The sequence below is a fragment of the Carcharhinus amblyrhynchos genome, chromosome 7, assembly GCF_965287045.1.
Source record: "Carcharhinus amblyrhynchos chromosome 7, sCarAmb.v2.hapA, whole genome shotgun sequence".
In the NCBI taxonomy this organism is placed as follows: domain Eukaryota; kingdom Metazoa; phylum Chordata; class Chondrichthyes; order Carcharhiniformes; family Carcharhinidae; genus Carcharhinus; species Carcharhinus amblyrhynchos.
In genome coordinates, this window is record NC_137330.1 from 103,271,485 (window position 1) to 103,759,071 (window position 487,587).

The 487,587-nt window shown below is 42.8% G+C and overlaps 3 protein-coding genes across 10 annotated transcripts; 2 read left to right on the top strand and 1 right to left on the bottom strand.

The window, feature by feature from the left end:
* The first annotated feature begins 53,470 nt into the window (after positions 1–53,470).
* On the top strand, positions 53,471–225,734 carry LOC145345169 (forkhead box protein O3-like). 2 transcript variants are annotated; one of them, XM_080192871.1, is made up of 3 exons: positions 53,471–54,217; positions 123,501–124,926; positions 225,668–225,734. In XM_080192871.1, exons 1-2 carry the CDS (start codon positions 53,606–53,608, stop codon positions 124,899–124,901), a joined length of 2,013 nt encoding a protein of 670 aa, XP_080048997.1. In that variant the 5' UTR covers positions 53,471–53,605; the 3' UTR covers positions 124,902–124,926; positions 225,668–225,734. The 2 variants fall into 2 exon arrangements, with proteins under 2 accessions (XP_080048997.1, XP_080048996.1); XM_080192870.1 differs by lacking the exon at positions 225,668–225,734 and adding an exon at positions 146,525–149,159.
* A 9,825-nt stretch (positions 225,735–235,559) lies between these two features.
* On the top strand, positions 235,560–381,736 carry armc2 (armadillo repeat containing 2). Of its 3 annotated transcripts, none has more exons than XM_080192867.1 (18): positions 235,560–235,706; positions 239,956–240,197; positions 243,544–243,616; positions 245,305–245,470; positions 257,631–257,826; positions 278,721–278,800; positions 291,680–291,787; positions 295,503–295,678; positions 298,009–298,111; positions 303,181–303,404; positions 322,315–322,460; positions 335,806–335,905; positions 340,299–340,629; positions 343,659–343,781; positions 350,096–350,209; positions 369,809–369,941; positions 377,689–377,849; positions 381,074–381,735. In XM_080192867.1, the coding sequence occupies exons 2-18, from the start codon at positions 239,971–239,973 to the stop codon at positions 381,244–381,246; spliced, it is 2,634 nt and encodes an 877-aa protein (XP_080048993.1). In that variant the 5' UTR covers positions 235,560–235,706; positions 239,956–239,970; the 3' UTR covers positions 381,247–381,735. The 3 variants fall into 3 exon arrangements, with proteins under 3 accessions (XP_080048993.1, XP_080048994.1, XP_080048995.1); XM_080192868.1 differs by having other exon boundaries at positions 235,575–235,613; positions 381,074–381,736; XM_080192869.1 differs by lacking the exons at positions 235,560–235,706; positions 239,956–240,197; positions 243,544–243,616; positions 245,305–245,470 and adding an exon at positions 256,870–256,942.
* Positions 381,737–389,925: 8,189 nt separating this feature from the next.
* On the bottom strand, positions 389,926–486,125 carry sesn1 (sestrin 1). 5 transcript variants are annotated; one of them, XM_080192873.1, is made up of 10 exons: positions 485,520–486,125; positions 401,267–401,332; positions 400,188–400,388; positions 398,123–398,305; positions 395,589–395,828; positions 394,710–394,857; positions 394,059–394,174; positions 393,145–393,335; positions 392,919–393,063; positions 389,926–391,342 (listed from the first exon to the last, which is right to left on the bottom strand). In XM_080192873.1, the coding sequence occupies exons 1-10, from the start codon at positions 485,835–485,837 to the stop codon at positions 391,256–391,258; spliced, it is 1,695 nt and encodes a 564-aa protein (XP_080048999.1). In that variant the 5' UTR covers positions 485,838–486,125; the 3' UTR covers positions 389,926–391,255. The 5 variants fall into 5 exon arrangements, with proteins under 5 accessions (XP_080048999.1, XP_080049000.1, XP_080048998.1 ...); XM_080192874.1 differs by having other exon boundaries at positions 394,059–394,171; positions 394,710–394,860; XM_080192872.1 differs by having other exon boundaries at positions 394,710–394,860; positions 485,520–486,124.
* Positions 486,126–487,587: the final 1,462 nt, after the last annotated feature.

Sequence of the window (487,587 nt, forward strand, 5' to 3'; positions counted from 1 at the left end):
GCAACACGGGAATAAAAGCGTATGGAAAGAGGAAAAAAGTCACTTAGCCCATTGAGTCCAGTGCTTCCAAACTTACATTTTAAATTAATTAGATTTTCTGAGTGAATTCACTGCGATTATTCTTTGGATAGAGGAAAAAATGTTCACATCTGGAGGCTTGCGTTTGGACTTGCCTTTGGGTCCTTCATCACCATTTGTTGCCTAATCTAGGATCCATACCGGGAGGTGATAGCATAGTGGTAGTATCACTAGAATATTAATCCAGAAACTCAGCTAATGTTCTGGGGATCTGGGTTCAAATCCCGCCACAGCCGATGGTGAAATTTAAATTCAATAAAAATAATCTGGAATTAAGAATCTACTGTTGACCATGAAACCATTGCCCATTGTTGGAAAAACCCATCTGGTTCACTAACATCCTTTAGAGAAGGAAATCTGCCATCCTTGCCCAGTCTGGCCTACATGTGACTCCAGAGCCACAGCTGCCCTCCAAGCGCAACTAGGGTATGGGCAATAAATGCTGACCAGCCAGCGATGTTCATGTCCCACGAATGAATAAAAAATTCCATCTCATAGAAACCCTACAGTGCAGAAGGAGGCCATTCAGCCCATCAAATCTGCACCAACCACAATCCCACCCAGACCCTACACCCATATCCCTATACATTTACCCACTAATCTCTCTAACCTACACATCTCATGACCTAATGGGCAATTTTTAGCATAGCCAATCAATATAACCCACACATCTTTGGACTGTGGGAGGAAACCGGAGCACCTGGAGGAAACTCATGCAGACACGAGGAGAATGTGCAAACTCCACACAGACAGTCACCCAAGGCGGGAATCAAACCCAGGTCCCTGGAGCTGTAAAGCAGCAGTGCTAACCACAGTGCTACCGTGCCGCCTATAAGTACAATACAACTCTGACCCTCCTCTATAAAGGGCTTGGTAAATTGCTTCTTAACTTACTAAGGTCATCAATGAGGGCTGATTAGCTTTCATTTAGTTAGTCAGTTAGTCAGACAGCTAGTACGTGGATTAGATTAATGCCAATGGCACAGCATTTGATCCCTGCTCTGACTGAGGTAGACTTGGGGCCATTCCTCCTCACCCTACCCATGGTAAAATAATCACGGCCTCTTGGCATGGTTTGCTGAATAACTGACAAGGACCTGCCTCCAGTCAGGGGACAGAGTTCATCAAGGATCTACTGGCATAGAATGTTGCAACTTCTCCATCAGATTGAGTATTTAATGTCAGGTTAGTAGGTAGTGAAGAGGCAGATTCCCAAGCATTATCACAGGGGTGGGTCAGTGGTCTCACAAATTTTGTGTAGGAGTATGGCATGAGCAAATGTTGGCTGGTTTTTTTTCATTCTTTGTGGGTGTCACTGGATGTGTCAGCATTTATTGCACACCCCTAATTGCCCTCAGAAGGTCGTTGTGAGCCCCCTTCCTGAACCAGTGAACATCACAATAGTAGGTGCAATAACTCACAGAAATAACTACAGCAGAATACAACAGGGGAGAGTGCTGCAGCAGGGTCAGCTCATTGGGGGTGTGGTGAAGGAGTAGTGAATTAAGAAACTCTGACCCACCAGGAAACCTCTGGCTGAGATAAAACAGCTGGTCTATTCAAACCTGGGGAAAAAGTCAAACCATTCATTCCCATTTCATCTACCTGCCATAAACTAAGATGAGAAATAGGAATTTCTCCCATTTCTTTTGCAAACAAGGGAACGTCACTCCCACAACTGAAATTCTGAGGGACAAATAAGTAAAACCAAACTAGAAGCAGCCTTGTAGATTGGTTGAGAGGAGGAGGCAGTTAGGGTAAAGGCTTTAAACTGGACACATGGCATCTGAGCAAACGGGCCAGATACTCAAACCTCAAGTCATCTATACTGCATCTAAGACATGTTGAAGACAGTCAGACTCTGTGTGTTATACAAACTGTGAAAATATGTTCATGTATGAAGTTTATGGCACCAAAGACAATGGATATTGTCTTCAGTTGTTGCCACAAACTTCATACGTGAATATAGTCATTCATTGCCTTCCCAATATTTAGTTGGAAGGAATTTGTTGGACAAGTGTTAATTATCACTTGGATAAGTGATAATTTGGCAACCATGTACAGATTGAAGCTGAGAGTTGAGAAGGGACGTTATCATAGAATTGAAGAATCCCTAAAGTGCAAAAGGAGGCCATTCGGCCTATCAAATCTGTACTGACCATAATCTCAGCCAGGACCTATTCCCATAACCTCACATAGTTACCCTGCTAATCTCCTGACACCAAGGTCAATTTAGCCTGGCCAATCAACCTAACCTGCACATCTTTAAGCAGGAAAAACTCATCCGCAACATTCTCAATGACATTGGATGTGAAGGTCTTATTGCAGCTGATACCTTGATGCTGAGTGCCTTCTCCTCTGAAGGTCCTCAGGAGGTGCATGATCTTTGTGCCCCGCTGCTCCTCTCACTTCTATTGTGTGGAGCTATGTCCTGCAGGAGACAGGCAGAATGTCAGTGATTACATACCTGGTGTGGCTGATTGGCAGTGGTATAAAGGCAGCAAGAGATGGGCATGAGGCTGGTAACATCTTCACACATTTCTACGTGTGTGTGAGGGTGAAGTGCAATTTCTGGACGTTAGGTATGAGCCCTGGGTGCTAGGGATTGGAGCTGGATGAGTGAAGGAAGTGTAGTGTAATTAACAACATGACAGATTGATTGTGTGATGGTAGGAGATGTCAAGTGAATGTAAGAACATAGAAACGTGCGAATAATGTGATTATGACCAGATAATCTGGTTTTGTGATGTTGTTTGAAGGATAAATATTGGCCAGGACACCAGGGATAACTCCTTCCCTCTTCTTCACAATAATGACCTGGTGATAGTGACATTTTACCTGCCCTGTAACTGCTCGTATCAGGAAAGGCAAGCACAGCAACATCATGGGAATAACATCCCCCCCAATTCCCGCTCCAAATTGTACACCATTCTTGGGTGTATATCTTTATCACTTGGTCAAAAATCTTATTATTCTGTGTCTAACACTGTTGTGGGAGAATCAGCCCCTCAAGGGCCATAGCAAGGGGAAGTTCTCACTGTCTCAAGCACATCAGTTTAATATCTCATTCAAAATATGAGACTTCCACCAATGCAGCAATCCCCAGAGGGGGACTTGAACCCACAACCTACACACTTCGAGAGGCAACCAACTGACCCAATGCAGTCATGCACTGATTTGCTGTACTCTGCATTTCAATGAACTTATCTCTTCATGTAATGAGACTCTATCTTTACTCATTGCCTTAATTATTTAATTTCAAACAGGAGACGTTTACAGTCAAGCTTTGGAAAGGGTCCTGGGGTCAGTTGTGCATTGGTTAACAGGAGAGATCTGACACCCATTGGAATGCAACTAGAGCACAGTGTTGGTCCGAGCTGATTCTTAGCATGTTAGAGACATCCGCAGCAACAGGCTAAACCTGATTGGGGATATTGTGAATAAATTAAAGAGGGAGCTAAGCGGTATTTTGTTCATGGCATGTGGTCAACACTTGAGATGGTGAGGCCTTCTCCTTGCTGTGGCCCTTGAGGTGATGATTCTCCCACAACAGTGTTAGATACAGAATAATAAGATTTTTGACCAAGTGGTAAAGATATACATCTGAGTGTGGTGCACAATTTGGAGCGTGAATTGGAGGGGATGGTACTCCCATGATGTTGCTGTGCTTGCCTTTCCCGGTGCTAGCAGTTACAGGGCAGGTAGGTTTTGATGAATTCTTCAGTGCATCCTGTAGATCAATCATACTACAACCACTGTGTACTAGTGACAATGGGCTGGATGTTAAATTTCACCAATAAGGGAAATATTCAAGTCAACTCTTGGGTCATTCACATCCTTTTTCTTTTTTTATTCATTCATGGGACATGGACATCGCTGGCTGGCCAGCACTTATTGCCCATCCCTAGTTGCCCTTGAGAAGGTGGTGGTGAGCTGCCTTCTTGAATTGCTGCAGTCCACTTGCTGTGGGTTGACCCACAATGCCGTTTGGCAGGGAATTCCAGGATTTTGATCCAGCGACTGCGAAGGAATGGCAGTGTGTTTCCAAGTCAAGATTGTGAGTGGCTTGGAGGGGAACTTGCAGGTGGTGGTGTTCCCATGTATCATATTTATTTGTATGTACCAACAGGCCACTCTTTTAGCTCTTTGAAGTTGCAATAAATTGTTCATTTCCATTCCTTCACAGTAGTGTTATTCCATTTTGAAACGGAAATACATCAAGCCCTTTACGTGTACAAAGATCTGAAAGAACAGTGGGCTGTGCAGAATTGCAATATTTACTGCTCAAATACTAAGTAAAAAAACAAACTTTTTTTTCATCATTGCAGAACTGGGGCCCATTCTCAATATTAAATTAAAACCTGGCAAAGGTTACCTGGTTGACCTGAATGTACCTCACACTAAAAGAAGGGCAAATTTTATATTTTCATCAATTCAACTAAAGTCATGTTGAATTGAGTTTGGCAGCATCCCTATGGCTTTCATACCTCCTGCTTTCTGCCTTATCACAAACCTCTTCTTTTGTTCATTTTTCTCATCATTCTCACTTGTGTAAAACCTCCTGACGCCTCAACCTTTTCCCAGTTCTGATGAACTGTTGTTGACCTGAAACCACTCACCTGATGAAGGAGCAACACTCTGAAAGCTCATGATTCCAAATAAACCTGTTGGACTTTAACCTGGTGCTGTGAGACTTCTTATTGTGTCAACCCCAGTCCAACGCCGGCATCTCCACATCATGGAGTTTTACGTCACAAAATGAGGCCCTTCAGCCCATTATGTCTGCACCGGCCATCAAGCACCTATCTATTCTAATCCCATTTTCCTGCACTTGGTCTGTAGCGTTGTGTGCTATGGCAGTTCAAGCGGTCATCTAATCTTGCTGGAAGAGAGTCGTTATAAAACAGTGGCCACACACAGCAGCAGTCAGTTGAATAATCCATTGTGGACAGGTTAAGGATGTTGCTGAGACCAAGCAGCCAGTAGATGTGCCTCCCCACCAAAGCCAAACATGGACAGTTTCCACTTGTTGACTGGAGTTCCTGCAGCACCCATCACTCCCCTCACTGGAAGCACAGGGACCAATGGGTCACAGTTGCAGCTTGTAAAAATAAATGCATCTTTCTTGTGATGGTACGTCATGATAGAAGCACCCTCATAGTGACAGTATCTGGTGGGGCTGCTATTTTTCGAATAAGGCTCGCAACCTCAGGAAGCTGCCCAGTATCTTTCACTGGGGGGTTGCATCTTGGAAGGTTGGGCCTGCCAGCAAGTGTGGATTCGGGATCCAGAAATGGTCCCACCATGTGATTATTCTCATGGGATATAAAATTCTTCCCGTTAACACCGTTTCTCTTTGCACTGATACTGCCAGATCTGCTGATCCGTTTCTTTTATTCAGATTTCCAGCCTCCCCTGTATTTTGCTTTTGAATTAAGGCTAATTTTGCTGATAGAATTTTAAAACTGGGGAGACTTTTTCTTTTCTCAATTACTTTAACTGATAGTTTCCCAATGAATCATGTTCCCGAACAAAATAAAAGGAACAAGATACAAATTAATCATGTATATATGCTAATATAGTCAAACAACAATTTTCTGTATTGATGAAATTGAAATTATGTAGTCATGTAAAGATTTCACTAGTTATAAAGTACACACTCATGCATTAAAGCTAATTAGTTCATTAAGAAATTGTGCATTTGGGTGTTTGGTGCAGTGTTTCCGTATGGAATGATAAGTTGAATATAAAGTTCCTTACCAAATTAGTATCACATTTATCTTTCATTTAATTTGCACATTTGCATCTTCGTGTTTCCCTGTGGACTGAAGGAGTGAATAGTGTGTGTGTGTGTGTGTGTGTGTGTGTGTGTGTAGTGTGTGTGTGCATTTGTATGGATATGTATGTCTGTGTGTGTATATGTGTGTGTATGTGCATGCATGCATGTGTGTGTGTTGTGTGTGCGTGTTTGTATGTGTGTGTATGTGCATGTGTGCGTATCTATGTGGGTATATGTGTGTGTGTATAGTGTGTGTGTATGTAGGGTGTGTCTGTGTGTGTGCATGCGCGTAATGTGTGTGTGCGTTTATGCAGATATATATGTCCGTGTGCGTGTGTGCATGTGTGCATGTACTGTGTGCGTGAGTGTATGTTTTGTGTGTGTGCGTGCATTTTGTGCATGTGTGTGTTTTGTGTGTGTGCATGTGCGTGCATGCGTGTGTGTATGTGTGTTTTGTGTATGCGTGTTTGTGTGTGTGTATATGTGCATACATGCATGTGTGTGTATGTGCATGTGTGTGTTTTGTGTGTGCATGTGTGTGTGTTTGTGTGAATGTGTATATGTGCATGTGTGCATGTGTGTGTGTACGTGTGTGCGTGTGCATGTATGTGTGTGTTTTGTGTGTTTGTGTGAGGTGAGTGGAGGTGGAAGAGGGTGGGAGCGAGAGGGGAGTAAAGGGGAGGCATTTATCTTTTATTTAATGTTTGTGTGTGTATCCTGTGGACTGAGGAAAGCTTACATTTCTCATAAGGTATGTGATGTCTTAGAATCTGTATCTGGCAAATCATCAATGCCAGAGTGTAGAGTCAATACTCAGCAAGTGGAATGAACAGTCAGTACGCAACCCCCAAGTCTGTATAAACCTGCATTGTCAGTGAAGAGTGATGAAAAATCACATCTGCCATAAGCAATTAAGATTACATTGTTGACTCACACTATTAGCAGACACTTGAGAAGCACCTCTATGTATCACCTTGGCCGCAGCAGGAATAAAGCACTGCTCAGACTCTCTGCACCTGTTTAAAAGAGCAACTTAATCAGCTATCAACACAAAACACCTCATTGATTTCTTGAACCACAGCAACAATGCAGCCACTTTTCTTTTAGGAGGTATATGGCCTCTGTAACATGATCTGACTCTTGCCTCAATTCATCCACTGTTGAAACCCTCAATCATGCCTTTTCTACCTGTGGACTTGACCCCTTTGACACAGTCCTGGCCAGCCACCCAACTTCCACTCATCTTCCTCACTCCATTAACTTCAGCTCATCCAAACCTCTGCCAGGTTTGGGTCAATTGAATCCAAAGTGTATCTCTCTTACCGAGTCCCATTCACCCATCACCCCATGTTTGTTACATACATTGGCTCTCAATTTAGCAACACTTTCATTTTCAAGTGCCCTCCTTTTTTCAAATCTCTATCACCTCACCTCCCCCATCTTTGTCATCTACTGTAGTCCCATAATACTCGGAGTATCTGCCTCTAATTCTAGCCCCTTGGTAGCCCCTCAATTGCATTGTTCTCTTACTGATGGCCATGCCTTCCACTGGCGAGATCTGATACTATGGACATCATTCCCTAAGCCTCTGCACCTCTCCATTTCCTTCTCCTCCTTTAAGATGTTCCCTGAAACCTATCTCTTTCATCTAGCTTTTAGTCACCCATGACATGTTAAATGTCAGCTATGGCTCAGTCGGTAGCAGAGTCCGGAGGTTGCTTGGTAGTTTAGAAATTGAGTATTGCAAAAAAAAAGATATGCTGTTGAAGCTTTTTGTCTTCCACTCATCAGGATAGACATAAGAATGTCAAATTTCAAAGAGAACAACAACAAATAATGCAGCATGAGAAAAGGGTGCTGACTGACAATTTGATGCTGGTTGAGGCACTGTGATGGAAAATGAATTGGGGAACTATTGATCCCTTCCATATTCCCAGATGCAATGCCTGAAAATATTTCTTTTGCCAGAAGATGACAGGTGCCTGCTGATGAAGATGTGTAGCTTCCAGCATACCTAATTATTCACTTTGCTATCATTAATCTGAAATTAGTTACTTGTAATTTATAACAAACTCAAGTGTTGTCCAATCATGGAATCACATCGAACATTAAACATTATATTCTGAGTTTTGCAAGCTCAACTGGTTGGGTACTCTGGTACTCTGGTACCTGTCTACTATAAACAGCTGAAGGGACATGCTGTTTGAGATGAACATAAGAACATAAGAACATAAGAAATAGGAGCAGGAGTAGGCCATCTAGCCCTTCGAGCCTGCCCCGCCATTCAATAAGATCATGGCTGATCTGTTGTGGCTCAGTTCCACTTTCCCGCCCTCTCCCCATAACCCTTAATCCCCTCTCTTATCAAGAACCCATCAACCCGCTTCTTAAAAATATTTAGCGAGGCAGCCTCCACCACTTCAACGGGCAGAGAATTCCAGAGATTCACCACCCTTTGAGTGAAGAAGTTCCTCCTCAACTCCGTTCTAAACCGCCTCCCCTTTATCTTGAGGCTGTGCCCCCTAGTCCTACTGTCTTTTTTGAGCGGGAAGAGTCTCTCCACCTCTATCCTATCCATCCCATTCATCATCTTATACGTCTCAATGAGATCTCCCCTCATTCTGCTAAACTCTAACGAGTACAAGCCTAGTTTATTCAGCCTCTCCTCATAGCTCAATCCCCTCAACTCCGGTATCAGCCTAGTAAACCTCCTCTGCACTCCCTCCAGGGCCAAAATATCCTTGCGCAGGTGCGGCGCCCAAAACTGCACACAGTACTCCAGCTGCGGCCTCACCAATGCCCTATACAGCTGCAGCAAGACCTCCCTACTTTTATATTCAATCCCCCTCGCTATGAAGGCCAGCATCCCATTTGCCTTCCTGACCACCTGCTGCACCTGCAAGCTGGGTTTTTGCGACTCATGCACAAGGACCCCGAGGTCCCTCTGCACCGTCGCCTGCTGCAGTTTTTCGCCCCGTAAGTAATAGTCCTTCCTACCATTCTTCCTACCAAAGTGGACCACCTCACACTTGCCAACATTAAATTCCATTTGCCATTTCCTGGCCCATTCGCCCAGCCTATCTAGATCCTTCTGCAGACTCTCCACACCCTCCGCACAATTTGCCTTTCCCCCAATCTTGGTGTCATCAGCAAATTTCGACACCCTGCACTCGGTTCCCTCCTCCAGATCATCTATATAAATGGTAAATAGCTGAGGCCCCAGCACCGACCCCTGGGGCACCCCACTAGTCACCAACCGCCAATCCGAATAGCACCCATTGACCCCCACTCTCTGCCTCCTATTTGACAACCAATCCTCTATCCACGCTAACACCCTACCCCCAACTCCATGTCCCCTGACCTTCTGCAATAACCTCTTGTGAGGTACCTTGTCAAACGCCTTCTGAAAATCCAGAAAGACCACATCCACCGGCTCTCCTCTATCCACTGCCCTAGACACATCCTCATAGAACTCCAGTAAATTTGTCAGACACGACTTCCCTTTAATGAAACCGTGTTGTGTCCGCCCTATCAAGCAATTCCCTTCAAGATGCCTCGCAATTTCCTCCTTAATGACGGATTCTAACATTTTACCTACCACAGACGTTAAACTAACCGGCGTATAATTCCCCGCCTTTTGCCTGGCACCCTTCTTAAACAACGGCGTAACATTAGCCGTTTTCCAATCTTCCGGCACTTCCCCGGAATCCAGCGACGTCTGGAAAATAACCACCAAGGCATCCACTATCACCTCCGCCATTTCTTTCAGAACCCTCGGATGCATTCCATCCGGTCCTGGGGACTTGTCCACAATCAGCCCCTCCAGTCTGTCGAGCACCACCTCTCTGATGCTTTCCCAGTCATTGGGATGTACGGTACTAACATACATATTACATGAGGTGATTTTACCAAAAAAATTCTAAGTGCTGAATGATGTGAAAATGGGATAGCTTCAGATCCTTTCTTTGGCGAGAGAAAAATTCAAATGTTATCACAGTTTTTTTAAAGAATGAGGCAAAATATGAGTCTTGCCAGTCGGGGGAGTGGACAGAGTCTATTCAAACCGGGAAGCTGGCTGCTGACTGCTAAAGGGCACTATTGCACATTCACTTGATCTCCCAATGCATTATGTATAATAGTACATAGTGTATTGGGAGATTGTCATCCCCTGACACCCCCTCCTCAATTGTCCCTCCAATCACAGCTTCCCCTCCCCCCAATCGTGACCCCCCCCCCCCGATTCGCCACATGGCTAATCGCCACTCCCATTCACCATTCCCCATTCATCCCCCCCACCCCCAATCGATCACCGCCCCATTCCCCCCACCCTCCCATGAACAATCACTGCCTCGGTGATCGCCGATTGCTCCCCACATGCTGCCTTCCCTTCAGGCCCCACCTCCTCCTCTTAGGGGGGAATGTATGTGGGGGGTAGTGCTGAGAACTGGATGGCTGTTTTTTATTTTAATCTTTCCCTATATTTATTTAGACACACAGCCGATGCACAGAGACAGCCCTACCATCCAGTCCACCTCTGCACCCTCCACACTTGTTCAAGGGTCACCCACCCAAACTCCTATTCCAGCCTGTCCATCCCCTCACCCAAACCAAACATTGGAACTGCAGGCAGACATTTTTAAAGGTCAGGTTCGCAGAGCAGGGAAGCCTCCTGACCTGACACACCCAACCCAGTGACAAACAGCTGGGCCTCACATACTTCCAATCGGGCTGTGCTGTGTACACTGCACTGAACAGAACCAAACCAAACAACTTCTCCTCAGTTCAGGCCTGCCAAAGCACCAGTACCTGGCGGCATGACCTGGGATGTGTTACACATGTGACATTGAGCGTGTGTGTGTTTTCCTCCACTTGCCTGACATGAGGAAACTGCAGCTATAGCTGTGCTCGCTGTTCATCCAGCTAAAAAAGTGAAACAAATCCCTTGACTGTTATGAATATGAAGTGTGTGTGTGTGTTTGCATATGTGTGTCTGTGTGTGTGAGACAGCGTGTGTGTGTGTCTGTGTGAGTGAGAGCAAGGTGTGTGCATGCGCGTGTGTGTGTGAAAGTGCGTGTGAGTGTGCGTCTGTGTATGTGTGCATATGTGTGTCTGCATGTGTGTGTGTGAGTGCATGTGTGCATGTGCATGTGTGTGTGTGCAGATGTGTGTGTGTGTATGTGTTCATATGTGTGTCTGCGTGTGTGTGTTTGAGAGTGCGTATGAGTGTGTGTGTTCATGTGCATGTGTGTGTGTGTGTGGGGGGGAGCATGTGGGGGGTGCAGGAAGGGTATGTTGCAGGTGGTAGGAGGTGAGATTTAAAAATTAAATGATCTTATCTGCCTGGAAGGTCATTAATCTACAAACTACACCCCCAGCTTCAGTCTCACTTGCCTCTCCATAGTCCTTGAACATGTTATCCCCTGTCCCTCCCCCCACTCCAATCCCATTGGCCCTGCTGTAATAACAAAATGACTCATCAAACACACAAATTACATCCTAAGTGACTGTGACAAAGATAAACTATCTCTCCCTGTCCTCCTCAAATTGTCTGAGATAGTTGGCCACACCATTCACCCCAGCAATGCCTCACCACCTTTGTCCAGTTGGGTGGGAGCTGCTCTCTCCAGGTTTATTCCTTACTGTAATGCTGCACACTACAGATTTGGTCAGGAACACAAAGGGTATTTATTAATAAGGAAAAACTGTACCGAGGCTGGCAGCCCCCCGGCTACTCTGCTCCACTCAGCTGTTCCATTCCCTGCATGTCTTCTGCCTAAGACAGCGCTCCATCCCCTGGGGTAATTACCCACTCTCATTCTAATAGGTCTCCAAAGCCAGGTGACTGTCTTCTGCTATGTTGCCCTTAAAGTCACTACAATCACCACATCCCTCCCTCATTGATACAATCTTTAATAACCAAGTTAGTCAGTTCCAAATCTAACTGAACAAGTTGGACAATAATAATCAGCCTGCGAGGGGATTTTCTGTTTCTTGTAGAGGGCTGTAATTCTGTAGTCTGAGATGCTTCCATTGGATCAACATTAACAGGAACTGCAATAACAGGTATCTCTTCTGGCACAGTCATTACAACTTGTTAGACATCAGTTACGTCTGTAACAGGCTATTCAGGTACTTTGGAGCTTCCAAGTTTGAAAATATTTCTCGATGGCAGCGCTGACTGCTGGAACGTCCCTCTGCTTCTCCAGTGATCCACATGTTTATGAACGATCCGTATCTCCATGTCGACAGGGGTCTGGGCTCAGAGACAATAACTCCAGGATCTAACTTGATCCACTCCCAACGTTTCATATTATGGTATCAGGTCATATTGTGCACTTAATATGGTTTTGTTTTATTGTTGCAATGGTGATGACTCATTGATGAGATCTTGAGGCTTGAGTGTCCAAACAGAAACACTTTTATTGGTAAGCTTTAACTAAGTACTTTTCCAAATTTTACTGCTTTTCCATTCACATGTGCAAATCAACAATCTTGTTCTGGCACCTCATCTCAGTTTCTTCTTCTGTCTGAATTGCTGCTTCCGCTGACAGATTCAATGTTTTTACCTCTTGAGTTAATTTCTCGCCGCCAAGTTTCTTTTCTTTACGATCTTATTCTCCTGATTCAGTTCTTCACGGGACTTGTTCTTACTTTCTGGTTGCTTTTTCATGAAGTTCAGCTTATTCTACATTGTCTCATTCAATTCTCCTTAACTTTGTTTTGTTATGTTTTTTGCAATTTTTCCTTCAAGTTTGCCGCCAGTTGTTTCATCTTGTAACTTTAATGTCTTTTCTGGAGCTTTAACTCTTTTTGCTGATTTTTCTTTATGCTCAACAGTACCTGGTTTCTTTTGAAGTCTTTAATTTCTGCGTTTCTTCCAATGTGAATCCACCATGTTGTTATTGGAAACATACATTTCACAAATGGAATTTTCATTTCTACTTGTCTTAACTTCAGCTTTAAGAGAGTTGCTGTCTATCTGAGTCTCCTCCGAATTTCCTGTCCATTGCCCTCTGTTTCTTCTTGTGGTTTCTGCCTTAAATGCATCACCACGTTTAATGCATTAGCACTTTAAATGCATTGCCACTTTAAATGCATTATTGCTTTAAGACTGTCAACCTTTTCTTAACTGATAGCAGCTGCTGGTTTTCTGTCTCTGTGCTTTCCAGTACTGGCAAGTCCTCCTTTGAACCTTTATTTAAACTTTTAAAACTTCTCCTCTTTACTGACAGAGAGCCCTCTCAGTAACCTCTGCAGATTTCATTGTCTCTGGCCCTTTGGAGAGTCTATTCCTTTGATGTGCCAGGTAAATCTTCTTCCTGCCAATTTCACTGCAAGATCTGGCAGTCTCCAGGTCCAAGGGGCTGGTTTCCAAAACTTTTCAATTCATCTTCTAAAGATGTTGAGGACTTCTTTTTAAAAATTTTAGAACACATTGCTAGTAATCTTTCAGTTCAGAGACAACCCCCCTCCCCCATCCTCCCCCCCCCCCCCCCCCCACATATTCCCATAGGCTCTGTTTAGATCAGGAGTCTGACAATCTTAATCTCTTCAATTTCCTGTGCTTTCAGTCAGATCCTTCGGATCCCTGGGGCATTTTTCTTAAAAACATTGCTTCTGTACTTTCTTTTTCTTTTTGAAAATATTTTTAGAATATTCTTTTAAACTTTAAGTTCCATTTTCATCAAAGAATCATAGAACATTGAATATAGAAAAACTACAGCACAAATACAAAATGCCCTTCGGCCCACAAGTTGCGCCGAACATGTCCCTACCTACTAGGCTTACCTATAACCCTCTATCTTACTAATCCTACAGTGCAGAAGGAGGCCATTCAGCCCATTGGGTCTGCACTGACCACAAACCCACCCAGGCACTCACCCTGTAACCCCCATATTTACCCCGCTAATCTCTCTAACCTGCACATCCTGAGACACCAAGGGGCAACTTAGCATGGTCAATCAACCTAACCTGCACATCTTTGGACTGTGTGAGTAAACCAAAGCACCCGGGGGAAACCCACACAGACACGGGGAGAATGTGCAAACTTCCCACAGACAGTAACCCAAGCCGGGATTCAAACCCAGATCCCTGAGGCAGCAGTGCTAACTACTGTACCACCGTGCCACCCATTTCCTTAAACTCAAAATCACATCTCTTGTTCTGAGAGTTATTTTCCTTTCATGTGGTTTTCAATGTATTTCTAAATTTCTAACTGTGCTGACCAATCCAGAATTGCTCTGTGTTTGCATCTTAGTGTGGGCAAGATCCCAACATCACACTACTCACATGCCTCAGGCCACAGGCAGTATCCTCATAATCTATCCCATCCTTGTCGCCAATGTAATGATGCACACAACAGAGTTCATCAGAAACACAAAGGCATTTATTAACAAGGAAAATGTGTATAGAAGTTGGCAGTCCCCCGGCTGTCCCAGTCCCTAAATGTCTGTTTTCAGACTTTCTTCTGCCTAAGAGAGAGCTCTACTCCCTGGGGTGATTATCCACTCCTGTTCTAGTTAGTCCCCCAAGCCAGGTCACCCTCTTCTGCTGTGTTGATCTTAGAGGGACAATCACCATAATCACTATACGTATCTATCCAATCATAGCCAGAGGATCACCTCCAGCAGCTTTTATTTTCAGGCTTGCATCATTACCTCTGGTGTTCCCCCTTAGATTTATCCGACTTCTTATCGACACGGTGCCCCTGGGCAACATCATTTGAAAACACAGCATTACTTTTCACATGAATGCTGACAACTCCCGGCTCTGTCACCACCACTTCTCGACTTGACTCCTCCGCTGTTGCTAAGTTCTCAGACTGCTCATCCGACATCCAGTACTGAAGGAGCAGAATTTTCCTTCAATCAAATACTGGGAAAACTGAGGGAATTAGTTGTGATTCATCAGCCGTGTTAACCTCAGGCATAAATCCTGTATTGGTCACTAAATCTGAATAGAGGCCACAAAGTGTCTGAAGATGTAGAAGGCATTAAGGAGCTGGGGGGAGGTGCGAGACTCTGTACAGTTCTTCCCTTGTTACAAAATAGTCTTTGTGTTCCTGACGAGGTCTACAAGTGCATGGAATTTGCGTCAGTGAGATTTTTCAATGCAATCATCCCAGCCCTCCTCCAATCACATGATCAGCCTCATGATCAGGAAGGGGAGGTACTTGATTACCATATTTTCACTCCGTTAACAGGCTTAACGTTACTACTTCCACCCTCAACGTATCACCCAGCTGGTGAGACACCACACCAGCTCAAAGCACTACTGCTTTTCAACAATGAAAACCATTCACGATGACCATACTGGGGGCCCACAAGTAAGTATAGACCCCTGGGCCGTTCCCCACGGCATCGAGGCAGCATCAGCCTGGCAGTGCCAGGGTGACAAAGTCGGGGCAGCCCCCCTAGGGAGCCTTATTGGGGTTCCCTCTCGATGCCTGTGGACGTGTGATGTCTGCAGGAGTTGCCTGTGTAGGGGGAGAGTGATGCCTTTGGGGAGGGGGCGATGCCTCTGGGGGTGGGATTGATGCCTGTGAGGAAGAGGGAGGCAATGTCACTGGGGGTGGATGATGCCTAGGGGTGGGGAGGGGGCGATGCTTGTCGAGAAGGGACGCGGTGCCCCGGTGCCTGAGGGTGGGGCGGGAGGGTGAGCAATGCCCCAATGCTTGCCTGGTGGAGGGGGTGCGATTGGGAGTGTCCTGGTGCTTGTGGAGGTGGCGGGGGTGGGGGGGTGGGTGGTAGTTGGTGAGGGGGGTGTTGTCTGTATCTGGGGGAGGGGCAGTTGTATTTCAGCACAGATCTGGTTAACTTTTAAAGATGGTGCCTGATGGAGCCAGCCTTGCCAGCTCTATCAGGAACCCCCCCCAGGGAGAAGCACAAACTGTGCCCCCAGATTCCCCATGGACTGGGAGAGATACAAACTCTGGTCTGGAAACTTGGCTGTGCACCTGGAGAGATACACGCCAGTTTACAGTCTGAACGGGACAAATTTGGGAAAATCCCATCTACCTTCAAAGAACAAAGAACAAAGAACAACACAGCACGGGAAACAGGCCCTTCAGCCCAACGAGCCCGCGCCGCCGTCCCACTGTCTCAGTGACCTATTCATGATTTTAGTCTAAGCCTAATGTGCGAGGATCAGGGAGGTCCAATTTAGGGACAATTTAGTACCCAATCAATCAGCCTAAAAGCACATCTTTGGGATGTGGGAGGAAACCGGAGCACCCGGAGGAAACCCACACAACCACGGGGAGAACATGCAAACTCCCACAGACACAGGCCCAAATCCATGTGTCCGCACAGCAACAGAGATAGTCTCTGAGCTGTCATGTTGCCCTCGAGATGGTCCAGTTTAAGCACACCGACGACATGAAGCAATAGGCAACTCCCGAAGCAACGTCCAAGAGCAGCCCACTACAACCTGCCGCATGCATGCCCCTTGCTGGACTTAAATGCCTGTGGAGACAAAAAAATTCATTATTCACTAATTCACTAGTTACTAACTCCATCCCTCACTCTGGCAAATACCTGAGACTGATCCAGAACATTTGTGTCATATTTGACCCAGAGATGACCTTCCGACAATATATATATCCTCGCCGTCATTAAGATGGCCTATTTCCATCTCCTTAATGTAGCCCAAACCTCACACTTGCCTCAACTCATCTGCTGCTGAAACCCTCATTTACCCTGTTACTGAATCCGCTGTCTCTAGACTTAACAATTCCAACATATTGCCTGGTTCCCCACATGCTCTTCTCTCTAATCTTGGGAACTGCTATTCTCGTCATTATGAGTCCAGTTCCCCTGACATCCAAATGCTTGCAGTTCTCATCCTCATTCTCGAATGCTTCCTTAGCCTTGACTCTTCCTATCTCTGGCCTCTTGAGCAGCCCTGAGCTTAATTACTCCATCATTGCTGGCCATGCCTTCAGCTGTCTTTGTCATAACTTCTGGAATTCCCTCTCTAAATCTCCCAAAATCCTAACTTTCTTCCTTTAAACTGCTCGCTAAAAACTACTCTTCGATTGAGTTTGGAAGCAGCTCACCTGATGTTGCTTTATATGGCTCAGTGTCTAAATTAGCTTTACAATGTTCCTATGGAATGAATGCCCAGCGATGTTTTATCATCACTGTATAAATATCATTTATTGTAATTACCCAGGATTCCCGTTAACCCACTATTCGCAGGATCTAGGGCAGTCTAGGGCAGAGGGCTGCACGGTGGCACAATCGTTAGCACTGGTACCTCACAGCGCCAGGGACCCGGGTTTGATTCCAGCCTTGGGTGACTGTTCCCATGTCTGCAAGGGTTTCCTCCGGGGGCTTCCTCCCATTGTCCAAAGATGTGCGGGTTAGGTGGATAGGCCATGCTAAATTGTCCCTTACTCTTCCAGGATGTGTGGGTTTGGGGAATTAGTGGGGTTAAAATGTGGAGTTATGGGAATAGGGCCTGGGAAGGTACTCTGTCAGGGAGTTGGTGCAGGCTCGATGGGCTGAATGGCCTCCTCCTGTACTGTAGAGATTTTATGATTGTGCACATGCTTATATTGATGGGCCGAAGGGCCTGTTCCTGTGCTGTACTGCAGCACACAATCTTAGGGGAATTAAAAAGGCAATGTTGGGCTTATGACAATTAGATTTGGTTTCACATTTGCACTAATAGAGAGAGCCCCAGAAAAACTCTTGAGCAGGACAGTCAGGGAGATACCAGGATAAAGGTTCCCTTTCCTCACTCCACACCAGGGGAAATTCTAGGGAGAGGAAAATCTATTTTATACTGTATTCATCTAATGTTCTGTTGCTGTTTGTCACAAACAAGCCACACATGTTTATGGCATGGGAGGCCATTTGACCCATTATGCCTCTACTAGGTCATTGCTAAAGCAATCCAGAACCACATACACTGCTTTGCTTTCTCCTCAGCTTCAAACATTTATCCAATTTTTCTTTAAACAATGCAATGGTTTCTGCCTCGTAACAGTTATCAATCTTAATTACAGGTACAATTATACCAATGTACTATAGATTTAAATCAGTACCAGTAGGAGCTTGGCTAAACAAAGATCATTCACGTACAGAACTCTGAGGGATCCTTAACCCTGGTACCACGTATAAACAGATGGCCAGTGACACTGTGACCACTTGTCCTGTCAAATACGAAAGCCACTCATAGCCCACTCTTGATACATCCAAGCCTCTAATAGACTGTGCATTGTTTATTTGTAAATATTGAAAAATCGTACACAAAACAGCCTCTCACACCCAAAACTAAGGCAGGATTTCTATCTACGAAAACAAAATAGCAGATAGAAGGACTATTGTCATTGAGCATGTGACTGAGTTCTTGGAACAAGACAAAAAGGCAACAGACAAGAATTTTGGTGCAACTCATTAACAGAATTAATTAAGTAAATGATTGAACAAAAATATTTAACAACAGGCGTTAGTAGACAAGTTGCTTTCGATCTTTTCTCCTCAAAACTGCTTGGATATAGGTGATGTTGTCTTTAGATCCCTTCAATGTCGTCTCTTCCTGTGTTGCTGATTGCCTGTGTGTCTCAAAGACACACACTTCCAAGGGATGCCTCCGCACAGTGTCCCCTCCCTACCTTTGACCTGGCTACCTGACCCCTTGGATATATGTGGCCTGGCCAGCTGACCCCAAACTGCTGGCAACATTTGCTGACCAATGACACCAAAGACCGCTTTTAGCGCCAAATCAGTGGCTGCCTCTCTCTGTGGACAGCAAGTTTTTTTTTCAAAGCTTAACCCTTTAGCTCCCTTGTGACTGTTTGATTGGATTTGATTTGATTTATTATTGTCACCTGCTTTAACATACAGTGAAAAGTATTATTTCTTGCGCACTATGCAGATAAAGCATACTGTTCATAGAGAAGGAAATGAAAGCAGGCAAAATGTAGCGTTACAGTCATAGAAAAGAGTTAAAATGAAGTTTTAGAAGCATAGAACAAGAGTAAGAGATAGAATTAGAAGGTACATGGGCACAGCTTGCAAGAAGTCGCCTCAATTTCCAAGCTGTAACTCCCTCCCTAACAGCACTGTGGATACGCCTACACTTCAGGGGACCTCAGCCATTCGAGAAGGTGGCTCACCACCAACTTCATAAGGGCAACGAGGGATGGGCAATAAATACTGGCCAGCCAGTAATATCCACATCCCTTGAATGAATTAAAAAAAGTAAACAGTACAATTAATCACCATGACGTTTAGAACATTTCCATAAATGATACCGACAACATATTAATCAGTACATTTCCATACGGTTTTAACAACATAATTATAATTTCCCACACTGGACTTAACCAGGCAGGTGGGAAGGCAGTGATATCTTCATTGTCACTGTCCTGACTGATTCTATGTCCCCTGCCATCAAACCCACCCTGGGAGAGGGCATTAAATTCCACCCTACTCATGCTTTACTTCCTGGTTCCTGATGTTTAAGTGAATACGCACTTGTGAAGTACATTGTGAGATGCTGAGGGATCTGGATGTCTTTGTGCGCGAATCATAAATGCAGGTCCAGCAAGTAATTAGGAAAGATAATATCATTTATTGTGAGGGGAATAGATTACAAAAGTAGACAGGTTGTGCTTTGGTTATACAGGCCACTGGTGAGACCACATCAGGAGTACTGTGTACAGTATTGGACATTTTATCTAAGGAAAAATGTAAATGTGTAGCAGGAATGGGCAGGTTGTCTGATAAGGAAAGGTTGGAAAGGTTAAGTTTGTATCCACTAGAGTTTTTAAGAGTAAGAGGCAATGTGGTCGAAACCTTTCAAGATCCTGAGGGGAATGGACAGGGTGAATGTGGACGGGATGTTTCCTCCTATCAGAGAATCTAGAACCAGGGCTCACTGCTTTAAAATAAGGAATCGCTTATTCAAGGCAAAGGGGAGGAAAATTTCTTTCTCTCAGAGAGTCATGAGTCTTTGGAACTCTTTTTCTCAAAAGGCAATGGAAGTAGAGTCTTTGAATACTTTAAAGGCATGGTGGGCAGCACGGTGGCACAGTGGTTAGCACTGCTGCCTCACAGAGCCTGGGACCAGGGTCCGATTCCTGGCTTGGGTCACTGTCTGTGTGGAGTTTGCATGTTCTCCCTGTGTCTGCGTGGGTTTCCTTCCACCATCCAAAAATGTGTGGGTTAGGTGGATTGGCCATGGCAAATTGCCCCTTAGTGTCAGGGGGACTAGCTGGGGTAAATGCATGAGGTTATGGGGATAGGGCCTGGACAGGATTGTGGTGGGTGCAGGCTCAATGGGCTGAATGGCTTCCTCCTGCACTGTAGAATTTCATAATCTATAAACTAGACAGATTCTTGATTAACAAGAGGGTAATAGATTATTGGGCGTAGGCAGGAATGTGGGGATGAAATTCCAATCGGATCAGCTATGATTTTGTTGAATGGAAGAGCAGGTTCAAGAGGCCAAATGGCTCCTAATTGCTATGTTCGTACTTGTATTGTGACTACCTGGAAGATAATTTTCTGCTAAATTGGTGAATGTGGCTAAAAGAATGTCACTGTAGCCACACCTGCAGCAAGCAGCATGTCTTAATGACTATTGGCCGGTGGCTCTGACATCCATCATTATGAAGTGCTTCGAAACGTTAGTCATGGCACGAATCAGTCCCAGCCTCCCAGGTTGCCTGGATCCACTACAATTTGCCTACCGCCGCAACAGGTCACAGCAGACACCATCTCCCAGGCCTTGCATTCAACCCTGGAATCCCTAGATAACAAGGACACTTATATCAGATTCCTATTTATCAACTACAGCTCAGCCTTCAACACCATTATTCCCACAAAACTCATCTCCAAACTCCATGGCCTAGGGCTCAGCTCCTCCTTAACTCACAGTCTACAATCAGTAAGGATAGGCAACACCACCTCCTCCACAATCATCCTCAACACCAGTGCCCCACAAGACTGTGTCCTCAGCCCCCTGCTGAACTCCTTATACACTTAACACTGTGTGGCCAAATTCGCCTCCAACTCAATTGTCAAATTTGCCGAGGACACCACCCTCGTGGGTCAGATCTCAAACAATGACGAGACAGAGTACAGGAATGAGACAGACAATCTGGTGAACTGGTGCGGCAACAATAATCTCTCCCTCAATGTCAACAAAACAAAGGAGATTGTCATCGACTTCAGGAAGCATAAAGGAGAATATGCCCCCTGTCTACATCAGTGGGGATGAAGTAGAAATGGTCGAGAGCTTCAAGTTTTTACGTGTCCAGATCACCAACAACCTGTCCTGGCCCCCATGCTGACACTATAGTTAAGAAAGCCCACCAAGGCCTCTACTTTCTCAGAAGACTAAGGAAATTTGACATGTCAGCTGCAACTCTCACTAACTTTTACAGAGGCACCCTAGAAAGCATTCTTTCTGGTTGTATCACAGCTTGGTATGCCTCCTGCTCTGCCCAAGATGCAAGGAGCTACAAAAGATCGTGAATGCAACCCAATCCATCACACAAACCAACCTCCCATCCATTAACTCTGTCAACACTTTCTGCTGCCTTGGCAAAGCAGCCAACATAATTAAGGACCCCATGCACCTCGGACATTCTCTCTTCCACCTTCTTCCATCGGGAAAAAGATACAAAAGTCTGACGGCACGTACCAACCGATTCAAGAACAGCTTCTTCCCTGCTCCTGTCCGACTTTTGAATGGACTTACCTCACATTAAGTTGATCTTTCTCTACACCCTAGCTGTGACTGTAATACTACATTCTGCACTCTCTCCTTTCTATCCCTATGAGCAGGCATGCTTTGTCTGGATAATGCGCAGGTAACAATACTTTTCACTGCATGTTGATACATGTGACAATAATAAATCAAATCAAATCAAAATCAAATTTCTATTGCTCAGGAAGTAAAAACTCTGGTATTGTAGTAATTAGTCAGATTCTTTGATGAGGAAGGGACCACAGGATTTTTCTGGTTGGATGATCTATGATGGGTCGATTGACATTCTGATTCGTATCTATTTTGCGGGATATATTTTCAGATGCATTGTGAAACATGTATACAATTCACCCTCCTGCTACAAGGGATTGGGGCTGTCAATACCATTAATGCTCACCAGGTGGCACATGTGAGCCATATTTTGGATTTTTTTCCGAGCTGAAGGTGTGTTTCCTAACTATTTTTATTTACAATACTGTCTATCAATTGCAACAATTGCAGACTTAGCATTTCTATCAATGCTAATAATGAATTTGTCCTGGGACTCAATTATAAACAAGGCCCCCATGCTGATTGGGGTGGATTTAGCAGGGTGTGTTTTCCAGCACAGTGGCATTTTGACTCCAGCCTGTGTACCTTTTCCCCTTACAAACAGGTTCCTTATCCTGAAGCCCAGCCTGTTTGACTGGAATAGCCCCCTGTTGCCTGGGGAACACTGTAGAGAAGGCCATATTGACCAAGAGCAGAGGTCAGGAACTTGCAGCAGAAGTAGTGGGAATGAGGTTTCTGGCTGCTGATTCTCAGCCCTGAGGGTTCCTGATTCTGGTTAGTCCCCGATCCATGGCGGCAGGCGGTTTGATACCATGGGCTGGGGGTGGTCAATGATTCTTGGAGTCTGAATACAGGCAGTTGCCAATTCCTGGGGGGTATCTAATATCAGGGTAGGTGTTATTTACCAAAATTCGCTGGATTCCGGGGAAGTGCCGGAAGATTGGAAAACGGCTGATGTTACGCCGCTGTTTAAAAAAGGTAACAGACAAAAGGCAGGGAATTATAGGCTGGTTAGTTTAACATCTGTGGTTGGAAAAATGCTTGAATCTATCATCAAAGAAGAAATAGCGAGGCACCTAGAAAAGAATGGTTTGATCGAGCAGACGCAACACGGATTCGTTAAGGGGAAGTTGTGTTTGACGAATTTATTGGATTTCTATGAGGATGTGACCAGTGCGGTAGACAGAGGGGAACCGGTGGATGTGCTGTTTTTAGATTTCCAAAAGGCGTTTGATAAGGTGCCTCATAAAAAGGTTGCTACAGAAGGTGAGGGTGCACGGAGTTGGGGGTAAGGTGTTAGCGTGGATAGAGGATTGACTGTCTAATAGGAGGCAGAGAGTAGGTATCAATGGGTGCTATTCTGGTTGGCGGTTGGTGACTAGTCGAGTGCTGCAGGGATCGGTGCTGGGGCCTCAGCTATTTACCATTTATATAGATGATCTGGAGGAGGGGGCTGAGTGTAGGGTGACAAAATTTGCTGATGACACGAAGATGAGTGGAAAAGCAAATTGCGTGGATGGTGTGGAAAGTCTGCAGAGGGATCTGGATAGGCTAAGCGAGTGGGCGAGGACCTGGCAGATGGAGTATAATGTTGGCAGGTGTGAGGTTATCCACTTTGGCAGAAATAATAGTAGGAGGGATTATTATTTAAAAGGCGAAAAGCTGCAGCATGCTACGGTGCAGAGGGACCTGGGGGTCCTTGTGCATGAGTCGCAAAAACCCAGTCTGCAGGTGCAGCAGGTGATCAAGAAGGTGAATGGAATGTTGGCCTTTATAGCGAGGGGGATAGAATATAAAAGTAGGGAGGTCTTGCTGCAACTGTACAGGGTACTGGTGAGGCCGCAGCTGGAGTACTGTGTGCAGTTTTGGTCGCCGCACTTGCGGAAGGATATATTGGCCTTGGAAGGAGTGTGGAGGAGGTTCACTAGGCTGATACCGGAGTTGAGGGGGTTGGACTATGAACAGAGACTAAATAGACTGGGTCTGTACTCGCTGGAGTTTAGAAGGATGAGGGGGGATCTTATAGAGACATAGAAGATAATGAAAGGGATGGATAGGGTAGAGGTAGAGAGATTCTTTCTGCTTGGAAAGGATAGCAGAACTAGAGGGCACAGCCTCAAGATAAGGGGGGTGCAGTTTAGATCGGAGTTGAGGAGGAACTTCTTCACTCAAAGGGTGGTGAATCTCTGGAATTCTCTGCCCGTTGAAGTGGTGGAGGCTGCCTCGCTGAATATATTTAAGTCACAGGTAGATAGGTTTTTGATAGACAAGGGAATTAAGGGTTATGGGGAGAGAGCGGGAAAGTGGAACTGATCCACTTCAGATCAGCCATGATCTTATTGAATGGTGGGGCAGGCTCGAAAGGCTAGATGGCCTACTCCTGCTCCTATTTCTTATGTTCTTATGTGTGTTCACTCGATCCTTTCGGGTGGTCCAGTATTGTGGGAGGTAGGAGGTCTGGTTGATGATTCTTTTGGATGGGAGGGAAGGAGAGGGAGTTGATCCGATATGGGGAATGGGGAAGCCTGTGGCTGTTGATCTGAGCTTCTTTATAATATTTAGCACACTCCCAGCTGGTTACTCAACCTCCATTCCACGCGCCCCTTCCCCAGCCTTCCGTCCTGTAAAAATTACCCCAGTGATCCACTGATACAGCTTTTATTCTATTCTGTCATGGGACGTGGGCATCTCTGGCAAGGCCAGTGTTTGTTGCCCATCCCTAATTGCCCTTGAACTGAATGGTTTGCATGGCCATTTCAGAGTCAACTACACTGAGGTAGGATGTGAGGCCAGACCAGGTAAGGGTGGCAGATAAAGTTTCCCTGAAGAGCGCTATTGGGTTTTTACAACAACCAGTGATACTTGTCATGGTCACCATTACTGAGACCAGTTTTATAATTTTGAATTTTATTAATTGAATTTAAATTCCATCAGCTACCATGCTAGGATTTGAACTCATACCCTCTGGACCTCCCGACTGCTAGTCCAATTCACACTATCACGATGCCACAACTGTCAGTTTGTGGCAATAATTAAATAACGCCTGTTGAAAAACATCTGTGTGAAGTAACAGCTGTGGAGAAAATCACTACCATTGACTCAGCGAACTCCTGTGTTACAGAATCATAGGAGCAGGAGTAGGAGGGTCAGTCCCTATCACTCAGGTGGTGGTTGACCTGTGAAGTTTGTTTATTTATTAGGGTCTCAAGTAGGCTTACATTAACACTGCAATGAAGTTACTGTGAAAATCCCCTAGTCGCCGCACTTCTGGCACCTGTTACACTGAGGGAGAATTTAGCATGGCCAATGCATCTAACCAGCACGTCTTTCAGACTGTGGGGGGAAACCGGAGCACCCGGAAAAACCCAAACAGACATGGGGAGAACATGCAGACGCTGCACAGACAGTGACCCAAGCCGTGAATCGAACCCATGTCCCTACCTCAATGCCTTAGCAAATTATGCTGGTAGACTAATTAATTGCCTGTTTCACATCTGTCTTTTTGAGAGCAGAGCTTTGATTTTAACTCAGCCTGTCTAGTGAGAACTTCTGCTCCTGCTGCTTTCACTAACAGAAGCTTTTGACTTACATTAAAGGACCTCCTCTTGTTCCCCGCCAGGTTTAGATGAACACCAGAGCTGTTTGGTAGCATTAAATGCTATCAGGGTGGTAATGACATATATTAATATATTGCATGTATTAATGTGGGTCTGGCACTTACAGGGTTAATGTGGAACTATATACTGTACCATCCGCACAGTGGTTCAAGAAAGCACAAGACCCAGATGCAGGGGTCAGAGTAACATTGAACAGAGACATAGCCCTTAGCCTGTACCCTCTAATACACATGTACAGATAGTCGATAACACACATACAATGGCTGGTATTTTACCATCCTGCCTGCCATGGGAACCGGAGTGGGCGAGAGGCAGATAACGGGAAAGTCCGTTGACCTTGGGCGGGATTTTATGGTTTCGGGACAAGCGAGGCAGTAAAATCCCGCCCAGTGTTTATCATTGACAAAAGCACTGAGCAGGATCATCTGTTCCCGACTTCAGTGGGAGTCATGGTGGGCAGGGGAACTGAACTTACTGTGAATGCAGAGTGGATTTCCAATGAAATGCACCATGCCCCGGGCACAGGGTCCCTAAGTGAATGAGTTTCAAAACAATCCCTCCTGTTAACTCTCAAAACCAAACAGAATTTCCTCTTCCTGAACCCGACCATGAGACATTGGCAAAGGAACACGGGGTCTCTAGATTTTACAGGCTAAACAGCACAGTCACAGCCATCTGACAGTTTCAGAAATGCAGTGAAGTTATTCAACCAATTACAGGCTGATTCCTCCCTGTATTTGCTGCTCACTTGGGAGGACTCCGCCTATGGTTGGCTGGCTAGCTTCACTCTCGTTGGTTGGAAAGTGAAACAGCTCTGTGAACTTGTGACCCAGTTTGACTCTTTCCCATGGGACATCCTGACTTGTCTCGTTCCTCGCTCTTGTCCTCTATTCCAGCTGAGAATGCTTGAGGGCTGGAGAGACCGGAAAGGCGAGCAGAGGTCACCGTGGTATCAGATCATAGAATCCCAGATCATAGAATCCTCACAGTGCAGAAGGAGGCCTTTCAGCCCATCGAGTCTGCACCGACCACAATCTCATCCAGGCCCTAGTCCTGTAACTCCACAGATTTACCCTCCTAATCCCCCTGACACTAACGGGCAATTTAGCATGGCTAATCCACCTAACTTGGGAAGAATCTGGAACACCCGGAGGAAACTCACACAGACACGGGGAGAATGTGCAGACTCCGCACAGACAGTGACCCGAGGCCAGAATTGAACCTGGGTCCCTGGCACCGTGAGGCAGCAATGCTAACCACTGTACCATCATGCTGCCCATTCCAGGGGGCTTGGCAAAGAAGGATGGAGGCAGCATTTAAACATTTGTAACTGTGTGGACTGTACAACAAATGGACGAAAGAAATCAGAATTTGTATCCACTCACCGCTTGGGAATCTGGCTCTTCAACAAATTTCCTTCTGCTCTTAATCAGTAACTCTAAGTGTGGAGAGCCAGTTTGCACTGACTGATGGTTTAACATTGATCTAAGAGAGAGAGTGTAAATTTACAGGTGTATTGTTGAGGAACTGGCTTCATGGCCCTTCCTGTCAATAGGGCCTTCCAATCCTGCTGAATTCATAGAAACATAGAAACTAGAAGCAGGAATAGGCCATTCGGCCCTTTCAAGCCTGCTGTGCCTTTCATTTTGATCATGGCTAATCATCAAATTCAATACCCTTATCCTGCCTTTCCTCCCATATCCCTTGATCCCTTTAACCCCAAGAGCTATAACTAATTTCTTCTTGAAATCACATGTTTTGGCCTAAACTGCATTCTGGGGTGGTGAAAAATTTCTCCTCACCTCAGTTCTAAAAGATTTACCCATTATTCTCAAATTATGACCCCCTAGTTCTGGACTCCCCCAACATTGAAGCCCCACTGCGTGTCCCCCACTGTCAGGGAGGGGTGAGCCGTGCATAAGCACCATAGACTTTGGCAGCACCGGAAGATGCCACTGGTGGCCAATGGCAAGCCCTCTCTGCCACAGGAAAATCCAGGGCCAGGGCCTTCTTCTGCTTTAAGTATTCGCCCTGATTTTTTGGCCAGTTGGCCATTGCTGGCCGTTCATTATAATGACATCACTGACTTCCCGTGGGCTTCTGCAAGGCAAATTGGTTATTAAAAATCAAAACCAGATGGCGTGCTCCACAGGGGCACCTGGGTCCTGTGTTAACAGAGCAAGCGATGACCATTCACCCTGAAGAATCCTCACTCAGATCAGCAGTCTAAACCAGGAAGCGTACGTTCGTATATTCAATGTCAACTGTGCACAGAATGAAAAAGAAAGATGGCAATTAAGAGATATGAAAGATTTGTTTTAAATCTCAAAAATAATTTCAGTATAAAGGAATGAGACTCCACACTCGCTGTCAGAACGCTGGCTTTAGGATGACAAGTAAGAAGTCTCACAACACCAGGTTAAAGTCCAACCAGGTTATAAACTTGTTGGACTTTAATCTGGTGTTGTGAGACTTCTTATTGTGTTTACTCCAGTCCAACGCTGGCATCTCCACATCTTTAAGATGCCAGGGACGGGAAGGCGAGAGTGGAAGTGGATCAGATGAAGCTAGGGCCATTTTTATAGATGGAATAGAGATGTTCAGCAAAGCAATCCCCTCACCAATCTTTAGTCTCCCTAGGTGGCACGGTGACACAATGGTTAGCACGGTTGCCTCACAGCATCAGAGATCCGGCTGAGTCACTGTCTGTGTGGAGTTTGCACATTCTGCCCATGTCTGCGTGGGTTTCCTCTGGGTGCTCCAGTTTCCTCCCACAGTCCAAAGATGTGCCGGCTAGGTGGATTGGCTGTGATAAATCGCCCTTAGTTTCCAAAGATATGCAGGTTAGCTGGATTGGCCGTGCTAAATTTTGCCTTAGTGTCAGAGGGACTAACTAGGGTAAATGACTTGGGGTTATGGAGATAGGTCTGGGTGGGATTCTGGTCAGTGCAGACTTGATGGACCGAATGGCCTCCTTCTGCACTGTAGGGGTCTATGATGGTTCTATGATTCTATGATGTTGAATAAACCAGATTGTGAGCAGCAAGCACTGTGTACCAGGTAGCGAGATATACAAGTAAATTCCTGTCTCACCCAGAAGGTGTTTGGGGCCCAGAAAGATAGAATGGCAGGAGGTGAAAGGTCAGGGGTTGCATCAGCTGCAATCAAATGGGAAAGGAGTTTGTGTTTGAGGTAATGGAATATTGGGCCAGGATGCCATGGTGGGAATGGTCACTTTGGAGAGCTGAAAGGAAGTGGAGGGAAAGATACTTTTGAAGGTGGAATTGATGGTGGTAAAGGTAGCAGAAATGGCTGAGAATTACCCATCAAATCCAGAGACTTGTGGGGTGGAAAATGATAGTTAGATTCTCTGTAATATTTCTGGGAAAGAATTTTAAATATTTCTTGTCTAGATGTAGACCTTTCATTCACTATGGAGCTGGACCAGGAAACAAATCTCACTGATATAAGTTTCTGCTCAAATTGTGTTTTGAGAAAATTACTTAGGTCAGTATCTTCTTTGGAAAAAAAGCAATCCCAAACTGTGGCTTTGGGTCTAAGGTGTTTCCTTTGAGTGAATGAATCTGAGGGGGTTTTATTCGTAACTGTTCTGAGGGATTGCATGTGACTGAATCTGAGGGAGAGAGTGATCTCATTTAGAAAATGGTCATAGAACCATAGAGTCCCTACAGTGCAGTAGGAGGCCATTTGGCCCATCGAGTCTGCACCTACCACAATTCCACCTTGGCCCTATTCCCATAACCCCACATATTTATCCTGCTAATCCCCCAATACTAAAGGGCAATTTAGCATGGCTAATCCACCTAACCCGCACATCTTTGGAGTGTGGCAGGAAACTGGAGCACCTGGGGGAAACCCATGCAGACGTGAAGAGAAAGTGCAAACTCCACACAGACAGTGACCCAAGCCAGGAATCGAACCCAGGTCCCTGGTGCTGTGAGGCAGTAGTGCTAACCATTGTGCCACGCTATGGTCTGAAGGTTTCCATTCAATTTGCTGTTTAACCTCCAGCCTGAAAACATCAAAGCAGGACGCCAGGCTGACCAATCGTCTGCATGGAGTCTGAGCATCCTCAAATCTCTGGAGGTTTCCTGCCATCGCCTGCTGAACAGACCAAGTCTCTGTATAGCAACCATATCTCACAGCATCACCATCAACTTCAGGGGAATTCTCGGAAATCTTGTTTGATCTGTCGCTCCTCAGTGAAAAAGTTTTCACTAGACTCTGATTTTCTGGACTCTGGGAATCACATGAACTGATATCTATACCTCTGCTGCTTTTTCTTTTAAGTTATGTAGAAATTCTCTTTTCCTATCCTCTTATTGTGTTCTTGTTTTTATATATGGAGTCACAACCATTCCCTAGATGTGACTGTGTGTTTTTGACTGAACCCGAAAGACAGTTTGCTATTTGTCTCTTTAAAAATTGACCTCACAAACAGAGGGTTTGGGGAAACACGTCACACTCTATTTTAAAAATTAAAACACCTCTGCTTACAAATGGATGGTGAGAAAATAAAGGAGTTCAGTTTTGCCTCCCACCCCTATTCCAAACACGCATGGCATAATGGTTAGCTCTACTGCCTCACAGGGACCCGCGTTCAATTCCTATGCTTGGGTCATTGTGGGGAGTTTGCACATTCTCAAAGAACAAAGAACAACACAGCACGGGAAACAGGCCCTTCGGCCCAACGAACCCACACTGCCATCTTAACAATGTGCTTTTCCTCCTCCACCCTTGACCCATGTCTATGCTTATGGTACCCCCATTGGAAACCAGATTCAGGGGAGAATAATTTAGGGACAATTTGTTACACCAATCAGCCTAAGAGCACATCGTTGGAGTGTGGGAGGAAACCGGAGCACCCGGAGGAAACCTATGCAACCACGGGGAGAATGCGCAAACTCCCACCGACACCGGCCCAAATCCATGTGTCTGCACAGCTAGCAATGGTAGTCACTGAGCTGTCATGTTGCCCATCTGCTGGTCTAGTTGTAAGCGTACACAAACAACGCAAGTACTAGGCTACTCTCGAAACATTCAAGAGCAGCCCACACACAACCCACCGCGTGTATGCCCCTCATTAGACAACAAGGTGGACCTATGCACCTGTGGAGTAAAAGAGAAAAACATCAACACATGTAACAGTTGATTTCCAGGAACATCCTGAGGCTCTGATCCTTAATTAAAACAGTCTCCTATAACCCTCCATCCCTATTTTGCTCATGTGTCTATCTAAGTAAACCTTAAACAAGTCCAGCGTGCCTGCCTCCACCACCTTACTTGGCAGTGCATTCCATACTCCCACGACCCTCTGTGTGAAAAACCTCCCTCTAGCATCCAAATTACACCTCTCCCCCCTCACCTTAAGCCCGTGGCCCCTCGTGATATTTGTCTCCAATCTAGGAAAAAGCCTGCCACTGATCCCCCCTCAATCTCCATCTTTCTAAGGAAAACAGCCCCAATTTACCCAATCTTTCCTCATAACCCAGTCCTTCCATACCAGGCAGCATCCTGGTAAACCTCCTCTGCACTCTCTCCAGGGTCTCCACGTCCTTCTGGTGGTAAGGTGACCAGAACTGGATGCAGTACTCCAAATGTGGTCTAACCAACGTTCTATACAACTGCAGCTCTTGTACTCTATACCCCTTCCTATAAAGGCTAGCATACTGTAAGCTTTCTTCGCAACCTTCTCCATCTGCGTTGCCACCTTCAAAGACTTGTGCACTTGCACTCCCAGGCCTTTTTGCATTTCTATACTCTTAATAGGTCTACCCTTTATCATGTAACTCCCCTCTACATTATTCCTTCCAAAATGCATCACCTCACATTTATCAGGATTAAATTCCATCTGCCATTTCTCTGCCCAATATACCAGCCTATCTATATCTTGCTGTGTTGCCTGACACCCCTCATGTCCACCAATCCTGCCATCTTTGTGTCATCTGCAAACTTGCTGATCACACCACGTACGCCCTCTTCCAAGTCATTTATATATATTACGAAGAGGTCCCAGTACTGAGCCCTGCGGCACACCACTAGTGACAGACCTCTAGCTAGAAAAGGACCCCTCCACTACTACTCTCTGTCTCCTGTTACCGAGCCAGTTTTCAATCCATCTAGATACCTGTCCCTGTATCCCATGAGCCTTAACCTTTTCAACCAACCTACCATGAGGGACTTTGTCAAACGCCGTACTGAAATCCATATAGACGACATCAACAGCTAGTCCTTCGTTGACCATTTTTGTCACCTCCTCAAAAAATTCTACCAGATTCGTAAGGCAAGAACTCCCCTGAACAAAGCCATGCTGCGTATCCCTAATCGGATCGCAACGCTCCAAATGTGTATACATCCTATCCCTAAGAATTTTTTCCAACAACTTTCCTACCACTGACGTCAAACTCACCGGCCTATAATTACCAGAGTTATCCCTCCTACCCTTTTTAAACAGCGGTACCACGTTCGCTATCCTCCAGTCCTCTGGGACCTCACCTGTGTCCAAAGAAGAGACAAAGATTTGCGTCAGAGGTCCAGCAATTTCATCTCTCACCTCCCTAAGCAGCCTGGGATAAATGCCATCAGGGCCCTGAGATTTATCAGTTTTTATGCTGCCTAAAAACCCTAACACTTCCTCCCTTGTAATGGATATTTCTTTCAACTGGTCTACAGCTCCCTCCAAGACATTACAAGACACCAAGCCCCTCTCCTTCGTGAATACTGACGCAAAGTATTCATTCAGGATCTCCCCCATTCCCTCAGACTCAATGCATAGTTCCCCTCCTTTGTCCCTAAGAGGACTGATTTTCCCTCTAACCACCCTTTTGTTCCTAATATAAGAGTAAAATGCCTTTGGATTTTCCTTAATCCTATCTGCCAAAGCCATTTCATGCCCCCTTTTCGCCCTTCTAACTCCCCTTTTGAGCTCATAGAACATAGAACATAGAACATAGAACATTACAGCGCAGAACAGGCCCTTCGGCCCACGATGTTGCGCCGACCAGTTACAAAAACAATGACCCACTAGCCTATACCAATCCCATTTCGTCCATAAACCTATCCAGAGATCTCTTAAACGCCCCCAAACTAGACGCATTTACAACTGCAGCAGGCAGGGCATTCCAATCCCTCACCACCCGCTGGGTAAAGAACCTACCCCTGACATCCGTCCTGTAGCTACCCCCCCTTAATTTAAAGCCATGCCTCCTCGTGCTAGCTTTCTCCATCCGAGGAAAAAGGCTATCACTATCCACCCTATCTAAACCTCTAATCATCTTATATGTTTCAATAAGATCCCCTCTTAGCCGCCTTCTTTCCAACGAAAACAACCCTAGATCCCTCAGTCTCTCCTCATAGGACCTCCCCTCCATACCAGGCAACATCCTAGTAAACCTCCTCTGCACCCTCTCCAACGCCTCCACATCCTTCTTGTAATGCGGGGACCAGAACTGCACACAGTACTCCAAGTGCGGCCGCACTAGAGTAGTGTACAGTTGCAACATTACACTGCGACTCCTAAATTCAATCCCCCTACCAATAAACGCCAAGACACCGTGCGCCTTCTTGACAACCTTATCTACTTGATTCCCAACTTTCAGGGATCTATGTACACACACACCTAGATCCCTCTGTTCATCCACACTATTCAAAGTCCTCCCGTTAGCCCTATACTCGACACATCTGTTGCTCCTACCAAAGTGAATTACCTCACACTTCTCCGCATTAAATTCCATCCGCCACCTCTCGGCCCAGCTCTGCAACCTATCTAAGTCTCCCTGCAGACTATGACACCCTTCCTCACAATCTACCACACCTCCAATTTTGGTGTCATCAGCAAATTTACTAATCCACCCAACTATACCCTCATCCAGATCATTAATAAAAATTACAAACAACAGTGGCCCCAAAACAGATCCCTGAGGCACACCACTCGTAACTGCACTCCATGATGAATATTTACCATCCACCACCACCCTCTGTCTCCTATCTGATAGCCAATTCCTGATCCAACTTCCTAGATTACCCACAATCCCATACATCTGCATTTTCTGCAGAAGCCTACCATGGTGAACCTTATCGAACGCCTTACTAAAATCCATGTATACCACGTCAACTGCCTTACCCCCATCCACCTCTTTGGTCACCTTCTCAAAAAACTCAATAAGCTCCCTCCTACTCTCTCTATATTTCTCCAGTGCTCTCTCCATTCCCAGTTGCTTAGACCTAACATATGCCTCTCTCTTCTTCCTGACCAAGTCCTCAATATCCCCTGTAATCCACGGCTCTCTAATCCTACCTTTCCCATTCTTCCTCTTAACCGGCACATGTCTTTCCTGTAACCTTTTCAGTTTCCCCTTGAAAGCCTCCCACTTGCTGAATGTGGACTTACCCGCAAACAACCTCTCCCAATCAGTATCCATCAGCTCATGCCTAATCCGGCTGTAACTTGCCTTCCCCCAGTTTAGCACCCTCCCCCTCGGACAGCACTCATCTTTTTCCATTTTTATCCTAAAGTAGACAGAATTGTGGTCACTGTTAGCCACATGTTCACCCATTGCAACCTCAACCACCTGCCCTGGCTCATTACCCAGAACTAAATCCAGTATAGCCCCCTCCCTAGTCAGGCTAGTTACATACTGCTCCAAGGACGCTTCCAGCACACATTCTCCTTGTGTCTGTGTGGGTTTCCTCCAGGTGCTCTGGTTTCTTCCCACAGTCCAAAAATGTACAGGTGAAGTGGATCAGCCATGCTAAATTGCCCCCTAGCTAGAGTAAATACATGGGGATATGGGGATAGAGCCTAGGTGGGATTGTGGTTAGTGCAGGCTCGATGGACCGAATGGCCTCCCTTCTGCACTGTAGGATTCTATGATACTTCTATGATTCATAGCATGTCCAAATGCCTTCACTCTCAGTTTGACCATCTCATGAAAGCTCAAATATCTCAGAACGATTACAGAAGTATCATTAGTCACTATATTCATAGAGTCATAGAGGTATACAGCACAAAAAAAGTCCCTTTGACCCATCACATCTGCACTGATCAAAGGTAAACCACCTAACTATTTTAACCCCATTTGCCAGCACTTGACCCATAGTTTTGTATGCCTTAGCGTTACAAGTGCACTCCTCAATACTTCTTAAATATTAAGTGACCCAAAAGTAATTACCAGTTTAACAATGCAATTGCCTTAACAGTGTTAAGTGTCATGAAATGTTTCCAATGTAATTGCCATTTAACAAAGTGATTGTGAAAATACAATGGCAATGTGATTAATACGACATTAACAAATAGCAGTGGTCATAACACAATTCAATTTCACATTCAGTTTGAGGGAGGGGGGGAGTGGATCTATGACTAGTGTTTGAAAGTTAAATCAGAGCAATTATGAAGCCATGGCTGGTTAATGTGAACTGGGAACTTAGGTTAACAGATAGATCAGTAGTGATACAGATATTTAAGGGGACATTTCAGAATACTCAGAAAAGATACATTCCAGTGAGAAAGAAAGACCAAGGAAAGGATAGACCATCATGGCTAACTAAGCAAGATAATACCAAATTGAAATAAAAAGCGTAATAATCCACAATGCGAGGATGGGAATACAGTTATATAGTTCCGGGATGGGTAGGGGGTTTTAGTTCAGCCGGACAGTGCAGGCTTGGAGGGGCGAAGGGCCTGTTCCTGTAATTTTCTTTGCTTTTTTTTTGTTCTTTGAGAGTGGCAGATCAGAAGATTGGACAGAATGTAAAGAGAAATTAGAGTACAAAGGAAAGCTAACTAGAAATATAAACATAGGTAGTAAGAGTTTCTACAGGTATTTAAGAAGGAAAGGAATAAGTAAGCTGTGATCCTCCAGAGACTGAGTCTGGGGAATTACTAATGGAAAATTATGTGTCTGTTTTCACAGTAGAGGATACAAAGAACATCCCAGAAATTATTGTGGATCGGGAGGAGGAACTTGGAAGCAATTACATTGCCAGGGAATGGATATCAAGAAAATGATTAGAACTAAAAGCTGATAAGCCCCCGGGACCTGATGGACTTCATCCTAGAGTCATAAAAGAAGTTGCTGATTCTAATTTTCCAAAATTTGCTAGATCACAGAAACACAGATTCACACAGTGTAGAAGAGGCCCTTTGGCCCATTGAGTCTGCACTGATATGTGAGAAGCATCTGATGTACCTACCTAATCCCATTTACCAGCCCTTGGCCCATAGCCTTCAATGTTATGACCTATTAAGTGCTAACAGTGGCATTGTCACTCTTTGTTTAAACGTTTATTTATTATTCATCACAAGTAGCCTTACATTAACATTGCAATGAACTTACTGTGAAAATCCCTAGTCACTTCACTCTAGTGCCAGTTTTGGTGCATTGAGGGAGAATTTAGCATGGCCAATGCACCTAACCAGCCGGCTTTCAGACTGTGGAAAGAAATCAGAGCACCCGGAGGAAACCCACACAGATACGGGGCAAACGTGCAGTCTCCGTACAGACAATGACCCAAGTCAGGAATTGAACCTGAGTCCCTGGCACTGTGAGGCATCAGTGCTAACCACTGTGCCACCACGCCCAGGGCAAGATCTGGGTTTGAATCCCACCATGGCAGACGGTAAAATTTGAATTTAGTAAAAAAAGTCTGAAATTATAAGTCTAATGATGACCATGAAACCATTGCCATAAGAAAAACTGATCTGGTTCACTGATGTCCTTGAGGGAGGGAAATCTGTTTTCCTTACCTGGTCTGGCCTACATGTGACTCCAGGTCCAGCCAGCGATGCTCACATTCTATAAATGAATTTTTAAAAATTTCACTCTTCCTCCTTCTCATTATAACATAGGAAATGTAGAAAATCCAAATCCCCACCACTCACTTTAACTAGTAGAGAATGATTTCATTGCAACACAAATTACTGTCCTGGGAAATTTCAGTAAACTGGTAACTTGAGAAACAGTAGTCTGTTTTATGCAGTGTCTGCCTCAGGGATACATACTGCCCTACTATTCATATTGCCACTTATGGGGCAGATTCTTGTGCTACTCCCAGGAGCAAGCTGGTGGACAGGGGGACTTAATTGGGCAGGTGACCAAAAATCAGCTTTCCAAGGTGAAATGGAATTACTGTGTTAAGTTTTTGGAAGTTTGATGGTGGATCAAGATACCCGACAGTACATGTCAGAAAACCTCTTGGCATGCGTCTGCATGATGTCATGCTTAAGAACATAGGAAATAGGAACAGGATTAGGCCACTCAGCCCCTCGAGCCTTGTCTGCCATTAAATTAGATCATGTCTGACCTTCTACCGCAATGCCATTTTCCAGCACAATCCCATGTCCCTTGATGCCTTTAATTTTAAAAGTCTGATGATCTCTGTCTTGGACATATTCAATGACTGATTTCTACATACTTTGCCCTGTCTCCTCAATTGCTCCTCGTAGGATGATTTCATCATCCCAGAAATTCATCCTTTGCTGCATTCCTTCTGTGACAAGTATACCCTTCCTTAGGTAAAGAGACCAGAACTACACGCAATATCCTAGGTGCTGATCCAGCAAGGCCAATTCAAGTCCAACAAGAACTCTTTACCCCTGTACTCAAATCTTCTTGGGATATGTCCAACAGACCATTGGCCTTCCTAGCTGCTTGCTGCGTCTGCATATTAGCTTTCAGTGAATCACAAACAACAATACATTTGGACATTGACATTTCTCTATCTCTCAGCTTTTAAGAATATTTTGCATTTCTGTTTTTCCCACCAAAGTGAACAACTACACATTTTCCACTTTATAATCCATTTGTCATGTTCCTGCCCACTCAGCCTATCTAAACCCATGTGAAGCTTCTTTGCGTCCTCCTCACAATTCGCATTCCCACCTAGTTTTATGCATCAGCAAACTTGAATATATTACAATATATTACAATTGATTCTCACATTCAAATCATTGTGATTAGCTGGGGTCCAAGCATTGACATTGCGGCGCCCCATTCATTACTGAATGTCAACTTGAAAATGGCCCCTTTATTCCTACTCTCTGCTCTCTGTCTGTTAACCAATTCTCAATCTATGTCAGTATACTACCCCCATCCCATGTGCTCTAATCTTGCTTACTAATCATTTGTTGTGAGGCCTTACTGAAAACCTTTTGAAAATTCATATACGTCACTAGTTCCCCATATCTATTTTGCTAGTTATATCCTCTAGAAATTCCTCCCACAATCTGAAACACGTGCTGTTTAGGTGCATTAGCAATACTAAATTCTCCCTCAGAACAGGTGCTGGAGTATGGGGGCTAGGGGACTTTCACAGTAACTTCATTGCAGTGTTAAAGTAAGCCTACCTGTGATAAAAATAAATAAATATGTCCTATGTGTTCTGCCATTTACAGTATAATTTACATCTAAATTTGATCCTCCAAAATGCATCACCTCACATTTATTTGAATTAAACTCTATCCATCATTTCTCTGCCCTTCTTTCTCTAATCTATCTATATCCTGTATCCTTTGACAATCCCTGACACTATCAGTAACTCCACGAATCTTCATGTCATCTGCGAACTTAGTAATTAGACCACCCACATTTTCCTCCAAATCGTTTATATATACGACAAACAACAGAGGTCCCAGCACTGATCCCTGTGGAACACCACTAGCTACAGATCTCCATTCTGAAAAACACCCTTCCACCACTACTCTCTGTCTTCTATAACCAAGCCAGTTCTGTATCCATCTAGCCAGCCACCCCAAATCCCATGTGATTTTAATTTTTGTATCAGTCTGCCATGTGGAACCTTGTCAAGCGCTTTACTAAAGTCCATATAAACTACTTCCACAGCCCTTCCCTCATTAATTATCTTTGTCACCTCATCAAAAAAACTCAGTCAAGCTGTGGAGATATGACCTTCCCCATACAAAACCATACTGCCTGCCACTAACTAGTAGATTTTCTTCCAAATGTGCATATATCCTGTCCCTCAGTATCTTCTCCAAAAGCTTCCCCACGACTGATGTCAGGCTCACCGGCCTATCATTTCCTGGATTATCCCTGCTTCCTTTCTTAAACAAGGGAACAACATTGACTAGACAACTTGAAGATTGCATTAGATGAAAGAAAGAGGCTTATAAAGTTGCCAAAAAGTAGGAATTCTGAGGGAGCATTTTAGAATTCAGCAAAGGAGGATCAAGAAACTAGTAAAGAGAAGGGAAATAGAATGTAGGTAAACTGGCAAAAAAACAGAAAACCCAACTGTAAAAGGTTCTACAGGCATTTAAAAGAAAAAGATTAGCAAAGACCAAGGGCTAATTACTGGCAGAGACAGGAGAATTTATAATGGGGAGCAACATAGTGGCAAAGAATCAACAAAAGCTTTCTCTCTGTATTCATGGAGAAAGGTACAAAAATCACCCCAAAAATATGAGAAAACCAGGGGACTACTGAGAATGAAGAATTGGAAGTAATTGGTAAAATGAAGCATTAGGGAAATTAATGGGACTGAAAGTTGATAAATCCCCTGGATTTGATGATCTACTTTCCAGAGTGTTGAAAGAGGTGACTGTCGAGATAGTGGATGCATTGATGAACATATATTTCAAAATTCTATAGATTCTGGAATGGCTCCTGTAATCCAAAGAAACTACGAAAGGTCATGAATGTAGCCCAATCCATCACACAAACCAGCCTCCCATCCATTGACTCTGTCGACACTTCCTGTTGCCTTGGCAAAGCAGCCAGCATAATTAAGGACCCCAGGCACCCCGCACATTCTCTCTTCCACCTTCTTCCATCAGGAAAAAGATACAAACGTCTGAGATCACGTACCAGCTGACTCAAGAACAGCTTCTTCCCTGTTGCTGTCAGACTTTTGAATGGATCAACCTTGCATTACGTTGATCTTTCTTTATATCCTAGCTATGGTTGTAACACTACATTCTGCAGTCTCTTGTTTCCTTCTCTATGAATAGTATGATTTGTCTGTCTAGCATGCAAGGAACGATACTTTTTACTGTATACTAATACATGTGACAATAATAAATTAAATCAAAAGATGTGCGGGTTAGATGGATTGACCATGCTTATTGTCCCTTAGCGTCAGGGGGATTAGTAGGGTAAATGCATGGGGTTACAGGGGTAGGGCCTGGGTGTTACTGTAGTTGGTGCAGATCTGATGGACCAAATGGCCTCTTTCTACACTGTAGAGATTCTATGATTCTATGATTGGAAGGTAACAAATGTAACCTCACCATTTAAGAAAGGAGGGAGAGAGAAAACAGGGAACTGCAGACCTGTTAGGCTATCATCAGCCATAAGCAAAATGTTAGAATCTTTTTTTTATATTCATTCATGGGGCATGGGCATCACTGGCTGGCCAGCATTTATTGCCCATCCCTAGTTGCCCTTGGACGGCAGTTGAGAGTCAGCCACATTGCTGAGGCTGTGGAGTCACATGTAGATCAGACCAGGTAAGGACAGATTTCCTTCCCTAAAGGACATTAATGGACCAGATGTCTTTTTCCGACAATCGGCAATGGTTTCATGGTCATCAGTAGATTCTTAATTCCAGATATTTTTTACTGAATTCAAATTCCACCTGTTGCTGTGGTGGGATTCGAACCTGGGTCCACAGAACATTAGCTCAGTATTCGGATTAATTGTCTAGCAACAACACCACAAGGCCATGGTCTCCCCATATTATAAAGGCAATTGTAGTAAGTACTTTGAAAATAGTAGGATTGGGCAGAGTCAACATAGATTTATGGAAGGGAAATCATGTTTGACAAACCTGACAGAATTTCTAGAGTAGGGACTAAGTTGTAGTCCTAAGGGACATTGCACAGATCCCTGTGGCACGCCTCTGGACACTGGCTTCCAGTCACTAAAGCATCCTTCTGTCATCATCCTCTGTCTCCTACAACTGTGCCAATTTTGTTTTACTGTATTATGCTGTGCTCCTATTCTGCTATCAGTCTGTGTCTCCTCCCCTGCCATATCTTATTGAATGGCAGAACAGGTTTGAGGGGCTGAATGGCCCACTCCTGCTCCTAATTCATATGTTTGTAGGCAGGCAATGGCTGGCATTTAAGGAATTGATGCAATAATTATAAAATGTATCTTTTAAGGAACAGAAACTCAACAGGAAAAGTGAGACAAATGTGTCTAACAAGAGAACAAATAACAAAGAAAAATACAGCATTTATATAAATGACATAGATGACTATGTGGGAGGTAGGATTAGTAAGTTTGTGGATGACACAAAGATTGAATGGTTAACAGTCAGGTTGAATGTATTGGGGTACAGGAAAATATAGATGGGATGGTCAAATGGTCAGATAATTAGAAAATGGAATTTAACCCAGAAAAGTGTCAGGTGACACACTTTGGAAGGAGTAATAACAAAGAACAAAGAAAATTATAGCACAGGAACAGGCCCTTCGGCCCTCCCAACCTGCACTGATCAGAATATTCCTCCATTCCCATCCTATTCATGTATTTGCCCAAATGCCCTTAAAAGTCACAACCATATCTGCTTCCACTACCTTTCCCTGCAGCAAGTTGCAGGCATCCACCACCCTCTGTGAAAAAAACCTTGCCACGTACATCTGCCTTAAACCTTACCCCTCGCACCTTAAACTTATGCCCCCTCGCAATTGACTCTTCCACCTTGGGAAAAAGCTTCTGACTATCCACTCTGTCCATGCCCCTCCTAACATTGTAGACTTCTATCAGGTTGCCTCTCAACCTCTGTTGTTACAGTGAAAACAAACTAAATTTCACCAAGCTCTCTTCACAGCTAATGCCCTCCATACCAAACAACATCCTGGTAAATCTTTTCTGTATTCTCTCTAAAGCTTCCACAGCCTTCTGGTAGTATGGCAACCAGAATTGAGCGCTATGTTCCAAGTGTGGCCTAATTAAAGTTCAATAAAACTGCTAATGACTTGCCAATTTTTAAACTCAATGCCCCGGCCAATGAAGGCAAGCATGCCGTATGCCTTCTTGACTATCTTCTCCACCTGCATTGCCACTTTCAGTGACCTGTGTACATGTACACCCAGGTCCCTCTACCTATCAATACTCTTAAGGGTTCAGCCATTTACTGTATATTTCCCATCTGTACTAGACAGATTTTCCAAATTTTTTCCAGATTAAACTCCATCTGTCATCTTTCCGCCCAAGTCGCCAACCCATCTGCTGTATCCTCTAAAGTAAACATTTATTAATTTATTAGTCACAAATAGACTTACATTAACATTGCAATGAAGTTACTGTGAAAATCCCCAAGTTGTTGCACTCCAGTGTCTGTTCGGGTACACTGAGAGAGAATTTTAGTATGGGCAATTCACCTAACCTACACATCTTTGGATTGTGGGAGGAAATGGGAGCACCTGGAAGAAACCCATGCATACAAAGGGAGAATGTACAAGCTCCACACAGACAGTGATCCAAGCTGGGAATCAAACCCGGGTCCCTGGCACTATGAGACAACAGTGCTAATGACTGTGCCACCGTGTCACCCCTGACAGTGCTCATCACTACCCGCAAATCCACCAATCTTTATTTCATCCACAAACTTACTAATCAAACCAATTACATTTTCCTTCAAATCATATATATGTATTACAAACAGCAGGCAAAGGTCCCAGCATTGATTCCTGAGGGAATGCCACTAGCCACAGCCCTCCATTCAGAAATGCACCCTTCCACTGCTACCCTCTCTCTTCCATGACCAAGCCAGTTCTGTATCCATCTTGCCAGCTCACCTCTGATCCCATGCGACTTCACTCTTCTGTATCAGTCTGCCAGGAGGGGCCTTATCAAAGGCCTTACTGAAGTCCATGTAGGCAACGTAATTTGACAAGGAAGTGTTCAATGAATGGCATGACACTAGGAACTTCTGTGGAACAAAGAGACCATGGCATATTTGTCCACAGATCTCTGAAGGCAGGAGGGCATGTTAGTAGAGTGGTGAAAAGAACATATGGGAAACTTGCCTTTACCAATTGAGGCATAGATTAAAAAGCACTGAAGTCACGGCGGAGTTGTATAGAACTTTGGTGAGTGCACAGCTAGAATACTGTGTGCAGTTCTGGTCACCACATTATTGGAAGGATGTGATTGCACTGGAGGGGGTACAGAGGAGATTCTCCAGGATGCTGCCTAGGATGGAACATTTGAGTAATGGAGAGAAGGAACATGAGTTCAAGGTGAGGGGCAGGAGGTTTGGAGGGAGATGTGAGGAAAAACCTTTTTACCCAGAAGGTGGTGACGGCCTGCCTGGGAGGGTGGTAGAGGCAGGTTGTCTCATATCCTTTAATAACTGTTGATAATTATTGCAAGTGGTTTACAGAGCTGAGAGATCTTAGATATCACTGCACATCCTTGCATCAAAATGCTATCCTTCCACCCAGAGGCACTGAGGAGTTTATATCAGCTTCTGGCTGAACACCTGCTGCCCATTGAAATGGTAAGCGGAGGCAATGAGAATGGCCACTCACTTCAATAGTTGTTTTTAATCCGTGGGATATTTCCAAACAGTCTCAGGTGACAGTTTTCATATTTATCAAGCTGCAGCTCATCATGCTCTGAAGAAGACCATTGATGTTCTTGTCAGGTGGGCTTCAGAGTCCATTACCTTTTCAGCAGAACCTACAAGAAGAGAGTAAATAGTTTGATTCTATAGACTCAGGATAAAAGTGCTGCTGTTGCTGCTGCCATTAGCCAGCCAGCAAGAAGGAGTTCCAGGCCTTTCACTGTAAGTAACCGCACTCTGCCCAATCATGCTGTCACTAGGTTCCCAAAATAGAATTTGTTCCATTTCCCAGAGCTAACATCCCTCACCTTGATGAGTAGAAATGTTACAACATCTTTTATTCTGGATCACTGACCACTTTAGAACTGTCCCATTTTCTGCTCTTATTTCTGGTGATTGACAGTGGCAATCTAAAGTGCCAGCCACAAAAGAAAATGTCAGTGTTTTGGCCATTTGATCAAAGCCGGTGTCTTCTCAAGGGCAAATTGGAGGATGGCAGAAAGAGAGTTCAACCTGAGCACTGTTGGATGACGAAGATCACAGAGCAGTTGCAGAAGAGCTACAATGTGTGAGGCTGGCACAAGATGAGTGTGACATACCATAACAGCAGATCTCCATTGACTCTGTCTATACTTCCCACTGCCTTGGCAAAGCAACCAGCATAATTAAGAATCCCATGCACCCCGTTCATTCTCTCTTCCACCTCCTTTCATTGGGAAAAAGATACAGAAGTCTGAGGTTGCGTACCAACCGACTCAACTACAGCTTCTTCCTTGCGGCTGTCAGACTTTTGAATAGACTTATTAGTTGATCTTTCTCTACACTTCAGCTATGACTAACACTACATTCTGCATTCTCTCGTTTCAGTGAACGTTATGTTTTGTCTATATAGCGCGCAAGAAACAATACTTTTCACTGTATGTTAATACATTTGATAATAATGAATCAAATCAAAATTAAGGTTATAGGGCTACTGAGGGGATGAGGGGTGGGGGCTGGCACAGGGAGGGGGGGCTCGTGAAATTAACGGAAAGAAGGAGATAGAGAGCATGAAAAAATTTGAAATCAAGGATAAGAATACTCGTTTGGCAGTACAGAACATGAATATTGCTGCAAAAAGAAACATGTTGAAACTTTGAACTCATCAGGGCGGATGCAAGATTACCAAGTTTCAAAGGGAACAATAATTTATACTGCATGAATAATGAGGGCTGACTTGTTGGCAAGTCAGCTCTGATTGTTCGAGACAATGCCTTTGCAAGTTCACCAGGGTCTAACTTTTCACCCATTGAGTGTGTGCACTCGGTGGGCCTGAAAGCAGGTGCAAAATGCCCTTACATAGAACATAGAACATAGAACATAGAACACTACAGCACAAACAGGCCCTTCGGCCCACAAGTTGCACCGATCACATCTATACCTACCAAGTCATAGAACTATCTGTAACTCCCAATCCCATTAGATCCCATATACTCATCCAGAAGTCTTTTAAAAGACCCCAGCGAGTTCGCTTCTACCACCACCCACGGCAGCCAATTCCACTCACTCACCACCCTCTGAGTGAAAAACTTACCCCTAACATCTCCTCTGTACTTGCTTCCCAGCACCTTAAACCTGTGTCCTCTCATAGCGACCATTTCAGCCCTGGGAAATAGCCTCCGAGAATCCACCCTATCTTTTCCTCTCAACATTTTATAAACCTCTATCAGGTCGCCTCTCAACCTTTGTCTCTCCAGGGAGAAGAGACCTAGCTCCCTCAACCTACCTTCATAAGGCATGCCTCCCAATCCAGGTAACATCCTTGTAAATCTCCTCTGCACCCTTTCAAAAGCTTCCACATCCTTCCTGTAGTGAGGCGACCAGAACTGCGCACAGTCCTCCAAGTGGGGTCTGACAAGGGTCTTATAAAGTTGCAGCATTACCTCCCGATTCCTAAACTCAATCCCTCGATTAATGAAGGCTAGCTCACCATACGCCTTCTTGACCACATCCTCCACCTGCGTGGCCGATTTAAGAGTCCTATGGACCCAGACCCCAAGATCTTTCTGCTCTTCAATACAGCTAAGACTCCTACCCTTGATATTATATTCCTGCATCCCATTGGTCCTGCCAAAATGGACCACTACACATTTATCTGCATTGAAGTCCATCTGCCACTTCTCCGCCCATTCTTGCATCCTATCTATGTCATGATTACAATTGCAATCGGCCCAGAACACGATTTCATGCTGGCTGGATTAAGCATGGGGAGTCAGTGTGAAACACATGCTGTGAAAGTTTAGCGCTGCCGGGGAGGGCGAGAAGAGGGCGGGCACCAAGTAAAAGGAAGGTGCAGCCTGGCATTTTGAATGTGCTCCCTCAGGGGGGACGGCCATTGTGGAGCTGCCTCAGAGCGGCCGACCTGTGAAAAATAAGTATCAAAGTTAAAACTGTGCAAAAAGTGCCGAGGCAGCACAATCATGCACAAATCTCAGTCCCCCAGACACATTAGTGAATTTTATTTCAGCTCTGACCTTTCATCCCACCCTGGGTCGAGGTCGCAGCTTGAATGTAATGCCTGCCTTGTCATTTGGCCCTCCCGCCAACCACAAAGGCAGAAAGGCAACGTAAGATTGCCGTCAATTGTCCCCTTAATGGGTTAAATGAACTGCTGGATTGACAGCCCCAACACTTTCAACTCTCGCACCACTGAAATATCATGTGAGTGCTTGATGACATCAGGATGCGTGCTTAATGTCTTCTTGCATGATTTCACACGCTTCCTGTTCAGGCGTGTGCCTAAACTTTGTGTGTAAAGTTCTGGCCCAGGAAATGATTGTCTCCTATTCTTTTGTTTATTCAAAAACGTGCAATATCTGGACATATTCCTTTTGCCTGCAGAGGACTGAACCCTGCATATGAAAATGTAGCTTCTAGTAAGCATAAATGAGCTACATGGCAAATCAGACTGATAATCTTAAATTGTCCTTAGTGTAATTATTCACACACTAATATTCTTCAGCAAACGCTGCCCAACCGTGTAATCACATTTAACGTGAGACATTGGCCGGAACTCTACCACCTCGACTGCCACAGAATCAGAGCAGGTGAGGGTCCAACAATGGAAATCTCCGTTGATCTCGGGCAGAAATTTCCGGTCTTGCCCAAGCGATGCGGTAAAATCCTACCCATTATGTTCTGAATTTGGCAAGCACAGATTTTTGCATACAATCAGTGCTCTGGCTATTGCAAACAGCTGAAGGGACTGCTTGGTGCGATCTGCAAGTCACTGGGACATATGGGCCACATACCTGCCATGTCACTCACACTGAAATTCCGACAAACATTATTCATTTGTGAGGCAGACAGAATGGAATTTGGCTTGACAGCAACTTCCTGTGAGTGGGAAACACCACTCGTGTTACCACTGCATAGTAAGTGTGAAAAGCCAGTTTCAACTTTTGTTCAAAATTTTGAGATGTTTACCCTTGCAAGGTGATTTGAGGTAGATTGGGCACTTTTCACATAGCACTATTCTATGATAGAGGAGCCCAGAACATCAATTCAAAAGTCAAGGCTGAAGCAGCGGGCGGCACGATGGCACAGTGGCTAGCACTGCTGCATCACAGCGCCAGGGATCTGGGTTCGATTCCCAGCTTGGGTCACTGTCTATGTGGAGTTTGCACATTCTCCCTGTGTCTGCTCGGGTTTCCTCCCACAGTCCAAAAGACATGCTGGTTAGGTTCCATGCTAACTTCTCTCTCAGTGTACCTAAACAGGTGCCGGTGGGTGGTGACTGGGGGATTTTCATAGTAACTTCATTGCAGTGTTAATGTCAGCCTACTTATGACACGAATAAATAGACTTTAAACTTTTAAAAGCTGCACCCACCTTCAGCCAGATGTGCTGAGAGGATGATCCATCTTGACTTACTCCCAGGGTGCCCAGCATCATAGATACCAATATGGAACCAATTTGATTCACTTCACACGATATCAAAGAGCAGCTAAATGTACTGGATACTGCAAAGGTTATGGGTTCCAACAACATTCCAAAAACAATGCTGAAAACTTGTTCTCCCAAACTAGCTGTTCCCTAACCAAAGTGCTGCATATTGACATCCACCTAGCAATGAGGAATGTTGCGCAGGTATGCCCTGTCCAGAAGAAGCAGGGCCAATCCTACCCAGCCAATTACCTCCTCATGAGCTAACCCTGGATCATTGGCAAAGTGATGAAAGAGGTCATCAAGTGCAATTAAGCAATATTTACTCAGCGATAAACTGCTTAGTGAGCCTGGATTCTCTGAGACTCAATCAGCTCCTGACGTCATTACAGCCTCGGTTCAAACATGGAGCTAAATTCAAGAGTTGGGGTGATGGTGACTGCCATTGATACCAATGCAGCATTTGACTGAGTGTGGCCTCAAGAAGCTCTAGAAAATCTGAAGGCAATCGTAGGAATTCAGTGGGGAGAAAACTCTCCACTGGTTGGAGTCATACCTCCCTCAAAGGAAGATGTTTATGGTTGTTAGAGATCAATCATTTCAGTGCCAGGTCATCAGTGCAGGAGTTCCTCAGGGTAGTAACCTAGGTCCAATCATCTTCAGCTGTTTCATCAATGACCTTCCTTCCATCATAAGGTCAGAAGTGGGGATGTTCACTGATGATTGCACAATGTTCTGCACCATTCATGGCTCCTCAGATACTGAAATAGTCTGTGTCCATTTGGAGCAACATTCAAGCTTAGGCTGATATGTAGCAACTAGCATAATTGCCACACAAGTACCAGGCAAAAATCATCTCCAACAAGTCAGAATCTAACCACTTTGTCATGACATTCAATGCATTACCATTGCAAAATCCCCCACTATCAACATCCTGGTGGTTACCTTGACCAGAACCTGAACTGAAATAGCCTGATAAATACTGTGGCTACAAAAACAGTAAGAAGTCTGACAACACTAGGTTTAAGTCAGGTGACGAAGGGGTAAGCCCCGAAAACTTGTGAGTTTACTATCAAATAAATCGGTTGGACTTAAACCTGGTGTTGTCAGACTTCTTACTGTGTTTACCCCAGTCCAACGCCGGCATCTCCACATCATGGCTACAAAACAGGTCAGAGGCTGGGAATTCTGCAGAAATTAATTCACCACTGACTTAGCCCCAAACCTGTCTAATATCTCTACAAGGCACAGTTAAGAGTGTGATGGAATGCTCTCGCTTTGCCTGAAACTCCATCAATACGCAAGAAACTCAACACCATCCTGGACAAAGCAGCCCACTTAAGTGGCATCCCATTTACCACTGATGAACAATGGCAGCTGGGTGTACCATCTACAAGGTGCCCTGCAGCAACTCCACAAGTCTGCTTTGACAGCATCTTCCAAAGCAGTGGCCTCTACAACCTAAAGGAACAAGGGTAGCAGATGTTATGGAAGAGCATCACCTGCAAACTCCCCTCCAACATCATCCTAATTTGGAACTATATTGCCATTCCTTCACTGTCAAAATGAGCTAAAATCCTGCAACTCTTTCTGTAAAAACACTGTGGGTGTACCTGCACCACATGGACTGCACTGGTTCAGGAAGTCAGCTCACCACTACCTTTTCAAACCCATTGGTGATGGAAAATAAATGTTGATCTAGCCAGCAATGTCCTCATCCCAGGAACAAATACATTTTTCAAAAGTACTGTCCATATGTGGGTCCATCATAGGGTGTTGTTTGTTAAGAGTCCTGACAGACCTTTGAGTTCACCTACAATGTTTCAATGACCCCTACTCAGAGTGATCTCAGATAGTGTCATATAATGTGTATAGAAAGGAAGGCCAACTGGGCCTGTAGTTTCAGCCATTGCCCACAGAGTGCTAAGTACAGCACTTAACACTAATAAAGTTTAAAATTTATTAGTGTCACATAAGAAATAGGAGCAGGAGTAGGCCAACTAGCCCTTCGAGCCTGCCCCGCCATTCAATAAGATCATGGCTGATCTGTCGTGGCTCAGTTCCACATTCCCGCCCTCTCCCCATAACCCTTAATCCCCTCTCTCATCAAAAACCCATCAACCCGCGTCTTAAAAATATTTAGCGAGGCAGCCTCCACCACTTCAACGGGCAGAGAATTCCAGAGATTCACCACCCTTTGAGTGAAGAAGTTCCTCCTCAACTCTGCTCTAAACCGCCCCCCCTTTATCTTGAGGCTGTGCCCCCTAGTCCTACTATCCTTTCTGAGCGGGAAGAGTCTCTCCACCTCTATCCTATCCATCCCATTCATCATCTTATACGTCTCAATGAGATCTCCCCTCATTCTTCTAAACTCTAACGAGTACAATCCTAATCTATTCAGCCTCTCCTCATAAGTCACAAGTCGGCTTACATTAACACTGCAATGAAGTGCAGTGGAAATCCCCTATTGCCACACTCCAGCACCTGTTCAGTTACACTCAGGGGGAATTTAGTGTGGCCAATGCAACCAGCACATCTTTCGGACTGTGAGAGGAGATCGGAGCACCTGACAGAGACCCTCACAGACACGGGGAGAATGTGCAGACTCCGCACAGACAGTGACCCAAACCGGGAATTGAACCTGGGTCCCTGACACCATGAGGCAGCAGGGCTACCCACTGTGCCAATGTGCCATCCCCAAATAGAACCATTGAATCCCTACAGTGCAGAAGGAGGCCATTCGGCCCACCATGTCTGCTCCGATTCTCTAACAGAGCAGTCACTCAAGGCTGGGATCAAACCTGGCACTATGAGGTAGCAGTGCCAACCACTGTGCCACCATGAACATTAAAAAAAAATTCTTTCACAGTGAAGGAATTATCCCTAACTCCTTTGTATCCAACAATCTTTGGCAACCATGTGTCAGTACATTGAGCCTTCTAAACTAATCTCAATAAATAACGACAGATACACGAATAAATATATTGCGAAATATTTACAAGTGGAAGTTAAATTGAAAAAGACACCTTTGTGTCCTATGTTAATTGCAATGAAGTTGAGCAGGAAAATTGTGGCTGTGATGATAGCCTATCTGGAAACTTGCCAATCTGCTTCATTGTCAGCTGACGGCGGGTTTCACCAGTGACAAATCTCCCTAGACTCCTGACCACACGTGGATCCTGTGCACGCCGCCAGCATTTTAAATTTTAATTAGAATCGCGTGGGAATCAGCGAAAAAGCAAGAAAGCAGAAGCGCCCTTCGCTTCTTGTCCTCCTGTTAGGAAAAGCGCACGGCAGTTGAAATTTCGCCTTACCACTCCAAACGAGAATGCCTTTAGATTAAACATCACATGGTAACGATGCCCAGATGTCCACAGGCAGTTTATAATGGGCGTGATGCACAGCAACTGCATGTGAGACTTGAATTTGGGAAGTTTTAACAGCAGTTAGTGGAATTCTCCTGTGGTGGAGGAAGGCTTGTGGCATTTAGCATTCTTTGTTGCAGCTTTACAGATGGCACAAACACTCTTGGTTGGGTATTCTGATGTGGAATTGCAACAACGTGGATGCTTCGCACTCCTGATATATCTTTACCAACAGCCATTCTTCGGTCGCACCGTCTTACAAGAAATAATTTGAGAGGAATTCCCAACAGAAAATCCAGTGTCCTGAAATGAAGGGATGGAGTGGGGAGTGGGGGGGTGGGGGAATGCAGAAGGCATTAGCACTGGCCAAATAAAACCCCTAGAATTATGGAGAAGTAAGCTTCTAACTGGACCTGCTAGAATTGAAACAAAAACGGAAAATGCTGGAAAAAGTTAGCATGATGACCCTTGGTTTGAGCTCTGACGACAGTTCATTCTGAGTTGACTCCACTCGCTCCAGATGCTGTCACACTTACTGAGCTTTTCCAGCGTTCCCTGTTTTTGTTTCAGATACCAACTCCTCAGTATTTTGCTTTTATCTGTTAGTATTGAATCTGGGCACTTCAAATTCTCTTCCCATCTTTCCTCTATCACCTAAAAACCCTGGGCGAGCATTTAATTGAGTAAATTAGATTTTAAAAAAAGTAACGAGGAACAGTGGTAATTTTAGGAAAAAGCAAGAAAATGGTTATTCATTTTATTATTCCTGTCCAGCTATTCCAACATTTTGGTATTTTCATTTATTCCCTCCTCCCCTCCGATGGAATTGGCTGCTTGATGTGTGGACCATACGTTGTCTTAGTCCTATAAGTGGGTATTAACTATTGTCAAGCACAATAGAAGCGGATTTTCCACCAGAAATTATTGTGGAAAATGGGACAAGTACTAAAGGGTGGGGGTGGGGGGAATCTGGCTTAATAAATCTCTGACCCACTTACTGCTCCTGCACACTCAATAAGTACAACAAAATTGAGTACAGCCCAGCAGAAAATCTAGGCGTACCAGTCTCTGGCAAAGTGCTTGATAGCATGACCTTGATTGGAAACAAACCAGGCATGAAATTTGAAGTGTAAGTCTACACCCCGCCACTCAATATGTTACTACATATTAGGACTCAAGTAAACTGCAACGCCAGTGAAAACTTTTTTTATTTTTTAAGTAAATTATTTTTAAAATCATGTTAAGATCCATTCGATAAATTTATCAGCGAGTTCCCCTATGATTATCTACTGTGTAAAATTCAGACCGATTGCAAACCAAATGTTGATGTAAAAAGCACAATTTATGCATGGTGGATTTTATTTCGTAGTTGAATTAGATGCAAGAAAAAAACGTTAGAAAATAGGTAGCCATTTTATCAATTCCCTTCCCAAGCATAATGCAATCCGAGATGATCCTGTCTGTGTTTAACGTGTCCTGTTAGTTTTAGAAAGAACGGCGTTTTGAAGTCTTTGTTATATCCATTGCAGTTTGGCATTAACATCGCCTTGATTCGAATTAACTTTGTTCCTTGTTTGCATAGGCAGGATTCTCGAGAGACATCGCAATGTAGGTCAAATTACATAGCAACGCATGTGCAGTGCACAATCCATTCAAATATTATCTTGCGTTTCTTTTTACGGTCAACCTAATGGATCGTAATGCATTGTAGCTTTAACTGCAAACAGTTTTTACAGTGGCTCGGCTTAGGTTAAATTCCCCTCCCCCTTCTTAAATGTTGATAACATGTTGGTGATTAAAATGTTCAAGCAGAAATACAAACGAAACACATGGCGCACATAATGTTCTTCTTTTGGATTAAAACAGATGGTTGGGTATGTGGGTTGCTGAGCTCACCAGGAGGGGACATGTAGCTCGAGTAATCTTGTGGGGAGAGGCTGGATCAAGCCTTCCTCCGCCGCACCACGATTTTAAATAAATAACATTCACCTTCCTTCACATTTCTGTCAATTTATAAATGGTGGCCAAAAGAAAAATCCCATTTTGCCCTCTATATTTGTCCCCAAACGGCGTGGTTTCAGCATTTCTGTTGCAAAGATGAGGGATTTTATTCAGGACATAACGTCAACCCTTTCTCAGGGAAAGAGAAAAGCAAGGCTGACAACACTGCACACGTGCTGCGATGACACACTGAAAATAATGCAGCATGGCTGCAGCATGCCTGGACTGACAACACCAGGAGAAACAGTCAGCAGAAAGGGCTCAGAATTGTCCTTTTGCATGTGGCTGAATGCCACATAAACATAGCACGAAAAAGAAATTACACTGGAGAACCACAAGTAAATGCAAACCATTAAACCCCCTCCCCCCACTTTTCCTTTCCACGTGCACAATCTGGCAGGGCTGGGATTTAATTATTAAATTCACTGTTTTTGTTATTATTGTGCGTCCCCGCCACACAATGTGCAAGTGTTGCCAAGAGTCCCGCCAATGAGCGCCAGGCTCTGATTTGACTGACAGTGGGCGGGAACCAATGGGGATTGCAGTGTGAGGGGGTGGAGGGGGCGGGAGCGCCGGCCTGCCACGCCCCTTTTGTCAAAAGAATGACGCAATGTGCTTCCTCTCCTCAACCGAACTTGCTGCTGGAGCCTCCGTGACGCAGGTGACCCATGTCCCGCCCCACCCCGTGGCCTGACCAATCGAGTGAGAGTCCGTTCCTCCCGCTCCTCCTCCTCAGTGGAGAATGCAGCAACGCGAGCGCGGATTGAGCCAATGGTGGAGGGCCGTCAGTAGAGTTAGGTTACGCTCCCTCCTCTTCTCTCTGGCGTCTCTAACTTTGTTTCTGTTCGCGAAAGAGGGAGGGAAGATTATGAGTGTGTGCGCGCGCGCGCCTCTCTCTCTCCTTGTCAAGAGTGGGGCGGCCGAGCCGAGACAAGCCAAGCCAAGCCGGGGAAAGGGAGCGTCGTCGAGTCGACAACCGATTCGGATGCTGGCCGCCGCCGAGTAACGGCCGGCCGTTCTAGAACGGCCCGTCTCCCGGAGTGAGGGCGCGCGGCCAACGGCCGGCGCTGGTGCGGGTGGAGGGTTGGGGGAAGGTTGTGTGAACCCCTGCAGCCAGGCAGGCAGGCAGGCGAGCATCATTTCACCCCCAACATAGTAATCAGGGGAGAGAGAGGGGGGATTGGTTTAAAAAAAGGGGGAGTGACCCCGCGATCCCTTCTTCCACCCCCCTCCCCCACCCAAGTCAAGAGGTTGGTAAGGGTGATGAAGCGGCAGCCCCCTGAGGGTGTTGAATAAAGAGCAGCGGACATTTTACCCCCCCCCCCCCCGTCCGGGTACAGTGAAGAGGCCGGAGTTTGTAAAGGTCAACCCCCCCCCACCCCCAACCTTCTCCCCTAATGGCTCCGAGGCACCAGCACCCGCTGCAGCTTTAGTTACCCCCACTCCTCCCGCCTGCAACCCGACCCCAGCGCCACCCCGAGTCCCGCTTCCCCAGACCCTCCCATTCCCCCGGTATGACCGAAGGGGCAGCCCCCGCCGCGGGGGCCGTGGCGACCGCCCCGCTGGACATTGACATCGACCCGGACTTCGAGCCGCAGAGCCGGCCCCGCTCCTGCACTTGGCCCTTGCCCCGGCCCGACTTCCCCCCCTCTTCATCCCCCGGCAAGAAGGAGACAACCCAGATGATCCCCGAGGAGGAGGAGGAGGGGGATGAGGAAGGGGACGACGAGGAGGCTTCGGCCGCCGCCAGCGGCGGCGGCGGGGGAGAGCCGGAGCCGCCAGCAGCCGGAGCAGGAGGAGAGGGCTTGAAGGAGCAGCAGCAGCCGCCGGCGCCGCCGCTCCCGACCGGGGTGAGCGGCGGCCCCCGCGGCTCTCGCTCGCCCTCCGCGGCCCACTCTCCCGGCGGCGGCGGCCTCGGCACAGGAGGAACCGCGGGGCCCCAGCAGCGGAAAGCCTCGTCCCGCAGGAATGCCTGGGGCAACATGTCGTACGCGGATCTGATCACGAAAGCCATCGAGAGCTCCCCGGACAAGAGGCTGACACTGTCCCAAATCTATGACTGGATGGTCCGCTCCGTGCCCTACTTCAAGGATAAGGGAGACAGCAACAGCTCGGCCGGCTGGAAGGTACAATCATTAATCATTTTTACAGCCATCCACTCCCCCACTTTGACCATTTTAATGCTTCATTTTATCTCTCTGTGTGGTATCACAATCTGGTTAACTCAGCAGTAAGTAAACCGAAACACACATCCACCCGTGTCTTCTAGAAGTGGTTTTCAACTCAGGATCCAAACTTGTTCCTCAAACACCCGCGATTTAAACTTGTTCCCGGGAGATCGATCTGTGTGCACTGCTTTTGTATTCACCCCACCAACTTGCTGTGCTCAGTATTTCTAAGTCTGCACTGGCTGCTGCACAGAACAACTGAAATAAATATCTTGCGTTTGACACAACTTCCTTCACCACCAGCGCTGTCACAGCAAGTAGAGAAGGACTTTTTAAACGTTAGGGGAAACAGGGGCAGCCAAATCGAGCGCAGCAAGGTCCCGCAGCCATATGATGACCGGGTGTTCAGTTGAGGGATAAATGCTGAGGAGCATTCCTCCGCTGTCAGAAATGGTGTTGTGGGATTGCAGTCTTTTATGTCCACCTGCGAGGTCAGATTATTTCTTAATGTTTCACCCTTAAAGGCAGCGCCCACAAGAGTGCAGCAGTTCCTGGGTACTATACTTGAATGACCCCGAAAGCTTAAGCTTGTGGGTTTACTATCAAATAAATTGGTTGGACTTTAACCTGGTGTTGTGAGACTTCTTACTGTACTATACTTGAATCACAGCCTGGATTGTGCTCAACTTCTTGGAGTGGGACTTGAACCCAGAACCTCTGACTTGGCGATGAAATTTACATCGCTCCCTTATCTGAAGATTGCTGCATTGTAAGCATCTATTCATTTGCAGCAGCATATGGACAGTAATGTCAAGGGCAGCATTACTTGTCCATCTCCATTTGTCCTTGTGAAGGTGGTGGTGAGCTGCTGCCTTGAATACAACTGTGTGGCCTGCCAGGTCATTTTCAAGGGCAATTAAGAGTCAGTCACATTGGTGTGGGTCTGGGTGACATATACCAGGTAGAAGAGCAGATTTCCTTTCCTAAAGGATATTAATGAACCAGCTGTGATTTTACTATTTATTAAATTCCAGACTAGGATTTGAACTCATGCCAGTGGATCATTTTAACCTGACCTTTAAATTACTAATCCAGTAACATAACCACTATACTTGCACAATATAGGATAATGTAAAAAGTGGCCTTGAAGAATCAGACAGTATCCCTTGGGTGTTCTAACATCCTGTTAACTGATCATAAGTGTACCCAAGATAGGAGGTGGATACTTATGTCTTGAATTGAGAATATACACAGAACGTCACTCCTGTCACGGCAAGTCGTATGTTTACTATGGAAATTGAACATTTGCTTGGAAGCAGGAAATACTTATTTATCTATAGCCCCTCTTTGTCAATCTGATATCTGTGTACCTTTGTCTATGCTGGTACATCATTGTGTATTGAAAACTGTATTTTACAAATGTTTCTGTAGTGGAACCATGATTCCTAAGGGTAATTATTAGGTTTTTAAACGAGGAATCAGTACAGTTGTATTCATAGCTTGAGTCTTCCTTGGGATACATGGATCAGAGATTATCAGAGAGAAAAGTTTGAGGCAAGAGAGGGGGAAACCAAGAGATGTTCTCCACACCAATAAATGGAGGTTGTGAGGAGTAAGTGTGGTTGCTGAATTAATTGGGTATCATGTGAGAACCGTAGGATTGTGAGTGAGACAAATAATTAAAGTCAGTTAGCTGATTCCCTGTTATATTTATGATTTGAAATGCAGCCATCAACATTTCTCGGATATGCTGTTGCGTGCTTTGTGAAGGTATTGAAATGTGTCTTCAAAAAAATTGTCTGTGAGGACCACAGTTGTCAACTGTTATTTCAATTGTCTAGCTCAAGCATTGTTTCCGAATATGGCAAACTTTTTTTAAAGTTACATATATTCTTTGACATTTGAAGCGGGGTTAGTGGAGTTTATATTCTGTTTAAAGATTGGGCAATGAGAAGTACCACGTGTAGCTGTGTTTATGCTGACGTCTTTAGATTGTTCTGATGCGTGGATGTGCTTGAGATTTTTAATGTTACTCTTTATTTTTCTTGGCACATGACGTTTTTATAAATAAGACTTCAAAATATTTTTCTGCTTTGCTAAACTTGATAAAAATTACCTGCTGAACAAAGACTAGTATTAACTAAGAAATTATTATTAAAGTGGTAGTGAATATTTCAAATTTCACTGTCTTTAATGAACAATCAGTGCCAACAGTGGGACTTAAGTAATTTGTATTCTGAGTTTCTCTAAATGAGCAACTTACTTTTGAATCTACAGCCCTATAAACCACCAGGTCTCCTGCAATTCTTTACAGTTAACCCTGCAGCTTGTCTTTTTCCTGAAAAAAAAAGGTTGTAATGACTGCCTTTCATCTTTGACATGTCTGCAACATTTGACATGGCCGCCCACATCATCCTCCTTGCAATACTTCAACTGCTGTCCATGTTGTCCAGTTGGATAGAACTATTTCCACTTTTATCTATCTCATTGGAGCCAGGGAACCAATGGTCTTTCTTCCAACTGCACCATTACCCAAGGATTTATCCTTGGCCTCCTCCTTTTTCTCATCCACATTCTGCCCTTCAGTTATATTATCTGAAGGCACAGCATGAGTGTTCACCAGTATGCTGATGACACCCAGTTCTATCTCTCCATCACCTTTTTTGACTTCACTGCTGATATATAACCAATCTACTTACCTCATATTGAGTACTGGGTGGGAAAAATTTTCTCAATTCAATATTGGAATACTGAAGCAATTGTTTAACTTTCCTAGCTGCTGATTTTATTTGTCTCCCTGGCAGCAATATGAGATTAAACCAGATTGTTTATAATCTTAGTGTTACATTTGACCCCAAAAAGAGCTTCTGACCCCATATTTGTGCTGTCAGTAGGCCTGTCTCTATCCATTGCATCTATCTCAACTCTTCTAGGGCGGTCGATAGAGGAGAGCCGGTGGATGTGGTCTTTCTGGATTTTCAGAAGGCGTTTGACAAGGTACCTCATAAGAGGTTATTGCAGAAGGTCAGGGGACTTGGAGTTGGGGGTAGGGTGTTAGCGTGGATAGAGGATTGGTTGTCAAATAGGAGGCAGAGAGTGGGGGTCAACGGGTGCTATTCGGATTGGCAGATGGTGACTAGTGGAGTGCCCCAGGGGTCGGTGCTGGGGCCTCAGCTTTTTACCATTTATATAGATGATCTGGAGGAGGGAACCGAGTGTAGGGTGTCGAAATTTGCGGATGACACCAAGATTGGGGGAACGGCAAATTGTGCGGAGGGTGTGGAGAGTCTGCAGAAGGATCTAGATAGGCTGGGCGAATGGGCCAGGAAATGGCAAATGGAATTTAATGTTGGCAAGTGTGAGGTGGTCCACTTTGGTAGGAATAATGGTAGGAAGGACTATTACTTACAGGGCGAAAAACTGCAGCAGGCGACGGTGCAGAGGGACCTTGGGGTCCTTGTGCATGAGTCGCAAAAACCCAGTTTGCAGGTGCAGCAGGTGGTCAGGAAGGCGAATGGGATGCTGGCCTTCATAGCGAAGGGGATTGAATATAAAAGTAGGGAGGTCTTGCTGCAGCTGTATAGGGCATTGGTGAGGCCGCAGCTGGAGTACTGTGTGCAGTTTTGGGCGCCGCACCTGCGCAAAGATATTTTGGCCTTGGAGGGAGTGCAGAGGAGGTTTACTAGGCTGATACCGGAGTTGAGGGGGTTGAACTATGAGGAGAGGCTGAATAAACTAGGCTTGTACTCATTGGAGTTTAGAAGAATGAGGGGAGATCTCATTGAGACGTATAAGATGATGAATGGAATGGATAGGATAGAGGTGGAGAGACTCTTCCCACTGAAAAAAGACAGTAGGACTAGGGGGCACAGCCTCAAGATAAAGGGGGGGCGTTTTAAAACGGAGTTGAGGAGGAACTTCTTCACTCAAAGGGTGGTGAATCTCTGGAATTCTCTACCCATTGAAGTGGTGGAGGCTGCCTCGCTAAATATTTTCAAGAAGCGGGTTGATGGGTTTTTGATAAGAGAGGGGATTAAGGGTTATGGGGAGAGGGCCGGAAAGTGGAACTGAGCCACGACAGATCAGCCATGATCTTATTGAATGGCGGGGCAGGCTCGAAGGGCCAGATGGCCTACTCCTGCTCCTATTTCTTATGTTCTTATGTTCTGCTCAGACCCTTATTCACGCCTGTTATCTCTGGACGTGGTTGGTCCACTGCACATCAAACCGGACTCCCATATTTTACCCTCAAGAAACTTGACATCATCTAGAACTCTGCTGCTTGTGTCTTAACTCTCACCTATCACTTCTGTGCTCAGTGACCTGTGTTGGCTTCCACAACCAGAAAGAATGCTATGATGCACCTGTAAAATTTGGAGAGATTGTATTGGACATGCCAAATTTTGTTAGCCTTCTGAGAAAGTAGAGAGTTGTTGGTGATCTGGACACCGAGAATCCTGAAGCTCAGTCCATCATGCAAACCAGACTCTTCCACCTCCTTCCATGGGGAAAAAAGATATGTACCAACTGATAACTTTTTCCCTGCTGCCATCAGGTTTCCACTTCATCTTCATTGATGTAGACAGGGGCATATCCTCCACCATGCCTCCTGGCTGAGGATACGTACAACAGACTCAGGAACAACTTTTTCCCTGCTGCCATCAGGTTTCCACTTCATCCCCATTGATGTAGACAGGGGCGTATCCTCCACCACACTTCCTGAAGTCAATGACTATCTCTTTCGTTTTGCTAACATTGAGGGAGAGATAATTGTTGCACCAATTCACCAGATTCTCTGTCTCTTTCCTGTACTCTGTGGGTCAGATCTCAAACAATGATGAGACAATGTGGTGTCATCAGCAAACTTGAAAATCGAGTTGGCGGGGAATTTGGCCACAGTCATAGGTGTATAAGGAGTACAGTAAGTGGCTGATGACACAGCCTTGTGGGGCACCTGTATTGGGGATGATCATGGAGGTAGTCCTTTTGCTTATCCTTACGATTGCACTGTCACACACTGAATTGCCTTGGGATATTTTATTACGTTTAAACATAAAAATACAAGTTCAACTTTTTGTATTGTTTTGTCAGCTGCAATAATTTTGATTTGCATGATTGGAATACTGCTTTCTGCACGTTTTAATATTCATAGAATCATAGAATCTCTACAGTGCAAAAGGAGGCCATTGAGCCCATCAAGTCTGCACTGACTCTCCAATGGAACAATCTATTTGTCCATCCCCACCCTATTTCCATAACCCCATGCATTTACCCTGCTCATCCCCTTAACTGATGTTCTTGAATTAGAATAGCCAAGCCACCTAACCTGCATGCCTTTGGACTAAGAGAGGAAACCCACAAGACACGGGGAGAAAGTGCAAGCTCCACAGGATGAGTCACCAAAGGTTGGAATCGAACCTGGTGTCTGGTGCTGTCGGGCAGCATGGAGGCAAGCTGCCCACCACTTTGCTGAGGATGAACTGAGAAAGCAGACTAACTTTGGTTCTACCAAAGCTGATGAGCAATGAGATTTATCAAGCTGTTTAGGAAGATTAGGTGTGTTATCTTTAATCACAACCACTCGTATTGATGATGAATGGGATGGATAGGATAGAGGTGGAGAGACTCTTCCCGCTCAAAAAAGACAGTAGGACTAGGGGGCACAGCCTCAGGATAAAGGGGGGGGTGGTTTAGAACGGAGTTGAGGAGGAACTTCTTCACTCAAAGGGTGGTGAATCTCTGGAATTCTCTGCCCGTTGAAGTGGTGGAGGCTACCTTGCTAAATATTTTTAAGTCGCGGGTTGATGGGTTTTTGGTAAGAGAGGGGATTAAGGGTTATGGGGAGAGGGCGGGAAAGTGGAACTGAGCCACGACAGATCAGCCATGATCTTATTGAATGGCGGGGCAGGCTCGAAGGGCTAGATGGCCTACTCCTGCTCCTATTTCTTATGTTCTTATGTATTGAATAAAGGACAAAGAAAAGTACAGCACAGGAAGGAGCCTTTCCAAGTCTGTGCCAATCATGATGCCTTAACTGAGATTAAAAAAACCCTTCAATATGGTATGGTTATCATGGGGGGAAAAAAAATCAGAGGCATAAGGAAATCAATATTGTGCTTGAGGGGTGATCAAACGCTTGTTCAGAAACACGTCCTATGGGAGATATTAAAGTGGGTACAGAAGGCTTAATTTTGAAATTAAGCAGCTGAAAGGCAACAAGGATGGCTGGAAATGGATCCAAGGCCAATCAAAGGAATTGTCTAATAGGGCAATGCAGAGGCTTTAGAGGTGGGGAAGGGATGTAAGATCAAATATGCTATTAAAAGAATATTTGTGTGATTGGAAGAGGTGGGCAAGTAAGTCTCAATGCACATCAGACTTCGGCAGAATAATGGGGATGACGTAAACCATATAGGAAGTAGAGGATTGAAAAAAAAGTCTTCCACTTGTAATGCAATACAAAATGTAAATGACCTCAAAAGACAGATTTTCATGGTGGAAGTGACTAGGGTCAGACGATGTGAGAAAAAACTTGGTGATTGAGGAGTGAGTGGGTGAGATGCAGACTGGGAAATTGAGATGAAGTGAGAAATATAGGAAGATGGCAGTTAGGCAAGAACAAAAGAGTCTAAGGAGAAGAAACCCTTCATAATGGGTGTCGTGCCTGGCCCCTTTAAGGGGCAATCGGCCAATAGGGTCACATGGTGGAAGGTGTAATCCAAAGCATAATCCTTTGCCTCAGATCAATCCTGGACATTAGCAGATACTAAGCTGCAAGACTATATAAGATGGTATGTTGTAAATAAATGTTAGTTTCATACCCAGCTGGTGAGCCAAAGTTATTACATTGGTGACCAGGATAAAATGGAAGACGTGTGGTCCCAAGACTGAGTACCATTTGAGATTGAAGTCAGGTTACAAAACAGAACTATGCTGCAGCAAAAAATGCCTCCAGTCGGTCTATTAAATCCCTTTCGTGCCTCTGTTGAGGATTAGACGCAGTATGTAAAATGTCTAGGTTATTTTGTGACCAGTGGAATAGAGGAGGAAGGGAGGAAGGGGCAGCGCTGTTGAGCGCATGTGGACCCAGGCCTACAGTCGAATTTAAAGCCCTATGTACCCGAATGCATCTGATTCATGTTCATTGACAATGATGGTGGATTTGGTGAAGGCATACTATTGACAGTGAATCAGGCTGCCATGCTAGACATGTACTCCATTCCAAAGGTAGAAAATTTATATGCCAAAGCTGACTGGAGATCAATCTTATACAAAGTTAGACATGAGCCATGCTTTTCAGCAGCTTGAGCTTGACATTGCTTCCTAAAGTTGTTACAATAAAAACACAAGGATTTATTTCAGTATATGCATCTGTCTCTCGGCATGTCACCAACTTGTGCCATTTTTCAGATATTGATGGAAAGTTTGTCGCAAGTATTGCCATGTGTAACAGTATACCTGGAAAACGAGTCCCTAGTTAACTTGGAAGTGGTGCTATGAGGATTTTGAGACTGGTGTTCAGCTCAAGGAGGATAAATGTACTTTGTAGGCCAATGAAGTGGCTTACCTGAATTGCTGCTTCATGTGTTGCATCCGATAGAGGACAAAGTTAGAGCAATAAAGGAAGCACCAGCCCCCCAAAAACTCATCTGAGCTTAAATCCTTCTTGGATATGGTGAATTATTATGAACGTTTTCTGCTGAATTTGTAGACATTGTTGGTCCTGGTATATGTGACTAAAGAAGCGTTGGTTTTAGAGGGTGCCTTAGAGTGAAGCTTTTAACAAAATAAAACAGTTACTACATTCGTTGTGGTTATTTGTGCACTCAACCCAACCAGGAAATTGATGTTAACTTGTGATGCTACTCCTTATGCAATTGGTACAGTTTTGTTGGATGTTTTAATGGATGTTGGGTCTGAAAGACATAGGGTTACCTCTCCAGAACCCCCTGAGAGGCTGGGAAAGGCAGTTCTCAGATTGAAAGAGAAAGGTTTTCTGTCATGTATGGTGTAAATAAGTTCCACATTTTCCCATTGTAACGGACCACAATCCACTTTAGGGTCTTTGTAAGGAAGACAAAGCTATTCCACCAATTGCATCAGCAAGGATTCAGCATTGATCATTATTCTCATCAGCACATGAGTATACATTCCAACAATAACCTGGAACACATTTATCAAATGCAGATGCATTGACTAGTCTACCGTTGTGTGAAAATGTAGCCCCGTCCCCCAAAGTACTGCAAGAAATTGTGATGGTGCTACATTTCTTGGATATCTTGCCAGTTTTAGTGCAGCAAAATACATATTGGACTAAGAGTGACCTGCTATTGTCCAGAGTAAAGCACAGAGTATTAACAGGACGGTCCAACGAACCAGTATCTGAAAAGTTGAAACCCATTGTCTTCAGAAAGGCAAATTGAGTTGTGAGGACAGCATCATATTTTGGGGAGTAAGGGTACTCGTTCCTGTACCAGGAAGGGAATTGCTCTTGGCTGAATCACATAGCAGCCATCTGGCTGTGTCAGAAATGAAGATGCTTATCAGAAGTACGTTTGGTAGCCTGGCATAGATGCTGACATTGATAAGCTAGTGAAACATTACGATCACTGTCAATTGCAGCAGAAGTTGCCTGCAACAGCCCCTTTGCACCCTTGGCAGTGGCCTGTTTGTGTGTCCACATTGACTATGTGGGACCATTTTTGGGGACAACATTTTTGCTCCTTATAGATACCCTTTCAATATGGATAGAACTGTTTGACATGACATCAATGACAACATGTGGCACAGTTGAGAAATTGGGTCTGTGTTTTGCATCCCTTTGCTGCCATCAGACTTTTGAATGGGCCTACTCAATGCAAGAGGCCTTTGGACAAGGCAGATGGACTCAGGGCATGGATGGGTATATAGAACTAGGATATTACAGCTATTACTGAAATATGGTTAAGGGAGGGGCAGGATTGGCAACTCAATGTTCCAGGGTACAGATGCTATAGGAAAGATACAGCAAGAGGTAAGAGAGGAGGGGAAGATGTGTTTTTGATTAGGGAGAACATCATGGCAGTATTGAGAGGGGATATATCCGAGGGTTTACCCACTAGTCTATATAGGTAGAACTAGAAATAGGAAGTGAGAGATCAATTTAGTAGGATTGCAGCATAGGCCACCAAATAGTCAATAGAAAATTGAGGAACAAATTTGGAAGGAGATTACAGATAGCTGCAAAAAAAAATAGGGTGGTAATGATAGAGGACTTTAACTTTCCCACGTTGGACTGGGATAGCCATAGCATTAGGGGCTAGGATGGAGAGAAATTTGTTGAGTGTACTCAGGAGAAATTTCTTGTTCAATATTCGGAAGGCCTGAGAGGGGCAAAATTTGGCCACCTCTTGGGAAATAAAGAAGGGCAGATGACAGAAGTGTTAGTGAGAAATTACTTTGGGACCAGTGATCATAATTCCATTGGTTTTAAGAAAGCTATGGAGAATGATGGGTATGGTCCAAAGGTTAAAATTTTAAATTGGGGCAAGGTCAGTTTTGATGGTATTAGACAGAAGCTTTCAAAAGCTGATTGGGGGATTCTGTTGGCAGGCAAAGGGACGGATGATATGTGGGAGGCTTTCAAAAGCATGTTAACTAGGGTAAGCACATTCTTTTAGAATGAAGGACAAGGCTGGTAGAAGTAGGAAACCCTGGATGACTCAGGCTATTGAGGCCCTGGTCAAGAAGAAGAAGGAGGAATATGACATGCATAGACACCGGGTATCAAGTTCATCCCTTGAAGAGTGTAGAGGTTGTTGGAGTAAAGTTAAGAGAGAAATCAGGACGGCAAAAAGGGGGCAAGCGATTTCTTTGACAGATAAGGTAAAGGAGAATCCAAAGAGTTTCTGCAAATATATAAAAGGCAAAAGAGTAACGTGGGGAGAGGGTAGGGCCTCAAGGATCAACAAGGTCATCTATATGCAGATCAACAAGAGATGGATGGGATTCTAAATGAATATTTCTCATCGGTATTTACTGTTGAGAAAGGCATGAATGTTAGGGAACTAGGGGAAGTAAAAAGTGGTGTCTTGAGGATTGTCTGTATTACAGACAAGGTGGTGCTGGAGGTCTTAAAGTGCATCATAAAATCCTACAGTGCAGAAGGAGGCTCTTCGGCCCATCGAGTCTGCACCGATCACAATCCCACCCAGCTCTATCTCCATAACTCCATGCATTTACCCTAGCTGGTCCCTTGACACTAAGGTAAATAAATCCCCAAGGTAGCTAACTCCCTGGGGCCTGATGAAATGTATCCCAGGATGTTGTGGGAAGCTAGGGAGGAAATTGCAGGTTCCTGAGCAGACATATTTGAATCATCAACAACCACAGGTGAGGTGCCTGAAGATTGGAGGGTGGCAAATGTGCCTTTGTTAAGAAGGTCTGCAGGGAATAACATGGGAACTGCAGACCGGTGAGCGTAACATCTGTAGTGGGAAAATTGTGAGAAGATATTCTGAGAGACAGGATCTGTGGGCATTTAGAGAGGCAAGGACTGATTAGGGACAGTCAGCAAGGCTTTGTGAGTGAAAAATCAGGTCTCATGAATTTGAGTGTTTTGAAGGGGTAACCAAGAAATAAATGAGGGCGGTGCAGTTGATGTTGTCTACAAGGCAAGGCCTTTGACAAGGTGCCATATGATAGGTTGTTGCATAAGGTTAAATCTCATGAAATCCAGTGTGAGGTAGCCAAATGGATGCAAAATTGGCTTGATGACAGAAGATAGAGGGTGATTATAGGGGGTTGTTTCTCAAACTGGAGGCCTGTGACCAATGGTGTCCCTCAGGGATCAGTGCTGGGTCCATTGTTATTTGTCACTTATATTAATAATTTGAATGAGAATTTAGTAGGCGTGGTTAGTAAGTTTGCAGGTGACACCAAGCTTGATGGCACAGTGGACAGTGAAAAAGGTTATCTAGGATTGCAACAGGATCTTGATCAATTGGGCCAGTGGGCTGATGAATGGCAGATGGACTTTAATTTAGATAAATGTGAAGTGATGCTTTTTGGTAGATCGGATCAGGGCAGAACTTACTCAGTTAATGGTAGGGTGTTGGGGAGAGTTATAGAACAAATAGATCTAGAAGTACAGGTTCATAGCTCCTTGAAAATGGAGTCACAGGTGGACAGAGTGGTGAAGAAGGCATTTGGCATGCTTGGTTTCATTGGTCAGAACATTGAATACAGAGGTTGGAACGTCTTGTTGAAGTTGTACGAGACATTGGTAAGGCCACACTTAGAATACTGTGTACAGTTCTGGTCATCCTATTATAGAAAAGATATTCTTAAACTAGAAAGAGTGCAGAAAAGACTTCCTAGGATGCTACTGGGACTCGATGGTTTGAGTTATAAGGAGAGGCTGGATAGAATGGGATTTTTTTTCTGTTGAGCGTATGAGGCTTAGGGGTGATCTTATAGAAGTCTATAAAATAAGGAGGGGCATAGATAAGTTAGATAGTCAACATCTTTTCCCAAGTATGGGAGTCTAAAACTAGAGGGCATAGGTTTAAGGTGAGAGGGGAGAGGTACAAAAGGATCCAGAGGGGCAATTTTTTCTCAGAGGGTCATGAGCGTCTGGAACAAGCTGCCAGAAGTAGTAGTAGAGGTGAGTACAATTATCTTTTAAAAAGCATTTAAACAGTTACATGAGTAAGATGAGTATAGAGGGATATGGGCCAAGCCCAGGCAATTGGGACTAGCTTAGTGGTTAAAAACTGGGCACTGTGGACAAGTTGGGCTGACGGGCCTGTTTCCATGCTGTAACCTCTGATCCTCTGACTATATATAAAGTTGATCTTTCACTACTCCCCAGCTATGATTGTAACACTACATTCTGCACTCTCCTTTCTTTCTGTGCTTTTGTTTGCTTGGCATCCAAGAAACAGTACTTTTCACTGTATGTTAATACATGTGATAATAAATCAAACCCCTGAGGTACCTGAAGTATCGTGCCTTCAAGAGTGCTGAAACTTAGAATTTCATTTCCATGAATGGCACAAAGCATTATCAGGACTGTGCCATAACTACCTATTATTGAATGGACTGGCTGAATAAACAGTCTAAATCTTTGAGATCTTAAATGTCTCAATTTCCTCTAGGATAATAGTCACTGCTACATTCTACAACAGAAGTGCTGTCATTGATAGGCTGGCATTGTAGGTGTTTCTGAATTTGCTGGGGATGGTAGAGGCCAGTCAGAAGAAAAACCACGACTCAGGCGAAGCAGCAATGTTGTTTACAATAGATGAACTGTTGTATATTAGAAACTTCAGAAGTAGACCAAGCTGGGTCCCAGGAGTTCTTGAGCGTATGAGGCTTAGGGGTGATCTTATAGAAGTCTATAAAATAAGGAGGGGCATAGATAAGTTAGATAGTCAACATCTTTTCCCAAGTATGGGAGTCTAAAACTAGAGGGCATAGGTTTAAGGTGAGAGGGGAGAGGTACAAAAGGATCCAGAGGGGCAATTTTTTCTCAGAGGGTCATGAGCGTCTGGAACAAGCTGCCAGAAGTAGTAGTAGAGGTGAGTACAATTATCTTTTAAAAAGCATTTAAACAGTTACATGAGTAAGATGAGTATAGAGGGATATGGGCCAAGCCCAGGCAATTGGGACTAGCTTAGTGGTTAAAAACTGGGCACTGTGGACAAGACAGAACTGCTGTCTTATGAAGTGAATGTACAAAATTTGTCAGGAAACATTGTGTACCACTTGCATGGATGGGAGTTGTCCCAGCAGCCGGTACTAGAGCCTGAAACCATACTGTCAGCAGGAAATGTTGTTAGTTGTCTGAGTAGTAAGTACCAAGTCAATGTGTGACCGGGGAGCCTGTTGTCAGAGAACAAAAACAGCCCAGGAAACAGGCCCTTCGGCCCAACAAGCCTGCGCCGCCATTTTAATACTACCAGTCCCCCCCCTCCACCCATGACCCTTATCTGTTGTTTTTATGGCAATCCATATTGAGGGAAACTAATTTAGGGACAATTTATTACTTCCAGTCAGCCTAATAGCACATCTTTGGGGAGTGGGAGGAAACCGGAGCACCTGGAGAAAACCCACGCAAGCACGGGGAGAATGCACAAACTCCCACAGACACTGGCCCAAATCCATGTGTCTGCACAGCAAACAGTGATAGTCACTGAGTTGTCGTGTTGCCCAACATCTGGTCCAGTTTAAGCACACACTAACGACATGAAGCACTAGGCCAATCTCGAACATTCAAGAGCAGCCCAAGTCCGACCCATCGCGTGTATGCCCCTTGTTGGACAACAAGGCGGACCAACTTAAAACCTGTGAATTAAAAGAGAAAAAACATTATTATCATACCATATCCTTTTACATTACCAGGGACATCCCACTGCTAATGAACTTTATTTAAAACAATCTCCTATATCCTCCCATCTCCAACCCACTCATGTGCCTGTCTAAGTTACTGTTAAACAACTCCAGCGTGCCTGCCTCCACCACCTTACTTGGCAGAGTACCCCCACTACCCTCTGTGTGAAAAACCTCCCTCTAGTATCTGTGTATACCTCTCCCCCATCACCTTAAGCCCGTGGCCCCTTGTACTGTGTCCCTAACGTAGGAAATAGCTTACCTCTGTTTACTCTACCTATACCCTTCATAATAGAATATACCTCTATTAGATCCCCCCTCAGTCGCCGTCTTTCAAGGGAAAACAGCCCCAATTTGCTCAATCTTTCCTCATAACCCAGTCCTTCCATACCAAGCAACATCCTGGTAAACCTCCTCTGCACTCTCTCCAGAGTCTCCACGTCCTTCCGGTAGTAAGGCGACCTGAACTGGACGCAGTACTCTAAATGCGGCCTAACCAACGTTCTATACAACTGCAACATTAGACTCCAGCTCTTACATTCTATACCCCTTCCTATAAAGGCTAACATACCATAGGCTTTCTTCACAACCTTCTCCACTTGTACTGCCTCCTTCAAAGACTTGCACCCCCAGGTCTCGCTGTGTTTCTGTACTCCTTATGGGCTTACCCTTTATCATATAACTCCCCCCTACGTTATTCCAGCCAAAACGCATCACTTCACATTTGTCTGGATTAAACTCCATTTGCCATGTATCTGCCCAATATACCAGCCTATCAATATCCCGTTGTATTGCCAGACACTGCTCCTCGCTGCCCGCCAATCCAGCCATCTTGGTGTCATCAGCAAATTTGCTGATCACACCACTTACTCCCTCTTCCAAGTCATTTATATACACTACAAAGAGAAGAGGTCCCAGTACTGAGCCCTGCGGCACACCACTAGTGACAGACCTCCAGCTAGAAAAGGACCCCTCCACTACTACTCTCTGTCTCCTCTTAGCAAGCCAGTTCTCCACTCATCTAGATACCTGGCCTCGTATCCCATGAGCCTTAATCTTTTCTACCAACCTACCATGAAGGATTTTGTCAAACGCCTTACTGAAATCCATGTAGACGACATCAACAGCTCGTCGTTCGTCGACCGTTTTTGTCACCTCCTCAAAAAATTCTACCAGATTCGTAAGGCAAGACTTCCCCTTTTAAAAACCATGCTGCGTATCCTTAATCGGATCGCAACGCTCTAAGTGCTCATACATCCTATCTCTAAGAATCCTCTCCATCAACTTGCCTACCACTGACGTCAAACTCACCGGCCTATAGTTACCCGGGTTATCCCCCCTACCCTTTTTAAACAACGGTACCATGTTCGCTATCCTCCAGTCCTCTGGGACCTCACCTGTGTCCAAAGAAGAGACAAAGATTTGCGTCAGAGGCCCAGCAATTTCATCTCTCGCCTCCCTAAGCAGCCTAGGATAAATGCCATCAGGCCCCGGAGATTTATCAGTTTTAATGCTACCTAAAAGCCCTAACACTACTTCCCTTGTAATCGATAGTTCCTTCAATTGGTCTACAGCTCCCTCGATGACCGTACCAGACATCAAGCCCCTCTCCTTCGTGAATACCGACGCAAAGTATTCATTCAGGATCTCCCCCATTCCCTCAGACTCTAAGCGCAATTCCCCTCGTCTGTCCCTGAGGGGACTGATTTTTTTTTTTCCCCTAGCCACCCTTTTGCTCCTAACATAGGAGGAAAACGCCTTTGGATTTTCCTTAATCCTACCTGCCAAAGCCATTTCATGCTCCCTTTTTGCCCTCCTAACTCCCCTTTTTAAGATCCCTCCTACTCTCTCTGTACTCCTCCAACGCTCTCTCCATTCCCAGTTGCTTAGCCCTAACATACACCACTCGTTTCACCATAGAAATGGATGAGGCTGTGTTACCAGTACTTGAGGCACCAGGTACAGTCGTTCCTGCAGAAAGTATCCCAGCAGAAGCATCCAAGTTGATGGAGTAACACCACTCTACCTGAAAGCGGATACCAGCAGAGAGTCTAACTCTTTTTGGACTGTTTGAATGGGTGAAATGTTAGATTTACTGGGGACCATACTGTTCAACGGTTATTCTATAAAAGGACTTCGAGGGGAAGGGATGTGGTGTCTGGTGCTGTTTAAGGGGTGATTGGCTGATTGGTTTTCCTGGGTCATGTGACTATTCAGTGGCCTAGGTTGGGAATTCACCTTGACAGACTCGAGCTTTTGCCTCGTATCAATCCTGGACTCTGGCAGCTACTAAGCTGCAATACTCTCAAAATAGTATGTTGTAAGTAAGTTTTTTTCTTACTCAACTGGTGAGCCAAAGTTAGAATGAGTAACATGAGTGCTAGGTAGGGAAGCTTGTGAGGTTTATTGGGAATTGGATTGAATGGGCAGGTCTCACAGGTGAGGAGAGTGAGGTCTCTAAACGGGTACAAAATTGGCTTCTTGACAGAAGCCAGAGGGTGGTTGTAGAGGGTTGTTTTTCAAACTGGAGGCCTGTGACCAACGGTGTGCCTCAGGGATCAGTGCTGGGCCTACTGTTATTTGTCATTTTATGTTAATGATTTGGATGAGAATATAGGGGGCATGGTTAATAAGTGCAGATGACACCAAGATTGGTGGCATGATGGACAGTGAGGAAGGTTATCTCCAATTGCAGCGGGATCTTGATCAATTGGGCCAGTGGGCTGATGAGTGGCAGATGGAGTTTAATTTAGATAAATGCAAGATGATGCACTTTGAACCAGGGCAGGATTTAGTCAGGGTGTTTGGAAGAGTTACAGAACAAAGAGATCTAGGGGTACATGTTCAGAGCTCCTTGAAAGTGGAGTTATAGGTGCCAGAGTGGTGAAGAAGGCATTCGGCATGCTTGGTTTCATCGGTCAGAACACTGAATGCAGGAGTTGGGACGTCTTGCTGAAGGCATACAAGACATTGGTACGGCCACACTTGGAACACTGTGTGCAATTCTGGTCACTATTATAGAAAGGATATTATTAAACTAAAAATTTGCAGAAAAGATTTACTAGGATGCTACTGGGATTTGATGGATTGAGTTTCAAGGAGAGGCTGAATAGACTGGGACTTTTTTCTCTGGAGCGTAGGAGGCTGAGGGGTGACTTTATAGAGGTCTATGAAATAAAGAGAGACATAGACAAGGTAGACAGTCAATATTTTTTCCCGAAAGTAGGAGAGTCTAAAACTAGAGGGCATAGGTTTAAGATGAGAGGGGAGAGATGCAAAAGTGTCCGAAGGGGCAATTTTTTCACACAGTGGTGACTGTCTGGAACAAGCTGCCAGAGGTAATAGTAGAGGCGCGTACTATTTTATCTTTTTAAAAAGCATTTAGATAGTTACATGGGTACGATGGGTATAGAGGGATATGGGTCAAATATGGGCAATTGGAATTAGTTTAAGGGTTTTAAAAAAAGGGCAGCATGGATAATTTGGGCTGAAGCGCCTGTTTCCATGCTGTAAACCTCTATGACTCTAAGCAAAAGATGGGGGCTGGGATGGCAATAATTTGTTTGATAGCTGGGGGGCAGTAGTGCATGAACATACTTGGAGACAAATTCTTCTTCATGTATACCATCAGAGATGGGGAGCAGTTAGGGATGAAGGGAATGGGAGTAGTAGACATGCTTTCCAGAATAATAGTGGAATACTGAATTGACTTGACAAGAAACCTTGATCTGACAGAGCTTGATGTCGACAAGTCAGATCTGGAAATAGATTGCTTCGTTATATCTGCCAACTTTCTGAAGTTTGTGTCCCTTGGACTTCAAGGTGCAAAGATGGAGGCTGAATTGGCAATCTTACCAGGTGGACACACAAAGGCAACATAGTGGAGGTGAGAGTGTTTGAATAAATGGCTCCTGAGATAAGGTTGCAAATGGAGCACTGGAAGATTTGGCTCTGAAATGTGGTTGTGTGATTGAGGTGGGGGTGTTGGTGTTTCCTTCTAGGATATAAAGGAAGGAGAGTAGTGCAATTGTGTGGTGAGGAATGCAACCATAAAGACAGAAGTTACTTTGCTGATCTTCAAATCACCGAAAATGACATGGTTGAGGGGATGGCTGTGAAGGGAAAGGAGGAATTTGGAAGGAGGAGATGGCAGAGCTGAAATGCAGTTTAAATCATTTTAGGACAATGCCTTCAACTGTTTAGGTCCTTTTTTATTTGTTCATTGGATGTGGGCATTGCTGGCTAGGCCTGAGGGCATTTAAGTGCTATGGATCTGGAGTCGTATGTAGGCCAGACCATGAAATAGCAACAGATTTCTTTCCCTAAGGGACATTAATGAACCAGATGGTTTTTGTAACAATTGACAGTCAACACTGAATTCAAATTTCACTCTCTGCATGATGGAATTTGAACCTGGGTCCCCAGAGCATTACTCTGGGTCTCTGGGTTACTAGTCCATCAGCAATATATCAAAACCACCACCTCCCCATACACTGAAACAAGATCATCTGAGATAATCAGTCTCATCTCTCTCTCTCTCTAATTCTCTCTCTAAATATAGTCACATGAATAAAGAGATCCTGTGGCACTATTCGCAGAAGAGGAGGGAGATTCATCTGATGCTCTGGCAACCAAACATTTAACCCTTACTGAGAGGAGACTGATTATCTCATAGATCTTGTTTCAATTTGTGGGTGCCCTGCTGTATGGTTGCTTTGTTTCTTATGTTGTAGCAGTAACTGTACTCAATAGGATGCTGCAAAACACTTGACAGCCTGAGATTGAAAGCCATTATTAAAATAAAAGCTTGTTTCTTTGATTGTTCTTTAAGTCTCACTTCCTCCACCTTAATTTCAGACTCCCTCTTTGCCCAAGCTTTTAGACATCCTATACTTCACATCTTGCCATGCCAATTTGTGCCAGATTATGCCTCTAGCAAGTGTCTTGGATAATTTTCTACACTTTACTCAATATAAATGCAAGTTGCTTCATGAATATTGTGATGCAGAAGCTGAAGGAGGCTATCCAGTGACCTAGTTGATAAGAAAAATATACTATTCAGACAATCTGTGATGAGAAAGATCATGGGTGTGCATTCCCAGGATCCCTGTACATATTTGCATTAATTATTTGAAATGCATTTACAATGCAGTGTACTGTTTCAATGTCATTCTTGATGTAGAGGGACTATAAATGCTTAATGAAAAGCTATCTCAACATAAACCATGTACTTGCACTGTAAAATTAAGATTAACTGTGACTAAAGTTCTGCGTAGTTGTGGCTTGCTCCAGGGCTTATGTGACCTTCTTAACTTTTTAGAATAGGTTGGTTAAGGGACCATGATCAGAATATTTAGGCAGATGTAATTGATGTGGCTTCAGTTGTAGGAGGTGTTATCTGTATTTTAAAGTCATGTTGACGAATGCAGTTCCTTAACTACTCTCACTGGTTGTCGTATTTGAAGAATGCAAGTGTCAAACGATGGAATTTTGCAAAAGTTTGGATATGTTGCTAAGCTGATCTTGGTGGTAACTGTGAACCACTGGGAGATTTGGCCTGGAAATGTCAGAAGTTGAAAACTGAGCGTCATCTTCATAAACCTCTGTCAAGAATGCAAATAGGAGGTGTGTGCATTACTGTGTAAAAGTCTGAACTAATCAGTGCCATGGATGAGTTTGATATGGCTGCAGCATTGAAACGTATTTGTGTGAGGAGAACTTTGAAATGTGAATTGTGGTGAAGCAGTATATCGCTTTAACCACCAGCTTGAAAATTAGTTAATTATACTTAACTGATGCTGTTGGCTCCACCTGCTAACTTGTTCATAGAGTGGAGCTTAAGGGCCACAGCACATTTTACATGAAACGTAAACCCATTTAAGTCAAGGCACCTATGCAAATAAATTGCCGTTCCTACAGGGTTGCATGCCAACACTACCAAGTGTTTTCTGCTTTGGAACAGTACTAAAGATCCAGTAGACTTAGTGTGACTGTGGTGGGCAGCTGAGAGACCCAATCTTCTCCCTTTGGAGTGTAACCCATGCAGCTTTGAACCAAGTTTATATTAATAAAAACATGTTTGATGGTTTGCATCTCTCGAGCACTTTTAAATCATGGTCCCCACTATCAACATCCTGAGAGTTAGCATTGATCAGAAACTGAACCAGACCAGCCTTATAAATAAATACAAGAGCAAGTCAGAGGCTGGAAATTCTGTGGAGAGTAATTTGCCTGTTGACTCCTGAAGCCTGTTCACCATCTACAAAGCATAATATGAGAGCGTGATGGAATACACTCCATTTGCATGGATGAGTTCAGATCCAGAAACACTGAAGAAGCCCACCACCATTCAGGACAAAGCAGCTGATCTGATTGGCACCCGATCCACCATCTTTAATATTCATTTCCTCCACCACTGACACAGTGATAGCAGTGTATGCCACCTACAAGGTTCACTGCAGAAACTCAGCAAGATTCCTTAGACAACATCTTTCAAACTCACCACTTCTATTACCTAAAAAGACAAGGGAACAGATGCATTGCAACGCAACCTGCAAGTTTCCCTCCAAATCACGCACCATCCTGACTTGCAACAATAGTTGTTCCTTCACTTTCATTATCAATATCCAGCAACTCCCTTCCTCATAGCACTATGGATATTCCTATAACACACAGACTTGCAGTAGTTCAAGAAGGCAGCTCACCATCTTCTACCAAGAAGGCATCTACCATCTTGAGCATTTGAGGATGGGCAAAAATGTTGGTCTTGCCACTGCCACTCGCATCCTGTGAATAAATTTAACAAAGAAAAATCCTTACTCTGCCATTACCATTTAAGTCAATCAATAACCTTGCTTCAAGGAGCACAGGAAAACATGACGAGAAACCCCAGACATACCTGAAGATGAGATACCAACCCATTGAATGTACAAGACTGAACTGTATAATTGCTAAAGAGTGAAAGCAGCATTGCCATAGGCAAAGCTGAGCAATCTGACCACCAATGGATTAGATCAAAGCTCCACTGTCCTAGCACATCCATTTCTGAATGGTGGCGGACAATTAAATTACTTGCTGCAAAAAGAGGCAGCTCCATTACCTTCCTGTCCTCTGCCTTGGGCTCCCATATCAGTGTAAAAGACAAGGCTGCATTCACCACAATCTCCATACAGATGTGGTAAGTAGGTGATACATCTCTGCTTCCTCCTGGCATCTCTGTCACAGATGCCAGTCTTCAGGCAATTTTGACTAATCCGTGATTTCAAGAAATAGCTGAAGTCACTGGATGCAGCAAAAGTTAGGGACCTGAACAACATTTCAGGCAAAGCATTGATCTAGTATTGCTTTAGAAGTTGTCAAATCCTTAACCAAGCTGTTTCAGTACAATTACAGCACAGGCATCTCCTAAGTAGTGTAGAAAACTGCTCAGGTGCTAAACACAGGACAAATATAATCTGGTCAATTATAACCCCATTAGTTTAATCTTGATGGAAGATTTCATTGATAGTGCTGTCAAGGGACACTTAGCATCAGTCTGTTCACCAGTGCTCAGTTTGACTTCCTTCAGTGGCACTCGGCTTCAGACCCTATTACAGCTTTTATCCAACTGTGGGCAAAAGTTTGGGGCCCAGAGTCGAGGTGAGTGTGACTGCCCTTGGCCTCCAAGGCAGTGTTTGACTGAGTGGGGCATCAAGGAACCTGATCAGATTTGAAGTCGATGGGAATGTATGGGATAAGTTCTTCTGGCTGATGTCATACCTGTTATTATCGGGTGAGAAGGGGGTGAACAGGCTCCCTTCTACTCTACCTCTTTGGTTAGTCACAACAAAGGTTTAAGTTTCTTTTTCATGCGGCTATGTCTTTGCCGAACCAGAATGTATTTAACCAAGAAGGAGTCAAATCAAACGAGGGTTTGTTGACTATTAAACCTGAGGGGGAAAAATACTAAAAAGCAGCGTCAAGCAATCAGCTCTCATGCAGTTAGGGCATGCACGTTCAACCAGGAAAAAAGGGGAGTTGCATTAAAATTTTTTAAGCAGTAAATGAATTTCTGGTCAAGTACTATTGCCCAAAAACTGAACTGGACTAGCCATATAGATAGAGTAGCTGCAAGAGCAAATAAGGAGCTGGGAATTCTCTGGCAAGGTACACACCTCCTGACTCCCAAGGCCTGTCCACTATCTACAACGTACAAGTCAGGACTGTGATGGAATGCTCTTCACTTGTCAGGATTAGTGCTAGAAGACAATAAAGAGCATTGGCACTTCATTCACCTTAAATGTTCTATTACTACAACTACTGACACATGGTAACAGTAGGATGTAGCATCTACAAGATGCACTACAGCAACTCGCCAAACCTCTTTTGACAACACCTACTAAACCCTTGAACACTACCACTGAGGGCAAGGGCAGCAGATGCATTGCAAGTACAATTCCAAGTCATTCACTGTCCGTTTCTGTTCTTTCACCACATCCTGGAATTCCTTCCATAATAGCGTTATAGGTGTAACTAGTTTCATTTGTTTTTTAGTGTCACAACTAGGCTTGCATTAATACTGTGAAGTTACTGTGGAAATCCCCTAATCGCCACACTTCGGCACCTATTCGGGAGAATTTAGAATGGTCAATGCGCTTAACCAGCAGGTCTTTCAGACTGTGGAAGGAAACCCACACAGACACTGGGAGAAAGTGCAGACCCTACATAGACAGTGACAGAAGCTGGGAATTGAACCTGGGTCCATTGGCAGTCTGAGGCAGCAATGCTAACTACTGTGTCACCGTGCCACTCACACTATGTGAATCTGTAGCAGTTAAGGAACGGGGCTTACCATTGTCTTCCCAAGAGCAGTTAATTTTTGAAAATCTGTCTCAGAAAGTGGGCCTTGCTTGTGACACTACACCTGAGGAACAAAGTTTCTTTAACTTCCTGGATTTATCCTCCTCTTTTCCTTTGAATAGCAGCGTGATGTTCACAGTTATCCAGTCCTGTGGCATTGCTCGTGTATCCAGGAAGATTTGGAAGATATGAGCCAGAACCTCAGTAATTTCCACATTTATTTCCCCCAGCACCCCAAGATGTATCCCATGTGGATTGAGTGATCTCTGCCATACTTAATATTTGGCCTTTTATTTTTATTCATTCTACTTTTTTTCAACCACCACCTCTCTTTTGATAGATGCAAAGTTCTTGATACCTCAGCCATGCCTTCTGCCTTCATTTAGAAGTGATGTAGAGATGCTGGCGTTAGACTGGGGTAAACACAGTAAGAAGTCTCACAACACCAGGTTAGAGTCCAACCAGTTTATTTGAAAGTAATCTCACAAGCTTTCAGAAACGGTGTTCCTTTGTCAGGTGTGTGGAAGGTTGGTCATTGTTTTTCCCCAAATTGTCCTATACTTCCTCTTTGTTTCTGATATTTATGTTCATCTTGTATTGACAAATATATTGCTTTGTGTGATGATCCACTGAAACTTAACAGTTACATTGTTAGTTCAGAAGTTCACAACTCCAATGGCCTACTCTTAGAAATATTGAACCTGCTGCACCATTCAACAAAGTCATGACTAGATTGATCTAATTTGTGGCCTTCACTCCACTTTTCTTCCTACCAGCTCCAGTAACCCTTCATTCCCTGAAGATCCAAAATTTGATCAGCTTAGCCTTGAATTTACTCAATGACCCAATTCTCACTGCTCTCTGTGGGGGAGAAAAAAAATTCAAACGGTCTTCAGAACAGAATGAGAAAAATAGTTTAAAAATAAACTATGCCCCTTAGTTCCACATTCCCTCACAAGAGAAACATCCTTAGCCTTTTATTCTGAAAAAAGAAAGCATGAAAGAGGTTGGCTATTTTTCACCCTAAGTCAGTTGCAGAGTACCTTGGTTCTCACTGGTGTGGAGTCAATATTCAGTCAAGGCTCTTGCAGTTTGCTTTATAACTGATCCTAACTGAATGTTGGAAGGAGGCCTGACATTTCATTGTTGCTGAACTAAGATATTCGGGCATGTCTCTTTGATAACTGACAGAGGTAATGGATGTGTTGCAGGAAATGGGATCTACATTTTCACCTTGGGTGCAAAAGGGACCTTTTTTTTTCTCAATGTTCCAGCATTCAACAGTGAAAGCTGAAACAAAAAACCACTATGGCACTCCCTTTCTACTTGTGTTGGAGTGTTAGCATAGATTTTGTGCTCAAGATTGGTGAGAGACTTGAGCCCTTCTGACTCCCAAGACAAGTATGCTACAACTGAGCTATGGTTAACAATGTCATTAATTTTAAAAAAAAAAGTATACCTCAACAATAAGGTTTTACATTACCATTTTTGGACCAATCATTTTTTCATCTTAACAAACAAAGTTTCAGGCAGCTTCCAGCTTCCCAAGACCTACGTCGCAGCGTCTTGTACACAGCACTATTTGCCTGAGGGCTGTAAAATTGGATTCACATCCAGGATTCTCTCCTGTTAACTTTCACCACTTCAGTGATATCTCCATCCCTCTCTAGGCCTGCATTTGTGATTCAGTAACTATCTTCATACTTTTGAGATGGTTCACCCTACTTCGTAGTTTTAAGAGGGTTCACCCTCCTTTGACAAAATTTAGTAAAAGTGAAGTAATGGTTTAGTATACCTCTCTCTCTCCCACCCACCCACCCCCTTGAAGCACAAAGTTTGTTTATTAGTCATGAGTAGGCTTACAGCACTGCAGCAAAGTTATTGTGAAATTCTCCTAGTCGCCACATTCTGTTGACTGTTCAGGTACACTGGGGGAGAATTTGACATGGCCAATGCATCTAACCATCACATCTTTCAGACTGTGGGAGGAAACTGGAGCATCCAGAGGAAACCCATGCAAACACGAGGAGAACATGCAAGCACCACACAGATAATGACCTAAGTTGGGAATTGAATCCAGATCCTTATGGCTGTGAGGCAGCAGTGCTAACCACTCCGCCACCATGCCATCCCATATCTATAAGAGTATGAATTAGATTGTATTATCTGTTACAAAGATATAAAAACAAAGTTAAGCTTCAAGTACTGATAACACCCCATGTAATGTAATTTTTGAGTTCTTCACAATAACCATGACCATGTTAAAAGGTTGGTTACTGTACTTCAAAAGGAATTGTAAAGCACTTTGAGATGTCAAGTGATCAGGAAGTGCATTATATAAATGCAAGTCTGTCTTTTTTGGTTATGAAATGTCAGTGTCACTTCTGATGCATTTTAACATTTTACCTTCTGCTATGCTATGTTTCACAGTTGTAAAATGAGCATGGACATGCTTCACAAATTGCAATGAAATGGATCAAGTTGCAACTCAACATGTCCAACCAATACACAGCGCCAGTCTATCAATTCGTGGAATTTTCAATCTATCTGACCAAAATATAGCTGTGCCCAATCCTAGTTAGGAATGAGATATTCAAATGCTAAAGACTGCTGTAGAGAAAAGCCACATGGCACCGGTCCCTAGTGTAAAAGGTTGGAGTATGCGGAACACGAAACTTAAGCATTCAACCTTTGAAGATATTGAACTTTTAGAGGTCCTCAAAGTGGTACGGAAAATTCATACATGAAATATTACTTTAAACTGAATTCCAGGATTAGGATACTGGTTCAAACCATTAAAAGACACATTTAAGACTGGAAAAGTTTTGTGGCAATCACAGGTGAATACATTTCCAGAAAGTTGCAGAGATGAAAATAATTGACATTTTATGATCAGTTCCAAATCTGCTGCTCTCAGGAGTGCTCTAAAAATTACTAACCCTCTGAGAGAAGAAATTCCTCTTCATCTCCTATCTTAATGGGAGACTTTTTTTTTTGGTACTGTGCCCCTGTGGTTGTAGATTCTCTCATGAGGGGAAACAACTTTTCAACATCTACACTGTCAAGCTGTCTCAGAATCTTCTGTTTTGATGCCTACTAAGACAATTGCTTCATCCCAGAAATCATTCACTGAATCTTCTCTGAACTGCTTCTAATAAAAGTTAGATCCCTATAGTAGAGTGTCCAAAACTGTACAAAGTACTTGAGCTGCAGACTCACTTATACTTTGTGCAGGTGCAGTAAGACTTCCCTGCTTTTAGTACTCCTTCCCTTCCAATAAAGGCCAGCATTCCATTTGCCGCCTTATTTGCTATAACTTCATGTTAACTTTGTGACTTATGATGACAGCCATATCCCTTTATTTAGCCCAATTCTGTAGACTTTCTCCATTATATGAGCATACAAACACTGATCCTATTGCACTTTAGCAGGAAATCATTCCCTTCCCACCACCCCCGATCACTCCCCCTAAAGGCTGTGGTGTGCTGGTCTACCTTTTGGACAGTGCCAGAGTGTCAGGCTGGCACTGCCTAAGGGGCACCCCTCTTGCCCCCAACTTCCCTGGGGGGGCCTCAATGACCCCTCACCAGTGGGGTGAGGATCCCTGTTCCCTGTAGTGGGGAGTAGTTGTAAACCCCACTGGTGGGAACCCTTTGCTGGCAGGGGGAGGAAGGGTGGGGTAGGGACCTAGTGGCTCAGCATGGAGCTGATTACTTTGAAAGAAAGGAACTTGGAGACTCACGGTTGCAAATCCCGCTAAAGGCCCTCTGCTGTTGTCTCCTGGCCCACTGCGCTGCTCAAGTTGCTCAGCGGGCTGGAAAAATCCTGGCCTACATCTTGTTGCAAAAGGTCAAAGGAATAAGCTAATAAAATTGCCAAAAGGAAGTAGTAAGCCTGAGGATTGGGAGCATTTTAGAATTCAGCGAAGGAGGACCAAGAAGCTAATAAAAGGAGATTGGAATATCTCCATGCATGCAGGTATAGCATGTAATTCGAAATGCTAATAGAATATTTTGTTTATTGCAAAGGGAAAAGTAGTGAGGTTGTGCTTCAGTTATACAGGGCATTAGTGAGACCGTATTTGGAGGATTGTGTACATTATTGGTTTCTTTATTTAAATAAGGATCTAAAGATGTTAGAAGCAGTTCAGATTGGTTTACTAGACTAATACCAGGAATGGGAGGATTGTCTTGTGAAGAAAGGGTAGGCTATTAATTGATGATGTATAGAACATTACAGCGCAGTATAGGCCCTTCGGCGCTTGATGTTGTGAAACCAATCTAAAGCCCATCTAACCTACAGTATTTCAGTATCATCCATATGTTTGTCCAATGACCATTTAAATGCCCTTAATGTCGGCGAATCCACTACTGTTGCAGGCAGGGCATTGCATGGCCTTACTATTCTCTAAGTAAAGAACCTACCTGGTGATAGATATAGGACAGGTGTCAATCACCCCTCAATTTAAAGCCTTATGTCCCCTCATGCTAGCCATCTCCATCTGAGGAAAAAGGCTCTCACTGTCCACCCTATCTAATCCTCTGATCATCTTATATGCCTCTATTAAGTCACCTCTTAACCTTTAGAAGAGTAAGATGACTTGATTGAAGTAAAGATCTTGAGTCTTGACAGGGTAGATGTAGCAAGACTGTTTCTTCTTGTGGAAGAACCTAAAATTAGGGGATGCCCATTTAAGATGGACATGAGGAGACATTAATGAGGACATTACATGTTGTGAGTCGTCCACAAAAGGCTGGTTCTTCAGTAATTTAGTTGTCTTTTTACATACATAAACTTCTACAGTCCATTCTTGTATTCCTAGCAAGTTTACTTTCATACTCTATTATGATCTCACTAATGCCCTGTACAACTGAAGCACCAGCTCCTACTTTTTCTCTTGCAATAAATGAAGCATCCTATTAGCATTTCCAATTGCATGCTAGTTTCAAGATTCTTCCACAAGAGGAAGCATTATATCAATTGAATTCTTAAACTGTTCGCAATCCTCGGGCTTGCTATTTTTTCTAGCAATTTTATGACTCTTCTTTGGATCTTGTATGATTAGTTTCTTTTAGCCGTGGTTAGATCAACTTCTGTTGTGCTTTTGTGTCAGAAGGGAATGTATAACTGTTGCAATACATATATGCATTTGTTTCTTAAATATTAACCACTCCCTAGCCATCAGTCACCCAAATCATTGTAGCCAACTCACCCTTCATACCTTGTTATTTCTTTTTGTTTAATTTAGAACCCTAATTTCAGACTGAGCTATTTCACTTTCTAATAAAGAATTCTATTATGTTATGTTCATTGTTCCTTAAAGGACCCTGCTCAACAAGATGATTAATTAACCCTTTCTTATTGCACAATATCAAATCTAGGACAGCCTGTTCTGTAGTTGATCTCTTGATGTTCTTATCTAAAAAAAACTTGCATACACCCCAGGAATTAATTTACTGCAGTATTATTTCTAATTTGGTTTGCTCAGGCTATTAAAGTTAGAATTAAAGTCATGCATAATTATTGTAGTAGCTTTGTTACATGCATTTCTATTTTTCTGTTTAATGCTGTCCCCTACCTCAAGTAGTTCCCAACCATTCAGTAACATGACACACTTCAATGAGACTAACAATTCCATGACACACCCACTCTTTTTCAGCTCATAAACATTGCACTTAATGAGAATTGTATTTGAATCTTCAACACTCAGTGTATTCATTGAATATTTATTTTTGGGTATCTTGGTGTGCTTAAATCTGCCTTTACACAGATAATCCAAGTCTTGAAACTCGAAGTGAAACTGATTTTCAAATCATCAATGGAACAATAAAATTCCATACATTTTGAGTGGTGATATTTAAAGAGATTTGCAATTGTCTGTTTGAAATTTTGGATTTAAATTTTAGAACCTGGTTGGTCTCCTACCTTTTGCGACAGTTCTCACCTACACTGTTTAATTGCTCTGAAATTCCTACACCAGAATAGTGAGATCCTATCTCTGGAGGCATTCAGTTTATTTTAAGTAGAGAAGGATTTAGTTTAGTAAATTCAATTTTGAAATAGGCTAGCATTTACAACCACTGGCCAGTTCCAAGTACAATGCAAGATTTGACTTGAACCGTGAGGGATCAATCAACCCGCTTCCTCCCCAGGGTCTTGCGCTACCATTCTGGCCTCCTGCACTGAGCTGATGTTGCTTGCAGCCGTGCCATAGAGTCATAGAGACTTTCAGCACAATAAGAGTCCCTTTGGCTCATCCTATCTGCACCAGCCATTAAGCATCTATCTATTCTAATCCCATTTTCCAGCACGTGGTCCGTAGCCTAGTCGCCTCTACCACCTTGTCAGACAGAGAGTTCCAGATTCCCACCACCTTCTGGGCAAGAGAGGTTTTCCTCAAAGCCCCTTTAAATCTCCTGTCCATTACCTTAAATCTGTGTCCCCTTGGGTATTGGTCCCTCTATTAAGGATCTCCGTAATCACGATCATATTGTACCTGCTTACATCTATTCGTGCTGTTAATCTTTCTATCTTATTGCCATTGCTCCTTGCATTCAGGTAGTGACTTTAGATTATTGAAAGACATTTTTACACTTTTATTTGTACTCTGGCACTACTTACTGCTAGCTTTTGTTTCTTCTGCCTTCAACTTTTGCTTATTACTTATTTTTCTTTACTTTCTATCTTTGTTTCCCTGCTCAGATTTCCACCATCTGTCACTTTAGTTTAAACCTTTCCCCACAGTACTAGCAAATACCCTTGCGAAGATATTGGTCCTGGTCCTGCTGGGACCGATTTCTGGGATGGTGGGACTGACATATGGGGAGATTGATTCGGTTAGAATTAATTTGCTGGATTCCAGAAGAATGAGGGGGGATCTCATAGAAACCTATAAAATTCTAACAGGATTGGACATCTTGATGCATGAAGGATGTCCCTGATGGTGAGTGTATCCAGAACCAGGAGTCATAGTCTCAAGATATGGGGTAAACCTTTTAGGACTGAGATGAGGAGAAATTTCTTCACCCAGGGAGTAGTAAGCTTGTGGAATTTGCTATAACAGAAAACAGTTGAGGCCAAAACATTTGAGTGTTTGCAAGAAGGAGTTAAAGGGGAGCACAGGTTCAAGGTGAATCATAGAAAATTACAGCACAGAAACAGGCCTTTTAGCCCTTATTGGCTGTGCTGAACCATTTTTCGGCCTAGTCCCACTGACCTGCACCTGGACCATGTCCCTCCACACCCCTTTCATCCATGTACCTGTCCAAATTTTTCTTAAAAGTGAGCCAGCATTTACCACTTCATCTGGCAGCTCATTCCATATTCCTACCACTCTGTGTGAAGAAGCCCCCCCCAGTATTCCCTTTTAAACATTTCCCCCTTCACCCTTAACCCATGTCCTCTAGTTTTTTTTCTCCCTTAGCCTCAGTGGAAAAAGCCTGCTTGCATTCACTGTATCTATACCCATCATAATTTTACACACGTCTATCATATCTCTCCTTATTCTTCTGCGCTCCAGGGAATAAAGTCCTAACCTATTCAACCTTTCTCTGTAACTCAGTTTCTCACGTCCTGGCAACATCCCTGTAAACCTTCTTTGCACTCTTTCAACCTTTATTAATATCCTTCCTGTAATTAGGTGACCAAAACTGCACACAATACTCTAAATTCGGCCTCACCAATATCTTATACAACCTTACCATAACATTTCCAATTCTTATACTCAATACTTTGATTTATAAAGGCCAATGTACCAAAAGCACTCTTTACGACCCTATCTACCTGTGATGCCACATTTAGGGAATTATGTATCTGTATTCCCAGATCCCTCTGTTCTACTGCACTCTTCAGTGTCTCACCATTTACCTTGTATGTTCTACCTTGGTTTGTCCTTCCAAAGTGCAACACCTCACACTTGTTTGCATTAAACTCCATCTGCCATTTTTCAGCCCACTTTTCTAGCTGGTCCAAATCCCTCTGCAAGCTTTGAAAACCTTCCTCTTTGTCCACTACATCTCCAATGTTTGTATCATCAGCAAATTTGCTGATCCAGTTTACCACATTACCATCCAGATCATTGATATAAATGACAAACAACAATGGACCCAGCACTGATCCTTGTGGCTCACCAGTAGTCATAGGCCTCCACTAAGAGAAGCAATCATCCTCCACCACCACTCTCTAGCTTCTTCCATTAAGCCAATTTCTAATCCAATTTACTACCTCTGGCGACTGAACCTTCCTAACTAACCTCCCATGCGGGACCTTGTCAAAGGCCTTACTGAAGTCCATGTAGACAACATTTTTAGTGGATGAAGGGATGTCTTCCCTTCATCCACTTTCCTAGTAACCTCCTCGAAAAACTCTTTAATGGCTTTGTGCGTGGTAGGCCATGTTTAACCAAATCTATGTTAACGCTCCCTAATAAGTCCCTGTCCATACAAATATTTGTAGTTCCTATCTCTTAGTACTCCTTCCAATAATTTACCTACTACTGACGTCAAGTTTAAGAACGTAAGAAATAGGAGCAGGAGTAAGCCATCTAGCCCTTAGAGCCTGCCCTGCCATTCGATAAGATCATGGCTGATCTGAAGTGGATCAGTTCCACTTACCCGCCTGCAACCCATACCCTTAATTCCCTTATCAATCAGAAATCTATCTGCCCGTGACTTAAACATATTCAATGAGGTAGCCTCCACCACTTCAATGGGCAGAGAATTCCAGAGATTTACCACCCCTGAGAGAAGAAGTTCCTCCTCAACTCTGTTCTAAACAACAGCTCCCCCGCCCCCCGCTCCCCTTACTTTGAGGCTGTGCCCTCTAGTTCTGGTTTCCTTTCTAAGTGGAAAGAATCTCTCTACCTCTACCCTATCTAGCCCCTCCATTATCTTATATGTCTCTATAAGATCCCCCCTCAACCTTCTAAACGCCAATGAGTACAGGCCCAATCTACTCAATCTCTCCTCATAAGCTAACCTCCTCATCTCCAGTATTAGCCTGGTGAACCTTCTCTGTGCTGTCTCCGAGGCCAATATATCCTTTTGCAAATAAGGAGACCAAAATTGCACACAGTACTCCAGTTGCGGCCTCACCAGTGCCTTGTACAGCTGCAGCAAGACCTCCCTGCTTTTATATTCTATCCCTCTTGTGATAAAGGCCAACATTCCATTCACCTTCTTGATCACCTGCACCTGCAGACTGAGTTTTTGCGATTCGTGCATGAGGCCCCCAGGTTCCTCTGCACCATAGCATGCTGCAACTTTTCACCATTTAAGTAATATTCCATCCTACTTTTATTTCTTCTAAAGTGGATAACCTCACATTTGCCAACGTTATACTCCATCTGCCAGGTCCTCGCCCACTCACTCAACCCAGCCAAATTTCTCTGCAGACTTTCTGTGTCCTCCACGCAATTCACTTTTCCACTCATCTTCGTGTCATCAGCAAACTTTGTTATCCTACACTCAGCCCCCTCCTCCAGATCGTCTATGAGCTGGTGAGCAGTTGAGGCCCCAGCACCGATCCCTGCGGCATGCCACTAGTCACCAACTGCCAACCAGAAAAGCACCCATTTATTCCAACTCTCTGCTTCCTGTTAGATAGCCAATCCTCAATCCACGCTAACACTTTACCCCCAACTCCATGTACCCTAACTTTCTGCAGCAACCTTTTGAGAGGCACCTTATTAAACACCTTCTGGAAATCTAAAAAAAACTACATCCATCGGTTCCCCTCTGTCTACCGCACTAGTCACATCTTCATAAAAATCCAGTAAGTTCGTCAAACACGACTTTCCCTTCATGAATCCATGCTGCATCTGCTTGATCGAACCGTTGTTTTCCAGGTGTCCTGCTATTTCTTCTTTAATGATGGATTCCAGCATTTTCCCAACTACAGACGTTAAGCTAACCGGCCTGTAGTTACCTGCCTTTTGTCTGCTACCTTTTTTAAACAGCAGCGTAACAGTAGCTGTTTTCTAATCCGCTGGCACTTCCCCAGAGTCCAATGAATTTTGATAAATAACTACTAACGCATGTGCTATTACTTCTGCCATTTCTTTCAGAACCCTGGGACGCATTCCATCCAGTCCCGGGGACTTGTCTACCTTCATTCCTGTTAGTCTACCAAGCACTACCTCTTTAGTAACAGTAATTGTATTAAGGACCTCATCTTCTACCAACCCTCTATCTTTAATATTCGGTAAGCTATTTGTGTCCTCCACCGTGAAGACCGACACAAAAAACTTATTTAAAGTCTCAGCTGTTTCCTCATTTCCCACTATTAAATCTCCCCTCTCGCCCTCCAAGGGTCCAACGTTCACTCTAGCCACTCTCCTCCTCTTTATATATTTGTAAAAACTTTTACTATCATTTTTTATATTTAGAGTTTGTTGAGTTTCATACTCTATTTTTCCTTTCTTTATCGTTTTCTTAGTCATTCTTTGTTGTTTAAATCTTTCCCAATCTTCTAATTCCCCACTATTTTTAGCTGCTATGTACACGTCAGTTTTTAATTTAATGCTCTCCTTTATTTCGTTCGATATCCATGGCTGGTTATCCCTTTTCTTAGTCCTTCTTTATTGCCGGAATATATTTTTGCTGAGTACTAAAAAAAATCTCCTTAATCTCCTTTATTGCCCTTTAATTTCCCGGATTACTTTTTGAGTCTTTTTTAAACAACGGAACAACACGAGCTATCCTCCAATCATCCGGCACCTCACCCGTGGATAGCGACATTTTAAATATATCTGCCAGGGCCCCTGCAATTTCAACACTAGTCTCCTTCAAGGTCTGAGGGAATACCCTGTCTGGTCCTGGGGATTTATCTACTGATTTGCCTCAAGACAGCAAGCAGCACCTCCCCATTAATCTGTATAGGTTCCATGACCTCCCTACTTGTTTGCCTTATTTCCATAGACTCCATGCCAGTTTCCTTAGTAAATATGGATGCAAAAAACATATTTAATATCTCGTCCATTTCTTCTGGTTCCGTACATAGCCAACCACTCTGATCTTTAAAGACCAATTTTATTCCTTACTATCCTTTTGCCCTTAATATACTCGTAGACGCTCTTAGGATTATACTTCACCTTGACTGCCAAAGCAACCTCATGTCGTCTTTTAGCCCTCCTGATTTCTTTCTTTAGTTACTTGCGCTTTTTATACTCTGCAAGCATCTTATTTGCTGTCTGTTGCCTATACATGTCATACATCTCTCTTCTTCTTTATCAGAGTTCCAATACCCCTTGAGAACCAAGGCAGAATATTCTTATTCACTTTGCCTTTAATCCTAACAGGAACATACAAACTCTGCACTCACAAAATTTCTCCAACTTAACCAATCACATCCTTGCCAGAGAACAGCCGATCCCAATCCACGCTTTTTAGATCCTTTTCTAATTTCTTCAAATTTGGCCTTTTTCCAGTTCAGAACCTCAACCCGAGGACCAGACTTATGATCACGTTGAAACTACTGGCGTTATGATCACTGGAACCAAAGTGTTCCCCTACACACACTTCCATCACTTGTCCTAACTCATTTCCAAATAGGAGATCTAATATTGCATCCTCTCTAGTTGGCACCTCTATATATAGATTTAGAAAATTTTCCTGAACACATTTTACAAACTCTAACCCATCCAGACCTTGAACAGTATGGGAGTCCCAATCTATATGTAGAAAATTAAAATCTCCTACTATCACAACTTTGTTTCCTGCAGTTGTCTGCTATCTTTCTGCAAATTTGCTCCTCCAATTCTCGCTGACTATTGGGTGGTCTATAATATAACCCCAATGTGGCCATACCTTTCCTGTTTCTCAGCTCCACCCTTATGGCCTCAGTAGACAAGCCCTCTAATCTGTCCTGCTTGGGCACTGCTGCAACATTTTCCCTGACTAGCAATGCCACCCCCCACCCTTCATCCCTTTGCCTCTATCACGTTTGAAACATTGGAACCCTAGAACATTGAGTTGCCAGTCCTGCCCCTCCTGTAACCAAGTTTCACTAATAGCTGCAATGTCATAATTCCACGTGTCAATCCACGCCCTCAGCTCGTCTGCCTTCCCGGCAATACTCCTGGCATTGAAATAGACACACCTCAGACGATTATTACCACCACACACAACCCTTCTATTTGTGATTTTGCATGAACTATTAACATCACTTATTTTTACCCTCGCTCCACTATCTGCTCTGGCACTCTGGTTCCCATCCCCATTACAGGATGAAAGTTTGAGAGATATACGGGGGAGTTTTTTCACACAGAATGGTGGGTACCTGGAACGTACTGTGATGGAAGCAGGCACATTTTAGAGGCATCTGGATGGATACATGAATAGGGAGGGACCAAATAAGGATAGAAGGTTTTTTAAGTTTAGTGAAGGCATCATGATCAGCTCAGGCTTGGAGGGCCGAAGGGCCTGCTCCTGTGCTGTACTTTGTCCTTTATATAGTTCTTGGGGTGCAAGAGATCATAGATTATGAGGGGAAGGCAGGATCAGGCTATTGAGTTGGATGATCAACCAGGATCATAATGAATGGCAGAGCATGCTTGAATGTACAAATGGCTTATTCCTGCTCCTACTTTCTATATTTCTATGTTAAACCATCCAACTAGTACAGGTCCCATCTCTCTCAGAACCAGTCCTACTGTCACAAGAACCTTCCTCCCTCCCTTCTACACCATCTCCCCAGCCAATCATTAATTTGATCTATTCTCGTGTTCCTGATTTTGCTAGCATGTGACACTGAGATTACTATCTTTTGAGGTCTTGCTTTTTCCTATCTTTGTTCCTCTTGCATTGGGGTGGGTGGCATGGTGGCACAGTGGTTAGCACTGCTGCCAGGGTCCTGGCTTGGGTCATTGTGCAGACTGCATGTTCTCCCCATGTCTGCGTGGGTTTCCTCCAGGTGTTCTGGTTTCCTCCTGCAGTCTTAAAAATGTTCTGGCTAGGTACATTTCCCGAACAGGCGCCAGAGTTTGGTGAGTAGGAGAATTTCACAGTAACTTCATTGCAGTGTAATGTAAGCCTTATTTGTGACTAGTAAACTTTACTTTTACTTTATTTTACATTTGCAAGCAGAATATACAGTAAAATTGCTATAGTCCCAGAAAACCTTAGGCTGCTCTCCCCATTGAGGGAGAAACTGACTACTGATGATTTAACCTGAGGATCACCATAACTCAGGCAAGGGGCAAGGTTGATGAGGCGGGGCCTTCATTAATAACCCCAGCGATATGGGAATAACCTCAGCTGGTGTGTTGCCTCCCTTGACCAGGAAGGCAACATACCATCCTGGTGTCATGTCGGCGACCAAAGGAACACCATTTGTTTTCCTGGCATTGGAATCCCCAATCACTATTATTCTCCCACTCCTCCAGCCCCAAATCCATGGACTTGGCTCTTGCTGCATTCTCCTGGGAAGCTATGTCCTCCAGCAGTATTCAAAACAGAAAATCTTGACCAGCAGATGGACCCAGGAGACTTCTGCACCATCTACCTAGTGTTCTCACTCTGGCAATTCCCTTTCTGCTTGTGCACTCCTGCGGTGTGACAACTTCAATATTTATGCTACTCCAGATCCGAAATGTGGATTTTGAGTAGCTGCAGCTGGAGACATTTCCTGTACACACATGTGGGCGCCTTGGGCATTGGAAGTGTCCCTGGCCTCTCCCATCGCACAGGGAGGAGCATTCCATGTTACCAAGCTGCCCTGCCATAATTTATCCTTAAATGACTTCCTTTTCTTTTACTTCCTCTAGTTTAAAAAACATTAAATATATACTCGGGTCCATACTACTTGTACTTTAAACGTAACTTGACCTAAACTAAAGGCCAATTTTTACTTTAAAGATTGGGAAGTAGAAGAATCCACCAGGTAAATAAAAGGCAGCCTCTTCTATTGTGCTGTATCCGGTCTTCTTCACTGAAATGAAGTTTCCCTGTGATGTCACTCTTGTTTTTTTCCAAAATTACCCCCCTTTTGCAGGTTTTGAACTTCTAAAGTTTATTTATTAGTGTCACACTTAGGCTTGCGTTAACATTGCAATGAAGTTGCTGTGAAAATCCCCTAGTTGCCACACTCTGGTGCCTGTTCAGGTACACTGAAGGAGAATTCAGCTTGGTCAAAGCACCTGCCCAGTACATCTTTTGGACTGTGGGAAGTAACTGGATCACCTGGAGGAAACCCATGCAGACACTGGCGAACATGCAAACGTCACACAGACAGTGACCCAAGACGGGAATCACGAACCTGGGTCCCCAGCACTATGAGGCAGCAGGACTAACCACAGTGCCATCATGCTGGGAACTCCTGGTCTCCTGGAGACTGAAGATGATAAGAAGAAGAAAAGAACACCCCCCTCCCACCCTTCACCGCAACCTCCTCACTGCATTGCATCCTCCCTGCCCCAAAGCCTCTAAAAAAGCTTAAACATGAAACGTAGTAAAATGCTAAATTGCAAGGATGTGCCAATATTGGACTGGGGTGGGCACAATAAGAAGTCTCACAACACCAAGTTAAAGTCCAGCAGGTTTATTTGGTAGCGTGAGCTTTGCTCCTTCAGGTGAGTGGAGAGTTGGGTTCACAAAACAGGGCATATATAGACACAGACTCAATTGCAAGATAATGATTGGAATGTGAGTCTTAACAGGTATAAGCCTTTACAGGTACAGACAGTCCATAAGAACATAAGAACATAAGAAATAGGAGCAGGAGTCGGCCATCTAGCCCTTCGAGCCTGCCCCGCCATTCAATAAGATCATGGCTGATCTGTTGTGGCTCAGTTCCACTTTCCCGCCCTCTCCCCATAACCCTTAATCCCCTCTCTTATCAAGAACCCATCAACCCGCTTCTTAAAAATATTTAGCGAGGCAGCCTCCACCACTTCAACGGGCAGAGAATTCCAGAGATTCACCACCCTTTGAGTGAAGAAGTTCCTCCTCAACTCCGTTCTAAACCGCCTCCCCTTTATCTTGAGGCTGTGCCCCCTAGTCCTACTGTCTTTTTTGAGCGGGAAGGGTCTCTCCACCTCTATCCTATCCATCCCATTCATCATCTTATACGTCTCAATGAGATCTCCCCTCATTCTTCTAAACTCTAACGAGTACAAGCCTAGTTTATTCAGCCTCTCCTCCTAGCTCAATCCCCTCAACTCCGGTATCAGCCTAGTAAACCTCCAGGGCCAAAATATCCTTGCGCAGGTGTGGCGCCCAAAACTGCACACAGTACTCCAGCTGCGGCCTCACCAATGCCCTATACAGCTGCAGCAAGACCTCCCTACTTTTATATTCAATCCCCCTCGCTATGAAGGCCAGCATCCCATTCCCCTTCCTGACCACCTGCTGCACCTGCAAGCTGGGTTTTTGCGACTCATGCACAAGGACCCCGAGGTCCCTCTGCACCGTCGCCTGCTGCAGTTTTTCGCCACGTAAGTAATAGTCCTTCCTACCATTCTTCCTACCAAAGTGGACCACCTCACACTTGCCAACATTAAATTCCATTTGCCATTTCCTGGCCCATTCGCCCAGCCTATCTAGATCCTTCTGCAGACTCTCCACACCCTCCGCACAATTTGCCTTTCCCCCAATCTTGGTGTCATCAGCAAATTTCGACACCCTGCACTCGGTTCCCTCCTCCAGATCATCTATATAAATGGTAAATAGCTGAGGCCCCAGCACCGACCCCTGGGGCACCCCACTAGTCACCAACCGCCAATCCGAATAGCACCCATTGACCCCCACTCTCTGCCTGTAAAAGCACAGGTTAAAGAGATGTGAATTATCTCAAACCAGGGCAGTTAGTAAGATTTTGTAAGCCCAAGCAAATCGTGGGGGTTTGCAAGGAAGCAGCACTAGATTTTATATTCTAATGATTTAAAATTTCACTCCCTTCTTGCAAAACGCTGCAATTCCACTCTGTACCGATGCACTCCCACATCTGGAATATTCTGTACAGTTTTGGTCCTCTGTCTAAGGATAGACTTGTCATGGATATTCACCAGACTAATTCCTGGAATGGCTGGGCTTTCTTAGAAGGAGATATCGAGTGGATTAGGCCTGTACGCTCTCGAGTTTGGAAGCATGAGCATGAAACTTACAAAAACTTTAAAGGATGAATTTGGAAACTTACAAAATATTTCAGAAAATGAATGTGGAAAATTATTTTTCCTCCTGGATAGGAGATCTGGGCTCTAGGGATATAGCCTTAGAATAAGGGGTGAGCCTTTAGGACTATGATGAGGAATTCTTCACTGGCAGTGAAATTTTGGAATTCTTGACCCCAGTGACCTATGGAGGCTCAAGCATTTAACATGTTCAATCAGAGATTGCTGGATTTCTGATGCTATGACATGAAGGGATATGGGCATAGCTCAGAAAGGTGATCAGCCAACATCTAGTTGAATAGCAGAGCAGGCTCAAGGGCTGAATGGTTTACTCATGTTCCTATTTATGCTGCTTGTTACATCCTTTAAGAATTCTAGTAAATTTGTCAAACGTGATTTCCCTTTCATTAATTCCCTCCCTAAATATTTGTCTCTTAACCACACACTTCTTAAGAGTGTCCTTTGTAAAATCTCATGAATTTGTTTTGTCACCCTCTTAATATTTTATGACCTGATATTCATTTATTTGAATTTGATTTATTATTGTCACATGTATTAGTATTAGTGCGAAGTATTGTTTCTTGCGTGCTATACAGACAAAGCATACTCGTTCATAGGGATAGAAAGGAGAGTGTAGAAAGTAGTGTTACAGCCATAGTTAGGGTGTAGAGAAAGATCAACTTAAGGTAGGTCCATTCAAAAGTCTGATGGCAGCAGGGAAGAAGCTGTTCTTGAGTTGGTTGGTACATGACCTCAGACTTTGTATCTTTATTCCGATGGAAGAAGGAATGTCTGTGGTGCGTGGGGTTCTTAATTATGCTGGCTGTTTTACCGAGGCAGCAGGAAGTGTAGACAGAGTCAATGGATGGGAGCTGGTTTGCGTGATGGACTGGGCTACATTTACAACTCTTTGTAGTTTCTTGCGGTCTTGGACAGAGCAGGAGTCGCACTAAGCTCTGATACAAGCAGAAAGAATTATTTCTATGGTGCATTTGTAAAAGTTGGTGAGAGTCATAGTGGACATGTCAAATTTCCTTAGTCTTCTGAGAAAGTAGAGGAGTTGGTGGGCTTTCTTAACTATAGTGTTGGTATGGGAAGACCATTGCTACTTCATCCCCATTGATATAGATATGAGCATGTTCTCCACTATGCTTCTAAAGTCAATGACTATCTACTTTTTGCTTTTGATCATGTCTGTATATTTGCTTTGGGGTACTTAGAATAGAATCCCTACAATCCAGAAGGAGGTCACTTGGTCCCTCAATTCCATACTGCGACTCCAAAAGGCCCACTTTCCCACTTTATCTCTTGTAACCCTGTGCATTGATTATGGCCAGGCCACCTAACTAGTACATCTTTGGACTGTGGGAGAAAACCGGAGCACCTGGAGGAACATGCAGGCACTGGGAGAATGTGCAAACTCCAAGGCTGGAATCAAATCTGGGTCTCTGACACTGAGAGGCAACAGTGCTAACCACTGTGCCATCCCTTTTGTGCTGCCTTTCACTCTATAGATGTTGAATTGTTCATTAATAAAAAGACTGAAATGATTTTAGATTTTGTGAAACCTCATACAACCTACTTTTATAAGCTATGTCCTGTTCTTCCAATTTGGTGACATAATTGGCTAATACATAAATACAGTGAAAAATGAAATGTTTCTCTAACATGTATTTCTTTCCCAGGAGCTGGGAAGTCTTATAAACTAAAATTAATGTAAAATAATAATCTTTCTTTGCAGTTTACATAGGGGAATATGCAAAATATTCTTTTTCTTTTCAGCAAACGTGTATTGTTTCCCCAGGAACAGGACTTGCATGTATTCAGCTATACTCAGTTGGGTTGCTAGATTGGTGGAATGGTTGCACTCTGTAGAACTTGGAATATGTTCAGTGAAGCTTGCACGATATGCTATAGTTTTACTTGAAAGCATTGTCATAGGATCTCTTTGAGTGAGGGTTTTGAAAGGACAAAAAGCTCAAAAGCACTAGTTAGTGATTTCGCCAATGAATAATTTAACACCAATCATTAACTGTGTATAATGAAGTGAGCAGAGTAATTGAAGTGACATTTGTCAAGTGCAAAATTGCACTGGGATAAACTTCACTGAATACTAATCTTATTTATTTATTGAATTGACATGTACCTGAGCCAATTATTAAGTATGAATGCTGATAGACTTACCCCAGCATTTTATTGCTATTGGGATATATTGGCTCTAGGGTTGTGGTGTGCTTTCTCTTGTTTTTAAAAGATGTAAATTAGAAAGTACCTCTTGATTTTTATCAACTGCTTTTTATGTTGCTAATTTCCTTTGGTGCATCTCCCTATAACAAAAAAATAAAGTTTTCAGTATCTAAAATTGCTGTCTGTTTTGTCAGCTGCTCTGTTTTCAATTACTTTTGAATTATCTATTTAATGCAATGACAAGTCTCAAAATGCTTTACAAATGGAACAAGGAAAATGGATATTATTGAGGGAGAGATGTGGACAAAAACTATTGTGAGATGAGAAAAATGCGAAGCAAAATGGTTTTGGGATCTATTCACATTTGGATAGAGACAGTCAATGACTGTACCAATGATGGACAAGGGAGAACTGACTTCCATGTTCTCTGGAAACATACCCAGGCAGCAGCAGCATTTCACTGACTTTAGTAACTTTGACATAGAAAACAGAAAATAAATCTTGTTATTCCTGAGTACTTCATTTTTTTCTTTCTTGACAAAGTTTCCCCACTGACTGAAAGTTTATTGAATAAGTAGGTGAGGCACTTAAGTCAGTGCTGTCCTCCACTCTTGCCCCCTTCTGCTTTGTGCTATGAGTTGGTCTTGGTTAGGGTAGAGTAGATGCTGCAGTTAGTAATTTGTTTAGAAAGAGGACACTATTCCTCCTCCTAATCACTGCTTATCCTATGAAATAGTACTTGCAGCCTCAAATATCCTTGATATGAGTAGACTTCATTGAATTCACACTTAAATATTGGAACATTGTTTTTCTTGAAGAGAATTTGTTTAAATAGCCTATGTAAGATTCTGGAGATGGCAGAAACCTCTATCATGGACAAGGAATTGAGCCTGACGAGGCTCAGTTGACTGGAAAACCCCCATTTTCAAGCAACTTCAGAAACTCACTTAAAGTTCAGTTCTTGCCTTCCTAGAGAACTCTGGCCATTCACTTAAGAGAAGTGTTTCTGGGTTATTTCGAAGGGGCAGGTTTAGCAACAAATATTTTCTGTGGTAGAACCAACCTTCCAAATTTTCAGTCTTTGGATCAATGGTTGCTTTTATATCACACTTGTATTGATCATAGACATTAAAAGTGATGTTGTGAATGGGCAGGTTCTGCTTCATCCTATTTGTTGCAGACTTTATCACTCTGAATGAACCACCATTACTAAAATATAGCGGAGCCTGTCTGCATATATCAAATTTAAAAATTAGGTTTGCATTCTGTAGAAACAGAACAGTTCTCCTTCCTTGGAAAATGATAGTATTTGGGTCCGATGTAAGTCTTTAAAGAAGCATATTTATTTCAAACGTGTGAAACAACTGTACTTGGGCGTTAACGAGATGCTGTGCCACATTTGTATATGCACTCTGCATGACAATCGTGCGTAACAATAGTCAGCCAAAAGGTATGACAATAAGGGCAGCTCTGATACTCTTTCCTTCTGCAAAGCCATATTGAAACATTGTTATTCCTTAAATTGATCTGGGATTAGAATAAATGAATATTGCCGCTGATGAAGATGACACTATATTATTTGTGTCTCTTGAGATGTATCTCATTGGCCAACCAGTTTGGTAATGAACGATATTGTTGGGTTCTTCATTACTACTTACACGTTCCGATTTGAAGTCTAAAGCAATGTATTGTGCCACAGGAATCAGTGCTGGAGCCTCAATAGGACGGCATGGTAGCACAATGGTTAGTACTGCTGCCTCACAGCGTCAGGGACCCGGTTCAATTCCCGGCTTGGGTCACTGTCTGTGTGGAGTTTGCATGTTGTCCCCGTATCTGCGTGGGTTTCCTCTGGGTGCTCGGGTTTCCTCCCACGGTCTGAAAGACATGCTGGTTAGGTGCGTTGATCCCAACAGGTGCCGGATTGTGGCGACTATGGAAATTTCACAGTAATTTCATTGCAGTGTTAATGTAAGCCTTACTTGTAACTAATAAATTTTATTTTATACACATATATATATTACCTGGGTGAAGGGACTGAAGATATGATTGCTAAACTTGCTGATGGTGGTAAGTTGTGAAGAGAATATAAGGAGGCTACAAAGGGATATTGATAGGTTAAGTGAGTGGACAAAAATCTGGCTAATGGAGTTCATGTGTTAAAATGTGAAAATTGTCTATTTAGGTAGGAATAAAAAAATTTGATAAAGGAATATAACGAATTGACGAGAGATTGCTCTGAAATGCAGAGGGGTGATAAGCTCATAAGACATAAGAACAAAAATAGACCATTTGGTTTATTGAGTCTGTTCCACCAATTAATGAGATCATGACCGATCTGATGTGATAATCCTCAACTCCACTTGCCTGCCTTATCCCCATAATTCTTGATTCTTTTACTGATTAAAAATATGTCTTTCTCAGCCCTGACCATGCTTAACCCAACCTCTACAGCCCTCTGCAGTAAAGAAGTCATCAGATGCCTTTGAGAAGAAATTCCTCCGCATTTTGTTCCAAATGGGTGACCCGTTACTCTGAGATTATGTTCTTTCAGAGACTCGGTGAAGGCCTGATGGACTGAATGGCATCCTTCTGCACTGTAGGGATTCTATGATTTTATTCTATGATAAAAGATTGCAAGCAGTTCAAAGAAGGTTTACTGGACTCATACCAGGAATGGGTGAGTAGTCTAATGAGGGATAATTGGACAAGCTTAGCTTTTATCTTCTCGAGTTTAGAAGAGTAAGAGGTGACTTAAATGAAACATACAAGATCCTGAGGGAACTTGACAGGGTGATAAAGAATATTCCCTTTTGAGGGAGAATCTAGAACTAGGGATCACTTTTTTTAAAAAAATAGGGTCACCCATTTAAGATCGAAATTAAGAGAATTTTTTTCTCAGAAGAGTCATACAATGCAGAAGAGACCCTTTGGTCTATTGAATCTGCACTGACATGCGAGAAACACCTGACCACCCACCTAATATCATTTACCAACACTTGGCCCTTAGCCTTGAATGTTATGACGTGCCAAGTGCTCATCCCGGTCCTTTTTATTTCAAAGTATGTGAGGTAACCTGCCTCTACCACTCTTCCAGGCAGCACATTTCCAGACCGTCACCATCCTCTGGGTAAAGTTTTTCCTCACATCCCCCCCTCCCACTAAAGTTCTTGCCCCTCACCTTGAACAATGTCCCCTTGTGACTGACCCTTCAACTAAGGGGAGCACCTGCTCTCTATTCACTCTATCTATGCCTCTCATAATCTTGTACATCTCAATCAGATCACCCTTCTGTATTCTCTGCTCCAATGAATACAGAGCCTATCCAACCTCTGTGCGTAACCTAAATGTTCCATCCCAGGCAGCATCCTGGCAAAGCTCCTCTGCATCCCCTCCAGTGCAATCATGTCCTTCCTATAAGGTTGTGTCTTTTTTTCTTCCTCAAAAGATGGTAGACACAGAGCCTATGGATATTTTTAAAACAGAGGTATGTAGGTTTTGATAAGGGAGTGAAAGGTTATATGGGAGCATGTGAGAATGTGGAGCAGTCTAATTAACTGTGAAATGGCAGGCTCGAGGGACCTCCTCATTTGTATGTTCGTCTGTTCTTAAGATCTTTATTGGGTGTAAGTATCAAACAAATACATTATATAAGGAAGGAGGGGGGGGATTGGAAAGATGCTGATGGATGCAGAGGAACAGAGGCTATTAAGTTCAATGATTTAAACCCAAGAACATGAGTGCAAATTATTTAACCCGTAAAAGTTTTCTAAATATGACATGACATAAACAGAAGCCAAAATCAATGGTGATGAAACTATCAGCAGTTTGACCACAGTTCAAATATCATGTATAGATTTGGGTCACCAAATAACAAGGACAATCTGCATACACAATGTAGATCTCTCCAGGATGATGACAAGAATGAAAAACTATATTCATGATGAACAAATTTTGTGGACAAATGCAGCCTCCCCCAACCTGAAGAAACTTTAGATCCTTTCTTTTGCGCCTCCTCTCTCCAAAATCTAACAGACTTTAGTATAGCCCCTTTACTCAAATTTCCAAATTGAACAATGTTGAACCTTTTTAGCAATCGTTCCTTTGACTCCAAACACTGCCTTCCACTCAGTGCTGCGACCATGGTGTCCCATTTTTCTTCCTGCTACCCTACTACCTTGTGATTAAAGGTGAAATATTTTACAAACTTAAAATTCATTTTAAGTCCGTACCCATCGCACCCCATGCAGTGAAATTATATACTTCGCTTCCCCCAACCACCCTAATACTAAATGGGAAAGTGGGTGGATTGTAAAGTGATTTTGTTGATTACCCCTCCCTTTCCATAACCAATCATCCAAATGTCATTGTTACTCCTATCTTCCAATGTGTTGACCTGAATATTGCCCTAAAATTACCTGGTAGGATGAAACCATGATCATGGACTTAACCTGACATGGGTGAAACCGTGATCAGACAGGTTGCTCTCTCATGGTAGGGTAAGTCAATGATCAGAACAACAAATGAGGTTTAACCGAGGTGTCACTTGATACAATTTTTCATGACCATCCCAGTCTTTTGGCTAAGATGATGCATCAGATCAATCTCAAGATGGGGTACAATGCCTCACTTTGTCATCTTGAATCTTGTTTGTCTCTCGTGGCCCCCACAAGATGATGTGGAGATGCCAGCGTTGGACTGGAGTGGATGCAGTAAGTAGTCTCGCAACACCAGGTTAAAGTCCAGTAAGTTTATTTGGAAGCGCGAGCTTTCGGAGCGCTGCTCCTTCACCACTCACCTGATGAAGGAGCAGCATCCCGAAAGTTCGTGATTCCAACAAAACCTGCTGGACTTTAACCTGGTGTTGTGAGACTACTTACTGTGTCCACCCCAGTCCAACGTGGCATCTCCACATCTTGAGGGCCATGGATTGGATTCAATTTGAATTTGGTTTCTTGGATGAAATAAAAGTTAGAAAAAAATTGTCCTGAAATTGCAGCACAGCTGTCTGCTGTGCTACATTGTTTAATGTGATCTGCACTCGTCACTGCATGAACCCTTTGGAAGTGTTATCAGTATTTCCATTGAAGGTGTATTCCATCGGTTAACAGTAACTTGCATATTTACTGCAATCGTCTTATTCCATCTTTAATTTCAATCGATTAGAACAATTTCTTGATGAAGTAATTGCTATGCATGGGTGTGTGTCTGCGTATATATTTATGCAAGTATGCCAACTGCATTAATGTGTTAGCAATTTCAGAAAATGGATTGAGAATTTATTTCTTGGCATAAAAGTACTATGGCAGCAGCATCAAATGAAGACTGCTCAATGTTTGGGAGAGGTGGTTACAGACATTGCTCATTTTGGAAAGCAAGGAAAGGGACTGGATTAAACCTGGTATGTTTTGGAGGAAGGAAGGATAAGAGAAGGGATCAGTAATTTGCTTAAATTGGGGCAAGTCCTGATATCTAAATTAGCTCCTCTTAAATATTGTTTCCCATCCTCGTATTGTCTAGGAATATATTCATTGTAGGTTCCACATGAATTTAATACCCTTGTCATATGTTGTACCCAAAGGTTGGCAAGAAATGTTTATTGGCTTTCACTCTTGTAAACAAGAAACAAAAACCGTGTTGTATGTATGAAGTGTAGACAAGAGAAAGTATCTAAACTGGGACCACAAATCACACCCTTGTGCATCTAGGCGCAAAGAGGTTGCAAGTGGGAAGATGCTGTCAAAAGACCTTTAAGTTGCTGCAGTTTATCTCGTAGATGTTACAAACTGCTGCCAATTTGTGCTGATGGTGGAGGAGTAAATGTTTAAGGTGGCAGCTGCTTTTGTCCTGAATAGTGTCTTGCTTTTGTGTGGTTAGAGTTGCACTCATCCAGCCAAGTGGTGAGTATTCCTAAGTCAAATGTCATTTGCTACTTATAAGGCCAAACCCAGATCTTGCCCAGGTTCTGTCACGCATGGACTACTTCAATATCTGAAGAGTTCTGGATGATACCGAAAGTTGTATACTTATCGATGAACATTCCTATTTTTTGACCTTATGATGGAGGGAAGATCACTGATGCATCTGAAATTGTGTGGTCCTTGGGCACTACCCTGAGGCACTCCTGCGGCAGTGTGCTGGGGCTGAGATGATTGGCCTCATCAATAACAACCATCTTTCTGCAGGGCAATTTTCCACGTTGTTACATTGATGCCAGTGTTGTAGCTGTACTGAAACAACTTGGCTAGGGACATGGCTAGTTCTGGTTCACAAGTCTTCAGTACTACTGCTAATTGTTATCAGAGCCCATAACAGTGCTGTAACTATTTCTTGATATCATGTGGAGTGAATCACATTTGCTGAAGACTGGCATCAGGGATGCTGAAGTATTCTGTTAGGCCCTGCTACCAATGTCTGCTTCAGCAATCAGGTATGAAACTTGATCCATCTTTATTAATCACAAGTTAGGTTTACATTCACACCGCAATGAAGTTACTGTGAAATTCCCCTAGTCGCCACACACCAGCACCTGTTCAGGTACACTGAGGGAGAATTTAGCCTGACCAAACCTAACCTTGCACATCTTTGGACTGTGGAAGGAAACCCACACAGACGCACAGAGAACGTGCAAACTCCACACAGACAGTGACCCAAACCAGGAGTCGAACCTGGGTCCCTGACAGTGAGAGGCAACAGTGCAATCCTCCCTGAGGCAGCAACTAAGGCGCCATTTCAGCACTCCTGTTAGGGACAGAGGGTGGGCAGGGAAAATGCATGGTGATGGTCAGCTGACAGTTCCACTAGGAGAGGTGGGCACTGCGGAGACAGGTAGATGAGAACGAGTTAATGGGGGCAGCAGAACTAGAGACCATTAATATAAAATGATAACTAAGAAAATCAATAGGGAATTCAGAATAAACTTGAAACAAAATGTGGAAAGCATATGCAACTTACTCCTACAGATAGTGGCTGAAGCGAATAGTTGAAGCAATTAAGGGGAAACTAGACAAGCACGTGGAAGAAGGGAATAGATGAGTGCAGTAGATTTAGGTAGAGGAGACTAGATTGCAGTATAAGCACCGGCATGAACTGATTGGACTCAATGGCTTGTTTCTGTGCCATAATATTCTGTTTGGTCCTACAATATTCTTAAATCACTCTACTTCTAATTCTTGTCTGTAAAATGACTTTTTTGCTGAGTTTTAGTGAACTCGCACCACATATTAAAATCAGAAAATGCTGGAAATTTTCAGCAGGTCGGGCAGCATCTGTGGAGAAAGAAACTGAGTTAATGGTTTTGGCAAACGACCTTTCGTCAGAGTCTTTAATCACACCAGGTATTAATGGTCAATCACCGCAAGCGTTTTAATTTTTGTTTCCTATAGCATTGCAGATTTCTATGTACTTTCCCATTTTTGAACATGAATCTGACCCCTTAATGTTGACATTGAATATGTCAGTTTGATGGTAGATATAATGTGGGTCCAAACCAAGCTACTCAAGCCTACTTTCATTGGTTCACTGATTCTTCTGTCTGGTAAAACGTTTTACATGTATAAGTTACTCACATTAGCATTTTAACCTTGGCTATGTTGTCTGTCTTTTTTTGGAGATTTGATATTGATTGTTGATGGCTAAACTGTCCACAGGTTTCAGATCATAGAAGCTCTGTCTACTGAATCTGCCTACTGTTGCAAGCTTGAATAAGGTGTTGCGGGAGATTGAATTATAGGAGATCTAGTGGATGCACCATTCACTGGATCGAACTCGAGTACAAATGGAACAATACATTTATTTTTCTTACAAGCACCAGTCTCTATAGATGCTACTGCATTTGCAACTATCTTCAGCTAGAAGTGCCAAGAAGATGGTCTATTTTGGCCTTTTCCTGAGGCTCGGAGCATCACTGAGCAATCATCAGCCAATTTGATTCACTCCATGTGACATTAAGGAACAGCTGAAAGCACTGGATGCTGCGAAGTCCTGACAAACTTCTTTGGACACCAGACTGGTTCCTACAGATTGGAGGGCAACTAATGTAAACTTGCTATTCAAAAAGGGAGATAGATAGGAAACAGGGAACAATAGACTACTAAGCCTAACATCAGTACTGGAGAAGTTGCCAGAGACCATTATTAAGGATTTCATAACTCAGCATTTGAAAAGCAGTGCTTTAATCAGACAAAGTCAGCGTGGATTTGCAATGGGGAAATTATGCCTGACCAATCTGTTGGAATTCTTTGAGGATGTCTTTAGTTGAGTTGACCAAGGAGAATTGGTGCATGTGGTTTATTTAGACTTTCAAATGTGGAAGAGGGAATTTGCAGATGATACAAAGTTGCAGAGATGCTTTAGTGTGATTTGGACAGGAGTAGTGTGTGGACATATGCATGGCAGAAGCAGTATAAAGTGGATGAATGTGAGGTTATCCACTTCAGTAGCAATAATAGGAAGGCAAATTATTATTGGAATGGGTGTAAATTGAGAGAGGTGGATGTTCAGCGAAACCTTGGTGTCCTCGTGCATCAAGTTGCTAAAAGTGCATAGGTACAGTAGATAGTAAAGAAGGCAAGTAGCATGTTGGCCTTCATAACATGAGGATTTGAATATAGGAATAGGGATATTTTATTGCAATTCCATAGTGTTGGTGTGTAATTTTAGTGGCCTTATCTGAGGAAGGATGTTGGAGTGCAGCAAACGTTCACCAAGCTGGTTCCTGAGATGGCAGGTCTGTCATATGAGAGAGAGACTGCACATTTTTGGAGTATGGGAGGAAACCAAAGCGCCCAGAGGAAACCCATACAGACACAGGGAGAATGTGCAAATTCCACACAGACAGTGAGCTGGAATTGAACCGGATTGCTGGTGCTCTGAGGCCTCCATCCAAATGGAGGAAATAAATGAATTCTTTCCTCATTGCAACTTGCTTTCCCATCTATTTTAGTTGTCTGACAGTAAAACAGTACTTTTTAATCCCTGCACCCAAGTTATTAGTATAGATTGCAAATAGTTGGGGCCCTGAGGACCAAACCCTGTGGAATATCACTAGTTATGATGTGGAGATACCGGCGTTGGACTGGGATAAACACAGTAAGAATTCTCTCAACATCAGATTAAGGTCTAACAGGTTTATTTGTAGCAAACGCCACTAGCTTCTGGAACTGGTTGTTCCTTCTTCAGGTCCCATCCACCTGACAAAGGAACAGCCGGTTCCGAAAGCTAGTGGAGTTTGCTACAAATAAACTTGTTGGTCTTTAACCTGGTGTTGTGAGACTTCTTACTGTACATAGCATTAGCTACAGCTTCCCAACCAGAAAAAGGTTTGTTTATCCCCATTCTGCTTGCTGTTGGTTAGTCAAACCTCTATCCAAGCTAATATATTACCCCTGACCTCATGGCATCTTGTGCAATAACCTTCAGTGCAGTACCTAATCAAATGCATTTTGAAGTCTAGATACATTACGTCTACAGGACCCCAATTATCCACTTTGCTTGTTATATCGTCAAAGAACTCCCTCAAATTAGTCAAAACACAATTTACCCTTCATAAACTGTGATGAATTCTGTTTTGACTTTCCAAGTCCTTATTATTTCCTTAATAATGGACTCTAGCATTTCCCAACAACAGACATTAAATAAACGGGTCTGTTGTTTTGTACTTGCTGCCTTTCTCACTTTTTGAATGGAGGCATTACATGAACATTTTCCCAATTGAAAAGCCAGGGTATTTTGGAATTTTATAATCAATGTTTCCACGATCTCTGCTATCAATCATTTTTAAGACCCTTGGGGCGGCGGGTTGGGTAGCACCACTGCCTCGCAGCACCAGAGACCGGGTTTGATTCCTGGCTTGGGTTGCTGACTGTACGGAGCTTGCACATTCTCCCTAAGTCTGCGTAAGTTTCCTCCACAAAATGTTGTTTGGCCATGCTAAATTGCACCTTAGTATTAGCAGGATGTCAGGGGGATTAGTAGTGGGGTTATGGGGATAGGGCCTGGTTGAGATTGTTGTTAGTGCAGGCTCAATGGGCCTCCTTCTGGAGTGTAGTGATTCTATGATTCTATCGTGGGGATATGTATAGCTTAAGTCCCAATATCTTGCTCAGTACTTTTCTTCTTGTGATGTCAATTGTTTTAAATTCCTCCTTTTCAACAACCTCTGCATTACCTGTTACTGTTGGGGTGGTTCTAGTGTCCTCCACCGTGAGTACTTGAGGCAAAATATTGATTTAATGCCTCTGCCATTTCCATGTTCCCCATTATTAACTCCCCTTTCTTGACCAACGTTGACTTTAGCTACTCTCTTCCTTTCTATTTACTTATAAAATCTTTTGCTATCCATTTTTGTATTTTGCATTAGATTTCTTTCATTATTTACTTTTGCTCTTTTTATTTTTTTAGTAATCCTCTGGCCTTTAAACGTTTCCAATCCTCCAGCCTGTCACTGACCTTTCCCTTAGTGTTTGCCTTGGCACATGTACAAATCTTTGGGAGGAAACCAGAACAGCTGGAGGAAACCCACACTGACGCAGGGAGAATGTGCAAACTCCACACAGGCAGTCACGTAAGGCCGGAATCAAACCCAGATCCCTGGTGCTGTGAAACAGCAGTGCTAACCATTGTATCACTGCGCCGCCCAGGCTCAGGTTAAAGGGAAGGCATGTATGATGAAAAATAATCACAGGAGTGGGAAAATAGCAGGGTCCTCGGAATGAGAGAAAAATGAGCTTGATGCCAGACTTGACAAAATGTTGTGTTTTCAGTAGACTTTGTACGTCAGTCTGTCCTGACAGATTATGGATTTTAAACAGAGCAGTTCTTAAAATTTCAAATGCTCTGTGTTACATGGACTTCTAACACCACTAAGCCAACTGACATGCATAGGTTTACCTGGAGCAATTTCCATCGTGTAACCCTTGTATGTAAAGTGAAATTTTTGAGTTTTATTGAACTTGGCTAAAGGACTATGCTTATAGATGAAAGGTTTAATTTCATCCTAGCAGAGACTTGCAAAACATTTGGGGTCAAATTAATATACTTAGCCAATTCCATCTTTTCATACACCTTTCAACGGCTCCTGCTATTCAGTTTCTTCCCCCCTTGCTCTCCCTGCTGCACATGTCATGCTATCCAACTCCAAGCTAACCATTTCCACAAAAGATTTGCTGTCAAATTAGTATCTGTAATCCACCTGTATTACTTTATCTGTAAAAATTCTAATTATTCTTTCACCAAAGACTTCAACGCAATCAAAACTTCTCATCCTTAAAAAAGCTACATAAAGCAATCTGTATGTAAACAGGCCTGGAGATATAAATACAGTTTTTAAAAAAGTCTGGTCCTGTGTTTTGTTGTTGCTATTAAATATGCAAATCTGACAGGGAAATGTTTTTTCTGATTTGAAAAATCAGCTTTATACCTGATGAACTCAGTAGTATGTGAAGAATAATCACTGTTTTCTTTTAGCTGTCTTTTATAATTTCAGCATCTGTCTTCAAAGAAGTTTCTAACTACTAGCCATGCCTCATTGCAAAGTCCTTGCTTAGGATTAAATTTCATAACATTAAAAGCTCCTTCCTAGGATCAAGTTTGTGTGATGGCAGTGGAGTTGGATTCTGGAGGATACAGAATGTTAATATCATATTTTCTAGAATAATTATGTATTTTAATTCACCCAATAGCATTTTAAATGTATTTTCATTGAAATTAAGTGCAAGTGATACCAAATACCTTGATGCTTTCACCATATGGGAATCAATGAAGTTTTGCTCCTGGAAAAGCAATTCTCTAGTATTTCAATTGGCTCTCCCAATTTTCCATCCCTAGAATTCACTGCAGTATGCCCTCTTAAACTGTGCAGCCATGTGACCAAAGTTCTAAGCAGGGTACAACCAAGTCAGCATAAAGTTATTGTGTGCAGGGCTATGCAAATAAATTGCCCATATAGTCCAATAAAAAATTATTTGTGGGTACTTAGTCCTGATCACATTACGGATAGTCCAAACATGGACAAAAGAGCTGAATTGCAGAGCTGACATGAGTGAGTGCCCATGACAATGCGGCAGCATTTCACAATGTGGCATCAGAGCCCAAAGTACAACTGCAATAAATGGAGATCAGGGATAGGCATGGAACTATCAAATTGCTGAGTTATCAATTCAATGCTGTATGTTCCACCTAATTCAGTATTTATCCAACTCTGTACTCTGGTGCTTAGCTCTGGAAAATTTCAACTCAACTATCATTAATTTCCTCCTTACATTCTTTGAGGATTTGGTGATGTTGGGCCAGGGATTTTGAGTACTTAATAGTTCCACTTTTTACTGTATCCTGTTTTATCTGGATTATTAGGTTAGAATTCCATATGCAACATGTGCACTTGGTAGGCAGAACTGGAAACGTACGTGACCCAGTCCCGCCTGAGATCAATTCAGAATTATGGTATTGTGGCCACTTTGGGCCAGCAAGGTCAGCGTAGGGGTGGGGGTGTGTGAACAGTGTCATGTTCAATAGTGGCATGCTGCAAAGTGAGAATGTGTGTGCAATGACATTGGGGTACATGCTTAATGTCGTAATGTGTTATTTAACACATTTGTGTCCCCTGCGCGCCAACCCCGCCCGTCGGCAGATGTAAAATTCTATACATTGTATTCAAGCCAAATGCTGGTTCTTGGATTTTGTTTACTGAAGTGTTTCTTCATGAGAGTTTGATGCAATCCACATGGAGACTTTTGATGTAGTTCATGTCCAAGGCTTTGACAAGTTCCCACACGGTAGACCAGTTAGGAAAATAAACTATTTATGCCAAGCTGGATCCAGTGACAGAAAACAGGGAATAATGTTCCAATGATTTTATGGCTGGAAGGTTTTGCAAGTCTCTTTACTATGTCCTTTGCTGTTTGTATAATGTATCAATGATGTAGTCTTAAACGTATGATTCAGAAGTTCACTGAGAGTACAAAAATTAGTTGTGTGGTCAGTATTGAGGAAGAAAGCTGTAGATTGAAGAAAAAAGCAATAGTTGATCACCTATTCAGAAAAGTGACAGATTTTGGTCTGGAGAAGTGAGAGATCATTTTGGGAAAGCAGGCAAGAGAATGCACAGGAAATGGTAGAATTCTCAGACATGGGGGAAGAGTAGGGACTTGGGATGCATGTCCACAGAGCCCTGAAATGACAGCAAGTAGATAAGGTGATTAAGAAGGCTGTTGGGCTATTTGTATATGTTCTGTACTTTAGCTAATAAAAGAGAGGGCAGGGAGGTTATTCCAAAATGGTATAAACCACAGCTACAGTGTTGCTTTATAGGAAAGGTGTGATACACCATTAGGAACCCAGAAGGGTAACTTGAAACATAGGTTCTCAATTGTTTATTTTGTAAGGAAAGAATTGAAATGAGTGAGGAAAAATCCACCTTTGTTGTAATCATTCAAATAAAAGAATGTTTATTACATTGTAAAAACACACAACAAGAAAGACCACAACACAGAACAAGTTAGATTAATGGTTATACATGGTATCCTTGAATTTAGCAACAAAAACAGAAAATGCTGGAAAACCTCAGCAAATGCGACCAGTGTCTGTGTAGAGGGAATAGAACTGACGTTTAAAGTCAGGATGACCCTTCATCAGCTCACCTAATGGGGTACTGCAGGGATTGGTGCTAGGATCCCAGCTATCTAAATCATTAATATAGATTGTGAATGAGGGAACTAAATGTAAAATCTCCAAATTTGCAGATAAAACAAAGTGGAAAGGTGGGTGAGCTGTGAGGACGGTGCAGAGACCCTTCAGTGTGATTTGAACAAGCTGTGTAGGCAAATACAGTATAATGTAGATAAGTATGAGGTTATGCACTTTGATAGCAAAAACAGGAAACAGATTATTATCTGTATATTTATAAATTGAGAGGTGCATGGACAATGAGACCTGGGTGTCTTTGATTTAATTTTGATTTATTATTGTCACATGTATTAACATACAGTGAAAAGAATTGTTTCTTGTGCGCTATACAGACAAAGCATACCATTCACAGAGAAGGAAACGAGAGAGTGTAGAACGTAGTGTTACAGTCATAGCTAGCGTGTAGAGAAAGGTCAACTTAATGCACAGCAAGTTCCTTCAAAAATCTGACAGCAGCAGGGAAGAAGCTGCTCTCAAGTTGTCAGTACGTGACCTCAGACTTCTGTGACTTTTTCCTGATTGAAGAAGATGGAAGAGAGAATTTCCAGGGTGCATGGTGTCCTTAATTATGCTGGCTGCTTCACTGAGACAATGGGAAGTGCAGACAGAGTCAATGGATGTGAGGCTGATTTGCGAGATAGATTGGGGTATATTCATGATCATTTGTAGTTCCTTGCAGTCTTGGGCAGAGCAAGAGCTATACCAAGCTGAGATACAAGCAGAAAGAATGCTTTCTGTGGTGCATCTCTAAAAGTTGGTGAGAGTCGTAGCTGACATCCCAAATTTCTTTAGTTTTCTGAGAAAGTAGAATTGTGTTGCAGCTAGTGTATACTGATGGCGGAAGAAGTGGATGTTTATACTGGTGGATGGGCTCTTGATCAACTGGAATACTTTGTCTTGGACACTGAACACTGGTCCCAGTTTGGTTTAGAATAGGCCGTCCAAATGCTACAGCCCCTACTTTACCCAGTGATGATCACAATGTCCCACATCTCCCACATGCTGCACTGCCTATACTATCCCCAATTAAGACAACATTTGTCTTTTCTCCCGTCATTTGAATTGCTCCCTGAATCACAGTGCTGTGGTCAGTTTTTTCATCCTTACAGTCCACTTTCTGATCCACACAAGGGGCAAGGATCGTTTTGGACAAGGGCTGAGGCTCGTGCAGTGCTATTCATTGGATTCATCTATTTGCGTCGCCTACAGTCAAACTCTTCTGCCCCTGACCACTGGTTGAATTCAAGGTAGTTAATCTAAGGGGTGTGACTGTCTCTTGAAACACAGTGTCCAGGTACCATTTCCCCTCCCCAATGTGCCACAGCATCTGAAGTTCAAACGCTAGCTCAGCAAGTATGAGCCACAGTTCCTTAAACAACCAACATTTATTACAGACGTGTTCACCAGAAACCACATTGGGGTCCACCAGCTCTCACACCACGCAGGTGCAACACACCACTTTGCATTCCATTGCTATTTTAATTAATTCCTTTGTTTTTAAAAAAGTTATTGAAGTCTCGTATCTCCTCTCTACTGTGGCCTCGCCGCCCTGGCCTGGCCTCCGCCGCGCCCCAAAGGAGATAAAATTACGTTCCCACAAAGAAAATGACTGAGACCCTCCAGTACAGATATCAATTTCTTCTGCTAGGAAGTGCAGGGGTAAAATTAAGGATATTAGGAAAGGAAAAAAGGCATGGAAAAGTATGGGTGCAAAACCGAGGAAGAGATATTTATACATAGCCTGATTTGAGGCCAAAAAGATAACCCCACATTTTAAAGCAGAACTACCCAAGATCAGATTTGAATTCTTAACTCCTGATTGCTCAGTCATTTACTGTAACAACCCAAACTTGTAATCTTGTGCATTTTTGATCTCTCATTGTTTTGTGATGGCCCCTCCAGTATATAGATATCCTATTGTTTACAAGAAGAGCAAATTTCCTGACCTGGGTATTTCCAGCATTTTCTGTTTTTATTTTAGAGCGAATCTCAGTTCCTTTATTGTTTAATCTGTAGACAAGTTGGGAGCACACATCAGCTCTTCCTGGCTTGTGCCGAGGAAATACCTCAAGTGTGATGAATGCATGCTGGCAAAAGTTAAAGTTGTGGAACAAGAGCACAGAATATTCCAAAAGAAAGCACATTTGGTCATGTGGAATGGAATGTTTGTTCTTGTATTCCCAGTATGCAAAATAGAGGCTAGTAGAACTTCACTCATCCATAAAATCTTGGCATGATAAGTTGTGATTTATGATATACAGAACTTTGGGGTGTATTCCAACTGATATATCTGAATATATTAAATGAAAATAGTACTGTGATTTCAGTTTACTGTCTTGTAGTTGATTAAATGAAAGAGATTATGCAGAATATTAGTGATGAATGCTGATGTAAGGTAAGATTTGGTTGTGCATTGCAAGTGCTGCATAGAAAAGCTTTCTCAAACGTTTTGTTGCTACTTTATAATTTGTATTCTTTTCATTTTCAGTTAGCACCCTTTTTAGGAAAATAAACTATCACGTGTGATAAGGAAATTGGATCAGATTCCTTCAGAAGGGAAGAGATGGAAAGGATAGTGATCACTCAACTTTTACATTAAATGGTTAATCTAAGGAATTTCTATTACCAATCAAAATAAATAATCTTTTGCTAAATGCTTTGACAGTAACTTTATACTTTCTATCCTCACTTACACAGAATGGAATTTCTGGGGGATTTAGGGGATTTCACAGTAACTTCATTGCAGTGTTAATGTAAGCCTTACTGGTTGGTGACTGATAAATAAACTAATTTTGGACTTCAATTTTAAATTGATTTAATCTAGGTTTTAAAATCAAGTTGAATTTGCAATGGTATGTTTCATATCCTTAGGACATCTAAACACACTTCACGTAGACTTAATTGCTTATCATATATAACCACATTTGTGGCTATCAATTTGCATTCATCCAGTTAATCTGTTTTAGTGGTAATTGGGCAATAATTTGGTCAATACATTACTGTAGTATAACCCAAGTGTTATGACTTCACTTCTTGCATTCTCTTTATAAATGAATATGTATTGGACTAACTTTGGGTCTTGTGGTTTTTCTGTTATGCAATTGCCCCTTCAGCTTTTATTGTTGAATACTAATCCCCAGTTGTTTTTTTTTGAATTTTGATGACTGAAAGGAAATAAGGGGCTGATTATGCTGTAGAAATAATAGTGAGGCTAAAAAGCATGCTCATTGCTATTTGTGTGCACCTTTGGGTGATGGTACATGAGCAATAAAATACAGAAATCCAGAAGTTATTTACAAATATCCTGCACCTCCAAAAACTCTGAAAATGACATTGTTCTGCCTGACTTAATTCACATACCTTCGTAAAGTTTCATTGTACTTTGTAGATGGAGTTTAAACTATATGATGAAGCTGGGACTTGTCAATTTTCCAAGTAACTGTTCAATGATGTGGTATTAATTATTGCCAAATAATTCTTTTGCAATGACAATGTACTTCTACAAGTGTGGAATCTCATTCCATCAATCTCCTGTGGATTTTAATTGCGTGATTAGGGCGCAGAAGGAGGCCATTTGGTCTGTTGAGTCCATGCCAGCTCTCTGTCGAGCAATGCTGTCTGTCTGGGTTAGATGAATCATTTTATCTCCATATATGCAGTAAGTTAATATTCAGCAGGTCTGACAGCATATATGGAGAGAAAAACAGGCTAACATTTCAGACCATGACACTATTTTGATTTTAGCTTGATTTTCAGCACCTGCAGTATTTTGCTTTTAGATTATGTACTGAAGTAGTTCTATTGCAATACTTTCCAATATCTTTAACATAAATTGCGACAGCACTTATCATATTGTTGACTAATGTTCACAACCTTTTTTAATCCTAAACTGATGGTCCACCTCATGTCTTTTCCACCACAAGGACCATCTCCTGAACAGTAGTGTGCCTCAGGGATCGGTATTGGGACCGCAATCATTTACGATTTACATAAATGACTTGGAGTTGGGGACCAAGTGTAATGTGTCAAAATTTGCAGATGTCACTAAGATGGGTGGAAGAGTAAAGTGTGCAGAGGATGCTGAAAATCTGCAAAGGGATATAGATAGTCTCAGTGAGTGGGCGAGAGTCTGGCAGATGGAGTACAATGTTGGTAAATGTGAGGTCATCCATTTTGTTAGGAATAACAGCAAAATGGATTATTATTTAAATGGTAAAAAATTGCAGCACGCTGCTATGCAGAGGGACCTGGATGTCCTGGTGCAAGAATCATAAATTGGTTTGCAAGTGCAGCAGGTAATTAAAAAGGCAAATGGAACTTTGTCCTTCATTGCTAGAGTGATGGAGTTTAAAAACAGCGTAATTTGTGTTGCAGCTGTATAAGATGCTGATGAGGCACACCTTGGAATACTGTGTATGGTTTTGGCCTCCTTACTTGAGAAAGGACATACTGGCACTGAAGGGGATGCAGAGGAGGTTCACTAGGTTGATTCTGGAGTTGAGAGGGTTGGTTCATGAGGAGGGGCTGTACTCTTTGGAATTCAGAAGGATGAGGGGAGATCTTATAGAAACATATAAAATTATGAAGGGAATAAATCAGATAGAAGCAGGGAAGTTAGTTCCACTGGTGGTTGAAACTAGAACTAGGGGGCATAACCTCAAAATAAGGTGAAGCTGATTTAGGACTGAGTTGAGGAGGAACTTCTTCACACAAAGGGTTGTGAATCTGTGGAATTCCCTGCCCAGTGAAGCAGTTGAGACTACTTTGAATGTTTTTGGGGCAAGGATAGATACATTTTTGAACAGTAAAGGAATTAAGGGTTATGGTGAGCAGGCGGTTAAGTGGTGCTGAGTCCACAAAAAGATCAGCCATGATCTTATTGAATGGCGGAGCACGCCCAAGGGGCCAGATGGTCTATTCCTGCTTCTTATGTTCTTGCGTAAAACTGGTTGCCAAAGAGGAAACAGGCTCAGAATTAATGGCTCCTTTTCAAGTTGGCAGGCAGTAACTTGAGGTGCCACAGGATTGGTGCTGGGAGCCCAGCTATTCACAATATATAGTAATGATTTGAATGAGGGAACAAACTGTAACATCTCAAAGTTTGCAGATGATACCAAGTTGGATGGGAGGGTGAACTATGATGGGGATGCAACGATCCTTCAGAATGATCTGGTCAGTTTGGGTAAATGAGCAAATCAAAGGCAGATGCAGTATAATTTGGATAAATGTGAGGATATTCACTTTGGAAGCCAAAACAAGAAGGCAGATTACTACCTGAATGGCTGTAAATTGTGTGAAGGGAGTGTTCAGCAGGACCTGAGTGTCCTTGTGCACCAGCTGCTGAAGATAAACATGTAGGTGCTGCAGGCAGTAAAGAAGGCAAATGATATGTTGGCTTTCATTGCAAGAGGTTTTGAATACAGGAGCAGGGATGTGTTGATGAGGTCACACTTAGAATATTGTGTACTGTTTTGATCTCCTTTTCTGAGTAAGGATGTTCTGACTCTCGAGGGAGTGCAGCAAAGGTTTACCAGGCTAATTCTGGGGATGGCGAGATTGACTGACTAGGACTTTTTTTTGCTGGAATTCAGATAAATGGATTGGGGGGAAATCTCATACAGACTTAAAATTCTAACAGGACTAGACAAGGTAAATGCAGGGAGGATATGTCTGATGGTGGGGGAGGTCCAGAACCAGGGATCACAGTCTGAGGATTCGGGGTAGACCATTTAGGATGGAGATGAGGAGACAGTTCTTCACCCAAAGATTGGTGAAAGTGAGGAATTCATTGCCACAGGAAGTAGTTGATGCCAAAACAGTTGAATATATTCCAGAGGCAGCTAGATATAGCACTTAAGGCGAATGGGATCAAAGGTTATAGGGAGAAAGCAGGGTTAGGCTGTTGAGTTGGACGATCAGCCATGGTTGTACTAAATGGCAGAGCAGGCTCGAAGGGCCAAATGGCCTACTACTTACTGCTCCTATCTTCTTTGTTTCTATTGTACAAGTACTTAAGGCCTGACTGCACCCAAGTGAAGGAAATCAAATTTTGAGGGCAAGTTTTAAAAATTTGCACTTATCGCCTAGTTATTTTGAGGCAAACCCACCAACTGTAGGTGTAAATGCATTGTGCTGTGAAATAGCATGTAACTAATTCTAGCATAACTTAGTTTTGGAGGAGTTTGTAGTTTCCAGAGATTTTATAGATTGGTGTTTCACAACTTGCTTTTTTACTTTTAAAGTGAGTGGTTTCCTTTTTACATTATAGAATGATAAATTAATACCATGTGCTGCTTTAGAACAAAAAAGCTTCTGTTTGAACAAGTTGCAGCTGGTGTCAAGTTTATAGTAAGAAACCAAACATATATGACACTTAGATTCCAAATAAATGCAATAAAAATTAGTTTCTTAAATACACTTGCCATCTATATCCAATATGTATGCATTGTAGGGAAAGAAAACGAATTTGGCACCTTTTATTGTCAAGACAAAAGTTGTTTTTATAGCTTTGCTGCCAGTGTTGGTCTGCACAATTTTGATTAAATATTATTCTTGGGGAATACTTCAGATTTAAACAGTGAATAAAATGTACACTACAGCTGATTCAAAACATTCCTGTGTCCCCCCTATTAGTAATCTTGTTTATTTTCATCTATCTGAAACTACCGGTAATGGTCTTGCTTATCAGGATTTTACAGATAACCAACTCTTTCACCAACTCCAATTTTAATCAACTTTTATGCATACTGTGGAAAATTTGGCTGAAAGGATTTTACTTGCTTGTATAAACTTTATTTTCCAGGGCAGTTTTGGTCACTTTTCAACATTCTTCCATTGCCATTCCTACAGACAATGTATTTCCTGCAAAATTTGTTACCAGTTTCAGGTCCTCAGAAAGAAAGCTAAATAGAGCAGTGTGAAGTATCCTAAATCTTTTGGTGGATTGATAACCATGTAATCTGCTGTGGCATTATGCAAAACTGTATGTTGTAATGACCCCTCAAACTGATCCCCTTAATTTCAGAAGTTAACAATTAGAAACCTAAAAAGTTAGCATCAAAACATACTCGCAACAAGGCAGCAATGCTAGTCAAGATTAACCACCACTCTCTTAACAAAGCTGCAATAAAGGGATGCCAAGAAGCACCAGTGCAGGAAGCAATTACTGAATGTCTGGGTTTAAAGTCCCTGGTCTCCCAACAGAGTATACATTAACATGCTCAAAATATTAGTGGTTACATTTGCCATGTCAGAAAGCTTTGGTTTGTGGTAAGAATTGTCTGTGAGTTAGATAATTTAGTGGATTTTGTATATAACAAAGGTTGATTTCCTGAGCAATATGCAGAGACATCTGAAACCTAGGACGTATTTATCTGTTTGGCCCATATATTGGCCGCAGTGAAGAATATAATAATGAACTCTGAACCACGTTCTAGTTTGCAAAGTTGAGAAGGTAATGTCAATCGTTGTACAAACTTAAACTAGAAATAAATCTTGCTTACAATAGCAAATATCTGACTGGAGTGCTGTTCTAGAATTAAACACGATCTCAACAATCTGGCAGTGTGGATTTTGTTTGGGAATTGTGGAAAACTGAATAGAATTAAAAGATCATTTTGCTGATACCAATATTAAATCATAATGCAGGTGTGCTTTATTATCTCACAGTAGAAGCCTGTTGTGACTCAAAGTTTAACCAAATTCTTGGTGTACCACAAACCTTTTTTTAAATTGACTATTGAATTATTTTGAAATATATTTGCATTCAAATAATCTTTCTTGGAATATCTTGGAAAACTTGTCTTAACATATAGTTCCTCTTTTTATTAATAATAAAATAGCTCATCTTTAGTGCCTTTAACACATTGAAAAGTCCTAAGGCATGTCACAGGATCGTTCCAGTACAAGGCCAAAAGTCTCAAAAAAATGGAGGATCATATCAAGCAGCTTGTCCCTTCCACTGTTCACAACAGATGAGGTACAAGACTCTGAAGCAGCCTGTGCTTGCAAAACTCAGTGGCCAACATTAAATGTGGTTCCACGATTGGACAACATTTGCTAAATAATCCTCAGTATGCTAAGAACTATGCTGATAACCAATTTAAGGTTGTCAGTTGGTCTCAGTGTGGCCATTTAAATGTATTGGAAGCTGTGTGCATTAATACACAGGGTCCTATCCTTTTCAAACAATATGCGCACACATTGCGCCTGTTTCAGCAAAACAAAATAAATGACAGCCATTCTCTAGTTCATTCTTCTAGGCAATGCCTTGACCAATCATAGTCAAACTGCCTGGTTTAAATTTCAAATAATGCTAGGCAGTTACCTGTCAACAGGTACATTATCCATAATAATGCCTCTACCAATCCAAGTACATTTGCCAACCAATCCGCACACTTTTCATGCAATATAAATGTGTTGATTTCCCTTGCTTTGTATTCTTACAAATGTCCTAATAAATGCAATATGAAAAGCTTTGACAAAAATGTTTCTTCATTTCAGCTGTATCAATTTTATATTTGTGGAATGTAAAATTTCTCCATTCTGATGATAATAAAACCAGGAATTTTAAATGTGAATTTATATTTTGCCTTTGAGCTGAATCACATCTGTATTTCAGTCATTCACTTTACTCTTAAATTTTAATTAAACTGCAAAATACAGCCATTGAGTCAGAGGTTTACAGCACAGAAACAGCCCCTTCGGCCCAACTTGTCCATGCTGCCTTTTTTTTTAAACCCCTAAGCTCATCCCAATTGCCTGCATTTGGCCCATATCCCTTTTATACCCAGCATACCCATGTAACTATCTAAATGCTTTTTAAAAGGCAAAATTGTACCCATCTCTACTACTACCTCTGGCAACTTGTTCCTGTTACTTGCCACCCTCTGTGTGAAAAATTGTCCCTCTGGACACTTCTGTATCTCTCCCCTTTCACCTTAAATCTATGCCCTCTAGTTTTAGACTCCCTTACCTTTGGGAAAAGATATTGACTAGCTGATCTGTGCCCCTCATTATTTTATAGACCTCTATAAGATCACCCCTTAGCTTCCTGCGCTCCAGAGAAAAAGGTCCCAGTCTATCCAGCCACTCCTTATAACTCAATCTATCAAGTCCCAGTAGCATCCTAGTAAACCTTTTCTGCACTCTTTTTTTAGTTTAATAATATCCTTTCTATAATAGGGTGAGCAGAATTGCACACAGTATTCCAAGTGTGGCCTTAACAAATAAAACTGGACCCAGCACTGATCCCTGAGGCACACCACTGGTCACAGGCCTTCAGTTTGAAAAACAATTCTCTGTAACCACCCACTAGTCTCTGTCAAGAAGCCAATTTTGTATCAATTTAGATACCTCACCCTGGATCCTGGTGAGATTTAACCTCATGCAACAACCTACCATGTGGTACCTTGTTAAAGGCCTTGCTAAAGTCCATGTAGACAACATCAACTGCATTGCCCTCATCTACCTTCTTGGTTATCCCTTCAAATAACTCAATCAAATTTGTGAGACATGATTTTCCACTCACAAAGCCATGCTGACTGTCCCTAATCAGTACTTGCATCTCTAAATGCCTACAGATCCTGTCTCTCCAAGTACTTTCGGACAACTTACCCACCACAGATGTGAGGTTCACTGGCCTGTAGTTCCTAGGCTTTTCCCTGCAGCCCTTTTTAAACAAAGGCACAACATTTGCCACTCTCCAATCTTCACGCACCTCACCCGTGACAATTGATGATTCAGATATCTTGGCTAGGGATCTGCAATTTCTTCCTTAGCCTCCCACAATGTCCTGGGAGGCACTTCATCAGGAACTGGGGATTTATCTACCTTGATGCGCTTTAAGACTTCCAGCACTACCTCCTCTGTCGTAAGTACACTCTTCAAGACATCACTATTTATTTCCCCAAGTTTCCTAACGTCCTTGCTTTTCTCAACAGTAAATACTGATGAGAAATATTCATTTAGGATCTTGTCATCTCTTGTGGCCATCTATGGTCAACATAGATGACCTTGTTGATCCTTAAGAGGCCCCACTCTTTCCCTAATTATCCTTTGCCCTTTATGTATTTGTAAAAGCTGTTTGGATTATCTTTTGCCTTATCTGCCAAGACAATCTCGTGTCCCCTTTTTGACCTCCCTGATTTCCCTCTCAACTCTACTCCTACACCCCCATACCCTTCAAGGGATTCATTTGATCCCAGCTGCCTATGCATGTCATGTGCCTCTCTTCTTGACCAGGGCCTCAATATCCCAAGTCATCCAGGTTTCTGCTAGCCTTGCCCTTCACTCTCTGAGGAATCCGTTTACTCTGAACCCTGGTTAATTTACTTTTGAAAGCATGCCACTTACCAGACGTCTCTTTGCCTTCCCACAGACTCCCCAATTAACTTTTGAAAGTTCCTGCCTGATACCATCAAAATTGGCCTTGCCCCAACTTAGAATTTTAACTTTTGGGCCAGACCTATCATTCTCCATAGCTATCTTAAAACCAATAGAATAATGCCACTGATCCCAAAGTGATCCCTCACTAACACTTCTGTCACCTGCTCTTTCTTATATCCCAAGAGGAGGTCAAGTTTTGGCCCCTCTCTAGTTGGGCCATCCATATACTGAATGAGAAATTCCTCCTGAATACACTCAACAAATTTCTCTCCATCCAACCCCCTAATACTATGGCTGTTTTGGCCAATATTGGGAAAGTTAAAATCTCTAACTATTGCCACCCTATTTTTCTTGGAGCTATCTGTAATCTCCTTACATATTTTGTTCCTCAATTTCCTACCGATTATTTGGGGGCCTAAAGTACAACCCTATCAAAGTGATTTCCCCCTTCTTATTTCTCAGTTCTGCCCATATAGACTCAATGGCCGAACCCTCAGATATATCCCCTCTCAGTACAGTTTTCATGATGCCTTCCCTAATCAGAAGTGCGACTCCCCCTCTCTTATCACCTGTTCTATCTTCCCTATAGCATCTGTTACCTGGAACATTGAGCTGCCAATCTTGTCCCTCCCTTGGCCATGTTTCAGAAATTGCTATAATATCCCAGTTCCAAGTACCCATCCATGCCCTGAGTTCATCTGCCTTGCCTGTCAGACGTCTTGCATTGAAATAAATGCAGTTTAATCTGGACTTCCCTTGCTCTCTGTCCTGCTTTTGCCTGATCTGTCTGGTACTAGGATTACTGCATTTACTACTTCCTGTGCTCTCTAACTTCTGTGGTGTTCTCAAACTTCTCTCTTGTATCCCTACTGCTTTGGATCCCAACCCCCTTTGCCAAACTCGTTTAAACCCTTCTGAGTGGCTGTAGCAAATCTCTCCGCCAGGATGTCAGTCTTGTCCTGGTCAAGAGGGATGGTTTACGCTTGAACTGATCAGTCCTTCCCCAGAAAAGATCCCAATGATCCAAAAATCTGAATCCCTGCTCCTTGCACCAGCTGTCAAGCCATGCATTCATCTGCCTTATCCTCCTATTCGTACACTCATTAGTAGGTGGCAGTGGTAGTAGTCCTGAAATTACTACCTTCGATATACTGCCTAACTCTCTATATTCACACTTCAGGACCTTTTCCTACCTATGTCGTTGGTATCAATATGTACAATGACCTCTGGCTGCTCACCCTCCCCTTTAAGAATGTCCTGCAATTGCTCAGAGACATCCTTGACCCTGGCACCAGGGAGGCAGCACACCATCCTGGAGTCTCAATTGTGGCCACAGCAATAGGACAAATTGAGTTAAGGAAGATGTCAAGCGATCTCTCGTCACTAAAGCCCCTGTGTCCGAGAAGTTGGGGAGTACTCATCCTTTACCCTGCTACTCCATTACCTGCCCTCTTTGAAAGCTTTCCTAATACTTTTCCAGTAGCTGCTTTTAAGAAGTGGACAGACTAGGTTTGCATCACACACTGTTAACTGTGCAATCAATCAGCAGCAGGTTTTTCTCAGGGCTGAGCAGGCTTCACGGTTTGTGTGCTGCCTTCCTCAATGGGACCAGGCACAAAGTAATTTTATGCAGTAATCCCTGCGCCCAATGCATGACCTAATTGAATTTCTCCCTCCTTAATTTCCAAATGAAACTTCATGTTTCTTTGTGCACTTTTCTTTGTGTGGAGGCTGAGTTGGGATACAAGGCAGTGGTAGTCTGAACAAAAAAGTAGAAGAGCCTTTAAACTTATTTTCCATATTTCTAGCCATGAACCTCTCCAGTGACAAGAGAAGTTGGTTGTCTGTTTTATTATTTTTAAAAGTCTTATAGTTGATTACTACTGGTTTTTAGCAGTGTGCATTTGACATAGCCTTTTGATGAACCCTTCCCTTTATACTGTAGTGTAATTACCACCAGCAGCAGTGCTGATCTAAGCGGAAGTGTTATTGTGATAATTACCATCAAAAATTCTGGAAGCAATGCCTGACATTTGACAAACTATATACTTAATACGTAATCTGTCCATACAGATTGACAGTGCTGATCACATTTCAAAATGTATCATGGTATTCATCTGAGTAGCCATAAATTATGAGCATAAAGGGTCCATGGAGATCCACAAGGATCTTTGGGGCCTCAACTATTGACTGTGTTCATTAACAACTTGGATGATAAAAATAGGCACATATCCAAATTTGATGACATGGAAGTACAAAATTACAAAGATCTTGATAGATTTAAGCAAAGGAAGCAAAATACTAGCAATGTAGGCAAATGTAAGGTTATTCACTTTGAACCTGAAAAGGATAGAACATGATGCTTTCTAAATAGTGAAGAGCTTGAAACAGCTATGGCTCAGTATCAATAACTGGATGTAGTACTCCAAAAGGGGTGTGACCAATTCTCTCAGTTGCCAGCTCTTGAATTCCAGCCTCCTTGAGATAAAGAGCATTAATTAGATTTTTTAAATGGCTTTCTTTTGTACTTGTGCATTAATTTTTTCATGTGTAGACTTTTTTATTCATTCATGGGGCCTGGGCATTGCTGGCTGGCCAGCGTTTATTGCCCATCCCTGGTTGCCCATGAGAGGGTGGTGGTGAACTGCCCCCTTGAATCATTGTGGTCCACATGCTGTGGGTTGACCCACAATGATGTTTAGGAGAGAATTCCAGGATTTTGACCCATCAACTGTGAAGAAACAGCGATTATATTTCCAAGTCAGGATGGTGAGTTGGCTTGGAGGGGAACTGGGAGGTGGTGGTTTTCATAGTAAGAAGTCTCTCAACACTAGGTTAGTCCAACAGGTTTATTTGGTAGCAAATGCCACTAGCTTTCAGAACTCTGCCCCTTCATCAGGTGAGTGGGGAGTTCTGATCACAAACAGGGCATATAAAGGCACACACTCAGTTTACAGAATACTGATTAGAATGTGAGTCTTTACAGCTAATCAAGTCTTAAAGGTGCAGACAACGTGAGTGGAGATAGCATTAAGCATAGGTTAAAGAGATGTGTATTGTCTCCCATGGTGTTCCCAGGCATCTGCTGCCCTTGTCCTTCTAGATGAAAGTGATCTTGGGTTTAGAAGGTGCTGTCCAAAGATCTTTGAATTGCTTCATTGCATCTTATAAGATAGTACACACTACTGCTACTGAATGTCGGTGGTGGAGGGAGTGGATGTTTCTGACTATGATGCTAATCAAGCGGATTGGATAGTGTCAAGCTTCTTGAGTGGTGTTGGAGCTGCAGCCATCCAGACAAGTGGGGAGTATTCCATCACACTCCTGACTTGTGATGGTGGACAGGCTTTAGGGAGTCAGGAGGTGAGTTACTCACTACTGTATTCCTAGCCTCTGACCTGCACTTGTGGCCATTGTTTGTGGCAAGTCCAACTGATTTTCTGGTCAATGGTATTTTTGCTGTAAGAAAATATTCCTTAAATCCTAAATGGATCTTCTCTACATGATCTCCATTTGCCATTGTTTTTTGACAATCAATCGGTTTGTCCTTTTGGAACTTGCTACTCCCATCAATATTACCTAATATGTTCCTAACTTTTGTGTTATCCATTATCTGGATGTTGATTTGCAGCTCTACAACTTCACACAAATAATACATAGGGTGAAAAGTTAGTCAATCTTTCTTCGTAGTTGCAATTTTCAAGCCGTGGCAACGTTTTTAAAGTCACCACTGTACTCTCTCCAGAGCAATAATGTATTTCCTGAAATGCAGTGCCCAGAACTGTACACAAAGTTCCAGCTGTGACCTAACCAGTGTTTTATGCAATTCCAGCACATCCCTGCTTTTATATTTAATACCTCGCCCAATAAAAGACAGCATTTTATATGCTTCTTTACTGCCTTATTAACCTGCAGGGACCTGTAAACATGCACTCAAAGGTATCTCCCTTCCTCTACCCCTCTCAAAATCTCCCCATTCATTGAATATTCCTTTGCTTTGTTTGCATTACTTCACACTTTTCTGAATTGAATTCCATTTGCTATTTTTCCACCCACTCAACCAAACCATTGATTTCATTCTGGAGACAACAGCTTTCCTTTCTACTATCAACTGCATCACCAATTCTTAGGTCATATGCAAAATTCCGGATCATGCCTCCCATATTTCAAGTCCAAATCATTAATATATACAACTAACAACAAGGAACCCAGCACTGAGCCCTATGGAATGTCATTGGAAATCACTTTCCATTCGTCAAAACATCCATTGACCATTACCCTTTGTTTTCTGCTACTGAATCAGTTTTGGATCCAACTCACTACCTTCCCCTGTATCCCCAGGGATCTCACTTTTCTGATCAGTTTGCCATGTAGGACTTTATTAGATGCCTTACTAAAATCCCATGTAGACAACATCTGCTGCACTATCCTCATCAATCCTCCTGGTTATTTCCTCAAAACATTCAGTAGGACACGGTCGAAGCCATGCTTGAATATCCCTGGTCAATCTATGCCTTTCCGAGTGACAGTTTAACCTGTCTATGTGCTAATTTAAATTAGCCCATGATCTGCTTCCTTGTTAAGAATATACAGTTGTAACTTTTTCTTTAAAAATTTCTTTATACTTCTGCCTTGCTGGTGTACGAGTAATATTTATTATTTTTTGCTTTTCAGAATTCAATCCGCCACAACCTTTCACTGCACAGCAGATTTATCAGGGTACAGAATGAAGGTACAGGCAAAAGTTCTTGGTGGATGATCAATCCAGATGGTGGAAAAGGTGGGAAGTCTCCACGAAGGCGTGCTGTTTCCATGGACAATAGCAACAAATATGCAAAAAGTAGGGGAAGAGCAGCAAAAAAAAAGGCAGCTCTACAAGCTGCACAAGAAGTTAATGCTGAAAGCTCATCACCACACACAAAATGGCCTGGTAGCCCAACATCCCGCAGTAGTGATGAGTTTGATGCATGGACAGACTTTCGTTCACGCACAAACTCAAATGCCAGTACTTTGAGTGGTCGGCTTTCTCCTATAATAGCCAATCCTGAACTTGACAATGTTCAAGATGATGATGCTGCCCCATTGTCTCCCATGCTGTACTCTAGTCCATCCAATGTTTCCCCCACTGCAAGTAAACCATGTACTGTTGAACTACCTAGGTTGACTGACATGGCTGGAACCATGAATCTGAATGATGGGTTGACAGAACATCTGATGGATGATTTACTGGACAATATTAACTTAGCTCCTGCTCAGCAGTCATCACCTGGGGGCCTCATGCAAAGGAGTTCTAGTTTTACTTATGGCTCAAAGAGTCCTGGTTTAGGTTCCCCAAATAGTTTCAGCAATTCCATATTTGGACCACCTGCTTTGAATGCTTTGCGACAGACTCCCATGCAAACCATTCAGGAAAATAAGCAAGCTACTTTTTCTTCCATTTCTCGTTTTGGTAGCCAAACTTTGCAAGATCTCCTTGCATCTGATTCTCTAAGTCACAGTGATGTCATGATGACTCAGACAGATCCTCTGATGTCTCAGGCAAGTTCTGCAGTGTCTTTACAAAATTCACATAGAAACCTGATGCTTCATAATGATCCAATGATGTCATCCTTCCCGGCCCAATCCAATCTGGCAAATCATAATCCGCTACATCGCCAGTCTCCACCTCAGACATCTGCACTTAGTGGCGATAGTGCCTTGTCAAACTCCTTGAATCATGTAGCTTTACCAACAGACTCTAACACAATCTCCAGTAAGCACCAGCTTCAATCATCTGCCAATCAATCTATGCAAATAGGATTGTCTGATTCTCTTTCTGGCCCTCCCTTGTATCCTGGTAACATGATTCTTCCTGCTATGGGTCAAGACAAGTTCCCCAGTGATCTGGATTTGGATATGTTCAATGGAAGTTTAGACTGTGATGTGGAATCCATCATTCGCAATGAACTCATGGATGCAGATGGGTTAGACTTTAACTTTGACTCACTCATATCTGCTCAGAATGTTGTGAACCTGAATGTGGGAACCTTCACGGGTGCTAAACAAACATCAACACAAAGCTGGGTTCCAGGTTGAAGTTGCCTTACAATGGTGGAAGCAGGTCAGTAGAGTCTACCTTCAGTATTGGCTAATTTTGTACATATTGATGTTTGGTGTCTAAGTGTTTAATGAAAGTACCAGACCAGTAAAGAGGAGGTTATAGTGTTTTATAACACAACAAATATGAATTAAAATGCAGCAGAATAAGTCCATACCAGGCCTGAAGATTTAAGTGAAGTTGATTAATTTTAACATTGGCCAGAGATCTTTTGGGAGCCAACCTACAGTCAGAAGTTTGAATGTTTTTCAGGGGACATAAACTGGGCTGATAGAACCCAAAGTTTGCACAGAGCAAAGCATCAGTGGTTTGGGAAAATAGACCTGTGGCAGCTAGAGATGAGTCTCTTAAGTCTGGCATCATCAGTTTGTAACTTTGGTGCCTGCAAACAGTTAATGGCCCAGACTTTACAGTCAACAGTGAAGCAACAACACCTGTCACTAACCCCTAAGAAAGGTGCCCACAAAGATCTAGCAACCTCTTGTGTTGCAGACTTCTCTCCTGATGGCAGTTTAAATCTAATACCAAATCGAGAACCTTGAGACTTGCAGTAGCAGTGATGTCAATGTACAGGGTAAGCAGTCAGTTGAATTGAACTATTCTCACTTCAGCAAACTGGGAAATTAAATGCACTGAATCCCCTTCCTTAAAATTTCAAAGTAAAATAAATGAATTTTGATTGCATTAAGGTAAAATCTGAAATAAAGATTTTTTCATAATGTAGGCTTTTTAAATCATAATGGGAAAAAATGCATTCCAAAAATATAGTAGCTTTTCAGAACCGCAGAAAGTTTTTACCAGTAATTATAAAGTTAATGTGCAGTTTTAAAACATAATTATACCTCATTCAACAAGGTTTGGGGAATTTTGCAGCGAAGCAAACAGTGTAAGAGTGGAAGATAATGTCTACGTGTAGAATTATTATTGATTATGGTCAGCAGTGCACCCCCAAGAGGAGAATTGCTGACAGAAATGTCTGGATTTATAAGCCATTTCAGGCGTGTGCAAACTCCAGAAGATGCTGTTGGTTTAGTCATTGCGGATGCTGACAGTTCTTTTGTTTTAATGTCAGCATGCTTACTGCTACAAAATCTGGGCCAATGTTTTGAGATTTGATCCTGGATTTCTCGTTTCCTTTCCCACTTGTTAGCCACTGCAAATTATTAGACATTTTGTTTATGAGATCTCTCCAACATTAAGGATTTGCAGCACTGGTCCTATGACCTGAAAGTTACCTTACTGTGTGGAAGAGAGTTTGGCACCAACATTATCCAATTGATTGGGCTGTGAGAATTTCCAATTTGGTCTGCTGGACACATCATTTGTTTCACTGATAATTGAGTACTTACAGTGACATGTCCTTTTGGACATCTAACTTTATCACACTTCCCAGTTTACCACACTTTCCACAATTAACCTGATTGTCAGTTCCTTAAAATAAAGTTGAGGTTAGATGGAATCTTTCTTTCAGAATTTATGTTGGCTGCTATTTGCTCTTGCATTTCTTGTAAAATCCTTGTTTTAGTATCTTAATGGAAATTAACCTAATGGGTCTGATTATTCATCTGTTTTGTCATTCCTTTTGAAAGCAAAATACAGAACTATCATGTTACATGTGTGTTCAAGTTTTAAAGGTTTCTTCCTTCCTTGCATGGTGCTACATTCACAGAGTAGCAATAAAAAATAGATATAATTGTGGATACTTCATAGACATCCTCATGTGCCCAAGTGGCTTACCTGATCTTAATAGAAAAATGCCATGTGGCAGAGATGGTATAAACTGTCATGTTAAAAATGTCCAAAACTTGACCTATTCAAATATAATTTGAGAATGAAATTTCATTTTTGAGAATATAACATTTTAAATTTAAATTAGAACACTAAAATGTTCTAAATAATTTAGTATCTTACAAAATTAATCTGTCATCAAAACTAAGACACAGAATTGCAAAAAAAGGTTTTCAAAAGTAGATCTTGGCATCCTTTCTCAAATCATAAAAAGATGGATTGCTGTTTTCAGCCTCCAGAGAATTAAAAAGGTCCCACAGAAATGTAGAGAAATATTTCTTCCTATAAATGGCTCATGACATCTTTTATTTTGGATGATGTGTGTCATTGGAGACGCCACAACTATCCACGTTTCCAGATCAGTGTAAACAAGCCCAGTTTAAATTGTGCATTAATTTCTAGCGGAGTTAGTTGTTTATGTATTTACAGCCAAACATTTTAAAGCTTCTGACAAAAGTATTAATAGTAATGACAAAACTCAAGTTTGTGTAAAATGCGATGAATGATTGTGTCTGCTTCCCCAGTTTACAATTAAGAGCTAAACTGCTTTTGACCCAAATCCTTATATCCCTAAAAGAAAAATCAGTTTCATACCTATTTATTCCCCTCTATTTCTCAGCGATGTCTTAACTTCTGTGTTTTATCTGCAATCCAAGCCATCAATTCGTGAAATGAAGCCCTCCCCTACTGGACTACACTGCAGTCCTCCTCCTGTCATCAGTTCTCAGCAGTGAAAATAAATATAAGTAATTGAAGTTTGAACAATTTTTCAGGCTGACTCTCTTTTAACTATGAGCTTTGTGCTTTCTAGCATGTGCTTTTCCCAACAAAAAAAATCATGTGTGCAAATTGGACCTGTGGCTGGCTCTGGATGCCACAGGAGTTATAAATGGTACAAAACACTAGAATTATCGGCACACATCCCACTTCTGGCCTTATGTTGGACGGAAGATAATTGAATTGGCAGAAGATGGTTGAGCTTAGGACCCTACCCAGAGCAACTCCTGCAACAATGTCCTGGGATTGAGGTGATTGGCCTCCGATCACCACTGTCATCTTTCTTTGTGCAAAATAAATCATAATCAAGTTAGAAATTTCCCCCGATTCCCAGTGACTTCAGTTTCCTCAAGGCTCCTTGAGACCATGTTCATATATTGCTTTGATGTCAAAGGCAGTCATTTGCCACCCCCATAAGGAATTCCTCTATTTCATCCATAGAACTATAGAATCCATACAACATAGAAAGAGGGCATCTGCCCCATTGAGTCTGCACTTTCTTTCTGAAAGAGTATCCCACCCAGGCCCTTCCCATTGCTCCAATCCTGTAACTCCACACATTTACCATGATTAATCCACCTAACCTATGCCTCTTTAAGGGGCAATTTAGCATGGCCGTGGCACATGGGCCATGTTTGGACCGAAGTTGTAATGAGGCCTGGAGTGTGGCCCTGGTGTAACTTGAATTGAGTGCCAGAGCAGGCTGTTGATGCGCATGTGCTGATTACAACCATTGTCAATGATACTTTCTATCACTTTGAGAGTATTGTTTGAGAGTAGACCTGTGGGTGATAATTAGCCAGATTGGGTTTGTTCTGCTGTCTGATTGCAGGACATACAGGACAATTTTACATATTGTTTTGTAGATGCCAACATTGCAGATGTGATGGAGCAACTTAGCTAGAGACCCAGCTAGCTCTGAAGCACAAGTTTGCAGTACTGCAGCTGAGATATTGTGAAGACCTACAGTCTTTGCAGTATCCAATGCAATCAGCTATTTCTTCGCATGGAGTGGATCAAATAGATTGAGAGTGGCATATGTGATGTTGGATACCTGAAACAGCGCTGCCTCGGTGCTGTTAATTTCATATATCAGAAATGAGAAATTGTTGCTGTTATTCTAGGACAGCCACTCTAAACTTTAAAAAGACCTTTTGTCAACTAGTGGCTCTCCAATACACTTGCATCTAATTTTCATAAAGTGCCTCGCATTTGAAAGTTCTAGCATTCCAGTTGGGAGGCAGCATCATAGAGATTAGTGTGCCTCAAATGTGTGGCTTCCCTTTATATTTTACATTTGAATTGTCACTTTAGGGAAATTGTTTGTTTAGATTATGCAATTCACCACTGGGAGATCACCTAACTAGTTAATTAGTTGCTGTTCTGCATACTGGAATCTGGTATGCTTCAAACAAGAAAAATTGTTGTAGTTCCTGGTGAGGCCTAAAATGTCCAGTGCCACCAAACTATGGATTAGAAAATGTTTACTTCAATGGCTGTTTAGTTTTCATCAAAATAAATCCTGCTTACAGAGTAAAACTACTCATCCTGATCCATTCCTTTTTTTTGAATAGATCTTTAATTGTTCACAGTGTGATTTTGTTACACCTTTGCTCCCGCCCAGGAATAAAGTTTATTTATTAATGTCACAAGCTTACATTAATACTGCAAGAAGTTATTGTGAAAATCCCCTAGTCACCACACTCTGGTGCCTGCTTGGATACACTGAGGGAGAATTTAGCATGGCCAATGTATTTAACCGGCACGGCTTTCAGACTGTGGGAGGAAACCCATGCAGACTCGGAGAACATACAGCCTCCGCAGAGTGACCCAAACCAGGAATCGAACCCAGATCTTTGGGAATAATGCTTATGTAAGTGCAGTATATTCAGTTGTATGCCAAGTACCATCACAACAAGGATGCATTTGGGTTCAGTGGCCTCAGGGCTTCATCAGAATCGGTTGGCCACAGATTACAGTTGGCATCCCTAAACATTTTAGGCCTTTCCAAGTCATATGGTACATCTATGTTTTTTAATTCTTAAATAAATTTCATAAATTTAACATGAGTTTAAAGTTATGGCAGGGGAGCTCAATCCTGTGTGTAGCACCACCTGCAGTATGTGGGAATTAGTAAACGCTCTTTGCAGGCTGGATGACCACTTGTGTGGGAAGTGCCACAGGTTTGACCAACTTGAGCACCAGGCTTTGGAGCTTGAGCATTGGCTCGAGGCACTGAGATGTATCCACGAGGCTGAGAGTTATGTGGATAGCACATTTTTAGATTGTGGTCACCCTGCAGCTTAAGGAAGTGCTGAGGGAATGAGTAACCACCAATCAGAAGAAGAAAGGCAGATAGATAGTTACAAAGGGCTCCAGAGTGCATCTCACTCAAGAGCTGGTTTTCTGTTTTGGAAAATGGTGAGAGCAGTGGTTCCTCTGGGGGGTGCAGCTGGAGTCAAGTTCACATTGTGGGTGGATCAGCTGCAAAAGGTGGGAGGAATAGAAGTGGAAGACCAATAGTGATAGGAGACACAATAGTAAGGGATGCAGACAGACGTTTCAGCAGCTGCAGACGTGACTGCAGGATGGTGTGTAACCTCCCGAGTTCTGTGGTCAGGGATGTCGCTGAAATGCTGTAAGTGGGAGGACAAATGGACAGAGGTTGTGATTCATATTGACAACGATATGGACTGAAAAAGGGATGAGATCCTGCAGCAAGAGTTTTACTCCCACTGCCACATGGAGTAGGAGGATAGAGGAGATTAATGTGTAGTTGAAGAGATGATGTAGGAGGGACAACTTTAGATTTGTAGACTACTGGGTCCGTTTCTGGGAAAGATGGGACCTGTGTAAGTTGGATGGGTTAGACCTAAACTGGAATGGGGCTAACATCCTTGCGAAGAGTTTTGTTGGTGTGGGGGGGTGGGTTTAAACTAATTTGGCAGGGGGATGGGATATTGCCTGGATGTAGAATAGGGGGTGCATGGCCAAATATAGAAGAAAAAACTAGGCACAGTGATTATAGACAAGTTAAGGCACAAAGAAGAAGTATGGTAAGACTGGATGGCATTTATTTTAATGCATGGAGTCTGGCAAGCGAGGCAGATGAGTTGAGGGTGTTGATTAACATATGGGAATGTGATATTATTGCTATCACGAAAACATGGTTGAGGAAGGGGCAGAACTGACAACTCAATGTTCAGGTTGAGAAGGAGGGTGTAAAAGAGGATGTGGTGTCCTCGCAGCTCCAGTGACCCAGGTTCAGCTTTGGGTGACTGTGGAGTTTGCATGTTCTCTTTGTCTGCCTGGGTTTTCTCCAAGTGCTCCAGTTATCTCCCACACTCCAAAAATGTAAGTGTTAAATTGATTAGCCATGCTAAATTTTCCTTACTGTCAGGGGGTGGGTATGTGAGGTTAGGGGGGTAAGGCCTGGGTGGGATTGTTGTTGGTGCAGACTTGATAGGCCAAGTGACCTCCTTCTGCACTATAGGGTTTTTGTGAAGGAGTCAATTACTGCAGTAAGAAGGGATGATATCTTGGAAGGTTCCTCAAATAAGGTCAAATGGGTAGAACTTAGGCAGCAATATCTGGGAGTGTAAAGTAGGCCCTCAAATGAAGAGTCAGGAGAGATAAAAGGACAGACATGTAGGCAAATCTCTGAAAGATCTAAGAATAAAGGGTAATAATAGTAAGGGATTTCAACTTCCCCAGCACTAACTGGGATAGTCAAAGTATGGAAGGCTTAGAGGGGCAGGATTCCTAAAATGCATCCAGGAGAGCTTTTTATGTCTCTATGTAGAAAGTCCTGCTCGGTGCTAGACCTAGTTTTAGAGAATGAAGCTGGACAAGTGACAGAAGTCTCAGTAGAGGAGCATTTTGATCATAGTGACCATAACTCTGTAGAATTTGGGTGGTTATGGAAAGGGACAAAGATGGAATGGAAATTAAGGTTCTGAATTGGGGGATGGCCAATTTTAATAGGATGAGACAGGATCTGACCAAAGTTAACTGGGAGCAGTTATTTATAGGAAAGTTGCAGAACGTATTCATCCAAAAAGGAAATGGAGAGAGTATAGGGCCAACATGTCCCTGTGAAAACGAAGGGTGGGAGCAACAAGTTCAGAGAATCCTGAATGTCAAGGTTATAATCCATGGTCGGGAAGGGAAAAAACAGGAGGCGTATGACAGATACGAAGGGCTAAAAACAGTGGAAACTCGGAGCATAGTGCAGGGGGTTACTTAAAAAAAGAAGTTAGGAGAGCAAGGGCATAAAAAACACTGGTGGATAAAATAAATAAAAAACCAAAGGTGTTTTATGAGTATATTGAGGACAGGAGGATGACAGAAAGAGGAAGGCCTCTTAGGGATGAATATGGCGGAAACAGAAGACATAGGTAGAGTTTTAAGTGAGTACTCTGCATCTGTGACTATGTCAAAGGATGTTGTTGGCATAAAAATCAGCGAGGGACATTGTTATTTGTTCAAGTAAATCACATCGAGAGGGAGGAGGTATTAATGGACGTAAAAGTGGATAAATCCCCAGGATGTGGAGATGCCGGCATTGGACTGGGGTAAACACAGTAAGAAGTCTCAACACCAGGTTAAAGTCCAACAGGTTTATTTGGTAGCAAAAGCCATTAGCTTTCAGAGCGCTGGCTGACCCTTCGTCAGGTGTCACCAAAGGGGCAACCAGTGCTGCTGGACTTCAACTTGGTGTTGTGAGATTTCTTAGTGTGTAAATCCCCAGGGCCAGATGAAATATACCCAGACTGTTGTGAGAGGCAAGAGAGGAGATTGCAGCCCATCATCTTTGGCCACAGGAGAGGTGCCAGAGGATTGGAGGACAGTTAATGTGCTACCATTATTCAAGAAAGGAAGAAACCAGGAAATTACAGGCTAGTGAGTCTAACTTCAGTGGTAGGGAAACTACTGGAAAAAAATTCAGAGGAACAGAATTGATCTCCACTTTGGGAGATAAGGATTAATCAAGAATAGTCAGCATGGTTTGTCAAAGGGCAGTCATTTTTTTGAGGAAGTGACTAGGTGTATACATGAGGGTAATAAAATTGATGTAATCTGAGTGGACTTCAGTCAGGCTTTTGACAAGGTTCCACGTGGGAGGCTAATGAAGGTAAGGGCTCATGGGATCCATGGTAATTTGACAAATTGTCAGTGTATTCCACAGGGTTTGATGCTGGGTCCCTTGTTGGTTTAGTATACATTAAGGATCTGCACATAAATGTAGGAGGTATGATGAGTGAATTTGCAGATGACACAAAAATTAGTGGTGTGGTAAAAGTTGAGGACCAAAGCTTTCAATAACAGGATGATGTAGATGGGTTGGTTAGATGGACAGAAGAGTGGCAATGAAACTTAACCCTGAAAAGTTTGAAGTCATGTATTTTGGGAGGACTGACTGGGTGAAATGATGGCACAGTAAGTTAGCATTGCTGCCTCATAGCTCCAGGGACCTGGGTTCGATTCCTGGCTTGGGTCACTGTGTGGAGTTTGTACATTCTCCTCGTGTCAGCACGTTTCCTCTGGGTGCTCTGGTTTCCTCCCACAGTCCAAAGTTGTGCTGGTTAGGATGATTTGGCCATGCTAAATTGCCCTTTTGTATCCTGGGGTGTGTATGTTAGAGGGATTGTGGGGATAGGGCCTGGGTGGGATTGTTTTTGGTGCAGACTCGATGGGCCGAATGATCACGTTCTGCGTTGTAGGGATTCTATGATAATAAGGCAAGGGAGTATATAATGAATGGTTGGAACCTAGGTAGGACAGAAGATCAGACACCTTGGTGTGCTTGCCCATAGACGTCTGAAGACAGCAGGACAGATAGATAAGGTGGTTAAAAAGGCATATGGGATACTTGCCTTTATGAACCGAGGCATTGAATATAAGAGCAGAGAAGTTATGAAGGAGCTGTATAAAACAGTGGTCAGGCCATAGATGGAGTACTATGTGCAGTTCTGGTTGCCAAGCTATAAGAAGGATGTGATTGCACTAGAGAAGGTGTGGAGGAGATTCACCTGGGCTGCGGTGTTTCAACTGTGAAGAGAGACTGGTTAGGTTGGGGTTGTTTTCCTTAGAGTAGAGAAGGCTGAGGAGGGACCTGATAAAATTATGAGGGGCTTTGGCCTTCATAGCGAGGGGGATTGAATATAAAAGTAGGGAGGTCTTGCTGCAGCTGTATAGGGCATTGGCGAGGCCGCAGCTGGAGTACTGTGTGCAGTTTTGGGCGCTGCACCTGTGCAAAGATATTTTGGCCTTGGAGGGAGTGCAGAGGAGGTTTACTAGGCTGATACCAGAGTTGAGGGGGTTGAGCTATGAGAAGAGGCTGAATAAACTAGGCTTGTACTCGTTAGAGTTTAGAAGAATGAGGGGAGATCTCATTGAGATGTATCAGATGATGAATGGGATGGATAGAATAGAGGTGGAGAGACTCTTCCCGCTCAAAAAAAGACAGTAGGACTAGGGGGCACAGCCTCAAGATAAAGGGGGGGGCGGTTTAGAACAGAGTTGAGGAGGAACTTCTTCACTCAAAGGGTGGTGAATTTCTGGAATTCTCTGCCCGTTGAAGTGGTGGAGGCTGCCTCGCTAAATATTTTTAAGACGCGGGTTGATGGGTTTTTGATAAGAGAGGGGATTAAGGGTTATGGGGAGAAAGCAGGAAAGTGGAACTGAGCAGTGACAGATCAGCCATGATCTTATTGAATGGCGGGGCAGGCTTGAAGGGCTAGATGGCCTACTCCTGCTCCTATTTCTTATGTTCTTATGAATCTTCTTAATAGAGCGGTCAGTAACCGGGGGCATAGATTTAAGTTAAGGGCTGAGGTTTACAGGAGATAAAAAGCTTTTTCACGCTGAGGGTGGTGGTAATCTGGGGCACTCTCCTTGAAAATGTGGTAAACTAGGAGGAGGATTAGGCCCTTTTTGAGCCTGCTCCACCATTCATTATGATCATGGCTGATCAAATTCAATATCCTGATTTGTCACCCACCTTCTCCTCCATACCCCTTGATCCCTTTAGCCCCAGTTCTATGAGGATGTGTCTAGGGCAGTGGATAGAGGAGAGCCGGTGGATGTGGTCTTTCTGGATTTTCAGAAGGCGTTTGACAAGGTACCTCACAAGAGGTTATTGCAGAAGGTCAGGGGACATGGAGTTGGGGGTAGGGTGTTAGCGTGGATAGAGGATTGGTTGTCAAATAGGAGGCAGAGAGTGGGGGTCAATGGGTGCTATTCGGATTGGCGGTTGGTGACTAGTGGGGTGCCCCAGGGGTCGGTGCTGGGGCCTCAGCTATTTACCATTTATATAGATGATCTGGAGGAGGGAACCGAGTGCAGGGTGTCGAAATTTGCTGATGACACCAAGATTGGGGGAAAGGCAAATTGTGCGGAGGGTGTGGAGAGTCTGCAGAAGGATCTAGATAGGCTGGGCGAATGGGCCAGGAAATGGCAAATGGAATTTAATGTTGGCAAGTGCGAGGTGGTCCACTTTGGTAGGAAGAATGGTAGGAAGGACTATTACTTACGTGGCGAAAAACTGCAGCAGGCGACGGTGCAGAGGGACCTCGGGGTCCTTGTGCATGAGTCGCAAAAACCCAGCTTGCAGGTGCAGCAGGTGGTCAGGAAGGGGAATGGGATGCTGGCCTTCATAGCGAGGGGGATTGAATATAAAAGTAGGGAGGTCTTGCTGCAGCTGTATAGGGCATTGGTGAGGCCGCAGCTGGAGTACTGTGTGCAGTTTTGGGCGCCGCACCTGCGCAAGGATATTTTGGCCCTGGAGGGAGTGCAGAGGAGGTTTACTAGGCTGATACCGGAGTTGAGGGGATTGAGCTATGAGGAGAGGCTGAATAAACTAGGCTTGTACTCGTTAGAGTTTAGAAGAATGAGGGGAGATCTCATTGAGACGTATAAGATGATGAATGGGATGGATAGGATAGAGGTGGAGAGACTCTTGCCGCTCAAAAAAGACAGTAGGACTAGGGGGCACAGCCTCAAGATAAAGGGGAGGCGGTTTAGAACGGAGTTGAGGAGGAACTTCTTCACTCAAAGGGTGGTGAATCTCTGGAATTCTCTGCCCGTTGAAGTGGTGGAGGCTGCCTCGCTAAATATTTTTAAGAAGCGGGTTGATGGGTTCTTGATAAGAGAGGGGATTAAGGGTTATGGGGAGAGGGCGGGAAAGTGGAACTGAGCCACAACAGATCAGCCATGATCTTATTGAATGGCGGGGCAGGCTCGAAGGGCTAGATGGCCTACTCCTGCTCCTATTTCTTATGTTCTTATGTTCTTATATCTATATCTAATTTCTTCTTAAATTTAGACAGCATCTTAGCCTCACTACTTCCTGCGGTAATTCCACACATTCACCACTCTCTCTCTAGGTGAAGAAGTTTCTTTTCATCTCAGTTCTAAAAAGTTTACACCTTACACTCAAACTATGACCATTAGTTCTGGTAGAGGTGGGAACTCAATACATTTAAGTATTTAGATGAGCATTTGAAATGCCATAGCACACAGAGCTACAGGAAAATGGGATTAGAGTAGACCAGAGGTCTCCAAACTATGGCCTGCAGGCCACATACAGCCCGCAGCGGGCTGCATCCAGATCAGAGTTTGGAGACCGCCGGAGTAGACATTGCTTGATTTGTTTGGTTTATTTATTGCTGTCACAAGTAGACTTACATCAACACTGCAATGAAGTTACTGTGAAAGTCCCCTAGTCGCCACATTCCAGTGCCTGTTCAGGTACAGTGAGGGAGAATTTAACATGGCCAATACACCTAACCAGCACGTATTTCAGACTGTGGGAGAAAACTAGAGCACCCGGAGGAAATCCATACAGATATGGGAAGAACATGCAGACTCCCCACCAACAGTAACCCAAGCCAACATTTGAACCCGGGTCCCTGGCACTGTGAGGCAGCAGTGCTTGGCTACCATGCTGCCCTTCTGGCTGTGTAGACACAGTAGGCCGGAGGGCCTCTTTCCATGCTAAGATTCTATGACTCTGACTGTATGATTATGCAGTGAATCAAACTTCCTGTGTTTGTCAGTTCATAAAACCTAGTCTAAAGTCAAGCTACCAAAAGTATTGCCGTGCTCAGAAACAAAATTTGGCATTGGTCTATATATCCCCTTTGGCATTGATCAATCAGGTGAAGAGGTCAAAATAACATCATACAACTTGCTGATTGATGTGATATTTGCCCCTGTCCTATAGATGACCATGAACCTACAGAACTGGAGTAGGCCCCTCGAGCCTGTTAAGACAATGACAATCTTGATTCAACACATTCTGCAGACTCCATAACCTTTAATTCCCTTGATAGACAAGAATCTATCTACCTCTGTCCTAAAAAATATTCATTGACCCTGCCACCACTGTTCTGTGGAAATGGGGAGAGTTCCAAAGGTTCATTTCCTTTTAAGAGAATTTCTCCTCAACTCGAGTGTTAAAATAGGAGATCCGATATTTTTAAACTCAGTCCCCCATGAGAGTAAATATCTTTCCAGTATCCACAGGATCTTGTGCTTCTTCTAAACTCCAATGAATACAGGCCCAGCCTGTCCAACTTTCCCTCGTAACATAATTCCACTCCAACATATTAGTTGAGTGTACCTTCTGTGAATTGATTCTAACACGCTTATGTTCATTCTTAAATAAGACCAAAACTGTGCACAGTACTCTTGGTGTGATCTCACCAATGTACAATAGTAGCAAAAATCCCTACTTTTATATTTCATTCCCATTGCATTAACAACACTCTATTTGCCTTCCTAATCATTTGCTGTACCTGCATACTAACCTTTTGAGATTCATATACCAAGATATCCAGGTCCCCTGTACTGCAGAGTTCTGCAGTCTCTCTCCAGGAAGGCTTGGTGGCACAGTGGTTCGCACTGCCGTTTCAAATGCTAGAGACCCAGGTTTGATTCCCAACTTGGGTCAATGTGTGTGTCCAGCGTCTGCACATTCTCCCCGTGTCTGAGAGTTTCCTCCGGTGCTCCAGTTTCCCTTCAGTCCGAAAGATGTGCTGGTTAGCTGCATTGGCCATGCTAACTCCTCCCTCTGTGTACCCAAACAGGTGCCTGAGAATGGTGGCTAGAGGATTTTCACAGTAACTTCATTGCAGTGGTAATGTAAGCCTACTTGTGACATTAGTAAATAGACTTTAAAAAAAACTTAAAACCACTTAAATAATATACTGCATAAGTTCACATTTTCCCACATTATACTCTACACCTGCCAAATTTTTGTCCACTCATTTTGTCACTTTGCAGGCTGCTCATGTAAGTTTCACAATACTTCCTATCCATCTTTGGGTCCTATTCCTCTTAGAAAAAAATGAATTCTGACTTGATAAATTGTATTCCTATGCATTAATGTGTTCTGCTATTTCAAATCTTTTGTACTGTCATTCATTAAACAAAGGAAGGAAGGTGGCCTTCAACATCATCCTTGATTAGGTTGTGACACTTGATTGGTAACTTCAGTTTTTTTAAGTGCAATTATTTATCTGGCTTCAAATGCATGCATTGCCACAATCCTGGTGGCTTATTTGTATTTCATATTCAAATTCTAAATGTTTTAGTGAGGGGAAAAATTAAATTTGCATTGTTGCCACTTAACATTGACTGCACAGTCACCTGAAATTGCATTTTTTCTGGCTAATACATATGTTTGAGGTAATGAGCCTTGGTCAGCTTTGGCTGTGTGTGGCTCCTAAACAGTAAATGCTGTTGTCCTCATTGAAATATTATTGAACAGGATATTTTGTGCTAATGATCAGAATTTACTATCAAATATTTAAATATTCTGTGTTGGGAAAAATGGAGAGTTATTTTTATTCAAGAGAAACCTCCAAGTAAAGTACAATTAGTTGTGTTTTTTTGCTAATGGCATGATCAACACCTCGATGATTTGGAGTCAGGTGTACTCACTGACCATATATTTGCACAATCAATTGCAAAGCATGTTTCTCTTACATTAGTAGCAGTTCATATATGTGACTAAGAATACTTTTATAGTACTGACCTCAAATATTTGCTTGAAATATTGGTTATTTAATGATTACTTTCTAAAGTCCATTTATGTTATAGTGATATTGAAGATTTCATTCAATTCATTATAATAATGCTCAAGTCTTTAGTGAATACAAAGTGCCTTGGGATGGCTGATGGGCTTGAAAACTACAATATAAATGCAGGTTTTTAAATTATTTTATGTGAAAGACTCTATCATTTGAAATGCATTTCATTTATTTCATGAGTGTTTTTTTGAGTTTATGTTACTATAATCAGGATGGAAATTGAGCTCCCTGGCTAATTTATTTGGAGTCGCCAAAATCCTAAGGTTAGCTTAGATACCATTCAAGTAGCATTGTTTTCAAATTTTATTTCCCAATCAAAGTGTTGTATAAATAAATGTATTTGGACATTGTATTTCAATGCATTTTCTTTTAGATGAAGGAAAATAAAGATGTTGTAGTCCTTTCACCACCACAATGTTCAAAACATTTTGCAGTCCATGAAATGTTTAACTGTTGTAATGTAGAAAATATGGAAGCCAATTAACAACAAGATCCTGTAAACAATAATGGATTGAGTGGATGAGTGATAAATATTGGCCAGAAAAATCACATTGCTGTACTCATATTCATATAGTGCCATGGGATCTTTTACAACCATGTGATAGAGTAATTATTACTTAAGAACATAAGAAATAGGAGCAAGAGTAGATCATCTAGCCCTTCGAGCCTGCCCCACCATTCAATAAGATCATGGCTGATCTGAAGTGGCTCAGTTCCACTTTCCCGCTTTCTCCCCATAACCCTTAATTCCCTTGCCTACCAAAAACCTATCTACCCGTGTCTTAAATATATTTAGCGAGGTAGCCTCTACCACTTCAATGGGCAGAGAATTTCAGAGATTCACCACCCTTTGAGTGAAGAAATTCCTCCTCAACTCCGTTCTAAACTACGCCCCCCCGCCTATTCTTGAGGCTGTGCTCTCTAGTCCTGCTGTCCTTTCTGAGCGGGAAGAATCTCTCTACCTCTACCCTATCCATCCCCTTCATTATCTTATACGTCTCTATAAGATTCCCCCTCATCCTTCCAAACTCCAATGAGTACAGACCCAGTCTGTTCAGCCTCTCTTCATAGTCCAACCCGCTCATCTCCGGTATCAGCCTAGTGAACCTCCTCTGCACTCCTTCCAAGGCCAAAATATCTTGCACAAATGCGGCGACCAAAACTGCACACAGTACTCCAGCTGCGGCCTCACCAGTGCCCTGTACAGTTGCAGCAAGACCTCCCTGCTTTTATATTCTATCCCCCTCGCTATAAAGGCTGGCATCCCATTCGCCTTCCTGATCACCTGCTTCACCTGCAGACTGGGTTTTTGCGACTCATGCACAAGAACCCCCAGGTCCCTCTGCACCACAGCATGCTGCAGCTTTTCGCCCTTTAAATAGTAATCCCTCCAACTATTATTCCTGCCAAAGTGGATAACCTCTCACTTGCTAACATTGTACTCCATCTACCAGGTCCTCGCCCACTCGCTTAGCCTATCTAGATCCCTCTGCAGACTTTCCACACCCTCCGCACAATTTGCTTTTCCACTTATCTTTGTGTCATCAGCAAATTTCGACACTCTACACTCAGCCCCCTCCTCCAGATCATCTATATAAATGGTAAATAGTTGAGGCTGCGGCACTCCACTAGTCACCAACCGCCGATCAGAATAGCACCCATTGATACCAACTCTCTGCCTCCTATTAGACAACCAATCCTCTATCCACGCTAACACCTTACCCCCAACTCCATGCCTCCTAACCTTCTGAAGCAACCTTTTGTGTGGCACCTTATCAAACGCCTTCTGAAAATCGAGAAACACCACATCCACCGGTTCCCCTCTGTCTACTGCACTAGTCACATCCTCATAAAATTCCAATAAATTTGTCAGACATGACTTCCCCTTAACGAATCCGTGCTGCGTCTGCTCTATCAAACAATTCTTCTCAAGGTGTCTCGCTATTTCTTCTTTGATGACGGATTCAAGCATTTTTCCCACAACAGACGTTAAACTAACCAGCCTATAATTACCTGCCTTTTGCCTGCTACCTTTTTTAAACAGCGGCGTAACATTAGCCGTTTTCCAATCTTCTGGCACTACTCTGGAATCCAGCGAAGTTTGGTAAATAATCACTAAGGCATCCACTATCACCTCTGCCATTTCCTTCAGAACCCTGGGATGCCTTCCATCCGGTCCTGGGGACTTGTCCCCCATCAGTCCCGCTAGTCGATCAAGCACCACCTCTCTAGTGACAGTAATCACATTCAGGCCCTCAACTCCTACCATCCTTCTATCTTTAATACCCGGCAAACTATTCGCGTCCTCCTCCATGAAGACTGAGGCAAAAAACTTATTTAAGGCCTCAGCCATTTCCTCATCCCCCACCACTAAATCCCCCCTCGTCCTCTAAGGGTCCAACATTCACTCTAGCCGACCTCCTCCTCTTTATATGTTTATAAAAACTCTTACTATCCTTTTTTATATTTAGTGCTAGTTTAGCTTCATAGTCTATCCTTCCTTTCTTTATCATCTTCTTAGTCAATCTTTGTTGATTTTTAAACCTCTCCCAATCTTCTACTCGCCCATTACTTTTAGCCACTCTAAACACATCAGCTTTTAATTTAATACTCTCCTTTATTTCCTTCGATAACCACGGCTGATTATCCCTTCTCCCACGATGCTTCTTTACCATTGGAATAAATTTCTGCTGAGCACCGAAAAAGATCTTAAAGATCCTCCATTGTTCCTCAGCAGTCCTACTGACCAATCTGCGCCCCCAATCTACATTTGCCAATTTCTCTCTCATCCTATCGTAGTCCCCTCTGTTCAAACAGAGGACACAGGTCTGGGACCGTACTTTCTCATCCTCCATCTGCATCAAAAACTCAACCATACAATGATCGCTCATCCCAAGAGGATCCCTCACAATAAGATCCCTAATTCTACCAAGACCATCCCATCTGAACAGGTCCCACCTGCCCCAATACTGGTGCCAATGCCCCATAAATTCAAACCCATTCCTCCCACAACAATCCCTGAGCCACCCATTCATCTCTTTAATCCTATTTACCCTACGCCCATCTGCACGCGGTTCAGGTAGTAATCCAGAGATAAACCACCTTGTCAGTTCTGCTTTTTAATTTCATTCCCAGCTTTTCATACTCCCTCTGCAGATCCTCAGTTCCCATTTTGCTTATGTCGTTGGCACCCACATGTACCATAACGACCAGATTCTCACCCTCCCACTCCAGGTTCCTCCGCAGCCCAGATGAGACATCCTGGACCCGAGCACCGGGCAGACAACACACCCTTCTGTATTCTTTATCCCTGTCACAAAGGACAGTGTCTATACCCCTAACTACACTGTCCCCAGTTACCACTACATTCCTCTTTACTCCTTCCTCTTTGTCCTGTGTCTGCACCACTGTACTGTGGGCAGTTTGCTCATCAACCTTACAGCCCTCGTTCTTGTCCACACTGGGAGCAAGAACCTCAAACCTGTTGTGCAGATTGAGAGGCTGAGGCCTTTGGGTCCCCCCCCTCCTTCCTCCCCACTCCCCCCTTTCCCCACCCCCCCACCCAGCAGCACCCTCTTGTTCCTGACCCTTAGAGTTAGCCAGTCTAGGGGGTGTGGATGTCTCTTGCACCCCATTATCTACGGTACACTCCCTCTCCCTGATGAGCCTCAGTGCCTGAAGCTCAGAGGCCAGCTCATCTACCTTGAGCTGGAGCTCTTCCAGTAACCAGCACTTACTGCAGACATGGTCACTGGGAAGGACCTTGGGGTCCACCAAGAACATAAGAAATAGGAGCAGGAGTAGGCCATCTAGCCCTTCGAGCCTGCCCTGCCATTCAATAAGATCATGGCTGATCTGTCGTGGCTCAGTTCCACATTCCTGCCCTCTCCCCATAACCCTTAATCCCCTCTCTTATCAAAAACCCAGCTCCCACATCATACAGAAACAGCACATCACATACCCCTCCATCACAGTCTCTTAGTAATTACTGAACACAGTTAAGAAGTCAAACTTACCTGGCCCTTTTCTCCCAAGCCCTTTGATCCTAAGCCCTTACAGCTCACTCTGCTTCCCCCTCACTCCGCTGCCCGCTGTCCACAGCAGGCCCCCTTTTAAACTTTGCGCGGTAAAAAAAATCCCTTCCCACAAAGCCCCGTGGCCCACTTCCTCTCTAGTTTTTAAATCAGGAAAAAACCGTTACAAAGCCTGCGAAAATGTTTACAAAGGCAATCACTTACCTTTACTCCATGTGACCTTCACTCCAGCGAACAAACAACTTGGTTTAATAACTCTTTCAAAAGATGACACATACCTGTCAATGCCCATAGTACTGTACTGAACTGTCAGCCTGCATATATGCCCTCAAATCTGTGGATTCAGTCAAGAATGCCCCTACTGAGCCAAGTCTGAGACCATGTAACCAACATTTCCTGTAGGTTGTGCAAGACCCAAAAGCCCCATGCAGGCCATGCACAATATAAGCAGGCTGAAAAATTTAAAAGGGACATGGGCATAAATCACCTGTGCACTGCAAACAAAAGGGTACTTTGCTTGTAACCAAAGTATTCTAGGTAAGTTAAGCCACAAACTAGTTTTGTAGTTAATCTTATACAGTATTATATGTTCTTTCGATAACAAGATCTAACATGGCTGTCTCCAATAGGAGAACACTTATTCTCTCATAGTAGTCAAAATAAGGTTTTGGATGTTAGAGAATCAGGAGTTGGCAATCTGGCCCCTTGAGCCTGCTCCACTATTCAATAAGATCATGGCTTTTCTTGGACTCAGCTCCACTTACCTGCTCACCATAACCTTTAATTCCTTTACGATTCAAAAATCTTTGCCTTAAAAACATTCAATGAGGTAGCCTCAACAGATTCACTGGGCAGGAAATTCCACAGATTCACAACCCTTTATCTGAAGAAGTTCCTCCTCGACTCGGTCCTAAATCTGCTCCTCCTTATTTTGAGGCCATGCCCCCAAGTTTTAGTTCCCCTGCCAGTGGTGCTATCTTATCTATTCCCTTTGTAATCTTATGTTTCTCTTAGATCCCCCCTCATTCTTCTAAATTCCAATGAGTATAGTCCCAGTCTACTCAGTCTCTCCTCATAAACCAACCCTCTCAACTCTGGAATCAACTTGTGAATCTCTACTCACCCCTTCCAGTGTCAGTATATCCTTTCTCAAGTAAGGAGACCAAAACTGTACACAGTACAAAGAACAAAAAAAATTACAGCACAGGAACAGGTCTTTTGGCCCTCCAACCCTGCAATTGCCATGCTGCCCGACTTAACTAAAATCCCCTACCTCCCAGGAACCATATCCTTCCATCTCAACCTATTTGTGCATTTGTCAAGACACCCCTTAAAAGTCACTACTGTATCTGCTTCCACTACCTTCCCCGGCAACAAGTTCCAGGCACCCACTACTCTCTATAGAAAATTTGCCTCATACATCTCCTTTAAATCTTGCACCTCGCATCTTAAACCTGTGCCCCCTAGTAATTGACTGTTCCATTCTGAGAAAAAGCTTCTGACCGTCCACTCTGTCCATGTCTCCCATGACCTTATAGACGTCTATCAGGTCGCCCCCTCAACCTCTGCTGTTCCAGTGAGAACAAACCAAGTTTCTCCAATCTCTCCTCATAGCTAAAGCCCTCCATGTAGGCAACATCCTGGTAGATCTTTTCTGTACCCTCTCCAAAGCCTCTGCATCTTTGTGGTAGTGTGGAAACCAGAATTGAACACTATATTCCAAGTGCGGCCTAATCAAGGTTCCCATAAAGCTGCAACATGACTTGCCAATTTTTAAACTCGAAAGGCAAGCATGCCACATGCCTTCTTGACTACCTTCTCCACCTGCATTGCCACTTTCAGTGAACTGTGTACCTGTACACCAGATCCCTTTGCCTATCAATACTCTTAAGGGTTCTGCCATTTACTGGATATTTCCGATCTATTAGACCTTCCAAAATGCCTCTCATCTGCCATCTCTCCGCCCAAGTCTCCAACCGATCGTCTTTGCTATCTGCAAATCCACCAACCTTTGTGTTGTCCACGAAGTTACTAATCAAACCAGTTACATTTTCCTCCAAATCACACATATAATACAAACAGCAAAGGTCCCAGTGCTGATCCCTGAGGAACGCCACTTATCACATCACTCCATTCAGAAATGCACCCTTCCATTCCTATCCTCTGACATCTTTGATCAAGCCAATTTTGTACTCCAGGCCCCACTAGCACCTTATACAGCTGCAACATAACCTCCCTGTTTTTAAACTCCATCCCTTTTGCAATGAAGGACAAAATTCTGTTTCTCTTCTTAATTACAAACCAACTTTTTGCAATTCATGCATAAGGATACCCAGGCCCCTCTGCACAGCAGCATGCTGCAATTTTTTACTATTTAAATAATAGTCCATTTTGCTGCAATTCCTGCCAAAATGGATGACCTCACATTTGCCAACATTGTGTACTCCATCTGCCGGACCCTTTCCTACTCATTTAAACTATCTATATTCCTCTGTAGACTTTCAGTGTCCTCTGCATACTTACTCTACCAATCATCTTAGTGTTATCTGCGAACTTTGATGCACTACACTTGGTCCCCCACTCCAAATCATCTATGTAAATTGTAAACAATTGCAGTCCCAACACTGATCCCTGAGACACACCTGAGTCACTGATCGCCAACCAGAAAAACATCAATTTATCCCCACTCTTTACTTTCTATTAGTTAACCAATCCTCTATTCATGATATAATACATTATCCATAATGCTGTGTACTTCTTTGCAGCAGCTTTTTTGTGCAGCATCTTGCCTTCTGGAAATCAAGATACAGTACATCCATCAGTTGCCTGTTGTCCACCGTGCTCGTAATGTCCTCAAAGGATTCCAATAAATTAGTTAAACATGATCTTTCATGAACCCATGCTGCATCTGCCCAATGGAAAAATTTCTATCCAGATGTCTCGCTATTTTTTCTTTGATGTGGTGACCAGAATAGTGTTCAATTCTGGTTGCCACACATCTACAAGGATGTATGGGGGCATTAGCTATGAGGAAAGGTTGGAGAAACTTGGTTTGTTCTCACTGGAACAATGGAGGTTGAGGGGCAGAGGTCTACAAGACTGAGGGGCATGGACAGAGTGGATAGTCAGAAGCTTTTTCTCAGGATATAAGAGTCAATTACTAGGGGGCATAGGTTTAAGGTGCGAGGGGAAAGGTTAAAGGAGATGTATGAGACAAATTTTTGTGCAAGGTTTTTGAATGCCCGGAACTCACTGCCTGGGAAGGTAGCGGAAGCAAATACGATAGTGAGTTTTAAGGGGTGTCTGGACAAATACATGAATAGGATGGGTATAGAGAGATATGGTCCCTGGAAACGTAAGGGGTGTTTTAGTTCAGACGGGCAGCATGGTCGGTGTAGGCTTGGAAGGCCGAAGGGCCTGTTCCTATGCTGTAATTTTCTTTGTTCTTCATTTTTTTATTCAAGCATTTTCCTCATTACAGAAGTTAAGCTAACTGGTTTATAATTACCTGCCTTTTGTCTACTTGTTTAATCAGTGGCATCACATTGGTTGTTTTCTAATCTGTCAGAACTGCCCCAGAGTCCAGTGAATTTTGGTAAATTATCAACAACACATTTGCTGTTTCCCCTGCCATCTCTTTTTTTAGTATCCTGGGATGCATTTCATCAGGGCCAGGGGACTTATCTACCTTAGCCCCATTAGTTTGCCCAACACTGACTCTTTAGTGATTTGGTGAATTCTAGTACTTGTCTGAAAGGTCTCTGATCATTCTGAAATAAATTACTTGGCATATTGGCATCAGTGAATTTGTACTATGCTGTTCACAGTAGATATGAATATTTGGAGAATCTGGGGGAAAGAAGAAATTATAATGGACTTTTTTAATCTTTTTTTGTCCTTTTCCAGGTTAGTGAACTCAGACATTTGCCAAATCTACTGTCATCAAGATGATATGAATTGGATTATACTAAGTTTATTTGACAGCTGTAAATCTGACATTTCGTCTGCAACAGGGACAATTCTTGGAATTGCATCTCAACCAACACAAAACATTAACCAGAAGAATGTTAAATGCAGTTAAAATGAATCCTGAACTGTCTAAAAGTGAAATCTCATTGTTTAGTTGTATAGTTTCCCCTGTGTCCCATTATCTTAGCCCTGTGTAAGTTGTTGGTTGATACGGGTAGGTGCATATTTTAAGTTTTGGTGTTTTATGTCTGATATGAGCATCTGCCCTTGGCCTCCATTGTAGCTATCATTGAAGTGTTGATGGAATGGGACTGATGGACAGTGCCACTAAAGGCATGAATATTGATGAGGAAATGAGCATATATACTGACAGAATGAACCAAGACAAATTGGCATCATCAGAATGCCAGAAGATTTATTACACAGATGAAGGTTTTCATCCTTTTTAATCTGCTAATATGCAATTGATTAACTGGCATTTTAAGTAATTTGAAATTGCATGAGCTTATTAACAGAAGTTGAGGTGTGACTTTGAATGAACCTTTACAAGTTATGGCCTAATGTTGTTTGGTCTTTTATAATAGTGTCAAGTACCTAGTTTATTGGTGGTAGGGAGAGGGTGGGAAAAGCATTAGTGTGTCAACGTCACATCTAACCTGGGAATATTACTGCCTGTAAAACTTTGCTTGGCTTTACAGACCAATCTTGTGAACAAATCTTTTATCTGGAGAAAGTTAAGTAGTTGGGAAAAAGAGTAGAGACTTTCATATGTTTACAAATTATTGTGTCTAGAGAAAACAGCCAAAATTTTCTTTTCTGAAAAAATCTTTGCATGAATTGAGATCTACATGTATTCACAAGATTGGAAAATATGACCCATATACACATCTATCATCATTTGTAGAAACTTTCTAGGGTGTGCATCTTTTTTAAAAGTTTTTTTAATCCCTTTTCTTATCCATTCTTTTGAGTATGGATTAATCTGGTATAAGGACAGATTATATCACCAGATAACAAACTGCCTCCCTTCTGAACAGATCCCTCATTGGTCGACTTTAATGAAGTCTATTTTCTGTGGATACATTTACACTTATAGTAAATTGTTTTGCACAATGCATTTCTGTATGACATTTGTACATTTATTGAAAGTTTTATTGTGTACCCTTGATCACCTTTTTGAACAGTTTCTATACAAATACAAACCAGCTCAGATTGCACCAATTTATGCATATTTCTTCAAATTAATGTGTAAGATTTCCTCTTTATACAATAGGGTAATGCACATTTATATTTTATTATGGGCAGAGACAAATCATTATGCATGACTGTTTAGTAAGTAAATTAGTTTGTCTCAGTTCATTGCATGAAATTCCAGGTAGTCACGCTCATTGACATTAGTGCCCCTGGAGAGCTAGCAGTGAAACAAAATGTGATGGGATATTGTTGTGTAACTTAGCTGTCTTGTATAAATGGATATTGTCTTTTCATCATGCAATTTGCTATTCTATTTGTAGAATAATAGCATATCAATTATGGTAATTGAATTATTTTCATCAAATGTAAATGAGGTTTAAGGTAGTATATTCATTCCTGCCATTTTTGTTCAACATTTTTCACTAAAGTTGTAGTATCCAAGTGACTTTCAAACCAACACTTGGAGACAGTTCTGCACAAATCCGTTTTAAAGCTGCATGGTAGGGAAGCAATTAAATTGCTCATGTCACTGCTATAGTCTGTTTGGAATCTTGCTAAAACTGAATCTGTCACCCAGTGTTAGTTCTCATCCCAGCCAGAAGGTTTGGTTAAGTCTCAGGCTCGCATCTCCAGATGTGGAGAGAAGGTACTGCAGGGATTTACAGTAAGTGCACATTCATCCAGCCTCTGATTTAAATATACACATGGAAGTAACAAACCAATTAATAGGGGTGCAAAACAAAAATACTTCCACTTTTTAAGTCTTTTAAAATTAAACTGATTTTAAATTTACTTAACACTAATCTGACCTTTAAAAACTCCTAACTTTATATATACCCTATTTACTACACTTATTGTTCTGCACTGTGTGGAAGACTAAATTTTGTGGCCAAATTCTTGCAATAGTTCACTAACATGGCTAACATCACCTATCACATGCCTCTCAATTAAATGTATTTGGTTTGATATATCACCTAGAAAACTGTCACAGTTCAAGTTTCTGAAACGTGATGCAACGTTTCATAGTTACGTCTGTCCATTATTCAATTCAGCTTGCACCCATCTTTCAGAATTTGTGGTGTTTAGCACTGGATAAAACCGAACTGTGAATATTCTACATTGTTTTGAAATGCATACCTTGGGTTATGTGAAGTCAGCGAAACAACTTTACTCAATATACCTTATGAGACAGATGAATATACTATCTTCTCTTCCCCACCCCCATGTTAAATTTGTACGTTTTGACAGGAAAAGGATGGTTTTCTTGAACTGCAGATTTTTTTATTGTGTAAATTATTGGTATGTATTGCCCTGTGTATTTCATTAATCTGTGCTCCAGAAGAAGTGCGCATGTAAAATAAAGCTTGATAACACTATATTGAAATGAACTTGGTCCCTAATAGCACTCATTTTCATATGTAAATTCTGTTCACAGAGAATTATTACACAGCTAATTGCCATTTTAGCATGCTAGCTGTTGAACTGGAGCTTTTATACTTTTATTTTGTTTCCCTATGTGTAATCTATATCCTCTGCTCTTTTTCAGTTACTTAATGCAGCTTTTTAAAAATCCTGTCTCCAATATTCAATTGTGATAAAGCTGTCCAAGTTCTAATAACATTGTGAAAAATTCTGACTTTCTTCATTTTCCCTCTGAGTCCCTGCCACTTTATTATAGTATCTGCACATTAGTAAAAATGATAATTTATTTAAAATAAACTTCCCCCCCCCCCTTGGAGTGAAATTACAATATTTCAAGTATTTCTACATAACCATAACCTTGTTCCTGGGATTCCAGTGAACTTGTTGCTGTACCCTTTCAGTGTTCTAATTCCTGCAAGGGTTGTCCAGAATTTCTGTAAACAAGTTCCTGCAAATTCAATATCTTAATACATTTGCAATATAATGGATTTGCAAGGGTTTTTGGAAAGACTGCAAGGCCTAAAATATTCTTGGTGTCCAGACCCCAAGAATTCTTAATCTGGCTCTGTAAAACATGAGCCTAACTGACTTGTAGGACCTAGTTTAACAAGTCATTTGTAATTTAGAAGATCGGAAATGTAAAGCCTCACTCCAAACGAAAATATAAAACATTTCCTGGGTTATGAGGTAATCACAGCTCATAAATGTATATATAATTAAAAATTCTTCCAAAACTCCATTAACTTAACATTTTGCTCCTTCTGTGAGCCCTGAGATTTGGTTTTGGCTTGTTTCCTAGCCTTTAAATGTCTATCATCAATACAGAAAGTGCTGGAGAAACTCTGGAGAGTGAGAAAAGAGCTAACATTTTGGGTCTGGATGACCCTTCGTCAAAACTTTTCCTTTATATCAGTTCTAAATCAATTCTGCCACTTAACAGTTTCATAGTTGAGTCCCAGAAATGCCAAGAAGGTGTCTTGTGTTGGGTTGTGAATCCGTAGGTAATTATAAAATTTCAGGGCTCCAACATCAGAAGCATGCAATATATTGAGTTATGAAGCACCATTATCTCTGTTCTACCATTTGCTCAGCAAGGAAGAAAATCTCTCTGCATTACTGTTTCTATCACACACCTCAGGTATGATAAAGGAGCATCCATTTGACAAAATTTTAATAAGATTCTAGTGCCAACATTGCTTGTGTTCAAAGGTGCAAGAACTGAGAAATGTGCAAAGAATTATGATCATAGAATCTTATTTAAATTTCATAATGGTGGAGCATTTGCTAATGAATTTATAAAGTCTTGAGGACAGAAGGATACTATCCACAGGAATGCTCAAAAAATCCCAGGTGTTTACTGGCTAGGCCAAGAACCTTTAATTTCTGATGTTCATTAGTGAAGAGGGTTGTGCAATTTTCAGAATTAAACCTGAGCATTGAGAATATAATTTGGATTAATGCTGTGATGGTCATGCTAACAATGCATCAGTAACAAGCTGAAAATGTACCACTAAAAGTTTAATAATGATTCCAGTCCATCGAGTTACTGGGCAGGAAATTGAAGATAATCTGGCATGCACAGTTGTTGAAGTGATTCTTAGTTAATTTCTAGTTTTTAAAAATTTGTTCTCTAGGGCATGTCTGGGAAGGTCGCCTTCATAACGCATCTGTAAGTTGGCTTTGGAAGATGGTGGGCCTTATCCTTTGACTGCTGCAGTTATTTTAATAGGCTCAGGCCCTATTTACGAGATTGCCAGTAGGGTAATGTAGAAACATAGACATAGAACATTACAGCACAATACAGGCCCTTAGCACGGCACAACATTGAGGGCCGATGTCCAATCCCAAGATCAAGCTATCCCCTCCCTATAATTCTGGAGTGCTCCATATACCTATCCAATAACCGCTTGAAAGTTCCTAAAATGTCCGACTCCACTATCACAGCAGGCAGTCTATTCCACACCCCACCCACTCTGAGTAAACAATCTACCTCGGACATCCCTCCTATATCTCCCACCATGAACCTTATAGTTGTGCCATAAATTTTGTGGCATGTTGAACTGTAGGAATCCAACTTGTATATTAACCAGTGAATGTATGAACATGCGAGTTAGGTGCAGGATTGGGCTATTTGGGCCCTCAAGCCTGTTCTGCCATTCAATAAGATCATGATTGATCTGATTGTCACCTCAATTTCGCATTCCCATCTACCCTGATACCCAGAAAATTTCTCCAATTCTCTCAAATGAGCAATACATTTTTAAAAAGTGAGCTCTCATTCTAGATTTTCCCACCAGAAGAAACATCCTTTCCACATCCCCCTCAGGATCTTGTGTTTCATTCAAGTTGCTTCTTACAGTTCTAAATTCCACTGATACAAGCCTAACCTTTCGTCAGAAGGAGACCCACAAGAAACAGTACTTTTCACTGTATACGAATAGACCTGTCAATAAATCAAATTGACCTGGGTATTTATTTAGTAAACATGGTCTGAACTGTTTCTAATGCATTTACATCCTGCCTTAAATAAGGAGACCGATACTGTACTTGAGATGTAGTCTCATCAATGCCCTGTACGGCTTAAGCTTAATCTGCCTATTTTTGTATTCAATTTCTCTCGTGATAAACAATAATATTCTATTCACTTTCCTATATACTTGCAGTACCTGCCTACTAATCTCTTATAGTTCATGCACTAGGACACACAGATTCTCTATCTCGGAGCTCTGCAATCTCTCACCATTTAGATAATATTTTTGTCGTCGTCTTGCCAAAATGGATAATTTCACCTTTCTCCATGTTACACTCCATTTGCCCAATCTTTGACTACTCACTCAATCTATGTGCATTCCCTTGTAGCCTCCTTGTGTCCTCTTCAAATCTTACTTTTCTACCTATCTATATCTTCAGCAAATTTACCTTTGATCCCTTCATCCAAATAATTTATATAAGTTGTAAAAGGTTGAGGTCCCAGTACTGACTCCTGTGGCCTTGCCAAGCAGAAAATTTATCCATTTACACCTACCCCATTTCTTTTTAGCAAGTCAATCTTATGAAAATGCCAATATGTCACTTCCTACACCATGAGCTTTTATTTTCCACAATCTTTAATGTGGAAGCTTTATCCAAAGCCTTTTGGAGATTGGAGCACATCCACCATTTCCTCTTTATCCACAGCATGTTAGAGGCCTCCAATAAATTGATTTTCCCTTTTAGGACCATGTTGACTCTACCTGAATATGTTGAACTTATCTAAGTGCCCTACTATAACAATTTTTATAATAGCTTCCAATATTTTCCCTATCATGGATGTTAACTGGTCTATGGTTTCCTGCTTTCAGGCTCCCTTTTTGAATTTACGAGTTACATTTGCTTTTTTCAATCTAATGGAACCTTCGCCAAAAAGATGGGCTTGCAGTGGCCAGTACTACAGAGCCCATTGACAGATTTCTCAACTAGTACATCATGAAAGTGGAGCTCATTTGCTCCATTCCAAAGATTAATTTGAGCGCAGAATAAGATGTGTAAGAAAATTGTTACATGCAGCTGCAAATTCAAATTATCATTTGCATTGCAGAAATCTGCAAAGGATAGGAAGTTGGGTGTTATTCCAGTGAAGATGAGGGACAGCTGGAAGAAGAGGGGTTCCCATGGCAACACGCTTTATTTGGGCATACATGGTATTGTTAAAACCGAACTCAACTGTGGTAGTTGAGATCATGAGTTAAATGAATACAGATTAAGGAAATGGTGACTCATATAGATCACCATCATATGTTTGGTTTCCATGAGCATTAATAAATAGGCTAAGCACATGGATGTGGTATTGCTATCAAAATGCAAGTTCTGTATTGTCTTCGTAAAGGTGAAGGAATTCAACATTGTGAATATTGGAAAATTTGCTATACTGATTGTTGCAAATTGTGCAAATTCACCTTGTGCAAGTCGTAGATAACATTGAGCATAAAGGGACATCGTTTTTGTGTGTCTTGGGCAGCCTATACCTATGTGGACACAGTGGGCCACAGTGATATGAGAAATTCCAAGATGGTGACCCATCAATGATAAAGAAATACTGACATGTCCATGTCAGATGGTGTTCCCATGTCTTAGCTGCTGTTCTCAGTAGTATTGATCACAGGACAGGGAAATGCAATCAAAGTAGCCTTGGTGAATTGTTGCAATGCATTCATTGGGTCTTGCATAATGGCTACTGTGTATTAGTGTTGGAAGGTATCGGAACCAAATCCAGAGGAGGGGCACCAGTCAAATAAAGCATACACTCATCTGTGCAAATGAGGAACGTTCCATTAAGTTCCTGACCGTGACCCATGTAAATGTTGCACAACCTTTTAAGTGGAGATGAACCCATGCACTAGGCCTTTAACCTGATTTTGTAGTTTCTGTTGATAAAGCTAATCCAGTTAAGATTCTGACCAATGCCAATTCCCAGTGATAGATAATGGGAAACTTGGCAATGGTAGTGGTGAAGATTGTTGGCCACTTGTCTGTCAAAACATAGAAACCATTCAATTAGATCTCAGTTTATCTGCATCCTAACTTATTTAACTGTCTTGGCTCCATCCCTCCAAAATAGAACTATCTTGAAAGCTGCAATTATCCCTGTATTCATAGCCCTTTTATCAAGTAGAAAATTCCAGATTTCACCCTTTGTGTGAGATGTGCATCCTGATTTCAATCTAGGATGTTTTAGCTCTAAAATTATGGCTCCACATTCTTGATATCACCAGCAGATGAAATAATTTCTCTGTACTATCCTATTGAATCCTTTTAATACTATTGACACTATAATGAGATTAACAGCTAATCTTAATGGGAATTTAAGGGAATACAAGATGTTCAATCTTAGGAACAGCAGTTTCTTGAGGAACCCTGGCAGTGATGTCTTGGATCTATGATAATAGGCCTTTAGAAAGGGCATTTGATGTGGACCTGGCTATTGAGGTAGTATGGGCTGAGATTAGAAACAGGAAAGGAGAGATCACACTGTTGGGAGTTTTTTATAGGCCTCCAAAAAGTTCCAGAGATGTAGAGGAAAGGATAGCAAAGATGATCCTGGATAGGTGCGAAAGTAACAGGGTAGTTGTTATGGGGGACTTTAACTTTACAAATATCGATTGGAAAAGCTATAGTTCAAGCACGTTAGAGGGGTCAGTTTTTGTCCAATGTGTGCAGGAAGGTTTCATGACACAGTATGTAGATAGGCCAACAAGAGGTAAGGCTACATTGGATTTGGTACTGGGTAATGAACCAGACCAGGTGTTAGACTTGGAGGTAGGTGAGCACTTTGGTGATAGTGACTACATTTCGGTTACGTTTACCTTAGTGATGGAAATGGATAGGTATATATCGAAGGGCAGAGGTTATAGCTGGGGGAAAGGTAATTATGAGGCTATTAGGCGAGATTTAGGATACATAGGGTGGAGTAGAAAATTGCAGGGTCTGGGAACATCTGAAATGTGGAGCTTATTCAAGGAGCGGCTACTGCGAGTCCTTGATAAATATGTACCCATCAGGCAGGGAGGAAGTGGTTGAGCGAGGGAACCGTGGTGTACTAGGGAAGTTGAATCTCTGGTGAAGAGGAAGAAGGAGGCTTATGTAAAGATGAGACGTGAAGGCTCAGGGCACTGGAGAGTTATAAATTAGCCAGGAAGGAGCTAAAGAGAGAGTTAAGAAGAGCTAGAAGAGGACATGAGAAGACTTTGGCAGATAGGATCAAGGAAAATCCTAAAGCTTACATAAGAACATAAGAAATAGGAGCAGGAGTAGGCCATCTAGCCCTTCGAGCCTGCCCCGCCATTCAATAAGATCATGGCTGATCTGTCGTGGCTCAGTTCCACATTCCCGCCCTCTCCCCATAACCCTTAATCCCCTCTCTTATCAAAAACCCATCAACCCGCGTCTTAAAAATATTTAGCGAGGTAGCCTCCACCACTTCAACGGGCAGAGAATTCCAGAGATTCACCACCCTTTAAGTGAAGAAGTTCCTCCTCAACTCTGTTCTAAACCGCCCCCCCTTTATCTTGAGGCTGTGCCCTATAGTCCTACTATCCTTTCTGAGCAGGAAGAGTCTCTCCACCTCTATCCTATCCATCCCATTCATCATCTTATACGTCTCAATGAGATCTCCCCTCATTCTTCTAAACTCTAACAAGTACAAGCCTAGTTTATTCAGCCTCTCCTCATAGCTCAACCCCCTCAACTCCAGCATCAGCCTAGTAAACCTCCTCTGCACTCCCTCCAAGGCCAAAATATCCTTGCGTAAGTATGGCACCCAAAACTGCACACAGGTATGTCAAGAATAAAAGATTGGTTAGGGCAAGATTAGGGCCAGTCAGAGACAGCAGTGGGAAGTTGCACGTGGAGCCTGAAGAGATAGGAGAGGCACTGAATGAGTATTTTTCGTCAGTATTCACGCAGGAAAATGTCAGTGCAGTCGAGGAGAATACTACAATACCAGGTAGTAGACTAGATGGGATTGAGGTACATAAGGCGGAGGTATTGGCAATTTTTGAGAGTATGAAAATAGATAAGTCCCCTGGGCCGGATAGGATTTAGCCTAGGATTCTCTGGGAGGCTAGGTAGGAGATTGCAGAGCCTTTGGCTTTGATCTTCATGTCGTCATTGGCTTCAGGTATACTGCCGGAAGACTGGAGGACTGCAAATGTTGTCCCCTTGTTCAAGAAGGGGCGTAGCGACCATCCTGGGAATTATAGACCAGTGAGCCTTACTTCTGTTGTGGGCAAAGTTTTGGAAAGAATTATAAGGGATAGGATTTATAATCATCTAGAGGGAAATAAATTGATTAGGGATAGTCAACACGGTTTTGTGAAGGGTAGGTCGTGCCTCACAAACCTTATCGAGTTTTTTGAAAAGGTGACCAAAGGGATGGATAAGGGTAAGGCAGTTGACATGGTGTATATGGATTTTAGCAAAGCGTTTGATAAGTTTCCCCATGGTAGGCTATTGCAGAAAATGCAGATGCATGGGATTGAGGGTGATTTAGCAGTTTGGATCAGGAATTGGCTGATGGGAGATATTCAACCTGGAGTTCAGTTACAAGTGATGTACCTCAAGGATCTGTTTTGGGGCCACTGCTGTTTGTCATTTTTATAAATGACCTAGATGAGTGTGTAGAAGGATGGATTAGTAAATTTGCTGACGACACCAAAGTTGGAGGAGTTGTAGACAGTGAGGATGGATGTTACAGTTTGCAGAGGGACATAGATAAGCTGCAGAGCTGGGCCAGAGGTGGCAGATGGAGTTTAATACAGAAAAGTGTGAGGTGATTCACTTTGGTAAGAGTAACAGGAGTACAGAATAGAAGGACTCTTAGTAGGGTTGACGAGCAGAGAGATCTCGGGGTACATGTGCATAGCTCCCTGAAAGTTGGCACCCAGGTTGATAAGGTTGTTAAGAAGGCGTATGGTGTGTTAGCTTTTATTGGTAGAGGGATTGAATTTTGGAGCCGTGGGGTCATATTACAACTGTACAAAACTCTGGGTGCAGCCGCACTTGGAACATAAGAACATAAGAAATAGGAGCAGGAGTAGGCCAACTGGAGTATTGCATACAGTTCTGGTCGCCGCATTATAAGAAAGATGTGGAGGCATTGGAAAGGGTGCAGAAGAGGTTTACCAGGATGTTGCCTGGAATGGTGGGAAGGCCTTATGAGGAAAGGCTGAGGGACTTGAGGTTATTTGCATTGGAGAGAAGAAGGTTACGAGGTGACTTGATTGAGGCATACAAGATGATTAAAGGATTGGATAGGGTGGACAGTGAGAGCCTTTTACCTCGGATGGTGATGGCTAACACAAGGGGACATAGCTTTAAATTAAGGGGTGGTAATTATAGGACGGATGTCTGAGGTAGGCTGTTTACTCAGAGGGTAGTAAGGTCATGGAATGCCCTGCCTGCAGCAGTTGTGGACTCGCCAACTTTAAGGGCATTCAAATGGTCAGTGGATAGGCATATGGATAACATTGGAATAGTTTAGGTTAGAGGGTCATTACATTGGTTCCACTGGTCGGCACAACATCGAGGGCCGAAGGGCCTATACTGTGCTGTTATGTTCTATGTTCAGTTTATCTTGTCATTTTTGATACTTTTTGGTTTGTTCTTACCTTTTAAGAATGAGCTTAAATAGATAATTGGTTTATTGAAAAATCATCCTAGCAGCAGATGTTGAATTGTGATGGTACAATAAAACAAGTAACCATTTGTAATAGTCACAGCCAAATATTAAAATAAAGCATAAAATGATAAAAGAATTTTACAAGTACTGAATATTTCAGTGTACAAATTACAAATATGTTGCAAAGTGCAGATCTCAATTTACAAAATAATTGCCCTCTGCATTTTGGATTGAAGTCCACAGATGATGTGCTGACATGTTGATTTAATTTAATTCTGGATCATTTACATACTATAGTATAGAAAAAGGTACTCAAAGGTGTTATATTCTAAAACACTGCTCTTTACTTAACCCCTTGTAATGTATTTTTACCCCTACTTTGGCTGCTCCAAAATGACAGGTGAAGAATTTTTTAAAATTAAGCATAATGCTTGCATATATGCAGTTCTTTGCTCTCTGTCCTTTTCGTTCCTCCTCTACCCTGTTGAGTCAATTCCTAACTTTGACTGCTCAGCAAGAGAAACAACTAAGGTTTAAAACAGTACAGGAAAGAACTGGAAAAATGTGCTTACTTAGCACCAAATGATCTTCTTAACCGCTGAACTGAGCAAACTAGGTTTTTCAGTTCAGGCTGGGTCCAGTAGATTTTCTAATAGGAAATCTAATCTCTCTGAAAAATAAATACAGCACTAGAAGATTAACCAAAAATGGTCAACAGTGCATTGGCACTTGTAAATTAAACAAGAACAAGTAAATTCATTTGCAAACGTTTGTTCTAACAGATCCTGCTAATGAGCAAGGTTTTATAAAATTTTGTCCTGACCTAACATCCCTTCTGCCTAATAAGCTGGTGCAATTGCCTCAATTTTTTTAATTCATTCATGAAACATGGATATTACTGGCAGGTCAGCATTTATTGCCCTTGTTATATCCTTAGATGCCCTTGAGAAGATGCTGGCAAATGCCACCTTGAATCGCTGCAGTCCATGTTCTGTGGGTTGACCCACAATGCCATTAGGGAAAGAATTCCAGGATTTTGACCCAGCGACTGCAAAGGAACAGCGATATATTTCCAAGTCAGGACGGTGAGTGGCTTGGAGGGAACTTGCAGGTGATGGTGTTCCCATGCATTTGCTGCCCTTGTCCTAGATGGAAGTGGTTGTGGGTTTGGAAGGTGCTGTCTAAGGATCTTTAGTGAATTGCTGCAGAGCATCTTGTAGATAGTACACACTGAATTTGTAAAACTGTTGCTCCTAAATACAGATTTTATTCCTACAGGGTTATGTTGTCCCATATGGGAAAGTGATTATCAAGAAATCTGGTTTGGCTGTTCGTAGCCAAGGTTAGTTGCATTAGATGTGCAGCTGAGATAGCTAATTTTGGGTAGGAAAATGAACCCCAACCAAGACTGCTCCCTAAAAAATAAGTGCACAAGTAGGCCATATGCCTGCTTGAATCTCAAGTCATTCAATAAGACCATGGTTAAATTTCTACATCAACTCTATTTTCCTGCCCTATCCCCATATACTTTGATGCCCAAAAATCTATTCATCTCACGTTTTTAATGTATTCAATGACAATATCACTACCTGCAGAGCCATCTGGATAAAAGAATTCCAAAAATTGAGAAGGTCAAGACCTTCAATTTTTTAGGTGGCTAAATCACCAACAACCTGTCCTGGTCCCTCCATGCCGACACTATAGTTAAAAAAGCCCATCAATGCCTCTACTTTTTCAGAAGAGTAAGGAAATTTGGCATGTCAGCTATAACTCCCACCAACTTTTACAGATGCTCTATAGAAAGCATTCTTTTGGTTGTATCGCAGCTTGGTTATGGCTCCTGCTCTGCCCAAGACCACAAGGAATTATAAAAGGTATGAACGTAGCCCAATTCGTCACGCAAACCAGCCTCCTATCCATTGACTCTGTCTACACTTCCCACTGCCTCGGCAAAGCAGCCAGCATAATTAAGGACCCCGCACACACCAGATGTTCTCTCTTCCGCCTTGTTCCATTAGGGAAAAAAATACAAAAGTTTGAGGCCACGTACCAACTGACTCAAGAACAGCTGCTGCTGTCAGACTTTTGCACGGACTTGCCTTGCATTAAGTTGATCTTTCTCTACACCTTTGTCTGTATAATGCACAAGAAACAATACTTTTCACTGCAAGATAATACTTGTGACAATAATAAATTAAATCAAAATTCACAACCCACTGCATGAAGGAATTCTCATCATCATTGTTCTCAATGTGAAATTCTTTAGGTTTTCTGGTGTTTTGTCAAAACACCTATAAATAGTGACATCTAACAGGAACAGTAGACCAATTAGTCTTGAGCCTGTTCTGCCATTCAGTAAAATCATTGCCATCTGCCAAACTCCATGTATCTACTTTGCTCCATATCACTTAATTTCTCAAACAAAATCTACTGCTTAAATTTATAATTAATAGTTGACTTGCCATCAACTGGTGTTTCTGGAAGACATTGCCCAACTATTTCTATCTTTGCATATTTAAGCTTTTTCTAACTTCATTCCCAAAAGTCCTGGTTGTTTTTTTCAAGTTATGAAAAACCCCTTGGTCCTAGAATCCAGAACCATAAGAATTAGTTTCTATCTACCCTATCTTTTCCAATTAAAATCTTGAAAACTTTGATCAACATACTCAATCTTAATTGTAGGAAATACAACCCTAATTTTTATTCTTTCATCCCTAATTATCCTTGAGCAAGTGGTGGTAAGCTGCAGCCAGTAAGGAGGGAATTTCAGAATTTTGATCTGATCACAGTGATATATTTCCAAGTCAGGATGATGTGTGGCTTGAGCAACTTGCAGGTTGTAACCATGCATCTGTTGCCCTTGATCTTCTAGACGGTAGCAACTGTGGGTTTGCCAGCTGCTGTTGAAGGAGCCTTAACAAAATATGGCAATGCATCATAGATCTAATATGTACTGCTGTCACAGTGTGTTGGTGGTGGAGGAAACAAATGTTTAAGCTGATGAAGTGGCTGCTTTGTCATGGATGGTGTTGAGTTTCTTGAATGTTTGAGGTGCATTCATCTAGGCAGGCTGCGTGTATTGAATCACATTCCTGACTTGTGCCTTGTATATGGTGGACGGGCTTTGGGAAGCCAGGAGGTGAGTTACTTGCTTCACAACATCCAGCATTTGATCTGCTCTTGTAACCACAGTATTTATATGGCTTCTCCAGAATCACAGAACATTGTGGTAAAAGCAAACTGCTGTAGATGCTGGAATCTAAAACAAAAATCAGCACCACGGAGCCAGGTTTGATTCCTGGCTTGGGTCACTGTCTGTGCAGTCTACAGGTTATCCCCATGTCAGCGTGGGTTTCCTCTGTGTGCTCCAGTTTCCTCCCACAGTCCGAAAGACGTGCCGATTAGGTGCCTTGGCCATGCTAAACTCTCCCGCAGTGTACCAGAACAGGCACTGGAGTGTGGCAACTAGGAGATTTTCACAGTAACTTCATTGCAGTGTTAATGTAAAGCTACTTGTAACACTAATAAATAAACTTTTTAAAAAACTTCACATTAACACTGCAATGAAGTTACTGTGAAAATCCGGTGCCTGTTCAGGTACACTGAGGGAGAATTTAGCATGCCTAACCAGCATGTCTTTTGGACTGTGGAAGGAAACCAAAGCACCAAGAGGAAACCTACACAGACACAGGGAGAATGACAGACTCCACACAGACAGTGATCCAAGCCAGGATTTGAACCCAGGTCCCTGGTGCTGTGAGGTAGCAGTGCTGACCAATGTGCCACCATGCCACCATAAGCCTACTTGTGGCACTAATAAATAAACTTTAAAAATCAAAAAATGCTAGACAATCTCAGCAGGTGTGACAGCACCTATGGAGAAAGAATAGAGCTACTGTTTAGTCTGGCTGAGTCATCCAGACTCAAAATATTAGCTCTGTTCTCCACAGATGCTGTCAGACCTGCTGAGGTTTTCCAGTATTTCCTGTTTTGTCACAGAACATTGTGTCTGTACTGGCTCTCTGAAGAGCAGATTAACTAGTACCACATGCTAGCCTGCTGAGATAATCCAATTCCCTCTTAAATGTCTCAGCTGAACCTACGTCCAAAGCGCTGACAGGCATTCCAGACCATAACCACTCGCTCTGTAAAAGTTTCTCCTCTGTCTCCCTTGCAGCTTTTGCCATTGACCTCATTGTCTGTGTCATTAGCTTCCCTTGTCTGGTTCGGTTTCTAACACCCAGCATATGGATAGTGGGAGATTTATTGATGGTGATGTCACGGAATGTCAAAGGATGATGGTTAGATTCTTTCTTCTTGGAGATGGCCTAGCACTTGAGTGGCCTGAATATTACCTACTGCTTAGGTCCCTAGGATTTATCCAGTGGTCGTTGGTGACCATTTGACTGCTGCACAAGAACGATCAGAAACAGACATTGGGACCTTTACACACATTGCAATATATATTTTTTGGTCATGGTTTTCTATTGCAAAAAGAAAGGAGTGAACGGATCTAATAAGCAAATGAGAAGAAAAAGCCAATAATTATTTTTGCAAAGCCACCTTTCTTGAACTCATTATTCTGTATGCACCGTGCAAACCTCCAGTCCTGCTGATCTCCAACCCAGTTCTGATTCTGTCAGTATTTATGACATCTTACCAGTCCCACCGCCTGGTCCTGTTCACTCAGGGCACTAGCTCCCGCCGACAGTGACACAGGTTCCCTGCTAGTGTGCACTGTAAATTCTAGAGAAGACAGTGCCTCTGGGTTTCAGTGGATAAGTTTTCAGGTTCACCAAATTTCTAATGATATCACTTTTGGTGGGAATAGGAAGGTACAGCAAAGATGAAAAATAAATCCCATGGAGGCCTTGGAACTATGGTTACAGATCAGGTTTGATTCCAGTCTTGGGTCACTGTCTGTGTGGAGTTTGCATGTTCTCCCTGTGTGTGCATGGGTTTTCTCCGGGTGCTCTGGTTTCCCCCCACAGATCATAGATGTGCAGCTTAGGTGGATTAGTCATGCTAAACTGACCCTTAGTGTCCAGAGATGTGTAGGTTAGGGCGATTAGCCATGGTAAATGTGAGGAGCTATGGAGATAGGGCAGGGGGCGAGAGCTTAGTTAAGACAGTCTGTCAGAGAATCATTGCAGACTCGAATGGCCAAATGGCTTCCTTCTGCGCTATAAGGAATCTATTCTAATCTATATTAGCACTAACATTGGCCATTGTCTGTTTGAGATTCTATAACAATTGACGTATCTTGGTTTTTGAAAGATCGTTTTAGCTGCCTTTAACCTGCATTATAAATTTCTCATTTTGTGCAATGTAGCGTGTTGTGATTGCTGCATTGAAAATTTGATTAGATATCAGACTTTTAGATATAAGTAGGAAATGCTTAAAATATGTAACTCAAAAATCACACAAGGCAACAGTAACCAGATATGTGGTTAGTTTGTAATAAGTTATAGACAAATTTCCTGGCAGCAAGGAAATAGGTTGCAACCTTAATTTTCTGCCTCTGATCTGTTTTGGCAATATTTTCATTGAAGTTGTTTTGCAGCTAATTTTGTTTGACGTGATCTTAATTAATCCACTGGGTCATTCATAATTTCTGTGCAATAATTTTGTGCAAAATCAATGTTTGTGTCACTCTATTGTTTGTGTTATATGAAGGAGCTTTTCCTCTACCTTGACCCTGTATTTTAATTGCACATTATCAGATTGAAAATGTATTGGGGCTTAATTGCTAGCTGGCTGGTTCTTCTGTTATAAACCAGTCATCAGAACATGTTATGGTCTAAGTTTAAGAATCTCCATCAGGACCTCTGATGTGGAGACTGCAGGAGGTACTGATTAATGACTCACCAGCTGCACAAACTGAAATCCTTCCAAATAAAACAATTGGAACCCAGCCAAGCCACTTGTTGCACTCATGTCCCAGAAAATGTTTCTCATCATTGTTGCAATGGAGTACACATAGACGGAGCAATATCAATGGCAGCATGTTCAATGCTGACAGTGCAATCTTGTGGCATAGAATTTTAAGAGGGATTTCCCCGCTATGTTTTGCAAATAAATCGTTATTCTGAAAAGCAAAAGCCTTGAAGAACATAGGAGGAGGCTATTTGGCCCATCAAGCCTGCTCTCACAATAATCCCACCCAAGCCCTATCTCCATAATCCCATGTGTTTACCCTGCTAATTCCCCTAATACTAAGAGGGAATCTAGCATGGCCAATTAACCTAACCTATTCGTCTTTGAACTGTGGGAGGAAACTAGAGCACCCAGAGGAAACCCATGCAAACGCAAGAACTTGCAAACTCCATACACCACCATGACCTGAGTCTGGAATCGAACCCAGGTCCCTGGTGCTGTGAGGCAACATGCTAACCACTGTGTTACGCTGTTGAGATTCTCAACTCCAACATATAAAAACTCATTATACTATAAACAAATTTGACAGGAATATCTACATTTTTCTCTTTCAAATCCAAATGTCCTGGCTACTTCTACTGAAGATGGGAGGAAGGAGATCAGACCACCTGCTTTTCATGCCTGTAATATTTTGAAAACGCTGACTGGCTGATCAGGCCTCTTATCTGGTAAATAGCATTTGGAAAAACTTTGCTGAAACAGACACCCTAAGAATCAAACTCCATTGATGGTCTCTTAGGAAAATTCAAAACATTTAAGCAAAACCTGAACCTCATGATGCAAAAACTAAAAATGGCAAACTTGATATCTTTTGTACTAAATTGCTTCTTTTTCTTTAACCACCTGCAACATGAAATTTTCAATTATCTTAAGAGTTCTGTAAGATCAGTACGTAAAATACTTTCCTGGTCACATGATGGTGATGCTGCACTGGTGAAGGTGTTTTCTTGGGCACACTTTTTTTCCCTCAACACATCTACATGTGGAATGTTATATATGGGCTGCCTGTCATTGGAATAATGGATTAATCAACTATGAATAGGCAAGCAGGCCCACCAACTCATTCAAGCTGCAAAGAATTTCATTTAAAATGTTTGTACTACATGCAAAGCTACAGTGTGGTATTTCAGTACATTGCAGAATGTTCAGATAATGTGATATTCATAAGTCAGCAATTAAAAGAATTTGGATAGTTTCATCTGCATTCTCTCCAATGCCCTAGTACTAGTAATTAGTGAGAAGTTAGGAAAAAGTTATGGTGCACCCCAGCTGAGTAGGCATCACTGTACCACTTGTGGAAAAGAATATTGTCTTTCCTGTCATATTTATTTAAGCATTTTTATCAACCCCTGCAGTCCTTCTGGTCATATTGCTGCCACATTTTCAAGGGAATTTCAAGATTTTAAGATGCTGCCTTAAACATCCACAGATTGTGGAGTGAAAGCAGTCCCACAGTATTATTCTTTGTAGCCATTTGATACAACTAAGTGGCTTGCTGGGCAACTTAAATTGACCACACCAGCACGAGACCAAAGGTAGATGTAGATCAGAATGGAAAAATGAGAGGTATACCTGAAAGGGCATTGCAGAACCAGTTGGTATTAATGGCCGTCATTTTTACTGATTTAGCATTTTATTTTCACTTTTTTAAATCTGTATTTAAATTTTCAAAACTTCATGTTGATATTATCTTGTTACTAAGTATAGGTTTTTGGATTACAAGTGCATAACTACCACACTACGGATAATATTTTGGAATGGGACTTGAATCCACAACCTTCTACTACTGAGGCAAGGATGCCATCAAATAAGTCAAGCTAATCAATCAGTGTCATCATTTTTCATTCCCAACAAAACTCTACAACTTCACTGTCAACTCCACTGGGCAATTGGTGGTGTAGCGTTACTGTTATTTGGTCTGGTAATCCAGAGACTCCGGGTAAAGCTCTGGGAACCTGGGTTCAAATCACACTACAGCAGATGGTGAAATTTTAATTTCTTAAAAATCTGGAATTAAAAAAATCTAATAATGACCAGGAAACCATTACCAATTGGTGTGAAAACTCATTTTGTTCACTAATGTCCTTTAGGGAAGGAAATCTGCTGTCCTTACCTGGTCTGGACCCCCAAAACTGCGGCAATGTGCCTCGTATGACATCTGTAGGAAGGTTTGTAATGTCAGACGAATTATATAGTTCACTTTGATCTAATCTTCCTTTTACGCTGTTAGTGATGAAAACAACAACTTTCCTGGAGTTTTGGACCAAACAACAGGATGTTGAAGGGAAATTCTAGGCTCCAGACAATTTCTATTTAAATTGACAAATATCATCAATAGCTGGCCACTAGCACTGATTTGTCTTTAGAATTTTGTCCATGCATTAAGTAATAATAGGAAGCAAAGAAATAGCAGAGGAACTGAATAATTACTTCAACCAAGAATGTATGCAGGGCAAGCATTCAATTAATATAAAAGCATTCAAGAGTTCAAAAAGAAATCATGGAAAAACAGAACTGATTGTGCACAGTGTAAACATGGTAATTGGCTCCCATATCTGTGAATATGGCATCAACAAGGGGCAACAGATGAACTTGCTGCCATTCTCATCCAAAGTTTACCAGATACACACTTCACAGTAGAGTTCAGTGGACAGCCCAATTGATTGATTTAATTCTCTAGACTAGGCATCTCATTACCACCTTGGTTCAAACATGGAAAAAAGAAGTGAATGCCAGAGAAGAGGTGAGAGTCAACCACATTGCTATGGCTCTGGAGTCACATGTAGGCCAGACCAGATAATAACTGCAGATTTCTTTCCCTAAAGGACATTAGTGAACTAGATGGTTTTTAGTGTCCTTGACATCAAGGCAGCATTTAACTGAGTATCACTTCAAGGAGCCCTAGCAAAAACAGCCATTGATCTGAGTCTCCTCTATGTCCTGGAACATCTAAATCAATTTGTCATGTCCCCAAATTTAGTATCAATGGCAAATTTTGAAAACTTTCCTTCATTTCTCAAATCTAGATTCTTGAATTGTAGTGAATGAGAATTGCCCTACCATTGATCATAAGAACATAAGAAATAGGAGCAGGAGTAGGCCATCTAGCCCTTTGAGCCTGCCCCGCCATTCAATAAGATCATGGTTGATCTGAAGTGGATCAGTTCCACTTTCCTGCTTTCTCCCCATAACCCTTAATTCCCTTGTCTGTCAAAAACCTATCTACCTGTGAATTAAATATATTTAGCGAGGTAGCCTCCACCACCTCAACGGGCGGAGAATTCCAGAGATTCACCACCCTTTGAGTGAAGAAGTTCCTTCTCAACTCTGATCTAAACTGCACCCCCCTTATCTTGAGGCTGTGCCCACTAGTCCTGCTATCCTTTCTAAACGGGAAGAATCTCTCTACCTCTACCCTATCCATCCCTTTCATTATCTTATATGTCTCTATACGATCCCCCCTCATCCTTCTAAACTCCAGCAAGTACAGACCCAGTCTATTTAGTCTCTCTTCATAGTCTAACCCCCTCATCTCCGGTATCAGCCGAGTGAACCTCCTCTGCACTCCCTCCAAGGCCAAAGTATCCTTGCGCAAGTGCGGCGACCAACACTGCACACAGTACTCCAGCTGCGGCCTCACCAGTACCCTGTACAGTTGCAGCAAGACCTCCCTGCTTTTATATTCTATCCCCCTCGCTATAAAGGCCAGCATACCATTTGCCTTCTTGATTACCTGCTGCACCTGCAGACTGGGTTTTTGCAAATCATGCACAAGGACCCCCCAGTCCCTCTGCACCATAGTATGCTGCAGCTTTTCGCCCTTTTAAATAGTAATCCCTCCTACTATTATTTCTGCCAAAATGGATAACCTCAAACTTGCTAACATTATACTCCATCTGCCAGGTCCTCGCCCACTCGCTCAGCCTATCCAGATCCCTCTGCAGACTTTCCACACCCTCTGCGCAATTTGCTTTTCTACTCATCTTTGTGTCATCAGCAAATTTTGTCACCCTACACTCAGCTCCCTCCTCCAGATCATCTATATAAATGGTAAATAGCTGAGGCCCCAGCACCGATCCCTGTGGCACTCCACTAGTCACCAACCGCCAATCAGAATAGCACCCATTGATACCAACTCTCTGCCTCCTATTAGACACCCAATCTTCTATCCATGCTAACACCTTACCCCCAACTCCGTGCACCCTAACCTTCTGTAGCATCCTTTTGTGAGGCACCTTATCAAAGGCCTTTTGAAAATCTAGAAACACCACATCCCCTTTGTCTACTGCACTAGTCACATCTTCATAGAAATCCAATAAATTCGTCAAACACGACTTCCCCTTAATGAATCTGTGCTGCGTCTGCTCTATCAAACCATTCCTTTCTAGGTGCCTCGATATTTCTTCTTTGATGACGGATTCAAGCATTTTTCCAACTACAGACGTTAAACTAACCGGCCTATAATTCCCTGCCTTTTGTCTTCCCTATTAATATCAATTACTACCTTTTTCTAGTCTACGAAACTTTATTTTACCCCTATTCTTTATTGGACAGAAGATTCAAGGAGAAAAAGTAATGGGGCCACATTCCCTTTCAATCCAACAAGGACCAATTAATAAATTGTGCTGCTGCTGGGCTGCATAATCATTCTCCTAGTACTGACAAGAACAGCAATAATTGGATAATACCAGGGGATATTTTCCTTTCATCTGAACAAACGAACAGGGCCAGCGTACCATCTCAACTGTAAAACGCATTTCTGACAATGCAGTGCTCCTTTGGCACTGTATCTTAAGCACCATCCCTAGATTATATACAAAAGTACTAGGGTGGGGCTTGAATCCAAAATCTACCAAAATGTTACCATTGAATCAAACAGATACAGGTAATATGCCTTCCTTTGTAAACCAGAAGTTACGGGGAGGCAGTGGTACTGTCACTGGACTTGTAATCCAGAAACCTAAGATAATGTGGGTGTGGAGGGAGGGAGGGAGGGTGTGGGTGGGAGGGTGTGGAGAGTCTGCAGAAGGATCTAGATAGGCTGGGCGAATGGGCCAGGAAATGGCAAATGGAATTTAATGTTGGCAAGTGTGAGGTGGTCCACTTTGGTAGGAATAATGGTAGGAAGGACTATTACTTACGTGGCGAAAAACTGCAGCAGGCGACGGTGCAGAGGGACCTCGGGGTCCTTGTGCATGAGTCGCAAAAACCCAGCTTGCAGGTGCAGCAGGTGGTCAGGAAGGCAAATGGGATGCTGGCCTTCATAGCGAGGGGGATTGAATATAAAAGTAGGGAGGTCTTGCTGCAGCTGTATAGGGCATTGGTGAGGCCGCAGCTGGAGTACTGTGTGCAGTTTTGGGCGCCGCACCTGCGCAAGGATATTTTGGCCCTGGAGGGAGTGCAGAGGAGGTTTACTAGGCTGATACCGGAGTTGAGGGGATTGAGCTATGAGGAGAGGCTGAATAAACTAGGCTTGTACTCGTTAGAGTTTAGAAGAATGAGGGGAGATCTCATTGAGACGTATAAGATGATGAATGGGATGGATAGGATAGAGGTGGAGAGACTCTTCCCGCTCAAAAAAGACAGTAGGACTAGGGGGCACAGCCTCAAGATAAAGGGGAGGCGGTTTAGAACGGAGTTGAGGAGGAACTTCTTCACTCAAAGGGTGGTGAATCTCTGGAATTCTCTGCCCGTTGAAGTGGTGGAGGCTGCCTCGCTAAATATTTTTAAGAAGCGGGTTGATGGGTTCTTGATAAGAGAGGGGATTAAGGGTTATGGGGAGAGGGCGGGAAAGTGGAACTGAGCCACGACAGATCAGCCATGATCTTATTGAATGGCGGGGCAGGCTCGAGGGGCTAGATGGCCTACTCCTGCTCCTATTTCTTATGTTCTTATGTTCTTAATGTCTTGGGGGCTAGAATTTAAATCCCTCCACAAGATTTAAAAGATGTATCCATTGTTGTAAAAACCATTTAGTTCACTAATGTCCTTTAGGGAAAGAAATCTGCAGTTCTTATCTGGTCTGGCCTACATGTGACTCCAGACTCACAGCAACGTGGTTGACTCTCAACTGCCATAATAAATGCTGGCCAACCCGTGACACACACATCCCAAGAATGAATAAAAAAATGTCTGGTCTGGCCTACATGTGACTACACATCCACAACAATATGATTGACTCTTAAATGTCCTAGATGTCCAGGGCAATTAGGGATGATCAATATATGCTGGCCCACATTCCATATACGAACAAAAGAAAAATATCGGCATTTCTTCACACTTTTACTTATACGAAGCACAATAGAAAATAAATCAAACGTTGTTTTTGAATCTGTGTCTGAATATTTAGTCAAGAAAACAGAAGTACAGTGTTTATGTAATCAAATTTATTTTTGTATAAATCATACTACATTTAATAAGATACTGGAAAACGTGAAATGCATTTGGAGAAGGGATCATTTCTTAATGACATGAATTGTCCTGTTGGGAGATAAAACCATTTGAAAAATGTACTAGGAGAATGAATGTGAAAACAGTACTGCTTTGGTGAAATGACAACCATAATTGCAACAGAATTATTAATAGATCAACCTTTACTCAATTTATAATAAAATGGATTAAACTGGCATTGATGTTCCTCACTGCTGATTAAGCAGAAATTGATTAACAGAAATTTCTGGGGAATCATTAATCTATGACTTGTGGTTTGACTGGGCAAGGTTCAGAACACATTTTGAATATATTAAATTGTGGCTGTATAAAAGGAAAATAAATCTAAAACACGATGCCATACCCTCAAGAGTTATTGCAAGTGCAAACTCTACAGCCCACAAAACCTTTGTTTTGTAAGTAAGAGTTAAATACTAACTGGTTTATAAAAGAAAAAAACAAAGACCCTAGTGTCCTCCTTACATAACGCAATCATGTGAGTTTTCATTTACGAGGGAGTCTTGCATCAGAATTCCTATTAAAATGAAACAATTCCAAAGAATAATATGCTTTCTGGCTTGCTCTAGTCACTCCAGTTTCATTTTATTTAAAGATTGAATGCTAATTAAATTTTTGGGGTCACTTGCCTGGGAGGGTTACTGACCTTGCAACTGAATGGACTGGGTTAACAATATTTGATACTGGTGCTGGGTCTTAATGACCACAAGTCCCTTTAAAGGTAATAGACTCTTCCATTTCAGAAATTTAACACTACAAGGCATTTTTAGTGTCAGTTTAATTCCATGGTAAATTCTAACTGGCTGTCAAAGAAAAATGAGCAGACCCAAATCTGGGGTGGGGGGGAGGTGAGAGAAACCAAATAAATTATAAAGAGTGCCCTTTATAATATTTATGCCCTCCACATTATATGAACCACACTTTAACAATGGAAGGTTTTACAGCAAATGGCCTTTCATTTGTTAATACGCCAAGCATGAGTTACATGACGATGATTCTTGGCCAAGTCTTGTTCATATAAAAAGGGATAGAACATAGAACATAGAACATAGAACATTACAGCGCAGAACAGGCCCTTCGGCCCACGATGTTGCGCCGACCAGTTAAAAAGCAATGACCCTCTAACCTAAACCAAACCCTTTCCATCCATAAACCTATCCACAGATCTCTTAAATGCCCCCAAACTAGGCGCATTTACAACTGCAGCAGGCAGGGCATTCCAATCCCTCACCACCCTCTGGGTAAAGAACCTACCTCTGACATCCGTCCTATAACTACCACCCCTTAATTTAAAGCTATGCCCCCTCGTGCTAGCTTTCTCCATCCGAGGAAAAAGGCTATCACTGTCCACCCTATCTAAACCTCTAATCATCTTATATGTTTCAATAAGGTCCCCTCTTAGCCACCTTCTTTCTAACGAAAACAACCTCAAATCCCTCAGTCTCTCCTCATAGGACCTCCCCTCCATACCAGGCAACATCCTGGTAAACCTCCTCTGCACCCTCTCCAAAGCCTCCACATCCTTCCTGTAATGTGGGGACCAGAACTGCACACAATACTCCAAGTGTGGCGGCACCAGAGTCTTGTACAGTTGCAACATGACGCTGCGGCTCCTAAATTCAATCCCCCTACCAATAAACGCCAAGACACCATATGCCTTCCTAACTACCTTACCTACTTGATTCCCAACTTTCAGGGATCTATGTACACATACACCTAGATCCCTCTGTTCATCCACACTATTCAGAGTCCTACCATTAGCCCTATACTCTACACATCTGTTATTCCTGCCAAAGTGAATTACCTTACACTTTTCCACATTAAACTCCATCCGCCACCTCTCGGCCCAGCTCTGCAACTTGTCCAAGTCCCCCTGTAAACTAAGACACCCTTCCTCACTATCTACCACACCTCCGACTTTGGTGTCATCAGCAAATTTACTAATCCACCCAACTATACCCTCATCCAGATCATTTATAAAAATTACAAACAGCAGTGGCCCCAAAACAGATCCCTGAGGCACACCACTCGTAACTGAACTCCATGACGAATACTTACCGTCAACCACCACCCTCTGTCTCCTATCCGCCAGCCAATTCCTGATCCAATTACCTAAATCACCCTCAATCCCATACATCTGCATTTTCTGCAGAAGCCTTCCATGGTGAACCTTATCAAACGCCTTACTAAAGTCCATATATACCACATCAACTGCCTTACCCCCATCCACCTCTTTGGTCACTTTCTCAAAAAACTTAATAAGGTTAGTAAGGCACGACCTACCCTTCACAAAACCATGCTGACTATCTCCAATCAATTCATTACTCTCCAAATAACTATAAATCCTATCCCTAATAATTTTTTCTAAAACCTTAGCCACAACAGAAGTAAGACTCACCGGTCTATAATTCCTGGGGAAGTCTCTGTTCCCCTTCTTAAACAATGGGACAACATTCGCTATCCTCCAATCTTCTGGCACTATACCTGTGACCAACGACGACCTGAAGATCAGAGCCAGAGGCTCTGCAATCGCCTCTCTTGCCTCCCAGAGAATCCTAGGGTAAATCCCGTCCGGCCCAGGGGACTTATCTATTTTCAAACCCTCAAGAATATCTAGCACGTCCTCCTTATCAACTGCAATACTGTCCAGTTTACAACCCTGTAACCCAGTGTTCTCCACAGCTACATTTATGTCCCCCTGCGTGAACACCGAAGAGAAATATTGGTTCAATGCCTCTCCAATCTCTTCCGGCTCCACACACAAATTCTCTAACTGGCCCCAATCTTGCCCTAACCAACCTTCTGTTGTTAACATATCTATAGAACACCTTAGGATTCTCCTTAATCCTATCAGCCAAAGTCTTCTCATGTCCTCTTTTAGCCCTTCTTAACTCACTCTTTAACTCCCTCCTAGCCAATCTAAAGCTCTCTAGTGCACTACCTGAGCCCTCAAGTCTCATCCAGACATAAGCCTCCTTTTTCTTTTTAACCTTGCATTTATCTAAATTAAACTCCATCTGCCATTCATTTAACTAGAGTCAGATGGTTGCAGATATCAGAAGTACTTTTATTTATTTTGGCCAGGATATGTTGTCAACGTGTACGCAAAACGTAATGAATGTCCTGGGAAATTAGCTAACTGCTCATTTCTTCAGACATACAGGTAAATAATCAAACAAATCATCAACGGCAAAGATGCTATTGCTTAATTCTCTAGAGAACTGGTTGTGATGGTGCATATCCACACAAAAAGCTTAGGGCATCATTGGTTAATCCAGTGCATACGAACTATTAGGATACCTAATTTCTTAATATGCATATAGTCCGAAATACTCAGGAAAAAACTCTTCCATGGGGAGGTTAATCACCACACTACCCTTCATTTTAAATTAACCACTGCTTATAGGAACAGAATTGGCAATCTGGCTTTTCGGGGATTGAAGTTATCAGCCCAATGCCAGCCTGGGTATTAGTATGAAAGACACAGATAAACCAAACTTCATTATGTTCTTGCATTGAAACACAGAAAATATTTGACACATAGAGACTCACAGCATAGAAACAGGCCCTTTGGCCCAACTTGTCCATGCCATCCTCTTTTTACCCCTAAGCTAGTCCCAATTGCCTGCGTTGGGCCCATATCCATCTAAACCCATCTTACCCATGTAACTGTCTAAATGCTTCTTAAAAGACAAAATTGTACTCAGCAGGACATAAATAGGATGCAGGACTGGGCAGAGAAGTGGCAGATGGACTTCAACGCGGATAAATGTGTAGTCGTCCATTTTGGCAGAACCAATGGGATGAACGAGTACACTATCAAGGGCAAGAGTCTTAGTAGTGTTGAAGAGCAGAAGGATCTTGGGGTCCGGGTCCATAGGACTCTTATATCGGCCTCGCAGGTGGAGGATGTGGTCAAGAAGGCGTATGGTGTACTGGCCTTCATTAATCGAGGGATTGAGTTTAGGAATCAGGAGGTAATGCTGCAACTTTATAAGACCCTTGTCAGGCCTCATTTGGAGTACTGTGCGCAGTTCTGGTCGCCTCACTATAGGAAGGACGTAGAAGCTATTGAAAGGGTACAGAGGAGATTTACAAGGATGTTGCCTGGACTGGGAGGCATGCCTTATGAAGTTAGGTTGAGGGAGCTGGGACTCTTTTCCCTGGAGAGACGAAGGTTGAGAGGCGACCTGATAGAAGTTTATAAAATGTTGAGAGGAATAGATAGGGTGGATTCTCAGAGGCTATTTCCCCGGGTTGAAATGGTCGCTACAAGAGGACACAGATTTAAGGTGCGGGGAGGCAAGTACAGAAGTGATGTTAGGGGTAAGTTTTTCACTCAGAGGGTGGTGAGTGAATGGAATCAGCTGCCGTCAGTGGTGGTGGAGGCAAACTCGCTGGGGTCTTTTAAAAGACTTCTGGATGAGTATATGGGATTTAATGGGATTGGGGGTTATAGATAGGTCTATAGATTGGTAGGTGTTGATGTGATCGGCGCAACTCGTGGGCCGAAGGGCCTGTTTGTGCTGTAGTGTTCTATGTTCTATGTTCTACTACTATCTCTGGCAGCTTGTACCAGACATTTACCAGCCTCCACGTGAAATAATTGTTCCTTTAGTATCTCTGCCCTTTCACCTTAAAGCTATGCCCTCTAGCTTTAGAGTCTGGGAAAAGATGTTGACTATCCACCTTATCTATGCCCCTCATTATTTTATAGACTTCTATAAGATCGCCCCGAAGCTCCAGGGAAAAAATTCCCAGTCTATCCAGCCTCTCCTTATAACTCAAACCATCAAGTTCCAGTAGAATCCTAGTAAATCTTTTCTGCACTTTCTAGTTTAATAATATCCTTTCTATAATAGGGTGGTCAGAACTGTGCGAAGTATTATTCCAACTGTGGCCTTACCAATGTCTTGTACAACTTCAACAAGATATCCCAACTCCTGTATTCAATGTTCTAATGAATGAAACCAAGCATGCTGAATGTCTTATTCACTACTCTATTCACCTGTGATTCCACTTTCAAGGAGCCTAGATCTCTTTGTTCCATAACTCTCCCCAGTGCGCTACCATTAACTGAGTAAGTCCTGCCCTAGTTCAATCTACCAAAATGCATCACCTCGCATTTATCTAAATTAAACTCCATCTGCCATTCATCAGCCCACTGGCTCAATTGATCAAGATCCCATTGCAATTCTAGATAACCTTCTTCACAGTCCACTATGTCACCAATCTTGGTGTAATCTGCAAAGTTACTAACCATGCCTCCTAAATTCTTCTAAACAGGACTGGTGTTGTGAGACTTCTTACTGTGTTTACCCCAGTCCAATGCCAGCATCTCCACATCCTAAATTCTCACCCTTAAATTCAACCATACTGAGGCACACTGCTGGTCACAGACCTCCAATTTGAAAAACAACTCTCTACAACCACTCTCTGTCTTGTTATCAAGCCAATTTTGTATCCATTTGGCTACCTCATCCCATGAGATTTAACCTTATGCAACAACCTATCATGCGGTACCTTGTCAAAGGCCTTTCTGAAGTCCATGTAGACAACTCCAACTACACTGCCCTCATCTACCTTCTCGGCTACCCCTTCAAAAAACTCAATCAAATTCATGAGACATGATTTTCCACTCACAAAGCCATATTGACTGTCCCTAATCAGTCTTTGCCTCTCTAAATTCCTGTAGATCCCGTCACTCAGAATACCTTCTAATAACTTACCTACTACAGATGTTAGGCTCACCAGCCTGTAGTTTCCAGGCTTTTCCCTGCAGCCCTTCTTAAATAAAGGCACAACATCTGCCACTCTCCAAGACATGGCTTATCATGTCCCATGCTAGTTAAAAAAAGACTATCCTTCCCGTCTTCCAGCACCTGTCTGTAGCCTGAGAGTTTACAGCACCTCAAGTGCATATACAAGAAATTTTAAATGTAATGAAGGTTTCAGCCTTGTACACCCATTCAGGCAGCAAGATCCACCATCCCCTGATTAAAAAGAAATCTCCCCAGGTCTGCTCTAATCCTTCTGCAAATTGCTGAAATCTATGCTGCCTGGCATATAATTTTCTAATTCATATAATTTCATATAATTCTAATTTCATATAATTTTCTGAAATATAATTTTCTATGCAAATTATATTTCATCTTTTGAAAAAAATGCTTTTTTAAAAAAGTCAACATAAGAACATAAGAACATAAGAAATAGGAGCAGGAGTAGGCCACCTAGCCCTTCGAGCCTGCCCCGCCATTCAATAAGATCATGGCTGATCTGTCGCTGCTCAGTTCCACTTTCCCGCCCTCTCCCCATAACCCTTAATCCCCTCTCTTATCAAAAACCCATCAACCCGCGTCTTAAAAATATTTAGCGAGGCAGCCTCCACCACTTCAACGGGCAGAGAATTCCAGAGATTCACCACCCTTTGAGTGAAGAAGTTCCTCCTCAACTCCGTTCTAAACCGCCCCCCTTTTATCTTGAGGCTGTGCCCCCTAGTCCTACTGTCTTTTTTGAGCGGGAAGAGTCTCTCCACCTCTATCCTATCCATCCCATTCATCATCTTATACGTCTCAATGAGATCTCCCCTCATTCTTCTAAACTCTAACCAGTACAAGCCCAGTTTATTCAGCCTCTCCTCATAGCTCAACCCCCTCAACTCCGGTATCAGCCTAGTAAACCTCCTCTGCACTCCCTCCAAGGCCAAAATATCTTTGCGCAGGTGCAGCGCCCAAAACTACACACAGTACTCCAGCTGCGGCCTCACCAATGCCCTATACAGCTGCAGCAAGACCTCCCTACTTTTAAATTCAATCCCCCTCACTATGAAGGCCAGCATCCCATTCGCCTTCCTGACCACCTGCTGCACCTGCAAGCTGGGTTTTTGCGACTCATGCACAAGGACCCCGAGGTCCCTCTGCACCGTCGCCTGCCGCAGTTTTTCGCCCCGTAAGTAATAGTCCTTCCTACCATTCTTCCTACCAAAGTGGACCACCTCACACTTGCCAACATTAAATTCCATTTGCCATTTCCTGGCCCATTCGCCCAGCCTATCTAGATCCTTCTGCAGACTCTCCACACCCTCCGCACAATTTGCCGTTCCCCCAATCTTGGTGTCATCAGCAAATTTTGACACCCTACACTCGGTTCCCTCCTCCAGATCATCTATATAAATGGTAAAAAGCTGAGGCCCCAGCGCCGACCCCTGGGGCACTCCACTAGTCGCCATCCGCCAATCCGAATAGCACCCGTTGACCCCCACTCTCTGCCTCCTATTTGACAACCAATCCTCTATCCACGCTAACACCCTACCCCCAACTCCATGTCCCCTGACCTTCTGCAATAACCTCTTGTGAGGTACTTTGTCAAACGCCTTCTGAAAATCTAGAAAGGCCATATCCACCGGCTCTCCTCTATCCACCGCCCTAGACACATCCTCATAGAACTCCAGTAAATTTGTCAGACACGACTTCCCTTTAATGAAACCGTGCTGCGTCTGCTCTATCAAGCAATTCCCTTCAAGATGCCTTGCAATTTCCTCCTTAATGACAGATTCTAACATTTTACCTACCACAGACGTTAAACTAACCGGCCTATAATTCCCCGCCTTTTGCCTGGCACCCTTCTTAAACAACGGTGTAACATTAGCCGTTTTCCAATCATCCGGCACTTCCCCGGAATCCAGCGACGTCTGGAAAATAACCACCAAGGCATCCACTATCACCTCCGCCATTTCTTTCAGAACCCTCGGATGCATTCCATCCGGTCCTGGGGACTTGTCCACAATCAGTCCCTCCAGTCTGTCGAGCACCGCCTCTCCAGTAACAATAATGTCATTGAGACCCTCCAGTCCTACCACCTTTCCATCGCTAACACCCGGCAAATTATTCACGTCCTCCTCCGTGAAGACAGAAACAAAAAAGTTATTCAATACCTCAGCCATATCCCCATCCCCTACCACTAGGTCCCCTTTCTCATCCTCTAAAGGACCAACATTCACCCTAGCCAGCCTCTTCCTTTTTATATATTTATAAAAACTCTTGCTATCCTTTTTTATATTAAGCGCTAGCCCAGCTTCATAGTTTCTCCTACCCTTCTTTATCAACTTCTTTGTCAATCTTTGTTGACAAAGTACATTTACATAAGCATTTGGCTGTTGTTACTATTGTGCAAGGGCGTGAAGGTAATAAGAATGCAGAGGCATGAATACAAATGTACAAAATGCAAATTCTTAAAACAGATCTGAGAGCCTTACCCTTCCCCCAATATGAACATGAATTCACTGTGGATGTGAAAACAATATTCTTGTTGCTGTTAAGATATTAATGTAATGTTTCAGTATAAGATACAGATATGTTCTATTTTGACACTTGAATTAAGTAATTAGTTACACACCTTTCATAACAACATAGAAAGCATAGAAACCCTACAGTGCAGAAGGAGGCCATTCGGCCCATCAATTCTGTGCTGGCCATAATCCCACCCCAGGCTCTATCCTCACAAACTCACACATTAATTCCTCTAACCTACGCATCCCAGGACAATAAGGAGCAATTTAGTATGGTCAATTAACTTAGCCTGCCCATCTTTGGATTATGGGAAGAAACTGAAGCATCTGATGAAAATCCACACAGACGCAGGGAGAATGTGCAAACTCCACATGGACTGTCACCCAGTGACTGAACCCAGGTTCCTGGAGCTGTGAGGCAGCTGTGCTAACTACTGTGCCACCATTGCCACCCATGATACAGAAAAATTGACAGAGTTTACAGCTTTTCGTGGAGTTTTTTTGGTTCATTGTGCAGGGAATCCTGTGCTCCAATTATCCTGACATTTAAAGCTATTTTTGTGCAAACATTGAAACACAGAAAATAGAAACAGGAGTAGACCATTCGGCCTCTTGAACTTGCTCCGCCCTTCAATATGATCATGGCTGATCCTCTATCTCAATGCCATACTCTCACACTCTCCCCATATCCCTTGATGCCTTTAATGTTTAGAAATCTACCTATTTCCTTCTCAGATATACTATGTGGTATGGTCTCTATAACTTCCTGTGGAAGAGAATTCCACAGGTTCATCACCCCCTGACTGAGGGTATTTTACCCCGTCTCAGTCCTAGGTGATCTATCCCCTATATTGAAACTGTGACCCCTTGTTCTAAATCCCCCTAGCTGGGGGAAACATCATCTCTGCATCCAGTATCTCCAGTCCTGACAGAATCTTATACATTTCAGTGAGATATAGGGGAACTTTTTTTAGTCAGGATATAGCAAGCCCAATAGTAGAGGAGACAGTTCAGGAATGAAGCTGGGAAGAATGGTGGTAGAGCATTTTAGTGCTGATGATCATAATTCAGTTAGATTTACCATAGCAACGGAAAAGAACAGAAATAGACCAAGTATAAAAGTTTTAATTTGGAGATAGGCCAATTTTACATAGTTGAGGTGGGATTTGGCAAAAAATCAACTGGAAACAGCTACTACAAAGTAAATCATAGAAACATTGAAACTAGAAGCAGGAGTAGGCCATTCGGCCCTTTAAGCCTGCTCTGCCATTCACTTTGATCATGACTGATCATCAAATTTAATATCCTGATTCTCCCTTCCTCCATTTCCCTTGATCCCTTTAGCCCCTAGAATTATATCTAATTTCTTCTTGAAAGCAGACAACATTTTGGCCTCAATTACTTTCTGTGGTAGTGAACTCCACGCATATACCACCTCTGGGTGAAGAAATTTCTCCATCCCTCAGTTCTAAAAGGTTTACCCCTTATCCTCAAACTATGACCCCTAGCTCTGGACTCCCCACCATTGGGAACATTCTTTCTGAATCTACCTTTTCTAACCCAATTAGAATTTTATAAGTTTCTATGAGATCCCCCTCACTCCAGTGAATATAATCCTAACTGACTTAGTTACTCTTCGTATGACAAACCTGCCATCCCAGGAATCAGCCTGCTAAATCTTCACTGTACTCCCTCCATAACAAGGACATCCTTCCTTAGATAAGGATACCAAAACTGCACACAATACTCTAGGTACAGTCTTACCAATGCCCTATACAATTGCAGTAGAATAATGCAATAGGGGCCGCAATTGTTTACGATTTACATAGATGATTTGGAGTTGGGGACCAAGTGTAGTGTGTCAAAATTCGCAGATGATACTAAGACGGGTGGAAGAGCAAAGTGTGCAAAGGATGCTGAAAGACTGCAAAGGGATATAGATAGTCTAAGTGGCGGGCGAGGGTCTGGTAGCTGGAGTACAATATTGGTAAATGTGAGGTCATCCATTTTGGTAGGAATAACAGCAAAATGGACTACTATTTAAATGGTAAAAAAATTGCAGCATGCTGTTGTGCAGAGAGACCTGGGTGTCCTTGTGCAAGAATCACAAGGAGTTGGTTTGCAGCAGGTAATTAAGGAGGCAAGTGGAATTTTGTCCTTCATTGCTAGAAGGATGGAGTTTAAACACAGCAAGATTATGTTGCAACTGTATAAGGTGCTGGTGAGGCCACGCCTAGAGTACTGTATACAGTTTTGGTTTCCTTACTTGAGAAAGGATATACCGGCACTGGAGGGGGTTCAGAGGAGATTCACTGAGTTGATTCCGGATTTGAGAGGGTTGGCTTATGAGGAGAGAGACTGGGGTATACTCATTGGAATTCAGAAGAATGAGGGGAGATCTTATAGAAACACATAAGATTATGGAAGGGAATAGATAAGATAGAATCAGGGCAATTGTTTCCAGTGGCGGGTGAAACTAGAACTAAGGGGCATAGCCTCAAAATAAGGGAAAGCAGACTTAGGACTGAGTTGAAGAGGAACTTCTTCACACAAAGGGTTGTGAATCTGTGGAATTCCCTGCCCAGTGAAGCAGTTGAGGTGTCATTGAATGTTTTTAAGGCAAGGATAGATAAATTTTTGAACAGTAAAGGAATTAAGGGTTATGGTGAGTGGGCGGTTAAGTGGAGCTGAATCCACAAAAAGATCAGCCACGATCTTATTGAATGGTGGAGCAGACTCGAGGGGCCAGATGGCCTACTCCTGCTCCTAGTTCTTATGTTCTTATCTCTATTCCTATATTCAAATCCTTTCACTTTGAAAGCCAACATACCGTTTGCCTTCTTTACTTCCTGCTGTTCCTGTACGCTTACTTTCAGCGACTGATGCACGAGGACTCCAAGGTATTATTGAGCATCCACCTCTTTCAATTTACATGCATTAAAGTAATAATCTGTCTTCCTATTATTGCTATCAAAGTGGATAACCTCACATTTATCCACTTTATACTGCATCTGCCATGCACATGTCCACACACTCAGACTGTCCAAAAACATGCCGGAGCATCTCTGCATCATCCTCCCACCCAAATTTGTATCATCTGCATGTCTGGAGATAATACATTCAGTTCCCTCTTCCAAATCATTAATAGATAATGTCAACAGTTGGAGTCCTAGCACAGATCCCTGTGGAACCCCACTAGTCACTGACTGCCAATTAAAAAAAGACCCATTTATGCCAATTCTTTGCTTCGTATCTGCTAACCAGCTTTCAATTCATCTCAAGACGTTACCTGCAAGCCCATGTGCTTTAACTTCACATAATAGTCTGTTATGTGAGACCTTGTCAAAAGCCTTCTGAAAGTCTAAATAAACCACATCCACTGGTTGTCCTCAGTTAAATAACTGTTAGAGCATGGCAGCAATTCAAAGAGGAGAATGTTCAGGCTAAATAGGCTCCTACAAGAGAAAGGGAGCAACTCCCAAATCTGGAGCCCCTGTTGTCAAAGAGTATTGTGTCACTGAGGCAAAAAAAGTGGAAGTTCTATGGTTCCATATCACATTCTGAAAACGGAAGTTGGTTGTTCCTCCATCATCATCAGTGAGGACCTCGACACCATCAGTTATTTTGAGGCTGATTGCGGTGTGTCCGAAGATGACTGATCAGGCCAATTCGGGCACGGAATGTCCTGGCACATGTTGGACAGACTTGTGTAGACACTGTAGTTGTTGCGCTGATGGCTCTGGACTTGTGCAGCTCGCGCTTAAGTTGTGCCTGAGCAATACACCTTGCTTTGTGAGCTTGACAGCCTTTGTGGATGAGGCAGCGCCAGGTAGGGTGGTTTTGTGCCAGCGTTTCCCAGGTAGTCGTGTCAATGTCAAGCGACTTCAGGGAGGCTTTGAGTGTGTCTTTGAAACATTTCTTCTGCCCTCCATGCGAGTGTTTTCCAGCAGAGAGTTCCCCAAAAAGGAGCTGCTTGGGGTATGCGCTCGTCTGACATACGGATGACATAACCTGCCCACTGGCTCTGCGCTCTCATCAGCAGCGTGAGAACTGGTGGTAGACTTGCTCTAGAGAGAACACCAGTGTCTGGTACTTTGTCTTGCCATCGGATGCGTAATATTCTGCGAAGACAAGTCATGTGGAAATGATTGAGCTGTCTTGCATGCCTTCAATATACAGTCCATATTTCACAGGCATACAGGAGGGTAGTGAGTACCACGGCGCTGTAGACCTTCAGTTGTTTGCTGAGCTGATTCCTCGACGTTCCCGTACAGTGGAGCACAGTCTACCAAAAGCAGAACTTGCCTTTGCTATTCTGCAGTTAACCCCTGCATCAATAGTCACTGCTTGGGAGAGGGTGCTGCCAAGATAAGTGCCACTGCCACTGCCTATAGTTTCTGTCCTTTGATTGTGATTATGGGTTCTGTGTACCGTGCACGAGGAGCAGCTGGTGCATGACTTCAGTCTTTTTAATGTTGGTGAGTCCAAAGTTGTCACAAGCCGTGGAAAATTTGTCCATACTGACTTGCATCTCTGGCTCTGAGCCAGTATACAGGGCGCAGTCATCAGCAAAGAGGAAATCTCTCAGAACACGCTCCTTCATTTTGGTAGTAGCTTGAAGTCTCCTCAGGTTGAAAAGCTTCCCATCCACTCTGTACCTGAGGCTGATTCCAGCAACACTGTCCTGGAAGGCATCATTCAGCATGGCAGTAAACATCATGCTGAACAGTGTGGGTGCAAGCACACAACCCTGTTTGAAGCCATTGGTGACTGGGAATGCCGCAGAAGATTCTCTGCCATCCAGTACTCTGGCCATCATGGAACTGGCATACCATCTGAATGAATCTGTGGGGGTCAGCCGAACTTTGACATGATCCTCCACAGGCCTTGTCGGCTTACAATGTCGAAGGCTTTCGCGAGGTCGACAAAGGTTGTGTAGAGCTCTCGATTTCTCCTAAAGTTGGCGCGCAGCAAAAATCATGTCAGTAGTCCCACAACCTTTGCGGAAGCCACGCTGTGACTCTGGAAGCAGGCCCAGCTCCAGATGAGTGATCAGGTGATTTAGCAGGACTCTTGCGAGGGTTCTTCCTGTGATGGAGAGCAGCGAGATTCCTCGGTGGTTGTCGCATACTTGTCGATTGCCCTTCCTCTTGTAGAGGTGTACGATGGAAGCATGTTTAAGTTCCTGAGGAATGGATCCTTGCTTCCAAAAGGATTGGAACAACTCAGTGAGCTTCTCGGTAAGTGCAGGACCAGCAGCTTTATAGATCTCTGCGGGCATGGCATCTGCCCCTAGGGCTTTGCCACTGGATAGCTAGCTGACAGCTTTCATGATTTCGGCTACTACCGGTGGGTCATCCATGGCGCTGTTGATATCAACCTGGGGAATCCTGTCTATTGCCTCATCATTAATAGATGACGGTCAGTTGAGGACGGCTTCAAAGTGTTCAGCCCATCTCTGCAGGATCTGAGCCTTCTCTGTAATGAGAGTTTTACCATCTGTACTCAGGAGGGGGGAACTCCCGAGAGATTGAGGTCCATAGAGAGTGTTGAGAGCTTTATAGAACCGTTTCAAATCGTTTCTGTCAGCATATCCCTGTATTTCATCTGCCTTGGCGCTCAGCCAGGCATCCTGCATTTTATGCAGTTTATTCTGGACTGTCCTGCGAGCACTGGTAAAAGCAGTTTTCTTGGCAGCTGAGATGGGTCATTCTGACAGGCCCGATGAAGATGGTGCTTTTCAACAAGTAGACCCTGTATCTCCTCATCATTCTCATCAAACCAATCATTCTGCTTGCGGATGGAGGGCCCGAGCGGCTTCAGCGCAGATGTATGGACAGCATCCCTGAAGTGTTCCCAGTCATTCTCAGCGCTGCATGCGAGCTTGATTTCTAAGTCTTCAGCCAATGCTGAAGCTATGCTGGGGTTCTTTAACTTGGCCATGTTGATTCTTTTCATAACCTTGCTTCCTTGTGGTCGCCTCTTGGGTCTGATGCGGATCGTCATTTTGGAGACGATGAGCCTGTGATCTGTCCAGCAGTCAGCACCACACATGGCCTTGGTTACTCCAACATCCTGCCTGTCTTTTCTCCTGACAATGACATAGTTGATAAGATGCCAATGCTTAGAGCAGGGGTGCATCCAGGAGGTCTTGTTATGTGTAGGCAGACGGAAGGTTGTGTTGGTGACGAGGAAGTCATGTGCTGCACAGGTCTGTTACACTTGCCCACTCCATGTCTCCCAATGATTCCCTGCCAGATTGCAGAGTCACACCCTACTCTTGCATTGAAATTGACAAGCAAGATCAGCTTGTTGGTACTGCTCACTGCTGATAGTAGAGCGTCTAGTTCTTCGTAGAACTTGTCTTTCATCTCGTCCGGGTTGTTCATTGTGGGAGCATAGGCACTGATCAGGGTGGCTTGACCTCTGTTCTGTAGCAGGAGCTGTAATGTCATAAACTGCTCTTTCACACCCTTAGGTAGACTATCAAGTTTCTGAACAAGGTGACTCCTGACAGCGAATCCAACTCCAGCATCACGATGCTCATCGCTGCCGCGACCGCTCCTGAAAGAAGTGTATCCACCTCCAGTTTCAGTCAACTGACCTACGTTGGCAAGACGAGTTTCGATCAGGGCTGCAATATCAATGTTGTATCTTGCAAGCTTGCTGGCAACTAAGGCTGTTCTTCTCTCTGGTCTGTCTGCTGTAGGGTTGTCCAAAAGCGTACGCACGTTCCAAGTGCCAAGTGCCAATGGTGAGCGGTGTCACCTTGTGTTTTATCTTGTGTGTTCGACCGCAAGATGGGATCCCCGCCAGCCGTGGTAAACTGGCCAGCATGTAGTGAAGCAGGCAATGTTTAGGGCACCTTTTCTAGCCCCTTTCTCATTCTACAGAGGTGAGCAGTGCATTCCTGAAGAGGGCAGCTCAGCCACCCAGGTAGACGCTGGGTTCCACTGCTGCTTCGGTCAGCGGAAAACGACCATTAGACCTGAGCCACCTGCATGCAGGTCCATGACTACAGCTCCCAGTGTATCCACATCTGCTGCTTCATCGCTCGGCCGCCGCCACAGGACTTCAAGGGTTAAACAGGACACTGATGATGATGATGATGATGATGATGATGGTGTCAAAACTAGCGCTTGATTTGGATTAAAGTGAGGGAGAGTTGCACAGCATCAGCCTCACTCTCTCTTCCCAATTCCCATCTAGATCCAGTAGCAAGACAAGAGTCAAGACGGTTGGAGGTGGGACTAGGCGCCGTGGATGACCAGGACGCTTTCTGTGTCTTTTCCTGCTCTTCGCATTCCACGACACTTGCAGAGACCGCCTTCTTGACCATTGGACCTTCCATTGGTCTCTTCCGCTCAATCCGCTGGACTCTGTTTTCACATGCTGGGATAAACATCTCCCTATCTCATCGAGGGTTGAGACCCGTCGACTAATCTCACCTGGTTTAGCTGGCCTTTCAAGACCATTGCTTGGGGTGGGGCTGCTGTCGCATGCAAACAGCTACGGGGAGCCACAGGTGAGAGCTGAGTGCCAGGTGGGGACAAAGGATGGACAAACAGCCCTGAAAGGACGCGACATGCTCCCCCACCAAAGGTATTACCCCTCCCTGACCCCCCATACATGCCCAAAAACTAAAGTACAAAACCCTAGACGCATATAGAGCGTGTGAGAGTGAAATTAAAAAAGAAATTCGGAACACAAGAGAGGATATGAAAAATTATTGGCGAGTAAAGTAAAGGGAAATGTAAAAATGTTTTATCAATATATAATGAGAAAGAGGATAATTCAGAAATCAGTAGGGCCAATGAAAGACCAAAAAAGAATTCTGTGTGTGGAGATAAAGTTATTTACAAAAGAGAACGGCAATGTAGACATTGTTGTTCAGGAAGAATGTGGAATATAGGATGGGGTAAACATGTTAAAAGAGGAAATATTTAATCGTTTAACACTGCCAGACCCAGGTTGCTAAGAGAATTAAGGGAGAAAATAGTGGAGCCATTTTAACCATCAATTTCCAATCCTTTCTATCTGTTGGCATGGAGTACTGGCTAACTTTGAACCAATTATTAGAAAGGGAGGAAGGAATAATAAAGGCTAGTCAAGATAAGCTAGCTGATGGAAAAAATATTGAAAAACAAATTGGGGGACAGTGAATATTTTTATTTTGGAAGGCTTGGAATACTCAAGAGCCATCGGCTTGGGTTTCTTTAAGGATAGTTGCGTCTGACTAACTTGCTTGAATGTTTTGAGGAGGAAACAAGTCGGGTCAATGAAGGTAGCATATTTAATATGGATTTTAGCAAGGCTTTTGAAAAAGTTCCACATAGCAGACTGGTCAGAAAATTAAAAGCCCGTGGTGACAAAAAAAAGGTCAAGATGGATTCAGATTTGGCTCAGGGAGCAAAAAGGTAATGGTCATTGGATGTTTTTGTAACTAAACAGTTATTTCCATTGGGATTCTTGCTTTATTAGGTTTCTTGCTTTTTTTGGCATACATCAATGATTTAGACTCAAATGTTATGGCAAGATTAAGAAGTTTGTGTTGTTACAGCACTGAATGTACTTACACCACATGGACCACATGGACCTCAAGGGTAATTAGAGATGGGCAATAAATCCTGGTATAGCCAGTGACACCCACATCTTGTGAAATAATTTTTTAAAAACTCACTCATCCAAGTAAGTGGCAAGTATATCATCACTCTCCTAACTCGTGCCTTGGATAGACTTTGGGAAGTTGGGAGGTAAGTTAATTGGTGCAGAAATCCCAGCCTTTGACCTGCTCTTCTAGCCACAGTATTTAAATGGCTTTATCTAGTTCAGTGTCTGGTCAATGGTAACCGCAGGGTTTTGATGGTAGATACTCAATGATGGTGATGTTGTTCTATATTAAGGGGAAATGGGTTAGATTCAGATTCACTCTTGGTGGAGTTGGTCACTGCCTCAGCATTTGTGTGACATGAATGTCACTTGTAACATATCAGAACAAACTTGAATGTTGTTCAGGTTTTGTTGCATATAAACATGAACTGCTTTAGAATTTGAGGAGTTTCAAGTGATGCTGAACACTGTGCAATCAGTGATCATCCCCGCACCTGACCTTATGATGGAGAAAACGTTGACAAAACAACTGAAAGTGGCTGAGCCAGGACACTGCCCAGAGGAACCCCTAACCCTAACCCTAATCCTCGGACAAATGATTTACTTCCAACAACCACAGCTATCTTAGCCATGCTGGACATGGCTCTAACTAAAATGGAGTCTTCGCCTGACTTCAATGCAGTTAGGCTACTTGATGCCATACTCTGTCAAATCACACCTTGGATGTCCAGGGCAGTTACTCGAACCTCAGCTCTTTTGTCCATATTCGGACCAAAACTGTGATGCAGTCATGAGATATGTCCCCAGTGAAACCCAAACTGACATCAGTATGCAGGTTATTACTGTGTAAATACCGCTTGGTAGCTTTATAGACACCTTCCGTCACTTTGTTCACCTATCGCTATAACAAGTCCACAGTAGAGGTCCATCTCCCAGGCCGAGACAACAAAGGCACCTATGTCAGACTCCTATTTATTGACTACAGCTCAAAATTCAACACCATTGCTGTCTTGCTGCAACTGTATAGGGTACTGGTGAGGCTGCAGCTGGAGTACTGTGTGCAGTTTTGGTCGCCGCACTTGAGGAAGGATATATCGGCCTTGGAGGGAGAGCAGAGGAGGTTCACTAGGCTGATACCGGAGATGAGGGGGTTGGACTATGAAGAGAGACTAAATAGACTGGGTCTGTACTCGTTGGAGTTTAGAAGGATGAGGGGGGATCTTATAGAGACGTATAAGATAATGAAGGGGATGGATAGGGTAGAGGTAGAGAGATTTTTCCCACTTAGAAAGGATAGTAGGGCTAGAGGGCACAGCCTCAAGATAAGGGGGGGGCAGTTAAGATCAGAGTTGAGGAGGAACTTCTTCACTCAAAGGGAAGTGAATCTCTGGAATTCTCTGCCCGTTGAAGTGGTAGAGGCTACCTCGCTAAATATATTTAAGTCACGGGTAGATAGGTTTTTGATAGACAAGGGAATTAAGGGTTATGGGGAGAGAGCGGGAAAGTGGAACTGATCCACTTCAGATCAACCATGATCTTTTGAATGGCAGGGCAGGCTCGAAGGACTAGATGGCCTACTCCTGCTCCTATTTCTTATGTTCTTATGTACCATTGAAACTCATCTCCAAACTCCACGGCTAGGGATTTGGCTCCTCCCTCTATAAGTGGATCCTCGACTTGCTAACCCACAAATTGCAATCAGTAAGAATAGGCAACAACACCTCCTCCACGATCATCCTCAACAGTGGTGCACGGTAAGGCTGTGTCCTCAGTCCCTTACTCTACTCCTTTTGCACGTCTGACTGTATGGGCAAATTTCCCCCCAACTCGAAGTTTGCTGATAATGCCATCCTTGTGGGTCGGATCTCAAACAATGACAAGGCACAGTACAGGAAAGACTTAGAGAATCTGGTGAACTGATGCGACAACAATAATCTCTCCCTCAAGGTCAACAAAACAAAGGAGATAGTCATCAACTTTAGGAAGCATAGTAGGGGGCATACCTCTGTCTACATCAACGGGGATGGAGTAGAAATGGTCATGAGCTTCAGTTTTTAGGTGTCCAGACCACTAACAACCTGTCCTAGTCCTTCCATGTGGACGCTAGATTTAAGAAATCCCACCAACATCTCTACTTTCTCAAGAGACTAAGGAAATTTGGCATGTTTGCTACAATTTTCACCAACTTCTACAGATCACCACAGAAAGCATTCTTTCTGGTTGGATCACAGCTTGGTATGGCTCCTGCTCTGCCCAAGACCACAATAAACAACAAAGGGCCATGAATTAAGCGCAGTCTATCACACAAACCAGTCTTTCATCCATAGACTCTGTCTATACTTCCCGCTGCCTCAGAAAAGTAGCCAACATAATCAAGGACTCCATGCACCCTGGACATACACTCTTCTACCTTCTTCCATCAAGGAAAAAACACAAATGTCTGAGGGCACGTACCAACCAGTCAAGAACAGCTTCTTCCCTGCTGCCATCAGTCTTTTGAATGGACCTACCTTGTATTAGGTCGATCTTTCTCTACACCCTCGATATGATTGTAACACTACATTCTGCACTCTGTCCTTTCCTTCCTTAAGAACGGTATGCTTTGTCTGTATAGCGCGCAAGAAACAATACTTTTCGTTGTACACTAATACCTGTGACAATAATAAATCAAATTAAATCAAATGGCCAACAGTCGATGAATGGGGTGGGAGTTGGCCAGATTGGATTTATCCTTTTTTTATGGATAGGATATATCTAAACAATTTTCCATAGACAATCAGTTAGATGCCAGTGTTGGAGCTGTACTTGAACAGCTTGGCAGGGGGTGTCGCTAGTTCAGAAGCATAATTCCTCATTCAGGATGTTGTCAGGGCCCATAATCTTTCCGGTGTCGAATGTGCCATCTTTCAGATAAGATATTAAATTAAAGCCCCTTCAGATTAAGATCCCATAGCCTTTTTCAAAGAGCTGGGGGTTTCCCCTGGAACCCTGCCAACACATATACCTCCACCAAGATCATGAAAACTGCTTCATTGGTGACTTATCTCATTGTTTATGAAATTAAACTGTGAACAAATTCATTGCCACTACATTTCGAAAGTACTTTGATGACTCAGGACCCTGAAACATCTTAAAGTACTCTGCAATTTTAGATAGGGAATCTTCTATTATTCTTTTTGGTGTTTTTCTAAGGAATCCAGCTTCTTAGGGTGAATTTTTACAAGCAAGGCGAGATGGATATGTGTGTGTGTAGGGAGTACAATCCCTAAAAGTTACATTGTGTAAGGATTCTAACATGACTCTCCCTTCTTCTGAGTTTCACCTGGGCGTTTGATAAGGTTCACCATGGTAGGCTTCTGCAGAAAATGCAGATGTATGGGATTGAGGGTAATCTAGGAAATTGGATCAGGAATTGGCTAGCAGATAAGGGACAGAGGGTGGTGGTTGATGGTAAATATTCGTCATGGAGTTCAGTTACGAGTGGTGTGCCTCAGGGATCTGTTTTGGGGCCACTGCTGTTTGTAATTTTTATTAATGATCTGGATGAGGGTATAGTTGGGTGGATTAGTAAATTTGCTGATGACACCAAAGTCGGAGGTGTGGTAGATTGTGAGGAAGGGTGTCATAGTTTGCAGGGAGACTTAGACAGGTTGCAGAGCTGGGCCGAGAGGTGGCGGATGGAGTTTAATGCAGAGAAGTGTGAGGTAATTCACTTTGGTAGGAATAACAGATGTGTCGAGTATAGGGCTAACGGGAGGACTCTGAATAGTGTGGATGAACAGAGGGATCTAGGTGTGTGTGTACATAGATCCCTGAAAGTTGGGAATCAAGTAGATAAGGTTGTTAAGAAGGCATATGGTGTCTTGGCGTTTATTGGTAGGGGGATTGAATTTAGGAGTCGCAGCGTCATGTTGCAACTGTACACAACTCTGGTGCGGCCGCATTTGGAGTATTGTGTGCAGTTCTGGTCCCCACATTATAGGAAGGATGTGGAGGCTTTAGAGAGGGTGCAGAGGAGGTTTACCAGGATGTTGCCTGGTATGGAGGGGAGGTCCTATGAGGAGAGACTGAGGGATTTGGGGTTGTTTTCGCTAGAAATAAGGTGGCTAAGAGGGGACCTTATTGAAACATATAAGATGATTAGAGGTTTAGATAGGGTGGACAGTGATAGCCTTTTTCCTCAGATGGAGAAAGCTAGCACGAGGGGGCATGGCTTTAAATTAAGGGGGGGTAGTTATAGGACGGATGTCAGGGGTAGGTTCTTTACCCAGAGGGTGGTGAGGGATTGGAATGCCCTGCCTGCTGCAGTTGTAAATGCGCCTAGTTTGGGGGTGTTTAAGAGATCCGTGGATAGGTTTATGGATGAAAAGGGATTGGTTTAGGTTAGAGGGTCATTGTTTTTTAACTGGTCGGTGCAACATCGTGGGCCGAAGGGCCTGTTCTGCGCTGTAATGTTCTATGTTCGACGAGGAGCTGGCTATCCCCATGCAACTCTTAGGTAATTTTGGATATAAAATTGGCTTGATGACATAAGACAAATGGTTGGTTGGAGAGGCTTGTTTTTCAAACTGGAGGCCTGTAACCAGTGTTGTGCCTCAGCAATCAGTGCTGGGTCCACTGTTATTTGTCATTTATATTAATGATTTGGATGAGAATATAGGAGGCATGGTTAGTAAGTTTGCAGATGACATCAAAATTAGTGGCATCGTGGACAGTGAAGAGGGTTATCAAGGATTGCAATGGGATCTTGATCAATTGGGCCAGTGGGTTGATCAATGGCAGATGGAGTTTAATTTAGATAAATGCGAAGTGATTCATTTTGATCGATTGAACAGGACAGGACTTACACAGTTAATGGTAGGGTGTTGGGGAGAGTTACAGAACAAAGAGATCTAGGGGTACGTGTTCAAAGCTCCTTGAAAGTGGAGTCACAGATGGACAGGCTGGTAAAGAAGGCATTCGGCAAGCTTGGTTTCATCGGTCAAAACATTGAATACATGAGTTGAGATGTCTTGTTGAAATTGTACAAGACATTGGTAAAGCCACACTTGGAATACTGTGTACAATTCTGGTACACAGAAGTGCAGAAAAGATTTACTAGCATGCTACCAGGACTTGATGATTTGAGTTATAAAGAGAGGCTGGATAGACTGGGACTTTTTTCTCTGAAGCGTCAATATTGGAGTGGGGGTGGGGCAGTGGGGGCAGGAGGGTGGGGGCGGGGGGCAGGGGCAGGGGGAGTGTGATGATAACTAAATAAACAATCTGTTTGGCTCTGCTTTCTTCTCCCTTCTTCATTTATTCCTCTGATGTTAGGCAGATTTTTGGCCAGCAAGGAAATCGAGAAGCAGGCGGGCTGATGGACTTGTGTCCACAATCAGGTCAGCCATGAACTTAATTAATGGAGGAAGCCGGCTCAAGGGGCCAACTGGCCAAAATGGCTCCTATTTCTGATGCTTTGTTTGTTCACTCTTCCACTGACCCCCATTTTTATTCAAACGTATCCCAATTCTTTCAAATTTTGGAACCAGCTGATAGATCCAGAAATGTAGAGAAGTTAATTTTAATTTGACTAAATAACCTTTATTTTGATTTACACCTAAGAATTAATGTAAACATGTAAGTTTATAAATGCCATCTAGTGGATGGTTAAAACAACAGTTAGGTCTAAGGTAGAATAAAATACTGCAGGTGATGGAGATAAGAACGAATTATCGACCTCAAACATTAACTCTGTTTCTCTCCATTTCTCTCTCCACCAATGCAGGGAGGCCTGTTGCGTATTTCCAGTATTTACTGTTCTTTCTATTCTAGTTAAGTCTGAAAAAATATTGGCTTGTGGGGGAGGGGGAATTACACCGCATATAATACACCCCTACCTCAACCTCCCTCACCCCTACTACAATCTTTAAGGATTTAATCTTTGCACAATTATTTTCCAATTAGGAGGGTAGACTGATTTGATATTGTGGCTACATGCATGGGTTTAGGGAACTTGGAAAAATAAATAGTGATGTCTTCAGGAATGTACATATTGCACAGAAACAGGTACTGGAAGTCTGAAAGTGTATCAAGGTAGCTAAATCCCTGGGACCTGATGAAGACCGCAAGGAACTACAAAAGGTTGTGAATGTAGCCCAATCCATCATGCAAACCAGCCTCCCATCCATTGACTCTGTCTACACTTCCTGCCACCTTGGAAAAGCAGCCAGCATATTCAAGGGTTCCATGCACCCCAGACATTCTCTCTTCCATCTTCTTCTGTCGGGAAAAAGATACAAAAGTCTGAGGCCATGTACCAACTGACTCAAGAACAGCCTCTTTCCTGCTGCCATCAGACTTTTGAACGGACCTACCCTGCATTAAGTTGATCTTTCTCTGTACCCTTAGCTATAATTGTAACACTACATTCTGCACCCTCTCATTTCCTTTTCCATGATTGGTATGCTTTGTCTGTATAGCATTCAAGAAACAATATTTTTCACTGTATACCAATACATGTGACAATAATAAATCAAATCAAATCAATTATATCCCAAGATGTTGTGGGAGGCTCGGGAGGAAATTGTGGGTCCCTTAGCAGAGATATTTGAATCATCATCAGCCACAGGTGAGGTGCGTGAAGATTGAAGGGTGGCAAATGTTGTGCCTTTGTTTATTTTGATTTGACTTATTGTCACATGTATTAGTACACAGTGAAAACTATTATCCCTTGCATGCTATACAGACAAAGCATACCATACATAGAGAAGGAAAGGAGAGAGTGCAGAATATAGTGTTACCCTATAGCCAGGGTGTCAAAATGGTTCAATTTAATATGAGGCAAGTCCAATCAAAAGTCTGATGGCACCAGGGAAGAAGCTGTTCTTGAGTCAGTTGGCACACGTCCTCAGACTTTTGTATCTTTTTCCCCGAAGGAAAAAGATGGAAGAGAGAATGTCTGGGGTGCATGGGACCCTTGAACATGCTGGCTGCTTTTCCGAGGTAGCAGGAAGCGTAGGCAGAGTCAATGAATGGGAGGCTGGTTTGAGTGATGGACTGTGTATCATTCATGATCCAATATAGTTTATTACGGTCTTGCACAGAACAGGAGCTATACCAAGCTGTGACACAGGGGTTTTCTTAACAATAGCATCAGCATGGAGAAACCAGGACAGGTTGTTGGTGATCTAAAACAGATTGTTGGACACCTAAAAACTTGAAGCTCACGACCATTTCTAATTCGTCCCCATTGATGTAGAGAGGGGCTTGTCCTCCACTACTCCACTATGCTTCTTGAAATAGATGACTATCTCTTTCGTTTTGTTGACATTGATGGAAAGATTATTGTTGTCACAGCAGTTCCCAGATTCTCTATCTCTTTCCGTCTCGTCATTGTTTGAGATCCAACCCACTACGTGGTGCCACCAGCAGACTTGAAAATCAAATTGGAGAGGAGTTTGACCACAGAGTCATAGGTGTATAAGGAGTATAGTAAGAAGTCTCACAACATCAAGTCAAAGTCCACATATTTGGTATCTTGAGCTTTCGGAGCGCTGCTCCTTCATCAGGCGAGTGGCCACTCTGAAAGTTTGTGATACCAAATAAACCTGTTGGACTTTAACTTAGTGTTGTGAGACTTCTTACTGTGCCCACCCCAATATAATGCCGGCATGTCCACATTATAAATAGTATAGTAAGGAGCTGAGGACGCAGCCACGTGGGACACCAGTGTTGAGGATAATCGTGGAGGAGGTGCTGTTGGCTATGCTTATTAACTGCGATCTGTGGGGCAGGAAGTTTAGGATCCAGTCACAGAGGGAGGACCCAAGCCCCAAGACATGGAGTTGGAAGTGAGTTTTGTAGGAATACTGACGCTGAAGACTGAGGTGTAGTCAATAAAGAATTCTGACATAGGTGTCTTTAGTGTCTAAGTGTTCCAGGGTTGAGTGTAGGGCCAGGGAGATGGCATCTGCTGTGGGCCTGTTGCAGCAGGAGGCAAACTGTTGTGGATCCAGGCAATCTGATAGACCAGAATTGATTTGTGTCATGACTAACCTTTCGAAGCATTTCATAATAATGGATGTCAGAGCCACCAGACGACAGTCATTAAGGCACACTGCCTATCTTTTCTTTGGTACCAAGATGGCTTCTTGAAGCAGATAGGGACCTCAGACTGGTGTAATGAGAGATTGAAGATGTCTGCAAATACCCCCACAGCTGATCCACACAGGATCCAAATGCTCATTCGCGTACCCCATCCAGGCCAGTTGCTTTCCACGGGTTGAGTTTCGAGAAGGCTGCTCTGACATCTGCAATAGTGACTTTGGATACAGGTTCGTCCGGGGCTTCCAGGTCTCGCTAACCTCTTGTTCAAAATGGGCATAGAATGCACTGAGCTCACTGGGGAGGGATGCATTTGTGCACCCTTCCCCAATTTTACATGCCTTCATCTTGTAGCCTGTTATATTTTGCAGACCTTGCCATACTCAGCGGGTGTCCGTATAGCTAGGCTGGGAGTCTAGCTTGGTCCGTTCTCTCTTTGATGGATCTCGTTAGATCTATCTGGCTTTCTTGTATGGGTCAGGGTCACTGACTTGGAGGCTTTAGACCTGGACTTCAGCAAGCAGTGGTTATCCCTGTTTGTCCGTGATTTCCGGTTGGGGAACACACGGATTTGCTTCTTTGGCACTGTCTTCTACACACTTACTAATGAAATCAGTTACTGTAGTGCTGAACTTGTTCGGACTGGTCACAGAGTTTTTAAATATTGACCAGTCTATTGACTCTAAGAGGGATTGCAGAGAAAGGCCTGGAAACTATGGGCTGGTGAATCTAACATCTGTAGTGGGTAAGTTGTTAGAAGGCATTCTGAGAGATGGGATCTACTAGGCATTTAGAGAGGCAAGGACTGATTAGGGACAGTTGGCATGGCTTTGTGAGTAGAAATCATGTCTCATGAATTTGATGGAGCTTTCTGAAGGGGTGACCAAGAAGGTAGATGAGGTCCACGCAGTTGACGTTGTCAACATGGACGTTAGCAAGGCATTTGACAGGGTACTGCATGATAGGTTGTTACATAAGGTCAAATCTCACAGGGTCCAGGATGAGGTAGCCACTTGGACACAAAATTGGCTTGATGACAGAAGACAGAGGGTGGTTGTAGAGGGTTATTTTTCAAACTGGAGGCCTGTGACCAGCAGTGTGCCTCAGGGATTGTTGCGAGTCCATTGTTATTTGTCAGTTATATTAATGATTTGGATGAGAATTTAGGAAGTATGGTTAGTAAGCTTGCAGATGACATCAGGATTGGTGGCATGGTGGACAGTGAAGAAGGTTATCTAGGATGGCGATGGGATCTTGATTAATTGGCCCAGTGGGCTGATGAATGGCAGATGGAATTTAGTTTAGATAAATGCAAGGTGATGCATTTTGTTAGATCGAACCAGGGCAGGACTTACACAGTTAATGGTAGGACATTTGGAAGAGTTATAGAACAAAGAGATCTAGAGGTCCTTGAAAGTGGACGGATTGGTGAAGAAGGCAATCAACATGCTTGGTTTCATTGGTCAGAACATTGAATGCAGGAGTTGGGATATCAGGCTGAAGTTGTACAAGACACTGGTAAGGCCACACTTGGAATACTGTGTACCATTCTGGTTACCCTATTACAGAAAGGATATTATTAAACTAGAAAGAGTGCTGAAAAGATTTATTAGGATACTACCGGGACATGATAGATGTTGCCTGCATTGGGAGGCATGCCTTATGAAGATAGGTTGAGGGAGCTGGGACTCTTCTCCCTGGAGAGACGAAGGTTGAGAGGTGACCTGATAGAGGTTTATAAGATGTTGAGAGGAATAGATAGGGTGGATTCTCGGAGGCTATTTCCCAGGGCTGAAATGGTCGCTACGAGAGGACACAGATTTAAGGTGCAGGGAAGCAAGTACAGAGGAGATGTTAGGGGTAAGTTTTTCACTCAGAGGGTGGTGAGTGAATGGAATCGGCTGCCGTTGGTGGTGGTAAAGGCGAACTTGCTGGGGTCTTTTAAAAGACTCCTGGATGAGTATATGGGATCTAATGGGATTGGGGGTTATAGATAGGTCTATGGCTTAGTAGGTATACAAGTGATCGGTGCAACTAGAGGGCTGAAGGGCCTGTTTGTGCTGTAGTGTTCTATGTTCTATGATGGTTTGATTTATAGAGACGCTGGGTAGACTGGAACTTCTTTTCCTGGAGCGTGAGAGCTGAGGGGTGATCTTATAGAGGTCTATAAAATAGTGAGGGGTACACATAAGGTAGATAGTCAGCATCTTTTCCCAAAGGTAGGGGAGTCTAAAACTAGAGGACATAGGTTTAAGGTGAGAGAGGAGAGATACAAAAGAGTCCAGATGGGCAATTTTTTCACTCAGAATGTAGTGAGTGTCTGGAACAAGCAACCAGAGGTAGTCTTAGAGGTGGGTACAATTTTGTCTTTTAAAAAGCATTTGGACAGTTACATGGGTAAGATTAGTGTAAAAGGATATGGACCAAATGCAGGCAATTGGGAGTAGCTTAATGGTAAAAACTGAGCAGCATGGACAAGTTGGGCCAAAGAGCCTGTTTCCATGGTATAAACCACTATGATGCTACAACCATTTCTGTTACCCAAATTTCTTTGTAAATTGCCAGCAAGATATGCAAAACAAGCATTACAGGATCAGGTTATACCAACTTGAGATGGAGCTGTTTGCTTTTCTTGTGGCATTTTGTCAGTTGGGCTAGTGGAGAACCAACAGAACCTATCAAACTATCCAAGTTTCAGGATCAGGCTGTTTCATGAATGATTTAGTAGCTTTATTCTTAGGAATTGACTCATGTAACTTTGTCAATGAGCTGGCTTAATTTTTAACAAAATTAATAAATTTCCCTTTATAGGATTTATTCTTTGGATAATGTCCATTCCCCTGTCACCCATTGCAGTGTTGAGGCCAAGTTTGTTTCTTGCTGCATTAAAAATGTTTGAGAAACAGATATTATACACCAAACAAAATTATCACATCAACCAGATCTGAAAGCAAAAGTTTAAAACCCATATCTGGATGCTGTGGACAATGCTTATCTGTTGTGATGTGTAACTACCTGTTAGAAGTGTAGAATCTCTACAGTGCAGAAAAATGACATTTGGCCCATTGAGGATGTACTAACTCTCCAAAAGAGCATCCTACCCAGGCTCACCCCCCCACCCTATCACCATAACCCCACACATTTACAATGCTAATCTACTAACCTCCATATCTTTGGACACTAAGGGGTAATTTAGAACATAGAACGTAGAAAAACTATAGCACAAACAGGCCCTTCGGCCCATAAGTGGCACTGATCATATCCCTACCTACTAGGCCTGCTAATATTAGGCCTCTATTACCTCTATTAGGCCACCTAATAAAGTGCTGGACAGATTGTCATGCACAGTCACGAGGGCACATCAAGTTCAGGTGAGTAGATACTGGAGGCAGAGGCACTGACAGTCAGAGGGTTGCTGGAAATCAGGCCCATTCTGAGCCCAAAGCAGATGATGAGCCTCGGGAGTCATCCATCAAGCAGGTGTTGGATTTCCAGCAGGATGTGTGGGGAGATCTGGTGACGACCCCTGAGGGTCTCATGCCATGGTATCTGTCATGGAAGAGTCAGCGAAGGGCACGAGCACTGTGTTGAGCTTCAACACTGAGTGCACAGCCTCTTCCTTGAGAGGCTGGTGACTCTCATGGAGAGGCAGCTTCAGGAACTGAATCTGGAGTTCGCGCCTGCACTGCAGACCCACCTCAGGAGCTCACTGCTAGTGTGGCAGATGAATGCGGCACTCAGCCACTCAACTAGGTGCCCTTCCATCAATGGTGAGCAGGGAGATGCAGACATACCTCACGTTAGTGGATAAGCTGCTTGCCACCTCTGTGGGCTCCTCTTACCGGGTCCTGGATGAGGGCTGCAAGTCCTCCACCTCTCTACCAGTCACTGTATGACAAATGAACAGTACCATGTCGCTGAGTGCACCCTTCAGGCAGAGCCTACCCAGCCCCACCAGCCACAGGATGACCGCCAAAGTCACTGAGGCCAATAAGACACCACAATCAGCGATCTGCTGCTGTCAGCAAAGTGGGGGCACAGGGAGTGCACCAAGACACGCAAGCTTAAGGCACAGTGAGCACAGGCACAGTGAGCAAAGCCTGGTGGCTTATATCTTTTTCAACATCACATGTGTCTTTACAGAATCACAGAATCCCACTGGGCGGAAGATGTCCTTTGGCCCACCGAGGCTGCACCGATGCACGAGAGGTCTTAACTTGCCCACATAATTCCACTTGCCAGCACTTAGCCCATAGCTTTGAAAGTTATGGCATGCCAAGTACTCATCCAGCCACTTTTTAAAGGATGCGAGGCACCTCAGATCCTCCACCACCACCACCACCAAAACAAACAGTCCCCCCCCGCCCCCCCCCCCCCCCTCCACTGGCAGTGCATTTCAGACCATCACCTGAGTAAAAAGGTTTTTCCTCAAGTTGCCCCAAACCTCGCCCCCCTCACTTTTAATTTGTGTCCCCTATTAACTGATCCTTTAATGAAGGGGAAAAACTGCCCCCTATCCACCCTGTCGATGTCCCTCATAATGTTGAACACCTCATTCAGGTCAGCCCTCAGTCTTCTCTGCTGCAAAGAAAACAGCACAAGTCAATCCAACCTCTCTTTATAACTTAAATGTTCCATCCCAGGCAGTATCCTGGTGAATCTCCTCTGCGCCCCCTTCAGTGCGTTCACCTCCTTCCTACAATGTAGCAACCAGAACTGCACACAGTACTCCAGTTGTGGCCTCAGCAATGTTCTATACAACTCCATCATGACTTCTCTGCTTTTGTAATCTAAACCCAATTGTTAAAGGCGAGAGTGCTATATGCCTTTTCCACCATCCTATTCACTTGCCTTTCCGCCTTCAGAGATCTATGGACAAACATGCAAACATGCCAAAGTCCCTTTGTTCTTTGTAACTTCCCCATATCAGACCTTTCATAATATACTTCCTTGTCAAATTACTACTTCCAAAGTGCATCACATCACACTTAGAACATAGAACATAAAAAGACTACAGCACAAACAGGCCCTTCCGCCCACAAGTTGCACCAAACATATTCCTACCTACTAGGCTTACCTATAACCCTCTATCTTACTAAGTCCCATGTACTCATCCAAAAGTCTCTTAAAAGATCCTATTGAATCTGCCTCCACCACCACCAATAGCAGCCGATTCCACACGTCCACCACCCTCTGAGTGAAAAACTTACCCCTGACATCTCTTCTGTACCTATTCCCCAGCACCCTAAACCTGTGTCCTCTTGTGGCAGCCATTTCAGCCCTGGGAAAAAGTCTCTGAGAATCCACCCGATCAATCCATCTCAACATCTTATACACCTCTTTTCAGGATTAAATTCCATCTGCCATTTATCTACCCATTTGACCATTTCGTCTATATCTTTCTGTATCCCAAGACACTCAACTTCACTGTTAACCACCCAGCCAATCTTTGCTCATCAGCAAATTTACGGATCCTATGTCCCACATAGTCATCTATGTCATTTATATAAATGACGAGCAATAGGCGGCCCAGCACAGATCCTTGTGGTATGCCACTGGTCCCTGGCCTCCAGTCACCAAAGCAGCTGTTTGTCACCAGCCTCTGTCTCCTATCACTAAGCCAATTATGAATCCACCTTGTCAGATCATCCTGCATCCCAAGTGCATTAGCCTTCTTAATGAGTCTCCCATGTGGAACTTCGTCAAAGGTTTTGCTGAAATCCACGTAAACTACATCAATTGCACTACCTCATCCATGCACTTGGTTACATACTCAAAAAACTCAATCAAATTTGTTAGGCATCACCTCCCTCTGACAAAACCATGCTGACCATCCCTGATCAAACCTTGGCTCTCCAAATGAAGATAGATTCCCCTCCTTCAGAATTTTCTCTAGTAGTTTCCCAACCACAGATGTGAGACTCGTAGTCTATAGTTCCCTGGCTTGTCTCTACAACATTTTTTAAATAGTGGGACCACATTAGCTGCTCTCCATTCCCCTGGCACGTTCCCAATAGCCAGGGAAGAATTAAAAATTTGGGTCAGAGCCCCTGTAATTTCTTTCCTTGCTTCCCACAACAGCCTGGGACATAATTTATCTGGAAATTGAAGAATAAATATGTGTGCAATTTGCAGAGGCGTGTAAAAATAATTATATTAGGTGATTTCAACTTTCCCAACACTAATTGGGATAGCCATCATGTTAAGGGCTTAGGTGGAGTAGATCTATTAAAATGTATACAGAAAAACTTATTAGGCCTATATGTAGAGGATCTAGCAAGGGAAGGAACTGTGCTAGACCTAATTCTGGGGAATGAAGCCAGACATGCTCAGCTAGGATTGTATATTTTTTTGTTTCCCTTAAATATCATGAAGATAAATGACTACTTTGCTCACAAGCCTTGAGAGTCCTATGTATTTGATGGGTTCTGTTGAAAGACAAGGGACATCAAACTTTATTACTAAGGCAGTGATGTGACATTGAGTTCATGACATGGTTTTGTTTGAAATGTTTGGAAAGAATGTGGTGCCCTTGGTTTCATAGGGAAGGCATCTTTGGCAGCCTAGCTGAAGGAATGCTGAATCAACGGCGGCCCTGAGTGTTCCCCATTCCTGGTTTCTCATTGTCACCATATCCAGACTCCATATCAGAGTCATCATTGGATTCCTCCCCTTGGGTGAGTACACCTGCCTCAGCGTCCTCCTGGTCCAGTGGCTTCCCAACAGAGAACATTAAACAGAGTGCAATGACAATGAATAACATTCACTCTGGCAGAAATCACAGGATGCCTCCGCAGCAGTCCAGGCATTGAAACCTCATTTATAGCAAATATATTGTCCTCTTCACCACCACCCTTGTGAATACATGACAGTGATTGGATCTTTCCTCCGCCTCTGTGCTCACATGCATGAGTGGCATCATCAGCCACTGTTTAAAGTGATACCCTTTATTACCAGTAACCATCCCACAAGGCAAACTGGAGCCACAAACAGGAAAGATGTAAATATGCATTAGAAGCAGTTCAGAGGAGGTTTACTAGACCAATAACTGATGCCCTTTTTGAAAAATATAAGATCCTGAGGGGATTTGAGAGGTTAAATGGAAGAATGTTTCCACTTGCAGGGGAGACGAGAACCAGGGAACACAGAATGAGAAGTCTATTGTTTAAGAACATGAGGAGAATTTTTTTTCTCTCAAATGGTCGTTAGTATATGGACTTCTTCTCCCCAGAAGGCGGTAGAAGTTCATAGAATCATATAATCCCTGCAGTGCAGAAGGAGATCACTTGGCCCATCAAGCCTGCACTAACAACAATTCCACCCCAGGCCCTACCCCTGTAACCCCACATATTTACCCTGATAATGTCCTGATATTAATGGGCAATTTAATATAGTCATTAACCTAACCTGCACACCTTAGGACTGTGGAAGGAAACCGACACAGATACAGAGAGAACATGCAGACTTCACACAGACAATTACCAAAGTCTGGAATTGAACCTGAGTTCTTGACACTGTGAGGCAGCAGTGCTCGTCACCAAGCCACCATGCTGCCCTGGATCATTGAATTTATTCAAAGCAGAGTTAAATAGATTTTTGATTGACAAGGGAATCAAGAGATATGGAGTTGAGATCACAAGCAGATCAGCCATGATCTTATTGAATGGTGGTGAAGGCTTGGTGTGGAGAGCAGGTTTTCTCTTGTCAGAGAACTTAGAACTAGGGGTCATTGTTTAAGAAAAAGGGGTCACTCATTTTAGAAAAAGATGGGGAGAATTTTTTTTCTCTCAGAGGGTGGTGTGTTTGTGGAACTCTCTTCCTCAAAGGGCAGTGGAAACAGAGGGGGCAATCTTATCTTCTCATCATGCCAGTCGATGGGAGAGGCGAGTCAGTAAGATCACAAGATAGGCAGAAAATGGGCTTGTGCCCAATTTCTTACCTATCATGATCTTCCACGTCCAGATATCCAGCAAGATCAGTCTAACACCTGTGAAGGGCACGAGGCTCATTATAATATTTAAATCACTTCAAATGTTGATTTAAGTATTACTATAGTGAGCCTGGAATGTGATCGTCTGGGTTCGCTTGCCTTTGCAGCCTCACTGGTGAAGGTCCACTCTGGCAAGGATCACGTGTGGTCCCCTCAACAGAGACCTGTCATGGTGGCCTCGCTGGTAGGACTGGAGACTATTAAGGGCTGGGAGGGATAGTGACCCTTGAGCAGTGCTAGCCTGGCACTGCCAGCCTGGCACCCTGGCACAACCCACCAAGCACCCTGCATTGCCAGCCTGATGCACTGACAGTATCCAGAGGGCACTGAGCAGTGCCAAGTGGGCTGGGTCTGAGGGACATAGACTATAGGGACGGGTTGGGGCCTGAATGGGGGCAGGGCCCAGGGCCTAAACGGAGGCAGGAAGGAGAAATGCTGCGCATTCTACAATTTGGAATGGATGGGGGAGGGAGTGCTACACGTTCTGCACACGGCAATTGACCAGCATGGCAGGAGGCAATCAGCCAAGCTGTTGGGGAAGGGAGAACAATTGGCGGGGTGAGGGGAGTATTGCAATCGCCTAGGGGTGAGTGGGGAGGTCACCATCAAGACAGCGGAGTTGACTGAAAGATCTCTCTGTGCTATAAGCTGCTGGCTTTCTGGTGAGCTGAGGCCCCACCCCTCCCCTTGCTGGCAGGAAACAGATTTTGCTTTTTTTTCGCTGAGTGTCATAAGATTGGACTTGTGGCCTGACCAAAAAAAGGAAGTAAAACTCTCCCAAAGCTCATCTCTAAATCTGTGTGGCTTAGGCCACAGCTCCTCCCTCTTCTGAATCCTGGATCCTGAACTTCCTAGCCCACAGACCACAGTCAGTAAGGACAGGCAACACACCTCCGCCACGATCGTAACTCAACACCGGTGCCCGACAAGGCTGTGTTCTCAGCCCCCTACTATACTCCTTATAAACCTATGACTGTGTGGCCAAATTCCCCTCCAATTCGATTTTCAGGTTTGCTGGCAGCACCACTGTAGTGGATTGGATCTCAAATGAATGACAAGACAGAGTACAGGAATGAGATAGAGAATCTGGTGAATTGGTGCGGCAACAATAATCTCTCCCTCAGTATCAACAAAATGAAAGAGATTGTCATCAGACTTCAGGAAGCATAAAGGAGAACATGGCCCTGTTTACATCAACAGGGACAAAGTAGAAATTGTCGAAAGCTTCAGGTTTTTAGGTGTCCAGATCACCAACAACCTGTCCTGGTCCTCCCATGCCGACACTATAGTTAAGAAAGCCTACCAACACCTCTACTTTCTCAGAAGACTAAGGAAATTTGGTATGTCAGCTACAATTCTCACTGAACTTTACAGATACACCACAGAAAGCATTCTTTCTGGATGTATCACAGCTTGGTACAGCCCTTGCTCTGCCCAAGGCTTTAAGAAACTACAAAAGAGTGTGAATAAAGCCCAATCCATCACGCAAACAACTTCCCATCCATTGATTCTGTCTACACTGCCCTCTGCCTCGGCAAAGCAGCCAGCGTAATTAAAGACCCCACGCATTCTGGACATTTTCTCTTCCACCTTTTTCCGTTGGGGAAAAGATACAAAAGTCACGTACAGACTCAATATCAGTTTTTTCCCTGCTGCCGTCAGATTGGACTTAACTTGCATTAAGTTGATCTTTCTCTACACCCTAGCTATGACTGTGACGCTACATTCTGCACTCTCTCATTTCCTCCTCTGTGAGTGGTATGCTGTGGCTGTATAGCATGCAAGAAACAATACTTTTCACTGTATGCTAATACATGTGACAATAATAAATCAAATCAAATTCACACTTATTCCAGACTTGGAATTTTTTTGGGTAAGGTCGCCCCAGAGCTGGATAGATTCTTGATTAAGAAGTGGGAGAAAGGTTATTGGTAGTAGGCAGGAATATGAGGATGAATTTATTCTCAGATCTGCCATGATCCTGTTGAATGACAGAGCAGGCTTGAGGGGCTGACTTTTGCTCCTAATTCGTACATTCAGATAGCTGGACAAGTAGGCTGGAAAGTGGCAGATGGAATTCAGTCTGGAGATGTATGAGGTAATACATTTGTGGATTTCAAAGGCAAGAATGTACACAATAAACAATAGGAGGATAAAAAGTATAGAGGAACTGAGAGACCTTGTAGAGTATGTCTATACATCTTTGAAAGTTGGATAGCTAAGGTGGTGAAGATGGCATACAGGGTTATTTCCTGATTGGCTGAGGATTAGAATACAATACGTGCAGGGAAGTTATGCTAGAGCTATGTAAAACAGGCCTGCATAGATTGCTGGTTCCTGATTGCTCTTTAGGTGATGTTGAGCCACCTTCTTGAACCGCTGTAGTCCCTGTGTTGTAGGTACAACCACAGTGCCATTAAAGAGGGAATATCAATAGTACTGGTCACCATATTACAGGAAGGATGTGATCACTCTGGAGATGGTACAGAAGAGATTTACAAAGATGTTGCTAGCAACAGAGAATTTTAGTTATAAGGAAGTATTGGATAGATGGGGGTTATTGTCTTTGGAATAGAGGTGGTGAGAGGACATTTAGTTGAGGTATTTGAATTTATTGGGGAGTCAAGAACTGGAAAGTGATATTAGGTTGAATAATTATTTTCAGCTGGCATGGACATGAAGGGCTGAATGGTCTTCTGTATCATAAATCTTTCCCTGTTCTATATATGAACCACCTAAATACTCATGTAGGCAATATCTCAATCACTATTCCTGACTATAATTTATTAAATTCATGCTTAACTTTAAATATTCTAAGAAATGTGGCTTGTATCTTGGAATAAATTCAAGGCGAGGTGAAATAAGGCAGCTGGTTGCCATGCTATGCACGGAGGGCAGGGGGTGGACTTATAACTGTGATTCCCCAGATGTCAAACTCTGAATCTCAGCTTGTTTATCAGAGAAGGTGCTTCCCCACAGGAAAGGGAAAGAAAAACTCACGTGTGGCCTACCTTTCTGCAGATGCTCACAATGTGCTGCACAGCCAATTTGGCAAAGGCTGGAGAATATGTCACCTTTTTTGGATCAAGGATAGTGCATAGCACTCTGTAGGAGAAAACGACTTTAAAGATGTCTAAACATTTATAACATACACCGGTTTGCATAATATAGTTAATCTATGCCAACACTCATTTTGTTCTCCCATCCTTCTTTATTTAGCTCAATGGGAGGGTGTGCTAATTTCATGAAAAAGTAATTTATTCATTATTTATTCCACTTTAAATCCAGTCAGGTTGATGTACAATATTGTCAGATAAGTAATACAAACTACTATGGCAAGACCCACAACTAGACTGAAAAGAAACACAGACAACTAGCAATGTTTCTTACTGAATCACACATTATCTTGGGCAGGCAGTGGCATAGTGGTAATGCTAGGGCCTGGGTTCAAATCCCACCACGGCAGATGGTGAAATTTGAATTCAATAAAAAAATCTGGAATTAAAAAGTCTGAAGATGATCATTGTCGATTATTGTAAAAATCTACCTAGTCACTAATATCCTTCAGGGAAAGAAATCTGCCGTCCTTACTTGGTCTGGTCTACATGTGATTTCAGACCAACAACAATAAGACTGACTCTTAAAAGCCCTTCTGATATAACCTAGCAAGCCATAGGAGTTGCATCAAATTGCTATAAAAGTCAGCAGCTTACGACCACCTTCTTAAGGGCATGCTTACATCATATCTTGTAAATTAATTTTTAAAAATCTGGAGTGTGATAATCTGCACAAGTAGTACTATAAATATGCTTAATAATGACCAACTTTAGCACAGTAAGAAGCAATAACTTCATTACAAGGCATCAGCTGATAACATGAACTGTAAATGTGGCACTTGAGTTGTTAATACTGTTATGATCACCATGATGGAACTATAAACCAAAATAACTTAATTTATCAAATGACCCAAATAAAGGTTTTGCTTTTTGTATCTTTTACTTTAATACAAATCAGAATCAAACTAAGTTAAACATGAATCAGCAGGCAAATGAATCTTCAACTAAAAATGCAAATTCTACTTTAACTAGTCAATACAACAAAGACATGTCTTACAAGACAACCAACATTAGTCCCTGTGCCCATATTTCAAATTTCACTAACTTGGCCTCTGGTACACAGGATCTATCAGTTTCCCACTCAACCAACTGAGTGACATTCACCAGCAGACATAATCCATGCGTCTCCTGGAAACAGTCATCACTGAAATGGCACACTTTTGCAGAACCTCCCTGGCTGGCTTCACGGCTGCCTTGCGAGGCATCTTGAAGGGAATTGCTTGATAGGGCAGACGCAACACGGTTTCATTAAAGGGAAGTCGTGTCTGACAAATTTACTGGAGTTCTATGAGGATGTGTCTAGGGCGGTGGATAGAGGAGAGCCGGTGGATGTGGTCTTTCTGGATTTTCAGAAGGCGTTTGATAAGGTACCTCACAAGAGGTTACTGCAGAAGGTCAGAGGACATGGAGTTGGGGGTAGGGTGTTAGCGTGGATAGAGGATTGGTTGTCAAATAGGAGGCAGAGAGTGGGGGTCAATGGGTGCTATTCGAATTGGCGGTTGGTGACTAGTGGGGTGCCCCAGGGGTCGGTGCTGGGGCCTCAGCTATTTACCATTTATATAGATGATCTGGAGGAGGGAACCGAGTGTAGGGTGTCGAAATTTGCTGATGACACCAAGATTGGGGGAAAGGCAAATTGTGCGGAGGGTGTGGAGAGTCTGCAGAAGGATCTAGATAGGCTGGGCGAATGGGCCAGGAAATGGCAAATGGAATTTAATGTTGGCAAGTGTGAGGTGGTCCACTTTGGTAGGAAGAATGGTAGGAAGGACTATTACTTACGTGGCGAAAAACTGCAGCAGGCGACGGTGCAGAGGGACCTCGGGGTCCTTGTGCATGAGTCGCAAAAACCCAGCCTGCAGGTGCAGCAGGTGGTCAGGAAGGCGAATGGGATGCTGGCCTTCATAGCGAGGGGGATTGAATATAAAAGTAGGGAGGTCTTGCTGCAGCTGTATAGAGCATTGGTGAGGCCGCAGCTGGAATACTGTGTGCAGTTTTGGGCGCCGCACCTGCGCAAGGATATTTTGGCCTTGGAGGGAGTGCAGAGGAGGTTTACTAGGCTGATACCGGAGTTGAGGGGGTTGAGCTATGAGGAGAGGCTGAATAAACTAGGCTTGTACTCGTTAGAGTTTAGAAGAATGAGGGGAGATCTCATTGAGACGTATAAGATGATGAATGGGATGGATAGGATAGAGGTGGAAAGACTCTTCCCGCTCAAAAAAGACAGTAGGACTAGGGGGCACAGCCTCAAGATAAAGGGGGGGCGGTTCAGAACGGAGTTGAGGAGGAACTTCTTCACTCAAAGGGTGGTGAATCTCTGGAATTCTCTGCCCGTTGAAGTGGTGGAGGCTACCTCGCTAAATATTTTTAAGAAGCGGGTTGATGGGTTTTTGATAAGAGAGGGGATTAAGGGTTATGGGGAGAGGGCGGGAAAGTGGAACTGAGCCACGACAGATCAGCCATGATCTTATTGAATGGCGGGGCAGGCTCGAAGGGCCAGATGGCCTACTCCTGCTCCTATTTCTTATGTTCTTATGTTCTTGATGGCACAGATGTCAGAGATTCTTTTATCTTCCCTTTTGATTATCCCCATTGAATGGTCTGATTGACTCTGTAAAACTGAAGCAGCAGCAGTAAAATTGTCCAATTTGCAATTCCTGCTCTAACTCCATCTTCAGCTTCTTGTGTTCCAAAGAAGTCATACAGACTCAAAACATTAACTCTGTTTCTTTCTCCACAGACGCTGTCAGAACTGCTGAGTTTTTCTGGCACTTTCTGTTTTTACTGTATTATGCACACACAGTTCCTTGTACATGTTAATGATTGCAACTAAATACAATTATATAATTTATAAAGGTCTATAAAAAATGAAAAATAAATAGACAAGGTAGATAATCAATGTCTCTTCCCAAAGCTAAGGGAGTTTAAAACTAGAGTGCATAGGTTTAAGGTGAGAGGGCAGAGATACAAAAGGGTCCAGAGGGGTAATGTTTTCACACAGAAGATGGTGAGTGTCTGGAATGAGCTGCCAGAGTTAGTAGTAGAGGTGGGTATAATTTTGTTTTTTAAAAAGTATTTAGACAGATACATGGGTAAGACTGGTATAGAGGGATAGGGGCCAAACACAGTCAATTGGGACTAGCTTAATAATAAAAACTGGGCAGCATGGATGAGTTGGGCCCAAAGGCCTGTTTCCTTGCTGTAAACCTCTATGATTCTATAAAGGTATGGAGTGATTGGTGGCACAATGGCACAGTGGTTAGCTGGACTCAGGTTCAATTCCCAACTTGGGTCAGTGTGTGTGTGGGGTTTGTACATTCTCCCCGTGTCTGCATGGGTTTCCTCTGGGTGCTCCGGTTTCCTCCCACAGTCCAGAAGATGCGCAGATTAGATGCATTGGCCATGCTAAGTTCTCCCTCAGTGTACCCGAACACGTGCCAGACAGTGGCAACCAGGGGACTTTCACAGTTACTTCATTGCAGTGTTAATGTGAGCCTACCTGTGATACTAATACATATATAAATAAATTTTAAAAAATCTCCATCCTAGGTCTTAACACACCTTAGTTTAAAAAGACATTGACCTAGGTTAGTTAATTTGCCTTCTTACATAACTATGTGAGGGGGTACAGTATTCAGTATGTAACAGACCCTTTTACTACAATAAACATTTCTGAGGCTGAGCAGGTTTAGTAGGTGGGGACCAGGAGGAGGGAAAGAAAGAGCAGGAGATGGGGGAGGAAAGAAAATGAGGGGAACAAAAAAGAGAAGGGGACATGGAAGGGAAGAAAAGGGTCAAGAAAGGGGAGAGCGACATGTTGAAAAGGGAGGGAAGAAGAAAAGAGGAGTACAGGCAGAACAGATGATTCCTACACTCAGTCAGACTTCAGGTCAGGCTTGAGAAAGAGGGAAACTCACATCCTGGTCCTCCTGGTCCCACAAAATAGAGAAAACAGGTTTGTGGACTTTTCTGGAAATGGTCACCAATGATTATTTTAATGACTGCTGGTTAAACCACCCATTACCTCATGGTAGCAGCCTTCCATCTGATAAGACAATGATTTAGGCTCTGGTGGTCATCTGTGTGCTAAATGGGGCTCAGGAGCCCCATTTTGGCATGACGGCTACTTTGCTGGCAAGGAAGTTATTGTGCTGAAAAAGTGTATTTTTTTTGACTTTTGTTTTCTCTGGGCCCTTTTCTCAGCCAGCTGAAATTATTGTTTCTGTTTGCATCTTCCAATGTCCTTCCAAACAGCCAGTATCCAGAGTTCATGGCTGTAAGCGACTGTCTTCCAGTTGTCAGGGTCAATATCTGCCATCTTCATAACTCACTTGCAGATGTCCAGCAGAAGTATGGATTTCCTGGAGGTTGTGAACCAGTGGCCAATTTACCGTAGAGAATGGCTGTCATCCATTCGATGAATGTGGCCGAGGCAGCGCAGACATTACAGGCTGAGCCATTACTGTATGTTGATAGAATTAACACAATGCAGGAAGGATCTCCGAGTTGGTGATCATGTCCTGCCAAGAGATACCAAGGATATGGCTGGGACAGCAAAGGTGGAAACTCTTCAGCTTTTTCTCCTGCCAAGCTCATATTGTAAAAGTCCCACCACTGTAAAAGAGTGTTCTGAGGATGCAGGTGTGATAGGTTCACATTTGGTGTTACCAGTCAGGTTGCTGTTGATCACACTCTCTTAGCCAACTTGGATATAGCAGATGTATCTTTTGTAATGAGTGTGTTGATGTCAGCATCAAGTTATAGGTTTCTGATGGTTGTAGAGCCTAGATATGTGAAGTTATCAGCAAGCTCCAGCATGACATTGTCAATGCTAATAGATAACAGTATGGCAATATCCTAGACCATGACCTTTGTCTTCCTGACACTGGAAGTCAAATCAAACACTTTACAGTTGTGAGAGAGTCTGTCCATTTGCTGCTGATGGTGTTCCTCTGAATAGAATATGGCATCATCAGCGTTGTGCAACTCACTGATGAGAACTTGGCACAGCTTTCCTCCAGTTCTGATCTATAAGTAGGCATGCTTTGAGATGGCCTGAAGGCAGCAAAGAGGACATATCTAGGAGTGTAACTGCCAGCACATAATCCTTTTTGACTCCACTGTGGATCTCAGAGGCTTCCAATGTTGCATCATCATTGTTGATCTTACTCAACATGTTGTCATGGAAAGAGGAAATCATATTAAGCAGCTTCAGCATGCAGCCAACTTTCTCCAGCAGGATAAATAAATGACCTCTGCTCACACAACCAGATAGCAATAGCCGTAGGATTGAAAAGTGCTGTGTAAGAAACCTTAGTGAATTCCTGTAGTTCATCTAGTAGATAGTACGCATGGCTGCCAATGTTCATCAGTGATGGAGGGATTGTGTGTTTGTAGAAGAGTAGCAATCCAGCAGGCTGCCTTGTCCTGGATTGTATCGAGCTTCTTGAGTCTTGTTGAAGCAGCATCCATCCAGGCAAGTGGAGAATATTCCATCACACTCCTGACTTCCATCTCGTAGATGGTGTAAGAAACCTCACAACACCAGGTTAAAGTCCAACAAGTTATATGGTAGCAAAAGCCACTAGCTTTCGAAGTGCTGCTCCTTCATCAGGTGAGTGGGATTTCAGTTCACAAACAGGGCATATAAAGACACAAGCTCAATTTACAAAATAATGGTTGGAATGTGAATCTTTACAGGTAATCAAGACTTAAAGGTACACACAATGTGAGTGGAGAGAGGGTTAAGCACAGGTTAAAGAGATGTGTATTGTCTCCAGCCAGGACAAGTCCATGTCACACTATCTGTAACCCCCACAACTTGCCTGAGCTTGCAAAATCTCACTAACTGTCCTGGCTGGAGACAGTACACATCTCTTTAACCTGTGCTTAATGCTCTCTCCATTCACATTGCGTGTACCTTTAAGACTTGATTACCTGTAAAGACTCCCATTCCAACCATTATTTTGTAAATTGAGTTGGTGTCTTCATATGCCCTGTTTGTGAACTGAAATCCCACTCACCCAATGAAGGAGCTGCACTTTGAAAGCTAGTGGCTTTTGCTACCAAATAAACCTGTTGGACTTTAATCTGGTGTTGTGAGACTTCTTACTGTGTTTACCGCAGTCCAACACAGGCATCTCCACATTGTAGATGGTGGACAGGCTTTGAAAAGTTAGGAGGTGAGGTACAGCAGGATTCATAGCCTTTGACCTGCTCTGGTAGCCACAGTATTTATATAAGAACATAAGAACTAGGAGCAGGAGTAGGCCACCTGGCCCCTCAAGCCTGCTCTGCCAATCAATAAGATCATGGCTGATCTTTTTGTGGACTCAAACTTACCCACTCACTTACCATAATCGTTAATTCCTTTACTGTTCAAAAATGTATCTATCCTTGCCTTAATCAGAGCTAGAGGGCACAGCCTCAAAATAAGAGGGGGACAGTTTAGAACAGAGCTGAGGAGGAACTTCTTCTCTCAGAGGGTGGTGAATCTCTGGAATTCTCTGCCTATTGAAGTGGTGGAGGCTACCTTGTTGAATATGTTTAAGTCATGGGTAGATAGATTTCTGATAGATAAGGGAATTAAGGGTTATGGAGAACAGGCGGGAAAGTGGAACTGATCCACTTCAGATCAGCTATGTTCTTACTGAATGGCGGGGTAGGCTGAAAGGGCTAGATGGCCTACTCCTGCTCCTATTTCTTACGTTCTTATTATCTGCTTCACTGGGCAGGGACTTCCACAGATTCACAACCCTTTGTGTGAAGAAGTTCCTCCTCAACTTAGTCCTAAATCTGCTTCCCCTTATTTTAAGGCTATGCCCCATAGTTCTAGTTTCACCCGCCAGTGGAAACAACTTCTCTGCTTCTATCTTGTCTATTCCCTTCATAATCTTATATGTTTCTATAAGATCTCCCCTCATTCTTCTGAATTCCAATGAGTATAGCCCCCTCCTCATAAGCCAACCCTCTCAACTCCGGAATCAACCTAGTGAATCTCTTCTGCATCCTCTCCACTATCAGTATATCCTTTCTCAAGTAAGGAGACCAAAACTGTATACAGTACTCCAGATGTGGCCTCACCAGCACCTTATACAGCTGCAACATAATCTCACTGTTTTTAATTCCATCTCTCTAGCAATGAAGGACAAAATTCCATTTGCCTTCTTAATTTCCTGCTGCACCTGCAAACCAGCTCCTTGAGATTCTTGCACAAGGACACCCAGGTCCCTCTGCAGAGCAGCTTGCTGCAATTTTTTACCATTTAAACAGTAGTCCATTTTGCTGTTATTCCTACCAAAACGGATGACCTCACATTTATATATATATGGCTCATCCAGTTCAGTTTCTGGTCAATGGCAACCCCCAGGATATTGATAATGGGGTATTCAGCAATGGTAGTGCTATTGAGTGTCAATGGGTAATGGTTAGATCCTCTCTTGTTGGAGATGATTATTGCCTGGTACTTGTGTTACTTACCACTTATCAGCCCAAGCCTGGATATTGTTCAGATCTTGCGGCATTTGGACATGAACTGCTCAGTATCTGAGGAGTTGTGAATAATGCTGAAGATCATGTAGTCAGCCATCTGCGAACATCACTAGTCCTGATCTTGTGATGAAATAAAGATAATTGATGAAGCAGTTGAAGATGGCTGGGCCTAGGACACTACCCTGAGAAACTACTGCAGTGGTGACCTGGAGCTGAGATGATGGTACAAATGCACCTAGTTATTACCAAATTTAAAACTGCATATTTTTTTTTACAATCCCATCATGTTGCAACATATGCTTAAAGAAATTAATAATTTTTAATTCTATTACAAATGTAAGTAATTTACTTTCTTTAAATATCGCTTAACTACAGGTAAATTATAGAAATTCAATAAATCGCATTCGATGCAAATAGCTTTATTTTTTATACAGTCGCAGGTTCCACTCTCAGAATGTAGCCTTTGTTATCAAATGGTTGCATCTGGCCAGTTTATTATAGCTCATCTTGGCAACAATGTTTGAAAATGAATTTTCACTGATTTCTGATCTTTTGCCTAATAACATTTTAGTTTTAAAACAGAGAACAAATATGTCTATATATATTTTTATATATATTTCCTGGATAAAATTTGCAACCTTATCAATTGTGCTCAATGTAATGTCATTGAACATAAAAGTAAAGGACTGACTTTGTTTTGTTAGTGCAATATTCTATTTCTTTATCCCAGCAACAGACATGCCATTGGTTTCTAGAACTACTGCATGTCTTCAATGATTGGTTGAAGTTGGCTTGCCAACTGGAGATGCAGAAAGTAAGGCACAACTGTTATTGGCTGATAAAAGAGACCTCCAAGACAAATGAGAGACACTGTATCTAAGGGAATGAGTCATGCGAAGCTATTTTTGCCTGTTCAGAGTGTAGGAGGTGCTGTGCTTGCCTGAACAGTACGTCAGACAGCTGAAATTGAATAATATAAACTGAAAGCACAGTGTCTATCTGAATTATTCACACCTCTGTGAGCAGCATCCAAATAGAGATGACCACAGGCTAAGCAGCACCATGTATGCTGTGGTAACAATATAGAATATGGTATTTAAAACAATAGATCGGTTGGGTAAATATGACTGATAATTAATTTCTTTATTTGACTTTAGTGATCTACTATAGTTGCTACAAAACACTACACAAGCATAAAAGTCTGCAAATTTTCAGCATGGAAATGAGAAGTAAAAACACGCAAATGGTTGAAAGGCAGCATGCAATGGGGCTCTTAATCAGGCAGTGATATGATGCAAAGTTCCAACATTAATTTTACAGTTTGATATAACCTCAGGTAACAGCAGTGGTTAACACTAACCTAAATCATGAAAATCTGAATTGTAAGATGGCACTCTTCACTGTAACTTACTGCAAAAGCTACAATTAAAAAATATCCATCAGTAGCAAGCCTTCCCTTAATATTCTATAATCTTCAGCTTTCAGTTCAATTCAGCAATTAGTGACTGGTGTTGCTGCTAACGATAGTATGCAGCAATTCACAGAATTCAAATGCATTTTAGACTGTTTTTAGGGTGTTATTTTTACTAATAAATAATACCCTGAATATGGTTTTTACTAATTTATCTCCTCCTTCAGGTGTCCGGTGCTAACAGGGTGCTGACAACCATGGATTTCTATTGGACAGATCCATGATTATGCTGGGCAAACTACTACAGCAGTTTGATGTTGCCTTTTGCTGTATGGCTTACCAGAAAACTCTCCCATTCTTATTGGAATGATTTACAATCCAGTAACTTGCTTGACCGTGTTATGAATACACTTTCAGGCCAACGAGTCCCACAGTGGAACTTGAACTCAGAGCTTCTGACCCAGCCCAGAGTTAGGGACACCTCAAGACCTCTAACTTTTGAGGATACCCTCCATCATAAATGGGATAGACTTCAAATAGATCTAGCAACTTAAAAACTGGGCCTCCATGAGGTACTGTGGACCATCAACAGCAGCAGAGTTGCACTCACAATCTGGAACCTCATGGTCTGACATATCCCCACTCTACCATTACCACCAAACCAGAGGATCAAGCCTGGTTCAATGAAAAATACAGGAGAATACATCAAGAAATACCAGGCATACCTAAAAATGAGGTGTCAATCTGGTGAAATTACAACACAGGACAACTTGTGTGCCAAACAACATAAGCAGCAACTGATAGATACAGCTGAGCAATTGCACAACCATCAGATCAGATTTAAGCTCTACAGTCCTGCCACATTCAGCCATGAAAGGTGATGGTCAATTAAACAACTCACTGGAGGGGAAGGCTCCACAAGTATTCCATCCTCAATGATGGAGGACCCAGGGCATCCGTGCACAAGATAAGGCTGAAGCCTTTGCAACAATCTTCAGTCAGAAGTGCTGACTGGATGATCTATCTAGGCCTCCAAAAATCCCCAGCATTACAGATACTACTCTGCAGCCAATTTGATTCACTCCATATGATATCAAGAAACAGTTGAAGGAACTGTATGCTGCAAAGGATATAGGTCTTAACAATAGAACATAGAACACTACAGCAAAAACAGGCCCTTCGGCCCAGAAGTTGTGCCGATCACATCTATACCTACCAAGTCATAGAACTATCTGTAACTTCCAATGCCGTTAGATCCCATATACTCACCAGGAAGTCTTTTAAAAGACCCCAGCGAGTTCGCCTCTACCACCACCGATGGCAGCTGATTCCACTCACTCACCACCCTCTGAGTGAAAAACTTTCCCCTAACATCTCCTCTGTACTTGCTTCCCAGCACCTTAAACCTGTGTCTTCTCGTAGCGACTATTTCAGCCCTGGGAAATAGCCTCCGAGAATCCACCCTATCTATTCCTCTCAACATTTTATAAACCTCTATGAGGTCGCCTCTCAACCTTCGTCTCTCCAGGGAGGAGAGACCTAGCTTCCTCAACCTATCTTCATAAGGCATGCCTCCCAATACAGGCAACATCCTTGTAAATCTCCTCTGCACCCTCTCAATAGCTTCCACATCCTTCCTGTAGTGAGGTGACCAGAACTGCGCACAGTACTCCAAGTAGGGTCTGATAAGGGTCCTATAAAGTTGCAGCATTACCTCCCAACCCCTAATCTCAATCCCTTGATTAATGAAGGCCAGTACACCACACGCCTTCTTGACCACATCCTCCACCTGCGAGGCCGATTTAAGAGTCCTATGGACCCAGACCCCAAGATCCTTCTGCTCTTCAACCCAGATAAGACTCCTACCCATGATATTGTACTCCTGCATCCTGTTGGTCCTGCCAGAATGGACCACTACACATTTATCCACAACATTCTGACAATAGTACTGATGACTTGTCCTCCAAAACCCGATACACCCCAGGTCAAGCTGCTCCAGTACAGCAACAACACTGGCATCCACTTGGCAACGTGGAAAATTGCTCAGGTATGCCTTGTACACAAAATAGGACAAATCCAATCCGGCCAATTACTGACCTATCAATCTACTCTCCATCATCAGTAAAAATGGAAGGCATCATGAATAGTCCTATCATGCAGCACTTGCTTAGCAATAACCCGCTCACTGATGCTCAATTTCGGTTCCGCCAGGGTTACTCAGCTCCTGATCTCATTGAGACCTTGGTTCAAACATGGACAAAAGGACTGAATCCAGAGGTCAAGTGACTGCCACTGATATCAAGGCAGCAACTGACTGAATATGGCATCAAGGAGCCCTAGCAAAACTAGAGCCAATGGGAATCAGAGGGAAAATTCTCATTTGTTGGAGTCATACAAAGCACAAAGAAAGATGGTTGTGGCGGTTGAAAGTTAATCATCTCAGTTCCAGAACATCACTGCAAGAGTTCCTCAGGGAAGTATCCTAGGCTCAACCATCTTCAGCTGCTTCATTAATTATCATTTTTCCATCATAATATCAGATATGGGGATGTTCGCTGATGACAGCACAATGTTCAGCATAATTTGTGATTCCACAGATACTGAAGCAGTTCATATCCAAATGCAGCAAGACTTGGGCATTATCCAGACTTGGGCTGAGAAGTGGCAAGTAACATTAGTGGCATACAACTGCCAGGCATTAACCATCTCCAACAAAAGAGAACCTAACTATTGCCCTCTTGACATTTAATTACATTACCATCATTGAATGGGGGTTACCACTGACCAGAAATTGAACTGAACTAGCCATATAAATGCTGTGGTACAAGAGCAGGTCAGAGGCTAGGAATCAGGTATCAAGTAACTGAGTTCCTGACTGAATAATGCATGTCTACCATCTACAAGGTTCAGTCAAAGTGATGGAATACTCTCCACTTGCCTGGATGAGTGCAGCTCCAACAACATTCAAGAAACTGAACACCATCCAGGACAAGCAGCCCACTTGATTGATATTATCTTCCACCAACAAACAGTGGCAGCAGTGTGTACCATCTAGCATTGCCATAGCTGAAACCCTCATCACCAACATCCATTATCCATTACCATTGATTAGAAATTACACAGGATCAGCCATACAAATACTGTGACTAGAAGAGCAGATCAAAGTCTGGGAAACCTGCAGCAAGTAACTCATCACCTGATTCTCCACGACCTACAAAGAGAGTAAAGGAATATTCCCCATTTGCTTGGATAGAACATAGAACATAGAACACTACAGCACAAACAGGCCCTTCGGCCCACAAGTTGCGCCGATCACATCTATACCTACTAAGCCATAGACGTATCTATAACCCCCAATCCCATTAGATCCCATATACTCATCCAGAAGTCTTTTAAAAGACCCCAGCGAGTTTGCCTCTACCACCACCGACGGCAGCCGATTCCATTCACTCACCACCCTCTGAGTGAAAAACTTACCCCAACATCTCCCGTGTACTTGCTTCCCTGCATCTTAAATCTGTGTCCTGTGCAGTGATATGTGCAGTTCCAACAGCGCTCAGGAAGCTCAACACTGTCCGGCACAAGGCAGCATGCTTTATCAGCAGCCCATCCATCAATTTAAATGTTCACTTTCTCAGCCACTGATATACAGTGACAGCAATGTGTACCATATAGAAGATGTAGTGGCAGCAACTTGCCAAGACTCCCTCAACAGCACTTTCCAAACCAATGACTTCTATGACCTAGAAGGACAAAGACAGTAGATGCAGGGGAACATTGTCACCTACAAGTTCCCCTGCAAACTGCATCAACACCCTGATTTGGAAATATATCACCATTGCTTCACTGTCAGTGGTTCAAAAACCTGAAATTCCCTCCCTAACAACACTGTGGGCGTGCAACACTAGATGGGTAGCAGTGATTCAAGAAAATGAGTCACCACTACCTTTCCAAGAGAGATTCATGATGGACAACAAATGCTGACCTTCCCTGTGATGCCAATCCATTGGAAGATTTAATACGTAAAAGTAAAGTTTATTTATTAGTCATAAATAAGGCTTACATTAACACTGCAATGAAGTTACTGTGAAATTCCCCGAGCCACCACACTCTGGCGACTGTTCAGGTCAATGCACCTAACCAGCATGTCTCTCAGACTGTGGGAGGAAACACACGCAGACATGGAGAAAATGTGCAGACTCCATACAAACAGTGACCCAAGCCGGGAATTGAACCCAGGTCCCTGGCGCTGCGAGGCAGCAGTGCTAACCACTGTGCCGCCCAAAAAACGAAGTCTTCCTTGTTATCTGTCTAGAAGTGGATTCATATCATGAGGTAACACAATGGATCCAATGCCAAAAATTCTCAGCAAAATGATGGCAGGCCCAAAAAAACTTTGAGGGGGTTTGAGATAAGAAATGGGAAATTACACGCAAGAGACTTAGGGTTGCAATCTGATCAGCCTAAAGGGGAACTCTTATCAAAGGATGACAGAAAATAAATTTACAATAAAACCCAGATTCTGTACTGAGAAAAATGCAAACTAAATGTAAGATTATTGAGTGGAAGGGAAGATAAAAGTTGCTGGAATTTCACTTTGTGTGAAAGTGTGTGTAAATATGTGGGAAATTGGAATAGGAATGTTTCAGAAGTTACAGCATTTGTTTGTAAATTTGCCTTTATAAAGCATCTGTGTGATTGTTTGGCTGCACACTTTAGGTATGTAGTGCCTTTTTTGGAAACTACAGGTGGCCATAAGGGCTCAAAATGAGGGTCTCAACAGGAGTCACGATGGATATAATTTTGGTGAGGGCATTAGCGTGCAGTGAATTTCTGCCAGAAGTTTACAGAGCAGTCTGACCATGTTAATCAGTATGTACTGCTCAAATAAGTGCAGCGTGCAGGAATGGGACGGCCGTAGTTATGGGGGATTTCAATCTGCATATTGATTGGTCGACCCATGTTGGACGCGGGGGGCTCGAGGAAGAGTTCTTGGAATGCTGCCGGGATAGTTTCCTCGAACAGTGTGTGTTGGAGCCGACGAGGGAGCGAGCTATCTTGGATCTGGTGCTATGTAATGAGGCGGGTAGAATTAGGGACCTTGTGGTGAAGGATCCTCTTGGGGAGAGTGATCATTGTATGGTGGAGTTTCTGGTGCAGATGGAGGAGGAGAAAGTGGGTTCCCGGACACGCGTCCTTTGTTTGAATAGAGGGGAGTACGGTAGGATGAGAGAAGAATTGGCGAATGTGGACTGGGGGAGCGCGTTGGAGGGAGGGTCTGTTGAGGAGCAGTGGAGGATCTTTAAGGAGATCTTTCTTGGTGCTCAGCAGAAATTTATTCCGATGGTCAAAAAGGATAGTAGGAGGAGAGATAATAAGCCGTGGATAACGAAGGAGGTGAAGGAAAGTGTTAAACTAAAAGCGGAGGAATTTAGAGTAGCTAAGAGTAGTGGGCGAGAAGAGGATTGGGAGAGGTTTAAATGTCAACAAAGATTGACAAAGAAGTTGATAAAGAAGGGTAGGAGAAACTATGAAGCTGGGCTAGCGCTTAATATAAAAAAGGATAGCAAGAGTTTTTATAAATATATAAAAAGGAAGGGGCTGGCTAGGGTGAATGTTGGTCCTTTAGAGGATGAGAAAGGGGACCTAGTGGTAGGGGATGGGGATATGGCTAAGGTATTGAATAACTTTTTTGTTTCTGTCTTCACGGAGGAGGACATGAATAATTTGCTGGGTGTTAGCGATGGAAAGGTGGTAGGACTGGAGGGTCTTAATGACATTACTGTTACTAGAGAGGCGGTGCTCAACAGGCTGGAGGGGCTGATTGTGGACAAGTCCCCAGGACCGGATGGAATGCATCCGAGGGTTCTGAAAGAAATGGCGGAGGTGATAGTGGATGCCTCGGTGGTTATTTTCCAGACGTCGCTGGATTCCGGGGAAGTGCCGGATGATTGGAAAACGGCTAATGTTACGCCGTTGTTTAAGAAGGGTGCCAGGCAAAAGGCGGGGAATTATAGGCCGTTTAACGTCTGTGGTAGGTAAAATGTTAGAATCTGTCATTAAGGAGGAAATTGCGACCCATCTTGAAGGGAATTGCTTGATAGAGCAGACGCAGCACGGTTTCATTAAAGGGAAGTCGTGTCTGACAAATTTACTGGAGTTCTATGAGGATGTGTTTAGGGCGGTGGATAGAGGAGAGCCGGTGGATGTGGTCTTTCTAGATTTTCAGAAGGCGTTTGACAAAGTACCTCACAAGAGGTTATTGCAGAAGGTCGAGGGACATGGAGTTGGGGGTAGGGTGTTAGCGTGGATAGAGGATTGGTTGTCAAATAGGAGGCAGAGAGTGGGGGTCAACGGGTGCTATTCGGATTGGCGGATGGTGACTAGTGGAGTGCCCCAGGGGTCGGTGCTGGGGCCTCAGCTTTTTACCATTTATATAGATGATCTGGAGGAGGGAACCGAGTGTAGGGTGTCGAAATTTGCTGATGACACCAAGATTGGGGGAACGGCAAATTGTGCGGAGGGTGTGGAGAGTCTGCAGAAGGATCTAGATAGGCTGGGCGAATGGGCCAGGAAATGGCAAATGGAATTTAATGTTGGCAAGTGTGAGGTAGTCCACTTTGGTAGGAAGAATGGTAGGAAGGACTATTACTTACGGGGTGAAAAACTGCAGCAGGCGACGGTGCAGAGGGACCTCAGAGTCCTTGTGCATGAGTCGCAAAAACCCAGCTTGCAGGTGCAGCAGGTGGTCAGGAAGGCGAATGGGATGCTGGCCTTCATAGCGAGGGGGATTGAATATAAAAGTAGGGAGGTCTTGCTGCAGCTGTATAGGGCATTGGTGAGGCCGCAGCTGGAGTACTGTGTGCAGTTTTGGGCGCCGCGCCTGCGCAAAAATATTTTGGCCTTGGAGGGAGTGCAGAGGAGGTTTACTAGGCTGATGCCGGAGTTGAGGGGGTTGAGCTATGAGGAAAGGCTGAATAAACTGGGCTTGTACTCGTTAGAGTTTAGAAGAATGAGGGGAGATCTCATTGAGACGTATAAGATGATGAATGGGATGGATAGGATAGAGGTGGAAAGACTCTTCCCGCTCAAAAAAGACAGTAGGACTAGGGAGCACAGCCTCAAGATAAAAGGGGGGCGGTTTAGAACGGAGTTGAGGAGGAACTTCTTCACTCAAAGGGTGGTGAATCTCTGGAATTCTCTGCCCGTTGAAGTGGTGGAGGCTGCCTCGCTAAATATTTTTAAGACGCGGGTTGATGGGTTTTTGATGAGAGGGGATTAAGGGGATTATGGGGAGAGGGCGGGAAAGTGGAACTGAGCAGCAACAGATCAGCCATGATCTTACTGAATGGCGGGGCAGGCTCGAAGGGCTAGATGGCCTACTCCTGCTCCTATTTCTTATGTTCTTATGTTCTTAAATAACTTTGCTACTTTGAAGCTCAACACTCTCTCAATCACACACAGCTGAACGCACATTCAGGACCACCCCCAACAGTGCAATTTAAAGGGATCATCAGCTAATTTCAGGTTAGTTGCTGATTGATTTGTCCTGATAAGTGCTTAGTGCTTTCTAGAATTTACTAAAGTCCACCAAGAGTGGTGTGGCTAGTATGAATGGCATCTGCACAAAGCAGTTGTTTGCAGACATGGTTGCAGAGTAGACATTCCCCTTGGAATATAACATGAACCAGGACCATGCGTAGAGGTGGCACCAAATAGGCATAACTGCTTAAGGAAGGAGGAGAGGGGAAAAGAGTTCTCAGTAGGAGGTCATATCTGCCCAACATGCTCAAGGGGCAATTCTTTTACCTGAATCTCAAACGATTGTGCTTTAGTCAGGATATCCTCACTGAAATCTACCACCTTCTGCAGCTACAACTGTTACTGCAGTGGTTGTGAAGGGGATCTTTGCCAGGAACGTTTACTCCTTCCAGACTGAACCTGGAGATATCTTGTATCTTGCAGTTTGTCACATGGTCACCTGCAAGCAATGGCACCACTCATATTTATCATGATAAAAACGAAGAAGACCATAAAGTGTACACACCTATTATAAGTTTATTTATAGGAAAGGAAAAAGGATATTTCTCATATAGCCCTAGTATCCTACAACTAGAAAGAACACACTGAAGAATATTATTCATTAAAGACATGCACCGGCCTCTGTTATTCTCAATTACAATACTAACTGTAATGTTCAGTTACTACACCATCCCTGTCAGAATGATAAGTACAAGCCAGAAAAAAAGACAACTGTAATGAAAAAGGACAAAGTCCAAACTTTACAGTCAATTGCAATCTGTTACTAATAACATTCAGCTGAGGGATCTGAGTTGTTTCCTTCCATACAGCATATGAAACCCAGCTTTAGCTGGGGCATTGAATGTTTTTGAAGAGATATTGAATGGCACCAACAGTAAGGCAGTATACAGTAGGGAATATTGTGCTCCCAGGCTTTCAGTTGTCTTCTAACTTCATTGAAAGTCTTGTGCCTTTGTTGTATCACTGCTGAAAAATCTTGAAAGAAAGAGAACTTTATTCCATCATAGACCAACGTCTCATGTCTAGGTGCCTCTGTCACTTTTTGGCGATCTTTGAAGTAACGCAAACATATAATTATGGACCGGGTTCATTGGTTGTCCCTAGGCCTCAAGCAAGTAAACAGTGTGGCCTTTCTGTGTCGAGAATGCTGGCAGACCAGCTCTCAAAGAATTTAATAGGGAATTTAACGTCAGGTCCTTCTGGTAAACTGATAATCTGAACATTTTCCTCTGGCCTCATTTCTCTAGATTGTATAGCTGTTCCGACATTTTGAATAGTTGGTTTTCCATGGATTGTAAATGAGCCTCTACCGGGGAAGTTGCATCTTCCACAGTAAAAATTCTCTCCTCAGCTTTGTCAAGCCTTTTGCCAGAATTCTGTAGTTATGCACCAATACTTTTCGCTAATAGACCAAATTTCTCAGGAATGACCTTGATAATTATTCACAATCATCAGTTATGAGGTCGTTGAAAGGGCTGGGTCCAGAGCTGACTCAATATCAGGTCGCCATGTTAAAGAGCTGATTCCACCCCATTTGCCTCCAACTGCTCTCTCTTGTCATTGGTGTTAATATTCCTTGGCAGCTTTGTCAGCAAAGTTTGACTAAAAATCTTCCATAACATAATATGGAGTTTTCACTCCTGAATTGAGTATAAGCTGAATGAGCACAATAAGTAGATTCATAGAATCCCTATAGGGCAGAAGGAGGCCATGCAGTTCATCAAATCTGCATCGACCACAATCCCACCTAGGCCCTATCCCCATAACCCCATGCATTTACCCTAACTAGTCCTCCTGACGCTAAGGGGCAATTTAGCACGGCCAATCCACTTGACCCATGCATCTTTGGACTGTGGGAGGAAACTGGAGCACCCAAAAGAAACATGGGAAGAATGTGCAGACTCCCCACAGACAGTGACCCAAGCTGGGAATCAAACCCAGGTCCCTAGCACTGTGAGGCAGCAGTGCTAACTACTGTGCCACTGTGCCGATTTCTAGTCGGATTTCTAGCTAAGTAGCACCAGCACTCACAGGAAACACAGCCATTCCCACACTTGCATCATGGGACCCCACACGCAGGCTTTAAAGTAAAATAAAATTTATTTATTAGTCACAGGTAAGGCTTACATTAGCACTGCAATGAAGTTACTGTAAAATTCCCCTAGTCACCACACTCCAGCACCTGTTCAGGTCACTGCATCTAACCAGCATTTCTTTCAGACTGTGGGAGGAAACTGGTGTACGCAAAGGAAACCCATGCAGACATGGGGACAATGTGCAAACTCCACACAGTGAACCAAGCCGGGAATCGAACCTGGGTGCCTGGCACTGTGAGGCAGCAGTGCTGACCACTGTGCCATCATGCCACCCTGATAGGCTTTCTAGTAGGCTTGCTAATGCACCACGCATGTCCAAGCCTTATTCAGCAGCCTACCCCAACAAGTGCTTATCTGAAACTTCTGCAACATAAAAGATGTGTGGCCTGTCTTCCAGAGCAATACCTGTGCTACACTTTCCCCCTGACCTGACTGCAAGCTACTAATGCCCAATGTCTCATCACATGCATAATCTGCTTTTAAGCTCCCCTCTAAATGATGTGTCAGTATCTGAGCTGGTGACTGTGAGTTTGAGATTAAGTAGCTGTTTTTGCGCTTTATTAATATCTTATTGCTTTTCCACCACTGCCTAAACAGATGGCAATACCAATGCATGTGAAAGGAAAATGGACAAGGAAAAGATTGTGTTGGGACAAGAGGAGTGGTGCTGGGTGGGCTGGGGTTGGGGGGAGCTGGTGGTGGGAGGAACAGACACATTTTTAAGCCATCTGCAGCTTCTAAATCATAAGAGATTGTGGGAAAGGTGGAGAGTGGTATTTGAGGAGGATACTGTTTCAACCCAGCCACTAGCCACAACACCACCAACTGATAGCCAGCACCATCTGCTCCACAGATGGAAGGACATTCAGTCACTGCCTTCAGCTGCATGGTTAGCACCTGTTGTCTCTGGCAGTGTGGCTTCTTGTCCTATACAAGAGAGGGAAATGTGTTGGTGAGAGTGGTACTATCTAAGTAGCTGTTATGATGGAATAGCTAGCATGTATGAAAGTTGTGAGATATGAGCATAGACTTGCAAGAGTGCTAAATGTGACGGAGAAGTAAAAAGCTACGAAAGCTGGGTTTGAGTCCCGATTGATGGAGATTGTTGATAGATGAGTGATGGGATATGACACCTGAGGCTAGTAATGCGGTTGGGAGGATATGGCATTTAAAGATGCATTTAATAACCTCAACTATTGTTGCAGTACTGCATTTCAAATAATTGGAATTTAATCTAAGATTTTTTTTAAAGTAATTAATGATGTTCCTAATGATTTCTGCTGTTTTAAAACATTTTCAGTTAAGGATAACAAACTTCTGCAAGCCCGAAAAAGATGTGAAATGGTGGAGATTTATTTTCAATTAGGCAAGTATATTTTATTGAATATTTATGAGAAATGATATTACTGCAGTTGACAATATCTTATAAGATACAAAAAAGTTAATCCTTTCCACACACAGCTTTTTTTTAAGTTCATTATACAACTGCTTTTGTATTGCTGAATTTAAATATATATATTTATAAATATTACTTTTAAACAGGTGACCATAGCTTTCCAAACGACTTGAAACATTGATGGTGATGCAAAGGATGCACTAGTTTTATTAATTTAAGACCTCAACTGCAGACACTGACAGGCTTCAAATTCCACAGCATGATAGCAAGGATCTCACTAAGAACATCAGACAGGTGTAGGTGTGATATGGTTGGAAGGAATGTGGAATGGAACAAACTTTCTACCCAAAAGGCAATAGCAGGTAATATAATTCTTGATTATTCATTGTGCTGTTGTTCAATATTAGAATGTCCTAAATCTGTTTAACTGAAAACCTAAGTATTCCTAATCTTAAAATGGGTTTCCTCTGGGTGCTCGGGTTAGGTGGATTGGCCATGCTAAATTGCTCCTTCGTGTCCCAAGGTGTGTAGGTTAGGGGGATTAGGGCTCAGAGGAACAGATGGATCTTGGGGTACTTATTCACAAAATTTTGAAGGCAGCAGAAGAGGTGAATAGGGTAGTTAAAAAGGCATATGGGACACTTGCCTTTATCAGTCGTGGTATAGAGTCTCAGAGCAGAGAGGAACAGGTGAACCTTCGGGTACTTATTCACAGATCCCTGAAGGCAGCAGGTGAATAGGGTCAGTTGAGGCATGAGAGTACAAGAGCGGGAAGGTTATGTTGGAGCAGTACAGAACATTGGTTAGGCCAAAGCTGGAGTACTGTGTGCAGTTCTGATCACCTCACTACGGGAACAATGTGATTTCACTAGAAGGGGCACAGAGGAGGTTCATTAGGATGTTGCCTGGAAAGGAGCATTTGAGCTATAAGGAAAAACTGGCTAGGCTTAGATTGCTTTCTACAGAGCAGAAAACTCTAAGGGGGGGACATGATGGAGGCGTATAAGATTATCAGTGATATGGACAAGGTGAGTAGGGAACTGCTGTTCCCCTTCATTGAGGGATCATCACAAAGGAGCACAGTTTTAGAGAAGGGGCATGAGATTCAGAGGGGATTTGAGAAAATAATTTTTTCACAGAGGGTGGTGGGAGTCTAGAATGCGAGGTAGTACAGGCCAGAAACTTTACCACATTTAAAAGTATTTGGATAAACACTTGAAATATAATATTCAAGGATATGAGACAAGTGCTGGAAAATGGGATTAGCACGACTTTAGTGGTAGTTATTGTTAGTGCAGACTCAATGGGCCTAGGGCCTTTTTCCCTGCTGTATGACTCTATGACTCTCTCTATGACAGCAAATAGCAAAGCATTCCAAAGAGCCACAGGAATGCTCTTCCTCTGCTACAAAGGGTATTGAAACTAACCGCATGATGACGGACAAAGCGAAAGAAGCAACAAGGACACAGTGTTTGTTCATTCTGCAAGAAATCAATTAGAGTGGCAACAACCACCGACCAAAGCAACAGCTGAACAGACCAAGTGTGATTCAATACGATGGAATGGAAGGAAAGAATGAAAGCATACACAGATGCCAGCTCAAACTCCAGGTCAATGGGAAGAACCAGCAATGATAGAGCTTGATACTGTGAATGAGGGATGGAAGGGTTATAAGGCCTTCAAATTGCCTGAATCTTCAAATTCCAGCACTTGGAGTGGAGACAATATAATAATGTAGTAATAGTGCGAAGGTAGTAATGGTGATAATCCAATAGTGACAGTGTAACTGTATGGAACCGATAACAGTGTAAAATATGAAGTAAACTGGTATAACTCCAAATGCAGACGGATGAAGACGGGTGGGGGGAGGGGAAGGGGTGGTATAAGATTATGGCACCTATAGGGTTAATTTAGGACTGAGGACAGTACTGGGCACACTGTGATGTAAGAAAGCAAATGTGGTGTTGAGCAGAGATATGTCTAGACCTTGGCATGGAGTCTTTAACATATAAGCATAAATAATTCTAGTAATTAATAAAGGCTTACTATTGACCTACAGAAGACTTTAGAAAGTTTTTTAAGACATGCTTCCTCACAGCATTACCATCCAAGGTGGTAGTAGTGGACATGAGGAGGGGGGGGGTGGATATTTGAGGGATCTTGGCAACTGCTGGGGAATCTGGCACACTCTTGCATGAATCTATTGCAGGGATCACAACAGAGCTGAATGTTCGGGGAATGGAAGTCCTTCCCATTGATATTGATTGCGAGGAAGTAATAACAGAGGCAGGTAGAAGTGCAAATAAGTAGTTACAGTGGGAGACGGAGGCAATGAGGAAGCAGCTATAGCAAGGGATAGAGGTGGTGATGAAATAGTTACAGTTGGGGATAGAGGTGGCAAGGAAATGGTTACAATGGAAAGGCAATGAGGAAATGGTTATGGCAGAGGATAAAGGTGACAAGCAAGTGGCTACAGTGGGCAATGGAGGCAGTGAGGAAGCGGCTAAAACAAGGATAGTGGAGAAGTTGTTACGGCAAGGAATAGAGGTGGTAAGAGTGCAGCAAGGATGGGGTAGCAAGAGAGTGTTTGAAGGGCAGCATAGATGCGGCTGCAGGGAGAGGGAAGGAATGATGGGTGAGAATGATGGCCAAGGGCAGCTGAATGCAGAAGTGACAGGTTCCAAGGTAGGTATGCTTCAAACTGTACTGCTTGTAACATCCAGAACTTGAATACTTCTGAAAAAAGAGATATGTTATTGAAGCTTTTGTCTCGCACTCATCAGGACAGCCACGTAAGATAAGCCAACAGTAAAGGAAAGAACAATTTATACTGCACAAAAAGAGAGTGCTGATTGGTTGGCAAGTGAACTCTGATTGGTACAGGAGTTGTCATGAGGAATAATGCAGGAAACAGTTAACTGCCAAGCTTATGTTTCAAATTGAAACTAGCAGGTCAACTCTGATTGGTCAAGGCATTGCCACAGGGAATGAACCAGGGAAAGACTGTGCCCAAGCTTTTGTTAAGTTGGAAAAAACATAATGTGTGGACATGCTCTTTCTGGCTGCAAAGGATAGGACCCTGCATGTGAATTAATGTGGCTTCTGGTGGATAGTGTCAAACAGCACGTTCCTTTTTTTGTTCACAACAGGGAAAGTACTGTCCATTCCCAACCATCCTGTGCTTGGATGGTTTATTAAACTGGAATTCTTCAACTGTTCTCATCTCACCAAAATCTCCATTCACTGTAGCAGAACTGGAAAATTGCAGCTGCAGGCAAGGTTGGAGAATCCGGTCCATAGTGTTCAACACTAGTTGTAGTTCCACGATTGGACAACATTTGCTGAACAATCCTAATTTTGCCAAGAACTATACTGAAAACCAATTTAAAATTGTCAGTTAGGCTTGCAGTGTTGTTCATACATGCTAGAAGGCACACATATTCACACACTGGATAAATGCAGTTCCAACACACTCAAGAAGCTCAATACACCTAGGACAAAGCTGACCACTGGACTGGTTCTTTATCCACTACTTTAAACATTCACTTTCTCCACTAAGAGTGGTGAAGATTGGTGAGTAGTAAACCATGGGATACAGATTAATCTGGCGAATTGGATCCATAATTGGTTTAGTAGTAGGAAACAAAGCGTAATGGTCGATGGCTGCCCTTGCAAATGGAAAGCTGTTTCAAGTGGTGATCTGCAGGGCCTAGTGTTAGGACATCCACTAATATATTGTTTTATATTTTGACAATTTGGACCGGAACATGGGAGGTACAATTAGGAAATTTGCAAATAATGCAAAAATTGACTGTGTAGTGGATAATGTAGAGATGAGTTGTAAGCTCCAAAATTATAAATGGGTTGGTGGAATGGGCATGAAAGTGGCAGTTGAAGTTCAACTCTGATAAGGGTGAGGTATTGCACTTAGGGAGGTTAAATAGTAAAAGGGAATACACAATAAGCAGGAATATACTGAGAGGGTAGATGAACGACGTGTGCAAGTGCACAGGTCCCTGAAGATAGCAATACAAATAGACAAGAACAAAGAACGAAGAAAATTACAGCACAGGAACAGGCCCTTCGGCCCTTCAAGCCTGCACCGACCATGCTGCCTGACTGTAATAAAACCCTCCACCCTTCTGGGGACCACATCCCTCTATTCCCATCCAAGGTTGTAAAGAAAGTATATGGAATGCTCTCCTTCATTGGCAGAGGTATGGAATTCAGAAGTACAGATATAATGATGGACCTGTATGAAACTGGTGAGGCCATAGCTGAATATAATGTGCCGTTCTGGTCACCACATTGCAGGGAGGGCATCATCGCTCTGGAGAGAGTGCAGAGAAAATTTACTAGAATGTTTCCAGGGTGGAGAATTGGAGTTGCAGTGAAAGATTGAAGAGGTTGGACTTGTTTACCTTGGAACAGAGAAGGCCAAAGAGGGGGTGACGTGATTCAGATATACAAAATTGTGAAGGATAGAGGTGTCGTAGACAGGAGGAACCTGTTTTCCTTGATAGACAGTTCAAAATAGGGGAAATAGATTCAAGCTAAGTGGCAGAAGGATTAGAGAGGAAATGAGGAAAAACTTTTTTTTCTGCAGAGAGTGCTGGGTGAATGGAATTTGCGGCCTGAGTTGGTGGTGGAGGCAGAGACCCTAGACTCTTTTAAAAAATACCTAAATCTATACCTTAAGTGCTGTAAGCTGTAGAGCTATGGGCCACATGCAGGAAGATGGGATTAGAAAGGCTACTTGGGAGTCCTTGGCTCGCCAGAGACAAGATAGGTTGAATGGCACCCTTCTCTGCTGTATCATTTCTATGATTCGAAGACAGAAGTGTGTACTACCAGCAGTGTGTACCATCTATGAGATGTAATGAAGTAACTCACCAAGCCTCATTTGATAGCACTTTCCAAGTATGCTACTTCTGCCACTTCACAGGCCCAGAGCCACAGTCACATGGGAACACTGCCACCAACACCATGCTCACTCCAACCCTCACTGCGCCCTGACTAGAACCATACTGCCATTCCTTCGCTGTCACTGGGCCAGAAATCTGGAACTCCCTTCCTTACAGCATTTTTCAGTCAACACCTTCTCAAGAGACAGACAACAAACAGTGACCTCGTCAGTGATACTCAAAATGCCATGAATGGATGATAAACCCATGCTGTTTCTTCAAACATGTATAAACATTAATATATAGAATAAGTCCATTTTTCAATTACATGAACGCCACCTCTTGTGGTAAGAATTTAGGCAACTTAAGAACATAAGAAATAGGAGCAGGAGTAGGCCATCTAGCCCTTCGAGCCTGCCCCGCCATTCAATAAGATCATGGCTGATCTGAAGTGGCTCAGTTCCACTTTCTCCCCATAACCCTTAATCCCCTTGCCTACCAAAAACTTATCTACCCACGTCTTAAATATATTTAGCGAGGTAACCTCCACCACTTCAACAGGCAGAGAATTCCAGAGATTCACCACCCTTTGAGTGAAGAAGTTCCTCCTCAACTCTGTTTTAAACTGCCCCCCCTTATGTTGAGGCTGTGCCCTCTAGTCCTGCTGTCATTTCTGAGCGGGAAGAACCTCTCCACCTCTACCCTATCCATCCCTTTCATCATCTTATACGTCTCAATGAGATCCCCCCTCATCCTTCTAAACTCTAACGAGTACAAGCCCAGTCTATTCAGCCTCTCCTCATAGCTCAACCCCCTCAACTCCGGTATCAGCCTAGTAAACCTCCTCTGCACTCCCTCCAAGGCCAAAATAACCTTGTGCAAGTGCGGCGACCAAAACTGCACACAGTACTCCAACTGCGGCCTCACCAGTGCCCTGTACAGTTGCAGCAAGACCCCCCTCGCTATGAAAGGCCAGCATCCCATTTGCCTTCCTGACCACCTGTAGGCTGGGTTTTTGCAACTCATGCACAAGGACCCCCAGGTCCCTCTGCACCGTAGCATGCTGCAGCTTTTCGCCCTGTAAGTAGTAGTCCTTCCTACTATTATTCCTACCAAAGTGGATAACCTCACACTTGCCAACATTGTATTCCATCTGCAAGGTCCTCGCCCACTTGCTCAGCCTATCTAGATCCCTCTGCAGACTTTCTACACCATCCACACAATTTGCTGTTCCACTTATCTTTGTGTCATCAGCAAATTTTGACACCTTACACTCAGCTCCCTCCTCCAGATCATCTATATAAATGGTAAATAGCTGAGGCCCCAGCACCGATCCCTGGGGCACTCCACTAGTCACCAACCGCCAATCCGAATAGCACCCATTGACACCCACTCTCTGCCTCCTATTTGACAGCTAATCCCCTATACATGCTAACACCTTACCCCCAACTCCATGTCCCCTAACCTTCTGTAACAACCTTTTGTGCGGCACCTTATCAAACGCCTTCTGAAAATTGAGAAACACCACATCCACCGGTTCCCCTCTATCCACCGCACTAGACACATAAGAAGATAAGAACATAAGAAATAGGAGCAGGAGTGGGCCAACTAGCCCTTCGAGCCTGCCCCACCATTCAATAAGATCATGGCTGATCTGTTGTGGCTCAGTTCCACATTCCCGCCCTCTCCCCATAACCCTTAATCCCCTCTCTCATCAAAAACCCATCAACTCGCGTCTTAAAAATATTTAGCGAGGCAGCCTCCACCACTTCAACGGGCAGAGAATTCCAGAGATTCACCACCCTTTGAGTGAAGAAGTTCCTCCTCAACTTTGTTCTAAACCGCCCCCCCTTTATCTTGAGGCTATGCCCCCTAGTCCTACTATCCTTTCTGAGCGGGAAGAGTCTCTCCACCTCTATCCTATCCATCCCATTCATCATCTTATACGTCTCAATGAGATTCTCATAGAATTCCAATAAATTTGTCAGACACGACTTCCCCTTAACGAATCTGTGCTGCATCTGCTCTATCAAGCAATTCTTCTCAAGATGCTTCGCTATTTCCTCTTTGATTACGGATTCAAGCATTTTTCCTACAACAGACGACAATTTAATAGGCTAAGAAAGGAAATAAGGAAAATGGCTTTCATTCTGCTTTTTAGACTATGTATGTATGTGACTGTCTGTATATGTATTGTTTGAAAATTATAAGAAAAACCATGCATTGAATAAATTCATAACAATTGATAGATAAAAACTTAAATGAAAAGCATTCTAAATTTGAACAGGTCACTTCAGACAAGGCTTTGGACAAGGCAATTAGAAACCTCAAATGAAATTACCAAAATTTTACGTTTAGAGTATTTTCTAAATGGTATGCCTTGTGGAAATTGTCAAAAAAATCTATTGTGTTGCAATACACAAGATATAAGATAAACAACGGAACAAACACTTTCATCAAAATTGAAAGAAAAATGCAGGAATAGTTTACAGTGAAGAGGGGTTTATTGAGTAGATCATGAATGAGAGATAACAATGAGCGTGAAAATCTAAATATCGACCAAGACCTGAAATATGCTACTGTCTTAGAAAGTTATTTGAACCATCTACATGCATCAGTACCAACAGTGACTTCAAGACTTGACCCAACCAGGCAATTGCTTTGTTGGGTGGCACTGTAGGAACAGGAGCACATGATCCAACTACTCAAGCACGCTCTGCCTTTCAATTAGATCATAGCAGATCTGAAATTCAATTCAATTTATTCACTTTTCTCCATACCGTTTGATACCCTACCTATTAAAAATGTATGATGCATCTCATTTCAGAAAGCTTCAATGGTCCCAGTATTCAAACCCTTTTGGGTGGGAGGAAAAAACAACCATGCTTCCTTGATTTCACTTCTGAATTGTCTAAGTTGAAAGTTGTACCTCCTTGTTCTTGAATGCCCCACCAGGGGAAATGGTGGCCAAGTTCTCCAGTCTCCCGCTCAGACTGCCAGTGAGTACAGAGATTTTGGCACTCAGCCAATTCTCCATTCATAGCAGTGGGACTGGATAATCACAGCTGCAGGCAAGATCAGAGAATTCCAGGCAATGTCTCTGTATGTATCTCATTTTAACTTTCAAAGGTCTTGATCAAATCATCCCTCAATCTTATAAGTCTTCATTATAAGTTACCTTGCCTTAAGTCATTTCACTGTAAAGTTGTTTATACTTTTGGGACTTTTTTTGTATTGTGCCATTTTCGATTTTATGCCGTTTGCATTTCCCTCACCCCTATGTTGAACTCTGGACCTTGTTCTGATGCTGGAGCCACCACAGGAATCACTTGAGGCCCAGGCAGCACAAAGAAAGTGAGGCCAAAAGTCCCTGGAACAAGAGTGCAGGACAAGAACCCGCTGGCCTTCTAAACAGCGCACTGGCTTCTTCCATGCTCTTCATCTTTGGCTCCATTGTTGTCCAGTTTCTTTCAGGTGCCCCAAGAGACAGGGGCTTAGATGCTACAAACTGACAGCAAGTGGACCAGGCTCTGGAAAGAGAGAGAGTGGAAAAGCGAGGCAGAAAGCAAAAGACAGTGGGAGAGAGTGTAAGTCAGAAAGGAGACAGAGAAGCAGTGGGAAATGAGAGAGAGAGAGTGAGAATCATGGGTTGGGGAGACAGAAGGGGAGGGAGGAACAATGGAAAAGGAGAGAGCACGACAGAGTGGGAAAGGAGATGGAGGTTGCAAAAGATAGGAGACAGAGTGGGAAAGCAAGCAAAACAATGAACATGAGTTTTAGAATTTCTGTGAGGTACAAGCTGATTGGGTGATTTGGTGTTATTTAGTTTCAATATATTTCAGCTTAATTTCAGTATTTTTGTTATGTTCAATGATTCATTTCATTTTGCAAGTTAGTCAAGCTGCACACGTACAGTACAATGAAGGAAACAGTCATTGACTTCAGGAAACATGCCCTTGTTTACATCAATGGGGATTAAGTAGAAACGGTCGAGGACTTCAAGTTCCTTGGCGTCCAGATCAATGAAAACCTGTCCTGGTCCCTCCATGCAGATGCTACAGTTAAGAAAACCCGACAATGCCTCTACTTTCTCAGGAGAGTAAGGAAATTTGGCATGTCTGCTATAACTCTCACCGACTTCTACAGATGCACCATAGAAAGCATTGTTTCTGGTTGTTTGGCTCCTGCTCGGCCCAAAACCGCTAGAAACTACAAAGGGAAAGGGTCGTGAATGAAGCGCAGTCTATTACTCAAATTAGCCTCCCAACTATTGACACTGTCTCCGCTTCCTATTGTCTCAAAAAAGCAGCCAGTAGAATCAAGGACCCCAAACACCCCTGACATTCTCTCTTCCACCTTCTTCTATTGGGAACGGGACACAAAAACATTGAGATCATGTACCGACTCAAGGACAGCATCTCCCTTGCTGCCATCAGCCTTTTGAATGGACCTACCTCACATTAAGGTGATCTTTCTCTACAACCTAGCTATTACTGTAACACCACATTGTGCATGCTCTCCTTCTCTATGTACGGTATGCTTTGACTGTATATTGCACAAGAAACAATACTTTTTACTGTATACCAATACATGTGACAATAATAAATAAAATATTTCAGCTCTGGCTTTAACACTGACTGTTCTTGGTGAAGCTGTGATTTTCTGGACTGCAGCCGCCTTGGGTTCAATACAATGGTGTACATGTACATTGAAATATTTCAGTTCTGGCTTTAACATTGAGTGCCATGGGTGAAGTTGTCATTTTCAGGGCTGCAGCCACCATCGATCCAAAGGAAGGAGCTGTGCAATGACGTCACACCAGCACGTGCCCCGTGACGATGACTCGCCGATACCGGCGGCGCATGCGCGTCAGCCGGTTGTCGAGTGTTCGCCGCGTGACAGTTGGTGCAAGGCCCGAGCTCGGCTATGAGACAACATTTTCACAAGTGAGAGCGAGGGGTTAGTTGTAAACCCTGGGCACATTCGTGTCTTGGACATCGGAAGTTTCAGTTTGGCAGAAACTCTGAAGCTCAAATTTAGTAAGTTGGGCTGGGTGTTGAGGCGATTCTCCATTCCCCCCCCTTTCTTCTCTAAATCATTGAGAATATTGGAAATAAATATCATTCATCCCTAAGGCTGAGGTGTCGATAAGGCAGGGACGGGGTTGGGAGGCTGGACGGAGGCTTTCTTACCATCGAGTAACTGTGTGGAGCAGAGCAGCTCCGCTGGCTGTGTTCGGTCACCAGGGAAACGGCTGCGGCGCCGTGCATGCTGGGAGATCCGTGAGGTAAACAATGGCCGTGGTTGCCATAACAACGGGCGGCCAGTGACGTCATCCGCTCCGAACCGCAGCCCAGATGGACGTTGTTCCAAACCTCTCTTTAGTCTCAAGCCTTCTCCACTCGTTATGTGGTTTGCAACAACACTGGTCCCCCAGCACGGTTCTGATGCCAGTGCCCCACGAACTGAAACTGAGTTCTCCAGCACCAGTCCATGAGCCACTTATCTCCCTAATTTTAACTACCCTATTCCAATTTGCACGCGGTTGGGTAATAACGCGGATGGAGGTTTTCTTGCTTAATTTCATGCCTAAAACTCTCTGCAAGAACCTTTTCCCCCGTTCTAGCTATGTTGTTCGTACCCCCAAGGATCATGAGAATGTGACCCTACCCCTCTAGCTGCAAGTTTATCTCCAGCCTGGAACATACGTCCTTGGCATTGGCAGGTATGATGTGGAGATGCTGGCGTTGGACTGGGGTAAACACATTAAGAAGTCTCACAACACCAGGTTAAAGTCCAACAGGTTTATTTGGTAGTAAATGCCCCTAGCTTTCTGTCCTAAGGAGTGTAATCGCCTCCTGAAACAAAGTGTCCAAGTAATTTTTGCCCTCCCCGAAGTGTCGGAGCTCAGACTCTAGCTCAGTGATTCTGAGCCAAAGCTCATCAAACTTTAGACACTCACTGCAGATGTGTTTACCCTGGACAATCACCTGTATCCTTGAGATCCCACATGCTGTAGCCTTGACACATCACCTGTGTTGCCATATTTATGAGCTTTAACTGTTACTTAATTATTTTATTCAATTATTTGTTTTCTTTTAGATTTTTATTAATCTTATCACAAACTCCAGTACTATTTTAAACCTTGGGAAAATGAACCTTGACCATGTACTGGATATTACTAGGCGCTCACCTCGTCCCCTGTAGAACAGGAGAAACGAAGCTTTGGGTGAATAAGTTAGAGAAGCAAAGGAGTACTGCCCTGCCCTCCCCTCAGTGAATTCCCTCTTCTCACCTAACTTCCACACACAATTCAAGGCCGCATTGAATGTCCATCATCATGTAGCACCACAACTAAAGGATGTAGATGGTGGACTGGGTCTTTGGTAGGTGGTGAGGGAACCAACAAGAGGGAAAATCTATTTGACCTCATCCTCCCCAGTGTACCTGTAGCAGATGCATCTGTCCGTGACAGTATTGATTGGAGTGACCACCTAACAGTTCTTGCGGAGACGAAGTCCCATCTTCGCACTGAGGATATTTTCCATCATGTTGTGTGTCACTACCCCAATGTTAAATGAGATAGATGTTAAACAGATCTTGCAAATTCAACACTGATCATCCATGAGATGCTATAGACCATCATCAGCAACAGAATTGTGTGCAAATCTGCAATCTCACAATCTGGCGTAACCCCCATTACCGTTGAGCCAAGGGGGTCATTCCTGGTACAGTGAAGAGTACAGGAGGGCATGCCTGGAACGGCATCAGATTTGGGCTTCACTGGCTAGGCCAACATTCATTGCCCATTCCTACTTGCACTTGAGACAATGGTGGTGAGTTAGCTTCTTGCTTAATTTCATGCCTAAAACTCTCTGCAAGAACCTTTTTCCCCATTCTAGCTATGTCGTTCGTACCTCCAAGGACCATGAGAATGGGATCCTACCCCTCCAGCTGCAAGTTTATTTCCAGCCTGAAACACATGTCAGAACCCTGGCATTGGGCAGGCATGATGTGGAGATGCTGGTGTTGTACTGGGGTAAACACGGTAAAAAGTCTCACAACACCAGGTAAAAGTCCAACAGGTTTATTTGGTAGTAAATGCCACTAGCTTTCGGAGTGCTGCTCCTTCAACGAAGGAATTGATAGCTGCAATGTAGGTGTTCCAGGAATACCCACACTACTGTCAGGGAGGGAGTTCCAGGATTTTCATCCAGTGACAATAAAGGAACAGTGATACAATTCCAAGTCAGGATAGTGAGTGACTTGCAGCAGGTGGTGTTCCCATACATCAGCTGCCATGTCCTTCTGGATGGCGATGGTTTTGGGTTTAAAAGATGCAGCCTAAGGAGCCTTGGTGAGTTCCTGCAGTGCGTCTTGTTGAAGATACACACTGCGGCAACTGTTTGCCGGTAGTGGAGGGAATAAATTTTTCAAGGTGGCAGATAGGACACCAATCAAATGGGCTGCTTTGTCTTGAATGCCGTCAAGCCTCTTGAGTGTTGTTGGTGCTGCATTTTTGTGTCTGATCCCTATAACCTTTCACTTACCGCTATATTTTAAGCAGATCAAATGGGGAGGATGGAAATAAAAGGGAGGGCAGATAATCATCTGTGATTCTGGAGGGAGATGGGTGACGAAAGCTGAGATGTTAGCAGAATCCTAAGGATCAAAACTGGGAAGAATAAGTTTGATGGGAAGGAGGTTGGCAACTCCCGAGTAGGAAAGTAGGATGGGGTCGCTGATGAAGCAACAAGAGCCTTGATGGACCTTTTTGAATATGCCAAGAGAAGCACAGAAGGAATCTGTAAACTTATCTAAAATAGAGTGACATCTGGGACATTGGCAGCAGAGTAGAAAGATAGGGGAGTGCTATCAGATTGGGGTGGGGATTTGGAGGATAAAATACCCAGAATGGGAGAAATTTAAAGGCTCATGATGACAGGTGAGAATGGTGTAGCAGGGATAAAGTGGAAACAAAATAGGGAAGGGGTAGTAAAAAATAAACGGAAATAGAAATAATGCCCTCAGTTTGAGAGCCGCGGCCAAAATGTACATGTGTCTGGACACAAAGTTCATGTTTTAATCATTGATTGCTTGGTAGTTTTAAAGATACATCTATCAAGTTAGTAGATCACAAATAGAGAGGAGACAATAAATGGGAATCCAAAGTTAAAGAAAAAAGTCATATGGTGGGATAAAGTTAATAAAAGTTAGATAGGGCAGAGTTCATGGAACATTCACCAAATTGGAGACTGATGTGGAGGGAGATTAAAGTCCAAACACTAATTAAAGGGTATAATGATGGAGGATGCACTGATGGAGATATTTTTGTGGGAATGAAGATCCAGAAGGTGACAGAAACAATTGCAGGACAGAAGAATGGTGGGGAAATCAGAAGTAACCATATGATGCAGAAATGAGAGAGTACTTTGGCCCAGATGAATCAACCTCTGGTCAGGAACTGGACTGATAGGCTCATCTGTGGAAGAGGGTTGCAGCCGATTAGAGTTATTTGGAAGCAGCAGATTGGAGACACAGAAACCGAGTCATACTTGCAGTGTAGTCCGGTTTCCAGGAATTGGGAAGAAAATTTTAAGGCATGATCATAAATTTTGAGGCATGATCTTGTGCTTGCTGAGGAAACAGAGTACAGTCTTGGATTGCACACATTGGCTTAAAATAGCAGTCTAACAATGTAAAGGAGGAAACTGGTGGAGAAAGGGCAGAGATGATGCATGGTGAGGGGCTTTCTAGGGAGCCATCTTGAAACACCTGTTGTTTACCTGGAAACCACTGTCAGCTCATTTGTCACAATTAAGCTTCAAGAGCTCTATACAGCCAGAGCTTTCAGTTAATGTTCAGGAATATAAAACAAAAGTGAAGTAGAGCAGATGCTAATTTTTACTAATCCCATTTGTTCATGATCTGTAGTGGTGAAAGAGAAATAGAATTGGTGGGAACAGCGCCGTCAACATTAAAAATAATGAATTACCCCAGCAAAATTCAGTGCTTTTACCCAGTAATAATAAGGGAGCGTTGGCAGGTTAATTACAAACCTTTGCATAATTGCAATTCTTTCCTTTGATCATTTGTATTGTTGCACATCTAAAGATTTGGTTTGCTTTAAGCATTTTATTGCTTGTTAAATTTTCAGGGAAATTGATTTCTAAGGTAAATAGAAGGACATGAAATTTTTAGTATTTTTTCCACTGAGGCATTGATTGTTAATTTTGGTACTTTGTTTCTTTTGCTTGTGTTTCTGTTTGTCATATGGAAAATTTTCAGAGCTGTTCATCTGTCATGGTGAAGATGAAGTCGTCAAGAACTAAAAGCACTGTAAAACCTGCCACCGTGATTGGAGGTTCACCATCTCAACCGAAGACCAGTGCTGAGATCATTAGTGAGGCCCGTTCTTCATTGAGAATTTTAAAGACTCAAAGACCATTTACACCTAAAGACGATCAGAGGAAACTTTTTGGCTCTACCTCTTCCCGTGCACCTGAAAATAGGCCCCCCTCTGCATTCAGGTAGAAACAAGATTCATTTCAATGTATGTCTGTATTATAAATGTTGAGCATAATATCATCATGGTGGCACAATGGTTAGCACTGTTGCCAGGGACCCAAGTTTGATTCCCGGCTTGTCTATGTGGAACTTGCACATTCTCCCTGTATCTACGTGGGTTTCCTTCAGGTGCTCCAATTTCCTCCTTCAGTCAAAAGATGTACGTGCGGATCAGATTGATTGGCCATGCTAAATTGCCACTTAGTGTTGGGGGACTAGCAGGGTAAATACATAAGGCTATGGGGATAAGGACTGGGCAGGATTGTGTTTGGTGTAGATTTGATGGGCTGAATGGCCTCCTTGTGCACTGTAAGGATTCTATGATTCCAGATTTATTTTATATGTCCACATTGTTTCGGAGGTGGGTAGAAGTGGCAAAAGCATTATTACAGCTCAATTTTATTTTAAATGTGAGAAAAACCAAACCAAAGTGATAAAAAGGGTGGTCATTGCCTTGTATACAACAAAATACTGATATTGCAATAATGCACAAAATTATGCACAAGTTCTTAATGGCAAAATACCTGGGGCAAGATTAAGCCAATCAGCAATAAAAAAGCTTGAATTAAGAAGAGCAATGTGGTGCTGAGGTCCATGACAAGAAAAACTGCTGAAAACTTGTGCTACTATTGGTAGAGTGAATTGAAAGAGGGTTTGAATGGTTATATTGGCATAGGATTGGAGCAGGGGACTTTTTTGCTTATCCTATGGGAGGGTTTGATTTGATTTATCATTGTCATGTGTATTAGTACACAGTGAAAAGTATTGTTTCTTGCGCGCTAGACAGACAAAGCTTACTGTTCATTAGAGAAGGAAAGAAGAGAGTGCAGAATGTAGTGTTATAAGAACATAAGAAATAGGAGCAGGAGTAGGCCATCTAGCCCTTCAAACCTGCCCTGCCATTTAATAAGATCATGGCTGATCTGAAGTGGATCAGTTCCACTTTCCCGCTTTCTCCCCATAACCCTTAATTCCCTTGTCTGTCAGAAATCTATCTACCTGTGACTTAAATATATTCAGCGAGGTAGCCTCCACCACTTCAACGGGCAGAGAATTCCAGAGATTCACCACCCTTTGAGTGAAGAAGTTCCTCCTCAACTCCGTTCTAAACTGTCCCCCACCCCCCTTATTTTGAGGCTGTGCCCTCTAGTTCTGCTAGAACCTTTTATAGTCATAGCTCGGGTGGAGAGAAGGATCAACTTACTGCGAGGTAGGTCCATTCAAAAGTCTGATGCAGCAGGAAAGAAGTTGTTCTTGAGTCGGTTGGTACGTGACCTCAGATTTTGTAACCAAAAGAGAAAATGCTGGAAATTCTCAGCATGTCTGGCAGCACCTGTAAGGAGAGAAACGAGCTGACATTTCGAGTCCAGATGACACTTTGGTTTCAGATTCCAGCATCCACAGTAATTTGCTTCTGCTCAGACTTTTGTATCCTTTTCCTGATGGAAGAAGGTGGAAGAGGGTATGTCCAAGGTTTGTGGGGTCCTTGATTATGCTGGCTATTTTTCCGAGACAGAGGGAAGTGTAGACAGAGTCAATGGATGGGAGGCTGGTTTGTGTGATGGATTGGGCTACATTCGCGACTTTTTGTAGTTTCTTGTGATCTTGGGCAGAGCAGGAGCCGTTCCAACTTGTGATACAACCAGAAACAATGCTTTCTGTGGTGTATCTGTAAACGTTGGTAAGAGTCGTAGCTGACATGCCAAATTTCCTTCATCTGAGAAAGTAAAGGCATTGGTGGGCTTTCTTAACTTGGCATGGGGGGACCAGGACAGGTTGTCGGTGATCTGGACACATAAAAACCTGAAGTTCTCGACTATTTCTACTTTGTCCCTATTGATTTAGACAGGGGCATGTTCTCCTTTACGCTTCCTGAAGCCAGTGACAATCTCCTTTGTTTTGTTGACATTGAGGGAAAGATTATTGTCGTCACACCAGTTCACCAGATTCTCGATATCATTCTTGTACTCTGTCTCATCATTGTTTGAGGTCCAACCCACAATGGTGGCATCATCAGCAAACTTGAAAATTGAGTTGGAAGGGAATTTGGCCACACAATCATAGGTGTATGAGGAGTAGAGTAGGGGGCAGAGGACACAGGCTTATCGGGCACCGGTGTTGAGGATGATAGTGGAGGAGGTGTTGTTGCCTATTCTTACTGGTCTGTGGGTTAGGAAGTTCAGGATCCAGTCATGGGGGGAGGAGCCAAGGCCCAGGCCACGGAGTTTGGAGATGAGTTTTGTAGGAATAATGGTGTTGAAGGTGTAGTCAATAAATAGGAGTCTGACATAAGTGTCTTTATTACCTAGGTGTTCTAGGGTTGAGTGCAGGGCCAGAAAAATGGCATGTGCTGTGGTCCTATTGCGGCGGTAGACGAACAGTAGTAGATCACGCAATCCGAGAGGCTGGAATTTATTTGTACCGTGACTAACCTTTCAAAGCACTTCACAATGATGGATGTCAGAGCCATGGGTCGATAATCATTAAGGCACGCTACTTGGCTTTTGTTTGATACTGGGATGATGGTCACCTTTTTGAAGGAGATAGGGACCTCAGATTGTTGTAAGGAGAGGTTGAAGATGTCTGCGAATACTCCCGGCCGCTGATCCGCACAGGATCTGAGTGCTCGTCTGGGTACTCCATCCAGGCTTTCCATGGGCTGACCTTCGAGAAAGCTGCTCTGACATCTGCAGTGGTGACCTCAAATACAGGTTCATCCAAGGCTTCTGGGGTGGAAGGAGTGCTCTCACTGACCTTTTGCTCAAAAAGGGAAGTGAATATAGAACTATGCAGATTCCCATCGTCAAGTAAAGACACAACGTACACACAAGGAATCTTTAATGATTGCAATCCACTGTATGCAATAATTTTAAAATTGAGACATAAATGAGTAAATTTGACTTGAAAGGGGTGGAAGGAAATAAATCATTTCATGAATAAGTCTTCATAACTGCATTTATCATATCATCAAACTTAATGTGGGGTGGGGTAATATCTGTTTCTTGATTTGTAGCATCTGAGGTCATTTGTGGGAAAACGGCACCCAGCTGATGGCTCAAGACTTTGGTGTTCCAGTCAGCTTGCTCGTGTTGCCCATGCAATGACTTTGATTCAAAAAAATGTTGAGTATATTGTTTGTCTTGACTTCTCAAAAGATCATGAATTAATATTCAAAGCTGTAACATTTAAATGTTTTGATCCAGATAATTTGTTTTAGTATTTTATGTTGTCTTTAAACCTAACATATAAAGGAGCTCAAATTGAAGAGAAGAATCCCTAAGAAATAAGTCCCATGCTTTGTTTCTACAGCCTCCATGCTCGGAGTTTTGAAGGTAGTGATTCAAGACCCATATCCGGAGCCCGTCTCAGCCCACTTGATCATGTGAGTATAGCAAAAGACAGTGAAGTCAATTGTCGTAAAATTATTTTAAAATAGAAGTAGAGAAAGGGTCTATTCAGGGTCAGTGATATAGCTAAGTAGGTAAATGCACTGTGTGATTATAAAACTATATTGATGCATTTTCAACCCATTGTTTATACCAAGGTAAATGGCAAGGCGCAGCAGCTATGATTACATAGGTTATGAAACAGTGAGGCAGGCTGTTAGGCCCCACCAGTCCATGCTGTCATTTCATGTCCCAATCAAGCTTCCTCTAATTTTTCCTCATTTAAATCTATTATTGTAACGTTTTATTCCTTTCTCCCGCACGTAATTGTTGAGCCAAGATTTAAATACATCTATTTAATTCACTTCAGCCACTCCCTGCAAAAGGGGTTCCACTTTCTTACAACTGTTCAGTTAAAAATGTTTCTTCTGAATTCTCTACTGGATTGCTTGGTGGACTATCTTATATTACTGGCGTCGAGTTATGTTCTTTCCCATCAGTAAAAACCCTGTGACTCCAAATCGAGACAACATACCACTCAGTGCAGGGGCAAATAGGGAGGGAGATAACTGGCCAGCATTTATAAACACAGCTCAGTTTTTATCAGGTTCATAGTTTATATCTATAGTTCAAAACTACCAGCAGAAGTAGTAAGCTCACTCTTGCCACACAGTTGGTGTGGGAAAATAACATACTGAGCAGCAATGGTTGCTGTTTAAAATTTGGCAAATTGAATGTTACTGGAGCAAACATATTATGCATCTTCACAACCTCTAAAAATCAAGAGAGATCACCTAGTCCTCAAAGCTAACTAACATCAATTCCAACATAGTCTGTTCACCTTTAAGGTTCTGAAACATGGAGGGTCACCAAAACAACGTTGATGAAAATCCAATCGTAGAACAGAATCATAGAATCCCTATCGTGCAGAAGGAGGCCATTCAGCTCATCGAGTCTGTACCGACAACAATCCCACCCAGGCTTTATCCCCGCAACCCCACCTATTTACCTTGCCAATTCCACTGAAACCAAGGGGAAATTTAGCGTTGCCAATTCACCTAACTTGCACATTCTTCACCAACAAATGCCTCAGAAGCCCCCTTAGGGTACGCTGACCAAACAGCATCAATAACATTAGGCTATGGGAGGAGACAAAACAAGACCCAGTGGTCCTCCAAATCAAAAGGTGAAAGTGGAATTGGATAGACCATATTTTGAGGGAGCCCTGGGACGACATTGTACGGCAAGCTCTCGCATGGAATTCGCAAAGAAAGAGAAAGAAAGGTAGATCAAAAAACATATGGAGGCAGGATACTAAAAGGGAAATGAGACCCAAGGGCTATACATGGCAATAACTGGAGAGTTTGATCAAAACAGAATTAGATAGAGAGAATTTGTCCATGGTCTGTGCACTGTTACGGAATGAAAAGGCAAAGAAGAACTCTTCATCTCAAATACTTGTTTATATTCAGTGGCCAATTTATAGTGTATAGCTCTAACATTCCACATGTTGCAGAACACACAAAAATATGCAAAATCTTTAAATAATAAATTTATATGGGTAAGTTCTTTTCTATTTATGTAGGTGATTGTTGTATGCTGAATTTAATAGGAGCACTTATCGAGATTTCAAAACCTTGAATTTCACTTAATTAAATTATTACAACTTGTTTTACTCTAACAGAAACCAAAAATTCCTACTTCTCCTTCCAAAGATGAAGGAACACCCATTCCAAAACCACCATTGGACCCAATAGAGATTAAAAGAGTAAGCAATGCTCGTGCAAGATTATTTAAAGTCGCTTCTCAGGGAAATCTTTTGCCTGACAAAGTGATTCATCCAGAAGAAAGTAAGTGGCTCCTTATTTCCTGAATGTGTGTGTGTATGTGTGTCGTGTGTACAATGTTCAATATTAAGATATTTTACAGTAAATTGGAATTATTCATTAATTTGTTTAATTCTGCATCACTTCTGGGTAAGTTAGATATTGGCTGGGATCTTCCAGGAGGCAGCCAAAAGTCATTGACTTCTGATGGGAATTTCCGATCCCGCTCTGGCCATTATCTGTATTTTGTCTCTATATATGCAGTGAAATAATAAAAATAGAAAATTCTGAAAATACTCTGGCAGCATCTGTGGAGTTACCGTTTTAGATCATGACCATGGCTGGAACTTCCTTGCAGTTCAGACCAGAGAGTTCTTCTGGTGGTGCTGACGGTGCGCCCCCACTATGGGTTTCACAATGGCAAGGGGTGCGTTCAACGGGAAACCTTGTTGACAACGGCAGGGCCAGTAGACCCTGCCACCAGCTAATGGTAGGTCACCTCCCATTTTGGTAGGTTGCATGATTAATAGAACCATGGAAATGATATAGCATAGAAAGAGGCCATTCAGCCCATCTTGTCCATGCTGACACAAAGACACTCAGTTGCCTATTCTAATCCCACCTTCCTTCACATCAGCTTCCATAACCCTGGAACTTACAGCACTTAATGTTTATTTTCGATATATAAAGGGTGAGAGAGGGGCAAGAGTGGATATTGGACCACTAGAAAATGACGCTGGAGACGTAGTAATGGGGTTTAAAGAAATTGCAAAGGAACTGAATAGGTACTTTGCGTCATTTGTCATGGTGGAAGACACCAGTAACATAGTGAAAATTCAAGAGAGTCACAGGGCAGAGGTGAGTATCTGGGAGGTGAGTAAAGGAAGGAGGTCGAATATGGGAAATTACAGTCTGGTTAGCCTGACCTCGGTCGTTAGTAAGATTTTACAGTCCATTATTAAGGATGAGATTTTGGGATACTTGGAAGTGCATGGTAAAATAGAGTGAAATCAGCAGGTTTTGTCAAGGGGAAGTCATGCCTGACAAATCTATTAGAATTCTTTGAGGAGGTAACAAGCAAATTAGACAGAGGAGAGCCACTGGAAGTTATTTACTTGGATTTCTGGAAGGCCTTTGACAAGGTGCCATACAGGAGGCTGCTGAGTAATGTAAGAGCCCATGGTGGTAGCATATTTAGATGATTGGTTGACTGGTGTGAGGCAGAGAATGGGGATAAAGGGTTCCTTTTCAGGATGGCAGCTGGGGTCAGATTTGGGACCACAACTTTTTACCTTGTATATCAATGATTTAGATAAAGGAACTGATGGCACTGTGGCTAAGTGCGCAGATAATACAAAGATAGGTGGAAGGACAGATAATATTAAGGAGAAAGGGAGGCTGCAGAAGGACTTGGACAGGTTAGGAGAGTGGGCAAAGAAGTGGCAGACGGACAAGTGTGAGGTTATGCACTTTTACAGAGAGACTTGGACAAGTTGCAGAGCTGGGCTGAGAGGTGGCAGATGGAATTTAATGCGGAAAAGTGTGAGGTAATTCACTTTGGCAGGAATAACAGATGTGTAGAGTATAGGGCTAACGGTAGGACTCTGAATAGTGTGGATGAACAGAGGGATCTAGGTGTATGTGTACATAGATCCCTGAAAGTTGGGAATCAAGTAGATAAGGTAGTTAGGAAGGCATACGGTGTCTTGGCATTTATTGGTAGGGGGATTGAATTTAGGAGCCGCAACGTCATGTTGCAACTGTACAAAACTCTGGTGCGTCCGCACTTGGAGTATTGTGTGCAGTTCTGGTTCCCACATTATAGGAAGGATGTGGAGGCATTGGAGAGGGTGCAGAGGAGGTTTACCAGGATGTTGCCTGGTATGGAGGGAAGGTCCTATGAGGAGAGACTGAGGGATTTGGGGTTGTTTTCGTTAGAAAGAAGGCGGCTAAGAGGGGACCTTATTGAAACATATAAGATGATTAGAGGTTTAGATAGGGTGGACAGTGATAGCCTTTTTCCTCGGATGGAGAAAGCTAGCACGAGGGGGCATAGCTTCAAATTAAGGGGTGGTAGATATAGGACGGATGTCAGAGGTAGGTTTTTTACCCAGAGGGTGGTGAGGGATTGGAATGCCCTGCCTGCTGCAGTTGTAGATGCGCCTAGTTTGGGGGCGTTTAAGAGATCCGTGGATAGGTTTATGGATGGAAAAGGATTGGTTTAGGTTAGAGGGTCATTGCTTTTTTAATTGGTCAGTGCAACATCGTGGGCCGAAGGGCCTGTTCTGCGCTGTTATGTTCTATTGGTAGGAAGAACAGAAGCATAGACTATTTTCTAAATGGGGAGAGAATTCAGAAATTGGAAGCACAAAGGGACCAGGGAGTCCTAGTTTAGGATTCTTTTCAAGTCAACTTGCATGTTGAGTTGGTAGTTGGGAAGGCAAATACAATGTTAGCTTTCGTTTCGAGAGGATTAGAATACAAAAGCAGGGATGTACTGCTAAGGATTTATAAGGCTCTGGTCAGACCACATTTGGAGTAGAATCATAGAACCCTACAGTGCAGAAAGAGGCCCTTCGACCCATCGAGTCTGCACTGACTACAATCCCACCCAGCCTTATCCCCATATCCCTAACATTTACCCGCTAATCCCTCTAACCTACACATCCCAGGACACTAAGGGGCAATCAACCTAATCCGCACATTCTTGGACTGTGGGAGGAAACTGGAGCACCCGGAGGAAACCCATGCAGACACGAGGAGAATGTGCACACTCCACACAGACAGTGACCTGAGCCAGAATCGAACCCAGGTCCCTGGAGCTGTGAAGCAGCAGTGCTAACTACTGTGCCGTCCCGTGCAATACTGTGCAGTATTGGAGGACTGTAATAGAAATACTTCACAACATAATCTAAAAGCAAAAGACAGCGGCTGCTAAAAATCTGAAATTAAAATGAAAAACATGGCTCTGCATTGGATAGTGTAAAGGATAGCAGTAAGTTCCAAAATTATACAGATGATTAGTGGAGTGGGCAGCAAAGTGGCAAAATGGCCACTCCATTTTGAAGTAGTTCTATTTCAGTCCTTTCCAGTATTTTTAACATAGACATTTGCACAGCACTGATTAACTTATTGACTAATGTACACAACCTTTTCATAACCTACTTGATCCTAAACTGAGGGGCCACCCGACATCTTTTCCATCACAAAGACTACTCCAGAACAGCACCTCTACCCTTATCTCAGCCCATCTGCAACTCAAACTTTAATTCCTGCCTTTGTCATCTCCAGACTCAACTATCCCAATGCTTTCTTGCTGCAAGTATTGACTCGTATTAAATAGTGGAGCAGGCTTAACAGGCCATATCCTTCTCCTCTCTCTTGTGTTCTTCATAATACTTGTTTTTTTTTCCTTCTGCTGCTTCATCTTACCATTTTCTTCAGTTCTTTGCCAAAAGGCAGGTCCTTCCAGATTATTATTCATTGAACCACAGCAAAGTGCATGAAGGCAGGGTCTGAGTCTACCTCAGCCAGAAGAGGGATTGAAGTTCATCTGATCCACCTGCTATCCATCTAGCCAACCAACCCCCACATGGTATTACCCAGTAACTAATGACTCATGGAACTCAGGCATCAAATCATGCAAATCTTGTAACCTTGAAACTGAAGCTTGCAGCTTCCTTGTTAACAAAGAAATATCTTCTATCATTTGGTTTTCAAGTTGGATATTTAATTGCCTTGTGAAATCAGGCCTTCAGGATGTCTAATTTTCTTCAAGCAGTGAGTGGTTAGGGTCTGGGAAACACTGCGAGTATGGTGGAGGCAGGTTGAATTGAGCATTCAAGAAGAAATTGGATAATCATTGGAAGTATGTGCAGGATGGTGGGGAACTGACTAGGTGAACTGCTCTTTCAGAACACCATGGCAGGCATGATGGACCTAATGACCCCCTCTTGTGCTGTGACAATTCTGTGATTCTGCTGTCAGGAAGCAGAGGTGGTTTTAAGTGATCTATATTTTATTGTTAGATAGAAATGAGATATAGATTTAAGTGATTTTAATTTAGTGTTTCTTTGTAAGAAAGGGCAAAGCTCCAGTTAGATTCATGTTAAACGAAAAATACATTGTGTGTATGGAGATTTTGATTTCAGTTTAAACTGTTTCCAATGTGCTTAGTGAGTTACAATGTGAAAGGTAAACAAGAGCTTGGAGAAAGAATGAGCTGTTGCTTAGTAACTAGGACCCACCTGTAGGAAAAAGATATTGGGTAGGATTTTCCTCCCCCTTCACTGTGTATTTTGCAGCAGTGAGAGGTGGCACATCGCTCGCTGGTGGTAGGATCTTATGGTCCCACCATTGTCAACAGTTTCCTATTGAACGCACCTTCACCACTAGTGGGAACATAAGATCCTGCCTGCATAAATGCCAGCAAGATTTCAGTGCAAATGTTTTTAGCTTACCTAAACTCATTTGCAGAAGGAGTTTAATAGCTAGAGAGAACATAGCTCTCCAGCTCAACCAGAAGGAGAACAATGGAGTCATGGGCAAGAAACCAACTCCAGGAAGTGGAGTTGAGACCAGGGAGAGATGAGCCATGATCTGATTGAATGGTGGAGGAGGCTTGAAGGGCTGAATTGCCTACTTCAGCTCCAAATTCCTATGTTCCTATGCAGGACCTTATCACAAGCCTTACTGAAGTCCATGTAGACTACATCAAATGCACGATCCTCATCTACACACCTAGTCATCTCCTTGAAAAATATAACCAAATTTGTTAGATGTGATCTCCCCTGACAAAGTCCTGCTGACTATTCCTGATTAGTCCTTGCCTCTAAGTAGACATTAATTCTGTCCTTCTGAATCTCTTCCAATAATTGAATTATGGTCAAACTTGTCATGTTTAATAAATGTTTTTTTTCCTCATTGTTAAAAGCTAATTGGCTGTTCTTTGAATGTTTATCCACATTTTCAAAAAAAAAGTTAGTCTTTTAAGCCAGGGTTCTATTCTGGGAATTCCCATCCAGTAGGCACATCAACTGGGATCTTAACGCTGTGTTGATGTGGCCAGGATTTTATACATCCCCCAGTGGGTTCTGAGGCAAGGGGAAGTGTAAAATTGCATGAATGGAATCCCGGATGCAGACACAACTTTATGGTGGGGTGGCCTTGGATGGGAAGCCCACCTACGCTTCTGCTAAGGTAAGGACCTTTTCCCATCCAGCCTCAATCTTTAGGCTTCCAGGCATTGGTTGTGTTGGTGCCAAGCAGAAAAATGTCTTCAGCCTCAATCTGGGGTGGAAAGGGAGAGGGGCACCTTTATCTGAAGGCCCCCTCAGATTTGAAGTGCTCTCCCCTCAAGGAGGGGATCTCCAGCCCACTTTCTATACCTCCCTCTGCCCAACCTTCCTACCCTCTCAGTCACTGGACCCCTGGTTGTTACCTGAAGTGTGGTCCCTGGACTTGGGCACAGGCACAGTGCCTCCTCCATCGCTGTGCCTGGATGGGTTAGAACATAGAACATTACAGTGCAGTACAGGCCCTTCGGCCCTCGATATTGCGCCGACCAGTGGAACCAATGTAATGACTCCCTAACCTAAACTATTCCAATGTTATCCATATGCCTATCCACTGACCATTTGAATGCCCTTAAAGTTGGTGAGTCCACAACTGCTGCAGGCAGGGCATTCCACAACCTTACTACTCTCTGAGTAAAGAACCTACCTCTGACATCCGTCCTATAATTACCACCCCTTAATTTATAGCTATGTCCCCCTGTGTTAGCCATCACCATCCGAGCTAAAAGGCTCTCGCTGTCCACCCTATCCAATCCTTTGATCATCTTGTGTGCCTCAATCAGGTCACCTCGTAACTTTCTTCTCTCTAATGAAAATAACTTCAAGGCCCTCAGCCTTTCCTCATAAGACCTTCTCACCATACCAGGCAACATCCTGGTAAACCTCCTCTGCACCCTTTCCAATGCCTCCCCATTTTTCTTATAACGCGGCGACCAGAACTGTACGCAATACTCCAAGTGCGGCCGCACCAGAGTTTTGTACAGTTGTAACATGACCTCACGGCTCCAAAATTCAATCCCTCTACCAATAAAAGCTACCACACCGTACGCCTTCTTAACAACCTTATCAACCTGGGTGCCAACTTTCAGGGAGCTATGCACATGTACCCCGAGATCTCTCTGCTCATCAACACTACTAAGAGCCCTTCCATTAGCCCTATATTCTGTACTCCTGTTACTCTTACCAAAGTGAATCACCTCATACTTTTCCATATTAAACACCAGCTGCCACCTCTCGGCCCAGCTCTGCAGCTTATCTGTGTCCCTCTGCAAACTGTAACATCCATCCTCACTGTCTACAACTCCTCCAACTTTGGTGTTGTCAGCAAATTTACTAATCCATCCTTCTACACCCTCATCTAGGTCATTTATAAAAATGACAAACGGCAGTGGCTCCAAAGCAGATCCTTGAGGTATACCACTTGTAACTGAACTCCAGGTTGAATATTTCCCATCAGCCACCACCCTCTGTCTTCTATCAGCTAGCCAATTCCTGATCCAAACTGCTAAATCATCCTCAATCCCATGCATCTGCATTTTCTGCAATAGCCTACCATGGGGAACCTTATCAAACGCTTTGCTAAAATCCATATACACCACATCAACTGCCTTACCCTTATCCACCTCTTTGGTCACCTTTTCAAAAAATTCGATAAGGTTTGTGAGGAACGACCTACCCTTCACTAAACCGTGTTGACTATCCCTAATCAATTTATTTCCCTCTAGATGATTATAAATCCTATCCCTTATAATTCTTTCCACAACTTTGCCCACAACAGAAGTAAGGCTCACTGGTCTATAATTCCCAGGATGGTCGCTACTCCCCTTCTTGAACAAGGGGACAACATTTGCAATCCTCCAGTCTTCCAGCAGTATACCTGAAGCCAATGACGACATGAAGATCAAAGCCAAAGGCTCTACAATCTCCTCCCTAGCCACCCAGAGAATCCTAGGGTAAATCCCATCTGGCCCAGGGGACTTATCTATTTTCACACTCTTAAGAATTGCCAACACCTCCTCCTTATGTACCTCAATCCCGTCTAGCCTACTACCTGGTATCGCAGTATTCTCCTCGACTGCACTGACTTTTTCCTGCGTGAATACTGACGAAAAATACTCATTCAGTGCCTCTCCTATCTCTTCAGGCTCCACACACAACTTCCCACTGCTGTCTCTGACTGGCCCTAATCTTGCCCTAACCAATCTTTTATTCTTGACATACTTGTAGAAAGCTTTAGGATTTTCCTTGATCCTATCTGCCAAAGTCTTCTCATGTCCTCTTCTAGCTCTTCTTAACTCTCTCTTTAGCTCCTTCCTGGCTAATTTATAACTCTCCAGTGCCCTAACTGAGCCTTCACGTCTCATCTTTACATAAGCCTCCTTCTTCCTCTTCACCAGAGATTCAACTTCCCTAGTTCACCACGGTTCCCTCACTCGACCACTTCCTGCCTGCCTGACAGGTACATATTTATCAAGGACTTGCAGTAGCTGCTCCTTGAATAAGCTCCACATTTCAGATGTTCCCAGCCCCTGCAATTTCCTACTCCACCCTATGTATCCTAAATCTCGCCTAATAGCCTCATAATTACCTTTCCCCCAGCTATAACTTCTGCCCTTCGGTATATGCCTACCCTTTCCATCACTAAGGTAAACGTAACCGAATTGTGGTCAGTATCACCAAAGTGCTCACCTACCTTCAAGTCTAACACCTGGTCTAGTTCATTACCCAGTACCAAATCCAATGTAGCCTCACCTCTTGTTGGCCTATCTACATACTGTGTCATGAAACCTTCCTGCACACATTGGACAAAAACTGACCCCTCTAACGTGCTTGAACTATAGCTTTTCCAATCGATATTTGTAAAGTTAAAGTCCCCCATAACAACTACCCTGTTACTTTCGCACCTATCCAGGATCATCTTTGCAGTCCTTTCCTCTACATCTCTGGAACTTTTTGGAGGCCTATAAAAAAACTCCCAACAGTGTGATCTCTCCTTTCCTGTTTCTAATCTCAGCCCATACTACCTCAATAGCCAGGTCCACATCAAGCGTCCTTTCTGCCACCGTAATACTGTCCTTGACTAACAATGCCACGCCTCCCCCTCTTCTACCACCTTCTCTGCTCTGACTGAAACATCTGAACCCCGGAACCTGCAACAACCATTCCTGTCCCTGCTCTATCCATGTCTCTGTAATGGCCACAACATCAAAGTCCCAGGCACCAATCCAGGCTGCAAGTTCGTCCACCTTTTAGCGTATGCCCCTCGCATTAAAGTATACACACTTCAAACCACCCTCCCGCCTGCCAATACACTGCTGTGACCTAGAAACCTTATCCATGACCTCCCTATTCTCATCCTCCTGTACATTGGAGCTACAGTTCAGGTTCCCATCCCCCCTCTGAATCAGTTTAAACCCCCCTGAATAGCATTGGCAAATTTTCCCCCCAAGATATTAGTTCCCCTCTGGTTCAGGCGCAGACCATCCCTCTTGTAGAGGCCCCACCTACCCCAGAATGAGCCCCAATTGTCCAAGTATCTGAACCCTTCCCTCCTGCACCATCCCTTTAGCCACGAGTTCAAATGTTCTCTCTCTTTCTATTCTTCTCCATGCTATCCTGCAGCGCAGGTAACAAACCAGAGATAACCACTCTGCTTGTTTTAGCCCTAAGCTTCCACCCTAACTCTCTGAATTTCTGTTTTATATCCCCATCCCTTTTCCTACCTATGTCATGGGTTGGAAGCTGTCAGTCAATCTGATTGGTTACCAGTTTGCTGGCCATCCTGAAAGTTCAGTTCCCAGAAAGGATCCACTTGCTAGGCTTCATGGTTGGCACATGTTGATGGTTACAGGGGAGTTAAGGACATTTTATTTATCGCGGAAGAAATAGTTTTTTTTGTTCACTCTATTGAGTGTTCATGCATTTAATGAGGAAAACCACTGACTCCAGACACTACTGCACAAAGTCAACTGGTACATGCCACCTTTAAACAAATGTGAACCAGGTGCAACAAGATTCTTTTGAACTGATGATTTTATCTTGATGATAGGGCTATATTAAAAAATGTTTTGTGCTAATGAATATTCATGGCATACAAACATATTGCAAGTATAAGGCTGCCACAGTCTGCTGTAAGATTCAACATGCTGCACACATGCCAGTGACTTTATCTCTGCATCTCAACGCATCATTAGGAAATCAAAATTTTGCATTCCACCTAATTCAGTTACCTTGCTTGCAGGCTCCATGAAATATCTCTAACTTCTCAGGTCAATGCACTGAGGGTTCTGGGGAAATTCTGTCCGAATTAAACCTGTTTGTCTTGACATATGGAGCTTGACTTGTTGAGCAATTCCAGCATTTTGTTTCAGATTTGAGCATCTGCATGATTTTATTTTAGTAAGGGTAGAAAAAGCTTGTTTATAAGATAACAGTTAAAACATGGAATACTTTGCCAACAGAGGGGTTGAGGCAAAGGCAGTTTCATCCTTTAAGGAAATAGTCCATCAGTAATTCAAGCAGTGAAAAGTGGTGGAAAGATGCTTGCCATTGTTTTAGAGTGGTTTAACAAAGGATGCACAGAGAGTGAGCTAAAGGGCACACTCTTGTACAGTAAACCTCTATGGTTTTAATTAAGGCAATGGCGCTTTAAAAATTTATGCATTCCTTAATTCTTCGTGGAATGTTTTTCAAATAACATTAAGAAATCGGGAAGGAGTGATCATAATGGACTCCTTTACTTTTGAAAAGAAAGTATATTGTAAGGTAAAGTCCCAGATGACCATAGGCTGTTCTCTGCTTTGAGGGGAAAGAGTGACTGGGTGGTTATTTTAACTGGAGGATTACCACACCTTGGGCAAAGGGCAAGGTTGAGAAGATGGCCTTCTTGTGCCAATTACTCAATTATCTCTCAACACAATAGAGTGATAGGTACTTTGTAGTCTCACATTATTACCTTCCTTAACTGCTAATCAGAAAAAGCTAGGAGAAGATATGTAGAATTTTCTCTTAAAGGACACCATGAAATTTATCACCAGTGACAATTAATAGAAGTTGCTTCTGGCTACACATGGTTCCTAATCATGACTTCCATGGAGTAGAGCTTCATATCTGTGGAATGAAGGTTCTGTAGAAAATGTATTCTCCCAGGCTGTCGAACACTAAAGTGAAACAATTGAGAAATGCCAGAAACCATATAGCCAAATGACACAATCCAAAAACCTACTTTATCTTTACGCAAACTTTTTAATACACAATGTTCTTGTTTCTTTCTACAACTACTATTTCAGAATTCAGAATCGGAATCTTGTAACTATTTTAAAAAATCTACCAACAAATTTCCTGTGATAATACTCTGACAATTAAAAAAAAACATTGAATTTGAGCAGCTGACACCCATGGGATGCTGACAACTTTAGTTCCAACATTCTCTGGTGATATACCTCTCAAGGGACAAAAATCAACTTAAGAATTCGCGTGGATGGCCTCAAATTTACTATCATTAAGAAATATGTGGGGGATGAGCTTTGTGGAAATGTCTTGTGATGGGAGAGGTTAGGTCTTGTCCTTGTTCTCCAAATGATCCTGAAGTAATGGAGGATTTAGTCATAGAGAGGTCATGGCAATGCTGTCAGATGATTAAGTCAAATTGGGTTGAGCCTAGTTTGTGGCCCATGAACATGGCTCTATATAAATGACTATTATGCTCGGGTTAACAGGATGAGAAGGAGTGAGTCAATCCAGGAATGGAACGGACAAAAGTGTTGGTCAGGGAAACGAGGTACATTTCCAGTAAACCTACATTTTCTTGGAAGGCTATTAAATTTGATACGTAATTGTACAGAATTGCAGTCAGTCCTACCCTTTGAATGTGTGTTTTCGTGGTATTCGTGCGTTATAACAGGAATTTTAATCCCCATTCCAATGATGGATATAGGAGAGGGTTTTTTAGATTGCTAAAAATGTGAAGCCCAAACCCAACTTGCCCTGAATGTACCTACTTTCAGTTTTAGCATGGCGTTTTGGAGGTCTCTAAGGAACGCACTGTAAAGAAGTGGGTCAACAATTACATTATTTAAATGAGAGTCAGGGCGTCATGTATTGGCAGTCATTTGAATGTAAAATTGCAAACCAGATTTCCAAAGGAGGAGATACCAGCAGCTGGAGGCAAAAAGTGCCAGATCTAGCAGGAAAATATGTTTCCAGCTTGTGGGCTAGGAGGAACAGAAGTAATTCTGGTAGTCCCTCAAGCCGAGGGTGACCAACAGTCCCTTATTTTAAGGAATGTTCCCTTGTATTGGCTGTTTCTCCCATGTCCTCTGACGGATACCTTTTTCCCGTAATTTCTAGGATAGCCTTTGGGAAACTGAGTCTGGGAGACTTGTGAGTGATTGTTGAGCAATTTGAGCAGGACTGCAAATGAGTGAGTTGACCAGCAGATAAAATGAATACGTTACCAGCAGGTAACTCAACAAAATGTGTTATAAGTTTTAGTTGATCTTAACAGCCCAAATCCACCCTTGATTATAGTTTCATGACCCACTCCTCTCACTCAGGATGAAATAACTCCCCCCATTCCTCCCCATTCTCACATTCACAATTTCCACCCCCCCCCCCCCACCCCATCCTCCGCTCCTATGGTCACCAACACCCACCCCCTCATGATCATGAGGACCCTTCCCACCCCATGTTCAAAGTGTCCCTTATTCTATTTCATAAAAGTTGGTCACCATGGCACGGTCTTCTGCTGTGTTCTCACCTGCTATCCCTTTGCGCTAGCCCCCTCCCATCTCTTCTTCCCCTCTGCCCTACCCTGCAACCACTGGCTGACTGTGAAGCAGGAAATGGAATTGAAAAGGTTCTAGTGACTTTCTGCCATTAAGTAGAGAGGAATCTTCTCTTTCCATGTAACTTGAGCTCCCCGGCCACTGACATGCACTCCACCCTTTCTCCACATCCAGGTGAATATTGGGGCCTGAGACCCAAATTTTCATGGAAGTTGGTGGTGATTTCCCTATTTGAGCTACCTGCCTCTGTAGTGAGAATCCAGTCCTAGGTGTTGGATTGTTGGTTGAAGCCAAATAATGCAGTGTTTCATGTTTTCCTTGCAGATATAAAGAGGTTAAATTCAGATTCCTCGCTCAACATTAAAGGTGTCTCACATGACACTGATGAATCTGCCTTATCACAGTTTAACACAAATATCTTAGCAAATGAGAGCACTGAATGTGGGAGAGAAGAGATGATCTTGCCTACCAGGATGAGGGAACATGTGGGCTTACTATCAACACAGACCAGCCTTGGCAGGTACGTGCATGAGCTAAATATTTTGATTGGAGCTATTATCATTTATAAAGCACATAGCCAGACAGAGCATTTGGAAGTGAACTGATAATGTTCAGTCCAAAGTACAATTATATAATAAGCTCTTGATGAATTAATGCTGCTAATTTTTCAGTTGTGTTGATTTAAAAGAAAAATCCTGATCTTAGGCTCCTTGTTCCTGTTAACTATTGGCATGATTCTTTTTGTTATGGAGCCATTGACGATGCAGCTGCGTTGTGGGCTGATAGAAAACAAAAGCTGAATTTTACTCTGGAAATGGGGTTGGAGGCTGAGATGGGAAGGTAGTGGGAGAATATATCAGGGCTGCACCTTGTCATCTTTGTGTTATTGGTCAGTTTTATCAAAGCCACAGTAAGAAGTCTCACAACACCAAGTGAGTGCCTGAGGAAGGAGCAGTGCTCCAAAAGCTCATGGCTCCAAATAAACCTGTTGGACTTTAACCTGGTGTTATGAGATTTCTTACTGTGCCCACTCCAGTCCAGTGCAGGCAACTCCACATCATGGTTCCCAAAGCCAGTAAGTAGAGACCAGTGGCAGGCATCCATCTGAGGCAAATAAGATAGTTATTAACAATGGTTTTGTGTAGAGTTTGAAATATTGTTGAAGGCACACGAGTCTCTCAGAGCTTCAGTGGCTTTCCAGCAGCGCTGAGGTAAGAGCACAGTATGATGTCATTGCTGCCTGTAACGAACAAACAATAAGAAGTGTGGCATTCCCAAGCAGTAAAACTCATTGCTGCCATTGGAATGGAGGGGATTACTCTGTGGGAGTTGAGAGTTGCAATCAAATGTTGGCGGAAAAGATAATGGCTGAACAATGGGCTACCATTCAAAGAGAGAGTATTATAGGCAATATCAAGGTACATTCCTTTGAAGGGGAAATCTAGAACATGAGAGAGATAGAGGTGAGGATGAAAAGGAGGAAATATGTGCATGACAGATGTCAGGTAGAAAATACAATGGAGAATCAGGGTAGGTATAGATGGACAAGAGGGACAGTGAAAAAAACCGATCAGAAAAGCCAAGAAGGGAGCATCAAAAGAGACTGGAAGCTCATGTGAAAAGGAATCCCAAGAATGTAAATAATAAAAGGGTGGTAAAAGAAAGAGTAGGGCAATTAGAGATAAAAAAAAACTTGCACATGGAGGCAGGAGAAGTAGCAGAGGTAATAAACGAGTACTTTGCACTTGTCTTTCCAGAGGAACAGGATGCTACCTAGGCCGAGGTCAAAGAGGAGGTAACTGGTACACTCAAATTTACAGTTGAGAAGATGGTGTTCAAAAGGCTATTGTTACTTCAAATTGATAAGGCACCAGCACCGGATGAGATGCATCCAAGGGTACTGAGGGAAATGAGAGTGGGAATTTCAGAGACACTAGTGATAATCTTCCAGTCTCCCATAGACTCGGGGGTAGTGCCAGAGGACTAGAGGTTTGCAAATCTTACTCTCTTGTTCAGAAAGGAGTGCAAGGATAATGCTGGCAACTACAGACCAGTCAGTTTGACTTCAGTGGTAGGGAAATTTTTGGAAACTATATTTTGGGATAAAATTAAAAATCACTTAAACAAGTCCAGAATAGTTATGGAAAGCCAGGCAAATTCATTGAGGGAAAATCATGTTTAATTGACTAGCTGGAATTTTTGAGGTAATAACAGAGAAGACTAATGAAGGCAATGCTGTTGATGTGTGTATATGGATTTTCAAAAGGCATTTAATGCTGTGCCATATAACAAACTTTTGAGCAGAATTCTAGCTCATGAAAAAAGGCAAAGTAAGCACTTGAATAGGAAACTGGCTGAGTGACAGGAAGCCGAGAATAATGATAAATAGCTGTCTTTCAGACTGGAGGAAAGTTTGTAGTGGAATTCCCCAAGGGTCAGTTTTGGAATCCTTGTTCTTCCTGATATGTATTAATGCCTAGATGGTGTTCAAGGCATGATTTCAAAATTTGCAAATGATACCAAGATTGGAAATATTGTCAACTGTGATGAAGATAATCTTGAATTTCAAAAGGACTTAAATATGTTGGTGGTTTGACAGGTGAAGTTCAAGGCAAGTAAGTGTGAGGTGATTCATTTTAGCAGGAAGAATGTGGAGAGACAATGTAAAACAAAGAGAGAAATTCTTAAGGAGGCGCAGGAGCACTAGGATCTTGGTTATTTGGACACAAGTCATTAAAGAAGGCAGGCATATTGAGGGAACAGTTAACAAAGTGGATGCTAGCCTAGGTTTTAGTGCACTCAGATCCTGTGTGGATCAGCTGGCAGAGGTATTCTCAGACACCTTCAACCTCTCTTTACAACAATCTGAGGCCCCTGCCTGCTTCAAGAAAACAATCTTCATCCCGGTACCCAAGAGAAACCAAGCAATGTGCCTTAATGATATCGGCCAGTGGCTCTGACATCCATCATTATGAAGTGCTTTGAAGATTAGTCATGGCACAAATCAATTCCAGCCTCCTGGACTACCTGGATTCACTACACCTTGCCTACTGCCACAACAAGTCCACAGCAGACGCTATTTCCCTGGCCCTGCACTCAACCCTGGAATACCTAGATAACAAGGATACCCATGTCAGACTCCTATTTATTGACTACAGCTCAGCCTTCAACACTATTATTCCCACGAAACTCATCTCCAAACTCCATGGCCTGGGCCTTGGCACCTCCCTCTGTGACTGGAGCATGAATTTTCTAACTCACAGACTACAATCAGTAAGAACAGGCAACAACACCACCTCCACGATCATCCTCAACACCACTGTCCCACAAGGCTGTGTTCTCAGCCCCCTACTATATTCCTTGTACGTCAGTGACTGTGTGGCCAAATTCCGCTCTAATTCGACATTCAGGTTTGCTGATGACACCACCATAATGGGTCAGATCTCAAACAATGACGAGACGGAGAATCTGATGAACTGGTGCAGCAACAATAATCTCTCCCTCAGTGTCAACAAAACAAAGGAGATTATCATTGACTTCAGGAAGCTTAAAGTAGAACGTGCCCCTGTCTACATCAATGGGGGCAAAGTAGAAAGGATCGAGAACTTCATGTTTTTACGTCACCAGTGACCTGTCCTGGTCTCCCATGCTGATACTATAGTTAAGAAAGCCCACCAACACCTCTATTTTCTCAGAGGACTAAGAAAATTTGGCATGTCAGCTACGACTCTCATCAACTTTTACAGATGCACCATTGAAAGCATTCTTTCTGGTTGTATCACAGCTTGGCATGATTCCTGCTCTGCCCAAGACCGCAAGGAACTACAAAAGGTCATGAATGTAGCACAATCCATCACGCAAACCAGCCTCCTATACATTGACTTTGTCTACACTTCCCACTGCCTCAGCAAAGTAGCCAGCATACTTAAGGACCCCGCACACCCCAGAAATTCTCTTTCACCTTCTTCCGTCAGAAAAAAGATACAAAAGTCTGAGGTCACGTACCCACTGACTCGAGAACAGCTTCTTCCCTCTGCTGTCAGATTTTTGAATGGGCTTACCTTGCACTACATTGATCTTTCTCTACACCCTAGCTATGACTACACTACATTCTGCACTCCTTTGTTTCCTTCTCTATGAACAGTATGTTTTGTCTGTATAGCATGCAAGAAATAATATTTTTCACTATGTTAATACATGTGACAATAATAAATCAAATCAAATTAATAGGGGCATTGAATACAAGACTAAGGAGGTTATGTTGAACTTGTGTGAGATACTAACTTGTTAGGCCTCATCTGGAGTATTATGTCCAGTTCTGAGATCCATAATTGAGGAAGGATGTGAAGGCATTGGAGAGAGTTCAGCGGAGATGCACAAGAATGATGCCAGGAAGAAAATAACTATAGCTATGAGGATGAATTGGAACTGTTTTCCTTGCAGAAAAGAAGGCTGAGAGGAGACTTGATAGAGGTACTCAAGATCTTGAGGGGTGTGAACATGGTAAATAGTGAGAAACTATCCTTTCAAGAGAGCATCAAGAACTAGAGGGTACAGATTGAAAATAATGGGCAAAAAGTGTAGAAGTGATATGAGGGAAAAATGTTTTCATCCAGAGAGTGATTGGAGTCTGGAATAAACTCCCTGAAAGAGTGGTGGAAGCAGGTTGGTTCAAGGTGTTGAAAAGGGAATTGGATTGCTATCTGAAAATAAATAATGTGCTAGGTTACAGGGTTAGGGCAGGGGAGTGGGATGAGATAGAATGCTCTTTCAGTGGGCCAGTACAGATTCGACGGGCCAAACAGTTGTCACCTGCGTTGCAAAGATTCTGTGATTCTAAATTCAGGCGGCACTCAGTTTGCAAGCTGCACACAGATATTTACATTTATATTATGTGGAACTCAAAAAAGGCAGTCCTGTTGGAGCTATTGAAGCCAGATTAAACTAGTTTACAGCTGCTCCCCAGCAGAGCTTGTTTATCTTTATCCAAGGCTGCAAGAAACTTATTTCACATACTTACTCTGTAAATTTTAGTTAAACGTTAAAGTCCTTTGACAGCTTTTTCCAAACCCGTAACCGTCACCACCTAGTAGGATAAGGGCAACAAATGTAAAGGCACACCACCACTATCAAGTTCCCCTCCAAGCCACACACCATCCTGCCTTGGAACTATACTGCCGTTCCTTCACTGTTGCTGGGTCAAAATCGTGGAACTCCCTTCCTAAAGGTACCTTGGATGTTCCTACACATATAGACTGCAGTGGGTCACAAAGGCGGCTTACCTTCACCTTCTTGAGGACTATTAGTGATGGGTAATAAATACTGACTTAGCCAATGATGCCCACATCTCCCATGAATGAACTAAATAAGTGGAAGCCTCTGTTATTGTTTCTGGAAGCAGCGTCTGGGTCATGGCCAGAGGCATCTTGAAAAGAGCTCCCATCATCTTTAACTGTCTGTTCCTCAACTCTTTTGTGGCTCATCTGCACTCCCTTGCTCATCAGGAGTTCTCCATCATCTCACAACAGATCAATGCATCACTGACCTCTCATGCTGACCCATGCTCAATATCCCTGAAGTTGTGCATATCTCCTGAATGCACTTGTTGGTCTACCACTTGTGGCTGTCCATGAAGATTGCCATTCTAAGGGGTCGTCATACTCTCAAAAGACAGACATGGAATGGAAGAACTCCATTGTATGCTTATGGAAACAAACCTTTGACTGACAGACCCATTTCCTGACGTGTTCTATAAGCACCTGCTTTGTCAATGGCCACCAAATCTCAGCACCTGTGCGCCGCTGATCATCAGTACTACAGCTATCATTTCCTCTTTCACCTACCTCCTCTGCATGTGCCATGCTTATCAGCTGGTGTCATCCATTCTAACCGCATTTCATGTGGAATTGATGTGAGAGCATTTGCATTTTTGAAAGGTTCATTGGGATAATATAATGATTGATCTTCAGATGATGTTTCTTCCTCAGAGGTTTTTGCTGGTTCCAGTGACATCTCTGTGTTGCTTCAATCACTAGTTCTGTGGGAAAGACAACAATGTTGTTAATGATGTCCAATACAACTCCTTCCTCCTATCTGTATGTGCTGTTGAGCTTCATATGGTCATCATTGATCACTCAAATCACACACAAGTGACAAGTCAAGAGGATTTGTGCCTGCTGCCATTGCATTTCTCATTCTCAGAGCCCCATACTTACCTTGGCCCCTGTGACAGCTGGCTTGCTTCACTCAGCCTTGCTTTGATCTCCGTTATCATCATGAGGAAGGACATGTCTCCCCCCATCATGCTGTCTTGCATTATGCACTTCCTTCTCCAGTAAGCAAAACCAAGATACACTTACTGCCCTTGTGGGCTGTGTGATATTCAGTTGTCATCTTTGCAGCACTGGGAGGCCTGCTGCGACAATCATTCAAGCTTGGCACTGCAGCAAATGCAAATGATTGGTCATGATGCTGTGGTGTGACACACTACTTGCTGCTTTAGTGCACACATTGGTCCTTAATATAAAAGCAGAAAACTGCGGATGCTGGAATCTGAAACAAAAACTCAAAATGCTGGAAAATTTCATCAGGTCTGCCAGCATCTGTGGAGAGAGAATAGAGCCAATGTTTTGAGTCTGGATGACCCCTCGTCAGATTTCTTTTTGTATACCTGGTGAAAAATGGAAAGCAATGAAGATGAACAGGGTAAAAGAGGCAAATGTAAATTGTGTCGGAGAGAAGAACAGTACTTCTTCAGGGTAGGCATTCCTGGAAGAGAAGTGGTAGTGAATGAAACACTAAGATAAAAACAAAATACTGTCAATGCTGGAATCTGAAACAAAAACAGAAAATGCTGGAAAATCTCAGCAGGTCCAACAGCATTCGTGGGGAGAGAATAGAACAAATGTTTCAAGTCAGGATGACTCTTTATCAGAGCTAAAGACCAAAGAACATTGGTCTTTGTTGAGTTCCTGGGCACAAGTCATCCATTGTGCTGTACACACCATCAGTACTGTATTAGCTATGCAGGACTGCCTACTTTCCAGAGTTCATGCCACTCACCTTGTCAGCCATCACCAGTTGCTGAAGTGCTTCCAACATTGCACTGAGATCCGTGCCTCAAACCTGTAGCTGCGCACTTCTCCAGCCAGGTTTTCACCTCTCATCCTCTGAATAGTACCTCCTTTCCAGCACCACGGGAACACCTTAAAGGAGGCATCCTTAAAGTGCAGAAGCACTCTTACTCACACTGCAACCATCATCCCACTTGTCTCCTTTCACTTCATCTTTTTGCAGTCTTCTCCTCATGGTCATGTTCACATAATGTAACTTTATGGATCTATGGAAAATGAAACCTTATTTTTGAAAACAAAATGGAGTTAATTGGCCAGGTGACATTTTCCTTTCCTGTCAACATACCTACAACTACACAAGGCCCTGGAAAGAGCCAGCATGTCTGGACATGACATTAAAATACAAACAAACTTTCACGACATCTTGTTACGAAGTCATTCAAATGCAGCAAACTTCTACCAATAATGAATGGCTGTCCTTGTCCTAATATTTATAAAAACTGGTTCACAACGGACAGTATAGACTTTCCAGCTTTGGGGTGGAATTTTAAAGAAAGGGTGTGGGGGGGAAAAAATTATTCTATCGCAATGATGTGTGAATGGAAGAAATTCAGACCCTATTGTGTGTCAATGGACAGAACAGTGGAGATCATTTTTGTGAGTTTTTATTTGTTCATGGCATGTGGGCGTTGCTGGCTGGGCCAGCATTTATTGTCATGAATTGAGTGACTAGATAGGCCATTTCTCAAGGCAGTTGAGTCAATTGTATTGTTGTGGATCTGGAATCCCATGTAGGCCAGATCAGATAAGGATAGCAGATTTAAATTGAAGACTGTATGGGCAAATTTGAGGGCATCTAATGATGTACTGTACTAGTTCAGGAAGGCTCATCATCACTTTCCTAGGGCAAGAGAGGAAGAGCAATATATACCACCGTGACCATGTTCCATGGGTGAATTTTTAAAAAAGCTCTTCATGTTGCAGAATATATTAGATTTTAAAAAATATCATCCTAAATAAATAATGCGCAAACATTATTTATTTTTTCATACAGGGCAACAAAAATTAAAGATGTGTTCTGTGTGGAGCTTGCATATTCTTCCTGTGTCTGTATGGGCAGCACGGTGGCACAGTGGTTAGCGTTGCTGCCTCACAGCGCCAGGGACCCGGATTCAATTCTGGCCTCAGATCACTGGCTGTGTGGATTTTGCACATTTCTCCGCCTGCCTGCCTGGATTTTCTCCAGGTGCTCCAATTTCCTCCAATCCAAAGATGTGCGTGTTTGGTTGATTGCCATGCTAAATTGCCCTTTAGTTTCAGGGGAACTAGAAGGGTAAATATATGGGATTACAGGGCTAGGACCTGGGTGGAATTGTGGTTGGTGCAGACTTGATGGGCCAAATGGCCTCCTTCTGCACTGTAGGGATTCTGCGATTCCAAGGGTTTTCCCTGGGTGCTCTGGTTTCCTCCAACTGTCCAAAAGCGGTGTAGGTTAAGTGGATTTGCCATGTTAAATTGTTCCTTAATGTCCAAAGATGTGTAGGTTACGTGGATTAGCCATGTAAATTTGCAGGGTTATGGGGATAGGCCTGGGTTGGGGGAGAGTTGGGCCTTGATAAGATGCTCTGTCGGAGAGTTGGTGCTGACTCCATGGCCGAATGGCCTTCTTTCTGCACTATCAGGATTCTGTGGTTCCACTCATTTTAAGCAGTACTGGTATACAATTAAAATGGTTGCAATTTAGTGTGCACTGTTTTTGTTGATTCTTAAACTGTATTAAGGTAGTGTGAACTTTCTGCTGTTTCACTGGCACAGAACTGTAAGAATTCTGTGTTGGAAGAGTGGACCTTGAACTGATAACAGCATTTAGTTTATCATCATACGCTTTAATCAACTCCTATTTTGGCACACAGTCTGAATACTGCTGCACTATTTATAACTTAATAGGGGTGCATTACTCAGTTCTGCAATAGTTAAACATTTACTGGGTTTCTAATTACAGTTTCATGCACTATGGCAACATGGCAGTTCTCATAGCCAGTGGCTTACAGAATGGAATGTTACTTGTAAGTGCAGTTTTAATGCCAGTTATGTTTTTATTTACAAATTAACAAATGGAACTGCAGATTTTGCTGAATCAATTATATTACTTATTAAATAATATAAAAATTTTGTGTCATTTCCTGTGGTGAGAGGAATAGTTACAACATGCCAAGTTCATGTAGGCAATTTCCATTTTGAATGCAGACGCAAGAATTTATGATGGGAAGATAAAGATAAGGACAGAATAAATGATTTTGAAGTGGGGTTGAATTGCATCATCTTGTCCATATCCAATTAGCCTTTTAGCTTTACCTAAAGGCCATAAGTCAGCACTTCCCAAATGTTGTTCTGCTGTGACTCCAGAGTGAAAATTTAGGAGGCATGAGAGCTGTTGAGTGGACTGGGGCAGGGACTGATGATAGGAAGGTTTCAGCTGTGAGTGGGCGTTGGGGAAGCTTCTGTCATTGAGTTGGGGGCAGCAGGAATTGAATATTGTAAGAGTTGATGAGAAGGATTTCTACACAAAAACAAATGTGTACTATGTATTCACAGGCTTTTTGCAGCAGCAGCAGTAGTTGGGCCTCTGAGTTGTCCATTGCGTCATGTCCACCAATTGAGAGAAACACAAGAATTTAAGGGGGCCTCACAGCTGTCAGAAATTATTCTGAGCTCCGCAGTAGCCATTGCTGCTTCTGCCTTAGTGACCCCAAAATCTCATTCCCACTGGAGTTTGCAACCCGAAGTTTGAGAAGCTATGAATACAACATAGATTTTTGTACTCCTGATACAATGGCAAATAAGATTAATGATTGAAAATCAGGGAGATTTGAAGCATCACTTTGAATTAAATATTGAACTAAACTATTGCTGTGGTCTCAACAATGTTACTTGTTCTGCAAAAAGATTAAAACGTTCAAAAGATATGGGCTGGAACTCTCCAGCCATTCATGCCCTGCCGCCCCTGCCAGTGGGAACAGAGAATTTGGAGTTGAGCCAAATTTCCATTCACTGCAGTGAACCAGAGAATCCCAGCCACGAGCGAGATCAGAGAATCCAGCTCGTAAACCTCTAACCTGTGCTTAATCCTCTCTCCACTCACATCTGTACCTGTAAAGACTTGATTACCTGTTAAGACTCGCATTCCAACCATTATCTTGTAATTGAGTCTGTGTCTACAGATGCCCTGTTTGTGAACCCATTTCTCCACTTGCCTGATGAAGGAGCAGCGCTCTGAAAGCTCGTACTATCAAATAACTAACTTTAACTTGGTGTTGTGAGACTTCTTACTGTGCCTCTTATTAGATCTTTTAATGTAGTGCCCACCTCAGTCCAATGCCGGCATCTCCACATCATTGCTTTCCAAAATCCACAAACAGGACTGCCCCGGAAGGCCCATTATGTCAGCCTGTTCCTGCCCTACTGAACTCATTTCTTCCTATCATGACTTCAGTCCCTCTCCTCATATCAAGTCTCTTCCCACCTACATGCGTCATTCCTCTGATGCCCTACGTGATATCAACAACTTCCAGTTTCTCAGCCCAAACCGCCGCCGCCTTACCATGGATGTCCAATCCTCTACACTTCCATTACCCATCAGGATAGCCTGAAAACTCTTTGCTTATTCCTCAAACAGTGGTCTGAGCAATCTTCACTGTCCTCCAACTGGCTGAACTCAACAATTTCTCCTTTAACTTGTCTGGAGCTCTGATGAAGTGTCATTCAGACTCAGAGCATTGACTCTATTCTGTCTCCACAGATGCTGTAAAAAGTCTGACAACACCAGGTTTTAGTCCAACCGATTTATTTGATAATAGACTCACAAGCTTTCGGGTTAGTCCCTTCGTCAGGTGAATGGACAGTTCTGGCCTCAGACAGAGCATATAAAGCACAGACAGTTTAGAGATTACTGATTAAAACCTGGTGTTGTCAGACTTTTTACTGTGTTTACGCTAGTCCAACACCGGCATACCCACATCATGTCCACAGATGCTGTCAGACCTGAGATTTTCCATCATTTTTTGTTTTTGAAGATTGATTTCCACTCCTGACTCTCTGATTTGTGTTCTTGGCAAGCAATGAACGGACTTGCAGTTTCGGCCTGTAGATGATACTTTAGCATACGTGGCCTGGCCAATGGTTTCAGATGCAACATGGCAATAACCTTAGCTGCACCAAGTGAGTGAACATAAGAACATAAGAAATAGGAGCAGGAGTAGGCCATCTAGCCCTTCGAGCCTGCCCCGCCATTCAGTAAGATCATGGCTGATCCGTCGTGGCTCAGTTCCATATTCCCGCCCTCTCCCCATAACCCTTAATCCCCTCACTTATCAAAAACCCATCAACCCGCGTCTTAAAAATATTTAGTGAGGCAGCCTCCACCACTTCAACGGGCAGAGAATTCCAGAGATTCACCACCCTTTGAGTGAAGAAGTTCCTCCTCAACTCCATTCTAAACCACCCCCCCCACTTTATCTTGACGCTGTGCCCCCTAGTCCTACTGTCCTTTCTGAGCGGGAAGAGTCTCTCCACCTCTATCCTATCCATCCCATTCATCATCTTATATGTCTCAATGAGATCGCCCCTCATTCTTCTAAACTCTAACGAGTACAAGCCCAGTTTATTCAGCCTCTCCTCATAGCTCAACCCCCTCAACTCCGGTATCAGCCTAGTAAACCTCCTCTGCACTCCCTCCAAGGCCAAAATATCCTTGCGCAAGTGCGGTGACCAAAACTGCACACAGTACTCCAGCTGCGGCCTCACCAATGCCCTATACAGCTGCAGCAAGACCTCCCTATTTTTATATTCAATCCCCCTTGCTATGAAGGCCAGCATCCCATTAGCCTTCCTGACCACCTGCTGCACCTGCAGGCTGGGTTTTTGCGACTCATGCACAAGGACCCCGAGGTTCCTCTGCACCGTCGCCTGCTGCAGTTTTTCGCCACGTAAGTAATAGTCCTTCCTACCATTATTCCTACCAAAGTGGACCACCTCGCACTTGCCAACATTAAATTCCATTTGCCATTTCCTGGCCCATTCGCCCAGCCTATCTTGATCCTTCTGCAGACTCTCCACACCCTCCGCGCAATTTGCCGTTCCACCAATCTTGGTGTCATCAGCAAATTTCGACACCATACACTTGGTTCCCTCCTCCAGATCATCTATATAAATGGTAAATAGCTGAGGCCCCAGCACTGACCCCTGGGGCACTCCACTCGTCACCAACCGCCAATCCGAATAGCACCCATTAACCCCCACTCTCTGCCTCCTATTTGACAACCAATCCTCTATCCACGCTAACACCCTACCCCCAACTCCATGCCCCCTTACCTTCTGCAATAACCTCTTGTGAGGTACCTTGTCAAACGCCTTCAGAAAATCAAGAAAGACCACATCCACCGGCTCTCCTCTATCCACCGCCCTAGACACATCCTCATAGAACTCCAATAAATTTGTCAGACACGACTTCCCCTTAACGAAACCGTGCTGCGTCTGCTCTATCAAGCAATTCCCCTCAAGATGCCTTGTTATTTCCTCCTTGATGACGGATTCTAACATTTTACCTACAACAGACGTTAAACTAACCTGCCTTTTGCCTGGCACCCTTCTTAAACAACAGCGTAACATTAGCCGTTTTCCAATCTTCCGGCACTTCCCCGGAATCCAGCGATGTTTGGAAAATAACCACCAAGGCATCCACTATCACCTTCGCCATTTCTTTCAGAACCCTCGGATGCATTCCATCCGGTCCTGGGGACTTGTCCACAATCAGTCCCTCCAGTCTGTCGAGCACCGCCTCTCTAGTAACAATAATGTCATTGAGACCCTCCAGTCCTACCACCTTTCCATCGCTAACACCCGGCAAATTATTCACGTCCTCCTCCGTGAAGACAGAAACAAAAAAGTTATTCAAGACCTCAGCCATTTCCCCATCCCCTACCACTAAGGCCCCCCCCCCCCCATCCTCTAAGGGTCCAACGTTCACCCTAGCCAGCCTCTTCCTTTTTATATATTTATAAAAACTCTTGCTATCCCTTTTTATATTAAGCACTAGCCCAGCTTCATAGTTTCTCCTACCCTTCTTTATCAACTTCTTTGTCAATCTTTGTTGACATTTAAACCTCTCCCAATCCTCTTCTCGCCCACTACTCTTAGCTACTCTGTGGAGTGGGGCTCCACAAAACTAAATCGCCACTTTCTTGCCTGCTGCCCATTATGTTTGACTTTGTTTTAAGTAGGTTGAAGGGGAGGGAAAATGGAGGAAAGAAATAAAAGGGCTGTGATCATGCAGAAGATGGTTGGAGATGTTTAATGGGGCACAGCCATTAGGAATGGATCAAGTCAAGAAACTAAATATGTCTACCAAGGAACGTAAGTGGCAGAATAGTGAACAACTGCTGTCTGAGAGCAAAAATAAGATTGAGACTGAAACATACAAAGAAAAGGAAACAAAATGGAGGCAGAAATTATGGCCTGATATTGTTGAACTCAGTGTTGAGTCCAGAAGACTAACAAGTATACATTCTTATACTATACTCCTTTTAGACCTATGACTGTGTGGCCATATTCTCCTCCAATTTGATTCTCAAATTTGCTGACAACACCACCATAGTGGGCCAGATCTCAAACAATGACAAGACAGAGTACAGGAATGAGATAGAGAATCTGGTGAACTGGTGCGGCAACAATAATCTCTCCCTCAATGTCAACAAAACAAAGAAGATTGTCATTGACTTCAGGAAGCATAAAGAGAACATGCCCCTTCTACATCAACGGGGACGAAATAGAAAAGGTTGAGAACTTCAAGTTTTTAGGTGTTCAGATCATCAACAATCTGTCCTGGTCTTCCCATGCCAACACTATAGTTAAGAAAGCCTACCAGTGCCTCTACTTTTCAGAAGACTAAGGAAATTTGGCACGTCAGCTACGACCCTCACCAACTTTACAGATGGACCATAGAAAGCGTTCTTTCTGGTTGTATCACAGCTTGATATGGCTCTGCCCAAGACTGCAAGAAACTACAAAAGATCGTGAATGTAGCCCAATCCATCACGCAAACCAGCTTCCGATCCATTGACTCTGTCTACACTTCCCGCTGCCTCAGCAAAGCAACCAGTATAATTAAAGACCCTATGCACCCCAGACATTCACTCTTCCACCTTCTTCCATCGGGAAGTCTGAGGTCACGTACCAACCAACTCAAGAACAGCTTCTTCCCTGCTGCTGTCAGACTTTTGAATACAGTAAGATGTCTGACAACACCAGGTTTAAGTCCAACCGATTTTATTTATTTCATCAAATAAATCGGTTGGACTTAAACCTGGTTTTGTCAGACTTCTTACTGTGTTTGCTCCAGTCCAACTCTGGCATCTCCACATCAAGACTTTTGAATAGACATACCTTGCATTAAGTTGATCTTTCTTTCTACACCCTAGCTATGATTGTAACACTACATTCTGCACTCCCTCGTTTCCTTCTCTGTGTATGGTATGCTTTGTCTGTATAGCATGCAAGAAACAATACTTTTCACTGTATGCTAATACATGCAACAATAATAAATTAAATCAAATCAAAAAGTGCTTAATCGAAAGAGGAGATATCTTTCCTTGAGCTTGTATCAAGCTTCATTGGAACACCCTGCAGTAGGCTGAGGACAAGGGTTGTCAACATGAGAAGAAGGTGGAAAATTAAAATGACAGACTATCAGAAACTTGGCATCGTGCTTGCGGACTGAACAGAGTTGTTCTACAAAGCAATCACTCAATCTGCAATTCGTCTCCAAAATGTGAAGCAGACAGGATTGAGTATTGAATGCAGTATTCTAAATTGAAAGACGTACGTTTGGATCACTGGAAAGTGATAGTGAGAAGAGAGCAAGTAAAAGGATAGGTTCTGCATCCATTGCATGGAAAGGTGCTATGTGAAGGAAACGGATTGTTGGGGATGATTGAGGATAACACAGATGTGACAGTCTCTGTGCAATACAAAAGGAGGAGGAACGTGGAAGATACATTTGGTGGCATTGGACTGGAGGTGACGTTAATTGTGGAAGATGAGCCATTGAATATGGACGCAGATGGAGTGGAAAGTGAGGCCAAGAGAATCCAATTATAGAACGATAAAATCCCTACAGTGCAGAAGGAGGTCATTTGGCTCATCGGGTCTGCACTGACCACAATCCCACCCAGATCCTAATCCTGTAACCCCACATATTTACCCTGTTAGTCCCTTTGACACTACAGGTAATTTAGCATGGCCAGTCAACCTAACCCACACGTGTTTGGGCTGTGGGAGGAAACCAGAGGAAACCCATGCAGATGCAGGGAGAATGTGCAAACTCCACTCAGTCACCCAAGGCTGGAATTAAACCTGGGCCCCTGGCGCTTTGAGGCAGCAGTGCTAACCACTGTGCCACCATGCCACCCATATCATGGTTCTTGGAGGAGAGGATGCTGTGAAAGCAGAAGTGTGGGAAATGGGTAGGATGGGGTTAAGAGCATTGTCACCCACCAAGAGTTGGAATTAAAGAAGAAAGAAAAGTATAGTGCAGGAACGGGCTCTTTTGCCCACCAAACCTTGCTTCTACGTGGTTCATATCTCTGTATTCCCTCTCTATTCATGCATCTATCTAGATGCACTTGAACGCTGTTATAGAATCTGCTTCCACCACCTCCTCCAGCAGCATGTTCCAGTTATTCACCACCCTCTGTGTAAAAAAAAAACTGCCCTTACATCTCTCGTAAACTTTCCTCCTCCCACTTTCAACCAATACCCCTGAGTAATTGACCCCTCGACTCTGGGGGGGAAAAAGACTCTGATTCTCCCCTCTATCCAAGCCTGTCATAATCTTGTAAACCTCTGTCAGAACCCCCCTCATCCTCTGACACTCAAGTGAAAACAATCCAAGCTTGTTCAACGTTTCTTTACATATCCTTAAAACCAGACAACATCTTGGTAAATCTCTTCTGCACCTTTGTATGGCATCAACATCCTTCCATTAGTGACCAGAATTGTACACAATACTCCAAATGCAGCCTAACCAAATTCTTATATTGCTGCAGCATGATTTTCCAATTCCTATACTTAACACCTTGCTGATGAAGGCCAGCATGCCAAATGCCTTCTTGACTACCTTGTCCATCTGAATTGCCACCTTCAGGGAGAAGGTGAAAATAGAGAATTGGAAAAATTATATTTCTGGCCTGCTAATTTTCGTCCTTGCGTCGGTATATTGCAAGTCTTTTTCAAAAGCTGGTAATCATTCTTTCTCCAGAAGAATTTTTGAGCCACTTTAAATTTTGTGTTATGCATTTGGCGTGGTGCACAACTTGGTCCTACTTTGTAGATATACTTTGCAGGGTTATCTTGGTGAAACAGAATTTTGTACTGGTGACACACTAAACATGAATAAATTCTGATAAGAAAACCTAATGTGCACATTTTAAACCTGAGCTAAGAAGATAAGTTCATCACTTTTTCACATAGTGTCAAAAGAAACAGTAAGGCTGGGCATTCTGGGGAAGGAGAATTACTAATTAAAAGAAAAGCCTATTTAGTTGAAGACAACTATTGATACTGACTGTGCAATTCATTTTTTAAAAATTGGAAGGGAAACAAGCCATTTTGTAGAGAAATGAAAATTTTAGTGGTTTACTACGGATAGAACTGTTAATCTGATTATTTAAATTTGTGTAGTTCCTTCCTGCAAATTAGAGTTGGTGAGACAGAACAGTGTGTTATCTCTGTTATCTTCTAATACCAATGTTTGAAGGAATTTTTAAAAATCGGTATCTTTCCATATGGATGGAACAGAAGGAATGTGAGTAAAAAGATAACTCTTTCAGAGTGTCTGCACAAATGTACAACAAACCAAATGGCTTTTAATTAAAGATCCCTTATCAACTTACTGAAATTAGCCCACTTTGCTATTTATCCTTATCCATATTTCTAGTTGAAACCCAGTGATACTGTGTTCACTCTCTGAAGTGCATTCCTACCTTCACCAAAACATGGGTATTTGTAAAACAAAATGCATGTGTTCAAGCTATCTTATCCTACTTAAATTCAGTGTAAATTTTAGATTTTGAGATCTTCCCTCAGGGTGACAGCAATTGGAGGTTTGCACAACTAGAGATAGTGTTAATTTGCATTTTTATGCAACGAATATTTAGCAACAATAGCAGAGATATAGGAATGGATTGCTCCTTTGGATAAAAAATATGTAAATAGTAAGCTTTAAGAACTGTGGCTTTACAAAGAATATTATTTTATATTGAATCAAAAAAGGAATTGTGATATTTAGATGTGAAAAAATTTTGTGTTTTTCCAATGCTTATTGGACGTGATTTCATGATAGTTTCAATAATCAGATGAGTCTCTTGAACTGAAACCTTGTGAAATGGAGAGGATGGGGGATGTGGAAGGGAGTTTTATTTTCTAGTTCATTGCCAGCAGAACATCCTTGCCAGTGTGGCTGTGCATATATCTACCTCCTACCATATTAACTAACTGCTGGCCCAATGCGTGCCCAGATAAGACAGGATGTGTTGCCCATTTCTGAATATTTGGGCACTCAAGATCACCAGCCCAGTACTAAGTGTGGGATTGAGGGTTCCGATGATTCACGGTCGCTCTGATATAGGATAGGCTTAAACTTCCTTTGCTCAGTTGATGGCATTGGTCTTCAATTAGCACATATGAATTAGTCCCAAACTAGGATCAAATCGAGCCTGTGTATTTTTGTCAGAACTGAAATTTTGACCAGAAACAGAAGCATAAAATGCTGAAATAGTTTTTGTACTTTCACTTCTGCTCTGCTGTCAAGTTCATGTTTCAGTTTTTTTAATGCCTATTGGTGAGGGGGGTGAAGTTTTCTCACTTGAAAACCTGGGGCTCAATTTTACCTCCCTAGCAGGAACGAGGTATTGACCGGTGCATGCATGTTTGAAGGTGACAGCTGACAAGAAGGTGGGCCTCATTGACACGTCTCTTGCTCATTGCAAACTGCGGAAGGGACATGCTGTTTTTATAATCATCCAGTCTTTGGGATATATGACCTACTGGCAGTGAAATTCATTCATTTGTGTGATAGGCAGAAAGTACTTTTGGCTTATCGGCAGCATTTTGTTAGTGGTGAATACTGCTTGTGCTACTAATGCAAGCTAGCTTCACTTGTTGCTCAATGTTTTGAGATACCTTGCCCTTCCTGGGTAATCTGTGATAAACTGAGCATTTTTCAGGGCCAAAAATGATGGCCTTAGGCCCGTTCATCAGTTTGTGGGAAATATAACGCAAAATAATCTGGTCAGGGTGGCCATTAACTTCCAGGATACAAGATTGAAACAATGGCTTGGAACCTATTTATAGCATGGAATCGTTAAGACCTATAAGAAAATTATTACATCATAGAATCCATACAGTGCAGAAGGAGATCATTTGGCCCATCGAGTGTGCATCGACTCTCTCCATCAGAGTACCTTGTCCAGGCCCTTTTCCCCCACTATATTCCCACAACTCCACACATGTACCATGGCTAATCCATTTAACCTACACATCTTGGGACAAGTTAGCATAGTCAATCCACCTCACCTGCACATCTTTGGACATGCAACTACAAATTTAGCAAACATATTATCCACAGGTAAGAAATATGCAAGGAGTAGGATTTCAGTGCCTGTATGATGCTAGGTATGTAGTCAGTATATCCTAATGCCTGGAAGGTCATATCAAACAGCATATCCCTTCTGTAGTTCACAACTGGCAAGGTACAGACTACTCAACTAGCTTGTACTTGCAAATGTCAAAGCACAGTGTCCAGCATTAGATATGTTTCCATAATTGGACAACATTTGAATTGATTTGATTTATTATTGTCAGATGTATTGGCATTCAGTGAGAAGTATTGTTTCTTGCACACTATACAGACAAAGCAAACTGGTCGTAGAGAAGGAAAGGAGAGAATGCAGAATGTAGTGTTACAGTCATAGCTAGAGTGTAGAGAAAGATCGACTTAATGCAAGGTAGGTCCAGTCAAAGGTCTGACGGCATCAGCAAAGAAGCTGTTCTTGAGTCAGTTGCTATGTGACTTCAGACTTTTGTATTTTTTTCCCAATGGAAGAAGGTGAAAGAAAGAATGCCCGGGTGTGTGGGGTCCTTAATTATGCTGGCTGCTTTGCAGAGGCAGCAGGAGGTGTAGACAGAGTCAATGGATGGGAGGCTGGTTTGCGTGATGGATTGGGCTACATTCACGACCTTTTGTAGTTTTTTAACAGCCATGAGCAGGGCAAGAGCAATACCAAGCTGTGATACAGCTAGAAAACATGCTTTCTATGGTGGATCTGTAAACGTTGGTGAGAGTTGGAGCTGCCATGCCAAATTTCCTTCATCTTCTGAGAAGGCAGAAGTGTTGGTGGGCTTTCTTAACAATAGTGTCAGCATGGGGGGACCAGGACAGGTTGTTGGTGACATGAACACCTAAAAACTTGAAGTTCTCAATCCTTTCCATTTCATCCCCATTGATGTAGATGGGCATGTTCTCCTTTACGCTTCCTGAAGTCGATGACAAGCTCCGTCATTTTGTTGACATTAAGGGAGAGATTATTGTTGCTGCACCAATTCACCAGATTCTCTATCTCATCATTGTTTGAGATCTGACCCACTACAGTGGTGTCATCAGCAAACCTGAAAATTGAATTGGAGGGGAATTTGGCCACATAGTCATAGGTGCATAAGGAGTATAGTAGGGGGCTGGGAATACAGTCTTGTGGGACACCTTTGTTGAGGATGATTGTGGAGGAGATGTTGTTGCCTATCCTTATTGATTGTGATCTGTGAGCTAGGAAGTTCAGGATCCAGTCGTAAAGCGAGGAGCTGAGGCCCAGGCCACTGAGTTTGGAGATAAGTTTAATAGAATGCTGAGCTCTAGTTAATAAATGACAAAGGTGTCTTTATTGACTAGGTGTTCCAGGGTTGAGTGCAGGGCCAGAGAGATGGCGCCTGCTGTGGATATGTTGCAGTGGTAGGCAAACTGTAGTGGATCAGGCAGTCCAGAAGGCTGGAATTGATTCGTGCCATGACTAGCCTTTTGAAACACTTCATAATAATGAATGTCAGAGCCACCAGATTATAGTCATTAAGCATGCTGCTTGCTTTTCTTAGGTACTAGGATGATGGTCGTCTTCTTGAAGCAGATAGGACCTCAGATTGTTGTAAAGAGAGGTTGAAGATGTCTGCGAATGCCCCCACCAACTGATCCATGCACGATCTGAGTACTTGTCCGAGTACTCCATCTGGGCTAGTCGCTTTCCGTGCTGACTTACGTGTTAAATAATCGGTGTGTTAAGAATTACTCTGGCAACAAATTTAAAGTTATCCATCCTGCTCAAATCTGACACATTTGTGTATATTGGAAGCAGCATATATTAATACACAGCATATACTAATTGTAGTTCCCTGAAGACAGAAAGGACACGTACACACATTGCCCCTGTTTTAGCTAAACAAAGTAAATGACAGCCATTTGCTAGTTCATTCCTCAGGACAATGTCTCGACCAATCAGAATCAAGCTGCCAGGTTTAAATTTCAAACAATGCTAATCAATGTCAGTCACCATGAATTGATACATTCTTCATGGCAAAGCCTCAATCAACCAAAGTCCACTTGCCAACCAGTCAGCTGTCTCTTCTCATGATAGTATAACTTTGTTGTCTCCTTGAATTTGTCGTCTTGATGAAAAGTCACGATGAGTGCATGGCAAAACGTTTCGACAAAAATTCTCTTTTTAAGCAATTACTAAGATTTTTGACTTTGTTACACTACCACACAGGGAAGCTCTTTCCACCACTCCCTTCTTGAAAAAGAAACATGTTCTTTTAAGGGTTTGTTGGTTGAGCCTTGAAATCTTCCATTTGTTGAGTAAATTAATAAAGCAGTTGCTTTCTAGTCGCATCTGCTCTGCTTATTCCCTTGAAATGTGTCTTGAATCTGTCATTCATGTGAATGTTTATCACTTATTCACTTATTTTGACATATTATATATTTAGCTTCATTCTTTGTGGAGATTTTCTAGATTTTACAAAGATTCAACTATATTTATTTATGCTTTGTGTCCAAATCCCCTTATATTTAACCCTACAGTTAGAAGTGTAATTGTGGATGGTCATGCAAAATGCAATGAAATGTAATTTAGGAAGTGTCTATAATAGAATTGGGCACAAATTGGATGGCAATCTTTTTACCTAACTCTAAGTAGACTTCAATTGTAATTCTTATTTTTCAAATACTTTTGTTCATCTGTTTCAGCGAACAGACTAAACAAGACAGTAGACTGTCTACCTACCCTGGCAACACAGAAATCATCAAACAACAACAAAACAGAACAGGTATTTTCTTTGAGTACGAATTCTTGCTTATCTTTTGAATACAACTTGCAACTGAAAATAGTGCCTTTGCACTGAAATTAGATTCATTGGAGAACTGAATGTTTATCTCATTTTGGTACCGTGGAGTGAATTGAACACAATTAGGTATTGCACAGGCAAGAATCAAAATAAAGCTCTCCTTACTGAAAGATCCTACCCACAACTGTCACCTTACCTAAGTTGTGGTGCTGTTGTCTCTGAATTTGAAAGTCATGGGATTCAGTATCATTCTTAAGACCTAAGCACAAAAAACTAGACTGACAATGGTGGCCATTCAGATAGGATGTTAACCCAAACCCAGTCTGCTCTATCATATTGAAGATCCCATGGCATCGTTTTGAAGAAGAGTAAGGGATTTATTCCTCAGTTATTATCACTGAAACAGATTATTTGGTCTATATCGCATTGCTGTTCATGAAATCTTGCTATGTTTCTGTGGCTGTGTTTCTCACAACACCTATATTATACCTCAAAAGTACTTAATTGGATGTAACTTTGGGATGTCCTGAAGTTATGAAACAAGTTTTATTTCTTTCCTTCTTTCCTTCCTTTCTTTCTCCATTTTTTTTTCCTTTTGAATTGGACCCTTGCAGCCATCTGAATGAATGAGACCTTGGGAGCGGAATTGAATTCTGTTGTGCCAATTGTTTTGTGCACTATGAGTGCCTTTAGTGTTCCAAAGTGGCATCTGCAGTGTGCGTTCACACTTCAGACATGATGTGTGCTGGATGCCATCTTGATAAAAGACTTAGTATGTGCACATTTAACATCCACCAATTTGCTCTTTTTGGGTTCTTCTATTGTCATACAAATCATAGAAATCCTACAGTACAGAAAAAGGCCATTCGGCCCATGGAGTCTGCACTGACCACAATCCCAACCAGGCCCTACCCCATATCCCTACATATTTACCCACTAATCCTTCTAACCTACACATCTCAGGACACTAAGGGCAATTTTTAGCATGGCCAATTAACCTAACCGACACATCTTTGGACTGTGGGAGGAAACCGGAGCACCCAGAGGAAACCCACGCAGACACGAGGAGAATGTGCACACTCCACACATACAGTGACCCAAGCCAGGAATTGAAGCAGCAGTGCTAACCACTGTGCTACCGTGCCATCGTATTATTGCTCAAGCTTCAAGAGTATATATTACAGGGAGTGGTATTGTAGGTGCTGAAGTATCTTTTACAAACATCAACAAATCACAAACCAATTGCTCCCAGTCATAGGCTAGTAATCTTTTGCAATGTGTATGATTGGGAGAATTTAATGCAGAGTTGTGTGAGGTGATTCATTTGGTAGCCAGATTGCAGACAAAGTACAAAAGAGATTACAGTTGTAAAGTGGGTGCAGGAGTAGAGAAACCACCTGGGCATATATGTTCAGAATCATTGAATGTGGCTGGGCAAGTTGAGACCATAGTTAATAAAGCGTACAGTCTCCTAGGCTTTATCAATAGGGGCATAGAGTACAAAAGCAAGGAAATTGTGTTAAATAAAAACATAAAAAGCTGGAAAAACTCAGCAGGCCTGGCAGAATGTGTGGAGATAGAAATAGTTCGTATTTCACATTCAGTGGAAGTTATGTTAAATTTGTATAAATCACTAATTTGGTCTCAACTGGAATGTTGTGTACAGTTCTGGGCACCCAAATTCTAGGCTGCTCTCCCCTTTTGAGAGAGAGTGTTGACTGGTAGTGATTTAACCCAAAGGTCTCCACACCTCAGGGACAAGGGGCAAGATTGAGAAGGCCTTCATAGATAACTACAGCCAGTACCCAAGCTTTTGAACTTCAGTTGTGTAGATAGCTGGGAGTGGTTGGGACTGTTTTCCTTGGCGAAGAGGAGGCGAAGAAAAGATTTCATAGAGGTATTCAAAATGGGCCAGTGGTGGAAGAAAACAAGAATCAGTAGGCTTAAATTTAAAGTAATTGACAAAGGAAGAACAGTGACATAAAGAAAAGCCTTTTCATGCAGGAGTTTTTAGCATCTGGAATGCATTGCCTGAGAATGTGGAGGCATGTTCAATTGAGGCAAATAAAAGGGAATTGGATTATTATTTGAAAAGGAAGAATGTGCAGGATGGCAGTGTCTTATCAATTACTATGTTAACGGTTAATGTGAATTACATTTTTAAGGGAAACACTGAAGAATGTTTGAATATAAAGGGGGATAGCTCGGACACTGGGTGAGCCTGAGGAATGTTGGTACAAACCAAAGTCAATAAACCTACTTGTAAAGCAGGGCTCTGTCTTAGTTTTGACTTCACCAACGTGAACTCTGCTAACATACAGGAGAAGGCAGGGGAATAGGACTAGGTGAATTGCTCCTTTAGAGAGTGAGCATAGACATGATGGGCCAAAAGGCCTCATTCTGTGCTAAAACTATTCTATGATTCTGTGACCAGAAACCATGCAGTGAGGAAGAGGAAGGAAGACTGAAACCTTTCTATCCACAATCTAATGGCCTTCTTGGAATCTCACAGTGCAGAAGAGGCCCTTTGGCCCATCACATCTGCACCAATACATGAGAACCACCTAACGTACCTACCTAATCCACACCAGCACTTACAAGCCCATAGCCTTGAATGTTATGACATGCCCAGATGAGCACTTGGCACGATGTAACATTCAAGGCTATGGGCCAAGTACTGGTAAATGGGATTAGATATGAGGTCAGGTGTTTCACAGTATTGGTGTAGATTCAGTGTGCTGGAAGGCTTCTTTGCACTGTATGATTCTAAGTGCTCATTTAGCTACGTTTTAAGGATGTGAGGCACCCTGCCTCCACCACTCTCCCAAGCAGAACATTCCAGACCACCACCATCTTCTAGTTAAAAGGTTTTTCCTCACATCTGCAGTAGGCTCTCTGCCTCTTATTTTGAACTTGTGCCTTCTCACGACTGGCCCTTCAACTGAGGGAAACAGTTGCTCCATATCCACCTTGTCCATGCCTTTCATAATCTTGTACACCTCTATCAGGTCACTCCTCAATCTTCTCTGCTCCAATGAAAGCAATCCAAGTTTATCAAACCTCTCTTCATAACTTAAATGCTTCAACCCAGGCAACATCCTGGTGTATCTCCTCTGCATCCCCACCACTGCAGTTATACCCTTCCTTTAATATGGTGACTAGAATTGCACATAGTAATCCAACTGTGGCTTCACCAAAGTTCTATACAACTCCAACATGACCTCCCTGCCTCGATTGGTAAAGGCAAGTGCCCCATATGCCTTTTTCACCATTCCACTAACATGCCTTTCTGCCTTCAGAGATCTGTGGAGAAACGTACCAAAGTCCCATTGTTCCTCATAACTTCCTAGTGTTATGCCATTCACTGAATACTTGCTCGTTGAATTCCTCAACATCACTATACACCTTTCAGGGTTAAATTCGATCTGCCCCTTATCTGCCCATGTGACCATCCTGTATATATATTCTTGTAGCCTAACACAGTCAATCTCATTGTTAATCACCTGGCCAATCTTTGTGCCTTCTGCAAATTTCCTAATCCTACCCCCCCACAGTCTACATTCATTATATAACAATGACAAATAATAGGGAACACAGTACAGATCTGTGTGATGTGCCACTGGACACTGGCTTCCAGTTACTAATGCAACCTTCTGTCATCACCCTCTGTTTTCTACTAAGCTGATTTTGAATCCACTTTATCAAATTACCCTGTATCCCATGTGCATTTGCCTTCCTTGAGTCTCCCATGTGAGACCTTGTCAAAGACATTGGTGAAATCCATATAAACTACACCAACTGCATTTCCCTCATCTACACAACTGGTCATCTCCTCAAAAAAATTCAGTCGAGTTTGTTAGGCAAATTTATTTCCTTCCCTTTTGACGAAAGAAATCTATCATCCTTAACTGGTCTGCGCTAGATGTGACTTCAGACCCACAGCCAGCAATGTGACTCTGAACTGCCCTTTGAAACGGCTGAGCAAGCAGCTCAGTTCAAGGGCAGCAAATACTGGCACCCATGGCCTTGGGATGATGCACTTTAGATTCTCTTCCCATTCCTTCCTCGAGAAGAAGCTTTAGGCTTCAATTTATGTTTCCCAAATAATAGTTCACTTTTTTTTAATCAAGGAAAGTAAGCAAAGTGAAAAATTAACATTGCTCAATAAAAAGTGCAATGTAATTTTGTCCAAATATTTACCAAAAGTCAAGATTTAAAGGTCCATAATAATTTTCGATGAGATTAGTGATTTTTAGCAATTCAAAAACGTTTTGAAATATTTTGGGTGTAATAAGTAGACCAATGTCATGTTTGTAAATATTATGATTAATGTGTTACAGATAAAGGGTCTAAAATTTGACAAAAAAATGTACCATTTTAGGTCAGCAGTCTGATAGATAACAAAAACACATCAAAGGATTTGCACTTTGAAAGTTTCATGAATAACCTGAATCACTTGGAATACTTTTATTCAATCCTATTAAGGGATGTTTCTTTTCCATTCCTCGGAGTTTGCATATAATTATTGTGAAATTTAGAAAAATAGCTGCAAGCCAAAGAACTGATTTTTTTTTTTATGGTGACACCCCCCCCTCATCAGCTTTCACATAAGTGAAATCGGTATAACCAGAACTAATCGTAAAATCCTACGAGATCGTTATAGTCTTAATTTTATGTACAAGAAAATTCAAGGTTTCCTTGGTAATATTGGTAATTATTTGAAATCCCTTCTAAAAAGCGTATTGATGACTTTTCCAAGGGTTTTGAATTAATATTGCAGAAATTTAAATGCTTCTTTTGAAATGTTAATATGATAACGCATGTATTTTGTAATCTTTGGTTTCCTTCTCTAATAAGCTACAGCCTGACGTATCAGAATAAGGTACTTAAATATAATGATACTAAGGTATGTAAATAGTCCTGTGTACAGCTTGAATTTTATTGTTGCTAAGGCTGCAAGAATGACTTGCCAAAAAAAGCAACCAATCAACTGGACCTGCTTACTAAACACTGCTTCCTGAAGCAGTTGTAACCACAGACATACTGCAATGTATAACCAAGGAGTGGTTTGTGCTATTAAATGCCATGTAAATTTGACCTTTATCTTTCTGCCTTGTAATAAATAGATTTCTGCAAAACTTTGTGATTTTATTTTTGGTTTAAACTAAACCACTGTGGGGAAAAAAAGACGACAAAATCACTTTTTTAAAAATGTGCAATTTTGTTGCTTTAAACTGCTTTCATAAATGTACAGATTTTGTTGAATGCTAAACTCTCTGAATCAGATCCGTGGCCCATTTCTTGGGGACTGCTGATGTGCATTATATATTTACAGTTTTTTCAACCATTAAGTGCTGCTGAAATATGTGCATGACGTGACATGATCAGTGATCATGATCACTGGAATTTTGAAGAATAAGGGGGGATCTTATAGAAGCCTATAAAATTATGAAGGAAGTAGATAAGGGAGAAGCAGGGAGGTTGTTTCCACTGGCAGGTGAAACCAGAACTAGGGGGCACAGCCTCACAATAAGGGGGAGCTGATTTAGGACTGAGTTGAAGAGGAACTCCTTCACCCAAGGCATTCTTTCTGGTTGTATCACAGCTTGGTATGGCACCTGCTCTGGCCAAGATTGCAAGAAACTACAAAGGGTCGTGAATGCCGTACAATCCATCATGCAAACCAGCCTCCCATCCATTGATCCTGTCTACATTTCCTGCTGCCTTGGCAAAGCAGCCAGCATAATTAAGGACCCCACACATTCTCTCTTCCACCTTCTTCCTTCGGGGAAAAAGATACAAAAATCTGAGGTCACGTACCCACCAACTCAAATACAGATTCTTCACTGCTGCTGTCACATTTTTGAATGGACTTACCTTGCATTAAGTTGATCTTTCTCTAGCTCTGACTGTAACAATACATTCTGCGCTCTCTCGTTTCCTTTTCAATGAATGGTATGTTTTGTCTGTATAGTGTACAAGAAACAATACTTTTCACTGTATGTTAATACGTATGACAATAGTAAATCAAATCAAAAAATCAAAGGGTTGTGAATCTGTGGAATTCCCTGCCCAGTGAAGTAATTGAGGCTACCTTGTTGAATGTTTTTAAGGCAAAGATTGATAGATTTTTGAACAGTAAAGGAATTAAGGGTTATGGTGAGCGGGCAGCTAAGTGGAGCTGAGTCCACGAAAAGACCAGCCATGATCTTATTGAATGGCGGAGCTGGCTCGAGGGGCCAAGTGGCCTACTCCTGCTCCTAGTTCTTATGTTCTTGTGTCTGCCACTTCCTAAAACCCATTACTGTTGTGATAAGGGCTGTCAGCATACTAAGATTTAGTATAGTTTAGTTTGGGGATGCAGATCATGCATAATAAAAACAACAGAAAATAGTTAAATGGAATAATAAGAACAATGCCTATGGTCTATGAATAGTTTCCCTGAATAAAAAGGGGAAGGGCGTCTCTTAAAACTGCAAGATTAACTTGCACCCAACAGTGTGAGGGTATTCTCCAAGAAAGAAAGTAACAACGTTGTGAATACAGAGAACAAAGTAACCACAATATAGTGAAGATATCTCAATTTAAGGAAATGGTTAAGTAGGTAAATATAACATGTTTGTAGTGTTTAACGAATAGTAAAAAGCTTGACAATATAGAAAGCCAATGATAGAACATAGAACATTACAGCGCAGTACAGGCCCTTCGGCCCTCGATGTTGCGCCGACCAGTGGAACCAATCTAATGACCCTCTAACCTAAACCATTCCAATGTTACCCATATGCCTATCCACTGACCATTTGAATGCCCTTAAAGTTGGCGAGTCCACAACTGCTGCAGGCAGAGCATTCCACGACCTTACTACCCTCTGAGTAAAGAACCTAACTCTGACATCCGTCCTATAATTACCACCCCTTAATTTAAAGCTATGTCCCCTTGTGTTAGCCATCACCATCTGAGGTAAAAGGCTCTCACTGTCCACCCTATCCAATCCTTTGATGATGACTTAAAGGAGTGCACAGCATGAGCATGCAACTTAAAATTTTTTCGAGCAGTCAGTCAAGGGAAAGAAGGTGCAAGTATAAACTATGAATTTGTGCCAATTTGTAGTGCCTTGAATGATCGTTCTTCCTGAAAATATTTTTGGTCTTCATGAGGTGTTTCACCAGTAGGGTTGAAGAGAGTTTATCCCAGCCTTAAATATTTCAACAATTCAGCATCCACAACCTATAGATCCCCTACCAATGAAAACAATCAACGTCCACCTTATCAAGCCCCTTCAGAATTTTGTAAGTTTCAATGAGATTGCTTCTTATTCTTCTAAACTCCGGAGAAGATAAGTGTAATTTACTCAGCCTCTCACTATAAAGGCCTCATCCCAGGGTCCAATTTAGTGAACCTTTGCTTGACCACTTCTATTGCAAATATATTCTTTCTTAAATGTGGATACCAAAACTGCGCACACTGCTGCAGATGTGGTCTCACTAAAATACTGTACAAGTATAGCAAGATTTCTAAATTATTGTACTCCAAACGCCAATTTGTCTTCTAATTTGCTTGCTTGCAGCTGCATACTAACTTTTGCATTCCTTGTACAAGTACACCCAACTCATCATAGAAACCTTACAGTGCAGAAGGAGGCCATTCGGCCCATCGAGTCTGCACCAACAACAATCCTTTCCAGGCCAATCCCCATAACCCCATACATTTATCCGCTAATCTCTAACCTAACGTACACATCCTGGGACACTAAGGGGCAATTTAACATGGCCAATCAACCTAACCTGCACATCTTTGGAGTGTGGGAGGTTTCTGGAGCACCCAGAGGAAACCCACGCAGACACGGAGAGAATCCTCACAGATAGTGACCCAAACCAGTAATTGAACCCAAGTCCCTGAAGCTGTGAAGCAGCAGTGTTAACCAAGTCATTTTGAACATCCATACTTAAAAGTTTCTCAACTTTTAAAAATGATTCTGCTTTTATATTTCAATTGTAGTGAATAATTGTACATTTCCCTCTATTATATTCCATCTGCTATCTTGTTGCCTAGTCACCTAAGCTGCTCATATCTCTTTGCCTCTTCTGCCTCTTTCCCACAGCTTATCTTTCTACTTAGCTTGGTATCTCAGGAAATTTAGATACATTACTCTGTCTCTTCATCTATGTCATTAATATAGATTGTAAATAGCTGCGGCTTCTGCATTGATCCTTGTGACACTGTGCTGTTCATTGCTTGTCAAATTGAATAACCCCCTTTGTGCTGACTTCCTATTTTCTACCAGTCCTCTATCCATGGAATGTATTACCATCCAACTTCATGAGCCCTTATTTTGTGTATTAACGTTTCCTATGGCATCTTATCAAATGCCTTTTGGATATCCATCTATGGTCCCCCTTTATCTACTAGTTACATTGTCAAAAACTCTAATAAACTTGCCAAACAGGATGTCCTTTTGATAAAACTATGTTGATTATTCCTAATAATACATTGCTTTTCTAAGTACATCATTAAGACTTCCTTACTTGTAGATTCCAACATTTTGACTAACAACTGATGTTACACTAACCGGCCTTTAGTTCATTGTTTTCTCTTTCCCTCCTTTTTTGAAAAGCAGTGTAACATTTGCAAAGTTCCAATCTAGTGGGACAATTTTGAATCTAAGGAGTTTTGTAATATCATAACAAGCACATCCACTATCTCTATCTTTTTCAGAACCCTTGAATTTGTTATGATCCCAGTTGATGTTATAATTGAACAGGAAGATCCCAGAATGGAACCTTGGCTCAAAAGACTAAGTTTTTTATAAAATGTGGAGGAAGAGAATCACAGGACTGCTAATTGTTTTAACAACGAGAAAAAAAATTAAACATAAAAAGGTGGATTAATATGCAATACTGCTTTACTCCCTTTTAGCTTAACAAAGACGCACAGATTTTAAGATTAACGCTTATCGCGGATTATATTTTAATCTATAATAGTTTTAGTAACGCAACATCCCTTTAAACATCCAAGATGGCTGTGGTCAAATACACACTTCAGTCTGAACCTCAAGTGAATGTGAATTTCTCCTCAGAATCCCCCCAGCTGATTGTCACATGAGAGTTTCCAAACACCACTCTCTAAAACATGCTTTAAAATATTCTCTTACAGTAATGCTTTCCCTTAACAATTTGTATTCTGAAATTGAGTCCAGGTTTTCCAAATGGCACTTTTAAATAATATTTCTATTCCATTTCTGACAGTGAGTCCAATCCAGGATTTGAGAACATAGAACATTACAGTGCAGCACAGGCCCTTCAGCCCTTGATGTTGCATCACCCTGTAAAACCAATCTAAAGCCTATCTAACCTACACTATTCCAATATCATCCATTTGTTTATCCAATGATCATTTAAATGCTCAATGTTGGCAAGTCCACTACTGTTGCAGGCAGGGCATTCCACACCCTTATTACGCTCTTGAGTAAAGAATCTACTTCTGATATTTGTCCTATATCTATCACTCCTCAATTTAAAGTTATGTCTCCTCGTACTAGCCATCTCCATCTGAGGAAAAAGGCTCTCACTGTCCACCCTATCTAACCCTGTGATCATCTTATATGCCTCTGTTAAGTCACTTCTTAACCTTCTCTCTAACGAAAACAGCCTCAAGTCCCTCAGCCTTTCCTCACAAAAACTTCCCACCACACAGGCAACATCCTGGTAAATCTCCTCTGCACCCTTTCAATGCTTCCACGTCCTTCCTATGATGCAGCGACCAGAACTGTCCACAGTACTCCAACTGTGACCGCATCAGAGTTTTGTACAGTTGTAACATGACTTCATGGTTCCGAAACTCAATCCCTCTGCCAACAAAAGCTTAACACACCATATGCCTTCTTAATAACCCTATCAACCTGGGTGCCAACTTTCAGGGATCTATGCATGTGAACACCGAGATCTCTTTGCTCATTCATAATACCAAGTATCTTACCATTAGCTCAGTACTCTGTACTCCTGTTACTCCTTCCAAAGTGAGTCACTTCACACTTTTCCGCATTAAACTCCATTTGTCACCTCTCAGCCCAGCTCTGCAGCTTATTTATGTCCCTCTGTAACCTGCAACATCCTGCCGCGCTGTCCACAACTCCACTAACTTTAGTGTCATCCGCAAATTTACTAACCTATCCTTCTCCGCCCTCATCCAGGTCATTTATAAAAATGACAAGCAGCAGTGGCCCCAAAACAGATCCTTGTGGTACACCAACCCTTTACATCAACCCTTTTTTGGATTTTTTTGTCTTGTCTGCTGTACAAGTTGTTTATAATTATTTCAATTCTTGCTTATATTAAACTGGCTTTGGACATTTGATTTACCTTTGAAGTCTGCTGTCCCGTTTTAAATTTGCTTACTGCAATTGTCTCTTTAACTTAGAACACTTTGTTAATACCTTGGTCTCTGTTCTTTTAACTCCAGTCATTTTAAACTTTCATTTTGTCCCAGTTTCCTGATTGTCTAGATTATAACCTGTTCCTTCGGAAGCTTGCATCTTTGCAATTTCCTTGTTCAGTTTCTCCTGACAGAGTTGAAAGAGGTTCTCTCTCTGATACTGTGTCCCCAACTGCCAACAAATTCAGCTAAAACTAAAACTTTAAACTTTTTATCCTTACAAGGGTCTTCAGAATCCAATGGTCTGCTATATTAGGAAATGTGTGGTTCTGTGCACAATGTTGTGACTCTTCTTGGAATGAATCTGAAGATAACACACCACCAGCATTTTATCCTTTATCCTCAAGCGGCTATCCCTGCAGACATTCTGGCCCTTCGAAAATCTCAAGCACCTGTGAGTGCTTGCCTCAGGACATAGGCATCATGCAACTCCCAGAATTCCTGGCACAAACATGCATTATGTGCCTCTGGTGATCACACACCTACTGTACATTGATGAAATGGTAGCCCTAGCAGTTTATAAATATCAGTGGCTGCTGCCATGAAGCCCTTAAAGCCACATGGCTACAGTTGGCTACATGCTGACTCTCGGCCACGAACCTGGTGAATCTTGCAGCCTGGCAATCTTCATCTATAGCAAACATCACATACTGATGTACCTTTCTCTAAAAGGCATTTGTGATCTCCATTATGCATCTATGTATCGTGAACTGTGAAATGCCTCAAAATGTGGTCCATGGAAAGACTCAGGCAAAGAAATTTAGCACGGTGGTCACCTTTAAAGCTATTGGCCTCCAAATCCATGGTGTGTCAGGTCTGCAGGAAGAATTTGGCACATGTGATCTACCGGAGCTTAAGACAAGTACAGACATGTCTCACATTTATAAATAAGAGAGTCTGTTTCACATACTGTTAGTCTGGTGGATCACTCCCATTGTCAGGTTTGTCCTTTTGACTCTCTTGTTACCTGAAAAACACTTTGGAAGGAGTAATTTGACCAGGAAGAATTCAATGAATGGCATGACACTAGGAAGTTCTGAGGAACAAAGGGACCTTGGCATGTTTGTCCATCGATCTCTGAAGGTGGAAAGACACATTAGTGGGGTGGTGAAAAGGGCATTTGGGACACTTGTCTTTATCAATAAATTATGGAGTTCCTGTGCTGAATGTTTTCAGTACTTATTACAAACTAATAAAATTGTAAGCAAGTTATTCGTACCAGTGTTTCTCAGCACAATGAGAAGTATAACCTTCAAATTTCTCTGAAACTTGGTTCATCCAGCAAAGCCAAGAATGAAAACTTAGTGACAACTCCATGATTCATTTTCTTCATTGAAAGGGCCCATGGATCCTAACTGACCCGCCATTTCATTGCAAGCACAAGACTCTTGACACTGTTCAGTATATATTTTTTAACTGTCTTCCCAATACTCCTCTATTTATCCTCAGGACCATTGACTTAATGTTTTTTTCAAACAACTCCAGTTGTACAGCAGAGCCTCCCCTTTGTTCAAATATGCCAGATAATGCCTGGAATCTCACCCTTAGGTTGGAAAAACCCCCTCTTTAAAAACCAAATCAAGGACTTTTTTCTTATGTTTTTGCTTGTAAAATCAAACACCAGCATGGAGTCAAAGCCTTCATCAGAGACAACAGGCTGTTTTTCCCAGCTACTGATCAAAAAACATTTTCTTGTTTCATTTGTAGAGAATCCTGAAACAGTTGTGTACAGCTCAGAATGCACATCGTTTTCATTTTAGGATAAAAATTGAACCAGTACCAACTGTGATTCTCTGTCTCCCTCTTGTCAGTGGGCTTTGAAAAGATTTATAATTTTTGTATTATCTATCTCAAAAGCTACAGTTATGACAAATGGTAGGTAATAATTCTAATAAAAAAAACTTATAATAAAAAACGGGATAAGAGGATCTGGGAACAGGTGGAGAGGTGGATTTGAGACCAGGGAGAGATCAGCCTTGATCTGAGTGAATGGCGGAGCAGGCTCGAAGGGCTGAATTTGCCTACTTTTGTTCCTAATTTCTATGCTCCTATATAGACGTAGTATATGCCTATATATGGGTGGCACAGTAGTTAGACTGCTGCCTCATAGCACCAGGGACCAGGGTTCAATTCCCAGTTTGGGTCACTGTCTGTGCGGAGTCTGCATGTTCACCCTGTGCCTGTGTGGGTTTCCTCTCATAATCCAAAGATATATGAATTAGGTTGATTGGTCATACTAAATTTTGTCTCAGTGTACCTGAACAGATGCCAGAGAGTGGCGACTAGGGGATTTTCACAGTAACCTCGTTAATGTGTTGATGGAAGCCTACTTGTGACTGATAAATAAACTTTATTTTTACTTTAGTATCAGGAAACTAATTTAAACCAGATAGATTTAGCTATTTATACAATTTTGTACTATGCTCTCAGGATCAGGTAGTGGATCAAGGACATCTGAAAGAGAAACTGAAGAAGAAATTCTGTACTGGAATACAAAGATCCAACCTATTCTTGATGAACTTAGGCCCTTAAACAATGGTGGGTAATTTTGTTTTGTAATTTATAAGGTTTTCTGTTGATATTCATTAAAAGCTACCTTCGTTTTGTTTTCATTCAAATCTATTTGTACTTGTAATATTTCCTAGATTTCCTGCACTAGAAGTACAATAATATTGGCTCATGTCAGGGAACTAGAAAAGGGATACATTGGGAAAATGAAAGTGAGGACTTGGAGGTACACCAGATGGACCAATGTTCCCTCATATTTCTTTTTGCTATCTGTGAACTGGTTGTTCCTTTGCATTTTATATCTTTTAGGATTGCTGTACATGCGCACATTTGAAAAAGAATGTGGGTGTGTGTGGCCTGTTGCTCCCTGTGGAGTGCATTCCAGATTGCTGTCTGGTTTTGCGCCATGATGTGGCACAACATCAGGTTAAAATCCAACAGGTTTGTTTGGTAATAAACACTACTAGCTTTTGGAGCACTGCTCCTTCATCAGGTGAGTGGGGAGTTCTGATCACAAATAATCATATAAAGACGCACGTTCAATTTACAGAATACTGATCCTCAGTGCATATAAAGGCACACACTCAGTTTACAGAATACTGATCCTCAGCTTGGAGAGAACATTGTTCCTGAGTGCCAGGGAGTTGCTGCTGGCTGAGCAATAGGAATGTGTTGCAGTGGGCAGCAGAAAAGGCCTATGTCCGTGCAATGTCATGTGAAGATTCAATCATTGGACCTCTTCTGGCACTTCTACCAGGTCCTCCAGTCCAAACTTCAGGAGTTGACTTTTCTGATTATCTGCTCCCACCCCACTTTTGAGGCTGATCCTTCAGGATCTCCTTATACCATTAATGTTTCCTGTACCAAATTGATTAGTTTGGATCCTTCTACCTGCCCTGCTCATCATTTTCCTGGATTTTACACTGCGGAAATCATTTTTTTTCCATGTTGCCATTAAGAGGCAGTCTGCCTTTAAGAAAACAAAACAAACTGACAACCAGGTGGGAGACAAAGGGCTGAATATAATCCAGGCAAAGGACCCGCCATGTTGCCTCTGTTGCGGAAGGCCCATTGTATTAAATGTCCATTAGACATTTGCTTTTATTGAGTCATGGGATGTGGGTGTCATTGACTAAGCCAGCATTTATTGTTTCCATACTAAATTATCCTCAAGAAGGTGGTGGTGAGCTGTCTTCTTGAACTGCTGCAGTCACGTAGTTTAGATATATCCACAGTACTGTTAGGGAGGGGATTCCAGGATTTTGACCCAATAATAGTGAAGGAATAGCAATATATTTCCAAGTCGAGATGGTGAGTGGCTTGGAGGATGGTGATGCTCCCAAGTATATGTGCTCTTGTTCTTCTAGATGGCAGCGTTGTGAGTTCGGAAGGTGCTGTCTGAAGAGTCTTAGTGAACTCCAGTGGTGTGCTTTCTCTAGGATTTGGGACCCTGTGCATGGTGGTCCTGCACCCTTGCCCCCATCCCAATCTTAGAGCTGCTGGTCAACCAAGGGCTGGTAGCACCACCTGGAGTTGTGGCATCTGCCAGTAATGCACCCACCAGAGTCTTTAGTTTGCCAATGACCAATGCTACAGATGACTGCAGGTGACATGGGAATCACTAGGATAGGGTCACTGTGGTGAGTGGGGAAGGGCGTTCAGAAGAAGGGGCAGGGTATTAGCAGTTAGAGGGTCTTTGAATGAGGGAACTCCCGTTCTCTTCCCAGGGAGCCTGCAAGCAAACATGACAGGATTTGCTTTTTGACCTTCCCATGTTGTGGCTCATCTGTCTTCTTTTGGTCGAATGCCAACAGAGGTGGGATGAGACCATTCAGTGTTTTTTTTTACTTTTGATTAATTTTATTGTGAATCGATAATTCAGAAAATTCAAAGAATGCAGCTTACAACTGGATGAATTGGCCCTTCCTCTTCTAGTCTGCTCCCAGCTCAAAATGCTTGCATCTATTAATTGTCCATTTGAGGCTTTCAATTAGTGTCCATCTCTGGGGTCCCCATCCTGCACACTCCTGCCAATTTAAAGTTTGTAGTAGAAGCAAGATCATGCATGGATTTCAATATTTAGAATTTCAAAATATCAAATTTGATACATTTGGGGCACTAGGAGCCAATATAGTTAAATGTAAACAGAAGTGATGGATGAGCATTCCCGCCATCTCCCCACTTCCCAGAGGGTTATTAAATTCTGTCCAACGTTTCTAGTACCACCACCTTTTCAGCCTACCAAACTGCAACAATGAAATCCATTTTGCACCTGTCAAATGGTTTAGCACCCTAACCAGCAACTAATGCACAGGGAGATTTATTTTAGCTTTGTTAAGTCAACAATTGTCAGACATTAAACAGAGCAATAAACAACCATAGCATAATTTGGCCACTACCAAGGTTTTGCATTTCAGATCCTTTCCACCACAAAGACCGCTGACTTCCACTTCCATAACTCTTCATTCATCTCAACCCTCACCTAAGCCCATCTCTCTGAAATCCCAATTCATGCTTTTCTTACCTCGACATCCTATTTCTCCAATGCTCCACAGATCAGCTTCTCATTCTTTAACTTCAGTTCATGAAGGTCTCTGTTGCCATTATCCTATTACATGCCAAAACGTGCTTACCCATCACCCTTGTTTTCACTAAACTACATTGGCTCCTGGTACCCCAAAATATCAAATATAATATTTTGAAATCCCAAATATTGAAATCCCTGCGTGATATTGCTCCTCCTATAAACTTCCCTCTTCCTTCAAACTCTCATTTTCCTTGGTTCAGGCCTTTTATGTAACCTCCCAAACTTTACACCATTTGTCAGATCCCAACTCTTTGGCCAACCTTTAGTTCATGCCTTTTTTTTTATGGAATCATAGAGTCCTGTAGTTCAGAAGGAGGTCATTCGCCCCATCGAGATGGCAGTGACCACAATACACCCAGGCCCTATCCCCGTAACCCCATTTATCACCCCTACAAATCATCCTGACACTAAAGGGCAATTTAGTGTGTCCTGTCAACGTAATCTGCACATCTTTGGAGTGTGGGAGGAATCCCCTGCAGACACAGGAAGAATGTGCAAACTCCAATGTGCTGGAATTGAACCTGAATCCCTGGCACTGTGAGGCAGCACTGCTAACCACTGTGCCACCGTGCCACCCATAAAGTTTATTTATTAGTCACAAGTAGGCTTACATTAACACGGCAATGAAAATCCCTTAGTCGCCACACTCCGGTGCCTGTTCAAGCACACTGAGGGATAATTTAGCATGTCGATGCACCTAACCATCATATCTTTGTGGGAGGAAACTGGAGCACCTGGAGACAACCCATGCAGACACAGGGACAATGTGCAAACTCCACATGGACAGTGACTCAAGCCAGGAATCGAACCTGGGTCTCTGGCACTGTGAGGCAGCAGTGCTAACCACTGTGCCACCTCCTTTTAAAATGGCATATTTTTCAAAATGATAAATGCTTCGTTAGTGTCACTTTTTTGGGGACGGATTCAGGGGATATTATGAAAGTTGCTGGTACTTTCAACTTGTCCTCTAGTGTTCTGCTAGTTCAACATTGTCTCCTACAGTTCTTGCTCTTAGATCATGGCATGGCTTGCTTTATTACAAAATAAAGATTGGTCCCAGAAATTAAGCAATTGCAGAAATTGATTCCAAAAATGAAGAGAATGAAATGAGGAACCAGTTATTCCTCTGCAATAAAGCTGTTATTTTATTCTGATTAGGCAATGATGTAGAACATCTCTGTAAAACATGCTCCAGCCTCCATCGTACGTTGCAGGAGGGAAACCTGCTGGGGAAAATATGTAAAAGAAGATCTGTTCTTCTGAAAACACTGTATAAACTGGTGGATGTTGGCTCAGATCAGCTCTCGATTCAGCTGGCTAAACTCATACTGGCGGTAAGTTTGATCCTTCACAGAGGTCTGCAGCTCTGTTGACTAAAATTAATGAACCCAGAACTGTACCAAATGTTCATTAGACTTGCCCATAGACTTTCTAAGGGTTTTTTCACTGTAATCTGTGCTATTAGAGAACCACTTTGGTGCTGCATCATCAATAAAAGATTCAGAAATTGTGAGCAAAACAAGCAATTGTTCAAATCCTTAACTGATCAGATGAATGAATTATTAATTACCAAATGATTACTCCAAAGAAAGAGATGATGTGGCTCATTATGTCCATGCCAGCTCCGTGGAAGAGAACTCACCTTTCCAACTCTCCCACAATACCTCTATAGACCTGAAAATATTTGTGAAGATTGTTCAATTCTGTTTTGAAGGCTTCAGTTGAATCTGCCTCCACCACACCCTCAGGCAGAGCATTCCAGATCCTAACCATGTGCCGCATTAAATGGTTTTTCCTCATATCACCAATGCTACTTTTGTCAATCACTTTAAATCAGGGTCTTCTGATTCCTGATCCTTCTGCCAATAATTTCTCCCTAACTACTTTGTCCAGACCCCTCATGATTTTGAAAATCTTCATCAAATATCCTCTTAATCTTCTCTTCTTCATGGAGAACAATCCCAGCTTCTCTAATCTATTCATGTAGCTAAAGTTCTTCATCCTTGAAACCATTCTCATGAATCTGGTGCATAGAGTATGAACCTGACAGTGTAAGTTAGAATATTTAATTCAGTTCCAAAACATGTACAGAGAGCGAAAGAGAGAAAGAAAGATGTGATTAAGAGAGATCTTTAAAAACACTTGCGTTGGTTAATTGTTTTTAATTTCCAGCAATAATTAAAATGTAAAGGCATGAGACCCAAATAAGACTTCAAAAAGTTATTTTTTTTAATGCCAGGGAGATTGTTTTGCAGAAATTAAGACTTATTATCTTTTTAAAAATTTACTAATGCTGAATTGGATAAGCCCTAACTTTTCTGGGAAGTTTAGAGAATACCAATCACATAAGTACAGCAACTTCATGCTGTTCCATGCAATTCAATGCTGTTTTCTCTAGCTGATAATAGTGAAGATTCTGGAGAAACAAGACAACTTGGATGTGATTTCCACATTTAACTGCGCATATGTGATCACCAGAGTTACTGTCTGATTTGCTCTTTAACTCAGTGACGACTGATAGCCACATCAGTTTCTAACACAAATTCTGGACTTTTATCTTGTGCAATAGACAAGTATGTAGTAGATTTTTGATTTGATTATCGTCACATCTATTGGGTACAGTGAAAAGCGTCATTTCTTATGCGCTACACAAATAAAGCATACTGTTTGTAGAGAAGGAGAAGGTACAGTATGCAGTGCTACAGTCGTAGCTAGGGTGTAGAGAAAGACCAACTTAATTCAAAAGCCTGATTTTATAACTAGGCTTACATTAACATTGCAATAAAGCTACTGTGAAAATACCCTAGTTGCCACACTCAGGCACCTGTTCGGGCACATTGAGGGAGGATTTAGCATGGCCAATACATCTAACCAGCTTTCAGACTGTGGGAGGAAACCAGAGCACCCGGAGGAGACCCATGCAGACATTGGGAGAATACGTAGACTCCGCTCAGATAGTGACCCCAGCCATGAATCAAACCCTGGTTCCTGACGCTATGAAATAACAGTGCTAACCAATGTGCCACCGTGCCACCTATGGTAGCAGGGAGGAAGCTGTTCTTGAGTCAGTTGGTATGTGACCTCAGACTTTTGTATCTTTTTCCCGATGGAAGGAGGTGAAAGAGAGTATGTCTGGATTGCACAGGGTCCTTGATTATGCTCGTTGCTTTTCAGGGGTAATGGCAAAAGTAGACAGAGTCAATGGATGGGAGGCTGGTTTGTGTAATGGACTGGGTTTCATTTACGACACTTTGTAGTTTCTTACAGTCGTGGTCAGAGTAGGAGCTATACCAAGCTCGTAATGAACTTTGAAACTAACAGTTTTAAAAGGCACTTTTTTAAATGCAGAACAGTGTTTAGTACTGCCCTCTGGGAGAATGTATCAGTGGTGTTTAGTTTGAAAAACTGTTGTAGAGATGTTCAAATTAATAATCTGGGATTCATTCAGAAGCCAAAGTTGCAAGTTCATTGTTTTCTACCACCAGATTGCTTGGGCCACTTTTTGTTTTTGTACTACTGGTAACTTTTAATATGTGGCGCCCACAATGAAATTTGGGATTTCGATGTCATTATTAGAAATTTATAATAGTTTAATTCAGATATCATAACTGAATCATTTTCCTTTCACATATAGTTATAATTTTGTCATTTCTTTCTTTTCTAGCTGAAAGTAAGCGGCAAAAATCTCCTTAATATCTGTAAATTGATGTTCAAAGTTAGTAGGAGTGAGAATAACGACATTCTATTCCAAAATGATAACATTTTGGGTGAGTTAAACTTCTTAAAAATACTTAAATTCCGAAATAGTGAGTAAGAAATATTCCAAGAATAAGTAAGACTGTCGTGAGGAAGCGTGTCATGATGTTATGTTATATAACATAATTATACCATTAGATAGCACTGATCAATTTGAAATGTATAGACTCGTGTTAATTATGATCGATGATTTTTCTTTAAATTTATAGAACATTTGATGACTGTTTATCTGTCATTTTTCAAGTTTTGAGTGAGCCTGCACCACTGATGAGCTTGACAATATTGTCTGCTGGTATTGAAACTTGCAAATGACTCAGCAACATCATTTAACATCCTCCCTTGTGAAGATGCAAAATTTTGAAAAATTATCCACTGATTCTGAACTTTCACTATGCTTTTACTCTAAAGTCCTAAAACAATCCATTATTTCACAATACATATCCGGGAGAATTTTGCAGCCTAACCATACTTCAAATCATAAAAATCGATCTATTATAATGGATGTTAGATTTGTAAATCAATATTATACTACAACAACAACTTGCACTTTATATAGTACTTTTTTGATGCTAAAAAATATCACAAAGCATTTCACAGCCATAATTTTAAAAATGGAGGTATTTGAATGTATGACCAGAAGCTTGGTCAAAGGGAGGGATTTTAAGGAAGAGATGGGGGTGGTGGGGTAAAGGAGTTTAGGGAGTGAATTCCTGAGTCAGTGACTAAGATGGTAGCATTGGAGTATGTGCAATTCCAAGGAAGCTCCTGACCAATGTTGCCATTCTAGATTAAATTGGATAGATGGATGAAGAAAATGAGATTGCAGTGATATGAGAACGCAGCGAGTAAATGGGATTAAACCATTTGTTTGTATGGAAGATAAACAGTGACACTAATTGTCTGTGTTTATAGTCTTTACACATCACTATATCATTGTGGAGAATTTACAAATACACCACATAAATTGGATTTCTAGTGGTTTTCCACCAAGGTTCAAGTGGCCAAATGGAAAAAGCTCTGAGGGAGTCACTGGAGAATGCAATGTGACAAAGAGAGAATACTTGCTGCTGACCTAGAATAAAGCTGCTCAGAAAGACGTAGAGAGTTGTAGAGCATCAAATTCCCTATTCTGACATGACGTTGAATCTGATGCAACCAGTAGGGATTTTGTGGCATCCAACAATTGTGAAATCACCAAGCAGGCTGATTAGCCAATCAAATTGAAGGAGTCTTATAGGCAGCAAACCAGGAAGTAAAAAGGATGGATTATAATTTACCTTTCGTCTTTTTACCTGCTTCCACTAACAAAAACAATGTATATTAAATATATCAATTAATTCATTCATGGATAGTATTAAGAGAAAGCTAATTCTTCATAGTAAGGTGGTAACTAATATTCTTTCACACTTATGAAAGAATGACTATATCATTTGATTTTGAGTGAGGTATTTTAATAGTTTCTATAATGGAATAAGCAAATCATCAATTTCAAAACTATTGGGATTCAGATCGAGTAAATTCAGTGCCAGCTTTGAATAGATTTATGATTTTTTTAAAAATTTGGTATTTATCCATATTTTGCTTCAATGTAATGTAGAACTTCTGAATTGGAAGAAGGCTAATTTTCATATGATAAGAAGAGATTTAGCCAAGATAAAATGGATCCAAACTGACAGAAAATGCTACGATGGGTGATTTTCAAGGAAGAGATACCTTAACTACAGTCTTGGTACATTCCAAAAAGGGCTTCTTACATGGATGAGAGAGATTATGATAATAGAAGGAAAGTGTTTGATATATATCAAATTAATTCTTCCAAGTGGGAACCAGGTCAAAGACAGTAGGTTGAAAGGGGAAGTGAAAAAGAAAATAAGACTGGCGAAGAGAGGCTATGAAAATAGAATGGCAGTCATCATAGAAGAAAATCCAAAGACTTTCTACCAGTATGTAAATAGTAAGTGGGTAGCAAGAATGTGTTCTACCAGGGAAAAAGACAATGGTATATGCTTAAAGGTGCAGGGGTAAGGTTACAGTACTTAATACATTCTTTGTATTTCTATTTACCAAGAAAGAGGTATCTGACAAAATACCTGTAGAGGTGGAGATAGTAGAGGCTATTGATTGTGTGAAAATTGAAAGGGAGTAGGCACTAGAAAAGTTGATTATCCTCAGGATAATAAGTGACCTGGCCCAAAGGAAAGGAGTGAGTTGCTAAAGGAAGTGAGTGTGGAGATAATAAAAGGGCTTGCATTAATCTATTGATCTTTGCTAGATATGGGGAGGGTGCCAGAGGATTGGAGAGTGGCAAATGTGACATTCTTATTCAAGAAAGGGTGCCAGAGATCGTACTGGCAACTACAGGCAAGTTTTTGCTAATGTTTTGGAATCCATAATCAGGGAAATAAAATGAATAGGCAGTTGAGAGAATTGAATTGACAGGGGAGAGCAAACGTGAAGTTATTAAAACAGATCATGTTTGATAATCTAATTGAATTTTTTTAATGAAGTAACGAAGAAGATCGATGAAGGGATTGCAATCAATTTTGTCTATATGGATTTTAAGAAAAGTTTTGACCAGATATCACAGAAATGGCTGGTTAACAAAACTAAGGTTTCCGGAAAAGGCAGTCAGTGTCCAAATGGATTAAAAAGTTGGCTCAAGGACTGAAAGCAGTGAGTTGTGATAGATGGTTGATTTTTAGACTGGAGGATAATAAACAGTGGTGTTCCCAAGGTCAGCGCGAAGATTGCTGCTTTTCTAATGCTACATATAAATGATTTGGATCTTGGCATACTGAGTTAAATTTCAAAGTTTGCCAATGATATCAAACTTGGATGATTGCAAATAGTGAGGATGATATGAATTGCTTGCAACAGGACATAGATTGGCTAGCAGAATGGGCAAACATGTGGCAAATGGAACTTAATACAGAGAAGTGTGAACTGATGCATTTTGGCAGAAGGGATAGGGAGAAGCAGTATAGACTTAATGGCACAGTTCTGAAGAGTATATCAAAACAAAGGGTGCATGTGCAATCTTTGAAGGTAGCTGGACATATTTAAAGAGTGGTTTGCAAAGAATTTGAGCTTCATTAATATTGTAGAATTGAGTGCAAAAGCAGGGAAGTAGTGCTGAGCTTTTGTAAAACTTTGGTTAGGTCCGAAGTAGAGTTTCTGGTCACCACACTTTAGTAAAGATGTGAAGATCTTTGAGAGGGTAGTGGAGATTTACAGAATGGTTCCAGGAATGGGGGTTTTAGTTACAAGTTTAGGTTGCAAATGCTAGGGTTGTTCTCCTTGGATCAAAGGCAATTGAGGGGAGATTTCATAGATATGGGAAACAGGGTTAGATAAGGAAGAAAAAGTCTTCCCATTAGCTGATGTTACAAAGACTAGGGGATTCAGATTTAAGATTTCAGGTGGAAGGTGTGGGGTGTGAGGATATGAGAAAGGACTTTTTTACTCAATGAATCATAATGAGTTAGAACTTGCTGCCTATGAGGATGGTGAAAGTGGAAGCAATCAATGATTTCCAAAGGAAATTGATGGGCACTTGAAGGAAATAAACTTGCAGGGCTGTGGAGACTGAGCAGGGGAGTGGGGATTGACTGCATTTCTGCTCAGGATGCCAACATGGACTCAATAGGCTAAATGGCCTCCTTCTGTGTCATTAATGATTCATTGGCTATTTGTATTAAAGAAACAACTCACATCCATGAGCAGAATGGGTAAAAAAATACATTGAAACAGTAATGTGTGAAAAGTTAAGAGTGCTACAACATGGGTTTGCTCCCAGATTCCCCCACACAGCTAAGTTCTCCAATCTTTGCTTCGTTGTGATTCGGACTTTTATATAGTTGTGACAATTGCTGTCCTTTACCATCCCATGGGCCTATTTTACCCTTTTGATTCTAAGTGTTGGGCAGACTTAAATCTGGGAATGTTTCAGATCTGACTTTTAGACATATTCTCAGGTGCCCCCTTACGCACTTTGCCTGAAAAAATATCAGCGATTCTGAATCGCGTTGCACAAGCCTGTGGGTGGGGCTTAATGCATCCAAAACCCTACAGCTCCGATCGGCGTTTCCAACTGCATATGCACAAAGAAAAAAAATGATAGAATGTGTCTCTCCTGCCACATCACTCCCAGGCCAGTTAAATCTCCCCTTGGCCCCCACAGACATGGTTGCACCCACCCAACATTGCAGACCCCCTAATCCCTCCAACCCCACCACCACCGAGACCAATCGAAGGCCTCTTCCCCTCACTGATCTCAGGCAGAATGGCAGCAGACCCCCCATTCCCACCCCCGCCACCCCCCAACCGATCTCAAGCAGAGAGCCATCGGACGCACAGCACTTACCTGTTCACTAACTGGAGTGCTCAAATTGCAGTTATGTGGAGCATGTCTATTTTGCGCTGATTCTGGATGGGCAAACACGGTGGTGAAGGGGGAAGTGCTGGTAATGTTGGGCGTGCAGCCCATTAAGTCAATTTATATGCATGCAAAGGCATTTAAATGGCCGTCGTGCCAGTTTCAGGTGTGATTCTGATTGCGGCCATTTTGGGCTCTTGGTAAGGGAAGATCCTGCGTTGAGGCGGGCACAGGTCGAGCTACTTGCCTCACGCCCAACTTTACCAAGTTTTCACGCCCGAATACAGGTGCAACTTGATGGCAAAATCGGGCCCAAGGTGTCTAGTGTCAAATATTGGAAGTAAATTGTCTTAAGCACTTTCCTATATTTATCACGTAGATTGTAGGTTATAGAACGAAAATGACAATTAGAAATAGAACGACTATTAATCTTACATTTTATTTTATATTTTGTTTTAATGATTCTATTTTCATGTTCTTATGTGTTTTTAAATATTCAAAGTAAATTATTGTAAGGACTTTCTAATATTTACTATTGCTTTCTCTGTTTACATAGAGTAAGTATAATAAATATTAAATAAAGTATGAAATTAAGACTTTTTTCTAACAATGGTGAACAGGAAACAGAAGTAATATATTACTTCTGTGACTGTTTAATCATTTAAATTAATTTAATACATTTACTAAAGAGTGTATTCTCTGCAGATTGCTTGGTGGAAGTCTTCAGTCTGGCAGATCCACTTGGGAACATCGATGCTTTTTTATACTGTATGGGAACCATTAAATTCCTTTCTGGAAACATGATCCTACTCAAAGACCTGCTCAACAAAGGTTTAGTTGAAACTTTAGTGCAGTTAATGAAGAAGATTAATGATGCCAACAGAACAAGCGACACATATCTTTGCAGCTCAGGACACTTACTGGTCCAGGTTAGTAACATTGTGATAATTAATTTGTTATACATTCATGCTGTTATTTTTCATGGTCACAACTACAAAATGGAAAGATAGGAAAGTGTCCCTCGCAGTTTTTACCACATGACACAGCCTCCATTCACTGCCTTGATGAATATACCACTCACTGACCAAACTCATCAAAGTCTTTTTGTAACATCTATGAAACCTTCCTCATCTTGCATCCTAACTTCAAATGTTTTTCATTATCCTTCTCCCTTATTTAAACAGTAATGCATCCATAATAGATTTATTTTCATTACTTGGTGTAGGAAGATGCGGCGGCGCGGGCTCGTTGGGCCGAAGGGCCTGTTTCCCGTGCTGGGTTGTTCTTTGTAATTGTGCATTTGGCACAATGTATTCTTGCTTTCTTTCACTAACTAATAATGGATAATACAATAATGTTTGCATATTATTATGTTTATGAATTACGAAAAACGTACAGATATTTGACTGGAAATGATCTGCAGCACCATGTAAAATGGAATAGATCTTACATAAACATAAGTTCATTATAAGCCCTGCTGCTTGTATCCTAACTCTCACATACTCTCTCATGGTCAGTGCAGGCTTGGAGGACTGGAGGAACAAAGGACCTGTTCCTGTGCTATAATTTTCTTTGTTCTTTGAATCCTGTTCATCCCACATCTCATCATAGTCATTATGCAGAGAAGGAGGCTATTCAATCCATGCCAGTTTTCTTTAGAGCAGTTCAGTCAGTCCAATTTTTCTACCCTATTCCTGTAGCCTGCCAAGTTTATTTCCCTCAAATGCCTATCCAATTTACTGTTGAAATCATTGATTGTCTATTCCACCATCTTCTTAGGCAACTGAACTACATTAGTCCTGCAATCTATTTTGTTCTCTCCTCCATTAAGTTGCTTCTTAAAATCCACCTTTTTCTGACCTATTATCATCTTACATGGGTTGGTGTCCTTTTCTGATAATTGTTCCTTTGAAATGCCTTGGGACCTCTTATTATGATTAAAGCTTTATACAAATGCAAGTTGTTGTTACATTTTAGAGTTCAAGCCATTGCAAGATTGGAATCTTTTACTTGTTCCACTAACGTAAATATTCAGAACAATTGTGAACATTATTAAAATAGTGGAAATAAAAGCAAATTACAGCGGATGCTGAAATCTAAAACATGACAGAAAATGCTGGAAATTCCCTTCAGGCTTGACAGCATCTGTGGCAAGAGAATAGAGTTAGCGTTTCGAGTCTGGATAATCCTTTGTCAGAACCAAATGGTGGAAATGTCTACTTCCAAAATAGTGAAAATATCTGAAATAAGTTAAAAATACACAGCAGTGAATATTATGTTTGGAACTAATTTAGCCAAGGAATCCAGGTTACTTTATAAACAAGAATAAAATTAGGAAAATAATATTAAGTTAATTTATTGCATTCCATTCCATTGTATTGTATTCTAATGTTTAATCTAGAACCTGCATCCCAAAAGGTGTGGATTGGCTGCTGAGGCAGATGAAATTTTCAAGACTGAGATTGGTTGATAAATGTATGGCAGGAATATGTATGGGGCAGCTTGGTGGCACAGTGGTTAGCACTGCTGTCTCACAGCGCCAGGAACCCAGGTTCAGTTCGACCTTGATAGACTGTCTGTGTGGAGTTTTCACGTTCTCCCCATGTCTCTGTGTGTTTCCCCCAGATGCTCCAGTTTCCCCCCACAGTCCAAAGATGTAGGAATGAGGTTGATTGACCATGCTGAATTGCCAAGTGTCCCAAGATGTGTAGGTTAGGAAGATTAGCAGGGTAATAAAAATTAGCAGGGTTACAGGGATAGGAACTGAATGGGATTGTTGTCGGTGCAGACTCGATGGGCCAAATGGCCTCCTTCTGCACTGTTGAGATTCTATGATTCTATGAGGTGGATTGAATAGAGTTGAGAATGGAGTTGAGGTGCAGATTAACCATGATCTAATTTACTGGTGAAACACTCATGATGGACTGATTGGGAGAACAGACCAACAAGTTAAACATACCAATAAAAGCAAATTACTGTGGATGCTGGAAATCTTAAATAAAAAAGATAAAATGCTGGAATAACTCAGCTGGTTTGGCAGCATCTGTGGAGAGAGAAACAGAGTTAACGTTTCAAGTTCATAGGATTCCTTAATTTGTTTCTAAAAAAAATCAGGGTGGAATGAAAAACATCTTGCTGATTTGTTATTGCTTATTTTATGTTACTGCCCAAAACCAATTTCGCCTACTTATTTTTAAAGACCCAGCAATAAAAATTAACTCTTTTACAACTACTTCCTGTGGATAAATTATTTTAAAAATCTACAGATATCACTTTTTCAAATTGATGATGATTATGGATGAATGGGAAAAGGAATTGGCACATATATTTATGCTTTGCTGAGGTACTTGGAGCTAGGTCTCTTCTCCCTGGAGAGACGAAGGTTGAGAGGCGACCTGATAGACGTTTATAAAATGTTGAGAGGAATAGATAGGGTGGATTCTCGGAGGCTATTTCCCAGGGCTGAAATGGTCGCTATGAGAGGACACAGGTTTAAGGTGCTGGGAAGTAAGTACAGAGGAGATGTTAGGGGTAAGTTTTTCACTCAGAGGGTGGTGAGTGAGTGGAATTGGCTGCCATCAGTGGTGGTAGAGGCAAACTCGCTGGGGTCTTTTAAAAGACTTCTGGATGAGTATATGGGATTTAATGGGATTGGAAGTTACAGATAGTTCTGTGGCTTGGTAGGTATGGATGTGATCGGTGCAACTAGTGGGCCGAAGGGCCTGTTTGTGCTTTAGTGTTTTATGTTCTATGATTAGTTTTACCCAAATCAACCAGTGGGTGGTGCTCTTGCTGTGCATCAGCTAGTTTGAAAAGTAAAGAGGCCTGTAAATGCACTGCCAGCATTCTGCTGACCACCTTTTCTGCATTTGTTTGAAACTAATACAATGACCCCAGTAACTTCTAACTCACTGGAATGGTACCACCAGTGTGAAGCAACTTTTAATTGGTGGTAGCTGAAGGTGTCGATGTTTCCGCCCTCCCCCTTATCACTTGTGCATTGATAGTAAAGCCAATTAGAATTTCTCTGTGTTTCTTTGCATTGACCTTGGATCAGCCGAGTGCTGTCATGAACTAAGCAAGTGTCACGGTTAGATCCAACATTAGAAAAGTCTTCAGTGCTATTTTTTGAAATGAAAAATGTTTCAAGTTCATGGGGTTTTTTTATTGATTGATTCATGTCACTGCTAATTTTGATTTATCTATACAGTACTCTTCTAAATAATGTGTCTCTGGTATTTTTGATCTCCAGCCTTGCATGAATCATCTCCATACCTGAGGTTAGCCTAGCGTTTAATGTACTTCCTTGTGTGTATGAGATTGATAACCGTAGGACAGTAACTCTTCGTTGCTTAGGTTCCCATTATCCATAGTCTAGGCCAAATTTTACAATAGTTATTTAAATAAAAACAAAATGCTGAAATTAAAACAAAACATGATGGAAACACTTAGCAGGACAAGCATCATCTGTGGAGCAAAAAACAGAGGGTTAATGGGTATTGGATGCGGGTGATGAGGTTAAATGGTGATGAACACTGCGTGCATCGGGACGTTGACTGCAAGCTGTCAACTTCCAAGTGATCTTGGAGGCGGGTTAGCATTTCAAACATGTCATTGAGGGTGGGAAGCCTTGGGTTTAACTCACTTTGCAGATTTAACTGTGTCTGACAGGGTTTGCTGGGCTTCTGAAAATCTAGCAGCTACAGGCTAGGTCAGCCTCAGGGAAAAGTCACTCGTCTTCACAGCAATCCTGATGCTCCGGGGCAACAGAAATGCTTCCCCTTTTCATGACCCTGCCCGCCCCAAAGCTCCCCATTCTGTATAAGCCCAGAACTCAGTGTCGGGATCAGATTCCCCATCCCCAATTAGGGTCTGTGCTTGGACTGTTGGGAAGAGGAGATGCTGGTGTTGGATTGGGGTAAACACAGTAAGAAATCTCACAACACCAGGTTAAAATCCAACAGGTTTATTTGGTAGCACAAGCCACTAGCTTTCGGAGCACTGCCCCTTCATCAGGTGAGTGGGAGTTCTGTTCACAAATAGGGTATATAAAGACACAAACTCAATTTACAAACCCTCTCTCCACTCACATTATCTGTGTCTTTAAGACTTGATTACCTGTAAAGATTCGCATTCCAACCATTATTTTGTAAACTGGGTTTGCGTCTTTATATGTCCTGTTTCTGAACACAACTCCTACTCATCTGTTGAAGGAGCAGCACTCCGAAAGCTAGTGGCTTCTGCTACCAGCCCTCCCCACCCTGCTGTCAGCATATCAGCAAGATTAACAACCTTTCATCAGGAGTGATATATCTCTTTGTACTGACCTTGGTTCAGCCCAACGGAAGCAAAATAAAATGATGTCTTGGACAAACAAGTCCATTCTGATGAATGTTCTTGATCTGAAATGTTAACTCTGCTTTTCTCTCCATTTTTGGATCTGCTTTTGATTGATTTGATTTATTATTGTCACGTGTATTGGTATACAGTGAAAAGTATTGTTCTTGCATGAACCGTTCATAGAGAAGGAAATGAGAGAGTGCAGAATGTAGTGCTACAGTCATAGCTAGGGTATAGAGAAAGATCAACTTAATATGAGGTAGGTCCATTCAAACGTCTAATGGCAGCAGGGAAGAAGCTGCTTTTGAATTGTTTGGTACATAACTTCAGACTTTTCTATCTTTCTCGCAATAAAAGAAGGTAGAAAAGAGTATGCTCAGGGTGTGTGGGGTCCTTGATTATGCTGGCTGCTTTTCCGAGGCAGCGGAAGTGTAAACAGAGTCAGTGGTTGGAAAGCTGGTTTGTGTGATGGACTGGGCTTCGTTCACAACCCTTTGTAGTTTCTTGAACAGAGCAACAGCCATACCAAGTTGTGATACAACCAGAAAGAATGCTTTCTGGGGTGCATCTGTAGTAGTTGGTGAGAGTCGTAGCAGGCATGTCAAATTTCCTTACCCTCCTGAGAAAGTAGAGGCGTTGGTGGGTTTTCTTAACGATAGTTTTGGGATAGTAAGGAAATTTGACATGCCTGCTATGACTCTCACCAACTGATATCTTTGGCATGGAGGGACAAGGACAGGTTGGTGGTGATTTGAACACCTAGAAACTTCGTGGGAGGTTTTGTGAGAAGTAAGTCCTCCCTCACAAATTTGATTGAATTCTTTGAGGAGGTAAGTGTGTAGATGAAGGTAGAGCAGTTGATGTCGTATACATGGATTTTAGTAAGGTGTTTTGATAAGGTTCCCCACAGTAGGCTCATGAAGAAGGTAAGGAGGCGCGGGATAGAAGGGAATTTGGCTGATTGGATAAGTAACTGACTATCTCATAGAAGTCATGATGTGGAGATGCCAGCATTGGACTGGGGTAAACACAGTAAGAAGTCTGACAACACCAGGTTTAAGTCCAACTGATTTATTTGATCGGTTTACTATCACATAAATCGGTTGGACTTAAACATGGTGTTGTCAGACTTTGTACTGTGTCTCATAGAAGACAGAGGGTGATGGTGGAAGGAAAATTTTCAGACTGGAAGCTAGTTACCAGCGGTCTACCACAGGGGTCAGTGCTGGGTCCTCTGCTATTTGTGATTTTTATCAATGACTTGGAAGAGGGGGCTGAAGGGTGGGTTAGTAAATTTGCTGACGACACCAAGATTGGTGGAGTAGTGGATGAGGTGGAGGGCTCTTGCAAGCTGCAAAGAGACATTGATAGGAGGCAGAGCTGAGCCGAAAAGTGGCAGATGGAGTTTAACCCTGATAAGTGCGGGGTGATTCATTTTGATGGGACAAACTTGAATGCAGATTACAGGGTCAACGGCAGGGTTCTGAGGAATGTGGAGGAACAGGGAGATCACTGAAGGTTGCCATTCAAGTGGATAGAGCCGTGAAGAAGGCTTATAGTATGTTAGTGTTTATTAACAGGGGGTTTGAGTTTAAGAGCCATGGGGTTATGCTGCATCTATACCGGACATTGGTGAGACCACATTTGGAATATTGTGCTCAGTTCTGGTCACCTCACTATAAGAAAGATGTGGAAGCATTGGAGAGAGTGCAGAAGAGATTTACCAGGATGCTGCCTGCTTTGGAGGGTAGGTCTTATGAGGAAAGGTTGAGGGAGCTGGGGCTTTTCTCTTTAGAGCGGAGGAGGATGAGAAGCGACTTAGTAGAGGTTTATAAGATGATGAGGGGGATAGATAGAGTGGACATGCAGGGACTATTTCCTCAGGTGGATGTAGCTGTTACCACGGGGCATAACCGTAAGGTTCATGGTGGGAGGTATAGGAGGGATGTCTGAGGTAGATGCTTCACTCAGAGAGTGATCCGGGTGTGGAATGCACTGCCTGCTGTGATAGTGGAGTCAGACACTTTAGGAACTTTCAAGTGGTTATTGGATAGGCACATGGAGCACACCAGAATGATAGGGAGTGGGATAGCTTGATCTTGGGTTTGGACATAGCTCAGCACAACATTGAGGGCCAAAGGGCCTGTACTGTGCTGTACTGTTCTATATTTCCATGTAAACTTGAAGCTCTTGGCCATTTCCACTTTATCCCCAGACAGGCATGTCCTCCACTAGCCTTCCTGATGTCAATGAATATTTCCTTCATTTTGCTGACACAGAGAGAGATTATTGTCATTGCAGTTTGTTACTGTTAGCTTAATGTTTCAATCAATGATTTAAGTTGCATCTTTTATTTGCTATACCAGATGGATTGCAGCAGTTCAAGAAGGTAGCTCACTACCACCTCTCAAGGGCAGATAGGGATGGCTAACAAACCCTTCCCAATAATGCTCATAGCCTGTGAAAGAATTAAAAAATTATGCCATATTGTTACCTCTTTCAAGGGCCATTCAAATGTTTAAAAATGTTTATTTTTAATCAATACTTATGCCTGTGCATTGAAAATATTCAAGGGAAGTGAAATGGAGTCCTAGCAGCACCATATATCATTCAAATCCTTTTTGATGCCCTTCCTAGAGACTAGTTGTACAGTGTCATTGGCTGTGGCCGTATATCTGTATGATGTATAAGGGGTATGTTGGTCTTCTTTCAAAAGCAGAAAGTTATATGGCATGAGAGAAATTTTGTTCCAAAAAGACTATCAAACTTTTGGAAAATGATTTTTCTTGAGGCTTAAAGCAATATTGGGCTGGGTGTATTTAATAATTTTCGTCACGTTTTTGTCAATCATCATCATTTTGACTAAAAAATATGACTAATAAGTATCAAGGTAAAGCTGGCTGTTTGTTTGACTCTGGATATTTTCTTCACAAGCAGTGAGCTCATCTGTGCAATTATACTTGTGTCTTTATGCCATCTTGCAACAAACACATTTAATGTCCTTGTTTTTAGAAGCAACACCTAGTGATATTGGTGTTCCTTCTGCCTTACTCAAGTTAATCCTGTAACCTGACAATAAGCCAATATCCAGCTACTGAGAGTGGTTTTACTGTTGCTAGCAAATTATCTGCATACATGGGGATAGAAATTCATCTGCCTCAAATATCGGACATGGGGTTTACATTTCATGACCTAACCATGCCTATTCATAATGACATGGGTAAGATGCAAATCTACCCACCTCATCTGAATGATTGATTTTAGCTAGTTGCATCTCCAATGTAATTTTTCCTTCTTAATGGCACTGGTGATACTGTGCATACAGAACGTGACAGCACCTTTACAGACCAGCCGGTACAGGCACCCTGCTCTTTCTTAAAGGCCAGATGCCTCTTAAAAGGGAATTACACAAAATGTTTTCTGCAATAGATATTTGTGCAAACTGACCACTAAAACAGACGAGGGATCCAGAATGAGACCCTCAAGGACCATCCTCAAGAGGAAGTGGGAGCAGGGGGCCATGAAGGTCAGCTCTGGAGTCTGGTCCAAGAACTTGGCAGCAGTGCTTTGCGCATTCTGATGACCTCAAGTAGGTTTTCAACATTAGAGAATGAATCTTCACATGACATTTCCTACCCATCACACCACCACCACCACTGTCTCATGCTGCTTAATGCACCTCATCCCCATCACTCACTCAGTAGCACTCAAGACTCAAGCTTAACCTCCAGATACTCACCTCCTGATACTCCACCTCATCCTCAAACCTCTTACTGCTTGAACGTATTCCCCCAGCTATTCAATTACACTAGACATATAACAGTGTCATACAACCACTGACATTTTATTCTCTCTTGCAGGGTAAGGTGACACAGAGTAGAAAGTACCAGTGCAGAGCTGTGGCATACATGGATGCTTACATTTCCTGAGTCTTGAGATGTTTCTCAGCATGATGGCACTGACTGCCAAAAAGTACTTGCACAACTCTATTGGGCAGTGAGTTCCAGGACTTTGACCCAGTGATAGTGAAAGAACGGCAAATAGATTTCAAAACCAGAATGGTTTGTGTCCTGGAGAGGGACTTGCAAATAGGATGTTTTCTTGCGTTTGCTACCTTTGTTCTTCTAGGGTCACAGGTTTGGAAGATACTGTTGAGGAAAATTTGCTGACTTGCTGCAGTGCACCTACTTTGAATGGATTGTTAATCTTGACATCAAATTCTAACTGTTTCCTCAGCCATACAAATACAAAAGTCTTGTTGATTATAGACATTACAGCCACTGCACCAATGATGGAGAGAGTGAATTTTTCGGATAGTCACTAACGTTCCCAGGAAACAGACTGTTTTATCCTGGATGATCTTGGGTGTTGTTGGAGCTTCATTCATCCAGGCAAATGTAGGGTATTCCATTATACACTCAGCTTGTGCCAGGTAGAGGATGGACACATTGAGGAATCAGGAATTAGATCACCTGTCACAGAATACCTGTCCTCTGGCCTGCTTTTAATTCAGAGTATTTATGTGGCTCCTGTAGTTGAGGTTCTGGTCAATGGTGACTTCCAGAATGCAGATTAATGCCATTAAATGTGGTCATTGCCTGACACTGGTATGATGCAAGAACAACTCAAAAAATTGTTATGTATCATTCACCAGGCAAGCCTGAATATTATCCAAATTTTGCTGCCTCTGGCAGGAACTGTTATCTGCAAAGTTGTGAATGAAGCAAAATACTGTGCAGTCACCAGCAAACATCCCCACATCTGACCTTATGATTGAAGGCAGATCATTGATGAAGCAGCTGAAGATAATTGGGCCTCGAACACCCTGAGGAATTATGCTTCAAAGCTAAAATAATTGGCCTTCAATAACCACATCCGTTTTCCTTTGCGTTAAGTATGTCCCCAGCCAGTGGAATGTTTCTCTTCCTGATTTTTATTGACTTTGATTTTACAAGGGCTCCTTGATGCCATACTTGGTCAAATGCTGCTTTGATGTCAAGGATAGGCACTCTAACCTTACCACTGGAATTCAGCTCTTTTGTTCAATTTTGGATAAAAGCTCTATAATGAGGTCTGAAGCTGAGTGATCCTGTCAGAAACCAAATTGACCATCACTGAGCAGGTTATTGGTGAGTTAGTGCTACTTAATCATCAGTTCCATCACTTTACTCATGACTAAGAGCAGCTTGTTGGGGCAGTAATTCATAGAATCAAAGAATCCATACAGTGCAAAAGGAGGCTCTGCTAATTCCCCTGACACTAATGGACAGTTTAGCATGGCCAATCCATCTAACTCACACAGCTTTGGACTGTGGGAGGAAACCCACACAGACATGGGGAGAACTTGCAAACTCCATACACACAGTGGCTCAAGCTGGGAATCAAACCTGGGTCCCTGGTGCTGTGAGACAGCAGTGCTTGCCACTGTGCCGCCCCTATGAAGTTACTCTGAAAATTCACTAGTTGTCACACTCCGGCGCCTGTTGGAGTACTCTGAGGGAAAATTTAGCATAGCCAATACATCTGACTAGCACATCATTCAGCCTGTGGGAGGAAACTGGAGCACACAGAGAAAACCCACGCAGACAAGGAGAGAACATGCAGACTCCGCACAAACGGTGACTCAAGCCGGGAGTCGAACGCGGGTCCCTGGCGCTGTGAGGCAGTAGTGCTAACCACTGTGCTACCCCTCAGCATTTCCTTTCATCATTGTAAACTTTATTGTGTGAGAATTAACACTAAAAATATGTTCTGCCATTTGTCACAGGATAAATCCAGGAAATTTTTCTTTGACTTTAGCATCCAGGATTATAGAATTTAATGTAGCTTCCTTTCATTGAAGAGCATTTCTGAAACAGCACAACACAATCAGCACTCTTTCTCCAGTTCACAAATTGGCAGAATTATTGAGTTCAGTTTCAACTCACCATGGTGGAACTCATAACATTTGAGTTGTTAGTCCAACACAATAACTACCATTGAGTTAGATTCACTTTGATGTAAATAATCTTTTAATTAATGTTTGATTTTTCATTTTTGGTTGTAAATGTACCTGTAGAATTATTGACCCACTCCTTTAAAAGCAATAAAATTGAAGATTGGACTGCTAGAGCGTTAACAGAGATTCAGATAAGATAAACTTCTCATGTCAACTATAGAAAAACATAGCACTCAAAGTTCTCTGTTCACAAAAACAAGTGCTAAATTGTATATCTTTTTGACAGAACAGCTATGGAAAGTGGTTTAAAGATAGTTACAGTAAATTATTTGTTATGGCATTATGTCCCCTGACAAAAACTCTGAATTTCTGCACTTAAACAGCATATTTTGCTCTATACTATCAATTAACGTGGAAAGTCTGGGAGACAATATATGTATTTGGGTAATAATAATACACTGATAATCGTAAATTCTTTTTCAAGGTTAACATACCCGGCTGAATTTGTGTTTGAAAGTAAAAGTGAAGATAGGGGAAGAAATTCACACAATGCTTCAGAAATTCAAGCAACATGTTTAAATTGTTGAATATCAAACTGAAAAGGTTAAAATATTTCTCTTGCTTGTTTCACAACTGACTTTCAGCCAATAATTTAGGCCAAAATTCCAATGAAAGAGCCTCATATTTTTAGGCTATCAGTCCTGTGGATAAGACGTCAAACAAACCAAAGTTCCATCAACTTGTGCAAGTAGTCATCCCTTGGCACTATCCAAAAAGCAGGAAGTTTTTCCCAAAGTTATGGTCAACACCCTTCCCGCAACCAAAACCATCAAGAAAACATATTCCGATATTTCTTATTGCTACTACTGGGTTATTGCTTGCTTAGTTTGACTGCTAAGATTGTCACTATAACCAATGTATTGAGTACTTTGAGACAATAAGGTGCTTCATAAAAGCACATTTCTATTTTTGGTAAACTGACCTGTTGTTGACCAAGAAAGGGCACCACCTTGTTTGGATTTTAATTTGCTTGTTTTGCTTGAGCTTGAGGAACACACTGTTCTTGAACTTATGAGACTTATTGACTGAGGTGATATTTTCTGTAAAGGACTGAATGTGATATAAACAGAGCAATTGCTGGCCCCTTTCCAACAGGTTTTTGGGAGTGATAATGATATATGGGCATAGCTATGTACTGCAAATAAATACAAGAGTCAGTCTTTACGATTCTTGTTTACACTGCAGCTTGTACAGATTGAAATTGCAACAGATGGCGTGCATCTATTGCTGAATAAATATTACAACTTAAAAATTGGAGGAGTTCAGCATCTGAAACTGATGAGTATTTCCAATAATAGAAACATGGTTTTAGTTCACTATTTTCTGCACGTGTGCTGAGGCACATGTACATTTGCTGTGATCAACTTTTTTCTTCCTGTTTTAAAACAGCAGCTAATCTTGTTCAACCTATAAAGTTAGTGAGCAGGGTTTTCCTCATAGGTGTCAGAACCACATTGTTAAGCTCAACGCTGTTGAGTGTCTCCAGGGCATCTTGTGGCATGGTTTGTTCTGTAATAATATGTTAATTAAATGAATCTCATGACACTAGCAAAGCTCAAGTCGTCTCTGTTCTCATTTATCATTCCCAACCAGGAGGGCCCTGTCTCAAGGTCCGTGCCCACTCTTGTGTTGAAACTGCCCAGTAGATAAAGTTATTCTGACTTGCGGATTCTTCTGATAGCAATGTCAAGCTACTCATAGAATTGGTCATTTGCCTCTGGTGCACAACATTGGAACATTGACACTCATCCTTTTGAATTGAGTTTGAATTGAAAGGGGGATAATGAGAGCAATTGTGAACCATTTGTGGGAGGTTCTGTTGTCAAAAGTAGCAAATTCCTTGCACCGAAGTCTGTATCTTGCTCATGTATTTGCCCTCAACGCTTCCTTTGCCAGATGAACGTGTAATGTTTCTCTTTCAGCGATCTGCTCTTGGCGAGCCATGTAGGGAAGCTTCTTTTAGGGAAGTTATGTCAGTGTTCAGCCTATCAAGTTCCATGTCAATTGCAGCTGTCTTACACATGCAATTGAAGACCTGCAAGTTATTTGTTCATCCTATGCACATGATCCTGATGTTCTAGCTTGCCAATCAGAGTCAGTATCTTCTTTTTGTTCAACTTGTTTGTGTGGCGTGGTGGAGACTGTCTACTTGTTAAGACAAAGCTCTAAGCTCCAAGCACACGTTGAAGCAGATTGACTGTAGTGGGTCAACACTTAGTAGTCAGGGGCTGTTCAAATTGAGTGGCTGGCCAGTGGGACACAGTGGTCCCTCCCACAGTTAGAAACAGCCTGTAGCACCTGTTTTCTGCTCCTATCAAGCTGGGCTATCATTTGTAACTGTTGTCTCCCTATTATGGTAATGTTCAGCAGCAAAGCTGAAGGGTCACATTCAAGGTGCAAGCCTAAGAAAAGTTAATGGAGATGCTTGGTTGCTAAAGTATCATGGCCTCCCTATTGACCACTTCCCACCCCCAGTTGAGTCCAAAGGAATGCTGCAAAGCACTATATTTGGCAATGGCTCAGTTGCAGGAGTTGCTGGGAAGATTATATATTTAGAAATTTGCCCACCTTTGCATTTCACTTCAGACTTTTTTGTCAGGATTTACTCCCTTAGCCTTTAACTTTCCCAAGGTGTCCACAAGTTGCGGAGCTGATCATTCGCAGCTGGGAATTTGATCCACAAGTGCCAGGGCTTGTTTACACACTATGATCGGAATGCGGGTCCTCTAGCAGAGATATTTGAATTATCGATAGTCACAGATGAGGTGCCTGAAGATTGGAAAGTATCAAATGTTGTGCATTTGTTTAAAAAGGGCTGCAAGGAAAAGCCTGGGAACTACAGGCTCACATCTGTGGTGGCTAAGTTGTTGGAAGTTATTTGAGAGACAGGTTCTACATGCATTTGGAGACGCAAGGACTGATTAGCGACAGTCAGCGTGGCTTTGTGAGTGGAAACCATGTCTCAAAGATTTAATTTTTTTGAAGGGGTAACCAAGAAGGTAGATGAGGGCACTGTAGTTGATGTTATCTACATGGACTTTAGCAAGGCCTTTGACAAGATACCACATGTTAGGTTGTCACATAAGGTTAAATCTCATAGGATCCAGGGTGAGATAGCTAAATGGATACAAAATTGACTTGATGACAGAAGCCAGAGGGTGGTTGTACAGAGGTGTTTTTCAAACTGGAGGCCTGTGACCAGCGTTGTGCCACAGGGGTGAGTGCTGTGTTCACTGTTAATTGTTATTTATATTAATGATTTGGATGAAAATATAGGAGGCAAGGTTAGTAAGTTGCAGATGACACCAAGATTGGTGGCATATTGGACAGCGAAGAAGGCTATCTTGGATTGCAACGGGACCTTGATCAGTTGGGCCAGAGGACTGACAAATGGCAGATGGAGTTTAATTTAGATAAATACAAAGTGATGCATATTGGTAGATTGAACCAGAGCAGGGCTTACTCTGTTAATGATAGGACACTGGGGGGAGTTACAGAACAAAGAGATTCAGGGGTACATATTCATAGCTCCTTGAAAGTGGAGTCACAGGTGGACAGAGTGGCGAAGAAGGCATTCGGCACGCTTGGTTTCATTAGTCAGAACATTGAATACAGGAGTTGGAACATCTTGTTGAAGTTGTACAAGACATTGATAAGGCCACACTTGGGGTAATGTGTATATTTCTGGTCACCCTATTATAGAAAATATATTATTAAACTAGAAAGACTGCCGAAAAGATTTACTAGGATTCTAATAGGACTTGATGGTTTGAGTTATAAGAAGAGGCTGGGTACACTAGGCCTTTTTTCTCTGGAGTGTCAGTATCTTTTCCCAAATGTAGGCGAGTCTAAAACTAGAGGACGTAGGTATATGGTGAGAGAGGAGAGAGACAAAAGTGTTCAGAGGGGCAATTTTTTCACATAGAGGTGGTGAGTGTCTGGAACCAGCTGCCAGACATAGGAGTAGAGGAGGGTACAATTTTATCTTTCAAAAAGTGTTTAGACAATTATATGGGTAAATGGGTACAGAGGGCTATGGGCCAAATGCGAGCAATAGGAACTAGCTTCGAGGTTTAAAAAGAAAGGTGGCATGGACAAGTTGGGCCAAAGAGCCTGTTTTCAAGCTGTGACTCTATGACCTCGGGTGGAATTTTAAGGTATCAAGGTGAGCGAGACTAAAATCCCAACCCATATGTCTGCATGCCAAATCTCCTCTTAAGTTCCAGCATGGGGCCACAAGAGCCCCAGTTTCCACATGTCACTATGAGGAGTCACAGCTGAGAACTCGCTGATGGAGAGGCTGTGTACTGACAGGGAGAGACTTATACATTCGGCCCTCTTTGCTCTGCTGCTAGCCAGCAATGCAGGCTGAAGATGAGAAACAAACTGGCACAAAAAGTCAAAAGCACACTAACTCGCTTTATCTGCACACTAGATGTAGTCAGAAAAGATTCAATTTGTGTAACAGATCATATTTCCCTTGAAGTTCTGCAGAAGCAAAAGGCTGACTATTTGTTGCACTAGTTCAGCTGCTTTGTGGTTTTATAAAAGCTATCTATTTTGTGTTTCCATTGTATTTAATCTCAATTTCTGCATTGAGCAACTTAGTAATTTCACTTTACATCTGAACTTCCTCCGCCCCTCTCTTGAGGTGGAATTATACAGCCCCTCCCATTGGTGAGATTTCATGGTCCCACTGAAATCAATAGACTTTTGAATGGCTCATCACATTTTATGGTCTCACCATGAAATTTTGCCCTTGAATTCCCAATGACACCTTTCTCATAAGAAATAGGAGCAGGAGTAGGCCATCTAGCCCTTCGAGCCTGCCCCGCCATTCAATAAGATCATGGCTGATCTGTCGTGGCTCAGTTCCACTTTCCCGCCCTCTCCCCATAACCCTTAATCCCCTCTCTTATCAAAAACCCATCAACCCACGTCTTAAAAATATTTAGCGAGGCAGCCTCCACCACTTCAACGGGCAGAGAGTTCCAGAGATTCACCACCCTTTGAGTGAAGAAGTTCCTCCTCAACTCCGTTCTAAACCGCCCCCGCTTTATCTTCAGGCTGTGCCCCCTAGTCCTACTGTCTTTTTTGAGCGGGAAGAGTCTCTCCACCTCTATCCTATCCATCCCATTCATCATCTTATACATCTCAATGAGATCTCCCCTCATTCTTCTAAACTCTAACGAGTACAAGCCTAGTTTATTCAGCCTCTCCTCATAGCTCAACCCCCTCAACTCCGGCATCAGCCTAGTAAACCTCCTCTGCACTCCCTCCAAGGCCAAAATATCTTTGCGCAGGTGCGGCGCCCAAAACTGCACACAGTACTCCAGCTGCGGCCTCACCAATGCCCTATACAGCCGCAGCAAGACCTCCCTACTTTTATATTCAATCCCCCTCGCTATGAAGGCCAGCATCCCATTTGCCTTCCTGACCACCTGCTGCACCTGCAAGCTGGGTTTTTGCGACTCATGCACAAGGACCCCGAGGTCCCTCTGCACCGTCGCCTGCTGCTTCTCAAAACCTATCACAATATAAACACTCCTACTCATATCATATAATCTCTCATCGCCTTGCTGCTGTAGATCACTGACAAAATAATCTCTGACCACTACTTCGTATCTGATCCTGGAAATCACTTAGAGGCTGGAACAGACCACTCTAGCAAACATGGCACCCTATATTTCTGTAATGCTAATTTCACATCTATTCATGAACTCTTTAGGGCCTCTCTTGTGGGAGTCTCCATTTCAGATCTACAAAGTGCTACCATGTGCTCTGGGGTAAAAACAGATGCTATCCGTCATTTAACCCCACATTTGAATTGAATATTCTGTTAGCTACCACTCCATTTGCTTTATATTGTCCTAGTCAGTTCCTATTGTCTGTGTTTTATGTTCTGCTAACATCCACCTTTTAAAATGTTGGACCTGAGGCTGGGCTTTTACATGGAATTGGTGACCCCATCCCCATCTCAGTGGGAAAATTGAGGGGCAAACATACCTCAACTGGCTGGGGAATATTATATTAATCAGGCCTGCTTTTGCCTGGGGTAAAGTGTCCCACCTACAAGATCTTCCAGTCAGTCAAAAGACCAGAAGCTAGAACATAAGAAATGGGAGCAGGAGTAGGCCATCTAGCCCTTTGAGCCTGCCCCGCCATTCAATAAGATCATGGCTGATCTGAAGTGGATCAGTTCCACTTACCCGCCTGCTCCCCATAACCTTTAATTCCCTTATTGATCAGAAGTCCTTCAGTTCCAGTGCTGAAAGTGTATGGTGTAGTTTGGTAGGTACCAAACTCTTTAATGATATAACTGATTAAAAAGTACGTGTATCAGGTGTGAACCAAATCATGGCAACAACAGGGATGAGGAAGCTCAAATCTCGCCATTGAGATTAGCATTTGGGTTCACGCACGATTTAGCAGTCATTATGGGAATCTCTCACAAGGTTTGGGGTGATGCTATCAAAGGAGTCTTGGTGAGTTGCTATAGTGCATCTTGTAGATGCTGCACACTGCTGTCACTGTGCATCAGTAGTGGAGGAAGTGAATGAACATAAGAACATAAGAAATAGGAGCAGGAGTAGGCCAACTAGCCCATTCGAGCCTGCCCCGCCATTCAATAAGATCATGGCTGATCTGTCGTGGCTCAGTTCCACATTCCCGCCCTCTCCCCATAACCCTTAATCCCCTCTCTCATCAAAAACCCATCAACCCGCGTCTTAAAAATATTTAGCGAGGCAGCCTCCACCACTTCAACGGGCAGAGAATTCCAGAGATTCACCACCCTTTGAGTGAAGAAGTTCCTCCTCAACTCCGTTCTAAACCGCCCCCCCTTTATCTTGAGGCTATGCCCCCTAGCCCTACTATCCTTTCTGAGCGGGAAGAGTCTCTCCACCTCTATCCTATCCATCCCATTCATCATCTTATACGTCTCAATGAGATCTCCCCTCATTCTTCTAAACTCTAACGAGTACAAGCCTAGTTTATTCAGCCTCTCCTCATAGCTCAACCCCCTCAACTCCGGCATCAGCCTAGTAAACCTCCTCTGCACTCCCTCCAAGGCCAAAATATCCTTGCGTAAGTACGGCGCCCAAAACTGCACACAGTACTCCAGCTGCGGCCTCACCAATGCCCTATACAGCCGCAGCAAGACCTCCCTACTTTTATATTCAATCCCCCTCGCTATGAAGGCCAGCATCCCATTTGCCTTCCTGACCACCTGCTGCACCTGCAAGCTGGGTTTTTGCGACTCATGCACAAGGACCCCGAGGTCCCTCTGCACCGTCGCCTGCTGCAGTTTTTCTCCACGTAAGTAATAATCCTTCCTACCGTTATTCCTACCAAAGTGGACCACCTCGCACTTGCCAACATTAAATTCCATTTGCCATTTCCTGGCTCAAGGCGGTGGAGTGTGTTTGTCCTCGACTGTGTTGAATTTCTTGAATGTTGTTGGAGCTGCACTCATCCTGGCAAGTGGAGAATATTCTATCACAATTCTGCCTGGTGGCTGTAAATGGTAGACAAGCTTTGGGGACTCGAGGCAAGTTCCTTGTTGCAGAATTCCCAGCCTCTAGTTTGTACTTGTAGCCACAGAATTTCTGGCTGGTCCAGTTAACTTTCTCATAAATACTAATAATCCAGAATGTTAATAGTAAGGGACTCAGTGATGGCAATAATGTTGAGTGTTATGGAAAATGGTTAGATTGACTTTCTGGTTGGAAATGGCTATTGCCTGGCATTTGTGTGCTGCAGGTGTTACTTGCCACTTATCAACCCAAGTCTGAGTGTTATCCACATCCTGTTAAATATGGATGTGGGCTGCTTCTAAGCAACCAACCTGCTTCCATAACTAAGTTTTGGTCGATTTTTCTTTTTTGATTATTTACATTGACAAGTAGAAGATCAGATGGTCTGGGTTGCAGCATTCATGATGTACACTGTTTCTGTGAACACCTGGCAGCAGAAAGGACATGTTCTGAAATTTGTCTCCCACAGATATGGGAAAACTCCACCTAGCAGCCTCACTGAGACAACAGCCCAGCTCAATTTGATTAAGGTTAGATTTTAAACTCCATCTCCTTGTATAGAAGTGGGATATTCAAAAAGCCATGATTTTTGTTGACACTAAAAGCAGAGTGATCAGCGTGTCAATAAAGTAATTCCATTTCTGCACGTTGAGATGAGGAGTTTAGTAAACTAAGTTATTTAAAATGAAGTCAGATTGTTGTCAGGTAGTTGTAAATGAGAGTAAGGAGAATTGCAACATCATGTAGTTAGGGAGACTAGTCTTTAGTTTCTGGTGCCAGGTGTTTTCAGTCTTAACGAAGCTGCCTTTAAAGTTGTCCATAATTCTATTAAATGCTTTTATTATAATGTGTCCTTAAAATGTTACAAGTTACAATGTAACTTTTTTTAAACAATCTTCTTAGTGTATCTTAAGTTTTATGAACAATTGCAAGTTTTTGAATGATTTGTTATTTTCTCACTGGAAGGTCACAGCTACTCTGAGAAATTTGGCAGACCTGCCTCAGTCCCGGTCCAAATTCCTAAGCACTGGAGCGCTATTGGAACTCTGTGTTTTACTGGAACAACACATTAATGATAAAGACATCTGTACTAACGTAGCCAGAATATTCAGGTAAAAGGGTAAAAACATTTATGACAATTGTTAGAACCTTCAAATAATTTGATTGACAAATTAGCTCAGAATTGAATTCTATTTTGCTTTAAACTTTATAGAGCTGTGCTCATACTTTCCAGCAAATTAGAACGGAGTGTCTAGATTAGAAACTACACTTTTTTTTATGTGTTCAAAAGAACTCGATAAAGATGTGAGGCACAAACACTAAAATAACCTGCTCTATTTAAATTCACAATTTTGAATGTTTTGGTAGAAAAGCAAAATAACATGGATATAGGAAATCTGAAATCAAAACAGAAAATACTAGAAATAATCCACAGGTCTTACAGCATCTGTGGAAAGAAAAGACAGACTTAACAGGCTAGGAATTCAGTCATGCGGCACTACAATGGCCTACCACTGCATCTCTGGGGCATGATATGCCACCAGCTGCTCTCTGCACAGCTCTTGCAGCGTTGTATCAGAATTTTGTCTGTTGGAAGGCTTTGAGTTGGTGCTATCCTGAGGTCACACAGCCAGGATTCCAAATGTAGACCATGCCTTGTGTACGTTGGCCTTCATCACTTTGCAAAGTGAGCTCTCCACTAACTTTCCTAAAAGTACTACACACCCAAATGGGGGAGACAGTAATTTTTGACAACTTTTTTCACTGCAATGTAAAATACTCTAGAGTGCTTCTTTAGGTCAGATCTCCTTGATTTACGGTAGCCTTGTCGGAATAACTTGTATAAAAAGACAGCAGTCTAGTTCCTCTGCATCTTCAGGTTAACAGGGAGATGAGCAGCTGCTTTGGAGAGGGTCGGAGCCGGATTCATCCATGTTCCTTGATGATGACAGACTGTTGTCCTTCCAGCCAGCCAAAGCACCCAGCATCTCATTGTTCATGCCTGTGAATGCTTTCCTGCATACTGCCCCATTGATGTTTTCTAAGTCCTTTATGGAATAACTTGTTTGCAATCTCACCCTGAAAAGCTGGCAAACAGACCATCCTTCACTTTTTAATCTGGCTGTGACCCACTCGTGCCTGGTGATTCACAATGTGCTGATTCCAACTAGCCTCTAGTGTACATTCAATGCCAAAATCTGAGCTGGAGGCTGCGAGTTTCAAATCAAGTAATGCGGCCTCTTTCTCAGTATCATGATGTTGCTCTCTCTCCTCCTGCCTTAGATTCTGGGGGTGGATAGGCAGCAATTCTTGGGTGTCTGAAAGCGGAAATTCGAAAAACAAAACAATGTCCTTCAGGGAAGGAAATCTGCCATTCATTCCAAGTCTGGCCTACATGTGACTCCAGATGCACAGCAATGTGGTTAACTCTTCGCAGGCTTGGATTTTTGATAATGATGTCTCCCCTGCCTCATCCCCTTCTCTCCCCCCAGGTAGCATTTAGCAGAAGACAATAGTGTGGGACCTACTTGGTCTAATGCTACCACCATTCAGTGAGGTTGGCACACCAAATTTTCATATTGCTCGCCACAATCTTAATGAGTGCGGACAGGTAATTGCAGCCCCTGTGCCCAAATTACATGCCTGTCCAATTTCTAAGCAATGTTTCAGGTCAATGACTTGACAAAATGTTAGCTATGTTTCTCTCCATGGGTGTTGACTAATCTGGGTATTTGCAGCATTTTCTATTTTTATTACAGTATTAATCATTGTTAATAGACACATTTATATCCTCTAAATATGGAGTGGCAGACTTTAAATTGAATGCTCTTTGTAATTGGGGTTATAGTACTGTGATTTGCATTTATTTCTTCTCAGGCAGCTGCAGAATGGTATTGGAAGCTGACAGTAGATCTGCAATTATTCCTCCCCGACATGAGAAACTTTCCCCTGTTCTACTTTATGCACATGCAAATGACTCATTGAAACTGCTATTGGTGTTTCTCTTTCTCTTCTGAGTTTAAGCATACTTTAATCTGCTTCAGCTATTTTTAGTCTATCAAGATAAATATTTTCTTGTTATTTTACAATACATTTTCATGATCTATAAGAAAAACAAATTAATATATAATTAAGACCATAAGATATAGGAGCAGAATTCGGATATTCGGCCTGTCGAGTCTGCTCCACCATTCAATTATGGCTGATATGTTTCTCATCCCCATTCTCCCGCCTTTTCTCCATTACCTTTGATCCCCTATCTATCTCTGTCTTAAGTTAACTCAAAGATGTGGCCTCCACAGCCTTCTGTGGCAATGAATTCCACACATTCACTGCCCTCTGGCTCAAAAATATCCTCTTCATCTTGGTTCTAAAGGGTCATCCCTTTATTCAGAGGCTGTGCCCTCAGATAAGAACATAAGAACATAAGAAATAGGAGCAGGAGTAGGCCATCTAGCCCTTCGAGCCTGCCCCGCCATTCAGTAAGATCATGGCTGATCTGTCGTGACTCAGTTCCACATTCCCGCCCTCTCCCCATAACCTTTAATCCCCTCTCTTATCAAAAACCCATCAACCCGCGTCTTAAAAATATTTAGCAAGGCAGCCTCCACCACTTCAACGGGCAGAGAGTTCCAGAGATTCACCACCCTTTGAGTGAAAAAGTTCTTCCTCAACTCTGTTCTAAACCGCCCCCCCCTTATCTTGAGGCTGTGCCCCCTAGTCCTACTGTCCTTTCTGAGCGGGAAGAGTCTCTCCACCTCTATTCTATCCATCCCATTCATCATCTTATACGTCTCAATGAGATCTCCCCTCATTCTTCTAAACTCTAACGAGTACAAGCCTAGTTTATTCAGCCTCTCCTCATAGCTCAACCCCCTCAACTCCGGCATCAGCCTAGTAAACCTCCTCTGCACTCCCTCCAAGGCCAAAATATCCTTGCGTAAGTACGGCGCCCAAAACTGCACACAGTACTCCAGCTGCGGCCTCACCAATGCCCTATACAGCCGCAGCAAGACCTCCCTACTTTTATATTCAATCCCCCTCGCTATGAAGGCCAGCATCCCATTTGCCTTCCTGACCACCTGCTGCACCTGCAAGCTGGGTTTTTGCGACTCATGCACAAGGACCCCGAGGTCCCTCTGCACCGTCGCCTGCTGCAGTTTTTTGCCACGTAAGTAATAATCCTTCCTACCATTATTCCTACCAAAGTGGACCACCTCGCACTTGCCAACATTAAATTCCATTTGCCAGTTCCTGGCCCATTCGCCCAGCCTATCTAGATCCTTCTGCAGACTCTCCACACCCTCCGCACAATTTGCCGTTCCACCAATCTTGGTGTCATCAGCAAATTTCGACACCATACACTCGGTTCCCTCCTCCAGATCATCTATATAAATGGTAAATAGCTGAGGCCCTAGCACCAACCCCTGGGGCACTCCACTAGTCACCAACCGCCAATCCGAATAGCACCCATTGACCCTCACTCTCTGCCTCCTATTTGACAACCAATCCTCTATCCACTCTAACACCCTACCCCCAACTCCATGTCCCCTGACCTTCTGCAATAACCTCTTGTGAGGTACCTTGTCAAACGTACCTAGGTCCTAGTCTCTCCAACTAATGGAAACATCTTCCCTGCATCCACTCTATCCAGGCCTTGTTTCAATGAGATCCCCCCCTCATCCTTTTGAACTCCATCAAGTTCAGACCCAGAGTCCTCAAATGCTCCTCCTGTATGTTAATTCAGCTGAGTTAAAACTAAATAGGGACAATAAGTTCTTGGAGACTTGATTACATTTCAACCTCTTATATAAAAAGAAGCTATGATAACTGCTGTAGCCAGTCAGAAAGATTACATGAGCCATTTCAAACTTCAATCTGGATAGAAGAGCTGAACCAGATGCAGTGTTTAACAAGTACACTTACCCTTTGACTTGTGTATAGGTCCTTAGTTAACTCATTATATTATACTATTACTACCCTACACTGCAGTTAAAATATAAAAAGAAAATTATATTGTTCAGTAACTTTCTTGAGTTTCTTATGCCCAATAAGTAACCTCAAGTAAGGGACACTTCTATTTTAAGAAGATGGTCTGCCTTGCTAGTAAAAATGTTACAAAAATACTTCCCCATTATTCTGCTGTCCTTACACAAGCTGTGAGTTGGAAAGTAATGAAAATAAATCAGCTGAAGTTATACACTGTATGAGTCATTGGTGTTCTGCAATGAATTGGTGTTGTGTATGCATTTTTGCTTTTGCTATTTCTCATGTGATTGAGCTTTTCTTCCTCATTGAATTAGATGTTTAATAGCTTGCAGAGAGAGCTGATTAGGGATCATTAATCTTGTTACAGGCAGTGTGATATGATTGAGATGATGGTAAAGTAGCGTGAGCTTATATATTGTAGAGAGTTTCCTGTGACATACAGCACACCTTATAGTCAATGATACCCAGGAGATTTCTGAAGCACTAGAGTGTCAGTGATCACTGCTTCATTAGCTGCAATGAACACGACGAAGAATCAGAGGCCCAAAAGCTAGTGGCTTTTGCTGCCAAATAAACCTTTTGGACTTTAACCTGGTGTTCTGAGACTTCTTAATGTGTTTACCCCAGTCCAACATCGGCATCTCCACATCATGAACACTTCCACAGGGCTTTCCTAGCTCAATAGGGACTAGTCAGTCTCTGATGTAACTGAACAGTAGCACATCTGAGCTATTGTCCTGTACTGGTTGTCTTCAAAGAGTGATCACAAATGTCACCATTTCTCCTTGGACTCTCTCCAATGTCCATTACTGAGGGAACTTCAGACATCCTTGGCACTCCCAAGAAGCTGACTCCTCTGGAATAGTTGTTTCACTAATACATCACCTCAGATCTCTTTAAGCTCCGGGGCACCCTTCCCAGGCAGCTATTGTTCTGCAGTCCTGCCACATCCAGTCATGATTGGTAGTGGCTAATTTAAAAAGAGACCTCAAGAAGAGGCTCTACATCCCAATCCTAATACATCAGTGTAAAATCAAGGCTGAAGCATTTGCAACAATCAGAAGTGTCTAGTGGATGATTATCTCGGCCCTGTCCTGAAGTTCTCACCATCATAGGTGCCAGTCTTCAGTGGATTCAATTCACTCAAGTGTGATATCAAGAAATAGCTGAATGCAGTGGATAACAGTAAATACAATGGACCCTGACAACATCCTAACTGGCTGTGCCCCTAACACACTTATACAACAATAGTATCTATCTACCTGATAATGTGGAAAATTGGTCAGCTACATCCTGTCCACAAAAAGCAGGACTAATTCAATCCACCCAACTATTGCCCAAACAATCTGCTCTTGACAGTTAGCAAAGTGGTAGAAGGTGTTGTCACCCGTAGAATCATAGAAACCCTGCAGTGCAGAAAGAGCCCATTTGGCCCATCGAGTGTGCACCGATCACAATCCCACCCATTCCATACTCCCATATCCCTACATATTTACCCGCTAATCTCTCTAACCTACACATCTCAGAAACTAAGGGGCAATTTTAGCATGGCCAATAAACCTAACCCACATATCTTTGGACTGTGGGAGGAAACCGGAGCACTGGAGGAAACCCATGCAGACGCGAGGAGAATGTGCAGACTCCACACAGACAGTGACCCGAGCCGGGAATTGAACCCAGGTCCCTGGAGCTGTGAGGCAGCAGTGCTAACCGCTGTGCTACCATGCCGTCTGATATTATCAAGTGTTATTATCCCGTAGGAAGCTGTAAATTAGTATGACCTAATTTACTGAATGATACACACATGAAGAAATTGCCAAAAAGATACCACATTTTGTAACTTTTTTTAAACACAAACCAGAACCAAACCAAATTAAGCATGACTTAATTGGCTCATGGTACCTCAAATAAAAAAGATAGATTTCACTTTATATATTCGATACGTTAAACAACCACAAGCATTCTACTTCAGCATGTATGGTATTACATAGTTCCACAATATACTTTTTATTTATTGCAGAGTAGATCAGAAGTCCTATCTGACAACAGTTTTTACCCCCATACTTCACAGATATCACTGTCATCAATAAGACGGGTCACTGTCTGTGTGGAGTTTGCACATTCTCCTCGTGTCTGCATGGGTTTCCTCCAGTGCCCTGGTTTCCTCCCACAGTCCAAAGATATGTGGGTTAGGTTTATTGAATGCGATCACTGTCACTAGAGGGGTGGTGCTCGACAGACTAGTGGGACTGATGGTGGACAAGTCCCCAGGACCGGATAGAATGCATCCCAGGGTTCTGAAGGAAATGGCAGAGGTGATAGTGGATGCCTTAGTGATTATTTTCCAAACCTCGCTGGATTCCGGGGAAGTGCCGGAAGATTGGAAAACGGCTAATGTTACGCCGCTGTTTAAAAAGGGTAGCAGGCAAAAGGCAGGGAATTATAGGCTGGTTAGTTTAACGTCTGATGTAGGAAAAATGCTTGAATCCGTTATCAAAGAAGAAATAGCGAGGCATCTTGAGAAGAATTGTTTGATAGAGCAGACGCAGCACGGATTCGTTAAGGGGAAGTCGTGTCTGACGAATTTATTGGAATTCTGTGAGCATGTGTCTCGTGCGGTGGACGGAGAGGAACCGGTGGATGTGGTGTTTCTCGATTTTCAGAAGGCGTTTGATAAGGTGCCGCACAAAAGGTTGTTACAGAAGGTTAGGAGGCATGGAGTTGGGGGTAAGGTGTTAGCGTGGATAGAGGATTGGCTGTCTAATAGGAGGCAGAGAGTGGGTGTTGATGGGTGCTATTCGGATTGGCGGTTGGTGACTAGTGGAGTGCCCCAGGGATCGGTGTTGGGGCCTCAGCTATTTACCATTCATATAGATGATCTGGAGGAGGGAGCTGAGTGTAGGGTGTCGAAATTTGCTGATGACACGAAGATAAGTGGAAAAGCAAATTGTGCGGAGGGTGTGGAAAGTCTGCAGAGGGATCTAGATAGGCTGAGCGAGTGGGCGAGGACCTGGCAGATGGAATACAATGTTGGCAAGTGTGAGGTTATCCACTTTGGCAAGCTGCAGCATGCTACGGTGCAGAGGGATTGGGGGTCGTTGTGCATGAATTGCAAAAACCCAGCCTACAGGTGCAGCAGGTGATCAGGAAGGCAAATAGGATGCTGGCCTTCATAGCAAGGGGGATTGAATATAAAAGCAGGGAGGTCTTGCTGCAACTGTACAGGGCACTGGTGAGGCCGCAGCTGGAGTACTGTGTGCAGTTTTGGTCGCCGCACTTGCGCAAGGATATTTTGGCCTTGGGAGGGAGTGCAGAGGAGGTTCACTAGGCTGACACCAGAGCTGAGGGGGTTGAACTAAGAGAGACTGAATACACTGGACTTGTACTCGTTGGAGTTTAGAAGGGTGAGGGGGGATCTTATTGAGACGTATAAGATGATGAAGGGGATGGATAGGGTAGAGGTGGAGAGGTTCTTCCCACTCAGAAAGGACAGAAAGACTAGAGGGCACAGCCTCAAGATAAGGGGGGGCAGTTTAGAACGGAGTTGAGGAGGAACTTCTTCACTCAAAGGGTGGTGAATCTCTGGAATTCTCTGCCCGTTGAAGTGGTGGAGGCTACCTCGCTAAATATATTTAAGATGCGGGTAGATAGGTTTTTGGTAGGCAAGGGGATTAAGGGTTATGGGGAGAAAGCGGGAAAGTGGAACTGAGCTACTTCAGATCAGCCATGATCTTATTGAATGGCGGGGCAGGCTCGAGGGGCTAGATGGCCTACTCCTGCGCCTATTTCTTATGTTCTTATGCATATACTCTCTCCTACTCAGATCATGAGAATCCTGATGATGTAGCTCTCCAGTTTTCCTTTTCAACTGACCAATCACTAACACCTTGGTTCACGCTATGGACACTTCTGGCAAAACACTCAGCTCTTTAGCATTTCATGCAGCTATTCACACAGCATTTTGGGTTGTAGACTTATTTAGCCCACTTGCACAATCCCACCAAGAATTCCTGCATCAGTGCACTGATCACCTCCTGCCTCCAGCTCTCCTTTATATCTGCCAGGCATAGTTTTTAGATGTTAACTTCCTTCCTGTTGGCAATGCTTGCAGTTAAGGGTTGCCAGGTCACCTCTGCTCTAAATGGTCTACCTTGAATCCTCAGACCGTGACCTCTGGTTTTGGACTCCCCCACCATTGGGAACATCCTCCCTGCATCTACCCTGTCTAGTCCTGTTAGAATTTTATAAGTCTCTATGAGATTTCCACCCCCCCACCCCCCATTTGTCTGACTTCCAGTAAAAACAGTCCTCACCTTGTCAATCTCACCTCATGCATCAGTCCCACTGTCCCTGGATTCAGCCTGGTAAACCTTCACTGCACTCCCTCGAGAGAAAGAACATCCTTCCTCAGAAAAGGAGACCAAAACTGCATACAATATTCTAAGTGTGGCCTCACCAAGGCCCAGTATAATTGTAACAACACATCCCTGCTGCTGTACTCAACTTCTCGCAATGAAGGCCAACGTACCGTTTGCTTTCTTTACCAACTGCTGCACCTGCGTGCTTACCTTCAGCAACTGGTGCATAAGGACACTCCGCTGCACACTTCCCTCTCCCAATTTACAGCCATTCAGGTGGTAACCTGCCTTTTTGTTTTTGCTTCCAAAGTGAAAAACCTCACATTTATCCAAATAAAACTGTAGCTACCATTAATTTGCCCATTCACCCAGTCTGTCCAGATCATGCTGAAGGATCTCTGCATCCTTGTCACAGTTCACCTTCCCCCCCCAACTTGGTATCATCTGCAAACTTTGAGATGTTACATTTTATTCTCTCATCCAAATCTTTAAAATACATTGTGAATAGCTGGGGTCCCAGCACCAATCCCTGTGGCACCCATTAGTTCATGCCTGCCAATTTGAAAAGGACCCATTAATTCCTAACCTTTGTTTCCTCTCTGCCATCCAGTTTTCTATCCATCTCAATACATTTCCCCCAATCCCATGTGCTTTAATCTTGCACAATAATCTCTTATGCAGGACTTTGTCAAATGCTTTCTGAAAGTCCAAATATATCACATCGACGGACTCTACATTTGTCAGCTCTACATTTGCACCTTCTCTACTCTACATCTTCAAAGAATTCCAACAGATTTATCAAGCATGATTTCCCCTTCATAATTCATGCTGACTCTGTCTGATCCTGCCACTGCTTTCTAAATGCTCCACTATGAAGTTCTTGATAACGGATTCAAGAGTTTGCCCCACTACCACTGTGAGGCTTATTGGTCTATAATTCCCTGTTTCCTCTCTACCTCCTGTTTTGAATATTGGAATGACATTAGCTACCCTCCAATCAGCAGGGACTGTTCCAGAGTCTATAGAATCCTGGAAGATGATCACCAATGCATCCGCTATTTCTAAAACCACGTCCTTAAATGCTCTGGGATGTAGGGATAGGTAACGTTGGCCTTTCCAGCCATGATCACTACCTATGAATAAATGAAAAAAAAATTACTCGTGGTGCACCAAATAGAAGTAGAAAATGAAGATCTTGGTCAAAAAAGTAGCTGGCATAAGGGATAGGTATAGTTTAATTAGCAGTTATGTATGAGGTGAATGGACTTTCTGTCAATCTTTGGGGTAAGAAAACAGAGCTTGAACACATTCTACACATGCTTTCAATTTTTGAATCTTGTTTGATGGCAGAAGAAATGTAGTGTATTGCCTTTAAAGCAGAAGTCTTTGGCAGCAAGGAACTTTAGTTAGGGAAGAGCAAGCAAGTGTTAAGTGACTTTATTTGGAATCACTGGGTTACAAGCTGTGTCCATGGCTTTTCTTTTCTGCTCCCATTGTGGGAATGAAAGTGCTCTGCTCCTTCCCGATCGTCATTTTTAATTTCTGGGGCCAGCAAATCTTTCTTCATTTTAACATTATGTAGTCTGCAGAAAACAGCAATTATTCTGGAGGTGCTTTCTGGGCAACATCATAATGTCTCACCCAGCAGCTATCCAGGCAACTGCAATATTTCTTGGAATACTTGATTTTACGCTGTGCTAAGAATAGTAGCTCTTTGACTTTTATACTTGATTGGGCCTCGTTATTTCTGTTGTTCCTTTCTGTCTGTGAAACAATAAGCAAAGATTTGTTCAGCTAACAGTGCTCCAAATCATGAGGGCTGATACGATAGATAATCACATCATGACAGCTTCCTGCATTTCAGACATTCATATGTAGGATAAAGTGATTAACATCACACACTAGCTGCACCTTAGTGGAATGAAAGATTATCCTTCTGATAAAGCTAAAGGACTGTGGGTACTTTTCTAGTCTAAAACTTCATTGCCCCTGGTTTTTTGCTTCTCTTTCCCCTTCAGGGAGTAGGTGAATTGTGCAGCCCTCCTGAACGAAGCACGGTGGCACAGTTGTTAGCACTGCTGCCTCACAGCACCAGGGACCTGGGCTTGATTCCCGGCTTGGGTTATTGTCTGTATGGAGTTTGAACATTCTCCCCATGTCTGCATGGGTTTCTTCTGGGTGCTCCGGTTTTCTCCCACAGTCCAAAAATGTGCAGGTTAGGTGGATTGGCCGTACTCGTCAGGGGGACTACCTTGGGTAAGTGCGAGGGATTGCAGGGGTGGGGCCTGGGTGGAATTGTGGTCGCTACAGACTCTGATTATATCAGTTACATTCTTGATGCACCAGTGAGTACTGCTTTACTTGTGACAAATATTGCCTGAAAGAGTCCAGTTGAGAAGTTATTCAAGGCTGTGGTGACTTTGATTCTCTTGTGAGAAATGCATTGTCAATCTTCAGCTAGTAGCTGAATTATTTGCCCAGTAGCCTCTGGGTAGAATCACGGGCTTCTGAAGTGCTGACATTCTGAAATGTTTAAATAAGACCTTAGTTTGTAAGCCTTACTGAATGGGTATGAATGTATAGAGAGCAAATATTTTCTATGATGTCTCAGTCCGAGATGTGTCTATTCTAACATCATCCTTGTCCTCCTTTTCATAACTTCAGAATGGAATAATTCCAATAGAAAAATTCACACTGTCAGTCAACAGACTTTATCCTTTGCAGTGTTGATTAATAACAGCTAGATTTCTGATAGACCCCCCAAAGCAATAAACAGATCAAAATGCAGCGAACAAAATGGCCTCCTCAAGACAGTATTTGCCTCAGAGATACCTTAGTGATACTCAGAACTAAGTGATACTCATCACTTTGTGGAGGCAGTAATATGTCTGGATGGATTTTGGGGCAGAATTGGGCAAAATGGATGGACTGATTAGTTATAGTCAGGGGCACAGAGGTGCCCAAAAATGCATGCTCTAAAGAAAACTGGTGATTTTTCTTTACTAAATTATCGGTGTTAAACTGATAATTTTTAGATGTTGGGCAATACTGCTCCATGATGCTCCATTTAATGCCCCAAAATCATCCACATTAAAGGCGATATGTAAGCAGGAGATGTCTTTCAAGATAACAAGTAAAACATCAGGAAGGAAGAGGACTGGAAAGGACACTTCACAGAACTACAAATCAACTTTGGCAAGGGAACAGCAAGAATAATTGTTGGAGGGGTTGTGATTGACACTTGCATTTAATAAAATTATGTTTAACAGCTCAAAGTTATGAGCACAGCATATGCAACATAAATTTATTTACTTTTCATATGCTGGAATGTAATTAGGCAATAGGAAATCTGTGACTTATTGGTAAACCAAGTGGTTTGTACAAGCCTTTCTGTGTCCCTAACAGAATCAAATCTGAGAACAGCAGTTTCCATTTTTGAGACCAAGTGTGGTGGCAAGTGGCTCCAATGGCAGCTTTTTCGTTAGCCAGAACGGCAGGATCCTGTGCTGGATTCTGTGTTTGGAACCTCTTAGTTACGCACAGACAAATTCCCTCCGATTCACCTGGCGGGTTTGAAGGTCCTGATGTCACGCTTAAACACCAGCCCAGCACACTCGTATCACTCCCTGCAGCTCTCCAGTCTTCATTAGACTGTGCAGGATGTCAGTAACCCAGAGGAAAAAGGCTAGCAACCTGAAGGAGGAATTTGTTCCTCGATTCAACCACCTATCCCCGACCTCATATTTCACTTAGACCACAGCCCGCTGCACCTGGAGTCTTCGTCCATTCCCCTTCCAGTAAACAATGTTGTCCCTTTGACCACACCCGTCCCCATAAGCATTTCACCCAGTCCTGCTGGCTTCCAGCTTCCCTCCTCTCGGTCTTCCCACTGTCTTGTATTGTTCATCACCTTCATCCTTGCCCCTCTGCCTGCCATTGTAAGCCCTCACCTCCACCACACCCCAATCCCATATCTTCCTGCCACATTGCTCCACTTGTCTTCATCAGACTCCCCGTCCCCCAGCCTCACCCTTGCAGTCTATCCCAGGCTGAACTTCGGACTTTGTTGTGGTGGCTCATGAATCCCATAGCATAATGCTGTCACCGGGGAGGAAGGAGACCCCTGCACTCCCCAATCCCAGGCACAGTAATGATCTGAGAATTTGTCACACGAGGGCCCATAGATCCATCCATGAAGACCAGCTTGGCATGGAAATGGAGGGCAGACTCAGTCAGCCCTTGCAGGGTGGTATACAGCGCATCAGGAGCAGCACCGCACCATGATAGAAAGGCTTGTTTCAAAGGACAAAAAACAAAGAAAATTACAGCACAGGAACTGGCCCTTCGGCCCTTCAAGCCTGCACCGACCATGCTGCCCATCTGAACTGAAACCCTCTATCCTTCCGGGGATCATATCCCTCTATTTCCATCCTATTCATGTATTTGTTCAGACGGCCCTTAAAAGTCTCTATCGTATCTGCTTCCACTACTTCCCCCGGCAGAAAGTTCCAGGCACCCACCACCCTCTGTGTAAAACACTTGCCTTGCACATCTCCTTTAAACCTTGCCCCTCACTCCTTAAACTTATGCCCCCGGTAATTGACTGTTCCATCCTGAGAAAAAGCTTCTGACTATCCAGTCTGTCCATGTCCCTTATAATCTTGCAGACTTCATTAGGTCACAAATCCTCACAAAGCATTGCAAACAATTGGGTGTAGACCAATGTAATGTCACGCTGGTATGATGCCAGGCAGGATACTGGAAGGCAACTGTTTTAATGAGAATTCATGAAATGCAAAGAAATGCAAATTGCGTTCACACCACTGGCCAAGGGCAAGACCAATCCACCATTAACCTGCTGTTAGGAGAATTGCAACTTGATTTCATGCTGGTGAATTCTGAATTTTTGACTCCCACTAGATTTTCCACTCCCACCCACCACTAAACCAGACAAATTCCATCCCCTTTGTCACTATTCCAGTCGCCTTTATGTACAAGAAACCTTCACTGTGAAAGTTAATACGGTGCAGAACAGAGACATATATTGACTGCATGTAAAAACACTCGGGGTTACAACGCAAATAACTTTCCATTTTTCTTCTATTTATAGTAAACTTTCAGCATACAATGACTGTTGTCTTGCACTGTCCGAATGCACCAGCTGTTACCAATTATTTTTGGTTATCCTCAACAGACACCAAAGGAAGCAGGTTAGTTTTATTGTGACTGAAAGTTCTGGGTTTCAACATCCCAAGTGCCTGCGAAACAGGCATTAGCTGCTATGTATATAACACAATGACTTTCCTTATATAACGACAAACTTTTTTTTTCAGTTGATCTGCTTGATGTTGCTATTCCATTTTACTGTGTTCTTCTGTTTTAACCTGGATGATCAAAGGAATAAATTACATATAAATAGGACTGCAAAGTGTATAATGTTTCGTGCATTTGTGATTTACTCAGGACTGCAAAGTGTATAATGTTTCGTGCATTTGAGTAAATATTTAACCTTCTGCTTGCTGCTATATAGCAACCAGGAATTCCCACATTTGATTGGTAAGCATGAAACAAATGATTCAGCTTCGTAATCTAACAGTCAGTAGATTAACTATAGTTTCTTCTTTGATTACTTTCTATTACCCATATCCTTTTATTTAACCAGTGCTAAAACAGAATCTTTAATCAACAAGGTTACCCCGTACCTGGCATAATGGCACAGTGATTAACACTGCTGCCTCACAGCTCCAGGGATCTGGATTCATTTCTGGCCTTGGGTGACTCCTGTGTGGAGTTTGCACATTTTCCCTGTGTCTGCATGGGTTTCCTCCCACACTCCAAACGTGTGCAGGTTAGGTGGATTGGCCGTAGTAAATTGTCCCTTAATGTCCCTAGATGTGTAGGTTAGATGGATTAGCTATGGTCAATGGAATACAGGGATAGGGCTGGGCAAGGGCCTGGGTAAGATGCTCTGTCAGAGAGTCGATGCAGACTCAGTGGCCTCCTCTGCACTGTAGGGATTCTGTGATCATTATCCTCTTCCAGTATGAGCAGTGACGCAGGTTAGTTGGGCGAAATGGCCTTTATCTGTGCTGTAAATGATACGCAATTTCATGGCCCTTGCCACTTTCTGGGACATCATCTGTTACTTGCTCCATGTTGAGACAACTACTGCATCTATGACTTCTCCAGTAATGCTCTTGATGGTCAGCACTACCTGAGCATGGCCAGTGTATTTTTTTTATTCTTTCACAGGGTGTAGGCATTATTGGCTATGCCACCATTTGTTGCCCATCCCTAATTCATGGAATCATAGGACCCCCACAGTGCAGAAGGGGGCCATTTGGCCCATCGAGTCTACGCTCTCTACCGTCCCACCCAGGCCCTATTCCCATAACGCCACATATTTATCCCACTAATCCCCTGACACTAGGGTCAACTTAGCATGGTCAATCAACCTAACCTGCACATCTTTGGACCGTGGGAGGAAACCAGAGCACCCGGAGGAAACCCACACAGACATGGGAGTATGTGCAGACTCTGCTCAGACAGTGACCTGAGGCCAGAACTGAAACCAGGTCCTTGGTGCTGTGAGTCAGCAGCACTAACCACTGTGCCACCATGCCACTCCTTGCGAAAATGGTGGTTAGTTACCTCTTGACCTGCTGATGCAGTTCATGCCTGCAGTGATTTTAAGGAGGGAGTTCCAGGATTTTGATGCAGCAACATTGAAGGAACATCAATGTGGTTTTCAAGACACAATGTGGTGAATGCCTTAGAGGGGAACCTGCAGATAGTGATGTTCCCACGCATCTGCTCACCTTGTCCTTCTAGGATGGTGAAGTCATAGGTTTGGAAGGCACTGTCAAAGGAGTGTGGCAAGTTGCATCTTCTAGATGTCACTCACTATTGCCACTGGACATTAACTGAGGAGGGATTGTATGTTTGAGATGATGGATGGGGTGTGATTTAAGTGGGTTGCTTTGTCCTGGATGGTGTTAAGCCTTTTGAGTATTGTTGGAGCTGCATTCATCCAGGTAAATGGAAAGTATTCCATCACAGTCTTGACATGAGCTTTGTAGATGGTGGAGAGTTTTTGGGGAATCAGGAAGTGAAACAACTGACACAAAGTATGACAGTTGATCTCTGGCCATCAATGAGCTCAGTGCCTCTTGATCTGGCCCCTCAACAGATTGAATTCAGCCAAGTTAGCACGTAGTTTGAACCAGGTTATCTGGACATTCATGAGTAGCACCCTGACTGACCCTCGAACCACTGCAACTGGGAATTATTCTGCAGATGACCCTAGAGTTGTCACATGTTCTAAAGTAAACTGGTGCTGGGAAATCTTCCTCTATCTAAATCCACTACTGCTACTCAGATGTTGTAGAAAGTTTTTTTTATATAGAGGGGCTTTGAGATATAAATCCCCAGGCTGCACTGCCACCTCCACTTGTTGCTGTTAGTACGTCACTCAGTGACACTTCTTATACTCATTATTCATGTCCTCTGCCAGTAGATGTACCTGAGCTGGTATTGTAATAAATGGAGTGAGTGATGCAGCCTGATGTAATGTGCTGACTTCTTACGAGCCTCAGGGCACTGTACCTGCTTGTGACATGCCAATAGAAGCAGGAGAAGAATAAATGTTAGAATGGTGTTTTTAAGAAAGTCTGTTATGCTGTTTTGTTTGTGTGTATGCCAGTGTTGTGAGCTAATGAGGAGCAAAGGACATAACAAGAAAAGCATTGTAAGTAAGACCTTCAGCTTATCTTGTTCCACTTCTCCAATGTACTCTGAGCTGATTATGTCGAGCGTGGCCTTCTTAAGGAATATCAGTTGCAAAAGATTAGCAAGACATCCTCCAACATACATGAGCCAATTTGGCCTACAAATAGAAAGGATGTGTTGTGACATTGTATATTGAAGAGAGCATACAGTGTCACCCAAAAGACCATTCAGCATCTCACTGTCACTGTGTATTGAGCAGCTGCAGAGTGTTGTAGGGCAGTCTGGTATGAGGACCTTTTAATCTCTGTTTTCATAGGATACTTTTGAACCATCTTAATTTAATTAACAATTCTCCAAGTACAAAACTTATTTGTATCCAGGCATTATACACCAAATCAGCCCTTATAATGCAGTCTACAATGAATATGGAGGACATCAGTATAGTTCTCTCTGGGGATGTAATAATAAAGCAGAATCTGTAAAAATACGTGATGGCGTCAACCTGTTCTTCTGCTGTGACAATCCTTTTAAGGGCTATACTGACAAGATGCTACTTGTGGCTTGGTTCCATATTAAGATGCTGATATAAACCTTAAATATAATCCCAGCCTAGCCAACGTCTTCATAGCTAAAACGCTCCAGCCCAGGCAATATCCTGGTGTATCTTCTCTGCACTCTATAGTGCAATCACATCCTTCCTGTAGTGTCGTGGTCAGAACTGGACTCACTACTTCATTTATCTTAACCATCTTACCTATTTGTCCAACTGTCTTCGGGACATGGTTAAATTGTTAGAACCAGTGCTTTCCTATAATTTTTAATTCTAATGTTTCTCATATTTTATATCAACAGCTGGATGAAGAAAAGCATTTTTGTGATATGTCTTTTTTGCACATTTGCTTTTTAAATTTTTATGTAATACTTTTTGTGCTTTCAAATGTCATTACATCAGTAGAAATGATAAAGTTATGATAAGCTAGTTGTTTTTTAATGATGTTTTATTTGGTTGTACCCTTGCCTCTGAATCACAACCTCAAATGTCCAATACAAGAATAATCTAGGGTAGACAATATTACTGTGTTGTCTTCTGGATGAGATGTTAAACAGAGATTCAATCGATCTGTTCAGGTGGATATTAGAAACATAGTAAATAGGAGCAAGAGAAGGCTATTCAGCCCTTTGAACCTGCTCCTCCAACTCAATGCTGTACTCCTGTGCTCTCCCCATATCCTTTGAAACCTTTAGAGTCTAGAAATCTATTACCTTCTTAAGTAAATATATTCAGTGACTTGGCCTCCAGAACCTTTCATGGTTGAAAAGTCCACAGATTCACTACCCACTGAGTGAACAAATTTCTCCTCATCTTGGTGCTAAATGACCTACCCTGTATCCTGAGACTGTGATCCTCCAGCCAGAGGAAACAACATTCCTTTGTCCAGTTTATCCAACCCTGTCAGAAATAGATCCCTTTTCATTTTTTTCCAAATTAAATATAAACATTTCAAGAGGAGCAGAATGTCCATTTCTGGTTATTATTACATATGCTCCCCAAAATCTATGAGAAATTATAAATCCAGAAGATAAAGTCTCGCTTCTAATGAAATGAATGTGCAATGAAGATCCTCAAGACCATAAGACATAGGAGCAGAACTGGGCTACTCAGCTCATCGAATTTCAACATTGGTGATGGACAAAATAAATTGCCTCCTCCATTATCATCCATGCTCATTTATGAGCTTAAAATGGAAACTAGATTTTAATAGGTTATGCTTTCCCCTTATTGGTTATGACTGAATGTAAAACTGAACAAGTAGTATTATAGAGTAAAATTTACTATTCAGAGTTTACATCTACATAATGTCTTTCTCCCACTAGGATTTAGTAGTCCGTGTCGTTTTTATTTTGGGAAACATGACTGCAAAGAACAATAAAGCAAGAGAACAGCTTTATAAGCAGAAACACTGTGTCGAAACTTTACTGACTCTCTTTCAAACGTACCATGAACTAGATGTTAAAGAAAACATAACGCCACTGAAAACACAAAACAAGAGTGAAATGGATGAAACCAAGAACCAGAGATTCTCCGAGGTGGAAGATATCCTAATAAAGTTGATAAGAGTGATTGCTAATTTGTCGATAAACACTGAAGTTGGCTCAGCGTTGTCTGGAAACCAAACTTGTGTGGATCTTCTTATCAAAGTACTAGGTTAGTTTGCATTGTTCTAATATCTGGTGCATCACATATGCATAATTAAACAAACCACTGTTTGACTACAGTTGTATTTGAAACCAGTTTAAAACGCAGCTTCAGTAAATTTGTGCATTGTACGACTTATTTCAGAATGCCCTACAATTGGTGAAGTGAAACTTGTTCTCGTGTAACAACATATGATGTATGATTAAAATTTGAACTTTCAGTACTCAGGAAGTAAACAATGATAATGTATTTCGAAATTGTGATAACCAAAAATTGAAGTATGCTTTTTTGAGTAAATAGGACATAATCTGAATCCTTTTGGTAGCCATGAATATATTCTATTATGTTGTTAATTTTTTATAACCTAATTATATAGATTAGACTGCAATGTCTCTGCTTTCTTAGTGGTTTTATTACTAATTCTATATCAACCCCAACCAAAATCATTATGGCTGCTGTTTTTGTACAGGATCATTTTGTACTAGCGATGTCTTCTCTTATATTGCTGAAAAACTTCAAAGAAGTTTTCAATTTAGCCCAAAGCAACAAATACTGTAGAGTCTGTCCTTGTACTTTTATTTTCCGTTCGTTAGATATGGGAGGCTGTATTGTGCACAGTTTTGGTCCCCTTATTTGAGGAAAGATGTAGTGGCTTTGGATGCAGTTCAAAGGAGGATCACTAGATTGAGATGAGGGATTTGTCATATGAATAGCAATTGAACAGTTTAGCCTATACTCTCTGGAATTTAGAAGAATGAGGGGAGAGCATACAAGATGATAAAAGATATGGATAAAATAGACATGGAGCAGTTCCTTCTGCTGGTGGGCATTCTAGGACAAGAAGTCATAGTCTTAGAATAAGGGATGGCAAATTTAAAAACAGAGTTGAGGAGAAACTACTTCTCCCAAAGGGTTGTGAATCTGTGGAGTTCGCTATCCCAAAGTGCAGTGGATGCTGGGACAGTGTATAAATTTAAGGAGGAGTTAGACAGATTTCAGATTGGTAATGGGTTGAAGGGTTATGGGGAGAAGGCAGGAAAATGGGGATGATGAGCATATCAGCCATGATTGAATGGCGGAATAGATTTGATGGGCCGAATGGCCTAATTCTCCTCCAATGTCTTATGAACCAATGATCTTATGAGTAGCTAGCAAGGCCAGTATTTATTGCCTATCCTTAATTGCCCTTAAGAAGGTGCTGTTTGGTTGTTAGAGGGAGGTTTTTCACACAGATGGTAGTGGGGGTATGGAATGCTCTGCCAAGCAAGGTGGTGGAGGCAGGCACGCTGGAGTTGTTTAAGAGTTACTTAGGCACATGAGCAGGATGGAGATGGAGGGATATAGGAAACTGTTTTAAATAAGGTTCAGGAGCCTTGGGACGTCCCTGGGAATCAATTGATTCCTATGGACCTTCCAACATGTTTTCTGGCTCACTTGTTTCACTTGGGGATTCCCTTGAATGTGTGTATAAGGATGTGGATGATACTGATGTTTTTCTCTTTTAATCCACAGGTGCTTTGGTCCGCCTTGTTGTCCAACAAGGGGCATACACGCAATGGGTCGTATGAGGGCTGCTTTTGGTTGTTTCGAGAATAGCCTAGTACTTCATGTCATTAGTGTACGCTTAAACTGGACCAGATGCTGGGCAACACGACAGCTCAGTGACTATCACTGTTTGCTGTGCAGATACATGGATTTGGGCCAGTGTCTGCGGGAGTTTGCGCATTCTCCCCGTGCTTGCGTGGGTTTTCTCCGGGTGCTCCGGTTTCCTCCCACACCCCAAAGATGTGCTCTTAGGCTGATTGGTGTAACAAATTATCCCTAAATTAGTCTTCCCTCAATGTGGAATGCCATAAGCATAGACAAGGGTCATGGGTGGAGAGGGGACTCATAATATTAAAATGGTGGCGCGGGCTCATTGGGCCGAAGGGCCTGTTTCCCAGGCTGTTTTGTTCTTTGCTCTACAGTCTGAATGAAGAAGGTGTATCCAATGTATGGTAGTTAGGCAGTTCTGTGTTTATTATTGAATATGTTTGAATAATTACAGAATGTTAATTGAAAGAGACATTGGAATGGGAATAGACCATTTAGTGAAAACCACTATCATGTCCTTAACTATTTCAAACACATCATCTGGCCTCATTGTTGGCTGGGGGATGTAGTACAGAAAGAACCTAAAGGTCAAATTTCTGACAAAAGTTTTTAACTTTAATGTCATCCTTGCTTTATCTCTATTGGCCTGGTAGTCCAGTAGCCTCTGAATCAGAGAACCCACTCCTGAAATAGGCTGATGGTTCAATACATTTCTCCCTGTATTAATTTCGTTACTGACTATTAAAACAAATTAGCTGGTAATTTTTTTCTATTGTTGTTTGTAGAAACTTGTTGTGCATATTTTGGCTACCACATTTTGTCAGCAAAACAACAGTGACCCAACTTCCGTCATAATTCATTGGGATGTAAACTGCCTTGAGGTGTTCTGAGGATGCAAAAAACACTACACAAAAGTCAAATTCTTTCCAATTGTTTTTAATAAGGACTCTTAAGTACAAATACATTAACTCTGGTGTCCAATTGCTGTGTTCATTTTAAAATGCATTTGGATAGATTATTCAGAGGTCATAAATTTGTGTGTCAATCTAGTGTTTTTTGTTCCATTGTACCTTATTTCATGTGTGACACATTTTGACTGTAGCACTTAATGACAGCAAATGCTTGTTAGACATGCAAATTCAATAAGATATAAATAGATGCTAATATCTCATATCTTGGTTCAGCAGGAACAATAGTCCTTCAGTTATCAATGTTATAACTCATTAGCTGATGAGCGCTTAATGTTGTACGTAAGGTGGCTCCCTCACCCCTCCCTATATGAGTTGCAGTCTTTTGCAACAGCTATTCCTTATCTAGTAGCACATTTGAAAACATGTGAAACATGCACTTTGAAGATATCTGAATTCTAAGTGAGCTAAGAGTGAGATTTGAAATTATTCTCCATTCGTGTACAAAAATGTGTTGACTTTTTTTCTTTGATCTAGAACACAAAACAGTTGATAACTGTGAAGAACTGATGGTGAATGCTGCAGCATCAATCAACAACCTGTCTTACTATCAAGTGAAGAATTCTGCTGTCAGGGCCAGGCAGTTGCATATAACCGAATGTATGCTTATTATTTTCTTAAATAATATTGCATAGAGGCAAAGAAATCAAAATATTAATTATCTGCACAAATATTTTAAAGCAGTTAATTTAGACATTTCTTCAAAAAGATTTGGTTTTCATTATGGCATGTTAAAGTTTATAGAAAAAGAAGTGCTAAAAAACCTCTATTGATCTATTGGGAAATTGACATTAAGAGTTAAGTCAACATTGAAATTATTTTTCAGTTATCTAGTTCATTAACCTTTATAGCAAGTAAGGGTGGGTTCAACATAAAGCTCTATGGAATACCTCACCACACCTTTTAATTGGCATGGTGGCACAATGGTTACTGCTGTCTCACAGCTCGAGGGACATGGGTTCAATTCTGGCTTCGGGTCACTGTCTGTGTGGAGTTTGCACGTTCTCCATGTATCTGCATGGCTTTCCTCCAGGTGCTCCACTTTTCTCGCGCATTCTAAAGATGTGTGGGTTAGGTTGATTGGCCATGCTAAATTGCCCCTTAGTAGGCTAAATACATTAGGTTATGGGGATGGTCTGGGTAGGGTTGTTGTCGGTGCAGCCTCACTGGGCCAAATGGCCTTGTTCTGCACAGTAGGGAATCTATTATCTGAAGCACTTTTACCCCAACCATTGTTTTCTGCCCTCACTGTGACCTTATGTGTAACCTTTACTATCTGCCCTCCATATGACTATCCTATTATCCGTGTAACTACATTTCCCTTCAATCCTTATGTTATTTTCTTTGCCGTAAATTCTAATGTGGCAACTTTAACTCAATTACCTCAGAGTAAAACATACATTTATGTTTATGATTGCCTGTACAGCAAGTTCATGGTCTCTGACATACTGTCAGTTTTAGAAGGTTTGTTTTATTACATATTTCTTTTGCCACAGCTGCTATTTATTTATTTCTGGGTAACCACTGTGCTGCTTTTAATTTTATTTTCCTTGGAGTATCTTTTTATGATCGCTAACTTTATCAGGCAATGTCAGGATTACTACAATATTAGCAATGAGTAATGAGATATAATTTTCAGAAGTAAGTGACATGATCAATATCACAATCTAACATCAGAAAGCTCCTTGAACATGATCACCAAAGGAGTTAAACAGATTTTTTTTTATTCATTCATGGGACATGGAATTCACTGGCTGGCCAGTATTTATTGCCTAGTTGCCCTTTAACTGAGCGATTTGCTAGACCATTTCAGAGGCAATTGAGAATCAGCCACATTGCTGAAGCTTTGGAGTCACATGTAGGCCAGACTAGGTAAGGACAGTAGATTTCCTTCGCCAAAGGACATTAGTGAACCAGATGGATTTTTCTGTCAATTGACGATGGTTTTATGGTCATCAGTAGATTCTTAATTTCAGATATTTCTTGTTGAATTCAAATTCCACCGTCTGCTACGGCAGATTCGAACCTGGATCCCCAGAACAGTAACTGAGTTTCCGGATTAATATTCTAGCAAAAATAACATTTAAGCTATTGCCTCCCCAGTTTTGCATCGATCTTTTTGATGGGAGATACTTCGAACATCCCATTAGTACTAAAGAGTATGGGGAAGGAATTAAATACCATCACTAGAGAAGCAGTATTAGACAAATGAATGGGGCTAAAGGCAAATAAGTCCCCTAGCCCTGATGGCTTGCACTCTAGAATCCGAAAGGAAGTAGCTACAAAGATATGGATGCATTGGTTGTAATTTTCCAAAAAACCTTGGATTCTGGAGAATTGGAATTAATTATTAAGGAAGTAATGGCAGCATTTTTGGAAAATCATAATCAAGAAAAGTCAGCATGGCTCCATGTAAGGGAAATCATGTCTGACTAATTTATTAGATTTTTTTAAGAAAATTTTAATCAGAGTAGATAGAGGAGAACCAGCAGATGTGTTGTACTTGGACTTGCAGAAGGCGTTCAACGGAAGGTTAAGTCACAAGAGCCCACAGTGTTGGAGATAGTATATTGGCATTGACAGAGATTTGGCTAATGGATAGGAAACAGCGAGTGGGGGATTTTTCAGGTTGGCAACCTGTAACCAGTGGAGTTCCAGTGCTGGGACTGCAACTGTTTACAATGTACGTTGATAACTTGGAGGAAGGAAGCAATTGCACTGTAGCTAAATTTGCAGATGACACAAAAATAGATGGAAAGGCAAGTTGTGAAGGAGATACAACAGTTTACAAAGAGATAATGATAGGTTAAGTAAGTGGGTAAAAAGTTGGCAAATGACGTATAATGTGGGAACATGTGAAGTTATTCATTTCAGAAGGAGAACAAAATATTGGTATTACTTAAATTGAGAAAAACTGTAGAAAGCTGCAACACAAGGGGACTTGAGGGTACTTGTGCATGAAAGACAGAAAGCTGGCACACAGGGTGCAGCATGAAGGCTAATAGAATGTTGGCCCTTATTTCAAGGGGATTGGAGAATAAGAGAAGGGAAGTCTTGCTGCAACTGAACAAAGTACTGGTGAGATTGCATCTGAAGTGAGCAGTTTTGGTCCCGTTATTTAGAGAAAAATATTAGTTCATTGGAGGCAGTTCAGAGAAGGTTCACTGGGATGATTCCTGGTATGGAGCAATTTCTGATGAGGAAAGGTTAAATAGGACTTAGAACATTACAGCGCCGTACAGGCCTTTCAGCCCTCAATGTTGCGCCGACCTGTGAAACCAATCTAAAGCTCATCTAACCTACACTATTCCAATATCATCCGTATGTTTATCCAATGACTATTTAAATGCCCTTAATGTTGGTAAATCCACTACTATTGTAGGCAGGGCATTCCACGCTCTTACTACTTTGAGTAAAGAACCTACCTCTGACATCTGTCCTATATCTATAACCCCTCAATTTAAAGCTATGTCCCCTCATGCTAGCCATCTCCATCCGAGGAAAAAGGCTCTCACTGTCCACCCTATCTAAACCTCTGATCATCTTAAATGCCTCTATTAAGTCACCTCTTAACCTACTTCTCTCTAACGAAAACAGCCTCAAGTCCATCAGCCTTTCCTCATGAGACCTTCCCACCATACCAGGCAACATCCTGGTAAATCTCCTCTGCACCCTTTCCAATGCTTCCACATCTTTCCCATAATGCAGCAACCAAAACTGTACACAATACTCCAAGTGTGGCCGCACCAGAGTTTTGTACAGCTGCAACATGACCTCATGGCTCCTAAACTCAATCCCTCTACCAATAAAAGCTAACACAACGTAGGCCTTCTTAACAACCCTATCAACCTGGATGCCAACTTTCAGGGATCTATGCACATGGACACTGAGATCTGTCCGCTCAACCACACTACCAAATAACTTATCATTAGCCCAGTACTTTGTATTCCTGTTACACCTTCCAAAGCAAATCACTTCACACTTTTCCACGTTAAACTTCATTTGCCAACTCTCAGCCCAGCTCTGCAGCTCATTTATGTCCCTTTGTAATCTGCAACATCCTCCTGCATTGTCCGCAACTCCACCGACTTTAATGTCATCCACAAATTTACTAACCCATCCTTCTACGCTTTCATCCAGGTCACTTATAAAAATGACAAACAGCAGTGGCCCCAAAACTGATCCTTGCAGTACACCACTAGTAACTGAACTCCAGGATGAACATTTCCCATCAACCACCATCCTCTGCCCTCTTACAGCTAGCCAATTTCTGATCCGAATTGCTAAATCACCCTCAATCCCATGCCTTCGTATCTTCTGCAGTAGTTTACCGTGGGGAACCTTATCAAATGTTTTACTGAAATCCATATACACCATATCAACCACTTTACCCTCAGCCACCTCTTTGGTCACCTTCTCAAAGAACTCAATAAGGTTTGGGAGGCACGACCTACCCTTCACAAAACTGTGCTGACTATCCCTAATCAAATTATTCCTTTCTAGATGATTATAAATCCTATCTCTTATAATCCTTTCCAAAACTTTGCCCACAACAGAAGTAAGGCTCACTGGTCTATAATTACCAGAGTTATCTCTACTCCCCTTCTTGAACAACGGGATAACATTTGCTATCCTTCAGTCTTCTGGCACTATTTCTATAGACAATGATGACCTAAAGATCAAAGCCAAAGGCTCTGCAATCTCTTCCCCAGCCTCCCAGAGAATCCTAGAATAAATCCCATCCAGCCCAGGGGACTTACCTATTTTCATACCTTCCAGAATTGCTAACACCCCCTCCTTATGAACCTCAATCCTGTCTAGTCTAATAGCCTGTATCTCATTATTCTTGACAACATTGTCTTTTCCTGTATGAATACTGACGAAAAATATTCATTTAACGCTTCTCCTATCTCTTCCGACTCCTCGCACAACTTCCCTCTACTATCCTTGACTGGCCCTAATCTTACCCTAGTCATTCTTTTATTCCTGACATACCTACAGAAAGCTTTAGGGTTTTCCTTGATCCTACCTTCTAAAGACTTCTCATGTCCCCTCCTGGCTCTTCTTAGCTCTCTTTTTAGGTCCTTCCTGGCTAACTTGTAACTCTCAAGCGCCCTAACTAAGCCTTCACATCTTATCTTGACAAAAGTCTCCTTCTTCCTCTTCACAAGCAATTCAACTTCTTTAGTAAACCACGGTTCCTTCACTTCCTCCCTGCCTGACAGGTACCTGGACTCTGCTTATTGCTGTTTAGAAGAATGAGAAGTGATCTCATTGAAACCTATAGGATTCTTAAGGAGTTTGACAGGATAAATGCTGAGGGGATGTTTCTCCTCATGGGAGAGTCTCGGACCAGTGGGCATAGTCTCAGAATAAAGAGGTGCCAATTTAAGAATGAAATGAGGAGGAATTTCTTTTGAGAGTTGTGAGTCTTTGAAACTCCTTGTCACAGAGAGTTGTGAGGGCAAAGTCCTTGTGTATATTTAAAGCTGAGTAGATTTTTGATCAGTAAGGGAATCAAGGATTACAGGGAAAAGGCAGGAAAGTGGGCATGAGGAATGTCGGATGAGCCATGATCATATTGAATGGTGGAACAGCCTCAAGGGGCCAAATGGCTTACTCCTGTTCCTATTTCTTATGGGATGGATCAAGAATGGTCAATTAAGTAGAATTACGGCCAAAATTAGAGGATCATACTTCATAAAAGTGTAAATTTATTAAAATGTAAAATAATTAAAATCACAAAAGTAAATTAAAATAATTCAGATCTTACAATCTAACTTTTTAATGGTCATAAAATGAGTATTGCTGAAAAAGCAGACATACTGTTGAAGCTTTTCATCTTGGACATCAGGACAGGTTTACAGCAACATCATACCTGGAGGGCTTAACGCTTTCCCCATCTCCTTGGATCTTTGCCCCTAGCCAAGGTTGTGCTTTCTGCTGCAAGGAGAGAAATTAGTGAGGTGTGAGTGTTTGTAATGGCTAGTGTTTAGAAGAGAGAAGAACAACATTGGTGACGGGTGACTGAGGCATGGGTATGAGAAGGTAATAGGCTCTGGGTGAGTGTTAGTACTGGCTGTTCAGATTGGGAAGGGAAATGCCTGAGGAGAGAGGAATGAGCAGAGCTGCAGGTATGTTGTTTTGAGGACTACTGTACAAGAGAATGCTTGGAAAATCGGGTGTGAGATTTGGAACCTGAAATTACTCTCAATTCACTTGTCCTACCTTCATGGATCATTGGTACGTTGTCTCCAAGCTATAAGGACCGCACTACTGCTGTTCACTTCCCTGGCAATTTCCATCCACACTTGCTTGGTTGGAGAGGCTGTCTTCTTCCTCCAGTATTTGAGAGAGCTCACCTCACTGCAGCCCTTCCAATTCTGCAACAGGATCTTCAGGTGGGAGCGAAAAACCTGGGAAGCAGCTTTCCCAGGTCTCCTTCCTATTACTGTGCTTGCAGTAACCTCCGGAATCCATGTCCAGTTGAGGCAGTGTAACTCGTGTCATTGTTCTTCTAATGAAAAATCCTTGCTTTGACAGAATGAAATGTATCATGCTGACTGCATCCCCTGGTTGGTCAGGGAACCTAGAGGTAGGACGCCAATGCCATGGCTTATGAAAAGAGCTGGGACTAAGGTTGCCAATTGATAAATCAGATTCCTGACCCCCAGGTGGTTCACCATTCTGACAGATCCACAAAATCCACTTCAGCCATGTTTCCAAAACATGGACAATTGATTTAGTAAAGTCAAAACAATCAACTTCCTGAATGTCAAAGTGGGCATAATTTTCATTGTCACCAGTGTTTTAAGGTTGTTTTCATAAAGTGTGGTCAACAAGCCACATTCTACTCTATAAAAATTGCAACTTAATTCTTTTTCAATAACACATCCTCATTTATTATTCTGTAGTGTTGATGAAGCTTTTGCTGTGTAACAATATGGATGCAATCTTGGAGGCTGCCAGGGTCTTCGGAAATCTCTCTCGCTCTAAGGAGGTCCGTGACTTCATTGTGCAGAAAAATGGTAATGTGACAATATATTGCAATTGGCATTCTTTGATACAGTGAAATCCTATCCTTCATGGGACTTTGCAACTTCTTGCAAAGGGTGAAATGGCAAGCGGCAAGCATACTTTATAATGGAAGTCAACCAGATGGGTTTCAGCCATCCCCAAAATGTGGATGTTGATTGAATGTTGTCTTTTTCATTGAGAAACATTCCTATATTGAAGGTACCAGCTGATCCTTACATAGTCTTCTCTCCCTGATCCTCGCTAACCCTACCCCCCCTCCCCTTCTTGCTTATTTATTTCCTTCTTTGTTTTCTCCAGGGAGAGAAATGAGAAAACAGGGTTTAAAGGACTAGGCCTCTTTCTGTGTCTCTCCAAGTTACTGACAACATCATGTTATTGTCCAAAATTGAGAAAACTCACTGCTTGTAATTCTGACATTTAACTCCCTTACATACTAGTGCCGGGACGCTTTTAAAGCCTCCCTCGCTTTCGTTCTCTCTCTTTAATGAGTGGTCTCATTTCCCCCAACTTCCTGGCGTGGGGGAGAGACCTTCTGTTTTAAAAGTCACTGCTTATTCTTTTGCTGGTTGTTGTTGTACAAGGATTGAAGAAGAAGTACTGCTAATGCTGCGCCACACCCCTCCCCCCAAATACACACACACACACGCACGCACATTCCCTCTTTCTCCAGCTGTTTGGACAAGAGTGAGAAGCAGTCGCAACAACAGGGACCCTCATTAGTCCCCAGGCCCGAGCAAGAGTGGAAAACAGCCAAAGGGACAGACTGACAGCTGGGAGAAATATAGACTGTTTAACTAACTTTCTCTTGCTTGTGAAAACATCTCTATATAAATGTGTGCACACATAGCAAACTTACACCTCTTTCATCCTCCCGTCCCACACACACAGAAAGAACTAGCTTGATACAAGAACTGTTTTTAGCTTGCTGACATGGGGGTAAATAAATTTGCAGAAGTCAAGAATGTTGGAACTTGACTGTATAATGAAAATGATCTCCAAAATTACATTTTACTTCTGACGTGAAACTGAGTTTGGTTTATTTTGTATTTACGTACTATGTACTAATGATCTGATCTGCTTCTGATACGTTCAGGCTCTTTGGTTTATGTTCATTGATTAGCAAATCCAGTTGTGTTAAGGTTTCTTAGATTTCACAAATCTTGAGAATGATGTCTTTTAGATTGTTTGTGGGCCTAAAATTTTATTTGAATATGGAGGTTTAAACTACTCGAGTTGCTTTAATAAAATTCACTGCTTACTCACAAAAAATCATTCTGTTGTGTGTAATGTTGGTATATTTGTAAAAAATGTTAAACCCTTTTCTTGTCTTGATCCTTTCAGATATACACTGTTAGGATATTGCTTTATTTGTTTCTGTATTGAATCACAGAATGTTCAATAACAATAGATGTTGCATTTATGTTGACTGAACATAATCCTTTTGTTCTTTAGGACCTTTTGTTTGCTTTGTATAAATATGAAAATGTTGAAAGAAGACAGATATAGTCTGTAATGCCAACACAACTAAAGGGGAAGCAGAAAGTAATGGCTAATTTTTAAAAAAAATCATCCCTATTGCCCATCCCTAGTTACCCGTGAGAAGGTAGTGGTGAGTTGCTTTCTTGAGCTGCAGTCTCTGGGGTGTAGGTACATCCACGGTGCTGTTAGGGAGAGGGTTCCAGGATTTTGAACTAGTGGCAGTGAAGAAATGGTGATAAATTTACAAGTCAGATTGGTAAATGACTTGCAGAAGAACCTCCAGATGGTGGTGTCCTTAGGTATCAATTTGCCTTTCTATATGGTAGTATCTGGTCACAGGTTTGGAAAGTGCTGCCTAAGGAAACAAGGTGAGGTCCTGCAGTGCATCTTGCAGATGATGCACGCTGCTGCCTCTGTTTGCCGGTGTTGAGATTGAATGTTTGTGGAAGGGGTACAAATCAAGTGGATTGGTTTGTTCTGGATGGTGTCAAGCTTTTTGAATGTTGTAGCTCCACCCATCCAGGCAAGTCAATAGTATTCCACTACACTCCTGACTTGTACCTTGCAGCTTGTGGACAGGCTTTGGGGAATCAAGATGTGAGTCATTTGCCACAGATTCCCAGCCCTTGACCTGCTCTCACAGCCACACTATTTATATGGCTCTTGCAGTTCAGGTTCTGGTCAATGGTAACCTCCAATGTGTTGATAGTGAGGGATTCAACAATGCTAAAACCATTGAATATCAACGGCAATAATTAGATTCTCTCCTGTTGGCGATGGTCATTGCCTGGCACTTGTGCAGCATGAATGTTACTTACCATTGGTCAGCACAAGCGTGGATATTGTCCAGGCTTTGTTGCATTTGAACATGGACTACTTCAGTATGTGAGGAGTCATGAATGGTGCTGATCATTGTGCAATCATCGACGAACATCCCAATATCAGATCTTATGATGGAAGGAAGGTCATTGATGAAGCAGCTAAAGATGGTTGGGCCTAGGACACTGCCCTGAGGGACTCCTGCAGAGATGTCCTGGAACTGAGATAATTGATCTCCAGACACCACAACCATCTTCCTTTGTGCCAGCTATGACTCCAACCAATGGAGAGTTTCCCCCTGATTCCAATTGACTCCAGTTTTCATGGGTTCCTTGATGCCACACTCAGTCAAATGCTACCTTGATCTCACTCTCCTCTCACCTCTGGTGTTCAGCTCTTTTGTCCATGTTTGAACCGAGGCTGTAATGAAGTCAGGAGCTGTGTGACCCTGGCAAAACACAGTCTGAATGGCAGTGAGCAGGTTATTGCTCAGCAAGTGCAGCTTGATAGTGCCGTTAATGACCCCTTCCATCACTTTACATGATTAAGATTATAAATGGCCGGATTGGAATTGTACTATTTCCTGTGTACAGGACATACCTGAGCAACTTTCCTCATGCAAAGTAGATGTCGGTATTGTAGCAGTATTGGAATAGCTTGGCTAGGGGTGCAGCAACTTCTAGAGCACAAGCCCTCAGTATTATTGCTGGAATATTGTCAGGGCCTATTGTTCTTTCAGTATCCAGTGCCTTCAACTGTTGATATCACGTGGAGTGAATCAAATTAGCTTCTGTGATGCAGGGATTTTGTACTTCTGGGTGAAGATTTAGTGAATATATCAGCCTTGTATTTACCATTCCCAATATCGAGTATCCCCTGATTGCAAGATGAAAATGTAAGTCTTTTATGTCCTCTTCCTCTTTATCCTTTTGAACAACAGGCATTGTAGAACGTGATCTCATCTTGAAATAAAGACAAAACACTGGACCTTTCATTGACCTGAAATATTGGAGGGGATTTTGATCTGACAGAATGGGCGGGTTTGCGAATGAGCAACAGGTTAAAAGGGCAGAAATTATTTACGTGTTGGGAAGTCAGCTACATCCCACTGCCTTTATCTTCAGCACAATCTGCACTGCACAGGAAATCATGCGTGGGACAGGCAGGTTGGCAATTTAATATGTTAAGGGCTCTTATCGGTTTCTTTAATTCTGACTTTAAAAGGTGTGTGCACAGGTTTCCTGGGCTTTGTGGAGCTCGCCAGGGAAATAAAGCGTGAGAACAGAGGGATTTGAGGAAAGTGTGCCGGTGACAGGCACAGATGTCACAGCTGCTTCCTTGCTTGAGTGAAATAAATTAATCACTGACCTCCTTCTTAGCAATGATTTACAATGTAATTTCTATTAGTCTAGAATCTACATAGTTTGATCCACACCTCTCAGCTGTCATTTTTCTGTTCAGCATGGGTGCTACTTGTGCAGCTCTATCTTGGACCTCAGATGGAAAGAAGATGAGGGCAGTAGCACCAGCAGCAGGAGTAGCAGGAACTTTCCCCTTTACTACTTGCTGCTTAATAGGAGAGGGGTTCATAGGATCCCGACAGTGCAGAAGGAGGCCATTCAGCCTATCGAGTCTGCACTGACCACAATCCCATCCAGGCCCTATCCCCATAACCCATGTATTTACCCTATCAGTCTCCCTGACACTAAATGGCAATTTAGCATGGCCAATCAACCTAACCTGCACATCTTTGGACTGTGGGAGGAAACCGGAGAACCTGAAGGAAATCCACACAGACATGAGGAGAATGTGCAAACTTCACACACAGTAACCCAAGCTCACAATTGAACCCGGGTCCCTGGTGCTGTGAAGCAGCAGTGCTAACCACTGTGCCGCCATGCTGCAAATCTGCCCATGCTGTCAGATCAAAATGAGCACCAGCTCACAGAAGATGATCCATCCTCCTCAGGACATGAATGATGATTATCTCTCTGGACATGACTGACCAGTGTTTTAGGAGGCTTGTAGTTTCACATCAGGTGATTGCTGACATTCACAGTCTGTGGGATGATAAGAACGAAATAGGAGCAGGCGTAGGCCATCTAGCCCTTCGAGCCTGCCCCGCCATTCAATAAGATCATGGCTGATCTATCATGGCTCAGTTCCACATTCCCGCCCTCTCCCCATAACCCTTAATCCCCTCTCTTATCAAAAACCCATCAACCCGCATCTTAAAAATATTTAGCGAGGCAGCCTCCACCACTTCAACGGGCAGAGAATTCCAGAGATTCACCACCCTTTGAGTGAAGAAGTTCCTCCTCAACTCCGTTCTAAACCGCCTCCCCCTTTATCTTGAGGCTGTGCCCCCTAGTCCTACTGTCCTTTCTGAGCGGGAAGAGTCTCTCCACCTCTATCCTATCCATCCCATTCATCATCTTATAAGTCTCAATGAGATCTCCCCTCATTCTTCTAAACTCTAATGAGTACAAGCCTAGTTTATTCAGCCTCTCCTCATAGCTCAACCCCCTCAACTCCGGCATCAGCCTAGTAAACCTCCTCTGCACTCCCTCCAATGCCAAAATATCCTTGCGTAAGTACGGCGCCCAAAACTGCACACAGTACTCCAGCTGCGGCCTCACCAATGCCCTATACAGCCGCAGCAAGACCTCCCTACTTTTATATTCAATCCCCCTCGCTATGAAGGCCAGCATCCCATTCGCCTTCCTGACCACCTGTTGCACCTGCATAACTTACTGCCAAGTGGACCAGTTGGCTATGCATTGCCAGTTGCTGTAAAAGTCACCACAGCCTTTAATTTCTTTGGCTTTGTCTCCTCCTAGTAAATAATATTTGTAGAATCTCACAATCTGCTGCTTGCATAATGAACGATGCCGTGTTTACTAAGGTTATGACTTCTCAATTACTGAGGCTAATCACAAAGTGCAGATGCTTCAGATTTGCCACTCTAATTGGCCTTGGAGTTGGAGACTAGTTCAGGGAATTATCAATTGCACCCATTAAGTATCTCCAGATCATTCTGGAATCTTCCTGATCTAAAATCATCATAAATCTGCAAGATTCGCAGGGAGTTAGCATGACGCTTTCATCCTGTGTCTCTCAAACCTCCCTGAGCTCTTCACACTTCAAAGTAGAGTTAGCCTCGTTCGAGACGAGGGCTACACTCTGAAGATGTTCCTGATTGTACGTATGAGGAGGTCAGGCAGCCATGCTCAGAAAAGCACAATAGAAGCTACCTGATCACCAGAGCTGTGAGGAAAAAGCAGTTGAGATGCTGAAGATGCCTTTAGGTGGCTTAACAGAGCTAAATGCATCCTTCAGTTTACACTAGCCAGGATACCTAGAATAATAATGATCTACTTATCTTGCACAGGAGATCTCAGCACTATGAACTGGAGCTCCAGAAGGTGTAAGTTGCTGAATATTCTACCTGCCCACAAGAAAAAGAAATGGTGTTGGAGGAGGTGTTTGATGTGGAGAGTGCAACAGTAGTCACACTCACGACTCTTTGGGATGTCTGGGATAGCCTGATACAGATATCTGACCCCCAATCATTGCCATCTAGCACACAAACTCTGAATCCAACTGGCAAAACCGTCTCCTACAACCCTCCAGACAAAATAACCCCACAACCAGCAGTTGATCACTCTCACAGACACCCATTATTCATCTTTAACTATTCTTCACAAGATGGAAAGCCAGTTGCCAGGAAGCAGGCAGGATTGGGCAATGCAAGAAAATGGAACAAATATATTTTGTAGTTTGGAAATGTAACACTCTGTTAAATGCCCATGAGCATACCTTTGTGCAGCTACAATTCATTACTCTTACTTTTCTGACTACTCCTTCACATTGCTACTTTTATGGCTTCAATACGTATTCCATATCTCCACTCTGCTCAGATGTCTTTGACCAATGTGGTCTGGATTTTGGAGTCCTGGAAGGCCCTGTAAGACTGTGCGTGTGCAGGGCAGACTTGGTCATAGAAGACAACACGTGGAGCTCTGAACGGGGTGAGTGATGGCAGGTGACAAGGTGTCAGAAGTGAAAGCACTTTGAGCAAAGCCCCCACTTCCATGTTCCTTTTTTCCATCTTTCCCGTCATGGCCCACCTGCACTTCCCTGCTAGTCAAGAGCTAGAGAACTCATTTCACCCATTGGTGAGACACTAACGGGTCACAGTAAGATTTCCATCCTACCTAGTTAAGATGGCATTCTGAGTGAGTAGGCCACTAGCCAGAGTCAATGTGGATTCAGTGGAATGCCACATTTGATGGTTCATGCAAGAGGCCACTCTTTTTATAGACTTAGACATTGGTGCAAAGGCCTGAGATACCATGGCATTCATTATTAGAGATGGACTTTCCTTAGGGGCCAGCAGAAATATTGACATCGATCAGAAATCCTGGTCTCTGTCATCCAATGCTGGCAGAATGGCTATGGATCCAATTCCATTTCCCAAAGTTTCTACTTTTCTACTGCGGGTGACAGAAGACCTGGAAGTTCAGTCCATGTATTCCATGGTTGATTATGAAATTAACATTGTGAACCCAGGCAAGATACCTACCTCCTGAGCTATATTGATGCTATCCTGTTGCAAAATGTTCCATTATTTGTCCAAAAAGTTGGGGTCATATAGCAAGTGCAGCACAAGCTGATTGCACCCAGAGCAAGATAGCCATGTATTACTAATGACAGTAGAGGCTACGTAGATCACCGGGGGTGGGTGGTGGGCACGGACAACAGTGGACATATGAAGGGACATATGCACAAGGCATAAAAAGAGGTTTATGAAAAAAGAGGTTATGAAGGGACATATGCACAAGGCATAAAAAGAGGTTTTGGGACAGGGAAGTAAAACAAAATCGAGAAACATAGCGACTTGAGAGATTGGGAGAATCCAGAGCAACAACTGAAAACCTACTCGTTGGCTCAAGTCTATAATTCTGTGCTCGGAAATAACTGAATCAGCCACATTGAATCGACTATCTAAAATTTGTGTAAGATAATTGTTGATGCACAAGATATAAAAAAGGATTTCAGAAATAAAAATGAGAAGATTTGGATGATTGATATTCTTTACTACAAGTTAAAGAGTAGTTGAAACAAGAAACGTGGGTGTAAGACAAATTTTAGCTTGTTAATGTATGGCTAAATCAGGCTGAATATAAAAGTACAGAGAAGTGAAAAAGGAAATAAGAGGAACAAAGAATGTGAGAATAGATTAGTGGCTAACATAAAAGGAAAATCATATATTAAGAGTAAAAGTGTTGTCAGAAAGGTGGTGGGTCAATTAGGAACCAAAATGGAGATCTGTCATAGAGTCATAGAGGTTTACAGCATGGAAACTGGCCCTTCGGCCCAACTTGTCCATGCCGCCCAGTTTTTACCATTAAGCTGGTCCCAATTGCCCACATTTGACCCATATCCCTCTATGCTCATCTTACTCAAGTAGCTGTCTAAATGTTTTTTTAAAAGACTTGCCTCTACTACTGCCTCTGGCAGCTCGTTCCAGACACTCACCACCCTCTGACTGAAACAATTGCCCCTCTATACCGTTTTGTAACTCTCCCTTCTCACCTTAAACCTATGTCCTCTAATTTTAGATTCCCCTACCTTTGGGAAAAGATATTAGTAGGGATGAAGGCATGGCCGAGGTAACTAAATGAATACTTTCCATCAGTGTTTACCAAGAAAGAGGACTATTGCCAGAGTTATCTGGATACTGGATGAGACAAAAACAAAGCAAAGGTACAAGAATGGCTGGCAGATAATTCACGTACATAAATCACCTGGTTTGAATAGGATGTATCCTAAGCTGCTGAGGGAAGTAAGGGTAGAAATTGCAGCGGTTTTGACTGTAATCTTCCAGTCCTCCTCAGATGCAAGAATGGTGCCAGATGACTGAACAGTTGCAAGCAAATGAAACACTGCTGTTCAAAAAGAGAAGGAAAAACCTGGTATTGGTGAAATGAAAGTGACTACAGACATCAAGGGCACATTTGACTGAGTGTGGCAGGAAGGACCTGAGCAAAATTCAAGTCCTTGGGAATTGTAGGCAAACCTTCCATTGGCTGAAGTCCTACACAGTAAAAGTAAGATGGTTGTGGTTGTTGCAGGCCATTCATTTCAGCCTCAGGACATCACCGCAAGCGTTCCTCAGTATAATGTCCTAGCCCAAATATTTCACAAATGACCTTCTCTCCATCATAAGATCAGAGGTGGAGGTGTTCTCTAATGATTGCACAGCATTCAATACCATTTGAGGGCATCTTGAGGGGAATTGCTTGATAGAGCAGACGCAGCACTTTTTCGTTAAGGGGAAGTAGTGACTGACAAATTTATTGGAGTTCTATGAGGATATGTCTAGGGCGGTGGATAGAGGAGAGCCGGTGGATGTGGTCTTTCTTGATTTTCAGAAAGCGTTTAACAAGGTACCTCACAAGAGGTTATTGCAGAAGGTAAGGGGACATGGAGTTGGGGGTAGGGTGTTAGCGTGGATAGAGGATTGGTTGTCAAATAGGAGGCAGAGAGTGGGGGTTAATGGGTGCTATTCGGATTGGCGGTTGGTGACGAGTAGAGTGCCCCAGGGGTCAGTGCTGGGGCCTCAGCTATTTACCATTTATATAGATGATCTGGAGGAGGGAACCGAGTGTATGGTGTCGAAATTTGCTGATGACACCAAGATTGGTGGAACGGCAAATTGCGCGGAGGGTGTGGAGAGTCTGCAGAAGGATCTAGATAGGCTGGGCGAATGGGCCAGGAACTGGCAAATGGAATTTAATGTTGGCAAGTGTGAGGTCGTCCACTTTGGTAGGAATAATGGTAGGAAGGACTGTTACTTACGTGGCGAAAAACTGCAGCAGGCGACGGTGCAGAGGGACCTCGGGGTCCTTGTGCATGAGTCGCAAAAACCCAGCCTGCAGGTGGTCAGGAAGGCTAATGGGATGCTGGCCTTCATAGCGAGGGGGATTGAATATAAAAGTAGGGCGGTCTTGCTGCGGCTGTATAGGGCATTGGTGAGGCTGCAGCTGGAGTACTGTGTGCAGTTTTGGTCGCCGTACTTACGCAAGGATATTTTGGCCTTGGAGGGAGTGCAGAGGAGGTTTACTAGGCTGATACCGGAGTTGAGGGGGCTGAGCTATGAGGAGAGGCTGAATAAACTGGGCTTGTACTCGTTAGAGTTTAGAAGAATGAGGGGAGATCTCATTGAGACGTATAAGATGATGAATGGGATGGATAGGATAGAGGTGGAGAGACTCTTCCCGCTCAGAAAGGACAGTAGGACTAGGGGGCACAGCCTCAAGATAAAGGGGGGGCGGTTTAGAATGGAGTTGAGGAGGAACTTCTTCACTCAAAGGGTGGTGAATCTCTGGAATTCTCTGCCCGTTGAAGTGGTGGAGGCTGCCTCGCTAAATATTTTTAAGACGCGGGTTGATGGGTTTTTGATAAGAGAGGGGATTAAGGGTTATGGGGAGAGGGCGGGAATGTGGAACTGAGGCACGACAGATCAGCCATGATCTTATTGAATGGTGGGGCAGGCTCGAAGGGCTGGATGGCCTACTCCTGCTCCTATTTCTTACGTTCTTATGTTCTTATTTGCCATTCTTCAGATATTGGAGCAGCCTGCAGCAGCATTACGTAAGATCTGGACAACATTCAGGCTTGTGCTGATAAGTGGCAAGTAATATTCATGCTACCCAAGTGCCAGGTAATGACCATCTCCAACAAAAAGTGGCCAAAGGGTCTATTTCCATGCTGTAAACCTCTATGACTCTAAAAGAGAATCAAACATCTCCACTGATGTTCAATGGCATTACCATCATTGAATCCCTAATCAACATCCTGGAATCTTAACTGGACCAGTCATATCAATACTGTGGTTATAGAGTAGGTCAGAGTTTCGGAATTCTATAACATATTTCAGTTGCTGACTCCCAAAGCTTGCGTACCATCTACCAGGTACAAGTGAGAAGTGAGGTGGAATACTTCCCACTTGCTGGATGAATGCGGCTCCAGTAATACTCAAGCTCAGCACCATCCAAGACAACACCGTCTGCTGACTGGCACCAGATCTACACTGTAAACATTCACTGCTTTCATCTGGAGAGGCATACTGTGGCAGCTGTTTATACCATCCACAAGGTGCATTGCAGTAGCTTGCCAAGCCACTTTCGACAGTAGCTACCAAATCCTTCTTGACCTCTTCCGGCTAGAAAGATAAGGGCAACATGAGAACACCACCTGCAAGCTCCCTCCAAGTCGCACATCATCCTGACTTGAAAATATATTGCAGTTCCTTCATTGCTGCCAGATCAAAAACCTGGTACTTCCTAACAATACTGAGTGTACCTACACTGTGTAGGCTGCAGCGGTTCAAGTAGCTCACCGCTACCTTCTCAAGGCAAATGAGCAACGAATGCTGGCGATGCCAGCAACGCTCACCTCTGATGAAAAAATAAAAACATTTACGAAGTCTACTGGCCAGTCAGTTTAATGTCAGTGATGGGGAAACTTGCAGAAACAATATGCTGAATGAGAACTCCGGGAAGCAGTTTCAGTTCAAGTTAGAGATTAAAACTCTAAACATCAGAAACAGGAAAACAACCTGACTCAAGCTGACCACTTCTGATTTTAATGGGAGGCAGGCAAGAGACCAAACTGCTTGCTGTTTGTGGGATGCTAATTTAAATATTATAATGAAGTGGCACATCTTCATTTTGTTGTTCTATTTTTAAAGCGTCCGCCATGTTTCTTAGGCCTCTGGAGATCTGACATTAAAAAGAGGTCAGAAAGGCTGAATCGACAACCACAGTGACCCAGCTTGGGTCACAATCTGTGTGGAGTCTGTACGTTCTCCCTGTGTCTGCATGGGTTTCCTCCAGGTGCTGCAGTTTCTTCCCACAGTCCGAAAGGCATGCTGGTTAGATGTATTGGCCATTCTTAAATTCTACCTCAGTGTACCCAAACATGCACTGGAATGTGGCAACTGGGAGATTTTCACAGCAACTTCATTACAGTGTTAACGTAAGCCTATTTGTGACACTAATAAATAAACTTAAACTATATGTACAGCGCTGCTTGTGGGGCGGGAAGAACATAGAACATAGAACATTACAGCGCAGAACAGGCCCTTCGGCCCACGATGTTGCGCTGACCAATTTTGTACAGTTGCAACATGACGTTGCGGCTCCTAAATTCAATCCCCCTACCAATGAACGCCAAGACACCGTATGCCTTCCTAACTACCTTATCTACTTGATTCCCAACTTTCAGGGATCTATGTACACATACACCTAGATCCCTCTGTTCATCAACACTATTCAGAGTCCTACCGTTAGCCCTGTACTCTACACATCTGTTATTCCCGCCAAAGTGAATTACCTCACACTTTTCCGCATTAAACTCCATCTGCCACCTCTCGGCCCAGCTCTGCAACTTGTCCAAGTCTCTCTGTAAACTATGACACCCCTCTTCACTATGTACCGCTCCTCCGACTTTGGTGTCATCAGCAAATTTACTGATCCACCCAACTATACCCTCATCCAGATCATTTATAAAAATTACAAACAGCAGTGGCCCCAAAACAGATCCCTGAGGCACATCGCTTGTAACCGAACTCCATGACGAATATTTACCATCAACCACCACCCTCTGTCTCCTATCTGCTAGCCAATTCCTGATCCAATTAACTAAATCACTCCCAATCCCATACATCTGCATTTTCTGCCGAAGCCTTCCACGGTGAACCTTATCAAACACCTTACTAAAGTCCATATATACCACGTCAACTGCCTTACCCCCATCCACCTCTTTGGTCACTTTCTCAAAAAACTCAATAAGGTTAGTAAGGCACGACCTACCCTTCACAAAACCGTGCTGACTATCTCCAATCAATTCATTACTCTCTAAATAACTATAAATCCTATCCCTAATAATTTTTTCTAAAACCTTGCCCACAACAAAGGTAAGACTCACCAGAGTGTTTCCTCCAGGCCCAACAGTTAAACCTATCCCCTCACCACACAAATTGTCTGCTAGTTTCTTGCCCATAGGACCCCACTGAACATCATCTGCTTCCTCCCCTCACCCATTATTGGAACGCCCTCATCACCAACTTGTGTTACTTTTCCTCCACAATCTTGACCACATTCCTAAGCATTCAAACTTTCCTACCTGCTTTCCTGGGCTGTGGCCTTGCGCTGAAGGCTTCCCTGACTATTAGGCTTCCAAACAGGAAACGGGAGAAAAAAAGGATTTGTGAAAAAAGAAAAATTGATGTTCAGGGAAATTATATTTTCTGGGTTTTCCAAACTCAAAATATCTCCCCTGCATGAAATATGCCTCTCCGCTAAAATTCAGGCTCATAATCTGCAGGGAAAACAAAGAGGCTGTTGACCAGATCAGAGCTAATAGAGAGTCTGGATTTGTTTAAGCACCAGGACTAACTTGATTTGAGTTTTTTTGATCAGTAACAAAGAGAATGAAGTTGTTGTTGCATGAATGAACTTTCAAAAGGTATTTAATAAAACCACTGCTTATAAAATTTTTCTTTAGGAAAATTGAAGCCTTGGGACAAAATGGGCAGTAGTGGGACAGATACAAAATTTGCCAGGCAATTGAAAACTGGAAGGAGGTATAAATGATGTTTCCCAAAGTTAGGATTACTGTTGTTTTCAATATGTATGAATGACTTGGACTTGAGGTAACACGGCACAATTTCAAAATTTGACGTTGACATGAAGTTTGGGAGTGTAGTAATCAATGAGGAAGATAGTACTGGATTTTAAGAGGCCATTGGTTGGTGGAATGGACAGACACATGGGAGATGAAATTCAACAGAGAAAATTGTTTGATTCATTTGATAGGAAGAATGAAGAGAGATAATACAAACAAAATGGTACAATTTTCAAAGGGGTGCAAGAACAGGGAGACCTTGGGGGGAGTGATTTGTGCACAAATCTTTGAAGATGGCAGGACAGGTTAACAAAGCTGTTAATAAAGCCTATTGGATCCTGGTCTCTATAGAAGCGTAGAATCATCAAATGGGTATAGCACGGAAGGAAGTCTTTCAGTCCATCAAGCCATTGCTGGAGCAGACGAGTGAAGGAGCAGAGAGAGAGCTAAGATTTTACCTGTTAAAAACCAGTTTAAAATAAGTTTAAAGCACTTTGTTCTTTGTAGAACTGTTTAAAGCATTTATTTATTGTATTTACTGCTTTAAGAATTCTGAGGGAGTGGTTAGCAGGCAGTTGTGGGCCATCAGATTTAAATCAGCGCCAGGTTTAAAAGGAGGCCTGGTGTAGACAGCGGGCAGCGTCTGAGCGGGCAGCGGAGTGAGAGGGAAGCAGAGTGAGCTACTAGGGCTTAATATCAAAAAGGGCCGGAAGGAAAAAGGCCAGGTGAGTTCGTTTGAAAAACAAAAAAAACAAAAAAAAAAAAAATTTTTTTCAAAACTACTACAGTAAATAATGGAGGGGCATGTGATGTGTGGTTTCTGTATGATGTGGGAACTGGTGGACCCTAGGGTTCATCCCAGTGACCATGTCTGCAGTAAGTGCAGGTTGCTTGAGGAGCTCCAGCTCAGGGTAAATGAGCTGGCCTCTGAGCTACAGACACTGAGGCTCATCAGGGGGAGAGAGGGTGCCATTGTCAATGGGGTGCAAGTGACATCCACCCCCCCTAGACTGGCTAACTCTAAGGGTCAGGGACAAGAGGGGGCTACTGGGAAGAGGAAGGGGGGTGAGGAGCGGAGGCCTCAGCCTCTTAATCTGCATAACAGGTTTGAGGTTCTTGCTTCCAAGTTGGACGAGAACGAGGCAGGTGAGGTTGGTGAGCAAGCTGCACATGGTACAGTGCTGCAGCAGGACATAGGCAAAGAGAAAAGGAAAAGGAACGTAGTAGTTATTGGGGATAGTGGGGTGAAGGGTATTGACACTGTCCTTTGTCACAATGACAAAGTGCACAGAAGGGTGTGTTGTCTGCCTGGTGCTCGGGTACGGGATGTCGCAGCTGGGCTGCAGAGGAACCTGGAGTGGGAGGGTGAGAATCCGGTCGTTGTGGTACATGTGGGTGCCGGCGACGTAAGCAAAATGCAGACTGAGGATCTGGGGAGGGAGTATGAAAAGCTTGGAATGGAATTAAAAAGTAGAACCGACAAGGTGGTTATCTCTGGGCTACTGCCTGAACCGTGTGCAGATGGGCGTAGGGTTGATAGGATTAAGGAAGTGAATGGGTGGCTCAGGGATTGGTGTGGGAGGAATGGGTTTGAATTTATGGGGCATTGGCACCAGTATTGGGGTAGGTGGGACCTGTTCGGGAGGGATGGGGTTGGTCTGAACCGTGCTGGGACCAGAGTGCTGGCGAATCGAGTAAAGAGGACTGTAGACAGGGCTTTAAACTAATTAGGGGGGGGGAGGGTGTGAGGGTAGGTGACCTTACGAGGTCTAAAGTTAAGGAGAGTGTACATGTAAGGGAAGAGGCCGAGGATGTCCCAATAATAGAGGGAGTAGGGGGCGTGAGTATAGTTGGTGGCGTTGCGGCAAATAGGGTCCAGGTGAAGGCTGGGATGAAAGCACTTTATCTGAATGCACGAAGCATTCGGAATAAAGTGGATGAGCTGATGGCGCAGATCGACACAAATGGATACGATCTGGTGGCCATTACAGAGACGTGGCTGCAGGGTGACAGGGACTGGGAGCTGAATGTACAGGGCTATCAAGTGTTTAGGAACGATAGGCAGGAGGGAAAAGGGGGGGGCGTAGCTCTGCTGATTAAGGATAGCATCACGGTGGTAGCAAGGGATGATATTGGAGCCAAGGAGCAGAGGGTGGAATTGTTGTGGGTGGAGATTAGGAACAGCAAAGGGAGGAAGACGCTGGTGGGTGTCGTCTATAGGCCCCCGAATAATGATCTGGAGATGGGGCGGGCTGTTAACGCGCAAATAAGTGCGGCGTGCAGGAATGGGACGGCCGTAGTTATGGGGGATTTCAATCTGCATATTGATTGGTCGACCCATGTTGGACGTGGGGGGCTCGAGGAAGAGTTCTTGGAATGCTGCCGGGATAGTTTCCTCGAACAGTGTGTGTTGGAGCCGACGAGGGAGCGAGCTATCTTGGATCTGGTGCTATGTAATGAAGCGGGTAGAATTAGGGACCTTGTGGTGAAGGATCCTCTTGGGGAGAGTGATCATTGTATGGTGGAGTTTCTGGTGCAGATGGAGGAGGAGAAAGTGGGTTCCCGGACATGCGTCCTTTGTTTGAATAGAGGGAAATACGGTAGGATGAGAGAAGAATTGGCGAATGTGGACTGGGAGAGCGCGTTGGAGGGAGGGTCTGTTGAGGAGCAGTGGAGGATCTTTAAGGAGATCTTTCTTGGTGCTCAACGGAAATTTATTCCGATGGTCAAAAAGGATAGTAGGAGGAGAGGTAATAAGCCGTGGATAACAAAGGAGGTGAAGGAAAGTGTTAAACTAAAAGCGGAGGGATTTAGAGTAGCTAAGAGTAGTGGGCGAGAAGAGGATTGGGAGAGGTTTAAATGTCAACAAAGATTGACAAAGAAGTTGATAAGGAAGGGTAGGAGAAACTATGAAGCTGGGCTAGCGCTTAATATAAAAAAAGATAGCAAGAGTTTTTATAAATATATAAAAAGGAAGAGGCTGGCTAGGGTGAATGTTGGTCCTTTAGAGGATGAGAAAGGGGACCTAGTGGTAGGGGATGGGGATATGGCTAAGGTATTGAATAACTTTTTTGTTTCTGTCTTCACGGAGGAGGACGTGAATAATTTGCCGGGTGTTAGCGATGGAAAGGTGGTAGGACTGGAGGGTCTTAATGACATTACTGTTACTAGAAAGGAGGTGCTCGACAGACTGGAGGGGCTGATTGTGGACAAGTCCCCAGGACCGGATGGAATGCATCCGAGGGATCTGAAAGAAATGGCGGAGGTGATAGTGGATGCCTTGGTGGTTATTTTCCAAACGTCGCTGGATTCCGGGGAAGTGCCGGATGATTGGAAAACGGCTAATGTTACGCCGTTGTTTAAGAAGGGTGCCAGGCAAAAGGCGGGGAATTATAGGCCGGTTAGTTTAACATCTGTGGTAGGTAAAATGTTAGAATCTGTCATTAAGGAGGAAATTGCGAGGCATCTTGAAGGGAATTGCTTGATAGAGCAGACGCAGCACGGTTTCATTAAAGGGAAGTCGTGTCTGACAAATTTACTGGAGTTCTATGACGATGTGTCTAGGGCGGTGGATAGAGGAGAGCCGGTGGATGTGGTCTTTCTAGATTTTCAGAAGGCGTTTGACAAAGTGCCTCACAAGAGGTTATTGCAGAAGGTCGAGGGACATGGAGTTGGGGGTAGGGTGTTAGCGTGGATAGAGGATTGGTTGTCAAATAGGAGGCAGAGAGTGGGGGTCAACGGGTGCTATTCGGATTGGCGGATGGTGACTAGTGGAGTGCCCCAGGGGTCGGTGCTGGGGCCTCAGCTTTTTACCATTTATATAGATGATCTGGAGGAGGGAACCGAGTGTAGAGTGTCGAAATTTGCTGATGACACCAAGATTGGGGGAACGGCAAATTGTGCGGAGGGTGTGGAGAGTCTGCAGAAGGATCTAGATAGGCTGGGCGAATGGGCCAGGAAATGGCAAATGGAATTTAATGTTGGCAAGTGTGAGGTGGTCCACTTTGGTAGGAAAAATGGTCGGAAGGACTATTACTTACGAGGCGAAAAACTGCAGCAGGCGACGGTGCAGAGGGACCTCGGGGTCCTTGTGCATGAGTCGCAAAAACCCAGCTTGCAGGTGCAGCAGGTGGTCAGGAAGGCGAATGGGATGCTGGCCTTCATAGCGAGGGGGATTGAATATAAAAGTAGGGAGGTCTTGCTGCAGCTGTATAGGGCATTGGTGAGGCCGCAACTGGAGTACTGTGTGCATTTTTGGGCGCCGCACCTGCGCAAAGATATTTTGGCCTTGGAGGGAGTGCAGAGGAGGTTTACTAGGCTGATACCGGAGTTGAGGGGGTTGAGCTATGAGGAGAGGCTGAATAAACTGGGCTTGTACTCGTTAGAGTTTAGAAGAATGAGAGGAGATCTCATTGAGACGTATAAGATGATGAATGGGATGGATAGGATAGAGGTGGAAAGACTCTTCCCGCTCAAAAAAGACAATACGACTAGGGGGCACAGCCTCAAGATAAAAGGGAGGTGGTTTAGAACGGAGTTGAGGAGGAACTTCTTCACTCAAAGGGTGGTGAATCTCTGGAATTCTCTGCCCGTTGAAGTGGTGGAGGCTGCCTCGCTAAATATTTTTAAGACGCGGGTTGATGGGTTTTTGATAGGAGAGGGGATTAAGGGTTATGGGGAGAGGGCGGGAAAGTGGAACTGAGCAGCGACAGATCAGCCATGATCTTATTGAATGGTGGGGCAGGCTCGAAGGGCTAGATGGCCTACTCCTGCTCCTATTTCTTATGTTCTTATGTTCTTATGTTCTTAAGCCTGTTGGCTGTCTGCAAAAGCAATTTAGTTCATCCCATTTCCTACCCTTCACCTATGGCCCTGCAAATATTTTTAACTTTTCATTTTCGAAGGCCACAATTGAATGTGTCTCCAATGCCCTCTCAGGCTGTCAATTCAAGATTCTAACTACTTGCTGCAAAGAGTTGTACACATTTCATCTTCAGCTCTTTTGCCAATCACTTTTAACTCTGTCCCTCTGTTTCTTGACCATTCTGCCAACATGAATAAAGGCCTAAAGTACAAAGGCCAGTAAGTTACACAAAACATCGATAAAACACTAGATCAACCTCACCTGCAGTAGTGTTCAATTCTGAGAATTATGTTTAAGGAAGGATATAAAGACTTTGGGGAGAACACTTAAGAGATTTACTGAATGGTTTTAAGAATTATTACAGTTATATGAATAGATTGGAAAGGCTGGGGTTCTTCTTTGAGCAGAGAATATTAAGAGGAAATTTATTAGAAGTGTTTAAAATCATGAAGGGTTTAGATGGAGTGAATAAAGAGAAAATGTTTTTAATAGCCAAAGGACAATAACCATAGGGCAAAGAACCAGAGGTAAAACAAAGAAAGACTTTATATTAAGCAATAAATGTTTAGTATTTAGAATGAATGCTTTTATTCATTTACAGAATGTGGCTTCCCTGGCTGGCCAGCATTTATTGCCCATTGGTAGTCACCCTTGAAAAAGTGGTGGTGAGTTGCCTTCTTGAACAGTGCTGTTAAGGAGGGAGTTCCAGGATTTTGACCCAGCAGCAGTGAAGGAACGGTGATATATTTCCAAGTCAGGATGGTGAATGATTTGGAGGGGAACCTTCAGGTGGTGCTATTCCCAGGTATCTGCTGTACTTGTCATGATCATGGGTTTGGAAGGTGCTGCCTAAGGAATCTTGGTGAGTTCCTGCCACGCATCTTGTGGATGGTACACATGGCTGCCATTATGCACTGGTGGTGGAGAGAGTGAACTGCCTGATAGGATGTTGCAAACAGATTCAAGTGTCTTTCAGAAGAGAAATGAGCTGGATCAAAATCCTGGAAATCCTTCCCAGCAGTACTGTGGCTATATTGCAAAGAATGCAACTGTTCAAGGAGGCTCAGCAGCACCTTCTCAAGGGAAATCTGGATGGCCAATAAATGCTAGCCTTGTCAGTGATGGTCACATATCAAGAATGAATAATTAAACAGATTTGAAGGAGAGAAAAATTGAAGGAATTTGGTGAACAAATCATGGAATGGGGACCAACTGGATTTTCAAAAGAGCTAGCACAGACATGGTGAGCTCAAGGATCACCTTCTGTGCTGTACTATACAGTGGTTCAATTATTCAATGAAAAAGTGATTAATTGACTATGGCTGTGCTGGAAACATAATGAAGTACATGTAGAACTTATACAATTATGTATTTATAGAAATAGTTGTTTGGTGGTACAGCACTTGAGTATTAAAGAAAAAAAGTGACTTGTTGAAGCTTCGCCTTACGCTCATCACAACAATTCTGAGAATACCAATATAGGGAATACAGCACTGTTTTTGTTGCCCCTGACATAGGTATTCTTGCAATTGTCCTGATGAGTGCAAGATGGAAAGCTTCAACAAAATGTCTTTTTCCAGCAACACTGATATAACTTAAATCGAGGGACTGCAAATTCATCCTTTCTTTTCTATTTTTGGCTTCTGAGGAGTTTTTTTTAATTGTCTGACATTAATAACTGCTTCAAGAAGAAGACATATGTTTCGTAAAATTATTCTTTTCTTCTCCACAGTGGATAAATTTATGATCACGCTATTGGATGCCAAACACCAAGATGTCTGTTTTGCTGCTTGTGGAGTCCTTATAAATCTTACTGTTGATAAAAGCAAACGGCCCATTCTGAAACAGGATGGAGGGATAAAAAAGTAAGCATAAAACTCTACATTTTGCATTGCAATTAACTAATATTCCAATAAAGTACTTCTTTATTCGCAGGGATTTTTAACACCTGGCTTATAACTTTGTATTTTTAGTTGATTACTCAACTTGGTTTGGTTTAGATAAGTTGGAGAGTGACATGACACAGTGGTGGTTAGTACTGCTGCCTCATAGCTCCAGGGTTCAATTCCGGCCTTGGGTGACTGTGTGAAGTTTGCACATTCTTTCCTTGTCTGCATGGGTTTCCTCCGGATGCTCCAGTTTCCTCCCAGAGTCCAAAGGTGTGCTGGTTGGGTGGATTGGGCCATGCTAAATTCCCCTTTAGTGTCCCAAGATGTGTAGGTTAGATGGGATTAGCCATGGGAAGTATGTGGGGTTACAGGGAGAGGGTGAGGCAGAGGGCCTGGTAAGATACTCTGTCAGAGAGTTGGTGCAGACTCGATGGACCAAATAGCCTCCTCCGCATTGTAGGGATTCTTTGAATACAAATTTAACTACTTAGTTGTGTCTTACCTGTGAGCTAAATTGAAACGTTGCAGTTGAAGCTCCACAGAGGGCTCCATCTACAACCATTGCTTCAGGGAAAATCCACAGAAGCCTCTGAGAAATGGCATAATTATTCCAGTGATTAGGAAATTCAACCCATATACTCTGTAGTTGAATTTTAAGGAATGTGGGCCATGAATTTCTCCCGGAATTCTCCAGTCTGTTGATGGGAGGCTGGCTAATTCAGCTATTTCCTTGAAGGTTGTGCAGGTCTCCCACTGGAGAGACAATAGAAGACTAAATAAATACGCCCTGTGGAATCTCATCGCCTTGATCTTTTTATGAAGAAAGCATGTTTATTTTTTATTTGCCACTTTTGTTTCCTTGAAGATACTGGGACTCCCTCAGCTGATCCCATTAAAATTTGACTTGCCTCCCACTGCTAGGCGCAGCTAGGATGCTCACCCACTGGAAGTCATAATTTGTTTTAGCACAGTTGCAGCTTGCAGTTATGGGAAGGTTGGGAGGTGGGAGGTTTTGGTAAAGGCACAGTGGCTTCCTCCTCACAGCCCATATTTTATTACATTGTTCCCTGAAACCACCCCCTCATATAAGCATTTAATTAATAAAAAACACTTGCATGTATTTCAGGACTTTGAAATCCCAGCCTACTTATCCAAGGCCCAGTTCTGTACTTGACAGGGCCTGATGTATCAGTGCTAGTGAAATTCCAGGTCTCTCTCTCATGTGCCAGAAACACAGAATTGGGTGTCTATGAGCTTTCCCATCCCTGTGTCAATAAGCTTTTCAAGCACTCACCTCCCTCACCTGAGGAACAAGCAGCGCTTCGAAAGTTCATGATTTCAAATAAACCAATTGGACTTTAACCTAGTGTTGTGAGACTTCTCATTGAGCCCAGCCCAGTTTAACACTGGCATCGCCACATCATTTTAAGGATTAGAAGTGATATCTTGGAGGGGGCGTCAAATGAAGCTTTGTGGGTAGAGCTCAGGAATAAAAAAAAGGGCAGCCACATTGTTAGGTATATAGACCCCTAAATAGTCAGAGAAATATTGAGAAGCAAATGTGTGCTCAGTTTGTGGAGGTGTGTAAAAACTATAACAATAGGGTTATTATATTAGGTGATTTCAACTTTCTCAATATTACTTGGAATATACATAGTGTTAAGGGCTTGAATGGAGTAGATTTCTTGAAATGTGTACAGGAGAACTTTTTAAATCATTATGTGGAGGGTCCAACAAGGGACAGAGCTGTACTGGACCTGAGGAATGAAGCCTGAGAGGTGGTTGAGGTGATCAAGGTGGGCGGGTACATTTTAGTCACAGTGATTGCAATATGGTACAATTTATGGACAAGGAAATAGACAAGCTGCAAAACAAGTTTTGGACTGGGGAGAGCAGATTTTAGTAAAATAAGACAGGATCTGGTCAAGATAGACTGAGAACAAGTACTAATGGGAAAATCTACAGAAATGGATTGGGCGACATTCAAAAGGGAAATGGGGTGGGTGCAGGCCCAGCATGTTCCCTCTAAGGTGGTAGGTAGGAATACCATGGATGACCAGAGACATTCAGGATACAATGAGAAGGAAGAGAAAGGTTTTAAAAAGTACAAGGGGAGCAAATCAGTGGGGGCATTAGTGAGATATAGAAAATGCAGGATGAAGCTTAAGAAAGCAATTAGGAATGCAAAGAGGGGATATGAGAAAGCTGTGGCTGGTAAAAGTAGGGAAATGCCAAGATATTCTATAAGTATATCAATGGGAAGAGGATAACCAGGGAAAGAGTGGGGCCCATTAGAGACCAAGGGGGCAATCTGTGGATGGAGCCAGAGGACAGTGGTAGCATGTTGGATGAATCCTTCACATCCATTTTCACCCTAAAGAATGAGGATGATGGTATGGAATTTAGGGAGAGAGACTGTGAGCTTCTTGAGAAAATTGACATAGGGAAAGGAGAAGTATTGAAAGTAAGGAGAAGTAAGGCAGCCTTAAAAGTAGATAAATCTCCAGGTCCAGATGAATTGTGTTCTAGGCTGCTATGCGAGGCAAGGGAGGAGGTTACAAGGGCTCTGACCCAAATTTTCAAATCATCTCTGACCATGGGGAAGGTGCCAAATGACTGGAGAACAGCTAATATGGTTCCGTTATTTAAGAACAAAGAACAACACAGCACAGGAAACAGGCCCTTTGGCCCTACAAGCCCATGCCACCCATTTTAACACTCAGTGGGTGCCTCATTCCAATCCTCCTCCTACCTACGACTTTTGTCTACATCTCGTGGACTCCACAATAAAGGGGTGCAAATTTAGGGAATTATATATACGCCAGATTAAGGGAGATCCAATTTAAGGACAATTTATTAACACCAATCAGCCTAAAAGCACGTTTTTGGGGTGTGGGAGGAAACTGGAGCATCCAGAGAAAACCCATGCAAGCATGGGGAGAATGTGCAAACTCCCACAGACACTGACCCAAGCCGGAGATCCGACCCGGGTGCCTGTAACTGCACAGTAAACAGTGATAGTCACTGAGCAGTCGTGTTGCCCGTCAATTGGTCCAGTTTAAGCATACACTAACGACGTGAAGCACTAGGCAACTCTCGAAGCAACATCCAAGAATAGCCCTCACATGACCCACCGCATGTATGCCCCTTGTTGGCCAACAAAGCGGAGCAAATCGCCTGTGGATATAAAAAAGAGACATCAGTAAACATACAACAGCCTATACAGACAAGAAGGGTTGTAGAGAGCCAGGGAACTACAGACCTGCGAGTCTCACATCAGTGTTAGGGAAACTATTAGAGAAATTTCTGAAGGAAAGCATCTATCTCCAGTTTGAGAGGCAAAGCTTGATGAGGGATAGTCAGCATGGCTTTGTCAGAGGAAGGTCACGCCTAACAAATTTGATTGAATTTTTTGAGGAGATGACCAGGTATGTAAACAAGGGTAGAGCAGTCAATGTAGTTTATATGGATTTCAGCAAAGCCTTTGATAAGGTCCCATATGGGAGACTTGCAAAGAAGATAAATTCACATGGGATGCAAGGAAAGAGAGGGCCCATTTGAATTGGCTGAGTTTGCGGGAGTTGGAGGGTGATAACAGAAGGCTGCTTTAGTGACTGGACGCTAGTGTCCAGTGGCATACGACAGGGATCTGTGTTGGACCCCCTATTATTCATTATTAATATAAATGACATTGATGGCCATGTGAGGGCTAGGATTAGTAAGTTTGTGGATGAAACAAAAATTGGACGGGTGGTTAATAGTGAGCTAGAGTGTCTTGGGCTACAAGGAATGGTCAAATGGGCAATCCTGGAGTGGATTGGAAGGTGCCTAGAGCTGGGGGTTCGGATGGGGAGGAATTTGTAAAATGTGTGCTGGAAGGGTCCTTGGAGCAGTGCGTAACTAGCCCGACTAGGGAGGGGGCTATACTGGATTTAGTTTTGGGTAATGAGCCGGGTCAGGTGGTTGAGGTTGCAGTAGGCAAACATGTGGCTAACAGTGACCACAAGTCTGTCTACTTTAGGATAAAAATGGAAAAGGATGAGTGCTATCTGAAGGGGAGGGTGCTGAACTGGGGGAAGGCGAGCTTTAGCCGGATTAGGAAGGAGCTGAAGGACGCTGATTGGGAGAGGTTGTTAGCGGGTAAGTCCACGGTTGGCAAGTGGGAGGCTTTCAAGGGCAAACTAAAAATGTTGCGGGAAAGACGTGCTGGTAAAGAGGAAGGATGGGAAAGGCAGGATTAGAGAGCCATGGATTACAGGGGATATTGAGGACTTGGTCAGGAAGAAGAGAGAGGCATATGTTAGGTCTAAGCAACTGGGAACGGAGAGAGCACAGGAGGAATATAGAGAGAGCAGGAGGGAGCTCAAAAGGGGAGTTAGAAGGTCGAAAAGGGGGCATGAAATTGCTTTGGCTGATAGGATTAAGGAAAATCCAAAGGCATTTTACTCTTATATTAGGAACAAGAGGGTGGTTAGAGGGAAAATAGGGCCTCTTAGGGACAAAGGAGGGGAACTATGCATTGAGCCTGAGGGAATTGGGGGGATCCTGAATGAATACTTTGCGTCGGTATTCATGAAGGAGAGGGGCTTGGTGTCTTGTAATGTCTTGGAGGGAGCTGTAGACCAGTTGAAGGAAATATCCATTATGAGGGAGGAAGTGTTAAGGTTTTTAGGTAGCATAGAAACTGATAAAGCTCCGGGGCCTGATGGCATTTATCCCAGGCTACTTAGGGAGGTGAGAGATGAAATTGCTGGGCCTCTGACAAAAATCTTTGTCTCTTCTTTGGACACAGGTGAGGTCCCAGAGGACTGGAGGATAGCTAATGTGGTACCGCTGTTTAAAAAGGGCAGTAGGGATAACCCTGGTAATTATAGACCAGTGAGTTTGACATCGGTGGTAGGAAAGTTGTTGGAAAAAATTCTTAGGGATTGGATGTATAAGCATTTGGAGCGTTGCGATCTGATTAGGGATACGCAGCATGGCTTTGTTCAGGGGAGGTCTTGCCTTACGAATCTGGTAGAGTGTTTTGAGGAGGTGACAAAAACGGTTGACGATGGACGAGCCGTTGATGTCATCTATATGGATTTCAGTAAGGCATTTGACAAAGTCCCCCATGGTAGGCTGGTAGAAAAGGTTAAGGCACATGGGATACAGGGACAGGTATCTAGATGGATTGAAAACTGGCTAGGCAACAGGAGAGAGTAGTAGTGGAGGGGTCCTTTTCTAGCTGGAGGTCTGTCACCAGTGGTGTGCTGCAGGGCTCAGTATTGGGACCTCTTCTCTTCATAATATATATAAATGACTTGGAAGAGGGTGTACGTGGTGTGATCAGCAAGTTTGCAAATGTCACCAAGATGGCAGGATTGGCGGATAGCGAGGAGGATTGTCAGGTGACACAGGATATAGATAGGCTGGTATATTGGGCAGATAGATGGCAGATGGAATTTAATCCCGATAAATGCGAGGTGATGCATTTTGGAAGGAATAATGCAGGGAGGAGTTACATCTATATGGATTTCAGTAAGGCATCCATATAGGGTAGACCAGTTAAGAGTATAGAAATGCAGAGGGACCTGGGAGTGCAAGTGCACAAGTCTCTGAAGGTGGCAACCCAGGTGGAGAAGGTTGCGAAGAAAGCTTACGGAAAGCTAGCCTTTATAGGAAGGGGTATAGAGTATAAGAGCTGGCATCTAATGCTACAGTTGTACAGAACGTTGGTTATACTGCATTTGGAGTACTGTGTCCAATTCTGGTCACCTTACTACCGGAAGGACGTGGAGACCCTGGAGAGAGTGCAGAGGAGGTTTACCAGGATGCTGCCTGGTATGGAAGGACTGGGTTATGAGGAAAGATTGGGTAAACTGGGGCTCATTCCCTTAGAAAGACGGAGATTAAGGGGGGATCTGATAGAGGTGTCTAAAATAATGAAGGGTATAGATAAACAGTGGCAGGCTTTTTCCTAGATTGGAGACAAATATCACGAGGGGTCACGAGCTAAGGGTGAGGGGGGAGAAGTATAATTTGGATACCGGAGGGAGGTTTTTCACACAGAGGGTCGTGGGGGTATGGAATGCACTACCAAGTAAGGTGGTGGAGGCAGGCACGCTGGACTTGTTTAACCTTTACTTAGATAGGCACGAGTGAAACAGGGATGGAGGGTTATAGGAGACGGTTTTAAAAAGGGTCAGAGCCTTGGGACGTTACTGGAAATCTAATGCTGCATGTGTTGATGTTTTGTCTCTTTTACTCCGCAGGTGTGTCAGTCTACCTTGTTGTCTAACGAGGGGCATGCACACGGTGGGTCGTGCGTGGGCTGCTCTTGGATGTTTCGAGAGTGGCCTAGTACTTCGCATCGTTGTGTGTGCTTAAAAACTGGACCAGCAGATGGGCACCACAACAGCTCAGTGACTATCACTGCTTGCTGTGCAGATACAAGGATTTGGGCCAGTGTCTGTGGGAGTTTGCGCATTCTCCCTGTGGTTGCGTGGGTTTCCTCCGGGTGCTCCGGTTTCCTCCCACACCCCAAAGATGTGCTCTTAGGCTGATTGGTGTACCAAATTGTCCCCTGAATCTGGTTTCCAATGGGGGTACCATACGCATACACACGGGTCAAGGTAGGTGTAGAAAAATGCTTTGTTAAGATGGAGGCGTGGGCTCATTGGGCCTGTTTCCCGTGCTGTGTTGTTCTTTGTTCTTTATATGTGGCGCATGGAATTTAACCCTGAAAAGTGTGAGGTGATACACTTTGGAAGGAGCAATTTGACAAGAAGTATTCAATGAATGGTAGGACACTGGGAAGTTCTGTGGAACAAAAGGACCTTGACGTATTTGCCCACAGATCTCTGAAAGTGGAAGGGCATATTAGTAGGGTGGTGAAAAAGCGATATGGGACACTTACCTTTATCAGTCAAGGCACAGATTACAAAAGCAGGGAAGTCATGTTGGAGTTGTATCAAATATTTGGTGAGGTCACAGCTAGAATACTGTGTGCAGTTCTAGTCACCACGTTATTGGAAGGATATGATTGCGCTGGAGAGGATGCAGAGGAGATTCACCAGGATGCTGCCTGGGCTGAAACATTTAACATATGAAGAGACTTGGTTTGTTTTCACTGGAGCAGAGAAGACCGAGGAGCAACCTGTTTGAGGTGTACAAGATTGAGAGACATGGACAGAGTGGATAAGGAGCAGCAGTTGAAGGGTCAATCACAAGGGGGGCATAGGTTCAAGGTGAGGGATGGGGGTATAGGAGGGGTTTAAGGAATTTTTTTTTACCTACAGGGTGGTGACGGTCTGGAATGCGCTGCCTGGGAGTGGTAGAGGGGGGATTGTCTCACATCATTTAAAAAGTACCTGGATGAGTACTTGGCACATCATAACATTCAGGTCCTTTGTCCAAGCATTGGCAGATGGGATTCGGTGGGAGTTCAGGTGTTTCCACTGTGTCAGTGCAGACTCAATGGGCTGAAGGGCCCTCTTCTGTACTGTATGATTCTGTGTCCTATCTCTGGTGAGGTCCTGCAGAAATCAGGGCATTAGCCCATGCTGAACCTAATTTCAAACCCTTCAGAAGCATGCCCCTGTCAGGGTCTTAACAGGGCTACAGCAAAAGGTCACAGATGTTTCACCACCATCTGTTTGCAAATGTCAAGAGTAAGCTAACTACTGATTCAAAAGATATAAGATCATTTTTGTTTGAATGTGCTGTATTTTGTTGATTCTAGGTTAATTGACTGCTTGCGAGACTTTGGGCCCACAGACTGGCAATTGGCCAGCCTGGTTTGCAAAACTCTTTGGAACTATAGTGAAAAAATAACCAGTACTGTGACGTGCTTTGGAGAAGAAGAGACTACAGAATTACTGGAACTCCTTCCTGCATATTTAGGTATGAACAGCATATCCTCTTTGTCTGTGATAACTTCTTTTGAATGTTCTCTTACAAAATATCCAGTCAAATTGATATTCTAAGAAAGCTGGTTTTAGTATCCTCTTTCCTGGGCACTGTCTAGAAGACCCAAGGTTTGTGTTCAATTGCTTTCTTTTTAAAAGCCCGAAATGAACAAGGACAGAATTAACTTATTGCTGCAGATTACATCAGCAACCTATTCATTGTCAGCTGATCAGTGAAGTAAGTCATCCTGGGGAATTTGTGGCCCACTCTGATTCTGATATGATCTGTCACAAAGACACACCACTGCCCTATATGTATTTATTTAGCACATTTAACATTGTAAAATGTCTCAAGATGCTTCACAAGAACATTATCAACCACAATTTGACACAGGGCACTTCAGGAGATATTAGGGCCAATGACCAAACGTGTGGTCATAGGGTGTTAGAGAGTGTCTTAGATGCAAAGAGGTTACGGAAGGAAGGGAATTCAAGAGTTTGGGACCTCAGAGGGTATATAGGTGCAGTGGAAATGGTTGAGAGCTTCATGTTTTTAGGTGTCTAGATCACCAACAACCTGTCCTGGTTCCTCCATGCCTACACCTTATTTAAGAAAGTCCACCAACGCCTCTACTTTCTCAGGAGATGAAGGAAATTTGGCATGTCAGCTAGGACTCTCACCAATTTTTACAGATGCACCATAGAAAGTATTCTTTCTGGTTGTATCACAGCTTGGTATAACTCCTGCTCTGTCCAAGACCGCAAAAAACTACGAAGGGTCGTGAACAAAGCCCAGTCCATTATGCAAACCAGCCTCCCATCTGTTGATTCCACCTACACTTCTCGCTGCCTCAGAGAAGCAGCCACAGTAATCAATGATTCCACGCACCGGATAGTCTGGGCCTATTTTACCATTTTCATTCTTAGTGCCGATTCTGGGCGTAGTACACATCCTACTTAGACATCCACTTTCAGGCTCCCCCATGCGCTCTCAGCCATCTCCAGTCAGATTCACGTGGTGGGTGGGGCTTAGCATGGCCAGAACGATCAGAGCTCTGAACTGACGTGCAGTTAGAAAAAAAATTAGAAAAAGCGAGCCGCAGAAAACAAAGAAAGCAGCCTGGGAGCAAAAAGCGGAAGTGAGGGTACGTCTCGGGTGGGGTGGGGTGGAGGGAGGCATGTAAGATGTATCGCAGGAGGGGCGGGGTGGGGGCAGATGAATCTCTGATGGTGGGGGAGCAGGGTGGGTCCGCTGTCACTCTGCGGGCAATCGGTGGGGAGGGGGGAATTGGTGGCAATCGGTCTAGTTAGTGGGGGGGCTGGACAAGGGGAGCAGTGATGTGTGTAGGTAGTTGGGGGGGGGGGGTGGATAAAGGGGGCATACACACATCCTCCCCCCCACCCCTTATCCATCCTCCCATTACCAGACCGATTGCCACCCCTGCACCCCTTCCCTCCCACCGATCGCCCGCAGAGTGGCAGCAGACCCCCATAACTCCTCCATGAGAATGGTCTGGTCTCACTCCCTTTCCCCTCCAGAAGAACCTCTGACCTACTCCCCAGAGATACATCCGACCCACCTCCTCCTCCCCCTCCCACAACTAGATAATGATCTGATTTCACTCCCCTCCTCACACCAGAGAATGATCTGTACCTCCCCCGCCACTGATCTGAGTCAGAGAACCGTTGGAAACACTGAACATGCTCTTCAGAAGCTGGAGCACCTGACTCAGATTTTTATTCAGCAGGTCCCTAAAAGCGCAGTTCTGGATAGGTAAATGCAGTGGTAAAGGGGGAAATGCTGATAGAGTTGGATGGGCAGTTCATTAGTTCAATTTAAATGCATGCAAATGCCCAACTTGGGCACGGAATGGATTCCTGCCATTCGCAGGTCTCGGTAACAGACCATAGAACACTACAGCACAAACAGACCCTTCAGCCCACAAGTTGTGCCAATCGTATCCATACCTACCAGGCTTATCTATAACTCTCAATCCCACGTACTCATCTAGAAGTCTCTTAAAAGACCCCAGCGAGTTTGCTTCCACCACCAACGACGGCAGCCGATTCCATTCACTCACCACCCTCTGAGTGAAAAACTTACCCCTGGCATCGCCTCTGTACCTACTCCCCAGCACCTTAAACCTGTGTCCTCTCGTAGTGACCATTTCAGCCCTGGGAAATAGCCTCCGAGAATCCACCCTATCTATACCTCTCAACATTTTATAAACCTCTATCAGGTCACCTCTCAATCTTCGTCCCTCCAGGGCGAAGAGACCTAGCTCGCTCAACCTATCCTCATAAGGCATACCTCCCAATCCAGGCAACACCCTTTCAATCGCTTCCACATCCTTCTTGTAGTGAGGCAACCAGAACTGCGCACAGTACTCCAAGTGGGGTCTGACAAGGGACTTATAAAGTTGCAGCATTACCTCCCGACTCTTAAACTCAATCCCTTGATTAATGAAGGCCAGTACACCATACGCCTTCTTGACCACATCCTCCACCTGCGAGGCCAGTTTAAGAGTCTTATGGACCTGGACCCAAAGGTCCTTCTGCACCTCAACACTGCTAAGACTCCTACCCTTGATATTGTACTCCTTCATCCCATTGGACCTGCCAAAATGGACCACTACACATTTATCCTCCTTGAAGTCTAGTGCAGATTGAAGTGGCAATCTGAGCAGTGCAGATGGATTATAAAGGCCTCACACCCAACTTTACCACAATTTTGCACCTGAAAATGGGTGCCAATTGTTGGTAAAATCCAATGGGGGTGGTTGGTGGCTCCTCCCATCCTGCTGCTCTGCTTTTGTAGTACATCAGGCTGAGAGAATCCAATGGAGACCATTTCAAGGGTTCCCCACTGGGCAACACAGCCTCTGTGCATCTCCTGCAGCAAATCAGCATGGAGCTTTATATATTATGTAAATACAGATTATAATCTATTTTACATAGACATCTCTAGGTCCACTAGCCTCTACCCCAACCCACCCAGGAGTGGTTCACTCCAGCAGGGCTTAGTATATGCTTTTTTCTGGTTGTTGACATAGAACTACAAAAGTGAAACATCCCTGCCATCTTTTTCCTTTTGCCTCAGGAGCTTGTGTGAAAAATCAGCCAAACCTGTCAGTAACGTTGATTTTTATAGTTCAGTGAGGTGCAATCATAAAAAAGACTTTTGTGATTATTTATTTTGATATGTCTCTTATGTTTTAGATGAGGAAATTGCATTGGCTATTGACAGCAATTGTTTTGACGAGGATCTGATAGAACATCACAAAGTGTGCTGGGAATCTGAGTTTGTACCTGTGGGCCAACAGCTACTACATCGGATTCAGTGTCATCATAGTCACCTCGAACCTCTCCCACTCTCTTCACTGCAGGATTAATTCATTTTGAAAGATTAATTCTAATATCTGTTCCGCAGAGGAAAACAAAACTTGATCCACTTGACCTAAAATTCTGAATGTTGAAATCTTTGGCATTAACAGATAACCATTGAATGTCACATCACAATAGAAATGCTCGTTTTGGATTTGACCTGATAGTTTAGTTTATGGACAACAAAATCAGTGCTTTGAAACAATATTTGTTTAGCCATTTTTGGACCTACGGCACTTTTCATAATTAACCAACCAGTTTGTAGAGCCTGGTGTTTAGCCTTTGCAAATGGTTTTGTTTGTATTAATGTACAGTGTAAGATACAATAATGGTCTGATTTCTAATGATCGTTTGGAAAACTTTAAATATATTTTTGTACATTGAGAAGTTTTAATTCTGAGTTCATAAAGTTTGTGACATTTTGATTTAATATTAAAATAAAATTTGAAATAAAATGTCACTATGTTTCATTACTCTACAGGTAAGAGAATAATAAAAGTTCCAAATTTATGACCCCCGACAAGAGATTCCCAGACCAGTGAATAATACTGACATAGAATCACAGACCTTAGCAGTACAGAACGTCAGATAGCCCAACCCACTTTGCTCATTTTCTGAAATGCTATCTTTTCAATTTCCTTCCCTCTAACCTATACTAACTTTACATTTAAAAGCAATCATGTATCTGTGTTCCAGGAATTTCTGGCAACTTCCTGGTCCCCAATGCATCAATAAATTTTTTCATATTTGTTGTTTTGCTGACTGTCTAATACAAAAATGATCCTTTCCCTTCTCAAAATTCTTAACCCCTGTATGTACCCAAAAACAGGGAAACTGCATACGTACACAGGTTTAAGCAAAAGTAATTCTCAAAAGAGGGATAGGTCACAAGCTTTGTGTAAAAGCTGCTAACAGAGCAGCCAAAAGGTCAGTGGAAAAAAAGGCTATGGATAAATATGACAGCAATCATGAAACCTCCTCTACTTGCATTAGGAAATTATGGATTATAAAAGTGGTATTAAATTATTTTACATCCTTTGAAAGAGACTGTGGCATAGTTGAAATGGACTTTTTTCTCATGGGCTGGAAAGGCTGAAATACTAATATTCAAAAAAAAGACTAAGAACTGGGGACAGGAGTAAGTAATTCAGCCTCTTGAGCCTACTCCATCATGGTTCATCTGATCTCAGCCTCAACTCCACTTTCCTACCCATTCTCCATCACCCTTCGACCCATTTCTAAATAAAAATCTCTTTTCAAATGTACTGAACATCCCAGATTCCACCTCATTTTGGGGTAATGAATGCCAGATTCACGATCCTTTGAAAGAAGTAATTTCTCCTCATCTATTTGAAATCTGCCACCCCTAATCCTAAAACTATGACCTCTTATTCTAGATTGCTTCATATCTACTTTGTCAATATCTTTTATCATCATGTTATAGTTGTACAAAACATTGGTAAGTCCACACTTAGAACATAACAGTGCAGTACAGGCCCTTCGGCCCTTGATGTTGTGCCGATCAGTGGAAGCAATCTAACAACCCTCTAACCTCAACTATTCCAATGTTATCCATATGCCTATCCACTGACCATTTGAACGCCCTTAAAGTTGGCAACTCCACAACTGCTGCAGGTGGGGCATTCCCCGCCCTTACTACCCTCTGACATCCGTGCTATAATTACCACCCTTTAAGTTAAAGCCACGTCTCCTCGTGTTAGCCATCACCATCCGAGGAAAAAGGCTCTCACTGTCCCCCCTATCTAACCCTCTGGTCATCTTGTATGCCTCAATTAGGTCACCTCTTAACCTTTTAACGAAAACAACTTCAAGTCCCTCAGCCTTTCCTCATAAGACCTTCCCACCATACCAGGAAACCTCCCCTGCATCCTTTCCAATGCCTCCACATCCTCCTTATAATGCGGCAACCAGAACTCTACGCAATACTCCAAGTGCAGCCACACCAGACTTTTGTACAGTTGCAACATGACCTCACGGCTCAAATTCAATCCCTCTACCAATAAAAGCTAACACACCGTACGCCTTCTTAACAACCTTATCTTGGAATACTGTGTGCAGTTCTGGTCATATTATAGAAAGGATATTAAACTAGAAAGAGTGCAGAAAAGATTTACTAGGATGCTTGGTTTGAGGTATAAAGGAGAGGCTGGGTAGACTGGGACATTTTTCTCTCGTGCATAGGAGGCTTGGGGTGATCTTTTGGATGTCTACAAAATAAGGAGGGGCATTGATCAGCTAGACAGTCAATATCTTCTCAAAGGTAGGGACGTCTAAAACTAGAGGATCTAAATTTAAGTTGAGAAGATAGAGATACAAAAGGGTTCAGAGGGGCAATTTTATCACAGAGGGTGAAGCGTCTAGAACAAGCTGCCAGAGGTAGTAGTGAAGATGAGTACAATTTTGTCTTTTAAAAAGCATTTAGACACGAGTAAGATGGCTATCAAGGGATTATGGGCCAAGTAAGGGCAACTGGGACTAGTTTAGTCATTGGAGAAAAGGGTGGTATGGACAAGTTGGTCAAAAGGGCCAGTTTCCATTCTGTAAACCTCTATGACTCTATGATTGGGAATTAATCTAGTCAACCTCCTCTGAACTGCCTCTAAATGCCACTACATTCTTCCTTAAACATGGGGGCCAAAGCTGCATAAACTATTCCAGGTGCAGTCTCACCAATGCCTTGTGTAGTTATTGCAACATTTCCTTACTTTTATACTCTAATCCTTCAGCTGTAAATGCCAAAATTCAATTTGCTTTCCTTATTACCTGTATACTGGTTTTCTGTGACTTGTATACAAGGACACTGAAGCACCCTGAAGTCATTCTCCATTTAGGTAGAGTTCCATTTTTCTGATCAAAATGGATAACTTCTCAATTATCCACATTAATCTCCCATCTGCCACATTTTGGCTCATTCAACCTATCCATTTGTAAATTTTAATTCTTCTTTGCAACTTACTATCCCACCTATTTTACTGTCATTTGTAAATTTGACTATAAGAACATAAGAAATAGGAGCAGGAGTAGGCCATCTAGCCCTTCGAGCCTGCCCCGCCATTCAATAAGATCATGGCTGATCTGTTGTGGCTCAGTTCCACTTTCCCGCCCTCTCCCCATAACCCTTAATCCCCTCTCTTATCAAAAACCCATCAACCCGCTTCTTAAAAATATTTAGCGAGGCAGCCTCCACCACTTCAACGGGCAGAGAATTCCAGAGATTCACCACCCTTTGAGTGAAGAAGTTCCTCCTCAACTCCGTTCTAAACCGCCTCCCCTTTATCTTGAGGCTGTGCCCCCTAGTCCTACTGTCTTTTTTGAGCGGGAAGAGTCTCTCCACCTCTATCCTATCCATCCCATTCATCATCTTATACGTCTATCCCTGCATCCAAGTCATTAATATAATTTGTAAATAGCTGGGCCCCAAGGACTGAACCCTGTGGGACCCCATTCATTACATCTTGCCAACCAGAAAAAGACCCATTTATCCTGACTCTCTACCTTCTATCAGACAGCAAATCTTCTATCCAAGCTAATAAATTACCTCTAACCTCATGTAATCTTACCTGTGTATAATCTTCTGTATAGCACCTTATCAAACAACATCTTCTAAAAGTCCAGATATACTACATCTACATCTACAGTATCACCATTATCCAATTAGCTTATTATACCTTTGAAGAACTCTAAAATTAAATATGATTTGTTTTCATAAAACCATGCCAACTCTGGTGGATTGTATTTTGACTTTCCAAATGTCCCGTTATTAGTCACACTTGAGAAATTGTAGCCCTATTAGCTTGACTTTGAAGATGTTAGGATCATTAGATATACTGTATGACGACCTGGACAGAGAGGGGGCTATTAGAAATCGAACATGGTTTCTGGAATGAGTGTTATGCCTCACCAACCTGTTAAAGATTCTTGTGAAGGTTACTGGATTGCTGAATGAAGATGGGGAGGCAATGACCTAGTGGTATTATCGCTAGATTATTAATCTAGAAACTCAATATTCTGGGGCCCCAGGTTCAAATCCTGCCACGACAGATGGTGGAAATTGAATTCACTAAAAAAATCTGGAATTAAGAATTTAATGATTCACAAATGTCCTTTAGGGAAGGAAATCTGCTGTCCTTACATTGTCTGGCCTACATGTGACTCCTGAACCACAGGAATGTTGTTAACTCTCAACTACCCTTGGACAACTATGGATGACAATAAATGCTAGCCAGCCAGTGATGCCCATGTCCCACGAGTGAATAAAAAGGTATCCCAGTCAAAATAATGTTATATTTTCAAAATCCCCACAATAATCTAAATTATAAAAAGCTGTGTGATTGGAGGGCATTGAGACACTGAAGATGCATGAACTAATTTTAGTTCCTAGTTTTTTTTAATGTCAGAAAGGACATGCAGCTGTTCCTCAGGAAGCAGCTGCAATTTGAAGAGTTCACTATTCTGCAAAATACTTTGCTTGACTGGCTTTCTGATAGCTGTAGTACCAAACCTTTTATACCTTTTTTGGAAATGCACCTTGGATACATTTTCTACTACGTGCACTTCCTGGCCAGTGATGTCTCATTTGCTGTAACCAGAGAAATGTGCCATTTTGTAAAGTTAATCAATGTGATTAATCGTGAAGAAAACCCATAAAAAGTTTCATTTGAATACTGAAGTCAGGATGTGACTTTTTTGGTGACACTAGCATCTGTTAACATTTACATCACAATCACTTTGACAACTGTTGTGATTTGACACATGCACCTTTATAGGCTCACAGCCTAAAAACTGTCCATCACCACCACCTTGACACAGGATGTATTAGTATCATGGCTTGTACTCAGCCCACAGCAGGAGTCAGATATGTTTACTTAGTCTCCTAGTTAAAGTTTTACCTTCAAATAAAGAACTCATTATTGTTTCACCAATCCTTGTTGTGATTGGTATGTTTAAGTCAAACAGGAGAACTTAATGCTCAAAAGGCAAATCTGGAAGATTAAGGACATGTGGGAAGAGAAAGCCCAATAATATGCTGATCATTGCGATATGCAGCATATTTTGAAGCCACCAGGGTCCATATTTAGATTGAGGTCAAATTCAAAATAACCTGTCAAAGGATCCTTCTGTCAAGGATATTTCTTTCAAGGATGGCAATGCCATCTGTCAAAACTGAAAAAAAAATTCAACAACTCCTCAACCATGAATCCAGAGACAGCTGGTATTCTCCAGGCTATCCCTGTGGTAGAGTTTATGGGTGAACCACTATCAATGGGAGAGTGCAGCAAGCAACCAAACAGATGAAAAGCAACAAAGCAATACAGCCCTCTTGGTATTCCAGCTGAGGTCTTCAAAGCTGGTAGGCTTTTGCTCACATTCCAGACTCCGTGCACCATTCCTACAGACTGAAGGAAAAATAAGTCCCCCCCCCGCCCACCTCACCTTTTCAGAAGTGACAATTATCTTGAATAAGGGGGATAAATCATGGGAAACTATCGAGGCATTTCCCTCTAATCCATAGAGGGAAAATCCCGACATGCATCCTGCTGAATCACTTCCTTTGGCTGAGGTACAATGTGGCTTTGGACCTTTCAGAGGAGGATCCTCCAAAATGGTGCTTTTGTGTTTAAATAAATCTAAGAAAAATGTTGAGAACAATCATTATAATCATTGATTCAGTAAATCAGGAGACTCTGTGCACTTGTACTTCAATGATTTGTTTGTCCAAGAAGCTACATCACAATACAATTGTTTCATATCACTGAGCAGAAAATCTAAAAGTCACCTTCAAAATTCAGAGACAAAGTTAAATGATAGTCCACAATCTACCTGACGGTTGTTATTCACCTCATTAAAGATCAACTGCCCCTTCGTGTCAGTTTTAAGTACGACCTGCTAATCTCAAACACCTCCATGCCAAAACTAAACTGATCATCATAGATATATACATGATCAAACTTGTGGATGATTGCAGTCTGTGTCCACTCTGCACCAGATTTGCAAGTTACTCTTGATTTCTTCATCTCTTCAATTCTGCATAAAAGAAACTCAGCTTGTGCCTGAATGTTGCCAAAACAAAGCTCATGTCAATTCACAGCCAAATATTCCACCTGCCATCCATGTTAGAGAAAATACTCTGGAACGTGTTGAGCTTACCTTACCTTAGCAGCCACCTCCCAAAAGGTCACCGTTAACAAAAAGATCCAACGTCAGATCAGTTGTGCCAGCACAGCTTTCTGCAAACTACCACAGTGAGTGCTTGACAATGAAGACCACCTCATGTCAGCAGTCCTAGTGTATACAGCAGTTGTTGGCATCACATTCCTATGACACCAAAGTCGGAGGTGTGGTAGATTGTGAGGAAGGGTGTCGAAGTTTGCAGGGTGACTTGGACAGGTTGCAGAGCTGGGCCGCGAGGTGGCGGATTGAGTTTAATGCAGAGAAGTGTGAGGTAATCCATTTCGGTAGGAATAACAGATGTGTTGAGTATAGGGCTAACGGGAGGACTTTGAATAGAGTGGAGGAGCAGAGGGATCTAGGTGTATGTGTACATAGATCCCTGAAAGTTGGGAATCAAGTAGATAAGGTTGTTAAGAAGGCGTACGGTGTCTTGGCGTTTATTGGTAGGGGGATTGAATTTAGGAGTCGCAGCGTCATGTTGCAACTGTACACAACTCTGGTGCGGCCGCACTTGGAGTACTGTGTGCAGTTCTGGTCCCCACATTACAGGAAGGATGTGGAGGCTTTGGAGAGGGTGCAGAGGAGGTTTACCAGGATGTTGCCTGGTATGCAGGGGAGGTCCTATGAGGAGAGACTGAGGGATTTGGGGTTGTTTTCACTGGAAAGAAGGCGGCTAAGAGGGGATCTTATAGAAACATATAAGATGATTAGAGGTTTAGATAGGGTGGATGGTGATAGCCTGTTTCCTCGGATGGAGAAATCTAGCACGAGGGGGCATGGCTTTAAATTAAGGGGGGGTAGTTATAGGACGGATGTCAGGGGCAGGTTCTTTACCCAGAGGGTGGTGAGGGACTGGAATGCCCTGCCTGCTGCAGTTGTAAATGCGCCTAGTTTGGGGGCGTTTAAGAGATTGGTGGATAGGTTTATGGACGAAAAGGGATTGGTTTAGATTAGTGGGTCAATGTTTTTTTTAAAAATAAGACTGGTCGGCGCAACATTGTGGGCCGAAGGGCCTGTTCCGCGCTGTAATGTTCTATGTTCTATGTACTGCAGTAAGACTGAGACTGTTTCAGTGACACAAGTGCGTGAGAAATTCCATCAACAATGATGCCACCACTCCTCTGGATTCAATGGGGCGAACATCAAACAAATGCAAGTGTCCTTGAAGCCGGTCCACAAGCATTCAGGCAAAACCTTTGTAAAGCTAACCTTGATGGACTGGGCAGTGTGCCTGGGTGGCCAAAAAACATCTCCCCACCAGGTCCTGTTTTCTCAACTCAAATGGTGAACATTTCAGGGAGGACACTAACCCTTCTTGAAGCGCAGCAGTATTAACGTTGATGACCGTTCAAAACAGCAACAACTTATCCACCAAACTGCATCATCACACTTTGAGTCACAACATCCTAATCAGAGCAGTGGCAGAGGAGAAAGCAAATCCAGCATTCCAGATCCAACCAACTCGTGGCACGTCCTGCCTCATGTGTCCAAACATCTGAGAATCAGATGAGAATCAGCTTGTTCAGTCACATGGCAGAAGCTCACGACCCGGAATAAATATCACCCTCAAATTCAGAGACAGCAAATGATGACTACCTTAATACATTTGCACTTCTACAACGCTGAAGTATATCTGGGATGGTGATCAAAGTGATCAGTATTCATTCTTTCCTGTAGTTTACAGTGGATCATTGCCAGTACAGACAATGGGCTGAATGGTCTCCTCTTAAGCCATAAATTTATTAGGACTTTGGTCAGCTCCCATCTGAAGTACTAAATTCATTGTCATTTAGTTGGTCATAAAGCATTTTCCGCACAATGGGTTACAATATGGGCTCCTTCAAAAGGTTGTGGATGCAGGTGAAATTTTGAAGATTGGTAGATTTTCGTTAGTTAAAGAAATCAAGAGGTCAGGAACAAAGTTAGGGAGATAGTTTATGGATCAGAGACAAAGGCAGATACCATGGAATCCTTACAGTGCAGAAAGCAGTCATTTGACCCATCAAGTCTGCACCAACTCTCCGAAAGAGCATCTTACCCAGGCAAAGGACGAGAAGACCATGCACTCTGCATATAAATTATGTAACTCTATTTAGTCAAGTTCTCAGCAGCAGTGGTGAGAACTTCACACGGCAATTTCATACAGCTGATAGAAGCAGGTTCAGGCTGCGATACTGCAGTGAAAATATATCGTGAATATTCCTCAATGTGGTATTTGATTAGCAGTTGGAGAATCTTTGTCCAACAACAATCCGCAAGAGTTGTCAGCCCAAATCATTTCACTTCCTAGGTTTGCTTCTTCCGGAGATGAGGAGAGAACGTTAGCAGAACTTCAAAATCCTCCTATTTGAATTCATGCACAGCCCTTCTAGGGGGCAACTTTCACTATTGATCAACTACTACATTTTCATAATTATCAGTATATTCACCTATGCAAAGGTGAAAACATGTTTTTTGTTTTATATAACAACTTCCCAGACTTTATAATTCCACTGGGATTTTCAAGAAGGAGTATTTATTCTGAGTGCAATTCTCCACAATCCAAAATAACTTTACAAGGTTCAAACTGAGAGAACGCAATGTATCTGTTAAATATTAACAGCAATAGTATTTTCGTACTTAACAGACATGTTGGCAACAAATTTGATTTCATTCATTTGAAATGTCAATGATGAATTTATTTTTTAAAAAACAAGTTTAATATTTTGTATTACAACAACTAAGTTGATGAAAAACCTATGAAAACACAAAAGACTTCATGCTGATACTCTGAATCAAGTACTGGTCATCAGTAAACAAAACATTTCCAGCTTTATTAGATAAGCTGTTAATGGTTAAAATATCACATTAAAAAACCAATTAAGAGTTTGTGCTGTAATTCTGAAGACTGTTGTTCAGTCATCTAGAATCATGCTTCCAGACAAAGCTACTCAAACAGAAAACTTTCACAGTGCCAGGGGGCAACTGAACCTTCTTACTCAATAGCTATAACATAACAGGATGCTGCAATAGAAAACATGCACAACGCATTACAGTGTGTAAGTTTTGCAAGGAAGACAGAGAAACTCAAAAGTACAGTTCTTGTCTCAAGACAATACTTTGGGTAAAACAAAATTGTATCACTACTTCACCAATTTCCAAAACAAAATGTAAAAAAAAAATCACACTGCATTGTTTTACAGCAGAAATACAAGTTTCAGAAATACTTGCATATTCCAAAAGTTATACAGAGATGTGTTAGAATTCTAACAATTATAAATGTCAGTATTGTCTCACAAACTGCGACTCATCACTAGAGTTTGTCACAGTGCAGGCTCAGGTAGCTGCAGTATTCAGTTTGATAGTCTTAGCTCAAAACTTAGGCAGCCAGTGATCACAGCAATCCACTGGCAGGAATAGCAGCACCATCAACTTCCAACTATAAAAAAGGCTCTTGAGGCACAAAACTTCCAGACCCCAATTATTATTATTATTTTTAAATCCTCCAACTCCAGTTACCTACAGCAACCACACATTATAACCTAGTCTAAAAAGACAAGAGCTTTAGCTTATTGCATCATTGAAAGACATTGAAAGTGTTAGAAATTACTATGTGTTGTCAGAACACATACAGGTGATCGAATACTCAGGTTGCACATTGGTTCTTCACAGTCTTCCACTCTTATTCTTCTGTGAAAGGTCCAGAGCCACAGTGCATCAAGAGGTAACACTTTTCTCATGATGTATATTATGGCGCAATGGAATTTATGGGTAATTGCCTACTTTGGTTCAAATGAACTGGCAGTTCCTCCAATGAGAATGGATGCTTAGGAAAGTGCAGGCGTTTCATGTCAGGTATCGTGTAATGGCCGTCAAAGCATAAAGAAGTTCTGCCTGCATTCGAGCTTCCATAAGAAGCAAATTCACATGAATCTACAGGAAGGAAATGCATGTTTTAAAGACAAAAACCACATTAAAAATTAAAACTGAAAGAAAAAATGTATTTTCATATCAACATCATTGCCATTCATTTCAATGGAGTTTTTCCTTTTACTCAGGCTTCTGCACTGTAGGGATTCTATAATTCTAAAACTCAGGGTAACAGCCAAGACCCATAATGGAGAACAAAATCAATTCAATAAAAAGTAAGGCAGTAATATTTAAGGTGACACCAAACCTGGGTTTTTAAAACTGAACTGAGGAAGGAAGGAAACTCTGAGGGACATATCCAACGCGATCATTTTCGAATGCTAGGAAAATTATACTTCCAATAATGAACAATAAGTTTTGAAGGTTTTCCATTCCCTTTCCATTCCAGAACTATTTTTCTTTCTCTTCAATCAAGGGTTCCACACATCAATTGTCTTCTGATACCATAATCAATTAGCTCTCATTTTTTTCAACATTTCAAAGCTTAGCTGATATGAACCTTGACATCGAGATCATGTATGACTGCTGGAGAAATGCAATTTATTACATGAAGTTTGACAGTCTGTCAGCAGGCCTACAAAGGCGTCAAGGTAGAATGCAAAAATGTCCGCACTAGAGATCCAGATGCACAGATCCTTGCATAATAAACTACAGCAAGTGTGCCAAGAAAATTTGTCATCCCTAACCTAGAGACGTGAGGCCAACTGTAGCACTCTAACCTTACTCCGAGTGAAAAGATGTCACACAATCAGTAGGTGTTATCAGATTCCAGAGGTAAAGCAGTGTACTAGCCAACTGTAATACCTCGATATTCTCATAACTCAGACATTTATAGATATTGTCTGGAAATGTTAAACCAACTTGAAAGGCATATTACATACCATTATCATAAACATAGGGTTTAAATTTCAGAAAGAAACATGAAATATCAATCTGATGGTTTTAGACAATGGGAAGTGAATTTGGACGGTCCTAACTGACATCAGTATTATGAAAGCCACCACAATATTCAATCTAAAAATCTACTTTTTCAGGGGAGGGTTTAAGGGTAGATTGTATTAACAAGTAAACAGCAGGACTATCTGAATTAACGCTTCTCTCCTCAGACTGAACCAACGTGTTGAGAAAATGTGTATTGCAATAGGATCAGATCACGTCACTTAAAATCCAATGGGTGAAAGAACTTGAAAATCTATAGAATCTCAACAATGCAGGAGGCAGCCATTTGGCCCATCAAGTCTGAACTGACTTGGAAGAGTATGTTATCCAGGTCCACACTCCCCATCCTATCCCTGTAACCCCACACATTTACCATGGCTAATCCCCTTAATCTGCACACTTTTAGACACTAATGGGCAATTTAACATGACCAATCTACCTAACCTGCATGTCTTTGGAGTATGGGATGAAATCAGAACACCCAGAGAAAAAGTGCAAACTCCATATAGTCCCCAAAGTTGAAACTGAACCCGTGTCCCTGGTGCTGTGAGGTAGTAGTGCTAACCACAATGCCACCTATAAAAGTAAATAGCCTGAATAAGAAATAATCAATTTCCACCTCAGTACAAGCCCTTCATACCTTCTCAGAGTGTTTGAATTGTCTCCAGAAGCTGTCATACATTCTTTTTGTAGTCTTCACTGGAGAGCAGACCACAGTTTTTATGTAAGCCTTAAAGTTCCGATCCAACAGTTGATTAATTTCACCATAGTCATAATCATCATACCTGTCACAAATAAATTGTGAAGATTAATTACATGAAATCATTTACTATGTTAGAATTATACACAAATTTTCATAAACTGACCTTATTCCAAACATGCAATGGATATAGTTCCAAATAGCCCGTCTGAGCATTGAGGTATCAACATCTTTATGCATCGCCATAGTGTTGTAAGTCAGGTTGTAAACAATCTGAAACTTTTCATCCAACAGCTGCCCAACATCTGGATAAAGACGGTTAACTAAGGAATATCCATGATCTTCCCAGGTATAATCCTGTGCAAAAAGAAATATAACAGATTTGCTAGTAACATTTTAGCAATTTCATGAATAAATACAAGACAGCAAGAAATTTATGGCAGAATATTTAGAGGCCAGGTCTATTGGCTTAACCGAGCATCCACTCTGGATTGGTGAATGATATCAGATTACCACAAATTTGATATTGGAATAAGATGACATTTGTCTCCCTGCTAAATCAGTTGACGATCTTCCTAGAATATTCTAACAGCCTCGTGATCTGAAAGTCGAGAATGCCAGCCCATCTCATATTAGTAATGTTAATAAATGTGTCACCCAACATATCCCAGCAGCACCACACTTCCGTGCAACATTCATCATAATCATAAGCAGCACCGCAACACACCAGTGCATCAATGGGTACTACCTGCCATTCAGCTCATCAATCAACAATATGAAGGCATACAATACTTGCAATTTGATTATCTTAGATGATTCCTATGGACTGTTTATTATTAATGCTCTGAACATACCCTTACATCTGAGAATAAGAAAAAAAATCACTCGGGAGGTTTGAAGTTGTTCTAGTATAGCCTGATTTTTTTCCTACCCCTTTAGGAGAAAAGTAATGAGGGAGAAAAGGGGGATAAACTAGACTTTGCTCAGCAGCTCACTCCAATTACGTGACGTCCTAAAACTCTTGCGGCAAAATAAACTGGCACATCATAGAGCAGATGGAGAACAAGTTTAGAATTTTACCTGAGCTCGAAACGTGGGCACATTTTGCTTGCCCTGTCTGGGAAATTCTTTGTAACCATAGCTTGGATCTTCAAAATGACGAGAAACCTCCCTTGTATCCACTGATTCTTCATCTTCTGGGGTAGAAGCAAAAAGCAGAGACTGATGCTACCATTCAATTGTCATGAAATTCACTTCCCCAGTTAGCATTACAGACCCTCACTTCCACAAAGTTTAGAATCAAGCTTTATTTATAAATGAATCCTATATAGTGTAGAAAAGGAGTTTCACAGAACAATAATAAGTTTTTAAGAAGTATTACATAATTCTCAGGCAACATACTCCAAAGTGCTTTTCATTTAAGACCTGCCCTTCAATGAAACGGGAAGAGCTAAGAACTCGCTTCTCCAAATGTGCAGAGAAACAAGAAATTTGGATGTAAAACTATGCGTTTTATAGGCAAGATTTGAGATTCCACATAGCTCACTGATGTTATTTTGGATATAACTGCTTCAAATATCTATATCTAATGCATGTAAATGTTTTCTCATTAACATTTCTACATGCAAAACGTTATTGTGTATAAACATCATCAGTACCATAGAATTAATTATAAACACTATTTCAAATAAGGTGACCACAAATCACCACAAACATTACTGTGATTTTCACCTGTTGGTACTACATAGAGACTCTCTGCCTTTTCTCTCTCAAATCGGGTTGCCATTTCCTCCTGGCTTGCCTCTTCCTCATCCCTACATTCTTGCAGCTGTTTCATTTTCTCCATCAGAGCTTCCACCTCACAAGTAGTTTCTGTGCCCTGCTAAAGATAAACATGTCCACTGTATTCAAAAAAATTGTCAACATAATTCTAATAAGTGATTAAATACTATTTGATGACATTCACTTTGCAGTTGAAATCACCAAGCTTTATTTTGATAAGAATACAATTTTGTTTTAGTTCTTTTGTTAAAAATGTGCATAGGTAGTTAGTACAGGTTAAAAAAATCCTCTGCATTTTTGGTTGCAATGGTTGGGGGAAAAAAACTTTTACTAACATGATAAATACTCATTCACACACTACAAGGAAGCAGGTGTGTTCTATCTGCAATACCAATACACAGAAGTAAACTATTTCCTGTATTCTTAATGCTCACAAAATCTACTGGAGTTTCATGTACTGGGGCAGCATGGTGGCGGTGTTAGCACTGCTGCCTCACACCCCCGGGGACCTGGGTTTGATTCCCAGCTTGGGTCACTGTCAGTGTAAAGTTTGCACATTCTCCCTATGACTGTGTGGGTTTCCTTTGGGTGCCACGATTTCCTCCCACAGTCGAAAGACGTGCTGGTTAGGTGCATTGACCCAAAACCCAGAAAATGGCAACAAGGAATTTCACAGTAGCTTCATTGCAGTGTAATGAAAAACCAATTGGACCAATAAACAAACTTTAACTTAAGTTTTAACTATAAAAATCCATACTTAAATGGACTTTTGGCTTGGGTCTATTCATGTGCATGCAATGAGAAAATAGACAATGTTTTTGAACTTACTTCACTTCCTTCTTGGCCATTCAGCAGATCATCTACAGCATTATTGCCATTTGTAAAATCACATACATAGCAATTACCAACAGAGGGGAGTCGGAATGTGTGGCCTCCATCACAATGTATTTCAGGATTAATACCACAGCCATATATGAAAGATGCAAGAGAATGATAGTGAGTGAGCAGTACGACCACATGTACCAACTCGGCCAGTGACCAGCCATGCTCCTCAGCTTTTAGGAGTTTCTGAAATAAAGATAAGAACTACATTAATGATACTGCCACAAGCTACAGCTTTGTGTAATTCTAACCCTCCCTCCTCAAACTCTCTCATGTTTTTCTGGTCCCTTTAAATTGATTTGTACTACTTCACTGCTAAGTTTAATGTGCTGATATTTTGGTTTTGTTCCTCAGGAAATACATTATGTTGATAATCAATAGAAAGGAAAAAACTGAAATATTTTCATCATACTTAGTGGCTAACTTTTTTCAAATTTATGATAAAATACACTCTTTTCTCTCATTCTTGTAATGAAATGTGCACTAAGTTATAGTGTAAAACTCCTGTTTAACACTACAGTGCATTCTACAAATAGTTAATACTTCAAGACTTGACAGCAGTGTGGGATGTAACTGGAGAACGGAACAAACTTGCATTAATAACACATATCATCACATTCTCAACCCGTCTCAGAAGGGTTTTACAAATGACTTAACATAAAAACAGAAAATGCTGGAAAAATTCAAGATGAAGTTCAGGCAAGAGTTGTCACAAGGTAATGATGCTTAACAGTATATTTAAAGTTATAATTGTTATCTGAAATTCCACTATCATGAACAATTGTTCAAAAAAAGTGAGAACTACAGCTTACAGAAAGTGTGCTGCATAAAATGTATCAAAATGTGAGGAAAGTTGGTGATATATGGGATCTGGTTGATGGTGAGCAGAGGTGTGACAGGATTAAAGAGTAGAGGGAACAATGTGGGACTACATTGGTGGAAAATTATGCTAGAGAACACAACTATAGTTTAAAGATAGAAGGCAGAGGATTCAATAATGATTTAGGCTGGACAAGGCAGCAGAAAAGAATATGATGGAAGGGAGGTTAATTAGATGAAGAGCTTGGAAGGTCATCTGCTGACAAATGGTAAGCCAATTGAAAATGGCTTGAATAGAGGCAAGAGAAGAGTGGAATTTTGTGTGGTTTAACTACAAGCAGCCATAATTAGGATATCCTTAAAAGCCTATGTTCTACCCTCTAGTCTGAAGGCATTTTACTTTGGTATCTGGTGAAAACTGGTCAGAGGTCCAGCTACAGTTACAGAAGCACTGGTGTTGAGGCAGCATACAAGCCTCAATTCTGGACAGAAGATAAACCCATGAGCTCCTCCAGGAGCTGGTTGCCTATATTGCTAAGTCCTATTCACATATACTGCCATACCACATGATTCAAGACAACCTCAAATTTAAAATACCCTCTCATGTGTTCAAATTCCCCCATGATCTCACCCCTCCATATGTCTTCTCCCCAGTCCAATAACCCTCCTACAACTCTTAATTCTTCTGACTGGATTGATAGGCAACATGGTAACACAGTGGTTAGTACTGCTGCCATATAGCTCCAGGTTCAATTCCTGCCTCGGATGACTACGTGGAGGGTACTGTGTGGGTTTCTTCCGGGTGCTCTGGTTTCCTCCCATGGTCCAGAGATGTGCAGGTTAGATGGAATGGCCATGGTAAATTGTCCGTTAGTGGCCTAAGATGTGTAGTTAAGGCATTAGCATTGGTAAACATAGGGGATTACAGGAATAGGAAGGGGCAGAGGGCCTGGGTAAGACATCCTACCAGAGTTGGTGCAGACTCGATAGGCTGAATGGCTTCTTCTGCATTGTAGGGATTCTATGATTCCATGCATCAAGCATTCACTTTGGCCCACCACCGGTGCTTATGTTTTTCAGCCTGAAACTTTGGAATTCCAACTCAAAAGCTTTTCACCTCTTTTTCCTTGTAAGACCAGCCTGAAAATAAGTAATGCCTCAAACACTAAAGGTTCTAGACAAATTATTACTGCAACTTTTGTTGCTTATCTATTACCATATTTGAGAGAATCAGAACAGTCACACACATTTGGGTGTTCAAATTTGGGTGCTGCATTAAGGAAGCTGTGAAGTTAGGAGAACATCAAGGATCTAATGGAATGATAGTATCAGAAAAGTAGTAGTGACAGACACGTCAAACAAGATAAATGTTTGGTGGGTAGAAGACCAGAATGTTGGAGAAGTTGAGTTGGAGTAGGGAGGGAGAAGCAGAAGTTTCATAGAGGTGGTTAGAACATGATAGGGAAATGTCGGTAACATAGCAGATTAAAAATAAGTCAAATCTGGTAGTTGTCAGGGGCCTTGGAAATGGTGAGCCTCATAATGCAATGTTAATGACTGGCAAGACTAATATTTACAATGAAATGGAGAGAAGATAGAAATGTGTGTGGCAGGCAGGTAGATGAAATTCAAATGCAAGAAGAAATCAAAAGGTTACTCACCTCAATATGATCTTTGGTAATAAGCCAGGGCCTGTGAGCCAGGATTTTATTCACCTCACTTAAAGTCTGAAGCTTCCGAGGGGCAGATTCTAATCCTGCTAGCCACTTTGGATCCCCACGAACTTGGAGAAAGTCATTAACATGGAGATTTACAAGATATGAACACTGGTGTCGAGCTGCAGCCTGTTTAAAAATAAAAGCCGGAAGTTCAATACTCAATGTTCTAAATCCCATTAAAAAGCATAAATTTTAATTTATTCCCTGAACAATATTTGTCATAACTACCAAATTATCTTACATAATTGTTGTAAAAATTATCCTACTGCAACTTTGCTTGTCATGCTAAAAACAACAAAATTAATTTTGACAAAACTGAAAATGCTGAACATAAATGTGAACATTGTGCCCCACTGTGAAATATTTGCACCAAAATCCAAAGTAAACTCAAAATATTTTCAAGTATTTGGGAATAACATTTCTGATGAACAAGGTGAATGGCACACCATCCACCTAACAAAAACACTGTACAAACTGCACCAATGGCCTTTCTTCACCCTTTTTGTGCCTTCATAAACATGTGAACTGTGAATATTGAAAAAATTCACAGCTTAAAGATTCACAAACAACAAGCTAGTCTTAATTTTTTGTTGCTTAATTTAAATTTGCCTGATATAAGCCAGGATTAAAATTGGAAATTGGTACGTACTACAATTCCAAAGCTACTTTGCACACAGAAGACTGATCTACGTTAATGCAGTCAAGGAGTGTGCGAGCTATCATCAATAAAAATGCTCAGGTGGGAAGAAAGTTAAGCAGTGAATTATTGTCGTGATTTGCAAAGCTAGTAGTTGGCATTTCCAACTTCCTGTTTCTCATCCCAGTGTTTCTATGGCGTTGTTGCCTATTAATGGATAACAAAAAAAACATGTAGATGACTGGCATTCTTTTGGAAGAGTCCATGCATCACTTTAGTTGCAGTTTTAAGGTAGGAAAAGTCACATTGGTAGCTGACAGCTATGGTGCTCATTTAAAGTGCTGGAGTCTAAAGCAGAACTGATTACTAAGTGCCCCTTGGGCTTTAAATTCATCCCACCAGTGGAGTGGCTGGATCCAGCACGGGCTGATGACTCCACAAGAACACTGGCCGCGTATTTCTGAAGCAGCAAGTTGTACTTGTGTGTATGTATGCATGCATTTGTAAAGAAGTCTGAATTATCTACATTGCTGATACTGTGCAGAATACTTCTGCTCATGTGAATGATGGCAATGGAAAGGCTCAAGCATGTGAATCCAAGATGTCTATGGGTGGGAGGCCCTTACCCTCACCACAAGCAGCAAGATTACTGAGAAAGGAGCTGAAAATCGAGCCATGCCTTGATGGACTTTTTGCTATGCTGAATAATTTACAGTTGAATGCATTGTCAGAAGGAGGCAAATTACAAGAGTATCTGGAAAATAGCTGGACTTCGCAATGCATACATCTATACTATAACAACAGCAATAAATTTATATAGCACCTTTAACAGTGAAAAATCCCAAAGTGCTTCATAGAAGAATTATAAAACCATGTAAGGCACCAAGCCACATAAGGAGATATTGGGTCCAATGATCAAAAGCTTGTTATTGAGATAGGTTTAAATGTGTTTTTTAAAAAGGAAAGTGAAGTGGAGGCGCAGACAACAGTAAGATGGGAACGTCAAATCTTGGCCTGGACAAATGAAGGCATGCCAAAAAAACTGGGGGATTGAAATTGGGGTGCACGATTGGCCAGAACAAGATGAGCGCAGATATCTTATAAGCATTGGTCCTGGAGGAGATTGCAGAGTCAGGGTGGGATGAGGCCTTGGAGGGACTTGAAAACAAGGACGAAAATTTTTAAATCACAGCAGTGTTCAAGTTTTGATCCCTCACACATCAACATTTGCTTTTATGTCTTAGGAATAAAATATTCCCACAGCTGCTCTTCTGTTGAAGTTGTGGATAATTCCTCTTTTCTAAGCATCTGAGTTAACAGAAAACTATACACTTCATGCATCACCTGAACAATGCTACTGAAGGGACTCACCATTATTGCAATGTAGTGTCGATAATGATATGGCAACGGACCATCCACCTGCATCAGGTAGTGTTGGGTTTTGAGAAAACTGTCAAGGTACCGTGGGTGGAATCCCATCAACAAGGTGATGTTGTCCAGGCGACCCAAAGTAGCAAAAGCTTCAATGAAAAGGACGCGTGTCTCTGCATCTTCTCTTCCTAATTGGAGGATCTGCTTAAAAATATTACATTTTTACTCATAACCATAGTAACCGTATGACTGCATGGCAGCTGCCTATTCATGTCTGTAAAGTGCAGGCCAAACAAATCTGACACCTTTGATATTAGCTTTAGAAACAATTTGGTTGAAATGGTTTCTTCTCCTAATATAAAAATATTCATATATCACATTTTACAAAATAGACCTGTGATAACTCATGCAAGGGTGGAGTGCTTATTTTGGAATGGTCACTATTTGTCACTATGATTCATTATTAGAGAGACTATAATAGAAGTGCCAAGTTTGTAACCAATCAATTCATCTTCCCAATGCGAGATTTCTGAAGGGAGCACAAGGAAGAAACACACAAAAATTGCATTTTTCAGGCCAAAATGTTGTTCGTTTTGAAGTTACAATGCCTCAATTATTTGCCTGTTTAGTGTTGGGAGAGAAATTTAGCAGAATTCTCAACTGTCATTCACATTATTAAGTGGATCTGCTTTTAAGTTTCTGTGCCAATTCTACACACTGAAGATACAACATCTCTTGCCCCTCACCTCAGTGGATCATTGTGGGAAAAGTTCAATATGATACAACATATATTAGTTACAAAGGTATTTTTCTCTACCTCCTATTGAGGGGGGGAAAATAAAGGGACTATAGGTCCAAACAGTTAAGACATTCAAATAATTGGCAATAGGAATATTACAATGTATTCGATAAAGATGTCTTGCCAACCCTTGAAACATTACTGCACTGCATTCTTGCAAGTAACATACTTGCATTTAATACCACTGGTAATGCCAGACTGAATCCATACTGCACTTTCCTAAGTTAAAAGCAGTTGAGTTTAAAAACTGGAGACACAAATGCTAGAGAAACATACATACTTCTTTTTCAGGGATGAATTCGCTTGGTCCTTGCCCCAAAGGCCGGGGGATTCTCACTCCCATTTCCTGTAAAGGAGGATAACAGTATTTACATTTTGTTCTGATTTAATCAGAGCCAATAATAGGGCAACAATAATTTGTCCTAGACTTATCCACTTAGCGGGCAGAAAACCGGTTTTTACAAACAGTATCAAAAACAGATTAGTGATATCAGTTTGTTTTTGATAACTCTACAATGTCTCTGAAATGAACACTGGAATTGCTATAGGCTGAACGTCCTTTAACTGCTTGGCTCGCTGCCTAGAACACATTGTTCAAGTAGTTTCCTAGCGCGAGATTAAAGCCCAGTGAAGCAAGACAATTTCACAGCAGCTTTTCTACAACTCACCACAAAAAAAGGACATGTACAAATCTATATACAAAACAAAGCTGAAGTGTAGTTCATTTAAATGAGGTTGCACGATTTAAAAAAAAACACGTCCACTTCTTGACTGTGGCACTGCTCCAATATATTAGTTGGCGTGGTGCCGAGAACATACAGTTCTGCAACTACTCCGTCAACAACAGAGTTAGAGACAGCCTTGTTTTGTTCTTCCTGCTCCTTGTTTAATGATTGGTTAAGATATCCCGCATCCGTTAAACTATAACTACAGGTACTCAAAAATATGACAAGTCGTTCAACATCTGTTAACTGTATCTAGTAACTTTAGCAAAACCTAAATACACCTGTAACCACATGATAGCAAAATGCTAGAAAACTGGGGCTAATAACATAACAAAGGCAGCAATTATTGATTAATACTTCATTCCTGCAGAGTAACAATTTATATTATTTACAAAGAAAGTCACTGGCACCAACCCTACGCAACTAACATAAAGGTTTACACATTTATAGAATGAGAGACTAGTTTATAGCACAGGAGGTCACCATGTCAACTCTGCAAGAGCACTCTCCGCCACAGCCTTGCAAATGACTGAATCTGCCACCGGACATTGCGTTCATCTCCTAACTTCTTGCTGCATAAAATAAATTGTAGCGGTTGATTCTTCTGCCAATCGCCTTTAATCTGTATCCTCTGGTTTTTAAGCCTTCTACCAAAGGGAACAGTTTCTGCTTATGTACTCTATCTAGACCCCTCGTTTTTGAACACCTTTATCAAATCTTTCAACTTTCTCTTCTCCGAGTACATACTCAGCTGCTCCAATCCATCCACGTAACTAAAACCGTCAATTTGTTAGCATTTAAGTGAAAAGGCCTAATAACTTAATATCTTCCTCATAACAAATGTTAATTCACTTCATGGTTTAAAGCCATCTGCATGAAACTGTGTGGGGGGGGGAAAAAACGTGAAGATTAGTTGGATATCAGTGATAGGTCAAAAGAATAACAGGGATCTGCGACAAAAAATAAGCACTGCCATGACTGGCAAATTACAGAGCAGGCTAAATGGGCTGAGCAGTCCATTCTTGTTTCTATAAGTGCAATACCTTACAAAGGAATATATAGAATAATCTTGTGCTTAATTCCATTTCCAAAAACAAGTGGACAACTACAACTAGACTCAATAATAACTTTCAAAAGGGAACTGGGTATATATCTGAAAAGGAACAATGTACAAGGCTGCAGAAAGCAGAAATGGAATGGGACTATTGAAATTCTTTCAAGAGCAGACACAGGTACAATGGTAGCCAAATGGGTTCCTCCCATGTTGTTTCATTTTATGATATCTTTTCTTTTATCATGACATCTATTTTTGTCTGATTATGGCTCTGGCAAAGCGCCTTGGAAGATTTTAAATAAATCACCTTTAATAAAGGTGAATGAAAAACAATTAAAATCTGCAGAGATACACACCATCATCATCTCCTTGAGATGTCTGCCCTGCATGTTCCTTTTGTGAAAAACAGTTTCTGCACATCTCCTCAGGCTTCAAGCTGGTCCCCGCAGTTATGGAATTTGCGGTGATATTTAACAATTTATTTATTGTGTAACGATGTGTCGTTAAGGGAAATTTTGATTGTGACCTACAAATACACCCATTCAATGATGGCTGCTAACTTTTAGATCCTGTGATGGGAAATTTTCCAAGGGTCTCAGTTTTTTCAAAAAGTAGACAAGTGCATTAAGGGATCAAGTGGGAATAATCGAAATTAAGAAAGAGATAAACCATAATCTGACCAATTAACAGAATAAACTAGAGGGCTGAATGGACACTCCTGTTTCTGTGCAAGGCATTTTTCTGTGGCAGACTGCAAGAGTTCCATTGCATTTACAACATGAACTAATGCACCCTCAGCCTGTTGGCATATTCATGTCGGCAGGTTAAGATGGTTTAAATGTTCAGTGGACATCCTCTTAGAATCATGTAACCCTTGCTCATGTTTGATAATGCATGAGTTGGATCACTGTTATTCTGGATCACCCAAATACTGCTCAAACTGGTAGCAGAGACTACATTAGTAAAATTGTGTCCAGTACATAAAATTGAATGTTCAATTATAACTTGAGTTCTCAAAAGCCTTTAATTATTCACACATGTAATAGTAGTCTATCAAGTCTTGAACTTTACACAAAACTCAACTGTACAAGATACATAAAGCCCCAGATAGTAAAATAAGTCAAAGCCTGAATATTCTGTGATGAATAGCTCAATACTCAACTCCCCAAACCTCTCCATCACCTATATTTTCAGGAATGAGACTAGACACTCCTAACTTGCCTGGATCAAACAAATCAAGCAGCTCAACACCATCCAGGACAAAGCCCACTTGAACAACAGCTTACTTACTACCTACATCACTGGAACATGGCTGTAGTGTGTACAGCACTGGCATTCACTATGTGATGTGGATATGCCAGCGTTGGACTGGGGTAAACACAGTAAAAAGTCTGACAACACCAGGTTTTAGTCCAACTGATTTATTTGATAGTAAACTCACAAGCACCTTCAGAGCACCCTCTGTGCTCTCATTCCACGTACTCCCCACATTGGAGATCTCTACTGCCTCCCAAAGATACACAAGGAAAACACACCTGGCCGTCCCATTGTATCGGGCAATGGGACTCAACCTCTCCGGCTACGTCGAGGGCATCCTGAAGCCCATTGTACAAAGAACCCCCAGCTTTTGTCGCGACACTACAGACTTCCTACAGAAACTCACCACACATGGAGCAGTTGCACCAGGGACACTGCTTGTCACAATGGATGTCTCGGCGCTCTACACCAACATCCCCCACAATGATGGATTGCTGCGACTGCCTCAGTACTCAATGCTGACAACTGCCAGTTTCCAGATGCAATTTTACAACTCATCCGCTTTATCCTGGACCACAACGTCTTCACCTTCAACAACCAGTTTTTCATCCAGACACACGGAACAGCCATGGAGACCAAATTTGCACCTCAATATGCCAACATCTTCATGCACAGGTTCGAACAAGACTTCTTCACTGCACAGAATCTTCAACCGATGCTATACACTAGATACATCAATGACATTTTCTTCCTTTGGCCTCATGGTGAACAATCACTGAAACAACTATATGATGATATCAATAAATTCCACCCCACCATCAGACTCACCATGGACTATTCCCCAGAATCAGTTGCATTCTTGGACACACGCATCTCCAACAAGGACGGTCACCTCAGCACCTCACTGTACCGCAAGCCCACAGACAATCTCTCAATGCTCCACTTCTCCAGTTTCCACCCTAAACATGTTAAAGAAGCCATTCCCTATGGACAAGCCCTCGATATACACAGGATTTGCTCAGATGAGGAGGATCATGACAGACACCTCCAGACGCTGAAAGATGCCCTCATAAGAGCAGGATACGGCACTTGACTCATAGATCGACAGTTCCGATGCGCCACAGCGAAAAACCGCACCAATCTCCTCAGAAGACAAACACGGGTCACAGTGGACAGAGTACCCTTCGTCGTCCAGTACTTCCCTGGAGCGGAGAAGCTACGACATCTTCTCCGGAGTCTTCAACATATCATTGATGAAGACGAACATCTCGCCAGGGCCATCCCCACAACCCCACTTCTTGCCTTCAGACAACCACACAACCTCAAACAGACCATTGTTCACAGCAAACTACCCAGCCTTCAGGAGAACAGTGACCACAACACCACACAACCTTGCCACAGCAACCTCTGCAAGACATGCCAGATCATCGACATGGATACCATCATCACACGTGAGAATACCATCCACCAGGTACACTGTAAATACTCTTGCAACTCGGCCAACATTGTCTACCTGATACGTTGCAAGAAAGGACGTCCCGAAGCATGGTACATTGGGGAGACCATGCAGACGCTACGACAACGGATGAATGAACATTGCTCGACAATCACCAGGCAAGACTGTTCCCTTCCTGTTGGCGAACACTTCAGTGGTCACGGGCATTCAGCCTCTGACCTTCGGGTAAGCATTCTCCAAGGTGGCCTTCACGACACATGACAGCGCAGGGTCGCTGAACAGAGACTGATAGCCAAGTTCCACACACACGAGGATGGTCTCAACAGGGATCTTGGGTTCATGTCGCACTATCTGTAACCCCCGTGACTTGCCTGGGTTTGCAAAACCTCACTTACTGTACTGTCTGGAGACAATACACATCTTTAACCTGCGGTCAGTGCTCCTTCCACACACATTGTCAGCCACTTCAGGACTTGAACAGCAGGTTAGGTGTAAAGATTCACATTCTAATCAGTAATCTCTAAACTGTGTGCTTTAAATGCTCTGTCTGAGGCCAGAACTCTCCATTCACCTGACGAAGGGGCTAACCCGAAAGCTAGTGAGTTTACTATCAAATAAATCGGTTGGACTAAAACCTGGTGTTGTCAGACTTTTTACTGTATTCACTATGTGGCCCGAGGGCTGCACAAGGTTCATACATGTCTTTTCTGTGGTCCTTCTTAATACATTTCCTCCTTAATACATTTCCCCACACTGTTTTAGTGATGTATGACAATAATGAATTAACTATCTAAACTACAGGCTCTCAAATCTGAGAGTTGCAACCCCATAAAGCAATTGTGGTCTTGAGTTCCTCCTCCTCCTCCAAAGCAACAGTACTGATGATAAAGCACAGTCTCAGGCAGGACAGTCCTGGGATGGATTCCAAGTCCTCATGACACACACACGCATGAGTTTTCTTCTTGCTGTGGCTCAAAGGATATTGCCTATGGAAACAAGCTCTGGGGCCCTAGCACTGCCTTCATCAGAACCTGCAAAACAATTGTGTGAAAGACCATCACTTCCCACTTTCACAAGTACCACTTAAATGGTACAACACTGTCATACTATAAATGAGTGTATCCTCTAACAACACAGGCAGTGTTACTAGAGATCCACTTGTATTAAGCAAAAATGCAAACTTTCCCCTCATTAGCGAAAGCTTGGAGGTAAACCTTTAATATATTTTATAAAGGAGGAATGCTGGGCCAGCCATCTCTAAACAATAGCCGCAAGGGTAGGTCAACTGCTAGCCACTCAGACCAGCAAACACACTTCCTGAATCCTCAAGCTTCCATCAACAAGGCTTAATTCTAAAGTTTAAAGTTTTAAGTTTATTTATTAATGCACAAGTAGACTTACATTAACACTGTAATGAAGTTACTGTGAAAATCCCTTAGTCAGCACCTGTTCATGTACATTGAGGGCGAATTTAGCTTCACCAATGCTCCTAACCAGCACATCTCTCAGACTGTGGGAGGAAACCAGAACACCCAGAGGAAACCCATACAAACACATGAAGAACGTGCAGACTCTGCATAGACAGTGACCAAAGCCAGAAACTGAACCAGGTCCCTGGTGCTGAGGCAGCAATGCTAACAATTGTGTCACCCATTCAGGAGTGCAATAAAGTATCCATCAACACACCAGAATTCAAGAAGCCCCAACACCATTCAGGCCAAAGCAGTTTTCTTACTTGCAATCACAGCTGGACTCAATATTGACTTCCTTCATACTGAAGCACAGTGGCTGCAATATAGCCATTACACAGGAACCCCACCTTAGAACCATACACCACTCATTCCTTTATTTTACCTAAACCATTGAGAAAATACCATTACGATGATTATAGCAGATCAATGTACAACAGGTAAGAGCAGAACCAAGATATTCTCGAGAAATTAGAACCAAACATTGGAAGAACAGAAGTGATTAAAAGCTTGTGCGAAGGACAAGTAGAGTCAGTCACAGGCAATAAAATAAAATGTAATTTATGACTTTGGGAAGTATCAGTTGGAGCATCAACAAGGGATTGTGCAATGAGAAAGGATTAGTTAGCAATCTAGTTGTAAGAGTACCCTTGGGGACAAGTGACCGCAATATCGTAGAATTCTTTGTCAAGATGATTGTGATGTAGCTGAATCTGAGACAAGGATCCTGAATCTCACTGAAGGTAACTACGATGGCATGAATTGACCATGATGGACTAGGAAACATCACTAAACGGAAATACAGTGGACAGGCAATGGCACGCACTTAAAGAACGAAAAGTGAACTCCAGAAATGATTCAGGGGAAATTGATGGGAATTGAAAGCAGATAAACCTCCAAGTCCAGATAATCTTCATCTCAGAGGATTTAAAGAAGAGGCCCTGAAAATAGTATATCCATTGGTGGTTATTGTCTCTGGACTGGTTCCTACAGATTGGAAGGTAACTAATGTAAGCTCTTTATTCAAATAGAGAGGTAGAGAGAGAAAACAGGGAACTATAGACCAGAAAGCCTGACATTGGTACTGGGAAAGTTGCTAGAATCCATTATCAAGGATTTCATAGCTCAGCATTTGGAAGACAGCGGTATAATCAAAGTTAGCATGGATTTACTGAAGGAAAATCATGCTTGACGAATCTATTGGAATTCTTTGAGGACGTAACTAGGTGAAGGATAACCAAGGAGAACCAGTGGATGTGATTTATTTAGACTTTCAGCAGGTTTTCCACAAGATCTTACATAACAGACTACAAGCAAAGTTAAAGCACATAGGATTGCAGGAAATGTCTTGAAATGGATAAAAAGCTGGTTAGCAGATAGGAAGCAAAGTGTAGGCATAAATGGGTCTTTTTCTGATTGACAGTCAGCAACTAATGGGGTTCATCAGGGATCTATGCTAGGGCCCCAACTGTCCATATTATACATTAATGATTTGGAAATGGGAACTGAATGTACTAGCTCCAAATTTGCAAATGATACAAAGTTGGGTGGGAGGGTGAGCTGTGAGGAGGATGCAGAGATGCTTCAGTGTGATTTGGACAGGCAGTGTATGGGCATAAGCATGGCAGATACAGTACAATGTGGATAAGTATTTACCCAGTTTGGTAGCAGAGACAGAGAGACAGAGAGACAGAGGAGGATTAGGGATGTTTTGCTGCCATTGTATAGGGCATTGGCGAGGCCACACCTGAAATAGTTTGTGCAGTTTGGTGTCCTTGATAAGAGGGATTACAGCGAAGTTTACCAGGCTGATTCCTGGGATGGCACGTCTGTCATGAGGAGAAACTAGTTCAGTTATGCTAATATTCACTGGAGTTTAGAAGAGTGAGGGGATCTCAAAAACTTATAAAATTTTAACAGAGTTAGAGTAGATTCAGAAAGAATGTTTCCAATGGTGGAGGAGTCCGGAAATAAGGTCATAGTTTGAGGATCGGGGTAAACATTTTAAGATTGAGACGAGGCAAAATTTCTTCACCCAGAGGGTGATGAATGTGTGGTTAGGCGCATTGACCTGAACAGTTGCTGGACTGTGGCAACTAGGGGAATTTCACAGTCACCTCATTGCAGTGTTAATGTAAGCCTTTCTTGTGACTAATAAATAAACTTTTAACTTTTGAATTGACTACAACAGAAAGTAGTTGAGGGCAAAACGTTGTCCGATTTCAAGAACAAATTAGATATAGCTCTCGGGTTAAAGTGATTAAGGAACATTGTGTGTGTGTGTGTGTGTGTGTGTGTGTGTGTGTGTGTGTGTGTGTGTAGGAGCAGATTAGGATATTGAATTCGATGACCAGCCATGATCAAAATGAATGGCGGAGCAGGCCTGAAGGGCCAAATGACTTACTCTTGCTTCTAGTTCCTTTGTTTCTATGAATTAGTGGGTTGAGGAAGAGATAGTGGAGAAACTACAGAGGATGGGATTGAAGATGATGAGTGGAAAGCAGGAACCAAAAATATCCAAGACTTTGAAACTGGCATGTGCAACTAACGTAATGATTGAAAACTGCTTAGGTGCTCCATGTAGGAAGGCTGGACACATCAGTAAATAAAGCTGCAAAAATGGCTTCTTCTGGTGGGTCTTGGATCTTCAAGGTCAGAGCTCTTCTTTCAATTCCCTATTGCTTCATAAGTCAAGGTTGTCTGAATTGTTAAGTTGTATGAGAAACAGAAGTGTTAATTGCAGGCCCAATAGATTCCACTAAAATGTTCTGGAAAAATATACCAAAGTTCTGCAATTGGATTTACCTTTGCCATCTATTTTACTGTTCAAGTTTAACATATCAATTTTAATAAAATACATTAATATTTATAACAAATCCTCTAACATAACAATATGATTATATATTACTGAAATAGCATGTTCTGTCAACCATAAAAGTTTTGAACCACAGATATTCAGAGTAAAATGTTACTTGATGAAACAAATATCATGTGGAAAGACTTGAAAGGAAAAACACCTACACTGGTGTAGAATAGTTGCATCACAGGTGATTAGTATGATAACAAGCAGTGCAGAAGGAGGCCATTCAGCCCATCAAATTGTACTGACTCTGAAAGAGCATCTTATCCAAACCCACTCCCCTGCCCTATGCCAGTAACTCTACACCTTTACCATGGCCAATCCACCTAAATAGCACATCTTTGGACAGTGGAAGGAAACCCACAGACATGGGGAGAACATGCTAACTCCTCACAGACACCTGATGCTGTGAGGCAGCAGAGCTAACCACCAAGAGAGGCAAACATCTCAAGGACATGCTGAAATTTGAACCATCAGTGAAGTACACATCCCATATGAGTTTGAGGAGCTATCATTGTTCGGCAAAATGTTAAAACATAAATAAATCAGATGTTTTAAAAATTCTCCAAATGTCAAATATATTAAATAATGATCCTATGTAACCTCTCTATAACAAAGACCACCTAACTCCACCTTTTCACCTCAGCTTACCTGTCCTTTTCACCTTCAAACTCAACATTTCCAATACTCTTCTGAACAGCCTTCCATCCTCCCTGAACGTCAGCTCACCCAAAGTTCTCCTGCTTAATTTCTATTCCATAGAAGTCCCAGCCACCTATTACCACTGCACTCACCAACCTACATAGGCTGCTAGCCTTCCAGTGTCTGAAACTTATCGCCCCACCTCCACCCCCTCCAATATAATCCTATAGATCTTCATGCCTCAGACTCTCGCTTCTTCCTTCTCTTCAATCCATCACTGGCAGCCAAGTTTTATGCCACTCAAGCTATGTTAAAAGCACATTTTGTTGAGCATAACACTGTGGTGTAAAGATATTAGTTTGCGAATAGTATCTGCATTGAATCACAGTTCTAATAGCATTGAAGTTAGCCATTTGGCCCATCAAAACATACTGCACCGGCTCTCCCGATGAGCAATTAGATAATAAATAGTTGGAAGCCCCAGCAGTGATCCCAATGGCAGTCCGCTAACTAGCTTCTCAAATCGGAAAATGATCCAGTTATCTCAATTCTCTGTTTTGTTAATTAGCCAATCCTCAATTTACGTTACACAGTAGCATTCTTCGTTTAGTATAACCCTCAACCCAAAGCGTTAAAAACACACTTTAAACGGAGGAAACTCTAGGTGTCCTTTTCAACGGATCAGATAAGGCTCTCGACTGCATACTATACCTTTTCACAATTACTGCACAGCAGACATTCCCTCACCGACCTGTCTGCGGGTTTTGTTCTTGTGTTCGCGACTCTCATTTTGACGTAACTCAAGTGTCTCTAACAAAAGGCAAAATATAATCTTATTTCCTGTTACGTCTCCTCAGCAGCTGCAGAGCTGTGACTGAGGCACACACTGAGCGCATGTTTAGATATTGCAATGGTATAAGCACCCACTGTAAAGTCAGTCAGCAAGCGCTGTCGCCGATTGGTAGCTCTACAGCAGTCTATCATTATTGACCATTCAGCAAGGCAGGAGGAGTGGCACTTCTCATGGTCAATTGGAAGACAGCAGCAACACGCCCAGGTGGGAGTCGGACAAGCTGCAAGTCACTGGATGGAAACAAAACCGACCTTTGGCAAAAAAACTTGAAAAACAAATCGCCTGGGGCCGCTGCTCGCCCTCCGCCTCCGATAAGAGACTAACCCTCCTGTCTATTTCCCTACAGCGACCATCGAAGTACTCGATAAACAGGCAGCTCCAATTTATGAACTGGCCGAGGGCAGTTTGCTTACCACCTTATAGCAGAACAATTTTAATCAAGATTTATCATGAGGTTCTCATCTGTTGCCTTTGCCTTTTTAACTCGCCATACCCAAATATTCCAACTATCTGCAAAAGTACACAACATAAACTATAATGTGAAGAAAATTTCAAAACATATTGCTCAATTGAAACGGTTGAAATTATATAGCACCTTTAACCTAAGAAAAAATGACACTTAAGAGATATATATAAACAGAAACGGGTGCAAGAAGCAGTAGTAGCAGTAAGGGTGACAAAAAATTCGAAGAGGTAAGTTTTAAGAGATAGATGGGGGTTACAAAGTTGATTGGGAATTCCAGTATGTGAGACCTAGATGGCTGAAAGCTTGGCAGCCAGCTGTTGGGGTAAAAGGAGAAGGTAATGCACAAAAGGATAGAGGCAGAGGAGGGCAGCACAGTGGTTAGCATTGCTGCTTCGCAGCGTCAGGGATCCAGGTTCAATTGCAGCCTCAGGTCACTGTCTGTGTGGAGTTTGCATGTTCTCCCCGTGTCTGCATGGGTTTCCTGTGGGTGCTCTGGTTTCCTCCCACAGTCCAAAGATGTACAGGTTAGGTGGATTGGCCATGCTAAATTGCCCCTTGTGTCAGGGGGATTAGCAAGATAAGTAAGTGGGGTTACGGGAATAGGGCCTAGGTGGGATTGTGGTTGGTACAAGGTCGATGGGCCAAATGGAGTTCTTCTGCACTATAGGGGTTCTATAACTAGTATATGCTGGGCATGGGGCAAAGGTAAACCAAGAAATTTGAACATGAAATTAAATCAGGCATCAGGAGTGAATACAAGTTAACAAAGATGCGGGGGGTGGGAAAGCTGTAAGTGGAGCAGGATATGTATAGCTGTAGCTTACTGAGAATGGAAGGCCAGTTCTGAGACATTGTTCCAAACCTACAGATGAGTCTTTTATCAGCAGATGGAGTGGAGTTGAGTCTAAGGTGATGATACAGAGGCAGGCAGACAGACAGTCTTTGTAATGGATTAGCTACTTGTATAAACTGTGGTTTTGCTTCCTTTCAGATTTCTGTACTTGCAGTCTTATTCTTTGTAATAAAGAGGATATCAGGCCAGAAGGATGCTGAGATTGCAGTTGGTTTGGTCCAGCCTAAAACTGTGTATTGGAGGGAAAGCAATTTGTGACAAGTGGCTGGTGGATCTAAAGACAATGCCTTCAGCTTTTCCAAAGTTTTAATGGGAAAATGATAGCTCCTCCATGTTGGAATACCAGATAAATAGTCCTGAAAATCAAGAGGTTGAGCAAAGTGTTGCAAAGTTAGATAGAAAACATATGCTGAAGAAATCTCACTCTATGTTCTATAAGTGTGGAAGTTGCCCCTACATATGTAGTTGGGCAGCAAGTAAATAAGAATTGAGGTAGCCAAGGACAGATATACAGGCAGGACATGAGATATTGGCACAGGGGCACAAAAAGTTTGGTTTCTTGCTTATTTATCTAATCAAGTGCAATGCCAAGGAGCTGGAAGGAAACGGAAGGAAAGTTTTTCAAAAGTTACAGGGGGCTGAAGGATTGGATAATGCACCAGAATTACAGAGGGTGTTATTTTTGTCTTTGATTAGGATTGTTTACATAAGAACATAAGAAATAGGAGCAGGAGTAGGTCATCTAGCCCCTCAAGCCTGTCCCGCCATTCAATAAGATCATGGCTGATCTGAAGTGGCTCAGTTCCACTTTCCCGCTTTCTCCCCATAACCCTTAATCCCCTTGCCTACCAAAAACCTATCTACCCGTGTCTTAAATATATTTAGCGAGGTAGCCTCCACCACTTCAATGGGCGGAGAATTTCAGAGATTCACCACCCTTTGAGTGAAGAAGTTCACCTCAACTCCGTTCTAAACTGCCCCCCCTCTCCCCCTCCCCTATCTTGAGGCTGTGCCCTCTAGTCCTGTTGTCCTCTGAGCGGGAAGAATCTCTCTACCTCTACCCTATCCATCCCCTTCATCATCTTATACGTCTCGATAAGATCCCCCCTCATCCTTCTGAACTCCAATGAGTACAAGCCCAGTCTATTCAGCCTCTCTTCATAGTTCAACCCCCTCAACTCCGGTATCAGCCTAGTGAACCTCATCTGCACTCCCTTCAAGGCCAAAATATCCTTGTGCAAGTGCGGCGACCAAAACTGCACACAGTACTCCAGCTGCGGCCTCACCAGTGCCCTGTACAGTTGCAGCAAGACCTCCCTGCTTTTACATTCTATCCCCTTTGCTATGAAGGCCAGCATCCTATTTGCCTTCCTGACCACCTGCTGCACCTGTAGGCTGGGTTTTTGCGACTCATGCACAAGGACCCCCAGGTCCCTCTGCACCGTAGCATGCTGCAGCTTTTCGCCTTTTAAATAGTCGTCCCTCCTACTATTATTCCTGCCAAAGTGGATAACCTCACACTTGCTAACATTGTATTCCATCTGCCAGGTCCTCGCCCACGCGCTTAGACTATCTAGATCCCTCTGCAGACTTTCTACACCCTCCGCACAATTTGCTTTTCCACTTATCAAATAGGAGGCAGAGAGTGGGGTCAATGGGTGCTATTCGGATTGGCGGTTGGTGACTAGTGGAGTGCCCCAGGGATCGGTGCTGGGGCCTCAGCTATTTACCATTTATATAGATGATCTGGAGGAGGGAACCAAGTGTATGGTGTCGAAATTTGCTGATGACACCAAGATTGGTGGAACGGCAAATTGCGTGGAGGGTGTGGAGAGTCTACAGAAGGATCTAGATAGGCTGGGCGAATGGGCCAGGAACTGGCAAAGGAAGGCGAATGGGATGCTGGCCTTCATAGCGAGGGGGATTGAATATAAAAGTAGGGAGGTCTTGCTGCGGCTGTATAGGGCATTGGTGAGGCCGCAGCTGGAGTACTGTGTGCAGTTTTGGGCGCCGTACTTACGCAAGGATATTTTGGCCTTGGAGGGAGTGCAGAGGAGGTTTACTAGGCTGATGCCGGAGTTGAGGGGGTTGAGCTATGAGGAGAGGCTGAATAAACTAGGCTTGTACTCGTTAGAGTTTAGAAGAATGAGGGGAGATCTCATTGAGACGTATAAGATGATGAATGGGATGGATAGGATAGAGGTGGGGAGACTCTTCCAGCTCAGAAAGGACAGTAGGACTAGGGGGCACAGCCTCAAGATAAAGGGGGGAGGTTAGAACAGAGTTGAGGAAGAACTTCTTCACTCAAAGGGTGGTGAATCTCTGGAATTCTCTGCCCGTTGAAGTGGTGGAGGCTACCTCGCTAAATATTTTTAAGACGCGGGTTGATGGGTTTTTGATAAGAGAGGGGATTAAGGGTTATGGGGAGAGGGCGGGAATGTGGAACTGAGCCACGACAGATCAGCCATGATCTTATTGAATGGCGGGGCAGGCTCGAAGGGCTAGATGGCCTACTCCTGCTCCTATTTCTTATGTTCTTTGTGTCATCAGCAAATTTCGACACCCTACACTCAGCTCCCTCCTCCAGATCATCTATATAAATGGTAAATAGCTGAGGCCCCAGCACCGATCCCTGGGGCACTCCACTAGTCACCAACCGCCAATCCGAATAGCACCCATTGATACCTACTCTCTGCCTCCTATTAGACAGCCAATCCTCTATCCATGCTAACACCTTACCCCCAACTCCATGCCCCCTAACCTTCTGTAACAACCTTTTGTGCGGCACCTTATCAAACGCCTGAAAAATCAAGAAACACCACATCCACCGGTTCCCCTCTGTCCACTGCACTAGTCACATCCTCATAGAATTCCAATAAATTTGTCAGACATGACTTCCCCTTAACGAATCCGTGCTGTGTCTGTTCTATCAAACAATTCTTCTCAAGGTGCCTCGCTATTTCTTCTTTGATGACGGATTCAAGCATTTTTCCAACAGACGTTAAACTAACCGGCCTATAATTACCTGCCTTTTGCCTGCTACCCTTTTTAAACAGCGGCGTAACATTAGCTGTTTTCCAATCCTCTGGCACTTCCCCGGAATCCAGCGAGGTTTGGAAAATAATCACTAAGGCATCCACTATCACCTCTGCCATTTCCTTCAGAACCCTGGGATGCATTCCATCCGGTCCTGGGGACTTGTCCACCATCAGTCCCGCTAGTCTGTCGAGCATGACCTCTCTAGTGACAGTGATCGCATTCAGGCCCTCAACTCCTGCCATCCTCCTATCTTTAATACCCGGCAAACTATTCGCGTCCTCCTCCGTGAAGACCGGGGCAAAAAACTTAAAGGCCTCAGCCATTTCCTCATCCCCCACCACTAAATCCCCCCTCTCATCCTCTAAGGGTCCAACATTCACCCTAGCCAGCCTCCTCCTCTTTATATAATTTATAAAAACTCTTACTATCCTTTTTTGTATTTAGTGCTAGTTTAGCTTCATAGTCTATCCTTCCTTTCTTTGTCCACTTCTTCGTCACTCTGTTGATTTTTAAACCTCTCCCAATTTTTTTTACTCGCCCACTACTTTTAGCCAATCTAAATGCATCAGCTTTTAATTTAATACTCTCCTTTATTTCCTTCGTTAACCACGGCTGATTATCCCTTCTCCTACGATCCTTCTTTACCGTCAGAATAAATTTCTGCTGAGCACCAAGAAAGATCTCCTTAAAGATCCTCCACTGTTCCTCAGCAGTCCTACTGACCAATCTGCGCCCCCAATCTACATTTGCCAATTCCTCTCTCATCCAATTGTACTCCCCTCTGTTCAAACAGAGGGCACAGGTCCGGGACCCTACTTTCTCACCCTCCATCTGCATCAAAAACTCAACCAATGATTGCTCTTCCCAAGAGTTTGTGCTATGCAACAGAAGTGGAAATCTGATAAGAGGGGATCAAAATGTAGCTACAGAAAAATTAGCATGAAGTCAGGAAGGGACAACACAGCCAACAGCAGTGCAGAAAACAGTTGAAGTTGGGGCAGTAAATTGAGAAGTGGATGAAAACAGCGAGTGGATCTAGAGCTTGGAGACTAAAAAGTTGGATGGTCAGCAATATAGTAGGAATGGTTCTTCTGTACAAGATAGCACATCCATTGCTCAAGTTTCATATGAGCCAGTGAATGTATTCTCCATCCACTACCCCACCAACACTCAGTCATTTGCAAAACTGTGAAGGGTGCATTTCAACCACAAACATCAGCTTTTATGACTCTGTTAATGTAATTTAAAAACAATCTTGCATTGAGCAACTGTGAATAGTCAGGGATCAGTACTTGGGCATGACCAGTTCACAATAAATATCAATGATTTTGATATAGGAGTCAAAAGTAATATCTTCCAAGTTCACAAAAGACAAAGCTGGGTGGGAATGTGTTTTGAGGAAGATGCAAAGCAGTTTGAAAAGAATTTGGACAGAAAAGTGAATGGACAAAACATGGCAGACAGAACAAAATGTGGAAAAATGTGAGATTATCCACTTTGGTAGAAGGAATGGATCTTCACATATCTTGAACGCAAGGGATTGGAAAGTGTGGGTGTGCAAAGGGACTTAGTTGTTCATGGTGGCACAGTGGTTAGCACTGCTGCATCACACATTATCAATAAACAAACAAACTTAGGTGACCTTATCATTAAATCTCTGGGGTTGATCAATAAGGCGATCAAGTGAGAAGGCAGGACAATGGGGATGAGCATCATATCAGCTATGATTGAATGGCACAGCAGACTCAATGGGCCGAATGACCTAATTCTGCTCCTTATTTTACGGTCTTGTGGCTAGCATGCAGGCGATCAAGTACTTTGGGGAGGCTGATGGCATGTTGGCCTTTATCACATGATTTGAGTTTGAGGGTTGTGGACTCTTGTTTAATTGTAGAGGCCTTAGTTGGACCACACCTGGAATGCTTGGTGCAGTTTTGAATCCTTTGTCTTGGGAGGGATGTTATTGTCTTGGTGGGGATATGGTGAGGGTCCACCAGACTTGTTCCTGGGATGACAGGACTGTCCTATAGAGAGATTGGAGGCACTGGGCCTGTATTCTCTGCAGTTTCAAGGTATGGTGGGAGTGGGTCTCATTGAAACCTACAGGATACTTATTATTTTGTTCTTTATTAGTGTCACAAGTAGGCTTACATTAATAATGCAATGAAGTTACTGTGAAAATCCTCTGGTCGCCATATTCTGGCACCTGTTCGGGTACACTGAGGAAGAATCTAGCACGGCCAGTGCACCTAAACAGCACACCTTTCGGATCTTGGGAGGAAACTGGAACACCCGGAGGATATCCATGCAGACAGACAGAGAGAGAACGTACAAACTCCACACTGACAAGTTACCCAAGGCTGGGAATCAAACCCGGGTACCAGGCACTGAGATGCTGCAGTGTTAATCACTATGCCACTGTGTTGCCCACTTAAACAGGGTGGATGCAAGCAGGATGTTCCCCCTGGCTGGGGAGTCAAGAACCAGGGGACACAATTTCAAAATGAGCAAGAAGTCCAAAGTTATGCCTTTGGAAAGGTATAGGAGGGAGACCACCCCCCCTTTACTTATTTGGGTATTTAACACAAGGATGAGAATATGAAAATTAAGGCTTTGCCAGATCAGAAGCCAACTTAAGGGAGCAAGTACAGGGTTGATGGATGAACAGAGCTTGGTGACATTGCTGAGATCATGCTGGGTGCACTGTGTGCACTTTGGATCTCTGTAACGAAGGAAGGACTAACTAACCCGAGAGGTGGTGTAGAGTCTCAAACAACTGCTTCCTGGGGTTAAGGAGATTGTTATCTGAGGAGAGATTGAGTAGACTAGCCTCCGATCCCCAGAGTTTAAACAAAGTAGGTGATCTAATTGAAGTAGATAAAATTTTCATGGGGCTTGACTGGATGATGCCAAGGAAATGTTTCTTCTGATTTGGGGAATCTAGAACACGGGGTCAGAATCTCAGAGTAAAGGGTTAGTCATTTAGGACCGTGATAGAAGTCAAAGGGCTTTGGTGACAAAAACGGTCGACGAAGGACGAGCCGTTGATGTCGTCTATATGGATTTCAGTAAGGCGTTTAACAAAGTCCCTCATGGTAGGTTGGTAGAAAAGATTAAGGCTCATGGGATACGAGGCCAGGTATCTAGATGGGTTGAGAACTGGCTTGCTAAGAGGAGACAGTAGTAGCGGAGGGGTCCTTTTCTAGCTGGAGGTCTGTCACTAATGGTGTGCCGCAGGGCTCAGTACTGGGACCTCTTCTCTTTGTAGTATATACAAATGACTTGGAAGAGGGAGTAAGTGGTGTGATCAGCAAATTTGCTGATGACACCAAGATGGCTGGATTGGCAGGCAGTGAGGAGCAGTGTCTGGCAATACAACGGGATATTGATAGGCTGGTATATTGGGCAGATATGGCAATTGGAGTTTAATCTGGATAAATGTGAGGTGATGCATTTTGGCCGGAATAATGTAGGGGGGAGTTGTATGATAAAGGGTAAGCCCATAAGGAGTATAGAAACGCAGCGAGACCTGGGGGTGCAAGTGCACAAGTCTTTGAAGGTGGCAGTACAAGTGGAGAAGGTTGTGATGAAAGCCTATGGTATGTTAGCCTTTATAGGAAGGGGTATAGAATGTAAGAGCTGGAGTCTAATGTTGCAGTTGTATAGAACGTTGGTTAGGCCGCATTCAGAGTACTGCATCCAGTTCAGGTCACCTTACTACCGGAAGGACGTGGAGACTCTGGAGAGAGTGCAGAGGAGGTTTACCAGGATGTTGCCTGATATGGAAGGACGGTTATGAGGAAAGAGTGAGCAAGTTGGGGCTGTTTTCCCTTGAAAGACGGCGACTGAGAGGGGAATCTAATAGAGGTATATAAGATTATGAAGGGTATAGATAGAGTAAACAGAGGTAAGCTATTTCCTATGTTAGAGAGGCACAGTACGAGGGGCCACGGGCTCAAGATAAAGGGGGGGCGGTTCAGAACGGAGTTGAGGAGGAACTTCTTCACTCAAAGGGTGGTGAATCTCTGGAATTCTCTGCCCGTTGAAGTGGTGGAGGCTGCCTCGCTAAATATTTTTAAGAAGCGGGTTGATGGGTTTTTGATAAGAGAGGGGATTAAGGGTTATGGGGAGAGGGCGGGAAAGTGGAACTGAGCCACGACAGATCAGCCATGATCTTATTGAATGGCGGGGCAGGCTCGAAGGGCCAGATGGCCTACTCCTGCTCCTATTTCTTATGTTCTTATGTTCTTATGTTCTTAAGGTGAGGGGGTGAGAGGTATAACACGGATATTAGAGGGAGGTTTTTCACAGAGGGTAGTGGGGGTATGGAATGCTCTGCCAAGTAAGGTGGTGGAGGCAGGCACGCTGGAGTGGTTTAAGAGTAACTTAGACAGGCACATAAGTGGGTTGGAGATGGGAGGATGTAGGAGATTGTTTTAAATAAGGTTCATTAGCATTGGGACGTCCCTGGAATTTAAAAGGATATGGTATGATAATTTTTTTTTTCTCTTTTAATTCACAGGTTTAAGTCAGTCCACCTTGTTGTCCAACAAGGGGCATACACGCGATGGGTCGTACTTGGGCTGCTCTTGAATGTTCGAGATTGGCCTAGTGCTTCATGTCGTTAGTGTGCGCTTAAACTGGACCAGATGCTGGGCAATACGACAGCTCAGTGACTATCACTGTTTGCTGTGCAGACACATGGATTTGGGCCAGTGTCTGTGGGAGTTTGCGCATTCTCCCCGTGCTTGCGTGGGTTTTCTCTGGGTGCTCCAGTTTCCTCCCACACCCCAAAGATGTGCTATTAGGCTGACTGGAAGTAATAAATTGTCCCTAAATTAGTCTCCCTCAATGTGGATTGCCATTAAACAACAGATAAGGGTCATGGGTGGAGGGAGGGACTGGTAGTATTAAAATGGCGGCACGGGTGCGTTGGGCCTGTTTCCCGAGCTGATTTTTTTTGTTCTTTGCTTCAAAGGGCTGTGAAGTTTGGGATTTCCAAAGCCCAAGAGCGGTGAATGTTCTGTTGTTGAATATATTCCAGATAGATGTTTGGCTACTAAGGGAGTTAATGTAAAAAGATGGAGTTACAGTAGAAGTTATTAAGCATGTCTGTTTGAAGGTGAAGGCTACCTTTCCAGTTTCCAACTGCAACTCCCTTCAACTACAATCAGATACAGGTGCTTCATTATACAAGGTCTCATAGAAACGTAGAATCCTACAATGCAGAAGTGGTCATCTGGCCCATCGAGCCTGCACCAACAACAATCCCACCCAGGCCCTATTCACACAACCCTGCATATTCACCCTGATAATCCCGACACTAAAAGGGCAATTTAGCATGGCCAATCAATCCACACAAATTAACCATTCCTTAAATGCACATTTCACCCACTAGTACTTATGCAAAGGAAGGAAGAAACAGGGAGAAAGCACAGTCTTCCCATTTCTTCCAAACTCTGCACCAGTCTCTGCCCCTCTAACAAGTTTGAGTTGCAATCCTGCTTTTTCCCTTCCAAATCCATTTGTAGCCCCTCATGAGTTTCCACTGCCAAACCTCACTAAAATTTTAAACTCAATTTTTCCCTCCTTCATCTAACAGGTTTCCAACTGTAAAACATTTTCCTCTGTGTATACTCCCAATCTTTTCAAAACTTTTGTCTCAGCATTCCACGTACAATTTCTAAGACAGGTCACTTTTAAAGTTCTTACATTTACAGCACACCACAAACAGTCTGTGAAAGAAGTTAATTTGATTTTTTTTTCAATTTCCCAACTTTATTTTGGCATCTTTACTTGTCCCGTCTTGTCAATTGTCGATACTAGTTCTGATGGAGTTACAGCTTAAATGTTTAACCAAGCTTTCGTCCTTAGATCGTTTCGATTAGAGCTACTACACGCTTACAGCGTTTTCTGCCATAAAATTCTTCTTTATTGGTCCATGGGATGTGCGCATCACTGGCAGGGCCAGCATTTATTGCTCATCCCCGAGGACATAAAACAATTTAAAAACTGTTGGATTTTACTGTTCCCTTATTACAGAAGCCATAACTAAGTTTGCTAATTTGATTTGAAAATATATTGACCATACAGCTTGGTCTTCCATTGCAAGATACACATTAGCAAATCGTTTGAGATCAATAGATTCAATCACTATTTATGATAAATAGGACAAAGTCCAAATTTAGCAATAAGTGTAAAAACAAATTGGGACTTTTTCTGTACCACAGGAAGTGTTGAGAAATTATAAAATTCACCATTTGCTGATTAGGGATATGGGACTTGAAGCTTATTTGTCACCTTGGACAGTTTAAGTAATAAGTCATTGCAAGTGTTAGCCTGTTGTACTTCTAGAGGTCGACACAGTAAAAAGTCCGACAACACCAGGTTTTAGTCCAACCGATTTATTTGATAGTAAACTCACTAGCTTTTGCGGGGTTTCCCTCTTCTTCAGGTGAATGGAGACTTCTGGCCTCAGAGCATATAAAGCACAGTTTACAGATTACTGATTAGAATGCGAATCTTTTCGCCTAACCTGCTGTTCAAGTCCTAAAGTGGCTGACAATGTGTGTGGAAGGAGCACTGATCACAGGTTAAAGAGACGTGTATTGTCTCCAGACAGTACAGTAAGTGAGGTTTTGCAAACCCAGGCAAGTCACGGGGGTTACAGATAGTGCGACATGAACCCAAGGTCCCTGTTGAGGCCATCCTCGTGTGCGGAACTTGGCTGTAAGTCTCTGCTCAGCGACCCTGTGCTGTCGTGTGTCGTGAAGGCCGCCTTGGAGAATGCTTACCCGAAGGTCAGAGGCTGAATGCCCATGACCACTGAAGTGTTCGCCAACAGGAAGGGAACAGTCTTGCCTGGTGATTGTCGAGCGATGTTCATTCATCCGTTGTCGTAGCGTCTGCATGGTCTCCCCAATGTACCATGCTTCAGGACATCCTTTCTTGCAACGTATCAGGTAGACAATGTTGGCCAAGTTGCAAGAGTATTTACCGTGTACCTGGTGGATGGTATTCTCACGTGAGATGATGGTATCCATGTCGATGATCTGGCATGTCTTGCAGAGGTTGCTGTGGCAGGGTTGTGTGGTGTTGTGGTCACTGTTCTCCTGAAGGCTGGGTAGTTTGCTGCGAACAATGGTCTGTTTGAGGTTGCGTGGTTGTCTGAAGGCAAGAAGTGGGGTTGTGGGGATGGCCCTGGCGAGATGTTCGTCTTCATCAATGATATGTCGAAGACTCCGGAGAAGATGTCGTAGCTTCTCCGCTCCAGGGAAGTACTGGACGACGAAGGGTACTCTGTCCACTGTGTCCCGTGTTTGTCTTCTGAGGAGATCGGTGCGGTGTTTTGCTGTGGCGCATCGGAACTGTCGATCTATGAGTCGAGCGCCATATCCTGTTCTTATGAGGGCATCTTTCAGCGTCTGGAGGTGTCTGTCACGATCCTCCTCATCTGAGCAAATCCTGTGTATACAGAGGGCTTGTCCATAGGGAATGGCTTCTTTAACATGTTTAGGGTGGAAGCTGGAGAAGTGGAGTATTCTGAGATTGCCTGTGGGCTTGCGGTACAGTGAGGTGCTGAGGTGACCGTCCTTGATGGAGATGCGTGTGTCCAAGAATGCAACTGATTCTGGGGAATAGTCCATGGTGAGTCTGATGGTGGGGTGGAATTTATTGATATCATCATATAGTTGTTTCAGTGATCGTTCACCATAAGGCCAAAGGAAGAAAATGTCATCGATGTATCTAGTGTATAGCATCGGTTGAAGAAACCGCACCGATCTCCTCAGAAGACAAACATGGGACACAGTGGACAGAGTACCCTTCGTTGTCCAGTACTTCCCTGGAGCAGAGAAGCTACGACATCTTCTCCGGAGTCTTCAACATATCATTGATGAAGACGAACATCTCGCCAGGGCCATCCCCACAACCCCACTTCTTGCCTTCAGACAAGCACGCAAGCTCAAACAGACCATTGTTCACAGCAAACTACCCAGCCTTCAGGAGAACAGTGACCACAACACCACACAACCCTGCCACAGCAACTTCTGCAAGACATGCCGGATCACTGACATGGATACCATCATCACACGTGAGAATACCATCCACCAGGTACACGGTAAATACTCTTGCAACTCGGCCAACATTGTCTACCTGATACGTTGCAAGAAAGGATGTCCTGAAGCATGGTACATTGGGGAGACCATGCAGACGCTACGACAACGGATGAATGAACATCGCTCGACAATCACCAGGCAAGACTGTTCCCTTCCTGTTGGCGAACACTTCAGTGGTCACGGGCATTCATCCTCTGACCTTCGGGTAAGCATTCTCCAAGGTGGCCTTCACGACACACAACAGCACAGGGTCGCTGAGCAGAGACTGATAGCTAAGTTCCGCACACGAGGACGGTCTCAACAGGGATCTTGAGTGCGACATGAACCATCTGTAACCCCCGTGACTTGCCTGGGTTTGCAAAACCTCACTTACTGTACTGTCTGGAGACAATACACGTCTCTTTAACCTGTGATCAGTGCTCCTTCCACACACATTGTCAGCCACTTTAGGACTTGAACAGCAGGTTAGGTGTAAAGATTCGCATTCTAATCAGTAATCTGTAAACTGTCTGTGCTTTATATGCTCTGTCTGAGGCCAGAAATCTCCATTCACCTGAAGAAGAGGGAAACCCCTCGAAAGCTAGTGAGTTTACTAACAAATAAATCAGTTGGACTAAAACCTGGTGTTGTCAGACTTTTTACTGTGTTTACCCCAGTCCAATGCCGGCATATCCACATCATTTCTAGAGGTCCACAGAAACATAGTAGGTTACAGGGAAAAATGTTCCACAACAGAAAGCAATCCACTGATGTAACATTGCTTTGGACAGAACCACTGAGTCAACACAAAACTGAGGAACTAAAATTAAACCCACCACAAAAGTAACAAAAAGCAGAAATGCAAATTTAGAGCATGTTGGGAACAATCACATGCCTGTAAACTGGATAGCAGGAATAAGATTTTGCCTGGAGCCATATGTGGAAGGGAAAAATTCTACTCATCAATAATTTGGAACAGCTCAATCCATGCACAAAAGCAAGCTACACATCACTAAAACACTGTGGGGTAGAAATAAATCTGTGGTGTGCCAAATGGATGGCATTGCATGAACCATCTGTTACACGTGGTGTCTAATATTGACTTCTCATATGATCAATGGAATTACACATCAAGCATGGCATAACTGCACAAAGTACCCCGTACAGTTGCAGCAAGACCTCCCTACTTTTATACACTATCCCCCTCGCTATAAAGGGCAACATTCCATTCACCTTCTTGATCACCTGCGGACTGGGTTTTTGCAACTCGTGCACAAGGACCCCCAGATCCCTCTGCACCGTAGCATGCTGCAGCTTTTCGCCTTTTAAATAATAATCCCTCCTACTATTATTTCTGCCAAAGCGGATAACCTCACACTTGCTAACATTACGCTCCATCTGCCAGGTCCTCGCCCACTCGCTCAGCCTATCCAGATCTCTCTGCAGACTTTCCACACCCTCCACGCAATTTCCTTTTCCACTTATCTTCGTGTCATCGGCAAATTTCATCACCCTACACTCCACCCTTTCCTCCAAATCATCTATATAAATGGTTGAGGCCCCAGCACCGATCCCTGCGGCACTCCACTAGTCACCAACCGCCAACCAGAATAGCACCCATTGATACCAACTTTTTGCTTCCTATTAGACAGCTAATCCTCTATCCACGCTAACACGTTCCCCCCAATTCCATGCACCCCAACTTTCTGTAGCAACCTTTTGTGAGGCACCTTATCAAACGCCTTTTGGAAATCTAAAAACACCACATCCACCAGTTCCCCTCTGTCAACCGCACTAGTCACATCCTCATAGAAATCCAATAAATTCGTCAAACACGACTTCCCCTTAACAAATCTGTGCTGCGTCTGCTCTATCAAACCATTCTTTTCTAGGTGCCTCGCTATTTCTTCTTTGATGACGGATTCTAGCATTTTTCCAACTACAGACGTTAAACTAACCGGTCTATAATTCCCTGCCTTTTGTCCGCTACTTTTTGAACAGCGGTGTAACATTAGCCGTTTTCCAATCTTCCGGCACTTCCCCGGAGTCCAGCGAATTTTGATAAATAATTACTAAGGCACCCGCTATCACCTCTGCCATTTCTTTCAGAACCCTGGGATGAAAAAAATCAACAAAGAATGACTAAGAAGGTGATAAAGAAAGGAAAGCTAGAGTATGAAGCTAAACTAGCTCTAAATATAAAAAATGACAGTAAAAGTTTTTACAAATATATAAGGAAGGGGAGGCTGGCTAGAGTGAATGTTGGACCCTTGGAGGACGAGGGGGGGGATTTAGCGGTGGGCGATGAGGAAATGGCTGAGGCTTTAAATAAGTTTTTTTGCCTCGGTCTTCATGGAGGAGGACACGAATAGTTTGCCGGATATTAAAGATAGAAGGATGGTAGGAGATGAGGGCCTAAATACGATTACTATCACTAGAGAGGTAGTGCTTGATGGACTAATGGGACTGAAGGTGGACAAGTCCCCAAGACCGGACTTCCACCCTATTAAATTCTCAAAATCTTATACGTTTCAATGTTTCTTCTAAAATCCAGAGACATAGGCATATTCTACTTAGTTTCTTCTTATGGAGCAATTTCATTCCAGGAATTAATCTCCCTCTCTAAGGCATGTAAGAGCATAAGAAACAGGAGGAGTAGGCCATCTAACCCTTCAAGCCTACCCCGCCATTCAATAAGATCATGGCTGATCTGAAGTGGATCAGTTCCACTTTCCCACTTTCTCCCCATAACCTTTAATTCCCGTCTATCAGAAACCTATCTACCCGTGACTCAAATATATTCAGCGAGGTAGCCTCCACCACTTCAACAGGCAGAGAATTCCAGAGATTCACTACCCTTTGAGTGAAGAAGTTCCTCCGCAGCTCTGATCTAAACTGCAACCCCCCCCCCCCCTCCTTGACTTGAGGCTGTGCCCTCTAGTCCTGCTATCCTAAGTGGGAAGAATCCTGCTATCCTTTTTAAGTGGGAAGAATCTCTCCACCTCTACCCTATCTATCCCCTTCATTATCTTATACATCTCTATAAGATCCCCCCTCAGCCTTCTAAATTGGAAGCAATTTGCTCTCTTTTACTAATTGAGCATGTGATCTTATGCAGGACCTTAAACTTGAGAAAATAGAGTACACTAGAAGAGGGTGCACTGATGGATTTTATTCAGCTTGGCAACCTTTCCTAGATTATTTTGAGGAACTCCAGGTCTCTATTTTCATATAACTAACCCTAATTAGGATGCACATATTTTATCATGTGAAATTATATCTGTCCTATGATTGTTGTTGATTTTATTATTATTTGTGGAGAGTAAGGAAGGTTTTTCTTTTTTCTTCTTCCTGTGGCAGCTGTGTGAGTATCTACAAGATGCACTGCAGGAACTCACCAAGGTACCTTCATTAGCACCTTCCAAACCCACAACCACTACCATTTCAAAGAACAAGGGCAGCAGATAACCTGGGAACACCACCATTTGAAGGTTCTCTTCCAAGTCACTCACCAGCAGAGGCAGGATTGAATGTTTAGGTTGGTGCATAGAGTGCCAACCCAACAGGCTGGGTGGAGTCAGGCTTTTCTTTTTTTATTCTCTTACTCTTTCAAATGAAAGGAAAAAGAGGAGGAAGAAGAAGAAAAACCTTCCTTACTCTCTCAATTAATAAAAGAGAGCAAATTGCTTCCAATTTAATAGAATAATGCACCTACAAGTTGAGTGCATTAGTCTGAATTTTTGTACAAGGGATGTCAATTGGCTCCACTCAGGAGTGCTGTAATAGGAAAAGGTTCAATGTTATTACTAAAAATAAGACTGATGTAAATTTTTTTTTGTCCAAAACAAAGCCAATTTAGGACACAACCAGAAGGAGCTGGAGTAGCATTTTATTTATCAGATTGAATCAAAATCTGGATAAATCCATGATAATTTAGCTTTGGATAGATGGATATGATGTAAGATTTTAAAATTGTAGCAACCCATGCCTTGCACATACAGATGAGGAATACACACAAGAAATAATAGATTTCCAGTTATTTCCCAATAAGCCAAAATCAAAATCTTGCTTCTAAAGTAGAAAGCAAAGGGCAGTGTAGCAAAAAGATTTGAGAATATAATTTTGAAATGAACCCCCTAACAAAAGGATTTTGTTCAGTGAATTAGGGGCAATAAAGGCAACTGAGTGATTTCATTTGTGTGCAAAATCCCTGATTTGTAAGTAGTGTGTACAGGCAGATCATACTTCTAAGAGAGAATCAAAAGCAAAAACATTATCAATATATAATGCAAGTTAGTAAGGGTTTTGGCAGCACCCACATACCAGACTTGAAAGGCAGAATTTCCTAATGACTGACTTGCATCAGTAAGGCTGCATAGAGAAATATTATAGCCTAAAGTGTTTTCTGAACTGGATCCTAATCTTGAGTGACTATCTAACGGTAAGATTTGAGGAAAAATGATAGGTTAAAAAAGGAATGGAGGAGCACAACAGTGCAGCAGAGATGTGGATTGATAGGAAGCTGTCTCCAATTGCATCCATGCTAAACTAGCTGGGTCTAAATGAAGCCAAAAAGAAATACGGATTTTAGCAGACCTACAAATAAAACTGAAAAATTGTAATTGCCAAACCATCTAAATGCTTGGGTCTCTGTAGAAAAACTTCTAGATATTTCCTTATTACAATAAAAGGAAGAAATTAATTGGTCTATTGCAACAAAGAACTGCTTGATGATAAACAATGGAATGCACTAAAGTATAGAAATTTTGGCAAAACATTCATCTTTACAGAACTTAAATGACCAGCTAACAAAAGGGGTAAATTAGACCGAAGTGCTAAGTCCTGCTTCACATATTCCAACAAAATATCAAAGTTGAGCTTGGAAAGGTGTCCAATGGGGATAGAGTAATTAAAAAACATCAAGCTTCTTGGGTATTGTTGGAGTTACACTCATTCAAGCAAGTGGAGAATATTCTATCACGTTCTTGACTTCTACAGAGTGGACATGGTATGGAAGTCAGAAGGTGAATTACTCATGGCAGAATTCTAGCCTTGGACCTGCTCTTCAAGCCCCATAATTATAAGGCCAGTCCTCTTCAGTTTCTGGTCCAGATGTTGATAATGGGGGATTCAGCAAGAATAAAGCCATTGTCCCCATTCCCACTAGACTATTGGTTCACCATTAGTTTCAAAATTTTTGTCTTTTACCATGAGACACAAAATATTTATTTAACGGCTGTCATTTCCTTATTCCCCATTATAATTTCATCCATCTTTGCCTCTAATGGGGTAATGCTTACTTTTACTAATTGCTTCATATTTACAAATCAATGGAAACATTTGTTTTTTTAAAAATATTGCCTGCTAATCAACTTTCATACTTTTTCTCTTTCTTGATCAATTTCACAGTGCCCCTTTACTGACTTTTAAAATTCCCAATTATCAGGCTTACTGCTCTTTTTGGCAACATTATAAGCCTTTTCCCTGATCTATTGGCCAGGCAACTTTCTGTTGCGTTGTGTCTTAAAAGGAATGTATATTTGGTGTAAATTATTACTGGATTTACAAGGTCAACAATTGACTGTCCATTGACAATATTGTACTGTGCTTTCCCAATCTACCATAGACAACTCACTCACACCTACTTTTTTGCTTTTTTATTTAAGATCCTAGTTTCAGATCTCACTAAGTCACTTTCAAACTCAATATAAAATTCTGTCATGTCCCTTTCCTACAAAATTACAATTAACCCTCTTTCATTGCACAATACTACACCTACTAAAAATAGCTGGTTTCCTAATCAGTTCATCAACATGCCTACACACGAAGTCCTGGTTGAGATTCTACAAACAATGCACAATGATTCCTGCCTCTCACTGTTTCATTACTCCATCCAAACTGATTTTACTTCAGTTTTCAGGGTTAGTGGCTTACTCCCTCCCATCTTTCAACATCAGGGCTACCTGTCCCCCCTTTCATATTTTTCTATTAAAAAAATTGAATATTTTGTTCCTAACCATCATCACTCTGCCACCACATCTGTGATTATTATTAGATCAAAACTATTAATTTGTGTTATTAATTTATCTAATTTGTTAAGAATGCTCCATGCATTCAGATACAGTGCTTTAAGCTTAGATGTTGTTCTAATTTTCTCAGATGTTGTCAGTCGCTATTGCCCTACTTTCTTTGTTGCTATGACTCATTCGGCCTATTTTTATTCAAAACACTGCTTGATGCTTCCCTTGCTGCTTTTTGAATTTATCTTTTCCTGAATGCTATTCTATGATTTTATGATTCGAACTGAAAATTACCCATTTAATCTTACTCCAATTTCTGTTCTTTAACCAATCCTCTACACTAATATTTAGTTTCTCAAACCCACGAGCTGCTCTTTTCCGCAAAAACCCTTTGTGTGGCACTAATTTTTTTAGAATGACCTAGAATCTCTACAGTACAGAAAGAGGCCATTCGAGTCTGCACCGACCACAATCCCACCCAGGCACTACCCCCATATCCCTACATATTTACCCACTAATCCCTCTAACTTATGCATCTCAGGACACTAAGGGCAATTTTAGTATGGCCAATCAAGCTAACCCGCACATCTTTGGACTATGGGAAGAAACCAGAGCACCCGGAGGAAACCGACGCAGACACGAGGAGAATGTGCAAACTCCACACAAACAGTGATTCAAGTCGGGAATCAAACCCAGGTCCCTGGAGCTGTGAAGCAGCAGTGCTAACCACTGTGTTACCATGCTGCCAATTGAATGCCCGTTAGTTCCTTTTACCTACACTGATCATTATACCCTCAACAAATTGATAAATGAAAAATAAATTGTTTGACAAATCTATGATTTTCTAAGTCCACTCTTACTAAGGCTTTTCCTCTCCCTATAGCAGTGTTACGTTTATCATTTTTCAATACACTGGGGCCATTCCAGGATCTTGGGGATTTTGGACGATCAGTGCATCTACCATCTCTGTAGATTCCCAAAATGTAGATATTTGGTCCAGTGGATTTAGGAAATAGAGAAGACAGGAGAAGTAAGCCATTGGGCTCATTGAGTGGCAGAGCAGATTCGCCGTGATCATAGCTGACCTTTTATTTATCACAATACAGAGACTCTCATTATCTCTTGTAGTATAGTATATACATGGCTTATCCGGTTATGTTTCAAGCCAACAATAGAATGTTGGGGATTCAGCACTAGCACTGCCTTTGAACATCAGGAGGAGATTGTCGGATGCTCTTGTTAGAGACGGTCATTGTTGAGGCTAGAGATCAATGATGATGCAGTTTAAATGGCTGGTCCTTCACCACACAGAGGTGATATCCTGGGACTGAGGGGATCAGCCTTCAGCAGTCACCTCTCGATGTCAAATAGTGCCAGGTATGGATGGTTCCAGTGCAAAGCCAATGCACGCGACCATTTCTTGGTATCACATGGAATTAATCTAATTATCCAAAGATAGGCATCAGTACTGTTGTGGACCTCAACAGCTGAGATCAATTATCCACCTGCCACTTCCGGCTGAAGATGGTTGCAAAGGCTTGCCTTTTGCGCTCACATGCTCGACTTGGGCATCACTGTGGATGACGATGTTAGTGTAACCTGCTCCTCATTGTCCACCAACATGCATGACGGCACAGCTTCAACCTGATCTATTGGTAATGAGATTGCTTACTCCATATATAGCATACTACTACTCTGTTCAGCATGCATTGTGTGGTAGCTGCTAGGATGGGACCTTATTTTTTTTTCTTTTCAGTGAGCATGTTGCTGCTCCTGGCATCCTCACATACACTTCTCCTGGGGCCAGGGTTGGTCCTCTTGATTGCAATGGTAGATCAAGGAATGATCCAGGATGTGAGGTTACAGTTTGATGCTAAATAAGGTTCTGCTGCTGCACATGGCCCACAGCTCCTCTCAATGCTCAGTTTTGAGCTGCTAGATCTGTTTTTAATCTATCACATTTAGCACTGTGGTAGTGCTAAACATTATAAAATCGAGGATGTCCTCAAGCGTGAAGTCCGACATTCAGCTCTAAGGACTGCAGTACTGCCAATATCATGGATTGATATATTTGGGGAGGACCAATGAAAATAGACTTTCATGTTGATTCTCTCACCACCTTGTCATAGGCCCAGTCTGGCTGATGTCAAAGAACAAAACAGCCTGGGAAACAGGCCCTTCGGCCCAATGAGCCCGCACCGCCATTTTAACATTATGAGTCCCCCCTCCACCCATGATGCTTGTCTATGCTTATGGCATTCCACATTGAGGGAAGACTAATTTAGGGACAATTTGTTACACCAATCAGCCTAATAGCACATCTTTGGTCAGCTCACTCACTAGTGGCGCATTTGAGTCACTTTGGGGATGGAGATAGCAATTCCAATCCAGAGTACATTCTGTGCTTTTGTTACCTAAATGCATTTTTCAAGTGCGTTCAATATGGGGATGAGGGAGGGACTTAGCAGAAGAATTCCTTGCTCACGGTTGACCTGATGCCCTGATTTGGAGTCTAAAGTCAATTTCGTTGCTTCTCAACTGCCCTTTAAATTGCCTAGCAAACCTTAAAAGGACATTCTACTTCAAATGTATGTAATTAACAAAATTTAAATTTCCCACTGCATAGTGGGATTTGAACTAATTTCCACAGTTTTGTCCCAAGCCTCTTGATTACTATTCCAGTAACATGATACTCTATCATTTTCTTTCAGAAGTGAGGATGGAGGAGACGGGACAGAGTTAAAGATGCCATTGTAAAGTACAGAAAAGCTGGGACTGAATGGAAAGACCAGGCTCTAAAATGGTAGTCCAGATAAAGGCAAATTAAGCAGGAATAGAGAATATATGAATGCCATAAAAGAGAGTGTGAGAGTGTGAGAGTGTGAGAGTGTTAAACATTTAACAGACAAGTATAACCATTTTCTGCACATGCACCCTCAGAACATCAAACATTACAGTGCAGTACAGGCCCTTCAGCCCTCAATGTTGTGCTGACCAGTGGAACCAATGTAATGAGCCTCTAACCTAAACTATTCCAATGTTATCCATATGCCTATCTACTGACCATCTGAGCACCCTTAAAGTTGGCGAGTCCACAACTGCTGCAGGCAGCGCATTCCACACCCTTACTACCCTCTGAGTAAAGAACCTACCTCTGACATCAGTCCTATAATTACCACCCCTTAATTTAAAGCTATGTCCCCTTGTGTTAGCCATCACCATGTGAGGAAAAAGGCTCTCACTATCCACCCTATCTAACCCTCTGATCATCCTGTATGCCTCAATTAGGTCACCTCTTAACCTTCTTCTCTAACGAGAATAACCTCAAGTCCCTCAGCCTTTCCTCATAAGACCTTCCCACCATACCAGGCAATATCCTGGTAAACCTCCCCTGCACCCTTTCCAATGCCTCCACATCCTTCTTATAATGCAGCAACCAGAACTGTACGCAATACTCCAAGTGCAGCCGCACCAGAGTTTTGTACAGTTGCAACATGACCTCACGGCTCCAAAATTCAATCCCTCTACCAATAAAAGCTAACACACCATACGCCTTATCAACCTGGGTGCCAACTTTCAAGGATCTATGTGCATGGAAAGATCATCAAAAGATCAACCAGTAATACTGAAAATCTACCATCTATGCACACTTCCTGTGATGTTTTAATTTTTTTTATTCATTCATGGGACATGGGCATCGCTAGCTGGCTAGCATTTATTACCCATCCCTAGTTGTCTGAGGGCATTCGAGAGAAAAACCACATTACTGTGGCTCTGGAGTCGCATGTAGGCTAGACTGGGTAAGGACGGCAGATTTCCTTCCCTGCAGGACATTAGTGAACCAGGTGGGTTTTTCTGACATAAGAACATAAGAACTAGAAGCAGGTGTAGGCTATCTGGCTCCTTGGAGGTTGCTCCACCATTTGATTAAAATCATGGCTGATCTTTTTGTGGACGCAGCTCCACCTACCTGCCCACTCACCATAGCTCAATTCATTTATTGTCCAAAAAATTATCTATCCTTGCCTTAAAAACATTCAATGAGGTAGCCTCAACTGCTTCACTGGACAGGGAATTCCAGAGATTCACAACCCTTTGAATGCAGAAGTTTCTCCTCAAATCAGTCCTAAATCTGCTTCTCCTTATTTTGAGGCCATGCCCCCTAGCTTTAGTTTCAACTGCCAGTGGAAACAACCTCCCTGCTTCTTTCTTATCTAATTCCTTCATAATCTTATATGCTTTTATAAGATCTCCCCTCATTCTTCTGAATTCAATGAGTATAAACTCAAGTGCTACCAGGACTTGATGACTTGAGTTAAAAGGAGGCTGGATAGATTGGAATTTCTCTCTCTGAAGCGTAGGAGATCTAGGGGTGATTTTACAGAGTTCTACAAAATAATGAGGGGTAAAGATCAGCTAGATAGTCAGCATCTTTTCCCAAAGGCAGGTGAGTCTAAAACTAGAGGGCATGGCTTTAAGGTGAGAAGGGGATACAAAAAGGGACCGGGGGGGGGGGGGGGGGGGGCAATTTTTCATGAGGGTGGTGAGTGTCTGGAACAAGTTGCCAGAGGTAGTAGAGGTGGGTACAATTTTGTCTCTTAAAAAGTGTTTAGACAATTACAGGGATATGAGCTAAACATGGGCAATTGGGACTAGCTTAGTCATTAAAAAAGGTGACATGAACAAGTTGGGCTGAAAGTCCTATTTCCATGCTATAAACCTCTAACTCAAGTCTACTCAGTCTCTCCTCGGCCAACCCTCTCAACTCAGAATCAACCAAGTGAATCTCCTCTGCACCTCCTCCAGCGCCAGTATATCCTTTCTTTCACAATCCACAAATGGTTTCATGGTCATCAGTAGATTCTTAATTCCAGATAATTTTATTGAATTCAAAATCCACCATCTGCTTTGGTGGAATTTGAACCCGGGTCCCCAGAACATTAGCTGAGTTTCTAGATTAATAGTCTAGCGATAATACCACTAGTCCATCATCTTCCCTTAATTATAAAAAGCATGTACACAAGTATTGGAAACGTACAACATGAGAATATCAAGGCACCACTGCATCACCATTGGCAGAAATATGCAATTACAGTGTTACATGAGAAGTTTTTGTAATAAATGGGGATCAATTGAGCTCTTAAGCAAATCCTGACTTAAATGGACACCAAATGATATCTGTGCCCCAGTCTAATTATTTCTACTTTCTAACTCTCTTCATTGTATGGTTACATTTAGAGAGCAACATCTTGAGCAACTGACAAGCTAATCCTAGGATCCTTTCACACTCATTCTGCAACAACTCTAATCCTCTTTCCTGCTCATTAGGCTGCTGAAACATGTACAAATGAGTTATATGCTCATCAGGCTGGATGTCAGTCATTGGCAGATAAATCAAAGTATCTGAAAGGTCTACTTCCTTGCAGAAGTATGGAAGAGTCTAATTTTCATCAGGCTGCACAATTTCAGAGTTATGAATCAGGAACATTGAGCTCTTTGAATTCAAATTATTACCATTATCACTGAAGCCCAAAAGGATGCTCTCTAGACCTCCATCACAAACACTAAGCTACACTGGCTAAAGAAGTTCTTCATACGCCACAACTCAACAAAAGGAATATTAGGATTCTATGATTCTGAAAATAAAATAATACATGCAAAATTGATTTTCAGAACAACAAAGAGGAAATGCTCAGAGTAAAATGCAGTTTTATATCTACTAGGCAAGATTGGCAAAAATCTTTAATGACTTTGTAATTACAATACTTGAGTCTACGTTTTTAAAAATCCACCTTTTTATATAAGCAATGTCAGAATATACCCACTGGTGCAAAAGTAAAATAAATATATGCTGCAGCATATTCTGACCAGCGCCAGATTACAAAAAAAGGCCTTTCTCCATAACTGAGTTCCGTAGAGATTACCATAACCAATCAGTACTTCAGCAATACAGCAGCAAAGGATTTTCTGCTTCACAACAGATTTGACTGACTTTTCAAAAGCAGGAAATGCGTAGCCAATAGTGTTTTTTCACATAGCAACAAGATATTTATTGCAAGTTTCTGCAGAGATGGATGTTGCGGTACCTCTTGCATCCTGCGGTGTGTCCATAATTAGCATTAACTTCAATATAACAGCACCGAGTAAGTTGAAACACAAGTGTTTTTGAATGCAATGCTTTTCTCAGTAAGTTACCAATTTAGGGTAATGTACAAAATTATTGAAAGTGTGTTTCCAACAAAAAAGAAATTTGAAGCCCTTTACATTCAAGATCTGCAAGCATTTTCAAATCGCCTGTTTATCGCAATATGCAGTTGTTGCTGCAAGGATGGCTAGCCAGGAAGAAGTCAAGTTCAAGGTGTTCAAAATGCTGCCACAGAAAAGTTTATCTCTAATGTTGTGAGGGGTGTTTAAGAGCATGAAGTGCTTAGCAAATGCTGGCTCAGTATCTACATTTCAACCACACTGAAGCCACATCAGCAGCATACAAGCTTGACAGCAGAAAAGCATGTTGGTGACCTGATGCCATCCTTCAGTTCTCAAGTTTGCAATGTTATTTTCAACTGCTGCAAATGCACAAAAAAAAATTCTGCTGACAGCCCAATTTCTTAAACGTCCTGCGCTCAATCACAAATTCAAATGAAAATTCAATGCCAAAATGATGCTGATGTCAGCGCCTACTTTAATTTATTCCCTTTTTTGGCCCTCACTTTAAAAAAGTTTCCTCACGTTTCCTTTCTTCAGACTCATCTCAATCAGTACCTGACCTACTTTTAATCTTCTTTCTTCATATGCATCAATTCTTTAGAGGCTAGGTCAAGAATAATAGAGGAAAGAGGATGAAGATGATGGATGGCAGTCCAAGGGAAATATTCACCACCTTTCTTTCCCCATCTTCCCTGAATACTTCGTATCCCTTTATTTGGGTAAGAGGTCTCAACGCCAGGTTAAAGTCCAACAGGTTTATTTAGTAGCAAAAGCAACTCGCTTTTGGAGCGCTGCTTCTTCGTCAGGTAAGTGGGAGTTCAGGGTATATAAAGACAAATTCAATTTACAAAATAATGGTTGGAATGCGAGTCTTTACAGGTAATTAAGTCTTAAAAAGGTAGAGACAACGTGAGTGGAGAGAGCATTAAACTCAAGTTAAAGAAATATGTATTGTCTCCAGCCAGGACAGTTTGAGATTTTGCAAGCCCAGGCAAGTCATGGGGGTTACAGATAGTATGACATGAACCCAAGATCTGGATTGAGGCTGTCCTCATGTGTGCAGAACTTGGCTACCAGTCTCTGCTAAGCGACCCTGCGTGGTCGTGTGTCATGAAGGCCGCTTTGAAGAACGCTTACCCGAAGATCAGAGGCCAAATGCCCGTGATCACTGAAGAGTTCCCCAACAGGAAGAGAACACTCTTGCCTAGTGATTGGCGAGTGGTGTTCATCATCTGTTGTCATAGCGTCTGCATGGTATCCCCAATGTACCATGCCTTGGGACATCCTTCCCTGCAGCTCATCAGGTAGACAACTGTGGCAGAGTTGAAGAGTACATACTGTGTACCTGGTGGATGGTGTTCTCACACGAGATGATGGCATCTGTGTCAATGATCCAACACGTGGTGCAGAGGTTACTGTGGCAGGATTGTGTGGTGCCGTGGTCGCTGTTTTGCTGAAGGCTGGGTAGTTTGCTGCAGACAATGGTCTGTTTGAGGTTGTGCAGTTGTTTGAAGGCAAGAAGTGGGTGTGTGGGGATGGCCTTGGTAATCGTTATAATGGATGTCTCAGCACTCTACAATAGCATCCCCCACGATGATGGCATTACTGCAACTGTCAGTATTCAACACCGACAACTGCCAGTCTCCAAGTGCAATTTTACAATTCATCCTGGACCATAATGTCTTCACCTTCAACAACCAGTTCTTCATCCAGACACGGTACAGCCATGGGGACCAAATTCACATCTCAATATGCCAACATCTTCATGTACAGGTTTGAACAAGACCTCTTCACTGCACACGACCTTCAACCAATGCTATACAATAGCTACATCAATGACGTTTTCGTCCTTTGGCCTCATGGTGAACAATCACTCAAACAACTATATGATGACATCAACAAGTTCCATCCCACCATCAGACTCGCCACGGATTACTGTCCAGAATCGGCTGCATTCTTCGACACTGGCATCTCCATCAAGGACAGTCACCTCAGCACTTCACTATACCGCAAGCCCACGGATAAGCTCACGATGCTCCACTTCTCCAGCTTCCACCCTAAACACAAGCCCTCCATACACACAGAATCGACTCCGATGAGGAGGATCGCAACAGACATCGCCAGAGGCTGAAAGATGCCCTCATAAGAGCAGGATATGGCACTCGCCTCATCGATCGACAGTTCCCATGCGCCACTGCGAAAAACCGCACCGACCTCCTCAGAAGACAAACACAGGACACAGCGGACAGAATATCCTTTGGGGTCCAGTACTTCCCCCGAGCGGAGAAGCTGCGACATCTTCTCCGAAGCCTTCAACATGTCATTGATGAAGACAAACATCTCGCCAAGACCATCCCCACACCCCTACTTCTTGCCTTCAAACAACCGCACAACCTCAAACAGACCATTGTCTGCAGCAAACTACCCAGCCTTCAGGAAAACAGCGACCACGACACCACACAACCCTCCACAGCAACCTCTGCAAGACATGCCGGCTCATCGACACGAATGCCATTATCTCATGTGAGACCACCATCTACCAGGTACACGGTACATACTCTTGCAACTCGGTTAACGTTGTTTACCTGATACACTGCAGAAAAAGATGTTCTGAGGCATAGTACATTTGGGAGACCCAATTGCAGATACTATGATAACGGATGAATGAACACCACTCAACGATCACCAGGCAAGAGTGTTCTCTTCCTGTTGGGGAACACTTCAGGTGGTCACAGCATTTGGCCGCTGACCTTTGGTTAAGCGTTCTCCAAGACGGCCTTCACAACACACGGCAATGCAGGGTCGCTGAGCAGAGACTGATAGCCAAATTCCGCAGACATGAGGACGGCCTCAACCGGGATCTTGGGTTCATGTCACACTATCTGTAAGCTCCATGACTTGCCTGGACTTGCAAAATCTCATTAATTGTCCCCACTGGAGACAATACACTCTCTTTAACCTGTGCTTAATGCGCTCTCCACTCACATTATCGGTACCTTTAAGACTTGATTACCTGTAAAGACTTGCATTCCAACCATTATTTTGTAAATTGAGTGTGTCTTTATATGCCCTGTTTGTGAACAGAACTTCCACTTATTTGACAAAGGATCAGCGCTCCAAAAGCAAGTGGCTTTTGCTACCAAATAAGCCTGTTGTACTTTAACCTGGTGTTGTGAGACTTCTTACTGTGTTTACCCCAGCCCAATGCCAGCATCTCCACATCATCCCTTTGAGCCAGGTGTCTATTATCATCACAACATCACATTCCCAACATAGCTATCTGCACCTACACCCGAACCTTATTTATACACCAGGCACATATATACATAGTTAACTTAGACCTTGTTTCATTCTCACTTAACTAACACCATACTATTTCCTGTCCTGATTGAGGTATGTAAATAGCTAACAGGAATTAACAAAGTGGACATTGAACAGATGTTCTCCCTTATGGGACAGTTTAGAATAAGAGGTCTTGAATAAAGAGTGAGAGGGGGTCGGCTCGAAATCAAGATGAGGAGAAACTATTTCTGAGGATTGTGAATCTATGGAACTCTCTGCCCCAGAGTGCAATGGAGGTAGAATCAATCAATAGATTCAAGAAAGCAATAGATATGTTTCTGATTAAAAGCAGGATAAAGGATTATGGGAGCAAGTAGGAAACTTGAATTGAGACGAGAATAAGATCAGCCATGATTATGTTAAATGGCAGAGTGGCTTGAAGGGCTGAATTGCCTACTCCCACTCCTAATTCCCATGTAAGTATAGAAGTAAAAGGATAAAGCAGATGTGTGGCTGGCAACATGGTGCATCTCTCCCAGTTTACAGTGTACCCTCATTTTTCCCCTCTATAATCCCCTGGTTCCCACACCCCTGCCAAATTATATTAACCCTCCCCAAGAGCAACAGCATCGCTCTGCAAGGACACATGCCCCATGTCTGCTCAGGTACAACCTGACCAGCCAGTACAGGTCCCATCTCCCACAGAACTGGATACAAATGTCCCAGGAATCTAATACCATTCCTCCTGCACCATGTTGCCAGCCACACATCTGCTTTATCCTTCTACTTCTATACTTACATGGGAATTAGGAGTGGGAGTAGGAGTAGGCAATTCAGCCCTTCAAGCCACTCCGCCATTTAACATAATCATGGCTGATCTTATTCTGGTCTCAATTCAAGTTTCCTACTTGCTCCCATAGTCCTCTATCCTGTTTTTAATCAGAAACATATCTATTGCTTTCTTGAATCTGTTGATTGATTCTACCTCCATTGCACTCTGGGGCAGAGAGTTCCATAGATTCACAATCCTCAGAAATAGTTTCTCCTCATCTCGATCTCGAGCCGACCCCCTCTCACTCTTTATTCAAGACCGTCCCGCAAGGGAGAACATCTGTTCAATGTCCACTTTGTCAATTCCTGCTAGCTATTTACATACCTCAATCAGAACCCTCCCCCTCATTCTTCTGAACTCAAGCGAATACAAACCCAAGCTATTCAACTGTTCCTCGCATGACTGCCCTTTCATCCCTGGAATCAATCTGGTGAACCTCCTCTGAACTGCCTCCATGCTACCACATCCTTCTTCAAAGTAAGGACACCAAAACTGGACACAGTACTCCAGGTGTGGTCTCACCAATGCTTTACACAATTGTAACAGCACTTATAGAAACTAGAGGCAGGAATAGGCCATTTGGCCCTTCAAGATTGCTCCTCCATTAAATTTTGATCATGGCTGATCATAAAATTCAATATCGTGATCCCCCTTCCCTCCCATATCCCTTGATCTCTTTAGCCTCTTACTGTGCCCACCCCAATCCGACGCCAGCACCTCCACATCGTGGCCACCATCTCAAGACAAGTCAGGAGTGGAATGGAATACTCCCAACTTGTCTGGATGGGTGCACCTCCAACAACACTCAGGAAGTTTGGCACCATCCAGAACAAAGCAGCCCATCTGATTAGCACCACATCCACAAACATTCACTCCCTCCATTACCAATGCTCATTAGTAACGATGAATACTATCCACAAGATGCACTGCAGCAATTCAAAGATCCTTGGATAGCACCTCCAAACCCACAACCACTTCCATCTAGAAGGATAAGGGCAGCAGATACACAGGAACACAACTACAAATGCCCCTTTAAGCCACTCGCCATCCTGACTTGGAAATATATTACCATTCCTTCACAGTCTCTGGATCAAAATCCTAGAATTCGCACCCTATTGGCACTGTGGGTCAACACACACACGGACTGCAGAAATTCAAGGCAGCTCACCTTCTCAAGAACTAGGGATGGGTAATAAATGCCAGGCAGCCAACAACACCCAAGTCCATTGAATGGATAAAAAACATTTCCCTAGCCACTATGTGGAAAAGCATTTCCTCCAATCACTTTAAAATCTGTGCCCTCTTAGAATCATAGAATCCCAACAGTGCAGAAAGAAGTCATTTGGCCCATCAAGCCTGCACAACAACAATCCCACCAAGATACTATTTCACAACCTCATGTATTTACGCTGCTAATCTCCCTGACACGAAGCGGCAATTTAGCATGGCCAATCCACCTAACCTGCACATCTTTGGAATGCGAGGGGAAACTGGAGTACCCAAAGAAAACCCATGCAGACATGGGGAGAATGTGCAAACTCCACACATTTATTTAAATCTTAATCTATCAAAAGAAATATTAATTGCACAGTCTTACTAGGATCTGATTAAAACTAAATTTACAATAAAAGTGGGCAACACTGGTGAGCAGAGATTATGACAACATAGGATTTAAAATGTTTAAAGTGTAAAACATGAATTAAAAACACTTCCCAAGCAAATAAATAGGTTTAAGCAAATCCAGAAGATCTAATCTTATTACAAAAGCACCTTGACATAGAAGCAAAAACATTGAAAGAAAATGCTATAAAATATCATAAAAATACAATTTACTATTCATGCTTTTTTCACGGCAATAAAGTCAGATCTGCAAATTTGAACAGAATCCACAGTATTGATAATACAAAGTTGTAAATCTTGCCCGTGTACAAAAGCAGAATACTTTATAGCAAAGGAGCAAGTCTTATGGTTTCATATTGGGTGCAATCAAAATTTGATTCCACATACTTTCTAACATTACCCCTAAGTATCTATCCTGGCTCTAATGTGAAGGTAATGCCACCTCGCTCTGAACTCTTGCACCAGAGGAATAGTTTCTGTCTACCTATCCACCGATGCCTGAAATCAATCTTAAAATATCAGATTACTCCTTAATCTTTCACATTCAAGGGATATAGACCAAGTCTATCGTACGTCCCAATAATTTAACCCTTTTAGCCCCATCATTTTGGTGAATCTGTGCTGTCAGCAAACATAGATATACCATTCTCTTATGCCTTCATCCATCATTTAGGAATATAGGAAACAGCCGAAACACAGATTCCCAGGTGACACCATTAGTCATGTTTTGCCAATTTGAGTACATGGCTCTCTCTCTCCCACCTCTTAAATCAATTCCCTATTCAAATTAGTGGTTGCCTCCAATTCAATATACTTTCTACCTAACCCATCAATGCCTGAAATAATCTTAAATTAGATCAAGCCTTAATCTTCTTTATTCAAGGATTACAAGCCCCAGTCTCCTAATGCCCTCATAATTGAACCCTTTTAGCCCTGGAATAAATTTGGTGATTTTGAACTACGCCTCCTCATAGCTTAGCAAAAGGTTCTTTTACTAAATTGTCTACTGCATAATCAACTATAACTTGAGATGATCACTTTCCTCAGCATCAACTAGGCGGTCACCCAGTTTACATTCAGTTACAACTTGCAGCTCTACAAGCTACTTACTTGTTAATTGTAGTGTATAAAAATGCTCTACAATGCATCTTCAGTGGGGGTTCAAGGAGGAATCTATTCCAACTGCAGACAGTTGGCATCACCAAGTATCAACCATAGTTCCATCAACCTTTTACAGTGATTAAAATCTAAATCGGGCATACTAAGGCTTCAAAATTTTAAGGGAAAAACTTTGCCTCAAACCTAAAATCACTTGAAATGTTTCCTACATTAGCTTCCAATACTACAATTCTGAAAGCCAGACCCAAGAGCCTGGTTTACATGATAGTGCATCAGTATTTTTGCATTAAGGACACTGTTTTAAAAAAAATTGTACTGCAATTAATGTGGTAGAGTTTGATAAAATGTGTGCAAAATCCCTCCCACGGTTTTATTCCATTTAGTCAAGACTGAGTAACAAATTAACACCTAATTTGGTTTGTTTCAATTCTGCTGAATGTTCATAAAACCTACCACATCCAATAACAATTCTCAAAACTACACCTTTATAGTTTTTTGCATAATCTATTTACCGCAACCCTCATCTTTGTATTGGAAATTATGAATATGACAATATCAATTGAAATAAACCAGCCATTTTCCATAACCTGTCAGCCTCCTCTTAAGGAAGGCAGATATAAACAACAAAATTCATCATCACCTCCAATATGCCAGCTCAGCCTTTGACTGACTGAAGGAAAAAAATAGAAGTAAAACACTGCGGATGCTGGAATTGAAACAAAAAACGCTGGAAAATCTCAGCAGGTCTGACAGCATCTATGAGGAGAGAACAGAACCAGTGTTTCAAAATGTTGTCTCTATTCTCTCCCCACAGATGCTGTCAGACTTGCTGAGATTTTCCAGCATTTTTGTTGAAGAAAAGAATACTTGAGGACCAAGATCTCAAAGCTGCAACAGCTCATGGTTTACCAGGCTGCAGTGCTCCCCACTTCCCTTCATGCTTTGGAAACTTAGAGAATCTACAAGCAGACATCTCAGAAGCATTAGAGAAGTACCACTACTGGTGCTTTTGCAAGATCTTCCAAATCAGGTTACAAGCAAAAAAGGTAGCCCAACAGGAGTGTGTCCTCTCTCAAGCCAACATGCCCAGCTTTGAGGTACTAATCATTCAAAGTCAGCTCTGCTGTGTAGGAAAAGTTTGTGTGCCTGACACCAAACCCTAGAAGCAACTGTTCTATTCAGTTCACTGTCACTAGGTCAAAATTCTGGAACTTATTTCCTAGCAGCACTGTGGGTGTTCCTATACCATGTGGTCTGCAGCAGTTCAAGGCAGCAGCTCATCCCTACTTTCGAGGGCAATTAATGCTGACCTAACCAGCAACGTCCATGTGGAAAGATTAAAAAACAAGTTGTCGAGGCAGCAGTCTCTCAGGAGGACAGTGGAAACACTTTAAGAAAGTCCACAAAGTATCCCTGAGAAGATCAAACATTCCCACTGCCACATGGGAGTTTCTGGCTTGTGACCGACTAAAATGGAGTAGGTTCATTTAGGAAGGCAGCAAAAACAGACACATCATTCGGAGCACGCAGAGGTGAAGTTGAGGCATCAGAGAAAGCACACAAATCTCCAAACACCTGATCTGCCCAATCCTTCAAACATCACCAGCCCTGCACATGAGTGTCTGACTGTACACTGAACTTATCAGCCATCTCAGAACCCACTGAACTAGTGTTAGCACTCGATTCGAAGAGACTGCCCAAGAAGAAAGTTTCACAGAAGGAAAAAAAACCACAAATACAGAAGTTGGCCTTAAAATGCAAACTTTTTCAATTTCCTTGAAGCTGTGGCCTTAGTTACCAGTCTATATTCAGGACTGTTTTCTAATTGTACATAGTTTTGAATCACCCCCCCTTCTGGGGCTGTGTCAGCTTTTAATGAAGCTTTGTGGGACTCGCAGAATAGCAGTTTCCAAAACTGGTTACTTAAACCATCAAAATAACAGTACATCTCACAAGATCCCAATCACTGTTGCTTCCCACCTATTTAGTAATGCAAAAATGAGAAACAGTGTGAGGAAAGAGTGTATAAGCAGAATACATGAGGGAGTGGGTGGCAAAACTCATTAAATACTCCTGATTGTGCAGATTGAACCTTACTTTAAAATCAAGTCAATTTATCATGTTAATTTACCAAATAAAAATTTAATGCTAGAAAAAACATGGGAGGTAAAATTTAACAGAAGTCAATAGAGAAATGCACCAAAGAAAGTAGCACTCCCACACAATAATTCAACTGTCAGCATCCAAAAACAGATGTTACATACAACGAATAGAAAAGTGCATCAAGAGTTAAAATACTTGAGAAGCTCATGTTTTAGGAGAAAACAATGTTTTTCCAAAGGGCTGGAGAAAGAGGACATACCATTAAAGAGAAACTTCAACAGTATTCCGAGCTCCAATTTCCGGTCCCACCAAAAAACAGCTACTTTTGCAAATCAGCTACTAACAACTCCCACCTTTCAGAGTCAGAGGAAAAGGAACAATGGTAGTGTAGACAGAAGAAACAAAACCAAAAACAACTCAAAAGAAATGCCAGTAAAGGGGGAGGTACAGAACCATAGTTAATTACTCAAATGCAAAACATTTTTTCACAAATTAGCAATATCTTTCATCAACCATCTAACTTTTCCAAAAAAAAAGTGAGATCACTCGGCACAAAACCAGAGGGCCCTACTCTAGAGGACAGCTGCATAATTATCTAAAGTAGCAATCTAGCCAGTAAAATTGAACAAATCTACCCCTGCCCCACAAATGCATTTACAATACCACTTATTTTTCTGGTGATCCTTATACCCTTGTCATGCCCCAACCTTCAAGCTCAAAGGTTGGAGCTAGCATCCTGTTAACAAACATTTTCACTTAAGCAGGCTACGAGGATGCACACTAGAACAGGTCAATTCTCCCTTCTGCTAGGAAAGAGAGAGGTGAGTAAACTTTACTAAAGTCCAAGAGTTGAAATGGCATTGGATGGTGAGAGCCCAAAAATATATCTGTAATAGTGTTAAAGTTTGAGAAATCACTATAGTTTGGGAAACATCAGAGCCATAGAAAAGTTACGGCACAGAATGAGGCCACTCAGCCCATCTTGATCATGCCAGTCCAAGGGCTCCCAGGTGCCCTTTCTAATCCCATCTTCCTGCACATAAAGGTGCAGGGTCTCTAAGTTTAGGGTCTCTGCCTCCATCACCAACTCAAGCAGTGAATTCCAGACACCCACCACCCTGTGTAAAAACGTGTTTCTTCATGTCCTCTCTACAACTACTGCTCATCTTGATTGTAGTCCTCTGGTTCGTCATTGTACCACAAGCCTACGGATAATCTCACAATGCTCCACTTTTCTAGTTTCCACCCTAAACACATTAAAGAAGCCATCCCCTATGGACAAGCCCTCCATATACATAGGATCTGCTTAAATGAGGAGGATGGCAACAGACACTGAAAGATGCCCTCATAAGAACATAAGAACATAAGAAATAGGAGCAGGAGTAGGCCATCTGGCCCTTCGAGCCTGCCCCGCCATTCAATAAGATCATGGCTGATCTGTCGTGGCTCAGTTCCACTTTCCCGCCCTCTCCCCATAACCCTTAATCCCCTCTCTTATCAAAAACCCATCAACCCGCTTCTTAAAAATATTTAGCGAGGCAGCCTCCACCACTTCAACGGGCAGAGAATTCCAGAGATTCACCACCCTTTGAGTGAAGAAGTTCCTCCTCAACTCCGTTCTGAACTGCCCCCCCTTTATCTTGAGGCTGTGCCCCCTAGTCCTACTGTCTTTTTTGAGCGGGAAGAGTCTTTCCACCTCTATCCTATCCATCCCATTCATCATCTTATACGTCTCAATGAGATCTCCCCTCATTCTTCTAAACTCTAACGAGTACAAGCCTAGTTTATTCAGCCTCTCCTCATAGCTCAACCCCCTCAACTCCGGTATCAGCCTAGTAAACCTCCTCTGCACTCCCTCCAAGGCCAAAATATCCTTGCGCAGGTGCGGCGCCCAAAACTGCACACAGTACTCCAGCTGCGGCCTCACCAATGCCCTATACAGCTGCAGCAAGACCTCCCTACTTTTATATTCAATCCCCCTCGCTATGAAGGCCAGCATCCCATTCGCCTTCCTGACCACCTGCTGCACCTGCAGGCTGGGTTTTTGCGACTCATGCACAAGGACCCCGAGGTCCCTCTGCACCGTCGCCTGCTGCAGTTTTTCGCCACGTAAGTAATAGTCCTTCCTACCATTATTCCTACCAAAGTGGACCACCTCACACTTGCCAACATTAAATTCCATTTGCCATTTCCTGGCCCATTCGCCCAGCCTATCTAGATCCTTCTGCAGACTTTCCACACCCTCCGCACAATTTGCCTTTCCCCCAATCTTGGTGTCATCAGCAAATTTCGACACCCTACACTCGGTTCCCTCCTCCAGATCATCTATATAAATGGTAAATAGCTGAGGCCCCAGCACCGACCCCTGGGGCACCCCACTAGTCACCAACCGCCAATCCGAATAGCACCCATTGACCCCCACTCTCTGCCTCCTATTTGACAACCAATCCTCTATCCACGCTAACACCCTACCCCCAACTCCATGTCCTCTGACCTTCTGCAGTAACCTCTTGTGAGGTACCTTATCAAACGCCTTCTGAAAATCCAGAAAGACCACATCCACCGGCTCTCCTCTATCCACCGCCCTAGACACATCCTCATAGAACTCCAGTAAATTTGTCAGACACGACTTCCCTTTAATGAAACCGTGTTGCGTCTGCCCTATCAAGCAATTCCCTTCAAGATGCCTCGCAATTTCCTCCTTAATGAGAAGGATATGACACTCACCTCAGTTCTGACCTGCCACAACAAAAAACCGCACTGACTTCCTCAGAGGACAAACATGGGACTTGGCTGACAGAATACCCCTTTTCGTGCAGTATTACCCCAGAGCAAAGAAACTATAACATCTTCTCCAGAGCCTTCAACATATCATCAATAAAGATGAACATCTCACCAAGGCCATCCCCACACCCCCACTTCTTGCCTTCAAACAACTGCCGCAGCAAACTACCCAGCCTCCAGGAGAACAGTGACCATGACACTACACAATCCTGCCACAGCAACCTCTGCAAGACATGCAGAATCATTGACACGGATGCCATCATCTCACAGAGAACACCATCCCACCAGGTACATAATACCCTTGCAACTCAGCCAGCGTTGTCTACCTGATACACTGCAGGAAAGAATGTCCCAAGGTATGGTACATTGGCAAGACCATGCAGACGCTACGACAATGGATGAATGAACACCACTCGACAATCACCAGGCAGGAGTTTTCTCTTCCTATTGCAGAACACTTTAGTCATGGGCATGATCTTCGGGTAAGCATTCTCCAAGGGTGGCCTTCACGACACACAGCAAAACAGAATCGCTGAGCAAAAACTGATAGCAAGTTCCATACACAAGGACAGCCTCAACCAGGATCTTAGGTTGATGTCACATTATCTGTAACCTCCACGATCTGCTTGGGCTTGCAAAATCTCACTAACTGTCCTGGCTGGAGACAATTCACACCTTTATAAACTTGTGCTTAATCCTCATTCCACACTCATTGTAAAGAGACTGTAAAGACTGGCATTCCAACCATTGTCTTGTAAATTGAGTCTGTGTCCATGAATGCCCTGTTTGCGAACACGACTCTTCACTCACCTGAAGGAGCGACACTCCGAAAGCTTGTGCTACCAAATAAATCTGCTGGACTTTAACCTGGTGTTGAGACTTCTTACAGTGCTTACCCCAGTCCAATGCCAGCATCTCCACATCTAGAATTCTCCACCAGGGGAAATAATTATATCCTGTCCAGTATCCGTTCCTTTCAATTTGTATACTTCAATCGAGTCCATTAAAAACCTAAGGGAAGATTGTTAAATTCTCCCTTGTCGGATAACGTCACTTGAGTTATAGGAAACTGTGATAGGAAACATTAAAAAGGGCCAAAATAGTTTCAGTTGCGCTGGTAATAGGAGGCAACCTTACATTGTCAAAGTAGTGGCACAAAGGAAATGCAAGTAGTATCACGCTGTGGCACAATAATTAGTACTGCTGCCTCACAGCACCAGGGACCTGGGTTCGGCATCTGCGTGTTCTCCCCGCATCTGCATGGGTTTCCTCTGGGCACTCTGGTTTCCTCCCACAGTCCGAAAGATACACTGGTTAGGTACATTGACCTGAAGAGGCGCCAGAATGTGGCAACTGGGGGAATTTCACTGCTGTGTTAATGTAGGCCTTACTTGTGACCAATAAATAAACTTTACTTTTGACAACAGTTGTCCCTTGCAAAAGTAGGCCAAGGATGAACAATACATTAACACTTTTTTGTGGTGACAATGGAAATCCTACAATTTGTGGGCAAGGCAGATAATCAAACAAATGTAAAAGGCACAAGTGAAAGAGAACAGCACAACACATACCGGGGAGAAAGGAAGAGGAGACTGGAAATGAAAGAGTTCAAAATTAAATAGCATTCCTGGTAAACGCACTGCCCAGTGTTCCCCGGCGCTCAGGAGAATGCACTATGCCTTTAGCATGTTACATTTAATCCCCCTCTACAAAGAATTTTTTTCCCAAATTAAAGATACCATTTCCTTTGACCACACATCATCTGGAGTCATTGAGTATTGAAAAACTCAGTGACAGGAAAAAAAATTCAGAAACAAATTGTTGTATGCTTAGAGAATCACATAACATGCAATCATTTCAGCAACCAGGGTTGATTAAAATATTCTGGCCATTTTCTTTCCAAATTTATAAAATTGTAGAGCACCACCACGACCTTGAATCTGCTCATTTCTACAGTCACTCAAAAAATGCAACATGGTTGAGATATGGTAAATAGTGCAGTTAATCTCTCACTTGAACCTACTGATAAAAATGCCTCACTGGTTTTACGTACTTGCCCAACTGGTTTTAAGTATTCAAGGGCAATTAATTTTTGGAAATTTTACTTTCATTTTGGGATTGTGCTCCATAATTCCACAATCACCTTGGCTATAACACTTTAACACAAAATTGCAGTTGATAACTCTCCGGTCACCAGTTTACACGAGTATCCTGACCAGACAATCCTATGCAGATTCTGAAAATGGCTATTACATACTGTAAGAAGTCTGACAACACCAGGTTTAAGTCCAACTGATTTATTTGATAGTAAACTCACAAGCTTGAGGTTAACCTCTTCGTCAGGTGAATGGAGAGTTCTGGCCTCAGAGAGCATATAAAGCACAGTTTACAGATTACTGATTAGAACGCGAATCTTTACACCTAACCTGCTATTCAAGTCTTAAAGTGGCTGACAATGTGAGTGGAAGGAGCACTGATCACAGGTTAAAAAGAGATGTGTATTGTCTCCAGAAGTACAGTAAGTGAGGTTTTGCAAACCCAGGCAATCATGGGGGTTATAGATAGTGCGACATGAACCCAAGATCCCTATTGAGACCGTCATCATGTGTGCGGAACTTGGCTATCAGTCTCTGTATAGTAATCTGTAAACTGTGCTTTATATGCTCTGTCTGAGGCCAGAACTCTCCATTCACCTGACGAAGAGGTTAACCTCGAAAGCATGTGAGTTTACTATCAAATAAATCGGTTGGACTTAAACCTGGTGTTGTCAGACTTCTTACTGTGTTTACCCCAGTCCAACACCGGCATCTCCATGTCAGTATTACATACTGTACATGCTATAATTTTCCAAATGGTATTTGTTCAAAATCTATTTTGCCTTTCCAATTCTCTGCCCAGTTTAGAAATTTTAAGTCCCAGAGATCAATTTAAGAAAATATACATCTGGTATTTCACAAATATTTTACTTGATTGCAACACATTCAAAAATAAAATACTAGCCTTTCCACAAAGGAACACTTTGTACCAAGGGATCACAAGAAAAACGTTCACTTACCCAGCATGAAATGATGATTCAAACAGTTCAAGTTAGAATTTCATGATCTTCAAGCATTTTCAATTTATTCTTTAATTGTTGAAGTGCATTTGTGCGAGAGTATTGAACATTTCCGTTCATCTCTCTCCTTTCCCACTCATCTCTCACTCTCTCTCCTTTCCTACTCTGTCTCACATCCATCCCCCTTTCTTCTTACCCTTGCCACCACCCCCAAACCAGGGCAAGTGACTCAACAACCTGAGGCCGTGGTCAACTCCCAGTCCACAGTTCCACCTGGACCTTTTCTTGACAGTGTGTAGGGGGCCATGCCTCAAGTCAAGGTGGAAACTCTTTTACTGCTGATGCACACTGTACCACATCCCCCAGCCCGACTATTCACATTTCACCACCTGATTGGGAGGGAAGCTGCTGACTGCCAAAGCCATTATGGTACTGCCTCAAGTGGCAGTGACTGTCACAGCCAAACCAATGTCTGGCTCCCCTACTCTGCTCTTGCTCCTGGGTCTTGTGACTGGCATTCTTTCCAGAGCCTCTGCTTCTGCTGATGTCAAGTGGCTCCGGCATCAGAACGTTGGTCCTTGGATCCAGGGTGCAGCATAGGGGATGGCAGGAGACCTGGGCTAGAGTGCAACCATTTTAGAGACAAAAATGGCAACAACTCAAAAACAGGCCCCAAAGAATAAACAACAGATACAAATGTTTAAGTGAGGTGATTATTTAGAGGATTTTTGATACCATGTAACTATTTTCTTAAATACTAAACTTACAGATTAGCATTAGTTAACATGAACCAACATTCAAAACTGCCTCCCAGCAACACATGTCAAAAGCAGTGACATTGCCTAAACAGTGAGACAGTGGAGAACTTTAATATGCAAGTTAATGCAGTGCTAACCACATGTAATTAGTGCATGGGATTTGAGCAACCCTGGCAAAGCCAACATTTACTACCTATCCTTTCTTGCTCTCAAAAAGATGGCATGCAGCATTCTTGAACCACTGAGGACCATCTGCTGTAGGTACACCCAAGTGTTGATAGTGAGTTCCAGGATCTTGACTCAGCAATAGCAAAGGAACAGCAACATATTTCCAAGTCATAAAGTGCGCAACCTGGAAGGGAATTTGCAATGATGGTGTTTTAATGTATCTGCTACACTTGCTTTTCTAGGCAGTAGGGTCATAGATTTGGAAGGTGCTGGCAAAGCAGCCTCGGAAGATTACACCAACGTATCAGCGCGCTTCTGGTGAGACAGACAACGTTTAAGATTGTTTTCTTTGGGGGGTGGGGGGTCGGTGGTGAACGCAAATCAGCAAGCTGCTTTTTCCTGGATGGTGTTCAATTTCTGGAGTGTTGTTGGAACTACAGACATCCAAGCAAGTGGAGAGAATTTATCACACGCCAGACGTGTGCCTTGTAAATGGGGGACAGAGTTGGGAGAGTCAGGAGGTGAGTTACCCACTGTGGAATTCCCAGCCTCTGATCTGCTCTTATAGCCACACTGTGTGGCTACACCAGTTAAATTTTCCAATCATGATAATTCCCAGGATGTTGAATCCAGGGGGATTCAGCAAAGGGATTTGATTAGACTCTCTCCTACTGGAACTGGAAACTGGCACAAATGTTAGTGTCAGGTGTGGTTCAGCTAGAAGTTGAGTCAGAATGTTGTGTACTCAAGTCTCACTCCAGCTCTCAAAACTAGGCCAACATTCTGATGCAGTACAGAAAGAATGGTGCACTGCTAATGAAACATTATAATGAAGCCCCTTCTGCCCTCTGAGGTGAACATGCAAAGTGACGTGGCACTGTTTCAACGTGGTGCAGGAGCGTTAATCCCAGTGTTCTAACCTGCATGTCTTTCTTATCAAAACTACTAAAACAGATTATACAGTCAGTGTCACATTGCCGTTTGTGGGAGCTTGCCACGTGCGCATTGCATTGACTATATTTCAACAATGACTGCAGTTCAAAAGTACTTAATTGGCTGTAAAGCACTTTGGGCATTCAGATTGTTAAATACACTATCAATATAAAGCACAACCAGCAAACTTTGACCTTCATAGAATCCCTACTGTGCAGGAGGCCACTCAATCCATTGAGTCTGCACCGACCACAACCACAATCCCACCCAGGCCTTATTCCCGTAACCCACGTATTTACCCTGCCAATCCTGATATTAGAGTCAATTTCTCATGACCAATCAACCCAACCCACACATCCCCAGGCTATGGGAGGAAACCTGTGATCTTCCATTAATTAAGTTAATGTTGTCTCGGTCAAGACAGTTGGGTATTTTGTCTTTTTTAGAATCACCTTATATTTGGAAACTTTCTCCTTTAAATGTACGATAAAAAAATTTTATTAATATTTCTCAAAAAATTCTCATTATAGCTTCCCAGAGGTATATTTGTATGGGTGAAACAAACTGTAAATACCTACTACTCTAGCCATTTAGCAACTCTAGCATTAAAATACCTCAAGTATTCACTGTGAGATACAAACTGAAGTTTGGATAAAGATCCTTACATAGCTGTACAACACAAAAACTACAGCAATGCTCTTTTAACCTCTTCTGCCTCATGATTCAGGATACACTTTCACCACTATTTCATTTTACCAAATTCCAAATGCAAATATAATGTTAACAGCACTCTTGATTGCAAAGAACAGACACAAAGCACTTGTGGTGGGTTTGTGAACAACATAGATAACAGCTGAGGGCCATATGACTCAGGAGGTAGTGGAGGAAGCAGTATTAAAACAACATGTTGCAGTCCACTTTAGTGTTAGCGTAGAATTCAAAATAAGTGGTGATGTTGAACTTACACAAGACTTTAGGTTACAGTTGGAGCACCATGGCACCTCAATGTGGGAAGCTATAAAAGTAACAGAAAAGGCAAATCAACTTCTCATTAGAATAAGGGGGTGAAGAGTTACATTTAGAGTCATAGGATTTTACCGCACAAAAAAAGGCCCTTTGGTCCATTGTGTCTGTACTGATATGAAGAAATTTGAGATAGGTGTAGATCTTCATTTTTTTGGAAGATCTGTGGTACTAATATATTCATTCCACTGTCCAGCATGATAGTTAAAAAGGAAACAAGTCTAGCATAAATAACTAATAAAAGGGAAGCAAGAGAAAAAACAAAACGTCTTTATAGAGATGGTGAGAATGTGGATTGCTTTGTGAAGAGCAAACTGTGGAAGCAGAGTCCAAAATTATAAAGAGGATTTTGGCAATTGTTTGGATTAACACACTATTCCTTTACGTTTGTGACTTTGATGTCAATCCAGATGAAATCCCACTTTTGGTGACAAGGCTCCCACAGTTTAGACAACTCAATTCATCATTGCCACAAGTGGTCAATAATTAACTCCCCATGAGAAAATTTATCCAAAAGAGTATTTTAGACATACAGATCAGGAGGAATCCTGCCTAGATCTCCTACCTGTGCTGAATTATCTTGGTGCAGTTGGAGCAGGGTAGTGATGCCACTGGGTTAATGGCAGAATTCTGCCATAAATCCTTGACAAAAAGGCCTGTATTTGGACACTGGGTGAAGACTGGATTCATTTTGATACTGCAGTCAAAATGCAGCCACTATCAAGGTTCACACAAACGTAACATGTCCTGTCTCAGCCTATGTTTGCCACTGAACATTTCATTCATGACATTATATTGAGACTCAATTATGCCTGACTGGCCTCCCATTACTTTCCACAAATCTTAGCTCACCCAAAACTCTGCTACCTGCATCATATCTCGCACCAACATACTTTTGCCTATCACCTATGCTCACTGACCAGAGCAGATTAAGGTCCCCATGTCTCAACTTTAAAATGCTTACTTCCAGTTTAAATTCTTCCATGGTGTCACCTCTCCCCATCTTTATAAACACCCAACACGAACTCTCAATTTCTATGGTCCACCATTTAATTATCCAATGACTCCCTTCTCCACCCTTGGTAGTCATGCTTCAAATACTTACATTCCACAATTCATACCTAGACCAATTCATTTCACCACCTCTGTAAGACCCTTCCACCTCTTTGACCAAGCTTTTGGTTATCCTTCCTAATCTTCCCTTCTTTGGCTCTGCATGTATTTTCCCAAAGCATTTTGAAGCAGCTTACAGCATCTTTTTGTTGTTATTATATCACTAGCATAGTTATCTAGATGTCAACCTCTACTTATGGAACTGTGCCCAGGCAAGAAATCTGCCTTTGAGACAAAGCAGAAAGGAGGACAGGAAACAAAGGATGGGAGGAGTGAAAGTGAAATCTTACTGAAACTAGGAATTAATAAAGCTTGCGGAACATAGTACAGACAGCCTTAGGACCTTGTATTCTACTCTCTGAACTAAAGTTTACACAGATAAGTCAGGAAAAATATGAAAATATGTACAATGACCAAACTTCAACTGTTCTTGGTTGCCCTAATCCCATACTGATCAAGTTAGCCTAAAGCTACAGCAATGCTTTGCAACATTCAGGGATCAATGTGAGGTCATTAGATAAAATCAGGATGGCAACATGATTAGAGTCACGTTACATCAATGCTTCACACTGGCAAGCAGCACATCTGCTGTATTAATATGTGAACAGCTAGATCAAACTGGCTTCTTTTGCTTGCTCTGCAATTCAAACTCTATTGCCAATGCACACCAAAAACATGGCACTTGTATATGTCTAATCAACCAATAAATTAAGTTTCAGGGAAAGCCAAAGTGATGCATCTAATGAGATTTACCAGGCCTCATTCACATGAGCCAGATTAGAATATTGGGTTGTTAATGCAGTCAAAAATATACCCTATTTAACGTTTGGGTGCCTTATACTAGAAATTAAAATCATTTCTGACCAACTGTACAGCAGCAGAACAGAAAGCCCTGATAGTTCTGAGCTAATGAGGAGGTGGCACTAACAGGATGTGTATGTTTTAAAATGCTTCCTTTTGAAGTTTGATTCTTCTCGAAAAACAGTTCAAAATTTCTCATTCAGCAGTAGACCATCCCTCAGATGAAGATATTCCACTGATTTCCCCCACCCTCAATTACAGAGATGACTGTAACTAATCATCTGCTGAATTTGGAGAAGAGAAAGAACTTAGGAACAGGAGTGACACAGTCATTAGTTAAAGTATCGTCCCCCATTCAATTAGATCGTCGCTAAATTATACCTCAATTCCATCTATTTGCCTTGGTTTCATATCCCACAATACTCCAGTCAAACAAACAAACTTCTGAACTAACCTTACATTAATAGCTTTAGTGGGAGCAGGGAGATGCCTACTGTCACTTCCCTTTGTATGAAGTGTTGCTCATTGACATTAGGAAACCCTATAGAGGCCTCAGTGATGATAACATGACACGGTGAAACTGGTCAAAATGCCTTTTAAATGCAGCAAGCTTACATCATCTAATGGTCAAAATTTGCAAAACAATTTCACTAAGGGCACTAAATTTCAGTAAAACTAACAGAATTGCAAATTTCTCAAGTATGCAAACCACAGTTCAAATGCAATTGAAGTACAAAAAAAATCAATCATCCAGGAAGTACAAGTGTAACAGGGCAAACAATCATATCACTAAAATGGACATGAATTTTGTGATTTCCCTTTCCTCTTGGAAGTACAAATATTAATTAGGTGAACATAAAATCAAACATACATTTCCATTCCTTTGTCCAAAAGGAAGACTGGTCATATTTGTGCTGCCATTTCGAGTGCAGGAAAACAATTATTATTAAAAAATTAATTTTCTAACATCACAATCTTTGCCAGTAAATTTTTTTTTGCTTTTATTCCAATTCAATCAAATCAAGTCCAATTCAGAGTCTCAACCAAGTTGAGACATTCCCAATCCAAGCTGACAAGACAGGGCTCTCATCTCCTGTCTTGGGCTTGATCTACATGATCCAAGCTGATTGGAGTAGGCATAGCTCCTCCTCCAAGGCTTGATCTTATTTGCATCTTTGCCAGAAGGCCGAGATGCCGCTTTTAAAAATTGTTTCAAATGAAGCTAAAATGTAACCTAATGACTTTAGCCAAGCATAGCATGTCGATACTACACTTGATCTTAGCCAAAAAGCTGTATGTTGCTATTCTTGATTAGAGTAAGATAGTTTCTAGGAAGAAAGATTGACTTTTGTAGCCATTACATAAGGACAAAGAACATTACATCACAGGAGCAGGCCCTTCAGCCCACCAAGTCTGTGCTGACACAGATGCCTCTCTAATCTAATATTTTTCTTGCCTCTACGTGGTCCATATCCCCCTATTCCCTGCCTATTCGTGTATCTATCCAGATGCCTCGAATGTTATTATAGAATCTGCTTCCTCCACCACCTCCAACAGCGCATGCCAGGCACTCACTACCTTGTTGTGTGGAAAAAACTTGCCCCTTACATCTCTTTTAAATTTTCCTCCTCTCACCTTCAACCCATGCCTGAGTAACTGACCCTTTGACCCTGGGAAAATGACTATTCACTCCATCCAAGCCCGTCAATCTTGTAAACCTCTGTCAGGTCCCCTCTCATCCTCCAATGCACCAATGAAAACAATCCAAGTTTGTTCAATCTTTCTTCATAGCCCATATCCTCCAAACCAGGCAACATCCTGGTAAATTTCTTCTGCAGCCTTTCCAATGCATCAACATCCTTTCGACAATGTGGTGTCCAGAATTATACACAATCCTCCAAATGCAGGCTAACCAAAGTCTTAATCAGCTGCAACATGATTTTCCAATTCCTATACTCAATGCCCTGACCAATGAAGGCCAGCATACCATATGCCTTCTTGATCACCTTGTCCATCTGAGTTGCCACCTTCAGGGAACTGTGGATCTGCACACCTAGATCCCTTTGAACGCTAATATTTCTAAGGGCTGTACCATTTACCGTGTAAGCTTCAGCATTAACAATTAGATTTAATTGCGCATGGTATAAAGTTTGGAAATTACAAATAATTTTGTTTTGAGTGCATAAATTGGCATTTGTTGTGTTAACTGCTTGCATCATTCCACACATACTGTTACTAAATTGGGAAATGACCCAATTGTGCATAGAAAACATTGCATTCGAAGAAACAGATTCCAGGGGTGTGTGGCAGATCAGCCAATAATAGTTGTTGCCAACACTGCTGCAACTCCAATCCAGAGTTAGTATTACATAACAGTTGTTTTCGCCATTTCAACATAGAACTGGTGATTAATGACAGTTATTGAGGCAAGGTCGGCTCATGTGTAACCCTTCAACTATCTAATCCAACCACACCATCTCCACCCAGCTAGTCTGAACATAGCTAAAGCAGTTTAAAAACCCAGCAGCATATCATGAGGTCTTTGATTTGGAGGAGTTTACATATCACTCCATTTGAAAGTAGTGCACCTTTGAAACAAAGTTAAAATATGGAACTAAACTGATTGAAAATCAAGAGTGCAGAACTAACTTAGCCACCCTTATTCAATGGAAAAACTATATTCAAAAATACATGATTTATATTACAACCCTGACTCACTGGGCCACTGCAATTTTACATATGCCAGAAATATTAAAAGAGGTTAAGGCAGACAAAACAAAATTCTTACTGAATTTTTCACAAAAATTACGACCATGGATTACAACGACACCAGAACTGAAAGTTTATTCCATCTGGACTGAACAGGTCAGGGCTCCTTTCTCTAGAAGGGAGGGGGCCGCGGGGGACCTGAAAGGGGTTTTTAAGATTATGGAAGGGTTTTGTGGAGTAGATATAGAGAGAAGCTTTCTACATGCAGGCATGACGAGATCCAAAAATACTGGATCAAGAACATCTGGTAAACAATGGACATTTCAATCTTGAAAAAAGATCTTCAATAACAGGTCACTAATGTTACGCTGTTGTTTAAGGAGGGTGGCAGGCAAAAGGCAGGGAATTATAGGCCAGTTAGTTTAACGTCTGTTGTAGGTAAAATGTTAGAATCCGTGATCAAGGAGAATTGTTTGATAGAGCAGACGCAGCACAGTTTCGTTAAGGGGAAGTCGTGTCTAACGAATTTATTGGAGTTCTGTGGGGATGTGTCTAGGGCGGTGGATAGGGGAGAGCCGGTGGATGTGGTGTTTCTTGATTTTCAGAGGCGTTTGATAAGGTGCCGCACAAGAGGTTATTACAGAAGGTCGGGGGCAAGGAGTTGGGGGTAGGGTGTTAGCGTGGATAGGGGATTGGCTGTCAAATAGGAGGCAGAAGTGTGGGGGTCAATGGGTGCTATTCAGATTGGCGGTTGGTGACTAGTGGAGTGCCCCGGGGTCGGTGCTGGGGCCTCAGCTATTTACCATTTATATAGATGATCTGGAGGAGGGAACCGAGTGTATGGTGTCGAAATTTGCTGATGACACCAAGATTGGTAGAACAGCAAGTTGTGCAGAGGGTGTGGAAAGTCTGCAGAAGGATCTAGATAGGCTGGGCGAATGGGCCAGGAAAAAAAATTGAATTTAATGTTAGCAAGTGTGAAGTTGTCCACTTTGGTAGCAATAATGGTAGGAAGGACTATTACTTACATGGCGAAAAACTGCAGCATGCGACGGTGCAGAGGGACCTCGGGGTCCTTGTGCATGAGTCGCAAAAACCCAGCTTGCAGGTGCAGCAGGTGGTCAGGAAGGCTAATGGGATGCTGGCCTTCATAGTGAGGGGAATTGAATATAAGAGTAGGGAGGTCTTGCTGCAACTGTACAGGGCACTGGTGAGGCCGCAGCTGGAGTACTGTGTGCAGTTTTGGTCGCCGCACTTACGCAAGGATATTTTAGCCTTGGAGGGAGTGCAGGAGGAGGTTTACTAGGCTGATAGAGTTGAGGGGGGTTGAACTATGAGGCGGCGCTGAATGAGTTGGGCTTGTACTCGTTAGAGTTTAGAAGAATGAGGGGAGATCTCATTGAGACATAAGATGATGAATGGGATGGATAGGATAGAGGTGGAGAGGCTCTTCCCACTAAGAAAAGACAGTAGGACTAGAGGGCACAGCCTCAAGATAAAAGGGGGGGGGGGGGGTGCAGTTTAGAACGTTGAGGAGGAACTTCTTCACTCAAAGGGTGGTGAATCTCTGGAATTCTCTGCCCGCTGAAGTGGTGGAGGCTGCCTCGCTAAATATATTTAAGACGCGGGTTGATAGGTTTTTGATAGGCAAGGGGATTAAGGGTCATGGGGAGAGGGCGGGAATGTGGAACTGAGACACGACAGATCAGCCATGATCTTACTGAATGGCGGGGCAGGCTCAAAAGGGCTAGATGGCCTACTCCTGCTCCTATTTCTTATGTTCTTACGTTCTTGTGTCACAAAGATTTCAGAAATTCTCCTCCTGGTCATTATATTTAAGAAGGTGGCGTAGACAACAGAGCTATTAAATTTATTGAAAACATCAGTGAGTCAGTTAACTTGGAAACAAAAAATATTGTAACTGGATTTGGATAGATTGGGGTAATGGGCTCAAAGTGTATTGGCAAATTCCCTTCAATATTAGGCAAGCATACTTTTGTACACTTAGGCACAGAGCATAACAGGAGAAGAAATGCTTGGCAGTAATCACTGACTGTTCCCTCAGGATTCAGGCTTAGTATTAGGAGGCCATACCATTGCCCATTTGATATACCAGCCATAGACACTGGTATGTTGATATTTGAAACCCTTAAAATTCATTTCCAAAACAAGATCAGCTTAAATGTGGAAGTATAAAATGTGAACCGCTAATGTGGGCAGATGCCACTTTGAAATGTGAAAAAGAACATTCACAATCTATATTAACCTGATGTGGTATGGCTTATTGAATAAGTTAAACGTACAAAGGTAACTTCAACCACAATGAAAGCATCTTAAAACCCATCAAATTCATTGTTTTCTGCAACCAAGATGTGGATATGCCGGCGTTGGACTGGGGTAAACAGTAAAAAGTCTGACAACACCAGGTTTCAGTCCAACCGATATATTTGATAGTAAATTCACTAGCTTTCACTGTACTGTCTGGAGACAATACACATCTCTTTAACCTGTGATCAGTGCTCCTTCCACACACATTGTTAGCCACTTTAAGACTTGAACAGCAGGTTAGTTGTAAAGATTCACATTCTAATCAGTAATCTGTAAACTGTCTGTGCTTTATATGCTCTGTCTGAGGCCAGAACTCTCCATTCACCTGACGAAGGGGCTAACCCGAAAGCTAGTGAATTTACTATCAAATAAGTCCGTTGGACTGAAACCTGGTGTTGTCAGACTTTTTATTCTGCAACCAACACAGACTTCTAGAATACACTGAATTACTTTGGTTATGGCATCAACACAAGGATACCATGCTGGGTTAGAGAAGGAGGTTTCACATTTGGAATCATCCCTCCACAAATCATATTTTACCCTATTCAATGAATTAGAGATTGGAGCATAAACTCATCAGATCAATAAATGCACAATGGCATCCCACGGTTTGATGACAAAATATCAAATGGGGCAGTGTACATATCTCCACACTTTGTGAAGGCCTTTTCTCCATGAACCATTCCACCTATTCCATTTGGCATGAATATGATCTTGGAATGGCTTTTTAAGAGAGACATCCAAAAACATTGAACGACAGACAATGGATCCCCTGGTTATGAGTGGAATTGGGTATTTTTTTTAAATCACAGGTACCTCTTGATCTCATTGGTTATATGGAATCCAAGCATGTCCCATACTATTCCAATGGGTGCCTATTCCATACATTATCAATCTATGACTTCATTATCCATCCAACTACTGACGTGGACATAAACAAAAACGCCTGCAGGGAACTTAATGTTCCACCATAGGATTTCATTCTGTCAGTCATTTTGGTTAGTATAACCATTAATCATATGTCTTATGTCCTGTTGTTTTCATTGGAATTGATTTTGAACCAGTTGCTGGACATATCAAAAGTCATGGGTGTTTCATCCATTAATGGTTATTATGTGTATTTGGGGTTTTGCTGCTGTCTGGTAAATCACTGTAAATTTGGCATCTTGGTCTTTTGATAGTCTGAGCAACCCTGGCCTTCTGTCGCAACACCCAGATATTTTCGTTCCATTGAGAACTGTTTCCAAATCATGGCTAACAAGGGAAATTAGAGATCACATTAGATTCAAAGAAACGTACAAAAGGAAAAGCAATAGACCAAATATTGGGAACACTTAAATTCAGCAAAGGCAGACCAAGGGATTGATTAAAAAGGGAAAAAGAGTATTGAGCTAGCTGGGAACATTAAAACTGACTGTAAAAGTTTCTATAGATATGTAAAAAGAAAAGGATTGTCAAAAACAAATGTAGGCCCCTTACAGTCAGAAGTAGGGGAATTCATAATTGAAAACAAAGAAATGACTGAGGAACTAAATTCATACTTTGCTTCAGTATTCACAAAGGAATTCATGAATAACGTACCAGAAGTTCGAAAAACACAAGTTTTAGTGAGAAGCCAAAGTAAAGCGCTGTTAGTGCAGAAATGGTTTTGGAAAATTAATGGGATTGAAGGCGGATTAATCTCCAGGGCCTGATAGTCTTCATTCCAGGGAACTTAAGGAACTGGCCCTAGAAATAATAGATCCAATAGTGGTCATTTTCCAAACTTCTTTGGACTCTGGATTGGTTCCTACAGATTGCAGAGTAGCTAATGTAAGCCCACTATTCAAAAAGGGAGGTAGAGAGAATGCAGGGAACTATAGACCAGCAAGCTTAATGTCAGTAATATCATTGGCAAAATATCGTCGTAATGATCTGAGGGGACTACAAAAATGAAGTATTCCATTTAATATGTTGATACCACAATAATAGATCATCTTTCCTCAACTACATTACTCAGTCATGACAGAAAAGTATGCTTTTGTATTTGTTATGGAACACTGGATCTTAATTATGGCATTCCTTCCACTCCTGGGAGTCCCTGCTGTGGAAAAGCCCTTGACATTTGCAGATGAGACTTCACTTTAGGGGCGATCCAAACTTTGCCAATTTGATGAATGTGAATACTCCTACAAGAAAATTCACAATGCTGACAGCGAGGCAAGGTAAAGTGTGTCACATTTAGTAGAAGAACTGAATACCTCGGAACAAGAAAGGGGAAGATATTCAGCAGCTGAAACCTCAAACAGGAATTGCTGACTGACTTCACTCTACAGTTTATTGATGCTTTGAGATGATGAAATCAGAAGCCAGGTTCTGATCACCAGTACAAGAGGGCACTTTCTTTGCACTGAGGGACACAGGTTGGTTAAAATCTTATCCAAAACAGCATTGTTTCTTTAAGTTTCTGCTGTCGATTGAAGAGCAACTTTACCACAAATCTAGTTGACAAACTCCCCAAGATAATGAATCCTCCTTTCAGGTAGCTAAATCAATTTTGTTGATTATCTTGATAGGCGCTCAAATCATTTAGATTTCATACTGAAATACACAGCTGCAGCATAGATTATGAAGATATCTATGAGTAAACGGGGAGGGCAAGAATGGATGTACACAAGCTCATTACAAACCTCCCAGAGCTACCTCAACTGCAGCTCCTCACACCCCACTTCCTATGAGAACTCCATCCCATTCTCCCAGCTTCTCCACCTCCACCACATATGTTCTGATGATGCCAGCTTTGAAAATTGAAAACAGCACTTCTAACATGTCTGCCTTTTTTCCTTAACTGAGGTCCCCCCCTCACCCCCTGCAGTTGCAACGACACTCAATTGTGTCCAACCCATCTCCCACACCTCTGTCCTCGCCCCTTCCCCTCCCTCACAGAACCATCTCTTGTCCTCACTTTCCACCAGCCTCAATATTCAAAAGATCATCCTCTGCCATTTCCTTCAACTCCAGCATGAAGCCACCAGGTCTCCTCACCACCACCACCTCCCCTCTACCCCCCCCCCCCCCCCCCCCCCACCTCCATCCCCAATGCCAACCACCATCAGTATTCCACAGGGACCATTCCCTACACGACACTGGTTCACTCCTCCATCACCTCTAACCCTTCATCCACTTCCCATGGAACTATACACGGTCACTAGCCCCTTTACCTCCTCACTGTCCAAGGCTCCAAAGACTCTTTTCAAGTGATGTAATATTTCACTTGCACCTCCTTCAATTTGGTTGACTGTATTTGCTATTCCCAACGCGGTGTCCTCCATATTGGGGAGACTAAACACAGACTGGATGACTGCATTGTGGAATGCCTTTGCTCAGTCTGCACGCATGACTTCAATCTTCCCGTTGCTTGCCATTTCAACTCAGCATCTTACTCTAATGCTCACGTCTGCTCTTGGCCTGCTGCAATGCTCCAGTGAGGCTCAACACAAACTGGTGGAACCAGTCATCTTCTGATTAGGCACACTGCAGTCTTCTGGACTCCACGCAGAGTTCAACAACTTTAGAACATGAACTTTCCCCTCCATCTTGATCCCTTTTTTGGTTTTACATTTCGTTTGTCCCAATGCAAACCAGCCCCACAGAGCCATCAGTCACTTGTTCTTTAGTTTTGCTTTCACTCAGCACTGACCGTTTTTCTTTTAATATATTCAGCTATCTCACTTTTAAGACACTAGTGTGCCTTTAGTCCTTAATGCCACCACTAACATTCCCTTTGTCTTGCGTCCTTGACATCTTTGTAAATCTCTCCTTAACTCTGACCTATCCCTGACCTTCTATTCTGCTTCTCCTCCTCCACCCTGTCTCTCCAGCTATATAATCAATCACATTTTTACACTTCAGCTCTGAAGAGTCATAAGGACTCTAAACATTAACTATTTCTCTTTCTCCAGATACTGCCAGACTTGCTGAGTTTATCCAGCATTTTCTGTTTGTATTTCAGGCCTCAAAGACTGTTTGCCATTCACTTCCACTTTACCCAGTTTCCAATGATTTGCTACACCATGAGCCCAAGGACCTGTACAATTTAAGGTCCTGGTTGTGATTTAATGTTGCTCCGTATCCTTTTTGCTGCTCCACAACAATAGTTTGGCGTTACAAACTGGGCACCATAACTTCCGCATTGCAGGTAGAAATCCCACCAAAACAAACCTCTATTAGAATTGATCAATCATATAGTTTTTAAACTCGTCTATAATGGTGCCAAATATATCACCTGTTCACAGATGTAATTCAGCTCAACTATACACAGCACATTCATGTTAAGCAAGTACCTGACAATGAACATGTCCAAGATGGTACACTGTGGGTGCACCCAATCCTCAGAGACTGCAGCAATTCAAGAAGGCAGCTCACCAACATCTCCTGAAGGGCAACCAGGGATGGACAATAAATACTGCCCTAGCCAGCAAAGCCCACATTCTGTGAAATGAAATTTAAAAAACACACTTGATGTCCCCAAGGAGCAAGTCAAATTGGTCATTTATTCTGATAGTGAACCATAAACAGCTTCAAAGAACATTCTGTTCAAAATCAGAGAACGTTTTTTGTTTCTTTTATGCATTTCATTCACTGTTTATAACAAGCAACCACAAGGCTGTTCTATGTGTTGAAGCCAAATTAGATCACCACAATCATTCCAGGTATAAATCACCATGAAAAAAGATGACAAGCAGGCAGCTATTTTACAGCAAAGAAAACAACTCCATTAATATCATGCTTGCCAAGTCTACACTGCAAAATACTTTCACAATACGCAAGTTTGCAATTTAGGCAAATAGATAAACCAAAGTGCATTCAACAAGTTCACCAGTGGTTTGTGAAAAAAGTGACAAAATACTTGATTACAAATTTCTTAAAAGGTAGCTTTTCATAGGCACCATTTCCCTTCTTGCCCTCCTTAGGTGTCCCAAAATATGTCACAGCCCAGTCAAACATCTAGGCAAGCAATCTGTTTGCAGATCTACAATGCATATTAAGGCATACAAAAGCAACATTTTGAATTTTTATCTGATTGATTCAGAGAAGAGTGTCAGTCTTGGGGGAAATTTGAATCGAAAAACCCAGATAAGAAAAAAAAATGATCTTTTCCTATACTTAGAACCCAACCTAGTTTCAAGGATGGCTATTTTGTAAAGTTAATTTAACTTGTTCACAGAAATAGAAAACAAGAAGACCCACTATGTTATGAGAAACTTCACTGACAACTGAATTAGTTTTTTTGTATTGCGTAAAATAAACCAACTTGTTTGTTTGCAACTGTCCAGAATATAGAAGAAATTTCATAGTATACCAGACTGACAATAAGCAGTGTCAACTGCTGCAAGTCCCAGTCTCATCATCAATTGATCAGAAATGTCAAGGTTAACTCCTGATCACAAGGGACTTGAGATCTGATTAAAGGAACAGCTGGTACTGCTGAACCCAAAATATGTCTACTGCAGATCTGAAATTTGTAATTGGTACATGCTTACTTCATTAGGAAAGCATAGTGGGAGAAATATAGTGCAATAAAGTCAACAAGCAAAACTTAAGTCAGCTTTGTTTATTGCTGGCCAGTTGATAGTGTCTTATTTTTCCAATATTCACTTCCCACAAGAATAGAATGTGACATCTGACGCTGCACAGATTGGAGGACAGCATCACCTGCCACTCCTGTAATCAGACTTTACACTGAACAAAAACTCAATTCTGGAAAAACTCAACAGGTCTGGCAGCGTCTGTAGAAAGAGAAAATATCATTTAAGTTTCAAATCCACATGACTCTTCTTTAGATTACAAATGTTAACTATTTTCCCACTCCAGATGCTGCCCGATCTGTCGAATTTTTCCAACATTTTGTTCCAGATTCCAGCAGCCACTGTATTTTGCTTTTACAATGAACAGTACATAATTCTAACATAAATTTATACTGATACCAGGAAAAGGCTACCAATGTTAATTTCAACTGAAAATTTTATTTCATTCTTAACTAGAACACTATTGAATAAACGGAAACAACAATGATAAACAGTTAGGTGAGAGGAGCTGTGTTCGGTTAAGATCCCCCATCTCGATCACTGAATAGACAATCAATACTCAAGATCCAAATTTACTGAAGAATGGTGACTAAGTCAATCACCACTTCCCATAAAATCATAAATAGCACTCACATTGCGGCTTTCAAAACTCACTCGCATTTACTTTTCACAGCCACTACTTTTTTTTTAAAAAGTTCTTATTGGCCAAATCATCTGTGAATAGTAATATAAACGATGTCCTATAGCCTCGCACGAAATTGCTCAACACCAGGTTCTATCAACATTAGGTATAATACCACAATTGTGTTTGGGAACGTTTGCAATCTTGTATATTTGCGATGTACAAAAATATTTCTGCATGTCCAAATTCATTACTTTATAATTCAGTGCATAACTCATCCAGCCTGTTTAATTTCATTGTTAGAAACAATAACTTGCATTTATGTAGCACCTTTAAATTGAAAGCATCTTAAAACATATCCATGCAATCAGTTAAAGATTGACACTGTACCAACCAAAGGAAGAAACATTCGGAAGAGTGATTTAAACTTACTGCTAAGATTTTGAGTCTTAAAAAGAACAGAAAGGGAAAGCAGTGATGGTTTGAAATAGGATTCCTCGAGGTGAAAAATCAGTGCCAGGTTATGGAGGGAATTCCAGAACACAGTCAGATGACCAAAATCATTAGTGTTAATGAATGGATAGATAGTGGGCTATGTATAATTGACTGGACTTGAAAGAACATTTGGTCCAGAGGGGATTTACAGTGTTAGTGAGGATCAAGGAATGAAGGCATTTGAACACAATGAGAACTCTGAATTGGAGAATCAGGAATCAATACAAGTCAGCGAGTTACATTGGTGATGGACAGCAGGAATTGATTCCAGTTAGGAAAGGAGCAGAGTTTCGGATGAATTGAAGTTAACGGAAGATAAAGCATGAGGGGCTAATCAGAAAAGCATTGGAATAGTCAGCTTTGGAAGTGATAAAAACCATTAATGACTTTTCTGCAGTAGATTGGTTGAAGCAGGTACAGGAACAGACAATTCTCGGGATATGGAAGTCAGCAGTTTTTGTGAAGGAAAGAATACAAGATCAGAAGCCAAATCAAACATGAGGCTTCAAACTGTGTGGTTCAGCTGTGGAACTGGTAGTGCAAGGATAGTGCTTGAGCAATGGCTGATAGCATGGCTTTAACATGCTGACTGTTTAACCAAAGGAAATTATAGCTCACTGAGGACTGGATATCTAAAAAGCAAACTGACAGAGGAAACAATGATCAGCAAGTGGAACTGAGGGAGACCAGGGGTATCAACATAAAGTCATGCCAGTAGATTTTGTTGTCCGTCCACTGCATGGCTGAACCAGACTGACCAAAATGTTCTAAACCTCAAGTTGAACTTCTGACCTTTTCCTTCACAAAGACTGCCAACTTCTTAGTATCACTTGTTTCTGCCTCTGCCGCCAAAGGTCATCCATACTTAACTATTCCAATTATTGAATATTCTGATCACTTCCTTATCCTTCATCCTCCATAAAATTTATCTCAATAATAATGAGGAATGGGAGGGTGAGGGAGCAAGGATAAATCCTTGGGTAGAGGTAGAGAGATTCTTCCTGCTTAGAAAGGATAGCAGGACTAGAGGGCACAGCCCCAAGATAAGGGTGGGGGGCAGTTTAGATCAGAGTTGAGGAGGAACTTCTTCACTCAAAGGGTGGTGAATCTCTGGAGTTCTCTGCCCATTGAAGTGGTGGAGGCTACCTAGCTAAATATATTTAAGTCACGGGTAGATAGGTTTCTGATAGACAGGGGAATAAAGGGTTATGGGGAGAAAGCGGGAAAGTGGAACTGATCCACTTCAGATCAGCTATGATCTTACTGAATGGCAGGGCAGGCTTGAAGGGCTGGATAGCCTACTCCTGCTCCTAGTTCTTATGTTCCTTGGAGGACTCCAGGTCAGGAGTCTAGTGGCAAGAAAAAGCATTGTACAGCTTTGCTGGCTAGCTGGATAGACAAGAGTGAAATCAAGCAAGGACAACCCCATTCAGCTGGGCAAGAGGCAGGGAATTAGAGAGGCCTGGTTTGATCAGGCAAATATATCAAAGGTTGCAGAATCCAGGGGAATAGTGCATCAGTCTTCAGTTAGAACTATTTCAGTTCTCTGACATAGGTATAAACCTCAAAAAAGTAGTTCAACCATAAAATAATTTTTATTCCTACATTTTTGCTTCCCATGTAATTTATGGATTGTTTACACATTCTTTAAACATTTGATTTGAGCCACAAACGCTGGTGTTACTGACATATGGCTCCCTCAAGTGTCTTTAAACAGCAATTACAAATATTTTTGGTTGTAGTAAAATAATCACTCAGAAGTCATGCGTCTCTGGGAACTTTTTGACAGGTCCCAACTATATTAATATAAATTTATCTCAAACTTGTTAGCCCCTTAAAATTAGGTTTGTTTAGAGTGACAAAACAGATTCAAATAATCAATTACTGTCCTGGTCATTCTTTGCTATTTAAAGAACAATTTTTGTCAAACTTGTCACACGAGATGCAGAATTGCAGAAAAGTATGTACTGCAGATGTTGGAAATCTGAGATAAAATAGAAAATGCTGCAAATACTCAGAAGTTCAGACAACATCTGTGGAAAAAGAAACAGACATTCAGATCAATGATAGAAGATCAACTTGAAAGATTAACACTATTTCTCACTCCACAGAACTTTCCTGACCTGAATACTTACAGCAATTTCTGTTCAGACTTTTGTGAACCTCCTTTTCTAAATTTCAAATCTTTACGCCCAAATAATCTATTGTAAATAAATGCTAGAAGTTTTCAATAGATTGGAACTGCCAGGCAGGAGGCACACAAGCAATTTTGAACCATGCAGAGGAACAGACACACAGTTAAAACTTCAGGTTGTAACATGTCCAAGAACGGCAATGCTCATTTTTGTTCTGTTGTACATGACCCTGAGAAGGTGCCATTTTTATTTTTAAAGTACCTTTAACATTCAAAAAGGTTAGTTTTTCAGTTAACCTCAAGTAAACAAATTTGCAGAATTCTCAACAAGGAACAACATAAACATCCTTTTTATACCTGTTTTTAGGCCAGTGTAAAGCTTAAACATTCTGGTTATAATGCCTTAAGAACAGGGATATTAGTAACCCTTTCTACTGTTCACACAACTTAGTTCAGATGGCAAAATCATGTAGGACAGGAAATTCCAATTCAACCAGTAAAATTGTTACCTCAGCATGGGAATATTCACATGAAATATGCCTATATTCATCAGGAATATTAATGGCAAGATTGCTATTTTACAGTCAGCAATATTACATAGTTTTGCAAGTTTCCTCTGAAGCTGGTTTCTCTGGGGTGATGCAGGGAAGTATTTAAGACCTAGATTTCATTAATATCAGATGGTGTTCTATTTGACACCACTACAAAACATTGTTAATGCGGTGAAGGCACGAATGAGAAAGAGAGGCCAAATAGACACCAACAGATGAGTTAAGGGCAGCAGCTAAAGCCAAAATTGGTAATGTACATTTCCAGGATGTTTTTCAAGGTATGGAGAAAAACATAAGATAAAAGGATTATAGCAACAGTATTCTAGAGTACAGGAGGGAAAAACATCCAGAACAAAGCAGACTCCTTAAGAGCAGCTGACATTTTTAAAAAATTACAAGATGCGGATGTCATTGGCTGGACCAGCATTTGTTACCCATCCCTAGCTGCTCTTCAGAAAGTAGTGGTGAACGGCATTCTCGAACCACTGCAGTCTCTAAGATGTAGATAAACCCGCAATTCTGTTAGGGAGGGAATTCAAGTAATTGACCCTGTGACTGCGAAGGAACAGTGACATACTTTCAAGTCAGGATGGCAAGCGACTTGGAAGGGAATCTCCAGGTGTTGTTCCAAGATATCTGCTGCCCTTATCCTTCTAGATGGTGGGGCTCATAGGTTGAAAAGGTACTAGCTAAGAAATACTGGTGAGTTCCTGCAGTGAATTTTGTAGATGGTACACAAGGCTGCTACAGTTCGTCAGTGGTGGAAGGATTGAGTGTTTGTGGTGGTGGAGGTTTGTTTCTGGTCAACAGTAACTCTCAGGATGTTGACTGTGGATTCAGTGATGGTAATGCCATTGAATGTCAAGGGACAATGGTTAGATCCTCACTTGGAGATGGTCATCACCTGACACTTGTGTGACGTGAGCGTTACTTGCCTCTTGTCAGCCCAAACCTAGGTATTGTTCAGGCCATGCTGTATTTGGACATTAACTGCTTCAGTGTCTTTTGAATTGCTGTTGATGACCCCTTCCATCACTTTGTTGATAATTGGGAGTAGACTGATGGACAATCAGCTGGGTTATCCTGTTTCACATGTACAGGACATATCTGGGCAATCTTCCACATTGCCAGGTAGATGCCAATGGTGCAACAGTACTGGAACAGCTTGGCTTGGGGCACAGCAAGGTCAGGAGCACAAGTCTTCCAGACTATTGCTGGAATATTGTCAGGGCTCATTGTCTTTGCAATATCCAATGCCTTCAACCATTTCCTGATATCATGTGGGAGTGAATCAAATTGGCTGAAGATTGGCATCTGTGATACCAGGGAAATCCAGACAAGGTCAAGATTGATCATCCACTTTTGTACTTCTGACTGAAGACTGTCATGAATGCTTCAGCCTTATCTTTTGCACTGATATGGTGGGCTCCTCCATCATTGAGAAATGGGATATTTGTGGCGCCTCCCCTTCCAGTGAGGAGTTTAATTGTCCACCACCATTCACGACAAGATGTGGCAGGACTGCAGAGCTTAGATGCAATCTGTTCATTGTGAATTTGCTTAGTACTGTCTTTCATTTGCTGCTTCTGTTGTTTGGCATGCAAGTCGTCCTGTTCTGTAGCTTCACCAGGTCGACACCTCTTTTTTAGCCATGTCTGGTGTTGTTCTTGGCATGTCCTCTTGCGCTCTTTATTGAACCAGGGTTAATCCCCTGGCCTGGTGGTAATGGTAGAGTGGGGGATATGCTGGGCTATGAAGTTACAGATCATGGTTGAGTACAATTCTGCTGTTGCTGCACATTGGCTCATGGACGCCCAGCCTTGAGTTGCTGGATCTGTTCAAAGTCTATCTCATTTAACACAATGGTAATGCCACACAACATGATGGAAGGCATTCTCAATGTGAAGATGGCACTTTGTCACAAGCGTTCACTCCTCCGATAATGTCATGAACAGATGCATCTGTGGCAGGCAGGCCAGTAAAGATGAGGTCAAGTATTTTTTTCCTCTTGCAGTCACCATCTAGCAGCTATGTCCTTTATGATTTGGCCAGCTTAGTCTATGGTGGTACTACCAAGAGATTCTTGATGACTAACACTGAAGTTCCCCACACAGAGTGTATTCTGTGCCCTTGTCACCCTCAATGCCTCCTCCAAGTGGTGTTCAACATGGAGTACTGTTAGGGCCCCAGGCCAGAATCCCAAACTACATTAGAAGCCAGACCGGACCCCAACAATTTTTTTTATTTCAGCATAAATGTAAGTATGGGATGCTTCACTCCAGCAGTAATTCTGCTAACAAATTAGGGATCTTTCATAGTAAAACAAACTTTATTTAATAACACAGTTTAATCACAAATCTAACAAATGAAGCAGCTTAGCTACTATTGAACATGAAAATAAACTACATTCTTTGTACAGACTCAAGAACCACTTTAAATACAGTTAGCAACCATAAATATACCACCCATAATGAATGTAAACAGCTTTGAAGCTTTCACAGATTTTGTGGATACCCGTCTTTAAACAAACCCCAGCCAGAATTCAAAAGCTATTTTCTCCTTGTCACATATCTAGCTCACCCATTAACCATATTATCAAATGATCATGTCAACCTAAACCTACTATTCATTCCTTTAACAAAACTCCAGGGGACCTCTTTGTGCCACTTTCCCAGCATCAGAGCTATATTCCCACCAGATATACTGACTACCTATAGAAAAACTGAACTTTCAAACAGTCCCCCTAAACATAAAAAAAATAGAAATAGCACACAATCATCACAGTATTGATTCATCAGCTAAGGGAGGGGGACAGTTTCTGCTAATCAGAAGGGTTCCTTGCTTAAGTTTGACCTGGTGCCACAAAACTTAATGGAGTCCAGAGCTGATGTTGAGGACTCCCAGGGCAATTCCCTCCCAACTGTATTGCCACCTTTGCAGGATCTGTCATACAATCAAGAATGGCATAGTCATCAGTTGATTTTTAAATCCAGATTTTTTTTTAAATCGAATTCAAATTCCACCATCTGCCACAGCTGGATTCAAACCCAGAACGTTAGCAGAGTTTCTGGATTAATAGTCTAGCAATAATACCACTAAACCATCACTTCCCCCTATTTGCTTTACTCCTTTCTGTGGATAAGATTCATACTGGAATATATCTGCAAAGGCCATCATAAACACAATCAAAAGCCAAGACTGAATTATACGTCAGCATCTTTCCAACATAGCTGAATTACAACCTGCCAAGAAATGTTATACTTGGATAAGAATTATTTAAATTGTAGTAATCTGAAAATACTTTTAGCGTAGCTTATTTAAATGTCCAATCTAAACAAAGGAATGTAAAATAACATGTACCTTATGCAACTCATTTCACTTCCAGGAAGTTTCACTATCTGATAAAATCTGGCATTGAACTGACAAGAAAAAAAAATATATGCACAGAAAAGATGAATTTGATCAATAATTCTACACAATGGTAAGAAATTATACTTGAGGACCACACCTCGAAGATATCATTGGCAATGTATAGTTCTGTTCTGAATATGCATTAAACTGCAACAAGAACATTGCAAGAAAAGACCACAAGAAATCCCTGTTTAGAAGACAAAGGCAAGCATCATGACTAAAAGGTTTGCTTGCTCCTGATGTTTCCAATAGTCTCCCCAGACAGCTTGTTAAGAGACAGTTGCACAAATCAGGAAAGTCCCACGTTAAGAACATAAGAACTAAGAGCCACAGAAGGCCTTCTAACCCCTCGAGCCTGCTCCGCCATTCAATAAGATCGTGGCTGATCTTTTCGTGGACTCAGCTCCACTTACCTACCCACTCACCAGAATCCTTCTTTACTGTTCAAAGATCTTTTTACCCTGCTTCACTGGGCAGAGAGTTCCACAGATTCATAACACAACAATTTTCTCCAGTACCACTGGATTTAAGTAGTGAAATTCATCAACGATTCAATTGATTGATTTTCTCTGAATGCTAGTGGGTATTGTGAACATAGGATAAAAGCAAATTACTGCAGATGTTGGAATCTGAAACCAAAAGAGAAAATGCTGGAAAATTTCAGCAGGTGTGACAGCATCTGTAAGGAGAGAGAAAAGTCTATGTTTCGTGTCCAGATGACTCTTTGTCAAAGCATTGTCATCTGGATGTGAAACAGCAGCTCTTCTCTCTCCTTACAGATGTTGCTAGACCTGCTGAGATTTTCCAGCATTTTCTCTTTTGACATTGTGAACGTTGACCTTATTGAAAATAAAACATTTGATCTAATTTATACAGGCAATACATTAGCGTATATTTTAGCAGTCAATTCATTGCAAATGATTAACTTGTCATGAGCATGAAATTGGCTGAGGACTACGTCAAGGCTTGTCTACAATATCAGCCACAGTCAAAAAGTCTGTTAATGAAGAATAGCAATCACAGAAACCAAAACCAGAAAAAAAAATACCTTCAGGAAAGCAGGAATAGATTTTAAAAAGTATGGAAATACAAATGTAATAAAATAACAGGATCGCAGACAGCGTCCTTAATCAATGAGGTCAGTTGTATCTCACAAACTCGATTACACAACACAAATTCATCAAGAATCACCTTCCATGAAGGATTTACAAGGAACTATTTGATTAAAAAAAGTTTTTCATTTTTCCTCTCCTACAAAGGATAAAGAAGAAAATTACAGCACAGGAACAGGCCCTTTGGCCTGCCAAACCTGCACTGACCATGCTCTCCAACTGAACTAAAATGCCTTACCCTTCCAGGGATCATATCCCTCTATTCCCATCCTATTCATGTATTGTCAAGATGCCCCTTAAAAATCATTATCGTATCTGCTTCCACTACCACTACCCACCAGCAGCAAGTTCCAGACATCCACCACCATCTGTGTGAAAAAAAAAACTTGCCTTGTACACCTGTACTGTCAAACTGTCCTCCTCAAATTATTTTTACCAAGTATTGCATTTTTTAGTGATGAATGTTACATAGCAACAATGATGGTGGATAAAGGCACTGATCTGCCATCTTATGACATCAGAATAAACATTATTAATTTTTATGCTTGAAGAGAAATTGCTGGCAGGCTGTTTAACAGTGGAATGGGGGGACTCGGAATCTGGCTTGATCCTGTTCTCACCTGACTTTCACATAGGTATACTTTCAGCAGGGGCTGCTTGATAGCAAAACCAGCCTCACCTCCCCATCCCTAACCCAGGAATATAGTCAGTCAGTCATAGCACCCCAGGCTGAGATGAGCTAATTCAGCACACTGGCAAACAAACCAGGGATCTTCCTAGTGTGCATTATCAACTCATTGAACTATCAGAAAGCCCCTGAATACTTAGTGATAAAGGACTAAACAGAAGATGAAAATAATTGATGCAATTGGCACCTCTAGTCTAAAGTTTGCAAAGAAACAAGATGATGATAAAGTTAATCATTATAACTTCGAAGAGGGATACAGAAATGAAATACATTTTTCAGTTAACCCTCTTTGGTAGTATATATTTTGGAAGGAAATGCTAATAGGATGTAAGAATTTAAATAGTACCATGTAATTTCTTTTTAGGTCCACCTCAGTAAAACGGATGTATCTGAAACATCAGGTTCAACTTCAGCCATTGCACCTCTTCCTTAGCCCTACAATCAAGCATTAGCTAGATTGTGCGGTCTCAAGTCCTTGTGTGGAACAAAAGCTCATCGTTCTGGCCAAGATGTGTTCAAAACGATGACGCCCCCTTGCCTATGCCACTGAGCTCTTGACTCAAGGTAATGCTGTTCCTGCATGGCAGGATGCAGGATCTGTCATTACTCCCCATGTGCAGAGCTCTATAACATATGCATGAACAGATGGCACTTCTCAACTGCAAAGCAGCCAGCTCACCCCAGGCACTTACACACCTCAAACACCTACAGAGCTAGAAGCAAATGCTACAAAATAGGTTGTTCTCTCCATGGTTCACTGGTTAGCATAGAGTATGCAAATTGTATCTTCCGAGAAATTGGAAGCTTCAATGATGTTGAAACTGTTCTGCTTTTTTCACAACTACGATCACAACTTTTACGGAGCAGGTAGCTGTTCACAGTGATATAGCTTGCATAATACAATGACAAATGCTTTATCTTTTAATCCTAAAAGGGGAAGACAGTTGGAGAAGCTTAGGAAAGGCTCTGCTGCCAATGGTTTAAAATAGCAAGGGAAGTGCACAAAAGGACAAAGTCAATGAAACAAGTGTGCTATGGAGAATATTAGGAATGAAGCTGGTTGCAAAGATAAGCTGGTACAAAGCCATTCAAGGCTTTAAAGATGTGGTTAAGAAATTCACACAAAGCTTTGGAGAATATGGCACCAGTGCAAAGTAGTGAATTGAACTTAGTGTAGAAGCAGACACATGTATCAGAACTTTGGATAAGCTGAAGTTCATGGAGAGCGCAGAAGATAAGAGGCCAGCAAACAACACACTGAAGCGTCTAGATGTGATAAAGGTGTAAATAGGACTTTCAGCTGCAAAGAGACTAATATAGGGGTAGAGTTGGCAACATTGATTCTGAAATTCAGCTCATGGTCCAAGGTCTAGTTCAGATTGCCAAAAGTGCCTAAGGAGAAAGAAACAAACAATGCCTTGCAAGTGGAATTTTATGATGGGAGGTGAAGGCAGTTTCAGGTGCTTAAGTGTTGAACTGGAGAAACTTCAGGCTAAACTGGACATCTGACAAAAGGTGCTGGAGGTGTCAAGTTGTGGCTGTGACTGGTGATATCCTATAAGGTTCCATGTAGGGCCTTCAACTATTCACCAAATTCATCAACGTTAGATAGTGGATGGAGGACCACATATTTAAATTTTCCATTGACACAAGATAGCATAGTAGACAGCGTAATATCACAAATAGATATTGATATATTGAGTTTATGGGTAAAACTGTGACAAATGGATTTTAATTTAGTCAAACATGAAGTGTTCCAACTTGGACCCAAAAAGGAAAGAATAGGATATTTTTTAAACGTGAAAAGCCAGAAACACTGGAGATACAAAAAGACTTAGGGCATTACAATGTCAGGAATAGGTGCTGAAAGTAATCAAAGCAATTTATGGAATGTTGGACTTCACATTTGAAAAGCAGGTAAAGTTCACGTGGATTAAATCAGACCTGACTGACGTACTGTGGACAGTTCAGGCATCACGCCTTTGGCCGGATAAATTAGTTTCGAAAAACATGCAGTGCTGATTTGCCAGAATTAAATCTGGATTCCAAGGATCTATGTCCAAGGAAGGATATGCTTGCCTTGCAGGTGGCATAGTGAAGGTTCACTAGATTGATCTCTGGGATAAGAGACTCGTCCTGTGATAAAAGGCCGAATAAATTGGGCCTATTTTCCCTAGAGTTTGGAAGAATGAGTAGTGGTCTCATTGAATTATGCAAGTCTGAAAAGGCTTGCCAGGGTAGAATCAGGGGTTCCACTGGCTGGAGAATCTAGAACATAAGAGCAAACTCTCAGGATAAAACAGTTTGATCATTTAGAAGATCGTCACAGAGACAAGGGGAAAGTTCTTCTCTCAGAAGGATGTGAATCTTCAGAATTTCACACCTCAAGGACTTGTGGATGCTCCATCATTCAAGTTTAAAATAGATTTTTGACCTTTCAGCAAATCAAGCTATGTATTTAAAAGGTGGGAAAGTGCAGCTGAGGCAAAGGCCAGCCTTGATCATACTGACTGGCAGAGCAAGCTTGAGAGGCCATGTGGTATCCTACTGTTCCTATTTCTTAACCTCAGTGATGAGTTATTGTTTGATGGCGAAAAAGTTTAGTGAAATGGTTGGTTGTAGAAAAAAAACAACCAGGATGTTAATCAGTAATAAAAAAAACAATGCACTGGCTGTCTGAAAGTGTGGTTCTCCTGATACCCTGTAATTCTGCATATTTTTCTTTTTCACTTAGTCCAATTCCCATTCAAATGCTTCAATTCAAACTGCTTCACCACACAGTACATTCCAGACTTGAAAAAGTTTTTCTCCTATCACTTTTGCTTCTTCTGTCAATTACTTTAAGTCTGTGCCCTATTGTTCTTGATCCTGAATGGGGACAGTTTCTATCTACTGTGTTCAGATCCCTCACGATTTTGAATTATTTCTATCAGATCACCTCTCAATCTTCTCTTCCCTGAGGAAAACAGTCCCAACTTCCCAAATCTATTTCTTTGCTGAAGTTACTCATACTTGGACCATTCTCATGAATCTTTTCTGCATTCTCTCCACTGCATTCATGTTAAAGTATACTCCAGCAGAGGTGAAAGTAGAGTCTCATATAAGTTTAACAGAACCTCCTACTCTTGTGCTCTATGCACTCATTAGTAAAGCCTAGGATACTCAAAGCTTTATTAGCTTATCTCTCTCAACTTGCACTCCCATCTTCAATAATCTGTGCACATATACACACGTTCCTCTGCCCCTTTCAGAGCTGTACCCTTCATGTGATATTGTCGCTCCATGAGCTTCCTGCCAAAATGCATCAACGCACATTTTTCTGCATTAAACTTCGTACATCATTTGTCTGCCCATTCCACAAAATTGTTGATATTCTTGAGGTTCTGCACTATTCTCCATATAGTTCACAATGCTTCCAAGTTCAATATCATTGTAAATTTTGAAATTGCACCCTGCACACCAAGGTCTAGGTTATTAATATAAGCACAACAAGGCTCCTAACACTCAGTTCCCTGTCAAATTCATATCGGTGTTGCTATTGTTCTTTTCAGGAACTATAACTTTGCTCACATGTCTGTTGCACAGCACTGTATCAAAGACCTTTTGGAAGTCCAAGTACACCACATCCCCGAAGGTGACAAAGCTGGTGAAAAAAGTAGTTAAGACCTACTGGATAATTGTTTTTATCATCACGGCACAGAATATAAGAGCAAAAAGGTGATGTTGGAGCTGTACAGAACATTGATAAGGCCACAGGTGGAGTGCTGTGCACAGTTCTGGTCACCTCACTATAGGAAGGATGTGATTGGGCTAGAAGGGGGTACAGAGAAGATGCATCAAGATGTTGCCTGCGATGGAGCATTTGAATCAGTAAGGATAGGCAACAACAACTCCTTTATGATCATCCTCAATACGGTGCCCCATTAGGCTCGGCTCTCAGCCCCCGGCTATACTCCTTATACACCTCTGACCGTGTGGCCAAATTCCCCTCCAATTCGAGTTTCAAGTTTGCTGGCAACACCATCATAGTGGGTTGAATGTCAAACAATGATGAGACAGAGTAGAGGAATGAGATAGAAAATTTGGTGAACTGGTGCGCAACAATAACGTCTTCCTCAATGTCAATAAAACAAAAGGAGATTGTCATTGACTTCAGGAAGCGTAAAATAGAACATGTCCACATCTACATCAATGGGTATGAAGTAGAAAGTGTCAAGAGTTTCAAGTTTTTAGGTATCCAGATCACCAACAACCTATCCTGGCTTCCCCCCCCCATGCCAACACTACACTCGAGAAAGTTCACCAACGCCACTAGTTTCTTAGAAGCTTGAGGAAATTTGGCACACCAGCTACGACTCTCACCAACTTTTATAGATGCACCATAGAAAGCATTCTCTCTGGTTGTATCACAGCTTAGTACGGTTCCTGTTCTGCCCAAGAACTCAAGGAATTACAAAAAGTCGTGAATGTAGCCCAGTCTATCACGCAAACCAGCTTCCCATATATTGACTGTCTACATTCCCTGCTGCCTTGGCAAAGCAGCCAGCATAATCAAGGGCCTCATGCACCCAGACATTCTCTCTTCCACCTTCTTCCATTGGGAAGAAATACAGAAGTCTGAAGTCAAGTACCAAGTGACTCAAAAACAGCTTCTTTCCTGCTGTTGTCAGACTTTTGAATGGACTTATCTTTCTCTAGCCCTAGCTATGATTCTAACACTATATTGTGCACTCTCTCATTTCTTTCTCTATGAATGGCATGCTCTGTCTGCATAGTGTGCAAGAAACAATACTTTTCACTGTATGTTAATACATGTGACAATAATAAAGCAAATCAAAATAAAAAAACTATAAGGAGAGACAAGAGAGGTTTAGACTGTTTTCTTTAGAGGAGGAGGGGGGGAACATAATCAACATGGATAAGATTATGAGAGGTGAGAATCAAGTGAATAGGAAGCAGCTGTTCCCCTTGGTTGAGGAATCAATCATGAGGGTGCATACTCTTAGAGTGAGGTACAGGAGGTTGAGAGGATTTGAGAAAAAAATTTCACTCAGGGGGTAGTGGGAATCTGGAATGCTGTGCCTGGCAGATGGAGTATAATGTTAGCAAGTGTGAGGTTATCTACTTTGGCAAAAATAATAGTAGGAGGGATTATTATTTAAAAGGCTAAAAGCTGCAGCATGCTACAGTGCAGAGGGAGCTGGGGGTCCTTGTGCACCAGTCGCAAAAACCCAGTCTGCAGGTGATCAAGAAGGCGAATGGAATGTTGGCCTTTATAGTGAGGGGGATAGAATATAAAAGGAGGGAGGTCTTGCTGCAACTGTACAGGGCACTGGTGAGGGCGCAGCTGGAGTACCGTGTGCAGTTTTGGTCACCGCACTTGCGGAAGGATATATTGGCCTTGGAGGGAGTGCAGAGGAGGTTCACTAGGCTGATACTGGAGGTGAGGGGGTTGGACTATGAAGAGAGACTAAATAGACTAGGTCTATACTCGTTGGAGTTTAGAAGGATGGGGGGGTGGGGGATCTTATAGAGACGTATAAGATAATGAAGGGGACGGATAGGATAGAGGTAGAGAGATTCTTTCTGCTTAGAAAGGATAGCAGGACTAGAGGACACAGCCTCAAGTGGAACTGATCCACTTCAGATCAGCCATGATCTTATTGAATGGGAGACAGGCTCGAACGGCTAGATGGCCTACTGCTCCTATTCAAAGATACAGGACAAATGGTGGAAAATGGGATCAGTATGATTTGTCAGTGCAGACTCGATGAGCCAAAGGGCCTTTTCTGTGATATACAATTCTATGACAAATAACATTGCCCTTGTCAAGCCCCTCCGTTTACCTCATCTCAAAAGGAAGACCTCCCATGATTTTTTGTTTGAATCGTGCAGTGGGATCTCTGACATCAATCTGAAAGGGCAGGTGATGACTCAGTTTAACATCTCATCTGAAAGACAGCAACACCAACACTGCAAAACTCAAACTGCGCATGTATCTGGAGGGAAACTTGAACCAATAACTTTGACTCGGAAAATAGTGTGCAACCACTAAGCAAAGACTAACACCTAATATGATGTTTACAATCAATTCTGATCTTTACAGGCTTTACATACACTCAGTACATTTGTCGAATATAAGGATGGTCTGATCTGCTGTCTGAAGGTGATACTCTTGCTTACTAATGGTAAGGCACATAATAGATTTAAGTCAGCCAGGGTGCAGTGATAATGGTATGACCCTCAGTCTCACAGCAGTTACAGGTAATTTCACAATGGATAAAAATTCCACTCAAAGCGGACATACGTCAAACCAAAAATGTACACTGCCAATATAAGGACGGTCTCACCCCTTAAAAGACCAGGCAGGCAATTTAATTACTACCTGGAGAAGTGACAACTTGACAATAATAGGGCTCCACATCTACGTAATTAATATTTTGACTGTTAGGAAAGCAACTGTCAGGCTAGAATGTGATGCCAATCCCTATTATCAAAACACAGGAGGACCAACACATACGTTTCAGTTTACGCATATACCCAGTATATGACATGCCATATGCAGGTCTGAGGGAGAAAAGGAAAACTAAAGGGGGGGGAGTAAGGGTGCGGGGGTGGGGGTGGGGGGGGGGGGAGTAAGGGTGCGGGGGTGGGGGTGGGGGGGGGGGAGTAAGGGTGCGGGGGTGGGGGTGGGGGGGGGGGGGAGTAAGGGTGCGGGTGCGGGGGTGGGGGGGGAGTAAGGGTGCGGGGGTGGGGGGGGAGTAAGGGTGCGGGGGGTGGGGGGGGAGTAAGGGTGCGGGGGTGGGGGGGGAGTAAGGGTGCGGGGGTGGGGGGGGAGTAAGGGTGCGGGGGTGGGGGGGAGTAAGGGTGCGGGGTGGGGGGGGGAGGTAAGGGTGCGGGGGTGGGGGGGAGTAAGGGTGCGGGGGTGGGGGGGGAGTAAGGGTGCGGGGGTGGGGGGGAGTAAGGGTGCGGGGGTGGGGGGGGAGTAAGGGTGCGGGGGTGGGGGGGGAGTAAGATGCGGGGGTGGGGGGGAGTAAGAGTGCGGGGGTGGGGGGGAGTAAGAGTGCGGGGGTGGGGGGGGAGTAAGAGTGCGGGGGTGGGGGGGAGTAAGAGTGCGGGGGTGGGGGGGAGTAAGAGTGCGGGGGTGGGGGGAGTAAGAGTGCGGGGGTGGGGGGGAGTAAGAGTGCGGGGGTGGGGGGGAGTAAGAGTGCGGGGGTGGGGGGGAGTAAGAGTGCGGGGGTGGGGGGGAGTAAGAGTGCGGGGGTGGGGGGGAGTAAGAGTGCGGGGGTGGGGGGAGTAAGAGTGCGGGGGTGGGGGGGAGTAAGAGTGCGGGGGTGGGGGGGAGTAAGAGTGCGGGGGTGGGGGGGAGTAAGAGTGCGGGGGTGGGGGGGAGTAAGAGTGCGGGGGTGGGGGGGAGTAAGAGTGCGGGGGTGGGGGGGAGTAAGAGTGCGGGGGTGGGGGGGAGTAAGAGTGCGGGGGTGGGGGGGAGTAAGAGTGCGGGGGTGGGGGGGAGTAAGAGTGCGGGGGTGGGGGGGAGTAAGAGTGCGGGGGTGGGGGGGAGTAAGAGTGCGGGGGTGGGGGGGAGTAAGAGTGCGGGGGTGGGGGGGAGTAAGAGTGCGGGGGTGGGGGGGATGGGGGGAGTAAGAGTGCGGGGGTGGGGGGGAGTAAGAGTGCGGGGGTGGGGGGGAGTAAGAGTGCGGGGGTGGGGGGGAGTAAGAGTGCGGGGGTGGGGGGGAGTAAGAGTGCGGGGGTGGGGGGGAGTAAGAGTGCGGGGGTGGGGGGGAGTAAGAGTGCGGGGGTGGGGGGGAGTAAGAGTGCGGGGGTGGGGGGGAGTAAGAGTGCGGGGGTGGGGGGGAGTAAGAGTGCGGGGGTGGGGGGGAGTAAGAGTGCGGGGGTGGGGGGGAGTAAGAGTGCGGGGGTGGGGGGGAGTAAGAGTGCGGGGGTGGGGGGGAGTAAGAGTGCGGGGGTGGGGGGGAGTAAGAGTGCGGGGGTGGGGGGGAGTAAGAGTGCGGGGGTGGGGGGGAGTAAGAGTGCGGGGGTGGGGGGGAGTAAGAGTGCGGGGGTGGGGGGAGTAAGAGTGCGGGGGTGGGGGGGAGTAAGAGTGCGGGGGTGGGGGGGAGTAAGAGTGCGGGGGTGGGGGGGAGTAAGAGTGCGGGGGTGGGGGGGAGTAAGAGTGCGGGGGTGGGGGGGAGTAAGAGTGCGGGGGTGGGGGGGAGTAAGAGTGCGGGGGTGGGGGGGAGTAAGAGTGCGGGGGTGGGGGGGAGTAAGAGTGCGGGGGTGGGGGGGAGTAAGAGTGCGGGGGTGGGGGGGAGTAAGAGTGCGGGGGTGGGGGGGAGTAAGAGTGCGGGGGTGGGGGGGAGTAAGAGTGCGGGGGTGGGGGGGAGTAAGAGTGCGGGGGTGGGGGGGAGTAAGAGTGCGGGGGTGGGGGGGAGTAAGAGTGCGGGGGTGGGGGGGAGTAAGAGTGCGGGGGTGGGGGGGAGTAAGAGTGCGGGGGTGGGGGGGAGTAAGAGTGCGGGGGTGGGGGGGAGTAAGAGTGCGGGGGTGGGGGGGAGTAAGAGTGCGGGGGTGGGGGGGAGTAAGAGTGCGGGGGTGGGGGGGAGTAAGAGTGCGGGGGTGGGGGGGAGTAAGAGTGCGGGGGTGGGGGGGAGTAAGAGTGCGGGGGTGGGGGGGAGTAAGAGTGCGGGGGTGGGGGGGAGTAAGAGTGCGGGGGTGGGGGGGAGTAAGAGTGCGGGGGTGGGGGGGAGTAAGAGTGCGGGGGTGGGGGGGAGTAAGAGTGCGGGGGTGGGGGGGAGTAAGAGTGCGGGGGTGGGGGGGAGTAAGAGTGCGGGGGTGGGGGGGAGTAAGAGTGCGGGGGTGGGGGGGAGTAAGAGTGCGGGGGGGGGGGGGAGTAAGAGTGCGGGGGTGGGGGGGAGTAAGAGTGCGGGGGTGGGGGGGAGTAAGAGTGCGGGGGTGGGGGGGAGTAAGAGTGCGGGGGTGGGGGGGAGTAAGAGTGCGGGGGTGGGGGGGAGTAAGAGTGCGGGGGTGGGGGGGAGTAAGAGTGCGGGGGTGGGGGGGAGTAAGAGTGCGGGGGTGGGGGGGAGTAAGAGTGCGGGGGTGGGGGGGAGTAAGAGTGCGGGGGTGGGGGGGAGTAAGAGTGCGGGGGTGGGGGGGAGTAAGAGTGCGGGGGTGGGGGGGAGTAAGAGTGCGGGGGTGGGGGGGAGTAAGAGTGCGGGGGTGGGGGGGAGTAAGAGTGCGGGGGTGGGGGGGAGTAAGAGTGCGGGGGTGGGGGGGAGTAAGAGTGCGGGGGTGGGGGGGAGTAAGAGTGCGGGGGTGGGGGGGAGTAAGAGTGCGGGGGTGGGGGGGAGTAAGAGTGCGGGGGTGGGGGGGAGTAAGAGTGCGGGGGTGGGGGGGAGTAAGAGTGCGGGGGTGGGGGGGAGTAAGAGTGCGGGGGTGGGGGGGAGTAAGAGTGCGGGGGTGGGGGGGAGTAAGAGTGCGGGGGTGGGGGGGAGTAAGAGTGCGGGGGTGGGGGGGAGTAAGAGTGCGGGGGTGGGGGGGAGTAAGAGTGCGGGGGTGGGGGGGAGTAAGAGTGCGGGGGTGGGGGGGAGTAAGAGTGCGGGGGTGGGGGGGAGTAAGAGTGCGGGGGTGGGGGGGAGTAAGAGTGCGGGGGTGGGGGGGAGTAAGAGTGCGGGGGTGGGGGGGAGTAAGAGTGCGGGGGTGGGGGGGAGTAAGAGTGCGGGGGTGGGGGGGAGTAAGAGTGCGGGGGTGGGGGGGAGTAAGAGTGCGGGGGTGGGGGGGAGTAAGAGTGCGGGGGTGGGGGGGAGTAAGAGTGCGGGGGTGGGGGGGAGTAAGAGTGCGGGGGTGGGGGGGAGTAAGAGTGCGGGGGTGGGGGGGAGTAAGAGTGCGGGGGTGGGGGGGAGTAAGAGTGCGGGGGTGGGGGGGAGTAAGAGTGCGGGGGTGGGGGGGAGTAAGAGTGCGGGGGTGGGGGGGAGTAAGAGTGCGGGGGTGGGGGGGAGTAAGAGTGCGGGGGTGGGGGGGAGTAAGAGTGCGGGGGTGGGGGGGAGTAAGAGTGCGGGGGTGGGGGGGAGTAAGAGTGCGGGGGTGGGGGGGAGTAAGAGTGCGGGGGTGGGGGGGAGTAAGAGTGCGGGGGTGGGGGGGAGTAAGAGTGCGGGGGTGGGGGGGAGTAAGAGTGCGGGGGTGGGGGGGAGTAAGAGTGCGGGGGTGGGGGGGAGTAAGAGTGCGGGGGTGGGGGGGGAGTAAGAGTGCGGGGGTGGGGGGGGAGTAAGAGTGCGGGGGTGGGGGGGGAGTAAGAGTGCGGGGGTGGTGGTGGGGAACCGCTGGGACTTCCTCACCTGCACCGCCTGTAGGATGGCCCCACACTTGTCCCTCACGTCGCTGAAGGGGCACCGCCTGGAGAGTAGCAGCAGCCGCACCAGGTAGTGGTTGAGGCCGCCGGCGGGGCCCAGAGTAGCGGCCGAGCCCGAGCCCAAGCCGAAGCCGAAGCTCAAGCCGGAGCCGGGTGCCGGCGGCGGGGGCTTGCCATTGGTCGGGCCGGCCTTCTCAGTCAAGCTCAGCACCAGCTGGCGGACCCCGTCCAGTGCCACCTCCCGCAGGCTGGCGTCCCGGCTGCACAGCCCGTCCCACCGGCCCGCACCATCGCCGTCCTCCATCCGCCTCAGAAACTTCCAGAATCTTCCCGCTCCGCCCGCCGCTTCGCCTCCAGCTGCAGAGAGGCGCTCCTCAGCGACATGTACAACCCGTCCTCACACCCACCGCTTCCCAAAGCCAACTGTCAACCCCACACACCAGCAATCGGGGTGGGTGAGAGCCGGAAGAGCGGGAATCACTGGGAGAAACCTCTTGAGGAGTTAGATGTGAAAATAAAACTTGGTTCCCCAGCCGCCGCTTCTGAATGGAGTTTTCCTTTCTCTGGAACAAACTCCCGGCCCCTTCATCTACCGTGCAACCAAACCTCGCACACCCAGTTTGATTGACGTCACCGGCCATCCAATGGGACATCAGGCCCTCCCCAACTGTGCCCGCCCTCCGCCGCCAGCTGGCCAATCGGACCTCGTCATCCCAGCTGGCATGTTAGTGTGCACTCTTTTTCCCATCTGCCCCACCCCGGCTGCTGACTGCGCGTGCGCCTTACCTGGCCCCTCGGGAATTGTAGTTCTCTTCCGCCGCTGAGGTCGTCGGCGCAACTGTTCGAAACGGTGAAAGGGACTACATATCCCAGAGAGCTTAGCGCTAAACTCAGCCTGGTGGTGACAAGTCCTCTTCACTCTTGTTTATCAGAATCAGAGCAGATTGTAATGGATTGGTGGCAAAGGAAAGGTGACAGCAAACGTTGCAGCAAACAACATGTAGACTTGCCAAGTCTCATTTATCCAGAATGACAATCTTTGCCATTTCAGTGTTTAATGTTATCCCTTTTGATGCAAGATACTGGTTTAAAAATTAAGTTCCACTCTGTTTGTTCTCCTGTACTTCATCAAATTTATCAAGGGCAATGCTGCTTGTTCAATCAGACATCATCTTCTTGACATATAAACTATTTGCCCAGGACAGCCCCAGAACAAATAAGCTAAAGGTTTGACAAATAATCTTCAGTGCACACAGTGTTGGATTTCTTTGCTGTGGGTAACATTCCCATCCACCTCAAATCCTGTCAATTGGATCAGTCCCAGCTCTGCCTCTGCCTCACTGTGCTCAATCCCAATAGTGTGCTGGTGCTACCTTAAAAAAGAATTTTACGATCGAGCACTTGGTAATTTATTTTGCAAATATTTCTATGAAACATACATGCACTTTGCTGAAGAAGACACAGACTGGCTTCCAGCTACATTGCAGGCAGCGCATATCATTTAGACAGGTTGGCCCCAATTTGAAAAGAGGAAATGGTGTGTGTGAACCTAAAGCCTGAAATATGTATTGGTTAGTTGGATTGGCTATGCTAAATTCTCTCTCAGTGTACCCAAACAGATGCCAGAGTGTGGCGACTAGGGGGTTTTCACTAACTTCATTGCGGTGTTAATGTAAGCCTACTTATGACACTAATAAATAAAGTTAAAAGTATGTAAATGTCTGTGGACATGAATGCTTGGCCAATCTAAATGACAAAGCCTCATTTAAATCATCTTAGTCCCTTGGATTTAAGGATGACTTGCTTCTATTTCGACTTGATGGATTTCAAGAAAAGGACCCAGAGAAAACAGACTTGCATGAGTAAATCATGCATCTGGCTGAATGAAGAGTGCAGATTGCCATACCAGGACTAACACCAAGCATATTCAAAAATGAGGAGTCAACCTGGTGAAGCTACAACACAGGACCACTTGTGTGCCAAACAGCATAAGCAGCAAATAATAGAATTAAGCGATTCCACAACCAATATATCAGGTTTCATCTGCTTAGATC

Excerpts from the sequence above, each read along its gene's own strand:
- LOC145345169 (XM_080192871.1), top strand. The coding sequence starts at position 53,606 with ATGACCGAAGGGGCAGCCCCCGCCGCGGGGGCCGTGGCGACCGCCCCG. Across the intron at positions 54,218-123,500 it reads ACAGCTCGGCCGGCTGGAAG|AATTCAATCCGCCACAACCT; the intron begins GTACAATCATTA and ends TTTGCTTTTCAG.
- armc2 (XM_080192867.1), top strand. The coding sequence starts at position 239,971 with ATGGTGAAGATGAAGTCGTCAAGAACTAAAAGCACTGTAAAACCTGCC. Across the intron at positions 291,788-295,502 it reads ACTTAGGCCCTTAAACAATG|GCAATGATGTAGAACATCTC; the intron begins GTGGGTAATTTT and ends TATTCTGATTAG. Across the intron at positions 335,906-340,298 it reads ACAGACACCAAAGGAAGCAG|GATTTAGTAGTCCGTGTCGT; the intron begins GTTAGTTTTATT and ends TTCTCCCACTAG.
- sesn1 (XM_080192872.1), bottom strand. The coding sequence starts at position 485,837 with ATGGAGGACGGCGATGGTGCGGGCCGGTGGGACGGGCTGTGCAGCCGG. Across the intron at positions 394,175-394,709 it reads TCTCTATGTAGTACCAACAG|AAGATGAAGAATCAGTGGAT; the intron begins GTGAAAATCACA and ends CTTCTACCCCAG. Across the intron at positions 393,064-393,144 it reads CATTGCATGTTTGGAATAAG|GTATGATGATTATGACTATG; the intron begins GTCAGTTTATGA and ends TATTTGTGACAG.